Raw genomic sequence first — 526,818 nt, 5'->3', positions numbered from 1 at the left:
ATGAAAGAAGTGAGCTTAAGCTGTTTGAACTGCATGGAGACAAGGCAGGAATATCTGTGAGTCTGCAACTATAAGGGACAAAAAACAGCTTTAAGTGAGTTACTATTTCACATAAGCACCATTTAAGCATGACCTGTGAGTGTTGATGAGACTCTAAGTCAGAGAGATGAGATTTCACTAAAGCTTGGATGATAAATATACATGAAAGCATGTAAAATCACAATCTAACACTTCAGACCAACTTTTGTGTCCCCATCCCCAAAAAACTATTTTAACAATCCCTTCATCCATCAAATCATGCCCCCTGAGAACTTTTTTACTTACAAGATCCACAGTGGTTTTCAAATGGTCTAGTCAGGACCCACTACCCAGATTTATCAAACTTTTGGTAACACTTTATTTGGAGATGTATGCATAAGACTGATATGACACCGTCATAATCATAACATACCTCGTTTAAATGAAGGAGGCTTTATGAACGTCTATGAATGTTGTCATTGAAGTCTGTATTTTAGGTTTGTTGTATGACAGGCCACGGTGTTATGAACCACCAGGCCAGATTCCAGTCATAAAAAACATCTTTAAGTTTATAAACTTAAGCTTCAAAATCAGGAAAAATGAGGCAGTAAATCTGCTCTTGGATGCTGCGAGTGTGTCAGCTGAATAAGTCACACCACTTGTAAGAAATACGATCTGTTCAAATAAAGAAAATGCTGCAACCTGAATAGAGGAATCATCTGTCTGCTTTAATGTTATGTTACAACTCCCTTTTTAAGCCACCAGAGAAACAATCACATTCATGTCATGACAGTTTAAAGCTTTAAAGTGCCAGTTTCATTTTCTCATCCTGTATTTAACTCTTCAGGCACTCCTAATATCTAATTTTCAGAGTTATGTGAAGTTAAGTCTCTGGAAAAATGGAGTGATGATATCTCAGGATTAAACATTTCTCAGGTGTTTTTATTTCCCAAATCAACTCAATTCTGGAAGAAATGGCCTTCAAAGTTAGAGTTATTTGGCAGTGTTGATCCATAAGTGTTGGTTCAGCTCTGTAAAGAGTCAGTTGATATAAGCCTTACCCAATGCAGTCTCATGGGGATGTTTTTGGGCAGAGTGTAAAGATGCGATTGATAGAATTTTGATGTTCCCTCCTTTACAGTGATCTCTGCTGGAGTTCATTTGGTCATGTTTCTGGTGGATTGTTGTTGTTTTTAATGTGACTTATTTGCACTATGAATGAATTTACCCACTGAGTTAACATTCCTGTCTGTGGCTTTAGATGCTCCTCAAGGATGCATAGTGAATATTCTTCATCGGTATGAATTGCCTTGTGATGAGGTTCTTCCTTAAAGAAACCCACCTTGCCACAGATTTTCACAAGTCACAGCAGCTCTGTCAAACTCTATATGAGTTTAAGTAACACAGTCCGTTTAGCTGTGTATTTTACTTTATTATTGAGGTGTGACTTTATCTGAACTATCTGGTTGGAGATTTATTCACCTGTTATTGTCAATAAGGAAAGATCAAATCTTACGGTTCAACTCCTCAGTAGCAACTCAGTCCTTAAAGTAAACTTTAAATTAGATACTTTTTACTTTACTTCAATTTGAACCAGAGTAACTGTACCTTTGAGTTCAATAGCTGTGTATTTTTTCTACCTCTGGCTCAATGTCAAACCCACATCTCTGCACTCTATCAGTTCTCTTACACTCATATCAGCAACACATACTAATTTTGCATCTAAAAGTTCAGCTGTAATGTCAAATTCTGACTCATCTTTCAGCAGGACACTTGTGTTGGTGTTAAATCCCTATCTCTTTTGTGTCACAGCTGAGTCATGACTGCTAAAGTGTCACTGGTGAGGTTAGAGTGATAGACAAAAGACACAAGTTTTTCCCTTAAACAGGATCATGTAATTTTATTCAACAGGCAACATTGAATCTACATACAAGTAGCAGAACCACTAAATTTTTAATCTGGTATTTATTTACGAGAAGTGCAAAACAGCAAAATTTAAATAATCTCAAAGTAGAAACTTAATAATCAAACAAAAACAACCATATTTATTCATCAGAAGCTTTCAGCTGGCAGAGCTAGCACTTTGGGATCAACAGGCAACACATTTGGCAGGGATGAGAACAAGAGAGGTGAGAGAAGAAACAGGGAAATGTACAAACAACTTTGACAGTTTCAATCTTAACCTCAAAATGTTCTCCACAGTCTCATTCAATAAAGAAATGTCACCTCATATCAGAGTTCATTTTATAGACCGAGATTTTCCAACTCAGTCTAGTTCAGACTGCAACCAATGGCAGTGCAAAAATGGTGCCAACACCTTCTGTGTGCAGTGTGGACACACAGATGTCTGTGTTTGAACCATCCAACCTTTAGGCCTTTAGAAGCAGGCGTAACCTCCAGCCACGTCTTCTGTTCTGCAGGGTGAAACTTGTTCACCTGCTCAAAGGTGTGAAGTTAAAAAAACATGACAGCTTGTCAGACTATTACAGCACAGAGAGGTCATGGCAGGATTTAGATTTTAGCCAGAAGGCCACACTGGGATTGTTCTTTGCCACCATCTTATCAAGGAAGCGTTTGGCCTTCATAGGTAGGCTCTCGCGGCGTGTATTGCAATGTTTGTGCCTGCGACGTTTGTTGGCCTCCTTTGAATCTCGGCGTAGACGCAGTTGTCGCACAATGCCATGAAAGGCCTCCCAGACGTTGTGCTGCATGGCGGCTGAGGTTTCAATGAACTTGCAGTCGAACACAGCGGCACAGGCACGACCCTCTACAACAGAATTAAACATCAGCACTTGAATGTAGAGATAAGCTCACAGTAATAACTTAAAATCCACATAAATACAGATTGTTTACTCACCACTGACTGACACTTCTCTGCGTCGCACTAGGTCACATTTGTTCCCCACCAGGATGATCGGGGTGTGCTGGGCAGGACGGAAGCGGCGCAGGGTTATCCTGAGCTCTGAGGCCCGCAGGAATGAGGCCCGGTCAGTCACTGAGTACAGCAGCAGGTACGCATCACCTGTCTGCATGTAGCACTCTTGAGCCCAATCAATGCCAGTCTGTTAAGACAAATACTCAGTCAGAGGCATGTTTAACAGAGCAACATGTAGGTTCATACGGATGCAGCAGTTTTTCCCTCTTACCTCTGAATCCCAGGTGTCGAGCACAGTTAAAGTAGCAGGTTCCCCATCCACTTCTATTTCCTTTTCACATACTTCATCTGGAAAAGCACAAAACAGTTTTGACATTTGAGGAATAACAGACTTTTGTGTTTTAAAAGATGAAGTAACTTCTTTAAATCATACCATTAAAAAAAACAACTTTATATTTACAAAGTGCATGCTCACATTGTCAGATTTTAACAGTTTATAAGGTCTAAATGCTTTCACTTGCTAGCATCACATCCAGTCATGGTAGATGGCTGCACACCAGTAGGCTATGTCTGGTTCTATTCAGGGTTTCTGCCAGTGAAAGGTGAGTTTATGTTCCATGTATTTTAATGAGACATTTTGTTAGGATTGATGGTCATAAAATAAAAATTAATGACTAGATAAAATGTGTTTTTGTCTTTCAGTTAAATCAGGTCTGTTTTCTCAATAATAACAGATCTTTTGCTCACCTTCACACAGCTCGCAGTCATCACTGTCCATACTGTCCGCAGCTCCTGCAAAGATGCTAGCGAAAGCGGTCTTTCCAACCCCGCTGGCCCCTAACAGGACCACCCGGTAGGGACTCCCAGGCTCAGCAGGCTCCCCTGCAGAGTCGGTGGAGATGACCGAGTCTGAAGACGACCAGCTCCCGCGGCTGCCGTCCGACTCTCCCGCGGAGCTGGTGCAAGACTTGGAGCGTGAGATGCAGGCGGGTACCCGGGCCAAGAAGTTGTCCGGGAGCAGGTGGCTGCCCGTGTCACAGATGCTCCAGCGGTGAAGCTCGGACTGCAGGCGAAGGCTGTGCCGGCGCACACTGGACATCATGGTGCCGGGAATAAATTAGGATGAAGTGGATTAACCGGCAGCGGAGGGATTAAACTCGATTATCACCCAAAAAACAAACAAAAAATTTAAAGTGAGGCAATGTCTTGCTTTAAAAGCCGCTTTTACAGCTTCTCGTCCACTTCAGATAAAAACGTGGTGTCTTAGAGAATTTCCTCAACACAAATATTAAAAAAAAGAGTTAGAAAGAATCTATCTTGCAGTTATTCTCGGTAAAGGGGAACTGCACCGTCAGCATCTCTGGTAAAAAAAAATAAATAAATAAAAGGATAATCACAGACCAAGTTCACATGCAAAAAAGCATTGAAAGTTTGTCTGGTAGCAAACACATCTGGTTAGTAAATCCCGAGCTGGGGTCTCCTGGATGTGTCTGCTGTCGCCTGTAATCTCCAACTGAGTGTGTCTACTGCTCGGATGGGATTTCCCTAAGCTTTATATGAAGAGGAGGAGGGAGGGTCAAACAAGTGGAGCAGTGTGATGAAGGGTATTTACTGTTTAAACTCACTGTCACTGTCAGGCAATGGGCTCATGCTTCAGTGAGCTGTTTTCCGATCAGGGATGTAGAAAAAACATGAGTTCAGCCAGAAACGATTCAAGAATCGTAGACAGGAGGAATTATTTTGTCAAAGGCATGGGTTAGAGAACAGTAATCATGTTTTCCTCTTTAGAGGTTTGCTCTCATGGCTTTTTGTTCTCGCCAGCTTTTTATATCATAATGACTCCAAAATAACTGCTGGATTGTAATTATTTTCTCACATAAATTTACATAACAAAGGTTTACCGCTATTTAACTAATAAAGTAGGATAATAATGTGCCACTGAATAACTAGGTAAATGCGTCACTTCCTCCAGACTTTAGCCCAACATTAGCTTAGCATTGTGCCTAAATACAGAAAAAAGGAAGTTTAGCAACATCACCTCGATAAATGTAGCTGCAGTGGCTACTCTTCACTTTGTCTAGCTTTGAATACATTTCAGTGATACTTTCACTTAACGTGAATGCTACGTTATGCTCCTTTGAGTTTTTCTTGTAGAAATCTTTTATTTTTGCTAATGTAGCAAATTATAAAACCGCAGTCTTAATCAGTTTAACACTTTTATACTGCATATGAATAGACCAGTTATGTTGTAAAGGTCATCTGATAATTCAAGAGCCATTTTGGCAGGAGAATCACTGTCAAACACATGTTCAATTCCTTTCTGATTATTCTTCGACTGAAATAATTGTTAGCCGAATTAATCAGCCAACAATTTGTTAGAAAAGAATAACAATTTATTGCATTTTTGCTGATTTCTCCTGTGTTTTATAATAACATTAAAAGAGGTGCAAAGTAAAAAAAAAACAACTTCAAAATAAACCAGCTCAAGACGGGAAAACACAAAATAAGTAAGGGAGAAAATTAAGATAACTAACTTTATGAATGAAGTATTTCAATCACAGTTGGTAAAGTCTAGGGTTTTCACAACTAGAGCATACCTGTGGAGGCTTCCAGGGCAGCTAAGGGTTTTGCCTGACACAGACGGGGCAAACTTTTGAGAACAGCTTGTTAGGTAGATAATACAAAATCCATTTTGATGAAGGCCAGACCAGTGGATGAAGCTGTTGAGAAAGTAAGTCTCTCTAGTCAGGCACTGTTGAGCACACTGTAGAGTGTGCAGAAATAACGTATCATTTAGTGTCCAGTTTAAGGATATATTAATCAGGGTTGCACAATAATATTGCTATGATTTTGGTATCGGCAGATATTTATCTGCTTTATCTGATATTTATAGAATTATCGGGGCGCAGATAGCCCAGCGGTTAGGTCGTGCCCCATGTATGAGGCGGCCTGGGTTCAAGTCCTGCCTGTGGCTCTTTTACCTCATGTATCTCCCTCAGTCTCTCATCCGAATTTCCGGCTTCACTGTCCTCCTCTCTCTAAAAAAAAAATAAAAGGCAAAAAAAGCCCAAATATATATGTCCAAAAAAGTGAAAATTTTAGCTGATATACTGATATTGTGGCAGTAAAAATCTGCAACTATCAGGCATTAGCTTGTTGCTGTGCGAACAACTAAGCTGGTGGCGTTTTAGGCTGGAACGTCAGATCTACATCATCTGAAGTCCATTACTTTATTCAACATCATTCTTTACACTTTGAATAGACAGTAATTTAATTCCTTCATCCTCAGTCTTTAATTTGTGTATTTTTTTAGGACTGAAGATGCAGGTCTGAACTACATTTAAGTATTTGTAAATATCGAATATCAGTAAAAATCCTAAATCATGCACCTCTGATGTGAATATAGCAAGAATTTTAATTTACACCTTTCTTTAACGTTATTTTTCTTATTCTTTGCATCTTGAGTTTTGATACACAGTATTTAATTTAAGTGTCTTATATTTGGTCAATATGATTTTAACTTAAATGTTTCGATGTTGACTGTATAGCACTTTAAAATGTTTGTTGTATAAGTAATGTTCTTTTATTAAACTTACTGTTACCTTAAACTCTGTATGTTTTATCAGTTGTTCATAAATTTGATTTTAACATAAGGGTCTAAAAAGATCATATAAGGCACAAGAACTGATTTTGCCAACATTTCACACACGTGTTAAAAAATAGTGCACTGTATTTTGGAAATGGTTTTCTTCATTCATAGTGCCTTTTAAACTCATGCTTAGTTGTAAGAATAACTCAATCCTCGTCATCAGTGTATTGCATTATATTAAATTAGTCTGAGAGATATAAACAGAGAACACAGAGGGACACGGAGAGGAAAGTCATTTACATGATGTATCTGCTGATCTCTGGACTGAAAAGCAGCTTTGTCTGATAAAATAAATCTAGTCTGGTACATGCTGTCCCTTTAAAACACTTTAGATTTTTTTTTTCTATCCTTGCATGCAAGTGAAATTATCCTTTATGTTCTATTTATGCCATTTTCAGGAGTTTCAAATATCTTGAATCTACACTATTTGCAAATGAGGCAAACAGATGGAATAAGCGTGTATACATTTATTTCAATTGTTGGCATGAGTTCCGTAAACAAGAATAACTGATCCAAATCTCCTCTGCTGCCTTCCAAAACCTGACAGATGATTACCAAGCATGCTTTATTGTATCTTTGGACACTATAGAGAAGCAAAAATTATTAACAAACCATATGAACCCTTAGGTGAAAGACAGGTACTCAAGACCAAGTCTTAAGAAGCTGCATTTTGCAGGTTATTTCTATTTATAAATCTGCCATTTGCTTGAATTAATCATTAAAATGTTATTTTTCATTGTGCTCTTTAGCAGAAAAGATGAACAGAAAATGTCCATCCAGTCTGCAGGACAAAATTCTGAGGAACTTTATGAATGAAGTATTTCAATCACAGTTGGTAAAGTCTAGGGTTTTCACAACTAGAGCATACCTGTGGAGGCTTCCAGGGCAGCTAAGGGTTTTGCCTGACACAGACGGGGCAAACTTTGAGAACAGCTTGTTAGGTAGATAATACAAAATCCATTTTGATGAAGGCCAGACCAGTGGATGAAGCTGTTGAGAAAGTAAGCCTCTCTAGTCAGGCACTGTTGAGCACACTGTCGAGTGTGCAGAAATAACGTATCATTTAGTGTCCAGTTTAAGGATATATTAATCAGGGTTGCACAATAATATTGCTATGATTTTGGTATCGGCAGATATTTAAAAAAGTGAATTATCGGGGTGCAGATAGCCCAGCGGTTAGGTCGTGCCCCATGTATGAGGCGGCCTGGGTTCATATATCATATCTAAGACAAAAACAAGGACGTTCTCTTTTCTCACTAACACTGAAAGAATGTGAGTGTGAGACGGATGTCAAGGTGTGTCTAAAGACTGATAAGGAAGTTTTATATCAAACAAACAAACACACCCTTACTGTGTGTTGCAGATAACTTAGCTTTAATGTCTAAGGGTTATAACAATGCCTGAAGCTCACCTGACATCCAGTTGTGCTAAAACAGCATATCTAATCATAGCTTCCCATCAGGAATGATTGAATAAAGCCTAATAAGAGGCTTAGCATGTCAGCCTGAGGTCTCCAGTCAACAGCAGCAGCATATTGTTAATGGGCTGGAAACCACCAGGTGGCATATTGTGAATGATCCATCTGAAAACAAATGTCCAGAGAGACTCTGCATCACATCCTGTACTCTAAACATCAGATTTTCATTTGTCAAAGCACTTTTGTGTGCAAAGGGAGAGTTATTACGCTGATTGTGGGATTATACTGCTTTTTCGCCTGTTGTTATTTTCAGGACTTTTCTGTATCGGGTTGTGGCCTCATCCGTGGGACCTGCTGCTGTGTATTACAGCTCTGATCTGATCTGCCTGACAGATGATTGGGCGACATTAAATCCTTGTTAAGTGCTGGAGCAGGACCAAAGTCAGGAGGAAGGCTGATGGATGGATGATGAGGGGAGTTCAGTGCTCAGGCTGAATACAGAGCAGCGTGGTCAAACTAATGGCTATAGACAGGAGGCAAAGGTGACCTCTTTCTGTCTGTCTTCTTCTTTTCACTTCATGTAAAATAAGCTCTGTCTCAGACTGTTGGTCCAACGGGCAAACATTTTTTTTTTTAATAAAAGGGCAAACCTAAACTACAAATCTAAAAGATATCGTTAGTGAACTAGATCTCATTCTCTTCTCCTGTTTGGTGAAATCAAAGAGGTCAGAGCTTTTGTAACACAACAATAAAACCAATCATAACATCTTCTAGGACAGTAGACACTGCTGACCTATTCACTGAGCTGTGACTCACTCTTCACCCAATGTGGGTAAAAAATAAGAAAAATTCAGAGAAATTAGTTGATTCTCAAAGTCCAGTTTTTATAGAACACAGTCTATCCAGTAGCAGAGGCAGTGATGGACCCAGGCAGCCTGACAGCTGTCCAGCATGTAGGCCATATTCATATACGTTAAATTTTTATCCGTGAAAGTCCATGCACTTTTTTTTAGGGAGCTTAGTGACCTTATTTCAGTTTCTTCCACTTCTTTTATTTCAAATGTGGGCCAAGTAGTTATTCACACAATCCCATTGAGGGTCTACTTCAACAACTCTGCAGAGGGGGGTCAAGGAGAGCAATCTATGACCGAGCTAGTATTGATATTATGAATAAAAGGTGTGCTGCTTGTATAGAAGAACACTGCATAGAGTAAATTAAAGATATACAACAAACTTTAAAATCTCTAGCTTTCAAGTCAATCCTAGTACTGTATGTTCCATGTCGTACCAGCTAATGATGTGGATATCCATTTTTGACATCAATACAAAAATGTCTGATTATTCTAACATCTGCAGAGTATATTTACCTTGTCAAGCATTCTCAGAAGTGTTAGTAAATTTTGGCCAATTAATTCATGGACTTATTGATGAGCTTTTTAAAATTATGTGGCACTTTGACATTTGATCAAGCGTAAAGTGCTTCACAAATATAAAAGCAGAAGTAATGGTAGCATTAGTTATAGTAGTTGTAGTTTATCAACTAATAAACTAGTGATTTTAGATAAATTTGATTCATGTGCCAGATAATTCATTTAACCATCAACCATTTTATTGTTTATCTATTATTAATTAATGATTAAAACTCACATTTGAGAGGCTGGAATCATCACGTGTCAAACCATGCAACAGTAAAAGTACATAAAAATAAATAAGTATTTGAATGGTGTGTCTTTGTCCACACAAACACGTGGCATGATTTAGAGCAGAAACATAATGTCTCTATCAAATCAAATTCAATCCTGAAAGCACAAAAACAAAAGGTCAGCACTGGACCATTAAAGTATTGACTGCATCTATAGTATGAATGGATGCACAAACATCTTAATATGTCTTTTAAAACCATGTGATGCTTTGACATGAATGATTTCAGAGTCTAGATGATGAATGAAGCAGGAGCATTGTGACCTCTTTGAAGGTTAATACCCAAGGCTCAACCTTCACAGTACATTCAGATCTTCCAGAGGTCCAGGGATCACAGGGAATAAATCTGTGATTCAGCCCCTCCATCAAAACAGCTGTATCTCTTTCTCTCCCTCCAGCAGTGGAAAGTCATTCATTCAATCCATACGCCTGCTTTTCGAGCTGTCACGGCTTAAAAGAGGGATTGGCAGAGGGGCCAGTAAGAGCTTTATGCAGACAGACAAATTCCATCTCATGCAGCCACCATCACATGGCCTCTGAGACTGTAAGAGAAGTGATTTGGATCAATATCCCACTTGGACGAGTGACACTCGTCTGCCAAACACGTGTCCGATACCAAAGCGCTGGGCCACAAAATGTGATAGCTCTGAAAAAAAACAAACACTATCTTACATGAGCACAGTCAGGTCAGAGCAGAAGCTATAGGAAGTTGCTTGGCTGACAGAAGCTATGCAGACACTGGCTTCTGTCAGGGCTGAAACTAGGAGTTATTGTGGTGTTTACTGTGGTAAAGACGTGTCGTAGCTAAAGCAATAACATCCATCCGTTTACTGATCTCTTTGGGCCAGACTAAAAGTTGTCACAACCACTTGACAGATTTCCATGAACACTGACATAAACACAAATCCTTCAGACTTGTGATGTTGTGAATCTCCATGTAGTCCCACAGCAGGACAAAGTTCTCACTAAGCTAATTTAATATCGCAGCATCTTTATTTACAGCATTGTCATCACAACATAACAATCACAGTGTTAATTTTGTCGACTAGAACTGACTAAAACTATTCATCAACAGCCTTTTTATCCATGACAAATACTAGAGTAAGACTAACAAAATTAGATCTGTGATGACTAAAACTGACAAAAAGTTTAATTTTCGTCAAGATGACTAAATCTAGACTAAAATGTAAATGTAGTTTTTGTCAGACATTCAAAATCTGTGATATTTCTCCACTGTGGGTAAATCGATCAAAAAAAACAATGCATCTGTAGCTCTTCTGCCTCTAAGCCGTATAGAAAGCAGGGACCCCAGGCTCGGCAGAGTGTACAGAACACAGTGCCATGATTTGGTACCAGATGCAAGCAAGAAAATAAATGCTTGGACTAAAAGTAAAGACCAAAATGTGAGGACTTTTTATGGACTAAAACGAGACTAAAATGTTTTTGAGTTTTCGTTGACTAAAACTAAATAGGGTAGAAATGACTAAAATGCGACTAAAAGACAGTTCATCTTAAGACTAAGACTATCAAAAATAGCTGCTAAAATTAACACTGCCATAATAAAGGAACCAAGGTGATTAATTAATAACAGCAGCAGTTCTCCACTTCAGCAGATCCAGGGGGAGGAGTGGCATGGGACGAGTCAATCAAGTTTCTGTCAGTCACAAATTCACAATCACCTCAATTATTTCACCTCCTTTTTTCTATTGTTATTTTTTACTTTTTAAAGTTTTTTAAACATTTGTACAATTTTTGGTGGTTTTGTGATATATTTACTTTAAACCATGTGCCTAAACTTTGTGTTCCTCTTGTCTGAAATCAAATAAAATCCTAAAATCTACAAATAAATGATTTAAAAGATAACCCTCTAAAATGCTCTGTAAAATCCCTTAAAACTGTTTTTTTAAATAATTCTAACATCTTAGTTTAAATAAAAAAAACATCTTGAATCTAAATCTTCAAAAAAAGTGATTAAATCCTATTATAAAAACAATGAAATTGCTTGCCAAATTAATAATAAAAAAAGAAACTCAAAATAAAACACCTTAAACCCCTGAGTTATCCTGAAACATGCTAAAAAATGTTGGCATAAGTTAAGGATATTGTGACACTTTGGGCCCAATAGTACCAATAGAGCATGATTTAAATGCCACAGTCTACCCAAGTATTGTTACTGACCATTCCTCCTTCCCTTTATGACCACAGTCTGCCCATCTTCTAATGGCTACTTCCATCAGGATAATGCACCATGTTACAAAGCTCAGATCATCTCAAATATGTTTCTTGAACATGACCATGAGTTCACTTTACTCCAATGGCCTCCACAGTCACCAAATCTCCACACAATAGAGCACCTTTGGGATGTGGTAAAATGGGGGATTCATATCATAGATGTGCAGCCGGCTTTAGTGTGATGTTATCATGTCAATATGGACCAAGATCTCTGATTAATGTTTTCAATGCCTTGATGAAACTATGCCACGAAGAATTAAGGCAGTTCTGAAGGCAAAAGTGAGTCCAACCCAGTACTAGCAAGGTGTTCCTAATAAAGTGGCCTTTGAATGTATATGGACCATGCATTCATTCATTCAATCAGCAAGCATTATTTGACCAAGCTTCAGTTGGCAACCAGCCCCTTTGATACAGCCTCTAAGAACAGCCTGCCCTTCCAGCAGTGACCCTCTGTGGCTTACCCTCCTCATGAAAGGCACCAATGATTGTCTCCTAGACATCTGTGAGTCCACAGAGTGAGAGAATGAAAGCTCAGGAAACCTTTGCTAATTAGACTTTTCCACAATATTCTAGTATTTTGAGATAGCTGACCTTTGATTTTCATGAGCTGAAATTTGTCATCATCAAGATTAAAACAAAAAGCCTTGAAATGTTTTGACAATTTCTTGTTGAACTTTGAGAACGCTTCAATTACACTGATATGAATTAATGTGTGGCTTTAACTCTGCAAATCTGATGAGCTTATAGAGGACTGTCTTTGATTCTACAGAGATTGTGTGACACTGTCATCAAATGACAAGGGCTGAAAAAGCAGACTCTTAATTCAGGCAGAGGACTCTCACTATTAGTTTAGATTCAAACTGTGGCCACAGAAAGCAGCAGGTGTCTGCATAATCACCATACTGCCTCCAACACACACAAACACACACACACTGACAGGCTGCAGAGCTTCAGCTGTCATATGCATAAAGGGAAAGCATGACATCCCAGAAACCCATTTATTATACAACAAAGTTTCTTAACAATCATGCAGAGTGGTGATCATCCAGTAAATAATAATTACTCCATTTATGTAAAGATGCATTGTGTTGGAGCCGAGTCATTCTGACAGAAACACAAATCATATGTGGATTCAGGACATTTACACACACACATACACAGTACTACATAACTCCCACGCAGCAGCTTTGTGTTGGAGAGCATGAACAGACCAGAAAAAAGACTGAACAGATTGGAATATGGCCCACATTGACCCATCAGACTCACTCCATGCTCACACTCAAGGTATCAGATTCATAAAATGTGACAATATTAATGCGATTACCTTTATTTTAAAGTCTAAATATCTCATAATTATGTAATAGAGGTGCTTCAAGACCTTTTACCGCTCCTTCAAATAGCTTCTTCAGTTCTAAAGTGACTGGGACCAGCGTTGGAATTTATGGCCTCTGTTGACCACCCAACATGCTAAAGATCTGAGAATCATTCGCAGCTGAGTCACCTGGGTCACCTGAGAGTTGCTGGTACACTCAGTGACCTAGCTTCACCTGAAGGCCTGTCCTCCTGGGGCTCTTCAAGAGCAACTCTGCCGATAACTATCTAAATGGTCCAAAACCTCACTATAAAGTATGCTACAGACTCCCCACAAACACAAATAGCCAATACAAGCATGAACTCTCTGGCCTGATGACTCTTAAGGCAGGGTTTCTGTCCTGGGACAAAAATATCACACATTGCTGTCACATTAGAACTGAAGAAGCCTTTTGGAGGCGAGGGGAAATGTCTTGAAGCAACCTCAATCAAGTCCAATTTCCCACTTGACGGACATTTTGATAACCATGACCTGGATAAATGAGAGCCAACACAGACATGACATGGATGGTTGTATATTTGGTCTCCACCACTCAGCCTCTATGGTTCCTAAATATGCCTTACAACAGCATATATTCTCCATTTGACAGCAAATATAACTCCAGATGGACATGAGGAAGCTCCCTGCACACTTATCTACAGTATGTGAAGATAAAATAAACCCAGTGATAGAAGCCTTCAATCTGTCATACTGCTTCCCCCAGGAAAAAGAACACAAGTTCACCTTATGAAAGGCCTTGTTTTTTACATACAGTCCTTCTGAATTTCATTTATTTAATGAACTTTTACAGTAACTTTCTTTAAATAAAAAAAGAAAATCTTCATAAACAACAAAGAATCTCACAGACGTCACTTAAAACAGTTTTGAACTGCGTTGCTTTAGTTGGCAGCAGCTGTGGAGTGTTTTAGTCATATGTTGTATCCAGGCTGCAGACAAAGCCCAGACAGCCTGAAAACAAACATGCAGAGGACAACTCAGATGACTGCGTGAGAGTCGTGAGTATCTACAGTGTCATCCAGTCTGTGTTTAATCACTGCGCTGTGTGAGAGATGGTAGTTTGGAAGGCGAAGGTGATGTGGTTTCGTGCGTTATCAAGGTAAGGGTCTGCGAAGGTGTGTGTGACACCAGAGAAATGTCTCCACTGCATCAGCTCCGACATGCTAAGGTGTTTCTGCACCGTCCCACCGCTGTTACTTTGGCGTCCGAGTTGGCACGGCCTTTCAGGCACCTGCTCTTCCTTGTCCTCTACCACAGCTGAAATTGAAGGAAAAAGGGGGAATTATTAAGTTTTACTGTAGCCTGACACGGACATCAGTGTGCTTTCCTACCCTGTGGTGAGCCGTCCATGCTGCAGCTGCAGTTCAGCAGGTCGTGAGTCAGAGACGGCGTGTCTGTTAGGCTGAAAAGATCTCGAAGCTCACTGGTGGAGAAACTTGTGTGCTCTGCCCCTTTGCCCAGGTCAACTACCGTCCCAGAAAGCCCCTGTTTGGACACCTGCCTCTGGAAAATACGCTCTTCAATCGTGCCTGTAAGAAAGTAAAATGCCAATTGAACATTACATGAATGGTGAGAATTTTAGTGATGACTTTCACAGGGTGCCTGTTTCATGCATATTGATTTTAACATTTTATTAATGGCTTTCATGCATAACATGGCCCTCCAAATCAAACGAGCGGCATATTACCATGCATGTGCTTGGTAATCTGAGGTCAGTGGATGCAATGCTACTTTTTGTATCTTCATGAGACATCATGTGTTATAGTCCTGTGCAGTCTTGTAGTACTCAAGTCCAGGACTCGGACTCGAGTCTGACTCGAGTCCTGATTTGGAGGACTTGTGACTCAACTTGGACTAAAGCTTTAACTGCATCAGGACTCGAGGATGAATAGGAGGATTTGAACCTGTTTTTTGTTGAAGATTATTTCATTCTGTAATATTTGCTGTTTTTGTGTGAGAAAACCACGTATAACTGATCAGTGTTCACGCAGCACCCGGTGTGCGTTCACCTTCATGTGCGTTCACGTGAGTCTAACCTGCTGTCTGTGAAAACACCAAAGGAGAGAGAGCAGGAGAAGCGAGGGAGCCTGGCTGACACAGAGAGGAGCTGATAGGTTGATAGGTAGCTTAAACCGGTGGCTCTTCTCTGTATTCCCGTGGTAATCTTTACAAGAAATCAAACTAAAATGCAGCCAGCCTACCTTTGAATTGCGGAAAATCTCCATCAGCTGCTCAGACTCGTCATATTAGCTGCTGTTGCTGCTGTACCTCCTCAGCTTTGGACAGAGTGACAAAAACTCTTAAACCTTGTAGTGTGTCCCCTTAGTTAAAAATATCGATCCAATGTTGAAATCTGCGTTGACAACGGCGAGATAACACTGACCAGTGAGCTAATCGAGGTGGCATACAGTAAAATTATGATATGTTTAATTACAACTCAGACTTTGGAGTATTGAAGAGGGGACGAAATTAAGACCTTTTCATGATGTGTTCAAATGTCCCACGGAGAAAATTGTAACTTTAGTTTTTAGTGAGAAATCTGAATAAAACCAGTCATTTGAAAGGATGAATATTTAGTATAAGATAGAGGTAAAGCATGAGTGCAGTTAAAAACATGTCTCATTTTTCCACCCTAAATACACAAATAATTCTGTCAATATAACCAATAATATAAATGAAGAATGTAACTTCTCCTCTAGCCCTTTAGAATAAAAAGTTGAAGAAATACAGACATTAATGAAACACAAGAACATAGCCCACCTGTAAAGCTGGAATGGCTTAAAAATAATTGATCAATTAATTTAATTTGGCTCTAGCTTTTAGGTACTGGGGACTCGACTTGGATTTTTCTTTGGTGACTCACCTCGGACTTGAACGCTAGGGACTCGAGGTTTGGTGACTCGACTACAACACTGGTCCTGTGTAAATGTAACTGTAAATCAGTTTTATTCTGGTTTTTGTTTTCTCTTTTCATCTCTCTTTCTGCGAGTTTGACACAGATGCAGCAAACTTATCCTCTCAAGATTTTTTTCCCAAATTCTGAAAATGGTTGTAAGTTGAATTTCCTTACTACTATGATTCAACATCTTAATTTGTTTTATATTTTCAATTATTTTTAAATTAAAAACAATAAAAGCTTTAAAAATAACTAGATTATTGAAACACCTGGGCTCACTGTTTAGGGGTTTGTTCATTTACAAAGACACCCGATTTCTCACAGCAGTAGCAACAATTTTGATTTACAGTTTTTAATTCTTACCGGCAGTGAGGAGGCGATAGATGTGCACAGTCTTCTTCTGTCCATCTCTCCAGACTCTAGCCATGGCCTGGACACAAAAGAGAATTACATTATTCAGGACAAAATGATGTGCTTGTGTGCACAGCACCACCTGGTGGTTTAAAATAGGGATGACTGTGAAGTAGTCGGCAAGGTGCTCTCATCAGAAAATTCTTTATGTTTGGTCAGGACAAATGCAATGAACATAAATATTCTACTCGGAAAAAAAGAGTTGTTCACACAAAAAAATGTAAATCAAAAGCCTTGCCTAAACTAGTTTCTTTATTTTCTTGTAAAATATGATGAACAGATGAAGTTGAAATTAAAAAAGGAGCACACAGAGCCTTTTTGTCATGACCATGGTTTGCTCAGGGTCAGGTTATCAAAGTTTATTTCATTATTGGACAGGATACAAATTAATGAGGAAAATGGCTCATTTTCTTGTTTCTTTTTTTTGTTCTAATCAAAACATGAATGTTTTGTTTTAAAAACAAAGTTTTAATTTGTTTAATTTTAGGTTATAATTTTTTGGTAATGAATAAAGAAATAAATAGGGTCAGTCAAATGACCAGGAAGCACAAGTAATGCTGTCAGCCACATTCTTTATTTATCAGCAATTTAAAACAAGAAATTAACTACAATTCAAACTTTATTTTGAAATTGGTTTTCAATACATGGGTTGACTGTGGCATTTTTGTTTGTCAGATTTTTAAAAATTCTTTCTGCCATTAAGTCATATCCTGTCTGTCAATAAATTATACTTTGATGCCTGTCTAACCAGGTGTGTGTTCACAAAGTTTTATATGCTTTAGACAAGAAATTATCAATGGACACCTCTGTTTTGTTCTTTTAACTCCTAACTAGGGCTGAATGATTAGGGAAAATAATCAGTGTGATTTTTCTTCCCAATATTGTGATTGCAATACAGTATGTGGTTATGTATTTCTAAGCAAATGAGCAATAAATTATTGTACTTAATAACAAACACAATGTTTAGTAGAATTAACTAAGGCTGAACAATTATGAAAAATATCTAATTGTGATTATTCTGACTCATCACAAATTTGATCTTCGTTGTTGTACTGAAGAGAATTATAATTTTATGCCCTTCTTATTTTAATAATACAAACATACAAAAGAAGGAGAGTGTGACGTTTTGCAAACTATTTTAGAAAAAAATGATACTTGAATGTTTTTACATTATCGTTGAATATCTCTGCTGGAAAAATGTATTAAACTGGTATTTTGACACACATTTCAGGTCAAAGAAATATTGCATCTACTGTGGTTTGAAAATTGCAGTAGGACATACTGCAATTTCATCTAGATTTCAATGTAGATTAACTCATAATTAATTCACTCACAACTAGACCTGTTCATTTATTACTCCAGTTAGAGAGTTAATGGTAGTTTAGGAATAGAATCGATGTTTCACTGTTATGATGATATTCCTGGGGTTTTTTGTCTTTCAGACCAAAAAAACAACTAAAAATTATCAGTGTTGGCCTGGAGGAGGCCCAAGAATGGGATCTGTTAAAGGAAGACTATGCCTACTTGTTTTCTGTTTAACATATATTTTACTTGCTTTTCTGGAGGTTGGCACAAAGACAAACAGTACAAAACTCCTGGTCAGTAGGCGCGCCAGTAGTCGTGGTTAAGGCGCGCGCCATGTACGCATGTCTCTCCCAGCTCTCCTCCCTGTTTCCTACTCTATCCACTGTCCTATCAAATAAAAGGCCAAAAATAAATCTTTTAAAAAAAACAAAAAACAAAACAAAACTCCTGGTCAGTAAAGAGTAGTCTAGCTTCTATCATAGTCGTTCATTCTCTTCGATCTTTGTGATGGGATTTAAAGTCAGTCTACTTTCTCTATTCTCTGGAGCTTGAATACTGTTGAAGCCTTAAAGCATGTGTAAAGTTGTCTACATTGTTAAGTTGTTTTTTCTATATTAGAGTTTGATTGACAACTTACATCTCAGCTTAAATCAAATGAATCCTTCGTGTAAACACACCAAGGTTCACCTTAGCTGATCAGATAAGTTAAATATGGAGCAATACTTAGAAATTACAAAGTTGGTGAATAAAACTGCTACAGACTTAGTTACCAGCATGCCTGTGAGTGTCTGCGTCTTACCTGAATGTCATTGGCAGGGTTCCAGTCAATATCATACAACACCAAATGGGAGGCACCCACCAAGTTAAGCCCCACCCCGCCTGCTTTGGAGCTCAGCAGAAACAGGAAGTTGTTAGAGTAAGGACTGTTAAAGCTGTCAACCAGCCGCTGTCTCTGGCTGGTCGGAGTCTGTCCGTCAAGTCTGCAGAAAGAGTAACCCATGTGTGCACATAAGTCCTGGAGCAGGTCGAGGGTCTTGGTATAGTTGGACACTACGACCACCCTAAAGGAGAACATGTCTTTGGTTAGCATGAAATAAAAAGACAAAAAACTGTGAAGTAATAAACCTGCTCACACTCACCTGTCTGAAGGGCTGAGCTCTTTGATGGCAGTCAGCAAGTCTGACAAAACCAGCAGTTTTCCAGAGTCAGCTGTGTTGAATCCACCCAAAGAGTAGGATTCTGGGAAGAGTTCTTCCAAGCCATCATATAAAGAGCTTTCCAATGAACCTCTATCCGTTCTTTCCTGAAAAATACAACAAAGAATTCACATATTGGTAAAATCTCTAAACACATCAGAGCATAAAACTCTTTGAAAGATCTGGGGAACATTTCCCTTCTCTACCAACAGATGAAGCACTCCACCTTGACAGTGGAGTGGAGCAGACCGGGGTGGTTGCACAGCTTCTTTAAGGCAGTGATGCAGGCAAGGTGTGTGTGAGTTTGCACAGAGCCTTGAAGGCAGGCTCTAAAGACTCTGTGGCTGAGGAGACGCTCATAGAGCTCGAGCTGCAAAGGGGAGGGTTCACAGAATAATGTCCAGTCAAGACGAGGAGGCAGGTAACGGTTGATAATCTCCTGTGTCCGCCTTAGGATGAACATGCCAGTGAGGCGAGAGAGCTCTGCCGCTCGCTCCTCTCCTAAAAGTCTCTCCTCCTGTTGGCAGATATGAGATCAAGATTAAGGCTGGATAAAAAAAAAATTAAAAGAAAATCACTCCATAGGAAGAGAGTTGAATCTTACCTCTGTGCAGAAGGGCTGCCTGGAGCGCAGAATGGGTTCTTCATAAACTTTCCTGTAGGCAATGGACGACCCAAGAATCCCCGGGTTAACAAACTCTATGATTGCATAAAACTCCTGCAGGTCGTTCTGTACTGGGGTGCCTTAAAAACAATAATAACTTATTTCAAAACCTCAGTATGATGTTTCAGCTGTTAGTCATTTCAAATCTTTTCCTTTCAGCATAAGTGTACCTGTTAGTATGACTCTGCGATCACAGCTCAAGCTGCTGAGGGCTGTGGATGTTTTGATGCTGCTGTTCTTTAATCTGTGGCCTTCATCACAAATTATAAGACCAAAGTCCACTTTCTGAACCTTAAAAAACACAAGAAAATAATATTATAAATCCACAAAAAGATGATTTACTCCAGTTAACTTGTCACATAAACACTTGGGAGCAAGACAAAAGTGGAACATACCTGCTCCAGACAGCGCAGCAGCATTTCATAGCTGATCACAAGAACGGTGTGCAGAGGGGACAACACAAACTGCTCTATCCTGTGATCCTATGTAACATTTTAACGAAAGATACATATTAAGCACTGAAAGCATGGTAAAGTGAGCTAAATGATTGCTGAAAAAGGGAAACGGACTTGGGCAAGACAAAGATCATCATGAAATAATATATGAATAATAAAAATACAAAAGAAGTGAAAGAAAAAGAAAGCAACAAAAAGTAGAGTAAACAAATACAAAAACAAGGTGGGTGGATTCAAAGTTGTTACTGTTAACTAAAACTAATTAAATAACTAAAAACAAAATTCAAAAATCATTTTAGTTAACTGAAACTAAATAAAAATGAAGCTTTACCATAAAAAGGAAAACTAACTAAAACTGTATAATGCGCTTACAAAACTAACTAAAATAAAATAGATATGGAGAAAAATATCCTTAGTTTTAGTCTTTGACACAACCATACTGACTGGCACCTACACACAAGTCTGTGGAGAGTAAAATTGCCTGATCTGATTGGTTAAGACTTCACACAGTGGTAGCTTTATGTCTGGAGTTGTATTCAAACCCCATCAAGTAAATAAAATTATAAGTGAAGAGTAGCCTGTTTGAAGATGTTTTTAAAATTGTATTACACTCACTCAGTCCTGACATCTATTTGTAAAAAACTAAAACTAAAACTAATAAAAACTAAACTAACAAAACATTTTTAAAAAATAAAAACTAAACTAAACTACCAAACCAGCAGTCAAAAAACAGAACGTGAAAACGAAATAAAAATAGAAACTAATGAAAAATCCAAGACTATTATAACCTTGGGTGGGTTCTTATGATTTACTTATCGATATAGCTTTAACGTACAGGGGCATCTAAAAAAAATTAGAATGTCATGTAAAAGTTCATTTTTCCCATGATTCTCTTAAAAAAGTTAAAAGTCCATATATTCTAGATTGATCTCATAGAAAGTGAATCATTTCAAGACTTTTTTCATTCTAATCTTGATGATTACAACATCGGCTCATTAAAGTAAATCCACTATTTCAACAAATTAGAATACTGTGTAAAAGTCTAATTTGCTAAGGTTTCCTGAACCTTCATTCTCTCACTCTGGTTCAGTTTATGCAACTGCAATCACAGGAAAGACTGCTTACTTGACAGATGTCCAGAAGACAAGCACTGGCACTCTCCACAAGGAGGCTTAGCCACATGAGGTCACACAGAGTGCTGTTTAAAAGCATATTAATGGAAAGTTGACAGGAAGGGGAAAGTGTGGTAAGAAAAGGTGACCAAGGGCCAGGGATGAGTTCAGCCTTCAGAGGATTGTCAAACGAAGCAGATGCAAGAACTTAGGGGAGCTTCACAAGGAGTGGACTCCCCTAAGTGAGTGGACTGTTCCTTGTGTCGAGCCAGTCCTGAACTATGGTCAACATCGTCAGCGTCTCACCTGAACTAAGGAGAAAAAGAACTGGACTTTTGCCCAGTGGTCCAAAGTCCTGTTTTCAGATGAAAGTAAATTTTGCATTTCAGTTAGAAATCAAGGTCCTAGAGTCTGGAGGAAGATCATAATCCAACATGCTTGGAGTCCAGTGTTTTTTTAGTTTCCACAGTCAGTGATGGTTTGTTGTGCCATGTCATCTGCTGCTGTTGGGCTACTGTGCTTTATAAGTCCAAAGAAATTGCTGTCAGCTGTCACCGGGAGATTTTAGAGCTCGTCATGCTTCTTTCGGCTAAGAAGCTTTATGGAGAGAATGATTTCCTTTTCCAGCAGGACTTAGCACCTGCCAACAGCGAAGCCAAAACGACCAGTAACTGGTTTTGCTGACCATGATGTTACTGTGTTTGATTGGCCAGCCAACTGGTCTGACATGAATCCCATAGAGAGTTTCTAGAGAAATGTCAAAAGAAAGATGAGAAACACCTGACTCAACAATACAGACAAGCTGAAGGCTGCTATCAGAGCAACCTGGGCTTCATAACACCCCAGCAGTGACATGGACTGACTGCTTCCATGACATGCCACATAGCTGCAGTAATCTGTGCAGAAGGAGCTCCAAACAATGACTGAGTGTATGAATTAGCAGTTTTCCTGAAGACCAACACTTCTGTATTAAAAATCCTCATTTTGGACTGATGTTTTGTGATATTCTTAAATTTTGAGACAGCGGATTTTAGATTTGTTTAAGCTGTAAGCCGTAATCATCAACATCAATGCTAAGTCTTGAAATATTTCCCTTTGTATTGATGAATCTAGAAGTTTCACCTCTTGAGTCAAATCACAGGAAAAATTGAATTTTTTTCATGGTATTCTTATTTTTAAGATGCACTTGTATATTTTCATACATGTATGGTGCAACAAGCTTTACTTATCTTATAATTCAAGCTGACACCTCAGACACAGTAGAAATAGTTTCTCTTCTGCAATTATCTCCTTACCTGATCCACAGTGAAAACACTGATCCTCTCCCGTCCCAGCCATTTGTTAAACTCTGCACCCCAGTTCTGCACAAGACTACCTGGAGTGACCACAAGGACACGCTTAGCAACTGCTTTCCCACCATATGGTCCTTGTTTGAGCAATGTCCAGGACAGAGCAACACTCTGGAGGGTTTTTCCAAGACCCATCTCATCAGCCAGGATCGCTCCATAACGTCCCACAACTCTGAAACAAACACAATTGAACAGATCAGTAAGAATGCTTGTCCTGGGCTCCTGGCTATTATAATTTTAACAGCTATGACGCTAAAACAGCTCCTTTACCTCATGCCCATCACACACTCGTACAGGAAGATCAGGCCGTCTCTTTGGTGGGGTCGCAGGTGATGGGTCAGGTGGGGGTCTACAACAACATCAACCACAGGGAGACCTGACTTGTTACAAGACCACTGGTGGTTAGGAGAGGGACGAGGCATCACCAGAGAACCTGCAATAGATCAGAACACTTGACTGAATGTCGTCTATGTTTTTAAGATGCAAGAAATCAAAAACACAGATTGGGATTTACTCTAAAAATATAAATGTCAAATGTATTTTAAAAATGCTCTAACAAAGGATGTCAGTAGCCTTATGGTTATGTAAGGCCATGAAATGAGACTGTTGTCCTTAAAGCAGGCAGGTCAGTTTCAAGAACAACTTGTGACTTCTTTCCAACATGTTATTCCCAAAAATCTCCCAAACGTTTCTGACTCTATATATTTTCCTAGCTGAGTAAAGGAATGAAGGTAAAAATTAAATTAAAAAAAAACACCATATTCAAAGGAAACTTGTACAAAGAAAAACAATCAACCAGTAGTAGATGTTTTAGATAAGATTTTCACAGCTTGATTTACACAAAAAACATGTTCAAACAGACACAAAAGTACTGATTCTCACGGAATGTTTTAAAAATCACAATATACTTCATTTTCATACATAAAGTTTCTGATTTGTTCTCTGTACCTGGAGCCAGTGGATCATAGCGAGGCCTGCAGGTTTGTTCCTCCTGTGGTTTACACCCTGCACGATCGGCTCTCCCCAGCATTGTCGGGGGGCAGAAAGGTTTGGATGGCATGCGACGTGGAGGAGGTGGACCAGACTGCTTATGTGTCTCTTCTTTCTCTATTTGGATCTCTTGGAAACAACGTCCTCTAGCAAAGTCGTCAGCAGAAATGATCCCCATCACCTCAATTTCCTTCCCTCCGATCATCAGGGTCTCTCCCTCGGACAGGGAGGCCAGCATGGACACTTTGTAGCCACTCCCTACATATACATGAAAAGAAATACTTACTAAACTGATATCCACATACAAAAAATTGTGTGAGATCCAAGAGCCAGATATCCTGCCTATCACACATTCAACAGTGACCAAAATAGAGCTTAAAGAAAGCTAAATATCAAATTATTTTAGATCTGAATAGAAACCTGCTGTAAAACAATAGGAATGTTTTTTATTTGATTTTTAAGGAAGGAAAGTTTGAAGAATCTACCAAAAAGATTGTAATTTGTTTATATTATGTGCACAGCTTGAACCATCTCCAAAAAGTTGCCCCAAAACTGAAGTGGTGTTGAACAGAGAAAACGTCTCTTCATTAACCCTTCTCAGGTCAAACACACCAACCACACCATAAGGCATCTTCTCCTTCAGCAACTTGTATAATTAAACTCCAGCTTACATTCTTGAAGTTACCTTGCTTGAGTGCCTTGGAATTTTTTGTATCTATCCCCTGACTTTTACTTTTTAATCACTCTTTCTCTGAGTTGCTTGAGATGTTCTTTTGTCTTCATGGTGTAATGGTAGCCAGGAATACTCATTAACCAGCAACTGGACTTCCAGCCACAGGTATCTTTATATTACAATCGCTTGAGACACACTTTGTCATTAAAGTGTTTTTTTTTGTCCAAAAAGCCAAGTTATATTGACCATGATTGTTTTATAAAATCAATAAATAGGTAAAACATCCAAAGGGTTGAATACTTTCATGTACTGTTTTTTTTTTTAGTTGTACATCACAACTTAGGGCTGTTCATGTAAAAATAATGTGCATGTACACTAACAGAGCCTCTCAACTCACAAGACTTAACTGTGAAAAAAAACAAAAAAAAGCATCCTGTTATCTTTGCCTCACCCTTGCCAATATCTTTCCCCTCCATATCCTTCAGTGTGGCTGTTCGTCCTCTCGTAACCAGGATGGCATCACCCTCCCAGCGCTTGTGTTTCTTCTTACTGGCCTTACACCACATCACACTGAAGTAGCGTGCGCCATCCTGACCGCAGCTAGAGTCTGAGCCTGCAGCTCCATGAACACTGTCTGACTGTGCAGGAGCCTCTGCAGGTTTAGGGGTCAACTGGTGGAAACCATTCACTCCTATAACACAGAGACAGACAATGGTGAAAAACCTGCAGACAGATCTTTGACATTTCTACCAGCAGAGGTCACTGTTACACCAAGTCTACACAACACACTGCACCTGTGTGTATAACTGATCAAAGTCCTGGTCTCATACACTTAAATGGCTGAAACTTGACTGCTGCACATGCTGTGCTACAGTTCAATCATCTAACAAACCATTACTGCGTGTCTTTATTGTGTGCCCTCAATGTCTGCAACAAGTAATAAGTTATTGCAGAAAATGCAAGAAAGAAATACAATTATGAGAGGTAACGTTTGAGACAAGTTTGCACTAGAAATCAACACAACAAGAGGCAAATGAAGTTTACTTTTATAGAAATACACGACATTTGGACAGACACTTAAATGACAACATTACAATACAATCAATGTTGTAGTCACATACATTAAATAACAATGTCACAAACAAGCCAACAAATCGACCTCATCTCCCTTCTTTCAGCACTTCAGCATAACAATTTCTGACTTTAAAATGCTTGACTGACTTCTGTGCGAATTCAGTTACACATAGAAGCTGTCCTCATAATCATCACATGCTTAAGGCTTTTTAAAATATTTTTATGTTTCAGTCCTGGCTATCTGAACATTTTTCACCTCTAATAAAATTGAACTTTTTGACTTAGAGAGGTGCTTCTTTTTTGTAACTTTATCCCTAATTTGGTTTCTGCAAGGTGCTACAAGAAAGTATCTCTTTTATTTATCATGTGTTTTTATCCACATTCCTATCAAGTGGAGATTTACTTTACTCCAAAAATAGGCCACAAACAATGCAATAGTAACTCAATATCTCATCAGAGTCTTACTCTCGTCTTTCCTCAGAAAATAAAAACAGTAAATGCTGTTAGAAAAAAAAGTAAAACCTGAATAATACAGATTAACACTATGCTAAAATTTCTATAGACACTTAGTGGGGCAGGAAGCTTACCATCATGGTATGAAACATTCATTTATATTGATATTCCCTTCCAGATACTTTGCTTTCACATTTATTTCACCTATAAGGGCCTGTCACAGTATTTCTATTATGAGCGTTTACATGTGTACACATAGAGAATGATGGACATTTTCACAGACAGGCACAAACACACTGATGGCAACACGAGTCATCCCCATGAGTTATCCTGCAGGATGCAAACAGATGTGTAGTGTCTGTACGAGGCACTATGTTTCCAATACAAATTAAAGTTCTCAAACAGCTTTCAGACATGAAACTGACGTCTCCTTGGCTCTTTCTCCTCATTTAAACTCCTCAGAGCCTCTCCCTTTCTAACAGCAGCCAAAGGACGTGCGTTCATGCTTGTTAAAGAGGAATTGGCAGTCCGTGTCTCAGTCGTGCAGCCTTTAGTTTCTCCACTTTGATTTTGGCTCTCAGAAGTTCCTCCTCCAGGTCCTGCTTCCTTTTCAGCCCCTCCCTCTTCTCATCCAGGTATATGGCAACTTTCCTGTGATTGGATAACACCAGCTCGTGCTCCTCTTTGGCCAGGTGGAGAGGGCGAAACCTGTCAGGCTCATGGTGGGGGTAGATGTCGTTTGGGTAAAGGTCATGGCGTAAGGGCAGCGGTGAGGTAGAGAGTGGGAGGTTGACAGAGGATGGGGTGGGAGACAGGGATGCTTCGTAATCATGCACACTGCCCAAGTCCTGCTCCCCCTCACGCTCCTGGCCTCCGTCCAGCCCTGGCCCCGTGTGTGCAGAGAGGAGAGGGAGGTCTGGCGGAGGTTTAACATCCTCTTCAGGGTCCAGCTGGACCACCTCATGGGGGATACTTGGGACAGCTGCTGAGTAATCCTGGAGTCCAGCCAAGGAGGAGCTGCTGCCAGGATGTTCGATTGGAGAGCTGTGCTTGCTGTATATTAATCTGAAAAGGAATGAGGGATAAAAATAAGTGAAGCACCATTTACTGAGTATCAACATGATGTCTATAAAAGGAGTCTGAAGAACTGTGTCAGTGTTAAAGCAGACTTAATAAATATGTTAAATTATCAGTAACAAAGTAAGAGTTGTTGGAGTGAAATAAGAAATCTAAAAAAACCTATGCTGGCTAAGATTTTACATGCTGCAAGTTAAATTTTTCCCCATTATAATAAATGATTATTGTTGGGTGTTTTGCAGCTCATCCCTGTTAGAAAATGTATAAACAAATGAATAAGATCTAATATGTGATGGCTATTTCTTGGTAAGGTTGTATGGATCTTTCGAAATACACAGGCTACATTTATATCGTCTTAGGGCCATAACCTACTGTATATTCTGCCAAAGTAGATTCATTATGCATTACTAGGTTGCTTGTCCTTTTTGTGAAACTTTCAGTGGAAACAGAATCTAAAGCTTATCAAAGCATGAGCTGAATATTTTGAACAGAAGTAAACAAACAGTGAAATCTGGCAGGATATTCTGTATTTTCCTTTTCAGTCTGACCATGTGCAGACAGTGTGTATGTAATCTGATTGGGCTTTGGGACTGTGAGTTCAGCCCCTCCCTTCTCTCCTCCTCTAACGATTGAATCAGTGTCATGAATCAGACTGTTTTGGAGATAATGATGTATGTCAGTGCTCTCTAGAGTCTAAGATTTGCTATCATTTCAGTTCTGTACAAACCGTGTGTCTGTATGTCTTGTTTATACTATACCTGCACAGAGCCTGGTCCTTCTCGTGGATGGGCACATGGTGAAACAGGTGAGGGATCATCTCCATAATTCTCCTGGTTGGCTCAGAGATACTAGCTCTGTACTCTGGCTGGGCGTGTCTACGCTGCATAACTTCCTGCTTGGCTGACTCCTTGAGTCTCTTGTAGAGGGTCCGGAGGCCTTGAGCGGTGCGATGGGGTCTGTCCCCTCCCAGGGCATTGTACTGCTCGGCCACAGTGTCCCAGCACTTGTTCTTGTCCACGATGACTGCATGCTTGTTGGTGTGCTCCTCCAGGATGCGGATGTGAGGGCGGACCAGCTTCAACAGGTCCAGCTTCTCAGAGAGGGTGAAGTTGGAGGAGCGAGCTTTGCCCACCATACTGGACAAGAACACAGAGCTGGACGCCATCCTATAGCATAGTTGACTCACGCAGACTAAGTCAGGCCTTGGGTGTCCCCCCTCAGCACCTACACTGGCTCCTATGGCTCCTTACTCTTTCCACCTGTCTTTTCTTGTCCCTTCCTCTGGCTCCTTATGGTCCACAATGATAAACCTAACAGTGGCCTAACTCCCACACATTTTTCTGTTTCCTCTCCTTCCTCTTCTCTAACCTAAACATAAGCTATGCCTAACATGTGCGTGGATTCATACACTCCTCCTTGGTTCCCTCTCAGCTACGTTGCAAAACAAAAACAGGCTGTGCTGCACACAATAAGAATCAGGCTTAACTAGGCCAGCCTCGTTTAGGCCCCCGCCTACCGCGGAGGGCTTTGGATGAATTCCTCCCAGCTTAGGCTGACGTAGCTAAGCCGCTTAAGCCCAGCCCGACCTACTTACAGCTCGGTCTCTCTAAACCCCAAACCCAGCACAGCACGGAGCACAGAACAGCCACTCTGCCTCCATAATATGAGACAAGTACCACGGCAAAGATATTGTACCCTGCGAAAATGAGAAAACACACTTTAAACAGTGTATTTACTGTTCTTTGGGGTTAAGGGTCTACTTTTTTCTCAGTGAACGATGCTTTAAAATAGCGCTGGCTTAACTAACCGCGTGGGGGAGGGGTTGAGAGCGCGCTGCGCACGCCTTTAGACGCAGATCGCTCATGTTCGTGTTCTGCCGAGTACTGGAAATGCATAAAATAATAATCCTCAACTCTGCATCAGACACAGAAATTGTTTAAAAAAAAAAACACGTAATGAGCGCGTGTTGTGCATTAAAGAGACCGGGCATGGAGTGTGTCCGCCGGGTGTTTTATTGAGAAAAACAGAGGCACTAGTTGCTCCGGCAGGATGGGGGAGCGGCGACTCACTGATCCCGAGCACAGTCCTAATCTGCCCGCCGCTGCCGCTGCACTACCCTGCTAATTTACATAATGCTGGACCTGCTGTCACTCAGCCTCACCACGCCTGGTTTAACAAGCATCTTCAGCCTGCGTTTGTTATTATTAGCCACAAAGAGACAGTCATGCTGTTTTAAATGAGAGAGAGATTCAGCGCCGCAGCACCGGTCAAATAAAGGATCACACAGTTTTTTTTAATATTAAACTTCGTCATAATGCTTCCTAAATAGGCTATTTAATGATTTGAGCAGACAAGATAACACTGGTAGAGAACTGAGAGGGGTTTCATGAGATCTGGACTTCATCGCAGTTGTCAGTACTACTACTACTAATAATAACAATCGTGTATGCAGGAATTTACGCCTTTCATAGAATAAAGCAACCTGTTCTCACATTTTGCAGATTACCATTCGGGTTAAAAACCATAAATAAGTCACAGTTGTATCGCATTATGACCATTTACAGTAAACACGAGAAAAATATTTTTTTACACAAACAAGACATCGTCCCAACTCACATTACAATATGACAGATGAAAATCGAGCAAGCCATCAGATTAACTGTGGTAAAAGAGTGGTGGAAAAAGATGCTTTTTGGATCATTTTGAATCTAGGAGGGACATAATGCAAACAGCTTATAGATCCTTTATGAGCAGTTTTTTTTACTTCATATCCTTATAGCAATGTAGTTGTACATAACATTTTTGCAATACTGTGCAGGCCTAAGATAAAAATAGCCTTCAGTGTGAAGTAACTGAATTATGATTGTATGATTCAAAAGTTCATCACCCATATTTAAGCCCACATAAGCTTAATTTATTTGGAATAGCTGATGATATTTTTTACACAATACATTTGCTGAAGGAATAAATATTGTAATGGCATTTTCCCCCAAAATCGTTCAGTCATACTGCAAGGCACTAATTGTTTCAGTGAGGATGATGTAGTAGGCACTTAATAGTACTTTACTAGTGTCCTCCTGATCCAGTCTCTTGTAGGTTACATCTTACAAGAAATAATCTATGTAGACAGTGAATAAAAACTAGACATTAGAAGAGAGCCGGTAGGAAAATGCCATCAATTTTTGATATTAAGCATTTTTTGATATTAATTATTTTTTTAATGGTGCAAATAGGTATTAAAGGAGGAATATTAATAATTATATAACACAATTTTCAATATAAACATCTTACTTAAACATTCCAGACAAATTTAGCTTTATCAATCTGAAATAACCATGTTATTTGCTGTACCTTCATTTTAAACATATGACTTCTAAAGTGTCATGTTTTACTTAGGCATTAATTTTGTTCGATTTTTAGATTAGGGGAACAAAGGGGACAAGAGGCTGGTCAGTGTGACTTATGTGTAAGAATTGGAGAATGGAAAAAAATGTCCAATATAAATAGAGAAAACCAGGCACTCCTAACATGAAAAATGAGAAAGAAAATACTTCAAAAGCCATTTATAAGGATAAAAATGATTTGGCCATTATAATAAAAGCTTTTGAAGTATTTCCTTCCTCCTTTTTCTTGTTTGGAGTGTGTGATTTTCTCTTTTTATATTGGAAATTTTAAGATCTCTTCTTTAAGAAAATCGCTGAGTGATTTATCACTCATACAACCATGCTGCTTTAGCAGCATGACCTTTGCACGTTTTGGAAATGCTATAGCTTATGAATTAAATATCCTAAAAAAAAGTAATTTTATTTTTCATCTTTTATTTTTGCTATGGATTGACGTCTTCTAAAAAAATGAATTAATTTAGCTGTTCCGAATATTAGACTCTATCAGTTAGCCACACAACTGCGTTACATAGCTGATTTGATTAATAATGACCAAGAATCAATATGGCTAGACTTGGAATCATTTAACGCTGGTAAAACATTACCATCTCTTTTATTTGCAATAGACCTGAAGAAATCCGAGATTGGTTCAAATAACATGATTAGAACCACTTTGCAGGCTTGGAAAACAATAAGAAAGCCAGAGAGTTGCTCAAAAACCCTTTCCCCTCTGACCCCTATAGTCGGTTACACTGACTTTCCTCCGCCTGTTTTGATCAAAGATTTAACATCTGGAGAGACAAGGGTATTTTGACACTGGGCAATTTATTTGGCAAAAGAGTGATGTTAACATTTGAACCAATCCAACAAAAGTATTCCCTTCCCAGAATTTTTTTTTAAGTTTCCTACAAAGTCACAGCTTTATTCAAAGAAAAAAAAAAAAGACTACCTATTTGATTGTCAAACTTCAGATTGTATCTTTGCTTTTCCATGTGGGCAAGAAATCAATTCTAGGCCAAGGATATGCTATACTCAGTCTTGCTAACACTATATCTTCAGATTATTTATGGCAGATTTGGGACAATGATTAAAACCTCACAGTGGATGAAATTTACAGGATGAATTCAAGTTTGCCTAAAACCTGTTCAAGATGTAAAATAGAGGTAGGGAGCTATAGGCACTGTGTATGGTCATGCATTAATTTTAAAGATTATTGGGGTAAAATTGTAGATAAACTAAATTTGATTTTTAATGCCAGTATAAACGTTGATCCCAAATTTTTGCACCTGGGTCTACCTAGTCCTCAGGATAAGGGCTTTCATTGAAGATGGTTATTTAGTATCCTCACATTTGCTGCTTGTAAAAATATTTTAATCAGGTGGATTGATGATACACAACCTACAATCCTAGGGTGGCAGAAACTAATCTTTGATCTCATACTGATGGAGTATCTTACACACAGGTTCAAGTGCAAAGTTGAGGACTTTTTCAAAAGCTGGGCACCCTTCTTTAGATCTACTGGTAAAAGACTGGCTAAGTTGGTGTTACAGGGAATGGCAGATTTCAGTCCTTAAAACTGCTAAAGTGATATATTTGGGTCTTAGGCCATAATCAGTCATAAATTAAATTGTATTCATTTTAATTTTAACCCTTGTTTATGTACTTTAAGTGCTGCATTACTGTCAACTGTCTTTGTCATGTACTGTTTGTTTATTTATATATAAGAATGGAAACCAAGACAGACTTAATGGCATAACAGTTATGTACGACATTTATGTCATGTCTGACATTTAGATAAGAACTTAAGTTTGTATGGCCAAAGTGTGTTTTTGTTTGTTTTTTTTTCTGTTTTTTTGCTTTGTACTTATGTACTGTTTAAAATGTTTGAATGTGTTAAAAGTGAAAAAGTACAATAAAAATATGTGAATGAAGATGTGTTGAAATATTGATATGTGTAACTGGTCTATCCAGTACATACACCAGGGACAAATATATCCATGTAGGTCCCACAATAAATATTTGTGCATTTACCTGCAGGTCTATTGTCCTCGTTGAGCCCATCGGTCCCGGTGTCAGGATGTTCCATCTCTGCATCATTTTCTTTGCTTTCTGTTGCACTGAGGACACGAGCCAGCGCTTTTGACAAGGCTGGAGCAGGCTGAACAGCTTTGGGCTGGACATGATGCTCTGTTTCACTCGGAGCTGGTGCTGCTAGACTCCTCTGAACCTGCAGGACGAGTGTAAGACAAGGAATGACAGTCTGGGGATGTTTAACAGGACAAGTATTAAACTTAGAGGCACTTTACTTTAGATTAAATGATGTGAAGGCTTTACCTTTTCCAGTGCATTGTCTAAACCCAGTTTAGGAGTCAGGGGCTTGGATGCAGACGATGGATATGCAGTGGATGCTCCAGGGGGCACAAAACGAGGCTTTTTCATTGCATTGCCAAGGAGTTGGCTTGGAGCTCCAGAGCGACGCATTCTTTTATGGTCGCCGTATATCTACCTGTTATTAAATCTTGTGGTTTATAAAGACCCTAAAAAATTAAAGGCAGGGGCCCTGTCTGAATGGAAAACAGAAAATAAAGTTGGCAACATCTCCATGGTCACAATGAAGATGAATTTATACTTAAAAGTCAGCAGGTCTTGCCCTAAGTAACTGAGCTTGTCAAGTAAAAAAGTCATAAAGCGCTGAACAGACACGTCAGAGATGTAACAGTGTCTGTGCTGTGTTCGCACTAATACAACTAAAAGTTTCACTTCCTATATGGTAACAGCCTCTTTTGCACGATAATTAACATTTAACAAACAAGACATTTAGCTATCATGGAGCCGGGTAAAGTGTACCGATGACAGTCTCTTACCTGCTGAGCCTGGTTTAATGTATAAGTATAATGTAGGGGCTCTAGCTACTTCAGCCTCAGTGTCAGGTTAGCAAGTTAGCTTCCCCGCTAGCAACAAACAGTACACCGGTTTATATTCCATTGAAATGTGTATATTACAGGTGACACATTATCATACATACCAGAGCAAAGAAGGGGCTTGGACTAATCTATTAATGATAAAGATTCGATCTCAATTAATGTTTCAAAAAACTGTTTTGTCCCATTTCCTTCTCTGAAACTCTTGATTTTGTTGAGATTCTCCCGCTGAATGGACCAGAGAATGTGATTGGTTAAAGACCGGAAGTGGGCGTACATAAAGCGAGTAGGGTGCGTTTGTTTTCAAACATCACTGCAGTGCAGCTTATCGGCTCTCGTTTACCCTTGTTGGCCTAATAATTGTATTTCACCTATAAATGAAAGTACAACACAGAAAAATCCTACATAGAAAAATACGTTATGGTGAGGATTTTCTACGAATGAACGTGTTATTCCATTATTTTGGTTCTGAAGATAGTTTGGATCATCGATTACAAAATTTTATTTGCTTGTATTTCTAAAAGGGTTTGAGGGACCAAATGCCTTCAGTTGCTGCTTAAAAATGTCCCCTTTTTTCTGGAGTGATAAAAATAGATACAAATATAAAAGAAGTTTAAGGTTTTAACTAGGCTACAGTTCGGTGTCCTGGAAGAGCAATACAAAAATACAAAGTCTGAAACAGTTTTAATAAACAAATTTGCATTAACCAAAACATTTTTTCATTTCATAAAACAAATGAACATTAGCAAAACACTTTTTATGAATGACGAAACAAATTTACATTTTACAAAACAAGATAACAAAAACGTCCAATACATAATTACAAAGTCTTAAACACTTGATTAATTAAAAATGTAAAGAAATAAATACAATAAAATTCAAATTTTGAAATTTACATTTTACAAAACAAATCCACAAAAAATGAAAACTCTTTACAAGAGCTAAGACAAATTAACATGTTGCAGAACACTTTAACAACGTCTAAAACAAATTTACTGACAATGATATCTTACTGAAAGGGAATGTTTCAAATGCCAGAAGTGACCCAAGTTTATATTCTGCAGAAGTGTAAAACACTGTTATTTTATATCACACTTTGTACATTTGTTTAATTTCTAAGAGTTTTCAGACTTTGTCATTTTTTTATTCTACATTTTGTAAATGTATTTTGTAAAATGATAACTTTTCTGGCATTTGTAAGTGTTTTGCTAATGTTAGTTTGTTTAAAAAATACTTTTGGTTACTGTACATTTTTGAAAAAGTGTTTCTTTTTCTTTGTAATTTTGAACTGCACTCCCGGGCCACCATACTATGGGTGTAAGATATTTGAGTACTTACACTGATCCAGCTGTATTTAAAACAATTGACTGAATATATTTCAGCTTCTTTCATTTGACTCACAAATATTTTTCTAAATAAAATATTTATCATCAAATGAAAATATTCAACCCCTAACAATAAACACAATTCAATAGCCTATGAAATGATTGTATCGTTACTGGTATCATTTTGATTATAATAAGGTAGCTTTTTTGGGTGTAGTCTCATTTTCTGAAATAAATCTCTGTTTTCAAATCTACAGAAAACTGGGGGAAAAAAGTAATATTGAGGAACTAAGACGAGTTAAGGATATTGGGTTGCTCTTTGATTTCTGTGGTCTCTGCCATCTGATGTCATCCAGTCTCTAATCCAATCAGGCAGAGAGAGAGTGTAATCCATGTTAATCCCACATCTATAGAGACAGAGACAAACCTAGAATAGAGTGGTTCATTAATAGAGCCAGAAACAGTGGAAGGACAGCAGTAATCTCTGAAGACTACACTACAACACAGCAGTGCAGATAACACACACACTGCTGAATTGGTCGGTTTTCTGAGTGTAATTCTGCCTTTCTCTTTGATCTGATCTGATGTCGTCTGACAGCTGCTCACCTGTGCCCTGAACCCTTGTTGTCAGGGATACCTCTCCATGGAGACGCATTCCCAAAGGTGAAGAGGAGGGCTTTAAGGTAAAAGAGACCCTCACCTTGGATGGAGCAACAAGTCAAGAGAGGGAGGATGAAGACAAAAAGACTTTAAAAGTGGAAGAATAAGAGAGAAGAGGTGCACAGTGTAGCAACAAGAAGAGGAGAATCAGCAGGAGAAAAACAGGGAAAAAAGCTGCATTAAAATAAGAGGGATTTGTCAGGTAAGAATGCAAAAAGAAAAGTTAATGACATGGTACAGCAGGTTTATTCCTGTAACTGCTGATATGTTTAAATATCTGCTTGTTTACAGGATGGGCTTTGATCTGGAGAGGTTTGTGGGCTATGTGAATGAGGGTCTGCTGTGCTGTGTGTGCAGAGATGTCCTCGAGCGCCCCCTTCAGGGCCCCTGTGAACATGCCTATTGCAGCGCCTGTATCAGCAGCTGGCTGCTCCATCATCACTCCTGCCCAGAGGACAGACTGCCTCTGGATGTGGGCAACCTCAAACCGCTGTACAGGTCTGAATATAACTTATCATCTCTGTTTTCGTCACAGTTCATTCATTTATAATTTATTTAACACTTTCTTTGTACAATAAAGCCAGCCTAAATAGTGCTTTGTCCTCTGTGCTTTCATTTCTCTGATTCTTCTTTGTTTTGTTTTCAGGTACATGAGAAATGACTTGAACCGCCTACAGATCCGTTGTGTGAACGCAGGTCAGGGTTGTGAGGCGGTCTGCTCCCTGGAGAATCTACACGCTCACGAGGACGAGTGTGAGTTTGCCTTCATCTCCTGCTCTAACACAGGTATGAAAACTCGCGCCGACCTCCTAATATGTCGTCATGAGTATGTTCATATTGTATTAAATGTCTTTCCTGTTGTATGATTGGGATGTTACGTAATATGACACCTTTATGTGTGAGTGTGGGGGAGCAACAGGTGGCCCCTTTGTAGTCATGGCTACCTGCCAAACTAGAGCACACCTATGGGACTTTTTAGCTCCCACAGGGTGCATTCAGTGTCAACTTTCCATCACTTTTTTTTATGAACAATTCTAAATTGCATGTGTATAAATATACTGTGCTCACAATGTGACAATGACATGTTGTTGGCAGGTGGAGAATACATTTGTTATCACTGTGGTAGGTACACATTAGCAGATTTGTATGCATGCTGTGTGTGCGTGTTGTTTTTTTTTTTGTTTTGTTTTTTTTTTTTTTTTTTGTTTTTTTTACAGTGTTTGGATTTTATATTGCAGTTATTATTATTATTATTATTATTATTATTATTGTTTTGCAGTGAATTAAACTATTTCTGTTGCTTTTGGGTGCAGTGATTTAAAAATGTTAATGTTTAACCAACACATTACACAAAAGTAAACAAAACAAATACAGGGGATCTTTTTAAGTAAAATCTTTTCCTTTTTTGAAATAAACAGCACATTTTAAAACTTTTTGGACATTTTATATATTTTTTACTAACACAATGCTCTTTTTTTCAATTCAACAGAGAAAGAAATAAGAAAACTAAGGTCTCTGAAACTATTAAATGTCAGAAACATCACTGTAATTTCCTATATTAGGGATTTTTTTTTCTTACATATCTGTTTGGAGAAATACTGAGAAAAAAAATAGGAATACTTACCACCAAGGCCCCCATTAGGGGGATAAAGGGGAAAGGTTTCTGGACCCCAGCCAAATGAGGGGCCCATGAGGAGGTCAGGGAAAACATGGTCCACTGTAAAGCTGATCAGGGATAACCATATTTTATATTTAGCTGGAATACTAACACTTGTCAAAGCAACAAAAAAGAATTGTATTCATTTATGTTGTAATACAACATGACCTTTTAAACCCCTTGGCATTAAACAGAATTACCTTTTTTGGTAACATGAACTATGTGGAAGAGTACATTGACTAAACCACTTGGAAAGTAATGTCAAACTTTTTAAATGAGCCATGATGTTGATGAATGTAAAGATGCAAGAAAATAAAGTAGGATGAACTTAGATAACTAGAAGATAAAAGCAACTAAGTATTTGCAAAAATGGGCTAAAAGTGGGCTAAATTGGTTAAACTTGCTGCAAATGGGTTACAGAGTGACAAAAGTGGGCTGAATGAGGCAAAAGGGTCAAAGAAAATGAAAATGGGTTAAAAGTGGCAAAAGTATTGCAAAAAATGACCAGATAAGATAGTGAAAAGGGGTAAAAAACAGGCAAAAATTGGCAGGAAAAGTGCTTACAGAGTATCAAAAAATGGGCAGAATTGGGGAGCAGGTGGCCTAGTGGTTAATGGCGCTCCCCATGTATGCGGGCGGCCCGGGTTCGAATCCGGCCTGAGGCCCCTTACTGCATGTCTCTTCCCCACTCTTGACCCTGTTTCCGACTCTATCCACTGTCCTCCTCTATCTAAAAAATGCCCCAAAATAAATCTTTAAAAAAAAATGGGCGGAATGAGGCAAAAGGGTCAAAAAGCATTTAAAGAATCTCTTAAAATGGCAGAAATGTTGCAAAAATGGCTAGATAAAGAAGTGAAAAAAAAGGGGGGGCAAAAAGCATCAAATTGGCTCAAAATGGTAAAAGTGTTGCAAAAATGATCAGATAAAGTAGTGATAAGGGTTGAAGAACAGCAAAAAATGGAGGAAAGGTGGCAAAATAGATAGCGTGGAAAAGTGGGGGAAATGGTTAAAAAGTTGCCAGAATTACTTATTTCAACATCAGAACCCAATAACACCTTGACAAACTTTAAGCGTTAAAATGAGGAACTGTTAGCCAATGTTTCTTATCCAACTCATGCATTGATATCACTAAGGCTGGGCTGGCTGTGAAAGGGTTAAAGACAATTATCACAAATTTAAAAATGAACTTGTGATGGATTTGCTGCTCAGTCATCATCAAACTGATGTCTTCAAAATAAAACTATGTTAAGAGTCACCACTTCAACTATTGAATTCAAGCAAAGTACATCTTTACTTCATGTGGGGCTTCTTTTCTGTCCTCTCAGGTTGTCCTGTCCAGGTAGAGAGGAGAGGTCTGGAGGCTCACCTGGCAGAATGTAACTTCCGCAGCAGGGAGTGTCCGAATGGCTGCGGTCACACTCTTCTCTCCATGGATCAGGCGCAGCATAACTGTGTAGCAGAGCTACGCACTGAGGTGGAGATGCTCAGGTGTGTCTGTGTTTCACAAAGGTAAATACTCATCTATCTGTTAGGTTTGTTTTAATTATACTGTTTTGTCGATTATACACAACAGGGCGGAAATGTTGTGTAAGGTTGAGGAGGTGAGGCGAGAGATGGAGTCGAGGTTGGACTCACAGAGGAGACACATGGTGCAGAAGGAGTCCCAACTAAAGAATGATGTGGAGGAGCTCAAGGTGACCTATAACTCCGTATCTTTTTATTTAAATCCTGTGCTTTTCATGATGTAACATCATAAAACTTTATTTTAGATTACGTTTATTCTATTTTTCTGAGCAATGTGGTGCACAAAAGCTGAGCTAGAATATCAAAGTAGGATTTCGATGAATGGTTATTTGCTGAAATAACGCAATAATTAAAGCTCCTGTAAGAAGTTTTCATCTGGTTAGCAAACTGTCTGAAATTCATATTGATGTATTTTTATGAATCACAAAACCAAATAGGACCATCAGGGGAAAAATATTTTTTCTATTTGGTTATTTTTTAATGCCTACTGGGGGGTAGGTGTCAGATAAAGGGGTGACAAGAGCTCAGTCTGTAAAGACTTGGGTTGGGAAGCACAGGGTTATCAGTTTAAGTCTGAAAATTGGTCTGGTAGCTGGAGAAGTTCCAGTACTGCCAAAGAAGCCTGGAGGCCTTCCCTGAAAGAGAGGTTGACAGGATCAGTGCTTTAAAACCTTTAGATACTGGTAGTGATAGCCCCTTTCCAGAGGTGTAAGCTGCCCATGCCATAGGCACTAATGCAACCCTATACCATTAGAGAATCAGGCTTTTTTACTTTGTGGTTGTGGTTTCCAAAAATAATTTCAAATTTTGATTCATCTGACCACAGAACAGTTTTTCATTTTGCCTCAGTCCATTTCAAGTGAGCTTTAGTGTGAAGTAGCTCTCAATCTGACATCTTCTCATAGGCTCCTGATTGTTCATGTGCATGCATTGCATGTTCAACTTCAAAGTGTAAAAACAGAATCTCTCCTTGAAGACCAACTAAAGTGTGCCTTCTTCTAAATTGATAAAAAAAAAAAATGTACGGTATAGAAACAGACCTCTACTGCACATTTTCTACAGCATAGATTCTTATTGAGAAATATTGGCTGCAAAATGAGAGCATGACTTTTTTGTTCAAACAGTGTATATACAAGTACTGGACAAAAAACAGCACAGGATGGAGGCCTTTAATAGTGGTAATCTATTTTTGTTACTATTTACTAAGTAGTAATGTGATGTGTACCTTTCTGTACAGGGTCAGTTGTCCCGCGTGATGTGCGACATGCGAGCCCTGCTAGGAGCAGAGCGTCTCAGGAGACAGGAGCTGGCAGAAGCAGAGCTGGAGAAGAGAGAGCTGCTGGAGCTCCTCAGGGACCTGCAGCCCACCAGGAGTCAGTATCCTGCAGAGCCAGCAGTCAGAGAGCAGCTTCAGGGAGATCTGCATGCGTCTGGGTGGGACCTACATGCTGAGCCGATAAGACATCAGCAGAGGGAGTCACCTTTACACGCCTCCAGCCTGTCACTTCATTCAGCTCAGGCTGCAAATATCTCAGGTCCACCTTCATCACCTCAGCTGGGAGAAGGGGCCCGAAAGGGGGGGACGAGGAGTCTGACTCTGGATTGCATCAAGAGGAAGAGTCGAGAGGTGACGGTTATCTGAGGGAACTGGACCAATAGGTCAGCCAAAAAATGAAAATATGAAAAAAAAATCCAAACATTTTCTAACAGAGTAATGAAACATTCTGGATGTACTGAAAGTGGTGTAGGCTCCTGTATGAGTTTCAGATTTTTATATATCAGTGTTAATTAGGTTGAATTATTGAAGCTGTTAAGGAGTTTTTTTAGTAATTCTACTAACTACATTGATCTTTTGACTCTAAGCTTATGTAAAACTCAGTAGATATTCATTTTGTACACATTTCCAGAGAAACAGCATTGTGTCATTTTGTGTTTATCTTATATCTGTTTAAATTAAGAACACCTCAAGTAATTTATAGTCTTACGACTTAGACATTCCTTGTCACCTTACCGATGGTTAAACTGATGAACTGTTCAATACTAAGAGTGAAAAGTGCAGGGTCATGATATAACTTGATGTATCAGTGATTCTGTGATTATTAACATACTGCAAAACAGTTATGTCACATCATAATACTTAATTACACTGATATCATGATAAAATAACCCTTATTGGATAAAAGCGCAGAGTTTATGTATTTTTTTTCTGTGCATTCTGGTGTAACTTTCATCTCTGCTTCATCTTTTTACTTGTTTCACTGCTGTCTGACATTACCCTCCCCAAATCTCATAAACCTATGTTTTATTTAAAAAAAAACATAAACAACATATCAAAAGTCAAACATAAAATATTGGTATTTTGAATTTGAAGGTAGCAACACATCCCAAAAAAGTAGGAACAGGGCCATGCTTAGCATTTTGTAGCACCCCCTCTTCTTTAAACTGTAAACATCTGGGAAGTGAGGAGACCCGTCGCTGGAGTTTTAGGAGAGCACTGTTGTCCCATTCTTGTCTGGTGTTGGATTCTAGCTGCAAAACAGTTCTGGGTTTTCTCTGCAAGATTTTTTGTTTTATGATGCACAAAATGTTTCCTATGATAGGTCTGGACTGAAAGCAGGCCAGTTTAGCAGATGGACTTTTCTACTGTGGGGCCATGCTGCTGTAATGGATGTGGTATGTGGTTTAGCATTGTTTCCCTAAATATAAAGACCTTCCCTGAAAGAGATGTTGTCTGGATGGAGCATATGTTGCTCTAAAACCTCTATATTTTCAGCATTGACAGCGCCATTCCAGATGTGTAAGTTGCCCACGCCACAGGCACTAATGCAACCCCATACCATCAGGGATGCAGACTTGATAACTGATAACAGGCTAAATGGCCTCACCCCTCTTCAGTCCACAGGACACAATGTCCCTGGTGTCCAAAACAATAACAAATTTGTATTATTTGACCACAGAACAATTTTCCATTTTGCTTCAGTCCATTTTAAATCAGCTTTGACTGAGAGAAGATAGCAAAATGTCTGGATTTTGTTAATATATGGTTTATTCTTTGCATTATGCAGCTTTAACTTGCATTTATGGATGGCATGGCTAACTGTGAAGGCTGACAGGGATTTCTGGAAGGGTTCCTGAACCCATGCAGTGATTTTCAGTGCAGAATCATGCTTGTTTTTAATACAGTGCCACCTGAGGGTCCAAAGATCATGAGCCTCCAATATTGACCTTCAGCCTTGTCTCACAGAGATTTCATCAGATTCTCTGAATCTTTAGATTATATTATGAACTGTAGATGGGGAGATATTCAAAGTATTTGCAGTTTTATGGTAAGAAACATATTTCTGAATTTTATTCAGTTTTTAGACAGTTTGTGACAGATCAGTGAACCTCAGCCTCTATAAAATGCTCATTTTACTGCCAGTCATGTTACTGACCTGTTCCAATAAACCTAATTTTCAAAATGCTCTTCCAGCTGTTTTTCATTAGCAGCACTTTGCCAGCCTCATGTCGTCCCATCCTTACCTTTTTGTGATGTGTTGCTGCCATCAAATCCAAAATGAGTTAATATTTTTCATGAAACTGTAAAATGTCTCAGTTTTGACATCTATGATTCTTAAGTTCTATTGTGAATAACATGGATTTATGAGTTTGGAATTCATTGCATTCAGTTTTAATTTACATTTTACACGGTGACCCAACTTTTTTGGAACTTTAGTTGTAGTCCAAGTTGACCTAAAATGTTTGATATCTGGCTAATTTCTGATGTTTTTGTATGGTTTATGGTTTCTGAAAAATGAGGCTGGATGAAAATGGATGAAAACCGTCTTCATCAATTCATTAAGTCATGTGTTGTTAGTTTAAAAACAAACTCCAGAAGTTAGGCTTCAATGACCTTTATTGTCTAAATACAACTCATGAAATCCAAACATAAAACATCAACAGAGTCTGTACGTCATTGTGACAACATAATCCCACCACGTTTCCATGGAGACAGTATATATAAGATCCTGATTGGTCCATATGTTGCCATAAAAGGCTGCAGTCTTTGCCCAGGTGAGTTTACCTCGTGAAGGAACGAACGTGTCTGCCCCTCCCACCTCCGCTACCTCCCCCACCACTGAACTTGCTTCCCTGAGATCCTCTCCCTCCTCCTCCACTTCCCCCGCCGCCTCCTCCGGCACCTCCGCCGCCTCCTCCTGCACTGAGCCACGAGAGCCCGGCACCTCCTCTTCCTCGTGGAGCTCTGTCACGCGGAGCCAGACGATATGCACCTAAAAAAGAAAAAAAAAAAAGAAAGAAAAAGAATTTAAGTTTCATGTTTATATGTAGAGCAAAATGGGAAAAAAGTGTGTGTAGTTGTGCACTTCATACTTGCTGGTGGTTGTCGAGAGGGCAGTGGTCCACGTGTGAAGTTGCTCTGACCGCCACGGGGTTCACTGTAGGTTCCTCTGTGAGTAACAGCTGGGACTTGTCCGCTCCACGATGAACCACGGCCTCCTTCCCTGCGAGTGTAATTACCTACAGAATAGAAAAGTGAGAATTTGTCTCCCTCTATTGGTGAATAAGCAACACTGATCTGACATCATAATAATTTTTTACATTCACACCACAACTACTTAAGAGTGTAATCACTGAAGAATATAATTCACCTTCACCAAAGAGAAAATATGTGAAGCTATTGTGCAATTTTTTATCACAAATTTCAGCCTCAAGAAGTTGGCACAGGTGATTTTTGTCATTGTGTATGTACCTGAGAGCAGAACACCTTTGGGTTGTGGTGGAGTGAAAAACCGAGTCTGACTGTGGAAGGTGCCTCTGCCTCTGTTTCCAGTAAAGAGTCCTCTTGTGGGAGGTTTAGGTGAGCTTTTAGGGGGCCTTTTAGGGGGTAAAAGTCCAGGAGGAGTTGCAATGTCTTTAAACTCAGCTGCCACAAAGTCATCCACATGCATGCTGGGAGGACGGGAAGTGTTCTGTTTACGCTGGCGGAAAATATCATGGGGTCGGGTGAGATTCTGTCCAAACCCTCCTCGGCCTCCACGTCCGCGAGGCGCTGCCATGATGTGGGCTCTCTTAGCCGGCTCAACATAGTCGGATTTACCGCTAGAGAGAAAACAATTAAGTTATAATAAGTGGTTATAATAAAACAAGACTCAAGATTTCATTCCTCGCTGAAAACACATTTGATAATTTCAAAGTTAAAATACAACCAAAAATCAAATGCCCACCTTGATGTGATAAAGGTCTCATGCTTGTGTTTTCCTAGTCTGAAACCTTTTGGAGGTTTTGTGTGACCAGGAGATGAGGGTTCAGAGAGGAAGGAGCGCTCCAGCTCTGCTTTCAGGTCCAGTTCTGGGCAGCACTCCTGAGCCAGACCCACGAGATCCACCTTTACCTGCAATGCAGACAGGGTGACAATCAGACACATGTAGACAACCTAAAACAGACTGACGCAAAGCTTTTGTGTTTTCATTTAGTAACAGTGTAATATTATATTGCTTTTTATATTTTTCTTATTCTATTTAAGTTCCTTAACAGTAGAAGTGCTGCTGTTTAATAGCCTTTGACTTTTTATAACTGGTTTTTATTTTGCATCAGACCATCATGTCATTTCCTCTTTGTGCAAATCTCCTCTGCAATAAACCCAATTCTCATCCTCATGTTCCCCCAGTTCTTAAGTATTAAACCTATAAATACTGCCTTTGAAAATTAACTCCAAACCGCACATTATTTATCAAGCCTTCATGCTATATTTGCATATACATGTGATGGAAAAAAAATAGGCAGATTTAGGGCAGTAACGGCTTGATACAAGAACTGCCACTATTTCAGAGGAATCCAGGGAGTCTTAACGTGTCTGAACATGAAAATGGATGTGAATTAAGTCAATTAGCATCAAAATTTGAAGGCATCACTGGTTTTTATCAGTTTTTTATAAAACTGCCTGGGGCTTGACTATGTTGCAGCCAAATACTGCACAGAGACTGTCTGTATAATCTTGATAGTGCATGTACATTTGAACACTTACCATGTCAAGATCTGTCTCTATGTCATCAGTTTGGAAAGGAGAGAACCAGAGGGTCTTCAGCTGCTCATCCAGAGCTTCTGACAGAATGAACACAGTCCTATATGTGACAATGAAGAGAACAGAATTTTGTCATTACACTGAGTGTTCCCTCATCTTGCACAACTGGTTAAGAGGCCCATTTAAAAATTATCTTTGATATATTAAGCTCGGGTTTCAACTTCAGTGCACTTAAAAGTTGTGTTTACAGATTTTTTTTGCAGCAATACTTTGTTGAAAGATGTACCTGTGGTTAAACTGAGCTCCAAGTGTCTCTGGCGCTGGCAGAGTGGGCTCAGTGTCAGCCACAGGAGGTGTGTCTGTGACTGTCTCCAGTGTCTGCCTCAGAACAATCACATTCTCCAACAGCGTCTCCAGTGACTCATCCTCCTTACACAGTTTCTGTGGTGAAACACCCAGAAACAGAGTTACAGAAGAAGAAAAAAAAAACTGGCTCTCAAATTTCAAAAAAACATCTGCATGTGTGTGATTTGTACCGTAATCTGTTTCTCTAAAGTCGGGAGTGGATGGGACTCAGAGTCCTCCCACTGCAGCAGAGCTTTCATCTCAGTCCCGGACAGCAGCCGTGGAGGAGTGAAGACAGGCTCTTCACCGGACCCCTGTCCCTCCTCAACACACTGGAATAAAACAGATGACATTGAACATTCATAAAGTAACAACATTTTTTTTTTTTAAGATTTATTTTTGGGCTTTTTTGTGCCTTTATTAGAGAGAGGACGGTAGATGTAGTTGGAAGGGGGGAGAGACATGCAGGGGATGGTGCCACGGCCCAGGATTCGAACCCGGGTCGCCTGCGTACATGGTGTGTGCCTTAACCACTCAACTACCAGCGAGCCCCAGTAACAACAATTTTGAGAAGAAACTTCATCCATATTTCTTGTACTCCTGTTATAAAGCATAAATCTGGCTGTGAACCCAGGTACTGACCATTGTGTCTGTGTTGACGATCTGTCTGAGGAAGTCCAGCAGTGCAGAGAGCAGATCTGCAGAATCCTTATTGAAGTTAAACACTAGTCTCTTCAACAGTGAGTACACACCTGCCCCATGTTTCTTCAGTGCACTGAAACACAGATAGAGTGCCGTCAAAGTCTTGTCTGACTAAGGATAGCATATGTGGGATGACAATAGCACTGATGAGCGAGATTTTACACTTTGAGGTGATAAAGTCCGTAGTCATGCTCAGTGAGGAATGTCAGAGTCCTGATACAGGTGAGTAAGAGCGGCACACTGCTCTCCGAGTTCCCCAAAACCTCCATCAAGGTGCTGCACACCGATGACATCATTTCTCTCCCTGGTAGTGCATTAGCGAGCTGCTCTGCCTCTGACAGACAGCTCTCTCCGTTTGGAGAAACAACCAGAGAAATGTCCTGGAGAAAACAGAGAAACAGATTTCTTCAGCTTTGTTCCTCTTTTAGGGACACGTTGATGTACATTATTGTCATTCCCAATACTATACTACCTACCTGGTCACACAGTGACTGTAATATCGTCCCCACTACTTCGCTGCATTGAAGCTGCTGTTGCAAGGAATGATCAGCAGGAGGGACCAAGAGAGACAGCAGCGAAGGGAACAGATCAGCTAGTTGTTCATCTCCTGATACGGAGCCAGACAGCAGGTGCAGTGCTGCGCTCTTACAAGCTCTCTGTGACACCAGAGCATCCAACAAAGACAGGAGACGCAGGACCTGGCCCCAGCACACACCTTTCCCCTCCGTCCTGTAGTGAGTACATAATAAACACTTACAATTCAACTCACGGCATAAACAGCTAGAAAGAGTTGAGTTTTATTTGTTTTACTCACGGCTGCAGCTCCTCCAGCAGCAGCTCCAGCACAGTCTTCATGATGAGAGTCGCAGTGGGTGAAGACAGATCTGCCAGCTGCACACACATTCTCCTCAGCATGGCCATAAGAGGAGGGCAGCTTGTAGCGCACACACACCTAAATGCCTCTGAAAACACTTTCCACTGGGCTCGTATGTGCATGCTCCATAGCTTCCTTGTGTTTAAAGATACAGCCACATCTTGGACTGAAATCACCTGTGGAGACAAGCATTTACAGTTGCAAGAAAAAGTATGTGAACCCTTTGGGATTTCTTGGATTTCTGCATGAATTGGTCATCAAATGTGTTCTGATCTTCATCTAAGTCACAACAATAGACAAACACAGTCTGCTGAAACTTAGACCACACAAAAATGGTATGTTTTCATGTTTCAATGAACAAACCATGTAAACATTCACAGTGCAGGGTGGAAAAAGTATGTGAACCTTTGGATTCGATAACTGGTTGACCCTCCTTTGGCAGCAATAACCTCAACCAAACATTTCCTGTAGTTGCAGATCAGACCTGCACAACAGTCAGGAGGAATTTTGGACCATTCCTCTTTACAAAACTGTTTCAGTTCAGCAATATTCTTGGGATGTCTGGTTTGAATTGCTCTCTTGAGGTCATGCCACAGCATCTCAGGATGTACAGATCAGATGAGGAGATCAGCGATGAATTACCTGAGTACTCTGCATTGGCAGTGGAAGAGGAAGGAGCTCTGACAGCAACGTCAGACCAGAAAACAGACCCTCAGGAGCTTTCAGCAGTGAACCCAGCACCTCCTTTAGCATCAGAGACCATGTGTTACTGGCCAGAGTCTCCTCTGTGTGAGTCACCTGCACCAAAAACAAACATTTTCTCAAAACAATGACAACTTAGAACCTTTAGCAGAACGTGTCTTGGCAAATAAACAGATGTACTGTATTAAACTCACACACCTCTTCATTAACACCCTGCGTGAATGTGAGCAGTACATCAATGATGAGCGCCTGCACCCTGGTTTCCTCTCCATCTAGACGTCCTGAAGCAGGGATGGAGCACACTATCATATGGAGCGTCACCAACACATTGGCAACACGAGTGTCCCTGAATTGGAAAGCTCCCCCACGCAGCAGTTCCGTCAGCATGGTGCGCAGCAGCCGCAGAGTGCTGATGCATACACTGAGGATCATGCAGCGCTGCGGTGTGGGGCCCATGTGTCCGTGCACACGCCAAGGCTGCAGTAGCACGCTGCACAGCTTCTGTAGGACACGCACACATGTGTCTAGACCCTCACCGGAGAAGAGCTGGACTCCTGCAAGACTCCATTTAAGATCCCTCTGCTGACCTGCAGCAAGGACAAACAGTTTGTAAAAATGTAACCCATGTTATACATGTTATCTTTTCTTCAACCATTTTAGTCAACATTTACAATGAATGTGTTCTTAAATGGCCTAGAGTTAAAATTTAAAGTTTTTGAATACTTGTAACTTAAATTTGCAAAAATGTATTTTTTGATGCACTACATTCCTGCCAGGGGTCTTTTACTCATATCTCACATACAAATTCATTAGTACATTGACGAAAGACGTTATGTGCTGCAAAATTAGGGCAGATAATTATTTTGTTCCATTAAACATGATGTAAACAATGCAGGGCCTAAAATAACTTTCAACAGATTTGCTTTTAAGATAACGGATGTTCATGACACATCAAAGAAAAACACTGTGCATAAGACCATAAATGACACTTAACAACACGAAGATAAATTTTGCTTGTTAATAAGGCCTAAAATAATAAAATATTAGCTAAAAAAATCTTCATTAAAAAAAAGACCACATGAGCTTTAAAAAGAAAGACTGTGTGAGCAGAACTATAAGATAAATCATGTTTGGTGTAGTTACCATCGACAGCAGGTGGGGGGCAAGCAATGTGACCGAGAACCCTGAGAGCAGTGACCAGCCCAGTTCCCTCAGGAGTCAACACATTTTCCACATTCTGAAAGAACAAAAGACAAAAGTTTACAGTGTTATGATGCAGTCTTATTTCCACACAGCTTTGACTCCAATCTGCTTCAGAGCATAAACATTTGAGAGGTTCAAAATTGTAAGTGAAAGTCTGTTTTCCATTAAGATGTAACATATATCGGGAGCCTTTACAAAATTAGATAAAACATCAAGATCAATGTGAAATTTAAAAAAAATGTAATTTTCCATGAGACAAGCTATTTCATTAATGTAAATCAAACTGCTGCAGTACAACAGGACTAAGGCTTTCTAAACTGGAAGCTGTAAAACTTTAGTGAAAATAGTAGAGTAACACATTTTACAAGATCTGAAAACTGTTTTTGGATTGTACAGAAAATCCCCCATGTCCAAGACAGACTATCAGACTATACCACTGTAAAGATTATGTGTCAATCTGCCTAGATCAGGGCGTCCTCACAAACTGAGTGACTGTGCAAGAAGGAGACTAGTGAGAGAGGCCACCTAGGAATACTCTGAAGGAATTACAACTGCCACCCGGGGTCCTTCACCAGTCAAAGCGTTACGGGAGAGTGGCTAAGACAAAGCAACTGTTAAAGTAAATTCAGATTGCATCTAAACTTCAGTTTGTCAAAAGGCATGCGGGAGACTCCATGGTCAAGTGGAAGAAAGTTCTTTGGTCTGATGAGATCAAAATGGTGTTTTTTAGACCATCAGACAAGACACTATTCTTGGCAGAAACCAAACACCACAATCACACCATGCCAACCAGGTATTATGATGGCAGCATCATGCTGCGGGGACACTTCCTTGCAGCCAGCCCTGTATAGCTTGTAACTGTAGAGCTAATATTAATGTGGCGAAATATAGGAAAATCCTGGAGGACAATCTTCCACGGACACTGGCTGAGGAGTTTGTGTCTTTTACATGTTTTATGAAGCAGCAGTGACGCACGGAGTCCATTCAGCTGTCTCTGTTCATCAGCATAGCAGGAGAGCAGCTGTGTGTACGTCTAAGCATGTACAGCAACGCTCCAGTTTGGGACATTAACACCAGCACAAGTTAAAGCTAATTTTGAACTGTCGTGTATAATTTTTAGGAATTTTTTTCCTTTAATGTTCTAATATATTTCTAATACTTTTTGTGTTTATTTGAAAATTCACAGTAAAATATACCTTAAAGAAGATAGAAATACCTAGCTTTTATAATGAAATTTTCTTACCCTTGAGATTGTCCTGAGTAAGCTGTGCAAATCTTAATTGAAGTGCTCTTTGATAGCCTGTTTCCTGTGTGTTATGGTAGGATCCCTGCATTAAACATTATAGATATCTCATCTTCAGCTGCCCAAACACTGCCAACTTCAGAGATTTATCACTCAGTGAATTAAAAAAAGACTGAGGAGTTATTAGGCCTGCCTGCAGGTGATACAGAAAGATTAAAGCTGGAATCATTACTGAGAATGAAAGCGTAGTGAAAAGTTGCTTCATTTGAGCTTTATACATCGAGTGAGGGATTTGTACCTGTTTGATGTAGTCTATGAGGGTGGGAATGCTGCCAATCTCAAAGCGAAGTTTGTCCAGAGGCTCCAGCCATTTGCTCAGCTCTTAAGTTAAATTTAGAGAACATCAAAAGATCAGTGATCAACAAGAAAACCCCATGCAGCAAATAAATTTAATGCTACATCAGGAATACTTACCCTGTAACTTGGCATTGGTGTCATCAGCCTTAGATACGGTGAGAAGTGGAGCAGAATATTGTTCCATCATCCTCAGTTCATTAGAGCTCTGCACCACAACTAACACCAGCATACAGGCGTAGTTGTACGTCACGGTTTTTCGTGCTTTGGCCTCACTGCAAGAATAGAAAGAATAAAGTAAGCAGTGTGCATCAGCATGAAATAAAAGTAGGTCAAATAAAATAAAGAAGGCAACCGTACCCTTGCCCGTCCTTGCTGCTGTGGTGCTGCAGCAGGGTGACCAGGCAGGACAGGTTATTGTCTAAACTGAGAACATGGGCCACAGCACTGCGACCAGTCTGCGTGAACGTCATCAGGTAGAGTGCGTGAAGCATGCCAAGAACCTCTGCATTGTCCCCTTCCTCCAATCCAGCTCCCCCGTCTCCTCCTGCGGCTACGTGGCTCATGAGTTCAGACACACCCTGCAGGGCGTGCAGCGCTTGCATCAGCCACACACTGAAGCCCTCTTCACCAAACCCCGGTCCTGTGAGGCTTCCTTCTCCCCCTGTAAAGGTGGTTTCCTCGATCTCAGCTTCTGTCATCGAAGCCAGGAGGCGCAGGAGTAGACTCGAAGGAGCGGGCTGGGCGAGGAGGAAGAGCAGACCTGACTGGGTGAGTGACAGGAAGCGGAGGATGTCTCTGACTGCCTGGGTTACACCGAGGTGACCAGCTGCTGCGGCTGCTGACAAAACCACTGATGCGCTCTCTAGAAAATGGCATGCGTGCATGTACCTGAGAGAGGAAAGAGCACATCACTGTTTAAAGTCTTTCTGGACTTCTGATAAGGAGAGGTCATGGTGTTTGAATGTTTACCTGTACAGTGTTGGGTACGGGTCGTCCCTCTCCTGTGGACCTGTTATTCTAGAAGTAGTGGGGAAGGCTTTCCCAGGTGGCTGAACCATGCAGTTAGGGGCCGTCTCAAGCAGGTGATTCAACTCCTCCAAAACCCCAGCCAGCCTATCGAGCTCTGCCTCACTCACAGGGGAGGGACTCTGTGATGTGTCCTCCTCCATGGGGCTCTCAGCCTCCTCTATTTCCTCCTACATTAGACAATGCATTGTGATGATTCAAAAGTAGTGTTCAGAGTAAACAAGAGGAAAAAATCTGTGCGATTGTGTCTACCTGCTGTGGTTCACTCCAAGCCGCTGCTGCTCTCTGTAGGTCAACGAGAACCTCATACATATGGCATTTCTGCAGTATAGCATTGCCTGCAGTTATGACCCTGACTGTTTCTTCACGCAGGAACAGCTGGACCAAACGCTATAGAGGGCAAACAATAGAGGGCGAAACAAACAATAATTAAAAAACTGTTTTTTTGGTGCGCTTGTACTTTGTAGTACATTTTAGAGCAGTACTTTTATTTCGATTTTTAAAAGTTTTTAACCAGAGTGACTATACTTTATACTCCGTACACTTACATGAGCACAATACTTGTACTTTTCCCGCCTCTGTTGAGTTGCTTTTAACCCTTAAATTGAAATTTAACTCTATTCTTAGTGGAATCTGTCAGTGTTGGAGTCATCCGACAGTGTTGATCCACCAGTGTAAATTCAACTGTGTAAAGAGCCATTGATCTAAGCTCTCATCACTGTGATTTCAGATCTGGGGGGCGTGTGACAGAGTGTTCAGAGGTTTTTCATATGCCTTTAGTTCTGTTTAGATGTTACCTGTTGTATAGTGAACTCTGCTGGGGTTCTTTTGGTCATGTTTCTGGTGGATTGTTGATTTTCTTGTTGGAAGACACATTTGCACCATGACTGAAGTTATCCACAGAGTTAGAGTTTCTGCCTGTGAGTTCAGGTGCTAAAAAAAAGGCGTATAGTGCTTCCCTACCACAGGTTTTCAGGACTTACTGCAACTCTGTCATATTGTAAAATATTTAACACATTCAAAGGCGCTAAATTCAACTATATGTGTTTAACACTTTCAGTTTTGCTGTGTATTTAGCTTTATTACAGAGGTGCAACTTTCCTTGAACAACATGGTTGGAGATCTATTTTCCTGTTGTTGAGAAAAACAGGGAAAGTTCATATTTTGCTGTAAAACTCCTCGCTAGCTACTCAGTATTTTAAGTAAACTTTCAATTAAATAATTTTAACCTTAACTTGAGTAGATTTTTAGACTAGTCATTTTACTTTAACTTGAGCTATATCTTTTCCACCTCTGGTCTTTGGTAAAAGTGTTTATGCTTTTGCTGTATCATCTTGGTATGAGCTACAACATCACCACAAACTAATGTACAGTATTAGTTTGGGATATTTCAAAATCAGAATTAAGGAACACTTGACCTTTGTATGCAAACATTTTTCTGCTGAAAGCTGCTGGTTTGTTGACTTTATTATGTTCTGTTGTTTTTCATGTGTATGGAGATTTATGCATCTCTGGGAAGGGAGTCCACATGATTTTATCGATTAGATGCCATTATCGATTCTGCTTACTGATTCAATTCTTTATCGATTCCATTATCATTTCCTTTCTGTAATGTTCTTTTCTGGAAAAAGTAAACTATACAGGTTTTTACTTTTAAAAACTTAATTTTTATTAAGCCTTTTTCTATCTCAACACTGAACAAGATGTATACCACCGTCAGTGAGAGTCAGTGATGAGTTCGTTCAGAGAGCTAGGATCTCTGAACATATTAAAACATTGGAATCTTGTAAAAAAGATGCATGCTTGGCATGAACTCACTGTCTGACAGAAGTTTCACATTGCACTGTTCATGTCATTTTTGGAGAAATAAGCCACACTTTCAACCACTTTTGCCTGTTTTGTGACGGTCTGCCATGTTTACTTCCCCATTTTTCTGTTCTTGTTCGTGCTGACTGACCATGTTTTTCAAGGCATGTGGAAGTGAGGTATCAATAAGAGAATTGTTAAGATTAAATGTAAATGAAGTCAATGGATTAAACCAACTGGAACCATTTCTCCATTGGAACAGATGATTCCCATCATCTATTCTGTGGGAATACCCATAGTTAAATAAATTTTAAATAAAATAAATTCTGTTCATAATAATAGTTGAACTGTGAGATGAATTTTCAAGGTCTTTTTATCCCTTTCTTCTGAGGAGAAAATGTTTAAAACTAGGATTGAGGTTGAAGCTGTTTTGCTTTTCTTCTTCAAATATCTGTATATAATGAAAAGGTTAAAAAAGGTTTGATCTCCACATTTGTATAGCTTGTGGTGCTAACCTGGTAGCCGCTTTTCTCTGCCTCCCCTGTATGCAGAAAGGCTTCCACACCGGCTGGAGTGCTTGTCAGAGCTCCCAGAGCTCTCAGGAGACTGAGTTTCAGTGTGGAGGACACGTGATCTGCATGGAGCAGCTCCAGTAGCACGTCCAGGGCTCCTTCACGCAGCAGCACCGTGAGGCCTTGAGGGCAATCTGCTAGACATGAAGCCAGCTTTGCACCAGCTTTCAACTGCCTCAGGTTAATAGCAATGGGCTGTGTAAGTGCGATCTCCATACTCAGAGCCTGAAGTGCCCACTGGACTAAAACTCCAACAGTCCTCTCCATCTCTTGCTCTCCTTGTTTAAGTAAATGAGCCAACCCTTTAGTCAGGATTCCAGGAGCCTCTTCCACAGCAGTAACCCAGCGAGGATCTCGTTCTTCACCAATGCTTGCTAGCAACTCTCTCAGCTGAGACACAGCCTCAGCTTCTTCTCCACCGGCTGGCTCTTCTGTTCCACCAGTGTCCATTGGTTCCTCCACAGAGGCCTTCTCGAACTGGGTGTCGAAGCGAGTCTTGTATGGGGGTGTGAAGTAAAGCATGGGTCTGAGTTCTCGTTCATATGGATCATACTGGACCGGTGGGACAGATGCCAGGTCCTCAGGAGTGTAGTCCATGTCGAAGCTGGGCAGCTTGAAGCTACCGTTGTCAAGATCGTCCTCATCGCTGGAGATCTGCTCGTAGCCGTCATCACCTGTGAGGAGGAGGAGTAAATGAAGGAGGAAGTCTGATGAATAACGATCTTTAATAAAGAATCTTGAAATTATTTTAAAAAATCATAAAATATATGTGTTAAAATGAAAAAACAAAAAACTAACGAGGAGGCAAGAAGCTACTTCATGTTCCCTTGCTTTTATCACAAACGTCCACTCACACATGGCAGCATCAGTCCAAACATGCAGGTTAAGTTGACATGCAGGATGTGATGACAGCACAAGCATCAGCCAAGACTCTGTGAGTGGTAAACCTGCACATGGCAACTTATGAAGGGTCATCATAAGCCTTCAGAGCAGCCTGGGTCAGACTAGCTGAGCGTTTGAGAATCCAGCTGTTGCAGATGGAGGCAGCATGCTTTGAGCAGAGCACACACACGCTCTCCAACTGTCACTCAGTCCCAAATGGACCCTGCTCCCGCGGCCCCCTGGGAAGCCTGATGAGTTTGATGCACCAAAGGGGGTCAGGGTCTGGCATCCATTTGGGATTGTGGACTATCCTACTCTCACAAAATAACTCCCTACCTTCCTCCATCTCCTCTTCCTCGTCCTCACCCTCATCTTCCTCTTCCTCTTCTTCTTCCTCGTCTTCAGGGATGCTCCCTTCAGTCCTTACATCTTCCTCCTCCTCTGGCTCCTCCTCTTCCTCCTCCTCACCTTCTTCCTCTTGTTCGACATCTGAATAAGCCTCATCAGCAGGCAGTGAACGTTCAGGTGAGACGGCCTCCAGGTAGTCATCTCGGCCCTGGCAGGGCTCTTCTTTGAGTATATCCACTGTGAATGGAGGACAAGAGAACAGTGTCATGGGACACATATAAACAAGCTAACTATAAATTTATACAGATCGTACTGATGTTTCTGCATGTTTCAGCCTGTGTCTTTACATGAATATCAACTAAATCTGTACACTTTTCATTTATACATATGTGCTCGAGGGCAGCCACTTTCACTAATTTCAGTACGCAATCAGCGTGCAAAGACTTGCTTATATGTACCCGGCTGTCATGAACATTATGTGCCGTTAACCTCTACAAGAACATATCGACACAGGCTGTGAAACCCCTTTAGGTAACTAAGGAACATATGGTATAGTAGTGCCTTAGGCTCCCTGTGATAATTTGTCAAGCATTCTTCACTATTTTTTTCTTATTGTAATAAAATAAACAAATAAATTAAACAGGTCTTTGTGACAGAGATGCACCTTTAGTGGAACTTAGGACCAGTGCTAATGTTTCAGCCAAATACAAATGAGGACACTGGTGTTATTTTCATTATTTCTTCATGAATGTTCATAGAAGTGCTAATTCTGTACTGAGATATCACTGGAACATTTCTTACAAACTGCATGTTATTGTATCACAGAACTGGGTTCAGACTACATTTTCTTTTCTTTTTGACCATGAAAACAGATCATCCAGCAAGGAACTTTTTCATTTGTTCAACTTGTTTTTGTTTTTCCTGTCTTTCCTGCACATATCTAAACCCCAATTTTTATGGTTGCTTTTGTAATAAATATGTACTGTATGTGCACAAATAAAAAAACATTAATAATAAAATTTTTTAAAAGGGACTCCTCTTGCCTTGTATAAACATCATCTCTGAATCACCAGCTGCATGGTAATAGTGATTCGTAGGAATGGGTGGTAATACATTAATATATTCAGGGGATTGAAAAATAGCAACAGTATTGCTGTAATTACCGTCATGAAGATGATGCTGTGTAATGAGCTAATGTTTATGATAAATGCCTTAATAATATGTGCCTTTCTCCTCCAGCAGCATCACTTCCTATGTGTGAAGAGGACTAAAATTTGACAAATAAAATCCTGCTAATGATTTCAGGCAAATTTGGAAAACATCCAACACACAGGTATAGCAATACTGGTGCTGCGGGTGCGTAATTACTTGTGCGCATCATGGTCTGGCAACAGCACCATCAGCTGTAATGTAATACAAGGAAACGTGAGCTTAAAAACATTTTTGTTCTTCTTTCTGTGTGTAGATCGGTGATGAAAAATGAAGAAGTTTAGGCTTTTAATAACCATAGGTGCTGCATGCTGCAGCAGCAAAATCAAGCACAATTAAACCAGCAACAATTAAAAAGAACATTTTAATTTAATGACCTCAGTTTTTGCTCTCTTTCTGCAGTAGGTGATGAGATTATAAATCCCAACCCCTGATGGTGATTTTTGGAGCAGTAGAGGGAGGGATAAAGCTCTCCTGTTCTAACAAATATGCCATTGCTTTTGCATCTCTGGTTGTCTGTCGTCTCATTTTGCTTAATAGGAAGAGTAAAACCTCACCTACTTTTACTCAGAGGATCTGCAAGTTGATGATTTTTTTGAACTTTGAGAAAATCAGATATTCATGCAAGTCTGCCAAGAAATACAAGATGACTTGGTCCTAATTTTTACCACATCAAAACTTTAACACTGCTTTGAGATGTCAGGCTTTTCTGTCACTCCTTTGACATTTCAATGACATTTCAGCTGCATGAGATTGTGAAACGTGATATGTCATTTGTTCTCCAGTAATACTGTGTACCACAAATCTGAGCATCAGTACTATTTATAAATTTATTTCATTTCTTTGTTATTATCATTAATATTATTGCTCCCTGTTTGATTTATTTATTCATTGTTTTATGCTGTTTTACTGTATTTTACTCCCGTATTCCTGTTTTTTTTTTTTTTTTACTTCTGAGGGGTGAGGGAGGGGCTGGAACCTATATGTCATGACCTTTCTTTTTTATCAATGTATGCTATTTTGTATATGGACAAAAGGGTAAATACAATTTGAAAAAAACAAAAAAACAAACAAAAAAAACACGTAAAGCAATCTTTACCCCCTCCTATGTGTAACATAGATGAACTTAATTGGCTATTTTAGGCCCTGAAATAGTCCGTAACTTTTTATAAGCTTCCTATAAGGTGAACTTGCTGCAGGATGAAGTGTACTAGGCTGTGTAACATGGAAATTATTATAATTAAGGCACATTTTTATCAGTTTAGAAGCACACAGAACATTTATATATATTCTTAAATACTGTATGAAAATAGTCATGGATTATTATTTTAAATTTACTCTTAATAATGGGTGAAAAGAGAGCACAGTAGCTATAATGCACAGAAAGAGAGCGAGAGAAAAGGGAGACAAAGGATCATTTCATCCTGTTGTAACTCTGCTAACCTGTAAGGCATGAAGCAATGCTACAGATGCTCTTCTCTCCAGACAAATTATCTAACAGCTCTGTTTTACATTCTTTAGCCTATTTTCTGCACTACAGTGTATGGTATATAGTTATCATAGGTGTAGTTATCAAATCAAAGCAGGGTTGCATATCTGATAAATCTCTGATTACCTTAAACTGGAACACAAACCATGATTGCCATATTTATCTATTTATTTTCATTTTAATGTTTCATAGGATTATCATAACATTATCCATATAAGGCAATAGTTATTTTTCAGAAGTATCACCAAGACGATGTTCCAGAATCATCTGTCTCTGCTGATAGTTTAAGATTTGACAGTGGGCTGTATAATGTGATATCACAGAAGAGATTTAGAGTTCTTACCTGTCACCTGGACCTGCTCTTCATCATCATCATCCGGGGGTGGTGGTCCAGGTGGAGTTCGAGGCCCTCTGGGTGCTGGTCTGGGAGGACTTCCATTGTACTGGTCGTCTTTTTCCCACTCTGGAAGAAGCACAGTGCAGCAGATTTATAGTTTCACCAACAGAATAGTGAGAGTCAAAGGTTTAAGTTTCAGGAGGTTGTGGTGAAGATGAGTGCATTTATGTAGTTTCACTCTAATGCTGCCAACCTTGCTTACTGATTCTCTTGGGCCCGCTTGGCTGTTGAGGGGGTGGTGGGGGTGGGGGTGGGGGTGAGCCTTGGTCATGTCCATGTGATCGCTCTGCTGTCCCGTATACTGCTAAAGTCAGACTGGTGTACCAGCCACGCAGCACGAGGCCATCTGTGTTAACCTGCACACACAGAAATGTTTAGTTTTTCAGCACTTCAATAAAGAGAAGAGATAAAATACACATGATTTGTTTTATTTACCTTTCCACTGGGCCTGAACACAATGGACTTGTTCTCATCATACTCCAAGCTGTGGGTGAAATAAAAGGCAGGTCAGATTAGAGCATCAGAGGTCGATGTGTCCTTACAGGCATGTTTTTGTCATTGCTCTGGGACATATTTTTTCATAAATTTACATTATCTGCAATAAAGCTTGGCAGCAGACAGTTAAATCTTAGATAAACCTCTTTATTTCAGGACAAAACCAATGTATGATCATTTCTTAGAGCAAATACTGATGTTACAAATTATTTTCGGTATGTTCTCAATCCTCAGGCTGAAATTGAGACTGCCTGACAGTTTCACTTTTTCAAATCTTCTTTATAAATTAAACAAAGAATAAAAAAGGATATGCTTTGTCTTTGGCACTTATAATTAATCCCAGGAAACACAGCATAGCTTTAAGGGCTCTTAAAACAAAAGGCTCACAGAAGGAGGCAGAAATCCAACACAGATCTCAGTCATATGTCTGCACATATAACATTAAAGCAAATGCAAAATGTGGTGAAAAAAAATCATTTTGCTGCAATATTGAGGTTGTATCTGGTTTGTCAATACTCTGCTGACCTGACTGGATAGGCTAATTTGGATCATTGGATCGAGAGCTGCTTGTCTAAAAATACTTAATTTAATTTTTCTTTTATGACATAAGTAAGATATTTAAATACTAGCCTGACTGGTTTGGAAAACAACTACTCCAGACTTTCCCAGCAGAGATAATAACCTGGGTGTGTCGTATTTACAGTTTACAAAACTCTTACACATCGCACGCCTTTCAGTGGAAATTTATACTTGGGTGCAACAGTGCACGCCTCTGTTATTATGAGGTCAGACTAAAAACATGTAACTCAAGTGCTGAACCACTTGTCATCTTAGTTTTGTGCCACTTGGGGTGACACTTGGCTGGGTGGGGCTCAGTTTCTGGAGAGACCAGTTAACCAGCATAGGAACAAAGAAACCTGAATCTGGGTGGGTTTGGGAGATTAGGGCTTGGATGCTACTGTGACTGGTTCTACAGGTGAGATGGATATCAGTATCTCAAGGACTTTGAGGAAATCCTCCTGACCTGCCCAGTCGATGAAACGTTGGGTTGTTGGGTTTGGTGACATTGTTGAAGAACAGCTCCAACTGGAAGGCATGAGGAGACGTCTCCCTAGAAACACACACACAGTCATTAATGCAGGGGAATTAATCCCGTTTCAATTTTGATCACAATTTAGCTTCCCACAATCATGAAAACAAGATAATCATGATCAAACGATTGCTATGCCACATGATGTTACCCTCATTTTGTCCATAGCATTTGCCATGTACTAACTGTTTCCATGGTTACTGTGGCATTTTGGCCATGAAAGTAATTCTTTCTGTTTATACATTTTTCATTGTCAATCATTATTTTTTTTTACATGAATAGTAAAGTTAATCAAAGTTCTTAACCATAATTTTAACCTCTACACAGTGTACAATGTTCAGATATGGATGACTGCAAAAAATATGTAAATTATAGGATATGATTATTATGGGGTCAAATAAACAAGTTTCTAAAACATAACTGAATCTAATTACAGTGCAGTAGTATGCAGTGTCAATATGGTGCTTGTGGTGATGGTGTTTGAGAGGTGGGATAACACGGAGGATGACAACAAATTTAGAGTTTTACCAGGTGATCGGTGTCAACAGTGTGTTTTCTGTGCCGGACTACATCTCTCAGAGATGTATGACCACTCTTTACTTGCGCTTTCGTTGTCCATGAGAGGAGATCATTTCAGCCACCCAACCATAAAGTGCTGTTAAACTACAAACAAGCTATTACTATTTCGCCACTCTGTCACTGTTGTTATATGACCTAATTAGCTCAGTGGGTAGTGCAGGCGCCAACACAGAGGCTGAAGGCCTCGACGTACTGGCCATGGGCTTGATTCACAATCTTGGTGCTGTCGGTGCATGTCTTTCCCCACTCTCTCTCTCCATATTTCCTGTCTCTCTTTACCTGTCTAACCATAACAAAGGCAAATAAGCCCCCTCAAACTATTTTAGAAAAGTAAGCACTGCATTAAAAATGCTTGAAAATGTCAAATCTGTTATAATATTTTGGTTAGTCTGGATGTTATGCTCTGCTGGTTAAGATAAACCTTACATCTCTGTGGTGCAACCAAACAATAACAAAACTTAATTTACAACTCAACTGGTTTAAGCATAGGATTTAGTGTAGAATTTACACCATAACTAAGCTGGACTCCAGTTATCTGGAAAAAAACAGGACTGATCTAATGTTTGTCATGTTTTGAGTATTGTAAATATAGCTGACACAGGTTTAGAATCAAAACTCCTCAAACTTTGATGATGGATTGACCAAAAAGTTTAGAACAAACTTCAACACATATTACAACACAACAAAAATACATAGATGTATCCCTGTCTGTAAAACTATTCAGTATTGATATCAAGTTTCATTTGTTTCAACATAGTTTATTTAAAATACCTCTATGAATTTTAACTCTTGATAATTTACCATATTCTCTAAAAATGTAGCATAATAAACAGTTGCTATAATTGGTTTCTTCACCTACATCATGAAACTGAACGCCCAAATATGTCTTGATAAAACAATTTTAACCTTATTACAAAATTCAGCAGAGGATTTCTTTATAAATTTGTACTAAAATACATCTAGTAAGGATGCCAATAATGGTAATGACAGATTTTAGCGGACTGTGTTAATTATTGTCACCAATATATCAGGTCTAAATTAAGGATGAAAAGATGCATTGATAAGCCAGTATTGGCCCTTTGACAACCATGGGCCATCAGCAACTAATTTATATATATGGGCATAAACCAGCGTAAGCAGCAGATGTTTATCATGTAAATCTAATGTTTAGCACAGATAACAGCTAATTCAGAGGATGGATTTATTATTGAGCAGAAGATGTGACCTCGTTGACAAACTCTGATCTGTTTCATTCTCAAACGTAAGAGAAATTGTTTACACCTCAAGAAGTACTGAAAAAGCGTCTTCTTCAGTATCAGCCATCAGCTGAAATATTTTCAAACATCAGTGTGGGCATCTGCCCTGATTCTTACACTCCGTGCATCTACAGTAAATATCCCCTACTGTAAATATTCTCTAACCTCTATTGGCTGTCAATATAGGCGTATTTAAGAATACGTTTGTCAAGTACCGTCTATCCGTACTGACTAGAGTTTTAAGGTGTCCTTACCCAAAAGCTCTGTTGTCAGGTAAGTTGCTGTGCGCTTTGATTCCAGGAGGAATGACCCTCACCTCTGTAATCAGCACCCCGCAGGGAAACCTCACCACATCAACGTTTGTAAGCTGAGGAGCAGAAACGACGGCATTTATACCAACATTCAGATGGTAACAGGGTATAAGCAGACAAAGCCAACACAACAACGCTGCTTGATCTGAACAGAGCAGACAGCGTAGCTGCTCCTCTGAAGGTAAACATGATCATGATCAGGGATATTATCAACAAATGTAGCATTAGCAACTTGGCTAACTAGCAAACACACTGCGCAAGGATGCAAAACAAAACAATTACGTTTTAAAAATGGTATTTTATATCAAGTTCATCTGATGTGTTGGTGCAGTTAAGCCAATAACAGAGGGGATGTATTGTACAGTAAAAGCGGTGAAAATAGCGATATAATAACATCCATGATGCAGCTGCTAATGTTAGCAAAGTTGACTTCGTTGGCTTGGAAGTTGAGCGTCTTTCTCTTTAACTACATAATTTACCCGATCGGAGAATGAAATAGCATGCAGATTACTCTAGAGCGAATACACAATAGAGTTGCGAGGGTGAGGAGAGTTACCTCTGCACTCTGGTGCTTAAACGTGTCAAGAAAAAGAAGCTCCGTTGAGGCGTCCCCCGCCATAGCTTTTTACTGTCCGTGACACCGGGGGTAAACTTCCGCGTTGGTGTTTACTTCCGGAGCATGCCATCTAAGTCGCGGGCGCTCGGACTTAAACATGGATAATTAAATGAATGCGTTACGTCACGCCGATGTATTAAGTTTATAATGATGATACAACCAATAAACGTTAAAATAATAAGTGAGTTAGGTTTACAAATTAAAAATCACAATAGTATCGAAATTAAAGGTTTATATAGGTTCTAATAGACGGGTGTGATATAAATACTGCTTATTCCATTCTAAAAAGTTACTTTCGAGCTTGTTTATTTTAAATTGACTGATAATTTCAATGTTAGAATCTCTGTGTATATTAATGTTATTAGATATTCTCAATTTTAAAAAGTATTTTGTCGTTTGATTCGTTCTATTCAAGTTGGGGTAATGTATACATTTTTAGAGGATATTTTGCCTATACACAACGTTAAAGTTCTCTATTTCAATTTTTGTCTCATGTACTTGTGTCTAAATTTACAGTACGCGCATTTAAAAAATGTTTTTGTTCAACTTGTGTATAGTATCTAGTGTTGTATCATGCATCATTAACTTAGAAATGCCTGCCTCGTAACTGTTGTTTTCAAAACACCTTGCTTATACTGTAACGTATACGTTTGTGCTCTTGGTGTACAAAAAAAAAAAAAAAAAAATACAGAAAGTCATCTCAAACAATTCTTTCAAAGGGAGTAAAGTTTTTAATACATCGCAAGAAATTTTTAAAAGTGCAGATCTTTCAATTTTATACTTGATGCATCTTAAAAGGAAAGTGATTTTTTCCTCTTTTATGTTGAGGTGTCGCAACTCTAAATTCAGCGTGTTTGCTGCCTTACAAGAGGTATTTATACTTCAGAAAATAGTAATACAGAAAAATGTAAAATGAACTATAGATGACACATCAATGAATTATGACGCAACCATTGATAAACTGTCTGACGGGCTAATCTACGCCCTGATTCTTTAATTCAGTGTGTGAAGAAATGAACATGTGAAAAGTAATTTACATGAGCGGATGATTCTGTCCTCCACGCTCTGCCACGTCCTAATATGTATTGCTCCTGAAAGAGGGAGGGGGCAGGTGAAGAGTCACGTGGTCAGACAGGTAGATGCAATACAAAAACGGGTAACGTTCAGCCATTATTCTGCGATGGTGACTACGGGAGGCTTCACGTAAAATCTCTCACGCGACGAAACTTGGATTTACGACGCTCACCTTTGCGCACAGGTGTCAAAGTAAAGGTGTTTACCTTTCGTCTCCCGCGCGTTAATCACCACCGACGTATCTCTTGTTATTGACTTTTACTTTTGTGAAGTATTACAGTAGCTTTTTGGGGGCTGCGTTTGTGTTCAGATGACGGCGCAGGTAGACTACCTGGTGGTGGTTTTCACCGCCACATCTGGCGCGAGCGGAGAGCTACTGGGATCCGACGAGAAGGAGCTCGTGCAGTTGGTTTGGCAGTTGGTGGATGTTAAGAACAAAAAGGTAAAAACTCGTGATAAGACTAATTATTTTAGCTGAATTATGTCATTCAAAGCAGAGAATTAACTGGTAAGCTTAGAAGTGGGCAAGTAAACTGAACTTAGGTCGGAAATAGACTCAAACAAAACAGTAGTTAGTTGGCATTTACATTAATGTATGGTTTCTTCTAATAATGACAACGATGTGAACAAATTGAATTGTGTCTATTGTAGTTAACATTGTAAGTTATTTGACAGAATCCATCTAATGTGTCTCCTCCATTATTATACTGGGAATTTGTAGTAAGAGTCTATTACAGCTCTCTTGGCTTTTGTATCTTCCAATGGGCTGTTTTGTGTCTTTGTAGAATTCTGCTTAAACACTGACATCTTTTTTCTTCTTTATAAACCAGTTAGGCAAGGTGAATGAGCTCCTAATAAAGCCCGATCTCTCAGACTTGACAGAAGAGAAAGAGGAGGATGTTGTCGAGGAGAGAGAGGAAGAGGAGCATGGATCCAAAGCAGATTGTGTCTTTACAGCCTCAAGTCTTGAGACAGCACTGAACCAGGTAATAGCCTGAAGAAATAATTAAATAAGCATGTAGTTGCTCTTTTCAGGCTGCTGTTGGAAGTACCGGATGCATTATATTATTTTATTTCTTTTCTTAGTTTCATCTTCAACTTACAAATGAGGTGAACAGTGCGGGCGCAGGCACGTCGTTGTGTTTGTGTACAGATGGGCAGCTCCACATCCGTCAAGTGATTCACCCTGAGGCCGCCAGCAAGGTGAGTGAGATGGTCTTGTGAACGCCTTGGAGCCAGGGCGGATGCTCACTTGTGGCTGCAGGAACCTTTCAGTGCTCACACACAGTCACAAAGGGATGTCATGTGTCAGCACTTCGCTCTTGATTAAACTTTATGCTGCACTGAGAGTTAATCTACAGTGGCTAGCTGCTAAAGCAAACCTGTCTAATGACTCACGCCCATGTACATACCTGTACACATAAAACAGCAGCACACAATGAAGCTGATGAAATTTTCCCACATGTCTTTAAAGTGTTGCACAAAGATTACAACTGCTGGCTTAAGCAAACAGGGATATAATGGCAATAAAGTGGCAGCTGCTCATGAGCAAAATGTTCACATCCTCTCATTTCTTTCCTCCCCCTCCAGAACATCCTGGTCCCTGACTGTTTCTTCTCTTTCCTTGACCTTCGGAAAGAGTTCAAGAAGCACTTCCCTACGTCTGACCTCAAGGCTCTGAATGTACACGTCATGGCTGAGTGTATCCTTTTATACATCTTCTGTTTACTTTGGGTGTGCTGGCAAATGACAGCAAAATGACTCCATGATTAATTTCATGTTTTTCAGTGTATAGCTTGTTCTTGCACATGCAGCAGACATGCAAGAAATTTATAAACCAGGGGGTGTTGGCTGAAGGACTAGAGGTTTTGAAATGCAAATAGGGAAACAATGGCATCACCTTACCAAGTACTCAGAACAAGTGTGTGTTCAGCCAACAGGACAACCATCACACACCCTCTGCAACAGGATGACTAACCTATCTGAGTTTGTGTGTGCTAAATAGATAGCTGTGCTCAAGGTGGATAAATGTTAGGATGTAGGTTATCGGATTTTTGCTGATACAGATACTGAAATGGTTCTGCTTAAAATTCTATAAACTTAATGTTTCCCATTATAAGGTACATGTCATGGTACATTTGTACAGTCTGCCAACATGTAAGGTTGATTTATTGACAGAAATGTTAGAATTTACCCGCTGCTCAGTCGATTATTAGCTTTTTAAACCATAATCTGCTGATACAGATACTATAATGATAAAATCTTGCATCCCTTATTACCTAATGTTGGATCTTTGTAGTTTGTAGTTTGTAGATCTTTGTAGTTTGACTTTGGTTGACTTTCTGGGCCCTTTTAAAAAAAACATCCCTTCCTTTGTTTTATTTATTCTTTCTTTTTCTTTTTTTTTCTTTTTTCTTTTTTTTTTCTTTTACAAAAGTCAGACTCAGACAAAAAGGTAAACCACATCTTGCTGTCTGCAATCTTTCTTGGCTTTTCCTTATTTGCTTTCCTTGACAGCCCCTCTCCTCAGCTCTTAGTATACCTGTTGATGTGCCCGCTATCTTGGACCCCTCAGCCACAACAGACCCCTCAACCACATTACCTGCAGAAGTAGCAGTTCAACAGGTTCAGACCATGGCCAACATTGTCCTTGCTTTGCTTTCTGAGCCTTTTTGTGAGTAACATAAATGATTTTATATAACAGAATACAATCAAACATGTAAGAATTGGTCATTAGGTCTGAGCATATACATTAACTGTGAGTTTATAATGTTTTGCATGTTAGAAAGCAACCTTAGAAGAAGACTTGTGCCTAAGCAGGGATGTTGTTTACATTTACCAATTTAAAAGTGGTATAATGAATGGTTGTTGGGCTTATATTTTTATATGTTTTATACCTTAACATCTAATTTTTCTTGATTATGTTTCTAATGATTATTTACTGTGTAAGCCACACTGAGTTAATCTCTATTAAAACTGGTCTAAAAAACATCCTTACTTTGCTTTCAGAGGTAAAATCAACAAAGTCCGATGCTTTTCACAACCACCAGAAATGTCAGAAATAAGAACCAAAACAGGAATTAATCAGTATTAACTTTTTAAAATTTTATTAACAATGTTGTAAACGTACTTTTACCTTTGCTTTATAGATGATTCAACAGACAAACATCTGAATATGTTACCTCTGTCTTTTAAGCTAATAACCAGAAAATGTCACAGTTTTCTTACACATTAACAGCCTCCCTGCAGATACTTAGAAAGTCTTAAACTGGTCTTTTTAAATTTAAGGCCATAAAAGTCTTTTTGTAGTGACTGGTCTTAAAAATAAGAAGGCATTTTGTCTTATATGTGTCTTTATCCAACCTTTGTTTTCTACCTTTTTTTATTTGAATTAAATCAATCTTTTTTGAGAATATTCCTTTTGCTTATGCTGTGATAAATATCGCTATGAAGTACGTCTATTCACCAAAAGAAGCATTAAATGCGCCAGATGCATCAAATTTGGGTGCTTATGACCAAATCAATAATCCCTTCAATCAACATTCATTAATAGTGCATGAAAATTGATAATTTAGCTGTCCAGTGTACAGAGAAATCTCACATGCATTTCATTTTTGACTGTTTGTCACACAAATTATGGTATTAAGTTTTATCATCTCAGGTCTTAAAAAGTCTTAGATTTGATTGTTAAAAGTGTGTCAGAACCCTGTGTTATGGATAATCTGCTCATCAATTAAGTTCATAGTAGTTACATTCATCTACAGTGAAAATACATTTCAGTTTTAGCCCTTATGTTTAAGTCAATTAAAGAAAAACAAGTTCACACCTGCAAAATACATTCTGTGTCAAACCTTTAGATTTAAAACGCTTATTATGTTGATTACAATGTATCATTTTTATAGTTATGTGGTCTAATATTAACAAAATAAAACTTTTTCTTACTTGTTACAGGCTACACGTTTTCTAACCAGGAGAGAGTTAGTGAGAAGTTTGAGACCGGCACTTGGTAAGTAAAGTTTGCTCAAGATAAATATTTTTTTGTTCTCTGCCTCACAAACTGCCTGCCCATCAGTGCTAATGTCAGTGAGTTTGTGTGCAGCAGTAAGATGGAGAAAGTGTGTGACAACACAGTGATCAGAGCCCGAGGATTGCCGTGGCAGTCTTCCGACCAGGACATCGCTCGATTCTTCAGGGGACTCAACATTGCCAAGTATGTTATGTTAATGACATTTAGTTTGTCAAGTTAAAACATGTTAACAAGCTATTGACATGAGATTTACACCCTCTATGATGCTGTTTTGTTTAGAGGAGGGGCTGCGCTGTGTCTTAATGCTCAGGGGAGGAGGAACGGAGAAGCTCTGGTTCGTTTTGTCAGTGAAGAGCACAGAGATCTGGCACTGCAGAGACACAAACACCATATGGGCAACAGATACATAGAGGTAACCTCTCTGAACCCAATTAGCTGCTACTAATGAAGTGAATCATTCATGCAACATAATTCTGATTTTGTTGTTGATACATTTTTGTCTTATGATCAAAATTTTTTTCTGCCTTATTTTCCTGTGATGACAGGTTTACAAAGCAACAGGAGAAGACTTCCTGAAGATAGCAGGAGGTGAGGAAATGCTTTGTTTTCTACTTTCACTAACAAGGAGAAGTAGAGATATTTAAAGGATAAAGTTAGGTGTTTGCATGGAAAAAACAAAGTGAGTCCTAAAGCCTTCTAGTGTGGCTGCTGTGGTTAAGATTATTAACCAACAATACAAAGTAATATCCCACTATTGCCTTTATCAATTCGGTTTATTCTAATATTGGAATAAAATGAGCAAAGAGCTCCTAACTATAAAACACAGTGATGTGACATCAGTGTAGTAGTTTCTTTCCAACTACATTTGGTTAAATTGGTGTGCGTCCTTATCTGTCCTCCAGGTACCTCCAATGAGGTGGCCATGTTCCTGTCCCGTGAGGACCAGATCATAGTGAGGATGCGAGGTCTTCCATTCACCGCCACGCATGAGCAGGTGCTCAACTTCTTCTCCCCGGGGGAGGGTCCTAAAGAGACATGTCCGGTCAGCGGTGGGAAAGACGGCATCCTATTTGTGCGCTATCCTGACGGGCGTCCCACTGGTGATGCCTTTGTTTTATTTGCCTGTGAGGAACACGCCCAGTGTGCTCTGAGGAAACACAAAGAAATCCTGGGGAGGAGATACATCGAGCTGTTCAAAAGCACAGCAGCAGAGGTCCAACAGGTACACCAGGCACCTGATCTGGATGTGTTTGTGCTCTTTGTTTGCCAGCTTGTGCAATGTGAATATTTGTGTCTTTTAAACTTCTAGGAAGTCTTTTTTATGTTTCCTCTTATTTTGAATCTTCAGTCCTGGTAATCTCCTGCTGTCTTCTGAGGGCAAAAAGGCTTTAAGGAATACAGTGTTTGTTTGTGTATGTACTATGCAGAGTGTGACAGTGTGTGGGAGTGTTTCTTTTGTCCCCTGTTAGTTGTAGGAATTATTGCAGAAGGGCTTATGGGTGGGGACCTGCAGAGCAAGATGGTCTATGTGTTTCCCTTAAGTATGTAGGTACACACACACTCTCTGAGAACGATTACGAGGCTCTCTGTCCCTAGTGTAGCTCTTTCTCCCACACATGGACTAATTTTCTTATCTGAGCTGACTGATAAGCTAACAGCTGCCATACATATTCGTGCAGAGGCTTTTCCTCTGGCGCTCATGTATGACTGACTAAAGGGCTTTATTGGTGCTCTCCAGCAATGCAAACAAGCCTCTGTCTAACATTGCAACACATTTAAACACAACGTGGACTTGTTTTGTTCTCAGGTTGTCTGCTTACTGTAGGCCTGTGCAGTTTTGTCTTAGCATATGTTCACTGTTGATCCCTTAATCATAAATGTCAATGTAATTGACAATTACATTAATTGCTAATTCTGCTCTTTTAGTGTTGTGGTTGATCTTTGAAAAATTTTTGCCTCTCTGTGTGTTTAAGGTGTTAAACCGATACTCCTCAGCCCCTCTGATCCCTGTGGCCCCTGCCCCTTTGGTGTCAGTCCTGCCTGCAGTCTCTCTCTTGCCCCCTCCTGGTGGTATCAGGGACTGTTTGAGGCTGAGGGGGCTGCCGTACACATCGAGCATAGAGGACATCCTCACCTTCCTGGGCGAGTTTACACACGATATCAGACCACATGGCGTGCACATGGTCCTCAACCAGCAGGTACATGCAACCACCGTGCAGGCACATCCCTGCACCTTCATTTGGCGGCCATTTTTTTCTGATGTAATGGGTCCGGGGGGGAGGGGTTATGCTGTTATGATAATGTCCTGCGGTTATAAGACATGTTGCATTAGCACAGGAACTAGGGAGTCTGACATATTACTTTAAATTCATAGGTTACTGATTCATCTGCATCTCAACAGATACTGTGTTAGTAAAATCTGCAAGAACATTAAACTACATTAAATGATACACAATATTCTTAATAACTGTTACTCATTGTCTACTGTTTGACAGAAGCTTTGATACAAAAGATGTGAACTTCTAGCTAAAGCCAATGTAAGTAAGTAGTAATGAAAGATAAGAATTTGATAAATACAGGTTTGAATCCAGGATGAGCAACCCTTTAAATCAAATAGGCCAGTGATCATCAACAGACAGCACAGGGGCCATAGCGGGGCCTCCAGAGCTCCAAATCTGGACCCCAAAAGATGATTAATGTGTGGATGAAAAAGATATTGTGGGTTTTAAGGTATCTTTTCTTTTTAAATCCCTACAGCTATGAAATCAACCCCAGAACAAACAATAATGCAATGGTTTTATCAAGAATGACTGAACATTTGATCTGACTTTTACAGAAATCCAGCTGTTAGCCATAATTAGTAAATATGATGCATAATAAACACAAAATTAGTCCAGTCCTGATTAAATCTGCAGTTTTCTGTGTCATCTCTCCAGTTCAGGCTCTTGGAGAGAGCAGTTTTGTTGCCCGAGAATCAAAACAAAACACCTGTTACCTGCATGTGTTTTTCACCATTAAGGTACACCAAACTACCATTAAACCTAACCATGAACAACCCGAAAGCCTTAGAAATATGTAGTTAAAATATTTTAACCACCCCATTATAGATGGCTGCCGTACAGGCATTAGGGCCTAATCTCATTGTTAATGCCTGAAAATTACTTATGATTTTAAAGAAAATACAAATACTAATACAATCAGATGTAAATTACATTAAAATATTTATTCAGATTCAGTGGGTTTGAAAGTATGGCCCCTAAAGAATCTGCCGAGGAAAAATCTGGCCCTTGGTTATTTGCCTTGTCAGAAACGTTGATCTATTTAGGATTGACTTTTTAAGTGTTACAGCTCATTGTCTTTTGTTAGGATGTTAAATCTAGCCTTAGTACAAACAGACTTTTAAACCTTTACAGAATCAACTTACTAACATCTGTGTGTTTATCTTGATGTGGTACTTTTTAAGGTAAAAAAAAATCCAACTTTCCTGGGTGCTCTACTGCAAGTATGATTATAGGTGGAACTTCAGTGATATAAGGGATGTAGAAAAAAAAAATTCTCAGTGACTAACCACCAAGGGTGATTGTTTTGAAAGGAGTCCATTCTCAATACAGCTGCTGAATACTGAATTATTGTAAATACTGAGTACTAATATTGCTGAATATCTTTAAATCAAACATTCAGCTTAATGCTATAGGCTGTAACTTCTGTTAAGTCTTCTTAAGACAGCTCTAAATTTCATAAATTAAAACTGAATTTCAGATTTACCAACCTAAAGAGGTGACCTCATGAATCATGGATATTGATAAAAGCACATATTAAAATGGGACTGGTGTCTAAAAACAATAATTTCAGAACATCTACGCACTAAAGAGAGAAATGTTAAGGCTCTGACTGGGCTCTATGTCTGCTTTAAAATATATTAGGTTGTATCCCTACCCCTTAAAAACATGAACAGTCTGATACAGAGATAATAATGCTACCTAAATGCGCCTGTGTACATAATTTGAAGCAATTTCTTGGTGTTATTTTCTTATTCCTCAATTGTAGAAAGTAGAGAAATAATTACATTAGTTGAGATGGTACAAAAACGTGCATCCTCCAAAAGTTCTAATATTCAGGGTAAGCATCTCGGCACTATGGAAAATGCTGCTTTGAAGGAAGGCACTGAAAGTTACACCCAGAATTCATGCAGAGTGTCATGGAAGTGAGGAATAAGGTGGATGAATAGGGATATAGAATATTTTTGGGACTATGATGTTAGATGATATTAGTGGAGATAATGGTAAATAAGTGGTAATTTTACGAGTGTGTGCAAACAAACTTAATGCCACCCCTGCATAAGTCGCTGCTCCAGTTTGGCCACGCTAGTCAAAGCAGCGTGGATCCATCATGGGTCAAATGCTATCATCAGCTTTTGTTTCACAGTTGTAGGTCACCAGTGAGTTAGCAAATATGTTCTGGTGGCTTAACTGAAAAAAGGTCAGATATTTGATCTGACTTTGGTCTTTCTTTGTTCTTAAGAAGAAGAACAGTTTTCAGAGTACTTCTGTTTTTATGTTTGGCAAACTTTAGACTTAAGCTTCTCTCCCCCACCACAGTGTGATGTAGGAAGAAAAAATACAGCTGTGTGAACGAGATAAAAGGACTCAACTGTGTCCTGACACAATGCTGAATATTAACGTCTGATCATCTGTTTTTCTAGGGTCGCCCATCAGGTGACTGCTTCATCCAGATGACCTCAGCAGAGCGAGCACTTCAGGCTTCACAGCGGCTTCACAAGCAAGTGATGTCCAGCCAACGTGGGGCAAACAGCCGCTACGTGGAGGTGTTCCCCTGCAGCGCAGACGAGATGGGTCTGGTGTTGATGGGAGGCTCGCTCTCACACACACATACACACACACATACCCGGAGCAGGAGTGGGACAGGGCTCAGCCCGCCGCCATGTAAGTCCAGACGTAAGTGCTGCTGGGAGCTGGGGGTGCTTCGGGACTGCAGGGTAGGTGGGCTCCTGCCATTTGGGGGCAGAGTTTGCTGGGTTTTTCCTCCAATCTTGTAGTTTGGGAGGTTGGGGATATAACCTGGAGGATTAAAAACTGTTTCTATGCGTGTGTGTGATACCCTTTTTTTATTCAGTGTGATTAAATAACTCATCTGCATGCACAGAGAAACCTCAGCAGTTTACTGTTAAATCTACCTTTTCACTTGTGTTCACACATCCTGATTGTAGTAAATCTTCTTCAGTGGCATGTATGGTACTCATTTTTAAATCTACTGCCTTACCCACCTCTCTAGTAGAATCTGAAAGGGTTGGAAAAATGTAAGCAAGACATCCAATCCAAAATAATACCTAATGGCTTACAGATCTCCAGTCTTATCAGATTGATAGTGGTGGTTGTGGGATTTAGCCTTGATAGATCAACACACCTCTGGTGTGAACGTCTCCTGTGCTTGTCCAATCAGTGGAGCTGTGGGAAAGGTGGGCAGAGCTGGATGCTGGTGTGTAGAAAAGTGCTTTAATCCTCATTACCTTCTTTATAAATGTGCCCCGGTGTACCCCTAGTATTCTTAAATTGGTAAAAAAAATAAATGTTTATTTATTTAGTTATTTATTTATTTTTACATGGTGGACATAAAGTCCACATGTTGACATTAGAAGATTAAGGGACAGATATTTGTTGAATCGTGATGTTTTGATTAAACCAGATGAAATCACCTTTTTCTAAACAAGTGTTAGATAAGCATAATGCATTACCACACATAAAGCTGTTAGCCAGAAAACATACTTTTTGTAAGGAGGTCTTCAGGTAATGACACCTAAAACATCTGATTGGTCAGGAATTGCATGGACCTGATAATGTAAATCAAATGAGTCTGATAACAACTGTTTTTTAACTTCAGAATATATCTACAACTCATTTGGGATTCTTTCAAAGACTTGAAATGTTTAGAGAGTCAGCTTACAGGGATAGTGAAATATAAATTATTAAATTATTAATTTAAAGAATAATAGGTTTACTGTATTGCTCCAGGTCTACCAAATACTCAAAATGCTAAGTATCCCACACAGAGGAGCTTTCACTGTATAAAATAAACACACTGTTGCACGTGTCCATGCAGGATGATGGTCATTGTTTGCACATTTGCATGATCACTTTCCTCACAGACAAACAATGACCAGACTTCACCATCAGGACTTTCCTTTTCTGTTTTCAGTTATTAAATTTGTCATCTCCTCCTCTCTTCTTTCCTCTTCAGGTTTATCTCCACCTTCCTACTCCTTCACCCCTGCTCCTCCTGTGCTGCCGACAGAGGCTGCTGCTGCCCTCTACTCTCCTATGGGTCAGGTGCTGCTGACCCCGCGCCCCCTGCCTCCAGGGCACACCTATTACCCTGCTTCAGCTCAGCTGTACATGAACTATACAGCCTACTACCCAAGGTAAACACTGGTGCTAATCCCTTTAAAGTCTATTGTATCATATTTGATACACTCTCTTATGAGACTTATATCTAATCAACATAAACAATAAATTAAACTTCATAATCCTTTAAAAACAATCTGATGAATGATAAAAAAACCCTCCAGTGGGTTATCAGTTACTAAAAATGTGATACAAAAAATATCTTAAATTTGATGGCAATTTTTTGTGGGGGATTTCAGTAGATAGTTAAATAAACATCTCAATTCCAAAAAATAAGAAATTTCTGGCTGATATTTAAGTTGTCTTATCTGTCTTTGCATGTAAAGAATTAAACTGTACTTAAACTTATTGTTCCGCTGTCTTGCCATTTTGTAAACAATTCATATTTAAAAACAGTTATAAAAGACTGCAAGCTATATATATATATATATATATACACAGTGCTTAACAAATATATTAGACCACCTGGCATGTTTGTCTCAAAGACCATCCAACATCATGAAGTGCTTTAAAGCGGACTCTTTCATTTTCAGTGAGCTCTCCATGTTTTACCAATTTGAACAGGAATGAGGGATTTCAAACTGAATTCACCCAAATTTGAGCCGACTCACAGGGCTTCTCTGAGAAGTCAGAAATTAATCAAGCATAACATTCAACCACTAAAACTCATTTTTCTGTTCAGAAATGCAAGTAAATAACTATAATTTGACATATTAATCAAGAAATATTAATGTGCTTTACTATTTTTTCAGGTTTTTCTGTAAATCAGTAAATTTGAAAATTCATGGATAACAATAATAAGTATATTTTTGCATTAAAAATATCATTTGGGTTAAACAGCTTCTACAAATTGGTGTTTTAACCATTGCAGAAACATAAAAAATGATTTTGGTAATTACCAATGCTGTTATTTAGGGCAGCTGTGGCATAAACCTTACTTTTGTTAGGGTTAGGGTGGTCTAATAAATTTGTTAAGCACTACATATATATATTTATATATATATTTATATATATTTATATATATATATGTATATATATGTATGTATATATATATGTATATATATGTATGTATATATATATGTATATGTATATATATATGTGTATATATGTGTATATATGTATGTATGTATGTATGTATATATATGTATGTATATATATATGTATATGTATATATATATGTGTATATATATATGTGTATATATATGTGTATATATATGTGTATATATATATGTATATATATATGTATATATATATGTATATATGTATGTAGATATATATATATATATATATATATATATATATATATGATTTCAATTTAAAATTTGGATTGCAATACTTATAAGGCTGTTGCAATTAATCCCACAATTTCTGTTGTTAATTGAGATTGCACCCTACTTATAACATTTAAATTTGCACTGTTTTGCATTTTAAAACTTGTTTAATTTTGGATTTTTCTACTGTCTGAAGACGAAGAGTAAGAGACTCCACTTTGAATATAGACCTGCTTTTATAGATAGATTGAAGACTTTAACATGAACTTTACCACGGAAAAAGGCACTTGTTATGGACTAAAAAGGGAAAAACTTAAAAAAGTAAAAATGTAAATGTTTGATAGCAAATGGTTCAGATGACTTTTGACTTATCCACTGAGCTATCTGTGAGTTTTTTGAAAGTGAAATGAAACATTAAGGAGCAGTGGTGGACTTAGTTTACATCACTGTGGCTGCAGGGAAACGCTGGCCTGGCTTAATCAAATTTTTTGGAAAGCAACAATAAAGCCTGCAATTAACCACAATTTATTAAAAAAATAAGTGCACTATTTGTGGATAGCAGTTAATCACAATTAATGCAATTTTATTTTGACAGCCCTGAATACTTAAACAAAACACTTCAAGTATAGTGTTTGTTTTGTTCTGTTTAATTTGCTATATGTATGTTTTGTTGTTGATTTTGTTGCAACTAAACTAGAGGGTTGTTTCAAGTGTAAAAGAGAAAAACTTTGTCTTTGGCAGGTCTTGCGAAGGAGAAATACTGAGACAAGGGTAGTTAATAACTGATCGTTGTGTTATTAGAGAACAAGGTAAACATGGTTGACCTCTGGTTGTTCTTTATCAACCCTCTGCTATTAAGAAAACTTTTCAAAGTTAGTCCAACTTTTGTTGTGTGCTAAAAACATACAGCATACAAGTGTTTAAGTTGTTTTATTTCATGGATATTGTCACAATACCCTGTCTGTGCTTTCTCCTCTCTCTGCAGCCCACCTGGCTCACCTACAACTGTAGGTTTCTTCCCCTCCCCCTCCTCCCTCCCCACCCCAGGGGGGTTGGTGCGCATGCCAGGTCTAACCTACAGCAGCACTGGAGTCAAAGAGCTCATTAACACAGTTCAAGGCTACCAGGTAAGAGTTGTCTTTGCTTAACTAGTCATTAATACAGTTCTAATTCCCAGCATTAAGCCTCCAGAGTTCACATACCTCACCAAGTGTTGTATTCAAATTTTCTCCTGTTGAGGGTGTGTACCATCAGGCATCCACTGTGTTTGCCCAGAGGCCATCAAACAAGTTTATCCTGTCTACTCTCCCTGTTCTGTCACACATGCTCTACTGCCTGCTTAGACCTGAAGTGGAGGAACTCAAGACTTATTTAAACTTGGAAGAGGGTTATAACTCACATGGATGTGATATATTTATCTAAGCTAAGAGAAAAGCATGGACTCAAAAGTCCTTTTTTATCAACATGCTGGAGTTTCAGGCTCATGTAGCCTCTAGGTTAGAGTCTATAAAGTTGATTATCTCTCAGCCCCCTGTCTCTGTCATTCCTCCCCCTTCCTCACACAACAGTATGCCCCCGAGGATGCTCTCATGCACGCTCATGGGCCTGTGCACGCTCACGACCCGACCGGGACATTGCTTGCGCAGCCCAAAGAATGGGTGTGTATATAAGGTGTCTGAGGCAGGTGGCAGGTAAGGATTGGCTGAGGGCTCTGTGAGGGGGATTTAGGTTATAGAGGGGCTATATCTGTGGCTTTGGGTCTTTGACTATCACAGAAGGTAGCAGCATTTCCTATTAAGACACTGGCAGAATGGGCGAATTTGATGATTGGGTCATTTCTTGGATTGAATCATAGCTGGCCTGGGAAATGATTTCAGATGTGGTGCTTATTCTGACAGCACAAGATATCTTTATGGAAACATACTTTAATAGCTACTAAGAACAACATTTCTGTGCTATCAATAAGTTACTGAAAAATCAAGAAGAGGGCTTACTGAGCATCTGCTGATGAAAATGATTGTCCAATCAGAGCTAAACAACTGAAACTAGGCACAGAGGGGACCTGTCAAGCTTTGAATTTCTTCATATTCATAAAATTGTCTAAATTGTTCAGTGAAAATATCTTTAATCTGTAGCTGAAGGTTTGGACACTGGTGTATTTTCCTTCAGCTTTCTGAAGACCAAAAATGTAACAGAGTTTAAGGAATACATTAAGCAATATGTTTCATCTCTCTTACTGGAGTGGGAAACATTAGCCTTAACGGCAAACAAGCTGATTACGAAAGTAACTCAACAACTTTTAAGCCTAGTGTATTTGTATGTTTGGTGTGTAAGATAAAGCAACTTATTTGGTTAGCACATGCAATTATATGGCTTGTCTAAGCTTTTGCAAAATGCCTTCTTTGACTATACAACAACCTCTTAAAAAAACATTTTAAAGTAGAGCCGTGCATTTATTTCATGATCCTGAATTAGAAATATCATGACTCTTCTTTTGAAGGCAGAAAACACCTCTCCATGTACGCACTGACAAATTCTTTAATACTAAGACTGATAAAACAACAAAAAATTGTGAATTAGAATGCCTCATTTTTCTGAAAAAGGTATGTTAGGGTACCAGATTTGCTCAACTGATAAAGCAGAAACCCCATATATAGGGCCTGTAGACTCTATACAGGTACATCTGTTTAAAATATCCTTTTCTTATTGATCTTATGTAATATTCTAATTTTCTGAGACACTGAATTTTGGGTTTTCATTATCTGTAAGCCATAATCATCAACATTTCAAGAAATTAAGGCTTGAAATATTTCACTCTATGTGTAATGAGTCTATACAATATATGGGTTTCACTTTCTGAGATGAGTGACCAAAAATATTGAACTTTTTCATGATATTCTAATTTTTTGAGATGTACCTGAATATGGAACTACAGTCGGCTGCAGGTTTTACTTAGGGTCTCTGCGTGTATCCCACTGTCTCCTCTCCACATTTCATGTCTGTCTGCAGCTATTGTAGCAATAATAATTATAATTAGACTAGACCACACCTTTTCATTGAGTTTCATAAAAACATTGCATTACATTTTCTACAATCCTGCTGGCAAGGAGACAAAAAATGGCTCCACATGTGCAACATCATCATAAGTTAATTAATAAAATTGTTTGAAAAACAAATCTCTTTCTAGCTGTAAATCTGACAGTTATCAAACTGCATTTTGTGCTGTGTAAGAATAAAAAGCTTGACAGGCGCAGCACCTGTTGCTAGGGCTCTGAGAGGCTTAGCTAGTGGTTAGCTGGTGTTGTGGTGGTAATAATAGATTGGTAATAATGACAGGTACAGGCTTCAGGTGGTTGCAAAGGTGATGGGAAACATCTGGTGTTGGTGCAAGGGCTTTGTGTTTGAAACTTTTACACCGAGGTAACACTCTTCTCTCTTTTTTTCTTTTCCTTTCTCAAACTGCTCCTCCCCTCCCCTCAACTGTAGAGTCCTGCAGAGTCTGTTTCTCTCCTCAACAGCAGTCTGATCGGCCAGTCCAGTGGTGTAGAAGCTCCTCTCATGTCCCTTCCTGCTCTTATGACCAAGCCAGCAGGGCAGTACCTGGACCTGACCCTGCTGTAGAGTCATAAAATACACAAAGGTCATGCGACAATTTGATATGTGTCAGAGACTTATAATGTATTTTTAGGTTTAAAAGATAGTCTTTTAGATGTGTTATTTATATCTTTAAGAACAGAAAATTTATCTATTTTATACCAAAATCATTGTGGCCTTAGCCAAACATAGCAGTTTTGTCTTATATTGCACAGTGTGTACTTTAAAAGCTTTATAGAGTTTTTAACATGTTAAATTTTAATCACTGATACATTTACTAGCCAAAGTAGAGAAGAACGACATAGAAACTGAGTTCAGTCCTTTTCTTAAGCATGTCTGTGAAAGAGTGTGTGAGTGTGTTTTAGTGTGAAAGAGATAAAGTGAGTATTATGCATGGCTGTGCTGATGCGTCTTTATACTTAAATTTGTTATGCAGAACACTTTTTGTGTTTTATATACATTTGATACAGTACACAGTGATTGTATTGGAAGCTTTAGTGCATGAAGAAGTTAGTAGTTAAACTTTAAGATGTTTACATTATGCCAAATATCAATGCACTGCTAATCAATAAGACTACTAATGTATAATATAGCAGTATCTGTGTTACACTGTGAGTTTGTCGATCAGTCTGATCCTTGCATCAGGTTTCACTTACAAAAATGTGACATCTCACACCTACCCTCTCCTTTTCCTCCTTTATGTGTTTATGTTCATGTTGTGTAATGCCAATGTTTTCTTGCCTTTTGTTTCGGACCAACATCTGAACAGAAGACAGCCCTGGTCCTTTGTAACCCAACCTACAGGGTTACATTCACTAAGAGGACTCATGTCATAAGCTCTCGGTTTACTGAGTGAATCTCAGCAGCCAGAGGGGGTTTCTGACAGATTTTATTACACATTTTACTCCAAAGATTGACCTGTCCATCACACTTTCCTTGACTTCTCTCCACCATCTATGCTAATGTCAGGGTAATGCAGTTCATGACTCCTGCAGAGATCCCTGTGCCATTTGTTTTATAATCTAAATCATCTGGAGGTTAGATGGAAAGTTGAGAAGGAAAGGAAATGAAGGACACATCTGATATGGATCTTGTGAATTTATTAGTCGTTTGTGCCCTGCAGAGTTAGTGCTCAGGCTCCAAGTTGCTTTAATCATGTCCTACAGTAGGACTACCTGCTGCTCAGGATGTCCTGATGTGGCCATGCTGGAAAAAAAAAAAATTAATAAACGTAACACTTGAAGTCTGCTGGCCCTCATCTGTTGATTTCACTTTTATTCCTCGGTGTGTTTCTCTTCCTTTTGTTGATCTCTTACTGTGTTTCAGGAGGGTGCGTGAACACACAGGTGGAGTTGTCTGGCAACAGAATTTGGCTGGAGGCGAAACTGTGGGAACTCCCTCTCACTGTCCTCAGTGATTACCTGTGTTTCCCACATACACACTCACATGCTATAGCAAAGAAGCCATTGTCACTCGGACACACTAAACACATTATCTGAGAGGATGGCCCTTTTTTTCAACAGACTGGAGAAGTGAAGAATAGAGAGTGCAGGAAGGGGGAAGAGAGGAGGAAGGCACACAAAACCATGGCAGACCCCCTCAGGGCAGATTTTGGCATTGTGTAATACAATCTCGTGCACCCCACCCAGCTTGATCCTTTTAAACACACATTCATTCTCCTTCATACAAAAAACACGGTCTAAACCAGCATAGCAACATCATTATATATCCTACAACAAAGCTTTAAACACACTTTGACCTTTATAACTGCAGTAAGAAACATATTTGATCTATTAACAGGAAAATACTATGACTCCATTGCTTTAAAAGAAGATATTTCCTCTCAACCACATACACCTAGACTAAAATGTTGATTTAGATTGCAGTTTGATCAAAAGTGTATAAAACATTTCAACAATTAGAGAAAGAAAAATATCCTCAAGTACAAAATTGGGGTTGGTAGAGATTTTCCCCAACATATTAGAGCAGTGGTTCCTCAACTGGTGAGTCGGGACCTTATAAGTGGGTCGGAGAGGTGTGCCTGGAAAAAACTGGCATAAAGTCCACGATACATAGAAGGTCAGAGCAGACAGATACATTTTATTCTACTTTGTTTTTCCATGATTACGTCACATATTTAGGTCATTTTCTCAAGATCTGAACTACCCAACTACTTTTCTGAGGGAAATTAAACTGGCTCTAATTTTAATGTATTAATTTCTCAAATATCAAGAAAACATTTAAAATGCATGTGTTAGTGTGATAAAAGGAATGAACTACAATATGTTCATACATGTCAGTTTAGGATTTCTATAATGACATGCTTGTCCTGTCTCAGACCAGATGAGAAGAAGCGGTTAGAGGAGGGGTTAGGAAAGCCTCTTTGTCCGTTTGCTTATGAAATTGGTTGTCTGATCTAATGTTTTCATTGCGCTTGTGACCTGACATATCGTTAGCCTCATAGCATAAATGCTGGAGGTTTTTTTTTTGGCCAATTTGTGATATCTGCCTAACTCTACTCTCCTAACGCTGCTGATTCGTTGTGCCTTATATTTCTGAAAACCTCTAAAATATGACTGAGGCAATTATGCTATGAGGCTAACAATATGCAACCATAATTTGAAATGATTTCATTGTTTTTATCTTGCAAGAATCAAAGTGATTTATATAAAAATAGAAGTATCCAAATCATTTATTTTGAAGGATCCTTAAATGACCAATTGTAACAATGATTCCAAGTAGGGTTAAATATTTCCTTCTAATGAATAGCTATTTATGACAATAACCATCATTCCCATTTACTTTTGTTGATAATTCAATGGTTGTTAATGTGTATCAGATATAATTTGATAAATTTCAGGTTAAACCTTTTGTCATTTTTGTTGGAACCTGTACTAATAGCTAAATAAAAATAATGCAATAAAATAACTAATTTAGTGATAGGGATGAGATCCTTGTTACCTGGAACATTTTTAGAACACTAAGCAGCTTTAATTCTCTGTAAACAAAGGCGCAAATTATAAAAGTCTAATTCCACTCCTAATTTCTCCTAAGGGCTTAGATTTCTTTATCTTCAACTGAGATTTAAAGCTTAAAATCTCCTAAACTTAAAAGGCTTTGTAGACTCCAGGGCAAATTAATTTGCACCCCTTTATGAAGTTCAACTAAATTGTTCAGCCCCCTTTCCAGACAGACTGTTATATGAACCCTTAAAGCAGGAGTGATGGGTTATGTTTGAAAGCTTTGTTTATAGCCTCGCTCACATGAATTCTTTCAGGTACAAACATTTACAGCATAGTCCATCATTTTCCCAGGAGCTTCTCTCTGCACCTTGTCTTGAAGACGAATAGTCTAACTGAACCAAAGGTGTTCACTGAAGGACACAACAAAGGGGAAATTACAGGCTGACTCACTGCACTGTTACCTGAAAGGTGTGTAGAGGCAGATAACTCAGTCATATCCTTTATAACTACATTCCCTCACAGGGTGGGTGAGGCCTGCACACACACACTTAGCACTCAGGCACGCAGGGCGAGGCCGATCCACATTCCCGTGTCAGTACAGACACCAAAGATGCTGCTACAGTTGTCAAACTGATGTGACTTTTATTATGATCCAGGAACAACAGTCAACACAAACAGAACAGCAGTGTAATGCACGCTGCATCTGATGTGGCTGGGGGACAACATGAGCCGAAATTAAGCTTTTAAAGCTAAAACATAAGCTACTTTCCAAAAATGAATATCGTCTGGGATCAGTTGTGCCTTTGACCTGTGGTGAAGACTAAAACTGTGGAGAAAAAAAGCCTTAGTGATCCATGACCAGACAACCTGAGAACAATGCGTTCAGCTGCCACAGGAGCTGTGACTGCAGATTTGTCTCCTCCTAGTGGCTGGACTGAGACTACAGCTACACAGAGTTCACTTTTATGTTGCTCTGTACATGAGGTTTCTGAAAACTCAAAAGATGCAAAGGTTTCTGCATCTCAAAATGGATCTGTGACATAGGTAAGCCTTTTTAAAATTAAAATGTCTACTTGCATTTTAAATTCATTTTAAAATGAAGTGATCGATGCTTCAACAGTCGCTGTCTGAAACACAGTTTAGCATAGACACAGTGTTGATTAAATCAATTTGTTGCTCATAATCCCAAAGCAAATTAGATAAATATTTAATTAAGTAACATATTTATCATGCAGGCAGCACCAGTCACATCTGTAGCTTCTCTGTAATGTGAGAGTCAGTAAGCCTGTGAGTCTGTTTGTTTCATCTCACTTATAGTTTTAACAGTTTCAGTTTGAGTAAAAAGAAATGTCCTATAAATAATCATTAAGCAAATATAACAATGTCCTTTATGCAAATATATATTTATCGCTGCTGAGTGTTTTATGTAAATATACAAATGTTGATTGGAGTCATAACTTTGTTTCCTCATTTAACATGGCGTCAGCACCGCCTTGCAAAGATGTCACAGCAGTCAACAATCAATGGCTCAGAGCTCCGTCATCAGCAGGGCTCTTAATATCTTCTCTCTGTCCAACCTCATCTCCTCTCCGCTGGAAACAAAGAAACATCAAAATACTGTATTAGAAGTTTGAAGTTATACATTTGCATAAGTGCCCCTGCTTTTAAAAAAGGTAGAACATTTTTCTATTGAAGAAAAGTGTGAAGTTTGAGAGTTAGCTAAAGAAGGCTAATCAAATCAAGGAATGTCTTATTAAACTATCACACATTTAAATTAACTTATACTTCAAATTACTAGGTTTGAATAATTAACCACATAACTTAAAAATATTTTCATATCACTTGAGTCCTCCGCTTAGATCTGACTGCTATTACAACTCTTCTTAGCTAGGCTAGTTAGCTTTCAGTTGACAAGTTATCTAGTATTTTTACATACCAATTTAACTTGGCTATGGTCGATTATATGCAGTGTCAAAACTAGATCTGGGTGAGAGCCAAACAATCAATCTTTGTTTGGCAGAGTGACAGGAAAAATTCAATGTGAGAAGCTACAACTTCTAGCTTAAGAGTATGTTTATAGTAGGCTATAGATGGTGTCTGATTGTCAAAGATGAACCGTCGCCCCAGTCTGAGGTCAAAAATGCTCTGGAGCAGGTTTTCATCCAGGATGTCTCTGTGCATTGCTGCAATTATCTTTCCCTCAATCCTGACTAGTCTCCCATATCCTGCCGCTGAAAAACATCTCCACAGCATGATGCTGCCACCATCATGCTTCACTGTAGGGATGGTATTGGCCGGGTGATGAGCAGTGCCTGGTTTCCTCCAAACATGATGCCTGACATTCACGCCAAAGAGTTCAATCTTTGTCTCATCAGACCAGAGAACTTTCTTTCTCATGGTCTGAAAGTCCTTCAGGTGCTTTCTGGCTAACTCCAGGCAGGCTGCCATGTGCCTTTTACTAAGGAGTGGCTTCTGTCTGGCCACTCTCCCATACAGGACTGATTGGTGGATTGCTGCAGAGATGGTTGTCCTTCTGGAAGGTTCTCCTTTCTCCACAGAGGACCACTGGAGTTCTGACAGAGTGACCATTGGGTTCTTGGTCACCTCCTTGACTAAGGCCCTTCTCCCCTGATCGCTCAGTTTAGATGGGCGGCCAGCTCTAGGAAGAGTCCTGGTAGTTCTGAACTTCTTCCATTTATAGATGATGGAGGCCACTGTGCTCATTGGGACCTTCAAAGCAGCAGAAATTTTTTCTGTACCTTTTCCCAGATTTGTGCCTCGAGACAATCCTGTCTCAGAGGTCTACAGACAATTCCTCTGACTTCATGCTTGGTTTGTGCTCTGACATGCACTGTCACCTGTGGGACCTATATAGACAGGTGTGTGCCTTTCCAAATCATATCCAGTCAACTGAATTTACCACAGGTGGACTCCAAGTAAGCTGTAGGAACATCTCAAGGATGATCAGTGGAAACAGGATGCACCTGAGCTCAATTTTGAGCTTCGTGGCAAAGGCTGTGAATACTTATGTACATGTGATGTCTTAGTTTTTTATTTTTGATAAATTTGCAAAGATTTCAAAAAAACTTTCTTTTGCACTGTCATTATGGGGTGTTGTGTGTAGAATTTTGAGTAAAAAATGAATTTATTCCATTTTGGAATGAGGCTGTAACATAACAAAATGTGGAAAAAGTGAAGCGCTGTGAATAATTTCCGGATGAACTGTATGTTGGTGTCAATTAAATAAATAAAAATCTTATTCATTATAATTTTCATTTTGTGTCCTGAGGTGCTTTTTACCTTTTCCATCAATTTATCTTAGATATTTTTACTGATTATCCAAATTACATGCAAATAATGTCTGAGCAGTCAAAATGACTATGGTCATTCTAGTAGTTGCAGAATTCTGGTAGACCGAGTGTTAAACCATTTCAAAAATAAAGCTTTATAATTGTTAAAAATTTTGCCTTACCACCCCAAATAATACTTCCAACCTACATGAGCCCTCAGTTGAAAGAGAGCTACTAGTCTACTAAGTTAGGCAAGCTACTGGTTAGCTTTAGCAGGAGTAATCTTGATAGATATTTTAACATTAAGGTTTTATTTGACCATGGTCAAATCTGTCTGAGCAACAGAAGTGAAGCAAGTAACTAAAACACGTGTGCTTAAGCTAGCACAATGTGCTGTCAAAAATAAAGAATTTTGGGCATTAGAACGTCAAACTTAATTTTGTAGTGACACAAAATAGCAAAGGTCAGGAGCATGCCAAAAAAACAGTTAGCAGCTGGTGCTAGCTTAAGCACACGTGTTTTAGTTACTTGCTTCACTTCTGTTGCTCAGACAAATTAAACTGTATTTCACCCCAAATGCAGAATTACACTGCTTTCCATGTCATTATGCAAATGAAATTTTTCTCTTATTTTCCTAAATATTAATGCAAATGACAGTCAGAATATTTCTCAAGTCATCAGCCATTAGAGCATAATTCAAATGTTTTTGAACAAACTTCATAATGATAACCTTTTTTTTTAATAAAAACCTCAAAATGCACTGTTCCATATTATTATGCAAAACAGAGTTTTAAAAGATTTTATAGGTTGCAAAGAACTGAAAATGGTCATTTGTTGAATTTGCAGCATCAGGGGGTCATATTTACTGAAATCACAGCTATTTCAATCAAAAACATCTTAACAGGCCAAGTTACAAGCTAACAGAAGACATTTGTGGCTGATTCAGAGCACAGACGGGTTCATGCAGATAAAGGCATAATGAGGAAGTTTTATGATGGACAAATACATCGGATTAAGAGAGCAGCTGCTAAAATGTCATTACAAAGCAGCAAACAGGTATTTGAAGCTGCTGGTGCCTCTGGAGTCCCACCAGCCTCAAGGTGTAGGATCCTCCAGAGGCTTGCAGTTGTGTATAAACCTACTATTCAGCCACCCCTAACCAGTGCTCACAAGCAGAAACAGTTGAAGTGGGCCCAGAAATACATGAAGACTCATTTTCAAACTGTCTTTTTTACTGATGAGTGCCATGCAACCCTGGATGGTCCAGATGGAGGAGTAGTGGATGGTTGGTGGATAACCACCATGTCCCAATAAGGCTGTGACATCAGCAAGGAGGTGGCGGAGTCATGTTCTGGGCCGGATTCATGAGGAGAGAACTGGTGGGCCCCTTAGGGTTCCTGAAGGTGTGAAAATGAAAGTATATAGAGTTTCTGACTGACCACTTTCTTCCATGGTAAAAAAAGAAGAGCAGTGCCGTCTGTAGCAAAATTTTATTCATGTATGACAATGCACCATCTCATGCTGCAAAGAATACCTCTGTGTCATTGGCTGCTATGGGCATAAAAGGAGAGAAACTCATGGTGTGGCCCCAATCCTCCCCTGACCTCGACCCTGTTGAGAACCTTTGGAGCATCCTCAAGCTAAAGATCTATGAGGGTGGGAGGCAGTTCACATCAAAACTGCAGCCCTGGAAGGATATTCTGACATCCTGCAAAGAAATTCAAGCAAAAACTCACCAAAACCTCACATGTTCAATGGATGCAAGAATTGTGAAGGTGATATCAAAGAAGGGCTCCTATGTTAACATGTAACTTGGCCTGTTAAGATGTTTTTGATTGAAATAGCTTTGATTTCAGTAAATATGACCCCCTAATGCTGCAGATTCAACAAATGACCATTTCAGTTCTTTACAACCTATAAAATCTTTTAAAACTTTGTTTTGCATAATAATGTGGAACAGTGCATTTTGAGGTTTTTATTAAAACATAAATGGTTATCATTATGAAGTCTGTTCAAAAACATTTGAATTATAGTCTAATGGCTGATGACTTAAGAAATATTCTGTATAGTCATTTGCGTTAATATTTAGAAAAATAAGAGAAAAATTTCATTTGCATAATGATGTGGAAAGCGGTGTATAAATTACAATTACTACAAACTTTACAATAACGACAAAGTAATCAAAAATATGTAAGGTAAAACAAATGACTGCATTAATATTCACCCCCTTTTAAAGTGACTGAACTAATTTTCAAGTAGTCTCACAATTAGGGAAATGGGGATCACCTGAGTGCATAGGATGTGTCTCAAGTGATTATAGTATAAACATATATGTCTATATCTTTGTAGCATATAAAGACACCTGTGTCTGGAAGGTCCAGTCACTGGTTAATCCATATATCTGGCTACCATTACACCATGAAGACAAAAGAACAAGCAACTCAGAGAAAAGGTTATTTAAAAGTATAAGTCAGGGGATGAAAACACAAAATATCCAGGGTACTGGACATCCTCCAGAGTTCAGTTAAATCCACCATCAAGAAATGGAAGGAATATGGCAAATGTGTATATCTGCCTAGCTCAGGCCATCCTCACAAACTGGGTGACCGTACAAGGAGACAAGTGAGAGTGTTTGGGTTTTCCCCCAGTCAAAGGTTTATAGGAGAGTGGCAAAGAGAAAGCCACTGTTTAAGAAAACTCATTAGATTTTGCCTCATACCAAAAGGCATGTGGGAGACTCTGTGGTCAAGTGGAAGAAAGTTCTTTGGTCTGATGAGACCAAAATGGTGCTTGTTGGCCATCAGAAAAAATGCCATGTTTGGTTGACATAAAACACAGTACATTACCACAAGCACATCATCCCCACAGTGAAGCATGGTGGTGGCAGCATCATGCTGTGGGGATGCTTCTCAGCAGCCGGCATTGGAAGGTAGAGGGCAAAATGAATGTAGTAAAACATAGGAAAATCCTGGATGACAATCTTATTCAGTCTGCAAGAGGACTAGCTTGGGAGAAGATTTATTTTCCAGCAAGACAATGCCCCAAAGCATACAGTGAAAGCTACAGAGAAATGGTTTAAAGACAACAAGATGAATGTTCTGGAGTGGTTAAGTCAAAGCCCAGACCACAATCCAACAGAGAATTTGTGGCTGGACTTCTGCAACATAACAGAGCTTGGGCAGTTTTGCAAAGAAGAATGGAGTAAAACTGTGTCCAGATGTGCAAGCCCGATTGAGATCTATCCACACAGTCTTGGTGCTGTGATTGCAGCCAAAGGTGCATCTACTAAATACTAACTTGAAGGTGGTGAATATTTATGCAGTCACTTATTTTTACAAAACATTTTTTAAATTAACATTACTATGTGGAAATATTATTTTCAGTCTACAACTATAATTGTAGACTGAATATCTTCTGATAGTCACTCTTACTCAGAAAAAAACAGGGCACTTGAGACCTTCCCCCCCAGGGTTGTGTGGTATTTTTCCAGTAACTTTAAATGATTAATGGATAAGAAAAATAGTATCGTCAATCAATATTCCACTTTTTGTGCCATGCATCTTTTCAAGCAGGCCAAAATAATACCCTGGGAATGCCTGGGAATGTACTTTTTTTTAAGTTTTTGATATCACTGAAGTGAGAATTTTTCCCAGATAAAAGTGGAGGGTTTAGATGTGTTACCTGTCATTATGTGCAGCAAGGTAAGGGACCAGGTGAGGGATGGAGCTACGATAGTAAGAAGGAGAGAGGTGGGGGGAGAGCGAAGGAGAGGGACAGCATGGACCACCCAGCTCCAGGGCTGGCATATTATCCACCTGGAATACACATTGACACACAGACAGACACACACACAGGCAATCCTCGGTGTAGTTACAGGTGATGATGAGAAGCTAAACTGAAGCCACATCAGTGTGGTGCTGTGTATAAAACAAACATGCATTTTTGATGTCTTTCAGGTGTGCATGTTTTAAAACACGTGCTACCTGTGGGTATATTGATGGCTGTATCTGTTTGTCCAATGAACTTGTAGATCCTGACTTCATTGTACTTTGGGAGGAGATGGCTGCAAGTGCTTCTGGGAGATTATCCTCATCTTCGTGGTTACTGATAAGCAATAAATTGAAAGAGACTTAATCTGAAGAGTGTTGTGAGCGAAATATCACAGTTCAGATAACAATTCTTTTGCATGAAGAATCTAAATTAGCAAAGTGCATTTCCCTCTCAATCTCAGTTATCATAGGTGGTTTTTACTCACAAGCTGTACTGTCTGACTAGTCGTTTTCTGCGGGCAGTGCTTGTGTTGGATTTGGGCTGTAGCGTCTCTGAAGTAAGGTTTCGGCGTGGCGTTTTGTCTGCGGTTAGACTGGATGTAGCCGAGTCTTGGGATGAGCTCTGATATCTGAAGACCAGAGTTAAAAACTGATTAAATTCTGATACATATACCAAGAAAATTGTTTCAAGGAGTGAAGATAGGATGAGAAACTAGCCTGTCATTGGGATTCTGGTTTGAGTTCTTCCCTCTAGGTGTTGTTGGAGCTTCCTTCTTCACCACAAAGGAGAAAACAGTGCTGTGAGTTACTCTGCCAAAGTACAGGATAGTCTAGAGAAAGTTTAGTGCTCACCCTAAAAGCCGCCTCCATTTGGGCTTTAAGGATATTACACTTAAGATGGTCAGTGTGTATGGCCGGAGACACAGGAGGATGCAGAGATTTTTCCGACAGCTGCTTCTCCTCTCCCTGGCAGGAGAACAGAACAGGAAAGAAGGTTAAGAAAATAGGGCAAGTCCTTATTGTGAACAAAATGGGAAAACAAGCATGTGGGAGAAAGTGTTTGACCTTGTTGTCCATGTTGATGTGCAGCGAAGGCCAGGGGGCAGAATCGTTGTCTGACTCCAGAGCCTTGAGCAAAGACTGAGAGATGTCCAGCCCATCTGCAGGGCAGGGAGGGGCTCGACGCTCTGATACACAAAGTTCAGTGAGGGAACATAATAAAGGCAAAATTTGTTAGTGAGCTGCATGCTGTATTTGAACACTGAATTATTTTAGACTCACTGGACTTAATGAGAGTGATAGCAAAGTTAGAGTCTAATTTCTGATTTACATTTACCCAACAACTTTCTATTGTGCCTTTGCACAAAAACAGGAAAAAAGTAGAAGACAGGAGCAAAACTCAAGAAAAGAGCAAATCACCTAAATAAAAAAAAGCCTTTTTGACATCTTCCCAGTTTTAACCAGAAGCCAAATGGTGTCAAGCCAAGGACGGTGACTGAGATAAAGTTTTCTTGAAAATAAAGCACTCAAATAGAAAACCTTGAACAGCTAACAACACTGCTATTTTCTGGTTGTACACAATTTTACTTTTGCAGATTTTACATTTAGCCATGATTAAATGGGTACAAATTTTTACACATTAAAAAGGTGTGATATCACCTATGAATGATAAAGCCACTGGATGTTATGTGAGACATGTGAGCTTCCTAGCATACAAGATAACAACAGCACAAGCCCAAACATGCCTCAAAGTGAGAGCAGCAGGTCAATCTATGATGAAACCTAAAATGGAAACCGTTTCAATAGTGTTTCAGTGCTTTGGCTATGAAAGGTCCAGATTCCATGTCTGTTATCAGGAAGACTTATCTTGCCAAGGTTCATGCTGAAACACTTGTCCTCAGTCATACAACGACCAGACCAATCGATGCACATGTGTTGGATCAGTCACATTTATGCTAGCATCCTGGCTAACAGTTGCTTCATTATGGAGCTGAAAAGTGTGCAAAGCTATTTTTGGGTTCTGATGTTAACATATTTTATTTATGAAAAGAAAAGCAAAGAACAGCATCACAAGCTTTTCTTGGTGGAGAAGATTTTTTTTTCTCTTCTTCACACCAGCTTCAGGTGCAGTAAAAATTACACACTACTGTAAGGAGTAATTAGTATTGTGCGTAAGTGCACAGTATGCATTCACAGGATGAAAAATACTAAAATGCAGTGTACTACTTGCACACTCACAAAGAACTGAGTATGGCATGAGAGACACTTGTCGCCCTCACTTGTGGACAATTAGTGTGCTAGCATACAAAATAAATGTTAGCATTTGCCAGCTAACATGCTGCTAGCAACAGTGGCACATTTGATAAGGTTCAATGCATTCAATGCAAAAAGAATTTGTTTTCTTTAAGGGAATTATGTTAGAATAAAATACAGGTTGAATGAATTTCATTTTTTGGTAAAAACAGCGTTAAATTTAAATTACAGTTGCCTACTGTTTGTTTTCAAGCCATTAAAAAGAAGTAGAAGAAGAAAAAGGAGGCAAACTGTTGTCACTTCCTGTGTGAAACAACGGTGTGCAATTTGAGACAGTGCCACCCAGTCAAGATTAGTGCTGCGTACCAAACTGAAGTTAAAAAACGGTCAGGTATAGTAGTATAAAATTTGCCTGTTGAGCTCGTATTGGGTAGTTTACTTCCTGATTGGCCTGTAATGGATATGACAGAACGTTGGTCCAATCACCCTCCAAGATTTTCTGAAATGTTTTGCCCCTCCTGAACACAGTGTATGGGATGTTGCCCAAATGGATGTAAAAAAATATATCATGTATAGCCTATGTGATACAGTCTATCAGGCTGTCCAGTTACTAGACTATAAAAAAACAAAACAGTCAAGAGCATCTATCTTTTAAAGTTGGATCAATCTAGACTGAAGTTCTCTCTGAATTACACTCTACAGCAGAACAACAAAGTAACAAAGGTTTGATATGTCCTCCTGATAAATGCAACAAATCAGATGTCGAGGCCTTGTGTTAGCTTAAACTATGCTTTGGTAAACCCATTTAATGGGTACAAAAGTGGTCTTTAAAGGAATAGCTGGTGTGTGGTTTGGTTGCTTACCAGCTCACAACTATGAGTGTGTAGAGAGCATTGGTGTAGTACACAGTCATATCAGAGATCTGAGGACAGACACTGAGGGAGTAGAGGGAGTACTCACTGTTCTTGTGCGTGTGGCAGAGCGTTTCCTGGCTGTGTGTGTGGCGTCGATGATGGTGGTGGATCTTGCCTGAATATGAAGTCTCATTCTCTTCGACACTGAACTGATGGTCTGAAGCAGGAGCGCTCAAAGGGAAACTGAGACGACAAGTGAGGAAAAGAAAAAGTCCCATGCCTTTTAGGCTGCATCCTGAATACTTAATACTACCTAATTATTCCAACTTCCTCACTTATAGTCATATTTAAATACTATCCAGCTATCAATACAAAATAAAGTATATTACTGTAAAAAAAATTCCCAGGTAATAAAATAAAGGAGAGATCTTTTTAAATTTTTGCAATGATAAACATTGTGTTTATTCACAACTCAATATGGCAACATCCTTAGGCAAATTGTGATTCAAGTAAAGGTAGAAAGTAAAAGGCAACACACAAAAAAACAAAAAACATTGGCCACATTATCTGTAAACAGTAGGTTAGTGGATCAATAACCTGCTCTATTCTCACCTCTACATCACATATTCAGGACCCTAGCTCATGCCTCTATTTCACTCTGCTATCTGCTATATGTCTCAAAGCAGCTTAATCCCTAAACCAGCATACAGGAAATCCCTTCCACCTGCTTAGAATAACCTCATTTACACTTGCTTTACTTTGAATTAAAGTGATTTGGATAAATTGGCTGTCACACCCTTTCTGAGAACTGAATCACATACAGGCGCAAATACATAATCTACATGTACAAGAAAATGTTCAAACAAACCAAAGTGATGCAACTTAGTTTCACCTTCATTTCTGCTGTTATATTGTTTTCTTTTAGTGTTGATCAGTCTGACACTGTAAATGTTTACATCTATATATGAAGGAATGAAAGAGAGCATGGATGCTCGAGGAATGTAAGACATATTGATGATGTTGACATTTCAGGACTGAGTAAGGCAAAATGAAACAAATGCACCAATCAGTCATTACATTATAATCTGCAGCTAAGCATAATCCATCAAAACACTCTTCCACTGATGCTACATTTATAAAGCTGATATAGTTTCAGTTCAAAAAAGTCAAAAAAGCGATAACTTCAATTAATACATTTTACTGAAATTGAAGTGTGTGGTAGTAGTGATGCATGAAACTGAGAGGTGTTCCTAAAATTTGCTTCTCTCTAGAATACAGCACTGTGCAGAACTTTAAGGTGTGTTTTGGTGTGTAAGGCGTGGCGAGTAAGCCAACCTGAGGGCACCATCAGGCGGGGAGGAAGACTGGAAGACTGACACAACCCCACAGCTCCCGAAGCAACTACATATCTGTGCTATCTGCTTAGCTACATTAGCTTTGGCTATGTTTCTGAAAGATCACATTGCTAAAGCTAACATAGCTTCACTGGCTTATATAGTAATGTTAATAACATAGCTAGCATTGCTATGTTAGCTTGATGAAGCTAAAGCCGACTGCTGTTCATGTAACTACTTCTGAAACAGATCTATACATAATTTAATCCCAGATTAGACCTCTGACCTTTATCAGTTTTATTTGTGACATGTTTCCTAATATGTAAGGTTTGCAATGTGGTCATTTCATGAATGTAACTGCCAGACTTAGTTTATGAATGAAGTTAGAAAAAAAATCTTAAACTGGAAATACGATGTTCTGTAAAATTACCGCACTCCCTTTCTTAGATATACGAATGGTCTGTGAGAGTGGCCAACAGAAATGTACGGTCTGCAGCCACACCCCTCTTGACATATTACCAGGGGTGGAAAGCTGGACAAAAATAGATGCGATCTAGCTTGATCTTGACTCCTGAGCCAAACACGTGTCGACATGTGTCAAACTTGACTCTGGATGCCCCCTCCTTCTCCGGCCCTAGGATGTGGCACATCAGGAGATGAATCTTTGGCAATCTACATGTCTGGAAATTATGCCCAGTACTATATGTTAATGGGTGGGAAGAATCTTGGGACGCCTCTTGGAACTTCAGCATACCAAGACAACCAATAACACTACTAATATTAATATTAGTAGTGTTGCCATCTTTCTTTCTAATTTGAATGAAAGATGATCCTTCAGGATCAATAGAGAGTTCATCATTTATCATCAATCTATGAAGCATCTACATTTTCTGGTTTTGCTGTCGTAGATCGATAGATAAGTGCAAAATTGATTCTGGAGGAAACTGATTTATGTCATTTGGCAAGAAATGTGACAATTCTACTGTCATTACGGAAGTGTTATTGGTAATCCCAGTGTTCTGAAGTGCCTAAGATTAAGAGGCATTTGGACTTCACTACTAACACATACTATGACTTCAGTGAAGAAGATAAAGTCAACGGTAAAATATACGTTACAGCTGTTGTATTAGATTACATAGGTGGTAATATTGTTACACTGATCTGTGCAGATACTGATGCAACACAGAGACTGGTGGGTTTGTGAAATATTAGTGTTAAAAACTGAGTGACTATATTTTGGTGGAAAACCAGGATAGCTGTGCTCTATCTTTGGTAAAAGTTCTCAAAATTGATGGGCTGTGGGGTATTGTAACAACACATTGGGATTAGCAAGTTAGCTGTGGGCTACATCTTAGCCTGAATTTCTTCATTTACTGGTAAACTGGCATTAAGACTAAGATATGTAGGCATTTGTAGGTCTGTTTGCATTATACCTATGGATGGAAATACAAAAAATTCTGTATTGATTTGAGGCTGAAAAATATCCTAAACTCTTAGATAGGTTCCATGGTAACAAGGTGCAAATTTTGTTTATGATTTCTACGCAGAATTATGAATGACATTTTTGCAAAGCATAAGTCACTCAGAATCTGATATGTTTGTCATACATGTACATTCAGTGTAACTAAGCTATGACCTTCAGAAATGGCTGCGTTTGGCGCAAATTGCAGCAATAGAAGGTCCTTGTGGTGTCAAGTCACTTTATAGCCTCCTTTAGCTTTGTGCCCAAGCACATTCACAAAACTATATTACAATAAAAAACAGGCTGTTTACATTACTGTCCTTTACCAAATACTATTGTCCCTTTCACTTGATGCAGTGTCTTTCATGTCTCACCCTTAACACATCCTGTTTAACTCACTCTAGGTCCCCCTGTGAAAGCAAAAACTGTCCATTTTTGGATTATATCATTAAGGCGTACAGTGAAACACATGAGGGGATATGGATGATGACAGAGGTAATGAGGACAATGAACACAGCACTTTTTTTCCTTTTAGTCCTTCAGCAATGCTTCCCTCTTTGGGACACTAGTCTATGTTAAGTCTCAGAGTCTGGGTTTAAAATCCAGCTCAAGCAGAGGTCAGAGTGCAGTCATGACCTTATCCCTGTAAACCACACTGATGGATCCTGGGAAGGTGCCGCTGGTTCGCTCGGGGGCGGGAGGAGGATGACTGGACATGGGGACTGCTGCCTCGACAGAAGGTCTAAACATGACGGGAGGATGAGGATCCGACAGAAAAACGCACACGTGGAGCATGGAGACACAGACACATGAGGTTAATGAGTGACAGGACACATGTAAAAATAATATGAAGGAGCAAAAATGGAGCATTAGATGACTTTAAAAATAGAAACTTGCTCTCTTCAAAAATCTGATGACTTACTGAAACTTGATGGCTTTGAAGCAGCACTTAATGCTACCCCCTTTATGCAAGCAGTCTGCTTACCTGTGTGGCGGCGTGTGTCCAGAGGGTTGCAGGTACACTGGGGTTGTAAGAGCAGGGTGGGGTGGGTGCCACGGATCGTGACCAATAGGAATGTTGTGCTGGTACTGGAGGGGGAGGAGACAAGACGGATGAAGGGACACTGAAATTAAACGTTGTCACAAGGCCGGAGCCTGATCGGCAGCTGCAGCATGTGTGTGTTTTTATGTGTGCAATGTGTGTGTGTGTTTGTGGGGGGTTATCTGAGGTTACTCACTGGATGTAGGCTGGGATCAGGGCTGGCGTGAGAGCTGAAAAAGAATGACATTAATCACTAATAGCAGATCAGAAAGAATGGCTGACTACAGTTATTTAGTTTTAGCTTTAGCAGTGATGACTACTTCTTATTTTCAGTAACAAAGGGCTATTTTTGTCTCAGATGTCAGACTGTCTAGGCTGCTTTTTCTTACTGTCTTTGAGTTGAAGATTAAAAGGCTCAAAGTCTCTTACAGTATGCCCTTGTCAAAAATAAAACAAAGAAATAAATTTAAACCAAGACAAATTTAAAAGAACAAGAGTCATTTGGATTCAGAGAATGAGGGAATTTGAATACAACTGAGGCATTTTACCTCAAATCTTCATTTTACAGTATAATAAACATGATATATACTTTCCAACATTTATCATAAATGCTCTTATTTGTTGTTTAGTTCAAGGTGTTTCATTCAAGAAATGAGAATGAAAAAGTCCTTTTTATAGTGTGATCAAAATAATTTTCATGCAGGTATATCAGTGTGTTTTTTTACCTGATATGTGGTGGCTTCGCCGGGGAAATGGTAACTGTGAACAAAACACAATTATCAGTTAGAAACGAGCATTAACCTCACGTTATCTACATTTAATCTGATATTTCAATAGGTTTTTTTGTAGTGTAAATTTTTCAGTCAGGGCTTTCAATGCTCAGCCATAAACATCCCTATAATTTTCATTCATTTTTTTTTTATTACCTGACTCAAAAAGGACAAATAGAAAGTGTGTGCACGTCAGCTCTGACAGCCCTGAAGTAAATACAGCCTGCTCTTGATCATTCATGTATAATAGATTATGGAGAGATAGACGCTTGTGGGCCTGTGAAGCTACTGTGGACCACAGAGGGTGGGACGTGTGGAGGAGTGAAGAGTGCTGATGGTGCTTTTGACAAAGTAGAAAGGTGACACTTAAGTGAAACAACAGGGGACTTTATTTTAAAGAAACAGACATTTTTGAACTTTCACTTAATTTTACATATTTCTAGATTTTAAAAACTGCTTGAAAAGCTGTCACTTTAATAGGTTGTAGTTTTTGCTTTTTCTTTTTAACAGCACATTAGAGTGCTTATAATTACAGTGCATTCAAACAAGGTATGACCTTGGTGATAATGCGTACAGGAGCACAAAGGGAGAAACAGGTGTTGTGCTGATAAGACAAACCTTTGCCCAGTGACTGTGTGCGGGAAGGATATCTTTTGCTGGGCCTTCTCTCAAACGTGCTGGCTCTCCTTAGTCTGCCTCCGTGAGTGGCCTGATACTCCGTCTTACCGCTAGGAAACAAATACCAATCCAAAAGTTAGTATACCCATACCCATTCACACACCAAAAGAGTAAGAGTCCATTCATGTTAACAAATCCCATTCATACACATTCTCGCAGGCTCAGCAGTAGTAGCAGTTTGGAGATGGGATGATCCAATGCATCAGTTTTACTGCTGTATTTGTCCATATCAGCCCTTTAGAAAAACATTTGCCATATGCAAATAATGTGGCATGAACAGATGTCACCTGCCAATGTTCATCCATCGTGTCCAATTTAATGCTGGCATATGGTATACCTGACTGCTGACTCAAATAAGAGATTTTTTTCTGGTCAGAAGAAGTCACCTGTTGGACAACTGATTTGTTTTCATGGCAAATCATGAAAAAAGTTGGAACAGTGGGAGTCTAATACCAGAAGTAATGAGAAAAACACTGGTATCAGCACAGGCAATTGTCTAAATTGTTGTTTTAAACACCTACATCTTAATCAGTGTATCTCTTATTTGGAATTGAGTGTCTTGCACAAGGGCACTTGAAAATGTGGTAGCAGAAGCTTGGGAATGAGCCCTCAACCTTTCGGTTGGGAGACAAGTGGCTTTACCACTGAACCACAGCCACACCAATACGTGTATAAGCCTCTCTTTAAGATTAACAGCATATCCTAAAAGCACACGAGTGCCAAATATCTCATCTTATCACACAGCATTGCACCCAGACATCCCTCTCCCCAGCGACACTTTCCAACTCCTTCTAGGGGGATCCAGAGGTGTTCCCAGACCAGACAGGATATATAATCCCTCTAGCACATTCTGGGTTTTTCCCAAGGTTTCCTCCCTGTTGGATGTGCCCAGAAGACCTCCCAAGGGAGGCCCCAGAAGCATCCTGATCAGATGCCCAAACAACCTCAACTGATTCCTTTTGATATGAAGGAGCAGCTGCTCTACTCGTACTTCCCTCTGGATGTCTGAATTCCTCAAATTATCGCTAAAGATAAGCCCAGCAACCCTCCAGAGAAAACTCAATTTGACAGATTATATCCGCAATCTCACTCTTTTGGTCAGTTCATCCCCATAGGTGAGGGTTGGAGGTAGATCGAATGGTAAATCAAAAGCTTTGCTTTTCGGCTCAGCTCCCTCTTCACAACGGTCCAGCACAATGCCTGCAGTACTGCTGACGCTGCACCAATTTGCCTGTTAATCTCACACTCCCTTTTACCCTGACTTGTGAACAACAAACAGATACTTGAACTCCTTCACCTGAGGCAGAGACTCACTCCCCACCTGGAGGGAACAATGCAGCAGAGAACCACGGCTTCAAACATGGATATGGATCCTATTAATGCAGAACTATCCCAAGCTTACAAGCTCTGTTGAGATAGGAAATTTGAAGAAACTTAAGGAAATAATCCTGTTTGACATTCCTGATGCCTTGTCATCCACCTTTTTAATTGTTCCCCGCCAGTCTCAATGCAATAGACGGAGAGGAGAAGAGCAAGGCGCTGTATTGTTTGCATGCTGTCAGGATACTATAACAGGAATTTAATCAAGCTGATTTTATTGCTGAGAATTACATAGCAAGTAATAAAAAAACATACAACACTTTTTCAATTTTTTGATTTCAGAAAACAATTCCACCTAAGGTTGTGATAAAAATGTAAAGATACTGTGCATATTACTAAGAAAAATACTAGACTTGTGAGCTTGAAGCCCTTGATTTCATGCACTTTGGCACATCTACACTTCAAAATAAAAGCTTTCGTTTTCAAAATGAAGGGTAAAAATATTCTTCAATAATAAGGCATGAAATAATAGAAGATAATAAAATGCTAGAAGTACAAACAAACACATTAATCTAAAATTTTGCTCCAGATATATGACGCTAGAATGTTTCTGTAATGCAATAATGCATCACATCATACAGATGTTCCTGTTTTTCCTCACACCTCCTGTAATATGATTTTTTAATTAATAAATCAGAGCTCACACTGCTTTTGTTTAGCTGTCTGATAAATGATAAATGCCCATCAGGTGTGATGACTTTTCTTTGAACATGTCTGAAAAAACAAACAATATAGAGGGGATATTTCAGTCGCCATAGGAACAGATCCATGTAACCATAGATACAGTGTATCCATAGATACAAATGCTCTGTTTAATGTGACACACTCCCCCCAGTGCTGGTATCAGTCCTGGCCCTGTCTACCTGAGAGAGCCAACTTCTCTTATCATTCTTTAGCCTTAGTCTCAGCACTTAATGACACACACACAGCATGAGGATCAGGTGGGGGTCTGTCTCAGTGCTCTACCTGAATCTGAAGCGTGAACCGAGCCGTGTGAAGTCGCTGCGTCCGGCCTTCCCTGTGGTTGGTTGTCGTAATCTGAAGAAGGCGTGGCTCTCTACAGCACACTTCCACAGGTGTTTGCAGCTCTTGGCACTGGCCAGCTGGAACACAAAAGTGTGCTCCTGCTCACGACCCTGCGTGGTCAGGACACAGTGTTAGTCACATGATGTGTTCGTACATGTGCTTTTTGTATGCAGGGATGAGTCTGTGCAAGGATGGAACAAACCTGGTCATCATCCTCCACCACAACCAACGTGAGCCGACTCTTTTTAAAGTCCAGCCGAGTGATTTTTGGCCTAAAAACACAGAGAGGGACACAAATGAAAGACTCCATATTACTACTACCAGATTGTTATTCAAGAGGTGTTATCTGAACTGACATTTTACACCACTGTTATCTCTTGTGTTAACTGTTTATGCATTGCATCCATCTCAGTCTTCAAAAGACAAGTCATGCAGATGTGATATTAATAAAGATTATGAAGTGAATTGAATACAGCAGATGTTTTCACACCCATCATTTTAAAAGGAGACAGCAACTGAAGGTTTATTTGATGTGTGGGTGACAAAAAAAAAAGCTATCTGCTTCTATCCTTATTGTGTCTTAATAGGTTAACATTTAAAAGGGGTTAATGCAATTGAGATCAGGATTCCAAAGCACTTCTGTAGCTTTTATACTTTTTTAGGTAAATGTGTTAAAATGCACTTTGCTGGTCATTCTATGGGAACTAAAAGTCCACCAGATTTCTAAAAGTTTCCACTAGAGTTCCACTAAAGTTTCTAGAAAAGCTTTAAATTAGAGACGAATTTGATGCACTTACCAGAAGAAAAGGCCGATTTTGTTGGAGCCTTCAAACACTAAGATGCCAGTGGGAGTGAGACCTAGAGCATATTCTCCCCCATCTCTACCCTGCGAATACAACACACACCTTAAGTTTCCAAACTCACCTGTAACACAGCAATACTTCTGACAATGAAACACACAAACATACCTTTACAAAGTGCATGTCTACTCCGTAAAGCTCCAGCCACTTGCACTTGTTGAGAAAAGAGATCTCAGCTTGAGATGGGCTCTGTCCCCTGTAGATTTCAAAATAAGACACCATGATGAGTTTTCACAACACAAACATCGTCCCCTCCGTCACCTCGGCATTCACACTGTGACAAAGACATGTATCAATAATGACGTCTCCTGACCTCTGCAGGTAATAGGTGTCGGCTGTGCATGTAGGCAACCATGACTCAGGCTTCTTGTGTGTTAGGATGACTCTGAACAGAGTGTGGACTCATTCTCATGCGGCTCAGTCAGTGCAGTAAAACACAGCATATGTGTATGTAATTTAATCTGAGATGGGAGTGATCGGACCACAGCTGGGTTAAATACTGCTCAGAATCAATCAAGACCCTTCAGGGATTAATCCCTTAATCCTTCATACGGGCCAGTGAGAGGGAGGCCGAGGTGGAGGAAGAGGAGAGAGAGGGAGAGAGAAATTTAGACTCCCTCATTGGGGGTGATGTTAGTGTGGGAAGTCAGGGGAAGAATGAGTCCCTCCCCTGCTCAGTGCTCTGTATTTATCCCAGTTATTCTGTCTATTAAAAACAACAACCTGCTGAGGTCAAATCACTGCTGGGCACCAACCAATATGCACTATTGCAGTGAGTGTTGCTTCAAACTCACCTGAGCTCCAACCACCTGCTAAAGATGTCCGCCTCCATGGCCTCGCTCTGTTTGGGAGCGAAGCGAAACTCTGACACCAGGACAGGAGAGTGCTCCAAGGGATCACAGTCACCCAGTTCACCTAGAAACAGACCAAGTCATTAGAAATATAGATTAAAAAGACCACCACACAAAGGAACCATGACTAGAATGATGCTAAAAAAATAAAAAATGAACTAAACCAGTAAACTATTTATTTGTTAATAACAGGAGAAGACATGAAGAACAAAAACAGAAAAGGTCCATGCTATCATATAATAGTTATACTGCCAGACATGTAGTCATAGCTAACTGCAAGTATATCTACACATGTGTACATGAATATGCACATTATACATAATACATCATCCATTATGGCTTCAACATTAAATGAACGTTATAAATAAAAGCTAAATGAGTTTAGGATCGATGCATCTTTTTCATTTATATATGAAAAGAACAGCTGTCATAAATTTGTACATCAACCTGATCTAAATTTGGTCTGACAAAATGTGAAACAAGTAAGGACATTGTACTCTTTCTTCCTCTTTGTTCTACACCCTCCACTTTTTTCCTTCCTTGTTTTAAGGATATGCATGCATGGTTTAACTATTATGCAAAGGTAGGAAAATGCCAGGGTCACATGCTCCGAGGAGCCTTAAGATGAAGTCATCATCGGTGCACATCAAATTATAAGGTATTTGACTAAAACTAACAATAAGAGGCCAAGAATGAATAAAAGAAGCATCAGAATAGATTTTTTAATCCAAAAATGACCCCAGCAGAAAGATTTAAGCCCCCTTAAAAGCCCAAAAGTGTTGTTATATCAAGCAATTTATAGTTAGGTCCCTGGGTCCCTGTAGACACAGTGCAATAAGGAATTGGTGGATTACTTGATGGTAAAATGGCATGCAATATAAAAATGTATGATTTGTAGCAGAATAACAAATATTGCACCGATAGTAAGCATGTATTTTTTATTTTTCTAAGTTGTACTTAGCCTGGAGACATGCTAAAATATTTAGGTGTGGTGAGTTTGAATTACAATACCCTTCTAAGAGGTGATAAGCAAGTACTGTTGGATATTTATAGTTCAGATTTTGGTACATCCAGTAGATCTTTGGTTTTATTTTCTGAAAAAAAACCCTCACTATGATTGTTTTTAGCTACTTGGGGCCTAGACCGTATTACTCTTAGAAGATGTAAAGTTTTCCTTAGCACAACATCAGCAACATAAAAAAAGACATTTGTTCCAATGGGGCCTGTCAGTTCATGTGAGTCTGCCTTTTTAATATTAATAACAGAATCTTCTTTTACAAAGCAAAAGTTAAATTATTAAATGGAAAAAAATCATTCTAACTTAGCTGAACACACTAACAGTTCATTTTAGTGAGCTATAAATGTTGTATATCTGATATCACTGAGAGTATTTGACTCTTTCTAATTTAACAAGTATTTGGTATCATCAATTAGTTCTTTCTTGAGTTCAGTGTTCAGTAAAGTATGTCTTTAAAGCTCTGCTATGGAGTTGCACATTTACAGTGCATTCAGAAAGTATTCAGACCTTCTTCACTTTTATCAGTTTTCTTATGCTGCAGCCTGATGCTACAGTAAAAAAAAACAAAATGTTTTGTTCTGGTTAATCTACACTCAGTGCCCCATCATGACAAAATGAAAACAGCACTTTTTTTTGCAACTTTATAAAAAATACAAACCCAAAATATCACATTGACATATGTATTCAGACCCTTGGTAAAACACTTGAAATTTAGCTCCTGTTTCTTTTAAATTTCTCTTGTGATGTATGACACCATGGTTGGAGTCCGCCTGTGGTAAATTGAATGAACCTGATTTGGAAAGGCACACACCTCTCCATAGAAGGTTTCACAGCTGACAATGCATATCAGAGCTTAAACCAAGCCATGAGGTCAAAGGAAATGCCCTCAGAGCTCAGAGACAGGATTGTTGCAGGGCACAGATCTGGGGAAGGCTACAAAAAATCCTGCTGCACTGAAGGTTCCCAAGAGTACAATGACCTCTATTATTCTCAAATGGAACAAGTTTGGCACAACCAAGACTGGACGCCCAGCCAAACTGATTAATAAGGGAAGAAGCTAGCCAACCTGCCATAAGCTTATGGCAGAATGGCTTGACAGAAGCCTCTCTTCAGTATAAAACACATGAATACCCACTTGGAGTTAAAAAAAAACTCCATGTAAAAGCCCGAGGCGTTTGTCTTTCAACTCTGCCATAAAGCCCAGATTAGAGGGCTGCAGTGACGGTTGTCCTTCTGGAACTTTGTCCCATCTCCACACAGGATCTCTGGAGCTCAGTCCAAGTGATCATCAGGTTCTTGATCACCTTACTACACCTCACTCTTACTAGGGTCCTTCTTCCCATATTGCACAGTTTGGCCAGATGACCAGCTCTTGTTAGAGTCCTGGTTGTGGCATGTGAGACTTATGGAGGCCACTGTGCTCTTTCAAACCTTCAGTGCAACAAATTTTTTGTAGTCTTCCCTAGATCAGTGATGTCTCTGAACTCTGCTGGCACTTCCTTTGACCTCATGGCCTGGTTTTTGCTCTGATTATATTGTAAGATGTGAGGCCTTCTATAGAGAGGGATGTGTCTTTCCAAATCATGTCAACTCAGTTAAATTTACCCGGATGGACTCCAATCAAAGTGTAGAAACATCTCAGCAATGATCAAGAGAAATGGGAGGAACCTTAGCAACATTTTCAGTGCTGTTGCAAAGGGTCTGAATTGGGGCTGAACGATTTGGGGAAATTGTATATATTATAATTGTATATATTATATATATTATAATATATACATTATATGATATATAATATATACATTATTATATATTATAACCAACACAATATTCAACAAAACTAGGCCTGAACAATTTGAAAAAATATCTAGTTTTGATGATTTTGACTGATATTGCAAATTGGATTTGAAATCATGTATTAAAGGGAATCATAATTTTTATGTCATCCTCATATTTAATCAGAAAAATGTACAAAAATTAAAAAAGTAGTATTTTTGTAGAGTATTCTTAAAAACCGGTCTTGAATGATTGCATAATATGTACTGCATAATTTCCCAGCCCTAGTCTGAATACTTATGTCAATGTGATATACTAATTTCCCACAAAATAAACAAATGAAATCTTTGTTCAGTTTGTTATGATGGCTGCAAGAAAGTTGAAAACAGTGAAGAGGTTCTGAATACTTTCTGAGTGCACTGTGTCTTGCATGTTCTCTCTTGCACACTTCTAATGGAAATACCTTCACAAAATGAAGGGTGACGATAAAATTTGCCACTAAAAGCCTAATATGTAAGAGTGGAAAACAAACTGATTGTTGTGCATGTAACAGATCATTTCTGACATCAAAATGTCCTTTTGTTTAAGTTTTTCTGTGAGGATTTTTTTCCCAAGTAAAACTTAAAATAGCCACAAGTCATCACAAAAGAGCCACATGTGTCTAAAGAGCCATGGGTTGGGTAAAGAAGTATTACAGTACATCTTTAAAGCTCCACTGTGTTGTTCCATAGTCAGAGAATAGTTAGACGATGTAGCTAATCCAGTGTGATGACTGGTTTTCTTTTATCAAAAAAAAAAAAAAAAAACACACGCTATCTCTGAGTTGATGCACTTGAGGAAGCTTTGATTTTTATAATTGCGATTAGCTGCAGGCATGCAATCCTCTTAATATGTTAAAATTCATACTGCATCCACCTTAGTCTAGCATCATCCTATGAGGCTGAAACATCAATTTTTCCCTTCTATTGTCTGTTATGGATGTCAAAGTGAGGGGTTAGCTCAGAGAAGAGTTTTTTTCAGAATGGCTTCATAACCAAATGTTGAACTTCATTACAAATTAGAGATCAGTGATATAAAATGTTCAGGTTTTAATTCTCTTAGTAAAAACTCTCATCATAGTGTAATGAATGATGATTAATAGCTTCTCCATACATTGAAATTAAATCCAGATGCAGTTCATAGCGATGTAATAGATGCATGATTTATGAGGATTAACTAAAACAAAGTTAAATAAGCTAAAATAAATGAGTGTGAACTGGACTCACTTTGTAAACAATATGCCGCCAGCTCCACTGAGACATCATACGGACATTTCAGCCTGATCAAAGAAACAGAGACACAGGTGCTGAGCTGCATTCATAAACACATTGGAAAGACATTAAAGTAACTGAATGCCCTACACTGTGTGTGTGTGTGTGTCAAGGAGGAGAGGAGCAACCCTTTTCCTAAAATAAGCAGCCCTCTCCTGTTCCTGATCTTGAGCTTTATAATAGAGCTGGACTCAGGGGATCCGTGGCCCAGATAGAGCCAGGAGGAGGGAGAGGGGAAACACGCCTTCTTAGTATGTGTGTTTGTGCAAGCAGGTTTATGTTTGTGTGTGTGAAAAAACTGGCTTCACTCTACAGAACTCCCCCAAACTTCAATGTAGGTGACCTGTGTAAAGGCTAGCACATGTAAGAGTGCTGGTAGCAGGTTAAAGCTGCCTGTGAGACCCAGAAGGAGGACTTGTTTGACAGATGAAAATTTGTCCATTACAGGTAAAAGTTTACTTTTTTTATTTTCTTCAGAAAGAACAGTGGATAGAATCTGAAACTGGGGAGAGAAGGAGAGAACTGGGAATGACACGCGGAAAAGGAGCCATATGTTAGGTTTAAAAACCGTCTGTTTAGAGTACAACAACAGTTTAACATGACCATTAGGCTAAAGGTGCCTCTCAAGTAAAAGTTTACTCTGTTACCATTAAGATTAGGTCTGATTGAAGCATGTTGGTCAACACTTTTGAATTTTTTTTTAAATAATCTTTAATATGGGGCATTTATAAGCATCCATACAATAATATTGCTTTGCTTACTTTCATTCATGTATTCACTTTCACAGATGTCATCAGAAACTGCCATAGTCACTTGTGAAAATTTGGCAAAACAGTCAGAAACCCTTTTAGCACATATCCAAAAATGTAATGCTCTAAAAACATCACAAACGTATTCTGTCTGAGGTTATTCTAGCGTCTTATGTAAGCTTTAGTAACGGAGTGAAATATTTAACATCCACACTCAATGTTGTGTAAGTCTGTAGCTCTTAATCTAAAAATACAGGACATGTCTTGCCTTGTATTTATTCTACACAAGTTAAGTTACAAAACACTGTTGTATTAGAATGGTTATTATAACTTAATTTGTTCAAATAAAATCCTCAAGGGCTGTATAATGTTTGGAAGGTCACCATGCCTATCTATGGGTGCTTAAAGGCTAGAGAAAAATCTATGAGAGACATTGGTAACCTGATTTTCTACCACTTTTAGTTGATTTTAATAAAAAAAATTAATGACCCCTCTTGTGCAATAATCAAATTAGTGGAGAGTTTATTTTATAGATCAGACAATGCTCTAGTAAGACTGCGGAGAAAGAGCGTGAAAGACAAATGTTTAGTTGAGCAGATCTAGGGGCAGAAGTTCAAAAGCGAGGGTGGAAAATTAGGGTTAATCCAGTAGAAGTGGGATGTAGGGGGCTTATAGCAAAATCACTAGTGTCATTAGTTCGTACCTCACCCTGGCTCTGCTTCCCTCATCCTCTTTATAAGCTCTCTTTTAGAAATTTCTATAGGTATCAGTATTTTTTTATCAGTTATTTTTCATGTGTAATGTTGGGACCAGGAGTAGTTAGTTACCTTGTTTGGGGCTCTGAGGTAGGCAGTAACGGCATATCATTACCTGGGTCTGTTGAAGGGGGGTGATGTCGGGGCAACTATGGGCCCCATGCAAGGTTACTTAACTTATCAGTAGTGAATAGAGGCATAATTGAGATCAGAGGTCTCTTCACTGAGTGCTTCTCCTTTTATAAGGGCACAAGAGACTTGTGTGTTATAAGCATAGATATATTTTTATGCACTGAAATCTAATGTGTAAATCTAATGTTGCAAAGCTCCAACCTGGAACAATTGTGTCAGGTCTGAGAACGTATTAGACCAATCAGCATCACTGAGGAGAATGAGGCAGCAGCTACAGGCAAAGTCTAGTTGTACTGGAAGCCAGTAGCAAAGGCTGGTGCCACTGTAGCAATTAGCTCAGATGTAGCTATAGTAGAGCAGCAGTTAGATCAGAACTGGACAAGAGTTCTCTATCAAAAGATGAGCACAGAATTGTATGACAGCTTTACGTGGCAAAGATGTTTTCACTCATCTCCCAACCTGCTTCAGCATGATTTTGAGATAGTTACGGGCAGGGTTTAGTTGTACTCCGAGCCAGTATATACAATGACTGCTGGTGGAGTAATTAGCTTGGATGTAGCTTTAGCAAGGTTTTTAAAAACCAGATCGGCGCAGCATTTCTTCAAAAAAAGAAGAGCAAAGGCTCACACTGAAAGCTGCTCTTGGTGGGGTTGTTTTTGCACTTGGCCTGAACGGCTTCAACAATGGTTCAATCCACCAACTAGGTCAACTTATCAAAAACTACAACAGTGCCTGCCAAACTCACATTGCTCTACTGAGTTGCACATGCCTACTATCTCATTTTGTCTTGCCACACTGATTGGCCCACAATGAATGTGACAGACAGAAAGTTTGTCCAATCCCCAATTTTTGGCTGACCACTAGGGTCAGCCCTACCCATGGCAGTGTCTGTGTCTGAGTAAGTAAGTAAGTAAGTAAGTAAGCAAGTAACTGACTGACTGAGTAACACTAATTTATAAGTCTTATTTATAAGCCCTTTCTCCCTGACCATTCGTGCGTCTTTTCACAGCAACGTCAGCTGCTCTCCTCTCATCCTCGTCTTCTTTCATGCTGCATAAGAATGACACACACAAGTGCGACCCTCACGCAAACACCTACACTAAAACGCACACTAACATGTCGGTAGTGTAGACTCAAGGCTTCTATCTGTTGAGGGCACAAGTTTCAGAATACTGGAGGATAAACAGCAGAACTTTCTCCTCTTAAAGCTCCTCTCTGACCATGGAGGACCAGCGCGTCAGTGCTTTGTGTGCGAGCTCCAGCTGTGTGAGTCTGTGTCACCCACGTGACCCAGGAGTATGTTAAAAAATATTTGGTATATATGAGTAAATTTGGTTTATGGGAAACAAATAAATGTTAAAATCTACACATCTGCGTTGTGAAGAGAATGCTACTCAAACGTTTGGCACATCTTTATTTGCAGGGAATATGATAAATGTGCTGTTTATTGATAATTAACGGATATAAAAAACAATAGGAACACTAAAGTAGACATTCAGCTTAATTTTACACATATAAAGACCCTTACACACCTGTCTGAAGAGAATAAGAAATGTTCATTAAACCTGCTGTAGTTTTTATTTAATTTTAGAATAAACAGTTCATTAACAGTCGTTTTAGTGTTAGTATAAACTTACTACCATTAAAGACTTACATCTGCCAAAAAAACATTTGATCTCCAGTGTCTCACTGTCTGTCTCTATCAGTGAAGTATGACACATGTCTCTGTAGAGTTTCATATGTACACAGAGAAGAGCTTTATTAAGAGGAGAGACGGACAGAGAGAAAGGACAGCATGCAGCTATACGTTTAAGTTGCCACAATGCATTTGGCTCACAAAAAATAACAATAATGACAAAATCACTCTGCCAGTCAGGCATTTCAACAGGCATCCCAGATAGTTGCAGTCAGCCATATACTAGGTTTTTACCTAGTCTTGTTTAAAAAAGTCCTAACCGTCCCAAACATTCTGTATGGGAGATTTTCCTAGATGAATTCTGAACATATCCTATGCAAAGGATATGAAACAGTCTATCTGGTGTGTCAGATTATTATGTTTTAACTGTGTAATCATATTCAACCTACTGTCTCTTTTTTGTGGTGATTGTATGCTCAAACTGTGAACATGTGAATGTTGTGTACTTTAAGGTACTGTTTTACATTGAATTAATTACTCAATAAAAGCTTAATGTGTCTATTCTTTTCTCTTCTATTCTATCCCTTTTTGTTTGGACCTGTATCATACTATTCATTTGAAAAATATTGTTTTACAATACAATAATCAGATCCAGCAGCATGGTCAAAAATTCCTGGCATTATTGTTGTCATACCTAGTCTTATGCTGTGTTAACCAATCCTCTTTTGTTAATCTCTCTCCTCATTCATTTAGCTTCCTGTCAGTATTATCTATGTTTCATCCAAATTCACACCCAGCATACCTTTCATATCTGTCCTTTATCCAGTTACTGTTTGGGGCTTTTAATCAGCTCCAGTGTCTGTATTCCCTCCCGTCCTCTATGACACCTGTACCTGACCTGACTTTCACCTATGTCTCCTCTTATCACCACGCTCACAAATCCATCCTCAAATTTAACTCCAACAACAAAAAGACTGCCATCTCTGTATGCCAACAGCCAGGAACCAGTTATTTTAGCTTTGCATAGGTTAAAGACTGGCTGTCTCTATTCAAAGGTACCAAAATCATGATACAAGAAGCTGACTCTAAGAAATCTGTGTTCCTGGTCAAGAAAATGTCAACACAAGTGAGAGAGGTGCAAGCCAAGGCTAGCATAAAGCAAGTAAGTGACTTTAGAAGGTGCTGGGTGGGTGGTGGGGTGAATGTTACATAGAGCAAGGCTAGCTGTTTCTTCTATTACTAGTCTTTCGAGAGGGGTCTGGCTGCAGACTGTACACTTCTGACGGCCATTTTTACAGACTGTTCATTTGAATCACCATATATCTCAGAAAGGAAATGCCGTTATTTGCTGGTACATCATATTTCCAGTTTAGATTTGTTTATTTACATTCAACTTTATTCATAAACAATGTCCCAACAATGAAATAACCATATCACAACATTACAGACTAAGAAAAATTTCACAAATAAATCAAAGGATATGATCAGATCTGGGATTAAATTATGCATAGATCTGTTTTAGAAGTAGCTAACGGACAATGGCTTGTTTGAATTTTAACTTTGGCTTAAGCTAACAGAGCTACACTGGCTATGTAATTAACTTTATGACATAAGCAATGTAGCTAAGTTAGCTTTAGTAACATTAGCTATAGCATTGTTAGCTTTAGAAAACATATCTTAAGCTGATGTAGCTACACAGATTACGCAGATATGTAGTCTACATAGCAACTTTAGCTATGTCAGCCACATTAACTTCATAGCTCTGTTATCTATAGCTAAGTTAACTTTAGCAACAATGTAGCTAGGGCTAACTTTGCTATGCATAACATAGATATATAGGTAATGTAGCTACATAGCTAAACTAACTTAGCTACACAGATAACACAGATACGTAGCGTATGTAGCTGCTTTATGATTTTGCTTTAGCTCCCTCAGCTTAGTAATTCCATTAGCTATATCACGATCTTAGCTACATAGTTTGTGCAGCTAATGGAGCTATCTAAGCTATTTTGGCTGCGTTGGAATGTTTTCATTGAGGATAAGCTATTTTCCTGTTAGCAGTCTGTTTCCTCGGCTTCATTAAATGTTTTATAATCAAGTTTTGCAGGTCTGGTTTTGAGGTTTTTTTTTTTGAAGATATATTTTTGGGCTTTTTAAGCCTTTATTCAGAGAAGAGGACAGTGGATCGAGTTGGAAACAGGTATGAGAGGGGGAGGTAGAGACATGCAGGAAGGAGCCATAGGCTGGACTTGAACCTGGGCCACCCTCGTACATGGAGTGCAACCTAAGCAATAGGCCATCTGCACCTCAGCTTTTTGACTTTTAACTTTTGGTATCCTTACCCTTACCTCAGACCTTATCCTAATGCTAAACAGAAGTTCAATCTAATTTTATTTAAAAAGTTTCAGCTTGTATTTCTGTTCTGAGATACGGTGTCTAAGATGATCAGTGAGAGTGGCAGTCAGAGATGAAGGGGCACCAGCCAGACTGGCTGTGCAGCTAAGCTAATGGGCTTCCTGGTAATAGCCTATTAGCTTTCAATAATTTGTTGTTTCCTAATATATCACACTATATTAATGTTTCTTTTTATGTGTACCTGTATTTCTGGGTGTGTTTTACTGTAATTTTTGTTGGATTATTGAGCATTAGCAGTGACAAAGGAACTTACTTTCCAGACAGAATATCTTGTCGAAGCTGCAACACGAACAGATACCTGTTGGTGTGGAGAAAACAAAGAGTGAGAGGCTGAACAGTAACATAAATCAATTTGAGTATCATCAGCCTATCCTCCACCCTGACACATAATTTGTTTTAAAAAGTCTCTGTCCGTTTGGCCTCGATTTGAATCTGCCCACAGCAGCAGAGTAATTAGCCCCACATCCCCCTCGGACCTCAGCACCGGGCTCCAGAGAAATCTGTATGTGCTGTACTGTGGTTGTGTGTACTCTAGGTTTTTACCTCGTAAATTCCTCACGCAGGTTATTTGGCTCTGAAGAGTAAAATTTCACTCTGAAGAACAGTCTGTATGGAGGCCCATCTGAGAAAAAACAAAGGAGAGTGTAAAACAAGTATGCAAGGCAATAAGATGGGAAGGAGAGATTAGGTAGTGTATTATCAAAATCTATCAAACCCCATCTAATTCCATTATTTCATCCACTTTATCTAATTTTTTCCTTCACCATCTGTCTCTGCCAGCCAGACCATAAATCTTCACCCCCCTACATTTCTTGGTGACATCCTTTAATGCTTCTTTCCTGTTTCACATCAACATGGATCAGACTTTCTTCTAGAGAATGCACTCAATGAAAAAAAGGAGCAGAGGACAACTACAACAACATTAATCCATCTATTCATCCCTCTGTTACGAGCTGGTGAGCAAACAAGGGTACGGCTGCTAATGCACGTGCTAATCACCATGTCAACAATGGATAATGCAGCACCTGCTCCCTGCTCACCTGCTTCCACATGCACATACAGCATGCAGCACATTTTCCTGCAAGCATGCACAACACAAAATAATTAGAGCTCATTTGAAAACAGATGATAAGAACTTACCCCGGATCTGTTTCTTTATAAGCTTGGTCATATCCAGCCAGTGCTAAAAAAGACAAGAGAGAGAATAAGGCAGTGAGACTTAGGTACATCAAAGTATGGTCTAATGTAATGGAGTTATGAGCCTGTTACTCACTGAGACTTGCTCTGTGTCCATATACTGCAACCCAAAGTAGTCCGTCTCAACCAGATCTATGTGATACATGATCTGATCAAAAAGCTCCTGGCCTTTACACTTACTCTGCAAACCAACAGATAAAAGACACATATTTTGAGAAAAAAGTATGTCGTATAAATATTCTCTGCTGTGGTAAACAGAGCCCGAGACACATAAGAGAGCCGACCATAGCACACCAACATCACAGGTAGGGATGCTCCAAGGGAAAAAAATTCAAGACAGTCTAGCTGCCTTAAGTTTCTGACAGCCACTCTCATTGACCATTCATCTGAGACACACACGCTGACTCTTTGGAAATAAAATAGGATTAAAGTTAAAAATCTGACCTCCAAAACCTAATTACAAAACATGAAATAAAACTGAGTAACCAGTCTGCCTGGGGAAAAAATGTCATCATCCATGAAAACATTTCAATGCAGCAAGTGTAACTTACGTAGCTCTGTTAGCTGCATAAGCGACGCAGCAGCTCTGTATCAAAAGGAGCCACGTAGCTGATGTAGCTTAAGCAAGCTCACATAGCAGCTGCGTATCTACATTAGCTAAGTTAGCCTTAGCTATGTTTGCTAAAGTTCATGTTGCTAAAGTTTACTTAGCTATAGATAACTGAGCTACATTTCAAACGTCGCTAAAGCTAAGCTCACAAAGCAGTTTTGTAAGCTACACAGGTATGTTATCTACATATCAATGTTATTACTTCACTATACACTTATTGTGACTGATTGTATAATGCCTGAAACTGCTCTGATAAAAACATTTGACAATAACTAGTGATATTAGCTTTAGCTACATTTGTTAAACTCACATTGTTATCCTGTTCTTCCTACACAGCATCTCAGATGAACAGTCTGCAAGAATCGCCATCAGAAATGTACGGTCTGCAGCCAGACCCCTCCTGAATAATTGCTCAGCAAAATATGATGGCGTTTAGTCAACCAGTCAAAATTCAAGTACATACATCCTGTAAAACAACTTCACACTGACATGACGTGAAGTTGGTTTACTGAATGTAGTTTACGTTAGCAGCGCTAGCACTGCCAGCCTTCGACCCTCAGTGAAGGTTAACATCCACATAGTGCCACTCAGAGCTTTGGTTAAATTTGTGTATAACCTGACACAGCCTCTAAACAACCTAATCAATATTTTCCAGATCAAAATTCATTCATTATTCTGGTGCTGACTCCAAAAGGATATGACTTCAACCACTTAGCTGGCTAATCACACACAGTCCTTATCACATTCCAGGTTTCAATGAATCAGTCAAGATTTGTGATATTTTTGTGATCAATTTAACACTTTCTTAATTCATATGGGTTCTGGGGGATAATTTGTTATAGATATAAGTAGGGGACAGGAGTGCTTTTGTCATTTGGACACCTCAGAAAGACCAATATGACACCCTGTTCTATTTTTCTAAAATAAGTCATAGCCTGTAAACATGTGTTAAAGCATCTCTTTTCAGTTAAAACAGACACATACATGACCTAATCTCAGTTATAAATATTTTTCAGATACCCAATAGTACTTGCTGATCACATCATAGAGCATGTTACCTCAAACTCACCACATGTAAATATTTTAACATGTCACTAGTCCAGGTGTAACTTTTTAAAAACATAAAGTGCTGTGCATAAGTTTAAGGTATGCTCGGTCCAAAAATGTAGGCTGCAGTAAGGCATAGATGTGGTGAGTAAGCCCACCTGAGGGCACCATCTGGCGGAAAGGAAGAATGACACAACCCTAGTTGAGCCCTGGATGTCCTTGCCTAATACCAGGGTCATGGGAAAACCTGTTCAATTAAGAGCCAACTTCACACCTTTAAGGCGGAGGAAGGGTTGGATGTGGCAAGTAAGCATGCCTAAGGGTAACGTACAAGTTGGTAGTTGGGTTGCCATGAGCCCCTGGTTGTGCTGTGGATGTCCCAAGAGCCCAAAAACTGCAAGCAGTCTCTGGGCATATTACCATGGGTGAAAAGGCCTGGATGAAAGAGATGCCGTCAAGCTTGACCTTGCAGCTGCTGAGTAACACACGTGTCGATATTTGTCAAGCTTGATTCTGGCCACAAACACCCCTATCTCAGGCCCTGGGTTGTGGCACATCATTCACTGGGGTGCATGTGTTGCAAGAATTTACTTCAGCTGCCACTGATAAAAAAAGGTGAATATATCCCTCTGTAATCTGAGTGACTCTCAAATCCTGTATACTTGTAAGGCTCTGATCATCCTTGATTAACTGAGTCTTTGAAGCACACAGGTGGCTCCTGGATTTCCTATCAAATTAGGCATGAAAACAAACCAGAAGCAGACCTGTTGTCCATAACAAGGGCAAAATGGCTTAAACCACATGTAAAAGTCGTTATTTGTGTGAGTATGGATGTCTAGATCTGGGACATAAAGAAGAACCAACCCCCTGAAGCAGAGGCCATTAGTCAAGCCTTTGTCAAAAACACACAACTAAGAACATGAGTCACTGCCCTGTCGTCTGACTGACTTCTGTAGAAGTATTTGTCCTAAACTTCAGACATTTCTCATCACTCACTGTGAAGACCTCACCCCAGTCTGACCCATATAACACACAGAAAGATAACAACCTTGTACTTTGGATCCTGATAACCCGTCTAAACTTCCTGGTGTGTGTATGAATGTGTGAGGAAATCTGTGTTATTAAGGGACTGGGGACAGTAAAGAAAAACCTAATCCCCATAAGCTCTTGCTTATTCTGCAGCAGCCTGATTGAAATCATTGCTGCTATCACATAAAGAGAATTAGTATTGTACTGTTCCTGTTTTCTTTCTTGTGTTTTGTCTTCACGCAGCCTAAAGTGACAGACTAATGAGCTCTAATATGAGTTTCAGCTCCGTTCAGTGCACCCTGACATGAACAAACTTGTTCCTACACACCTGTGACTAAGCTGGCCAGCTTGACAAGCCCTTTGTTATTTCATTATTGAAACGGTAACACCACAGAAGAAGCTGTAGCTTTGTGTTATTGCTGTAATCTCCATGTAGGTAGGTAAAAGAAACACTCTTCCCTGAGAACACCCTATATTCACTCAGGCTGGGGGTGACGCACGTACACTGCATGCTTCGTTGACACACACACATACACAATCTTCGAAATGAAAACGTCTTTATGAGAAGCCACTTACGCATGAATGCCCACACACTCGCTCATCAGCCCACCTGCCCCCTCGCACACTCATTGCGCTCGTCTGTGACACAGAGTCCCCACAGTGGAAAATCTGATCTGGGAGTCAGGGAATAAAAGGGAGACAGAGGGAGATGGATGGAGGAGACAAAGGGAGGAGGAGAAGGACGAGGAGGACGAGTAGATGATGAGCATGGGTAGCAGTCCACAGAGGGGGTGTGAAAGAAGATTAGGAGTGGAGTAAGAGAGGGGAGAGATCACTGGCAGTAGATCAGATACAAGAAAATAGAGAGGAGAAGGAAGAGAGAGGGAGATGCAGTGGGAGAGCAAACACGAGGGGGCAGCTTCAGTTCTGTCTTACTTAGATTTCCCTGCAGTCAGAATAGGGAAGTAATGTGATGGATTGGCTGATCATAACACCATCTGGAGTTGCACCTTTTACTGTACAGGAGACACGCTCGCCAACACACACTCATGCAATCTAGGTCACTGTGGTACAACAGGCGCTAAAACTTTGGGAACTTAGCTCTGCTGATGGACGCACTTCAGACACGGGTTTAACGCAACTTTTAAGGGATCTGCATGACTGATAATTTTTTCATTGTGCAGATAATTCAATCACCAAAATAGTCTCATTTTAAAGAAGAGATCCTGAACATGGTCATTTCTTAGCAGTCAGTACACAACTCTAAGGGCTTCAGTAAAAACTAATTCAAAAAGAAATAAAGATAATGATCTTTACAGAAGCAAGTATTTGGACTGAGAACCTATTCTCAAAACGTTTGATATTAATTATTATTAAGGTCAACAATTAGAGCAGTAATTTCTTGGGTAATCACATGATTTACTGTCCCACTAGGCACACTTGTCTTAAGCCTCTGCAGCTTCTACCTGCAGCCGCACTGATGTAAAATAAGTCCACAACTGTTCCTTAATGTCTCACTTCAGCTTAGAAAACTCAGAGACAGCTCAGTGGACAAATGAAAGGCCATCTGCACCATGTGTTCTTATTTTCATTCCATAATAAGTTCTTTTTTCCCCTGGTTCAGTTCATGTTAAAATCTTTAACAGTCACGATAACCCCCCCCCGAACAAAAATGGTTGAAAAATGTGTTTTTTTCTTAAAAAACCCCCCAAAAAACATTACGCCTATGTAGACATCCAAACAATGCCTAGATTTTGTTTAAAGTGAAATGTAAATAGCTATCACCAAACACAAGGACACTAACTGGGCTATATTTGGACTGAATCCATGGACTAAACAAATCCAAGATATCAATAACATTTTTGGGCTTCTATGAGGTTATGACAGACCAACGAGATTAAGACCAAAAAGTTTGGTGGGACAGAAATTCTGAGATTAATTACAAATGAAAATTTTAATCTTTTCATAGCCCGATTTTAACATTTTCCAGGCTAGAAATTGGATTTATTTGTCCTTAACATCATCATGGAAAAATCACTAATAAATGCAATGTTTGCATGATCAAACTGTGTTACTGCATGCCAAATTTCAAAAGTTAAAGTAAGAGAAAAAAGGTACATTGACTCCAGGCAAAAATAAAGTGAATTAAATTTAAATCAGCAGCAACGTCTTTCATATGCATTGGACCACCAGGATACACTGTGATGTCCCCCAAGGGGTCCCAGTGCCATACTTTGGCACACATTGACCTAGGCTACCACCTCGTCCTGCCTCATGCTGTGTACACACTGAGCATGGCCAGTGTAAACACAGCGGACAGGCTTCAGCGCACTCACAGGCAAATCCACATTGACATCGGAGCCGTCCAGCAGCAGCACGCGGCAAGTGATAGTGGTCCTCGCGGTCCCTGCTGCAGGGATGTGGACCGGCGCCCCCCCAGTGACCACGGCGGGCGCGTGGACGACCTGCTGCTGATGGGCCAGGAGCAGGGGGTTCCCTGTTACCCCTCCTGCTCCCCCTCCCTCTCCTTCTCCCCCTTTACCGTCCCGTTCGTCCCTCTCTCTCGTCTGAAAGCGGCTCCGGGAGCGGCGGCTGAACGTCCGGCGCAGAAAGCCCATCATCTTTCTGACCCACAAGGCGAGGAGGTCCGCGTCGTGTCCGTGAAAGCTGCTCCGTACAACAGCGTGTAGAGCTGGGGTCCTGCTTGTGCTGCTGCCGCCTCCTCCCCCTCGTCCTCCACGGGGCGAGGAGTCACTCAGCAGGCACGGAGGAGACTTCAGGGCTGCCGATCACTCCTCAGGCTGGATGTCGGCAGCTCTGGCCGCATACTAATGAAACTAACACACATCGACCAGGAGCCAACCAGTTGATCTCCAATCATTCGGCCGGGTGTGGACGACAGGACTGTGTTACGGAAATACAAGCAGCCCTCCTCCTCCTCCTCCTCCCCCTGCCCTGTCCTCTCCCGTGCACCTGCCTTTCCCTCCTGTTCTGCTCGCTGTTGCGCACCGACTCTGAAATCCCGGAGAAATCCCGTCCGACGCTCTGCAGCGGGAGCTCCCGAGTCACACGGGTCCGGGGAGGGAGGAGGAAAGTCCCGAAACCTCTGGCCCGGTCCGGAGCACTGTAGTTGTTATCGCTTTTTCACACCGGCGAACCGAAACTAGACTACCTCTCAGGTAAAAGTCAACCAACGAAACTGGGCAAACAGAGTGAACTGCGCCTGCGTAAAAACACAACGCAGAACAAACTTCTGTTCCTCCCGACTAACCGACCCATTACAGCCTGACAACCAGCGCCACCTGTCTGTCATAGGCTTGCCAGCCGTGGGAATATTTCACTGTAGATAAGTGGTTCCCAAGGTGGGGTCCGGGGTTCCCCCAGGGTCGTTGTGTGGTTTCAAGAGGGGCCCCATAATAATCATCTATTTCAGTCCTTTTTAAAAGGCATTACCAAAGACTTGGCCACTGAAATACAAAACAATTTAACAAATCTTCAAAATGAATTAGGACTTTTCATAAATGATAATTTGCTTCAGTTACACAATTAACATCCTGATCAAACTCAGTGTTATAACCTACCCCTTAATAGAAGGTAGCTTACTTCTTGTTGTATATGCTTAACTTTTACTGTATTTACTGCTCAAACTGTATTATCAAATTGGATTATTCTGTTTCATTCCATGTTAATAATCATATCTCACTGCTACTAATCAAAGCATGTCACTTTTAACTTGCCATTGAACTGCAAAGAATATCAGTTCTGCCTCCTATTTTATTTTATTTTATTTATGTTACCAATTCTTATTTACATTTCAACTATACTGTGACCAAGGCCACCCATGAGGGGGGATAAAGAAGAGAGCTTTCTGGTCCCAGCCAAATTGGAGGCCCATGGAGGTCAGCAAAATTATGGCCTGTTGTAAAGTTAAACTCTGGTAACCATATTTTACTTTCTACCTGAATAATTATCACTTTTAACAAAGAAACAAATACATTCTTTATTTATTTATACTGTAGAATGTAGCTTTCTAAAAATGTGACCCCCCTTTTCTTAAAACAGAATTAAAATGGTTTAAAGTGGCATAAATGCGTGAAAAGGGGATTATATGGGATTCCAAAAGGAGCAGTAAAGGGTTAAAAGTGGAAAAAATGGATTAAAAGAGGCAACAGTGGGTTAACAGAGTCAAACAAGACAGGAAGTGTTGAAAATGGGTTAAAATGGGGAAAAATTGGCATAAAAAGTGATAAAAATAGGTTAAAAAAGGCTAAAATTGGTCAACATAAGCAACAATAGGTGGAAAGTAGTGAAAATATATTACAAGTGGCAAAAATGAGGAGTAAAAACAGGATGAAAAGGGGGCTAAAATGTGGGGGAAATGGGCAAAAATAGTGCCAAAGTGGTAATTAATGGTGGAAAAATGGGTGGAATAAGTGGTTAAAAGGGTTAAAAATTGGCACAAAAAATCATTTCAACATCAGAACCAAATAATAATTTGACACACTTTCAGCTCTAAAATAAAGTTACTGTTAGCCAGGCTGTTGGCACCAATGCTACTCATCCAGCACACACGTATTTATACTATCAATAAACTAGAAAAGCACCCACTTTTTTGAACCTCATTAGAAAGTGAAATAAACATTTCAGTTTCACTTGGAGAGCGCAGACCTCTGCCATTAGCCCTACCTCCCAATAGTAAGGAATCCTATAAAAAAATTCCTGGATCCAGACGGTGATCCGGATCACTCCCAAAATCTAATCAGTTCTTCCTTATGCCATTTCTGACATTTCCTGAAAATTTCATCAAAATCTGTTCATAACTTTTTGAGTTATGTTGCTAACAAACAAACTAACTAACTAACTAACAAATCTGCAGGTCACATAACCTCCTTGGCAGAGGTAATCATGGCTGCGTGTGGGTAGGGGGATATTCTCTGGGTTTGTCAGGGGCAGAGCCAATCTGTGGGCTGACCTGACTGTGACAACTTTGTTTTGTGTTGTGTTGCTGAAATATATGAACTTCCTCTCTGAAAATAAAGCATTATCTTATTTGTAAATATTGTTAGGCTTTAGGCCTGCAAACTAAAAAAAATGTATAAACTGTTTAATCAACTCTGTATATTAACCTCATAACATTCATAATCTGTTCAATAGATCTGAAAGATAAAGAGCACACCTGCATGTTGATGTCAAACAATAATAACCCACAATATGCAATATTTTTGTACATTAAAATGCTTTTCTATGCATAGTTGTATATGCAACAAATAAACATGCATTAAACTGCAAAATCAACAAACAGGGAGAGCCAAAGTAAGTTTCTTCCTCTGAATTAATAAAAAAAAAAACTCTTCCATTTAGACTTCTATTTAATCTAAGAGAAATATGCATACCCTCGTTATTCCAAACCACACAGTGAACAGTGTGAATAAATAATCTAAAATAACACAAAGAGTTTTATATATGAGGATATCATAAAGCTGCTGAGACATTGAAACCCTCACAGTAATATTACTCTGGTATGGTGTCTTCATGCGAGTCAATATTTGAGAGTTTGGGTAGATTTATAACGCTGAGATAGTTTCAGTGATATGTTGCCAGCTTAAGAAGCACTCAGCTAAAGGTTAAATCAGCAGACTACTCTCACTTCAGTGAGCAGCCTCACTCTGCAAGGAAGTGTGAAAGGGGCTTGAATTGCCTCTGGGACAGCCGACAGTTTTAACATAAAGAGACAAATACCCATTTAATGATTTATCTTAAAATGTTTAACATCAGAAGAAATGACACAGGCAGACACATCAGTATAAATCAGTGTTTATTTAGTGTCTTAATAATTTAAGAGTGTTGAAAAGAGGGTTTGATGCTTCTCAGGCTGCATCAACACAACCTTATAGTATTTGTAGAGATTTTAAGTCAGCTTGCTTTCCATCCTTTGACAGTTAAACTGGAGATTATAACTATCCTGGTCGTCTGCCTGTGCCAGTCTGCTTTCAAGGTGTCAGTCTAAGGCACTTGTAGCTTGATAGAGGCAACATTCCTGTGGCCTCCTCGACAGAAATTAGCAGCTCACATCAGTCTCTATGGAGACTGTACGCTCAAAGCATCATTTAAAACAAAGGCCGACAAGGTGACAAATTCATACTCTCCCATTGAATCAAGGCTGCAAAGATCGCAGACAGCTATGCGGTGAAGCTAGTTATACTCTCACTATCCAGTCTGTGTTAGAGTCCCACGGGTGTTGACAGAGGTTAATCTGTAGCAGTCCCTCTGTGGAAGTCACTGGCAATGACATGAGGCAGATATGGTGAGAACGTCTGTTCCAGTCCTGGTGCTGATTTGGGTTACGATGCAGCAGATCCGCCCTGTTTCTCTTTGTAGACCCGGAGAATGGCCTCACAGACAAACTGGAACTGACTCTGAAACACAAAGAGCAGAGTGTCATTAACTGTAGAAAATGCTGCTGCTGTTTTTTTTTAAGGCATTACAGGATAAAATCTATAGTTATTCTTTTAATATTAGTTCATGAAAGGAACACATCAGCAAAGAATTGATCAAACGAACACAAGCTCACTGTGAAAACAAAAGCTGAAGGAGCTCTACAAAAGTAGCAAGCCCCCTTATTTTCATTAGATAGTGCATTTCTTTGTCACAAATAAAATTATCAATAACGTTTGTACTGAGTCAAACCTACACGAAGTATACTCAGTAACTTATTATATCAAATAATACACTGCTTTAATTACTGTACCAAAATCCACATTTTAAATCAGGTTTCAAGAAACATAAGCTTCTCTTAATAAAGTCTACAGCCATTCTAGCAGCTCTGTGATGTTCCAAAGCTTAAATGTGCAATAAGCTAAAAGCTAGATTAAGCATGCTAATGTGCTCATGCTGCACAGCTACCATGCTGCAACCATCTGAGTTCAGCATTTTTGCATGTTTACAGTTGCTCACTTTAAGTTTACTTGAGATGCAAAAGTACTTTATAGATATTTGCAAGGCAAAAACACAGAATAACACCAGGCTCATTCTTAAACATATGAAGGTTTGTCCTCTGTGTCTGCTTTCCATTCCTACTAGAGACACAAACACGAGAGGAAACCTGAGGAAGCTCTCCATCAGCACAAAAACATCAGAGAGAAAAAGCCTGTGGGGACTGGATCTCCTTTCAAAATAAGGGTGATGTTGGTGTTGTAGTGGCCTATGAAGCAGGCTGCTGACTGGAGAGCTGCCATGTTCCCAGCACTACCTCTTTCAAGGCAATGAGTAACGCTTCTCTCTTCCTCGACTGATAAGACTGAGCGGCCGCAAAGCGTGTCTTCCAGACCTCAGCTTTCCACCGTCTGTAAATTAATGAAGGTTAAATAGGACTAGACCCATCGTATGCCAAAAAGAGTGACACTGACCTCTAAAAAGTAAATTCTACCTGAGTTTGTTAAAGTATGCCTCTTTGAAATCCTCTGTACGGTACTGTTTGAGAAGACAAATGCTGATATCTCTCCTTTCCTTTTTTTTTTTTAAGATTTATTTTTGGCCTTTATTAGATAGGACAGTGGATAGAGTTGGAAACAGGGAGGAGAGTGGGGAGAGACATGCAGGAGATAGTGCCACGGGCCGGACTCGGACCTGGGTTGCCTGTGTACATGGTGCGCGCCTTAACCACTCGACTACCAGCGCGCCTCTCCTTTCCTTTATTAAAACTAAGTGTTCTTTAATTTCTTACTATAAGGGATACAAGATATTGGATTTCTTTCCAATAGCTGATATACTGTATATAACATCTTTTGCTTAGGTGTCCCTTGTGCAAAGACAGGCTAAGTCAAGCGGAGCTGAGAGAGATCACGGTCTCCTCAATGATGTAAGTGTAATGACTTGCGCAGTCTGACTAAGTCAGACTGCCATTGGTATTCACAGCCTTTCACAATGCATAGTGGGATACAAAACAATGTGGTGGATAGCATTAGCAACTTGCAGCAGAAATGATAAAATAATTGATTAAAATTTGATTAAAAAACATGTTCAATATCAGAGTTAATGGCGTGGATTAAATCTTTTAAGACCCCAGAAAGTCTCTCATGTTCCAGGCTCACTAGAAAAGCCTCTGTAAGGGCTATGAAGGCATAGATAGCGTCACTGGAACGGCACTACAGAGGCCTTCCAGAGGAAAAGAAACGATGTGGCTACTATTTAGAAACTATCTGTAACCTGTGCCTCTTCTTGTTGTATATGACAACGTTGGTCTCACAGAGTTAATTGATTTCCAGGGCTTAGTAATACCATGACTTCATCATATTTTTCTATCATACTTCAGAGTGAGATTGTATTCACTTGCAAATGAAGCAAAAACCTTTTTAGAAGAGCCCAATGTCCTTAAATTTTAACTTGTAACCACCAAAATCCATCTTCTTCTGTATCTATCTTTTATGTGCAGGTATCCCTAGAAGATTGAGGAATTTCCCTCAAGGACCTCCTGAGATATCACATTCAAAATGAGATGCAGGTGTGCATAAATAGGCTGGGGACACTAAACCAGAAATCACAGTAGCTGTGGGCAGGCCTTTTACCTGTACAATGGCTACATCTGTAAAAACAACTAACTTTGATAAAACAGTCACTGAAGCTGGAATTTTAATCATGAATCATTGCTCTGCGTCTCTGTACCGTGGTCTGAACCATCATGGCTCTCTGGTCTCTCAGTGTTTTGACGATGTCCAGTGGAAACACAGGGCGACGCTCGTCCAGCAGATTAAGTCCCGTTTCCATGGTGATAAGAACACCTGTTCGCCCAATTCCAGCGCTAAAAAAGTGATTCAAGTAAAGATTGAGTGCATAGTAGAGGCAGGTCAAGTTCATGTCGGCAGTGTTCAAACGAGATTGTGCAGTTGTGTGTTTTGTGTGAGTGTAAGTTACCTGCAGTGTACCATTAGTGGTTCTTCACCTCTCCTCCTCTCCCTCACTGAGCTGATGAACAGCAGGAAATCTGAAGGATCATCGGGTACGCCGTGGTCCGGCCACGCGACATACTGCAGGTGTGTGACTGCACGTTCTTCACCCAGCTAACACACACACAAAACACACAAAGGCAGACAATCAAAGAGATTTAAAGCATTGCATAACGTGTATTTAAAATGAAAGGCATGTAACCCACATGAGACTCAGCGCTGCAGGCTCAAACAGACAACATTCAGTATGTGATCTTACAAAAACCCAGAGCTGAAAACAGAGCAAGTGAGCACAACAAAGCTGCACGTGACATTCCTCGTAGGTGACACTGAGGTAAGGAGGTAAAGAGGAACACAGTGAGATGAAAACCAAAAAACAGGTGCAGTGTAGAGAGGATAGACCAGAGCTAAAAAAAAAAAAAAAGTGAAGGCAGGAGGAATGGCTGAGTTTAGAGTTTAGACTGGTCATGTGGCCTGTGACTCCATGCAGGGATTAACTCGCTCCGCCAAAAGAAGAACAGATGGGCTCACATAGTAGAAACTGTGTATGCATGTGTGTGTGCAGCATGACTTCATGCCTCCTTGAGCACTAGATGTTTATTTACCTGTTCAACACGTGAAAAAACAGCTTCTTTAAGGTAAGTGTTTACTGTGTCAAACACCCTGAAAGAATGACACCTAACCGCACCTAACACACTTTCACATATGCATCTGCTGCCAAAATGATTTGTTAATAAAAAAATGTGCACATCCACCCACACACCAAACCTCCCACGCGGAAGTGACCGTGTGTTGGCTGCAGATAGTTTTCTGCCCGGGGTGAGCTCTGTTGTGTGACATATGGCACAGACGTGGTACATGTCACTGCAAACATACAACAGAAAAGCTCTGTGTTGTGTGGTCATGCTCGAGATTTCTCGTCTTCCATGTGGATGACTTCGTTAGAAGGGGCCAAATTTTTTCATAATTGATTATTCTGCCAACATTTCCCCCTGTCCAAAAATAGTCTGGCCAATTAAGGATGAGTGATCAGAGCCAAGAGTGATGTCAGGGTCTGTTTTTGTTCTCAACAAAACTTTCAAATCCTTAAACCTCTTTTAAAAGGTGCATTGCATGCATTTAGAAATAGGTTCTTGGCAGATGACGTCACACAGCAGCAGCAGACTCACTCTGTGTGTGTGTGTGGTGGCGGTAGGGATTTTCTGCTTTTTCCAAGTTAGTAAAAATAAAACATTATACATTCAGATGACTAAATACCAATTTAGAAAAGTCTACTTATAAATATCATGCTCAATTTTCACTAAGTTTGTTTGGCTAAAAACCACAAGGCTAAATATTACACACTGCAACTTTAATGAGAACATTTAGAGGTAAGGCAGCACATTTTACTTTTGAAAAGCTTCAGTGAGTATTAAATATTTAAAATTATTCCGTTATCAAATAAATTTCCTACTGGTAAACTCATCACTGCAGCTGTTTGCTGTCATGTCTTACCTGTGTATGTGTCAAAGTGAACTGTCGCGTCACGTACGCCAGGTTGCACTCCTCTGAGTGACACTTCACTTGCATGCACCCATAGTCCTTCACTTCTGGCGGATGTGGCCAGTACTGGTGGCATTTGGTCTGCAAGTGAATGACATCAGCAAATAAATTGCTTTAGATCAGACACGAGTCATCAGTCAGGATACAATTTACTGCCTGTGCTGCATCGGCTGTGCTCAACCCTCATGAAATCAACTCATATTCAGCAGCCTGGCAGGTTCAAGACGGCTGTCTGAAGAACAAAAGCAATACATCAGAAGCAGGATGTGAAATGATTTTATGTGTGTAATTTTGTGTGATTGTGGGTGAGATCCTGAAGCAGAGAGAGACTTGAGGTGCTTGGCTATCAACAGGAAAATGCTCAATTAATGAAAGCATCTTGTAACCAAGCAACTGAGACAGAGACATATTCATTCAACAAGACCTTGATATCTCTCTGTCTCTGACGATGTGTTTTCATCCTGAGACTATCTCGCTGGCATCCTGCTCACACTTCAAATTTAGCATCTCCCTCCTCTCTGAAACCCTGTAATTACTCACAACTGTTACAATTTATAGTTGATGTGTGCACACCACCACAGAACTTTGTTATTACAGTAATAATCCACCAAAAAGGAGCAGCTTGTCATGATGAGCACACAGTGCTGCAGTAATCCCTGTGTAAATGAACTGCTGATCTTTAGCTGAAATGTTTCTTCAACTTAGCTTCTTCCTGCATTAATGTGGCTGTTTACTGCATATCTACTGTGTGTATGAACATGCAGAAGTATGTATACCCGTCCCCTCTCTGTCAGAGTTGTTAGCATGATGATTGTATGTGTCTGCTGTTCCCAAACCGTCTGCCAAAAGTGAGTACAGGTCTGTGGTAATGGACCCTGAGCTGCAACATAACGTAAACACACACCAGACTCTGGGGGCGCCACCTAAGAGACAGACAAATAAACACAGACAAATGCACACGCACAAACACACAGAGGATGAGTTTACATGAAAATGTTGGACAGGAACACGTCACAGAGTATGGTTTGTATCAGTGATGCACACCGTGATGTGGCTGGCATTGATGTAGTCCTCTTGGCCCTTCAGTACCACTCTGGTGGCATCGTCTGAAAGGAGAGCGGGACGTCATTGTGTGTGAGGGTCATAACACAACCGCAGGCACCACCAATTAAATTTCATGAGATGCCACAGCAGTGAGCTCCACATCAAGATTAGAAAGGCAGCACAGAGCTGGGATAGTAGGGGGGAGCAGGTAGGGCGCAGACACGGATACTGTCAGAATATGAAGCACTTACAGGGTAAAACATCCTTATAACGATTCTTGTCCATGTTTTCAGGGAGACGGGCACAGCTTAGAGACAGACCAGGCTTCCTCCTGTATAAATTCTATAAATTGTAAACAAAAAATGCATACATGCAAGTAAACACACAAACAGAAACTACTGCATCTTTCTTTCATATTGTCAAGAGTCCCAGTGAAGATTAGAGCCAACATCCGTCCCAATATCAGAATTTAAAAAGGCCTGTTATGATCCACAAAGAAACACTACCAAGGACAAACAGAATCCTGCTTAAAATAAAGACACTTTCTTTACACTTAAAAGCTTTCAAATACCCTCTCACTGTTAAGCTCCTGTTTGAATCTAATACCTCAAAGTGGAAGCAAAGTGTGCCTGACTGTATGCCTCTCTCCAGCTGTCTCATGGATTCCTCCAGTGTCGTGACCCGCTCCAACTGGCCAGACGTGGGGGACTTGTCTCCCTGTGATTGGCCAGTAAGCGTGAGGGCGGGAGGCAACTGCAAAAAGGGCGCCACCCGACCAGGACCTAGAATACAAGGACAGTGCAAGGATGTGATAAATATTCATAGAAAACTTGACAAGACAATGAGCACTCTTGAACCACTCTCAGCTTCAGCAGTTTTATCTCCGTCTCAGACAAAAACACAAACCTTTACGTCTGATAAGCAAGGCCAGCTCTCTGGAGTGCGACTCTCTGCTGGCTCTTATGAACATGACGACCTGGTCATGTGTGTGTTCAGAAATGTCTCGACCGTTGATGAGCACCACTAGGTCTCCCTCCAGGAGTTTGGGCTCACTTCGTCCCGCCTACAACAACAAAGGCTGATATTAAAACTAATACACCAATTCATGATAGAGTTCAAACAACCATCACTGGCTTACTGAAAACCAGCCTCGGTGTGTACTTGATCAATGAGAACTGAAGCCTGGCTCACACTACAAGATAATTGTGCAGAATTTTCCGTCTGTACCCCCCCCCCCCCCCCCAACAACCAAAGTCAGCAAAGACCTGATTATCGAGGCTCTAAAGATTATCCTGGCAGACTATTCTAGCATGTGAGGGCTGAGAAATTTGATAAAACAATCTAATTGAGATATTTTTTCAATAGTCCTATAGCAACACAAAGTGCTTTTAAAAAGAATTCACCCCCATGAATTTTAATATAATAATTTTGCTTTTTTGGCAAAAAAGTTACAAAAAAACCTCTTAAATGTCATTGGGATTGTAGTATAAAGACACCTGCATCTGGGAGGTCCAGAAAAGATCAAAAAGACCAAAATGGTGTTTTTTTTGGCCATCAGCCAAGGTGCTATGTGCAGACACCAAACACTGCACATCACCACAAACACACCATCCACACTGTGAAGCACAGTGGTGGCAGTATCATACTGTGAAGATGCTTCTCAGCAGCTGGCTCTAGAAGGTGGAGGGTAAAATCAATGTGGACAAATACAGGAAAATCCTGGACAATCTGATTCAGTCTGCAAGAGAACTACAGCTTGGGAAAAGATTTTTTTTCCAGTAAGATAATGTCCCAAAACATAAAATGCAAGCTACACAGAAATGGTTCAAAGACAACAAGGTGAATGCTCTGGAGTGGCCGAGTCAAAGCCCAGACCCCAATCCAAAAAAGGGATTGTGGCTGGACATGGCAGAGCTTGAGCAGTTTTGCAAAAAAGAATAGATTAAAATTGCAGTGTCCAGATGTGCAAACCTAACTTAGACTTATCTTCACAGACTCAGTGCTGTGATTGGAACCAAAGGTGCATCTACTAAATACTGACTTGAAGGGGGTGAATATTTATGCAGTCACTTATTTTACGTTACTTACTTTTATATGATTGGCATTACTTTGTAGAAATCTGATTTCACATTGGCATTAAAAAGTTGTTTTGGTAACTTTTAAAAAAAGCAAAATGACACTGACCATGTTTGATTTATAAAATCAATAAAAGGGTAAAACATCCAAGAGGGTGAATACTATTTATAGTAACTGTAAAACTTACCACAATCAAACTGACAAGGGAGGAAGCTGGGCCAAAACTGCAACTAATGGGTGTAGCAGGTAGCTAACTACTAACCACATTTGGTGTGTTAACTCATAAATAATGTTTGACTGTGCAAGATTTGGAGCCTTGAGAGTGGAGACTCTTGATAGTTGGAGAATGAACCTGTTATTGTGTTGTGTGCTGTGTTGGTTATCTTATTACAGTCACTATAAGAACAAAACAGTTAAATGTTATATGTCATCCTGAGTTGCATCTCTTAAACTAAACATTGGTTTAGAATTTAAAAATCTTTCAGTGTGTGCCAAGCTTAATAAATAACAAGGAGTTGCAGTTATTCGAACTGAGGTTAGAGTAATTGAGATAGAATGTGAGCATTATACATTATTTTTGACAACAGTAAAATGCCTCAATAAGAAGGTATCTAGGTTGAAAAACAGGAGGTAATAAATGAGAAGTTTTGCTTCTGTTTTGTGTATTTTTTAATAACCATTTCAAACCTGTTTTTTTTTGTTGTTGTGTTTTTCAATTTAAAAAAATTAGACCATTAAACAGATGAAGAATTGTGTTTTGGTAATTATTGTCTAGTTTTTGACCACTTTTCTGAACAAAATCTGATTTTTGCTACATTAAGGCTCAATCCCATTTCCACCCCTTAGCCCTTATCTTAGCCCTTCCCCTTGATTTGCTCGTTGACGTCAGGGGAAGAGGTATTCCAATTCTCTCTTGAATCAAGGGCTATGGCTAAGGGCTACACAGCCCTTGTAACGAAGATTTTTCAGGACCACACTTGAAATCAAGGGGTATGATGTTTTTCGCACCATGCACTGCGTTCACTTGCGACTACAAAGGAGGCATGTAAATGTAAGAATATTTTTAGCATTTATAAATAATGATTAAAAAATACAACAGTTGTGTTTTCTCATACATTCAATCTTTAGCTACTAGGGATGGGAGTTAATGGTATTTTCGGTATGAACACGTGTAAACCAGGGCCATTAACTGTATAAATAAATGGAGAAGATCAACACCGAGATCCAAAATATGAATGAGATGGTCGAAGCTTTACTGTCACATGCACTGTTTATCGGCAATGTCTGATGATGAACAGAAATCAATTGGTGTCTCATTTCTTAAGGGAAGGTTTTCACCCCTACCCCTTACCACTCTGTTTCAAGGGGCAAGGAGAAGAGGTAGATGAGGGGAAGAGCCAAGTGGTAGAAATGAGATGAGAGACGGACTGTGTCTGCCTAGGTTTTTCTTCCTCAATCCAGGTTTATGTGTAGCATGTCAACGTGTTTGTGTGCACGAGAGGCTGGCAAAGAATAGTAGTAACTGTGCTTTAAACGAGGAGGAAAGTGAAAAAAAAGAGCTTTTGATAAATCCATACTGCTGAAGAAAACTGTCTCACAGTGTTCAGCAAACTCAAAAACACTTTAAAATAGAAAAGTTTTTTGCTGTTGTGAGCCTTCACATACAATTCTGAGCTACCAAACTACTACTACTACTTGTTCAAGTTAAAAAAATAATGGTAATCAAAGCAACAAAGGCATCTTTGATTTGCATGGGAGAAACTTACAGATACTTTGGCTCTCGGTTTGTGTAAATAATTATAGAAACCTGGTTTAAACGGGGTATCTAAAATCTGCTGCTGCTCATCACTATATTAGAATTATTATTCTTCCAAGAACCTACTTCATCCTCTTACTTAGAGGTTGTTCAGTCTGTGTATTATCATATATTTCTTTTGGCTTAGTATCTAAATTGATTTTTAAGGCATAAATTTGTGCTCCTCCTTTAAACTCTAAGTCATCAAACAAACTTTTTTGGTATACTTCCAATGACCATAAGTGGCTTATGTCTTATTTATGTCTTATCTGTAAAATTATCAACTATTCCTATTCTCTCCAATCAAAAGTCTAAATACATAAGACATTATTTTTTTTTCTAATAAAATGGTGGCTCTTTCTGTAAAATGACATGATCATTTGTGAAGTAAGATAGTTGCAATTACATTTTCTGTCAAGCTGTCAACCATTTTTCTGACTAATTCATACAAGTCTATATAAGTTCAGTTCAAGCTGCGTCATATTGATCTATCAGTCTACACTGTGCTTCCATTTCATCACACAATCATTGAGACACAACCTGGAGACACCAGACGTTCAAAACCACTATAACATCAGCGTCTGTTCTTACCGGAGAGTCAGGTTTAACATGGGATATAGCTAGAGGCATCTTCTGATCCACCCCACCCTGACAGGAGTTAGGAAATAAAATGGAGCAACAGATGAAGAGGAGGAGTGACACAAACATAACACAAAATACATGCAACACTTTGATTTGTGGTGAGACACTGAGAGGGGTGGAAAAGCGAGAGACCCACTTTCACATTGAAGCCAAACTTGCCCTCATGATCAGGCGTAATACAAACTAGCATCAAGTCACCGTCGCCTAGGGCACCCTGTGGGGACACAAAAGCTCAAAATTAGCTCGTATACACACACACCTGGACAAATATTTAATAAGTAATAAACCTATTTAGAGTTAATAATGAAATAACAGACCTTGTCATAAATTTGTGGGCTGTGGTCACCGCCCTCCTCTTCTATACTTTCATCAGTGTGCAACAGAGAATCGTCTGGTCCATGGCTGTAAGTGACAGAGAAGACAAAAGATGGATCAAAGAAATACATTTAACTCTCATTGCTGATTAAAAAAAAAAGGAAAATCCCAAAAGGGAAAAAATCCAAGAAAAAAGGGTCTGTACCAGAATTAGCAACTGGTTAATTTCCCTCTTTAGTCCCTGGGAAGGACAACTGTGGTTTCCAAAAATAACCGATTAAGAAACATCAGGGCCAAATGATTCAGGGAAAGCACTGAATGTCTTTTTATCTGCGGTGATCACCATGTTGTGTTTGTATAAATAATAATTTCACATTTTGTCCTTAAAAACATCAAGATTCTAATCTATCCGGTGGATTTACGAGGCGGATTTATCAGCATTTCTTTTCAAATTAACAATCTTTGTTTGGGGATAACTGTCACAGACAAATATAGCAAAAACATCAAAGACGAAAATCCCCAGCTCCTACAGTCACATGTTGATGTGTCCTTGGGCAAGACACTTAACCCCAATTTGCTCTCAATGCTACATCAGTGGTGTAAGAATGTGTATATGAATGGAGTAAACTAACAGTCTACAGTGCCCATAAAAAGTATTCACCCTCTTGGATGTTTTACCCTTTTACTGATTTTATAAATCAATCATGGTCAATGTCATTTGGCTTTTTTGACCAAAAAAATTCCCAAAAACCTTTCTAATTTTAAAGTGAAAACAGTTTTCTACAAAGTAATGCCAATTAAACAAAAATATGCAAGGTAAAATTTGTGACTGCATAAATATTCACCCACTTCAAGTCAGTACTTGGTGGATGTAGCTCTGGCTGTAATCACAGCACTGTGTCTGTGTGGACAGGCTTGCACATCTGGACGCTACAATTTTACTCCATTCTTCTTTGCTAAACTGCTCAAGCTCTGACAGGTGTCATGGGGATCAGGCGTGAACGGCCCTTATCAAGTCAAGCCACAAATCCTCAACGGGATTGAGGTCTGGGCTTTGACTCGGTAACTCCAGAACATTCACCTTGTTGTCTTTAAAGCATTCTTGTTTAGCTTTCATTGAATGTTTGGGTCATTGTCTAGCTGGAAAAAAAATCTTTTCACAAGCTGTAGTTACATTGCAGACTAAATAAGATTGCCCTACAAGATTTTCTTGTATTTTGCTGCATTGATTTTACCCTCCACCTTTACAAGCCTTCCAGGACCTGCTGCCAAGAAGCATCGCCACGGCATGATGCTGCCACTGCCGTTCTTCACAGTGTGGATGGTGTGTTTGTGGTGACATGCAGTGTATGGTGTCTGCTGTCTGATGGCAAAAAAAGCACCATTTTGGTCTCATCAAACCAAAGAACTTTATCCCACTTAATAACAGAGTCTCCAACATGCCTTTTTTAAACTCTAGTAAAAATTTAATATGGGTTTTCTTCAACAGTGGCTTTCTCTTTGCCACTATCCCATAATTCTTTGACTGGTGAATAACCCGGACAACAGTTGATGAATGTAGAGCCTCTCCCATCTCAGCTACTGAAGCTTGTAACTCCTTCAGAGTAGTCAAAGGTGTCTGGGTGGCCTCTCCCACCAGTCTCCTCCTTGCACAGTCACTCAGTTTGTGAGGACGGCCTGACCTAGGCAGATTTACCTATGTGCCATATTCCTTCCATTATTTTACGATGGATTTAACTGAACTCCAGGTGCTGTTCAGTGCTCCAGATTTTTTTGCATTCATCCCCTGACTTAAACTTTTATATCGCAATCGAAGTTCGTGGGTTTAATCCCAGCTCCTCCAGTCACGTGTCAATGTGTCCTGCTTCGTGGGTGGTACATACATGGGTATGGATGCGTATGAATAGGATAAGCTGATACTGATGGCCAATCTCCATAGCATCAGTGTATGAATGTTGAGAGAATGGGTGTGAATGGGTAGGTGCGGTCTGTGGTGTATAAGTCCTTGAGTATTCAGACAACTAGTAAAGCACTATACAACCTCAAGTCCATTTACCATTCAATAAAGTTGGAGGCAACAGCCATCACATTAGCTACCTAAAAAATTTTCCTGTAATATGTTAATAAGCTTTATATACAAATGCACAAATCAAAATTTAAAAACATAAATTAAAAACTTTCTTCCCTAACATCTATCATGCCACTTAAATCTTCTGAAATAACAAAGGGTTTCAAAGAAGTAGAGATATATTTCTCCTGTGACTGGTACTACTAACTTGTGTGGTGAACAGTCTCCTTCACTGTCCTTGCTGCTGCTCACAGACGCCCTGTACGTGTAAAAAACATCCTCTCCCTCTGACATGTCTTTCAGGTCACTGCTCAATTCAACCGAGGATGGGCGAGGTTTACGGATGCCGTGGCGAACCCGAGGACTTCGCCTGCCAAAAAGAAAAAAACAGCAGACAGGACAATTTAGATCAAAACCAAGTTTTACCAAAAGACAGGAGGAAACTATACCTAAGAGAGGAAACAGAACTACAGATTCTATATGAACTAGGTGCAGCAGGGTTTTTTTTTTTCTCTTCCTTTGTTTGGGTTGACCCTTCAGGTCATACCAGTTAGGGGTGGATGGGGGCGATCTGGATGGCAGACTCTTCGTTTCGAGATGCTCTGATGAAACTGACCTCCGCAGGACTGGGTTCCAAACCATCCCTCCCACCACTCTCTGGCACACTGCACCACTGCAAATAACAGGTATAAATGTAAATGACTCTGTAGTCATGCTTAAAACAAACATGTGGCTATAAAAGTCCATGCACAGATTCACCTCTCAGTTTTACTGTTGCCAAGGCCCAGGTGTTGGGTGATCAACTTTCTGTAGGATTGAACTGTGTTGTTGTTTTGTCTGGGGCTCCTGGCAGTTCGGCTGGAGCAAAAGAAGGAGTGATGGTCCACACAGGACCTCCACAGGTTTTTGCATGTTTTGGGACAGGGCAGAAGGAGGGACACCTCACAGTCCTGGGTCTCCCCCTGCAATATATACAGTTAAGTTTCTCCTAATGCTTTATAACTAAATAATTCAAGGTCAAATGTCTGTTATGTAATTAATGCATTATCAGGTAATCTGGAGAGGCATCTTTTAATACATATCATATTCACACCTATGAGTCAGGTTTATGTTGAGCCTGAACTCAACATTAGCTGTAAATATACCAGTGGTCATTAAATAGCTATTACAAAACCTTGAGTGGATTATTCAGTGCATTTTTTAGCAAAAAACCAAAATAGTTTGTAGACACTCACATGTTTTCTTTTAAGATGAATAACAAAACGCTTCCTCTTAAAAGAAATCTTTATGATGTTCCCCCTGCATGCAGAGAATGCAACTTGTTAAGGGCACCAGAAGATACAGGAAACAAGCATCTAAGATGTAATTAGAAACATCATCACTCACCAGGGGAAGAAACTGGAGCAAATCATATTACAGAACACGGCAACACCGCTGGAGGCCAAACCCACCATCAGAGGGGCATTATTTGGGTCCTAAGAGAGTAAAATGAACCAAATAATGACTTAAATATGATCATGTTAAACTAGAAGATGGAACAATGAAATTAAAGTTTAATTGTGGGAGTACCATGGCAGCATGCAGCTCCACTCCATACAAATCCAGCGTTCGTGCTGTGTTGAGGAAACACAGCTCTGCCTCGCTCTGCTTCAGCCCCCTGAGAGTACACACACAATCTCACATGCAACAACTGACTGCACAACAAACCAGTTGCTTTCACAGTGGGACTCCGTGTAACAAACTGTCTGACTTACTTGTGCTGTGGATGCAGATCCTCCACTTTAGAGAGAAAGTCTTCATCCTGCTGAGGAATGAAGTGGCACTTAGAGAGGTAGCCAGGAAGGCGGGACGGACAGTGATCCCCCATCTCAGCTGTAGGTGATTGACAGACACACTGAGCATCCACATATTGACATCTGCTGAGAGCATCCTCATCAGGGATGATTACTCGCTGTTATTTTTAAGTCATTAACTATGTCTTTTTCCAGAACGAGTTAGGACTTACATTGCACAGCATAAGAGGCCAACACTACAGCTGCACTAAGAGGGCACTGCAACCTGCAATCAGACTCCATGATTATACATTGAAATGGATAAATATAATCTGTATTCAAGCAGCCGGGTGCTAGAATCCATGTTTGCATTTTACCCACCGCCCTTCTCTAATGTCACTCCTGATCTGGAGGAAGTAGAGGTGCCTGTGTGGAAAAGACAAGAGGAACTTCACAAATTCAAGCCAAGCCAAGGTGGGCGTTTGAAACTGTCCCCAAACCATATAATTATAACTTCAGGGGTCTTCAAAGTGATGCACACTGGCTAAAAAGACTTATCTTATTTACATACATAAGGAGAGAGGGATCAATCAATCTTTATTTGTATAGAACTTTTCATACAAAACAATGTAGCACAAAGTGCTTTATGCACAAACAAAATTTAAAAAAAAAAAGAAAAATACATCCCTCCACCCTACCCCATCCCCCCCTCCCCAGCCCTTTCCCCACCCCATCCCTGTCCACCCAATAATCCAGACACAGTATTGGCAAGTATATAAAACAGCGCATTGAGTAGTCAGACGACTTGAAAAGAACTATACAAGCTCAAATCCATTTACCAAGTCCATTTTATATCATGAGCAATGGATTCAGTAAGAGCAGGAACACACAGAGGAATCGCCATCTTAAAATTCAAAATGAGGAAACACTGGAGGTAAGGTTAAAATCTAAAAACAAAGTAACATAAAATGAAATCAGTAATTAGGCTGACTGTTCTATTTAGGTGCAGAAGAAACACCTCTGTAGTTTTGGTTTTCATCCCTTTATTTAGAGACAGAACAATGGAAAGAGTCAGAAACAGAGACGAGAGAGTGGGGTTTGACATGCAGGGAAGGTGGAACAGGTTGGACTTCAACCTGGGGTACATGGGACACAACCTTAGCCCATCTGCCCCCCTTAAGTATAATAATGTTGACTTCAACTGAATTCAATTGTTTTCAAAGGGAAAAATTAACTATGTTAAAGACTAAAGGGCCTGAAAGGAAGCGAAGTCACTTGCTGTATTGACAACACTATATCCCAATACAACTCTTACCCCTACCACACAGCCCTACCCATGCATTTTGCACTTTCATGTGTAGAGGTAGGGTGTCTTAGTGCCAGAGATCCATGGCCTTTAACACACTAATATGCCAGAGGAACACTCCAAACCAAGTGTTATGGGAAATCTATCAGAATTAGACAAAAGAAGTGTACAAATGCCAAGTCTGAAGACAGGGTATTAGAAATGTCCAGTAATGCTGTCGCATCTCTTTACATAAATGTAATCAACAACTACTGATTGTGTGCCAAGGTCTTAAACAGTTATCTTGTTTAATAGAGGAATATTTCATCACTAGCCCTTGCAACTCTGTTCAAAGAAGCATGATGGCACATGGAGACAAGGTGTAGGGTTAGGGGATAAGGTTAGGGGTCATTATTAGAAATGGTTACAAGGTTGAACTGCTTTGCTTAAAGGAACCTTGTGCAATTTTCATAGAAATGAATGTATCCAATGGTGCATCCCAAGCCTTTATACATGCATAACTTGTATTGGTGATTTTTTTTTTGCATTGTCAATAAGTCACCCTACAACAATCACACTAAAATCTGTCAAAAAATAAATACATGAACAATATTAATAATTAACTTTAGAAAAAAACATCTGCATTTAAATACTTGCATGTCTAGCAGAGAATACACTGAAGTTGATGATATGGAACCACTGGCAACCAGGCAAGTTGTTCCACACTGAACTCATCAAACCATGTCTTATAGTCCATGCTCCGTGCACTGGGGAACAGTCAAGTTGGAATAAAAAACGACGTTCCCCGAATTGTTGCCACAAAGTTGGAAGCATAGCATTGCCCTTCACTGGAGATAAGGGACCTAGATCAAACATCCCCATACCATTATCCCTCCTCCACCAAACTTCACAGTTGTCACAGTGCAGTCAGTAGGGGTGGGAATCACTAGTAGCCCCTCGATATGATATTATCATGATACTTGGGTCACGATTCGATATTATTGCAATTTTAAACATTTTGCAATACTGTGAGTATTGGGATACCATATATTTAGATATATTGCGATCAATACCATTTTTTAACTGTTTAGCTGATTTAGGATTAGACTTGCCCTCAATTTTATCGTATTTCCGCAGTATTTAATTTTTTGTAGCACTCCTCGCTAACCTCATGTGTCATGTCCATCTTATTCGTGCCCTGCTTGCATTCCTAATGTCCTTCCCCTGACGCTGCCATGTTTGTTATAGTAACTTCCTCCTGCTCTGTAACCGTCCCCTCTGCCGACTTCACTGGACAAACAATTGTCCTAACAATTGATTTCATTTTTCCATTATCATAGGCTTCAGTTCATATTAGCAACTAATTTGAAAAAAATCGATTCTTGGTGGACAAGACGATATATCACCAGACAAAATATCGCGATACTATGCTGAATCGATTTTTTATCCCACCCCTAGCAGTCAGGCAGGTAAAGTTGTCCTGGCGTCCGCCAAACCTAGACTCAACCACCTGACTGCCAAACAGAGAACCATGATTTGTCAGTCCACAGAACAAATTTCCACTGCTCCACAGTCCAGTGTCAGTATGCTTTACACCACTCCATGGAACGCTTAGCTTTGGACTTGGGGATGTGAGGCTTGCCTGCTTTTGGCCTTGGAAACCCATTTCCATGAAGCTCCCACAGCACAGTTTTTGTGCTTACATTGATGCCAGTGGAAGTCCAGAGCTCTTCAGCTATGGAATCAGCAGAGTGTTATCGACTTTTTATGCACCATACGCCTTAGCAGCTGTGGACCCCACTCTGTGATTTTATATGGTCTTTTACTTGTGGATGATGCTACTTGCTGTTGTTCCTAAATACTTTCACTTTTTACAAATGTTTGCAAATACAGATTGCATCGCTAGGTGCTTGATTTTATACACCTGTGGCAACAGGTCTGATTGAACCACCATAACTAACAGATGTTGCCAAATACTTTTGGTCCTATAGTGTATTTCCACATCTACAATATAGACCACCTCATAACTTTCAGCATACATTATTATCCTCTGATTACCGAAGAACTGTACTAGCTCTAATAATCCTCTGCTCCATCCATAAACTTTGTGGTTTCGAGCAAAATGTTAAAAAATAAACCAAAATGACTGACATGAAATCAGGAGCCTACATTTGTGTCCCTCTATAAATTGTTATGTCAGTTATGATCTCCTGACAGACAGCAAGCATCAATAGGCTAAACAATACTGACAGATTAACACCATAAAGACTGTCTTTATAAGCATGATAGTTTCAGCTCATTACACCTCTGTTCTCAAGTATAGCCCCCGATGACTGCTAGCACAGCTACTCACTCTTAACCTTATTTAGCTTTAAAGAACAGCTTCCACTGTTATAAAAACACAGCTTTCCATATAAAACTAACCCAGAAATAAGCTGAAGTTTAAAAGTTGCCAAAAGAATGTCAAAGATTAATAGGACAATAACCATTAAAACATATTTTTTTCCCGTTATCCAAGTGAAAAAGGACCTTTCTGTGTCAAACAACTTCCTCTGATCAACATCTGGGGAAATATCACTGCTATAGAAACCCTCATAACTGAGAAGCACGTACAGTTACCTTGTCTGTTCATGCTGCAGGGAGTTGGGATCAGAGATGAAGAATCGCACTCTGAAGTTCAGATAAAAGGGAGAAATAAGACCTGCAAAGAGATGTCATCTTGTCAGAAATGACATGCATCTAGGGTTGCAAATTCACCTTATTCATCTACATGACCTCTTAAAAAAGTGTGTTTGTGAGGAGATTCTAAGTACAGACAGTGAAATCTCATGAGGGTACCTTTTATCTGCTTCTTTAAGGGTTTCTCAGGCTCCAACCATCTCTGAGGGAGAGATAGAGAAAGAGATTCATTAAGTGTAAACGTTAACTGGGGCAAAAAAAAAAAAAAGTATTTATGTAAGCATACCCTGTGGTTATCATCTAAAACAGCAATCAGCAAGTGAAATACATTACAATCTCAGCCCAAATGTGCAGCAGACAAACAGCGAGCTCACAGGAGAGTGTGTGTTGGCTGTGATCGAGGCGATGGCTGTGCTGGATTCTCTGATCTGCAGACTGAAGAGCTGCCTCTCTTGCAGGCCCAGGTGGTCACAAACTTGGTCCAACAGAACCACACCTTCATCCTGCTTCTGAAAGATGGAAACAACAAACAACTCTAATATCAGCCAAACTTTGAGCGACATCTAATAGTGGATTATCTGTTCAACTAAAGATCCTAGGCGATATGAATGGAGATATTTTTAAGAAATTTGTGGGTTTCACTGTGCTAATTCCACAAATTCTACATTGTTATAGATCTAAAAAAAACTGTATTAGTTATAAATATATTCAGGTAATTATATGATTTCAAAAAGACCATCTGCTGCAGTACTCTCTGTAGTATTCATTGTTTAATTAATCTTTTAAAGGGGGAAACTGCAGCACACCTGCATTTCCCCCATTTTCTTTCCACTTTCTGTTACCGGAAGCATGTGAACATCACAAGAGGACCATGTTTACCATAAACTGCAGTGTACAGGGTGTTCTCTCATGTCTATTTTGATGTATCGGGACAAAAAAAAATCCAAGAGACAATCCCTTTCTCCTGGACGGAGACAAACAATAAACCTTAGCTTACAGAGGAGAAACACAGCAGCCATAAAGTAGAAAGTAATGAAGAGTTTATTACTGGAATCCCTCTGCAGGTTACAACCACAGTGCTCTCCCTGTTCTCCCACTGTTCACATAAAGATGCTGCACAGCCACTGTCCTGAAAGCAATACTGTGATTGCCTTTCTGCATGTGCATGTGTGCATTCCTGTCAGTATGTGTGAGTATAAACTGTAGTGCCCTCAGTAAGTGTAACAAGCTCCATGCAAACTGCAGGAGGTGCATGTCTTTGAAACTCAAGGTCACAGTATTCATTAAAGACGTGGATCAATGGGAATGAGAAAGATTAGTTGTGGCTACATCATACAGAGACACTGCAATCATTAGCAGAGAACAGAGACTGATAGGTGCAACATACGATCTTCTCATACACAACAGGAAATACAGTGTGCGTGTGTTTGTGTTTATATGAGTGTGTGCCACGCACGCTGACTCTGAAGGTCTCGATTGTGCCGTCCAGCAGCTGAACTAGGCAGAGCAGGTCCGGTTTTGGCATGTCTGTTACCACGGTAACTCTGCCTCCCTCTCAAGATAAACACCCTGCCCTCAGATCGTCACCGAGAGGAGACCTGGAAGCACACACACGACACACACAACCACAAAACAGTGTCAGATGTTTCCAGGCTGTTGTCTTCAAATGAAAGCACCTCCCTTAGGATGACATTGTGTGGTGAGTAATATATGTGCTGGATGGAGCATCAGGCTGCAGTGAGTAATGCACTGTGAATGCAGAGGAGTGACTCTATGTGTGTGTGTGTGTGTGTAATTTCTTATTATTTGGCCTGGGTCTGAACATGTCCCTTCCCTCTCCCTGCCTCTCTCCCTCTGAGTCTCACTCCTCCTTTCAGGCAGCTGAATGATAAGAATGTTAAACATTTTCAGAGTTGAGCACGCCCATCCACAGAACTAAAAACTGATCTCAGAACAGCTGCTGGAAGCAATGCACTTAGTATGAACACAAACACGCATGCACTACTTAAGCGTGCATGCACGGATGCGCTCAAAGCCAATCACGCAGTGTGTATGTGCTTATTTATGCATGCAAGTGTGTGAACTTACATGTGTCCTGTCGTGGCTTCCAGGTAAAGATTAATGGATCCAGGTCGGCCTGTCTACCACACTGTTTTCTGAAAGGACACACAGCGTTTGAGTTAATGTTTGAACACAGTGACACACTTTGAATACGTTAAAACAAAACTGGTCCCAATGTGAAGGCTTGTTTTCCATAATAACCTCCAAATAGGAAAACTTTTATGCTACATGTAAACGTAGATTTATAATGATGCAGTGACTAGAAACTCAGTGGGTGTTTTGCATCTCGCATCTATTTCTGTAACATGTAAAGATGAGGAAATACATTTTATTAGCTTTATGACGCTTTTAAACAAGGATTTTTTCCTCCGCAGCATTAATACCCAGGTTATGAGACAACACCTAGCATAACTGCTATAAATGTACTGCTTCTACATCTCCACAACATACAAATAAGTAAACTGGGCCCATCAGGGTGTTTCAGGCCCATATCTTTTGTTTTTTGACTCACTCACTGTGACGATAATGAACTCTGCTGTGACCCCGCTGCACTTTGAGCCTCACCGCGAATAAGGAACCTGTTGACAACCTGAAGTCTTGCTACAGCTACACCCAAGAGGAAGAACCTTCCGCGGGCAAACTTTCCTCAAAACACCGCGGTCCTCGTAACAACAACTTGGCCAAGAGAGTGTTTTCTGTTTTTGGGAAGAGCATGTCAAAAAGACTTTAAGTAAATATGTGTATACCTCAGTGTTCCCTCTTCAGAGACGGTTCATACTCCTCAAAGTGTCCTCAGTGAAAACCTCAGCACGGGGCGCGTCGGAAGAGCCAGGTATAGTTAGGTAAATATCCGGGACAAGTTTCTCATCCCTGGCTGCGCTGACTCCGCGCGGCCCCGCCCCTTTCGCCGGGCGCGCTCCCCGTGGGATGCGCGCTCAAGGTGGCGTGCTTGCGCAAAACAGAGTAAATAAAGTCGTTACAAAGCAAAACAAAATCAACACCTCACAGTAGCCCTACATTTAATCGGAATGCCATTGTTTGTCTGTAATTGACTTAAAATAAAATTAGTTCATAAGTAAAATAAGTTAATTTAAAACACAGATGGAGTAGAACTATATATTACACAACCATTTAACTCTTTATAGGGCACTTATTGAAATACTTGGAAATTCAAAATGTAGGCCTAAGAATATTATTAGACTCATTCACTTTGTCACTTATGGATTTCTTTTCATTATGACGATGAAAAAACCAAGGTCAACGAAGTGACAATATATATTAACTTGCCCATTTATTGTTAAAAAAAATCCATCAAGTGTATACATATTCAAATGTTAATAATGGAAAAATAAACGCAAATAAAAGTAAAGTGAGTAATTGCTTACACATTTCAAATTCATTTGAATATAAAATACATATTTTGTTAACATAATCTTTATTTGGTACATTATGAAACCGTACGGAGGAATATTTTTTGCTGTAATTATGTTATTTTTGTATTTTTTTTCTTAATCAAAATGAGAATAACAATGAAGTTCCCTTCAGTACAACATTCAACATCCAACTTCCAATGTTTGTCAAAATACTCGCAATCAGATATATATTTTTTTAAATTATCAAGCCCTAGTTTAATCCATTTAATAACGTGTTGGTTATTACATAGGGGGATTTTTTTATCGTTGTTGAAAAACCAATATGATAAGAAACTTAAGAAATAAACATATACTAAATCACAATCACAATGCTGGACAAAAACACAGAAGGATTAATTTCCCCAAATATTTCAGCCATAGTCAGGGACATCAGAGGTTGTCTTTAGATTTTGTTCCTATTGGAGGGAAGAGGCGACTTGGTTTAGAATACTGTATAAGAAATGGTGGTGCCACCAGTTTTATCTTATAATTCTAACAGGAGACCTCAAAAATATTGAATAACTTGTGAATTTTAAAAGCGATGAGGCTCAAAATAAAAATGAAAAAATGATTTAAGTCATTTAAGTATAATAAAACTGTTATCCTGTTGTAAAACTGACTAACACCACACATACTTCACTCTTTTCGACACTTATTTTTCCTTATAATTCCATCAGAAAGGCTAAGAAATCACAAAGCATGGAAATAAAAACTGAAATAAACCACATAAGTATGGTAAAATTGTTATAAGGTTACAAAACAGATGAGAAATTACACATATTTTGTTATTACTAACTTGAAAAGGTATATTAAGTTCATAAACTTTACCATTGTATCGTTTATTATACTTGAGCCAACATAAACTATACTGTAGAGTACTATTATATTACGTCATAATGATTTATTTGTCAAGAAATGACCCTTAGTATGGTTACCAGATGACATGGCCCTATGTGGTAATAAAGACAACATTCTACAGCCCTAAACAGGCATATGTCCAAATATGGTGCCTCCCTTCTTCACACTAAAACTACAGTAGTAGTTGCAGTAATTACTAGAAATCCCACACAAACAAAACCTATTCTGACACTTAACACTACTTTTCATCTTTATAATTGTGGGTTTCATCAGTTGATTGAGATGTTTGTGTGCGGCCAGAAGAGATGTAAAACTGCATTTTGCAAGTTCTGGAGGAAATAGGAAGTTTGAGATGCTCTGGGCCACTGCTGATTGGTCAGATGGTGTAACATTTCTGTCTGTGGAGTTAGTTAATTTGCTAAAAAAAAAAAAAAAAAAAAAAAAAATCAGCAGCCATTAGTATGATTTCACTGTGAATTTCTTCATTTTCTCTCTATTCTGAAGTACAATAAGTTTACTCAATGAAATACTCCTGTTTTCAGATCAAATGAGGTTTCAGCGCAATATGAGAAGAGAAATGTTTTTATTTTCTGTTATTGTGGTCTTGTGATAGAGATACGAATGTTCTACTGACAAAAATCCGATGTCAACATGCTTTACACACAAATATGCAGGAAAGAAATGTGTCAGTCTAATACAGTCCTCTGGATCACGATCACCATCTATAGGGCGAAAGGAGTACTGCAGGGCACAAAGATGAGTAATTAAATGTTCATAGGCATGCTACATCCAGATCTTTCTAGAAAGTCTTTATTTGTCTTTATTGTATTTATTTGCTAACCAGGGATTTAATCAAATCAGCTGTACATGTAAAAATACATGTTTTTAATGAGTAAGCTTGTGTGAGAGTATTTATGTAGATATAGTTTATCTAACTACAATCTACCAAAACATAACCCTTGTGTTTAATATTATGACTCATTTCTAATAATGTTTTTGTAATGTAAAGGTTAAGAACCTGTCAAAGATATAGCTTAACTAAACTTGTTTAACACCCTATTGATTTGTGTAGTTATAGTACTAAATCATAGATAAATTACCTGAATTTGATTTTCACTGAAGTAAAAAGGAAAATAAATGTATCATGTATGTATGTACATATGCCTGTATGTACAGTGCATTTTGTTTCTTATTAATCTAAACCCCATAATGACAAAGTGAAAACATTCATCCATCTTCATCCACTTGTCTGGAGCCGGGTTGCAGGGGTAACAGGCTAAGCAAGTCCACTCATTCTTCCCTTTCCCCGGCGACACTTTCCAACTCCTGCTGGGGGATCTTGAGGCGTTCCTGGATATGTAATCCCTCCAGCGCATTCTGGGTCTTCACTGGGGTCTCCTCCCAGCCTGACGTGCCCCGAATACCTCCAAGGGGAGGTGACCAGGATCCTGATCAGACACCCAAACCTCCTCAACTGGCTCCTTTCAATGCGAAGTGAAAACAGAATTTTGGAATTTTTCAGGTTTATTAAAAAGAAAAAAAAATGAAATGTTATATTGACATAAGTATTCAGACACTTTACCCTGTGCTTAGTTGAAGCACCTGTATCAGCAATTACAGCCCTGTCCTTCTAAATGTTGCAACAAGCTTTGCACATATAGATAGGGGATCTTCTGCAATTTTCCTTGCAAATCTTCTCAAGCTCATTCAGGATGGATGGGGACTCTTGGTAGACAGCCATTTCTAGGTCTCTCCAGAGAACCTAGGGTTCAAGTCAGGCCCTGGCTGGGACATTCACAGATTTGTCCCTAAGCCACTCCTCAGTTGACTTGACTGCGGGCTTAGCGTCATTGCTGTGGTCGAAGGGGAACCTTTGGCCCAGTCTGAGGTCCTGAGTGCAGCATAACAGGTTTTCAGTGAGGATATCTCTGTACTTCACTCCATTCAGCTTCCCCTCAACCCTGGCTAGTCTCCAGTCCCTGCTGCTTAAAAACACCCCCACAGCATGATGCTGCCACCACCATTATTCACTGTTGGGATGGTACTGGGCAGGTGATAAGCTGTGCCTGTTTCCTTCAGACATAACATTTAGAATTAAGGCCAAACAGTTCAGTCTTGGTTTTATCAAACCAGAGAATCTTGTCTTGCACTGAGGAGAGGTTTTCGTCAGGCCACTCTGCCATAAAGCCCAGATCCGTGGAGGGCTGCAGTAATAGCTGTCCTTCTGGAACTTTGTTCCATCGCCACAGGACTCAGTCAGAGTTACCATCTGGTTCTTGGCCACCTCTCTTACAAAGGCCGTACTCCCCTGGTTTCCCAGTTTGGCTGAGCAACCTACTTTTGGAAGAGTCAGTGCAGCAGAAATTTTCTGTGGCCTTCACTTAGATCTTTCTAACATGCACTGTCAGTTATGAGGTCTATCTATCTATCTATCTATCTATCTATCTATCTATCTATCTATCTATCTATCTATCTATCAGCTGTATGCTATTAGTTGCAAAGACTTACCAGAACTGCGTACTGCCTAAATCCTTTGCAGCTAAAGCAGGTCTGACTTAGATTGCTTTGACCTAAAATTTCCAAGGTCAACAAAAAATCTGTATGCAGCTGATATGACTCCAGATACTGAATTGCAGGAGGACAAAATCAGCCCAGAGACATTTTAAAGCAAATGCTTTTTTGAAGGATGAAGTGAGTTTGATACGTAAGAGGTTTTTTTCTTGTTTGGGCCGGTCGCTGAGTTAGCCTGTCTGCCCTGACTGGTGGGGTTTGCTCATCTCTTCACTCGGTTTCCACTCTTGAAGGTATGCTCTTACACCGATCAGCTATGTGTGTTGTGGTCAGTGTCCTTCCTCTGTCACATGCCAGCAGCAGCAAAACTGGCCTTGGCCAGTTCCCCCATGCTGTCTGAGTGACGGACAAGACTAGCAGAGGCCGGTTCACTTTGGGGTGACAGGTGGGAAGAAGAGGAGGAAGGTGGGTGGGCAGGGGGAGCTGGTTCTCACCATCTCAGTAACAGTGAAGAACCTCCCCCTGTTGCTGTCCAAGGATCAGTTTTCTGCAACATTAACCAAGACACCCTGTACTGACTCTGGCCTGAACCATGCAGCTCCAAATTTAGACCCAGAGACACAGGGACAAACTGCACCTTATGTCTCATTTATCCCATTTACACTCTCTTATGATGACTGTAATACTGGACCACTTTTATACCACTTATTTCAAGTTTACAGCAATAACTTCTGTTTGGCCTTAATTTCACTCTGCTACAGAGCCAAGTGACTTCCTCTATTGCCCATGTATCTGAATAATCAATAACTTTGTTATTGGTTGCAAAGATTTATCTTTCACCACTTTGTCTCTTTCTTCAGATTATTTTATCTGCCAATTGTGCAAGTCTAAAGAAACTTTTCTTTTCAATTTCTTATGCAATCACATTTTAATATGTGTGCTTCGATAGCAACCCCCCAACAAGACAACGTGGGCTTGATGGTGTCTATAATATTCTTGAGCACAAACTTCCATGAAAAAGTCAACCAGCCACTGTCGTTGTGACTGGAGTTTGGTCATATATCACTATCATAAAAGTGGTGGTGAGGACAGGCCCCAGTTTTCTTTTGTATGCAGAAGTCACATGAGACATGCAGAGAAACTATGTCGTCATGTGCTGGAATGCTGTCATGGAATTTACACATGTTGTATGACCCATTAACTATCCTTAGGCTCGAGAGGAAGTCATATGCTGCACAACTTAGGTCATAAAATGTATATGTACTCTGTGACTGACCCAAATAAATCTTTGCATGAAAAGTTCACTTGATGAGAACCCTGATTAATTACATCACAGAAAGAGTCACTACAGGGCAGTGATCCAATGAATACCCTGTTCCACCCTCCTCAGCGGGGACACAAGCCAATGTGCTGCATTCACTGACCAACAGATTCTTTCAAAAAGACAAGATGTGTCCTGTAGAGCAGAAGGATACACTGTAAAATTTTAATCGGTACCCTTAGGCTACTTAAAAACAACCAAAATACATAGAAGAGAGTATTTGCTGTATAGATTATTTTTGAGTGTCAGTTGTACCCATAACGGATAGCTTTAAAAAGTTTAAAATGAGAAAACGAGAACATTTTGAGGGTGACATGATTGTCAGGTGCTGCTGATAAACACGTGACAGGAGCCCTCATGATGTTTTTTGTTAAAGCCCAGTGTTTGTTCAACTCTATAAAGAGTAAATTGATCTAAGCTCCACCCAATATTTCAAATCTTGGGGGATTTGTGGGCAAAGGTTCCCATCCTGCCCCTAGGCAGAGTGTTTAAATGTTAAGTTATTTCTGGATGTTGCTTTTTGTACGGTGAGCCCCGCTGGGGTTCTTGTGCTCATGTATCTGGGGGGATTTTTGTTATTTCTGATATGAGACATATGGCACCATGGGTGAAGTTATTTAGTTAGATTTCCTGCCTGTGACTTTAAGGTGGATAAAGGATGCTTAGCACATATCCTTCATCAGGATGCGTCGTCTTACTACAAGGTTGACTCTTTGCTGTGTTCTTGCCAAAGGGGATCCACTTTGTACAAGCCCATTGGGCTTCGTTCCCTCCTTGCACCATTTTTTTTATTGTTAATGTGTGCTAAATAAATAAACCTAAACCTAAACCTAAACCTTGCCACAGATTTTCAAGAATTACTGCAGCTCTGTCAGACTGTAAAATTTAACACTTTAAAAGTGTAGTTAAACTATATGTAGTGTGGGCCAATATAGACCTTTTAAAGACTTAGAGTCGACTCTGTGAGTTTAATTAACACATTCAATTTTACAGTGTATTTTACTTTATTAAGGCGCTGTAACTTCACCTGAAAAACCTGTTTACAGATCTAGCTTCTAGCTTCTAGCCAATAAAAGAAATATCATCACTGCGCAACTCCTAAGAAGCTGCTCAGTACTTAAAGTAAACTTTAAATTAAATATTTAGTTTAGAAATGACAGAAGTAACAATGTATGACTTTGAAAAATAAGTAAAGTAAACGCAAACAATTTAACTTTGCTGACATCCTCAAATACCGCGGCTTTGACATCTCCGAGGGTACGTAAACGCAGCTATGCCAGTGGCACTCTACAACTGAAGCAAGCAGCAGCTCATTGCAAGTTAGGGACTGCTGCTGCCGAGCCAGGCTTCCTCTTTAACTTTCTAACTTTCTTTAACTTTTTGCTATGCGCTTCAGACACCTTTAGACAGTCAGTAAGAATTCATCCAGATGACTGTGACCCGAGAACGACCCATGACCTATTCCAAAATGAGGGGGCTTATGTCGTTTTTCTCAGGTAAGTTCAGGTCATTTTGTGTTTTATTATGCTAGATGACGTCAGACGTCATCAACCGTTGTTAGCTAGCCATTAGCTAACAGTAGCAACTTAAATACAAGTTACGTTGATGCTAGTGTACAGATTCATCATACCAAAGAAATAGTTAAGATAAACAACATACTCTTCTGCCATAAGACAAGGATATTTGGGAAATTTAGCAAAGCTTGGGGTTATAAATAATACAGCTATGCTTGAAAAGTTTAATAACTTGTATCAAACTTCGTCAAATGGCGACTATTTCACCTATTAGGTAGCTAAGGCTAAATACAGCTGTTGGGTCTTATGTAAGAGTCCATCTTAACCCCTGCCTGCCAAGGTTAGAATAGCCAACTAAACTAACTTAATTACTAAAACTACATATTTTTAATCAATGCGACTTAATTCTGTGTGTCCAAGAGTAGCTGATATATAATGAAATTAAATAAGGGACTAAATATCCTTAGATCCTCTTATTTGACTGAAGAAAGTTTTAAAAATTGTATCTTGAGGTCTTGAATTGTATTTAGATATCAAATCTGAATGAATTATGAGATACGTGAGAATTATCCTATTTGAAGGTAGTTTTAAAAATTGGATGATGTTATTTTTTTCTGACCCCTTTGGGTCTTGTCCCAAAAGGGTCAGAAATACAGGTATCCCATATTACTACTAAATGAAGCATTTTTGCAAAACAAAAACTAAACTAACCAAAAAAAAAAAGGTAAAACAATAAGTTAAATTAAAAACTAATGGAAAGAAATCCAAACATGGCTGCCTGCCTTACAGCTCTGCTCAAGAAGAAAGCTGACTTCAGTGAGTTCCTACACAAACTTGTCTCCAGTCAACAGTTTTGTCAACAGTAAGTTAGCAAAACTTTATGTCTACAGCTTCTACTTTTTTTTTTTGGCTGCATCTGAGACAAAACTGACATGTACCTTCTGACCTCCTATTTGAAGCTTGGACCCTCAGAAAATCCTGCAGAGACAGAGCAGATTGAGAAGACGGAAGGAAGAGAAAGGCACAGGGGTGAGTAATTTAGTAGAGGAAGGTTTTTTAAAAGACTGTGCTGCTGAGTGTTGACAGAAGACGAAACTGAAATCTGACCTCCTGACCCTTCTGCCCAATGTGTCTTTCCTCCCCCCAGAGCCTAGTAAACACAGAAACCTCCTTACAGTAAGTAGTTTTCCCCTAAACACTCAAATATTTCAGTACACAAACAGTTTTGCTGTTATTCCACTTTAATGCCTTTGTAGAAGCTAATTTTCTTATTGAATTGTTTCCATTTTAATCCCTTTCCTTGGTTATTTGATATCCCTATCTGAAAGAGTTGATTTTAAAACCTAGATTATCCTGTATTTGATATTTTAACAGAAAAAAGCTAACTCTTACTGTAATTTAGGTAAAAGAAAATAGTTGTATTGCACATGAAACCATTTATTTTTTCTTCTTAAATCATCTGCTCCTTGTTCAGTTATTCTTGTGGGCCTGTTGGGGTCTCTGGTTCCCTGCTATTGGTCCTTTGAAGCCTTTTTTGGACAAATGGCTATCATTAAAATAAAATATTACTGGCAGTTTAGGAGTGCAAAAAGTGTGCTAGTTTAGCTCCAAAGTGTATTTTCCCCTCTGGCTCTGTTTTTAACCTCAACAATCTCCCCAAAGTCCTGATACAACATAATCTGATTGGCTAGATGTTAAATGAGTGCCAGCCAAACAGCACTTCAGCCTGAGTGCTGCTGACGGAGTGAGCATATCACTTTCTGTTTTCCTGCTGCTCCTGTATTACGATGTGCACTTCTCATGCTAATAGACCTTGGGCAAAATTTTTTGATTTCCTTTATTTAATTTTTTATTGATCCTGCAATTTTACTTTTTACACATTAAGTACATTTTGCACGTCACAATATCAGTTTACCCATATTTAGGAGTGTGACCTACTATATAATACAGCATCATGTCAGCCCAGTGTCTCATTCTTTGTGTTGACCAGGATGAAACCATCAGATTTTGACTACATCAAAGTTATTGGCAAGGGAAGCTTTGGAAAGGTAGATTATTTTATTTTTACTCTTTGTTTTTGCATGTGAGTGTGATATTTGGCACAGTTAATGATCCACCTCCTTTACATGTCTTTTATAGGTGCTACTAGCAAAACACAGAAAACATGGAGGATACTATGCTGTGAAAGTGCTTCAGAAACAGATGATCGTCAAGAGAAAAGAGGTATCTATTTGTCTCTCTCCTTGTCTGTTTGTCTTTTTGTCTATCTGTCTTTATCTTGTTTGTCTCTTTAGCAGAGGCATGTGATGGTTGAGAGAAGTGTACTGCTGAAAGGACTACAACATCCATTCCTGGTGGGGCTCCACTTCTCTTTCCAGACGTCAAACATGCTCTACTTTGTGCTGGATTACGTTAATGGAGGGGAGGTATGTGTTTAAAAACAAGCTTTTCTCTGTCAGCTGTAGCACGGTTAAGAACCGAGGGAATCTTGATGCATGTCCTTTCGTCTAATATTATTTTTAATGTCAAGAAAGCTGAAAGAAATGTAAGCTGAATATCTGGCGTTGCCCATGTGTTAATTTTGTTGTTATTTGTGAAATCTGTGTGAATAACCTTCTCTGTTTGTCTTCAGCTCTTTTACCATCTTCAGAGAGAAGGATCCTTTTCTGAACCTAGAGCTGCTTTCTACGCTGCGGAGATGCTCATGGCTCTGGGCTACCTCCACTCTCTTGACATCGTCTATAGGTACAAACACACACATAGACACACACACACACACACACACATTTAGAAGTCATCTCAAAGTTATCATCCAAACTTTTCTCCACTCATTGCTTGTTTCACATGTTTAATTGATGCCTGCAACAAATCTCTAATGAAATGATGGGAGCTCTGCATAGGAAATTATTCCATGAAAAACTGCCATGTAGTCAGATGCCACACAAAAAATTTCAAGTAAGACTGCCTAGGTTTAACTTGAGGAAACTGGATATGACGAGAGGATAAAGAAATGCCTTTTTTAGGAATTTGTGGAATAACTCAACACTTTTGTTTCATTTGTGTCTCTGACAGAGACCTGAAGCCTGAGAACATCTTGCTCGACAGCAAAGGTCATGTTATGCTGACTGACTTTGGTCTTTGTAAAGAAGGAGTGACTGTAGGAGGGATCATGCACACATTCTGTGGGACTCCAGAGTACCTTGCTCCTGAGGTGCTACAAGGCCAGCCTTATAGTCCATCAGTGGACTGGTGGGGCCTTGGCACAGTGCTATTTGAGATGCTCTATGGAATGGTGTGTACATTGGAGATGATCTTTTCCTCTCATCTTCTTAGCACTACCATGTTATTCCATCTTCTGCTTTTTTTCCTCCAGCCTCCATTTTATAGCCATAGGAAGGCAGAGATGTTTGAGAACATACTTCATGCTCCTCTGCAGCTGCGTAGTGGAGTCTCTGAAGCTGCCTGCTCGCTTTTGGAGGGACTGCTGGAAAGAGATGTCAAAAAACGCTTAGGCTGTGACCTTGTGAGTGCAGACACAAGAACATTTTTTTGGTGCATTTCCATGAAGTGGTCCAGGTTGGTTCATTCAGTTTGGTGCAGTGAACCCTAATCATACTTGTGTTTCCTTGTACCCTTATTTGATAAGTGGGGGTGTAAGCCAGCAGTGAGTCTATGTCCACAATTTAGTGATGTGCCTGGTACCCTTACAGAATAGTGCCAGATAAGTTGGACCATATCATTTGATTATTTTGGTACCTGTCCCAACTTTTGACTGTGGACACAAATGTGCACTGTAAAAAACAAATTAGACTGCATGGTGGAAATGCACCATTTGATGTTCATGAACACCTTGCTACTGAAGTCTAATTTCAATGTATTTCCAGATAGAACTGCAGGATCATCCCTTTTTTGCATCCATTGACTGGGATGACCTCCTGGCCAGGAAAATTAAACCCCCATTCATCCCAAATGTGGTATGGATAACTTGTATTTTTTTCAGTCATTTCCACTTGTAGTTGAGTGTGTTATAATTTCACTCTCTCCTCTCCAGACTGGTCCATGTGATGTCAGCTACATCGACCCCGAGTTCACATTACTTCCTGTCCCTGCCTCTGTGAATGATAGGTGTCAGGCAGGCGGGACCAGTGAGGCTTTCCCAGGATTCTCCTTCATGAACCCCACGGAGTACGTGGCAGTTGAGCCAGTTTCATAACCCCGCTACAGCCTCAGGGAGCATGTTTGTTGAAATATTTATTTTTGGTAAATTATGAAACTTAATTTTTTAATGTTTGAGCAAAATATTCATAAACCAACAGTGCAGTGAGCTGTATGTTTTTCTGCTGACACACTAATGTGTTGTGTGAGTACTGTTTTTTGGCATTGGTTGATTTTGTGAAATAGGCTGGTTACTGTTTCACAAGCCCTACCTACCTTATTGTGTGAAAAGACAAAATAATAAACACTCATTCTGAAGCAGTTTTATTTTTAGAACTTTACATTTGTATCACGAAAATATAATTTAACAGACATATTGCAACTTTCCCATTTTACATTCACAGCTTACAGTTGTACTGCAAATACTTCACAGGGTGCCTTTAAATCCTGCATAGTAACAAAGGCATTGTGCATTATTGAACAGAATACAAAGAACATTTTTTGGCATTTACTTAAAAACAGCAGGATGCCAATCTGATGGCAACACTTGAACACAAACTGGTCCCAGCTCTGACTTTATGTGTAATGGTGACAGGCTTCTTTTTTAGTGAACAGAAAAAGCCCATCAGTGTGGTGCATCTTACGGGAATCTCCAGGGAGAGAGCATCTGGTCTGATCCCTTCCACCTCACCTCTCCTCACAAGTTATGAAACAGTTTATACAACGAGCAGCTTTCTGTCTGTCAGTAGATGCTGAAGGAGGCGTAGCTCTGGTCACTCTGGCAGGTGAAGTAAGCTATCAGCTGACCATTGCAGATCATCAGAAACAAGCCGCTGCCTGTCGAATAATAAGAGGATTAAAAAAGTAAGTTAAAGCTACTGCCACTTCTTGGAGGTTGAAATAAAATGTTTCATTTACCTAAAGCCAACCACCACTGCCAAACCATGGGAAACTCCAACATCACTACAACAGATGGAAAAAAATAACTGTTTGTTAGAATGTGCGCATACTCTGGTAAATCTGTTGTTACATTCTGATCCCTCACCAAGGCTGGTGATCATTACATGTAGAAGGGTGACAGTGACTGCGTAGTCCCAGACCCGCCTCCGCACAACTGCAGCAAACAAAAGGCCACTACAGAAGTAGGTGAGCTCCAAGGAGAGGAGGTTCACTGAAAAGTTCCAACATGATATAATGAAAAAGTCTGCACACATAGCAAACAACAATGGCTACATTTAGTGTGCTCACCCAAGTATTTAGAGTTGGATTCAGCAGGCTCAGTCTTGAAGTCAAATGGAATCAGTCCATCAAAATGATTTAACCTAAATAAGAGGGGTTGTTTAGGAGAATATAGTATTAATCATTCAAGGACATTACTAAGTAGAACAAGTGCATTTGAAAAGAGTGCAAGAAAATAGGAAACATCATTAAAAAAGAGGAGGAATGTGCACTTGTATGAAGACAGTAATAAATACATGGAAATGTAATTGTTTTAAACACTTAAATTTAGTCTGATCAATCTATTATTTTCTCTCCTCTTCAATGAATTTGGTTCTAAACTTTTAGCAGCCACTTGATTATCCCCTGCCATTGGCCCTTTAATTGACAAACAGCTGTAAGCAAAACAGTCAATTAGTGACAGTTTAGGAGTGTGTCCCACTGTATGCTGCAACATTCTGTTTGCATAAAGAGTCAATCCTTACGTTGACTGGGATGAAACCATCAGATTTGGACTATCTGTAAGTTATTTTAAAGGGAAGCTTTAGAAAGGTAGATGTATTTTTTTTAATGATGGGGTCAGGAGGATGAGCATCATACTTTGAAGAGTTGGTTTTGCGCGTGCATGTGGCTGCGCGCATGCGCATGAGATGTTCTCACCTGAAGGCACCGAAGCACACACTCCCAATCATGTAAAAGAGGGAATAAAATATGAACAGGCAGAGCAGAAGGTTGAAGAGCACGGTCTGTGGGAGAAGATTTTTGACAATGTTGTAACTTATTTTTAAAATGGGAAACGGAGCATCTCGCAACGTAGCATTACAAACAAACTGTGTCTGCAGTCATATTAGAGGCTTTCGCGCTGCAGTAGAGGGAATGAAAGCTGTGGCGAAGCATACATGCAGCGGCTTATCTTCTGCAAAACATAACCGGCTGTGGTATCTGTTGTGCACCATCGTCATTGTTATATCAGACATGATTTTCCAACAGTCGACACTGATTGACAGACTGACAACTTATTTGAAGAGAAGCCTGGTCAAGACTATATCACAACACACCTACTCTTACCTTTGAGTCGACCGCTTTGCCTCTGAATGCCATCTCATGGTATTGTAGTAGATACTGTGTTGCACAATAATCCAGGCTGCAGCACGATACACGACTACATTAATCCCCGCAGAAAGTGGACTTATTTCGCCATCTAGCGGCGAATCCAAGACACGAACGTGCAACGCTGCCGCTTTCACAGCCGAGCTCTGAACTCAATTCACCTCGTTTTAGGGCGGCCTTTGTTGACTGAAATAAAGACTTTGCTCACTCTATACCTGTTTTAAAGCAACTTAACATATATTCGCGACTACTGTGTTGATTTTATATTGGAAGGGTTGGAATTGTGATCAAAATTATGACTAAAAATGGCAGGTAACATTTTAGCGTTATTACCGGAGAAAGCACAACCGCCCAATGTGGGAGGGATTGCATACTGCAGGGTAGCTGGTTATAATTTGAATAACAAGCGTATTTGGAGCACTAACAACCCGCTAAATAGTCTATAATCAATTGAAAGACCCCAGACAATGAATGACGGCGCATGGTAGCTAATCTCACGATTGAATTAAATGTGCTGATTAGCTGTCACATTATCTACCTTCTACCATTGCTCTCAAGTAAGACCATGCCACACAGCCACATAGTGGCTTGTAAGATGCTTACTTTCAGATATAGTATAAACTATCATGCATTTTACCTCGACGACGAGTTTATTTGTGGTAAACTAAATTTATGCAGACAACTTGTTCGACTTAATTCAACGTTTCTTGGCTGACATAGCCCACCTGAAACGCAACTGCCGACAGGCTGTATACGTGTTTTGAAAGCAATAGCAGATGAGGATACTGTGCATTACAACGTTTTCGTGGCGTTTTGGTTGAAAATAGCACTTCAGAAATTTTACAGGCCTTAGCATTTAATCCTACAGTTAGCATTGCCGTGTACACACTGCTCGCATTACAAACGAACGAATGGGCTTTTACAATCGTCTACGGTTAGAAAGTGAGGAATAAACGTCCAGAGGGGAACCAACCGCTCCTCAACGGTCATAATGGAAGACACTGCGGTCTCTGCGCTCCATTGATACACGTTCGTACTTCTTGGGGGCATACTTTTGAGGTTGTTGCGAGCAAAAGGGGGGTAAGAGCTCCAGCCCATTGGAAGTATTCGGTATAGAGGCATGGAACTGAGTTTTGGGCGTGTTATTCGTACAAATAGGACTGGTAATGACTAACCGATAGTAAACTTAACTTTTCCGAGACCCAAAGTTGTCAGGCAGCGCATCTTGCACGCATGCGCATCCTTCTATCCAGCTCTAAATAAGAGTTAAAACAGAAACGAGGTGAGTTCCACATTTTTAAACAATACGGATGTTTATACTCATTTATTGCAATTAACACTGGTGCATTTTGAGAAACCAGCATTCGCTATTTTGATTAGCGCTAGTTAACATTATTTCCTCTCAGATTTAAAACGGCGAGAATAAATCGTTTTTTCAAGTTTCTATTGAAGAAATTAATCAAGCAACAATGTTGAAGCTCGCAATAGTAGGGCAGTGTTATTGCCAGTGTGCGATATATTGTACGAAATATTGACGTTTTGCGATATGCGTTTTTCCCATTGCTATTAACCGGGAAACTTATTTATTACAGATTGTCCTTAGCTGGCTGCATCCAGTCACAATGCTACAGCTAGCCGTCTAGCAATTCTCAGTTCACTTAAACGGAGTGGAGCTAGCAGACTGTTAGCTTCATGTCAGCGCTAGCTAGCAACCTGGGCTGACATTCCGTGACAAGGGGAAAGTGAAGAAAATAACCCGAGTGAAGGAAAACACCAAGTCAGGAAATTATACAGCACGCGTTTGCTTTTGTTCGACGTGTGGCGGCTTTGCATGATTTGTTTAAATGGTTAACTTGAGTAATTTACATAGTTTAAACGTGTTGGTGGCCTCTTCCTATGCTCCGCCATTTTGTATAAGACGAATGCTAATCATGGGCGCTCTTACATACACTTTATTTATGGCTTGAATAAAACTGTGGCGCTGAGTGCAAAGTCAAACTTAATCAACATATATAAGCTTGAACTGTTCTTTACTTTTCATATAGTTATGCCTGACATGTAATCAGAAAATATCACCTTAATTCAGTGTTGAACATGCGTCAAGACTAAAACGTTATATCGTAATATTTGACGGATTAAAGCGCTATTAACTTTTGCCAGTCAGTGCAGAAAACCGTGTTCACTGTGCAGTAGATTAACAAATTACGCTCTCACTTATTTACAACGAGACAAACAATAGGTTTGAAGAGATACTGTTAAAACAAGGAAAAGATGAACTTGTTGTCTAAACTTAAAGTTTAGACATCAGCCCCCTTGTTTCTCATTAATAATGATAAAGGTTTAGCCTAATATGACTGTCTGTGTACACGTTTCTCTGTTTGTTGATCAGCAAAACAATAATATATCTGAGTGTTTTGGCTGAAACCGAAGTGCATGGTGTATCCTGCGAGCCAGGACACAGTCGCCACCCGGCGGTGATGTTAGGAAGTACTGTTTACAAGTGCAGGTACAGACTGCATTTGTCGCTGGGAGCACTTTGTAGTGAGAGAGGGGATGATAAACGGTGATATTGATGTATAGTTTACACACTTGACAGAGAATAATTCCATAAATCATATTTCTGTCAATTGTAAGTCTTTGATAATCCTTTGGTGTGACTGTATTTATGTTTTTCAGGTTGGGGATATCAGAGGAGTGGGAATGACTGACACTCCACCAAGTGACGGCCCCTCCCAGGGTGCCGAGTTTGATATGATGGGTGCTCTGGACTGGAAGGATGGAATTGCCACACTGCCAGGCAGTGACATCAGGGTAAAGGAGATGTTAGTGTGACTTCCTAGGGTTATCCTTGTTAACGTTTATGTTTGAAATCACACAGAGACACATAGAAGCAGGGGTTGTTACTTCTGTTAACTTTACAACTAGCAAAGATGATGAATCACAATGTCAAAACATAAAACTGCTGTGGGACAGTGGGATGTAAGGCTATGTTCAAATCTCATGTACTGCGAACGATTATTTTAGAAGAATTGATCTCATATAATATGGTTCTTGACTACACTTACTGGCCAGTTTATTAGTTACACCTTGCTAGAACTGGGTTGGCCTCCCTTTTGCCTTCAGAACTGCCTTAATTCTTCATGGCATAGTTTCAACAAGGTGTTGACACATTCCTCAGAGATTCTGGTCCATATTTACCTGATAGCATGCAGTTGCTGAAGATTTGTCGGCTGCTCATCCATGATGTGAATTGCATGCCCACCACATCCCAAAGATGATCTATTGGGTTGAGACCTTGTGACTGAGGATTACAGTGAACTCACTGTCATGTTCAAGAAACCAGTTTGAGATGATCTGAGCTTTATGACATGGTGCAGTATACTGTTGGAAGTAGCCATCAGAAGATGGTTAGACTGTGGTCATAAAGGGATGGTCAATAACAATACTAAGGTAGGCTACTAGGCTGTGGTATTTAAATTGATGCTCAATTGGTACTAAGGGGCCCAAAGTGTGCCAAGAAAATGTCCCCCTCACCATTACACCACCACCAGCAGCCTGAACTATTGTTTTCATGTTTTTTATGCCAACTTCTGACCCTACCATCTGATTGGTTCAGCTGAAGTCAAGACTCATCAGACCAGGCAGTGTTTTTCCAATCATCTATTATGTAATTTTGGTGAGCCTGTGTGAGTTGTTGCCTCAGTGTCCTGTTCTTAGCTGACAGGAGTGACACCTGATTTGGTCTTTTGCTGCTGAAGCCCATCCATGTGTTGTGTGTGCAGAGATGGTATTCTGCATACCTTGGTTGTAACAAGCGGTTATCTGAGTTACTGTTGCCTTTCTGCCATCTCAAACCAGTCTGCCCATTCTCCTCTGATGTCAACAAGGCATTTTCATCCACACAACTTCTGCTCACTAGATATTTTCCTTATTTCAGACCATTCTCTGTTAATCCCTCGAGATGGTTGTGAGTGAAAATCCCAGCAGATCAGCAGTTTCTGAAATACTCAGACCAGCCCGTGTAGCACCAACAACCATGTCACATTCAAAGTCACTTAAATCCCCTTTCTTTTCCATTATGATGCTCAGTTTGAACTTCAGCAAGTCGTCTTGACCATGTTCACACGCCTAAATGCATTTTCCCCAAATTGTTCCGCCCTACTATCACTGCGATTATTTGGAGATGCATTGAATCAGAGTCAAAGCAGAGCATCATCTTTGCTCCATCGCTTTCTTGAAGAGACCACAGTAAACACATCGCTTTTTCTCTGTCTTCCAGTTCCGCATGACAGAGTTTGGGACCCTTGAGATTGTCACAGATGTAGAGGTCAAAGGCCAGGAGGCACAGCCTAACTCTGAGACTTTGGACCCAGCACAGTCTCAAACTCCCACCCCTCCTCCAGAGAGCCAATCACAGACTGGCACAGCCACACTGCTAGCTAATCAGATTCAGCCAGGTTCATCACAAGTTAAAGGTATGACAGCACAAATTGTCCCTCGCAGCAGTGTTATTACAAAGAAATAATTTCTTCACTCATTTTTCTGTTTTCAAAAACAAAGAGTTTCAGCTCCTCATTCTGTTTTTTTGTCCTTCAGCCCCCCGTCCTGTGCTTCTGTCTTTAGAAGAGGGCCCCAGTATGGAGGGCCCTAGTGTAGAGGTTGGTCCCAGTGTTGAAGTTGGCTCTAATGCAGCAGACATGGGCCCTAATGGAGAGATGGCAAGGTGTCGGGCATGTGGTGGCAGCGTTTCCCATGATGCCCTCTTTCAGGGCAAATTCTGCAGCTCCATTTGTGCTCAGCCCTCCAGCGGCAGGTATAAGCTCACAAACTATATTCTCTCTTTGTTCATAACATTTTTTTCTTGTTTGATCACGAATAAATTTTCCTTTTCCCGCAGATCATCTCCAGGGGAGGCAAGAGAAAATCAAGCAGTAGAGGGTGAGAGGCTGGGCAAACGTGTGCGCAAAAAGAGGAAGATTTACATGGATTCAGGTGATGAAGAGGAAGATAATCAAGAAGAACTAGAGGTAAGGAGAAAACCTTAGTTGTTCTTCTCTTTCAGACATGCTGCTCACTGAAGTGTTTAATGCTGTTTTTATAGCAACGGCCTTGCCCTGTATTAAAACAATGTTTGACTTAATTAGTCCTATCAAAAAAAAAAAGATATTCAGTTATGAATGTTTTTCTTGTTTGTTTTATGCTTTCAATTGAAAAAAAAAAAAAACTCATCAGCTATTTAGAGATAGAAAATGTCTCCCTGATTATTAACATACTGTTTTCCTTTCATAGGAAAAAATAAAGTCTACCAAAGGTAGAAGAGGTGCCAAAATTGCTAAACTGGGTATGTTGAGGGCTGTCATTGTTGCTCCTAGAGCTGAAATCTTAAAAACACTAAAGGACCTGTTAAAAAAACTGTTGATGACATTATATACCTTAGATGAAGTTGTATAAAAGCTGTCAGTTAATGTGGTGCCGTATATTTATGTTTATTAGGTTTCATTGATATAGAGTCTCATTTTCACATAGAGTAATGGATAAAAATATTTGTACTGCTAATAATTTTCTTAAATGGTCCCTCATATCATGTTTAAAGAAAATGTCACAAATTGAGCTCATCCTAGAAGAATAAATAAGGATAAAGATTGTCTGATGGATCATTTTGTACACAAAATGCAATGTGTAAGACTTGTGTATTTTTTCAGCAACTGCCCCAACTAATAAGAAACGTGCATGGAGTTGGCCTGCATACTTGGAAGAAGAGAGGGCGATCGCCGCTCCTGTTAAACTATTCAAAGAGGTATTTTTCTCAGTGATCACATGCCAATTCAAGGTTGTTTGAGCTAAAACAGATGGTTTTGTTTACTTGTCCTCAGTCCTGACTCTGTTGTGATGTCAATTTTCACACAGCACCAGTCGTTTCCTCAAAGTAGGAACAGCTTTAAGGTGGGAATGAAGTTGGAGGGGCTGGACCCAGCTCACCCGTCTCTTTTCTGTGTGCTCACTGTTGCTGAGGTAGAGCCTCTGATTGTTTAACTTTAGTAAAAGACAATATATCTCTGTAACTACAACTTGATTAATACGTGTGCACTACCCCCTTGTTTCTCAGATCCAAGGCTACAGGGTAAGACTTCACTTTGATGGTTACCCAGAGTGTTACGACTTCTGGGCAAATGCAGACTCATGGGATATGAAACCCGCCGGTTGGTGTGAGAAGAATGGACACAAATTATTGTTGCCTAAAGGTAAAAACATAAACATTTAGACACTCACAGATCTTGCCATGATTAAAAAAACAATCTAATGGAGTACTTTTCATCTCTCAGGCTGCAAAGATGGAGAGTTTAATTGGAGCATGTATGTAAAGAACTGCAGGGGTCAGCTGGCCCCAAAACACCTTTTCAAGAGCCTCAACACGGTGAATGTTAATCATAATCTGTGCACTCAAAAGCCACCAGATTATCTTTACATTATGGTTTGGAGGTGCTGATTGTGATGACTTTTTTGTCCTAGTCTGTAACGCCATCTGGATTTAGAGCAGGGATGAAGCTAGAGGCGGTCGACAGGAAGAACCCGTCGCTGATCTGTGTAGCTACTATCGCTGCTGTTGTGGACAATCGATTGCTCATTCATTTTGACAACTGGGATGACACGTATGATTACTGGTGAGAGCTGGTTTAACACTGAAAGAACTTCTGGCATATTAAAGATCCTTCCCTGCCCAATCACACAAATACTTTTGTTTTGAGTGAAATTCATGGTAGTTAAATATCATACTACATCAAGCCCAAGCTCTGTTCTTTATGTACAGACCTAAGTAATGTTAAAGTCCCTGTAAAGTGACATCCAAAATTTGTATCTTAAGACACTAGATATGTTTGAATAAGGTTGCTGTACACATGTGGAAACACTGAGATCTATGTGTGACTGAATTTTTGATTTAGAAAAATAGAAAGTTGTTCACCTCTTTCCTGGCATGGTTTTATTTGGGCAGGGCAAAAATAGGAGCCCATGACATCACCAGTCTCTTTGGAGATACAACCCCTATAATGCTGCAACGATATAAAAATCATTGAGCAGTTCATTTCAGTACATATATATATATATATATATATATATATATATATATATATATATATATATATATATATATAATATAATATAGCTCAGCTATTTTTTTTTTTTTTTTGTTTTTTGGGAGGACCGTATTTCTTGGGCATGGCTTCAGCTCATTCAACTGATACGCCCACACCATCCCAGAGCAGATTTTACTGTCTCATTTTAAAGCTTTTTTAACAAACTTAGAGATGTTTGTCATGAGTGAAAATTTGCCTGGTGGTTTATAACACATTGGCTTGTCATACAACAAACCTAAAATGATTTGTTACTTTACAGGGACTTAAATTTAAGAGAGTACAAGAAGGACGGGACTGTAAGAAAATTTGACAGTGTTGCTTTAAATCCGTCAAAAATGTTTAATAATAGAGTTTGATCAGCAAAAAGTTCCCAAAAGTTAGTTCATTAATTTGTTTTGGAAGGTCTTGAATGCTGTTATTATGTGGCTGTTATACTGGTTATTGTTGTTTTGGTCAAGGTGTGATGCTAGCAGCCCATACATCCACCCTGTGGGGTACTGTGAAGATGCTGAGTTAACTCTGACCACCCCAGCTGGTAAGACACAGACCAAGACACACGTGGGTCAGTATAAACTACTTTCATATCTTGTAGGTTCCATATAATGCTGAATCTAACATCAGAAATTTTAACTAATAAAAATTAAGATTATTTTAGAACATTATAAAATTGTTGACTTCCATCAGCTTACACTTTATACTATATACTGTCTACAGTGTTAAATCAGTTTACAGTTTTTGCATTAAAAGTAATATACACATATTTTGTGAAGTTTAGAGTGATGTTATTGTGAGAAGGTATGACTTACATCTATTGTCAGGTGTATTTAAGCTTTTTTCTAAGTACATAAATAATAAAATGCATGCTTCAGTCATTCCCAGATCAATGCTAATTTTTTCATCCACAGGGTCTAGATAAAAATACTGAAGCTCTCTGTTAAAGTACAAACTCTCTGTAGTGGATGATGGATCTAATGAGTGTTTATTTGTTCTCCTCAGAATATAAACAACCCAAAAGTTTCTCCTGGGAGAAATACCTGGAAGAGACAGGCACACAGGCTGCTCCAGCTCGAGCTTTCAAGCCGGTACAAATACACAATCACATTTCTGACATATTGAGGGTTCGTCCAGATATGGTGTTATGTTTTAATTATTTGTTTGTTCGTTTGTAGCGACCTCCTCATGGCTTCCAGTTTGGTATGAAGGTGGAGGCTGTAGATAAGAGGAACCCCATGCTCATCCGCGTTGCAACAATAGTGGACACAGAGGACCACAGACTAAAAGTACTAGACATCGTCGTGTAAAGATGTGTTTTAATGTTGTCTGTACTCAGCTTTGGTCTAATTTCTTTTGGGTTTCCTCTCTTTTCTTATCCAGATTCATTTTGATGGCTGGAGTTCAGAGTATGACTACTGGGTAGAGACTGACTGCCCTGATCTGCACCCCGTCGGCTGGTGTCAGAAAACCGGACACCCGCTACAATATCCTAACAGTGAGACTCTCCTTTATGGCATATTTGTTAGAAATTCAGGGAGGCCAGTTTAAGTTTCTCCAGAGAAAACTATAATTCCAACAGATGAATCAGCAGTTTGCCTCTGCATTCATTTAACTTCAGGAGGTGGTGGGGAATCTATAATGAAATCAAAATGGAAATAGTCTTAGAGATTTTTACATATTTTATTCACCACCCTCTTGTGTTTGTTTTTCAGGCTCCAGTGAATTATTGACCGCCCCAGGACAAGGATGTCCTACCCCGGGATGTAATGGGGTTGGTCATATTAGAGGACCTCGCTATGGGACGCACTACACGTTAGTAGCACCCAACAGGTTTTGTGTCTTCACAGTCTCTTTGTTTATTATTTAATTAGCAACATACTGTAGATGGGTTTTAACAGTTTCTTACTTTATAGTTAATATTTAAATGTGTGCTTTTATTCTTTCATTTTACTTTAGAGGTACAATATGTAGAATTTTCCTATGTCATATACCCGTGTGTATTACATACATATATATGTATTTATAACAGTTTCCAAAGCCAGAGAAGTTCTTTACTTTTATAGCCGTCACATCTGTCTTGTCATGTCAGCCATCATGACTGGTGCCAGGACAAACATGAAATTTTTATTGTTGCCTAGTAGAAAATGCTGCAAGCAATCCCAGAATGCACTGCGGATAGCTTGCAGCATAAACCTGGAATGCCACTTATAACAGCGTTTCTGCCTTATTTTGTTAAATTCATCCCTGAAACAAAAGCAGTGGTTTGCTGTTTAGTCAACACAACTTAAGGGGTGCAGTATTTACAGAATAGATAATGATGCACAGTATATTCGGCATAAAATCTATATCACCAGTAAGAACAAATACTTCATTATTGTATCAGCAGGTATAAAATTTCTGCCTGTATTTATAGCCCATATACGGACCATAATTATCATCAGAATTTATGAATAAGTTTGTGCAGTTTAAAGCAGAATTAATGGACCTTCCTCAGCTGAAGTTGTTTTTTTTTCATCCTTATTCTTTTAACTTATACATGTTTTCCAAGGATTGAAGTCTGGGGTCTGAACTACAGCTAGTGTAACTTTGTGAGAGGGATATGATTTGATTGTGCCGTTTCAAGCACTTTGTCAGGAATATCTTGGTGAATCACCCTACAAACCTGCTTTTTTTTAATCTGAATTTATTTTAATTAAAGATTAAACCTACTACAGGAAAGATTTACTGTTTTTATGATAAAGAAGTTGTGTATATATATTGGTATGGATATCAGTAATATTGGCATATCAGATGTTGACAAAAATCCAGTATTATGCATCTGTAGATTATTTTTGAAGACAAAAACTAAGCAATGTAGGTGGGCCAAATTAAGCAGTGCTTTTCTACCAGTCATCTTTTATTGTTTTGATAGAGATCCCCTTGATAGCAGAATTCATGTACTTCGTATTTAACTCTTTTTAATTTAGACTGAAAAAATTTGATGCAGTAACGATTATATACTGTGCTCTATTCTTACCTAAATGCTGTCTGAAAAATGGTCTCACCTTTCAACATCTGTAGTTTCTTCTCCATCTTTGGTGCATCATGTCACTGTTTATTAAGCAATGCATGCATTATTTAATCTCATCTCATTTTTTATCAATGTTTAGGGACCTTGTATTTTATAATTACATGAGAGAAGCAACAGTCTCAGTGTTTTTAAAATGTCATTTATGCCCATGTGGGCTGCCGGCAGACTAAATGTGTTGCTTGTGTTTGTGTGGGAGTTCTGAGTCTTTAGGGTGATTTCTTGATTTGCTTTTCCTCCTATTAATTGTAACCTGTTAAACTAAGAAGAACTGAAGTAAAAAAAGAGCATTTGTGGTCCAAGTTGTTTGTTCTTTTATAATTGTGTTAAGTTTGCACATCTTTATGTCTGTAGCCAGGTGAGCTGTCCATACTCAGAGATGAACCTGAACAAAGAGGGTCTGCTGCCAGATCGCCTCAGCGGGGAACGACCTCCTGCCATCAGTGGACCTCATCCTCGGGGTCGACGCCCTGATTCTCAAACAATAGCTACGACACCAACCTCCTTAAATCCAGAGCAGCCAGAGGGGGCTGATGACACTCAGAACAGGTTGGCTCCTGAACAAACACATGGCTGTCACTTCAAGAACTAAGCATCAACACACTTTCAAAGCAGTCCCATGAGAACTCTTGCCACTGTTTTGCATGCAACTCTATCCACTGACACATACCTGAGAGCAGTTATCTGTGTTGCTAGGAAACCAGTGACAGTTGAAGCTGAACGTTCTGGACGCAATAGCCAGCAAGAGCCAGCAGGTGGAGCCAGCGAGCAAAGCCACAATGGAACAAGGCCTAAACGGTAAAGAAACGGTCAAACCAAGCAGCACAGAAGATGATCTCCAGTTACAGAAAGTAACTTCAGTCTATTTATTTATTTTTACAGGACTGCTCCAGTTCCTAAATATCTGAAAATGCACTATGTGAAAGAGGAGATCGGTGATAGTAAAAGTAAGTGTAAATTTATAATGAAACTTTGTAAAAACACATAAATCATTGATTCACTCTTACTTAGTCCTTCCCCTCCCTCTCCTCAGCCACTCCAGACGCCATCTCTCTCCAGCAGGCCCTCCATGAGTCCGTATTCTCCCCCGGCATCTCCGCCTCCCCCCCTCACCGAGTGGCTCTCTGCTGGGACAAACACTGCCAGCTGCTGCCTGAGGTCCTGGGGCTGACTGCCAAGAGAGTGGCCACTTGGAGCGCCGAGGAGGTCAGACATGCTCACACACATGAAAAGAAGACACATACTCCTCATACACTCATCTAACATTAACACTGCCAGTTGTTTTTATGTATTAAAGGAAAGGTTTATGGTTGTTCTTCAGGACCACTTCACAACTGAGTAGCAGTTAAGGCTTACAAGATACTTTAAATAGTAGATGAACAGTTATTGATTACAAAGTCCTGTGTTTGTAGCATTTTGCTCAATGTTCCTTATTATTCATCAGGTTGCTGGTTTTGTCAAAGGATTGCCAGGATGTAAAGAACATGCTGCTACATTTAAAACAGAGGTAAGTTCCTTTGTGCTTGTGATGATTTGTTCCTGTCTGTTAAAGACAGTCAGGTCAATCATTTTGTGAAATCAACTGAACTGAACAGAAAAATGTACATGAAAATAAGAACAAAAACAGACAAAATAATGGATTTGGGAAAAAAAGATTGATACTAGAAAATTAAACTTGGAGACCAAAAACTGGCAATAGAAAAATACTGGTAATAACAAGCTCTTTCTGAATCCTTGGACTGAATTTGGTTGTTAGTGCTCAGATTCAACTAAGGACTGATTTTTTTTCCCAAGATAAAAAAGATGAAATATGGATTTGTCAGAGCCTGGTATGATTTTCCTTTTTGTTTTTGCTTTATGCCAGCATTCCCCTCCTAGTTTCAAACATAATTAAGAGAAAATCTAAAAAAAAAACAAAAAACAAAAAACGCTTAGTTGGTACTTTAAACCAACTATCCAGATTGTATGAACATGTCAGCTCACATTTTTATTGACAGATGGTCATTGAACACTGAGTTGTGATTTTACCGTAATGACCCAAATATGCAGTCAATGCCTTTTAGGTTCCCTTGTTTAGGTGTCCAGTTTTGTCATTTGATTTTTCATATCCACAGACACCTCCTCCCTCCCCCCTCTTAAAACATAGAGTGGAGTAGCTCACCCTTCTCTTTCTCTTCTAGCACTTAGATAGTTTTACTCACAATTCAGTTGCACCACATCTCATGTGTTTACGGTAAGACCTAACAGCTCACTGATGCAGCAGCAGTAAGGTACTGTTCTTCATGAGCAGTTGCTTTAAAGATGAACAGTTTACATAGTGTTATAAACATATATTGGCATCTGCACCCTGAATAAGATGACCTGATGAGCCTGAGATTCTGCAAGCAGGAATTGGGGAAGAAAGGTAAAGCTGTTTGTAGTTTGTAACTAGTGAGCCAGTTTTGAGGACTATGAGTGCAGCCTGCTTTTGCATGACTCCGAGGATTTACCAAAACACGGCCCACTGTTTCTACAAATCCACCGCAGTTTGCAAAGAGTGACAGTCTGAAGTGGAGAGTGCAGACATACAGTACATGTATGCAGACACATGCTCACACACATAAAGCAATACAGAACAGAGGATGAAAGAGATCACATAGATAAGATACGATAAGAGAAAGCACTGCAGGATGTTGTGCACTTGCTAAATGTGATACATGATGAGGTAAGCTTACACTAAGAGAGGCACACTCTGCAGAGTAGTTTTGTTGCACCTGTGTACCGGACTTGTGTGTGTTTTATGATTTGGAAGAGATTTATTTCTTTATAAATCTTTGAACCAAGCCTGTCCATGTAACACTTAGTTTCAGAAATATTTTAAAAATATAACTCATATTTAAGAAAACAGTTAAAGTTCAGTCCTAATATTTTAAGATAGCTAATAGTTTGTTCATTTGATCATAGTCAGGTTTTTGTGGATTTGGGTTACCAAAGTCTTTAAATCAATCAGTTATTCTAATGTTTCAGGGCTAAAACCACTGTGATAATCTTTATTAACTTTTACAAGTGTTCAGCCAATATCAATTATATATCAGTCTGTTTTTGAATATGAGACACCATCACAAGCCAGGGCTTACTGTGAAATAGTTAAATTTCTTGAGTATCTCATCAAAGCGCTCACTCCGTAATTCCTTAAGGCTTACATTTTTCTTTTGATCCATTTCCAGTTTAGGTACAGGAAAATGTTTTTTTGAAAACAGTGGGGTGCAAGCCATATATTGTGTAATATGAATATATAGAGAAGATCCCACTTATCTGTTTTTAGTGTAGTGCATGGGTGCTAATGCTTCTGAGTAGATACATAAGGTACACACACAGTTGAATGCATTATATAAGCACTGACTCAATCAGTTCAATATTTAAGTATTTCTGTTGCTACTTTAGTGCTATCAGTCTGAAATCTTATGGAGAAAAGCATCTGTTTCAATAATTTAGACTTCATGGTTTGTTTTCTGTGCTGCTTTGTGTGATTTTTATAGATTTAATTTACTCTGAATTTTTTTAAATAATACATCACTAAAAAATCTCTAGTGTGCTTCTTTCCTGACAAGTCAAATTGACCAACATTTATGTCAACAAGTACATGTTCATTGTGCAGAAGTGCTTTACAGATACTGTAAAGTCCACAAAGTTTTTGAGTTGACTTTTACAAGTGCACAATTTTAAGTACATACTAACAAGTACTCCAGTGTACAATTCTAAGTTTACTCTTACAAGTGCAGGTGTTTTCAAGTGAATACTTCAAAGTGCAAAGATGCATACTTTCAAGTGCTAGTTTTCAAGCACAAGTGTACAGTTGAAAGAGCACTTTTCAACATGCAGATCTCGTCCTTGTGTTGCTTATCCTAGTACTCTAGCTTACGGAAGACTGTCATGAACTTAAAATTTAAAATACACAGTTGCAAGAAAAAGTATGTGAGCCCTTTGGGATTTCTTGGATTTCTGCATAAGTTGGTCATAAAATGTGTTCTGATCTTCATCTATGTCACAACAATAGACAAACACAGTCTGCTTAAACTAATAACGCACAAAAAAATGATATTTTTTCATGTTTTTATTGAACAAAACATGCAAACATTCACAGTGCAGGGTGGAAAAGTATGTGAACCTCTAGGCTAATGACTTCTCCAAGAGCTAATTGGAGCCAGGAGTCAGCCGACCAGGAGTCCAATCAATGTGATGAGATTAGATGTGTTGGTTAAAGCTGCCCTGCCCTATAAAAAACACACACCAGTTTTGAGTTTGCTGTTCTCAAGAAGCATTGCCTGATGTGAACCATGCCTGGCACAAAAGAGCTCTCAGAAGACCTACGATCAAGAATTGTTGACTTGCATGAAGCTGGAAAGGGTTACAAAAGTATCTCTAAAAGTCTTGATGTTCATGTGTCCATGGTAAGACAGACTGTCTACAAATGGAGAAATTTCAGCACTGTTGCTACTCTCCTTAGGCATGATCGTCCTGTAAAGATGACTGCAAGAGCACAGTGCAGAATGCTCAATGAGGTGAAGAAGAATCCTAGAGTCTCAGCTAAAGACTCACAGAAATCTCTGGCACATGCTAACAAAAAACCAATACTGCATGTTTGAAGTTTGCAAAAGAGCACCTGGGTGTTCCACAGCACTACTGGCAAATATTCTGTGGACAGATAAATCCAAAATGGAGTTTTTTGGAAGGAACACACAACGCTATGTGTGGAGAAAAAAGGCACAGCACACCAACATCAAAACCTCGTCCCAACTGTGAAATATGGTGGAGGGGCCATCATGGCTTGGGGCTGCTTTGCTGCCTCAGGGCCTGGACAGATTGCTGTCATTGACAGAAAAATGAATTCCCAAGTTTATCAAGACATTTTGCAGGAAAACTTAAGACCATCTGTCCGCCAACTGAAGCTCTACAGAGGATGGGTGATGCAACAAGACAATGACCCAAAGCATAGAAGTAAATCAACAACAGAATGGCTTCAACAGAAGAAAATACACCTTCTGGAGTGGCCCAGTCAGAGTCCTGATCTCAGCCCGATTGAGATGCTGTGGCATGACCTCAAGAGAGCGATTCACACCAGACATCCCAAGAATATTGCTGAACTGAAACAGTTTTGTAAAGAGGAATGGTCTAAAATCCTCCTTACCGTTGTGCAGGTCTGATCTGCAACTACAGGAAACGTTTGGTTGAGGTTATTGCTGCCAAAGGAGGGTCAACCAGTCATTAAATCCAAAGGTTCACATACTTTTTCCACCCTGCACTGTGAATGTTTACATGTTTTGTTCAATAAAAACATAAATAACATATAATTTTTTGTGCATTATTAGTTTAAACAGACTGTGTTTGTCTATTGTTGTGACTTAGATGAAGATCAGAACACATTTTATGACCAATTTATGCAGAAGTCCAAGAAATCCCAAAGGGGTCACATACTTTTTCTTGCAAATGTATAGTTTAAGAAATTGTTTGAAGCACCAGTGATGGGAATATAAATACTAACAAGTAGGTTTATTATTTAAGTATCCAGCAGCCAACCAACTTTAACTGAAAAAGAATGTGGGGGGGGGGGGGGGGGGGGGGGAAGGTGTATCTATGAGCTAAACATGTGACCATTGTGAGCTAACTTTAGAATTTAATGAAAACTGAAGAAGAGGAAAGTGAAATTTCCAAAACAACAATTTAAATCACTGTAGGTTGACAAAACTGATTTCTGTACAGCCCTAGTAAGAGCAGTTAAAAGTGCAAACATCTAGACAGTGTGATGAAAAATAAAGTGTGCATAATCTTTTTATTTATTTATATGTACAGCAAATAGACGGAGAGGCCTTCCTGCTGCTTACCCAAGCAGACATTGTCAAGATCCTGTCAATCAAGTTAGGACCCGCCCTGAAAATCTACAACTCCATCCTCATGTTAAAGAACGCGGACGAGGAGTAGCAGCGATTCTCTCTGCTCCGGTTTGACCAACACTTAGCTGAAGACCTTTGATCAAATAAGCCAGAACTGGTGTTATCTGTCAAACTGCAGTTATACACAAGAATGAGTGGAAGCCATCTTCTTGGAAAAATGTCCATGACCCTGCCTTCCCATTCCTCCCCTCTCTCCATGACAGACATCTGATGAACCTTGAGAGAGAGATTCACATGAAACTACAAGAATACATCGACTTATAATGTGTTTGTTTACTGAATTATTAAAAAAAAAACAAAACCTCTAGGCACCTTCAAGGATTCTTACCATTGTACAGTTTCTGGATTGGATTTCTGGATTTAGTGTCATGTTTTTTTTTTTTTGCATTTGCTTTTTTTGCTTTAAACTGTACTGGTGCTTGAGCATACAGCAGATAAACAAGCACCTTTGTGCTTTGCTGCTTTTTACTTGGCAACATCACAATTTTTTTAAGCTGCAAAATACAATCGTGAGGCGATGAGATTTTTAAATGTGAAAATCAACAGAGCAGAGGCACTATATTTTCAGCCATTGTCCTGTAGGTGGAGAGAGTGAGCTGCATCACAGGCCCAGAGGCTAGAGAGTTTGTTTAAACTGGAGTTGGCTGAAGCTGAAAGAGGGGAGTGTAAACTTTGTGTGTGCAGATGTGACTAAGTGTGTTTGAGAAATGAGCATGTATTTTCCCACCAGACTGTGTTTGTTGGTTTTCTGGTCAAAGGATTGTTTTGTGACAAAGCAGGGCTAAGGGCTAAACCCTAAATCACAGAAACTTGCAGTCTTTCAAGGTGGAAGGAGAAGATGAACCAGCTCTGTTTCCTTTTTTTGTTTGTTTTTTTGAGAGAGGCACATGAATATGAATGTTTAAAAACAGCTTTTAGTTGTTTTGTTATTGATCGTCTCATTGTAAATAGTATACATCTACAAAAGGACTCCACTCGCTCCCTAACAGTTTTACTCCTGCTTGGTTATGCAAAGGCTTGACGTCACGTCTACAGGGAAGGACGCTGGCAGTGAACTGAAAAATACGAGCCTCAACTCATACCTAGATTTTGAGAAAACAAAACCCTGTCATTGTCTTTGTAAATCAGCGAGTACTTCTTCAGCAAGTTGGAATGTGTAAATCAGCAACTGTTTATATGCAAACAGCTTTTATTTATGTATTCTAATTTAAGGTAATGGTACGCTGTTTTGGCTCTGACGTGTCTGTTGTTGTTTGATGGAATGGGTGAAAATAAATGAGATGCACACTGCCGGCTGTCCTTATTTTGTCTCTAATTTCACTAAACACTCACGCACATGTAGGTTGTCTGCACAACAGGCAAAATCATGACGGCTGCAGTATATTGAATCCCTTAAATCTCTAGGATTCTTACCTCTAGCCAAGGCCATCCAAAGGGGGGATAAAGGGGGGAGCTTTCTGGGGCCCTGCCAAATGGGAGGTGTTCAGGAAATCACAGTTCACTGTAAAGTTAAGCCGTGATGACCATATTAAATATCTGACTTGAATAATAACCACCATCAAAAAAACTGAAAAAATAAATTTATTAATGCTGTAGTACAATAAAGCCTTTTTCAAAATGTAAACCACTTCTTACAGCAGAACAATCTTTTATTGCTAATGGTATCAATTTGGATGGGCAGATTGTCTAAGACACTTGAAAAGTAATGTCAGGCTTCACAGCCAAGCTATGATCTGCACAAACATCAGGGTGCCAGAAAATGAAGTAGAAGGAATTGAAATAATAAAGTGGAAAATAATGAAATAACTGAAAAAAGAAAAAGGAAAAATTGGTAAAATGGGCTAAAACTGGCTGACAAAAAATGGTGCAAAGAGGTAACAAAAGCAAAAAATGGATTGAAAGAGGCAAAATTGAGATAACAGCAAAAATTAGTTATGAAAGGCAAAAATGGGCAGAAAAATGATGAAAAGTGGTTAAAAAGTGGAAAAAATTAAGCTCAATGTGTTTTAAAAAATGGGTTGAAAGAGGCAAAGATGGGATAATAGCTACAGAAATGGTTTAAGTAATGCAAAAATAGTGGTAAAATGCTGAAAAGTGGAAAAAAATGGATTAAAATAGGAAAATATGGCAAAAATAGAATGAGTGAAAAGGGGGTTAAAAAGTAGAGCAAATAAGGAATTCAAACTGCAGAACCTAATAATAGGTCTACACACTTCAGCTCCAAAATGAACTGTATGCAAGGATGCTAGGACCAATGCTGCTGATCCAACATACATGCACTAATAACATCAATAAATCACAACTGGGCCCATTCACTGGGGTTTTCAGGGCCCCAACCAATTCAATGGGCAGGCCTGCCTCTAGCTATCGTTTTATTCCTAAAGTGGCCCAGATCTGGTTCAGATCTTTGTGGGCAAGTTTGGTTGGGTTTAATAACCACTGTTGTGACTTTTATATCTTAAAAAAGTGCTCCACTACTTATAAGTACATTGGTACATTTTGTTATAGAAAAGTTCCTCACTGCTCAGTACTGCAACCCTACAAAGCTATCAGACCTCCTGCTTTGTTGCTTATTCAGTCTCATTTTTGTACCTACCCATCACCCATTTGTTCCCCTTTCAGTGTTCTAATTTTGATCCACACAAAATGACTCAAATTACATCACTTGAGGCAATAAGCAAGGGTTAATACAGCCTGTCTGAATCCTATGAAAGTTTCAAGAAACTTTTTCTACAAGGCTCCTCAGTATTTACACAAACTTTGTGTGAACTGTTTTTACAAAGAGATGTAAAGTAGATATTCTTTACAGTCCATGTGTCAGAGATTTTTTTTATGCCTCATAGAATTGAATGGAGGCTATGATTTTTGCCTGACAGTATAGGAAAAGACTATCGAAGATTAGTAAAATCAATCTTATTTTTAGAGTCAGAAAAAATGCAAAGTGCATGTGCATAATCTAAGACCAATCTACATAATGCATTGACTTTACATCTTCAGTTTTCTGATGAAGCTTCTTCGGCAAATTGATGTCTGCTGATCTCTAAGAATAACTGCGCTCAGCGTGGGACTGGCCTAAACCAGCCACAGATTCCCACGACCCCTCCTTTACACACATAGACAAATCAAAACACGGGCTGCAGAGGCGCACAAGCAGCGAAGAGACACGGAGGCAGAGATCAGCTTTGCACCACTTTAAGTTGCATTTTTTTTTTTGTAACAGAAATCTTCATTTTGGGTTCCGCAGTACCAGCTGTTGCGCTGCTCACAGTAAAGCAGAAGACAAATAACCGTCCTAATCTGAGGAGGAATTAAGTGAAAGGCTGGATTTAATCGAGAATTAAAGTGTTGGAGAGGAACCACGGAGAAGTGGGAGGAATAACGCAACTCGAGGTTATTTATTTTGATAATGCCGAGGAGGCAGTTTCGGCTCCGGATTTACGTCCAAAACAAGGCAAGTAGTCAAAGTGATTTGATCCTGACTGCGTGTAAGTAACCGGACAGTGAACTGCAGTGGGTTTCTGTAGTCAACACCAGTGCTGCCGAGCTGCATGAATTTCAATGTAACATTAAAGATACATGCGTTAGAGCACTTTCCAGACATGAGTTTATATCTAATCATATGCATCCTGTTGAATCGCTCACTTAGGAAATTGCACCATGAGTTCTACTGGAGAAATTGCTGTAGTAACGTGACTCTAATTGATTGACCACGATGTCATTGTCAAGTGAAATTGTGAAGTCCTGACAGAGGTCAGCCATATTTTATCCACATAAAGATGAATGAGTGGCTCGTTAAAGGTTGAATCCGGGATCACTGAGTCTGCTGCAGGGTACAGTAGAAAGCTTAAAGTCTCTGTGTGGCTCCAGAGACACTGGAGGAGCTGCAGAAGGTTTGGCATCTCATTAACTCAGCCACACATCTTATTAAAGCTGCTATTTCCTGTTGTGTGCAATGCAGAGCAAAGTATCTCCTCTCCAACACCCCCAGAGCTCCCCCTCTGGCTCTGCATGCTGCTTTAATTCTTTAATTTCTGCTCCTTCTCTCTTTTTTTTTATTGTTTTCTGTCCGTTCAGTCTGAAGCCAGAGGATGACAGCAGCCAGCCCCGTCTGCAGCCCCGCCTCCTCCCACTCTTCCCACTCTTCCCCCACCTGCCTCCCAGCATGCCACAGACACCTGAGGAAAGGCAAATCCCTCCAGACCAAACTTCACCTGCGCTCAGCCCCTGGTGTGTGGCTCCTGCTGGGTGTGGCTGTGGTTTTGGTGGGGATGGCAGTCGCAGTGGCGGGGTACGTTTCTGCAGCTCCAAAGCCCGTGGGTGGCCGAGGCAGCACCCATGTCGAAAGGATGAAGCTGGCTGGACCTGTGGTTATGGGAGTAGGCCTGTTTATCTTCATCTGTGCTGCCACGCTGCTTTACGAGAACAGGGACCGCGAAGTCCTCAGACGAGAGATACCTGACGACCTAGAGGATCTGAAGGGAGGAAACGGCTGGGAGGATCTGCAGGAGCCGCCAAGTTTCAGCTGCCAGGAGCAGTGGGAATGTGGAGATGGAGAGCAGGGGTGCTGGGCCACTCCAGCCCACACACGCCCCCTCTTAGACCAGAACTGTGGTCCTCTTGTTCTTCCTCCTCCCTTTGGCCGGAACAGAAACAACATCAGCAGCAGACCATCTCCGCCGCCTCCTTCAGACGCAGGAGGCAGAGATAAAGACGAATACAGGGAGGAGGAGAAGGAAGGAAGATCGATGCTGCTGGCTCGAGTTCTGCACCACCAGGAACCGACTCCTCACCCTCCCTCCCCCTGCCTGTCCATCTCCCACTCCTCTGTCTACTCAGACTCCTGCAACTCCAGTGAAATCAACTTCAACATACGGACAGGCTCTCCTCTGCCACCTCAACACTGAACCTCCTACTGGTTCAACTCTCATTAAAAATGCATGATGAGATACATTGGTTTCACATGCAGGCGTTGAACTAAAGACAAGGCTTTGTTGGTATGTTTTAGTGCCTCTGAGTGGCGCAGTGGCTCTGAGTCACATTCTGTGAGGGGCTTTTTTGTCCTACATCTTTTTCTGACTCACCCACGTTTGAAAGATCCGAGCTATGCTGTTTGATGTCAACTAAACCCATCTTGTTGTCTTTGAACTCACCCTTTCCCAAAATCCCAAAAACCACTGCCTCTTTGACCATATTAGGACGTGGGGAGGATTGCTGAGAACTTAGTTGGGTGCCATACTGGGAGAGGAACACACTTAGACTACTCCCCCCTTTTCAGTGATAAAGCACCTACATTTCCCCACTGAAAAGATTTGGTAAGAGGATGAGCCAGATTAAGTCTCAATTGAGTCTTTATCTAATCTCACACATAATGTAATCTAGTCTTTATCCGAGCAAATTGGGTCTCGGAATAAACAACAGGAGCACAAAAGGACACACTGCACTCACTCCACACCTACAGCCACTCTATAAATACCAGCTGGTGCTCTGAACGCACGCAATGTGGACTTGAGTTCTCAGTTTTGTTGCTGTAATTGAGCATTTTTGTTGTAAATTCAAATAGTCAGCTGCTCATTTTCTCCCCTTTTTTAAGACGAGATCTTCAAGAATTTCAATCAGATTGTTGATACAAAGAAAAGAGCAATGGCATGAGGGGAAAAAGCAGCAAAATCTGGTGAGGCAGTTATGAGTTATTCCTGACGCAGCGTAACTGAGAAAAACGGCCCTGTGAATCGTGTAACTGAAGCCTCACTCTCCCACCATCCCGACCTTTCATCTCCTCTCGCTTCATCATCCGAGTCCTACGCTTTTATTCAAATACTCCATCCTCCATCATCTCAATCCCTCAGCTTGAATAAAACAAAACAAAACAAAACAAAACAAAACAAAACAGAGCAGAACAATGTCAGTCAAATTAATCCAAAAACAAGCGTGTTTGAACAGGCTGAGAGGTAACAGGGGTAGGATTTTAATTATCACCAGCATTTTCTCCTCCAGCCTGTAATTACACAGGGGATCAGTCTGAAGGTTTTTATAGGTACTTTAGGACTGCAGAGTATTTCCTTGTTGTGCAGGCCCATGCTGGGATCCTGCCATCCAGATGACTGAGACTGAAGTGTACAGTAAATTTGCAGCCACACATTTTTCTTAAAAAACAGCACTCATCTCTCTCTCTCTCGCACACACAGTCAGAGGAGGTGTGATGTGTAGGTTCAGTGTGCTGTTTTAGGAGCTGGAGGTATCTTTCAGGAGCAGGGCTAAGTTGGGGAGATGTGTCTGAATCTTGCAACAAGCTTCAAGCAGCCTCCTTCGCACTTATGGCTCAGAAAAGCAGTTCTCACTTTGCACTCTCGCACATACAAGAGTCCTTCCCACTTAAAATGCTTTGATGTGCTTACACAAGGGAAGATGTTGATGTGATGAGCTAAATCTAAAGATTGGTTTAATTTCTTGGTCAGTCTGAAATAAGTGATAAATATTTTTTCTGTGTTTATTATTAAAGATGACAGTTTTTGAAGCAATGGTGGAAACTGCTTTAAAGGTCTCCATCTCATGGTCAGAATAATGAAATATAAGTCTAAATGGTAAAAACAAAGCTGTAAAAGTTATCAGATTTTACAGAGTACATCAGTCTAAAACTCTCTCATATAACATATTTTTTCCATACATTTCAGTTTACAAGGCAACCCTATCTAAAATAATAAAAATAAGTTAAATTAACTGATTTAAAATAGATCTGTTGAAAGATTCAAGGTTTAAATCAAAATTAATCTGCCAATCTATATAGTTATTCCCAGATGATGCTGTTTTTGTCACATTTTCAATTTCCCCTATTATTATAAGAATGTTTTTGTTTAATTCTGGATTTTGTTCAGTCTTAAACCATGGATAATTTACTTTATGTTTGGATATACAGTGCCCATAAAAAGTATTAACACCCTTTGATTTTTTTTTTACCATGTTATTGATTTTATAAATCTGTCATGGTCAATATAATTTGGCTTTTTGGACATAAAAAAATTACAAAAAAAAAACAAAAAACAATTTAATCCCAAGGTAAAAAACAGTCTTCTAAGAGTAATGTGAACCGAATAAAAATGTGTGATGCATAAATATTCACCTTCTTTCAAGTAAGTATTTAGTAGATGCACCTTTGGCTGCAATTATAGCTCTGAGTCTGTGTGGATAGGCAGACTCAGGCTGCTTAAGTTCTGTCAGGTTGCACAGAGATCAGGCGTGAACACCCTCAACATCTCTGGGGTATGTTAAGTGCCTCTGAATTTTTTTTTTCTAATCCATCCCCTGACTCATACTTTTCAATTACCTTTTCTCTGAGTTGCTTGGAGTGTTCTTATGTCTTCATGGTACAATGGTAGCCAGGAATACTGATTAACCAGTGACTGGTTAATCAGGTGTCTTCATACTACAATCACTTGAGTCACATTCACTGCACTCAGGTAATCCCCATGAGACTACTAGCACCAATTGGCAGGACCTTTGTTGAGTTAGGTCAGTCACTTTAAAGGGTTGAATATTTATGCAGTCACTTATTTTACCTTACATATTTTTGTTTAATTCTAGAAATCTGTTTCACTTTGACATCACAAAGAGTTTTTTTGTAATTTTTTTTTTTTTTTTTGGGGGGGGGGCGCAAAAAGCCAAATTCTATTGACCATTGATTGATTTTTAAATCAATAAAATGGTGAAAACCTTTTCATCTGCACTGTAGACCTAAATATAAGGAATAGAGCTTACAACATCAACCTTACCACAGAAAAGGGAACTTGTTATGGATTGAAATGAGATGAAGGTAAAAAGGTAAATGTAAAACAATGTGCAGATGGCCTTTAACTTGAGCAATGAAGTGTATGCAAGTTTTTAAAACTGAAATGAGCCATTCAAAGTAGCAGTAGTCAACTTATTTTAGATCCCTGTTGATACAGGGAAATGTTTACACTTCTTAAGTGTTCTAAAGAGGACAATAAAACATGCAATTAATGTTAACCAATGAAAAAATGCTCTAATTAGGATCCTTATCACATTGCACTTAATGTATTGATGCTCACTGCTGTAACCAGAAATCCTCTTGACTTTTTGACACCACACTGACCAGAGGGAGTTTCATTTTTATTAGATATGAGTGAAAAGCACAGCAGCAACTAAAGATCAGTGTATGTGTTGTTACATAACTCAGCAACACGTTTTTGCTGCATTGAGAATATAAGTGAATCAATTTCCTCCTCTGAGAGATTAAGCGTGGTGATATCTTAGCAGACGGACTGGGGGCTGTAAGCTCCTTAACCCTGTGCTGACTCAGGACCCATACAATGTATCTGTTCCTTAAGAGAGCAGAGCCGTCAGCGACATTGTTATTGGTATGACAGGTTTGAACTTTTGAGGATCAACCGGCCTGATGATGAGTTTTTTCCCCTTTATTCAGCAAGAAAACTGAGCCAGTTAAGATATCTTTGTGTCAAGTGTTGAGCAGAGAAATGTTTCCCACTAATGTGATGCTCTCCTACATCTGGCATGCAGTATGTCATCAGAACAGAGGGATGAGTTATTAGTTTGGTGGTATGTGTAACATTCACCCTGTATTTTCTTTGAAAATGGCTAATAAACCAAACAGCATTCTCTGACATTAAAGAAAACATAAAACCCTTCACTTTTACTTCCTTCTTTTCCAGACCTTACCCTCCAGGTGAGGTCAGTCATTTGCAGCTATATCTCCCCCAGAGTCATCCCTGGTATGATCATCTGCAGCCTCTCAGCAGCTGTGTTCAGTACAGGAAAAAGAGCAGGTGCTTTCCAGACTAATCCAATTTCAGCCCTGGAGTTTTGTCTTCTTCACAGTCCTCATGGTGCAGTCAGTGAAAGACGTATCCCAAACAAAATGAAAGGACTAATATTCTGTGTTTTTGCTGTTTTGATGCTCCCACCTGCTCAAGGTAAGAAGCTGTAGAATCTATTTTTTTGTTATTGTTGTTGGAGATCATACAGCGCTCTCTGTTGTTTCACATTCTCGCTACAAACTCAGCTTTAAAATAGTACTGTTGTCTCACAAGCAATAAATCCTTGTGGGTTGTTCTTGTCCCTCAATAACCTCGTCATGAGACTGTGAATACGTTAAAAAGTTCGATTAAACTTAAATTTCTTGAACACAAAGAGGGCATACTTATGCTGTATACTGCTGCAATAAACTGCTTCATAAAATCAGTTTTCACTTTAATTTATCAAAAGATTTCTTATTGATATTTTATTTGTCCAACCAATGATGTATTAATAGAGAGTGACAAAAAAAATCACATTTTAGAAGTGATATTTTAATGTCTTAGTTAGGTAAAATCCCAAAAGTTAAGCTATGCAAAATGTACGACAACAAAAACCGGAAAGAGAATCACTTAAGAAGATAGAATATTTTCATGTTTGTTTACAGACTCATGGAATCATCAATAACTAGAGTATGCCGATTCATTTTTTGTGTTCATTCTCAAATCAATTAGCTGTGCATATCTGCACTTTCTCCTGCTAACGTGAAGGTTTAAATGTTTTTTGTTGCTTAGAAAGATTTGGCTGTAGTTAAGTCTATCCTCATTGTCTTAAGCGGTTTTAAGAGCACAGCAGTCATGTAGCTCAACAGCAGTCTAAAAATGTCAAGATGTCTCTTTTTCAATAAAAGAAGAAATCTAACAATAATTTATGTCTTTCAGGGTTAATGTTTATTTCAGTGCTGTTACAAAAGACTGCACTGGACAGGTGACAGAGCTCCTACACCCAAAAGAGGCAAAAGAGCATCGATTTATACATGTTTGTGCATGCTTCATTACTCTTTTGTCTGCTCATTCACCTGAGCTAGCACTAGCTAACAAGATGATAGAGGATAAGGATTGTTAACCTTCCTTAGCTCACCTCATGGCCCCACGGAGGAGATTAATGAGGTACTGTATACAGCTGCAGCCTGTTGCAGCATGACTTGATGGGCTTGTTCAACTTAAATCTCTGACAAAGATGAAGTAGTATCCAAGAATACCAGGATAATCACGTTTGGTATCTAATTATGCTCTCAAGAAAGTTATTTAAGTGACAAGAGGCACTGTTAGTATAAGCTTTGAATAAATTATTTTCAGCCACACTTCATGGACAATTCTCCACTGCAAACAAAATATTGTTGATAAAAGTCACTCTCATTTTGAGAGCTATTATACTGTATTATCTCCAGGGATTGTGCACTACAGTTTGGCAGGAGTAACTCAGGGTTTTTCCCCACTCTCACAGCGTCTTTCTACCAGCTTTTTCTTTTAATCCCAGTATCTGTCTGTTAAATAAAAACACAATGGAGCCTGAAGACTTGGAGCTCTCTCTGACCAACAAAAGTCATCCACTCAAAGAAACGAATTCCAGACCCTTGCAGAATAAACAAAAAAATTTCTGAGATGCTTAAGTGCTCAGAATAAGGCTCATTAGTTTGGCTTCATGTCCTGCAACAGCGCTCCAACACTTCACACATTCAGCACTGACTGAATAATAAATGAGTCCAATGAGCTGTTACATAAATGCCTCAATCTGAATCACCCAAAGCATGTCTTTCATTAAGCTCAAGTCTTAATTTGAACTTAAAAAAGGGTATTGTCATTGTCTAGTATACTGTTTACATATTTTGTAGTACTGGTTTATCAGTGATTTTGTAGAGTTTTGCCTTTATCCTCTCGTCGCTTTTTTTCACGCTGTACTGGCCATCATTTTTCATTTTGTTGCTATACTCTGTCCCTTGGCTGTTTATTTTATCAAAATTCACTCCAGTAAATCTTGATTGAATTAAACTGTTCCTGTGGCCTCTCATGGGTTCAGGTGAGGAGGAGGAGCCTGCAGATCAGCTCTTGGATTCAGTAGGACTGGAGCATGAGGAGGCTTTGACATGTTACCGTTGTGATCTGGGCTTCTGGGATACTTGCTATACCACCGAAACAAACTGCAGCCACAAGGAGCTCTGCTACACAGGCCGAGGGAAGGCAGGTGTGTTTAAAAGGCTGTGCTTTCAGTCAGTGGATGATTATTTATTCATATCTATACCTACACATCTATATTTCACTTGTCTTGAGACTCTGCACTTGTATCTCCTCAGCTAACACTCTGGACGTAAAGACTTTGGGGTGTGCAAAAGTGGAGGAGTGCGGCGTGGAGACAACAGTGGAGCTCTTCTCCAATGAAACAATTTTTGTGATGACCAAACACTGCTGCGACACTTCATTCTGCAACTCAGCACACAAACTCTCCATCAACACACTTTTGTGTCTAACAGCAGCTCTGCTAACCACCTGGCACTACTCTGAATGCTCAACGGGATCATAATGAATAAGCTGCATTTATATCTATGCTGTCAAATACATACAGAAAAGGACTCTGTGAAGTGATGCTAAAGGACTTTGACCATATGGTGAAAAAAATCACCAGCTTACTATGTTTTTTCTACAGTTCAGTACACTGCTTAATTAGAAAACATTACTTAGATAACTAGAGCATAAACATGTACATTTATAGAGCTATTAAACCAAGCAATCTGTTTTTTTTACAGTGAACTTAACTGAAAAAACACAAGAAATCATCTAGCTCTCTTAACACATGCAGTGTAACATGTATTTGAGTGATAAGTAGTGTCATTCTTGTAATTATGTTTATAGAAACTGTTTTGTCTAAAGATGGACAATCAGTCAAACTGCACTCTATCCTAAAACCAGCTGAAAATGTCACACAATGAATGAACAAACTGACCGCAGAATTGGAGAAATGTGACTGCAGCAGAACAGCTCAGCTGCAGTTCAGCAGCTCCCCAGCAGAGGGCAGGAGCTCCTGTTTCATAAAGTACTGAAGGTCCAAGTCTTTGTCCTCCAGGTCCAGGCACAGGAACTTCTCCACCACAGACCTGCACCTGCCAGCAACACACAGAACATATCCATCTATTTTGACATATTCTGCTCTCTGTGCGTTGTTTTTTTACATGGCTAATATTGTGAAGTTGGAGCTAACAAACCTATTCGCCTGCTCATCTGAAGATGCTCTGTCGATGCGTTTGATGGGACGCCCTGTCCGGTACAGTTCAGATACCTGACCAAACATAAACACTCACAGTCTGTCTTTATGATAGGTCAGTGTAGGTCAGTGTACTTTCTGGCAGATCCATTTCCTGGTTGAAACCAGACTCAAAAAATGGGAGAAACTCTTGTTATTCAGTTTTTCATTTTTGACCAACAATGAAACAAAACAAAACAAAACAAAAAAAAAACAGAAGAACAAGCCTTTTTATTGTTGTTGTTGTTGTGACCAAAATTTAAAAAATTGAAAAATGAGTCCTTTTTCCGTTTTTTTCCAATTTTGGTCACAAAAACGGAAAACAAATAACAGAATTTTAAAAAATGGGGTCAAATTTTTGTTTGTTTCCATTCCATGATTTTTTTTTCTTCATTTAATGGAATTCTCGAGAAAAAGAAAGTCATGTGACCACTAGGAAAAGTGAGCATTTCAAGGTAAAAGCCTCCATGTCAAAACAAGAGCCATCTATCGTGCTTAACAGTATGATTATTTTATATACATATATATACACACACACACACACACACACATATACATATATATATATATATATATATATATATGTATGAAATAAGAATAAAGAATTTAAAAAAAGATAACACATTGCTGGTACATTAATAATTTACAATCTTTAACACACATCGTACATAGAGCATTTTTGCCTATTATAATACTGTAAAATTCAATGGATGGCTCTTGTTTTGACATGGAGGCTTTTATTTTGAAAATCTCACCTTTCTCAATGGGTCACATAATTTCCTTTTCCTCAAGTATTTCATTTAATGAAGAAAACAAAATAATGGAATTGAAAAAACTAAAATTGAACCCCTTTTTTAAATGTTATTTGTTTTTCATATTTTGGTCAAAAACAAAAAAAAATGGAATTACGAGAGTTTTTCCCATTTTTTTAAGTCTGGTTTCAACCAGGAAATGGATCTGCCAGAAAATACACTGATCATTAGAATATATGTGTTTGTTTGTATATCTAAGTGTGTGTTTACCTCCACTCCCCTCTGTACGAGGCTGGCTGGCAGGCCTGCCAGAGTGGCGATGTTGGCAGCATAACTGCACTGACAGATCCCTTCTTTTAGTTGGTACAGAAACACCAACTCATCCCCATCCACCGCAGTCTCTAGAGTCTTTATACAAACACAGGTAGACAATCAGATATACACAAAATCCCACATTTATTAAATAAAGCCAAACAAGTTTCGAGAGAAGCCCCACTGCTGATTGGAACACCTCACTGATCTCTTGAAAGTTTCTGTTCAATATTATGCTGCGGCGCATCAGTTTTCCACCAGGAACCTCACTGAACGCTCACAAAATCCTTCAGCCTACAGTTCATCACTGTATGAGATCAGGTTAAAATCTGTCAGTACCAGAACAGACAGCAGGCTGGAGGAGGGGAGGAGGCCCAGCTGCAGCAGACTGTGGAAGTTTGTGGCCAGCAGCACGTGAGGAACATCCACTGGAGCTTTTTTCAGCCAATGAGAGATTGATGCCGCCAACAGGGACAAGCCATCCACCTGCAAAGGCACCATTATATGAGTGGATGTGCTCTCAGCAGAGATAAAGCTGCTCTTGGTTACATTTATTTTGATACTGATTAAAAATGCCTGGACTTGTTTTCATTGTGGCAGTTTTTTAGTGAGATGTAATAAAAGTGCCCTTTATGACAGACAAGAGACACAAATGAACAGACTGTACTGATTTTGGGCTATAATGGCTAAAAACATACACTTGCAATATTTTGAATGAACTCTATTCGGCATTGTAATCCCAACCATGTTTTCGTACTTCAAGTGAAAGTCGTGACATGAATGTCTTTAGTCTGTTTAATGCCATTATCTTTTAAAGGGTTAAGCTTTAAGCACAAACCCATGCATGAGACTAAGCTGCTGCTACAAAGAAACCAATTAACACAGCATCCCCTCCAAATGGTTCGTGGATTAAGAAGTCCACCAGCAAGATGTCTTACTTTCTTAATGAAATGGTAACTTAGTTTTTAATATTGTAACGGTGTAATATACAACACTTGCATTTAAAATACACACATTAAGAGGTAATCTTCTGTGTTTTAAAAACATATTGAATCTCCAGAAGGTGGGAGTGGTACAAAAATAAAACTGGCTGGTTGGACAGCTTCACAGTGAGCTTAAACTTGTCCAAAGATTAAGTTAGGCCAAGTGGAACTGCAGAAGCAAATGACACCTCTCTGGGTCCATCAATATGATCAACCCAAACCATTGATCATTATCATTAATATCCACCCTAAATTCTAACATGTTTGAAAGGAGCAAAGAAAGGACTTACTGAGCACACATTAGCAGTTATATTTAATGTTTTCTACTGCTCTCTGCCTTCCACACCACTTTTTTTCCTTTAGACAAATAAACTGGTTTGGAGCCTCTCTAAAGTGATAAGGCAGACAGTAAGCAATGACAGAGTGCATCATCACTGAGAACTCAGTAAATTTATTTTTGTTTGTCAGAAAGTATCCTCGGATATCAAACAAATTATAAAATGTTAGAAATATCTCTAGAGTATTACAGCAGCCTACATATGTCTGCAGGCTGCACAAGTTCAATAATGCTTAATTGTTCCCTTGCCTGTAGATGGCGCACATTAACACTGCTACTGTTCATCTGTAGGTCTTTGTTAACAGCTGCGGATATTTTGCAGCTCATAGGTTGCACATGTTGGGCTAAACTGAAGGTCTGTTCAGGCTGCAGCTCCAAATGGCAGAGCATTATTGTCTGGATCTGTTTCCAGGCTCTTTGAGTTCAACGACACTGGGTGTCCTTGTTAGGTGTGGACATATGTATCTTTTTCACAAACGGCAGGAGTAGGTTCCTTCTTACTGTGTTAGTTCCTTTTCCAAATTCATCGATGAGAACTAATGAGTTGCCGGTGCTGCTGTTCAGAGCCTGGGCCATCTGGAGAATACAGACACAAAGTGTTACCCTACACTGTAAGGTTTTATTGTGTGTTTGTTTGTGGGCAGTAGCTGCTCTATAAAAATGTCTTGACAGGTGGAGAGTGGGAGTGTAGCTGGAGGCCAGTAGTTTTGGAAGTTCATATCTTTTATTTCCACACCCACACTCACATACAAATAAATACACTTAAGGTTGTGTGTACTACTGTGTGAGTGTCTTAGGTACCTGGTTAAGGTCTATTATGAAAGTGCTGAGGCCCACAGATACAGATTCTCTGCTCTGCATGCGAGTAAAGATCCCATCCACGAGACCAATCTCTGCCTCCTTAACTGGTACATCTGAGCCAATCAGAGCCATGAACACAATCAGACCCACCTGTTAAAGATAAACCAGAATTGACTTGGAGTAATTCTCAGCATGGAGGTCTAGGCTTCTCTTCAGTGTTACATGAAGCCACTGTCATTTGGCTTATTCACAGTGCTCTTTCAAAGTGACATGAACATCACAGAGCTTTAAGGAGAGGTGAAGTGACGCCCCTCTGCACCAAATTACTACTTCACTAACATCCTTAATTTAAGTCTTGTAATGTTGTGTCAAATTAAGCTTTAAAATCTGTTATAATGGAAAATAATTCAAAAGGGGGAAATTTAGATCTTGGGCATCCTGAATCCTTAGTGCAATCACAAAGTGTTGCCTCCCTCTGTCTATGAAGTGAATCTGCTGCAGAAGAAACAGATACTGAAGTCACATCTTGTTTATTTATACTGACCAAATAATCATTTTGTATCATTTTTAATACTGACTTGCTGCTTCCAGTTTTTCTGTTGCACAAATTACAAAATATAACTGAGCCAAACTCAACAGTGAGACCTTTCTTACTGTCCCACCTGTTTGAGGTAGATGCTCTTTCCAGATGAATTTGGGCCAGTAATGACTTTGACTCTGCCCTCTGACTCGCAGCTCTGGAAGGAGTTGGCCACAAACACAGGGGAGCACAGCTCTAAAAGAGGGTGTCTAGAAACACAGACTATAATCACTTCTGTGCTGCATTCTCAGGACAAAGACAACTTCTGCTTCATAAGAATGTATGTGATCAACCATCAAACCAATATTATTTACCATCATTAACCTAACAAATGTTTTTGCTTACCAATGAAATAAATGAAATTAGAAGGGTAACTGTTTCTGATGCCTTACCTGCCCTGTACGATGGTAATCCTCCTTTGGTTGGAGAGTTTTGGTGAGGTGTAGCCATACTCCTGCGAGGCGCTGCTCAGAGCCATCAGACAGTCCAGCTCAGCAGTGAGATCCAGAACCTGCACATCACAGACATTAAACACACCTTCCACCATTAATAGAGCCAGATAGACATAGAGAAGAGACCTTTAAACTCAACAGGTTAATGCATGTGAAACAAGACAAAGTCTGTGTATTTAGCCACATAAAATGAAAAACATGTACTTATACTGAACATTCAGACTGATAACAAAGAATAACACTGTTGAAAAAGCAGTGTGAAAATTTGATTCTTGATGTTTTGGTAATCACCAGTGTCCTCAGCAGGGGAGGATTAGTCTCAAAGGAAATATCCTGGGTCTCAGTCTAATAAAAGTATTAAGCTGGAAAGCCTGCAAGTATTTGTTTCAATAAAGCTCATTGCTTATGTTCTCTTAATTGCAATGTTGAAATCTCCTAAATAGTTGGGACATTTTACAGCTGCAGCATTATAAACACAATCTTTCATTACCAGACATTACTGCTCAGAATGAGAAACATAAAATCTGAATTTCCTGCTTGTAATAGCGGCACATACTGCCATGAGACCCATTTCAAAGCACTTGAAGAGACCTGTTTCATAATTAAAATGTACAACACACCAGAATCCTTATAGCTGATCACAAAAAAACTCCAAAATAATGTTGTGCAAAATTATTTCTATACCAAAAACAGTTTTTTTAAGCGTGGGGGTCATATTATACAATCTAGAGGTGATGCATATCAACCTTATAGAGGGCGGTGCTCTTCTCGAGGATTGTGTTCTGTAACTGTGTCATCACTGCCGTCTCCATATCTAAGGAGGAGGAAGTACCTTTGTTGATTTTCTAAAAATGGCACTGCAATAAAGTAAAAGCTTTAAGTTACCAAGGGGTAAACTACCTCTAATATCACAGTGTAAGTCTCCTAGGAGGTCATCAAGCTCCTTGGTTCTCTGGCTGCGGTAGTGCAGACGATCCTCGGACAAAAACTAACCCACATGCATACATGGACGAAAAGAAAAGGCTAGAGCAGAATAAACCTAGAGAAAATTGTATTTTGAAAAATGAATTTGAAAAATAATGTGAATAGGTGCAAACACAAACCATGAATTCAAGCCCCTCTATCTCAAAGTCCTCTTTCTCCACCATGCTGGGCAGGCGAGGGACAGAGAGTAGAAACCCAATCTGCTAGGAGAATTTAACACCGAGTACTGGTGAATTATATCAGTATAAACACCAAATATAACACAGTTTAGTACAGGCTCAGGACAGATAAGAAAATAAAATTGGAGTTGTTGGGATATCAGTTTGTAGCCGTGTAGACATAAAGCTCAGACCAGAGGGATGTAGATGACACAGCAGGAGGGGATGCGAGTGTCCAGGTGTTCCAGTTCTCTTCTGGCGACATCAGTGAGGAAGTCGGACAAACCCATCATCCTCCTCTTCTCTGACAGAGGGAGGAAGTGTTGGTGAGACTTTGAGCTAACCACAATATGACAAAATAAATCTATTAACACAGGCTCATAACACCATTTTAACACTCATGTTTTATAAACAGATTTTGGTTCAGTATTGAGGCCCTTACTCTCATCTATTGCTGGATCCACATTGGGTTTGATGGTGAATCGGTTCTCAGCTATGCTGCTCTCAAAATCCACCTACATGTTGCAAAACAGGACTCACACTCACACTCAACAGCTTTCTAAAAATGTGTACCTCTGAGTTTGTCTACATGAGCCAGGAGATTTTGATGCACAGCTGTCTATTAGAGTATCTCACCACTCTGCTGATGAGGGAGGCAATATACTGAAGGTCATCCGAGAAACCTTCACTGATGTCATGGAAAAGCTGAATGGACTGAGGCAGGTGTCGAACAGTGTCCCTGATACACACTACACTGTACACTGTCTGACAAACACAAACAAAAGCAGCAATGTGTACTCAGAATCTGTTGGGTACTTAAAGTGTGTATGGTGTGAAGCTCATAAGGTTATACTGTTGCTCCAACCTTGTAGAGACTCTGCCAGTCTGTGGCTTTGGTGTGAGAGAGAGACATCCTGCGCAGAAGAGTCTAACACACAAAAATACTCATGAATAGACAAAGTAGCTTAAGGCAAAGACAAAGTTTCCATGCTCAGGTGGTGGTGACACAACAGGAAAAGGGATGAGTAATAACAGATGTGGAGAATAAAGCAGGCCATTGGTCAGAGTAGTTACTGGTATGTTGCTGATGTTGCGCAGCGAGGACTGCAGAGTGCTCAGGACATCGGAGTTCTGAGGTGACGTGAAGAAGCGGATCACTTCTTGTCGTCTGTGTAACACAGCAAGGTCCTGAGTTGGCCGCAGAAACCACTCACTGACACAAGAGAGGACATCACTAAAAGTAGTGAACACTAATATAAAATAAAAAGAATTAGCTTGTCAATTTGTACATATTTTACAGACAGAGTATCTTTGTTGACTACAGTTAAACATTTAAATTTTAGGAAAGTGTCAGAAACACAATACTTTAAATTACCTACAATAAGCGTTACATAAGGGTAAATTGCACCACATATGATAATGAAAATTGAAAGACAGATGATTCTATATAATTTAAAGGGTAACACATTTGCAGGAGTGGAAAGATGAAGGTAAAAGCAAAGCTACTTTGATCATGAACGTTTAAAAAAAAAAAGACTCTCTGCTTCACATGTAGTGCATAAACACCAAAAAAATATGAAACAGCAAATTTTAGATGAAATGTGAAATCATTCTCACCATGTGCTACCGACCGTCATGTGATAGCATAGCCAAACAGTGTAAAATGTATCAAAGTACAACACGACCACAAAAATATACTCAAGTAAAGCAAGACAACTGATTCTACGTAGACTCAAAAAAGTACCATTACACAAAAAACTATTCATTTACATGTGTACATGTGTCATGTTGACATAGACACAGACTCCAGATTGCTAACCTTGACTTTTTCAGACAAAATATTCCTCTTGAAATGCATTTACAGCAGCATCAGTGTCTAAAATAACTTCACTTCTTTTTTGCTTGGTTGTTTTTTTATGCATTCAATGTTTCAGATAAATTATTGAACTTTAAGAAATTAGACATATTTTAACAAATAACTCTTACCAATTAACATGATTATTTTATTGTTGAATTTAGTGCTTTTGTCTGGGTGTGGGAATCACTGCATATTTAATACACTTTCCTAAATAAATGACAATACATTTACCCTAATACTAAAAGTCACAGTATTAGTAATGCAGTAGTGGAGTCCTTGTCATAGTGTTGGTTTTTCCTTTAGTGACATTTTTGAGTTGATGTCTCTGTAGTTCTTTGTACCTCCTGTTTTCTCTTGTCCTTTGGTTTTCTCTCATTAATGTTAATAACACTAATAATTATAATGAATATAAATAATAATCATAATGATAAATCTTTATTTATAAAAGACATTTCAAAACAGGCATTACAAAGTGCTTTAGAGAGCATACAACATGCATGGCAGATCAGACTAGAATCAGCCAATTCCATGGCAACAATTTTATGTACTAGCTTGGTGCATAAAACCCAATACAATACAAAAAGTCAGTAAAAGCAGATACTTTAAAGACACCTTGTATTCAACCCCTATATAAAATCATAAACAGTCCTCCAGTAAAGATTTGTTTTTAAAGTGACTCAACAGAAAGCACAGAGTCAGCCGACCTGATTTCCTTGGGCAGGTCATTCCAGAGCTTCGGGCCCGGACAGAAAATGCTCTGTCCCCCTTAGTTTTCAGCAAAGCTGCTGGCACAGATAAAAGGTCTGTACTCAAGGATCTTAATGTGCTTGCAGGGGAAAGGGAATTAAAAGGTATTAAGTTGACCTGTGTGTGTTTGTCACATCTGAGTATAATCACTTCCAGTGTATTTAGTGTCTGTGTTTCATCTTCTGCCCTGCATTTTCCCCTCATTATTTTTGGTAAGCTTTTGATTTTATACTTTTGTGTTTGGACTATGATATCTTCCTGTGAATAGTTTGGTTGTATTTTTTGACTTTTTGTTTCATTTAAGATTTTAGTGTTGACCTCTTCTGTTAAGCATTTTGCAATTAAACCTGATATTCCTTAGGCAATATATACTGAAAACAACTGACATTGTTTTAACTTAATACAGAGACTAAAGTTCTGTTTGTTTTTTGTGTGATTGATTTGTTATTTCTCACCGCAGTACTTTAGAACCAAACTTGGACCTGCAGCGGTTCAGTATCCCTGAAACACACGATTAGAAAAATCAGTTTATGCAAACACAATTTAATAACACAGGGTGAATAGTTACCTTCAGGACATCTTACCATAAAGACTGAGCCCTTCTTTTTCACCTGAATGCAGCTTATACACTGACGGGTGAAGTTCTGACTTGAAGATCTGCAATACACTGGATCAAACAGAAAGCGGTAGTGATCGTCTTTTTCGTTTTAAATGTTTTTGGCCTGCCTCACTCAATGCTAAATCTGGTTTAAATACTATATCTTAAATAACTGGACATATTTGAGTTTATTTAAAGAAATACACTCTCACAAATGTGCCAAACTATAATAAAAAACAGCAAAGACAGAGGAAATATGAAAAAGTTAAGAAGTTTATGACTTGTTGCAGGAGAGCAAATAAAAATGTAAAATTCTAGAAAAAGCCTCAGGAAAAGAACTCTCTTCTCTTGAACATAGTTGCCAATTTAGAATGAAACTAACTTCTACATAAAGGTTTTAATTCTAAAAAAAAAAAAAAACAGGAGATGTGTGAGATCGGGGTTACCTACTAGGGGATAAAAAGGGATCATTTACCGTACATCATGGAGACTGTGCAGGAATTCTTACCTGTAGGTGTCAAGGTCAATGCAAACAACACCTTTACTAGATAGGGGACAAACAATGCACATTTAGAGAAGTGCCACTGATCATGACAAATTTGTTTAACAGTTTAACAATGACTGGAGAAGTAAACAGATGAAAATCATTTCATTAGATTACAACAGATGTAGAGAATAGTACCCAAACAACATGCATGTAATGTCAAACAATGTTACCTGTCTGACTAACTAGGAGAAAAAGGTACTATTCATTGACAAACTCATTAAAGAAAATGTGTAATCACAGCCCTGTATGTGTGTGTGTGTGTGTGTGTGTGTGTTTGTGTGAAACAGAATAAATGTGTGTCTAACAGTGTGTAGGCGTGAAACTGTAGGATAGGGACTCCAACACTGCTGTCTTCCAGCTCCACTCCTACTCTCCTCCTGTCCAGACATTTGAGCAGAGCTCCCACTGCCCTCAGCTACACAACAGATGAATTGAATACACACATGCAACATAAAAACACACAGGAAAATGATGGATGGCTTATGATATGCTCCTATACAAATGACGAAATGATGGATAGGAGGGTATCATGACAGCTGGCTCACCATCAGGGGCGAGTCAAAGGGGATGCAGGAGAAGAGGTAGGACATTTTGTCTTTCTTTGGAGTGGAAGCAGGAAGGAAAGGCAGATTGGCAGACAGCAGCCTCTGCTTTCCAACTTCTACACCTGCAATATCAAAAATACACTCAACATTAATCTATCAATTTAAAAAATCCTGGCTAGAAAAATAAGGAGCATGTCTGATTTACATTGTTGGGTGTATATTTACCAAAGTCAACAAATGGATAAATTACCACCTCTGGTTTGTAGTCTGGGTTTGCACCTTGGATACAACAGAGGGAAAATTGATCCATAACAGAATAATTTTACACCTCCAGGGAAAAGTGTCATTGCTGCTCAGTTTAAGTCTGATATATCTGTGTATAAAACCTTTAAAATCACTCTTGCTCGCTGCAAAGATAAATCTTATTCAATTCCCTTAGTCTAGTTTCTTCTTGTCTCAAACTATGTTCTTGGTCAGGTCTCCCTTGAAAAAAAGAGATCTTTGATCTCAATGAAACTAACCTGGTTAAATAAAGGTTATATAAAAAATTTTAAAAATGTCAAAACAAAAGCACCTGTCATATACTGCTTTTACTCCCTATGAAAACATAACTTTCTCTCTGAGAACTCACCAAGTTGTTGCAGGAAGCGTGTCATGCAGCGCTCCTGCTTTGCACTGGTAATGATAACATGGGGACTGACCTCCTGGATGACTGAACCAAATAAGTGAAAAGAAGAAGGTATACTTTAGTAATCCCCCATGGGGAAATTCATTTATTACAGTCTGTTAATGACTATACAGCACACGCACAGGCTAAAGCTAAATGTGCGTTCTGTTTAATGATGCCAGCACAAGTAGCAATGAAAAAAAAAAAACTTTATTTCTATGCTTCTGAAACATAAATATACTTTATTTGTATAGTCCTTTACAACACTCCACAGGTGTGGAGGTTTACATTAAAACACACAGCACAAAACAAGTTCATAAAACAAAATCAGTAATAAACACAGAATGAAAGGATAAAAGTGTTACCACACTAGTAGGTATTAAAAGCAATCCTAAATAAATAAGTTTTGAGTTTTGATTTGACGAGGTCCAACTCAGAGATAACACATCTCTGAGGGGAGATTATTCCAGAGTCTGGGTGCAGAAACTGAAAAGGCTCAGTCAAGCCAGTGTTCATATTTTGACCTGGGCACAGGTTTGGTATGGTAATAGTAAAGCGTTCACCTGCTGAAGTGGAAATCAGTTTAAATTACCTGATCTTTTGCCTATATCTTAAAGAAATCAGATCTTTTTAGTCTAATTCTCATCCACAGTTCCTTTAGATTTGGGTTCCTTTCATTAGTGGCATAAGGAAGGAGAAATGTTAAACTGGTAACCGACTGTGAAAGAGGAGGATGAGTGCTGCAAGGGTCAAAAATGTCGGTAAAATATAACCAGGATCAGTTGCTCTTCAAGACAACTTTAAACAGCAAAAAAACATGAAAAGGTGACTTACCAGATAATTTACAAATAGTCCTCAGTAGAAATGGCAGCCAAAACTGAAAATCTGACGCACTCTGAAGTAATAAAAATCCTTTATTTAAACAGGGCTGTCTACACATAGTTATCTGGCCAGTTATCTGGCAAGTCATTTTTCAGTTGTTTGCTGGTGACTGAATGTGTTGGATAGTTTTGTTTTTTCTACCTTACTGTACATAATCACCATGAGCTGCATTGTTTGATGCATGCTTGTCTTTGTTCTGTTTTATTGCCTTGTGCCTCACTCAACTGAGAACCACCTGGGACTGTTGGACTCTCCACATGACCTCTGTTTGATGAGGGAGAAAGTTTGTTTTTTGGTATTTTGTAGTGGATTTGCTGTGATTATCTGTCTGTTTTTGTGTTGTGTCTGTGTAAAACAAAAACAAAACCTACATTTGGGCTCACACTGTAGAAGAGAAGCTACATCGGTTTGCAACAAGGCGGTGTGATGTTTACCTCTGGCCAGCAGGTGGAGCTCAGAGTTGTCAGGAGTATCTTTCATGTAGTGCAGAGAGGAGTTACTACTGTCATAAAAGCAGAGGGCCACCTGTCCATGCTGGGCCAAAACACTCATTAAAACCTGGTGACAAATATGAACACAAGTATTATTTTACTGCTGCAGCTGTGAAATACTCAGCCGGAAAATTGGCTTACTGCAGGTGAGACTTCCTCCTCTTCTTCATCTCCATTTAGGCCTATGGGACCAAAAACTGGACCTGCTTCTCCTCTCAGACTTTGCAGTGCTGCCATAACCTTCTGGGTAAAAAAAAAGGAAAAACAGCTACTAATTGTACTGCTCTAGAGTGGTATTTAACATTTAAAATGGCACAAGTCAAATATAGGCATTCATAAAAGATAATGTGGTATTTTTGAATGCTAACACATAAGCTAGCAATAAACTGCCTTTATAGTAGTTGAGCTTCTGTACTTCAGCTAGCTAAATTTCGCCCAAGCTAACTTAAGAAACGTTTTGTTAAAGCTACCGTGTTAAATATTTTACTTTAGTTTTTTTTTTTTGTAGATATATTACCTGCATGTACTTACAGCGGCGACCAGGAATTTATTTTACAAGAAGGACGACTAGTGATGGTCAGTTTACACGATGTTGATGAAATTTTTAACAGGCAGTCTATCCGCCCCGGAGTCGCTGCTCTCGTGCACTGTTTGATGAGCGCGCGCTAGTTTCCCCTGGTTGCCACAAAAGCGTTCAGCATGTCGTGTTTTACCAGCTGTGACAATTTCTCAAAATTTATAGAAACTTACTCTAATAAGTTCGGTTAACAGAAAGGGATGTATTAATTTTTGACTATGAAAAAGTGAACTGTCGAAAGACATAATTTACTGATGCTGTATAGGAAATATATCCATAAATGCAAATGGAACTAAACAGTACCAAAAATGCGGTATTAAAACGGAAATAAAATATTACATGGGCTCACTACATGGATTGAAAGACAAAAGAGCAAAGAAAAGACTGGTTATTTGTAAATCCTTAGATGTTTTTAAATTATTAATGCACCATGTATGTATCCAAGTATGTACATATGTATCTACTGTACATTAATATATATAAAAAATGAAAAATATATTAAAATATATCATGATAAAATAACGTAAAAAATGAAAAAAAACAAGACAGACATTTATTTACTTCACTTTTATGAAAGTAGAAAAAATAAACACTTTACAAGCATTTGTCCTGTTTTTTTTCAGACTTTACAATAAAACGGTATGTAAACTTTTATTGTACAGCAAAGACTTTTGATTCTAGAAACACAATAAGTAACACCACTTCTCTTTACTCACATTCAGTTATGTTTTAATAGGCAAAAGAAAAACACCATGCCACCAAAACAAAAATCCAATGGACTGTCCTTATTCTCTTTTTAAAATAATAATTTTTAAAAGTCAAGTCACTTAAAAAACACACAAAGAATGAAATTCTCAAAGTTAAAGAAACTTTGCCTTTTTCTAATAGTTTTTCTAATTTCCAGTAGCAGTACTTATTTTTCTGGCTCTATAGAGCAATGGTTCTCAAGTTGTCGTGCATCAGGATCCACTACCAACTCCTTAATGAGCAATGGCGACCCAAATTTTAAATTATATTTTTTTTCCTTCTAACCAGCTTTATTTAATGAAACATAGTGCGGTTTGGACCCCATTTCTTATTACTGTTGAAATTTCCAAAGAGCTCAGAGTTCTTTGTAAAATTTCTTTAGATTTAGAGAAATAGTCCCTGAGAATATTACCAAAAGTTTCTGGGATGCCCATAGAAAACTATCCAAAATTGAGGGGAACAATTACTTAAAGTTTCTTTTAAAAAGTTTACAGGGAAAATTCCTCAAAGATTTCAGGCCAAGCACTTCTTGCTGCCTTTTTGCTATCAAAAACTTAAACTACAGAAGTTTCTAAGCACTTCATAGACTCTTTGGATATTTTTTTTCTGGCACACATTCACGACTCACTATACACAACTCCACAAAAGACTTTTGGATCCCAACCCACCAGTTGAGAATCAGTGCATTAGAGTATACCCACCCACTACTAAATCTGCCCTCCAAGGATGGCAAAGGCAACAATCAGTAACTGAAGTACACCAGTGCATTGCTTTGTAATGAATCGCTCACTTAATCATGTATGTGGTTTTCTCAATCTATAGTCTTGTGGCCAGTGTAGATGTGTTTTTACTGTTAATTTCAAATCAACATTACCTCCTGAAGCATTATAGGTTTAGGTGGCAATGTATATTAAAGGCCCGTTTCTAAATGTGCAAGACGATCTTACATGTCTATATAAATATCTATGACACAGGACAGTTTTCCTTTGTAGGACTGAACACTTAAAAAATATAGGGGGTAAATTAATAGTGTACCGTACCTTTTATAGACTGACTTTACACATTTACTTTATAATTAAACTGAAAGGATGTGTCATTTCTTTGTAGACTGTGTGATTATTGACAAAATATTTATTTGGTATGTATGAATGCGCAAATCAATGACAAGAAATCAGGTAGTGCTGGAGACGTGGCGGTAGAGGCAGTTTTTCAGCTTGATTCTGTCTGTCTTTCCCTAAAAACTGATGAATTGATAGTCCACATAGAGCCATCAGAGCAGGAGGATCACCTGCATGGAGATAAAAAGAGAAACGGTTAGTTATTGTGTCCTTAAAGCCTAAAGCATTGTCTAAAACACATATTGTTAAAACAAGACACTTACGGGTGGCACCGTTTAGGTATCGTAGTCTTATACTGGCTCCTCCTCTCACACTGCTCACTGCTGGGAACAGCTCCTCTCCTGGGGGGAGGTCTTTGAAAGCAACACCAAGGAAGCAGCCGTCCACAACAAATCCTAGAGTCCCTGCATCTGCATCCAAGACCAGCAGGATGCGCTCAGGGATGTTTAGAGGTGTTTCTGCTTCCTTTGGCATAAAATGCTTTCTAGCTTCAGAGTGACCCCATTTTCTGTTTTCTGGGTAAAGTCCAAGACTCTGACCAGCATGCCAAAGCTGATTAGTTTTTAGTTCCCAGCCCCAGGACTCTGAGTCTCCACCAATCAGCACGTTGTATCCTGAGGCCTGCAGAGGACAATTCTGATTGGAAATACCAATGACCGCATGACTCCCTCTGAGATTGGAGCTCCACAGCACCTCCCATACATGAAGTCCACTCTTCACCCCCATCTCTGCCCTCACCCCATCACTGCTCAGCTCTACAGGTGAGCGTGTAACTTCCTGTTTGCAGTCAGACAGCAGAAAGTGTGGAGAGTGATGCACTAAGCTCCAGTGTGAGTGAGGATCTTCAGAAGCAACTGGAGAGGAGTTCAGAGTGACAGCAAGGCGGGAGGAGGTCGGTACAGCCAGATGTGGGAATGCTGAAGAGGAGGGATGGCTGTCATCTACCCTGCCGTACAGCCAAGCTGACAGTGAAAGACCCATTAATGTGGTCTATACAGGCAAGCACACAGACAGGATTACTCTGGAGTGATGTCAGAGATGATCTGTGGAGAAGCAAGAGAGTTGGAATTTATTTTTTATATTTAACCCGAAATATAACCACTCTTATCAAAGAAACAAATATCTTTTTTTAATCATTTGTGTAGTACATAACCTTCTAAAAAATGTAAGTCTCTTCTGTTTAAAAAGTGACTTGCAAAATGGTTTAAAATGGGTTAAAACTTGCAAAAATGGGTTAATAATGGCAAAAAAATGGTGGAAAAAGAAGTGATTTTGGATTTTAAAAGTAGAAGAAATGAGTTAGAAGTGACAAAAATTAGATTAAAATTGCAAAATGAATAAATAAAGGCAAAAATAGGCATGAATAGTGGGAAAAAGGGAGTTAAAAAGTGGCTGAAAAGGCTTCAAATGGGGAAAAATGGGTGAAAATCTGGTGAACTGGGATGAAAAATTGCTATAAACTGGCAAAAAAAAATGTTAACTGAGAAAGAAAAAGGGCAGATATTGGCAGAAATTGGTTAAACTGGCAAAAAATAGGCATATTAGATAATGAAATGTATTTAAAATGGGAAAAAGGGGTGTAAAAAGTGGTTAAATTGGGTTAAAATGTGTCAATAATGGGTCAACAGAGGCAACATTAGGCTTAAGTGGCAAGGAGTGGTTTAGAATTGGCAAAAACAGGAAGAAAAAAGTGGTGGAAAGGGTTTAAAATGGGTAAAAATGGCTTTTAACTGGCAGAAATGTGTTAAAATTGGTGGGAAAAAATTATGAAACTGGGTTAAAATTTGATTAAATTGGTGTGAAGTGGCAACAATGAAATTTTTAAAATATTCTTTTTTTTTTAAAGAATCTGGAAACCCCCTTTCGGTGTCTCACAGCCCCAAAGGGGGTCCCGACCCCAAGGTTGAGAACCACCATGTTAGAGTACAAAAGAAAGTAGGAAATAGTCAATACTAGGGAGTAGAAAAGTTAAAAATAAAATAAAATTATGCAAGGTTGGGACTGGAAGGAGTATTTAAACACTTTCCACAAGCAAGAATACCACTGGGAAAAAAATCACCAATTCAAAGTTATGCTTGTGTTGAGGTTATAAGTAAATTGTCCAAAACATTTGGCCAAAGACTGGTTGCAAAATAAAGTCTGAATACAGTTATTGGTGCTTTAACATCTTAAAATTTAACATTACAGCTTATTGGAATAATGGGAAGCAAATAATTTTTCAAATCAGTCATGTTGGTAATATTTTAAAAGTTTTCTATATCTGTTGTTTTTATGTTTTTTCTCAGAGCCCCTGTGAGGAACCTTCTGCTTGTCTATTTTGCCTCTCCACTGTTTTGGACAAAGAGGCTTGCTTGTACATGTGTAAGTGTGTTTATAACAAAAATATGCCTGTTAAAGGTCAAACATATCTCATTCTGCATATCAGAAAATGTCAACAAAGGCTGTTTTGGCAGCATGTAGTTCACTGCAGTAGCCTATTTATTGTATCACCTATCCAGTTGCAACAGTTTCAAGCATTAGAAATCACGTTATGAAAATAATCAGTCGTTGGTTATGGTCTCGGTTGATTTTGTATCTTAATAAGTAAAAAGTATTAAATTAAATCAATTTTAACATCTCCTTAAGGCTCCTCAGGTTTAGGCTTACTAACAGTAGCTGTCATGTATTCTTAATGCTAAAGCAGCAAGCTCTAGTGTACAGTAGCAGTTAAAAAGGCGCTCACGACTGGAGTGACCTAAAACATAACCAAACTTTTTACTGCTTGGTCAATTGAGTAGCCTAACTATGGAAAGTTATAGTTTAAGTCATGAATGGTTGGCAAGTCTCTGCGTGCTCACGTATTTTAGCTGTTTGAGTAGGTCAGTAGAAAACACACATTATCCTTTAAGCTTCAAATAAGTCTGTATATCTTACCAAATGTTGTGCTGAATTTTCTCCCGTGATGTCCATCTGCTCTCATCCTCTGTGTTTTTAGCGGTCTCCTATGATGCAGCTCGTGCGTGTTATCACTGCTGGGTAACGTAACCGCGACGTCCACTCCAGTGTTATGATAAAGTGTTTTTCTAGGACGACCTCCGAGACGGGAACAGCACAGTCCATCATCCCAGGCTGACGCCACATAGAGCCGCAGTGACAAGGACGAGAGATTGCACATGACGCGTTTGTCTAACTGGTGAACGTTCAACGGAGTGGCCGCTGTCGTTTCAGAGAGGGAATCACAACATAGCATCAATTTACATCTTATCGTCTCTGTCTTATTTCCCTGTTGATTATCTTGTTCTGTAGTGAATGTAAACATAAACGGCAAAACATATGAAGAGGATTAAACTCGGACATTTAATCAACAAAAAGATAAAAATAAAATAGAACCCAAAACGGCTCATTTTTCCACTGAGCGCATGCGCATGACGAGGAGCGTGTAAAGTGTGGCTTCTAAGCCCCGGAAGATGTCTTGCAGGCAACAAGAAGCTGATTATTATTTAATAATACTGCAAACTTGAGCAAAATAAATCAACGCTGGTCTTCCTATAAAAAATAACTTTAGGCCATAGTTTTCTCGAGTATTTAATGAAACCTCTTTTTTTAAATCGATGAACAGCTGTGTTCGGTCTTTGGAATTTGTCTGTTTTTCAGTTTATTATCTAATTGATTCAAATCTATTAAGTTGGTTGCAAAATAAAAGGTAAATAAGATATACCAGTGCTTTGATAATAAGAAACAGAATTGATTTAATTCTGTTATATCCTCATTTTTACATAGTTTTAGAATTTGTTGAGAAGCAGCGAGATTATCGACCACATAATATAAGTATGTGCTTTTCCCCATCTTCTTTATTGGTATAAATCATGCAAACTAAATTATAATGTTTATTTGACAATTATTTCTTGTATATGCATATTCTATATGTCTGGTAATATGCTACCTTTGCTTTTTTCCCCTTTTTAACATGTTCAGATAAACCTTTTTATTCTTTATGTGTTGATTCTTGGGGACCCCAAGGACATACTGTATAGACATGATAGGCATTTACACCCTAAAGTAATGCTGAAATAATTAACCAGCCCTTCAAAATCAAAGCCAGAAGGCCCCTCAGGACAGCAAGAATAAAACAGAAATAAAAACATAAAACAAGAATGTCATAAAATTTAAGAAGTAACAGAAATTTTAAGAAATAAAACTCCCTTAAAAGGCATAAAGTTCTCTAAAGGAGTCCTAAAATGTATCATTCAAGTGAAAGTTAAAATTCAAGTAAAATAAAAGGTAACTGCACCAATTTTCATTTCTACTGCTCGTAACCTGATACCTCAGTTGACATATTTATATGAAGACGAAATAAGGGCCCAGTCTTGTTACAAAACAAAACAAGAATAAAGAAAGTTAACTTAACTTTGTATGTAGGGTTAAAAGTTAGAAAGCATCTATTAAGCATTTGTTTTGTATTCTAAAAGAATACCAGCTTGTTGTCTTGTCACATTTATATATCTTAATTTCTGTTCTGTTCTTTCTGAACAAAGCTCATATCTGTCTAACTGGTAGAACAGCCTTCCACGCATGACTGAGATCTGTTCTGACATACTTGTTAGCACAAAAGTGGGTCAGCTTGTTACGTCTGTAGGCGACACAAAATCCATAGCCGTTTTAGGTTTTTCTGAGATTTGATTTAAAAACTGCACAGTTCTTTGGCCCCAAAACACCCTTTGGGTGGGTCTCCAGTGTGGCTTAGAGCTGTGCTGACACAGAGGGAGTAAGCTGTGAGCCTAAATCTTTGAGAAGACATACAGGAGTGGACTGTTATACAGAATCTTTGTTCAGTTGGTAAGAGCAGGCGAATCAGTTTCTTTCTAGAAGGTAAAACTCAGTAGTCAGGAACTTTAAAGCTAACACTGATAAGTATGAAAAGGAAATAGCTAGATGTCAGAAAAAGTTCATGTTTTTTTGAAGGCGTTGAAGACTTACGATGACCCCAGGCTTTTAAACATCTAAAGTAACATTTGCATGTTACATGCTGTCTCATTTTTTTCTAAATAAGGCTGTGCAGCAAACACTCATATTTTTGGCAGATATGTTTAATGCAGTTTTAGTCTTTACTTTGAATGTTCACAAGTTTTTGTCACATTTTAGCCAATTTTACTCTTGAAAGTTTTATTCTAGTTTAAGCCAAAAAAAACCTGCATCAACTGACACTCTTGAAAGTTCTAGCCAATATTTCTGTCTTCACTTATAATCAAAACACGTATTTTCTCAAAAATAATTTAATTAGCCACATTGTAAACTTAACATAACTATAAAACACTCAAAAGTGCACCAACAATAAAATACTCTGAAATACACTGAACAAAATACTGGCATACTTTAATGCTCTATCATGTCATCTTTGCTGGTGATTACATGCACAGTCATGGATTTTGAATTCCTCATAATCCAGCACTAACCTGTTAGTGTCATTCTCCTTGATGAAAACTGAACTTACTTTTTTGTCACAGTTTTTATCATCAAACATCTATTTTTAACAAGGTTTAGTCCAGTCTTCCTCATGGATAAAAGCTAGTCAGTGGACATGTTTAGTGATAGTTTTAGCCAATGAAATTAACACTGGTGGCCAGTCAGCTATCTAGACTTTAGAATAGTTTTGAAGTGCTCTTTTTGGGGTAAATTTGGAGTAGTTTCACTCTCTGTTAAGTTTAGGAGTTGCTTTTATATGCAAAGAAAAACAAAATCTTTAATCATGTAGACAGAACACTAAGTTTAACTGATTCAATGCAAAACCAGTGGGCACCGCCATGAGAGCAACAAATATAGTACACAACAAAATGCTTCACACTTCGCTCTATTTTATAGAGTACATGCTTTGTATTGCAGACAATTAAGTGTCAGCTGGACAAAATCTGAAACCTGCTGTTTCTTTGGGTTGAAAAATGCCATCAGGATGACAGAAGCATGGGTCTGGGTGCTGGTGTGTGTGTTTCCAGTAATAAAGATGGACTGAGATCCAGTGCAATTTAACAGATCATGTGATCATCATTTTATTATGAATAAATTGATTTTTAATTTTATCATCAAGCATATTTGAGGAACCTTATTTCATCTTCAAACAAAAATAATTGAATTATATTCAAAACTTCTACCTTCATTTCCTACAACAAAACTATAGAGCACAGACAAATATTCGATATAAAAATATAGAAGCTAAATTAAGAGTTTATCTTAGTTTTTTAACATGTTTAAGACAGACTTAGTAAATGTTGTCCCCCCTTTATAGATACAAAGATACAAAGCCAGAAAGGTTTTGTGGATTTTCCAAGTCCTTTGACAGAAAATAAGCACCTTTAAATCATTTGTTTGTACAAGTAGAAAATGACAGCATAACTGCATTGAGAGAAGCTGTACTTCTGACAGAGAACTGATTTAGATCTTCTTCTTCATTTTATCCTTACGTGGTAGGCTGGGTTGTTGGCACTGGCAAACGTCCTGTAATAAAAACAAAACACAAAGAAATGCAGTGTCACGCTGAACTGAACACAGTTGACTTTAATTAGCCTACAATATTCTGAGTTGAAATATCAGTCAATTTTCAGAAATGCCTCTGAAAGAGATTTCTTACATTTGCACTCAAGACATAAATCATGTACGTATGATACCACCAATAAAGCATTGTATCAGCATCCTTATCAGGCCTTTTTATATTTACAAACTAAAGCATTTTGTTTTTGGTTAATCTGTCTCTCACCATGTCTGTTTTTCTTGTAGTAGATCAGCCCAGCACCTAAGAAGACCATACCCAGTACTAGCACTGATGCTCCTGCTGCAATCTTGGTCTTGTCAGCCTCAGATAAAGGGTCTGAAAACATATTTATCATAAAGATACATACATTACAAATAAAAGACCAAAACACAATTGAAACAGTGATTTCTTTGATAAAACCCTGCACTGTATAAAACCATGGTATCAGTGTCATCGATTTCTGAAGCGTAATTTGGAAATGTCTGGAATAAAAAATCAGTCAGCTTAGACACTGGGAAAGAGGTGGGTCTTAAACTCTCTGGTAAATAGTCAAAAAACATTTGCATGTAAACAAATAGCTCTGTGTGGGAAAATCCCATCTCCACCTGATTGTCCTATATCTGCCTTTTACTTCCAGGTTGGCAGCTGCATGAAGATGCCTCATCACCAGTAGTTTTAAGAATTTAAAGATTTTATAACTGATTGTCCACTGAGTTGATAATGTTCCCTGAATTTATCAAGATTGGTCTTACCCCACTCATAAATCATGGGCTGCTGAAAACTGTCATGATCCACCACACAGGCGATTTTTTCTTCAGCTGTGAGTGTCAGCTCCAGATGAGAGTGGATCTGATAAAACCAGTTCCCATCGGGCAATTCCTCAGTAAAGGTCACATCAGATGTCACCTCCTTTCCGTTTCGTAGCCATTTCAAGCTGATTTGTTTGGGGTAGAAGCCATACGCGCTGCAGACAAACATGTGCGGGTGTTTGCTGTCTGTTGCTTCAGTTAATCTCAGCCTTACAGAGGGCTCAACTATGGGAAGAACAAAGAGACAAAACAAGTTAGTGTTTAATTACGGACCTTCATTAAAACCACTGGTGAAAGTTTTCACAAATTACCAGAGGTTAAAAAAAAAAAGTACACCACTATAGTAATCAAATAAAAGTACAGTTACTCTGGTTCAAATAAAAGTATTGGTCTATAAATCTACTCATACAGTATGACAGAGCTGCTGTAACTCCTGACAATCTATGACAAGTTGGGTCTCCTCTAGCAAGAACAAAGCAGAGTTGACTTCACTGCACAGCAGTTCATACTGATGAAGAATATGCGCAATGCATGAAGTCAGAGGCAGGGACTTGTAACTCAGTGGATACCTTCACTCATGGTGCAAATGTGTCTCACATAAAAAACAGCAATCCAATGGAAACATGACCAAAAGAACCTCCCAGCAAGGATACAACAGGGAAAATCCAAACACAACACGAACACATATAAAACACCACTAAACACTCCACCCAACGGCATGATGGAAATCTCTGCTCACACATCCCCCCAGATTTGAGATGGCAGTGGGTGGAGCTTAGATCAATTGACTCTTTACAGAGTTGAACTAACAATAGTGGCTCAACACTGCCAAATAACTCAAACACTAAAGATCATTTCGCTCAGAATGGAGTTTGAATTACATTGGGAGTTAAAATAAACTTTGAAAAATGTCAACACTCCAGTTTTTGCTGTGTGCAACAGCTGTTTAGGGATGTGGAATCAGTTTCTATGTGCTACAGTGTAGACAACAGAGTACAAGAGTATTGTACTCAAGAGTACAGTTACTCTGCTTATAACTTACTTAAGTAGAAGTAACTACTGATTTAATAATGTACTAAAAAGTACAAGTACTCAAAAAACTTCTCAATTACAATTATATGAGTAAATGTAATTAGTATCCCTGCAAATTACAGAGTAAAGATTTTATGACATGCCATTTAATGTGAACCACTGGGAGGCAAAACGTAAAATATAATGAACTGTATCAAAAGCTATTAGTATATATTGAAATATAGTGCACTGTGGTTTGGTTCCTAAATTTTTCTTTGGAGCACCTCCTACTTGGTTTTGAATAACAAAAAGAGACCCCCATGGACCTACATGAAAAAGCAGTGATGTATTACTGTCAGCAATCTATGGAAGCCCTAAGAGGACATGCCTCCATACATTTTATTTTAGCCTATTTTACTATGATAAGTACATTTCAGGTTTTTTTTGAGATCTCAGCTTATTTATGTTGATTTTGGGAGAACAAGCATGTTTTTTTCTCATGATAATGAGTAAATTTCAGTTGTTTTCTAAGATTGCAAGAAATTAATTCATTGCCCTAGGAAATGAAGTGTTGTTATCCCAAGATAAAGAGAAAAGTACACTGAAATAACAAGACTGTGGACCTACTTTAAAAAATGTTACAATTGAATTAAGACTTTTCGACACAAGTTAACTTCATAAACTAAGTCAACTTCATAAAACACCAAAATTAAGTTGATATTAGAACTAAAACAAGAGAAAACAGTAAACTATAATCTATGGATGTTTATCTGCTCAGGGCCTCCATTTAAATTGCAAAAGACTTATTGACTAAATACACTGAAGAATAGGTGACTATGTAGTGTGATATTTTGAGTGAGGAAACTCACTTTTTGCACAGTTTTAGCCTACGGATAAACTATCCAGTAAGTGTGCAATTTTTATTATAGTTTATATTTTCAAATCTAATTTTTACAAATTCAGAGCAAACAACCCATGCTACCCTGGGATCTGTGGCGACCCCTTCTGAGGAGCAGACTCAGTATTTGGAGCCAATGGTCTACAGTAAATCAGTGGTTCTCAACTGGTCTTGCCTCAGGACCAGGGACGTAATTTGGGGACATGTCCCCTGCACTTTTTAAAAAGGCAGTTTTGGTCCCCTGCAGTTTTTACCATCCAAAAACAATGTTACGCTATATTAAATGGAGACAGGTTGAGCTCTAGGACCAAGCGGAAAACGGCTGCTCAAGCTGAAGCCTGTTTCCCTTTGGACCGCCCACTGGCCCACAAGCTCATCGACTGGCTTTGCCGTTTCTTGCTAACGTGTGATTGGCCGTCCCCGCTGTCACTCCATCTGGTTGTAAACAGCGCCTGGACTATAAGACATGAGCACACCGGTGTTTAGCTAGTTGGCCATGAGTCCACGTTCATCTGCCACTGTAAGTTCTTAACATGTTGGACATTTGTTCTGCCTGGGTCACGTCAGCTAGACGGATTTTGATATCAGAGGTTTCGTTTACATTAACATTGAATGTGTGTCTGTGTGTGTGCGTGTATGTGAATGTGTGTTTGCTAATTAGGCGCAGCCAGGTGGCAAGATGTCGAAAAAAAGAAAACTGGATATAAGAGGCTTATTTAGAAGTGAAAGTGTAAGTTACTCAGAGGAACACATTACACCACAAACTCCTTCCCCTCATCCATCAGAAACTCAGACTCCCTCCCCTCCTATTATTATTATTAGTAGTAGTAGTGGTAATAGTATTAGTAATAGTATTACTTGAATTTTTTTAATATTCTATTATTTAACTTTATGATAAACTAATGTATTGCTATTTTATGCTCATATTATGTAATTGTTTTATTCTTGTAAAGTGTCTGAGTTTTATTGAAAGAGCTGACAAATAAAATATTATTATTATTATTATTATTACTGTAGAGCCTCAACAACACAGAGATTAAAAAAAAACGTATATTTAAAGCCAAAGAGATACACTTTTTGATTTTTTTTTTCATGTATTATTTGTGTTTTGAAAGGCAGCCACTGTTTAAAAACACTAACAATGAAAGTTTGTGGGAAAAATAAAATAAAACCTTGGATTATAAATGTGATTTTATACATCCATATTGTTTGTGAATAAATTAGACATAATAATTGAGAAACTGAGTTTTTTCTTCAGACTGTACCATCAAAATGAATGATTTTTGCATCCCAAATTGTCCCACTGTTCATATGTCATCCATCAATATTTTTTTGTCAGGTGACAGATAATAGAAATCCAGAAGAAGATACAGGAGGAGGTAGAGCAAGAGAGGCTGGAGGAGATGGAGGAGATACAGGAGGAGGTAGAGGAGGAGATGGAGGAGGTAGAGGAGGAGAGGCTGGAGGCTCACAGGTGAGGTTGAGAGAATAAAGATATGTTAGTCATGAGATTGAGCATTGTGACAAATGTTAGAGTGATGATAATCTTATTTTTATATCTTATTGTGGCTTATTATAGCTTATTTTTACTCAAAAATTAGGTATAATTTTATGTAAATGAGGTCTTTTGACCATACCCCCCGTACTCAAACCAGTTGTGTCCCCCCCACCTCTGAAATCAAAATTTCGTCCATGCTCAGGACCCACTAGTGTGCCTAGTGTGGGTGCACCCACTAGGCACACTAGTGGTGCACTCACACTGGGCCATCCGTACCGTGCCTAGGCCCGTTTCAGCCTAAAGTCCGGTACGTTTGGCCGGTGTGAGTGCAATCCTTCCGTGCTTCGCGGCCCTGGCACGGATGGACTAAGTGTCCATCGTGTACTAAGGTACCAAGTGTACTAAGGTGGGCCTAAGCACGGCATGGATGCAAATGAAGGAGCACAAGCGCGGGAATGTGACGTAGCGTCAAGTAACAATAAAAGGACCCGCCCCAGAGCAGAGGCAGCAGCTGCAGAGACAGCATGATTTTTCAAGAGAGAGAGTAATATGTATTTTGTCTCATTGTATTTCATCAAGCTACAAAGATTTTATAAGAGCTGAAGAATTTAACTTTGCACAGCTCCGACCTCTTTCTAATGGATCCCAGTCCAGTCCACATTTCTGACCAGTTTCAAACAAAGTCAGGCTTTAATGACTGTAAGAGGTTTTTTGGTCTGTGAAATAAAACTTCTTCCCTTGTTTTAGTGACAAACAGCAGCTCACGGATAACAAACACCTTTCATCCTCTGTGAGTAAAGGAGAGTGCCAAATATGCGGACAAGTGTGTGCCGTTAATCTCAGGCTGATTTAACCTCTCTTATTAAAAAAATATAATACCAAAGTATCATCCACTGAATTATCTTACCTCTAATTCTATTTCATGTCGCCAAGCAGTGAAATTGTGATCTTGATCGCTGACGTTTGGACGGAACATCGTTTATTAATCCATTCACTTCCAGCTCTCCTCACCTTAAAAACATCTTTTATCTGAACATTTAATCCTGCTCTGAACACAGACTGTCCGGTGACATGAGAGCTTGTTTGGTGCACCACTGAAAGGCATCCAAACGCAGAGAAAAGGTTCAGTTCAGGGATGTAAAAGAATTCCGGGGATTCAGATAGTATATTGACATGCAGAAGAGCAGCTGTAGGGGCTCATATGAGATAAAAAGTCCGGGTTTCATTCATCAGAAGTGCTTGTTACTCTGATCAGACTCCAGATTGTATGCTGTGAGTGATAATTCTCCACTATGAACCGCTTTTTCTCTCTGTCTCCTCACTGGGATCTGTATAGTTAATGTAGCTGCTGATGTCAGGTGTCAGCTGAAATACCTCTGGTGTCAGGTCAGATATGTATGAATCTGTTGATATTTTACAGCTTAAAAAACAACACTTATAAATACTGAGTCATCAACACCTATAAAGTCATGAACTGGATACTTCGTGTGATGACGTCGGCACGTGACGTATCCGTGCCCAGGCCTGGATGCGTTGCGCAGTGTGAGTGCGGGCCAAAGGGGGGCAGGGGAGGGGGTGAAATGGGCTTCAGCACGGTCAGAATACGGCACGGTACGGATGGCCTAGTGTGAGTACACCCTTGAAAGACAAATCGTAACCCACCAGTGTCCAAAAACTCTTAACACCTCATGTTTATTTATTGACAACTATTGATGTTTGGATTCGGAAGGAGGAATAATTTTTCCTTTTCTCCCTAAATGTATAATATTCAGTTTTTTCATCAGTTGTTCTTTTGCCCCCTTGGTTATTATTAGCAAGGCGTATTGTAGAAAACCTTAAAAAATAGCAACCACAGTAATTTATTTCAGTTACTTAAATAACACGTTGCTTTCATGCTTACAGTATGTATTCAACCTAGTGTGGAAAACAAGTTGGCAGTAAACTGATAGCACATATGAACTGATAAAAAGCACAGTTAGATGATGGTATTAAGAATTACCAAAGTTACACAGACAAAATTACCTGGTCTTGAAAGAAGCTCTAATGCTAATGGGACGTGGGTCTTGCATTTCTCTAAATTCCTTTGTTCTTCTTTCAAAAAGGCAGGGTTTTTGTTGAGCTCCTCTGCAATTTCTTTTGCCTTCTCCGTAAATCCAACATATTTACCCACAGTGCTGTTGTATTCTCCCCAGAGCATCTTATTGTAGAAGATCTGGCCCAGATACTCAGCATCATCGAGTGAAGTAAACTTGCAGTGCATCAAGAGGACACCAAAGAGGGCATCTGTAAACAACAACATGTACTGGTTGACGTCAAAAGGGCCTCTATTTGGTCAGTGGGCTCGTTCTGTCAGCAACACAAACAAGCAAGATCAAAGCTTTTTTTTTAATGTTACGTACCTGCTCTTGAAAATAGCAGAAGACTCAGCAGAGTAAAGAAGCTGCGTGTGTTCATGTTCACTCATCAGAGCAAATGAGTCACAAAGAAGAAGTGCATCAACCCCAAGTGTTTAAAATGAGGAAGTGAAGACATTATTTAAAGTAGGTGTGGCACACAGTGGCTGTGCTATCTCTGCACTACTTTCCCTTTGTGCTAAATTAATGTTGGTGTAGATGAACCTGCAGCGACATAATTCCCACAACAGGCCAATTTCATATCAGTTATTCAAGCGTAATTTGATCCCAGTTTTGATTAACTTTTCTACCTAACTTTATTTTGAATTAATTAACTCCCTCTCAGGGCTTTGTATTTAAAACTTCAAGAATGTTAATATTTCATATCCTAAATTTTATTACTTTAAAGTTTTCAAGCATTGCTTCTAACTGCAGAGGGAAATAAGTTGCAAGATTTGCAAGATCATCATGTTTTTCCTTTTTTTTCTATATTCCCCTTTATTTACATTGTATGAAGCTTCCAGAAACACAGTAGTGATAAACACAAATTATGCAATCACATTTTATGTAGTTAAGTATGAATATAAGCTGACTTTCCTGTTTTTGCAAGTGGAGAAAGAAATAATAACGGTGCTCAGCAAAAGTTCAACCAGGAAGACTGTTTCTACTTATTCATTAGTCACCACTCGTTCATATCACTCCCTTCTTCCTTTCCTTTGCTTTTCCAGTTGTGATGATCAGCTGATTATGAGCGCTCATTCTCTTAAGTACTCCGTTAATCCGATTTTGCCACAACTTTGTTTGACCAATCATCATGCACCTCTTGTTTCAGTGTGGACACTGCAACCCTCCTCCACCCCAGCCACCTCCACTCCATTCATCAGCATCTAGTCCAGATCTTCTGCTCATCTCATCCTGCATACCTCAGTCTCTTCCTACAAGCCATCTCATAGGTTCCTGGTCCAGCTTCTTAGAAGTCTACTCCTCATCTGATGCTGCATCTCTCACCAGCACCACCACCAGGACCTAGACTCCATAGGGGGATGTCATATTCCTGCGGTTTGGCTCACTATCCTTCAAGTACATGAAGTCATCACAATGGAGTCTAATTGGCAAATAGTTTAAAATAAATCTTTTTTTTTTAGCTCAAATTAAGTCTCTCCTGACTGAAATAATTTTATTTGTATAGCACTTTTAAATACAAAGGTTCACAAAGTTCTTTGACACGCCGAAAAAAAAGCTGCAGAACCCAAACAAAAGATGAAGACAACAAAACAACATCAAGAGAACCATAAAGTTAAAATAACCTAACAAAAAAAAAAAAAAGAAAAACAACCTACAGTACATAATAAACCCAAACAACATTATTACCCAGACATCATGAGTTATCATTAGTACTGACATCCTAAGACACCAGAAGAACCATGACATGCTAGGAACCAAGAACATCACATGCCAACATAAGAACCCAAGAGTACCCAGCAAACACAGGAATCCAACTACAAAAACTGAGACCAAGATGACTAAAGTTTAAGAAGTAATTTAAAGGGGAGCAATTAGAAGAAAAAAAAATTAGAGAACTAAAATGATAAAAGACACAAGGAAAGTAAGAGCATAAGTATGAGGAAGGGCAACACTAAAAGCAATACAAGCATTAACAGGATAAAAGCAAAAACCAATAAGACTAGCCTAAATGAAAAAATAGATAAAAGAATGGTTAATAGGAATTAAAACAATAAGAAGAGTGAAAAATGTTGTTGGCTCACAGGGGATCAATTACTCTGAATAGCTAGGAGCCAGACCTTTTAATGCTTTGAAAGTAATTAGTAAAATCTTAAAATCGACTCTAAAACTAACGGGAAGCCAGTATAGTAAAGCTAAAACTGGGATTATGTGATGTTGTCTGTTAAAACCACATTCTGGGTACTGGCTTAAATATACAGACTTTACAGCTAAATAACACTGTCTAAACACTTTAAAGAGAAGCTGGATGCTGGCTGCTTCTCCTTGTCTTTATTTATTTAGCTTTTGAATGAGCCATAAAAAGAGAAAACAAAGCAGACCTGATATTCACACCTTTTGGAATCAGATCACAGTTTAAAAAAATAAACAAAGCAAAGCTGATTTGCACCAGAAATTCAAGTATAAAATGTGTTTAATCTGTGTATTAGCTGCACAGTGGTTTCCTGGTTTCTTTTTTCCCCCCAAAGTCCAAAAACTTGCTCCAAAGCTCAATTAGTGACTCTAAAATTACTAATAGATGTGAGTGTGCCTGGTTATCAGTGTCAGCCTTGTGATTAACCAGCGACCAGTCCAGGGTGTACCCCGCCTCTACCTTAATGACAGCTGGGATCAACTTTAGTGCCCCCCGTGACCCTGAATGACAGTGCTGTGGATAATCAATGATTGAGTGGAACCTGTTTCTTAAACGCTCTTTAACGTTTCTGTGAGAAACATTGGGTTTGTAGTAGTTGAATAGTGATTTTGGTGCCCCCTGTGGGCTGATAATTTCCTGTACGTGCACATGAAAAGGATATATAATGAAAAATCTCATTCTGCTGTCAGTTGTGTTACTTGCTCTGAATACAGTACTTGCTCTGACAAATCTTTACAATGGCTGTTTTCTGTATCGGCAGTGTGAAGTAACACGTCATCTGACACCTTTAACTGGCGTAAAACTTTCAAAACAGCTACATTAATGATGAGTCTTGTCCCTGGTGGTCTGGTGTACCTTTGTAGCTCAAAAAGATTTTCATAACTAGCTAACACTTCCTCAAAAGAGCCTAAAAATATAGAATTTATTGGTGGTTTTTTTTACCCTAAACCCATTACTGGGTTTAGGGTAAAAGGTGAAACATCTCATCATTATCAAATTCATACACGACACCTGTCTTGTCATTGTCACAGCAGCCCACAGGATCGACTACTTTATGAGGAACTAAAACCAAGATATAAATAAGTACAATTAGAGAGGTAGCCTACATGTGTGACCGTACTTAAGAAAGAGCACATGTTCAATCCCATGACCACATTTTACAGAAGTTTTAAAGTAAAGATATCTCTCTTACAAAAACAAAGTAGTACATTTGAATCTTAGTGAGAAGGTGCTAAACTGTTAGAATAAAGAGAGAAGATAGCTTCATGGTTCAGCTGTAGTAAATGATTGTTTCTCTGCATGAACAATACATATTCCTGTATATTTTACTTATCAATAAAGTAAGTTATGTTTGGCTCTTTTGTAAGGCTGGAAAATCCTGCTCTCTGCACCAGTGACTGATAAAAGAAATTGACTAATCAAAGCAAAGTCCCCAGAAATCACTGCTTCCTTGAACTGTGGTCTCTTATGTAAATATGTAGGGGACAACAACAGTAGAACCTGTCCTTCCAGTCTGCCCTGTTTTGAATGTCATTTCAGCTGGCTCAGTCAAGATCCTGGATAAACTGTCAAAATTTGTTTAAAATTCAGATTTTTAATGCATCAAGTAACATAATACTATATTGTCTGATTGCTCAGAAATGCATCACAACTCATCGATCATCACAATGTAATCATATCACATGTAATCAAGCATAAAAACGTTAAAAGTATCAGACCACAGACCCAATTCTACGTAATGAGTCATTGTGTCTGAATACATGACGATGTCCTCAGTCAGTTTCAGGAGTTAAAAAAAGGGAAACAATAAATGATCGTAAATCCCTGTGTGTGAATGTCATTGTGAAGTGGGCTGTCCTGCCTCAACTCCATTGTTTGTTCAGTAATTAAAGAACAATCAAAAACGACATCTGTTTCAAAAGAGAAGTGTAGAGGAAAGGACTGAGTCCATCAGAAACTCAAACTTCTGCACATTGTCTAAGCTGTACATAAAACGGCAACATTTTTGATGCCATTGTACTGTATTGTTTTTTCCCATGAAGCATGTTTTTTTTTTTTTGCCATTTACTTGACATAGCATGCTCATACCTAAAGATGTCAACTTGGCTGCAAATTTTCCAACAGAAACCCATAAATCAATTGACTTAACTAAAGAAGTTTCATAAAGTTGAATCTAATACTTCATTATTTATTCACTCAACATTAATCAAGTTGGATTTTTTTACACCATAAATCTGAAAGGGGTTTGGCCTGTTGTAGATCGTGTACATTTTTATCAAAGACAAAAGTCCAAATGTAAAAGAAAGCTAATGAGAACGGCATTGTATCATTTTAATTACATATTTACATGTGGTCTATAGTCTGCTGAAATCTGCCAAAAATCCACCTCTAATCATGAGTGTAATCAGAACAGAAATTAACTCAGGCGTGTTTGACTTGAGTTACATCTGGGGAAAACTAAAAGAATTCACAAAGACTAGAACTTTGCTTATTTTAATGAATTATGTTTATTTTTTCTGCCCTTTTTATCTCCTGCAGTGAGGTCTCTCTTGCACAAAATATCAATCTTGTACTCATGTCTCAGGTTTACAAAGTGCTTTGACAATAAACAGAATCACAATTAAGACAAAACATCATAACACAAGCATAAGAACACAACAAGAAAGACAAAATCCCAACAACAGAAGAACCCATGAAAAATTCACTCAGCATTGTAACTCCAACATCATAATCATCCCAGTAGTCACATTTAAAAAAAAAAGAAATCTCAAGTTAGAAAGGCATCAGAAAAACCCAGATATATAAATTAGAGAATGAAAATAAAGACCAAGATTAAAAACTTAGAACAGCCTAGACCAATCCAGGCAACACAGGAACCAAACTACATAAAAAGACCTAAGGACCAGAAATGAAAGAGTTAGTGACTGAGTCTGGAGAAGATGAGGGCATGGATCATTCTTTCACGGTCTGACCAGGTGAGTACTGGTTTATTTTGTGATGTTTCGAATATGGAAAAAGCAGGACTGGACAACTTTATTGATATGAGATGTGAAGATGAGGTCAGAATCAAATACTACTAGATTTCTGGCCGTGGGTCTGATGTTTTCTGAGAGGGTACTAAGACTAGACTGTATGATGTGGGAGATTTATTTCTGATTTTGAGTTATTGCATTGAAGAAAATTCTGTGCCATTCAGCACTTAGACAGTCTATGACAGCAGCTAGGCTTCTAGGGTCCTCAGGTCTCAGGAGAAAGTATATCTGTGCGTCATCTGCATAGCAGTGAAAGGAGACCTTGTGATTCTGAATTTTTTTGGCCAAGGGGCAGCATATAAATAGAAAACAAAATCAGACCTAAAACTGAATCTTGGGGTACACCATAAGTAAGAGTAGAGTTAGAGGAGGAGTGGCTACCTGTGCTGACTGTAAAGGTTCGCTCTAAAAGATAGGAATAAAATCAGCTGAGTGCAGTGTTCCTGATGCACAGTTTTTAAGACACTCAAAAATCTGTAATCAACTGTAAAAAAAAACAAAACAAAATGACTCCCTCCTCCTCTATCTGCTGCTAACAGTAAATCACTGGTCACCTCGAGGAGGGCCGTCTCAGTGCTGTGACCCGCTCTAAAACCAGACTGGAATTTCTCAAAGAGGTTGTTCTGAGACATAAAAGATAAAATCTGTGAAGAAACCACCTTCTCTGGAATTTCAGATGAAAAAGGAAACTTTGAAATTGAATTAAAATGATTAAAATCAGAGGGGTCAAGGTTAGGTTTCTTTAAAAGAGGTTGGACCACAGTGTGTTTAAAAACAGAGGGAAATACACCTTCTGTTAAAGAACTATTAATGATAGATAAAATACTGGGTCCAACCATGTAAAAAACCTCTTTGAGAAATTTGATGGGACTAACATCAAGACTGCATGTAGCTGATTTCATCTGGGATAAAATTTCAGATACAAAGGGCACAGACAAAGGCTCAGATTACTAAAATAACTAAAAATGTCTCTTCCTGTGTCAAAAATGCAGGCAGGAGGTGTGATGTTGTCAATAATGTCCTTGACTTTATTCACAAAGAAACTAAAAATTTCTCACATAAATCATGAGAAGCATCAGTGAATGTGTAAAATCCTTTTCAAAATAGAGAACTTAATTTGGTCCAAGATGTCCTTTAACCATGAGAATTAATCCACCTGCCACCCCCAGTGAGCCCAGAGACATGGCCACTCCACAGAAAACTGTGGGCCAAATGCTGGGATGACTGATGTCCACTTCTGTGGAGGCAAACAGACACAAATACATCATTATTACAAGGACAACAGTACATCTTTTTATCTTAAAGAGTCAGATTGATGGATTAATCACCCCAGATCCTGGTTTGAGGCTGGTCCAGAGCTAAGTGCTCCACAGTGCAGCTGTAGATATCCCCCTCCGCTGGAGTGAATTTCAGGTACGAGAACTGGTGGAAGGTCAAATCTTTATTGGGGTAATATCGACTGAGCAACACCCCCTCTGACACCTGATGGCCATTTTTAGTCCAGCTGACTTTGATTTCAGGAGGGTAGAAGTGGTTCACAAAGCAGGTGAGGTTGTTTGCAACTCCAAGCTCTACTTCATTTGCAGGGTAGAGCATGCTCACCGGGATGTCTTTAAAGAGGTGAAAGACAGTTAAAACCCCTCTTCAGTGTTCAATAAAACACTCCACTGTTCTGATAACTTTCACATTCACTCACCTTTTTCCTCTGGTGGATTTTTTTCCTCAATTTTGAGGAAAGCGAGAGCTGCAACACATGCTATTTTTCCTTTCAAGGCATCTTTTAAAATATGGATGCCACTTACTATTTCACTTGGGTTTTGCAAAAGAGACGGAGGCACAGAGTAGACAATCTCATTTTTTTTGAAGTCCATGTACAAGATCTCCTCGTCATCAAACTCATACTGAACTTCTGTTGTGTTGTTCTCGGCACAGCCTATAAGATAGACTACTTCATGGGGAACTAAAAACAATGAAACAGAAAGAAAGGCAAGAATTAAAGTACAGCTACATGATATGTCTGCTAACAAACTGAACTTTTAAAACTTACTTTTTGAAAAGACACAGAAGATGTTCAGCATCAAAATAAGGAAAGTTCCTCTGCAGTACATTATCGTCTCAGCGTGAGCAAAAAGAAAGTACTGTACCTTTCAGACAGCCTCACACCCAAGACAATGTTGCTAAAGTTAGTAATGCATATGAATCCTAGAAGACTGCATTGTTGTATCACTAAGCTGTAGAAGCACTGTCACTATGAATCGAAACCAACCTTTAGCTGATAAAACCCCTCCTCCCTTACGTAAATGTGTACTGGAACACAGCAGACAAACTAGTTTTGCATGAATGATAAACTCACAACTCAGCGGCAGTGGACCGATGAGGAAGTTTATTCTAAAAAAACGGAACAGAAGGTTGTTTGTCATGAGCAGTGCTAAATGGCAAGAAGCTCCCAGAAATATAAGAGAAAAGGAAAAAGAAGGATGTTTGGTCTACGTTGAAGGCTGTACTATTACTCAAAGCTGTGGTGCTTACTCCATGGAGCCTGAGGGGACCCTTGCACCTCAGGACCCCTTTTCCAGTACATTGTGTTGATTGGTTCATTTATTTGCAGTACATTTGTGTCTCACTAGATAAAAATGGACAGTAAAGACTGTTATGATCAAAAAGGCTACTTAAAAAGAGGACAACCTGTGTTCAAATCTTGGCTGGGTTTCCTTTCCTGCACATGTCTCTCCCCAGTTTCTGACTCTATCCACTGCCTTATTAAGTAAAGCCATAAAAGCCCCCAAAATAAACCTTTATTTAAAGTGAAGAAACAAGATAACCTAGTATACCTATACATCAACACCACTTTTTCAGACCAAGTTTAAGCATGTAAATGTCAGTAATCATCTATATAGAGTAAAAATATTTGCAAAAATGATTTGGAAAGTTTAATTTGACTTCTCTGCTCTACTTTAACATCCTCATTTTTGTTGAAATATCACCAAACTGCCCCAACTTCCCCTGTTTGCTTAAACAATGCGAGGCTAACATGCTATCATGTTGTGAAATTATACAGGGTACAGGATCTATAACAACTTAGGAACTGATATTGATTGCCCAGTAAACCTACAAGTAAGGTTGGTATTGGGAAATCCCTAACAAATGTGAGCACGAAGGAAAAATAGACTCCTACAATCAGCAAACACAAAAAAGATTATATACCTTGATTTCTCTTGCAGATTCCAGATTTCATTGCTCCCTAAGAAATATCCCATGTTTGGCTCCAGGAGTCAGTAAAGTTCTGTAAATGTAGGCAGGTTTTGGACTCTTGACTAATCCGGACTTTGGGCTGTCAGCATGAATACATTAACTGTAATGAGATTAAGGACCATAACTAGTGCAGTGATTTTTGTGTTGAAGCTTAGCGTAAATTCAAACAGGAAGACCGTTTCATTTCCATTCATCCTTTCAGTCATTAGTAATCACTCACTCACATTCCCCCCCCCCTTTCCCACTCTGTTTCCTGCTCTGTTGATCAGCTGGCGTAGGCGTCTACTCACTTAAGCTCTAAGCCAATCCCATTCAGCCATGACCTCTCTCAATCCAATCATCCTGCTACGTCGTATTTTAAAATCTGTTGTCTCTCCTCCGTAGTCGGTCGTTTCAGTGTGACCGCTGCAACACTCCTCCACCCCAGCCACCTCCATTACATCTCATCAATGTCCAGGTCAAGCTCCTCTATGCCATCCAACATCCCTTCATCAGCTCCTCCAATTCATCCACTCAGAAATCTCTTAGTCATCTCGTCATGGGATGCTTTCCATAAAACATCTCAAAGTGGCATATTTTTAAATTGTTGTTAAAAATATCCTTAATAGGAGTTCAAATATCAAATCAAAGCATTTGAGTAAGACTTGTGTTTAAATAAAAATAATGTGTACAACTCCTTAAAATGTGAAACATTGTATGCTTTAACCCCTTCCAGGGATGGTGGGGATCCCTGGTCTCTGGCACTGTATTTTAGGAGTCACTGGTTGAAAAGTTTGGGAACCCCTGAGATAAATGATAAACATTATTTTATTAACTTTTAGATTTCCAGTTACACTTTCACTAACCATACTGATGCATTTAACTTCTTAGTTTTTAAGGATTTAAACTTTGATTGAACCAAATAACTTTACTTTTGTCAGAGCATTGCCCATCTAAATTTCTGCACTAATAATGTGCCCCGTCTATGGACACCAGCAATTAAAAGTTAAAGAGACATGTTGTTGGCTTGGCTGTATTATATAATCATATTTTTGTCAAGGTAAACGTACCTTTTGATCATAGTTGTCAGTGTTTTTATGATTTTTATGGAGGGTATTCAGTGCATTCAGAAAGTATTTGGAACCCCTCACTTTTTTTCAATTTTATGTTGCAGCCTGATGCTACAGAAATAAAATGTCACTCTCATCAATCTACACTCAATAACCCATCATAACAAATTGATAATAGAATTTTAGAAATCTGCAAATGGCAGAATAAAAAACTGAAAAATCACATTGACATAAATATTCAGATTCTTTGCAACAATACTTGAAATTTAGCTCAGGTTCCTCAGATTTCTCTTGATCATTGCTGAGATCGACACCTTTACTGGAGTCCACCACCTTAAACTGATTGGACATGATTTGGAAAGGCACACCCCAAAGGCCTCACAGCTGGCAATGCATACTAGAATAAAAACCATGCCATGAGGTCAACTGAGCTGCCTGCAGAGCTCAGCGACAGGATCTTTACAAGGCACAGCTCTAGGAAAAGCTGCAAAAAAAGAAGGAAGTTCTGCAGAACTGAAGGTTACCAAGAGCACCGGGGCCTCCATAATTCTCAAATGGGAGACATTTGGCACCCCAGGACTCTTCCAAGAGCTGATCACATTACCACACTGAACAACTGGGGAGAAGGGCCTTAGTAAGAGAGGTGACCAAAAACAGGACAATCATTTAGACCGAGCTCCAGAGATCCAGAGATATGGAGATGAGACAAAGTTTAAGGACAACCATCACCGCAGCCCTCCACCAATCTGGGCTTTACGACAGAGCTGCTAGATGGGAACCTGAGGTTAGTGCAAAACACATGGATGTCTGCTTGGAGTTTGCAAAAACTAGTGAGTGTAGATTAATGAGGCTGAAAATTAAACGACTCTAGCATCAGGCTGCAACATGACAAAATTGAAAAAGTAAAGGGGTCTGAATACTTTCTGTACTGTAAATTAGTTTATGTGTCATTTTTCTCTTCACTGCAAAGATGGCAATGAAAATGACAGAGCAACTACATACCCAGGTGTACCAAATGTAAACTAAAAGAGCACTGCAAAATACACAGAAATCAAAAAGGGTGCAACAAATGGGTAATCTTTATTTCAGCTTCAAAATTGGCCTTTACGTGCAATCAAACGACTGTGTTGTCTTTATTTATTTAACCCTATTTAAGTCGTATATAGTTCTACTGTATATGTTAAATAATTTAGAAAAAAAAGGCAATGAAAACTGAATCTTGGAAAGTATTGAGAAACTTTCCATTACTTGTCCAGTAGGTGTCGCTGGAGCTCCACAAAAGTTAGCGGTGTTGCGCGTGTAAGAAGCCGTCTGTTGGTGCTGTTCTGGGGCATGTGGCTCAGAGAGTGGGGCCGTCTTCCTCCCTGACCCTGGGCTATCGATGAAAAAACCAACGGAGCGGTAAAAGGGGCTGGGGATGCACAACAGGACGGAGGAACCACGGCTTCAGAGGCAAAAACCAGGAGTGCTGATGCTGCTAAACATGGAGCGTCGCCTCTGTTGCGAAGTAAAGCTTGTGTGCTCTGATGTGGGCACTCAGTGAGTTAAACGAAGACAAACATTGACCTTTATTTCGTTTTTATTTAACCGTGGATACAAACATCTGCAATGATGCGGACTGGAGAAGGGAGAGGAACCTCAGCGATTGTTCTCTGCCTTTTGGGATACCTTTTCTCTAAAGCAGTCGCGAAAACACTACCAGAGGACACAGCAACGCAAGGTAAAACAACTTAAAAGACTTTTATCTGCTTGCTTTGTTCAGAAAGAAGAGGCTAGTTGGTGGCTATCCTTGTGGCTAATGTTGCCGCTAGCCTGCGCGGATGCTGATGTGACCGAAAGTTAGCTAGCGTTAGCGAGTTAGCCTGTGACAGAAAAAGAGCACGAAAACTTCTCTGATACGCTTGGTTTGGCTTCTTTTAATGCCAAAGGATAACGTTTTAATCAAACTTTCTTTAAAACACATGTAGGGAAATTCCTGTTGGATTATTTTGTTGTTTCAGTGTCTGAAATTATGTCCTCTCGTTGTCCACATAATGCAGCAGGAGAGTCCAGCTGCTGGGATTTGTCCATTTTTGCGTCGTTAACTTTGTGTCGAAGGGGAGTTGACATCTTGGTCAGGTGCCCTTTATTAGCTGATAAATAAAAATATGGAGTCATTCTTTGTGTTGGATCAGCAGTTATTTATGAGGTAGCCTAGTATGTTGTGCACACTACTTGATGACTTTTGTAGGGCTGATGATAGCCATGATAAAATTTAACTTGGAGATTGTATAGACTCCCAGTATGGGGTAATTTAACTGTCGGTTTCCAAACATTTCAGCCTGCACACTGTCTAATTGCACAAATATTAGTCGTGCAATTAAGACGATAGAGGACATGTTTCCCAAGTTGGTTTATCTGTAGGGCCTTACTGTGTTCTCATCAGGAGAAGGACAGAAACGTTAAAAAAAATCAAAGTTAGATGCAGCAGCAGCATTTTTTGTCGCCTTTGTCAGATCTGTGCCTTGCAACAATCCTGTCTCTGAGCTCTGAGGGCAGTTCCTTTAACCTTGTGGCTTGGTTTTTGCTCTGATTTGCATTGTGAGGCCTTCTTTAGAGAGGTATGTGCCTTTCCAAATCATGTCCAATCAACTTAATTTACCTCAGGTGGACTCCAGTCAAGGTGTCCAAACATCTCAGCAATGATCAAGAGAAATGGGAGGAACCAGAGCTAAATTCCAGATGTTTCTGCAAAGGGTCTGAATACTTATGTCAGTGTAATATTTCTTTTTTGTTTTTAGTTAATTTATGAAACTAAAATTCTGTTTTCTCTCTTTCTCTCTGAAGGGGTACTGAGTGCAGATTAATGGGAATACATTTTTTGACGGTAGCATCAGGCTGCAACATAAACTGAAAATAAAAAACTGAAGGGGTTTGAATGCTTTCTGAATGTGCTGTATATTAATGCAGTTTGGGCATAAACTTTCAGTCCTTAAAACACTATAGGTTAAAAGATGAACAAAAAAAAACAAACTTTAGTTGTAGAAGACACTTTAAAGTTTAAGGAATGAGGATGAACAAAGAGTAAAACTTCAGCTTATATGGGTATGTTTGTTCAGCTTAAAACAGTAAATTTATTTTGTATAAATGGCAAAAATTTAGAGCAGATGTATCAATTATTGCTTTCTTTAGCTAATATTTCCCACTTATAATATCATGACATTATTATTGTGCAATCCTTGCAGATACTAGGGGTGGGAATCACTAGTGGCCCCACGATCAGATATTATCACGATACTTGGGTCACAAGTTGATATTATTGTAATTTTAAACATTTTGCAATAAAGTGAGTATTACAAAACTGTATATTGTGATATATTGCGATCTATGCCTTTTTTCAACTGTTTAGCTGATTTAACATTTGTCTTGCTCTCATGTTTGTCGTATTTCTGCGGTATTTTATTTCCATGTAGCACTTATTGCAAACCTCATGTGTCATGTCCATCTCATTTGGCCCTGCTTGCATTCCTAATGTTGTTCCCGTGGTGCTGCCATGTTTATACTAACTTTCTACTGCTGACCTCACTAGACAAACAATTGTCCAAGCAATTGATTTTAATTTTCCATTATCATAGACTTCAGTTCATGTTAGCAGTGTATTTGAAAAAAATCAATACTTGGTGGATGAGACAATACGATATATCATCAGACAAAATATCGCAGTACTATGCTGTATCTTTTTTTTCTCCCACCCCTAGCAGACACTGATGCCATTTAGATATTATCATGCCTTCATGCACGTTATAGCCATATCCTACAAAATAGGAGATACGTTTATGGCCACAGCTGCCTTAAATATTTCTTTTATTTGTTGTTTTGTTGTTTCTCTTGTCCCTCTGCTTTTCCTGCGTTTTCTTACCCCTTTCTAACCCCAGCCCTGCTTCAGCAGAGGGCATCATGAGGCTGATTCTGCTTAGGATTCATGCTTGTTAGAGAGAGGGTTTTTCTTGCCACTGTAGCGGTGCTAAATACTGGTAGTGCTGAGCTCACGATGATTGGGGCTGGTCTTTATTATAATAGGCCAGTTCAGACAGGACGATCTAGACCTGCCCTCTTTGGAAAGTGTCTTGTGATAACTTCAGTTATGATTTGGCACCATACAAAGAAAGGTTGAGTGATTGATCCATATTTAAAATTGATTCCATGAGCTGTTAAAGACAGAGCTAAAATTAGCTGCTGAAATTTTTAATTTTCTAATCATTGATTTCCATGCAACTTGACTTGACATCATGACTTACAAAATGATTTGGCATGAATAATGATTATTTGTTGAAAGATTTCTTAGGCAAAAATCCCAGACTTCCCTGGATTAAAGTTTTTTTATCTTTGTAGCAGTTTGTAACTGAAACTATCTTTAAGTGGTTTTGCTATATTTGAACAGATTTTGCAGACCAATGTATTCATGTAGAAAATAATGATAATCAAAGAGATCACCAGACCGGTTAAACTATGAAATGAAATGTACAATAGAAAATGTGAAGGGTCACAGTAACAAATACAACAGAATAAACTGTCTCCCTTTATTGTATTGGAGTATCCCGTCACTACAGCACAGACGTAAAGCTGTAAATCCAGTCTGACTCACAGTAATGTTTCTAATCTTATTCAGTCACTGACTTCAAAGCTTGCTTTTCAGATTCACTACTACAGCAAGCCACATCTGTTTTATCCATTACTGTTACCTGTCATGTAGAGACACACTTCACAGTCTGTTAGCTTACATTTTAGCCTGGCCTACAACCAGCGCTCTCTCTACAGCAGAGGTATGAATGTAAACAAACAGTAACTGATGCTGTTAATCAGGGTGAAGAAAATGCCGATGTGCTCTTCTTTTGGGCATTTTCTGCATCATGTAAATTGGATAAATTACAAACAGGCTCTGGTAGAGAACAAAGAGTAATTGCTCTGATAAATCAAAAACTTGTGGAGCTTTGAAGTCTGTGTTAGTCTCTCTCTGCTCTCCTTTTTCTGCCTTGCTCTCTTTCTCTGGTATTCACTTTGCCTCAGATTGACCTTTGCTGGTCCCAGAGGGAGAAGGGGAAGAGTGTGCGTATGTGTGTGTATGTGTTCAGGTCGATACTGAGGACTTCTCCTGGTCCGTCCAGCAGACAACAGGGATGAGTGGAGCCAGACAGACAATCTCCCAGCAGATATAGATCTCACTCACATTTCTGCTGCCCATAATAGGCATGGCATTGCATCTCAAGCAGACAAACATTCTCTGGAGCTGGACCAGGGCTGCATGGAAGTAGACGACCAGTCAAATCATGCTGTCACCAGCTAGCAAAACTTGATCTTTATCATGAGTACCTGCTGGGATTGTTAACAGCTGCCCATTATGGGGAGGATGTATATAGTACCAGCTGTAGTACTCCTGTCTTTATTACCAATTTCCACTACATAATAAACTCATAGGGAATGCTGAATGAATTAGAAATATGTTAAATGCTTGCCAAAAAATCATAGTACATCCCTACATATGATAACTAATGTCTGAAGGGGACTAATTGCTGTCAATTAAGGCTGGGAAATGAATTGCAAATTAGATTAAATCACAATATGGCCTGCTACAATTTTCTAATCGCAGAAGTTACAATATTTCTTTAACTTGAAATGTGTCAAAATACCATTTTAATCAATCAATATTTGTAGTGGCAGAGATTTTATGCACATTATGCAAAAATTCAAGTGACAATTTTTTATAATGGTTTTCAAAAATCCTCCTTTTTGTGTTTAATGCATGTTTTTCTTCATCAAAATGAGTGACATAAAAATGATAATACCCTTAAACAAAGTGAATGACATCGCATTTGCAATACGAGCAAAAATAGTTAGCTCACTCTATCTAAAACTGATGAAGCCTAGCGTTACTTCACAAAAGTCATACCCCAGCTGTAATCAGCTGGTAGCCAGCCTCACCTCCCCCACCCCAGCTGCCTCCTTTATAGCTTAAACCTTGTTGCACCCCCATATTCAGATTCATGCTACTATGGAGTAATTGCTTCGGAAATAATTTCATCGTATTCAATACACACGGTCTTATTTATGGAATTATTTGTTGCTTGAATTTGTTGAAAAATATACAAGATTAACCCAAGAATAACCGTATATTACATCACAATATTTGGGGAAAAAATAGCAATTAGAGCATTTTTGCAAATTGTTCAGCCCCACTGTCAGTCATTTAAGAATTCAAACTCCGATTAATTACAATTTTATATGGCTTGTATCTACTTTTTAAAACTTTTTTTTTTTTAGCTCTCCCAAAGTATTGCATTGGAATTCAATGAAAGATTCTAGCAGCCTGTGCCGACACTGCTCTCATCGTTAATTGAGGATTTAGGTGCAGGATCTGGGTGATGTGATAGATAGAAACCTGGAAATACAACAAAATTGCACATGCCCTCCCAGCGATAAACTACAAAGAACATTCAAACTACATTCTCAGAAACATATTCAACAGACCAGACAGACTTGTGGGGTTTCAGGTGGGGCCCATGCCACCCTGGACAACCCTTGCATTACAAAAAATATTTTAATATTTCTAGATACATTACCTGTATTAATGCGTTTAAGTTTACAAATGTCAAAGACAAAAAATAAGACCATAATTGTTTTATATTCACATTATTCACAACCCTCATATTAGATTTTAATGTCACAGGTTACTCTTCACTAAGTTTATCCCTTTGATGCTCCACATTAGCATCTAACCATTTTAGACAGTTTAATATCAACTAAAAAAGCACTCGGAGAGTGCAGACCTCCATTAGCCCTATCTCCCAATAGTAAAGAATCCTTTAAAAAATTCCTGGATCCAGATGGTGATCCAGATCACTCCCAAAATCTAGTCAGTTCTTCCTTATGCCATTTCTGACATTTCCTGAAATTTTCATCAAACTCTGTCCATAACTTTTTAAATTATGTTGCAAACAAACTAACTAACAAACCCTGCCGATCACATAACCTCCTTGGCGGAGGTAATCATGTTACAACCTGGATTTCAGTAGACTTCATTGGGCTCTTTTCTGCTTGATAAACAACTGCAGAGCAGTCAAAAATGAGGATCTGTGTCATGCATAAAACAACACTAATGTAATTTGTTGCACTTGATCCTTTTTAGGAATTACACAACAAATCACTGAAACCTTTTCACCATCTAACATATCCAACTTAAAAAGTGTAAACTATTTCATGTTTATCCATCACATGCAACCCAAGTTTCACCTGTACAGTACAACATATGGAGAGAAAACTATGCAAGGCACTATACAGCTATGTTTTATACTATTGTTTGTGTGTGGTTAGTTGAATAATTCCCATAGTTCTCCTTGTTCAGAATGAGAAGGTTTGGTATCAAGGAAAGCATTGACAGACTTTCAGGCCAAAAAGATCCAGATGCAGCTTGTAACCTGCAATATTTACTCTTTTTATATTAAAGGAAATAAATCCCTCAGTTTATCAGCAGGAGAGTGGAGATGTGGTGATGTAATCTTATTGCCATATTCCCTGCTGAGTTAACAGGATTAACCGTCCCTATCTAATCTGGATGAGGATAGAGTCCCAGCTGATGGTCTGTTGAAAGTCCTTAGTTTTAATGGCAGAGCTTTATGGGGGACCACCAAGTGTTCCAGGGGGATTCAATACAGTTTCACATGATTTGGTAGAGTAAACCTTGATCCCACTTGCATTTCCACAGCCAATATCTGCCATGCTTTGCTCAGTTTTAAGACATCTGGATCATTTGGCTCCGTTTAGTAAGAGGGGTCAGTCTTTGGCTCCCAAACAGGTCTTCATTTGGTACAGTTCTGGCTTTGCTATGTCTAGACAACCAAAAATGGAATTAAAGGAAATCTGTTATTCACATTAAAAGAATGATCCATCATTACGGCTCATAACTTGATGTCTTGAATCGAGTTGTTATTTCTATTTAAATAGCACCCCAAAAGGTTTATTTGCCAAGTTGTGCATCGCTGTTTACTTTAAAAGCACGACTTTTCAAAGCTGTTAAGCTTGTTGCAAAAACATGGCACTTTTCTGCTTGGTTCATTATTACTGCTGGTACACAGGAAGTGAAGATTATTTCAACCAATCAACAGACTGCAGTGAGTCTTGTTCCACTCTTTATTGTAGTATAGGTACGCTTCAAACCCCAACAGGACGGTGTGTAAAAGAGAGACGGTATGGACCAGTTAATTTGGTACCTTTTGTTTGTTTGGTACTTTAGACTGTGGCTGATTATTTGACTGTGCATACTTAACCAGTCCCCATTGTGGAAAAGTTCAACTGATATAAAGCAGTGTGGTGTTCTGTTTTTATTTTTGAAGCATTTTGCTTTGATTCGCTTCTCACCATGTGGCTCCACATGTTGTGACACGCTGTGCCATGTTTTCCCTTGTGATTCATGCTTTATCTCTGTGTTCCATAACAAGATCCCTATTTCAAGATCACCACACTGAAAATCAGATGTTTTTATTCATCCCAACAACAAACAAGTAGCTTCAGTCCTTGTGCTTCCTTTTGCTGAGGTTGAGCAAGTTATTACAGAAACACAGAATACAGTCTGCCATGACATGGATTTATATCACGAGGTATTTTTGCATTTTTTCATCTGCTTGAACTTTTAAGTGCCTTGCTTTTTTGCTGCACAGGTATGATAGCATTTGAAACGTAATGTGAACAACTCTTCAGTGTTTCACCTTTCTAAACTCTGTGACAAGAGCTCTCATGCTCTTGTCACATGATTTCTTGTTCCTCACACTCATGTGCTCATGGTCTTAATATGGTGGGGGAAAAAGGTTGTGCCGCACTAATTTTCTTTAACTGTCGCCTTTTTGGTAAATAAAAAGTCACGTCACATCAACCGTTAGTATAAAGTATAATTTTTAAGCCCATCATTGGCAGTCACCATACTTGAACAGACAAAGAGACGGTGCTGAGCCCCTTACTCTGCATAACTCGTCTCCTTAATGTGACCAAAATGGATGGGATACAGTGTTTCCCATAGAACGATGCTATACTTGGGTAGTTGTGGTGGCAGGGGGGATCATCTCGAGTCAGGCTCATTTTGAAGGTTTAATTTTTGTGTGGTGAAAAGCTCCCCAATGGCAAGGCGCAAGGTGTAGATGAGAGTCGCCTTCAGATGCTGAAGGCTTTGGATGTTGTTGGGCTGTCATGGCTGACACATCTCTTCAGTGTGGAGTAGTACACTGGGGTGGTGGTTCCCATTCTTAAGAAAAGGGACCAGAGGATATGTGTTAATTATCAGTGTATCACACTACTCAGCCTCCCAAGGAAAGTTTACTCTAGGGTGCTGGAAAGGAGACTCTGGCTGATAGTTGACTTCTTGAGGGAGCATAGGAGTTTGCTCATCCAGCCTACTTTTGTTTTGTGGACTTGGAGAAGGCTTATGATCATGTCATAGTGGGGGTTATGTGGTGGAAACTGTGGGAATATGGGGTCCCGGGGCTGCTGCAGTGAGCCATCAGGTCCCTGTATGACCAAAGTGAGAGTTGTGTCTCAACACAAAGTCATACTTTCATCTATGCTTTCTGCAGATGATGTGGTTCTGTTGGCTTCTTCTGCTGGGGCCTCTAACAGGCTTTAGGGCAGTTTGTTGTTGTGTGTGAAGTGGTCTGGATGAGGGTCAGCACCTCTAAGTCCTCTGAGAAGAATGTGAGTTTATTGTTATTTTAAGCACCTTGTTTGTCTCTTAATTGTCTCTGGGCACCAGCATGCAAACCTGATGTTTAATTAGGAGAACTGATTTCAATAAAAGGTCGATTCTCGTAACCTAAAGACTTTGTGATTTCAATAACAAGTTGTGTATATATTGGTATCGATATTAGTCTTCGGCGTGTTTTTGGGTATCGTTGGCAGGACCTTGTGTCTAATGCTGATGTGCTCAGGAAGCCGGGAATGTTGAGTGTCAGCTGCTTGATATGGGAGCTGTGCTTTAATTGGAACCTGGTGTGCTTTCCTGGGTCTGATCCAGTCCATTGCATACTAGGTGCTCAGGACTCAACAGTTTCAAGTTCATTACTGAATATTTTCTAGTAATGTAAATTTCTTTTTTCAAAAGTGAACTGGTGTTGCTCACTGAAAATGCTGGTAAATAAATCTATTCTGTGAGAAATGATTCACTTTAAGAGATTTTATTTGTATGTTGTGTGTGCTAAATGTGGGAGGTGGGGGTGGCGGCAGGCCTACAAACACATTTCTTTTTCTAGCTGCTATAAGTGCGTGAGAGTAGGGGGTACATGGCTGGAGGTCAAATGTCTGAAGGGGTACATGCTGTGAAAAGTTTGGGAACCACTGGTGTAGAAGCTTGAGAGATGTCCCATGCTTCATGTGCATCATGGTTTATTAGCCTTGCATGGTTCCTTTGCAGTCCATTGTATTTGTTTATCAACTTATTCAAGACCTACCTCATTTTCTACTAGGACTTTTATTTTTATGAAGGAATTTAAAATGTGCAAGAAAAGCGGTCCGTTAGTGCAATTTGTCTGTCTTAGCTTTTTTGTCACTCCCATCTTTGTAGTACAATGCTAAAAGTTAAGCAGCAAATGCTGTTGCAACTCTTCTTATTACAGAAAGTTGCTTCTAAGCAAACTTTCCTCTCTGCCTCGTATACAGAAAGCATCTGTTTCCCCCTCTGTCTGGAAGAACACCAACCCCCCCTTCACACCCAGCGAGGGCTCGTCATACTAGGCTTTTCCAGTTTATCACACCACACTAATGGTGTAGAAAAGCTCTGCCTTCCTCTAACTTCTGGTAAAGACCCCAAACATGGATTTATTCAAGCTGTGGTGGGCTAAAAACAAGCTCACAGATGAGTGTGCTCCTCTTGGGCCCATGTCTTTCTACCGAAACACACAACCACCCTGCTGCTTTGGCTGCTGCTGCCTGGGATAATTGGTCTGCGATCGCAGCGTTGGTAGCTCTTTGATGCTTTTCTCCTCCATATGGGACTCAATACACAATGATTAGGAGTGAAGAGCAGTTATTGTTTGAGCTACAGACTCAGTTTTCTGCCATTCTTCAGGATCTTTTTCTCCTGTGTGGTGGAGCAAAGAGGAGACTCCCAGCTTGTTTAACAGTGATGTCACTACAGAGCTGATTTATTGGATGAGGAATGGGCGGGGACTGTTGCATTTGTCAGTCAGGGGTCTCCCATGGGACTTCTTTTTAAAGTGAGCACAGCTGGTGCCCCCTAACAGCATATCAGTGGGAGTGGGACGGGAAGTGAGGTCAACGCACATACACAAAATCTTAATACGATGGGAAGTTTCTGTCAAGGGGAAATCCAGCCCTTTTTCTCCCGATCCTCTGCCGTGCAAATGTAATAACAAGAAGGAATGAAGTGAAGGGTCAGAAAGCAGCCACGGAGCAGATCTTCACACCCGACCTCTCTGGGTAATGATATGTTTGGTGGTTAAAGATTGACATGTTTCTCTGCCAAACCTTGCCACGTTAAAAGCGACACTTAACTTCCACCCTTTGCAGAGGGATCATTTGGTGCAGAGCTGTTTCTTTTTTTTTTTTTTTTTTTTTGAGGTGGAGACTGCACTTGGGCTGAACTCTTACCAGATTGTCAGAGCGGTTCCTTGTCTAGCGCAGGGTCCTGAGTGGGAGGAGGGGGATCCGTCTAGCCAGGGGTATAAATGTATGTGTCACGGTGGGTGGGGTTACAAGAAAGAGTTACAACAAAATTTTGAGTGAGTATGGGGGGAGGTGGATATGTTTAGGTCCAGGGCGAGTGAGGGTGAAACCTTTTCAGCCTTAATTGGAAGGTCACTGTGGGTCAGCAAGCAGCCAGTGATCAAACAGAGTTTATGTTGTCATGAGTGCACAGACGGAGGGAGAGCTTGGGTTTGTGTGGATGTTAAATTACAGTGTTTTAGTACCAAGTTTGTTTTCTATCATACCTTTGGCATAGAAAGCTGGAATTAACTTTTGTTTGTTTTTCTTTGTTTGTGGTTGAAGGAAAATGAGCTTCTCTGTTTGGCAGTGGTGGACAATAACAAAAGTTCATCTACCCATGAAGGTTTTTAAGGTTGTGCCTTAAATGAGTATTTCCATTTCTTGCCACCCAAACTCCCACAGAAACAGATTTGGCACTTTCCAGTCTGCTACATTTATTCTATAACTCTGTTTTATTTTTGTTGATTTAGGTAGCTCATATACCAAATATAATCAACAAAGACATTAAGATAGCATGATATATCCTTTTAAAGTAACATTTTCTTTCTTTTTCTATTTATTCCTCACTGCCATTATCGGAAAGTCATGCCGAAACAGACTGGGTGTAGAGCAAGAACATTTTTCTGTGACGGAAAGCTTTCAGTGTTGCTCTCTGCTCTGTATTTGTATACAACAACTAACTCTTTCCCCGTAACTATCATATAGTCAAGTCAAAGCGGGGCAGCAGAAGAACGACAACATTGTTTTCTGTCACAGAAAGCTTTCCGTGTTGCTCTCAACGCTAACTATGATGAAGAAAGGCCAAGCTAACGGCTAGCAGGCCGTAAATACATGCACACAACACGTAACCCTTTCCCCTAGTGGTGTAAAGATAATCCAATATGGATTGGTTAACTGATCTTGATGTCAGTGGTCCAAGTGCATCAGTCCGCGGAGCCCTAGACCCATAAAAATACGGCACAAACCGGTCCTTGGACCGGTTTTAACGTTGGAGATTGGTTTATTGATTGCTGATTGTTTTCATAGCCCGTTCCGCCATGCTCTGGCGTCTGTAATCTCGCACAACCTGTGGTGATCTTTTACCTTTAAACGAGAGTTCTGTTTGCTGTAGGTGCTCGCTAGGTAGTTGGATGTGTTTCACCGGTCGTCGCCTATACGTCTTTCAGTTACAGTTCTGCACCTCAGGAAAAAGTCATGTGGACTTTATATGAAGGAAGGATAACTTTCAAAATGTCTGCCCATCTATACGCTTTGGAGAAAAGCTACGGCAAGAACTACGACTAAGAACTATGGCAGCTCATAAATCTCACCTGTTGAGACGGCAGAGCTAAAGTTTAGCAGCACAAACAGACCCGAATATAAACACTTTTCCGAGTTAAAACTCGGAGAAGTCTTCAGTTATCACAATAGCCCATTTATTCACAGGGTTTACAACTGTAGCGTGTTGTTAGGAGTGATTGATTTGGTGACATAATCAATACATCTGAGCCCACTGATAGGATATTAAACAGAGAGGACTTCACTGAGCTGGAGATCAGCTGTTCTGCAGTGAATCAATTCAAGAATGAAAACAATCAAGAACGGTCAGATACACAGAGAAATGAAATAACCATGTTTTTGCCAAATGTAGACTGAAGACTCACATTAAGAGGAATTATGAAAGGAAAAAAATGTATAGAAAGCTGTTTTAATTTGACTGTTTTCAATATTATTTTAACCTCTTGTTCTCCTGTACTAGCAGACACACAGAGCTCTGTCTATCAAATCTCCTTGTGACTTTAAATTTGTTTTAATTTGTGCTTCTTGGGAAAATGTGATATTTAGTTTGTTCTGTTATTGGGATTAATAATGCTAAGGAAGTTACAAGTACAGAAGGATGGACATGTAACAGTAAAAACTCATTTGAATATTTATCTTCCAATTTAATGTCAAAGTAAGACACCTGGGTGTGATGAAAACTTTCTTAAACATAATTTCAGAATGTAAGCACAGGAGGCCTGGCATTTAGTCTCTTATAAATAAGATCAAATAAAATTAGATTATTATGAAATGATCTTGTTTTCCCCTTTTTTTGCTCATTTTTGTTAAAGAAAAAGTTATTTTGATTCTATAATCAGATTGTACTGGATCGGATCGGATCGGACCAAATTGTTCTGTCTTTTAATGAATCGTCAGTGGATCGAATTGTAGTCTGAATCGAGATTCGAATCAAATTGTTTTGAGAAGGAGAGATTCACACCGCTACTTTCCCCCTTAATTATAACACGCTCATGCTGAAGCGGTTTGGCAGAAGAGCAAAAACACCCTTTCTGTTACAGAAAGCTTTTAGTGTTGCTGTCTTTGCTTGTTTTAATAAAAAAATGTCCAGTTTTGACTAAGTGCGGCTTTGATTAATTTAGAGCTAATCACTACACAAGCAGCCAGCATACACAAGCATTCACACAAGTTACCTTTTCCCCTGAATTATCACATTGTCATGCCAAAGCAGGTCAGCAGAGGAGTGAAAACATCTTTCCCAACATGAAAAGCTTATAGGGTTGTTTTTATTCTTTATCATACAGAAATATGGCCCAATTCTGGTTTTTGTCTTTGCAGAAAGGCGATAAAGGACAAAGGCAGCACGTAAATCTCGCCTGAGACGGCAGAGCTAAAGTTTAGCTAAGATGCCAAGGCTATATGTAGCACAAACAGACCGAAACCTAAACACTTTAATGAGTTAAAAACTCGGGGAAAGTCTTAAGTTATCCCTTTAAAAACAGCCTGTTTATTCACCTACACAAAATATCATCCCAGATCATTTCTGACCCAGTAGACTTGCTGTTGTGAATGCCCATGTATGCGCTGAGATGGCATTATGCAAATTGGTCGGAGGCAAGGGGTCTGGACGGGTGAGGTCCGTATCCAAGAGGTCACTGGGCTGCAGCCATACCCCTCTTAGTGAACTGAGAGAGAATCAGGTTGGGAGGGGCTGAGTTGATGTTTCAAAATCTCTCCCCTTGGATGTTTGCCAAAAAGTTACCTACTGCACCTTTAATGGAATTTCTCTGGGGGTGTCCCCAGAGACTAATGATAATGGGGTCCTTTGTATAGCAAAGCATTACGAAAGTCATGAAATGTTCTTATTTTCTCTTTAAATAAAACACCAGTATAAGACCGGAACAATATCTACAAGTATGAAAAACATGTTTGAAAGCCTGTCCAGCTTATTTTGAAAAATAAAAGAGACCAAAAAAGCTATCATGGATGATTCAGAAATAAGATGCCAATAGAACTTACATGTAAAGGTAATAGGTGTAACTTCTTCACATGATGTATTTCGAGCCTTTCCTTTGGAATGATGGGATGCAAGGTGCCAAAATGAAGCACTGAAATCTGTCTTGTAATTGGATACAGTAGGTTTTACATGTGTGGGTCCCAGCAGGGCTGCCCATAAGGGGGGAAAAAGGGGTTTTCTGGGGCCCAACAGAATGAGGGGCCCGTGGAGGCTAGTAAATCATAGTCCATCCCAACCCTGTTTCAGAATGGAAACTACTTCACTTCTTCATAAATAAAAATCAAAAACAAAAGAAGAATTAAAAAAAAAATGCAGAAAACTATTGGACTCAATAAAAAGTTTGTTTGAGGTGCTCTTTGGAAAAGGGCCTCATAAAGTTGATAACAAACAAGAAGAGAAGGCAAGGCACTCTCTTTAAGCATTAAAATGCTTTTAATTTTCACTGCATGGTCATGTGTAGACCTTAAAAACACACTTCAATGCATTTCGGCATCAAGCCTTCATCAGGAAGTCAAACAAACAGATTGTTTGTTTGACTTAAGATTATACAGATTTTCTTTCCTGAAAACAGTCATTGACATCAAAAAGATTATTCTTTTCAAACGTTTCCTTATATCTGTTCAATACTTCCCTTAATTCCTGATTAACAATCACACACGCTGAGGTTTGATTATTCAAAATATTTCAATAAATTTCCTAAATAGGAGCATTTGCTGCACTGAGAATTGAGTATGTATGCCAAAGTATGTCGTGTTAAATGTGTTTACTCTTTAGTGAAACTTTCTGAAGTGCAGGTTGAAATAAAAATAATGTAAGCATTTTTGGGTGTGCAGGAGATCATTTCCGTTGGTGTGGTATCAAAACAGGTATCAGTATTGTTTGACTTTGACTAGTATCGTATCTAAATTCAAAGTCTGGTATAGTGACAAATGTAGTTCTATTTATAACATAGTTGTTGACTTCACCAGGCTTTTTGCACTCTCAAATATGCCTCAAAATTAAAGTTAGCGTGACACCGCATGCAACCAAGGTTTTATGTGCTTTCCACCTCATCTTGTGCAGTCATTGTTTATCTGCTGCTTCAGTTTCTGCCCTTTTATCAGTCAACAGGCAGTCTGTTTAAATGTTTTTATTCCTCCTCTTCATTAGCCAAGGTGTTTATATTCAGTTGTTTTTCCCTCTCATCCAGGGCTTCTTTGAGAGCAGGAAATAGTCTGTTGTTTTAGAGAGGAAGGGCTGCTGGAAAGAGTCCAGGAAACAGTCAGACTGTTGTTTCTTTGTGATTGGCTGTGATGTGGAAATCTGTGTCTGTGGATTGGTGGCATAGTGTCCAGCACCAAATCCAAACCCATTTAAATAGATGATAGTATTTTAGACAGCTTTAATTATAACACCACTGTGTTTCATGCCTATAAATCTCTCCTTTTTGCAGTGACATTTCCTGCAGTCTCAGACTAGCACCTTGCTCAGTAAGCTCTCTGCTTTGTCCACAGAGGTGACTCTGAAGGTTCACCTGAGCGATGCCAGCACCCAGCAGCCCATGGGAGGAGCCACCATACAGCTCTTTGCCAACCAAACGGCGGTAGCCACGGAAACCTCATCGGCTGATGGCAACGCCTACCTGCACTTCCCCTATCGCCTTGGGATGCCATTGGTCGTCACTGCAACCAAACAGGGATATGTGCCAAACTCTGTGCCCTGGACTCCCTCCAGATTACCTGGTACGTGTCTGAGAGAGATTTCAGGAGGAATTCAGGAGTCGTATTACTTTTCAAAAAGCCTCATTTAGATTTACAGTGTTGGTTTTCAGTTTATTGATCTCCTTGCCTGCTGCCTGCTGCCAGCTGAGTGTGTATGTCAGTGTAACATCAAAATGGTGTGTGTATGTGTGTGTGTGTGTGTGTGTGTGTAAAAGTGTGTGCCAGGTGTGTGAGTTAATGAGTGGAGTGCTCCATTACTAATTTATTACAATATATGCCAAAACCCGGCGAGGGGGCTGCTTAAGCTTCCCTTTCACTAACACAAATACACAAAATACCTCCCAGGAGGCTGGAGTACACTGTGAGTGTCTATGTGTGGACTGTGGGGTGGGGTGGTATTGTGAGCCAACCAAACGGCGGCCAATTGGATTATCACGCTTACCAGCTCTGAACAATGGAGGAGTGAAAGGAAGGAAGGAAGAGGAAAGGAGTGCAGTTAGCTGGGTCAGACTTGTGTCCTGCACAGCAGACAGGATGAAAGCAGCACTATTAAAAATGAATGAAGATGGTTTAATGACTTGTTATGTCTGATGGTGATCAGTAAAGTGTCCAGGTAGACTGCGGTTTGTTTCTCATCTAATTGTGCATTCATTATCAGCTAATGCATTTGTACACTTTTGTGTGCTTCTGTTGTAGTGTTTTCCTCTCTCAGCCTGGACCTACTACCAGAAAGAGCTGCTACTCTGATGGTGTATGAAGACGTGGTGGAGATTGTTTCAGGCTTACAAGGTAAATGCAGTTTGTAAAAATCAGTTTTTAATGTAGTTTACATACATTCATAGAATGCTGCAAAGATTATCGAGTCCAAACAACATAAAATGCTTTCACACTTACACAAAACTCCTGAAAGTTTGCAGAAAATGTATGGGAAGTTAGATAGACTCATGTGTGAGCGCAGCAGGTAGATAGAGTACGTGTTTAAGTTACCAGCAGGTGACCAGTGTGATCTCTGCGTGTGATGAAGTTGCTTCATTATGTTTTCTGTTCACCAGTGTGCTCTTCACTCTTTTGTTAATATGGTGAATATGTTGACCCACATGTATCACTAAAACAAAGACAAAATTTATCATCATAGTGTTGAACTCTGTTATCCATCTCTATATCTTTTTTGTTCATGTTCTTCTAGGAGACCTTTCCCCCTCTATCCAGGGAGCATTTTTTTTACCAATAGCCAATGTTTTAACAAAATAATCTAACATAAAGAAAAACTCCTCTACTGTTAAACTGTCAATAGCAATCCCAAGAGTAAAAACTTAAACACTTGACTGTCAGTAAAATACACCACAGTAGCATGACTTAAAGCAACATTATTTAAGAATTAGAATGGTTGCACTTTAGCGCATGTCAAAGGCCTCTGAGTGCAGCCACACTGTGGTAAAACACATAGTACTGTTACCTCCTCATAGACAACATGCATTAGTTGACAAACAGAGAGTAGTGAAGCCAGCAAAGATGCTGTGAGAAGCCAAAGAACTATTTCAGCTGACAAAGAACTGTTTATTACTGGATTTTGCACAAATGACTCTGGAGGTGTCTACAGACTGTTCTTTGCAAACTGTTTGCATGTGGAGTTTGTATCCAAATTCAACAGCTGTAATGACATCCATAGTCTGTGGCTAGATGGCTACATTGCAGAGAATAATTTAATTCATGCTGGTCCAGATAGTTTGTATGGGTTCAGACTCATAAAGTGAACCTGAAGATCGACAAAAAAAGAGACAACACCAGAGATAGAACCTGGGGTAGACTAGATTCTACATTAGGTAAAGCTGCTATTTATGAGACTACTATGACACAGACAGTCTTATAACCTAATGTTATGTCACAGTATAACGATTAATATCTGCAAGGATGTGCACTCTGCCATTAGATGCTTGCTTTTTGCCTGGCTTCTTGCTCTACAATCTCTTTTCTTTTTTGAAAACTATTCACATGGGATTAGAATTACCCCCTGACTTCAGTGTTTTGCATGGTGAATTTGTATGGGTTAAGTGTAGTCAGTAATGTACCTGAATTTACAGACATTTCTGACGGAGAACATTAAAGTGCCACATGGCTGCAGCAATGAAAACACACAGTGAATTTTTATTTTTAAAGTTCATACAAAAAATGAAATGTTGTGCACATTGTGTTCTGCAGGTGATGTTGTCTTCATGTGTCATTTACATACTGTTAACCAGAGTTTCCTAGTTATGACGTGCTAATTTTTTTTCTCTTTCTCTTTTTACACATTTTTTTGATATGTAGTAGTAGTAGTTTTTGCATAAGTCGACTGCGCGTATCTGCAGAAGATCAGGCAAAGCAGAAGAAGAAGAAAGATGAGCATCGCTCCTATTTTATCTATGGTGAAGCAAGACATCTTGTTTTAAAAATGAACCTCCCCTATCATTTAAACAGTTTTTATGTAGCTGCTGCTTTGGATATTACTTTATACTCTATTCATTTTTGGATTGTTACACACCAACAACGGCTCTCCTCGCATAGCTGTTGTAGCTTAATCACTGAATGTTTAATGACAGATTTTAAATCCAAATTGTGTTATGTATGAAATGTACTGCTAAATAATACCAACATAAGATCAGACACTTGTAAAGGAAAGCAGAAGCTCTGTGTGTAAGAGAGCAACAGTGTGCACACATAAGTTTGGACAGTAGAGTGCATATACACATAGTATGTTTTTTGGACATAAGCTGGAATTAACTGAAAGCAAAGCACTATTTATAAACTAAATTAGTCAAAACCTAGTTGGCAATGTCCTACACAGCTTCTTCTTTTTTGCAATCAGAAGAAGCCATGCAGACCTTTAAAAAACACACCACCCTAAATTAAAGTGATGTCAATTTGCACAGGATTAGTATTACCTGTGAACCTCTGTCTGTACTGGAATATGGTAGGTAATTTGCCCTGAATTTTTTACACCTCAAATAACAGACATGATTAATTCAAACAGAATTAAAAACACAGAGTCCTGTGCAATTATTACAAATTACCAGAGGTGCCTGGGTAACACTAATCTTGTGTGAATAGGGCTTCAGTTACCATCCTTTTCCATCTCTTAGCCTCAAATCGTAATAAGATGGGTTTACTGGCTTCTTTTTAGCCTATGGCTGCTGTGTGAACTAGTGCTATAATGCTGTGTGCATTTCTCTTCAAAGACTCAAGACCCACCAACAAATTTACAAAGTGCTGACAACAGGCAGTCTGGGTGCTTTGTGGAAATGGTATAGACACAGTTCTTCTTGTTGAAAGTTATTGTGTTGTTTGATTGACATTCAAAAACCTTTTTAATGGGGGAGGGTTACATATTGTTGCTTTAAACATTGCCAAAAATTTGTGTTTAGCTGGTTGATTTTTTTTAAATATCTGTGATAAACCTTTGTAGTCATGTAGATACTCCTAAGAAATGTTTTTTTTTTATGAAGTAAATGATTCTAAATAAAAATATGGATACCCTGAAAACCTATTTTACAGAAAAGTGACTTTTAGTCAATTCTAGACATTTTAATAAAAGCACTTTAACCCTGCAGGCTATGCTACAGGCACATTAAAATGAAAATCAAACAAAATTTCACCCTTTACGCAGAAATGTGTTCACACCTACTATAAATGCTGCTTTTCTTTAAATGCAAGATGGCGAACAGTTATTTTTTTGGGCCATTTTATGGCTTTATGCTGACAGTTGAGGGAAGAGTCACAGGAAACATCAGGAGAGATAATGATATGCATTAAATGTCAAGGTTCTGACTTGAATTTAAGGGGTCCATGCTACTGTGCCCTGTGTATTAGGGGTTTTGCTCTAAATGCAAGGCTAATCCAGTACCCTAGAGGAAAAAAAAAAATCTTTGTATGAAAAATCAACAGTTTAACTAAGGTTTTTATGATGACTGTTGTTTTTAAAAACCTGATATCTTTTATTGTCTTCATCATTTTTATTTTTGAGTTTATTTTCCCCTATTTTAATTATTAGTTAACACTGATAAATAAATGTATTAATTCATACTATATATGTGCAAATAAGGACTGAAAGTAATTAGCCTTGTCTGTAAATTAAATGGCCCACTGCTGAGTAAGATCTAAACAAAGTGATGAAGTCCACCCTCCTCTGCCCACACACAAATGTAAATCATGTTTCTTTGTTGTTCAGTCTCTTTGTTAAGGTCCATGTAATTATATTAGATGAGGCTTTCTCACTCGTGCAGAATCAATAGAGTGTCTTTTGTCTGCTGGGTCTTTTGTGTGTATATGACGGACAGGGGAGTAATTTAACATGTCAGCTGTGTTGCCAGACAAAAAAAACTTTAGACACAGCACACATAAATAGGCAGACACCATTAACATCCTGAATACACACACTGCCCACAGCACGTGTCTGAGCCCAGCAGAGTTTGTGCCCTCTGTCCAACACACTTTGTTCGTCACGATGTTGTGAACTTGGATGCCCAGGGGAGTGATGAACCTTGGCATGTGGCACATGAAGGCGAGTAAAAGAGGAGGAGGAGGATGATACAGTATGAGCTGGAGAGTGGGGCCATGGGTGGAGCAGTTGGAGAGTAAAGGGGGATGGGCAGTGTAGTGTCCGACAGAAGGAGGAACAGATGAGGTGAGGAGAAGTGGAGGGAAATGAGACAAAAAGAGTCGAGAAAGGAAGCATAACGAGAACTGATTCAGGACACTTGTCCATTATAGAAGGTAACAACATTCATCTGGATTTGTATTTTTTTATAAAAGCCTCTGACATTAAGTTAAAAGTTAAAAGATAGACACACTGCAGAGCCAGAAACGCATGTCGAGTGCAACCTGAAACACACAGTGTGAACACTCATACACAGCTGGATGTGGGTCTCACTGCTCAGGAATGTGCACTCACAGTCGGACCACAATGACATCACCTTGCTGAGTCCAGCCTCATGCAGCATTTCTGACTCTTCTTGCCTTTTACTATAAATTGTTTGTTGGCAGACAGTGACTTGATAGGGAGAAATGAAAAGTAAACAATTAATTTCAAAGCAAAATACTAGAAAGAGGCATCATGCTGGCTAAGGATAAGGCAAGTGAAGATTTATCCTCTGCACTGATCAGGAGTTACCTCCATTAGGCCTTAAGTGATGGATGGAATGATACAATGCCATTGAAATGTCTTGTAAAGCATACTAAAATAATACAGAAGTTAGTTTAGTTAAGTTTCTCTGATCAGTTTAATCATGAATCATGGGAGAGAAATATACGAAGTTAGATTTTCTCAGCTGTTTAGACAGATTTGTTTTTGTGTAGTATGTCTTGTAACTTGTTTTAATCTGATAAATGGAATCAGTAAGGTCATGATAGTCAGTCTATGCAGTGTCTTTTTCAATTATATTTTGCGACATCTGGTTCTCTTTTTATTTTGTAAAGCAGATGATTGGTGGAGTTTTGGTCTGCTGGATATAATAATCTGTTCTTAGGTTAATCAGAATGGAGGCACATGTCAAGTGAAACTAACTTCTTTATACTCAGCACAAACATCTCTGTTGCACAGATGAATAAACTGTATCAGGCTTTGGCTTTGCAGGACTTGCTCATTAAAGGGTAAAATCTTTTGGTTTTGGTCTTTTAGTAAGGATCTGCATGCTTTTTTAAAGATATACAGGATTTTTGGGTGCCTTTATTTTGTAGAAGAGTGCAGTCAGAGTATATACAGAAAAATCTGACATTAAATGTAATACTTTTTAATACCTTAAGACCCTATTGAAACATCAAATTTCTAACCCAATACATTAACTACAGTTATATTTAAGGTTTGTGCAGATTAGAAGATAAAAATCTGCCAAAATTTGCCAAAGAAAAGAAAATACCTGTGGTATTTCTTTACAAACCACTGTTGTGCAATGATGTTTTTACTTTGTAATGCTCAAAGCTTGTAAAATCAAAAACAAAATCGAAAACTTCAGTTTTTGAAAAATTCACTTTAAAGCCTGAACTGTTCCATAAACACTCAAGCAGACAACGGATGGAATTGCCCATCTCAACTAAATACAGCAAGACGTCGTCCGCGTACATTGAGATTTTGTTTTCTGTGCCCTTAACATTAAAGCCCTTGATTTCTGGTGTAGTTCTAATGAGTTCTGCTAATGGTTCATATGCCAACACAGGCATAAGGGGACTCAAAAGGACATCCCTGGTGTGGCCCACGCTCCAATAGGAAGGGCTCTGAGCAGTAAGAATTTGTAATAACAGCTACTGTAGTTGAAAATATAAGAATTTCACCCAATTAGGGCTGGGAAATTGGTCAAAAATTAGATTAAATCGCAATATGGCCTGCTGCAATTTTCAAATCGCATAAGGTGCAATATTTCTTTGACCTGAAATTTATGTTAAAATACCAGTTTTAAACTTTTTTTGTGGTAGAGATGTTATGCTAACAGTTAAAAAATAGTCCTACCTTCTAAATTTTTGTACTCTTTTCTTATTAAATATGAGAATGACAAGACCCCTTTGATGCAACAATTCCCATCCAATTTGCAAAACAAGTCAAAATCATGAGAATGCGATATTTATTTGCGATATATGATACAGTGCTTAACAAATTTATTAGACCACCACCCAAAGTAAGGTTTATGCCACAGCTGCCCTAAATTAACAGCACTGGTAAAAATTGGTAAAACCAAAACCATTTTTATGTCCCTGCAATGCAATAAAATGTAGAGAGCTCACTGAAAATGAAAGAATCTGCATTAAAGCACTTCATGATGCTGGATGGTCTCTGAGACAGGTGGTCTAATAAATTTGTTAAGCACTCTATGTTTTTGTAATAAAAATAATTTTGTTTCTTTGTGCAAAGTGAAATAATGTCAGCATCCAAAAATAAAACTAGGATACTTGGAAATGCTGTGTTAAAATGCCTAGGTCTGTTTTACAGCTCTTGGGAAAAACTAAATCAAATGAAATTTTCAGAGGTGGGCTAATTATTTTGTCCTCATCTGTACTTCTATACTAAATATTTACTCTTCTTCCTTCTGCCTGTTTTGGCCAGGACACTCGTAAATGAGATTCTTAATCTCAACAGGGTTTTCCCTGTTTGAATTTGAATGAATGAAAAATAAAAACAAATACCAGCTTATACAAAAGTCACAGTTTTCTGGTTTGTGAGACCTTATTAAACAATTATCTAAAAAAGAAAGGGCAAACATCTGAAAAATCTTTGAAAGCTATCAAAATTGATTCAAACAATGATGTTAAACTTTTATAGATTTACTTTTCCTTTAATACGGTGTTGTGACATGTAAAAAATAACACAAACAGAGGGCAACAGAGGAAAAAAGACATTAACCCTTCAAATACTGAAATGTTAGAGCATTAGGTTTAACCTTTCAATTGTTTCTGTTACTTCTCCAGGCTTCCGGCGTCAGCCCAGTGTGCACTTCCAGCGCAGAGCCCTGAGTCTTCCTTCAAACACATCCTACGCAAACCTCACTGCTCTGTTCACCGTGACCAGCTCCCCCCTGCACATTCAGCACTTTCCCCACCTGCAGGTCCTTGGTGGCAACGGCACAGGTCAGACTCAAACGGGGAACATTTTAACCCAAAAACACCAAAGACATTTTAGACTGTAGAGTAGAGAAAATGACTGAGGAGAGTCGGGGCAGAGATGGCGGGGCAGAGGGCTGCTGGGAGGAGGGGGCTGGGGGGAGTGAAAAGAAGAAGCAGTGGTACATCAGAGAGACTCTACCCTGTAGAGGCCTCTATATCTGACCTCCTGAAACACAATAACCCCTGTGTGTGCTCCCTCTGCCTGCAGCCTGTCTCATCATGATGTGTTTTTGTATGAATTGGTGTGTCTTTGTGTCTTCCTCCTTCAGCTTGAATACCCCTCAAAAGCTCCCCCTCCCCACAGCTTGTACCTTCTCCCTCCAGGCAACACAGGCATACTTGACACTTTCCACACACAGCCTCTCAAAATTTTCACTCTCCACACCATTTCCTTCTTTCCTGTCCTTCCCTTGTTTTCTTTCCTGTCTGTCTTCCCCCTGACAACTCTCCTTTATCTACACTTTTTATGTTACACACCCCCCACCGTCTGCTCCTTTCACCACTCCCCCTCCTGTGCACCTTTCCCCACTTCCCTTTCCTTTCTGCTACATTTTTCTCTCTAACACTCTCCCGCTTCTCTCACAGGAGCAGAGAAGAAGTTCGAGCTAACTCCTGTGGCAGCCATCTCTGTTCACTTATTGGCCAGCGACGGATCTGAGCTGCAGGTGATTGAGCCAATCACGGTCTCTGTCCCCCTGCTGGATGACAGCGGCCTCAAAGAAAATGATCACATCCCTGCTTGGAGATTTGACCCTCGCTTGGGTATGTACTGACAGAAACCTACATGCTTTTCTAACTTTTAGGTAGGTAGCACATCTCAAGTCGGTGTAACATTACCTCACAGTATAGTTACATATCAATTAAGTGTGGACAATTTAAAACAGTTTGACAAAAGTATTGTAATGCTATATATGACTGGTAGATGGCACCATTTGCACTTGTTTCCTCTTTTTAAACATTAATTACTGAAACAGATGCACTTATTAGTGTCAGTTTTTATAAATTATTCATTGTTGTTTTAGTAATTATAATAGCTAAAAGTATTAGAATTAAAAAGATTAAAGGAAAAAGGAATATTTTTTTTGTTATTGTCAGAGAATTTAAATTGAATAATCTTATTTAAACAGTGCCGTATATTTGTAAAAATTAGATTATCATTAGAAAAAGGAATAAAATTGTTTTTGATGAAACATACTGTTATGTACTGTATGTTGAATGTGTAGTTACAGCTCAAATTGACAGTATTTGTTTCTCCAATGAAGATGCAGAAAAATCAGCATGAGCTGTTATAACAAGGGACTAGGGATGGGCATTGCAAATTAGCTCCAGTTACAAATGCTGTAGTCTGTGGCAACAGTTTACTTGCTTCATACTTGTCCCTTTACAAATAAATATTAAATAAAACAAAGTGCTGGACCATAATATATTTACTTCTATGTAAATGAGAGCTGTTTTTACCAGTGAAAGAGTTATGACATCCTCAGAATACGAGCAGTAAACCAGACCCTGTGCGTATTGAGCCAGGCCACAACTGAGTCTCCCAGTAATAAATGCATTTACTCATAAGGTCACTAAAACAGTCAACATTTAGCGCCACATTAATCTGTAATTCAAAACACAAATGTGTCTACATATCCACTAGATGAGACCACGAATGCTAAATCTTCTATAGCTCCGTTTAGTCTGAACCTGGATGGCCCTTGCTCCTGCAGCAGACCTTTGAAGCCTCTCTGGACCTGTAGATTTATAGCATCAGGCCTAAATCTGCGTGGTCAGATGTCTGCCACAGTGACACACCCAATTTCTTGTGAACAAGCTGAGCTTAGAGACAGTGATTAGATCATCAGTTGAGTCAGATGTGTCTCCACTACTTAACATCTTTCTGTGTACATTCGTCTCACATTTCTGCAACTACTGTGTCCACACATTGTGTTATACCAGTGTGGACAGAGGTCTGTTGGACAGTAAATTAAAACATACTGATGCAGAGCTGAAATATTTAGTCAGTTGATTGTTGGTGGTTAATCTGGAAAATGGTATGAACTTGTGCAAAACAAGCCATTATCACAACACTGACCTCAGTAACAGAAATCTGGCTGCCATGAAGAAATTAAGTGAAGGGTTGACTATTATGAAAGTAGAGACAACCATGGATTGTTGAATCATGGTTTTTTAAACCTAGCTTTTAAAGCCCCATGATGGTGGTCACCAAAGAAATGTCTTTGTTAACCAAGAGACAGACAGAAATGTAAGGCTGGCTTAAAAATAAGATCTAACTTTTTCGACATCAACCCCAGTTTATATTTTTAAATTTTCTTTACTGTTTAATATTACAACCTTTCTGTGATGAGTGGAAAGAAAACAGGTGTTGTCAACTAGTATATTGGTCATAGAAGGCAGTCTTTTGTGGATTAAGAAGATATGCTTAAGGTCAGATAAATTGAGGCTGGCCGCCCAGTTATAATCTGTTAGGGAAGCACAATGTTGATGGGGAATTGCCTCTACACTTCACTGTAAATCTGATCAAATGCAAGTCTACATTCATGCGTCTGTTAAAGAGAAGGACAAAAAGTGAGCTGATGCACAAACGGTCTAAATGTTTCTCATTATGATGAGGCATTTCCAACCAATTTGTTTTTTATTTTTAGTTTTTTTTTTTTTTTAAAGATTTATTTTTTAGCCTTTTTGCCTTTATTTGGTAGGACAGTGGATAGAGTCTGAAACAGGGAAGAGAGCGGGGGAGACATGCGGGAAATGATGCCACGGGCCGGAAACTCGGGTCGCCTGCATACATGGTGCATGCCTTAACCACTTCTGACTTGGATTTATACGTCAACAGCAGAGGTTACATGTTGAACACAACAAGCAACAAAAGCATTCAGCACCTGAAGCTCTGTTTCAGTCTCTGCCAGCTATTGATCTGTCTTGGCCTCCAGTATTCTCAAGTATGTTGATTAGCTTATGTGTTCATTTTTGAGGGGTGTTTAGTCTTTGGTGGTAATTTTCTTATTTTTTTGTGGTGAACAAACTTAACAATCATGGGATGGTATTAAATGAAAAGTGGTGGGTTTGAAATAAAAGAGGATAGCCTGAATATGCAGAAAGGCTCATTTAAGATGCCCAAAACTTCATTGGATGAGAATGATTAACTAGGCAAGCAATTAAACTGAATAAATTTGGGACCCTCGCTAGTCTTCAGTAGAATCATATGTGGCAGCCACTCTCACAGACGTTTCATCTGAGATGCTGTGCGTCTCAGAACAGAAGAACTTTCAAAATAAAGTTGTGTTAAAATTATTTTATTGTAAAAAAGAGTAAACAGTCAGCTTACAGGAAAAAAGCACATCCTCCATGAAAACATTCTACCTCAGCAAGCATAGCTTATATAGCTGCGTTAGCTAGGTAAGATACATAGATAACAGAGCTATGTAACTAATATAGCTAAAGCTACATTCACAAAGCAGCTATGTAAACTACATATCTGTTCTCTACATAGCTAAGTTAGCTTAACTACATTTGCTAAAACTAACTTAGCAAAAGATAGTTAGCTACATAGTTAAGCTATGTTAACTATGTTGCTAACATATCTTATGTAGCTCCATAAGCTGCATAAGCTACATAGTTAACATTGCTATTTAGCTATCATAGCTAAGGCTATGTTCACAAAGCAGCCATGTAAGCTATGAATCTACATTATCTACATAGCTAAGTTAGCTGTTGCTTCATTTGCTAAAGCTTTAGTTGCTAAAGTTAACTAAGCTTTAGATAATGGAGCTACGTAGTTAATGTAGCTTAAGTTAAGCTCACAAAGAAGCTATGTAAGCTATGTATCTATGTTATCTATGTAGCTTGTTAAGCTTTAGCTACATTTGGTAAAGCTCACATTGCTAAAGCTAACTTAGCTACAGATAATGGAGCTACGTAGTTAACCTAGATAAAGCTAAGCTCCCAAAGCAGCTATGATATGTAGATAGGTTATCGATGTAGCTACATTAGCTTTACCAGCGTTTGCTTAAATTCACGTTGCTCAAGTTAACTTGGCTACATTGGCCAATGTAGTAACATTTATCATGTAGCTAGCATAGCTATGCTAGGATTTGTTAAGGCTAACTAAGCTGAAGTTAAACACCGTTCCTTTTCTCTATTTTATTTATGAAAATGTTTGTTAGTCTGTAATGTTTGCAGTGTGGTTACTTCATTAATGTAACTGCCAGGCTTTATAAATGAAGTTGAATTTGAATCAGCGTCATTATACTGGCAAATTACGGTATTTCCTTTCTGAGATATACAGCGTCTCAGATGAACGGTCTCTAAAGTGCCCGTCAGAGATTTACGGGCTGCGGCCAGACCCCTCTCCTCTGACTCGATGTTTACACAGATGTTGTGATTCAGTGTTATATGTTTTCAGGCTGAATTTCAAATGTTCTCTGATTGTTTTCCCACATTAGAATTAGTCATCTTGTCTGAATTCAAATATGAGTTGAACTGAAGTTTTCATGAGTTGCTAGGAACATTCCTAGTTTCTTGAGTCTTTTGAGGTTGTGAACTGATGGCGTAGGATGAGGTAACTTTTCTTACGTATTCACAAGTTCTCATTTTTTAGGCTAAACTATTGATGTATTGATAAAGGAAATAATCAGATAATTTGATAACTAAATTGTTTTAGTTCAGAACTTTTTGTCCCTGAAGTAATCTTACTTGACAGTGGCTTGTTGTAAAAACTCATGATCATTATATTTGAAACCTTCTTGCTCCGTCATGCTCATATGACATTATTATCACATAATTACAAGAAACAGAGCAACAGTAGTTACCCAAAAGACTGCAGCCAACCCCCACAATCCACGTGGGCTGTGCCAGACCACATAAACATTAACAAGAATAATAGGCCATTTGTCACACGTCATACATTAAACAGGCTGTAGCCCTAATGAAACCAGCATTAGCAACCAGCCCTCTCCAAATCTACCCGTTAAATATTCCTACCATGCATTCAGCTTTTCAGACTTTGTATCTGGACAGTCTTTCCTCTTGTGATAGTTTTAAGGATCTTGAGGCTCAGAGATTATAAAACAGGGCTTTGATAAAAGCTGAGAGAGCACACACTCAAGGCTTTCACACAGCCTCTAGCAGCGAGTATTTCCACAACAGAAGCCATCCCAGGACCCTTCCCTGGGCTACATCTCCTGTTCCTAAGCAACCCACAAATAAATAACACAACAGAAGGGCCCTGCTCCTGATTGAGTTTCTCCTCAGTGTGAATGTGTATGTTTTTGTCAAACAGAGGATAAAAACAGACACAAAGAAAGACCTATGAAGCCTGTCTGCTGCCTTTTCTTAGAGGAAAACTTCAGACAGATGAAGGCTCTCTCACAAAGGAGCTGCTTTTGTTTATGAAAGTGTGCACATGAGCCACAAATACACACAGACACACACTCAGAAACCTGTTTCTCTTGAATAACTGAAAACCTCCTCATGTATTGTTACTTATTAATGGAGCATGCCGCAAAATGATGTCATATACAAACAGATCAATTTCACCTGTTTGTGTAACATGTAAACACGGGTTCATCCTGTGAGAAGTTTGCTGATGCAGATAAGAGCAGCTTCATTTCTACCTGCCAGAGTGAACAAAAAAAAGGTCCACTGCTCAGCTGTGTTGACTTTGCATGAATGGGATGAGGAGCAGAAGTTAATGTGCACACTGTATTGACTTTTTGACATTATTGACAGTAATAATGCATTGTGTTGAAGCAGTCGACTGACTGTCTGTGGTGTGTTGTACAGAGGCCTGGGAACAGAGTCATTAATGTCAGTATTAAACGGGTCAGTCCCACAGAGAGCTCTCTACTGTGGAACTAGGGGGAATCTGGGCAGGGTTGGATGGATCTGTGTCTGTGTGGAGGGGGTGCTGAGTCACCAGGCATCTCCTCTTTCTCTCTGCTTCTGTTTCTGGTGCCTTTCCTCTTATCTCTCCTTCCATGCCCCCTCTTTATTCTCTCTGGTTTCCTCTCCTTATTTTCCCAAGCTCTTCTATTTGTTGAATATCCTCGGCCTCTTCCCCTCCTGCTTCCTCCTCCATGCAGGTCTTTGAGGATTCTTGACCCCTTAATGTCTTGTAACTGTGAAACAAAGTAGCTCTTACTGGATGTTTCCTCTTGGAGCACATTTACTGTCAAACAATTAATCAGGGCTTTTGGCTTTGCAGTGTTTCTTATTTTGGTTCTGGCAGCACTAGAGTGCTGTTGTGTTAATGTTCACAGGCTGTCAGTGATAAAAGACTGAGCACACTGTCTCCCTGTGGTGGGTTCAGGTACTGCCAAAACACAGGATCCTCATGCCTCCAGTTTAATTCATTCAAGTAAACTGTAATTCTGCAACTCTCTAAAAGCTTCAAATGGTTCAGTCAAACAAAATAGTTTTTTTCATAGGGGCTAATTTGACTATTAATGTCATTTTTTGTCATCATCTTTTCTGATTTTTGCCTTGAGCCTAGTATTTTATTCACAGATTAATTTTATTGTCTAGCTTTTAAAATGATGTCTGGTTTGGTTGGGGTGAGAGTGTTTGATGTATATACAGTGCTTAACAAATTTATTAGAACACCTGTCATATTTGTCTCAGAGACCATCCAGTATCATGAAGTGCTTTAATGTGGACTGTTTCATTTTCAGTGAGCTCTCCAAGTTTTTCCATTTTGAACAGGAATGAGGAATTTCAAACTGAATTCACCCAAATTTGAGCCGGCTCACTGGGCTTCTCTGAGAAGTCAGAAATTAATCAAGCATAAGATTCAACCACTAAACTTCATTTTTCTGTTCAGGAATGCAAGTAAATAACTATAGTTGGACATATTAATCAAGAAATAATAATGTGTTTTACTATTTTTTCAGGGTTTTTTTGTAAATCAGTAAATTTGAAAATTCATGGATAACAATAATCATTATATTTCAGCATTAAAATTATCATTTGGGTTGAAGAGCTTCTACATATTGGTGTATTAACCATTGCAGAAACATAAAAAATGATTTTGGAAATTACCAATGCTGTTAATTTAGGGCAGCTGTGGCATAACTTACCCTTACTTTGGGTGGTGGTCTGATAAATTCCTTAAGCACTGTATACATTTTCCAGGAACCTAACAATAAAGTTTAAAAAAGAAAAAAGTGCATTCAGAAATGCATTTTTCAGACCCCCTTCACTTTTTTCAGTTTTTTTTATGTTATAGCCTGATGCCACAACCTTTGTAATGACACAAGTATTCAGACCCTTTGCAACAACACTCAAAATTTAGCTCAGTTTCCTCCCATTTCTCTCAGACGTTTATTGAGATGTTCCTATACCTTGACATTAGTCCACCTGTGGTAAATCAAAATTGATTGGACATGATTTGGAAAGGTACACACCTCTTTACAGAAGGCCTCACACCTGACAATACATATCAGTGCAAAACCAAACCACAACATTAAAGAAACTGTCTGCAGAGCTCAGAGACCGGATTGTTGCAAGGCACAGTTCTGTAAAAGGCACGAAAAAATGAAATAAATTCTGCTTAACCAATGGTTCCCAAGAGCACAGTGGCCTCCATAATTTTCCAGTGGAAGAAGTTTGGCACAACCAGGACTCTTCCAAGAGCTGGTCATCCAGCCAAACTGAGCAACCTGGAGAGGAGGGCCTTAGTAAGATAAGCAACCTAGAATCTGATAATCAGTCTGACTGAGCTTCAGAGATCCTGTGTGGAGATCGGACAAAGTCCCAGAAGGACAACCATCACTGCAGCCCTCCACTGATCTGGGCTTGAGGCAGAGTGGCTTGACACAGAATAGTCTCTGCAGTGCAAAACACATGAAAGTCTGCTCGGAAGTTGCAAAAAAAGCACCTGACTCTCAGACTGTGAGGGACAAAGTTTAGCCTCAGTTTTAAATGTTATGTCAGGAGGAAACCAGGCACAGCTCATCACCTGCCCAATACCATCCCAACCGTGAAGCATGGTGGTGGCAGCATCATGCTATGGGGATGTTTTTGTTTTTGTTTTTTGTTTTTTTTTCAAAAATGTCCAAAATTCTGTTTTTTTTTACTTTGTTATTATGGGGCACTGAATGTAGAGTGATGAGAAAAAATGAATTAAAACAACTGTGCCATCAGGCTGCCTTTTGTATTTTGATTTCTCAAGATTCTGTGAAAATGACTGAAATTTACTTGTTTAAGAATGTGAAATAGGATAATATAAATTCTAGACATAGATATACGTATATCCTCTTTAAGCTTATGTAAAGAGGTGTGACTTTTACTTAAAAAAAACAATGAAAGTGGATTTATAGATGTGATGGTGGTAAAATTTCAAAAATGTCTTAAGAGTTGGATTGTATATTACAGTGGCTGTACTGTATGTTAGGATTTAGGAACCACCGTCAAGCCTGAGCCAAACACCATCATTTAAGCTTTCAATAGCTAGCTCATCTCATGACATAGAAATTAACTATAATGGCATCAACTTTAACATGATTTATAATGTTTAATTACTCCTATCTATTTTATGTTCAGTATTTAGGCTTAGGTAAATTATACGATAATGTTTGAAGGAGTATTTTTTTTATACTTGACTTCCATGTTCTGAAATAACAATACAATAAAACAAATTAATTCCAGGTCATATTGTCTCAAGTAGCTCTCCACCATCCTGTCATGCTTTTTCTTTATGATGAGTGTATACAGGTGGCAAGTTTGTTATTTTTGGATTAACACATGTCCTGTCAAAAATCATAGGATTTTTGTCAAGACTTGAGTCTTTATCATCATTATCATTGACTTAAAAATTTAAAGTAGCTCACTGAAGTACTTCTGTGTCTACCCTTTTATTTAGAATCAGGAGGGAGTTTGATGCAGGCTGTCTTATTTGCCTTTGTCTCTCATACACTGAGAAGTAATGCTATGAATAAATGATTAGGTATTTGATTTGAATCTCTGGTTTTGTGTGTGTGCACACAGGTGCCTGGATAAAAAGCAGCTGGGGTCATGTGCAGCGGGAGGGAAGTCAACTCATTCTAACCTACATTGCTCCTCAGCTGGGATATTGGGTGGCTGCCATGTCACCACTACACTCAGGTGAGAGATCAACAGCAGGGACTTGCTTTAAAATGACTAAAAATGATACAAATATTCACACAGAATACAGATTTATCTTTAAAAAATACCAGTAAAAAGACAGTGAGTGAATCCGGTTTATGTATAAAAATCTGATCTTTTTCCGCCGCTTCTCTGTCCAACAGGTCCAGTGGTTGCAAAGGACATCAGCACATACCACACTGTGTTTTTGTTGGCTATACTGGGAGGAATGGCCCTCATCCTCCTCTGCCTGCTCTGCCTTCTGTTGTACTACTGCAGGTGTGATTCAAATGCTTTGCACATCCTAAAGGATGCTAGACTTGTCTCATAAAATACAGTTCCAGGATCTGGTTTTATTGGAATTGACATAAAGCATTTTGTTGGACTTACTTTTGATAAGTAACCCTGTTTTGAATCAAACAGCCCTTAGTGACAGTTGTTCAGTTTTGACAGTATCTGACAATTCTGTTCTGCTCTTTTGTCCAATTTCCTGCGTGTTAAATGTCAATAATTGTGCACTAAAGAGTAATTCAAGATCAGATTTTGCTGATTTGATAACTACTGCATTTCTGTTGTTCAGACGTCGCTGTTTAAAGCCGCGAGGGTCTCACAGAAAGCTCACCCTGTCCTCTGGTGTGGACAGCAGTAAGAGGGACCAAGCCACCTCCATGTCTCACCTGAACCTCATCAGCAATGAGGTCTGTCTGAGTCCTCAGAAAACAGTTCATAGTACTAAGAAAGCACTTACCTTAAGAGTTGGGGCCTGAGCTCTTGGTTCAAGTCCTACATGTTTTTAGAGATCATCTGCTTAGCTCAGAGATCCATAATCATGAATTAACAAGTCCTTATGCCAAATCATGTATCTTGTATTTTGGTGCTGCTGTTTTTTGTGCATTTGCATTAAATCTTGATTAGAATATAGTGTGTTTAAAAAGTTTCTGACAACTCCATCTTTGTTGTCTTTAGGTGCCATTGGAGCTTGTTTCCACTGCGACTGAGCCTGACATGACCACGCCAATGCTGAAGCCTTTCTCGTACGAGCACCAAGACAATCAGCGTCAACGCGGTGTAATCCATCACAGCAAACACAGCAGCTCCTCTCTTGGCAACAACAGTCACCACGGCTCTTCCCTTGGCAACCTGACACCTCGCAGCAGAGACTACAGACAGTCTGCGGAGACGTTCCAGTTAAAGTCTGCGCTTTCATCAGGAACAGAAAGGGGCTACCGTCAATCATACACCTCTGTCTACTCGTCCACTAACCCTGTTTCAGAACCACTTTCATCTGCCAATCAAGCTCCGTTGTCAGCTAACCAGCTGAGCAGAGGGCATGTTGACTGCATCTCCCCCTCCTCTCCTCCTCACTCCCCCAGTAGAGGGGAGGGATGTGAGTGCAGAGCTCCTGACTACCTTCTGTCCCGCTCTGTGGACCACTTGGAGCGTCCCAGCCCCCCGCTGCTCTCTCAGACTGGCCAGCTTCTCTGCTGCGGCTCTGTGGACCTCCTGAGTGGAGGAGAGGGCTACCCGAGGGTGCGCCCCACCCTGGTGATCCCAGCACACTACATGCGACTGCCTGGGGAGCACCCACTGTCTGGTCAGGCTCTTCTGCTGCAGACCGATCAGCAGAGCGAGTTGGAGACCATCCAGGCTGAGCTCAATGCTTCACATTCCCAGCAGCCCTTGGGGCAAACTCCAACAGACTGTACCCCAGCCCCCACCAAGCAGGGTGATGGAGAAGGTCCCAGTCTGTCAGAGTCTCTGTCAATTCCCACAGCGCTTGGGGAAACTGCTCTGGTGGAAATTAACAGCGAGGACACATTGTTGGCTGAAAAGACTCTGATGGAACTCAGGGGAGGGAAGCCTCTGCCTCACCCGAGAGCCTGGTTTGTCTCACTAGATGGACGCTCAAACGCCCACATTCGCCACTCCTATATAGACCTCCAGCGAGCAGGGTGCCACAACAGCGCGCCAAGTGGAGGAGTTCAGCAAGTTAACAGCAGTGGTGGAAGACGTGGCAATGGAAACGATGCCAGTCTGGACTCGGGTGTGGACCTAAATGAGCCAAGAGCAGGCCGCAGGGTGAGAGACGGAGAGCGTGAAGAGAGGGAAATTGAGAAAGACAGGTCAAAGGGCACAATGCCGGCAATGGCTTACACTCAGCTGGTGTATGTGGACGATCTGGATGTGGGGGGCAGCGAGGAGGAGACACCTAAATGCAGCCCTCAGGACAGTCAAATAGAACCCACCCTGTCAAACAAAGCAGAGAGACAGAGAGAGGATCAGGGACAGGAGGATGAGCAGGGAAAGAACACAGAGGGAGTGGAAATACAAGAGGAGCCGCCATCGCTTTCTTCCTCATCGCCAGCCTCTCCTCCTCCCCTGCCAACACCAGATGGAGAGACTTTCAGGACTGATGGTGCGCTGCTCTCTGTGTCTCCCGATGACGATGCAGGACATGAGGATGGAGAGGAGGAGAAGAAGAGTCCGTGGCAGAGACGAGAGGAGAGACCCCTGCTGGCCTTCAATATGAAATGATCCCAAATAGAGCAGTACAGGGATAGATTCCCAGTGTTTCCAACACATGCAGTGTTTTTGGTGGCTTTAAATGATCCTCGTGTGCAAACTGGCTAATAACTAATGCAAATTATCAGAGTGAGAAAATGAGTCCTCATTATGTGCAAAAACATGTGTCCTAAGTTTAAAGCCAAATAGAAGCTCAGGCGGTCCTAAGAATCTTCCAAATGCGACTCAGTTTAGAAGCTTATACAAGCAAACAAGGTACTTTATCAGTCTCGATATAAAACAATCTTAATAAAAACAACATAAATTGTAAAAATCTTCTGAGTTATTTTCAATCCAATATTCTGTACATGAAATCAAATGTATAGCTGCAAAGAGGTCTTTCATTTGAATTGCATAAATTAATCAGGGATAACTCTAAATCTAGTCTCATTTACTTGCATAAAGTAATGGATTTTACACTTAGAAAGACTATTAAGGCTTAAAACTTAAAACAAAGTTGTCGGCCCAATTAGATTATTGAAGATTTGAACAATCCTCACATCTCGAGACTTTTCCACATTTTATGTTATATCCATTGAAGGAATTGATCCAACCATTGCTGCACAGGAGGAAAAGTTAAAGCCATCATCACTGTTCGCTTGAGATAGATGTAAGAAAATGAGAACCTGTCCTGTTACCTTGATTTCCACTGCCCAGACCATAACATGAAGGAAATGAAAGCCCTTAGTTTTTTGTAACATAGCACTGAGAGAATATTTCAGCACTGGGATCTCTTTAAGTCAGGAACATGAAGGTGTAAAATCTACATGAACTTCCAGGGCTCTGTTTGACACTACCACTTACTTAAAGCTCTTCACGCTCAGTGAACACTTTGGTCTGGGGAAACAAATGAACTGGCAAAAGAAGATATTTTATGCACAACAATAATATGCCTTTTTTTTTTAATAAATGGTCTTGTAAGCGTAGAAGAACTGAAGTAGGAACAGCTGATGAGTTTCTCTCACAAATGAAAGACTTCAGGAACCTTTTCTCTTGAGCCATATTGGTCTCACTCCGCTGACTGAAACACTACATTTCCTTAAAGTGAGACTATCAACATTATGGAGGCCGCTAACTGATCTTTAGGATTGTGTAGCATCTGTGCAAATATGGCAAGTGATTTGACTTTGGGGGAAATTCAATTTCTCAAAGGGTGTTTGTACACATGAAGCAGCCCTGATATATCAAGTATGTTGCTAAAATGTAGAAGGCTGTATTTAATAAAACCACTATCTGCACTGCAACATAATCAGATAATGTGACACACCGCCGTGCTGGTGCGTAAGGATGTAATGCCACTACAAACTAGTTCAACCCAAGATATTGTGAGGTGTACTAATATGAAGTGTTTTGTATTTGTTGAACCACTGACTTGCAAATTTTTGCTCTGAAGGCTATGCATTACTTTTATATGGCTGCTTAAAATGCCTTTTTTTGTTATTTTATTTACTATGATTTTATTTGCCAACATAAAGTATTTTACCCTTAAATAGGCTATTTTGTTTTCTTCATATATGTTAAGGGCTTCTCTTCTTCTTTCTGCCTTATTGTTGGGGCTAATAAAAGCAAACTCATACTCTTACTTTTTCCGGAAACCAAACTGTTTTGCATGTTTTTTTTAGTTTCTTATGTCCCAAGTGCCTTTGAACAACCCGACTTTCATGCAAAATTTGTGGAAGAGATAACTTATTTTTCACCTGCTCTTGCCTTCAGCTTCCCTCCTCTACCTCAGCTCCCCTTTTCTCTTCCACTGGTGAAAGAAAGCATGCAGTACACTTTCCTCAGCACTAGCTTGTTACAAGCTACACTGCAGACAACTCAGAAAATGCCTACCAGCTGCTGCAACCATAAAATTCCTCTACAGCAATCAGCAGGGCAACAATCTCTTTTTGAAAGAGCAGATGAGGTTTTATTGATATTTCCAGTGTAGTATGGGATAGATAAAGCTAAGTTCGCTTTCTATGTGAAGCTAAACTGCAGGTCATTTTGTTGCATTTTTGTGTTTTTTGATGAGTAAGGGTGAATGTCTGTCTCAAATGTGTTTATGTGCGCCTGTTTGGTGGCAGTATTCTGCAATACTGCTGTCAGTAATTATCAACATTTGTCAATACAAGGTTCATATAGTGGTAGCAATCATATTATCATCACTGTGTATATTTCTTTCTTTTACCTCTACCTGGTCAAACCGATGTGTGAGTTGGTGTTGTGAATGGCCTCTTTTCTTTTAGTATCCAACAGCAACTTCCAGTTTTAGAGTGGAGTTGCAGTTCAGCATCCCAAGTATGTAACTTGGTTGCTTGCATTATATTTGAAGCCTATAATTCTAAATAAAAATCCAAACTGGAATGGTTTGTGAGTGGGTCTGCATTTTTTTCAAAAAACACATCCTTTAATGAGTGATAAAAGATTATCAACAATTGGTTTTTAGCAATATTTTACAGGGTTGAAATATAACTAACAACATTTACTGAAATAACTGTAATTGAGTAGTTTTTTTGGGGTACATTTTTGGGTACATTTTAAAATCAGTTCTCTCACTTGTACTTCAGCAAGTTTTAACGAGAGTAGCTCTTCTTTTACTTTATTACAGTATGCTGTACCTTTTCTACTGCTGACTGCAGGAGCACAAAGTAATAGAATGATTCAAAATCACATCCCACAGCTCTTGAATGCTGGGTATTTTGATCAGTCTAATATGGTAGAGCGTCATTTTTGATGAGACACATTTGCACCATAAGTGAAGTTATCATCATCATCATTTTTATTGTCATTGTACAACGTACAATGAAATTGTTTTTTCAGTTCCATTTAGTGCTCGAGCAGTTTCTCATTAAATATTAAAACTGCTCTGGGATATGTGCTGTTTTTTAGTTTGTTAGTTTTAGTTCTTATTGTTCTGAACCATCTTCTTGAGGGTAGCAGTTGGAACAGGTAATGTGCTGGGTGGGATGAGTACTTCAGGATGCTCAGGGCCTTCCTGTGGCAGCGGGACCTGAACAGCTCCTCTCAGTAGAGGAGAGCACAGCCTGTGATTTTCTGTGCTGTGTTAATGACCCTCTGAAGAGCTGTCTTCTCCTGAGCAGTGCACCTGGAAAACCACACTGGGATGCAGTATGCCAGTACACTTTCAGTGGAGCATCTGTAAAAGGACACCAGCAGCTCCTTGGCCAGGGCATTGCTCGTCAGGATCCTCTGGAAGTGGAGTCGCTGCTGTTCCTTTTTGATTAGCGCTGTGGTGTTGGTTTTCCAGGTTAGGTCATCATTCAGGTGCAGGCCCAGGAACTTGAAGTCCGAGACCCCCTCCACACAGTCCCTTGTTAATGTGTATGTGCTGAGGGTCAGATCTGTTTCTCCTGAAGTCCACTATTATTTCTTTAGTCTTTGTTGTGTTGAGGACCAGGATGTTGAAGCTGCACCATGATGACAGTTTTTTGACCTCATCCCTGTATGCAGATTCATCTCCCCCTGAGATGAGCCTGACCACTGTCGTGTCATCTGCGTACTTCACGATGGAGTTGCCTGGGTGGGTGGGGGTGCGGTCATGTATGTAGAGAGTGTAGAGCAGGGGGCTTAGTACACATCCTTGTGGGGAGTCGGTGTTGAGGCTGAGTGCTGTGGAGAGGTGGGGCCCTACTCTGACTCTCTGTGGTTGGTCGCTGAGGAAGTCCTTAATCCAGAAGCAGGTGGAGTGTGGGAGGCCGAGGATGATTAGTTTCAATACCAGTCTGCTAGGGATGATTGTGTTAAATGCCAAGCTGAAGTCAATGAAAAGAAGCCTGGCATAACTGTTTTTTGTTCTATGTGGGTCAGGGTTGTGTGGAGGGCTATGGTCATGGCGTCCTCTGTTGATCTGTTTGTCCTATATGCGTACTGGTGAGGGTCAAATGTGGGTGCAAGTCCTTGGATGATGTGGCTTCTGATCAGTTTCTCGAAGCACTTCATTATGACTGGAGTGAGAGCAATTGGCCAGATGTCATTTAGGCTGCTGATGGGGGTCTTTTTTGAGACAGGGATAATAGTTGAGGACTTAAGGCAGGGTCGGACGGTGGCCTGAGCTAAGGACAGGTTGAATATCTTTGTAAAGACCCCAGTGAGCTGGTCTGCGCAGTGTTTTAGCACCCTGCAAGGGATGCCATCAGGTCCTGCTTCTTTCGTGGGATTTACTCTCCTTAGTACATGCCTCACATCATGTTCCTCCACCATGAAGGAGTGGCTGGTGTTGGCTGTTGGATGAGATGTGGCTACTTCTGATGTTGTCTGTTCGAAGCTGGCATAGAAACAAGCAGCATTGCTGCACTGGTAGGGGAGCTGAACAAGTTATCAACAAGTTAACCACCCAGTTGGAGTTCCTGTCTGTGACATTAGGTGTCCCTAAGCATGTTCTTTCTCAATATTCATCGCTTTGCTATGAGGTTGACTTTCTGCTTTACTCTTGCCAGAGGAGACCCACCTCTAACAAGATTTTCAACAGTTACTACAGCTCTGTCCTTTTGGAAAATACTTCTTTCAAAAAAGTGTAGTTTACCTTTATGTAGCGTGCACCAATATAGACTGTTTTAAAGTGTTGAATTTAACTAAATATAAGTTTAATTAAAAGTGTAAGTTTTCTATGAATTTTACCTTAATATAGAGGTGTGACTTTACCTGATTAACCTGGTTGGAGATCTGTTCTCTTGTACTTACCAATAAGGAAAGATCATATTTTATCAATCAATCTATCTTTCTTTGTATTGTGCATTTACTGTACAATCCCTCAGTACTTAAAGTAATCTTTAAAAAGCCTATAAAGTGAAATCCAAAATTTGTCTTAACACACAAGATATGTTATAATTCAATGCTGTTTTTGTTCATTGTGAGGTCAATTTGGAAAATCTATCAGCCATGGTGGTCTATGATCTTTAAAAGCACCAAAACAGAGAGATTTGAGCCAGAAACTTTGTCTCTGCCTAGCACATAGCCAGGTAGCTAAACTGTAATACAGGTCACCATAAGGTCAAGGGACAGGCTAATAGCATGTTCAGTGCTTTCCTCCACTCAGAATGTAGCTTCTATTTTAAATCTGAGAGGATCGTATTAATAGAGAGATTAATAGACCAGTACTTTTACTTTTACTTATGTACATTTTAACCAGAGTAACTGTAGTAACATATGTGTCACTAGTTTGGAAAATGGTTTTGCTTCAAAATTAATTTCAGAATAGTGTTATGTTTTTTTAAAAAGTCAGTTATTCAGAAATGGATGTAACCATCACTCAAAGTAGTTATTGCTGCTGCTAACAAGATCCATATGGCATTAATTTATCTTAATATTGAGGGTTTTTTCTAACTTGTTCTCTGTTACACAGTTAAATCTGTTAGTCCCATTGTTTTAAAATTCACAAAAAATACTTCTCAAAATTATGATTGCTATCGTATAAATTTTATTTTTTTCCATTGCTACATCATAAAAGACAGGTTCAACAGTATAGTTTCATGTTGATCTAGAGGCCGATTACTTTTAGTTAAAATAACCAACTTTATTTGAGTTTTGTTAAATTAAATAAATACTTACAGTTGCCGGTAGAAAGTTGGATAATGGTTTTTTTTTTTTTTTTTTTTTGTGGGAAAAAAACACAAATTACCTTAAAACATCAACATGGACAACATCAGACGTGAAAAGGTAGAAGTCTTCCCCTGTTTTCTCTCTCTTGGCCTCTAGGCGGGGCAGTTTCCTTCGGCATTTTCTTTGTTTTTCCATCTCTCGCCCGTCGCCCGTGATCTCTAGTCATACGGCGGCTGGTATTTTTTTTTAACATTTATATGATGGCGGAGGACAGCGAATCCGCGGCCAGCCAGCAGAGCCTGGAGCTAGACGACCAGGACACCTGCGGGATAGACGGAGACAACGAAGAGGAGAATGAGCATTTGCAAGGGTGAGGATGGCCTGCCTGGTCTGGCTATGAAACGCAGTAATGTTATTTCAGGGAGTCTGTCTGTGCGCTGCCTGTTTATGTGTGCTCCGTTAGAAATGACTAGCGCAGTATAGCTAACGTTAGCCGACCCAAACACAGACAGCTTACTGGAAGGCCGTTGTTTCAAGCTAGTAACCATAGTAGAAGTGCTAATTAGAAGCAACTTTAACATTGTTAATGTTGTTTTTGCGTGTGCGTATTGACATACAGTGTAACAGTCTAACGTCCTGACTGAATGACATGATGACAGCCAACGGTTGAGACAAACCGTTAGTTAGCTCGCTAACAATAGCCTAGCTCAGCTGTCAGTCGTTGCTATGGTAGCTAACGTTAGCTCAGTGCTTCTGCTGTGGTTGTGTGCGCGTGTGCAATGTGTATAAGGACTGAGACAATTAAGTATGCTCGCGGTTCAGTTATTCCCTTTGCTGTTTTTTTGGTTTGTCCCCAGGAGTCCAGGTGGAGATTTGGGGGCCAAGAGGAAGAAGAAGAAACAGAAGAGAAAGAAAGAGAAGCCCAGCTCAGGGGGTGCAAAGTCTGACTCTGCCTCAGACTCCCAGGAGATCAAGGTGTGATGAGAACCTGCTCACTAACTGACAAGGACTAGATGCACATAAACAACTCAAGACATTTTTTGTGATTGAGTAAAAAATCATACAGTTTTTGTTTTCAACTTTTTTTTATATTATTTTTAAAAGAGTTAGGGGGTATACATCCTAATGTATCATTAACATTGCATGAATCCCCACCTTTGTAATTAAGAGTGAAACACAAAATCATTGCTAACTTGCAGCTACCTATCTTTCTTAAATCCATAACCCTCCTGTTCCCTTTTTCTGAAATATGTAATTCAAGAAAGATGTTTACAATAAGTCCAGAGAATAATCAAGTAAATTAATAAATACATATAGAAAGAAAATAACCCCATACATATAATGATATAAAACAGTGACATCATAGATCTTGCAGTATTCAATGCCCCAATTCTGTTTCGATCATAACAATACCTGCCAGATTTGTTGGGCTGATGAATTAATCCAAAGATGTTAACAGTGAGCGCTAACATCTTTTTAGGTGCGGTACATGCTGATACAACAACAATCTTTGAGTTCAAGATTATGCCCTGTGTAATCCTTTAAAAGCATGAATTCAGGGGAACAAGTGACTAAAACTCCAAGTGTCTTAGAGAGAAGGTCACATCCTAATGTTTTTTAACTATCCGGCATTCCTACATGATATGTAGAAATGTCCTCGCTTGGTTAAAATCACACAGAGAATAATCTGCAATATTAATCCTTAAACAACATATGGGAGTTAAATAGATAAGTCTGTTATTTCTATTTGTGAAGAATACCCTATACATATAATAACAAACACAAAGATAAACGTACAACTATTTTTTTCAATTATCAAGCACCTCTTTTAAATGTTTATAATAATTCTGCCTTAAATTTTAGGACTGTATGTTACATGTCCTTGCATGTTAAGTCACACATTTATGTCACCTTGTACGTAAGGCACACTGTCCTTGATTTTACTTGTTTTGTGTTCCTTCTCTTTATGTAGAACCCAGGCCTGCCCATTCAAAAGCTGCAAGACATCCAAAGAGCCATGGAGCTACTGTCCTGCCAGGGTCCAGCAAAGAGTATTGATGAGGCAACCAAGCACAAATACCAGTTCTGGGACACTCAGCCTGTGCCGAAGCTAAGTAAGTTTCCACAGGAGTTTATGACCGAAAAAAGAAATTTCATTTAATTTGTATGAAACTTATTTGAACAGTACTGCAAAATGTTCAGTGCGTGCTTTATTGTATATTTTCCTCTTGACAGTGCTGTGTTAAGATCTCTTAAAATTTATTGTAATCTTTTGCCTTCCCTTGTATTGTTTGAGAATAGTTTTCTGATTTTTTTCTTTTGCTGAAGCAGTGTCGCTTCAACTCTCAACAGTTCATCATCAATATTAAATGTGAAATCTCTTTGCACTAGTGCCATCTACTGTCTGTTTGTTACAGTGGCTGCTGCTCAAAAGGTGCTAAAACATGCCAGATATGAAGTTCAGTCAGTGTCAAGCCATACACAGTTGGCCAGCTCAGTTGCATTGATTTCAGCTGTTTCTATTACAGCCATTGGAAATAACCACAGAACAAAGGTAAAGCCAAATAAGAAGAGCACCTCTTTTGTCTTTCCTTGGCCACTTTCCCTTGTTTAGAATGAAATGTCATGAGATCAAGGAGAATGTGGAGGAGAATCAAAAAGTTCTTTTTAAAAAGACGACTGTTGTTCTGGGAGAACTGATCTGCAAGTCCAGTAGGCAGCTATCATTGCTGTGGGTCTGCTGTGATGAATTCACAATCTCTTTAATATGGACTGCTAAAAAGCGCTTCAGTTGCTTGGTGAATTCCAACCATGTTGTTTCATGCTGTCTCTCACAAACATGGCACCCAGGTTATAACTTTTAGTTAATTGCCAAGTATACAGCATATGAAGCAGTGTTGCCTCCCAGGTTGTCCTGCTTAAGTTTGTTTGATGTTTGAAAACACCGGACAGGTACCTTTGGTGAGTCAGCTTTTAGCCTTTTCTGCTCCAAACAGACAGCTGCAGAGGTGTGTGATCCCTGAGGATCTGTGGGCAGCTGGGAGTGTTGGTATCTTTTCACACTGACTCTAAACCTTTTCTAAATTCTGACTTTAAAAAAAAAGTAATAGACTTATTAAAGATACGTGTTTTATTTAATTTAAGTTGTAAAAATAACAAAAAGAACCTAAGGTTTATTGTGATTAAAGTGAAATACTTTGATTCACTTACCTTTCTAAAGCCAGCCATGCACTGTGATTTCCACCTGACTATAACAGTCATGGTTGAAAATCAGCTCATACTGTGCGACTGAATTGCTTACAGTGCAAAGTATCGTGCACAATTTATGTGCTCACACTATACGGCCCGATGGTCTTGCACGACCTGAGTGCTTAACCTGTACGTGTGATGTCGCAACCAACTGCAACAGAAGTCTTTGGAGATTTATTTGAAAAAGTCTCAAATGCTGAGGTTGAAGTCATATCTAGTCACATCTTCTCTCACCCTATCACTGTCTTTCTCTCTATCACACACACAGGTAGGCACTAGAAAGTTTTACCTGCTATTTTCATGCTGATTTAGGGCGTTGCCTGACGGTTTACAAAGGAAAAATGCCTCAAAGTTTAGGATTCTGCTCAGGACTCTGCTCTAACTTTAGGAGTGTGTGTAGTCTTATGACCAAAAAAAAATTGAACATACCAGAATTCCATCCAGTCTGGAGCAGCTGGTCAGGCCATAGTTGGGTTGTTATTGGGGGTCGGGTCGTATCCCCTTGTACACTGCACAACAAAGATGCATGGTCTGACTGAACGTTGGCACGACTTCCAAGGGATTCTTTCAACTCAAAAGTTGTGTCTGAATCGAATGAAAGTCACATGGTGTATGCAGGCTTTAAAAGGGCACCATCACCTCATGTCTGTGCCTGATGGCTAGAACCATAGAGTTTTACACCTGGTCATGAAGTACGATTATTAGCAATTCTGTGGTTGGCGAATTTAAAAAAAAAAAAGGTCTGTATTTAGCATTGGCTCAGCGTTACTGGAGCATGAAAAGGACATTTATATTTGAAAAATGGTGTAAATGGTAAAAGTTTTTTATGTGCCGTCTTTTGCAGATGAGGTGGTGACGAGTCACGGGCCAATAGAAGCAGACAAAGAAAACATTAGACAGGAGCCATATTCCTTACCTCAAGGCTTTATGTGGGATACTCTGGATCTCAGCAATGCAGATGTAGTAAGTACAATGTGTCCATATACGTAAACATTAAAAAAATGGGTCTGCGGCTAATTAGTTTTGTAATACCATTTAATCTCAGAAAATTGTCAAGATATTCAGACTAACTTTGTGTAGGAAAAGTTAGGAATTCTAATTTCTGAAAATCTAAACCCAATAAAAGGTACTGGACTAAGCACTGTAACTCTCATTACATATTGTACAGCGTGATACTCAAAATCAAAGGCTTGCTGTGTTTTTTTTCCTAGCTGAAGGAGTTGTACACGTTGTTAAATGAGAACTATGTGGAGGACGACGATAACATGTTCAGATTTGACTATTCACCAAACTTTCTAAAATGGTAAGCTTTTATTTTTGATGTTGTCCATGTTTACTGCTTTGCTGATGTGTATTCAAAAGCACAAATATGTGTCGTTCATTATTCAACTGTCTTCCCTCTAATTTCACATTCTCTCCCCCTCAGGGCTCTGCGTCCACCTGGCTGGTTACCACAGTGGCATTGTGGAGTGAGAGTGTCTTCGAATAAGAAGCTTGTTGGCTTCATCAGTGCCATCCCTGCTGATATACGAATCTATGACACGTGAGCGCTCACAACTGATCGTAAAGTGACATGATTTAATATAAACACTGTGGTTTACAAGTCTTCTTAATTCCATTTCAGGGTAAAGAGGATGGTTGAAATCAACTTTCTGTGTGTCCATAAGAAGCTGCGTTCAAAGCGTGTTGCTCCTGTGTTAATCAGAGAAATTACACGGAGGGTGAACTTAGAAGGAATATTTCAGGCCGTATACACTGCAGGAGTGGTGCTTCCTAAACCTGTGTCCACATGCAGGTTGGCTTCATTACCATAAAACATGGCAAAAGAAAGTCAATTAAAATCACTTCTTCATGACTCTGTCTCATGTTTTTTGTTAATCTCTGTCAGGTACTGGCATCGTTCTTTGAATCCCAGAAAACTTGTGGAAGTGAAATTCTCCCACCTAAGCAGAAACATGACCCTGCAAAGAACCATGAAACTCTACAGACTACCAGATGTAAACGCTTTACACCCATCAGTCATCGATGTTAACAGTTTTTGTCAGTAGCAGAAGCTTATATGGACTTCGATCTCTTCACCCTGTGTAGAGCACCAAGACTCCCGGTCTGCGGCCAATGGAGAAGCGGGATATTCGGCAGGTAACCGAGCTGCTACAGAAATATCTGAGACGTTTCCAACTTGCACCATCTATGGGAGAAGAGGAGGTGGCTCACTGGTTCCTTCCACAGGACAACATCATTGACACATATGTGGTAGAGGTATTTGGAATCTGTTTCTATCCTCAAACACTGAAAGCACTTCTGTTGGTTCTTCTTTGGTGCATAAATACTCTTTCCCTCACTCTTCAGGGAGCTGGTGGTGGACTGACAGACTTCAGTAGTTTCTACACACTGCCCTCTACCGTGATGCATCACCCTCTTCATAGGAGCCTGAAGGCCGCTTACTCTTTTTACAATGTTCATACACAAACTCCACTACTGGACTTAATGAATGATGCACTGATCCTCGCCAAGCTGGTAATCTTCTCTATTGTAAAATACATTCAGATATCAAATATTAATTTTTTCACTGTAATTGTCTTTCTTGAGCAGACTTTAAGTTAGGCTACAATTTACTTCTTTCCATGATTAAGTTTTGTGATGACATGTTTTGTGTCTAACAGAAAGGGTTTGATGTGTTCAATGCCTTGGATCTAATGGAGAATAAAGTGTTCCTGGAGAAGCTCAAGTTTGGCATAGGAGATGGAAATCTGCAGTATTACCTCTACAACTGGAAATGTCCTCCAATGGACCCTGATAAGGTCAGTACCATGAGGATTTGCCTAAGCTGAAAATCAGGGGCCTGTTATAGCAGCTCTGCACGAATTTTGTCTTAAGTTATGCCATTAAGTCAACATTTAACCATAACAATGAGTTTGTTCGTGACTGTATTTGTGTGAGTTTGGTTGCATCACTGGAACATACAGTTAATTTAACTAGTAGAATGTAACATCTAAACGACCCAAAATATGGTGACTGAAATAACATTTACACATCATTTGACCAGTCAGTGATGAGCATATTTTCTTAATGCAGTGTTTGTTACAGCGCTGCCTCATGTTTGTCATGGTCTCTGAATAGGCTGTCTTGTCAGTACCAGGTTATGTTCAGAGTTATGGCTTCAAATCAGCTGTAAGGGGCCATCATTTTTATTTATTTGTATATATTATCCATGAGTGTTCTGCATGGATGTAATAAACATTCAGTTTAAGTAATATATTAATGGTCACTTTTGGAATCCTAAAGTTTTGTTTGTAATGCAACAAAATGAAGCAGTGCAGACAAATTTAAAATTTACTTTATTGGCATGAACAAATCAGTTATTACCAAAGCAGTGTACAAAACATGAATTTTAAATTTACACATCTACTAAAAATGTACATATTAGGTTGTTCCACATTCTGTGTAAGTTTGTAGGTATATACAGTGATGACATTAATAGTTAAAGTTATTAGTATTAATAATTACTATAATAGTAGAAATAATAAGAAAAAAATAAGATTTCAGAGTGCTGGTTGGATGAGACTGGATGCTGCAAAATGTAAAAAATTAGAAAGAGAATACCTAAAAAGCTTTTACTATAAGGGTCAAATAATTTTAAAGGCATTTAATGATTTGACCATTAAAGTAATGGTGTCTAAGTATTTCCTTCCTCAGTTTTTTACATTTCTTATGTTTGGAGTACCTGGTTTCCTTGTTTTATACTAAAAGCCTAAGTGTGTGGAGCCTTCTTGTTCAGTTAGCTTATAATCTGCAACAGTTATTACCCCCTACAGATTGTTAAGTGCTTCTATGAATTTACCCACAGTTTCTATAATAGATGTACTCTCTGCTTTTTTCAGGTTGGCCTGGTCCTTCAGTAGCAGGCCTCACAAAAGCTGCTACACAAACACTGATCAAGAGGTCAGAGGCCAGGGACCTCTGGCTGTCCCTTACCTGAATATACAGGTATCCCAAGCTAGACAATGAGAACTACAACAGAAAAAAAGAAAAAACACAGCGGGTTGGAGGCGGTTCAACCGGCACTCAACTCGTGTCATCAAGAACAAGTCTCAGTTCACCTGGAGGTGAAAGCTCATGAAATCATCACCATCCTGAATGTGAAATCATGCTATGCCTGAGATACTCATACAGTACAACGCTCCTGACATGATGCACACTCACATTGAAAACACAACAGCTTGACAAACAAGAGGATGCCTTGACATTGTGAATTCCGTTTAGTTCTTCTCCATCAGCAGATGCCTTGTTAAAGGGACTGGCATGTTGTTTTAATTTATCTGATATTGAAATATGTAAATGATAATCAATGAACATGAACATGACCACAGTACTACACGACAAGTCATTGTCCACTGCAACTGCACACTTGCAGTGTAAGAGCAACTTAAAGGCAACCAATGAGTAATTGTTTCTGTACCGTCTCATATCATCAAGGAAAGTTTTTCTGCTGGCTGTTTTTGGCGTTTGTCAGAAAAAATGTAATGAAGGTGTTTCTTTGAAAGCTGATGTAACTGGTTTCTTTTCCTCAGTGATTCTTGTTTGCACACACATACACAAAAAGGAAGGACTCATTCAACTGGTGCATTTATAAACATGTTTTTGTTCTAAGTATATAGCTATCTGTACATTTAAAGCCAGATCATATTTATTTCTGTAGTGTGAGTTTGGGCTTCAAAGGGCCGATCCAAAGTATTTTCCTCTGAAGTAGAGTAGATGTCACTGAGTCTGTTCAGAACATGTGGGTTTATGTTGATGAAGAATGTATTGCATCAAAGAAGCACAATTTTTGAGTTCATAAACAAGCAAAAGGGTCTATTTTTTAAAAGTCAGACTTCAACACAGATAGGCCACTGTACAGACTGTTCAACTTTGTTTCCTTTTTTTTTTTTTTTTTTCTTTTTTTTCTTCAAAGGATATGAGCTGTTTTCATGTTACAACCCTGTCTCTTGAGCTGAATGGTGTGTTATTTTGACAACAGATTTATTAAAATGAAGTCATTAGTCTTTAACAATAAGGATGGCATGGTCAGTGCACAAGCACGGAGAGTAAAATCGACAAAAAGAAAGAATTAAATGTATACCAGCAGGTTTTTATTTAGATTTTATACAAAAACTTATAAAGGATGTGGAGTTGATCTAAGGGCAGTTTTGTCAAAGAAAGAGCAACATTCTCAGTTCAGTCATGTTTTAAGCAGCCTGTTCTTCTGTTTTTTACCTGTCAGTAGATTATTGGTTATTACTGTCGTCTTTTGAATTGCCATGAATCAGATGTCTGTGTAAAGCAGCTAATTGGTAAGAAAAAGAACTTTGATTAATTGACCTTATTTTGAACATGCCAGCAAACTCAAGACTTTCTGAACCGGACCATCAATTCTCACTGGAGGAAGTTTGTGTTCTCAAATAAGAATTAAGATGTTTGGGATAATTAAAAAGCATTTATTCAGGGTGAAGTGGCTGCATTTACAAACGCCTGTATAAGGTACAGCATTATTTATGTTTCCCTGTTTTTCTGGGTCCATTTTTATCAACTTCTCTGGATGTTTTTTTAATGGTACTGTATTTGTGTGTCCAAAAGAAAATAATACTCTTGGTCATTTTTTTAGTGTGGTGTGTGGCTTAATGTGTGAAGCAGTTCAGTTGTTTTTAATTGTTCTTTGCAGATTTCTGGCTACATAATTTGCTTTTTTCCAATTTTCACAAGGTTAAACATAATTGGAGGTTCAACTGAAACAGATTTCTTTCCCCACCTTGGCATGACGCTGTGCTAAATCTTTGACTAAGAGCTGTTGTCAGACCTGTTGATTTTTTTAAAGGAGCTGCTGGTGTACTAAAAAGGTACAAATGTTTTATAATTGTCTTTTTGCGCTGAGTTTACTTTGTCTGATGTCTGCATAACTTAAGAAGTTGAGGCTTCTGCCTTTTCTGTTGTCAATTTTTACTGTCTGTGATGTAGTTTCTTCTCATCCCTTTATATTAGCAAGAAAAGAACCGACAGTCAGTGCTTCTGGGTTTAAAGTGTTTTTACCCTTGAAAGGTTGAATGAGTTTCACACACAAAGAAACTTGAAGGCATTTATTTATCACTGAAGCTGGGCTACTGAGTCGACAGTGTGCCTCATGGATGCTGGTTGTGTTACAGATGTGTTGCCTGTGGCTGTTTGAATGAGCATGTCGTCGTGCTGCTGTGATGATTTAACGTCCTTACTTGCCACACCCTTTAGTGAGAACTCAAACCCAAGGTACCTGCCTTATTTAAAAGATGTTTTGTTTTTTAATCAATTTTTGGAGGGATGGGAGGGTGAACTTTTGAAATGGCATACAGCTTTCTCTAACTGAAGAACAATATTTTTATTCAAATCCATTGTAAGCTGTGAAAAAGCTGAAGAACTTGTACCAGCATCATTTAGACATGACCCCATGCAAATAATCTGTTTCAACACACTCGTCAGCTATACCAGCATGGATATTTGATTGAATAAACTCACTTTAAAAAGGAAACTGACTGATGCACTTCTTTTACAATGTTACTGAAATGCAGAAAGTTACTCTTTGATGTATGCAACTGTAAATACTTCTTTTATATTAGCTCAAACCAAGATCATTTTTATGGCTTATCATCTGCCACTTTTACTAGAAAAATGAATTTACAACAAGAATCAAACTATTCCCCATAAATTTTCATCTCAAACATGTTAACTGATGTTTAACACCTTATGAAGAGTTTTACCAGACAATGTTTTCTACAGAGGCCCTTAAAGGATATGTGGCAATCTCAGTGTAGAGATATCAAGATGAGACTTAGCAACCAGTGGCAATCCCAAATCTCCACAGTCTGGGACCAAACTATCTTCCAGAAACTACCTCCAGGATTCAGGAGTAGAGTGAATGTAATGGCTTGCCAGCAGTCCTGGCCTCAACCCCATTGAACGCTTGTAGGATCAGCCTGGGTGTGCTGTTTGTGCCAGAGTGACCAACACAACCAGATTGGCTGACTTGTGATAAATACTGGTTGAGGAATGGGATGCCAAAAATTCAGAAAAATTAAGTAAATATCAGGGAAAAGCCAGAAATATTATACCAAGATAATAAGATAACAAGTGCAGATCTGAAGAGAACAAACGAAATTTACTTTTAACAACAAAGCAGAGTAAAACACCATGTACAGACATATGTCCGCATAGGGCTTCCATATTGTTCTACTCATCTCATTTGAATTTGGAACAGATTGCTTTAAAAGTTATTTACATAACAATTATTTCAATAACCAATTTAAGTTAAAAAAAAAAAAAAATAAGAAGAAACAGGAAACTTCAATTATTAAACTAATGACTTACTGGTAAGAAAACCCCCCACAAAACTGATTATTCTGACCCTTTATCCTTTTTAAAAATTAAATACTGAACATTTTAAATTTTTTAAAGGTACAGAAAACTCTTAAAATATAATTACCCTTGAAGAAAATATTCTTTGAGGCTTTGTAACTCCCAAGTAAACAAAACCCCATTGTAAATGGCATAAAGCCAATGGAAAAAAATTCAGTGTGTTTCTTTTAACATTAAGGTTGAGCTCTGTGTAGAATGACCAGCTATGACTTAGCCTTTGTTTTTCTTTTCTTTGCAGGATTAGCGACTATTTTCTTAACCTGGAGGGGTTGCAGGTTGCCAGAGGAGACAGATTCTGTGAGCTCAGATTCACTCTCTAGTTTTCTTTTCTGTCCCTTCCTCTCAGCTTCGCCTTCCTCCTCCTCAGGGTTCACAAAGTCTTTAGGTTTTACGCTCTGTGCTCCACCTTGTAACCAGGCGACATCCAGGGAGGGCACTTTGGCTGTTATGGCCTCAACAGTGTTAGTGAACACCTCATCACCTTGAGAGGCACAGTGTCTGAATCCCAGCGCGAGGACACTTTTCAGCCCCAGAAGCTCAGACAAACTCTGGCTCAGTCGAGGCACCTGGCATGCTGGCACACCTCGAGTTGCACTCAGAGCGATTAGATGATCCGTCATGTGTTTTGGCTTGACAGACTTGCACACAAGCAACAGTTTGAGCTCGTTTCTCTCCACAGCTTTGGTGACCTCATTGATGCCGATTGCTAGTTGTTTTCTGGCTGCCACATCTGTCCAGCCGTTTTTGGGAGAATCCTGCAGAGGAGGGTCCTGACTCAGCTCAGGAACAGGCTCTGATGTGGACGCAGCATTCTTATCTTTCTTTTTCTTACAGGAGTGAAAACCTTTCACCTCTCTCTTCGCAAGGCCAATGGAAACCAGCTTTTCCTTCAGGGTGTTCAGGATGAAATGCATATCTTCTTGGGGAAGTGGGCTCCATTTTGGAGTGTACGGTGAGGTGAAGGAGAGTTTGGCTCGAATAAATGTTGAATCCTTTTTGCTTTTCTTCCCCACATTGGCCATTCCTCCTAAGAAATCAAGACAGGAAAAGTTAGATCACAAAGTAAAGTACACATACTAGCACATAACCACAGATGCTCTGAGAAGATGTAGCTACATCCATACGATTTACTTTACTCTGTTTTCATTATCACTGTCTTTGTAAAACAACACTTTTTCCAGAAGATAACAAAGTTGTCTTAGTTTTTCCTTTGAGATCTTGAGAAATTAACTTAAAATTGGAAAATCATTGTGTTTATCCCTGTTATATGAAAAATACAAGCTTAGGGCTTCCATACATAACAAATACAAGGTGGCCAATGCCTCTTCAAAAACCAGGTCTTTACACAAATTAATTACATTACCTAAAAAAGATTTACTGAACACTGGTGCCTTCTGTCATTATCTATAGATTACATTGCTTGTTTTCTTTTGATAAATTGGGTTATTTACATTTTGAGAAAACAGCTGATTAATTTGTTTTTGCATGAAAGCCAGCCCTCTCATCTTGATACAATAAGATAAGTAAATAAAGATTTTGAGAAACAACCGAACTTGTTATCAAAGAAGAGCTTAACAACATATGTATGGACTTATGTCCTTTTAGAGCTTCCGTACTACGGGTGCATTTTCATGTAATGATTTCAATTGCCAACATTTACCTTTTTTACTTAGAGTGCGTTTTAGTGTTAATATTATCTTCTAAACAGTTTTCACTGGGTCTGGTACTTTGTGTAACATTACAAAATGTAGACAGCAAACGACACAACAAGGCTCCACAACACAGTCACAACACGTAAAAGAAAGAAAAGGGGTAACCATACAGTAAAAAAAAAAAAAAACACATCTGAACAGCAGTGAAAACGGCACATGAAGATGGCAGAGACTACAAAAGTCGAATTTACAGCAGAAGCTAATATCTGGTGAGCAAATCACTCTGATATTATGTCAGTCATAACAACTACCGTCCATGGTTGAATAGACAGCTAAAACACAAACACACTAAAAATTTGTTTGTTTTTTAAATCCCAAACCTTGTCTGATGGTGAACAGCAATTAGTTGTGGTATACACAAGCCGCCACTATCTCATACACAACAGTACACTTCATCAGTCATAATGTTTATTCTCTTTAAAATATCAAATACATTTAACATTTTTCAACATCTACGTCAACTAGTTAAGTTACCATACCTGATTTATTATGCCTCGGGATCACGTTTTTTTGATAAAGCTAAAGCCAAGTAAACATGCTTGGTCCAAATCATTCTGTGACAACGGGCAGCGCCATTTTGTTTAAATTGAAACAACTTTATTTAAAACTGCAAAGAAAAAAAAAAAAGAAACCAACAGTGCCGACAAGTGGTCAGTGAGCATATTTGATAGTCTGCATGGCATGACAGACGATGCTCGAAACTTCCATGGATTTTAAGAACCCTATGAAGTATTTCAAGAGCTTGTCTAGATTTCTGACACTTTGATACTATTCAGTAGCAAGTGTTTTAAAACAGTAAGGTCAGATGAGATGGCAACGAAAAGTGACTAAACTCAACCATTTCATAAATCAGATACTTTCTTTTAAAACGTTGACGACAAAGGTTGTTATTATTCTAATAATTATTATTATTATGAGCGTTGTTGTGGCTATTTCACCATAATAATAACGATGATAACAATAATGATAATTATATTGTTATAACTATTATCGTTTTTATGAATATTATCATTATTGTAATTGTTGCTATTCCTATAATAATAATAATAATTGTAATGGTTATTACTATTATTATTGTTACTATTGTTATTATTATTGTTACTGTTGTTGCTATACTTAGGATATTTATTATTTCGATAATTATTATGTATAATTATCATGTATTATCATCAGTTATAGTAGTAGTAGTAGAGGTACAAATATTATAATATATTTTTAAAGTTAATATTATCACTAATATCATTATTGTTGTTGTCGATATACTTATGATTAATTGTTAATTAAATATTTTTAACATTTTTCTGTTGTTTCTTCTATACTGACTTTAATCATCATCATCATCATTATCATCATCATAAAACAACATCAACAACAACAGCAATAATAATAATTGTTGAATACCTGTCCGGGCTGCTCGACGGCGCAGGGGTTGCGCTGTTACCTTACAGCAAGAAGGTCCCTGGTTCACGTCCGTGACTTTTACAATGCATCCCTCACATTTAGCAGCTAGTAAAAAGGCTATAACTGAAACAGGGTTTTTAATAAGGATTAAATCTTGCCTGGGTTTTGGATCTAAACAGACACTGGTTGCTGCCACTTTTTGTCAGTGCTGGACTATGTTGATGCTTTGTAAATGCATGCTTCATCTTAGAGTATACACGCTCTGTATAGTGTCTATCATGGAGCTCTGAGGTTCATCACAAACTTAAAATCTCTCACTCAACACTATCTGTTGTATGAACATGTTGGATGAGCCAGAGGAGCTCAGGAACTTACAATCTTCATTCAATGGATCTTTACTTGCTGTCTAAACATAATAATAATAATAATAATAATAATAATAATAATAATGTTTGTTGTTGTTGTTATTATTCAATCTATCTATCTATCTATCTATCTATCTATCTATCTATCTATCTATCTCTATCTTTCTCTCTCTCTCTCTCTCTCTATCTATCTATCTATCTATCTATCTATCTATCTATCTATCAATAGTAGAATAGTTGAAAGTGTGTTATAGTTTCTAATGTAATCATGGTGTTTTAACAGGCCTACATAGATGTATGAACAACATTGATTTTATTAGGCTTACGGCAGCAGAGGTCTCATCCTGATGCTTGCATGTGTGGACTTAGTAGCAGTAGATCATCCATATCATGTAGACCGGTGGATACATGCTGTAGAAGTAGCCTAAGCTTAAATCTTTGAGAAATAATTTGGGAGTGAAGGGTAGCATACATATATTTGAAATAAAGCCCTCTAAACCTTAGCACAGTATTAAAATGATCCGCAGCATACCTCTATAACTCCGTGTACTCCTGTTCGTTCTCGTGTGTGGAAGAGTGACAGGCAGCCAATCAGCTCGTGAGTAGCTCTCTGCTCCCTCCCCCTGCAGTCCTCTCCTTGGCGGACAGTCTTACATCGATCAGCTGTGCTGCAATTACAGCTGCGCAAATCCGTCCAGCAAACGGGGAGCATACTGTACATTTATCTGAACTGCAGGGCTGCAGCTGCGAGCATGTCTAATAAGGTAGAGTATAACGGATTTTGATATCATTTTATTAATGGGTGGAGCCTAGTTGTCGTCTACAGATTTCCGCTGTGATGTGAATAACGGTTCTGGCGAAGAGGGGTGTTCAAGCCAGCTAGTGTGAGTGGTGTCATCCATCTTTGGCAGTGTGGGATGGGTGCAAGCGAGTTTGAGCATAAAGGCCTATTCATCCTGCTCTAGCTGTACAGTGAGCTGCAGGTGTATTGAAAAGATATGGCTAAAATATTTTTATTGAATCAGAATTCTTCTAAATGCTCTCATTTTTGTAGTTTCAAAATTAATGTATTCTGTCTGTAAAGCAATGCCCTAGATCCTTTGCAAAGTAGATTATTCAAGTAGGCATAAAGCACTAGAGCCTGGAATAAAAGCCCATTGTTTGGCTCTAACTTGTGAAACAATAGGTTACCCAGGCTCTGCAACATGACTAGAATACTACGCTCAGATCTCTCATTCATCAGTGTAATCTGTAACTTATTTATATGCACTCTCATATTCTCTGATTGTTTTACACTCTTTCTTGACCTTAGACCTTGGATTCATGTGCCACACTTGGCAACAAGGAAAAATATGCTTATCTTAAACAAACTCAATAGGGAAGTGTTATATTTCTGATTAAAAACAGTGAATAGTCTGAATTTTTTTTATTTATTTATTTTTTGTGTCAAAACATTGGTTTCCTGCAGGCTGAGTTTGAGAAGTTGGCAGAGGATGTAAAGAAGGTGAAGACGAGGCCTACAGACCAGGAGCTCCTGGACTTGTATGGTCTTTATAAACAGGCACTTGTCGGTGACATTGACACAGGTATGACTTGATGCAGAATAAAAAATTAAGTTAGAGATAATATTTTAACCCTAACATTTCCCTCAATCTGTGTTTTGTTGTTTTGCAGAGAGGCCAGGGATGCTAGACTTAAAAGGAAAAGCTAAATGGGACGCCTGGAACTCCAGAAAAGGTGATACTTTCTATACCTTGTATGCATGTAGATGTTAAACAGATTGTTTTTTCTTAGTGTACTTTGTGGGTTTAAATGACTTAAAGTGTAAGCATTAAAGTACAAATAAGACAAAGTGTGTCCAGCAATGATTGTGCTATGTGAGGCTGTGAACGTACATGTCAGTGAAATGATAACATGGATTTTTGTGAAAATAATGACCCTGTATATTAGACACATGAAGAAAGGTTTTATGTTCATTGTTACATTTGTTCAAATGTAATCTGGATTAATACCTTCAACAACCTTCCGGTGTCTCTTAGTCCACTGATGTCAGACATATTGTAAAGTTCACAGCAAATATTGCTGACAAGAGCAAACATTATTTATCAATTTTGCTTTTTGGATTCTATACTTTATTTTCTGTTTTGATGTTAAAGCACAGGCACTGTTATGTTACAAGCATGTTAGCATGCAAAAACTAACACTAAGTTTTTGTGAAGTTTGTTTTAACAGATATTTGTTCATAAACAAAAAAAGTAGACAAATAAAATCTTAGATCTCATGTATATTTGACAAAAGGAAGTGATGTGGTGATTACAGTGTATCAAACACTAAATTATTATGTGGAATTAATTGAATAATGTTGATGAGACATTTTGCTCAAGTCAAAATAAAATAAAAGTATGCAGGGGTGTCGTTTCTCCTGGTGTAATGTAAAGTACTCTACATTTTCAATACTTTTTGATACCTCATGTTTAAACAATACAATCAATATTGTTTTAATTATAGATAACGTTTAAAAGCACCAAAGATTTAAAATATTACATTTATGTCCCAATACATTTGCTTGAATAAAGTATGAATTCATTTAAAAATGCAGTCAAACTCCAACATACTGTCTTAATTGCACAAAAAATTAAAACCAAAATGTCACCAGTTTTTTGTGCATTTAGTCAGTGTGTAGAGGCTTGTTTGCATTTGCATTTTTTGCAACCGAAAGCAAGGAGTTAACAAATATTAGGTGCATACAATCTTTGTTTTAGTTAATGTGTTGTAAAAATCTAGAATTGATATTGTTTTTCCCCCCAGGCTGTTACTCTGATATACACACAACAGTCACAGAGTCTCAGATAAAATAGATTTCACAAGAAACTTAGCCCTGCCTCATGCAAAATATACTACTGTCTCTTACTGCTAAACTCAAATACTCTAAGAAAGCTAACTGGGGTAAAATGCCTCACTTTATTTACACATTTGTACTAATAAATGTAAACTATCTTAATTCATCACCTTTTTTCACAAAGTATGCCCACATCCTTGCATATTTTATACTTCTGATCAGTTCTATGTGGCATTCCTGCACCCATTGCATATCTTGCAATTACACGAACAATACACACAGACTTGTAGAAAAAATACCAAACGACAGCTTGTTTGTATCTAAATCTTTATTCATTAATACTTTTTACCTTTTTAAAAAAAATGTAATATTGTTTCTTGCACATTTAGAGCATAGCTGACTGAAATCAAATTCCTTGTTGCGTAAGCATACTTGGCCAATAAAGCTGATTTTGATCTTGAAGTTAAAAATGATAGTCGTGACAACCCTAGCATGATGTCTTTAGTAAATGGTCAAATACCTTTAGTACTTTAGACTGTACTAAATGGTTGGGACACGGGATAGACTACATAATAAACCTAGGAGCATGTTGCTAGTATTAACACAGTAACAGAATATTTGTTTTTTCAGTCACATTTGTTTATATTCACTCTTTCAGGAATGTCCAAGGAAGATGCCATGGCAGCTTACATTACACTTGCAAAGGAAATCATTGACAAATATGGCATGTAATGGCTGCAATAATCTCAAGGGACTGAATTAACCCAGGAAATGTCTACTAACTCAGATAAATGCTACTGTCTGTACAACAAGTGGCATTCTGCATCAGAGACAATAATAATGCAGGAAAGAGAGTAATAAGTGATCAAATTTGCTGTGATTTCTTTCAATGATTCTTTTTTTATTTTGTAGTTTATACAACTGGATAACTCTATGCATTTTTGGATAAAAAAATTTGAACATGTTAAATTGCTGTTTAATAAAATTCATAGAGATTTGTGTTGTAATCACAAGCACACAGCATTACACTGTATACTTGGGCACTGTGAAGTGTAGCTTGATTCTTTATGAAAACTGGACAAACTAAATGCCTTTAATCATGAACAAATTGAAAATAAAATGTCTTACTGCACTTGATTGTGTTTTTTCTCCTTTACATTTAGTTTAACTGGGCTAAAATAAGTTGGGATGAAAAATAAAAAATGAATCTGTGTTTCTTGTGGAAGAAATTGCCATACAGTCGACTCACACTCCAACTCATTCATAGACAATAATCTTTGTCTTTGAATGTTTGCATGACAGCTGTTTTAGTCTGCATTATAGCTTAAACCACATATAGAAATAATCAAGAGTTTTTTTTCTCAGAAGGGACTTGGATTTTGTTAAACACTTCCGCAATATCACACAAGAGGCAGTGAGGCTATGATTGTGCCCAGGTGCCAAAGAAAACCACAATAGAGACAATGTCCAGATCAATATCTGGACCATGAGTGTGATTTTGTTTTTGTATTACAGTCACAGATACCAATGCAGAAAAAAGTAGAAATTAAAAACAGATTAATTGTAACATAACCAACTCTAGTAGTCCCACTCAAAGCTGCCCTTTGGGGCGGAAGTAAAGAGGAAAGCTTTCTGGTGCCCAGTGAAATGGGGGACCTATGGAGGTCAGGGAAATCATGGTCTGTTGTAGATTCTGTGAGACCATATTTCATTTTTAGCCTGAATAACAATCACTCTTATGGAAGAAACAAAAAGAAATGACATTTATTTATGTTGTAGTAAAATAGAGCCTTCAAAAAATTTTATCCCTTTTGTTAAAACACCCCTCTCGGTAATGGTCCCATTGTGGATGGGGAAATTGACTAAACCATTTGGAAAGTAAAACCAGGCTTAATAGATAAGACATGATGTGCACAAACGCAGACCTGCCAACCTTGGCAAAATATTTGGAGTACCACTTGTGTCATGCGGCTTTTTTTTGCAGATTTGCAACTCCTATGTGTGTGTAGGTGTGTGTGTGGGGGGGGGGCAAACATTGTATAAAAACAGCAAGTATGGGTTAAGAAAGGCACGAAGAGGCAGGCATGAGTGGGAAAATGGTGAAAAGCTGTTAAGAGTGGCGAAAATTGGTAAAATGTGACAGGTAAAATGTGACAAAATAGGTTAAAAGTTGCAAAAATTGATAGTACCGAGTGTTGAGATGTGGTTAAACACAGAAAAAAAACAGGTTTAAAGGAAAAATGAGGAAAAAGAAGACCAGAAGGGAAAAAATACACAAAACATGACGTCCAGCAGTGGGTTTTATTTGCCATGCCAATTGTGTCACTTATGAATGATTTAGTTTATCTGCCTTGACTGTTATTGTCTTTGAAAGCTCCTCAGTATGTGGTTTAAAGTATGCACAATTCTTAAAGCTAACCCCAGCCAATATAACAATCCCCATTTCAGCCTCTCTTTAGCACAGAAACTCATTATCAATGCCCCTTTATTACTGTGCTGATAAAATGTAGGTCAAAGGCAATCTTCCGCGCATGCGTAGTGATGTCTTCTTGATGTCGGGACATCAGTTCAGTGGGGTAAAGGTGAAGACCGCTGATGCGGACAACAACAAACTGCACCTCGTCACTGTATTGCGGGATAAGAGACAATTCTGCAGAGCGTGGATGCAGAGGGCTTGAGTCAGCACAGACCGAAGGAGGTAAGCTAAAAGAGGAGCTTCTCTGAAAAGCTAGGGGGAGTTTTTTTTAGATGAAGTTCGGTGGCTACGAGTCGGTGTTGTTTATGCCTCCGTCGAGCCCGTATCTGAAGTAGGGAGTAGATATAAAAAGATAACTAAAATGCATTGTGTCTGCTACCAGTGAGCTAGCATAGTGTCTGTTCAGTTTGAACAAATAACGCTACACGAGTAAAAAATCGTATTCTCTGTTCCCACATCCATCAGCCGTGTTGGCTATTTCTATTGACCTGAGTGGTGCAGCAAAGTTGTAGTCTTGCAGTCGCGAAAGGAGGCTCAATTCCCCGTTATCATGGCTTTAATATATGAAGCAACACAGACGCGTAATGAAAAGCTAAGACATGGGTAATAGAGGATTTTAAAACTAGCAGAAAATGTATTATTATTTGGGGATTTCAGAAGCTGTCATGCAGTCTTTCATTGCAGAGAAACTGAAAGCTGTTGTCTGCTGTGTGTACCTGCTCGGGGATCATGTTACCTAGCCTACTGGATGAGCCTTACACAGAACCCGAGTAGATCTTAGGGTTTTAGGATTTTAGGTATAATACCACAATTTTCAATTTTGAAAATGTTCACTTCAATTAAATATGCATGGAAGACATAACCAATTTCATTGACAGAGCAATGTATGAGTTTATAATTATATTAACAGAAAAAGTATTATAATTGGTATCTAAAATTCTGGGGTTGACTTTAAGATTATGGTTTGAAATGTCAAAATACTATAAAATGTGCACACAGTCTTGATCATGGTGGTGGTGTGGTGTTTAAGGCTCCTTTTTTGGTCACAACAGCTCACATAACATGGTGCAACATTTGCACTGTTGCACTTCACCCTGCAGGTATAGATGCTTCTATTCATGCTTATGCTGGTGAAAAGTGGAAAGAGCTTGTCTCTGATGCCCTTGCCCTCCCTTCTGACAGGCATTATAGGGCACGGCACACCAAAACAACCTGACATATGAACACAGGCTGTCATGCTGATGAACACCTAACAGTCACAGTGTTACTGTTACTGTTGGTAAAGCTGATTCTGATTGTACAAAGGACATGTGGTTAGAAAGTGCAGCCCTGTTTCCACCTCCTGTTGGCTTTTGGCGTCCTCTCTCTCGATTGAGAGGTTGTGCTCACTGAGTCAGTACATGGTCAAACATTTTCTCAGCTGTGTATCAGTCACTACTAGTCACTACTGTTTTATAGCTGTTGTGTGTTCAGGCATACTTATAGTTAACAACAAGCACCCTCGCAGTTTAGCTGCTTTTCTCTGAGTCTCCCCTGTTGTCTTTCATCACAACTTAGCCTAGCATAGCCTCGGCATCTCTGGGTCTGCCTGTCCTGCTCAGTGAGCAAGATGTTCTGCTTTTCCCCGTCCTCCTTTACTGATAAGGGTACGTGTATTGAATGTTGTTTATTTGTAGTTCTGGAGGACAGGGTAACTCTTTACAATACGTGGCTCCACACCAATGAATCTCAGTGAGTGGATGGGTAACACAAGGACCCACTCGGATCACCACCAGCGACTTCACGTTTCAAACAGATTTTTCCTACTCTGCGACACACCCACTGAAAATAAAACCGATAGATAGATAGATAGATGGATAGATGGATAGATAGATCTACTTTACAGAGGGAATAGCAAGGTATCCAGTAGCAGCTTACAAAGACAACATGAGACGTCTCCTACATTTAAGCCCCCCCATATTAAAAAAACCCATAATTTTCACACATTACTACATAGGTGTGACTACATTTACCTAATTGAAAATTAAACTTAAATGTGACATTCAAAATTGTACTATAACCAAAACTTGAATCTAAAATTCATGGCAAAAACATTACAACTCTTTGCATACGAACACATATGAGCCTGTGGACAATTTAAAACAAACCTACATTTTGACCTGTACAACAACAAAACGTGCAAAAAGTTCCAGCTACATAGCACTGTTTAAATCAGAAGAAGTATGATTTTAACATAGACAATACAAATGTGTAACAACTTGTTACTGTTTCTTAGTATATACCAGTAGAGTTGGGCGATATGGCCTAAAATTTATATCCCAATATATTTTTGCTGTATTCCGATACACGATATATATCACAATACTTTGAAATGTCCTCTAAGTGGCTGTATAATGTTTAATTCAGCCCTAAATGACACTAGTTTGGTGATTAAAATAGACTGTTCTTTCGGATTTTTAATGAAGTCAATATAAAGTCAAATTTAACACAGTGTTTTATTTTGTAAAGGACTTCATTCAGACTTTTACTTTTACTAATACTCTGTCTTTCATAGTGTAAGGACAGTTCTGAAATGTTTTCTGTGTTATGTTTACTATTGCTGCATAAAATGATTATTTTCCTCAATAAGGATGAAGCAAACCTTCACAAAACTCCGCAATCCTGCATGCAGCCGATGGCTAAAACCCTGCAGTCTAGTCCACCATTCAGGCTCACAGCTGTGATTATATTAGTCTGTTATCTGTGCTGAGGAACGCTGGAGCAGTTTCTGACAAGTTCATGACATGGGAGTCTCTTTAGAGCGTATTTAAAAAACTCTCCTGTGTGATCATGGGAGGAAAACGCTCATTTGGAGGCAGGAACTTTTTAACTCCGCGTTGTCGGTGTTTTGAGCTGTTAGGCTGAGATAAGGCTCTGTAGTTGTGGAGAAGTGGATCACAATTGTCCGCTGCTGGGCCATCTTCTCTCTGACATGTACGACTCTGGAAGTCACCTTTTCCTTTTTAAAGCTGAACCCCTGGCAGATGACAGACCAGCATTGTTTCTCATTATCTGTCTCTGAATACTGCTAACTAGCCGCTAAGTCGCCACGCTGCTCTGTTTGTGTACTCATAAAGTTTAGGCTATCTCCTCTCTCCTCCGCTGATACAAACACGCATGCGTGGAAGAGAGTTTTCAGGATGGGCGGGGGAGTGAGCTCTCTGCTGTGAGAGATACGTTCAGGGACAATGGGAGAAGCGATACTCCAGCAAGAAATGCACGCTGACGGCTCAAAACTTCCACACAATTTATACTCTGATGTTTGCGATATGGTCATTTTATATACACCCTGCATGACAAAAGCCATGATACATCGAGTACACTAGATATATCGCCCACCCTTATATACCAGTGTTAATTTTGGCAGCTATTTTTAATGTTAGTCTTAAGCCGTTTTTACACAAAGATTCCACAGTAAAGGCGAAAAGGAATGCCCTTCTCTGTTCTGAGCAATTCACACAAAGGTGTAACAGAGCTGTGCACGGCCGAGCTTACGCACACAACCCAGCATCCCGTAATCAGATGGCAGCCGCTGCCCGAGCTGCTGCTTTCAATGAAACTCGAAACTCTGGATTTCTTGGTTCAAAACTTTGTATTTTCTAAATGAAATACGGGGAAAATAACATGAACATTCATTTTGATCGATTAGATCCAACTGACTTTTTTTCTGAGTTGGAGGCCTTTAAGCAGTGTCACAGCGCATGTATTTACGTCAGGGGTTGGAAACTTCAGAGTACCGAGCTCACTTGAGCAGATCAGACACATTCAGACGCTGCTGTGAGCAGGGATGTGTCTGCTCTCTCCTCTCCTGTACCGAGTGTGATCAGCTCTCTAACCTCGTAGTCTCTCCAGTTAATCCACATTATTCTTTGTTTCATCCCTCTGTTGTTTTCTTTGATGAAATACCGCTCGATTAAACCGCGCTGGTTTTTAAATCTCCCGTTTATGGAGACAGCCGTGCACACTCGCCGTTTTGGAATGCCATGAAGTCCTTTCACACTCGTTGCAGAAAAGTCTGTTACAGCTCTGATACTACCTCTCAATCTGAATCAGAGGTGGGATGAGATCGACCCCCCATTGCGCTTTCATACTGAATGGCGTTGCAAAACGAAGGTGTAACAGACACGGAAAAGAGAGGCAGTGTGAAAGTAGCTTTAGTTTCAGTCTTTTGATGAAATGCATTTTAGTTTTAGTCACATTTTATACATTTCTATCCTTTTTAGTTTTAGTCTAGGTTTAGTCCATAAAAAGTCCTCACATTTTAGTCTTTACTTTTAGTCCAACCATTTATTTTCTTGCCTAAATCTGGTACCAAATCATGGTTGTGTGTTCTCTGCACCCTGCCAAACCTGGGGTCCCTGCTTTCTACAGCTGAGAGGTGGAAGAGCTACAGATGGATTTTTTTTTTTTTTGACAGATTTACCTACGGTGGAGAAATATCACAGATTTTGAATGTCTGACTAAAACTACATTAGATTTTAGTCTAGTTTTAGTCATCTTGACAAAAACTAAACTTAGTTTTTGTCAATTTTAGTCATCACAGATATGTTTTTGTTAGTTTTAGTCTAGTTTTTGTCATGGATATAAAGGCTGTCGACAAATAGTTTTAGTCATAGTTTTAGTCAATGAAATTAACACGTATATACAAGTCTGTGTGTACTGATAGTATGGTTGCAAGATATATAAAGGGTGCAAGACTGCTGGCTGGACAAGATCAGAAGTATAACATAGGTATGTAAGGGTACAAAATGTGCATATGAGGTGAGGGAGCCTTCTCACAGTATCTGAGTTACTGTGAAAAGATTCATTACTTTTACATCTGAATACAGTCAATAGATGACATTACGAATAAGTATGGTAACAGGTGCACATATGCGTATGAGATGAGACATTTTACCACAGTAATTTACATTACAGGTGGTAGATTAATTTGTGCCTATGTGCATATGAGATGAGTGCGATGGATTCCTGAGACTACAGAAGTCAACAGGCATAGTGAGGTGTAGTCCAGGGGCCAGAGTGGGTTTGACATCAGAATCAGCTTTATAGTCCAAGTACGCTTACGGAAAACAAGGAATTTGACTCTGGTTGGTTTTCCTCTAAATGTACAGGCAGTAAACATGATATACAGATATATACACTTGCGAAGTGTTACTGTTAAGAAGCTTTTGTTGGTATTGTTTCTGGTTTTGATTATTAAAGGATATTGCCCTGATTCTGTTCTCTGGATGCATTATTTGGTGTTTTTCCTTGGAGACAGAATGGATTTACAGATGTACTTTCCAAGTTCAAATTAATACTGATGCATGTTTCACCAACATGGGAACAAAAGCAGAAGTCCTGGACTTCTGGACTAATCCACTATTGGATTATAACTTGTTTGAATGATCAAAAAATGCAGGCAGATGACTGGTATATTTGTACAATATAGATAGTAACCAGGGCTCTGACTGCAATTTTTGATGGACTTACTTCTTTCACAACAGCCTGGCTTATGAAAGTATGTCTAGTTTTTGGAAAGCTTTTGTACTTTCACAAAGTATCAGTCGTCAAAATTACAAAGTCGTTTTATTTGAAAACACGTGGCAACTAAAACTTTGAGGTGTTTAATGGTTTTAATGAAAAGACCATATAAGGTTGCAGCTCAATAGTTCAGCATTCATGGGCATACAGTTGAGTATTAAGTATACTGATTGTGGCAGATATAGTAAATAACTTCAATAGTGAACAAAGATACAAAGATAATGTGGTTTGTAGACCTATACAGTAATTAAAGACTGTCATTGCTGCTGAGCAGAATACATAGATGGCTTTTATCCATATTAACAGATTTTCTACCCTTAGTTTCTAGAAGACTTTTAAGATTTGAAGAATTTGATTCCCGAGAATGATTGATTCCAGATTGTTTAATTGTTAAATTATACTACAGGGAGAAGAAATGGCAAATAATTTGTCACAGTCGATGCCTGAGCGGACTTTCCAGTACCAAAACAGCCTGCCGTCCCTGCCTGTCCCCTCGCTAGAGAGCAGCATTACAAAGTACCTGGATGCAGGTAGGTTATATGCCATAGAGTTACTCTTGTGACATTAGTTTCACTCCAGCAAATACTGCAAAGAATAAAGAAGTGTTGTGTTATCTTATGCCCTTTAGTCCTGCTCTTATCTTTTAAATGAAATCCAAAATTTTTGTCTTGGCTGTGGAAACACCAAAAATTGCATACACTCCTCATGTTAAAGTGCAGCAGAAATAACCATTTGTAAAACCTGGTTGGAAAAACCCCATTTAGGTTGGTATAGCTAAAGTTCCTGTAAAATGAAAACAATACATTTAATCCTGAACTTCTGTCTCTCTGCTCTGGTGCAGAGCCAGGCAGCTGAACTCTGATCAGAATCATTTTTCATGAGTGGGCTTGGCTTCAGCCCACATGATCCTGGAGCAGATTATTCTGCCTCGTTTTTCATGATTTTGAAGCATAGCTTTACCATAACTTTACAAACTTTGAGATGTTTTTCATGAGTGAAATTTGTTCTGGTGGTTGTCATAAAACACACCTGAAATAGGCCTAAATATTTTTTTTTTCACTTCACGGGGACTTTAAGGACATAAAAATAATTCTGAACAAAGTTGCTTGTTTTGGAAAATAAATTACTTATTTCACAGTTTTTACTCTAAAAATGCTTGGAGAGACTTGAAATGTTTGCAATGACTATATGCTGGTGCTCTTACTTGACTGACTGACTCATTTGCATCACCTTGTCTCCCATCAGTTCGTCCATTTGCATCTGAGACAGAGTACAAGGCTACATTAGACATTGTGAAGAAATTTCAAACGGGTGTTGGTAAAGAGCTGCATCAGAAACTGCTGCAAAGAGCCAAGGCAAAGAAGAACTGGGTGAGTTACAGAACAGTAAATTTCTTTTCAGTGTTACAGATTTCCTATTCATTGATGCATGTTTTACTTAGCTGAGTGATTTTTGTTCTCCAGCTGGAAGAGTGGTGGTTAGATGCTGCATATTTGGAAGTCCGCATCCCTTCTCAGCTGAATGTGAACTTTGGTGGCCCAGCACCCTACCTGGAGCACTGCTGGCCTGCCGCTGAGGGGACTCATCTGCAGAGGGCGAGTATAGCAACATGGCATACACTCCAGTACTGGAACCTCATACGCACGTAAGATATGTTCACAATTTTACAACTTGCATTTTGTGCATTCATCAGAAATTGTTTCCCTTTTACACGTCTTTTTCTTTCCTTGACGTGTTTTAGGGAGAGGCTGCCTCCACAGAAAGCTGGAAAAACACCATTAGATATGGACCAATTCAGAATGCTGTTCTGCACTTGCAAAGTACCTGGAGTGAAGAAGGACACCATTCTTAACTACTTTAAAACAGGCAGGGTGAATCTGTTATCTCTGACCTTTGGACTTGCTTGCATACCCTTTATCCTACTTTCTGAGCTAACATATCTCTCTTGTGTAATGTGTATACTGTGCCACAGAGAGGGAAGGTCCATGCCCATCTCATTTGGTGGTGATGTGTCGTGGACGGATCTTTACATTTGATGCACTCTGTGATGGAAAAATCCTCACTCCTCCAGAAATACTCAGGTGATTAACCACAAATAGACACATCAGTCAAGAATGAAATCTAAATGTGAAGACAAAGAGTACAAAATTCCTGTTGCTACATTAAGTTTTTACACTAGGATAAAATTACATTCTTCTTAATGGTCTAAGGAGGGTGCTACACAAACAGTATCATTTAGAAGCAGTGAAGAGGTGCTGTCTAGTTGTGTAATATATCACCTGGCATCCTACTTAATCCCAGTTAAGTTCCTCCGATCAAAGATGGAGAACTTTTGTTATGGTGTAATATGAATGATGTAAATAATGCAAAAAGGCAGTAAGTGTTGAGTTATTATTATTAAGAACAAGTGACACAAGTATGAGCCATCAAAAGGAGAGATTAAAGATAGATTTGTTTGTGATAGAATAAAAATTGCAATATAATTCACTTATCAACTTTACTGCTTGAAAGTACCAAAAAAATGTAATACAGTGATGATAAGAAGGGTCACTCCTTATCTTTCCCTGCCAGTAATTTGTATTTATTTTTTAATATTCTGTCCGTCAGGATTTCAAACTAGATTTTACATATTATTCCCTGGAGTGTATAAAAAGTCTGTAAGTCTTAAATTTTAACAAATAGACCTTGTAGATGTGCTTTGATAGGGTTGTGTGACACAACCTAGTGAGCATTTGAAAAGCCTCTAGGGTTTCATGTTTCCTTATTTTGTTTCATGTGTGCGATGTAGGCAGCTGAGCTATGTAGAGAAAGTCTGCGAGGTAGAGGCTGAGGGAGATGGAGTCAGCGCTCTCACAACAGAGGAGAGGACACGTTGGGCCATGGTAAGGCAGCAAAAATAAAAAATACGACCTTGAAGAGATTTAGGATTACATTACATTTGTGAAAGACTTCTTATGTTACAAGAGTGCATGTGAGGATCAGTGTTAAAGAGTTCACTGTCTCTGCAGGCCAGGGAGCATCTTATAAACATTGATCCACACAATGAGACCATCCTGGAGACCATTCAGAGCTGCCTGTTCATCATCTCTCTGGATGAAGTGAAACCATACTCCTCTGCAGAAAACTACACAAATGTAATGGTTACACTAACTTGAATAATTCCTGAGTGCATGATTGTTTACTGACTTCATCTTAAAAAAAGGTGTTGTGTCTTATTGAGTGTCTTATTGTTCCTGAACACAGATGGCTCTGGAGGCCCTTAAAGGAAACCCCACCATCCGCTGGGGTGACAAATCATACAACTCTCTTGTGTTCTCAGACGGCACTTTTGGATCCAATTGTGATGTGAGTTTGTTGTGTTTGTCATGCTGGGGGAGTTTGGACAGACATGGAAATCCTGTGTTTAAGATTTTTTTCTATACTGAATAAGAACTTATAAATGGGTCAAAAATAACAGATAAAACCAAATTGTTTTACAGCATGCACCTTATGATGCCATGGTTCTTGTGTCTTTGTGTTGGTATGTGGACCAACAACTCAAAGCTACTGAAGGCAAATGGAAGGTAAGCACTGTTAAATAATGCTACACTCTGTTTTATATCTGGGCACCCTTCAAACTTGGACGTCTTTGCTTTTAGGGCACAGACGTAGTCAGACCCATTCCCCCTCCAGAGGAGCTGGTGTTTATTGTGGATGAAAAAATCCAAAGTGACGTTCGTCAGGCCAAACAGCAATACCTAGAGTCTGTAAGCTAACAAACCCCACACCATTCTACACAAAGCCTAATGTAAAATCAACATAACCAGATGAGTGTAATTATTTGCTCTGCTGCTGGTTTTACAGACACAGGACCTGCAAGTTGTGTGTTATGCCTTCACAGCATTTGGAAAAGCAGCCATCAAAGAGAGGAAGCTGCATCCAGACATCTTTGTTCAGCTAGCAATGCAGTTAGCATACTTCAAACTGCATAAAGGGTACACGCTGCTTAGAAATGTAATCATGTCTTTATTTGATGTTTAAAGTCTAAGAACTTTATGATCCAGAGTGATCTTCTTGCAGGCCTGGAAGTTGTTATGAGACTGCAATGACTCGTAAGTTCTACCATGGCAGGACAGAGACCATGCGACCCTGCACCCAGGATGCTGTTAATTGGTGTAAAGCGATGATGGACCCCATGTGTGATGTTAGTGTAATTACGTCAGCACTGTTACAAAATCACCAAAGAACATAACTGGAAAAATCCCTTCTCTTCTGACCTGCTACATGAATATTTTCCTGTCAGGTCAATGCCAAGAGGAAAGCCATGATGCTCGCCTTCCTTAAACATGACAAACTGATGGCTGAAGCCCAGGAAGGAAAAGGTGAGTCAACTTTGAGTTTTCTATGTAACACTCTTCAATAGTTGTCACACCTTTTTGAAACAGCCCTGTTATTTTATGAGCATATATATTTTTTTTTAAAGTTTGGAAATATGTGTGAATGATAAGCTAGAATAACCTGAAAACATTTCCAGAAACACATCCTCTAGCTTTGTTTCTTTATTTCCAGAAACAAAGCTGAAGAGGATGTTTGACCTTTGAAACAGTTCCCATCCTGGAAAAAACCAAATTACTCTTCGGTAGTTGAAACAAAGCTGCTGTGAGGAACTTTCTGATGGTGTCAAAGCATAAACAAAGCACTACCACTTGTGTCTTTGCTGAATTTGTCCTGTTTGTACAAATGAAGCCAAGCATTATTCCATGCAGGACACATCAATAATACATTAGGATAATAAGGATCAGCTGCTGTGAAAAACACAAATAATTTTATTTTGTAAATGTTATAAATACTTGAATTGCAAATGCACAACATATTTAAAAGCATATGAAATACGGCAGAATTGGGATGTAAGAAAAAAATTAAAGTCATTAATGTAGCCCTGTGGCCACTGTCACTACAGGATTATAATACCCTGTGCCAGTAGGGATTGCTATAGCAACAAGATGTTCAAATGAGACTAACTGTTTGTTGCAGACCATGAACTACATCCTTTGATTTCAGGATCATATTTTGTTTATATGTTAATGAAAGGAGTTCTGATGTGTGTCTTTGTTTATAATCCATGCCATTTGAAAATCGTCTCAAGGTTTTGACCGGCATCTTCTTGGGCTCTATCTCATTGCCAAAGAGGAGGGACGTCCCACTCCTGATCTTTTCATGGACCCCCTTTATGCAAGAAGGTACACACTGGTATTAGTATTTAGACCCCCCTTCACCTTTTTCAAATTTTTTATGTTGCAGTCTGATGCTACAGTCTATATATATATATATATATATATATATATATATATATATATATATATATATATTCTCATTAATCTCTGAACCCCATCATGACAAAGTAAAAACAGAATTATTGGATTTTTTTGCACACTTGACTTTCATGTTGAGTTTTTTTTTTTTTTTTCAAACTCCAAGTAGGCTTTCATGTGTTTTGCACTGAGGAGAGGCTTCCATCTAGCTACTCTGCCATAAAGCCCAGATCAGTGGAGGGCTGCAGTGACAGTTGTCCCTCTGGATCTTTGTCCCATTTCCACACAAGATGTCAGAGTGACCATCAGGTTTTTGGTCACCTCTCTTACAAAGGCAATTGCTCAGTTTGGCGGGGCAACCAGCTGTTTCAAAGAATCATGTTGTGTCAGACTTCTTCCATTTGAGAATTATGGAGGCCATTGTGCTCTTGGGAACTTTCAGTGCAGCAAAAAACAAAAGAATTGTAGCCTTCCCCAGATCTACGCCTTGCAACAATCCTGTCTCTGAGCTCTTCCGGCAGTTCCTTTGACCTCATGTCTTGGTCTTTGCTCTGATATGCATTGTCAGCTGTGAGGCCTCTTATATAGAGAGGTGTGGGCCTTTCCAAATCATGTCCAATCAGTTTAATTTACCACAAGTGGACTCCAGTCAAAGTGTAGAAACATCTCAGCAAAGATCTGGAGAAATTGGAGACACCTGAGCTAAATTTAAAGTGTTTTTGCAAAGGGTCTGAATACGTATGTCATTGGGATATTTCTGTTTTTCATTTTTAATACATTTGCAAGCATTTCTAAAATTCTGTTTACTTTCTTTACTTTGTCATGACGGGGTACTGAGTGTAGATTAATGAGAATAAAAAGTTTCATTTTTACTGTAGCATCAGACTGCAACATAAGGAAATTGAAAAAAGTAAAGGGGGTCTGAGTATTTTCTGAATGCACTGTAAGTGTCTCTGCTGTTTGTTTGGCTGGTGTTTCTGCAAAATCAAACATTTGTTGATGCTAAGGAAATCATATTTTTAGGAATAATTTGAATCTGATATTTGATCACATCAGACAGTTTAAGATTGTGTCTGATAAGCAGAACTGTAGTACAAATACTATCAAACAGTACATGGGCATTAGATTTTAAAAAGTTATGACATTGTCTATTGGTCTGCCTGTACCTAAGTGTTGTTTGTGTCTGCAGTGGTGGCGGAGGTAACTTCGTGCTGTCATCCAGTTTGGTGGGCTACACCACAGTTTTGGGGGTTGTGGCTCCCATGGTGCACCATGGCTACGGCTTTTTCTACCGCATCAGAGATGACAGGTGGGCAGGCGAGACAAAGTGCCATTTCTTCCATGGAAAATCTTTTGCTCAGCCTTATTAATGATGAAGTAGTTATTTGTATATTTTCCAGATGTCTTAACTGTCCAATAGGCAGCCATAGTACTTATTCTTCATTCTGCAGTGAAACTATTCAGTTGTGTACTCACCCTGCATGTTTTAAACTGCATTCATGACTCTCCACCTATGTCTTCTCCTCAGGATTGTCATCTCTATCTCAGCGTGGAAATCTTACCGTCAGACAGATGCCGCAACTCTGTTCAACAACTTCAGCAGCTCAATGCATGAGATGCTCCACCTGGCCACCACATCTCAGCTATAGGAAGTTACACTGATATTACCCATTACACCTAATGTATGAACAACATCAATGCACACAGTTGGCAAATGATTCGAACACAATAGTTGTGTTTTTTCTCAGCACACATCAATGCAAAGATAGCGAATCAGTGCCTTTAGGAGATATCCACTGGGTTTAGGCTTTAAAAAATGTTAACTGAGAGTACAGAATGAAGAGTCAAATGCTCTGTTTCTCAGAGTGATAATAAAATAAGCTCTTATTTTTTCTTTTAGCTGTATATATTTTCCTGATCTCCATGATTGTAGAAAACGTTTTCTTTACTGAGAATGTATAATTTTAAACCAGACAGTATTAATCCTTTAAAGCTACGGTGAAGTTAAGGACCGAGGGAAATAATTTCTGGCTGCTCTGAATGTTAAGATTTCTTTCTGTGAAAACAAAAGGCATTCCATGTTAAAACCATATAAAAGACTTTGACTGAAGGCCAATTAAAGTGACTCATCTTCATATTTTTGAGATCGGTGTTTAAAACTAAAAAGTCCAAGAGCCATATGCTTGTTCAAGGCCAGCTTTACAATTTCTGAAGTCTGTTTTAGTAAAAACTTGCACAGAACATTTTTTACAGAAGCCCAACTACAACATTCACACATTTTATTTGAGCGTTTTCCAATTAAAACTATAGTTTACTCAAGTTCTTGACTTATTTATCTTTTGGTAACAAGGGTTAATAAGGTCATTTTACAAGTTGCAGGTTTGCATGTCTTTTAAAGGCTTCTGTAGGAGTGTAGATGTCCATGATTAATTTGAGATGCAGCTTAATAAGGGGTATTTCAACGCTGGTATGATGAGTTCAGGACTGTTATCTTCCTACTGAGGTTCACACACCACTGTGGGCCATTTTCTCTGCATTTTAAGCCTTAAACAGCCTGTAATCTCCTTTTTGTTGACTTTTTTGATGAAAAATCTGAATAAGACTATTATCCCTTAACATAAACAATTAACAAGTGTTAATCATGTCTGATCATGATAAAATAGTGTGATTCAGGAAAATCAAGTAAAGTTGTGTGGACATAATGGTGAAAGAATGTTATTGATTTTGTAGTTTTGTCCAATTCAACAAATAAAATAACTTGAACACAATGTGGTGGCTCAAAAACTGTATATAAAACTTTAATCATTAATAGCATATCTTGTTGAGTTATTCTGTGCATTTGTTGAAAAAAAAAAAGGAAAAACAGTGATTACAGCAAAAGTGTGAGAACAAACTTACAACCTACACAGCCATGTTTATAGAAAACATTTTCTGGGTTCAATTTTTCAGGCACTTTTGATATACTTATATCTGGACAAGATAAACTGCATCATAACAATCAATAAATTATCAAAGAATCTGCAAAATACATACAAAAGTAGAACAACTTATATGTGACAGTTATCCCATTGTCAGAGTTATAGCTAAGATACAGAAAAAAAATCCAGTGTATTGTTAACTAAATCCCTTGAATTTGGCTCTACACTGCTTTCAGTTGGCAGCAAAAATCAGCAGCAAAGGCTTGTTGGCATTAAGAAGCTCCAGAGAAAGGAGAACTGGCCATAATGGATTCCCAGCATTCAAGGCACAAACTTAAATGCATCTCTTTACAAAAGAACAAAAACCTTGAAGGATACAGTACTTTTTTTAAAGCAGATGCTTTGACTTGCCACAAGGCAACACTGCAACTTACAATCAGCAGTACAGAAGTGAGACTTTGGTATTTTATCACAGTCACAAGAAGTCCACTGCAGCGTCAAGGTCATATCTGGTCAGATTTTTATGTTTGGAAGCAGGAAGTGGATGATGGTAAGGCGTGCATGTTGAATTCACACCCTCTGGATATCAAAATTAAATGATGTATTCTCCCTATTCTTGCCGGTGGCCCATCTGTGTGGTGACCAGCATGTGGTAGACTCCCTTCTTGGCTAGCAGCTGTTGATGTGTTCCCTGTTCGACCACCACTCCTCCCTGGAAGACGGCGATGCGGTCGGCATTTTGGATGGTGGACAAGCGATGGGCCACAATGATACACGTCCTGCCCTGCCTGGCCTTGTCTAATGCTTCCTGCACCACCTTTAAAAAAACACAATCACCCCCCATATGAGCTTAGGTCATTTAAAACACTCCTAGGAATGCTGATAGATTTTAAATTAATATTTAAATATCCAATTTCTTTCTTAATTTTTACATTTCAGCTTTTTTATTCTTTTACTTTTTCTTTTACTTTTTTAATTCTCACTCCTAATGAACACTGACTATACTCTTTATAAAAACAGTCCTAATTAGAACTATATTTTAAGTTTTCATGTTATTGATAATGTTCAAAGAATTTTCCCAAAACTAGAAATCAAAAATAAAAAAAAGTCTAACATCTTATTTATTTTTCATTTGGGCTTTGGACAACATATTTACAGTTTTTTTTTTTTTTAATATAGCATTAATTATAAACAAAGTCTGGCAGCTACAATTATGAAATAACCACATTGCAAACATTTAAGACAAAGCCACAGAGAAAAAAGTCAGTGGTCTTATCCCGGATTAAATTATGTATAAACCTGTTTTGGTAGTAGTTAGACAAACGGTGGCTCTCTTTAGCTTTGTTAGCTTTAGCTAAAGCTGGCATTGCAACTCTAGCTGCATAATTAACGTTACTAGCTAAATTTGCTTCAGCAGTGTGAGCTTTAGCAAACGTAGTTACAGCTATGGTAGCTACATGGATAACATACCTACATAGTGGGCTATGCTTTAGCTACGTTAGCTACGTAACTCTGCGAGCTTTAGCGAATCTGTGTGGCTACACAGATAACATACATATGTAGCTTACTTGGCTGCTTTGTGAACTTAGCTTTTGCTGCTTGTTAGCTAGGTAGCTACATTACCTACGTAGCTTACACAGCTAACAAAGCTATATATTTAAATGAATTTCCCTTCGGGGATAAATAAAGTTATTATTGTATGTATAAGCTATGCTGGCTGCATTGGAATGTTTTCATGGAGGATGAGCTTTCTTCCTGTTTACTTTAGTTAACATGTTGTTCTCAAATATTGCAGGTCAGGTTTTTACTTTTATCTTTTGGTACCCTAACTGTTACCTTACCCTAACCCTTAACATAAGTTTAATTCCAAATTTTAGTTTAAGGCTGCAGTCAGACTGTCTTGAGCAGAGTCAGAAAGAGTGGGGAATGACATGTAGGAAAGGAGCCACATGCCAGACTTGAACCTGGTTCCCTGTGTACACAGGGTGCAACCTAATAGCTTGACCAGCTGCACCCCAAAGTATTACATTTTTACTGACCAAAAAAACCCAAGAGAAACTGTTTGCTCCATATTTATTTAAAAAATATATAGAAATTCTGGTTAAAATGTGCTTTTTATCATATCTTTAGTCATTAATGTTGATTAATTGGGGTTAGATTAATTTTGTTTCAACTACTGCATGGAAGAAACAACCAACTTCAATTAGAGGAATCTGGCTTTTAAATGTTTGTCCTTATTTGTAACACTCGTGAAAATAAATTTATAAATGAGGACTGCTCTCGTGCTAATCTTTAAGGTATAACCTGACTAATTTTCTTCTTGGCACTCATTTTTCCTCATGTAAATTTCCCGAGCAAAATCTCCCATTTTTGCCTATGTGTTTAACTGTCTTGTTCAATAAGATTTGACTCTTGATACCTGTTGGTGCTGGATAGAGAAAAACTCACCTTCTCACTCTCTGTGTCCAGGGCAGAAGTCGCCTCGTCCAGCAGCAGCAGTTTGGGGTTGCGGAGGATGGCTCGGGCGATAGCAATTCTCTGCTTCTGCCCACCTGACAACTGCGTTCCCTTATCACCTGCCTGAGTGCCATACTTCTGCTCGCAACAGGGAGAAAGGAAGGAGGTGTATTGTTATCAATATTGTTATATTGTGAAAATAAGTGGAAGAACCAAAAAGCTTCAACCCTCACTGTTTTCATATCTAACAGTTTCTTCTAAATAAGTGATCTGATAACCTTACAGATTCTTAGAAAGACAGGATTCTGGGGATGTAACAGTTTCTCACAGTACAAATAAACATCAATACAAACATGAACAATTTATGTTAAACAGATCTACCTTTTTACCAGCAGGGGGCAATATCTGCTTTTGGCTTCAATAATTTGTTGTTACAGATCAAAGCTGATGATTAATAGTTAAGAGTGAGTTGAAATAAGGGAGGCAAGACATTATTGGCATGATATCGGTATTGGCAGATATTAGCTTAAAAGTTAATTGACACTACTGTTTTATGTGATCACTTTTGTCATTAAAAAGTTTTTTTTCTTGTTAAAAAAACCAAACTATATTGATCGTACTTGATTTATAAAATCAATAAAAGAATAAAACATCCAAGGGGGTGAATACTTTTTATAGGCACTGTAAAAGTAATTGAATACCTCAGTGATCTTAAACCAAATGTTGTTAAAAATCTGCTAGTGTACTTTTAAAAAATCCCAGTTGAGTTATGTAATTCTTGGTGCAATCAGACACCACAGCCAAAGTGTTTATCAGCGAGGTTTCGATAACCCTTTTGATGTTCTACAGATAACATGTTCACATAAAATAAACAATTCAAATCCTCACCCATAAATGCTGTTGTACTATTTTTCCCTAATAAAACCAATTGAACAATTTCTGCAACTTCTACCCAAAATATGTCTGACACATGATGACATCACAGCAGTTACCTGAGGCAGCTCTTCTATGAAGCTGTGAATGTTTGCAGCTTTTGCAGCTGCCTCTATCTCCTCCATGGAGGGAACACGGCTGTTGTCTCCATAAGCAATGTTTTCGGCTAAGGTGCAGTCGAACAGCACAGGCTCCTGGGATACGATGCCTATTTGAGATCTCAGCCAGTTGATGTTCAGCGCTTTTATGTTCACATCATCTATCGCCTGAAAGAGGAAATGGTAGCACAATTAATGTTGAAGGAGAAGAAGACTGCCGCCAACCACAGAGGGAAATATCTGACCATTTCACAAGTACTTCATCTGCTATATTCTCCAGCTTGTCTCTTATTCCAAAATACACCAGTGAGGCAAGAGAACCACAGTCTGATGATAATAACGGGTTTCTTTGTTGATTCAATCGATCCATCTACTGTATACAAGCTGCATGATGAGTCATTCTTTATATAGAAATATTGACTGCTACCTCTAAATTAAGACAACAAGGTAATAAATGACACTGGTGGATACATCTGTTTTTAAAATGACTGCATTTTTAGGCTTGACCTTGTGATAAAATAAAAGAGCATGAGATATAAATAAGTGTTATAGCTTCCACCCTCACAGGTTGTCAGCAATTTTATGAATCCCATCAAGATAAAATGCGATGGTTCGTGTAGTAAAGATAACACCACACATGCTACACAGGCCTCTCACTGTCTTCAGGTCCCTGTCTTGTCAGTTTAGTGCTGTAAAAGCCATCATAAATACAATTGCTAGCTAACCATTAGCTAACTGGTAGTGGGTGAAGAGGCACAGTGTGTGTTTAAGCCGTCTTACCACTTGGCCTTCTCTGGGGTCGTAGAACCTCTCCAGCAGCTGAATGGTAGTGCTTTTCCCACAGCCACTGCTCCCCACCAAAGCCAAAGTCTCCCCCTTTTTCACCCTCAGGTTAAGGCCTTGCAGAATGGGCACATCAGGCCGTGACGGGTAGTTGAACTTGACATGACTGAACTTGACATTACCATCAAATTTGTCCTGGAGTTTAAAGAGTAATTAAAGCAGAGTGGTGAAATGTTAGCATGTGTGTAAAAAGCTGTTATGATGTGTCAGGCAATGTGTGTTACATACCGGTGACTCTCCCGCCTCTGACAGATTGTCGATGGCAGGCTCTCTGTTTATCAGGAACATGAGGTGGGCTGCTGATAATTTAGCCTTAGCATAGTTTGGAGCGAAAGAGTTGACCTCTCCGACAGCCATGGCACCATACAGGACTGCAGAAATGACGCTGGGATGGGAGATTTAACGCACATAAGTTTGACATTCAAACATAAGGATTCATGGAAGATTAAATCAGCTAATCTAACAAAAAATATATTTTTCTACTCATTGGACATGAACTATTGAAGCTGACAAAGGAGGACAAACATACACGTTATCTTAATCAATCTACCCATGATAACAAGCACATTTCAGTTGTTTCATGAGATCTTGACTTGAATATCTCATTATCTTGAGTTACAACCCTGGTTTTCTCAAGAAAACAACTGTAAAAGTAACTTGTTATCACTGAAAACAGTTAAATGAAACGTATGGGCTTCTGCATCTTGCATGAACTTGCATCTTGCCCCTTGTTCTCCAACTACAAATATTTCTTACTTATGAAGTAGTAACATGAGATAAAATATGAATAAAACTTTTAAAGTTGTTCTCTAAATATCTACTATTAGTGAAGCTTTGTGTCTCCACACTGGTAGAATATGTCACAGGAAAGTTAAACACAGCAAGTGCTTTTCTGGCTTCTACTTTTCAAAGTAAAAGCCCTGTTTAGCATTTCTGTAGAGAAACTCTGTTCACTTGTACAGAATTCTTTTGTTTTGAATAGTTCCTGACACTTCCACTATACACTGAATTAAGTAGCTTGTAGGGGGGTTTATTGAGGCAAAACTTATGAAGAGGGACAGGGCTTTGAGAGCAGGGAGATTCAGCTGACACGCAGCAAACTCGTGCCCGATGTGAAAGCCTCACCAGCAGAAGCAGGATCAGACATGAGGCGGGCTTTAGGGTAATTTTCTTTTCTCTCACAGACTCACTCTTTCTCTTTTTTCCTCCTTTATCAGGTTAGAACTTCCTAATTCTAACCCTTTGGTTGATAGCAAAAAAAGGCACAAAAGGTGTTGGTTTAGCCTACAAAAGCTATTGAATAGTGTGAAAGCTAATAAGAAATGCTATGACGCCAATTTTACCAAGCCGATTTCATATACGTCTGTTCATATCTTTATTGGTAGATTTATATTTACATTTTTTTTGCACTTCAACAACTTTTCCTACTGAGACCTATATTTGTTTACAGTATTCATTTTTGCATTCAAATGTACATATACTGTCTATATGTTTAAAAAACGTTTTTTTTTATATATATAGTGTTTTTATAACAAATACTAAAAACATTTTCGTCTACACTTAATCAATAAAAATCCTTAAATTTTAGTCTTTACTTGTCATAACAAGTATTTTCTTTGAAGTAATTCCACTAGCCATATTGTAAAAGCAATATGAATGTAAACACATATATTAATGAACTATCAATACTTTAATTACTTTAAAATACACTGAATACTGACATACAACAGTTCAGAACTAACATTTTAGTCTTGTTTTAGTTCATTTGGAAAAAAAAAAACTAAACTCACTTTTTGTCAGAGTTTTTAGCATAAAAGATTTATTTTTAACTAGTCTCAGTCTTGTCTTCCTCATGGAAAAAAGGTAGTCCACGAACATTTTTAATCACTTTTTGTCATCAAAATCAACACTGTTGTTAGCAAGGTAACATGTTTTTATTAGCTTCAACACTAACTAAGTACATTATACTAACACTCAAAGAACTTTTCATATCATAAACCAAGGTATTTATTGTAAATAAAGATCTTTCGTCCTTATACTGGAGGAAAAAATAAGAAGTGAACATTCAAACATTAACCTTTTTAAATCAGAGAGTCAGCTTGTTGTTAATGTTAGCAAGCTTACGTTAGCATTTAGTTAGATGCACTACTATGATGCTGTACATAGCCACAAAATTGCTAACATGGCTAGTCTGTATGTTTGTGTTTACACACTGGTAACATTTCATAACAGTTTTTTTTTATTTCTAATGTGCTCTTTCATATATCTGTATCCTCCAAAATTTACTAGAGAAATCCCACGGCAAGCTCTGTTTTTATTTTTTGTTTACCATGTTGAATCCTTTTTTTTTTTTTTACATGACTGTAGAAGGTTTTACACCATGTGTTTCAAGGGGGTTAGGAGTTAATATTTCTGTGTTTTATAGTTTTATGCCCTTCAGGGACTGCAGGTGCAGTGAGCTTTGGACTTCCCTTTCTTGCAGCAGTTGTAATAACAATAAAGACAATGGCTCCCTCCTACAATGACACTCTGAGTTATGAAAGCCACCTGAAACACGTGTATGCGATCATTACGTCAACAAAGCGCAGGTGCCCTCTGTGGCTATGTGCTCTGGGTTTGGAGCTTAGCCTTTACAGCCACCCTTCAACTACTACAGGCTGAGGTAATGATTAAAAGCTATTTAAACAACCTCTCATTACAGTAAAAATGCTTGGTTCTGATGTGTCCTGCTGTGGGACAATATCTCTACCATCCAAAACTACTTGGTGTTGATTGCCTTGTGTGTAGAAAATAACGCTGTGTGTTTACTCACAGGAAGACCCCCTCAACATCCATCCTTCCTTCTTTAATGAGCCAAGCTCCAAAGCGGAAACAGCCTGCGTACGTGAAATAGATCATAGCCTGAGAGAAGGAGTATGTGAGACCATATACATGGGCCTTTTTATGAGCACTCCTGTGTGGAGAAGGTGAGACAAAGTGGTGTGAATCAGAGGTAGAGTGCCACTCAAAATATACACTTCATATTTGTTCATTTATTCCATGGAGTCTATTATTAGCATTGCATTTCTTACTTGTATGGCACTACAAGGTTTTCCTGATACAAAGACTCAAACTTGGGTTCTCTGGTGAGAGAGGCAACTGTACGGATATTCTCAATAGCCTCTGTGGCAATCTGTACAGACAACAAAACAAACAAAAAAGTAATTTAAAAAAACCTCTATCACAAAGTCCTTTTCACAAATCATTTTCTGCCTTATTCATTTATTCATATAGATAGGGACTGTGGTTTATTGTTGCTGAGACAGTGTCATCTTTGACAAGACCTAAAGCCATAACCATAGAGCCTTACTTTGGTTCTAAGGTTGTAAAAGTTATTGTTGCTTTGATCTTCTTTGGATACCCCCATTTTGAAACACATGTCCTTGTAATTCTAAAGACTATACCAAAAATAAAACTTATAATAATATAATTCTTCATCTATTTCATAAGACAGGTGTGTGGTTTCCACACCAGAGAGTATCAAGCGTTTATGTACAATTTAGATGGTGTCCAGGAAGATGCCTCCAATAAATTACCCAATAATGCTAAAGAGATTTTAATACCACTCTTCTTTGATTTTTAAGAGTTATATTAAACTTTAAAATTCTGTTATCATAACAGTCCTATTTGGCATATAACGCCATCACTTCCTACCTTTCCAGCCTTCTCCAGCTCTTTTTTGTCTTCAGCAGCATGTCCGGCGAGAAGCTGCATCTCTAAAGCTCCAGCCATCGCTATGATTGGCACCACAGCCAGGATAAGAAGGGTCAGCTCCCAGCCATACACCAAAGAGATGATGATACCAGTGCCCATGTTAGCGAAGTTCTGCGTCAGAGAGGCCATTCGCACTCCTGTGGCCTGAAGTTAGGTCAAGAAGGGGATAAAGCAGACAACTTGATCACAAATTTGTTCTAAAAAAATGGCTTTGTTTGTGGTTTCTGTGTTTTAGACTCACCCCTTGTACTTGTGCAGCGTCTGTTGCCAATCTTGTTGTTAGTGCTCCAACACTATTTTTTGGGTCATCATACCAGCCAAGGTCCTACATGACAATAGGACAAAAAAGGTTATTTTGGTCATAAAAAACCCAGAATGAATGATACATATATTTACTAAATAAAATATTTTCAATACATATCAACAATTTAAAAAAGGGTAACATTTTAATATAGGGGACCCAAAATCTGAACCATACATTTAAAATCTGTATAGAAACTGGTATGTAAATATTCTATAAATATTGGAAATAAAAGATGCTGTAAACATGAAAGGAGAAGAACGTTAACTAAATAATAGATTAAGACCATGATAAGGTTTCATGTAGGGTTGTACAGGTCCATTAGAGCAGCCAGATGAACCCTTAACTGTCAGACTATGCCTGGGTCTAAAAGCAGCAAAAGGTTTGTTTTCCCATGTGTCATCTCACTTTTCCTTTTCCCTCTTCTTCTTCTTCTTCTTCTTCGTATTATTTTAGTCGGGAAACTTACTGTTTTCTGGTACAAATCTCTCTGTTATAGCAGTTGCTGCTTTTCAGCATTAGCTTCATTTTTAAAGCGTAGGGGTTGCCACTTGGTAGTAATATATCACATGAACCTATTTTTCCCTTCTTTTTTATTTACACCCCTCTCCTTTTTTAAAGTAACAAAAGAAATGTAATTCCCTATTAGTTGTATTAAATTGCAGTTTCTTAGCTTGCAGCACTTACCTGTCTCATCATGGAGGTGAAAGCTTTAAGCCTGAGTTTCAGGGTCAGAATCTCTCCAGATTTACCAAAACAGAAACCCTGTTCAAAATAAGTAGAGAAAAGACAAGTCACAAAATCTGCATTTGTTCATGCTGAAACACACAAACCATCTGTGTGTAAAACTTCTTATTCAGCCCTTTGTAATACAAAAAAATACCTGTAGAAACATCGTGACGAAGGATACTCCTCCAATAGCGACAAACATCAGAGAAAAGAATTCAGATCTCTCCCTGACCACATCCTTATTGGGCTCTGCAAACACCTGAGCAGAGACATTAACATTTTGATTTCTATCCGTTCACAATATCGGGCCAACACTTTAATTTTGTGAACTATTAAATTAACTTCTGAGTCAAATAAATGGAAAGAAGAGCGTACGGTGATGATCTTTGAGAAGAGGACAGCAAACAGTGGCTGCAGAGCTCCATTGATGATGGCACAGAAGATTCCAACCACAATATATGGCCACTCAGGAAGGTTGATACGCATTACTTGTAAGAATGATACGGGGGGAATATTTTCATCCTGCTCAAAGAGGAAAAAGAGCTCAGTTACATCCCAGTTCTCTTCTGTTTTTATTAGCCAAGATATTCAGTTACTAGACAATGCTAGAGCTTGAGTACATAGTTAATTTGCAGAGTTTTTTAACATACTACATACATAAGGAGAAGGACCAACTATCGCAACTAAGACACTCGATATATAAAATCTGTTTGCCTCATTGGTAGATATTTTTTCTTATTACAAGCAATCCAAGCCTTTTTTGAGTAATATATCAAAACAAAGTGTTTACCAGGATGAATTAAATAAGTGTAACTACATATTTTGATCAGAAATAAGACAAAGCAACTTGCAAAAATACAAGATTTTGCATTGAAGTTGGTAAGACCTTTTACTCATGAGGCTTCTAATTGTTGACCGATACCCTCAGTCTCTCAATCTGTGCTGCACCACAGCTCACCTCTTCTGCCTTGTCTGTTGCTAACTTTTTCAACTCCTCTTTGTCTCCCTCTGAGGGGGTGAAGGATGAGCCTCTCGTCGATTTCCTCCTGAACAAAGACGACTGTGACACAGATTTCTTTAACGGGCTCTTCTCATCCGCAGACAACTCTGATTCTGGACCCTCCTCTTCTTTCTGAAAAGTCTGAGAAGCAGAGTAACAACATATCAATGACTCACCAGATGGAAATAAAAAACCTGCTGTGAAGTCCCAGTCCAACCCAACACTGTGTCAAATGGTTGTGTACATTACCTGCATGGTTACCAGAGTGTGGTAGACTCCTTGTCTTTCCATCAGATCACTGTGAGACCCCAGCTCCACAATTTCACCTTTCTGGAAGCCAGCAATTACGTCTGCGTTTCTGATTGTTGAGAGGCGGTGGGCTACAACTATGGTGGTACGACCCAGTCTGACCTGCACACAAAGTTGTGTCATGAAGTACTCCATGAGAAAGTGGTCTTTTATAGATGTATGTAAATAAACAACCTGGCTATTAATCGGAGGTCAATGATATTTGTGCCTGAACATTAGAAAAACCAAAGTCATGACTGAAAAGGAACCAGAGTGATAAAACATTTTTTTGAAGTGTATTTCAGTGGCTTTTTCCTAGCCTGACAGCATAATGTCTCAACAAGATTATAATACTGAAGAGGTATTATTTCTCAGTTATATAAAAGCCATCAGAACCTGAACACTAACTCCACAAACTACATAAAAGAAAGATGGAAGAAAGAAAGTACTCTGAGGAAAACAGACAAAGAATGGCAGGTATTATCACTCCACATATGAAAGCAAAATAGGACAATAGCAGCTCTCAATGTTGGAGGAAATGCAACTCCTTTTCATATTTTTTGGGAATGCCAAAACATACAGAAATACTGGAAAGAAATACATACAGCAATACAAGACATTTTGAAGGCCAAAATACCTTTGATTTCAAAACCATATATCTTAATTATATCTCCTCTGAAATAAAAGGTATTGATAATTATCTGATAGCTGTTTTGTTGACAGCAGGTAAGAAGGCTCTTACCAAAAGATGGATAACACCTGTTGAACATACAATCAGTAACTAGATAGATGTGACTAGGAGGTTTACAAGATGGAAAAGATTACTTTTTCTGTTAATTTAAAACTGGAAAAGTTTAAATTTCATTGTGATAAGTTAAACCTCTGAGACCTGATTTTATGAACACTGCACAGTGCTGGTTTCATCAGTTTTTCACTGATCATGTCTCTTTTTTCTTCTTCTCCTTAATTCATCGTTGTTGTCATTTGCAAATTGAAAAACGAAAACTGCTACTTTTGTTTATATGGATTATATTATTATCATTTATTCTTTTTCGTTTCATTATTATTTCTATTTTCTTTTTCTGTATCACTTTCTCTCTTGATGTATATAGTTAACCTTTTCCTGGCTCCTCTGAGTAGCCAAGAAAGTGTCCAAAAAAAATGCATGTCAACAGATATGACAAAGACCTAGAATTTGGATTAAGGTACACAAGGTTGTTAGAATGTTTAATTTTGCATGGTCTTTTGATGGTGTATCATTCTGTTTTCTTGCCTGTAAGTGTGGAGACTGTATCATTGGACAATAAAAAATAATTTAAAAAACGATAATACTTTTGGATTTTTTCCTTCGTTTTTATTTTCAGTTTTTAACTATTTTTGAAATTTCAGTTCAGTTTTTATTAGTTTTACTGCTGTTTTGTCAATTTAGTTTGTTTTTTATTTTGCAAAAGTTTCTTGTTTTTGTTTAGTTTTTTATTAGTTTTCGTTTTTTTCAGCAATAAGGGGAACTGTCAGGGGTTAGACCCAAAACAGTCAGAAAAAGTAAACATGCAATTTTGGAAAAGACTAACAGGCTACTCCTCACTTATACTTTATTCATTTAAATTGATATTTAAACACAACTCACAACCTAAAATTAACCATAGTGTGAAGTCTTCTTTCAAATCAAGTCATTTTACACTCTCAAGGCTGTGGTGTACATGTCAGTCACTATACTAGCGTCAAAGACTAAAATTAAGGAGATTTTATTTTGTTTTAGTTAGATTTCTAAGCACAAAAAACTATTTTTAATAGTTTTTGTTTATATTCCTTTAAGTTTACTAAAATGTAATTAGCTTTAAGTTAGCTTTAGTTAACTAGTTAACTATCTATCTAGTTAACTAGCTTTAGTTAACTATAATAACCCTACATCAGTGTTACAATGCGGCGCATACAGTAATGTGCATTCCTACCTTATCAAGAGCTGATTGCACTATGGTCTCACTCTCTGCATCAAGAGCAGATGTGGCTTCATCCAAAAGAAGAATTTTAGGATTGCGGACAAGAGCTCGAGCAATTGCAATTCTCTGCTTTTGACCTCCACTCATCTGAGTCCCTCTGTCTCCAACAAGCGTCTCAAACTTCTGCTCAATGACAAGAAACTCAGTATTAGCAAGTGCTGGACAAGTTCTTAGAAAGCAGCGAAGACATTAAGAAATTAATGCAACATACATCAGGAAGATTCATGATGAAATCATAGGCGTTAGCCTCTTTGGCAGCTTGTTCAATCTCCTCCTGAGTCACGTCAAGCCGCCCATATCTGATGTTCTCAGCGATGGTCGTGGCGAAGAGGATGGGCTCCTGACTCACGACGCCAATCATCTCTCTCAGGAAGCGAATGTTAAGGGATCGTATATCATGACCATCAATTAACACCTAAAAGCAGAAGCAAGACATAGTGTCAAATTTTTGCACCCCCTGTGGACTAAGAAGTATCTTTTATCTGTTTTTTTATTTGTCCTGCACATGTGTAAGTAAAAAGTCTCATCCTGCTTTCTTTAAAAGTCAAATGAATCTTTTCTTTTGAAATGTTAACAAAAACTGTTTGAGCAGCGTAGAGTTAATCAACTCATCTGACACCTACCCTGTGGCAGCATGTAAAGACATTAATAATGATGATATAAAAATAAAAAAATCATGCTCCAGTGGTGTTTTTTTCTTATGTTTGTCAAACAGACAAAGCTTTATCAGTTTCAGTCTCTTTTATAACTAGCTAAAACCTCCTCACAGGAGCTTTAAGCTCTTTAATGTTGAATGTTGATACATTGTGGCTAAATTGCTGCCGAGTTTTGATAAACATAATATCTCAGGCTCTGATGCATTTATTCATGAAATCCTTTTTTGAAAAGGAAATAAAAAACAAACAAACAAAGGAACCCTACATGATAAGGCAAGTTATCTTAATGGATATATATATGTATCTCTCATTTTAATATTGAACAAAAAACTCACTACATATCTGCATTTTGACAAAATTTAAAATTATTAACTCATCATAAGGCCGCCATGTTTTAGACTGCTGGATAGTGTGACGTCACATGGCTTCAGCGGTTCTCTGCATGTTCTATTTTTATGCATTAGTGGCCCATCAAATCTTTATATTATGAGCATGATCACACTGGTAGAGAAGAGAAAAATCATGAAGACCTTACTCTTAGTGTAAACCAAAGTGGATGTAGTCAGAGGAAAAAAGACAGTGAGTGGAGCTGATTATATGGTGTCTGTATTAGTGCCTGCAGAGAGAGAGGGCCTCGATGGGTGAGCAACAAGCCCTGGATTTTGACACCAGTATGGCTTTAAGTACCGTTACGCACACCTGGTCTGATCCTCATAATTCTAATCTCTCAGTTATCACCTGGTCTTATTGGCCATACTAAAAACATGAACACCCATTCACCTTCAATAGCCTTTAAAAACAGGAAATAATGATGACACAGAAACATGAGTTAATTAAGCAGACCTTTCCCTCTTTTTTCCCTAATGTATACAGAGACTCGCCTTACAAAACATGATGTTACCATGTACAAACAGAGAATTTAAAAGGTGGACGAGGCGATTTTTGCTAAATTCTAACACTGAGGACATAAGCCAGGTTACATGAAGCATTTTGTGAGTCACGTCATCCAAAAATATGAACAGAAAGGACTTTTTATACATATACAGAGACTCATTAGATAAATCCCAGCTATTAGTATTTCTGGATGGCGTGAATCACACCAGTCCGTCTTTCAAATACTGTTTTTACATGCTTAACAACATGTTTTATACGGTGAGTCTCTGTATAAATATAAAAAAAGAAAAAAAAACCAGAGTTAATCAGCACACAGACCATGCTTGTGGTATGTTGCCATTATTACTTTTTTTAAGGCTACTGAAGATCAATGGGGCTCCAAGTTTTTGATGAGGATAAGACCACGTGTAAACAGCGCACCTTAAAGGTGTAAGAGCATCAACTCCCAGGTGGGTTCTCTCTTTATTTATCTCTAGACCCCATAAGATCAGCTCCACTTGCTGTCTTTTTGCCACTATGACTACATTCACTTTGATTTACACTGACACTAAGGTCTTTATGATTTTCTCTTCACTTACAGTGCGATCATGGGCGACTAATGCATAGAAATAGTACAGGCAGAGGACCGCTGTACCCTGATGATGCCACACTACCCACAGTGCAGTGTGGACCAAAACATGGCGGAATCCTGGTTAATTCAAGTTTTTATTTTAAAGCATTCTCAAAATGCAGGTATCTGGTGAGTTTTTTGGCTTAATAAACATGCAAGAGATACAATTAGCAATCCAATGTGGTGAATTTGTCTGATCATGCAGAGTTCCTTTAAAATTGTCCATCACAATCAGATAATGTTTGTAGAAAGCCAGTTCTAACTTGGAGAAGTACTGTTAAGTCCTGAAGTGACCAAACCACTTGACCAAAGCCGACTGGATAAAATAACAGGGATTAAATTTGAGTCTTTGGATTAAGAAATGCACAGATATCACTTACAGATCCTTCCTGAGGATCGTAGAACCTCTGCAGCAGCTGGATCGTGGTGCTTTTACCACAGCCACTGCTGCCCACCAAGGCCATGGTCTGTCCACTTGCCACTCTCAAAGACATGTTATTTAATATCTATAGATGAAAACAATGCAGGGTTAAAGATAGAAATTTAAGTATCGTATTTTTTTAATCTATGTGGATCATACTTTGACGTCCGGCCTTGATGGGTACGTGAAGTGAATGTTGTTGAACTCGATGTCTCCCTTGATGTAGTCAGGCTTAAATCCTTCTTCTGAATAGCTGTCGATGTTTGGTTGCTGTTGAGAAAAGATTGAACATTATTTTTACTTCAAAAACTTGGCCTTCCTCTGGTTTGTCCACAGTTAGATAGAGAACGTGATCCTTATCAAAACCTCAACAGACAATGAGAGGAAGGCCGTTAGCCCTGCAGGTTTCGGGTGAGCGTATTTAACAAGGCTAATGTTTATTTCCACAGCCCCCCTGTGTGTTTTCACTGCTTCTCTTGATGCTGTTAAACACACACATTGTTATTTTTCTCTTTTGCTTTGCCGCTGAGAGAGGTTGATGAAGGGTTTCTTTTGTGTTTCTTCTGGGGACTTCACCACTTTGTATTTCAGAACAGACAGAAAAGTTAGTCTCAAAAAGCAGCTCATGCTTCAGCAGGTTAAACAATATTAAAAAAGCATGTCAGGATACAGAGAAAATATGATAGAGCTAAAAATAATTTGGACATGTACATGTTCATGAGAGCTATGACGCTGATGACATTTCCTCCGGTTTGGAGCATGTGATAAAATAAGGAACGCCTGGGAGGATATTCCACACTCTTACAGTTTTACTTGAGGCCATTTTTATGCTAATTTCCATTCAGGTGCAAACAGAAGTACTACTGAATCAACAGTTTCCAAGAATGCAGCATCCTGTATCTTTGCTTAGGAGCTAATTTAAGAGTGTAAATGTAGTGACTAATAGTCTAAGAACCTGCCTCAAATCATCCTATAACGTGTTCAGTTGAATCAGTCATGCTGCATGTTTCTAAAGCTATGCCAATTAATTTAACAGTTTGGTAAAGTGATGCAACATTTGCAAAACTAATACCTCCTTTAACCTCACACAAATTCCCAATAAGTTCCAGAAAGGGGGAGTCCAAGCTGAGCAATATCAAGCAAATGAGCTTCAGGCTTCATTCAAACAGCAGGAGCCCCAATTAGAGTAAAATCCAACATCTTATTACGCACCCCAGGTTGTCGGCTTCATCAAAGCAGCCTCCCAGAGAGGCCAGAGTACAAAGGTGCATGTGCATTAACACAAACTGACACCTGTCCAGCAAGACACAAAAGCTATTTAGAAATCTTTTACATGCTGGCCAGGAACAAAAATAAAATGTACTCCTTACATGATCAATAATGCTGTAGACTTTATGTGCCGCTCCTCGGGCGCTGGCAAAGGTTTGGATGTTAGGAGAAGTCTGCCCGACGGCAAATGCTCCAATAAGCACCACGAAGAACACCTTCAAACAAAGGCACATGAGCTTTAGCTGACCTGTAAACATTAGTATTTATGATTAAAAGAATTTAAGCTCTGTCTACTCACTGTGAGTACAGATCCGATGGTGTACTCCCCACTCAGGACGAGCGTGCTGCCATACCAGAAAGCCAGAGCATAAGACAGGTAGATCATCAGGAAGGTGAAGCCCATGGCAATGTTGGCAGAGATGGCTTTCTTTACTCCCATGTCCTTTGCATCCACTAAGTTCTTGTTATATCTGTGGTACATCACACACATACAAACACATGTATGTTGGGGATAAATGATAAACTGGATTGCAGTGACAATATGGCCCCATGTCTTCCACAAATGCCCCAGCAGTAGAAAACACTAATCCAATTCAGTGAGGTTTTTATGGGTTTTATCCAGTTACAGTCGTTTCCTCAGGCCTGATCACGTTACAGGCCTTCATCTATTTTCTTGAACATGGTTTGCTCCACTAAAAAGAAAAAAAGCATTTTGTTTTTATAAAAAGGCATCTTAAACTGACTGTTACATCATACTGGATTTCCAATATAGGGCTATTAGTCTGCTTTCATTCATACTCCTGACACTTCCTTTACCCCACACATACTCAAGAATATCTTTGGACTATTTTCCCCTGTCACTTTTATCTGGCAGAAATTAAGGGTAGAATAAGGATTTCGCTTAATGAATAAAGGGAGGCCCAATCAAACAGATGAAAACATAATAGTAGAGATGCTGGTCCGTGCTCACACTCTCACCTCTGGATCTCTCTGTTCTGACCGCTGAAGGCAAACACCGTCCTGATAGAAGAGAGCACCTCCTCTGCCACAGCTCCAGCTTTAGCATACGCAGTCTGCTCTTTAGTTGTGAAAGATGCCAGCACCTGTTCAGACAAGGAAGAGGGCAAAATATTATTGAAAAACACCTGTTCCCACAAGCTGACCTCTGTTAAAACATGACTTCAGGCAGACTTTTACCTTACTGAACAGAGCAGCTGAGATGCCCAGCGCAGGGCTCACAGCCAGGATGACGAGGGTGAGTTTCCAACCTTTGCTGAAGCCGATGATGAAGGAGGCAATGAAAGTGGTGTAGGCCTGGATTAGCATCCCTGCCTTGTCACCGATACCCTCTTGGATCTTATACACATCACTGTGAAGGCAAACATTAAGAACATAAATGTATGCACAGAAAAATGTTTATTTCTATTTGTCAGACATATAAATTGGTTTGGCTCTGCTGTAGCTCCATGGGTAGAGCAGGCACCCATAAGCTGAGGCTATAGTCCTTAACGCACTGGTCACGAAATCAGGTCCCGGTCTTTGCGCATGTTTGGTGCATGTCTTTCCCCATTCTCACTCTCGTCACTCTCGTGAGATGTCCTATCAAAGCAGGCACCCATATGCAGAGGCTACAGTCCTCCCCCCTATTTCCTGTGTCTCTTCTGCTGTCCTTTCTGAAATAAGGCTGAAAAGCCCACAAAATAATCTTTAAAAAAAACAGGAAATTAATAAAAGCTCTAAAGCAACTTTCAAACAGATTCACTTGTAGTTCAAAGTCCTAAATAAAAGAGTGGGAAAGTGACTGGCAAAATATTTTGAAAAAAGATTTAGACTGACACACACCACTACGTACTCAATGAAATAAAAATAAAAATATTTTTAAAATAAGACAAAAGGATTGGATAACAAAATACAATAAATATATATTGCTAAAGCGAACCTAGCTACTATAGCTTACGTAGTAATATTTATTACGTAGCTAGCATAGCTATGTTAGCTCTAGCTAAAGCTAATGAAGCTAAAGTGCGCCACCGTTTATGTAACTCCTTCTAAAACAGGTCTATGCATTTTAATCCTAGATTAGAACTGACCTTTTTTCTATTTTATGTATGAAATGTTTTTAGTCTGCAATGTTTGCAATGTAGTAATTTCATGAATGTAACTACCAGACTTTGTTCATGAATAAAATTTAATTTAAAAAAAAACTGAAACTGTGAATAAATTGTACTGGCAAATTATAGATAGATGGTGTCGCAGATGAACCGTCTGCAGCCAGACCTCTCTCGGAAATTTTGAGGAGCATTTAACGGTTTAAGTGGCCAAAAAAATGATGAAATAATTTGATAAAATTATTGCTAAATTTAGAAATGTCCATATGTCATCTATAATCTAATAGGTTAAAGATTCAGGATTGTGTTTGTCATTTTCTTAATGTACATTTCTCCATAAAAAGATTAAGCATGTCAGTAGTACATTAAAGAAGTTCTGTAAAATACACCCAAAATAACCCACTAAGAAATAAATGACCTCCTAAATTTCTCCTAAAAACCACTGTAAACATGGATTAGGTTTAAAAGGTGATTAAATGAGGTTAAATTAGTTAGCACCATTCAAATTTGTTAGTTCATTCAAGTACTTTATGTTTAGAGTGCTGTCAAGGTGAAGTACCTAGTCAATCATTGCTTCATAAAATACACCTAACCACCTCAGAAACCTATCCAACACAGATTAAAAGGTTAAATATGGATAAAGTACAGTGCTTATCAAATTTATTAGACCACCACCAAAAGTAAGGTTTATGCCACAGCTGCCCTAAATTAACGGCATTGGTAATTACCAAAATCATTTTTTATGTTTCTGCAAAGGTTGATACACCAATATGTAGAAGCTCTTTAACCGAAACGATATTTTTAATGCTAAAATATAATGTTATGTTGTTATGTTATTATGTTATTGTTATCCATGAATTTTCAAATTTACTAATTTACAAAAAAACTGAAAAAATAGTAAAGCACATAATTATTTCTTGATTGATATGTCAAATTATAGTTATTTACTTGCATTCCTGAACAGAAAAATTTGTTTTGAGTGGTTGAATGTTATGCTCAATTAATTTCTGACTTCTCAGAGAAGCCCAGTGAGCCGGGTCAAATTTGGGTATAAAAAGGTGAATTCAGTTTGAAATTCCTCATTCCTGTTCAAAATGGTAAAATGTGGAGAGCTCACTGAAAATGAAAGAGTCCGCATTAAAGCACTTCATGATGCTGGATTGTCTCTGGGACAAATAGGGAAAGACATAAAGTGTTCTCACAGTGTGGTCAAGTATGCTTTGGAGTCAATTGCCGAGACTGGTACTTACAAAATGTGCCAAGGAAGAGGCAGGAAACGAAAGTTAACTGAAGCAGATGTCAGAAACCTCAAGATTTGAAGTACTAGAGACAGAAGGAAGATCACTGCTGATCTTCAGGCAGAGATGAATGCTTCTAGATCAGAGTCTGAGAAAGTCTCCAGAATGACCATAAGCAGACGACTGACGGAACAAGGCTTTAAGGGAAGAATAGCTGCTAAGAAGCCATTATTGAGGCCTGCAAACATCCAGAAATGCCTCAGATTTGCCAGGAAGCACAAACACTGGACTGTTGATGACTGGAAGAAGGTACTCTGGACAGACAAGTCCAAGTTTGAACTCTTTGGTCAGCATCGTCGTGTTTATGTTTGCAGAAAAGCTGAATAACGTTTTGATGCCAGATGTATTGCACCCACAGTGAAACACGGTGGAGATTCCTTTATGGTATGGGGTTCCATTTGTGGATACGGCGTGGGCAAATTAGTGAAAATGGACGGTATTATGAACAAGAACGTCTACCACACCATCTTAGTACATCATGGAATCCCTTCTGGACTGAATCTGATTGGTCGTGGGTTCATATACCAACAAGACAATGACCCCAAGCATACTTCAAAGCTGTGCAGAGAATATTTGAGCAAGAAAAAGGAATCTAGAGTACTGGAACTGATGGACTGGCCAAATCAAAGTCCGGATTTGAATCCTATTGAACAAATTTGGGATTTAGTAGATTCAAAGATTGATGACACAAAAGTTTCATCTAAAGCAAGTCTGTGGGAACAGCTAGAAACTACTTGGAACTCAATAACAAAAGAGACTGTGGAAAAGTACATACAAACAATGTCTGCAAGAATGCAAGCTGTTATCAAGGCCAAAGGAGGCCATACAAAATATTAAGTTTTTTGGTTATTATGTGTGAAAAAGGACTATTTAGTTGTTTCAGTTTGTTATTTGCCAAATAAATAACAATAACATTTTTAGTTTTAAACAAGCTCGCAAAAGATTTCTAAAATGTTTATGTTTTTTCGTTTTAAGACAGGTGGTCTAATAAATTTGTTGCATGTGTAAGTTTCCCATCACCCACTCTGTAAGACGTGTGTTGAGCTCTCCAGTCTCGTTGACATCAAACCAGCTGATTTCCTGCCTCATGATGCTGTGGAAAAACAACCTGCGGATGCGTTTGACCTGCCGCCCTGCTGCCACAGTCCAAAAAGAGACCTGTACGTAGGCTGCCGCCAGCACCACGAACCCCATAATGGAGTAGTAGATAGCATACCTGATAAAAGAGCAAAGTATTGTGAAAAATCTGACCTTAGATCTGTGTTTAATTTGATACGTTTGTCAAGAAAAGACCTACTCAGTCATATCCTCCTCTAAAGTGCTGTTGAACAGTATATTTGTGAAATCTGAGGACAAAGGAGAACAGAAAACATTGTTAAAAGGTGCTACATTCTTTAAATACACATTTCATTATCACTTTTGTGTACCTAGGCCTGTAAATGAGAACTCACTAGGATGGCTGGTGTTGATAAAGCTCATATTGGGATAGGATGCAGCGTCCTTTAAGAAGCTGTCTGTCATGTCGCCAAACACTATACACATGACAGGAAGAATTACGCCATTGACCATGGCCATTATTGCCCCAAAAAACATCAGTACTCTGTCCAAGTTGTCTGCAAACCTGAACTACAATAAAAAAAGAGACAAAAATTGTGAGCAGAATACAACAAACCGGGGCAAGCATCAATTTCTATGAATCAAGAAAGCCCCCGATGATGCTGGGTGTGAGACTGTTGAAATATGTGATCAAAACTGAGACTAAAAAAATTCAGACTTTAAGGAGCTATTATATTTTCACAGCAGGGGTCTAGTGAAGTCCACCCAAACAACAGGAGGATGTGCCTCACTCCCATCCTCCCTCCCTGCTTCCCCTTTCAACATTACACACAAAGACAGACATACACCATTACTGGCAGGCTAATCTTATACCCCCCACAACTTATTGACGTCTTATAAAATTACTTTTAAAATCACTCTTTACCTCTCAACCCCAAACAAGTCTCTATAACATAACATGATCTACTCCTTTAAAAAAAAAACTTTCAATGGTGATATTCGCATGAAATAACTAAGAAGAAATAATCTGTGTTGCTTATAGTTTTTAGACACGCTTTTGAAGGCATATAGATGCGTCTGTATTTTTCAGTCTTTTATTTACTGCGAAATCCTCTCAAAGAACTCTATTTTACACAAATAATTCAACTTACCACAGCAATAGGGCCAACCATGGGCATCTGCTGTTCTTTTTCTCCCTTTTTCTTTCCATCCTTGCTGTCATCGCCCTTTCTGTTGATAAAATCAACAACATGTTTGATATTCATTTTGAGTTTAATGGCAAAAAGAGTGACTGAGATCCTGGTTAAAGTTAAACTGTTACAGTTTAAACCATCTAAGCTAAACTTGTGAAGTGAAGAAGAGTGAATTTAAACTGTTTACCCTAAATCTCCATTTTGTTCGATTTTAGCTGCGGACAGCATTTCCATCTCGTCCTTCGCATCCATGTCTGGGTCCTGTCAGAGGAAAAACGCTCAGTCTAAACAATTTATATTCTTTCCTCTGCGGCACCCCAGCAGCAGAAGCTAGTGATTCACAGCTCACTCTGTATAAACCGTGTCATCACTTTGGCTCGCTCAAACACGATTAGAAAGAAATAGAAGGAGCAAAGTGATAAAAACCTGGGTAGGTCCGCTGTGTCCTCGGTGTTGAAGCCCCAGACCCCTCTCTGTCCTCCGGTCTATTTTTGACAGTGGTGGTGATCACACTAGCACACTCCTGGACCAAGGGCTGTCCCTCCCACTCCTCTCCTCCCCCTTCTCCTCTCCTCACGTGGCTTTATAACAGCTGTACACTATCGCGGGGAAATGAGAGCGCTGACTTTCGCCCGGAAAGGAAAAGCAGGTTTGACTCCAGGGGAAATCTTGCCGTTAGCATGCTCTGTAGTTTTCATGTGTGTTATCGACTAAGGAGTGTCTACATTGCTAATGGTCGTTTTGGAAAGCTTCACAGGAAATGATCGATCACGGTCTGTCAACATGCAGCAGAGGCGTGGCAGAGCATTATGGGCACAGGTGTCTGTAGCCCCATCAGAAAGACCCTGAGGGCACTGTAACTGTGTTTAGCTCCAGTATAATTATTTTAAAAAAAATTTCAAGCTATTTTAATTTACACTGATATGCATGTGAAAATTGATTTGTGATCACTTGCGATCTCATATACTAAGCTTAGATAAGACAATAATGCAGCCATGCTCTGAAACGCCTTCATAAACCAGCAGGAAATGTAACCGAAATATCTGCGTTGTGTTTATAATGATGTGAAGGAGACTTTGACACTGGAATTCTCTTTGTCTGGCAGAGATAAAAAGAGACAAAAACTCCCATTAATTTCACAGCCCGCTCCAGATCCTACACAAAATAAAAATACAGTACATAATGTTAGCTTATGGCTCTTCATTACAAACACACATGAAATTGGGTGGCTGTTTTTAAAAGTCAATGTTGTTTTTCACATTGGATGGTAAACTAGGTAATCTAAAAGGTCCGACCTAAATAAAAAAAGGTCGCCTAACTTTAGCTATATCTGCAGAGTACCCTGGCTATAGCTCCAATCGTTCAGACATAGTGTGCTGGTAATTTTAGATTAAATGCCGACGTCTCGGCGACATATTGGCGATTAGCGAAAGCTCTCCCTATATGCTCCCACATCTTGGCGATGAAACTTGATATGTCAGGCCGACATCAGTGCGATGTTTATGTGCTGTCTGGGAAATAACGTGCAGTAAACTAGCTTAACTTGCCGTATGCGGCACACGAACAAAATGACTTCCATATAAGTAATTATACAAAAAATACAAACAGGTCAACAGGTGTAGAAATGTGACAAGATATTGTAAGGACAAAAAATATGTACAAAATATGACGTTTAACTTAAGGATGGAAATAGATATAAACTTGGACAAAACAATGATCACCCACTTCTCCCATTCAAAGAGGGAGAAGGGAGGGGCCAAAAACAATATACATATGACCAACGAAGAAGAAAACAAAGGCAGGAGGGGCTACAAGTAACAACACAGTGCATCATGGATTAAGGAGTTTCTCTCAGGCTGATACATAACGGACAAATGCCAGATAATTTTATGTAATTATAACAAGCAATACTGAGCTAAAGAGGTGCATTTTTACCCCGTTACTGCCATACCAATGTAACACCACCAGCAAACACAGGACCCTGACAGATCTTACACATTATGTTCAAGGTATATAAAAAAAATATTAAGTTTTGATTTGGGGTTATATTTTTCTAAATAGATAATTAAAGGTGTCATATGGTATGTCAGAAAATGCATACATTTATAGCTCTGAATATATAATATTGTTAATTTGATTGAGAAAAAAGATGAAAGGCGAGCAAGTATATTAAATGGTAGCTTATGCAAGTATGGTCATTTTAGAACCCAGGCCTGTCATTACTTTCTAACAATGAATTGAGTCAATCTTAAAAAAGTGAAGACTTTCACAGATTCTTGGCTTAATTGTAGATATTTTTAGAGTGCTCACATGGACTCTTATTTCCTGTAAAGTGAGTAAATATTGTTTCTGGTGTCAGGTCTGACATGTTTCTTTGAGTACACGAGGTGTTTCACTGCTTGAGGTTAAACAACACCCTGATCTATTGTGGTTGGGGTTGCCAGTTTAGATAAATGAGTACATAGCTAATGTTATATCCTCATTACAAAACTATTTAACTTTGTTTCTAGAAGCAGAAGATAAAACTATTCCAAATCACAAATTTCAACTCCTTTAGTGCAGTTTTAATGTTCTTTAGTGTTTGTTCATATTAACATTTGTTTCGTTTATTTTTTCTGGCAGAACAACCATACCCCCCCAAAGGGATCCAAGTTTTAATAAACTCAAGAAGAAAATGAGAAGATCACAATCATGCATCATTTGCCAACTTCGAGGGCCTAAGCTAAGAGTTGTAGAGTTTATCTTGTAACTTTCATGACATAAAGTATATAGCTTTTAGCTGAACACTGACATCGCGTGACTCATAAGGCATCATAAAGACAGACCTCACCCTGAGTCATCATCTTAGTCAGGATTTACTCAAATATCATAAACTTTCTTTTGAACATAAGAAATATGAAAGTATCTTGAAGATTATGACACAATTACAACACAAAGACCACAGTTGCCCTTTGTTTTTTGTGAGGAGCCTCAGTAGAGTTTAAATTTTAGTTCTTTTAACAGTCATTTGTACTAATTTCATAGTAAGTGTAGAAGAATCAAAGTTCTTATCACTGTCATGAGAAAAGCAGTAAATGTCATCATATTTACAACTGTGTCAAGGGTTTCCTTTTTAAAACAGCTTCTAAAAAACAGTGTCATCATCATGAGGACTGTCTCCACTGTGGTTTTTCAGTGGTTTGTTTCACGTCATCCTCAGAGCACATGTTTGCTGCACAGAGGTGAACATGGTGAGAAACTTAAATCATACACAGCAGATCAGTCCCTGAGTCGTTCTAGTTCAGCTTCCTTCATTTAAAATAAAGATAAAACCTCAGGTATGTGACACATTAGTGGTCATTTTCAAGAGCATGACTCAAAATGAATAATGTAGTCTGTCTATAGGAACTATCAAACCTTGAATTTAAAGAGCATAGCCTATTTTTATATTTGCATATTGTTATGAAAAGTCATTTACTGTAGTCTCATGGCCATATAAACTACACAACTGTTTAAAATCCATGATAAAATGATGCATATGATGAACACAGTATCCTGATGTATGTCAAGATTTAAGTTTTGTTACATCTTCAGTGGTTATAAACACCTTACTTTACAGAAACCATCAATAGTTTCACCAAATCAATCTAAAAGTAAAAAACCTTCATCTTGATATAAATCTTAACAGTGCTTGAAAATCTTCCATGAAAGGTCACAATTACTGAATGAGTTGTTTCTGGGTCAGCACATGAGAAACTTTGAGCATCGGACACTCCTTCTACCAGGCCTATATTGTGCTGAATTTGTATTTGGGTCAGTGACATGACGTGCATATTTGTGTGTCTGGTTCTATTATCTCTTTAAAAAATAAAAAAAAATCTATCGTTGGTATATAGCAATGTTTTTTATGAAACCTGCTATTTTCAAATGCATTTCCAGTATATTGAACAATAAAGGCAAATACATTTAATATTTTGGCATCTCAAACCCTAAAAATGTCAGGTGGTGCTACCATCTAAATAAATCATCAAATTACTGGCAATATGAAAATGGCATGTTAAATGAGAGAAACTCACATCAGAGTACTTTGGCATGATTTTGTGGTTGAAATCTTTGAAATTAACAAATATTTTGAAATGTAATGCCAGGGCGGATCAACTGAAAACTTTGGTGTTTTGTTTCATTTTATTGTATTTTTTAAATTTGGTGTCACATAAAAAAAAGAAGATTAATTACAGTTTTGCTTAGGGGAATGGGCACACTAACCATGTCAGGTACAATCAAGGATAAACAGTTACATTTTATTTTACGATAAATTCTTCATTTTATTTAAAAAGATGTATGCGTACACTTTCTAACAAGAATAAAAGTAACAGTATATGTCAAAGCATTTGCTTGTTTAATTTGAAATTAGTTGCAAATGTCAGGAGGCGCAATAAGATCACTCATAAAGAGAAATGGAGGGGGGAGCTTTCTGGGGCCTGACAAAATTGAGGGACCATGGGGGTCATCAAAATCGAGGCTCATTGTAAAGGTAAAAAAGGCTTCTGTAAATAACCACTTGTATCAAAAGAACAAAAACATATTAGCACTGTGGTAGAATATAGCCTTTATTTAAAAATGTAAACTCCTCCTCTTAAAACAGAATTACCTATTAGTAATGTTAACAATGTGGTTGGCATACTGAACTAAATGATTAAATGTCAGACTTCAGAGCTCAGCCATGATGTGCACCAAAGTTACAATAGTTCTGGATTTTTCATAAGTCTTAATTTTTTTTCTTTTTTTAGTTTTTAGCTTCTGTTTTAAATTTCAGTTTAGTTTTTATTAGTTTTAGTGTTATGTTTTAGTTTTTCCTGAAATATGGGATACTTGTCAGAGCTGAGACCCAAAAGGGTTCTTCACTTTTCATTTTATTTGTTCAATTTAGATGTTTGTATGCAACTCAAGACCTAAAATTACCATTGTGTGAAGTCTTCTCCAATCAGTTCAGACAATTTTACTCTCACTAGGCCTGGGTGTTCATATCAGTCAATATGCTGCTGTCAATGACTAAAACTAGGGACATTTTGTCTTCTCTTTTATTATTATTATCTTATCTTATCTTATTATTATTATATATTATTATATCTTATTATTATCGTATTATCTTATTATTATTATTATTACTATTATTATTTTTAGTCTATTTTATTTTCATTAGTTTTGCCAGCACAGAATTGTTACTTTGTTTTTATTTTTTGGTAAAGCTTAGTTTTTATTTAGTTTCAATTAATTATAATGAATTTTACATTTTAGTTGTACTTATGTAGTTTGTTTTAGTTAACTATAATAACCTTGATGTGCACGATCATAAGGATGCTAGAAAATAAAGTAGAAGAAAAGAGGCAAAAAAACAGGAGAACAATGGCAAATAAAAAGGGTCAAAGTGGCTAAATTGAGATAAAGGGGAAAAAAGTTGCCAAGAATGGGCCAAAAGTGGGAAAATGTATCTAAAAAAAGGTGAAAAGTGACACAAATGGGTTAAAAGTTGCATAATAGTGGCAGACATTGGCAAGATGTGGAAAAAAGCCACAGAAAGGGTAAAAACACAAATGGATGAAAAAAGAAGTGTTAACAAAGGTGGAAAGTGGTGAAACAGGTTAAAATTTTTCATGAATAAATAATTTCATCAGAACCCAAGTTTGACACATTTTTCAGCTCCAAAATGAGGTAACAGTTAGCCAGGATGCTAGCACAGATGCTACAGATCATGCATTGATATGATCAAAAAAATCACAACTGGGGTGGGCCCATTCTCTGAGCCTAGCTGAAGGCTTTTGTGTGTTTCTGAGTCATACTCAGCTGGTTTATAAAAGCTAAGTGCACTTAACTTTGATCAACCTGATAAAAATGTTTAGGGGGGGTTATCCTGAACCCCACATCCTTTGTCTTTTGACCATAACCTACTCAGTTTGCTTTGGGACTTCTCATTTAATTGTTTATTATTGGGACTGTATTATTTTATGTCATAAAACCGAAATTTATTTGTCACTTTATTTGTATAAATTTACATACTTTCGCCTTTAACTCAAGAGGTATATTGTTATATGGAGCAGTTAATGACAAACATATGAAGTTTGTCTAATTAACTAAGCTGTAAGCAGACTACATGTTATTTCATTTGGTTTTACATAAGAAATCCAGTTGTTCTGTAGAAATGTCTGCTTGTTTATTATAATGCACACATACAACTTATTTTTTCCTATATAAATTAAATCTTCAAGATTCTGTCAAAAGACTTAAATAATATAAGATAGATAAGCACTGTTGTTAATTAAATAAACTGATTTCAAGAAAACAACCAAAGGTTAGCCATTATCTAGACATTTTTGTTATTTTGTCTCTGACCTCTAGATGGAGATGTGGTTCTTCAGCATTTTATTCAAATGCAGGTAAAGGTACAAGGAGAGATCTTTGTCAACAAAAAACAGGTATGTCTTTATAGTCCTTGCTTTGCATACTACTGCACAGTCATGTTGGAATAGAAAAGAGCCTTCCTCAAACCCTGAAAAACAGTCCCACCATTATCCCTCCTTCACCAAACTTCACGGTCTGCACAATGCAGTCATACAGGTAAGGTTCTCCCTACATCTAGTAAGCCCTGAATCACCCATCTGATTGCCAAACAAGCGTAATTCGTCACTCCACACTACACATTTCCGCCGCTGCACAGTCCAGTATCAGTGTGCTTCACACCACTTTATCCAAGGCTTGAGGTTGGACTTGGTGATGTGTAGCTGCATGCAGCTGTTTGGCCATAGAAACCCATTTCATGAAGCTCTCGCCGCACAGTTTTTCAGCTGGCATTAATGCCAATGGAGGTTCAGAACTCTTCAGCTATGGGATCAGCAGAGTGTTGGCGACCTTTACCATCATGCACTTTAGCCTCTGATTCCACTCTGATTTTCTGTGGTCTTCCACTTTGTGGCTGAGTTGCTGTTGTTCCTAAACACTTCCACTTTCTAACATCACTTACAGTTGACTGTGGAATAACCAGCAGGTATGAAATTTAACAAACCATCTTATTGCAAAGGTACCATGCTTGATGTCACCAGCTCTTCAGAACGATCACAGACATTTGCAAATGGAGACTGCATGGCTGGGTGCTTGATTTTATGCACTTGTCATCTGTTTGAAACACCTGAATTCAATAATGAACAGGTGTGCCAAAATACTTTTGTCCAAATAGTGTAGTCCAACTTTATTTAATGAAAGTTCAATTTAAAACTTTTCAAAGATTTTTTCAAACAGTTTATTTTTCTCTTTGATTTTAATTTCAATGGTACCTGAAGACAAAAAATAAATAGTTAAAACACTTGATTTAAGTTTCTTAATCATTTGACAAAACCATCTTAAGTTTCTGTTGAACATTTCTAATGAATGTTTGGATGTATAACTTGCAAAATTTGCATAATTTTTGGCAAAGGTTTCATATGATTTTTGACTACTTCTAAAAAATATCTGATAAAAGTTAACGACACTTCAGAATTTTCACTCATCCAATTTTCCAAAAAAAAGTTCTTAAAGTTATAAAAAATGTTTCTGAAAATGTCATTTTAATGAACGGTTCAAACTATTTGGATGAAGGAATAAAAAAATTTGGGATAATTCCAAGACTTGAAAAAAAGTTACCTTTTGTGACCTGATACTTCCTTAACATTGTTATTATTATTATTATTATTATTATTAGTATTAGTATTAGTATTAGTATTACCTTTGGCAAAGAAAAGTATTCACAAAAAAATTACGATTTTTTAAATTTCAAGTGAAACTTTCAAATACGGATTTTTTTTTCTTATTAAAGAGGAAAGATTCAAACAATTTTACGGGTAAATATTAAAATATCAATATATATCTGTTGTCAAAATGAAAACAGATGAGCCTTGTGAAAAAAAAATATTGAAGAGTTTTTAAAATTTCTCATTAAAAATCACAAGATTTTTTGACTCGTTTTAAAAGCTGTGTTTTGGTGTTTTACTTGCTGTGATTAATTCTTTTTACGGTCTATGGATTCAAGCTACTTCTCCGATAATCTGTTTCTGAGCAGACAGAAAATATCCGAGTGAAACTATGCGTTTATGTCGGGAGCCCGTCCCATCGTTGTATTGCATTCTCACATCATAAACATGAGTGTGAATGCTTCTCTATGTATGTACCCTTTTGGCATTAAACAATTCAAATGTGCTATCAGGTACTCAAGAAACAACACGGCGCTGAGCAGACAATGCTCTTATTTTGAAAGGAAGAACCGGAAGTCATTGACATTTCATCGACATTGGTTTATTCATCCCCTCTTCATCTTTCTGTTTAGCAGCGTGTGCTCCTTGGAGGTGAAGGAGACAGCTGGTCCTGCAGCATAAAGGGAGCGGAGCCTCCGGCCGGCCGCAGTCACGGACACGGGCCGGGGATGGCGTCGCTCGGCGTGGGGTTGCATCTCAGCCGCAAGCGGGTAGCGGGCCGAGGCGCTGCGGTGGAGAGGAGGAACTTGCTGACGGTGTGCAGGTGGGGATTCCTCACACTGATTTTTCCTTGACAGGGAGGATAAACAGCGTCTGCAGCCCGATGTCTGCAGGAGGGTTTGATCATATCTGTGGATCGTGTTTGTTTGAGGTTATAGCTTCAAGAGAGGGGACGACCGCGTGACTTCATCCTATTTTTTAAAATATCATCTCACATGCTAAGAGAATAACCCTGTCTGTATTTGATGCCTGAGCTGTATTAAAATACTATTAAATATTTAAAGACAAGCCGCTTTATGGCCTCAGGTAAGTAGCTAGCCTACATTGTGTGTATTTTACATGATAATTTTCATTCACTTACGCAAACACACATAATTATCACGCCAACCAACAGAATAAATAAAATTAATAATAGGCATATTTCAGTTAGTAAAAACCCATGATAGGAATAATTCAGTTAGTAAGAACACACTTAATGGTTCACTGATTATGTGGATTTTAGAAATACTGAAGCCAGAGAGCAAATTCTTTTCCACTCTTGCCAACATTTTTCTAATAATTTTTTTTGCCCCCAATCAAAAGTTTAATGATATGAAGAGATATGAAATTTTCCTCAATATTGTGTTTCCCCCCTGAAATATAGGAGAAGATACTGAGTACTGAACGGTTGTATTCTGAGGTTCATTCTTCACATTGGTAATGGTTGCTGAGGTGTGTGTACAAGTGTTGCCTGCTTGTCTTCCCTTCCTCCCTCTCCTTAGTTGTAGTGAAGGCTCACAGTGCACTGGGTATTGATCTGTGGTCCTCTAGTTGTTGCTGGCAGATGTCAGTTACTCGCTGACATCCCAGTGGTATATTTTTGACAAAAGAGTCAGGGAGAATTAGAGAAAAGGGAAGAAACCAAGGTGTAAACTGAGGATGTTCAGGAAACAAAGTGATGAGTGATCCCTCAGTCAGGCAGCTCCCATAAGAACAAAATTTCCAGCCTCAGGTGTTTGACTGTGCACAGTATGATTTCCTACATTAGTGTCACTTGAAACAGAATTAAGGTAGAGTAATTATACACAGATCCTCCTCACTCGTTGATTGGTCTGGGTTTTACTTGCCTCATTCTTCCTCTGCACCTGCCATCAGCTCAGGCTGACTGGCTCAAGGCGAGCAGAGGAAGAAGAGGAGTAAGAAACACAACTTCAAACTTCGATACAGTTCCAGGGAAAAATGGTCAATACTGACACCTGTTTTGACACCATGGCAACAAAAGTAGAAGTACAAGACACCCAGTATTGGGTAAGTCTGTGTTTTCTATTTTGAAGATTTCAAGCAGATTCCTGTACTCTGTCTAACATACACCAAAACACTGACAATGTTTCAGTGCCTTGCCATTACTGATGTTTTTTGTGATTAAGAGCAATAGTCTAAATCACAAAGCAAATCAAAACAAATCAGTGGTCACAAATCAAAAGAAAGTTCCCAGTTTGTTCCTAGTCAGAGCCTTTCTGTGTGGAGTTTGCATGTTCTCCCTGTGCATATGTGAGTTCTCTCTGAGTCTCTCTGCTTCCTTCCTCTGTAGGTGAATTAGTGGCTACTGAGGTTGTGACATCCTAAACTGTACACCGCTTCTTGGCCAATTATAGCTGGAATATCCCCCCGACCCTGATTGGTATATGCGGTGTAGAAAATGAATAGATGGATGAATAACCCAAAAACTGGTTATGCCATCCTTGGTGGCAACAGCTGCAAGCAAGCATGGGTGATAACTGTCAATGAGTCTTTCACATCACTGTGGAGGAATTTTGGCCCTCTCTTCTATGCAGAATTGTTTTAATTCAGCCACTGGAAGGTTTTCCAGCATAAAAGGCCCGGTTAAGGTCATGTCACAATATCTCAATCAGATTTGAGTCCGGACTCTGAGTAGGCCACTCCAAAAACCTTCATTAAGTCATTCAGAGGTGGACTTGCAGGTGTGTTTTGGATCTCTGTCCTGCTGCATAACCCAAGTGGACTCAACCTTGAGGTCACGAACTGATAGCCAGACCACTATAATAAGAAATCAGGAAGGGGCAAATAGTTTTCACAGTGCTGCATTTGCAAATCTAAAGCAAAGATTTTTGTATCTTTATACATCTGAAAAAATCCTGATTGCACACATAACTGATATATGTTGATCTTTGTCAAAAACGAGCGCACATTGGCTTCTTCTATAATGATTTCTCCATAAAAACTAAAACTGATGTTTCATTCGCTTATTTGTAGGTCCTGGGGGAGAGGGGCCTAACATCAGGGCCAACATGACTGAAAAACTTGAAAAATCCAATCTAGTCCTCAAAAGGACTAATGTGTTGCCCTGTCTCGGTATAGTAAAGCATTTGATTTTAACTAAGTAAGTCAGACGAAGTAGGCTAATTACTGTGAGGATGGGTGGAATATATTCTAGAGGAAAACCTGAAATAGAAACTACACGAGATGTAAGATTACAAACATCATTTTGAAATAAGACAAAATCAGTTCTTTCACAGGAAACAACACTCTGCGGTCACTGTGCTGCTAAGCAACAAGCTAAAAGAGATATGAAGAGAGATTATGCGGTTGATGTTAAGGGTGCACACAATGTGGCACTATCTGCACAACAAACACACACACCGACACATTGCAGTCTTGTTCATTAACTCTTCTTCCTGACTAATTAGCTGTGATCAGATTAGAGCCATCAGCACACACGACTGTCATCGTAGGCAGCACGTTATTGCTGATGTCTTTTCAGCAACTTAATCACAGCTTTATTACAACGGGGGTGTGTATTTGTCCTGTCTTGTAGTTAAGGGAATAGGAAACAGGAATGATGTGGAAATTTAGGTGCTAGAGTAAAAAAGTGGCAATTCATCCTTTGCAAAAGGGATACTCTCTTCTGTAATGTTGATGAAGTCCAAAGTGAAACATTTTTGAATAAAGAATATGAAAACTGAAGCTGCAGATGCAGAGATATCCTGATTCACGAGTGTCAAGTTCCAAAAAAGCTTATTAAAACCTTTCCCACAAAGCAGCCAACAGTATGTTTTCATTAACTGTGAGTGCGAACAAGCCTCCATGCAGGGTTTTTCCTTTTAATCTAAGCTCTCAAGGCCAAACTAATGTACAACTAGCATCATGTTTTCTGTTCTGTTTGCAAAATTTGTGAAGTTGCCAGTTATGCTGTAGCTCTGCAACTTATGACCTATGTGTCTTCTTTTTTTCAGGTTTTCAGTAAAGACTCTGCTGGATCGCTCTTGTTTTGAAACGATAGATGACTCGTCTCCAGAGTTTATTAACTTTGTTTCCATTCTGGAGCAAATCCTCAGCCATCGACTTAAAGGTAGAATCTTCAGCAAAATTCCTCATCCACATGTAACACAGATTTTTAATGTCAAAGATACAGATTTCAATGCTTTTTTTCCCTTTTCTCTATGTTTTTAAAGTGTTTTAAGGTATAATATCCATCCTTTTAAAGAACAATATTGCAGAAATCAAGTTTATCTGATAGATATATCATTGAGTAATGACTTTTTATAAAAAGAATGAAGTCAAACTCCTAGGTTTGTTGTTTTTAGCTCTCTGTTCACATGCATTATGAAGCGGTTGACCAATAAGGACTGAGCTCCTATTTTGTTGTTAAGAATGATGGCCAGTCTAGTTCTCATTTGGGGATTTCTCATAAACACAACACATACATCTAACTCAGAGTGCTTACTTACTCTGTTAAACTTTATATTTAGTATGAATAGTATGGAAGTATGAGGTTTCAGACCTTCTTGCTGCAAAAAACAGTATATATATATCATTATATTCCTATGAAACTACAGACTGAAACCAAACTTGTATGGTAGAAAGCACTTTGAAAATCTTTTAAATTAAAAATTGTTTGAAAATTGTACCCTACTTTATTTCTCTGTCTCTCAGGTCAGACAACTTGGTTTGGCTATGAGAGTCCTCGAAGTTTTTGGGATTGCATCAAAGTTGCCTGCTGTAAAGTCCCACATAACTGCATCAAGAGCATCGAGAGCATGGAGAATGTGCGATCATCAAGAGCAAAAGTGAGGATAAACCAATCTCGGGTTTGAATGGAATTTAATCAGGGTGGACTTGAATCTTGGAGACTTGAAGAAGTAAAATCTAAACATTTGAAAATGTATACCTGATTTTATTACAAACATATTTTACGTATTTAAAGGAATTTATGAATTTCAGCTTGTTTAGGACCCAGATTTTTTAATCCTGGTCCTGAAATGTCCAGAATTACATTCATCATTCAGAATCTGTCATTTGTAATGTGAGCTGTCTTTGTGTTGTCCCCTTCAAAGATCAAACCGAGCACAGTCAGAAAAAAAAAGCTAAGAGCACACTTGCAGGTAAAACATGACTCAGACTTAACCTGTGAGTAACAGAACAAATAACTGGAGTAAATATTGTTCTTCCATCAGGTTGTGGTAAAAAAAAAAACAAGAGGACTGGCTGTTACTCACACAAACAAACAAATTACACACAGAAATTTCCCTGCTCCACTTTTTTAGACAGTAAATTTAAAGAAATGCTTTTGGCCTCTCAGCCCCTTAAAAAAATCAGTCATGACAATGCCATATAAATTTACATCTGCACTTTTTTTGGGGAAAAAACAAACAAAAGAGTTATTTTCCAGAAAAAATGAATGTCAGGTGGCAGGGGATTTTATTTTTAATTATAGTCCTGGATGTGTGAAAGATCGGCAATAAAATTGAGACATGATCAGATTATTTGTAGTGTTGGATTAAAAACTTTACTTCCTTATCAGCTGTTTGTGGAAAAAATGTCCATTTATGAAAACTGTTATAAAAATATTACAAATTAATATTGATAACCTTTTTTGGTTTAGATTTTCCAATCAACTTCAGTCCTGAACAAAACTAGCGAATATAATTATTTTCAGGATTTTTACACTTTAAATACCAATTTGAATAAATGGTGTCAGTGTTTTATAAGAAAATCACAACCAAAAAATTAGGTATTTTCTTTACAAAACATGCTGGGGGCTGTCATATTTTTTTTCTTTGGTGAATTTTTTTGAATAGCAATCAAAATCTTTTTGTAGTCCATAAAAATGTTCCTAAAATATAAAGGGAAAAATGCTCGCTTTTGGACAAAGTTGTCCAGAGTGATACTGAAGGGTTAAATATACAGATAAGGTTGATCCTGCACAGTGTTTCTCTGGACAGATAAGATAAAGTAATCTTGATAATTTGATTCTTGGTAGAAAATCTGTTTAACTTTGGGGGATAAAACCTCTTGAACTACCTGGCTTATGTAAAAAAATAATTAGCCTAAGCTGTAATTTATTTCAGCTGGTTTATTGTAAATGTTACCGTGCCAGTATTCACAGCTAAGACAAGATAATGAAAAAGAATATGTCTGCAACAGCTGACATATTAACTTTGTGACTGTGATTGCTAACATGAAGAAGTGAGCATGAACCTCACTTATTTTCTATGTGATTTAATTTGTCCTAAAGTTTCCACTAACAGCGCTGCGTACTCCCACAGGGCAGAGCGTGGATCAGAGTGGTCCTGATGGAGAAAAGATTATCAGAGTACATCTCCTCTGCACTGAGGGATTTAAAAACAACCAGGTCTGTCTGTCTTACTCATACACCTCACAGCTTCCTCTTCAACACATTCAGATACCTCCTCTAACGCCTAGACCAGAGCTGAAATAGTGTGGATGCTGTGCGCCTGTGTTAACTGTAGGAGGTTTTATGAGGATGGAGCGATCATGTTGGGGGAGGAGGCGGGGCTGTTAGCTGACACACTCATCGGACTCAACACCATCGACTTCAGGTACCTTCTACAGCATCTCTCTGGGCTTTCTCTATCCTGATTTCTTTATCTATTGGATGGTCAGTGTGTAGCTGTCTTTGCAGGAATTACATTTATGGCAAAGGGTCTCTGGAAGTGGTATACAATTTCTCTGGCACAGTTAAGGTTGATCAAATTTATATCATTATAATGTAGTGGAGGTTCTTGGTGAATGATTTCAACAGTGCAAAGTCCAAATTGTTAACATTATTACATATACTAATAAGGCACAGCAAACTGCAACAAGAAAACTTTCAAACTGAGTGTCTGACATCAAAAGAGAAAACAGAGGCAGAAGTGTCCTCTGCTGGGTAAAAAAAGAGGATACAGTGCCTTTAAGAAGCACTCACCCCTTGGGTGTTTTACCCTTTTAATGATTTTATAAATAAGTCAGGGTCGATATAATTTGGCTTTTATAACAAACAAATTACAAAAAACCCTCTGTGATTTCAAAATGAAAAAAAAATTCTACAAAGTAATTTCAATTGAATAAAAATATGGCTGTAATCACAGCACTGAGTCTGTACGAACAGATCTCAAACAGGCTTGCACATCTGAAGATTCATTTTACTCCATTCTTCTCTGCAGAACTACTCAAGCGCTGTCAGGTTGCATGGGGATTAGGCGTGAGCAGGCCTTTCAAGCCCTGCCACAAATTCACTATTGGATCAGGGTCTACGCTTTGACTCGGACACTACAGAACACTAACTTTGCTAAGCAGATGGTTTCGCCTGTTTCCGTGTTTCTTACTGGCGAATCAATCTTGCAAAGCTTCCATCTTAACCATTTGGGACAGGTTAGAAAGGGACAGGACCAATTAGTGTTGAGGGGCAGTACTTTCGGGCGCGGCAGAGTCATGATGTATGCAAATAGTGAGAAGAGGCCAGTGCAAGTATGGCGGAAGACATTAGTGTGGATGCTGCCAAAGCATCAGTTTTAACAGAACTTGATGACATTTTAAAGAAGAACAAAGAACAGCAGTGAGTTGTTTTCTTTTCGAAAACGACAAGAGTTGTGTACTGACATGTTTACAGTCGCCATGGTTGGCATTATGCAGCTATCTATGGAGTTTATTTGTTGGTAGCGATGAACCTCGGTTCGGGGCTATGACGTCTTGTATTTTGTTGCTCTGATTGGCCTGGAAAGATGTGACAGACAACACATTCATCCAATCACCCTCCAAATTCTTTTCAAAGACTCTGCCTTTTTCCAAACGCCGTCAGTGGAAGGATGTGTCAGGTTAAGAACACTCACCTTGTTGTGTATAAACCATTTCAGTGTGGTTTTCACTCTATGTTTTGGGTCATTGTCTTGTTTAAAAATAAATCTTCTCCCAAGCCGTAGTTCTCTTGCAGACTGAAAAAGATTGTCCTCCAGGATTTTCCTATATTTTGCCCCATTCATTTTACCCTCTGTCTTTAACAAGCCTTCTAGGGCCAGCTGCTGAGAAGCATCCCCACAGTATGATGCTGCCACCACCCTGCTTCACAGTGGGAATGGTGTGTTTGTGGTGATGTGCACAAGCTTGTAGCCCCTTCATAGGTCATAGGTGTCTTGGTGGCCTCTCTCACTACTCTCCTTCTTGCATGGTCACTTAGTTTGTGAGGACGGTCTGATCTTGGCAAATTTACACATGCGCCATATTCCTTCCATTTCTTGATGGTGGATTTAACTGAACTCTTGGGGATGTTTAGTGCTAATAGCACAAATTGGCTGGACATCTGTTGAATTAGATCAGCCACTTTAGGGGGGTAGAGAATGCAGTCACTTTTGTCACATTACATATTTGGTTTAATTGACACTACTTTGTAGAAAGCTGTTTTACTTTGATACCAAAGAGGCTTTTTGTATTTTTTAGTCAAAAAAACAACAACAAATTATATAGACTATGACTGATTAATGAAATAAAAACAATGGTAAAACATTCAAGGGAGTGAATACTTTTCATAGGCACTGTACATTTTTCAGAACAATTTGAACTGTGCATATTTGTGTACGTTTTTATCCTATAGTAGGGTATTGTTACATCCATATCCCTATGATTTTATAATAATCACTGGGTACCAAATAAATTAGGAAGACAGTGACACAGCTATAATTCTGTCAGGAAGAAGTGCTGTTTGTATGATCTGACCATCCTGTCTTTTATCTTCAGCTTCTGTCTAAAAGGAGAGGGTCTGGATGGCAGCTATCCCGCTGTGATCGACTACACACCTTACCTGAAGTTCACTCAAAAGTATTTTAATGTCTAAGACTTTATTTCAGGAGCATGCAACGGTTAAAAAGGGTTGATTTATATGTTAAGATTGGTATTTACTTGGATAAACATAGTATGTACCTACAGTGCTATTGTAAGTATTTTTTAGACTTGTTCTGTGGGTTTCTGTGCAGTGCGGACAGCATCAGCAGTGACGAGGAGGAGATGAGAACCCTGGGCAGTGGCAGTGAGAACAGCACCCCAGACAAAGCAGCAACTGCTGCTTCTATCTTCACTGAGCAGAGCAACCTGGTCAGCAAGTGCAAACGCTTTGAGCAGAAGTATCGCATGGCGCTGGAGCAGAAGGTAATACTTGTGCTTGATTCATGAGTTTGAATTATTTTGGGATGATGAATTGAATGATAATTTATGCTAATGTGACATTTTGCTTCATTTCTGGATAATGATTAGATGCCTAAAGTGTGAAACGTCAAGAGGAAAAAGAAAAACACACACTGAGCTTGATGTTAGTTCTTGTTTTTATCATTTCCTTTTTGTTTGCTTTGAGCCAAACAAGCTGTGTGTTCAGACTAGGCTTGCCATGTTACTAGGATTTTAAAATTCTAAATGATGAAAATACAAATCATATGATATCGATACCTGTTTAAATGAAACGAAAGAAAAATAATTCCTAGGCATCACGGTCTTGTTTGGGCACCGGTGCAATTTCAACTATTTGCAGGAGTTTCTCTGCAACTTTTGGAGGATTAATTGTTCCTGTCATGAAGTTGTCTAACAAAATAGATGTAGCTTTTACAACTTTGGTACTCCTTGGTACCATCAAGCACTTTGAGCTACATTTTATTGTATGAAAAGTGCTATATAAATAAAGCTTGATTTGATTTGATTTGATTTGATCAATCAGTAAAATAATAAAGATTGTATTATATCAAAACATGTGGAATTGAAAAGTATCTTTAAACATTTTGAAAACCACAGTTAGTCATGGCAGAAACAATAAGATGCCAAACTGTTTGTGTGTTTATCTCAGGGCTACCTAGAAGAGCTGGTTCGTCTACGAGAAACCCAGCTGTCAGAGGCCATGTCTCACAACAAAGCTCTTCAGCAGAGCCTAGCAGACACACACCTCTCACACACACGGGAGAAGGAGCAGCTGGAGTACATCGTATTAGAGCTACAGGACCAACTGTGAGTATATGTCCAGCTACTTGTGTGTGCTTGTCAGTGAGTGCATGCGAAGTTACTGACGGCAAAGTGGAGGGGTACTCCGTGGCAGATCCAGCTGTCAGTCTGACATTCAGAGGTCAGGACCCAGCATGACATCTAAGAGCTGCAGGTGCTTTGTTATTTATTTGTTGTTGAATCAGTTGTAATCAAGCAAGGAGGCTGCATCATTGCTGCATCTTTCCATTAATGTTCTTGTCAGCGAAAAGATGCCTCTTCAAGATTAAGCACTAATTCAGCGTAGGCGGTCCAGTCTGTCAAGAGGGTTTGTGTCACGATCTCTGGAATTAAAGCTGTGTTCTCGAGACAGTCGGATGAGTCAGTGGGTGATTTTAAATGCAAATAGAGTGAAAAGCAAAGTGATGAGCAGAGTGAGCGAAAGAGCTGGATGCTCACAGTAGACACAGGATATTAAAGGGCTGGATTTATTTTTTAATATTAGTGACAGATGCGTGAGATATCCTGTGTTGCTGATGGTTTGTAATGCCTGAACATTGAATTTTTGAAAATAGATGCCGGTGTCTGACAAAAGGCTTGAGCTTGCAAAAGACTTTTCGAGCTGTCTGACTACTCACAGTGCTTTTTTTCACTGCAGGTCACACACCATTCACTCCACATTCACACACTGATAGAAAGCTACTGAGTAGAGTTGAAATCAGTATTAACTAATCCCATTCATAGCCAACTATACACATTTACATGCTGCTGACAGCAGTGGAAGCAAAGTAGGGGTACATGTCCTGCCCAAGGACACATTGACATGTGACTGCAGGATCAAACCCTAAACTCTCCGGTTGCGAGTTTTTCAGTCTGTGGTTTGTGTTTTGACGGTTTACACTGTCTGTTTTTAGGACGGTACTGAAGAACAATGATTTGCGGTCCAGACAGGAGCTGACAGCCCACCTGACCAATCAGTGGCCATCTCCAGTTGCCTTGGATGCAAATGCTGTTGCCTTGGATACATTGCTATACAGGAAGAGCAGGGGACAGTGGGAGGAGTATGTGTATGAGCATTCCTATCAGTATATTATTCATTTGAAGAAAACATTGCTCTTTTATTTTTTTTAGCTCAAAACAATGCTGAAAAGAAGAACAATGCATTAACAATGTAATCATATAAATGCTTGATATCATATAAATGCTGAATATCAAGGTTTACCTTGTTAATATCAAAATAATAGAATATATCTGCCATTAAAAAACGAGTGTTGTGTTTCATGTTGCGTAAGTCATTTTCTCAGCACAGTGTATCTGCTCTATTTTGATTTATCTGTTATTTTTTTCTCACCATGTAGCAAAAGTTTCCAGAGCCTGGAGCAGCTCTCTGCAGACATAAGCCTCTCGCAGACATCTCTAGAACGGTCACACACTATGAGTCTGGAGGCCAGACCGACCAGCAGCACACACTGGCCCCAACAAGGTATTTTTTCATCTGGCACTGTTTTCTTCAGAATAAAGCAAGCATTGTTCACTGTGTGTCATCTCATTCAGGTAAAGAAGAAACTCCATCGTTAAGAGGTCTGTGCGGCTCCCTGACCTCAGTTGCCAGCTATAAGTCTCTGGCCACCCTGAAGTCTAACGAGTGTTTAGCCAGTCCTACAACAGAGATCTGCAGCCCTGGCATCACGCCTACATAGCTCACGAACACTGAAAAATGGACCACAGCCTGAGGTCAAACAATCCGGGAACTTTCTAAATGTAGGTGATTTGCTGTGTGTAGACGTTTAGTTTTGATTTTTAAGAATGGACGACAGGCAGACTTGCCAAGGGTGGGGTGTAGCATGTTATCTTTTAGATTGCTTTAAACTCAACACCAGCTTCATGCAACTAAATCGTGTCACAAATGTTTGTTTATTGACTCTTTAGGTAAGATTTCCAGCTTCATCCTTATTTTTTAAAAATGTATTTGTTGTTTATTTTATCTGTGGACCATTAGGGGGGCTGTTGGGCTGACTCATGTCATGTCACATAACTGTAAGTCAGTACTGGACTCTATATAGCCATGCTAGGACCTGAACAATGCTCAACTTCAGCAAGTTAACCTGAGCCTGGCCAAGGTGAATGTTAACTAGGGTGTTAACGTTGCTGATCCATGTGTTAATATAATTAAATCACATCTGTGGAGGGCCTTTCAGTTGGACTTATAGGGGGTCCAGCATTTTCTGAGGGTGGGCCTGGCTCCATCCATACTATTTCTTGACAAAGCATGGCACAGACAGGGGTGGAAAATAACTTACTACATTACTTATTTACTCAAATTACTGTAATTGATTAGCTTTTGTGCAATTGTACTTTTTTGAGTACATTTAGAAAACAGTCATTTTACTTTAACTTTAGTATATTTTGGAGGAAGTATTGTACTTGAATACATTCTAAAAGGCATCAACCTATACCCCCCTATGGAGTCTGGTCACTGGTGGTGGTGATGAGGGATGTATGATCAGCCTTCTGAGAAGCTTGACCAGGAAACCAATGAGGTGTATGAGACTGAGGTTTGCAGGATGAGATGAGCAGAAGACCTGTGTGGATCTGGACTAGATGCTAATGAACTGAATGGAGGTAGCTAGGATGGAGGAGGGTTGCAGCGTCCACAGTGAAACAACAGGCTGACTATGGAAGACAAAACGACAGATTTATGATGTGATAGGTGCATGATGATTGTTTAAACAAGGTTGTCGCAGAATCTGATTAGCATAGTACTTAAGAGAGTAAACTCCTATAATCAGCTGATCACCAAAGCTGAAAAAGAGAAAGGATGGAAGAAGGGGTATACACAAGTGGTGACTAATGAATGAGTGGAAAAAAATCTTTCTGCTTGAACTTTCACTGAGCTCCATTTAATTCCACATATTTTTATAAAGTGTACCTAACTTCATCACAGTTGCTGATTACTCTGGTTAAATGGTTTTAACCGTGTGTGGCTGACACATTCAAAAGAGACTGGGACCAACAGTTTATCAGAATGCAAGCTAAACTAATGATAAATATTAATATAAGTAAAACGGCAACTTAATGTAACACACTGCTTCCTTGAGTTGAATATGGAAGTAACCAGCCTGATGACGCCAGGTATATCAGGAACACCAGACTTGATGAGCCATCAGACAGTGTTGAACTCACTTTGTGGTATTCCCCTCAGGTCTTCAATTGTAATGTTGAAAAAATTATTCAACAACTAGATAATGCAATTTCTTCAGAAATTGTGTTGTGAATGCTGATTTACTGAACAGCTGTGCCGAACTATTAATGCTGGGTTGAAAAAATCCCTGAAAGAAGCTAAAGGTAACTTTGAATGGCTGTGCCGAACTGCTAATGCTGGGTTGGAACGATCCCTGAAAGAAGCTAAATAAATTCTTGAACGGCAGATGCCGAACTACTAAAAGTGGGTTTGAAAAAAATCCCTGAAAGAAGCTAAAGGTAATCTTAAATGGCTAATGCCAAACTGCTAATGCAGGGTTTTCAATATTCCCTGAAAGAAGCTAAATGCTATCTTGAATGGCTGATGCGGAACTGCAAATGGTGGGTAGGAAAAATCTGAGAAAGAAGCTAAATGTCATTTTGAATGGCTAATGCCAAACTACTAATGGTGGGTAGGAAAAATCTAATAAAGAATCTAAATGTAATCTTGAATGGCTAAAGCCAAGCTGCTAATGCAGGGTTTTTGACATTCCCTGAAAGAAGCTAAATGCTATCTTGAATGGCTGACGCTGAGCTGCTAATGGTGGGTAGGAAAAATCTGAGAAAGAAGCTAAATGTCATGTTGAACGGCTAAAGCCAAACTGCTAATGGTGGGAATTAAATTTATAGGGCAGAAGCTTAATATAATGTTATAAAAAAAAAACTTCATCAGTAAAGAAGAGGTAGACAAGTTTGAATGAAATGGGAACTACTTTGAAAATGTAAATAAAAATAATCCTTTAAACCAGCTTAATTTATTGTTTAAAGGCCCAGGGCCAACTGCTATTGTTTTTCTGTTTATAGTTAACAAAATGGTTTCTTAATGTAGTGGTTGTAAAAAGCTTGTTGTAAAGAATTCTAACCCGATTAAACAGTAGCTGATCAGAAATTTCTTTGAAAGAGCTACACTGAGAGAGAAAAAAATAATCTAGATTAAATGAGAAGTCAGAACTGGATCTACAGTGAAAAAGTTTGACAGGTTCATCCTCCTCATTGTAACTGATTGGGATCCTCAGCTCAGCCTCTGTGTGTCCCTGGTTGCCATGGTAATTGATGCCTGCTAGGTCACGCATCAGTGATCACAGAGAGCACTTTTGCTAAGCACAATCAGTTACACCTGTGACAGCAGAGACCAGTTTTGGGGGAATTTGCTTATAAACACAGTCTCATTCTCCTCTCTGTGTGCCAAAACCGTACATGCTATCATTAAACGGATTTCAGCGTGAGCATCTGCAGACTTTGAACTAGCAGTGATGTTATTTTGATGTTGTTTGTGCAAGAAATGAGGCCAGGGAATGATCTAAAAAAGTGCTTCTTTCTGAGTCTGAAGACCAAAGTCCCCCAGTCTGTATTATTGTGGCAGATTGGGCAGATTTCTGACTCCTTGGGACAGTTGGTCCTCTCACGCAAAAAGCATGCATGCTATGGCTTTGGTTCTTGGTTTGACAGTAGCGGGACACAATTTTCTCTGTTTTGATATTAATTTTATGTGTGTGGTGTTAGATTTGTGGTGTCAGTGAGAATTTGTTTAGGAAGGTTGCTACTCATCCAATCCAGGCTCTGCAGTGTTAGGCACATGTTACCATGGAGCCAGGAGACTCACTTCAGTTCAGTGAGATTTTTAGTGGGATCTGACCTGAAAACATGCTCTGAAACTCAGGGCGCTGTGTCAAGACCGTACATGCTATCATTAAACAGATCACACCATGAGAAAGACAAGGCTTTGATGAAGCAGTCATGTTAATTTCATGTTGTTTGGGTGAGAAATGTGGTCACAGCAATGAGTTAAAAAGGTCCTCTCTTCAAGGTCTGCTCAGCAGTTTGGGCCAAAGTTTTACATTGTGGCACATGAGAGAGATTTCTGGGTCCCTCTGACAGTTGGCTGATTTCTGGGGAAGGGGTTGTTGCTATGGCTTTGGTTCCTGGTTTCACAGAGGCGGGACAAGATGTCCTCTGTTCTAATCTGATTTTGATATGTGTGTTGTTAGATTTGTTGTGTCAGTTGTCATTTGTTCGGAAAGGTTTCTGGCTTCAAACACAGCAGTCTCCACTCTAAAAGGTTTCAGTGCCACTGTCAACTGTCAGTGTGTTCTTTCCCATTGAAATGAATGTGAAATGACCTGAAGGCTGAGAAAAAGTGAATCAACTTTGAAAAGTTGCTGTGAAGAAATGATGAATGATATGAAGGAGCTGAATCATACTGAAATAGCTGAATGTCTTGTGAATATTGTAGAGGTTGAATGGAGCCTGTAAGTTTAAGTATAAATGGTTTTAAAGGTTTTAAATGAAGGTTAGAAGATGTGTGAAGTGTGGCAGTTGAGCCCTTTTTGAACATTCTACCCATTCATTTCAATGGTCCCAATTTTTTTGAAAATTGCTGAATATCTCTGAAACTATCAATGAGAGGTCTTAGAAAAGTCATTCTGGGTGACTCCTAATTAGGCTGAATATTCTGAAGGTTGAATGGTTTGCATAGGTTGAATTTCAATGGTCCCAACTTTTTTGAAAATTGCTGAATATCTCTGAAACTATCAATGAGAGGTCTTAGAAAAGTCATTCCGGGTGACTCCTAATTAGGCTGAATATTCTGAAGGTTGAATGGTTTGCATAGGTTGAATTTTGTAGGAGAAGACGCGTGCCAAAAAGTGAACGGAAGAATAATAAATATTACATTTTTCACACAGAATAACAATAGCCAGAATAACAAATGCCTTCAGCATTCACAGCAATAGCCTGAAATGAAAATTGACCATTTGTCATGCCTCACCCTTCTGTTTCCTGTGTGGAACAAGTAAATATACCCCATTATTTGATTTACATAATATTTAGTTTTTTTTTAATAAACTTGCCCTCAGTGAAAAAATAAAGACAATGATACTGTTGTTTGTATGAGAGTACCTTGAAATCGCTATAAACTTGTAAAAAAATTGTTAAAAATATGATGGATGTCTGATGCTAGTGATATTAGCTAATGTGGTTGCTTAGCAACAGAAGGTAAACAAGATGTTTTACATTCTGTTTGTCCTCATGAGACCAGCTAACATTTCACAATAGAAACGTTAACCTGACGCAATTGCAACTAAATGTTGTCTAAATATCACATAATATCATAATTTTTCTCTTCAAGCATATGCAGTTTTTCTGATTGTTGATGGGTTCACTTTTGAGTGTGGTTGTGCGCTGAGGCGAATCTAAAGAAGGCTTTTCCAACTATTCACCATATGCTGGCTCACACACCAGTTGCACTTTTATCTATGCTGAAGTAACCAAATCAAGGTCACAATTTTACCACGGTGCACTGGAGAGACTTGGCCAAGGTAAAGGTTTGTCTAGCCCAGCCTTTCCCAAATTTCAGTACGCTGTAGCCCAATTTGAGACCTGAAAATCTTCTGGGACCTACCAAAAAAACTCTCCTGTACAACCATGGCATGAGACTTGAATAGTTACCTTTTATTTATTATACGTTTGTTTTATAAACAGGGGATTTCAGTGCAAATGCTTGGCTTTCAGACACATAAGCATTACTGGGAAAGTTTGAGTGGGGGTCACAGAATACAATTGAGCCACTGCCATTTATTTGGTGTTGACCAGACATCTACAAAGTCACCTGAATTTTCTTTTCTAATATTGTTTTTTTCTGTAGATGTAGTTTGTGACCCAGCAACTTTTCCCAAGTAGCATTAATGTCTTTGAGGACATTGAGAAATTCTTGAAACCAGGAAGTGAGTTGCATATTAAAATATTTAACCGAGTGTCATCATCTAATCCAACACCAGTTAAACCATGACACCAGTTGTATACATCAGACGAAATAAAATATAAAAAAGTGACATGAGTTGAAACCTCTGGCTGTTTTCCTGTTACCTCTTAAAATAATACCATGTAATCAAGTATTCTATGATCGTTTCAAATTATATTAAATTTTTTTTCTGATTTTAGTTATTGTAAATGACCTTTTCAGCCAACGAGAAGACTCTCTAATTGGTTGGCCAGTGGACTTAGAGAGCCAACAAAGTGTCAGTTCCCTCATCACCTAATATTAGGACAGTAAATAGCATGTTTTTCCACTCCTCTTGTTTTTTTTTTTAAGTTTTGAGGATTTAAGCATGCTAAAATGACTGTTGATGTGATAAAGTTGAAGAGAAACACAAAACACTTCAAGTGTTAGAAAGTGTTATGTCACAAACATCTGATTTTTATTTACTTCCTTTTCTGTGCTGCTAATACTGCTGCCTCTGACTTGATGTAAACTCTTTGATTTATAATGGTGACAGTATTTCCACTTTGATCATATTCTTTCTCACATTTGTTCAGGTATAAATGTTCTGTTTTTTTTCATAAGCGTTATGTTGTTTGCATAGTGCTGTATCACAAGGTTTTGTTCTCAGGTAATGATCACTATGATTTATATTCACAACTTTGTCTTGGGTTTACTGTATGGTAATTTCTATCAGACCCAAATTATTGTTGTTACACCCTTTAAATATTCAAATGCAGTATTCTCATGGCTAGTTACCACAGTGGTTATACTATGATCTGATGCTTTGTGTTTAAAGATTGTTGGAGGATAACTTGCATCAGTTTAGTTGAAGTAAGGAGTGTATTGGCAGAATTGAAGTATAATGTGACTAGCCATGTACCTCAACAGTGAAGTTCTGACTTTGCCTTTAGCTTTTTGCAGCAGTCATTTGCACAGCCATGTATTATGTTTTATTGGATTTCTTTGCTTTTATATATGCTTTATTTTGAATAAACTTCACTTATTAAAACAGTGCAAATTTGATGAAGAAATGTGAGTTCTTTGTTGACAATGAATATATGAATGGATAAAGCATGTATAAATCAATGGACAAAAATCATTCAAAAAGAAAGTCAGGAAAATATTTTAACATTTGTGTTTACAAGTGTCACAGTTTCTTGTCATACTGAAAAAAAGCCTAATAGCTTCAAACTCACACTGTTTTGGCACATTAGCTTTAGTGCGTTTTGTTTTTTTTAAATCACAACTTCATGTGTTACATGGGAGAGGAAGTGGAAAAAAAGAAATCCTTTGTCTCCTCACACACACTCGCTCACAGGGTCTGTCTCTTACTGGTCCCTACACATTTCCATATGTTTGCAAGCTCACGTCAAGGGTTTGCACCGCAAAAACTTAAATCATAGTATCAGGAAGTCATTGAAGCGATAGTCATACTTCTCTTCTCCGTGGTGGCGACAGTGTCCTCAAACCAAAGCACTTCAGCATTACATGATCATAGCTACTATTGGATGGGTATTTTAAGTTCACAGACTTATCTTGCTGTGTAACTAAGAAGCTGTCACTATCAATCAATTAATTACATTCGCACTGCACATATTCAAACTTATCAAGTTTTCCTAGATTTACAAAAAAAAAGATACAATTTTATTTCAACAAATCAAAGATAAAATAAGGCCAGCATTACAAGCAATAAGACACGATTCTGCCATTTGTGCATAAAATACATACTTTTTTGAGTTTCTTTTAGTTAATGTTCATCTAATTTTAAAACATTGTGTCTGCGCCATTGGCAGGTTTTCTTAAAGACCTCATTTTTTCCTTTTCATATCTTGAAATAGAATTTTTATCTTGACTTGATACATGAATCTAGCTTAAATTAAGTCTTAAAAGATATTCTGAATAGAAAAAAGGCAAATACATGCCTTGAGTTTTAGCATGGCAAACCCCATTAAGTGTGGAGTCAGATTGTTAAACGATGCTTAACTGGTGAAAATGCCTTTCATTGCTTGTCATGAGGGATGCTCTGTACATAAAATTTCTGTCATCACTCACAAAAACTTAAGTTCCTCCAATGAAGCTAATAAGTCACACACATGTAAAAATCAACATGTTAACTATCAATTAGATCCTGAATTTTTACAGTCAGGATCTTATTGATGATTGTTCAGTACTGAACACCGTACATGTGTTTATTGGACAGTGAAGTGGATTTGCAAAAGCCTAGCATCCTATAAACGTCAAACTTTAACAATAAGGGGGGAAGAAATTATCTTGAACATGAACGTTTTTTTTCCTCATTCTATGGAGTGATTGTAACATGCCTAACAGGATTTATGTAGTGATTTGAGTGGCATAAAATTCTAGTTTCTGTGTAAGTGAGGAGAGTTTGTCCCAAAGCATGCTGCTGTGTTTATACCTCCATCTGCATGTACTTCCCATAGCAGTGGGCTTGTGTCAGACAAAGTTCACTCTGTACTGGGAAATGAGGGAGCGGTCAGAGAGAGCCCCATACAGGAGAGCAAGTAGAGACTGATCTTACATATGTGATGTAAGGACTTCAGGCACAATGCACATGATCAATGTGAAGAAAACTACATGAATACATGGCTGCCATCTACTGGTTGTTGTATGCATAAAGTATGATTTAAACACAGACAAAAATATTTCTTTTCAACTGTGCACTGACTCTGTAGGAATATCAGACCATAAGAATATTAAATTATAAAAACTAATCTTTTCTTATCCTTTTTGATCATCTGTTAAATCTGGTATGCAGGAATACATCAAGCAGTTCTTTGTTTTGATATCTCCTGTTTCTGCTTTCACTTGGCATCCCTCTCCTGGTGTAATTGAGCAGTAGTCGTAGTGATGTTTGATCTGGAGAGCTGTGACCTGAGGACAATCAAGTGTTGCTTGTCTGCAGCGGCCTGAGTGTCCTCTCCTGGTTGTGCTTGTGAAAGAAGGCTTTTCCAAACTCATACGTGCTGATCATGATGGCGCAGGCCGGAGCCACTTTGATCAGCCTGGGGAGGAGACCTGGCAGAGAGGAAACAGACAGGAGTGAGTATGTGTCATTCACTGCAATACTAGAATAAAGGAAAATAATATCACAAAATATCAACCTGCAAAGAGTCCAGTGATACCGTCCTGGGCCACAATCCTGCTCATCACACTGAAGGTGTAGGTGGACACCTCAGGAGACACTAAGAAGACAAAGATAACTGTCAACAAACTCTTGCCACAGCAGATAGAGTTGTAACTATGTAAGAAATAGGGCTGGGAAATTAACCGAAACTTGAGAGAGAGAAATGTTATGCCTTGCATATCGTGCAATCATTCAAGTGTCATTATTTAAAAATGGTTCAATAAAAATCCTACTGCTTTTCTTAATCAAAATGAGACTGACGAAATTGATTACTCCCTTCAATACAATAATTAATATCAAAATTGCAATATGAGCCAAAATAATCACGATTAGATATTTTTTCAGAATTGTCCAAGGGTATATCAGCTACTTTAGAAAGCTTCTTGCAAGTAATCTAAAAAGGTTAGGCATAAATATGCTGTCCTTGTTTCATATGGCAATTTTCTTTTACATTTTTAATGTTCAAAGGCCCACTGATGCTAAATCTACAAGACTAGAATATTCATCATAAATATATTCAATATAAATATGACTGTTTGTGGCTTTAAAACTGTAACCTGTTCACAAAATCTGATCTGATCCTTATTTCACCTGGTCAGTTCAGAGTCCAGAGAGGAGATGAGAGAGACAGAGGAGGATCCTGCAGAGATTTATTCCAGACTGCTGTGCTATTACTACTCAAACTGCAACAAACCCTCACCTGCTGAGTGAAAACTTGACGTTTACACACATGTCTGAGCCCCAAAAGTTGTTCTTCTGCATGTCCATTCTCTCTGAATCCCCCTGACATACATGCACGGGTCATGAACAGGGCCATCTCCATGCATAAATTTGATGCCTTTTAGTGGTGCACCAAGCCTAAAAATGCCAACCTCTCTAACATAGGACAGCCTGTGTCCAGATTAGGATTAAATGTTCAATCATAAAGAAACTGTTTTATGTTATGAGAGGATTTTTCACCATTTGACAGGACCTGGAGTTAAATATGCTACAGGATGGTGGTTCATCATAATCGATAAATAAATGAATAAATAAATAAAAGACTAAATAAATCCTTCTCCTTCAGTCTCAGAAATCATGCAGTCTGTATCAGCATCTCTTTTCTTTCTTCTCTCTTTCTCAGCATGTTTGCAGAGCTGAGATGAAGCAGGTTCGCTGCTGTGCGCTCTGACGTGCACCTTTTTTATGTTCCTCTTTGCTCTAAAGAGAGTACAACGTACCATATTTACTCATTTACTGCATCGTATTATGATCTTTCGTTTCTATTATTTATTATAGTTTGATCATGAAAAATTAGTGAAAATTTGTATTTCAAACACCTAAGTTAGTAAATAATGAAAATTAATAAATTAAAAAAAAAATGTCCATCTGTTTCCCTAAACATCTCGTATGGCACCTGCTGGTGGGCCAGAAGTGGCCCACGGGTCGTAAGTTTGACACCCCGGATTTAGGCTGTTTGAAAGTGTTTCAAAGAGTGTGGGGCTTGATGATATAATAGTGGTCTTGTGCACACTCCTCCTTCATGCCTGAGTCTTCACTTATCCTGCTCATTTTCAAGACACCATAACAGTCTGCAGTTTTGCTAGCTATCTTTAATTCCACAGGTGTATCTTCCCAGGATTTGAAGAATCCCCATTCTACTTTTTGACAGAGAGAGGGCGCTGTTTGGCACATTCAACTGACAGGCCAACAGAACCCCAGAGAAGAGGTTATGCTTTCTTTATGATTCTAAAACTTAATTTAAACTCAGAAATTCTTTTCAGATTTGAATTATTTCCTGGTGGTTAATGATACAGTATTTTGTTTTTTAAGCCTAAAATACATATTATATTGCTTTCCAATGACTTTAAATACAAGAGAGACACATTTTGCACTCTGTCTGGTAACTAATGTATTCACTTTTTACCTCAAAGAACTTCACTTTAAAAGAGTGGGGGGGTAATTGGGGTTTGGGAAAAGGACTGATGTGTGGACAGTATTAAGGTAGAGTAAGGGGGTTAGGACTTGAAAAGCTTCTGCTTCTTCCTACTCTTTTTTCGGACTTATGAGATGAACTATGATGAACTATGATTTGTTCGACTGTTTTTTTTTTTTTATTTTATCTTAATTTTTTTGTTGTTGTGTATGTCCAAAATAAATAAATAAATAAATAAATAAATACTACAGAAAGGGATGGAATGTATGTAATGTGCCATTGTGTAACTCTAGTTAGTAGTTAATGATTTCTTTTCAAAACACAATGACAGTTAACAGACCCAAGGTCTTTTCAATGTCAATTACTTTGTCAATTATTTGCTATACTAAAATAAGCTGTTGACCAGACAAAGTATACAAAGTATAAAGTGCCCATCAGTATATCCCAAAATATATTTTTGTCCACAGGTAACAAAAATTAAGCTTAATTTGAAATGGTATGAAAAAAATATAAACTTACAGAATATCTCAGTAGAACTTTTTCCAACTTTAAGTTGAGCTATTAAACCTTCTGATCGGTTTGTTTTTACTTTTTCAATTATGAAGATCTTAAAAGAAAATCAAGAACTGAAATTAAAAGCCTGTGACAGACATTTATGCTTGCTTTTTTGTATATGACCGTGCTTTCTTTGAGTTTCACACCAAACACTTGATTTAAAGGAATGTGTTGTTTTTCTAATCATTATTTCTCTTCAATTTTTGTGGATTTATTCTTTATTAATTTTATTATTACATCCTCTGTTATGATTTTTTATTAAGTTTGGTGATACAGTTTTTGTCAGGGTTTACCACTGGCTAGCACCCCATGTTTAAAACTGTAATAAAATTCAATTTTACAAACAAAAATCACAACACAGCTTTTGTGATTTTATGAACTACTCATTCGAAATATTAACAGAAAGCCCAGTGTTTTCCATGCTTACAGTTCTTGGCTTGTAGCTCTCCCAGCTCCACCTGTCTTCTCGTTTTGACCACATCAAAAGGCAACGTTACGAGAGAAGCAATCTGAAATAAACAGATATGTGTACATCACATATCAATCATAAGACTAAAGTCCACTTATGAAGTAAGACGTTTTTCTTTCAAACTTATCACTGCCCTTATAGATGCACTTACAGAGCCAGACACCGCTCCAGATATGAAGGTAATGGTAAACGTGGGCTCTTTGGTGTTGTACCTCTCACACAGCCTGCCCTTGGTCTTCTCATAGTTGTACCAGTACATGGCTGAGAATGGCACATCTCTCAGCAACGTGGGCCCAAGACCTCGCCACAACGACAGCCAGCCTTCTGTCTCCACAGCTGAGCGGATGCAGACGATCAGCTCCCTGTACGACTGTTTCTGAGACTGCAGCTTGGTGCGAATTAGCTCTAAGGGGCTGATCACCGTTGCTGAACCCACTGACGAGAGAGAGGAGAAAGTAGCTTGACACATACAGCGGATAAAGATGAGAGCAAAAATCATCCCCTCACAGAGAAAAAAAAATCCACATATCTAAATTCTTTTGACTTTAAAAGCTTAATTGTCACTGAAAATTGTTTTCAGTTTACTGGAAAGACAAAAGGGAAGTGTATCCTTTTATAATCATTGTAGAGCTCATTCTTACAGTATGTCCTCACAAATCTAATCTTTCTGAATCTCTTTCTAATAAAGCCACACAGGCCAATGTTAAGAACTTGTTTCAGACAGAATTTCAGATGTAATTTGATCAAATGGTGGAAACACAGGTCTGTAGGGTAAAAAGAAAGAATATTTGATTAACTGCTGTGAATGCTTGTATCCAGACACTACCTCTTCCCTCTTCTCTTTTCATTTACGAAAACGCAGTTCCCTCACCTCTAGCAACAGCTCCAGCTACGAGAGGAGCCTCCTGAGCATAGTCTCCCATCCTGAGCCTCAGAGCTGCACACAGCTGGTCGTAGCATGTGAAGTAGATCACTGTCGCTGGGACCGCCATCACACTGAAGACAGATAAATTTAGTATGAAGAAGTTATCCATCAACATTACTGAAGTTTGGGGATAAATATTAAATGCAGAAAAAGAAAATATATTTACAGACATGATGTATCAGTCACAACAAATGTTACCATAAATCACTCTTTAGTAATCAGCCTTCAGGAAATCCTTAGATGGTTTCCCACTAATAGCTACATTCGAAATAACAGCACCCTGAACATCTGCTAAAGCAGTTGACTTTAAGACGAGGGTAGGATGACTGTTATAAAAATAGGAAATAAAGCGGCACAGAAGTCTTCAGACTCACAGGGTCGGAGGTAAACCACTCCATAATGACTTTATGCCTTCATGACGAACTATCTTGACAAAGGCATCCTGTAAAAGCACGAAAATGAACCAAACTCAACAACTAGACCTCGAACTTTCAAATCTAGTTTCAAAATGTAAGTGGTGATATGCAATTGGTATGTGAAATTGAGTTTCTTACTAGTGTGCCATTGAAGTGGCCTGGTGCTTTATACCAGGCCTTGGAGTTGCCGTTTTCACACACACATATGTGGTCCATAAGTCCATTGCAATAGACAAAGCATTTCCCTGAAAGACATTAAGGAAATATGTGCACTGATCTAATATCATCTGGATTAAAAACAATGCTTGACCTATATATACATTGACTTTACCTTTAGGGAAGGGATTTTTCTGTGCCTGTAGTCTGATCTTCACAACGTCCAAAGGAGTAACTAAAAAAGAAGAAACAACTTCAACTGTGATACTGCTTCATTATGGCTTCTTTTAAGCACATTTACTTTACCTATATTATACACCAATGGTTGTACTATATGTATTATTATAAGTAGTGTTTCCAAAGTGAACTTATATCCATGAGTGTTTCAGCCTGTCAAGGCCATTGATAAGAAAAAAGCATTACATATCAGATTGGTATCAATAGCTGTTAAAGAATAACTGATTTGGCTTTAACTGCCTTCATTCAACAATACAATGAACTTTTCTTAAACTTCAAGCAGACAGTTCTCACCTAATCCATGTTTGCTATTCATGCAATTCTAACAGCATCCTGCGGAGAACCATACTGCTTTCTTCTGAAGACCTATCAATCCATGAACCCATTTAAGTTTTTCAATACTTTAGGGATTATATTACCATACCTACTAGGCAGTAGTAAAAAAAAAGGCTTAAGGCCTAGTTCAAAGAGAAATTTGATAAGCTGATCCATATTGGTGCAATCCACTGGAGCAGCTGGTGAAAATGGACGTAAAGCAATTTGTGATTTGGTAGATTATTTCTTTGTTTTAACAGTGCCTCTTGGCAATAATTCTTTTATGGTTGGAAATCCTGTTTATTTTCTTTTTAAATGGTGCCACATTTGTAAGGAACATGCATCTGTGGGATGAGCAGCCGAGTTGAGGACGTGGGTGTCGCCGATGAAAAATGTGCCAAATCTTCTCAGCCAATGCAAAAACAACTTATTTTGCTGTTGCTCCTGGCTCTTCTTTGAAGCCTCTGGTACCCCAGGTGCTGATTATCCGGGGCCTCATTGGCACCTGTTATTTTCAGTGATGAGTCCAGATTCTGCCTATGGCAGTTGGATCATAAGGTCATAGTGTGGAGAAGACGTGGAGGGGACTACACTGATTGCTGCACCAATAGAGTAATATCTTTTGATGAAGGCAGTGTGATGGTGTGGGGCAGCATCTCCCTCACTGGAAAAAAACAGGCTTTTCATCATTCGAGGCAATCTCAATGCAGAGATATCGAGATCGGATTCTGTAACCAGTAGAAATACCTTATTTCCAGAATCTGGAACCGAATTCTATCCGCCAAGATGACAACACTCACCCCCGAGGGGGGTTTTATCAGAGACTACCTCCAGAATTTGGGAGCAGAGAAGATGGAATGGCCTGCCAGCAGTCCTGACCTCAACCCCATTGAACACTTGTGGGATCAGCTTGGGGTGTTGTGTGTGCCAGAGAGACCAACACAATTGACTGGCATGTGAAAATGCTTGTTGAAGAATGGGATGCCATCCCACAGCAGTGTGTGACCAGGCTGGTGACCAGTTTGAGGAGGAGATACCAGGCTGTTGTGGATGTGTATGGTTCTTCCACACACTACTGAGGCTCCTGTTTGTTAAATGCATAAATTGTTAAATTGCTCATGTGTCTTGTTTCTTCAGACCGCAATCATCCAATCCACCAAATAACACAAAACAAGAGTCAATGGCAGAAAAAGCTGTTTGGCACTGGCAGAGAAGCTTGATCAAATTTTCATGGGCACAAACAACATACTCAGCTCTGCTGCTCATCCCACAAATGCATGTTCCTTACAAATGTGATCATTTAAAGGGGGAATAAATGGTCTTTCCAGTGGTATAAAATGTATTGCAAAGAAGCACTGTTACAATAAAGAAATAATCTACCAAACACACTCCCTTAATTTTTGATCCAAGTGTAAATACAAAATTATTTAAAGGTGACACATAGGAAATTTAGAACATTATGTAAGGAAACAGGAAGCACTGGGAGGTTTGCAAAAAAGTATTGTGAAAGTAGGCCAAACATTTTGTAAAAGAACATAAAATCACACAAAGAATTGCAAAAGCATTGTCAGGGAATAATAAAATATTGATGTAACACAAAAGCATTGGGAGATAACTGAAAAGTATGGTGGTGAGGAAACTCAAGAGTAGTAAAGGGAAACGTCTATTATAAAATGTCTATTATGTGATGCATTGTGTATCCCTATTAGAGAAGACTCTTTGAATTTAAACAAATGGCAACATACAGCTCTATAAATTACCATTAATTCAAATTAACGTCACTTCAAAGTCTACTAGTGTATTAAACTGTAATAGTTTTGAAAGTAATGAACGGATGTCTTTATGGTTAATTTTCAGAAGGGACTAAATAGAGTAGAAACCAACCGTAAGAGTAGGGGGAATATATACAAATCACGCCTAAAAAGAAATTGCTTGACTCTAAATGTGTTGAAATCAGAGGAAATATGAGTCAGTTCTCTGTGAAACAAGTAGTTTTCATGAGAGATGATGTCCAGGCATCTTCCGAGGGCTGTCGCAATATACCGGTATTGACGCTAATCGTGATATTAAAAAATAAAATTTCAATATTGTGTTAAAAATGTGTATATGATAATATTGTGTAAATGACCCAGTGCCACTTGAACACAGTTTGGAAACAGAATGGAAACAGAAAAAGAAAGATATGCCAGGGACTGTTCAGTAGACACTGGATTATTCCAAAGTTATTAGTTGTCATTCTTCAGTTGCACACAAATGCTGTGTCCCCTGCTAGCCACAAATGATTTGGTTTCAGTTAATATTGTAGTTATAGCAGATGTCGCACCTTGTGGACTTTCTGTTTATCAGTTCATCTGGTTACCTTTTAACTAGCTATCGAGTGTAATTGCACTTTTTATATGCAGTTGTACAGTTACTATTTTCATATTGTCTCAGTACCTCCTTAGACAGGTATTTTGAGTGTAATTCATCTGCCAAAAGAAAGAACACAACATATATATATATATATATATATATATATATATATATATATATATATATATAAAGTTAAAGATAAATTTGATTGATTGTCCCATTATTATTTAAATCTTATTGATATCGTGACGATATCGTTATCGTGACATTTTTTGCCCACGATCATCTAGAGTGAAAATCTGATATCGTGACAGCCCTACATCTTACCAAACAAAGATGTGAGGATGGCTCCGGAGCAGGACGCCACCATCTGCTGAAGTGGAGTAATGCCTCCATTGACAGAAGACGCAGGACTTTGACCACTCATATTGTCTCCTTAAAACAAGATACAGTTTGACATTAGACTTGTGCAATCTGCATTGAGGCATAAACAACACTTGGGTTTTTACTGAATGGGAAAATGTATAGTCACAGCAGGCCCGTTATCTAGTATCTTTCAAAATAACATTATGGCAGCGAGCTCTTCTGCTAACCTGATTTGGCTAATATAAGTTGAGCTAACACCGACCTTTAAAAGCGACCAGGCATCCACGAAGTTCTCCACGAATGCAAACATTCCTCTCGGGTTTTTACAGTTGCTGACAGTATGCCGGTTTCTACTGTCTGACGAGCTTCAAATGTAAAGCATAGCTTCAACACGTGTACATGTCAGGGGTTACAACCCCAGCTAACTTGACAGTTTCTCAAAACATTACATGATAACAAAAGTTACGTAGTATTTATTTCAGTCGAGCACATTCTTCATATTTAAAATCCACTAGATGTATTAAATCCAAAATACATACGCATCACATATGCTATGTGTTTGCAAGTAACTCAGTATATTAATTTATTGTTTTTAAGAAGTTGTCTTTTGCTTTGTTTTATGCAATTTTAAAATGTGGAAACATCACATTCAAACACAAGGAGTGCGTTTACTCATTGTGGACGTTGCCAGATATGAAGGTTTTCCGCAAAACCTCCGCGTTTTTATATTCTCGACAACGTGGAAATTTTACAATGATGTCAATCAGATGCGGTAGTTATATATTTGAGAACAAATGTGGAATTTATTTATGCATTCATATTATAAACTGGGATGATTTTGAGTAGGAACCTTTGTTTACAGAAGTGGCCATACTTATGTTGAAGGTCAAACATGGCAACGTACACTTCCTAAACCATTGGATTTGAGGCGGGAAAGAGGTTTTAGGTGAATGAGAACCCGGAAAGTTCACTACTATTAGAAAAAACATTAGAAAGTCTCTTTCCAATGGGTAGTCCTTGTTTACGAACACGCTATCGGCGCCTGTGTGCCCTTTAATAACGGTTATTAACGGCATTATGTAACGTAAGTTTACCAGAGTAGCTAACCGTCGAAGCTGTCTGTCTGGGTAATAACACAGCAAGCTGACGTTAAACGGTAAGACGACGTTTAAAAGTTAAAGTCATCGCTGTGTGAAACGATAAACTGTATTTATGATTGTATTGACAACTTATTACTGCTTTGTTTATTGTTTGTCTTCCCTGTAAATATTTATTTACACACAGGCGACACGAAGTCTTCCCGAGACTGTTTACGGGAGACATGAAGGCAGAATAAACATGAAAGTTTAAGAAGAAAGGGACTAAAATGAAGCCAAAACGTACCCAGAGGCATCCGGGATCCCAAATACAAGGTGATGTAATAGTTTACTACCATTTTATACAAGTTTATGTGTATTATTGAAGCTTGTTCTTGTGTTTTTTAACCAAATGTGAATGGTGGAATTTGGCTAACCAACAATTATTTCCTTTTACCAGTTAGAGCATTTTTAGTGTTTTAGGTTTTAATAGTTATCATCGGCTTCATTCACGATATTTGTTCACTATTATTCCCACTTTAAGACACTTTGATTTTAAAATCACCATTTTTGTTGAAGTATAGCCTGAATTCCTTGTTTGTTTAATTTTTTTTCAAACGCAAAGCATACCCGTGTCATACATTTACTATAGTTTTTGCTCCATTTCAATTAAATAGTTAATGTAAGTAAAAGCGAGGCTTTGTCTGAGGCTGCCAAAAATAGATTTGCAAATATTGGCTAAAACCATGGTGAAACAGTTGGTTTACACAAAGGTCTTTTGACAAGAAATGCCTGCATGGGCTTTTTTTTAAAGAGTTTTATCAGTGAAACAATTAAAATCTATGTTGATTTTTAACACGTGTGTCATTATTTTCTTCTTTTTTGGGTCTTGGGGGGCTCCACTTTTGTAAGGTACATACAGAGGAGGCTCCAAGAAAAAAATGATTGGGAAACGCTCTTATAATAGAGAAAAACTGGTAATGTTGAAGGCGAGTAGCATTCAGAAAGAACAGAAAATTCAATAGTTGTCAGGCACTGTAGATATAAGAGACAGCTGAGATGTAGCAACAGTTAAAAATATGTGAGAAAAGAGCAACAAAACTATTACACCTTGCACATACTTAAGTGTTACTAGATATGCAAGCTTAAACAGCTGCACTTTCAATTTCTGAATAATTTCATCAGGTAACCTTTTTTTTTATCATAAAATGAAACCATTTGATTTCATATGTGATTGATGACTCAGTTCATTACCACAAAAATGAAGGACTTGAGCTGAGATTTCTACTGAACATCCTGTCTGATTTCTCTTTTTAACCCTTTAGGAAAAGGCCTTGGTGCTGGTGGTGACAAGGCAACCCTGAGTCAGGCTAAGCCTGCTCAGGTCAAACCTTTTGCTGGGAAAGTGTTTTACCTGGATCTGCCATCAAATAGAGGAGCAGAGACATTGGAGAGGGACATCAAGGAGCTTGGAGGAGTAAGAATAAAATCAGAAACAAAAAATAATATCAAAAAGAAGGAAAAAAAAAGACTTGCCAGATTACTTGCAAATAAAGTCCATGGTAGAAATGGCAGTCAAAACTGAAAATCTGAGGCACTCTGATGTGATAAAAGTTCTTTGTTGAACAGATAAGTCTACCAATTCAGCTGCAAACAGTCTTCATCATGGCATAATAGGCAGATAAAGAACAGGTGTTTAAATACAAATGAGGTGTCACGTGGCAAAAACATGTGACAAAGGTCACCACAACACTGAAAAAGAAACACTGGACATAAATCACAACAGCAGATGTCACAAAGTACAAAAACATTCATATTATACAATAAACTGTTAATACTGATACACAGGTTTAAAAAGTTCATGAGAGTAGTCGCCACAAAAGATATCAATAGACTTTAAAAACTGATTTCACCTTACTGCATCAAATAGAGTAGCAGAGACATTGAAGAGGGACATCAAGGAGTTTGGAGGGGTAAGAATAAAATTAGAAATAAAAAGTCTTTTATTTGGGGGACTGATGGCCTAGCAGTTAGGTTTTTCCCCTGATATACTGAGGCAGTCGTCCTACAAGTGGCTGACTTTCCTGCTTGTAATTCTCCCCAATTTCCTGCTGCTTCCACTGACCCATATGAATAAAGGCTAAAAGTCTCAAAATGTTATCGGAAAATTAAAATCGAGCATGTCTACCCTGCAAGCATTATGTGTATCTTAAGTTGTTATTGTTGGGCTGTTTTTCTTCTCTGTGTTGTGGATGAATTTGGTATTGAAATCATAAAAATTAGTCAAAATCCTTACCCTACTTTTCTTGTGTTTCCCACCCAGACAGTGGAGAAGTTCTTCAGTAAAGAAATAAAGTACCTGGTGTCAAACAAGAGGGAGGCTAGATTCGTTCATTACCTCAAACAGGACTCTCCAGTCCCCAGCCCAGATTCGGGACCAAGTTCTCCTCATCCTTGCTCAAACCCACATCGACCTGGCAGCCATGGGGACATCATCAAAAGCAAGTCTCAGGGCCAAACAGACACAGTGAGTCCACTTTAAAGTCTAGATATGTTTTAGAAACATCTTACCTCACTTATATTTGCTCTTGTTTTGTTTTTTTTCTACTTAGTAATGTCCTGGGTAATAATTTTCTGTTTTTGTCTTGCAGATTGTTACAAGTAGGGGGAAGTCTTTGGTGGAGAAAGTGGTGAAAGAGCAGGTAAGTGAAGTTAAAGTGAGTGAGTTTCGAAAGACACAGTTATTACATCATCTGTTTTCTGGACTAACACATTTGTTTGCTTTTCAGAAGAAGGTGCAAATGAACAAGATCTTGTCAAACGCTCTGGAGTGGGGTGTGAAAATTCTTTATGTAGATGGTAAATAAGGAATATTGTATTTTTAGGTTACTTTTTGTAAACCATTTGGTGTGTTTTTATTTGCAAATGTAAATAATGACTTGATGTATTATTACATTGTCCTTGCAGATATATTAATGTATGTTGAGAAGAAAAAAAAGACAGTCAGCAGCCAGTGCCCTGCTACCACTGCTGTAAAAAAAAGTGTAAGTATATGGTTTCATAATCATCTGTTCATACCTTGTAAATTGGTGCTGATTTTTAAGAGGAAATTATCAAAAATGGTTTTTAAAATTTAGTTTAAGATGTTTTCTGTTTTCCTTTGCAGACCAAAGTGGAGTCAGCAGAAAAACACAGCTTTCAGAAAATCAAAGGTAAATGCTTTCGGTGGTTCTTTACCTTTCTCACCACCTGTCCTTTATTACACAGAAAGCCCTTGACTTACTTTTTAGGTGTTTCAGTCGTGTATATAAATGCTTAAATCAAAACTAGTGTAAAAACTTTTCTTCCAGGAGGACGGATTAGTAAACCCTTTATCAAGGTTGAGGACTCAAGCAGGTAAGAGACTAGTAGGTAAAAAGTGACATCCCCTTCTTGGCTTGTTTACATCTGTTAACCGTGAGTATTTTCACGTTAGGCACTACCGTCCAATCTACCTCACTATGCCAAACATGCCTGAGTTCAACCTGAACACTCTTCCTCCCTGTACTCCATTCCGTGTCGAGGACAAGGATCCCGCTGGGAACAAACAGAGAGGACAGAGGTACAGTTGATCCTCCCTGATTTGTTTGTTGCTAACTTAATATCTTATGAGGAGTATATGAGGTATATAACAGTGAGAAAGAAAGCATGTTTAAATCTGTAATGTTTCTTGTAGCTTTTGAAAGATTTTAACCTTTGTGGCTGCTACATCCCAATGAAAAAGAGCTTCAAAGATGCGCTAACTAACCTGATATTCACCCAGCTGTTTGTGTTTTTGTAGTGGTAGTGTCTAAGGCTGGGCAATTAATAGTGATTTAGACTGGTCTACTGCACAAAAGTGAAATATTTTTTAAATATAAAATGTGTAAAAAACAAAACAAAAACACAATATTTTAGAATAGTTTTGCAAAAATCAGACATTCCTTACTTTTTTGAGATATTTTCCTTGTTAAAAATGAGACTGTCATAAGAATGATCATTTCCTTAAATTCAATAGTTCATATTAAATTTACAAATAAGTCAAGATAGTTACCACTAGATATGTTTTCAAATCGTTTCTATGCTGCTTGTGTTTGTTGGAAAATGCACAACGTGAGGAACTGTAAGAAATAATTGAATGTTAAATTGCAATTGTGATATCTGTTTATTTATTTTTCCAGTGCACTGTTGTTGCAGTATTGACCCTTGTGCCTTATTTTTTCTGAAGAGGCTAACAGATAAATATAACTTCCACTTGCTGTAGTTAATCCACAAATAGTAATGAAAAAGTATAGGCTATGAAATATGACATAGCAATATAAGTAGGCAATAATAGTAACCTCCAACCTGAAAGAAGGGGTATTATACCTTTTTTCAAGGCTTTACACCATCTCTCTGATACCCACATAGTAGCTTCATATGGTTTACAGTTAAAAAAAGTCAAAATCAGTTCGCTCCATCGAAATCTCGTCTTGGGAAGATCTCAGAGAGATTCCCAACGAACTGTTCATCAGTTTACAGTCTAATTCCAAGATTACTGCCACATACTTTTATCTTGTGGTTTGAAAATTTACATACGTGAAGTTTGGACACCCAACATTTTGACTTTATATTTATGTTTTAAAAATCGGAAAAGTATAATACCCCCTCTTTAATCTACAGCTACTGTAAAATAACAGCAGTATTTTATAATAATTAAATCTTTAACTAAAACAAGATAATTTAATTGGTCTTTGTCATTGGAAAGATCAAATTATCTAGACTCTTTATAACAAAGGGGAGTAAAAACAAAGTCATCCTACATTTCTAAGTGGTTTTAATCTACTGCCAACACCAAGCAGACAGTAAGACCTTCTGCTCCTCCTTATTCCTAAAGCTATACCATCCTTCAAAACATTTCTCAGTCACAACTAGGGCCTCTGTAATCTATTATTTCTGTAATTGAGTACTCTATTGATTCTTCTGCCGATTAACCTAGCACTGTAATAGGAAATATTGCTTTTTTAATCAGTCACAAAGGTTTTCTAAAGAAAATGCATTTTACAAAGTGCAGTAAAGTTCTGATAGCAATATCCATTTATTAAATTTAAAAAGAAAGGAAATTTAAAAGTTGAATTAGATTATACCATACTTGGGGTTTAGGGATCATCTTTCAGGAAATTGTGGGTACAAACACTTTATTCTTTATGTTGTAGTTTATTTTTATTTTCCAATTTGCCACTAAAGTAAACGGATGCTTAATCACTTTAACATCCTCTACTTCATGCATTAGTGTAAAATTTCAAGTGTCGGTCTAATAATGCTGTACTCTTACATAACAGGAATAGGATCTATTTTCAAAGGGGGTTTACTTTTAATTTTTACCACCACATTTTTGTTTGTGAATTAATCAACTAAAAATATGACTTTCTAACACCATAACTGAACCTGGAGAATGCATTTAAAGAGACAAAACTGTTTACGTGACCTACTGAATCCTGTGCATGAAGGTGAACTCTGACCTATTTGGTCTCACTGTCTCAGTCTCTGTCTGTGGCACTTACATGTTTATTTCTTACTCCTATCTCATTATCAAAATGTAGTCTTATTAAAGCTGCTCCAATGTTGGCATAGTGCCACATCTGCCATACTGCCGCGGCCAGTGGAAACGTAAAAAATGCAGGATAAGTGCCTGTCAGCATCACTGCAGCATATTTTTACTCTTCCCTTATGATTTTCATGCCTCACATGATGCATGTTAGGTTATAGTTATGGTGAAAGCAAGTGAATTGTGTCACACACATTACTGTCTGTGCGAAACACAGCACACCGTGCCACACTGCTTACATCATTGGCATGTATGGATACGTGACTGATTTAAGCAAGCCTCGAGGCAGATAATTTGCCTTGAGGATTGCATTTTACAGAGGACTCACCTACTGGGATTGAGGTGTAAGATTTAGATTTTAACTAATGGTCATGTTGTAACTAACTCAGCAGGCGCAATAGCTAAAGAGTACAAAAACTCAGTCCTAAATTTAAATTCCATTTAAGCTACATAAGACATCATGCATAGCCGATGCATCCCAGAGCTGTTGCCAAAGACATACCATTAACATGATGGAAAACTGGGTGATTGCACACTCAAAAAGATCAGACTATTAGTTTTTTTCCCCTGATTATTGGCTAAATAAAAAGTCAAAATAACGTGTAAATTTTGATAAATGAATCAAATAAACATAATGCATTAATTTTTTTCTTAAGACAACCTATAGGTTCTGTCTCTCCTCCTCCTGCCTGAGGGCTCCCCAGCGCATGCACACAGACAAGCACTGTCACCTGCATGCAAAGCCGTGCTGAAAACACTACGTCCAAAAATGATAAATTCGCCTACTGATGTGCAAACGTCCTTGTTTCAAGATGTACTCCTGTTCTGCTGCTGTAAAACCTTGTAAAAAGGACACATGCTGCTCAGAAGTACGTTCTTTTATTACAGACATTCGTGACATTACCAACAAAAAACTTCCATTGTGCGCTTGTTGTGTCCTGTTTGTTCATGAGGAATAATGACTTAACTTTGAGAATTAAACAAAAAACCACTGAAGAGGCAAAGAGACAAACAGGAGACAGAGAGCAGAGGTAGGCCTACTGAACAGTCAGTGAGTGTGTGTGTTAGGAGGATAAAGATCAGATTTAGTAAATAGTGAATTCACTGTTACTACTGTGAAGACCAGCGTTAAATATTGGCTACGAGCAGACATATATTTATGAATTTAAATATAAAATCTATTAAATTTAAAAGGGGATTATACAGTAAATCTACCTGTAATGCATACCTGCTCATTTTATCCATTTATGTGATAAATTGCAGTTAAATAATCACAAAGCCTTCAATTAATTAGATTGTTTTACTGCCTGACAGCACTATGAAATACAGCTATCTTGTATAAGTAAATACATTAAACCTTTGGATAAAAAGCAGATTTTTGAATTCAGTGAGTTTAAGAAGCTTGTCCTAACTTTTTTATTTGATGTCCCTGAAGCCATCCATTGAGACTGAATGTAAAATGTATCAGAATTCTGAAATCCAAACTGTTTTTCATCATTGTTTGGTTTTATCTTTGAAACCCCCGGGCTCCTGTGAAAACAGTGAAGAAAGAGCGCATGGCCGAAAGAAGAACAGAGACAAGAAACGAGGCGGCTACTGCGAGTGTTGTTTGATCAAATATGAGAACCTCACATCGGTAAGAGCAAATTTACTACAGTATGACCATAAATCATACTGTAGTTAATTCTAACTAAACTGAACATCTAAACATCTTACTGCAGATACAGTATGGTTTACATACAGCCATTTTTACACCAAAGGTAGGGCAAATACTTGCTTCAGAAAATGCATACAATTAAAAGAATCAAAGTCACAGCATGGCTTTATTTTCAGTGAACGTCTGCATAATTGACACATTGCTTTTTTATCATAAATCCTTTTCATTTGGGTCATTATTATGTAGTAAGATTTTTCCATATCTTACAAAGACTTAAAGCCAAGATCTCAACTGACACGTGTAGCTGTACTTATTGGATATAACTCATCAGTGCTGACAGAACCCCTCCATTTCAATTCATTCCAGTTTATTACAGGGTACCAACAGATCCTTGAAAGGTCTGAAATAGTTTTAAATTTAAAGAGTGAAATTTAAGGCCTTAAAAAGTCTCAAAATGTCTGATTTTTTTTTTTTTTTTTTTTACCTGTGAGAGGTCTTGAATTTTAAATGGCACTTTTACAAAGACATTTTAAACATCTTCCTCCAGAAACTGTTACATACATATTCTCTAGAATTCTGGGAGTTTAGTGTAAGGTGGACCCCCAGATCTCTCTCTATTTTGATCTGGCTCACTGTGATTAAATACTTTGTACTGTTGTAAAACAGTCGTCCAGTTCTCTTACATCTGGCTGCCAGGTTGACCACTTAAAAATCCATACAGCCCACCCTTATTTTGACAGGTTTGCCCTGACATAAAGAAAGTATGATTCTGCTTTTAATGTGTCAGAAATCATCACATTTTGGCATTTAGGTCCAAAAAGGTTCTCTGCTCTATACCAGCTGAAATTTGCATAAAATCATTAGATTCAGCTGGGGTCTGGTATACCAAGAAGTCTCATATGCCTTTATTTTTGACGATGTAAAAAGTGGTATTTATTTTTCTGTCCAGGTCACAAGAAGTCTTGAATTTGATTTTATTTTTTTAAGGGTTTAATAGTACTGTATAGTTTGGACGTAATTTTAATGATATTTGGTGTTGTTGTTTGAAACAACGAGATAAGTAGCTGCCTAACTTTTAACACTATGAAGTTTACCTAAACTAAAAGATGTAATCGTATGAATAAACATTAGGCGTTAATAAAATGTTTGTGAAGGAAAGGTAATTAAACTCCAAAACTTCAGATTAGAAGTTGTTTCGTGCAATAAAAATTAAAACTACTTAATAAAGCAAATTTTCTGGTGCAGTATTTTTTCTTTCAAACGTTTTTTTTGTGATGAAAAGAAGTGTGGGAATAGTAAGATGTTTGGTTGTGTCAATCAAAGATTTTGGTCTATAGACTACTGTATTTAATATAACTGCATCATCAATTATCTATTTGATTTTTTTTAAGCATCTGCAAAGTGATCGCCACAAGGCTTTCTCAAAGAGTGAGGAATATTTGGTCGTGGACAGACTGGTTTCAGCTCTTCCCTGCAGCTTAATTCACATGAAACCTCAAGTAAAAAGGTGACCTATTTCAGTTCTTTTAAAGTCTTTAAAATCTCAAGATTTTTATGGTAAACTAGCATGTTAATATTATCTCCTGTTGCTTGGTGTCTTCTTGACACATCAGTGATGTATCTGTATTACTCCCTGCTCATCTTATGGGTTTTTCTTTATTCCTGTCAGACCCAAGTGCAGTGTTTCTTCAGTTCTGGTCACTCCTGGACCGTGTGGAAAAACTGAGCAAAGACACAAGAGAGACCTGAATACCTCAGAGATTCTTAAAGAAGAGCAGCAACAGACTGACGATGGGCACAAGGGATCTAATTCAGGACAAAGTTTGAAAATGAAGAATGTCTCTGCTTCTGCTCCTCTAATTCACAAAGAGAAGGACAGGCGGAGTAATTATACTCACTTGGACAGATCCAAGCACAAACCTTCTTCACATAAACGGCCGTGCAGACAGAATTCATTGACTTTTTGCACTCAGACAGCAGGGCTGGATGAGATTCCTCAGCCTGATACAGAGACGGCTCCCTCTAGGGGTGAAACTGTAGCCTCTACCCTTTCTGGTTTTACTCAGGTTGACCCAGCGGACGAAATCATAACTCAAGAAATGAATAGCTCACCCTCCCACTCCTGCTCTGTGAACAAACAGAAGGAAGCTTCACATCAACATGAGGAGTCAGACAGGAGGCAGGACTCTTCATTGTATGAGGCTGCTCAAAACAAAGTAACAGGAAACAACTCAGAGAAGGATGAAACAAGTCCTTCCTCACTAAACTTTTCTCCTGTTCGGAAAATACAGAGGAGGGTGAGAGTTTATAAACGCAAAAGACGTAAAGTGGATGCTCAAGTTGAATGTGTAAAGCCAAGTGAAATTCCCACTGACCCCTTGATGAAACTTTGGGAGATTTTTCAATCCAGTGATGACATGGAGGTTGAATTTCTTGGCTTTTAGGACCAGGGAGGGGACAAATGAACTAAAGGGATTAACTGGGAGTACTGCTGTCTGTTCTATGACAAGAGCCACTTCAGATTGTGTGCCATGGACTCTGCAAACCACTGAAAGCTTTTTGTCTTCAAACACAAGTGAAAGAACAACAGTATGATATCCACTGATAAATAATTATCTATACAAAAAGGAGAGATGTACCATGTGCTCTCGTTGTGTAGTAAACTCCAGGTAAAAGCCAGGTGCTCTTGAAGAATATCGCGTAAATTGTTGAAAAAGGGTAGAAGCCACCAGGGCAATCTTTAGGCACACTCGCTCGAGTCAAGGATTAGGTTGAAAAGCCTGTAGTGGTTCAGGGCATATCTAATAAAACAGTAAAACCACAGAGAAAGCCAACCAGTTTCGACCACACAGGGTCTTCATCAGGGTGTCAACAAGACACAGACACAGGTGAGGTTCATTTAAAGAATCATGTGACCTGAAGACTGAACTAACACCAGCTTGAAAGTATAATGCTAAAGAGATTCTCAGAATGAATATATAACCCCTAATAATCTGTGGGTTTAAAGGTAATGACAATATAAAGGAGAGTTATATGAGAGAGTGACAAAAAAGAAAATATGCTGTGTATGTAAAATGTCTACAAATGCAAAATATAAGTTAAATTAATCAAAAGGTGCAGGACATAGAAATATATATATGTGTGTATATAGATGCACACATACACACACATACCTAAAGATATAACAGGCTACAGTAAAAATATCAACCTAAGACAAATTCATAAAAAAGGGGGGTAAGATGCTCAAAGAAGGTATAAGTGTGTAAATTAATAAATAAATCAATTATTTAATCAATATATCAGTTTAGAATTCAATAAATCTTCTATAATTAGACATGCCCTGAACCATTAAAGGCTTTCAACCTAATCCTTGACTTGAACAAGTGTGCCTGAAGATTGCCCTGGTGGCTTCTACTCTTTTTCGACAATATAATTATCTATAGAAGTGTTACATGAGGTGAAAGGTAGCTGTTGTGCTTTTATTTAAGTATATTGAATAAGATGCAAAATTTACAACAGGTTAACAAGCAGACATTACAGTATTTCACATTTCTCTAGACCTTAACAGGGTTTACCTGGCTGCAAAAAACTCCTCACAAAGACCAGTTAAAGTGCACAATCAAAGTGTAGTAACATGTTTAAATTATCTTTGCTTTCAACATCAAAGTGCCAATAAGGCACAGCCCATTCTGCCTAGCAATAACAGCATACAGTCATTCATGCTGGTCTTTTTAATGCGTAAAAACTTCTTTGTAACTTAAATAAAATCTGGACTTGTGATGGTAAGTCGTCCCAAATTCCCTTCACAAAATAAAAAGGACAGAACACAATATTCTTTTTGTCAATCTGAAACTAAATGTACAAAAAAGTATTTTAAAAAACTTTTACCAACAGTACAATCAATTATTTATTACACTGTGGATTTTATAGAAGTCTGAATACTTTAGTTAAAGCTCAATCTTATGTTGAAAAAGCTGCTTTTGTCAAGGTGTTTTACATTACATGCCATCCTCTCAGACACGGGTAACTTATTGTTTGTGTTTAGATGCTGAATATGTAATGTGAATGATCTGCACGATTAATGTGTAGTGCTTGACATTATATATGACACTTTCAGACTCTTCCTAAGTGCACTTTGAATGACCTGCTTTCATTTGCTTTTTCTCAGATGCATTAGCTCAGCTTCTCCCTTCTTCTCTTTGCATTTAGTGCATTAGCATGGTGCCCTTGTTCCCTCACTGCTCTCAAATGGGAGTCTTTGTGCCCCTGGCATTATTAAAAGACACGAAAACTGTGTGTCAATGCAAGGGGCAGCATACAGTACATCAAATTAAAGGGAAAGGCTACACTGATTGCAGACATTGTTTCTTTTAGTTGCTCTTTATACAAATAATACTGTTTTTTCTCCAGTGTCTGACTGAATCAAGAGGCTTGGAGATTTTAGACTGGCAGAAGAAGAAATTTAAACATATTACGTTGGGATCTAGGAAATACTGATAGGACAATTTCACATCATAAACCTGTATTTTGTTAGTTAAAGCTTTACCGTAAAATGAACTAAATAGTAAAAATAGTACATTTACATTTCATTTCATTGATAAATTTCCTGTTTTCTCAGGAGGCTTGAGCCCTTTACTGACACATACACAGTATCAAACCTCACTGAGTGTAGTCCTACATACGTGATCTGTTTTGGCTTTGACTATTCTAAGAAAATAGAAGACGAGAGAGTTCCTTAAATGGTCCTCATCAGTCCTTTTTAGAACATGATAAATATCAACTGTGTTTAAAATCTTTAACTTGGATCCAAGATGTGTTATTCCTTTGCATTTGAGCAGTATCAACTCCCTGAGTGAGCTATCACAATGTGTCTACCAATAAATTATTGTCTCATGCATGGACAAGCTTACACCTGCTGAAATAATCAGATGCACACTTAAATGAACAACTGGAAGAGTCTTCACAGTACCATTGTTTAGAACGTTGTTTTTAAACCTACTACTAAGGTAAATTCTTGCTTTGTAGGGACAGATTTATTAGTCTCCCTATGAAAAATTCAATTTTTGTTAATATTTCCCAAGTGCTGTTAAACAGAGCAAGGGATTTTTAATACAGCTTCTCCAAACGTCTTAGTTTTTAGGGTTAGCTGCTTACATTATTTTAATTTTCACACATGAACAAAATTAATTTACTAGAACCAAAAACTACCAAGGTCTAAATTATTAGCCCCCCTGATGATAATAGTCAGTTGTGTCTCCTTTTTGCTGGGTAAGAGCCTGCAGCTGTTTGCTGCAGTTTGAAAAACAAGTCATTCACTTTAGTCTACTGGAGGAAGTTTTTCACCAGGGCACATGTATGTTTTGGGGGTGTTGTCATGTTGGTAGATAAAGCAACAACCCAGACCCAGTTTTGCTACTGGTTTTCTTTCAAAATCCTCACATATCCTGCTTTCTCTAGTTCCAGGCGCACTGAAGCATCTCCACAGCGTAAAACTCCCACTGCCATGTTTCATCATGGGGACAGTGTCCTTTGGTTTATACGACTCTCTATTCTTTCTCCAAACATAAGCAGCAGCTCTGTGGCCAAAGAGCTCTACTTTGGTCTCATGTGACCAAAGAGCACACTCCCAGTGTGCATAATCTATCTTCAGGTTGTCCTCAGCTATCTGGCTTGAAGGTGTCTCTTCTGCTGAAGTGGAATTTTTCTTGGTCCATTCCTGCATAGAGCTCTAGTGACTGTCTTCTTTGAGACTACAATTCCTGACTTGGCTAAATCATTTTCTAGTGTCTTGGCAGTTGTTCTGGGGTCTTTAGACACATCTCACACTAGTTTTCTTTCCAGAATCTTAGCAAACTTTCTTTTCCTACCTTTGCCAGGCTTGTTCTGGTGTGGCTGTCATTGAATTTCTTGAGTATACTTTTCAATCCAGTTCTTGACACTCGAAAACGCTGTGATAACGTTCCCAAGTCTGAACCGATTTGTTTTTGCCACAATGCTTTCTCCAGTGACAGCTCAAACCTTTACTGAAGTTTTTAGACTGTGTGTAAATTGGAAGATAACACTCAGTTTTAACTTGATTTTACAAGCTTTGAGCATTACAAAGCTAAAATCGTCATTGCACAACAGTGGTTTGTGCTTGGGCTCTTCTAAAGGAGGCTGATAATTTTGACCCTGGCTGTATTTGATTTTTTGTGAAATAATTTTGTGTTTATGTGCAAAGTAAAATAATGTTGGCATCCAAAATAAAACTAGAATGTTTGGAAAATTTATGTTATAAATCCTTGCTTTGTTTAACAGCACTTGTTTGAAAACAATGACATTTTCATCCCCCATTTCAAGCCCCTTTGCTTTGGCTTCCAAAGCAGTTTGAGTCTGTCTATTGTAAGCATATAGCTGATGTCACACAGGCTGTGTCCAATTCTTTTATCAGTCTTTGATAAAATCACCGAGCAGTTCGTCTCAGTACAGTCTGTTACTAGCTTATGTCACATTGAAAGTTAGCCAGTTACACACTGTTTTTGTTTCTATCAGCCACAATGGCCTACGGGTCATTAAAAAACATCATAACAGAGAGATTTGTGCCAGAAAACAGTAAATTTAATCCTCAACTTCTGTCTTTCTGCTCTGGCACAGAGCCAGATAGCCACACTCTGATCAGAAGCATTTTTTTTATATACAGCTGCTAGAAAAAGTATGTGAACCCTTTGAGATTTCTGGATTTCTTCATTGGTCATCAAATGTGCTCCGATCTTCATCTAAGTTACAACAATAAACAGTCTGCTTAAACTAATACTGCACAAAAATAATATGTTTTCATGTTTTTATTGAACAAAACGTAAACATTCACAGTGCAGGGTGGAAAAAGTATGTGAACCCCTAGGCTATTGACTGGTTGACCCTCCTTTGGCAGCAATAACCTCAACCAAACGTTTCCTGTAGTTGCAGATCAGACCTGCACAAAGGTCAGGAGGAATTTTGGATCATTCCTCTTTACAAAACTGTTTCAGTTCAGCAATATTCTTGGGATGTCTGGTGTGAATCGCTCTCTTGAGGTCATGCCACAGCATCTCAATCGAGTTGAGGTCAAGACTCTGACTGGGCCACTCCAGAAGGCGTATTTTCTCCTGTTGAATCCATTCTGTTGTTGATTTACTTATATGCTGGGTCATTGTCCTGTTGAATCACCCACCCTCTATTGAGCTTCAGTTGGCGGACAGATGGTCTTAAGTTTTCCTGCAAAATGTCTCAATAAAATTGGGAATTCATTTTTCTGTCAATGACAGCAATCCGTCCAGGCCCTGAGGCAGCAAAGCAGCCCCAAACCATGATGGCCCCTCCACCATATTTCACAGTTGGGATGAGGTTTTGATGTTGGTGTGCTGTGCCTTTTTTTCTCCACACATAGCGTTGTGTGTTCCTTCCAAACAACTCCATTTTGGTTTCATCTATGGACAGAATATGTTGCCAGTAGTGCTGTGGAACATCCAGGTGCTCTTTTGTAAACTTCAAACGTGCAGCAATGTGTTTTTTGAACAGCAGTGGCTTCCTCTGTGGTGGCCTCCCATGAACTCCGTTCTTGTTTAATGTTTGACTTATTGTAGATTTGTCAACACAAATGTTGGCATGTGCCAGAGATTTCTGTAAGTCTTTAGCTGACACTCCAGGATTCTTCTTCACCTCATTGAGCGTTCTGCGCTGTGCTCTTGCAGTCATCTTTACAGGACGACCACGCCTAGGGAGAGTAGCAACAGTGCTGAACCTTCTCCATTTGTAGACAGTCTGTCTTAACGTGGACACATGAACATCAAGACTTTTAGAGATACATTTGTAACCCTTTCCAGCTTCATGCAAGTCAACAATTCTTGATCATAGGTCTTCTGAGAGCTCTTTTGTGCCAGGCATGGTTCACATCAGGCAATGCTTCTTGAGAACAGCAAACTCAAAACTGGTGTGTGTTTTTTATAGGGCAGGGCAACTTTAACCAACACATCCAATCTCATCACATTGAATGGACTCCAGGTTGGCTGACTCCTGGCTCCAATTAGCTCTTGGAGAAGTCATTAGCCTAGAGGTTCACATACTTTTTCCACCCTGCACTGTGAGTGTTTAAATGGTTTGATAAATAAAAATGTGAAAACATATAATTTTATTGTGCAGTATTAGTTTAAGCAGACTGTGTTTGTCTATTGTTGTGACTTAGATGAAGATTGGAACACATTTGATGACCAATTTATGCAGAAATCCAAGAAATCTCAAAGGGTTCACATACTTTTTCTAGACTGTATGAGAGGATCATATTTCTTGTGAGTGGGTGTGGCTTCAGCTCATTCAAGACACGCCCACACATCCTAGAGGAGCTTTTACTGCCTTATTTTTCATGATTTTTGAAGCTTGATTTTAAAAACTTGCTTTTGAAAATGCTGAAATTTGGCCTTGTGGTTCATAACACAGTGGCCTGTCATACAACTAACCTAGAATACAGATTTTTTTGTTTTTTATGATTTCACAAGGACTTTAAAGAGTAAGGGTGCATAAATCGTTCTAATTAATGTGTCTTTACTATATATATAAAAAAGTCCCTGAACATGTTTTTACTGGCCGTGTAGAGTGTTAAAATGAAAGAGTATGAGGTAAATGATTGGTAGAGCTCAATAAGAGACAACAATGCCACCCCATACTCGCATAGGAATTCATTAACTGCTTTTTGGACTCCTGACAGATGACAGAATGGCTCGCGCAGATAATAACAATCAGAACTGGGAAGGGATGTCTCTTCTGCAGCATTTGGACATGGAGGAGGAGGACCGGGCGTGGATGTGGGTCCAGCCGGCGGAAGGCCCGGTCGGCAGCTTTCCTCCATCCCGCCTCCACTCATAATTATGCATTAGGCGTTTCTGCAGTGAGCCGCTGGATATTGATGTGTTTTAAGGAAGTGTTCCCAGTCCTCTCCTCCCCTTCATCCATCCCTGCCTCCCTCTCTCACCCTCCCTCTCTCTCCTCCCTGCCTCCTCCGTGCGGCTGATCCGCGGGGTCTCGGTGCGCTCGCTCTCTCTCTCAGACGCGCTCGGCGTTCACACTCGCAAGGACCCCGATGGCCCCCATCCAGAGGGACTGCGCTAACCAAACGAAAAGCTCCGGCTCCCAGCTCCCCTAGCGAAGGCAGGACCCGAGAGCCTGCTCCTGGATTACCGCATTGTTTTATAATTTCCAACAAAAGAAGGAGAGAGAGAGAGAGAGGAAGGTGATGATGCTGAGGATGCGCCCGCGATGGTGGATTTCCCTTTTGTGCGTCTGTGGATTGATGCACGGCGGTCACCAGAGCAGCCCTAATTCCCCAAATGGTAACTGATGCTATTCATATGTTAATTGAATTATCATCCTGCAAACATATTCTACTCGTGAATAGGCCCGTATTTGTGTTTTTATTCGTAGCACCGTCTATCCCATCCTCTCCATCTGAAATATATATGTAGCCTGTAGCTGCTTCTTGTTATCAAAGAAAAACAGGGCGCAATCGACATTTCAGATGGCGCTGTTTGTGATGAAGGTAGCAAGCACTCGTGTTATGAAATCGGTGTTTTCCTCCTTCCTCCCTCTCTGTGCAGGAGACGCCTTGTCGAGCTTGAAGGCTCTTCGTGATGCAGGCAGGTTCGTGGGGAAGGAGGACACGGTGCCTCTCCGCCTGCTCTACAGCAGACACAACCACAGCCAGATCACAGAGGACGAGCTCAGCACCAGGGTGAGAGCCAGCTCCGGATCCACGCAGGTGGGTACACCGTGTTTTTAAAGGAGTGCCTCAATGCAATGTTGTGTGTGCTTGTGCTTGTTTTTGTTGTGCACTGATTCATACTTCTGCTCTGCCCTCACCCTCAGAGATAAGATTAATCATCAGTTAAATAAAAACAAAGCAGAGGAAGCTTGAAACATGAAGAAGGATGGAGCTGCTCTAATTAGACTGTCTGCAGGTGCTATTTGGGTCATCAGTGTTTTACACATGTGTCTACAGTACCTTTTAGATCACAGCTTGTATTGATAAGCCCTCACATTCACTTAGTCAACAGTGTACATTCAGCCATAGTCATCAGGCTGTCAGGATAATTAATAATTTATTGATCACTTGCATCTTGTGTGCCCAGCTGGTTTGCTGTCCTAGCAGCTGTCACACCTAAATCAGCTCAAATCTCAAATCCCATTAAGCAGTTTTTAACCGTTTTCATGAATGGAAAAGACAGAAGAGCTGTTAGAGGTTGACTGATATATATGAGTTGATCTTATCAGACAGTTTTAGACATGATTGTTGACCTTTAAACTTTGCAAGAAGTATTTTCTAAAGCGGGAATGATTCCTTATTTTATTTTTATCTATTTAATTTTATTTAACCAGAAACCTCATTGAGATCAATAATCTCATTTACAAGAGTGTCCTGGACAAGAAAGGCAGCAGCACAATGAACAGAGTTAAGTTTAAGAGTGAAATATAACAGTTATAAACACAGATCAAACAAATCACCAATCACAGAGCACAAAGTCATTATAATAATCAAAATAAGTATTAAAACCAGCACTTAAATTTATTGATATAACATCTGTTGCACTGTATTCAGAGCTTATGATATCACCTTCATGCAGATGAGTAAAACACTATGATATGCAGTAGGGATGTAACAGTATCAAAATCTCAGGGTACAATAACACCTCAGTGACAAGTTCACGGTACTGTATTTACTGCCAGATCAAAAGAAAACCCCAAAAGAAAAAATGAAGACTTCACAATGATGATGGCATTTATTAAACAGCAATTTAAATATTACATTATGTGCAAAGAGTGGCGTAGGTATGCATTAGGATTAAAATATATACTGTGTGTTTACTGACCTTCTAAGCTTTGTTTTCCACCACTGAAAACAAGCTGTCGGTCTTTGGCAATATACAGTATTCACTGGTACACCTGTGATCTGCTGAGTCCTCCTGCTGTTGTGGAGGACGTTGGATTGTGAATGCTTCCTTAAAGACTCCTCGACTGATCATTTTTAGCAATCTCCTATGTTTCTGGCCCGCTATGCTGTGCGGCATGAATATCAGCAAGTTTGATGTGTCCAGATTGTATGATGACAACTCTCACTTAACGCCAATGAAGCGCAGGTTACAACATACAGGATTTGCAAGAAAAATTGTCTCAATTCCAATGCTAACCTGTTTGTTTGATGGCGTCAGTGTCGTGTCTATCATTCTGTCATCTCTTCCTGCATTCCTGTTGGTTGGTTAGTCGATGTAGGTCGTGGCAGCTGTCCCATTGTGAGATGGTCATCCTAAATGTCCGGCACTGTCCAGGCTATCTTTTGTCTGTCAATTTGCCGTACAGTATGACGTATGACCACTGTCTTAGAGCCATGAATAAAGATATCCCCCATTGGTCATCTTTTGTCTGGGACAGCCCAAAATCGCATGTATACCAGGCTCGAGAGTGTTTTGGCCTGTCCGAATTTGGTTCCTTGTATCTCTGTGAATCTTTTTGGGGTGATGTATTGCTCAGTGGCTTTTCATGTTACTTGTACTGAAAGAAAACATTCCCCATCTGGCAGTCTGTCTGCATACTGCTTTATTTTTATTTTTTCGACACTAGGGAAGCAAAATGCTTCCACACGTCAGAGCCTCTAAAATCTCAGAAACTTGTTACTCAGTTCTCCTTTGCTGCTCCTAGCATCCACTTGTTGCGCTGTTAGATCAAGCCAGTGATTGGAGCACAAAGTATGATGGGTAGGCCAGGGCCGATGGTAACTGTAGTTTTCGCTTCCCTTCACTCTGCTACATGAAATGAACAACACTTTTTTGTCCATCGCTCTTCTCCAATGAGGTGGCAGGGTTAATATTTAGTCAGGGAGGGGTTTTAGCATCTGAGTGGCACATAAACGATCTGAAGGAAACACTCCCCTGTCAGTGTGAACACAGAGCTGAGAACAACAAAACCAGATAGAGTGTGACAGGAACAAGAATAATGATCAACAAAAACTGTTAAGTTGAGTCATTTGGAAGGCTAAAGGTAGACTGCAATAATCACAATTACTGCAATTATGTTCACTGACTCAGTCAGCGAAGCAGGATATCTGCTGGTCCATTTCAACAGATGAGTCAATTAGCACTGTGCAAACCCATCATGCGTTTTTAATTTGTACGGCTAAGGCTCTTGTTGGGCTAGCCTACTCAGGGCCCAGAGAGTGAAGAGAGGGCTACAGATGGTAGCAGGCAGGGAGGTGGCGCTAACCCTTTGTCTCTCTCACACCTCAGACAGAGCTGCAGCTTGATGGGTAAACAAGCTAACAGGAACCATCTGCCATCAGATATAATTTTAATATTTTCTCTTTGAAGCTGATACTAATCTCCATCACAGGTTGATCACGTAACATAGTCCTCCTGTGAACTGAATTTCAAAGGCAGGACGCCAATACCTGCAGAGCAAGAGGAATTATTTTTTAAACTTTTATACTCTTAAGATATGTACAAACTATTTCACATCACACCTAAACCTTAACGTACAGTTATGTGTGATTGCTGTGTTTATTTTGCTCTGTAATATGTTATAAAAATAACTTGCATACTGGAAATCAATACAGCCTCAAAGTTCAAACTAGGCTTTAAAATACATGCTGCACGTGAGGAGTGTGTTAAAGTAGGAAGGGGAGGAGACAGACATTTCTTGGTTTCTGATGTTTTAAATCTCTTATTCTCTAGGGAGCTACAGATAGTGCAGTCGGCTGTGATGTCACTTGTACAAAGTTTGATCAGTTATTGGCTGTTTTTAGATCAACAGCCTAAAAACAAATCTGTCAAGCAGATCTAAAAATGTGTGACACAGGAAGTTATTTATAGACTTCTGTTGCTTTGCCTATTTTCAGTCTCAGACACAAACAGCTTCACCACTGAATGAGCAATGTGGAGTTCAGCAAAGTGCTCCTGATGTTTTGGTTGGAAAAACAAAAGTGGAAACAGCCTGAGCATGGACTTGTGCGTGTTGGTTTGCGCGATTGCTTTCCTGTGTTTGTGTGTATGTGTACAGTGGATTAACTGCACTTACAGTCATACTTGGAGAGTCATGAGTGGAAAGTCAGGCATGCTATAACTCAGAAATCAATGTTGGAAGAGTCAGTGGTAGCATCAGAATATCGGCCCGGCTCAGTAAAGCTGGGATGTGCTTTCAATAAACACAATTACTGGTACCTCCTCCCATCATGGAGCCAATCTGCCGGATTAGATTTCATCACAAGTGTGCCATGGAAAGGGATTGCTCTTTGAAAGTGCTCACACACCCACACCCACAGACACGCTTACCAGCTCTTATATTCATTGGCCACGCAGCGACACACGCCTACAAACAATAGAGTCTGTGGTCAGCGGGGACCTCATGGGCTAAGGTCGTCCTTGGGTGAACACAGCGGCACCTCCTCAAACAGAGTCAAAAAGAAAACCCTCTCCCCTCCTCCCCTCGTTGTCATGCAGTGTCCGGTCTTTAATAAAGGTGACAGCCCGTGGGCTGAGTCTGGGGGAGGGGAGGGTGAGTGGTGTTTTAGTCCAGCTCTGGGACTCCCCCTCGATCTGCACAGAAATGATTGTTGGGAGATCTCATTGACCCAAGGGTGTGTAATAAAGCCTGTACCATATGTGCCCAGAGCTCAGAATGAATTCAATCCCCCAAATCAATCACAGTACATGCACATTTCTGTGTTTGTGTACATATCAATGCTGCAGGATGAAGATATGACATGAGAGAGTTTCAGCAAAAATGTGGCTTTGCTTCTTTTGTAAAATCAGTCTGAAACACAGAAATAAATGGTTATTGAGTTAGAGCAACAATAAGCTGTATTATTTTACTATATTCATGTGTAAGTATTTGTGTCTGTACTTCATAATTAAATTGCCAAATGAGATGAAAACAAAAAGAAATTGAGAAAGTCAAAATGTCCCTTCTTACTGCTGATTGGTGTTAGAGCTCAAAAACAACACAGCCATCCATCAATGCAGATGAGAATTGATCATAACTAATGAACTGAGCTTTATGATAATGTTTGCATTCATTTATGGTTAATTGATCTGTCCTTTTCTGCCTTTTAGGTGAACCACGTGGCTCAGGCAAGCTTTCAAGTTGATGCTTTTGGCAGAAAATTCATCTTGGATGTGGAACTGAATCAGTGAGTTTTGCATTATTCAATCTGTTTATCTTTTGTCTTGCTATCTGTCGAAGGGAAAAACATTGTGTCTGGCTCCCAACTATCTGTGTTTGGCTTATCCTATTGTCCAAGGCAGTCAGGCTGCAGGGCGTTCATCTCTGACAGCCACTCTCACAGACTGTTCATCTGAGATGCAGGCTATATCTCAGAATGGAGCTGCCATAATTTGCCGGTACAACGTGGTTCCAGTTTAAGATTTTATTCCAAATTCAACTTTATTGATAAACAAAATCTGGCAGTTACATTCATGATATAACCACACTGTAAACATTACAGACTAAGCAACATTTCATCAATAAAATACAGAAAAAGTCACCGGTCTAATCTGGGATTAGATTGTGTATAGATCTGTTACATGGATGGTGGACTGCTTAAGCTTAGCTGGCTTTAGCTAAAGCTAGCATGGCTACACTGGCTACATAATTAACATTTCTGCATAAGCCAATGTACCCAAGTTAGCTGAGTTTGGCAATGTGAGCTTTAGGTAAAGCTAATTTAGCTACACAGATGTCGTAAATACTAGTATGTACCTTATGTATGCTTTGTGGTCTAAGCTTTAGCTTTGTTAGCTGCGTAGCTTCATTATTTCTGTAGCTTATGCAGCTAACGGAGCTACATTAGATACACTTACTGCTTATAAATATTTTAATGGAGGACATGTTTTTCCTGTGAGGAGGCTAATTGCTTGGCTTTATTAAACATTTGATATTTCAGGTTTTGCAGATTAGGTTTTTAACTTTTAGTTTTTGACATCCTAACTGTTACCTTAATCAATAACATAGCCCTAAACAAAAGTAGAATCTGATTTTTTTTTTAAGTTTTAGCATGTATTTCAGTTTGAGAAATACAGCATCTTAGATGAACAGTCTGCAACCAACCCCTCTTCATTCTGGCTTCTATCTAGCATTTTACAGTAGCCATCCATCCATCTAGCTGTCTTTCCATGTAGTGACATTAAAGCTATTTTGTCTAACTAGCTAGCAAGTAGCTATCTGTTTGCCTGGCTGGTAAGCTGACATCTGCTGGTTTTAGCTCATCAGCAATATGCATTTGTAAATATTTAAGAATTAGCGCTATAGCCACACTTAGTCCAAGTCAGGATACAAAAAAGCCAAAACTATTTCACAGGAAATACCCCAGGGGACAATGGCTATCTTTCTGTCGGTCTGGCTGGTTAGCCACTTGCTGGTATTTGACAAACTAGCTAGTAGTTTTCTGCATGTCTACTAGCCTTCTTGTCTGTTTGGCTAGCTCACTTTTGGTTTTCTTGCTGTCAGCTAGGCTAGCTATCGGTTGGTCTATTTGTGTAGCAAGCTCATTAAGATTATTTTGGTGTCTTTCTGAATCTGGAGATTTTTGAGCTACCTAAATATCTATTTGGCTAATTCTCGGTTGGTCTGATCAAGCTAGCTATCTATTTGTCTTGCTTTTGTGGCCCCCAGTCTTTGAGTCTCCATTAGATTTCTGTTACAGAGTATTTTTTTTTTATTTACAACTCAGATATGATCTCAGCTCTTGTCGATGGTCAGTCTTTTTGGCCTTCACAGCGACTCACTGGCACATTTTTATGTGGGGTTGTACGAGGTACTTGTCAAGAAGTTTATTAGCCACAGGAGATGCAGGCCAGCACAGCTTCTATTTTAGAAACCCACTGGAGATCTGGCATGGAAGCTAACTAGACATTGTTGCATTTGCACCTCATAATTTCGTTGATTTTAAGAAAAAAGACCTGTAAAAGCAAGTCAGCACTTTCTTAGGGAAATTATAAGGACTAAGCTTCTTTATTTAAATATCACTTTGTTTGGCGCTATTCCACTAACCTTGCAAAGCAGATGGATGTTTTTCACTGCTGAGTCCATCTTGCCAAGCTCCTGTCTGAACCATTTGGGCCCGGTTAGAAAGTGACAGGACCCATCAGCGACGAGGGGCAGTGCTTTCAGGCGCAGCAGAGTCGTGACGTAAGCAAGCAGCAACAAGAGGCCGGTGCAATTATGGCAGAAGAGCTTAGCGTGGATGCTGCTAAAGCGCCAGTTTAATCAGAACTTGATGACATTTCTTTGTTAAAAGAAGAACAAAGAACAGCAGTGAGTTGTTTTCTTTTCAAAAACGACAAAAGTCGTGTACTGACACGTCTATAGTCACCATGATTCGCGTTATTCCTCAGTAGCTGTGCATGCGCACCTCGATAGCGGCTATGTCACGTGTTTTGTTGCTCTGATTGGCCCGTAAAGATGTGACAGACAGAACATTCATCCAATCACACTCCGAGCTTTTTTCAAATCCTCTGCCCTTTCCCAAACGCTTAGTATTGAAGGTTGTCCAGATGGATGTGTGAAACAAACATCCATCTGGTGTGTCAGGTTATTATTCCACACCACATCACCTTTATGTTCTCCAGCCTGAGGCAAACCTATCTGGTCACCTACTGGTCATCAGTGTATGACTCACTTTAAGAAACTTGGTTTTTAGTGAATTTTGATATTCCTTAACAAAATGAGATCATTTTGAACAAGGAACAAGGAACTATCCCTTTAACCCCCAGGGTCTGTGTTGTGAGCTGTCATTTTTAAACTACAACAGTCTCTGCTGTTTACATCTTCTTTTCGGCAACCCTTCACGTACATATCTCATACTGATGTATGTGCTGAGGTGGACCATTATATGAATGAATGTACATGTGTCTATGTGGCTGTGTGTGTTAGTGAGTGTGCAGCTCTCCACTAATTGTGTGTTTGTGTGTGATTAAGAGGTTCCATCATAATAGGAAGTGATTTATGGTAAAGGCTGTAGGACTACCCTGTCAGACTCTGATATTGATCACATCTCAACCGATAAAAAGTAAAGCTTGCTTCTTTTTTCCCTCTTTCATTCTCTCTCTCTCTTAGCATTTGGAACACACTGTCTGGCATCTTCCTTGCTATATCTCTGCTTTGTTCTGTTTCGGTTTCCCTCTGTCATGCTTTGAGTATTGTGTTTAAAGGGTCATCTCAGTCCACTATGGTTTTGCAGAAAAAGAAACAAAGCAAATTGCAGCAAATTTGATCTGCAAAGCGCATGTCTTTATCGGCACACATTGTGTGTGTGTGTGAGGGGGGATTTGTCATATAACTCACCGCTTTGAGGGCACAGTTAGAAGCCTGGCTGGACACTGAGTGTCTGCCTGAACTCCACATTTTTGTCTGAGATGACAAAAGGAAGTATGAGACAGCCACGGAGACTGCCATCAATGAGCTTCAAAAGTACTCTTCAAAACAGTGAGTGATGTCACTGAGGTTGCGTCCATGTTTCATGCAGTCTATGGTTTGTGAGTACTGATATGTGATGTTATGATGTGTTTGAATAACTCTACTTAAGACCTTACTTGCAGTTACTTTGATAATAGACTCATCAAACCTATGTGCCATGGTTTCCCCTCTCCAGAGGATAAATTTCCTATAACTTATTCTTGGAAATGAGAATATGGCTGTGTCATCAAAAGGGAGCCTGTGAACCTGTCAAACACATAAAATGATGTTGCCTGCTCACACTAGGAATCACTTCCTTATGAGTAAAATGTTACATCACAGGAATTCACAGATTTAGAAAATTTGTTTCAGTAAACCTGCAGCTCACTACATGATGCATCAACCAGTCATAGACATAGATTATGCGTCCACAAACAAACATATCACACATATCATTATATCAGCACTTGGATGAATGCAGTTGTTATTCATCTGTGTGACTTTGTGGTCCCAAGTTTTACCCCTATAATTTCTAAACTCCATTCTGTCAGAATATGGGCTGAAGAGAAACACTTGTGTGAGCTGTCGTTTTTTAGAGAGTGAAATAGCCTCCAATCAGCTCTCGGCCACAGTTTGACATGTTTGGTACTGAATAAGAGTGAGAGACTAGGATCAGAGTAGTAGAGCATTGTGCTGTGCAATGTTTGTCTGTCTCTGCCCTGCAGTGCTAAAACATCAGTTATCTTTAAATGAAAACAGAAATTAACTCTGCAACTGTTTGGATAGCCAATTAACCTTTTTTCTACTATAATAACAGAAACAGAGAGAGAATAAATAATGTCTCACAAGACTCTCTAGACTCTTGTTTCCCTTCATCTGGCTAGATGATGCAGGAGTATTGGTGATATTGATCACCTCCACACCATTTAGATAAGTTAAACTGTGGTAGAAATCACTATTTAAAGTGTAGGGATTGTATTCAATGGATGTAAACATTTTCTCATAATTACAGATCCATTTAGAACTTTAAGTGCTAACTTTCCTCAGTTCCCATTCATTCCTAAGTGCTGTCTCCCATTTTCAACCCCCAACACACATTCAGGACCATGTAAATGCATACAGCATTTACTTTGGATGAGTTGTTGAATTTAACAGTCAATTTGGGCTTCTAAATCAACTTTTTGTTACTATTGACTTTTAAGTGATGTTTAGAAAGCTGTTTAACACATTCACTGATAAAATAAATCAGTTTCTCAGAGGAAAAAGAATAAAAGAATGAAGGTTTTGTCCAGGATTAGTTGGTATTTTGGTCAAATGGACCAACACATTTTTATTGAATTTTTTTTCTTCCTGCAACAAAACCCACTCACCTCATTTTTATCCCCTAAGTGACTTACTTCTTAGCATTTTCTTAGATTAACTGTTGCCATAAGTAAACAAAAAGACATGTTTTTTAGCTTAATATGTAAGATTTGTTTGTTGATTTACAGTGTATATCATAATCATTCTCCTCTTCTCTCTCAGTCTTTGCCTCAGGTCATTGTTTTCCCGTAGACTGTGAATAATATAAGTGTAGGCGTTTGTATTTTTTAAATAAAGTCATATGTCTTGTAAATATGAAGTGCATGTGCTCTAAAAGCACATGTTTGTACTTAAATGGAAACTGTCATCTAAGTGCTACTAGTTCAAATTTGAAAATACTTGAAAACTGCTTGGTGTGTGCTTTTTCCGCAAACTCCTTCAAACTTTCTGGATCATAGATAAACACTGACGTTTCACTGCAGGGCTTTGATTGGAACTTTAATAACTGAAATTAAGAAATTTTTGGTGCCTATGACTTTTATTTTTTTGTGGTTGTGATATCAAAACATTAAATCCAAGGTCTGAAATTCAAGAGGGGTCTGGCTGCAGACCGCACATCTCTGATGGCCACTCTCACAGACTGTTCATCGGACACTCTGTAAATCTCAGAAAGAAAATGCCATAATTTGCTGTTACAAAGTGTTTCCAGTTTTAGATTTTTTAAAAATTCCACTTAACTTGTAAATAAAGTCTGGCAGTCATGTTTATGAAATAACTGTATTGCAAACATTACAGACAAATGGCTAAATAAAACAGAAAGGGGTCAGAGGCAGGGCTCAACAATTTGGGAACCAATGTAATTGCGATTATCTTTTCTGTTGATTTTTATCTAAATCTTAAACCGATTGCTCAGCTGTAGTCAGAGGTCTAATCTAGTAATAAAGTATGTATTAACCCATTGAAGAAGTAGATGCATGAATGATGGCTCACTCTAGCTTCATTAGCTTTAGCTAAAGCAAACATTGCTTCGTTAGCTTTTGAATGAATATTTCTATATAAGCCAATGTTTCTAAGATAGCTATAGCAATGTGAGCTTTAGCACATGTAGCTAACATGGCTATGTAGATAACGTATCTACATACTTTACATAGCTACTTTGTGAGCTTAGCTTTAGCTACGTATGTAGCTCCCTTATCTTTGGCCAAGTTAGCTTTAGCAATGTGAGCTTTAGCAATGTAACTAACACTGACATAGCAACATATATAATGTGGATACATAGCTAGTGTATCCGCTTTAAGCTTACCTTTAGCTATGTTAGCTACGTAGCTTACACAGCTAACGGAACTTTGTAAGCTACACTTGGTGCATTAGAATGTTTTAATGGAGGATTAAGTTTTTCATGTAAGTTGGTTTCTCAGGTCAGGTTTTATTTTTTTTCCTTTAACTGTCCTAAATCTTACCATAACTTTACCAGAAGTTCAATCCTATTTTATTTTGAAAGTTTCAGTATTTAGTATTTCTTTTCTGAGATGTACAGTGTCTCAGTTGAACAGTCTGTGAGAGTCGCCGTCAGAGATGAACGGTCAGCACTCAGACTGTCTTGGAGGGTTTTAGATCTCTAACACCAGACAACACAAAGTTGAATTTAAAGCAAGTCTGTTTTAGTTTACTTTGGATAAAGCTAACTTTGGTGATTTTAGAACCCTTAGAATGATTTTTTGGCCGGAACAAATCACTGTCTAGAGCTCCACATGATAAAAAGACAATTTTTAAGACAAAGACAAAAAGTGATCAGGGTTATGGTTGTCGATTCTAGTGACTGATGGATCACTCAGATGCATTTGGGAGAACTCTTCCCTTTCCTTTCCAAATTAAAACCCTGCACATAAAGCCAAATGTATCATATTTGATATGTAGTTTTGTGAGACCTCTGTCTGATCAACATAATCAATAATTTACTTAAAAACCTTTTGTATAAAATCTGATTGATGAAAAAAATGCCCTCCAGCAGATTGTTAGGTGCCAAAAATGTCTCTGAAACAAATTTGATACAAACAATATATGTGTGAAATATTATGGCAATTTCTCCTTTTTTGGATTTTCTTAGATTTAAATAAACATCTCAGTTCCAAATTATGAGAATAATTTGGCTTTTATTAGGGCATCAGGCTTTAAAGGGTTAAGTAAGCCACTTGAACACAAGCAGCAAAAGAGACCAAAATAACTTTTGTCTTTTTGACACTTTTGGGCATAAATATTTGTTAACTGGCTCGCTAACTATATGAGAGATTGCATTGTTTTAAAACATGCACTAGAGCAAAATTTTAAAATATTAAAATTTTCCACAACCTTTATCCTATCATGAGTGGCTGGTATGCTTGGTGCTCGGCTGTGTCAAAATGCTTCCTGACAAAGCTCCTAAAACTGCAGACAGCATGATCATATGATAACATATTAGGTGATCTATGAGATTAAAGAAGAAAAAACATCAGATTTTGTGTATATATGGTTGTATTTTGAAATTGAAATGTCTCCCATGCAGACAAAGAAAAAGTGTTTAATTTGCAGCTGATGTTGTTAACCTATTCATTACCAACCATCACCATGTACACATCTGAAGTGTGATTGCTTAAAGAGAAAAAGTCAGGAGGGGGTTGGTCGGTCACAGGCTCTTTAATCCCACTCACGGTCTTTGTCCTCCTCTTTCCTCCTCAATCTCAGCAGCCGGCTACAATTTACCATTCATGGGACTGCAGAGTGTGCTCAAATTTGCACAGGATGGGGGGTTGACTCCTTTTTTTATACACCCACACCCATCCACACACAAAAACACCCATCCACACGTCTCCACCCTTGATTGCCCCGCCTTCCATTCAGCCAGCTAGCCCTTCACCCCACCTCTCCCACCTGCTCCCGCTGAATAATAGATGTGCTATAAGATTAAAGAAGGGTGCCAATGCGCATGTGTGAGGCTGCGGTGGTTTCCGGCTTGTCCAGTGCATGACCAATGGAAAAAAAGAAAATGATTACTTGTGCGTAGAAATGGCTTTCCTTAAGAATACACTACACATTCAGGCATGCCCAAAAAGCTGATTGATCAGGTTTGAAATTAGTTAAACTTTAAACCATTCAGTGGAGGTGAGGCAACACAACCATCATGGTCAAATAAAAGACAAAAATGTGGGACACTAAATAAACACTTCACTGTGCCTGGAGTTCAGTTCATTTATAAATAAACCATCAGTGACTGATTTGCTACCTTAACTAACACTATTGCAGCTTCTTTGAAATAACCAACTATTTTAAACACAATGGATCAAATCACTTGTAAGTATTAAAATAAAGGGAGTGTCATTAATTTTTAACTTTGATATGATTTTAATAAAAATAAAATGATAATGATACCTGTTGTGCCACAATAACAAAAATCTATGTCTGTATTGTGTAATTTCTTGTTTTTACTTATCAAAAAATATAAGCAAAGTCAGTCACACTCATAAAATGCACAAACAACAGACTGTCAGATTTTGTTTATTCAGACATAGGTGGATGAAGACTAAATGACTGGTTGGCTTATTTAACATTTTGTGGGTCGGCAGATCTCTGGATATCCAAATAGTTATGCTGTATGTACAAACATACCCAAAAGTAGGTTTTTCATGATATCCCGTTTAAATCTTTGGTACTTTTTGATACTGTTGATCGCTAAAATAAAGGTTGGGACATCTTTAACCTGTGTCTATGTGCCTCATGTGTGGTGACTGTTGCTCTTATAATAGACGACCCGATTCAAATCCAGAGTGGGGCTCCTTTCCCACGTCATTCCCCACTTTCACTCTCCCCAGTTTCCAACTCTTTCCACTGTCCCAGAGGTATAAAAGTCCCAAAATAATCTGAAAACAGAGGTTGTGTTGTTTGAAACCATGCGGTATTGAAAAGTATCAAAATGTTGAGCATTTTGACAAACTGAGTTGAGATTTAATAGCAAAACAATTCCCTTTAAGTTGATATGTTTCCTGAACTCATTAGAGGATATTAGAAACCTAAAATATAAATTAAATAATCACCTGATTTGCTGTCCATAAATGTTAAGCTTGTGGCATTAAGGTGTGACGTGTCAAGGTGATATTAAATTCATACGGTTTTGTATGTTTGATAGAATGCGAGTGTAGACGGACAGAAGAATGGCTGGGAACTGTTTTATAACCTCTGTTGCTATGAAATGATGCTGTGCTGCAACATAAAGAGGAGAGGGCTTCTCCCTCCACTCATGTTGACTCCATCAGACACTCATCATTTAAAAAAAAAAAACTACTACCATGTCGTGTCAGCTTTCCCTTCTTTATGCAAATGTTGAGGGGTCAATTACAGGCAATGGTGAATACCTTATTCATCTTTGTGAGGAGTGTGTTTGCAGCAGGGATGGCGGCATCAGAGGGGAAGGGGGTGGAGGGAATAGAGCACTGACACAACCATAGGGTCTCTCCTCAAACCGCTGAGATGTAAGAAAAGAAGCAAAGCAAACATCCCAACGGTTGACTGGTTTGATGTATGTCTGCACGTGTGTGTTGGTGCGTCTGATTGAGCTGGAAGGTGTGTGTGTTTGTGTGTGTCCGTGGGTGTTGAAATGAACCTGGAAAACTGTGTTTCCTCTTGTCAAGCCTCAGGTGCAGAGGAGGAACGTAAAGTGTTGTCTTAATTGGAGATAACAAGGACGGATTGACAGCAGTCAGGCCCAGAATCAATACTAAGACACAGAGCAAGAAGGGAAACGGCAAAGAAAGGAGAATTTTCCTTTACATTGCTTTTAATTCAAGCTGAAAGTTTTGGATAGCCTCATTCAGTCTTTCTTTAGTTCTCATTAGACCAAAGCCTTACCTTGATTACTGTGGCTGTATCGGCACTTACACTTAAAAATGCAAACAGTTTTCCATGGAGTAGTAAGAGCTTGGTAAATCCTTTTTAACACTTGTAGTTTAAAATAAAGCTAGATTTGTAAAACCGGCATTTACATTGTTCTGTCATCTTTATATTATGGATGGATCTAAACTTCTGAAATTCAGAAGTGCAAATTAAAGCTGCAACATTATCATTTACATCTCATTTACAACAAATTTCATAATGACCAAGAATAATAAAGAAAAGAAACAGGTATTAGGTAATAGGACTGTCAGTTTAACTGTTTTAAAGCTTCAATATGTCGGCTTCTACTTTTATAGTTTCCTGTCTGTATTAAGTTGTCAAGATTTTCAACAATTTGCTGTATTGTTTAAGATTTTTGGAGCTTTTTATTCCTTTATTCAGAGAAAAGGGCAGTGAATATAGTCAGACACAGTAGCTATGTTTACATGGACCACTTGTTATTTGAATAAATGTCTGATCTGAATGAAAATGCTTCATATAAACACTTCATTCAGAAAGAAATTTCATTCTAATCAAGAGGGGTGGTTTATGCTATAGTCATTCAGATCAGTGTCCATAAAAAACACCTGATCTGATCGTCTCTGTAAGAGGTGATTTTTGTCTTACTGTGCATGTCTGCCCCACAGACAGAACAGACAGTAATATGGCAAGAGCAAAACAAAATCTGATCTGTTGCTGGGACAACTTTTTTACTCTAAACTTAAAAAGAGCTCAGAAATGTTGATCAGATAATATAAAGTACAGATGCGAAAGAGTAGAACTGTACAATAATTTGCTTGGGGAGGAGAAAAAACAAGCGAGTGATGGCAATTTGTTTACAACAAATGCAAAGAAGAATTTCTTTTAGATTTGACCGGTGGGACGATACTGTGCATGTCAGAGCTGTTTTATACAGCTCAAATGTATGATGCATGAGCACACACATCTGAATCATATCGCATCTTTTAGCATCTACTTAACAGAGAATTTAAATCTCCAATCAGAATAGATATAACCAGACTGTGGAAAAAAAATGCTCATGTAACTGCAGCTACTGAGGAGATGGGGCTTTTCCACTAGGACTTTTGGCCGTGCAGATCCAAACCAAGCCATGCTGATTTACTTTTCCATCTCCGGTCCGGCCACACCAAGCCAAGCCCAGAATGGTCTTGTGCAGGGGCAGTGCCCAAGTGTGACCACCCTGCCTCATCGGTCAGGTATGCCTTGCAGACGTGTTTCAAGAAGAAGAAACCTTGAAGTAGAAACCAAGCAGTGCTAGCAGCTATTTAACGACATCAACTGAACTGATTATGTTTTTGATTATTGTAATAATAGTCCTAAAGCTGATAGTAAGTTCTCAGAGATATGACTAACAATAATAGCTGAAACAGTATCTGTTTAGAGAATTCAAATAAATAAGTAAATGAATAAATTAGATACAATTTTTTCCCTTTTTTGACTCAGGAGCTCACCGTTTTCTCTCATGTTGCTCATTCTTTGTACTGATGATTCAGCTGGGAGGATTATGTGCTTGACAAAGTCCCGGAAATGATCTAAATGCCAGTCATCAAACAGCGCCTTTGTGTAAAATGAGTAGGATGTTGCATTTTTTGGGAAAAATACCCCCTCCCACTTGTTCTGAGGCGACTAGAAGATTAGCTGATTCTTAAAGTATGTTTTTCCCACCAACAATGATCTCTTGGTTTCTTAGAAAAAAAAAGACCAACAAAATCCTGCTCAGCTGCCGTCGTTTTTATAAAATCTGTGTGACTTTAAGGAGACTTTTGATCTCTAAAATGTGTGTCTGTGTAGCTGCAGATGCTTCGGTGTTACAAGTGTGTCCTCTTTGTGCTGTGCATGTGTACATTTATCATGTGCTGCATGCATGCAGCCTTACATCCTCCACATATATATGATTTAACTCTCTCTCATATCCCATCCTGGGATAATATATCATCCAGCCATATCTCGCTCGCTGCGTCTTGACATCCCTACAGCACGACTCCTCTCTTCTCCTTCTTTTCCACCTCCACCTCTGTCTCCCTCTCTGCTCCCAGGTTTGTAATTTATTGCAGACAGGCGTGATCCGATTTACTAAGGACTTAATGAGAAAACACAGAGAGGAGCATGTCTGACAAAGAACGGAAGAATGAGAGGTGGAGAGAGAAAAGAAATAGTTAAGTATGAAGAGTAAGAGGGAAAGGAGGATGTGTATATGTCCTTCATGCACCCTTGAGTCTTGGTGGGTGGGTTGAGTAAGAGCAGGAGATAGGGTGAGATAAAGTGTCTGTGTTTGTTCATGCTCCAGGGAGGTAGATACTTGAAAGGAGTACCCTAAAAAGAACATAGTCCCTGCTTCCTCTCTCCTCTCTTCTCCTCTCTTCATCCCTGTCTCCCACTTCCTTGTTTTCCCTCTTGCTTCAGGCAGGACTTCTTCCTCTGATCTGTGTGTCCGCTCATCACACACTCTTGCTCACACTTGAGCTATGGGAATTATATTTGTGTTTGTGTGTGAGCAAATGGCTTACAAACACCACATTACAGCTTGTGTTTGCTAAGTGGCTCACAACACATGGAGGGCTGTGTATATGCAGTGTTTGTGTGTGCATCAGAGTGTGTTTTGTAAAGTTTGTGGTGTGTGTCGGAAAGGTGGGTACAAATTAATTTTATGGAGGTGCTCTGGGTTAATTAGAAGGACAAATAGCAGCAATGATGTTAGCGTTAACATCGAGTGAAAGTGCCTGTGTGTGTGTGTTTATTACAAGTCTGTCTCACATGGCTGTGTGTACAATGGAGCAGTTTTAGCATCAGTGCATCCATGGCTTTGAAGGGATCTGTATCTTATACATTAGCAGCATAAGTGAAAGCTTGTTCTGCAAAATAAAGAAATGCACTTGGTTGGTGAAATTTATTGCTTAAGCCTGATTATAGCTTCTACTGTATTTTATAATACATTTTGCAGCACAAGGCCTTTACATTTTGTCCCCCCATCGCTTAGATTGTGATTTGTCAGTATGCGGTCCTTTTATAAACATTAAGGAGAAAAATTGCCAGCAAAACTGTTTTTATGCCCACATGGACAAATCAATATAGTTCACAGTCATACCAGCAGCTCTGTGAGGCTGTGCAGCAGCAGTAAGCTAAACGCTAACATCGTCAACGTGCTACCATGCTTACAGTTCATGTTAAGACTGTTTTCAGCAGCTTTAATGTCAATTGTATGTTCCATAATGACCCCCTATATCAGCAGTGTTAATTCAATACCTATAGAGTTGAACTTAACACTTTAAAAGTGTCTATATTGGGTCATACTGCATATACAGTAGTTAGATGTACACTTTTGAAAGTGTAAAATGTTTTTTACTATGACTGTGTTAAATAAACTCTATATTGTGTTATTTCCCTCACATCAGTTAAAATCAGAGGTATTTATAATTTAAATTATTTACATAGTGCAAAGCACTTTACATTCTTAATTAATATAATTTAGATTACCAACTTGCATTAAACAGCTGTGGCAATGTGAGGTGTCTTATGGCAACCATGGAGCAATAAGACAGATACAGAGCTAGAATATGCCTTAAGTGTGCACTCTTATTTTAGACCATCCGTTACCACGGTCAGATGTGACCAACTTAGTAGGTCACTTCACTCATGGTGCAGAAATGTTTAACAACAAAAACAACAATAATTTGCCAGAAACATGAGAAAAGGAATCCCAGCAGATGCCACTGTACAACAGCCAACATCTTAACAGATCTAAACACATAAAAACATATGAAACATATCGAAAATCTCTGCACAAAGGGATGATGATTTGAGATGGTAGTGGGCAGAGCTTTTATCAGTTGACTCACTACAGAGTTAACACTGAAGTGGATCAAAACCGTCAAATAACTCCAACACTGAAGGCCTATTACTTTAAATGGGTTAAAAATTACAGTTTAAAATCAACTCTGAAAAGTTAAACACTGAAAATTCAACACTCCAGTTTTTGCTGTCAGAGAAATCCATGTTTACATTTGTTACAGGCTAAGCACAGGTAAATAAACAAAGGCACAATCTACCCTAACATCAAGTGTATTAAAGAAAAGAGACGGTCATAGAAAGAAAGGACTGGTTTTCATGACGGTAGATAGTAGCTGGGTAAGCTCACCTGCATGCCGGTGTTTTCTGGGCCTCTGGCCTGGTTTGCTCAAGAATTTTGGTGATCAGTGATCCCAAGCTAGTTCAGTTTTAGTTTGGTTGGGTTTAACTAAAAAATAATGACTGGTTGGCTGTAGAGTCCAGTAACAAGTGAGTTGTCGTCTTCTCATCCTTGTGCACACTGTTGAAATGATGCATTTAAGACTACTGGACAATCCAGAGATGTTTCAACACAGCTTAACCCACTGAAACAGGACACTGAGAGAGCGAACAGTGACATCATACTCAATGAAAAGCTAACTAAGAGTCTAACACAACTGTAACTTTAGTGACACGCTGCTCTTTCCTCATACATCTGTTGTAGCTGTTGTTAGCCGAGGTGGCAGCTTTTTTTCTATCTCGGCAAACACCATCGGTAATTTTGTTAATTGCAAGCTAATCTTCTCTGCTGAGGAACCATTACCAGCAGTGTGAGCTGCAGTTTTTGTTTAGCCTTTGACTTGCATGTCCCTAGAGTTACCGTAGCTATCGTAAAGTAGTTCTTGATCCTGTAATCTGGCTCACTCTGCCACTAAATCTAGAGCCATGGCTGGAAAGGATTTATTATTTTCTTACTTTTATTATTTTTTACGGAGTATGAACAGTTAGACAAATCTAGAGAGTTCTAGCACACATGTTACGCTGAGAAAGTTACAATATTACTACTTTAATGGTGTGTGCAGAGTGCAAGTAATGAAACATTACTGGAGTAGTGATAGTACTCGTGCCCATCTCTACTATGAACTTGAGTAAATGGAGATTTGTCAGAGCGAGGGAGCTACACATGGGGCAGCCCTGCTTGAAGTAGTGATCTGATGTCTGATAACATTTCTTTATCAGTGCCTCCTGATACAGATGGAAATGCTGTTGATTCTGCAGGTATTTAGCCAGAAACTGACCACTGGATAATAAGAATAGACAATAGACAATCTGGGGACATCACAAGGGAATATCACAAGAGGATAATAAGGTAGCCACCTGCTGATGGATTACTGGTTATTATATGAGCAGAGCATTTTATGATATCTTATTTTGTTGTAAATATTCAGAAATCCTAAAGAAATAATCATGATAAAATTTCATCATCAAACTAGTATCGTGACAATGCTGAAGCATGAACTGAATGTGTGGTTACATCCTGAGTACAGCTCATCCCAAGGGGAACATGAATATGTTTAAATCATTTACTGGTCCAGGCCTTTCACCCAAAATCACAAGCACCAGCATGAGTAAAAGTCAGTAGGAAGCATTAACTAAAATGTATGAAAATTAATATGGCAGTCTTTACTTTTTTGTCTTTTATATTTCAATCTGAGCAACCGTGCTCACTCTCAGAGCCATGCAGCTGTTAAGGGTTGTATGTAAGTGAAACGGTTTGTTTGTAGTGTTTGCAGCATGTTAAGCACTGACTGAATTACCAGTGTTCTCTTTTATGCTTTTTCTTCCTCACTATCTCTTTATATCCCTTTATATCTTCACCCTCTGCCGCCCCCCACCCTCCTTTTTCTGTCGAGCCGTCTCGTCTCTGAGTGGAGGATTAGTGGAGACAAAGAGAGATGCAGAAGCTGACTGTGGCTGACGACAGGACAGGAGGAGAGACTGTTGTTCTCTCAGCAGGAAAAGATACTAATGCCTCTCTAAAGACCATTGTCTCTTACAGATTATTCATTTTCCTTCATCATGCTGTATAAAAATCAATCGAAAGTGTGGTTTACTGTCAGGGGATTAACTATTTAACAAAATCTAGCACCCCATAAAATCTGATTCAGTCACTGAAAAGATGGAGAGACAGTTTACCAACAGCCACAAACACAATGATTCAGGTTTACCAGATCCTTTATACAATGCTAGTAAATGTCAATTGATTAACACCTTCATACTCCAAGGCAACAAAAACAGAAGTCCTTGGCCCAGGTATTGGGTGATTTTTTTCTGTTTTTGACAACCAAAAATTGGCAAGCAAAAACCAGCACCTGTCCAGTTTACTCAAATAAGCAGCATAAATGATGAATAACTTAAGTTACTTTTGTGAGTGGCAGCTTTTGGTTACAATTGTAACAAAAATGCAGTTTAAGTTTCAATACTATTGGTATAGAGAACCCTGAGTTTCAAAAATGTAGATGAAACTGAAAGAATTGTAAAATAAAGTTGGGTGCTCCTGCTAAACAGGAAAAATTAGAAACCAGTATACAAAGAGAATACCAGGCACCCCAAGCACGAAAAAATGTAACTATTAGGAAGGAAATGCTTAAAATGCTTAAAATAGTTACAAAAACAAAATAATTTTGAGAAGCAGGCATGTTCTGACCATGTAGGTCTTCGTTAGGGCTGACAGACCAGTGGTAGATGTGCATCTCCCATAGGGTGTCATACTTTGAGCTATGGAGCTAACATTGATAACCTAGCTTACACAGTTAATATTAAAACTTGTTAGGTTCTAGTTAAAAAGGCAATTGAAGCAAGTTTGAGGATTTATTTCCATCCAAACCATGGTTTCTGTGTCAACAAACAATTAAAGTAATAGGTGAACATAAGCATTAAAAACAACAAACTTTGTATCATTAACATAAAAATAGTAAAGAAAATGCTGTCAAACAGCAAACAGCTGTCTTTCTGTGTTCGATTTCAGTTAAGTTTTTGTAAGTTTTGACTGCTGGTTTGTTAGTTTAGTTTAGTTTTTATTATGCAAAAATTCTTTGTTTTAGTTTAGGTTTTATTAGTTTAAGTGTTTTCGTTTTTTACGGATAGATGTCGGGGCTGAGTGATCGTCATACATTTTTACAACATATTTAAACAGGCCACTCTTCACTTATTATTTTATTTACTTAATGATTGTTTAATGATTGTTTGATTGTTTGATTGTTTGAATACAACTCCAGACACAGAACTACCACTATGTGAAGTCTTAACCAATCAGATCGGGCTATTTTACATTCCCCAGACGTGGGTGATGGTGCCAGTCAGTATGGTTGTGTCAGAGACTAAAACTAAGAATATTTTGTTTTATTTTTCTTTTATTTTAGTTAGTTTTGTAAGCACATGATACAGTATTAGTTAGTTTTGTTTTTTTGGTAAAGTTTAGTTTTTGATTAGTTTCAGTTAACTGAAATTATTTTTGAATTTTAGTTTTAGTTATTGAGTCATTTTTAGTTGACTATAACAACCTTGATGTTTACTAAAGCTCATGTTGCAAAAGCTAACATAGCTTTAGTAAACAGAGCTACATAGCTTACATAGTTACCTTGGCTAATATAGCTAAAGTAGCTTAAGCTAGGCTCATTAAGCAGCTATGTAAGCTGCATAGGTGCATTGTCTACAAAACTGCTCAGGACTCTGGCTCAGGGTCTGTAGTCTCGCGCCATCCACGGTGACCTTTTACCTTTAAAAGGTCACCGTGTTCGCCGTAGGTGCTCGCTAGGTAGCTGGATGTGTTTCACCAGTGGTTGCCTAAACGTCTTTCAGTTGTAGTTCTGCACCACAGGAGAAAGTCATGTGGACTTTAAATGAAGGAAGGATAACTTTCGAAATGTCTGCCCGTCTGTACGATTTGGAGAAAAAGCGATAAAGAACTACGGCAGCTCATAAATCTCACCTGTTGAGACGGCAGAGCTAAAGTTAAGCTAAGATGCTAACACTAAACGCAGCACAAACAGACCTGAACATAAACACTTTTTCTGAGTTAAAACTCAGAGAAGTCTTCAGTTATCATCGTAACAACAGCCCCTTTATTCACTGTTGGGAGTTGGGAGTGATTGATTTGGTGACATAATCAATACATCTGAGCCCACTGATATGATATTAAACAGAGAGGACTTCACTGAGCTGGAGATCAGCTGTTCTCCAGTGAATTAATTCAGGAATGAAAACAATTAAGAACGGTCAGATACACAGAGAAAAGAAATAACGATGTTTTTGTGACATGTAGGCTGCATATTCACATTAAGAGGCATCATCAAAGGAAAAAAATGTATAGAAATCTGTTTTAAGTTGACTGTTTTCAATATTATTTTAACCCCTCCTTCTCCTGTACTAGCAGACACACAGAGCTCTGTCTATCCAAATCTCCTTGCGACTTTAAATTTGTTTTAATTTGTGCTTCTTGGGAAAATGTGATATTTAGTTTGTGCTGTTATTGGGATTAATAATGCTAAGGAAGTTACAAGTACAGAAGGACGAACGTGTACCAGTAAAAACTCATTTTAAGTAAATAAAACACCGGGGCACCTGGGTGTGATGAAAACTTTCTTATACATAATTTCAGAATGTTAGCACAGGAGGCCTAGCATTTAGTCTCTTTTATAAATAAGATCAAATAAACTTGTTCAAGTAAACTTTGTCTTGTTTTCCCCTTTTTGCTAATTTTTGTTACAGAAAAAGTTATTTTGATTCTATAATCAGATTGTACTGGACCGAACTAAATCAGATCATACTGAATCGTTCTGTATTTTAATGAATCATCAGTGAATCGAATTGTAGTCTGTGAATCGAGATTTGATTCGATTCACACCCCTGTTGTTTATACAAAAATGAAAGGTAGTTTGACAGACATGTCAGTCCTGCACAGGCTAATTTGATATACACATTTAAGTGTTTAGCTGGCCAATCGTCTGCATCCTTTATCCTTAATGTCATTATTTAATCAGCTCTGTAAACTTAATATTTTTCTTTATTCAAGTAAATATAAGAAAACAAAACACTGTAATGGAAACTCCTGACATTGCAGCAGGTCTGGCCCCAGAAGCTTTACTCTCAGATCAGTTTTTTCGTCTACTGTTGACAAACTGTCCCGCCCCTTCTTGATTTTGATTGGTCATTGAGGTAGAATTGACATTCTAAGTTTTGTTCTAAATGTTGACCTTTTTGTAAACTGAGAGGACTAGGAGAGCATCAAAGCTGATGCAGAGGACATTTTTGTGTTCTGTGTTGAAAATGATGTGCCACATTGTTTAGTATGGAATATGATTGCTATCAACTCAAAACAATGCAGTGGTTGACACAGGCCCTAACAGATCACCCTTACATAAACAAGTCATGATTATTTGGTCCCATGTGTGCAGCCCTTCTAAAGTCTGTGTATCTGTTAACCTAGAGTTATGAAAGATCCACATGTTGTCACAGATACACATCTACATGTTCCTCTACATGCCCACAACCTCCCATCTGCTGCATAATTCAAGAGACAACTCTATTTGCCTGTATGTTGCATGCTATAGAAATAACTGCATAATGGATCCAAGCCTGCAGTGTATAGAAATAAATAAACTTTTAGTTTAATTTTCTCTGCTCTGCTGGCATCAGGATGTCTTGTTTGAGTATGTCTAGTATTCCCTGTGCGAATAGAGCAGGGTTCCCAGTGAGTGTGTCGGTGGAATTGCATGTCGGATAAGTGATTGGAGAGTGAATGAATTATAGCCTGGAGACCTTTAATGAGGCCTCAGTGGGAGGGTGAGGGTAAGAGGGGCAGGTGAAAGCAGCTGCAGCTTCCCCCCAAAGAGAAACAACCTCCACCAATCCCCCTCCTTCCTTTTCCTCTACTTCACTCCTTTTCACATCTTTATTTCTCTTATCCATCTCCATCTTGCTTCACCCCCACCATATTTCCTCTGGTGCTCTTCTTCCTCTGCACTCCCCCTCCTCATTACGAACACCTGACACAGCACATGTTCAGCCCTTTGTGTGCCGCTGCCCTTTTATTACTGGGTTAAATAACCAAAAAAATCCATTTATGGTGCAGAAGTTTATTTGATGCCTACAGTGCTTGTGAGCAAATGTTGATGGACATTCTGATGCCTCAGATTAACTCTCCTCATGTCCTTTTATTTTCTGCTTTTTTAGATGTTTTAGGATGCTGAGGTGAATTAAGGAGAGTCTTTGAAACCAGCTCTCAAATGAACTGTGTGAAAGCTATGAAAAGGCTGCTACCCCATCTCTTGTGCCAATCTACTAACACACACACACATGTAGTTACACACAGCCACACACATAAACATTAGTGCTGCCAATCTGTCCTTTTTGTGTTGTTTTTCATCCCAGTGCCATGGTGCTGCCAGGCGACACAGATCGTGAGAGGAATTTTGGACCACATAAAAACTTTGTGTGAGCGTGTTTGTATGATTCACCTCAGGAGATCAAACTGGGTTGCCATAGCAGATGTCTTTGTCCAGAGCAACTCTAAACAAAAAGCTTTTAAGGACTGGTGAAGTTTGATGTGAGTGACAGCCAGACGGACTCTGTGCACCTAATTCACTTTTAATTTCCTAGAGACCCGCTTAATAATGTTGAAAAGTCTTTTCAGAGCAAAATTTTCCCACCTGAAGCAGCGTCATTGCTCTTTGGTTCGTGTGTGAGTGGGCAGGCTGAAGTTGAGTGTTGAGGAAGTGAGACAGGGTTGTGATTGCTATGTAAATGGCAGTTTCATGATGTAAGCTGAATAAAGGAACGTCTGTGGATCCACCTCCGAATTCTCCTCCAGGCTTTGATTGACAGATCGGACGCCAGCTCTCCCACAGATGTTGCTGTGCCGATGATAGAATAAGAAAAAAGAATCTCACAGTGAAGCGGGGGATAAGTGGAGTATTTAAAAGCAGTGAGCAGAGAGAATAAGAGTTAGAGAAACTAAATGACACAGAAATATGAGCAGCAGGCGTGGGTGTTTGGCCTCATATCCTGTCTGCAGGTATTAGACACTGCACTAATTTGTTTGACATGAGATCAAATTCATTTTTAAGTCTATACTTTAAGCTATAGATGTTGTAGTTAAGGTTGTGAACATTTTTTGAGAAATTTCTTGTCTGACAGCCAGATTGACTTTTTCATATATCCATAACATGGGTTGATTTCACATCCATCTGGGCAGCAGCTCATACATGGAGTAAACTATGTAATTAAGCTTGAAGACAGCAGTTATTGTTGTTCACTATCAGTGGAACCAGATCATAAATCAAACTCTTGCCAAAGCCAGTAGGGAGAAAAGCAAAAGCATCTTTCCGCCAAGAAAAGCTTTCAGTGTATTTCTTTGTTTTTCTTTGTCCAGCTCTGATAGAATAGTTGTTATATCTGCATCTGTACTAACAAGAAGAGACAGGTTATTAAAAGGTAAATAACTTTTGAACAATAAATAGTAGCCACCTGCTTACTTTTCCTCATTGAAGCTTGTTATTGTGCCATTCTAATCTTGCTATCCATGGCATTGTAACCCTTATGGAAGCTTTTCTAGCAAGCCTGCACTGTAGTGACTTTGTTGGGTATCTAAAGATTAAATCCATACCAGTATGACTGATATTGGATGTCTTTTTGATCAATTCTTTAATAAATTCTTGATTGTTTCTGCTGCTAGCTTAGCATGCTAACCACCATATTGTTTTCCACAATGCTTTGTGTGACAACCAATGGCAGGCTGTTCCATAATCGTGTCATGCTTTGTTAAACTGCACATGTCTAACTAGGCAGCTAATGTAGGAGACAGCCTGAATAGCTCATAATGGAGAGAAAAAGAGTCAGAGAGCCTGTGATGGGGCCCTCTGTGTCACTGCAGACAGGAACTGCTTTGAATAATGACACAAAAATAAACAATACAAAAAACCGCAAGGACTTTTTTTTTTTTTTTGTAGATATGCAAATATTTCAAAGACTTCTTTTCACAGAATGATTCATTTTTCCCCATTTTGGTCTCCAGGAGATGGGAGAACAAGTTTGTGAAAAAGTCTTAGTTCTTATTGTTTACTGTGTACAAAAGATGTTTCAACGTATACAGGCAAATCCAAAGTAGAAAGTGGAGCAACCAATTCACTTTTTTTGTTGTTTTTTTTTTTTTGCAATTTAATCAGGTTAATCCCGTCACAAAAGTTTGAACATATTCATCATCTATTCGTCGTCATTCATTGATGTTTAGAGCTTAACTGTGACCACAGTGTTGATGTTCTACAAGCTTTTTAAGACAAGTCCAGGCGCGACAAATGGTTAAAAATAGCTTAGGGCTTGAAGTGTTTTTCTCTTCACAGACTGCAATTTCTTACAAATGATGCCGATTTGTCCATTTAGTCTCTAACTGGGCACAAATATTTCACAATATGGTTTAAAAGATGGATCCACTTAATGAAAGACGTGGAATCTGGCCAATCCATCCACTATTTGAGCTTAAGACTTTTCAATACCATGTGCTTTTGAGTGATATGCTCTCAGTCATTTTAATGATCAATAGTATCAACAAGTAATAGTAGTAGACAGGTGCCTGGGGGGCGGAAAGGTCCATCAAAAATGGTAAGTAAGCACCTGCATACTGTCTTTAATTGCACTAAAACATAGATGTTTATTACTCAGTATTATATGCTGATGACTTCTGGTCATCAAGGTTCTTCCTTTCCCTAAAGACTGTCTCTGGGGTGTTGCCCATATGGATGTCAGATATATTCCATGTCATGGATATGTGAAACAGTTTGTCTAGCAAGATAGAGACATCCATATAACACGCAGTTTACAAAACAGATGTTGCATGAAACAATACAAAACACACAAGGAAATATATTTAAAACCTACTCAAAATTAATGTAAAATCCTTGAAAATGCTAAAAACAACAAGAAATGTCACCGTGATCAGTTTCCACCAGTCAGGGTATATAAGAGAAAGAAATAAAAAAAAATCAACAAAATGTGTATAATTTGATTTTTATTTCATATCTAAGTTTAAAGGTCTTGTTATTTTGACACTCCTAGTTTGTAGAAATATAATTTAGCATCACATAACCACATTCTCTGCTTCTTCTGATGTAGCAATTTTTAACTTCTTCAAAACAAATCACACATGAAGTTGCAAACTGATTTGAGTCTATTAAAGCAAGATTAGGATTTCATTCACAAAACCTCATGTTTCATCATCCAGTGGCAGCAATCATAGTGACTTTAGTAACCCCATTTTCCCCTGACTCTCCTAAACTAATACAGAGCAAAGATCGGCTTCTACTCGGTTCTTTTGACCCTCATTTCTTCTGTGAATTTTTATTAATGAGGCCACAACTTTGTTTTGAAAAGCCGCCTCACTTTGATCATCATTTATGTAGGGAATTTGCAGCATTTACTTCTTTGAAGCTACAGTACTTTTAGCTCTTTTTTTGTGTGTTTTATCCACATGAACGACAAAGTTCATATATTTATACTGTACATGTAAGCATGTTAACAGGAAAGGGAGATGAGGGGGATTTGTGTGTCACTGTGGGGGTTGGGGTCGAGGCTGAGTTTGCGTCTTTGTCTGTCAAATAAATTATTTAAATCCCCCAACAATTAAAGCTGAAATCTGTTATCAGCGTCCTCCATTAGAGGCCCGTGTGCGCGCCGTGCTGCCTCAGTATGCTGATGCTTGTTCCCCCAGCCTGTGCTCAGCGTGGAGCCGGATAAAGATCACAAGCTCTGAATCTTAAATACACATCCCAGCAGAACAAAGGCTAACAGCGAGACTGTGACCCAGTGACTCATGCACACACAGAATGTCTTCATCACACGGATGGATGGATATTTTGACGGGAGAAGTTTTTGAGGCACAAATGTTGATAAAATGTGATGTGTATCCTTAGGGTGCTTGCATGTTCAACCTGCAGGATTTGGTTGCAAGTCTGCGGAGATGCGATATATGTGTGTCATGTGTAGGGATGTGAGGAACATACATTTACTTCATGGTAGATGTTTCTCCATGTTTGTTTTGTGTGATTTATTTATTTCGTTTTTTATGTGACTGAAAAGCGAAACCAAAGTTGTTTCAGTTCAGTCCTCCAAACAAAAAAGCACCAAGTGTGTGAAAATATTATTGGGTTCAAATGTTGAAATTATATATTTCTGCTACTTTTTGCCAATTTTATTTGTGATTTCTTCATTTTCTGCACTGTTTTAACCAATTTTGCCTCTTTTTACCCATTTTTGCCACATTTTAAACCTGTTTTGTTACTCCAATTTTTTAAATACACTTTTGCCACTTTTAAACCATTTTAAAACTGTTTTCACCACCTTCTCTGTCCGTTCTTGCCTCTATTGGCCCATTTTTTTTTGCCACATTTAACCATTTTTCAACTCAAAATTCACCACCTTTTCTGCCCATTTGTGCTAATTTTAAAACTTTTAAAACAAAAATTTGCCACTCTTAACCCATTTTTGCCACTTTATACCAACTGCTGCCTATGTTAACCAGTTTTTGTCAATATTAACCCTTTTTCTCCAGTTTTTATGCCCATTTTTGCAAATTTTAACTGCATTTTACTAGTTGTTACACCAATTTTTACCTTTACCTTTTTACCTTCTACCTTTAAACCCATTTTTGCCACTTCAGACCTACTTTTGCACTTGTAAATCATCTAGCCCCTTTAAACTCATTTCATCACTCTAAAACTCATTTTAACGGGATTACATTTTGAAGAAGGCTTTATACGACAACATGAATAAAAAAACATTTGCTTCTTTGATAAGATTATGATAACATTATTATTCCGTTTAAATAATAAAAAATGTTTTTCACAGCCTAACTTTACAGTGGACTATGATTTTGACCTTCATGGACCTTCCCATTTAGCTGGGCCCCAGAGGGCTCTCCCCTTTATCCCAGCCTTGCCTGTAATGATCATAAGGTAGAAAATGTTACTTTGTGGTAAACCCTTAACACTTTTTTGTAACAGATTACAGATTTTGGTAAAAATGTCTCAAAAGTCAAAGTATAGCTATATATTTTTTGTTTCTGAGTTCTGTATTTATTCTTTTTCTCCTCTTGCCCATCTGTGATATATGAGAGCGTCAAACACCATTCCCTGCTCATTAAGCTTTGTGCCGAGATGCATGATGGTAAAAAAATTGCTGCGCAAGTGACCATTGATGTTTTACCACTTTTCACAACGCATGGCCAGACACATTGAGTGCACTATTAAGGGTATAACGATGCTCACTGCTAATGGCGTAGTCACTATGTTGTGCACTATGAAGTGAATAGGGTGTGATTTTGGACAATTAAAACACTTGAATCTAGGTCACCAGAGAGCCTAAAGGTAAATTAAAATATTCTGCTTATAATCCCAGAGCTTTTGACAAATACAAGTACAATATTCTTTGACTTTTAAACTTCAGATGGCCCTCCCTGTTGTCCCTCTTGCTTTTGTTTTTGATACAACAGAAACATTCTGATTTCACTTCACTGTGAGTTCACTTGTGTGTGCAGCAATGTCTTTTTGCTTTACACCTGCATGCAACGTAGGCACCACAGTTTCTATAATGAACCAGAGAGTGGGGATTAAATAGAATGACTCACTCTCTTTAAACAACTGCTTAAGCCTTTGTTTTGAGCTACGCTGTGCAAGCTCAAGTCTTTGCAAACAAAGCAGGGAAGTGCTCGTTTCATTTTCAGAGCCTGTTAAGAAGTTGAGGGAAATTTTGATTTGAAAGTGCCTGATTAGAGCCTGATGTAAGGCCTGGCATGTTGTACCAAGCCCAGCTGTTTTCACTAGCAGCTAATTAGGTAGGTGTCTTGTCATGTGTAGATGGAGGTTGACTGTGTTGCTGCAGTATTTTACCTTGTTTTTGTTGTTTCCAAATCCCGACTTCATAGTGTTTACAACAATCTGAAATACTTACTTAGACTTTTCTTTAGTTTTGTGGGCCATGAATAGAGTCTTTCTTTCATGCTTGTTTGTTTTGATTTGTTGATTCTGTAGCATCTGTACTGGTGCACATAATTGCAAGGAGGACATAACAATATATTGTCATGTTAATGTTTTTTCTTTAGAAAAAAATAAGTGCTACTGCTGCACCTACTGATGTCAAACATATTTGAATCAATTTGTAATTGTGTATAAATGTGAGGCGTCACTACATCCCTGGTAATGTGCAACCTGATGTCAGAGGAGGTGAAGTGTGTGCAATAGGGGTTGCTTGTTTTACACCTTTACAGAAGATGTGATATAGCTTCAAGATAGTGAATGATTGGATATCTGTTATGGCCCTGAGCTCTGTATTCACACCTTGCGCCTCCCTCTCTTTTACTTTTACTGCCACTCTCCTTTCCTCAGTCATTATTCCTCCCTTGACGGTTATTCTCTCCCTTTTTCCATTTCACTCCGCTCTCCCTGCTCCCTCTTTGCAGATTTTTTTTTATTGCTGTAGCAAAATGCCCATTAGTCATGTTAGAGAGCCTCCTCCTTCGGTGCCTGTGTACATGTGCATGCTGATGTCAGTAGGTTCAGCTGAAAGATATAATAAACAACAGTATATGCCAGCTTTGGAAAACTTTTACCTTTGACAGAAAGCTCAGTTTATATTTAAAAAATCTCATCATGTGTCTGTCTTCACAAGCAAATGTGTTCCTTCCATCTGCACTATTATGACTCATTACAGCTGCTTATTTTTCTTTGCTTTCAAAAGTCTGCTGGTTAGTGAAAGATTGAACTTTTTTACATTGTAGAATATTAAAAAATAACTGATACTTAGAGATAATACAAGTATAGCATTTCAGTGGTTAGGGAGATGCCCCAAAAAGGTCAAGCTAAAGTGGATGACATATTTTTGTCAATCAACTTGAAAGTTTGAGTTTCACTTGCTCTTTCTAACAAATCCAATAATAGTGATCTTAATCTTTACTCATTAACATCATATTTACAATTTTTAAATATAGATAGAGTCCCTCAGTGAACTGTGCTATGAATGAGTAACATCATGGGTGCTTGCCTGCAAAAAATATTGATAACCTTTGAATTGTTGTTGTGCTCTGTTGAGAGGTTTAACTTGTAACTTCTTTCAATCAATGTTGTGCTGTAGCATTCATCTCTCAGACCAAAGTAAAACTCCACTTGTGTTCTTACTGTGTTCAGCTGTCTGTAAGACTGATCTCTATTCAGATATACAGCCACATGTTGACTCATCTCTCATTATTTTAGAATATTCCAAACCAAACAAAGTCTTTCCAGTGGTTCTTCAGCAAATCCTTTAGTTCTTCTTCAGTTGTACTCTAATCTAATGTAATGACTCTCTGCCAATGTGCCTCTAATGTGTAATCGAGGCTAACGGTCAGAGGGAAGGGCTCATGTGGGGAAAAATGTATGATGTATATTTAAGCCTCCTAGCAAAACATAAATAAGCTGAAGAAGTACAGTCCTGTTAATGTTAACACAGAGCTGAGAACAACAAACCTGAGGGGGTTTGACTGCACTCTAAAGTCACCACTCAACCTATTTGGTTAAGATGCATATTTCATCTGCTGTATTAATGTGTAAAGTGGCTTTTTATGCCTGTTGCTAACTATCACAGTGGGTCGACTGCTAGCTTCAGTAAGCATTTAGCAATTATTGGATTTGGGGAAAAACATGGCTCCCTTCCAAAGTAGCAAGATCCAGTCTAATTTGATCGCACCAGTGTACTGAACCTTTAAAACAAGTCAAAGTCATGTTTTCAGCTATTTCGAGCATTAATGATATTCCAGGTTAACCAGCTACTGATAGAACGTTACTATGCTTGAATCAAAGCGAGATGGGGCTATTCCACTGACTTTTGGCACCGATCCAAACCAAGCCATGCTAATTTACTTTTCTATTACCAGTTTGGCCACACCAGGCTACGCTGAGCCGCACACTGATTGGGCCTGCTCTGCAGCAGGGCCCAAGCAGGGTTGCCAGGTCTGGGTGACAAATCTAGCCCAATGGCTGAAAAAAACTAGCCCGAAAACCAAGCCCAACGCTGAAATTCAACATAAGCCAGTAAAATCTCTGCCACTTCACAATATTGCTTGTGTAAGTGCAGGTGTGTTGCTTTTGTATGCCTCTGTGCCAGAGTAGCACAGCGGATCTTTGGTTGTGTGCCATGTTCTCTGTTTTCCTGCTTCTCTGCTGGTTGGTCTAGTTGCATTTGAGGGTAAATAAAGTCGTTTATTCTGCTTTGTTATTAAATACACATACACAAGACACCAGAAAAGGGTCTGCTCAACCAGCGGACAAAAACATCTACTCTGGGCAGTTCATAAAAAGTAGCCCAATTCTGTGGGAAAACTGGGGACCTGGCCACCCTTGGCCCAAGGGCGCCTGCCCTGCCTCCAAAATAGCCGCGTTGACATCACAGCAGTTTGTCATCGTTGTTTAAGTAGCAACCACTGCACCAAACGTTGAAATACCTTGGGAAAACTGAGGACAGGAATGATGTGAGTGGAACCAGTGCTTCTTTTTCTTAAGGTGGAACAAAACAATACTTACAGAAGTGCAGCTATTGAATTTAATCGACTCAGAACGCTTTGTCATCAGCTCTAGACACACCCACAAATGGGTAGCTCGGTTGTGGTGGAAAAGCAAATTCCCTGTAGTGCTGGGCTGCCGTTCTGAATCAAACCTAATAGAGTCAAGCTGCTCGATGTCATGGAAAAGCCCCAAGAGTGATTTCTAACTTGTCTCTACAGCTGTGTGAGAACTATTTATTTGTATATCTGACACAGTCCTAAAAACGTTACAGTTAAGTATCCGTTCAGTCAATTTATAAAAGTCTGTGTCAACCAAAATCAGACATGTGGACATGAGAAAAGACAGAAGTAACCTATGCCTCGATAAATTTAGACAATAGGACAGTCATCACTTTTAGTTCTAGTATTTTTGCATGTCGCCCAATTGCAGGGCTTGATGATTCATGGGCTTAATCCTACCTCTGAAAACATGAAAACATTCCACAAATGTAGATGTAACGGACCAAAGATAGTTGCTTATTTTTTAATGAGACTTTATTCATTGTGTTATTTTTTGCCCATCATTTTATTTTGGCCTGGTTAATGTCTTCCTTGTTACTTAATAACAAATCTGCCTGGAAAAAAAATCTTCACAAATTGTCAAAACAGTTGCAAGTTTGCTCATACTTTGATTAAATGATTTGATTAACCAGCCATTCAAAGGCTTTATGTCAATTTCTCTGTGCTTTGTATCCCCAAACACAACAAAAAACAAGATGTAAAACAAATATGAACTATTGTTATAAATCACAGCTGTTGTTTTTTTAAATGTTCAGTAGATCACTGAATTCTGTCCTATAAAAGCTATTTTATTTGTGTATTTGTTCTGCCACATTGCCATATATCTTTATAATTGCAGTGTCATTGTGATCAAGTCATATTTATGTTCACTCTGCAGTGGTACTGTATGTGAATCTAACATTTTGGCCTGTTTTCCTCCCATCTCTGCATCTTCTAACTGTTTGTGTAACACTAAAAGTGGCTGCTGTGTTTGGTGAGAGAACAAGATGAAGATTAATCCCGCTGACTTGTCTCTTGTCTGGGTGTTGACAGGAAGTCAGACATGATTGATGGCTTTTTGGTTCAGCGTGGCAAATAGCCTGTTCAGATACGGCACATTGTTACAGTTGCACAGTTTTGTGTCAATTCCATCACTTTGACTGATAAACACGGCAATCCAACCTGTGATTTGAAACTTTTGGAAACTATTTCAAGGTCACGTCTTCAGCCAATCCTAAACCCAGTGTAATCTGATAAAAATGTAGTTTGTCATACTGATTCAATTGTTTGATTTTTGTTCTGCTCTCGCTCTTTTGTTGTTTGCATTAACATTTGTTGGTGTTTGTGTTGTGAGAGGGTTTGTGTGTGTATACAAGCCTTGGATCAATACTGGCTTTGGCTCGACTGGCTGAGTGTGTGAGCATTAGGAATGAAATCTCTTTCCCCTTCCAAAATTTAAAAAACAATTTGTGAAACTAACATCAGTGGTAGAGTAGTCACAATATCAAGATATTAAACTTCAATACCTTACTATTAAAAATCAGACAATATTTATGAATGTTTTGATACTGGCACAAAAGCAAAAAATATCTTTGGCACCGAAAGGTTTTTGTTTTTCATCATCAACAATTGCAAGCAACCCCTGCACATTGTTTCAATTGCACAGAAACAGTGGAGATATAAAATGTTTAAAAATTGAAAATGTTTTTGTGTCACATACAGGTGCTTTTTCCTCATTCGGCATATTAGTTTAACATGTGAGTGTACATCATGAGCTGTGTGGATTTGCTTGATGACAGTTTGGCAAATCCAACTGCTTTGCAAGGTTAAATTTTCACAGGAAGCCAATGAAAGAACACAAGGATAGGAGTTACACTGTCACACTTCCTTTTTTCAGAGAGAAGACGACCAGCAGCATTCTGCACAAAGTATACATGGGGCAAAGAAGACAAATTTAAACCACCATACAAAGAGTTACAGTAGTCATTCTTACAGACATAAGATTTTACTTCTGCTTTAAATTTGAGCTGAAAACCCTCATTTAGATTTTTTTTTTTTTTTTTTTTTTGTCCAGCCAGGTTTTAATATCTACAAGGTAGTGTTGGCATTGAATCTTCACATAATTTTTAAAGGCAGATTTGAATACCAGGGGTTGCTTTCTTAAAAACAAATAGGTATCAAAAGTTTTAATCATTGACCTTTATAATGGCATGTATTTTATTTCTGTATTATACTTTATTCTACCATTAAGAACTTTGATATGTTTTATGTTGTGTATTTTATATACATTATATGGTAATATGGCTTGTTTTAAACTGATAGTATCTCTGCTACATAACAAAAGTAACAAAAAAGAGCAAAAATTTAATATGATATGATAATATATATATTTTTTAATTTACTTTTATTTGTTGCTGTTGTGGTCAAATATTGAAATTTTTTTTTTTTTTTTTTTTTTTTTTTTTTTTTTTAATTACACCAAGTTTTAAATTTAAGTTGAAGATTCTTGTATGGCAACATCCCTGGTGTTTATTGGTCTAGATTAAGTTATCTAAGGCTGAATTTTGAGTTGTGTTTGATGAAATAGTAATCTGCATATTGGACAAATCCTCATTCATTTGCTGCATTTCTGTGTGTGCGTATCTGTGTGTGTGTATCGTTGTGTGTGCAGTTGTACTAAAGCTCATACATCTCTGTCTCAGAGCGGCCCTGCAGTGTGTTTCTCCGCTGGGATTCTTGGGTCCATCTCTGCTGAGAAAGCACACATGGACTGATTTCCTCTTGTTTATGCCATTCTTTCACTTCCTCGCTCTCATTTATTTCCTGCCTCCTTCCCATTCTGCCGTGTCACTTCTTTTACTCCTTCCTGACCTTCACTTGTCCTTATTTCCACGGACAGACGCACACACCAGACATTTGCTAGAAGGCTGGATATGTATAATTGTGTTTGTGTGAGTTTGCTTGCTGGAAATAGCCTCGTCCCTGTACGCTGGTCATAATTAGCAGAGCTGATGTTCTGAAGCTCTGTGCTGCTGAGACTGAACACAACCATCCTAAAAAAAAAACAAGCAAACTTGTTTTACTGAGTGACACTCAAATAAAAATCACCAATGTTCTAACTTTAATTTTCTTCTGTCTTTTCTCTCTGTTCCCAGTGATTTGCTGTCTTCGGGGTACGTGGAGCGGCATTTATCAGAGAAAGGGACGACTATCATCACCAATGTAAGATTCTGCAAATCATCTCTTCTCATGCCGCTCCCGCTTTCACTTTCTGTAGACCATGCAGTCTGTATCTGGTTATGAAGTAGAAATGCAATTAAACTGACGTTGGAAATGTTATTGGAAAAGCCTGACAGCAGCAGGTGCTGATCTATTTTAGAAAACAATCAGTACAATGTTCAAACACCTGCTTAAGGTGAATTAAATGACTTTGCTAGATCTCTCAGCTCTACAGTGTTCAGTGTCATTCAACTTATTGTTTGTGTCTTAATTTTACTTGAATCCACATTGTCTTTGACCAAACTTCTAAGGAAGTTTAATATTCAAACCCTTTAAGGTAGAATATGCAGCTTTCTGAGTGGATGTCTAGCAGATCCTTCTCAGACTAAAATCTAGCTTATCTCCTCTGTCTCTCAGCACACTGGCTCCTCTCCTCCCCCGCCCCTACCTCATTACTCTGACTGAGTGCAGCCATCTGTAGGACTGATTGTCTTTCAGATTTTCAACCCAAAAATGGATGTGGTTCTTATTTATCTGATGTATTTTAGAATGAAAATGACATTTTCTTCAAATTGGGAAGTCTGTTTGTTCTCCTTGAACTGCACTCTTGCCATATGTCTACATACAGTGACCGTATGTGGGTAAGGCTGTCTCTCTCTCCCCTAAACTAATAGTTAGAGAGGGAAAGGTTTGCATGATAAATACATTAAACACATATCAGCGTCTGACACATAAGCAAGGTGAATGTGAACACAGAGCTGAGAACAACAAACCCAGGAGAAATTTGGCTTCAGTGACTTTTCAGAAAGTCATACTAGATAATATATTCATTTAGGATACGATATGTTTAAAGTTCTTGTAAAGTAAAATCCAACATTTGTGTCTTAAGTCTCTAGATATGTTGTGATAAAGTTGCTGTAACACTGAGATCTATGTGTGACTGAATTTTTGAAATTTGTTCACCTTTTGCCTGGCTTGGTTTAATTCTGGCACGGCAAATAAAGTGACCCACCACGTTGACAGTGGGAATTTAACCCGCCCCCCTAATGCTATGTGTTACAATACACCGAGCAGTTAATCTCAACACAGTCTGTTGTTAGCCAGTGTCGCTGCCTTCTTTGAAAGTTAACAGCTAGCTACATGCTGTTTTTGTTCATTGTGTCCTTGAACCAGACACAGGAACAAACATCTGACCTGCTTAATGTGTGTTTATCCATATTTCACTTGTCTTTAGTCCTGGATGATTGAAAGAAGCAGACTGTGGCTTTGTCTCTCTCAAAGCAGCCGCACTTCAGAACCTCCTGTCTGTTAGCGTTGGGATGCTAATGTTTAGTAAAGTATCCGATGATGGACATGGGTCTATTCCTGTGAAGTTTGCCACTATAAAAGCTTTCAGAGCTATTCATCATTGAATACTTTTATTTTGAAGAGCAACATCAGGAAATTAAGTGTTTTCAGCAGTCAGTGAACAAAGCGTTCAAATAAACGGAAGAGAAATATAACTTCACTTACTTTAGATAATGAGATGTAAGGAAAACCTGAAGAGTTAAATACAGGATTTTTTTTTTAAAATCTCTTAACTTTCTGTCGTGACATAAATGTGATATTTTCTCTAGTGGCTGACACAGAGCGCTGACAGGTCCAGCAGAACAGGCGGATGATTCCTCCATTTAGGTTATAGCATTTTTTTTTTAATTTTAGAGGATCATATTTCTTGTGTGTGGGCGTGGCTTCTGCTCATTCAACCAAAATGCCCACACCATACTAGAGCGGATATTACTGCCTTGTTTTTCATTATTTTGAAGCTTAATTTGATCAACTTAGAGATGTTTTCATGACTGAAATTTGGCCTAGTGTTTTATAACACACTGGCTTGTCACACAATGAACATAAAATTGATTTTTAAAATTCACTTTATAGGGACTTTAATATCTGCTGTATTAATGTTTAAAATATAACAGCTCGCTCAACATTTGATCTCAAAGGCTACAACTAACAGGTAAAAGTAGCTCAGCATTTAGCAGCATTAGAGCCACAGAGAGTGAGTGGAGCTGAAAAGGAAAGACTGAATCAATCATCAATCAGTACAACTTTATTTATATAGCACATTTCAAGCAAATTAGATTGTAAGTCAAAGTGCTTTACAGGAGAGTACAAAAGTGATGGACAACAAAGTAAAATGGTAAAAGGATTTAGAGACTGACTCACACCAAAATGGATTCAATAATGTAATTGATGAAAGATGGATGATTAAAAAGAGACAATTAAAATAAAAGAGACAGAGAGGAAAGGCAAAGCAATAAAGGAAAGAATTAATGACATAAGAAACATGAAAATTAGTAAAATATAATAAACAATGATAAAAGATTAAAAATCCTAAGAAGTAAAAGCCTATAGAATCGGACATAGGAGTAGAGGATCATACTTGGAAATAGAATAACATAGAGCAGTGATTGTGATGATACTAATAATCGTAAAATTGTAGTACTACATTAAAGCCAGACTGATAAAATAATTTTTTAGCTTGTATTTAAAAATCCTGATATCCTCAGCTCCTCTCATATCCTCTGCGCATAATTGCTGAATGAAGACTTACCAGACTTTTAGTCCTGCTCTGTGGAACAGCCAAGAAATGACAAACCAGAGGATCTGAGGGTCCATCCTTTTTCATAAACTAAAACCATCTCTGAAAGGTAGTCTGGAGCAAGGCCATATAATGCTTTATAAAGTAATAAAATAATTTTAAAATCAATATGGAAACTAACAGGCGGCCAGTGTCAGGACTTTAAAATGGGTGTAATGGGTGCCTTCCTTCTAGTCTTTGTCAGTACTCGTGCTTCAGAATTTTGAATGAGCTGGTCGACTTATAATATTCTTTGGTAGACAAGAAAGGAAAGCATTACGGTAGTCTAGCCTGTTGTAATAAAAGCATGCATTAGTCATTCTGTTTGGCTCACAGAGAAAAATGACCTCACGTCACCAAAACTCCAAATGATTGATAATATTGTTACAAACTGATGTGTGACAGAGTGCCAATTTGCTAAAAAGTAGTCATGATACCAGAATATTTCATTTTAGTATGATACTAATAAAGATCAAAGGATATCACTACCTCTTTTGATAACTAAGTAACAACATTACTAAAAAATACCAAGCATTCTTTATTGAGCCATTTTTTGTTTTTAATGACTAAAATTTGAAGGAAGTTTGAGTTGTTGCTGATTTTTAGTGCAATGTTAAGGAGTCTTCCTGCAGTGTTTCATTAATTCATTCCTCTCCTAAGCAACTGTCTTATTGAATAGATGTCGTGTTTTAAAATTTAGAATTTAAAATCATTACAGCTATGGAGATTGTAATGTTTTAAAGCATCAAATGTACAAAATTACAAAATCCACAGTTTGATGACTATTCATGTGTGAAGTAAAAGTGTAAACAGAGCTGGAGGTAGGGCTGTGTTGACTCTTTATAGGCCGGTGAAAGTTGCTTTGTGGTGCATGATGCCAATAAAGTTGAATTTAAATATATTCCTACTTCATAGTTGGACCATATGAGCGGCTTGTCCTGGCTTTAGACGGAGGCTTTTTTTCTTTCATTCCTACCTGCTGCCATTTCTATGTGACTTTTTAAGAACAAAAGTAGCTTAAGAATGTTTATATTTTCAAACTTTGAACACTTGGCACAGTCATTAAAAGCTCAAAACATGGCCTTTATGATAATGTTTCCCTGTATAGAAATCACTTCTGGTGTCTTGTTTTTTCCCCCTAACACTAAGATAGTCCACTCATGCAGGCTACAATCAAAATATACTTATATTCAGCTACTGAAGTAGTTGGATATTGATTTTATAGATGTATCAATCAATCAGTCAGTGGACTTTTGCATATCTATCCAGCAGAATTGCATCCATTGACCTGCTGAGCATGTCTGCTGACATCCACCAGCTCTGCCTGCATAGTTAACATAATGAGAATCATTAGCAGGGCAGTTGAGAAAACAAATCACTGAAACACGCTGATGAAGTGAATATCTGTTAGATTTCCTTTAAAAGATACAGAAAAAGAAGAGGACAGGCTCTGACACTGTAACAGGGGTGTAACATGTCAGGATTTAGTTTACCGAAGACAGATGTAGCTGTCTAAGACCTTGCTTTGATTTCAGATGTTTGCATGCATCGACTCAGCTGAAGATTTGTTCTCAGCTGTGTGTTTTTCTGCTGCAGTTCCCTGTAGCTGCGACAGGTTCCACCCCCTCCCAGAGCATTTTATTGGTTAATCAATGTGTTCCTCTGTACACACACGCGCAGAAATCACAGCCTCCCATTCTGTGTTCAGCTTAGATTTCAGAGGACCAGAGTAACGCCGTAGCTGTGGCCTGAACCGAACCTGAATTTAAGATTGCTGTTATAATCCTCTGAAATCTGGACTTCAGTTACAGGACGGCCTCTGAGGTGTCGTGTTACATTACATCACATCAGTGGGAGGATTATAGTGGTCAGGATTTACTCAGCTAAGCAGCAGATTAGTGATATATATGATACTTTACAGAGAATGATCCAAATGATTACTGCATATATCATTTGGTGTAGTCTCTTGTAATTATGGAACTTATTATAAAGTGATCTCTCTGTGAATTAGTTCACCTTGTGGAGTAAAATTCACTTTACTCCGTCTGGATTTTATTCTTGTACTTTATAAGTAGTGTAGAGAATATGAGACTGTCGTTATTGATGGCTGCTGTGGACAGAGGTTAATATGAGACAAGCTCCAGTTTGTTGCTCTGCTCTCAGAGGTCAAAATGTCAGCCGTCATCACACACAGCTGCTTCTCTAATAGTCAGCTTCAGATGTCTCTCTGTTCATGGTAAACATCAGTAAGAGATGTAGAAAAGTCACACATTTCATCTCTTTTAGCCACAGCATACTTTAATTTAAACCTGTCAACAATAAATGTATGCAGCTGTTGGAAAAATGATCCATTTTGATGCTGTGCTGAGCTGGATTGTAAAATTAAAGAGTGTTGCTGGTGTATAAAAGAAGCATGTGATTATAAAAACCCTTTCCTTCGTGTGAGCATGATGTACTATTAATACAATGATTTGAAGTAAGACTCCAAAGCTCTTTTTCAGGTAGTAAAAAATGTCAGATTTATGTGCTGTTTTATACAGTATGCATTAACACTGGGGCTGTCAGCATTAATACATCAATCATGATTAATGAAGGTCCATAATTAGTGCATTCATTTTGTTAATTGCAGTAAGTCACATGCTTTATTGTCCCTTTCAGCACACTTTGGCTCAGCCACAGCAACACCTCTTTATAGCCACAGGGGTGTTAAATAAGTAAACCACTGCTCCTTAATATGTCATTTCATTAAAAACCCTCACAGACAGCTCAGTGGATGAGTCAAAAGTCATCTGCACCTCATGATATCGAACATTTTCCTTTTTATTGTTCCCCTTAACTCCTTTCCAGTCCAACACAACTTTCTTTTTCAGTGATTAAATTCATGGAGTGATCTACGATCTACCAGAAGTTCATTATTTCCTTTTAGATAAGATTAGGTCGTCTCTGTATCCAAACAGGAAGTCCGTTACCCTTAATTTTAGACAGAATAAAATTCCAAAATGTAACAAAAACAGTTAAAAAAAAAAACAAATAGAGGTGGGGAGACTAATCTTGATTAGCTAAAGATATTTCAAGGTGAATTACAATTAAATATTTTAACCTATAGGTCAGGTCAGGTATGCGAACATATGCTGTCTCTGCACTTCGCCACATCAGCCCTCGTTTTGCACAGGCCATCCTCTAGGCCTGAGCCAGGCCCATGTCCCGTCTCTCCAGGGTTCTCCCTGCTCCCAGATGTGCTCAACTCACCTCAAATGCATATTTGCACTGATAAATCTACTTACTGTACTAATTAGTAATTTAATCTATTTACCATACTCAAATGCTGTGGGTAATTGTAAGAAGGCTCTCTGTGGTAAAAAGCCTGACCTCATTAAACATTGCACTAATCAACTATCTTAAACTATCTTATCTACCTCATGTAAATCTGCCCACATCCTAGCATATTTTATACTTTTAATCATTTGGAGTCAGCATCCTTGTACACTTTGCACATTTTGCAACCATACTATCAATGCACATGGACATGTATATACATGAAACAGTACATATAAGAGCTTTTACATGTTTAAATCTTAATTTTTAAAACTTTTTTCTTTTTTGTACTTAATGTTTAATTACTGTACTCTGAGAACAAAATGAGTCAAATTCATTGTTGCGTAAGCATACTTGGCCAATAAAGCTGATTCTGAAGAGAAGTTGTCAGCCACCTCTGGCCAGGTCAACATCCTGCCTCATAAGAGTATAGTCCTTTGAATGAGTTAAAATGATTAACATAAAAATGAACATAATGGCAAAAAGGGGTAATAAAGAATATATGGATGTATGTCTGCTTAGGGCTTCTGTAATTTTAGTGTGTGTAGGTATGGATAAACCATATTACATCCTACTGAAGTAATATATGAAAGAAAATTTGGTTAGTCGATGGAAACACAGTTATTGATGACAGTTTATCTGCAGGTTGAAAACACAGAATAATCAGCAGGTCAAAACTTGCCATATTTTGAAATTTTTTTTTGTTCTTAGTTTTTTGAAAATCATAATATCCCATATTTATGATAAACCCTGTTAAAAAGTAGTGAAACTACATCTTTTTCAGAAGGGAGGTTATTAGTAGAGGAATGAATCTATCAAAAACTCAAAGTACAGTCCAGCTCATTGTTAAACTCCACAAAAACATTGACAACATTTCTGTACAAAATTTTTGGAAATGAAAACCAAGATAGTATTCAGTACTTGGTGCTTATGGTTTATCTTTTTGCTGCAGTGATATTAATTGTCTGATATTTATTAGTTTCATATCAAAGTTTAACATTCTGCTATAGTTACAACTAACACATTTAACTTAGCGCTGTTAAGACTGTAAAGCATTTTTTTTTAATTTTTCTAGTGGTTTATTTTCATATACAATCACACCTTCTACCCCATTCAAATGTTTTTAACTTATTAAATTTCCATTAACATGCAGAGTAAAGGATAGTGTCCTATTTGTTTACTAACTGACCTCAACTTTTTCATTGTGCATTGTGTTGTCCAGATAGTTGATTAATTACTCCTTAGCTGGTCTTAGGAGATCACAGCTCAGACAAATTTAGGAACACTCTCTCTCTCGCATCCACATGCTGTGAGGATGTACCCACAGCGCTGGGTTTTGGGTGTTTCTTGCTTTGATGAGAAGTGGAGCAGAAGGTTCAGGGCGACAGGGGGAGGAGAGACGCTGGGATAGCAGAGCACAGCTCTGCTTATAAATAGCCCTCTCTGTCTCTCCAGTTCACACTCGCTTAACGTCTCTTTACCCGACCTCTCACTCTCTCAGCTTCTCTAACTCCACTTAGTTCTGTCCAGCAAACTTGTCCTACTGATGCACCCACAGACTGGATTTACACTCACTGGATTCACCCAATTCATATGTTTCATCTCTCTGTTATTTAATACTTTCCCCCTCAGCCTTTGGCTTTAATCTTAGATGTGATATTATAGACACTAACAGAGCTGCTGAGAGCATTACACAGTGCTACAGACGGGTACAGTTGATTTATGTAGTTTACTGAGTTCAAGGGAAAAATGGGAAAAAAAACAAATTGTTCACTATAAGGAAGTGTGTTTGATGGACTGTTTTGGTCTGCAGCCTTCATCAGAGTCAACAACAAATTGTGCTAAGTCAAAACTAAAATGAGCACTTTATATATGGGTATCAACTCAAATGAATCTGGAAATATCGCAGCATCAGATATTGGCAAAAATCCAACTTCCTGCATCTCTAATGTCTTGTCCTGGCATACTTTCTGTCGGTTAACTTTACAGTTTCAAAGAGACATTTATGTTTTTGGGAGGCATTTTTTATTGGTTATGAAACAAGATGGAATAAATTTCAAAGGCTCTAAATGACCTACTAAAGCAAAAAAAAAAAAAAAAAAAAAAAAATACTGTTGGGAACGAGACTGGATGTTTCAATATTGTTTAAAAATGCGGCTGCAGGGTAGGTGACAGTGTTGTTTTCCTCTTATCCACTGAAAAGATTCTTCATGGTTGATATATTTGCCAGTTAAAACAACAAGCAACATAAAAAAGAAGTAATGGAGGTGCATTTTATTGACCCTGTATGGCAAAAAGACCATCTGCTTCCAGCCAAGCTTGGCCAGCTGGCCAGTGCCCCAAACTGAACACACGCAGTTGTGTCAAGATTCTCCTCTTTACTGTATGAAGAACAGAAAATATGTGTTGTTCCTCAGAGAACAGAACATTCCTGTCACAAAAAACAACTAATTTTTGGACATGATATGCAGTTAAACAGTATAGCAGCAGTGATGGGAAAGTGCTCCTGTACAAACATGACAGTGTTCATATGAAAACAAACCATGTACATAAAGTTTCCGAGCTTAGAATTGAAGGTTCTGACTGGCCTCTACTGTGCCCTGACCTAAAACTCATCCAGCATGTTTGGGATGAGCTTGGATGACATGAATTCACAGACTGATGCTCCTGTGACTGAATGGGAGCAGAGTTCTTCAGCCAGGTTCCTACTTCTTGTGTAAGACTTTCATAAAAGGATGTAGCTCAGGCTTTCACCCATTTTTGGCCATGTCTTTTAAAACTTACAGATATACTCCCACACACTGTCTTATTGGAAATTATGTATTTGTTGGCACTGTTTTAGTGCTAGACCTTCATCAGGCATACAGTTTGTTTAAATCTTTTGCAAGCATGCAACCAATCTTCATCATGACATCACCATCTTCTTAACTAAAAGTACACAAACTGAAAGTTAACAGAAGCTGAAGAGGTTTTCAATTTGTCCATAGAGGTTATGTTTATGAACAGAGCTAGATTATCACCATCTCAGCTAAAAAAAAGAAGCACTTTCTAAACCTCTGAACAGAAGCAGATTCCTTGTTGCTGCTTGTTGCTCAAGTCTCACCCACTTCTGGTCATGTAGTTGGACAACAAAAACACACCCTGAATGTAACCTCACAGTAACCCACTGGACTGACATGGATTTGGATGAAGTCCACAGACGGAGCTGCAGGTAGAAGTAGATGGAGCACTGCGTTGTTGTGCGCAGCATTAGACCATGGAACAGAAATTGATCCTCTGATAAAAGCTGCGTTTCCTCGGGGAGACCGGCTTCCTGCCTAATGGCTGTTAGGCAGGGAGAAATGGACCAGGAAGAGATGGCCTGTAGAGCACTTAGACACTTAGACATCATACACGTCTATAGAAAATAAAAGTGTGTTTATGCTCGCAGAAAGCACACACACACACACACACTCATAGACAGATGGAGATGGAGAGAATGACTGGGAGTCGTGACAGAGATGGAAACATTTTTTTTTACAAGTGACCGATGTTGTGGCCTCCTATTGTGGGCAGAAGTTGGGATGGAGTCACAGAGCAGTTAACACACAGATGGTAGAGCTACAGAAAAACACAGAGTGAATGCACGCACACATACTTTCACTTACGTGTGTTAGCAAATGAATTCTGTGTGATTGATCACTCTGAACTCATTTCCTGATGGAATATGGTAATAAAAACAGCAAGCGGAGGATTTGGCTCTCTGTTTGAGACGTTTCAGCAGGCAGTCATGTGTTTGAATGTTTGTCTGATCTTTATTTGTGTGTTTGTGTTTTCTCACAGGGAGGAGAGCACTGCTACTATCAGGGGAAGGTCAGAGATGTTCCTCGCTCCTTTGTGGCTCTCTCAACCTGTCATGGGTTACAGTAAGTATAAATATTAACACATTTTATGAGTATCTTGCAGTATTTGTGAGTGTATTCAGTCAATATTGCTGCTGGGCTGTGCTCTCATTATTCCATTAGGTCAATGCAATTATTTTAAGTCAACCCTGCTGTGTCCCTGTGAGTTTTGTTGTAAATGTTATCACTCAGCCAGACAGGTGCTGCTCAGATGTCTCCTCTTCCTCTTCCCCTCATTGGTATTTTTAGAGTTAGAGCTCCAAAGTGGTGCTCTGTCAGAGAGAGAAACAAGGCATGCCTCGAGGAATGCATGTACACTGTTTATGTGTGTCATAAGTTTGTATATGTGTGCTTGTGTTTGTCCTCCAGGTGTAAAGAGAAAAGGAGAGAGAGAGAGTAGCCTTGCTGCTAGGAAAAATATCAGCCCACGTATTTTCACTAGTCGCTGGTGCATTATTCTCTGCAATTTCTACCAGATGGACTGGGATGTACATCTTTGTTAGCCTGCTGCCAATCATTCATGGGATGATTGAATCAGACAGTCATTTTAACCTTTGAAACTTAATATATTGCTTAAAGATATTAAGTAGAATTGATGTTTTAAAGTTAACAGACTCCTCTGTAGCTTTTGAAGCATTAATTCTTCAGTCTGTCCTGCAATGATTGTGTTATTGATTGAAAGCATAGACTTTAAAAAAAAAGAGTTTATTAGTAATTTATTCTACAAAACCATAATCTGTGGCTATTAAGCCATTACCTAAGAGTTAAATAAATGGGTAACACTTTCTATGAAGCCTACCTCTGTAACACATTACAGTTATATTCATAATACATTATAACGCACCTTTAATGCTATATAAGAATAGCTGTAAGCACTTATGATTATACTGTCTCATAATAGCAAACCTAACCTGTATAATGCCAGTTTCTACAATGCAGAGTTTACCTCAGATTTTTGTTTTCTCTGGCCACAATGGCTGACAGCCCTCCAGAATTCTGTTTCAAACAACTAATAGACATATGCTTTAGATAGCCATGTGTGACTGATAACCTGCATTTAACAGCAATTAAGCATACAAAAACCAAGACACAGTTAGACAATGCACGCCTACAGTAAAACGTAAACAACACCAGCACTGAGCTTCATGTTAGCGCCGTTAGTTCGAACAGCACATTAGCTGTCACCACAACTTAGCAGCTTAACAGCCGGATACCGTCCTCCACTGAAAATACAGACACATCATACAAATAACTAGCCACTGCTCTGTCAATAGACACCACCTGAAAACTCCGCATTTCAAATAAAAATTGAGTCTTACCATCAACTGTTAGTGACAGTTGTCCAATATTAGTCCTTATAAATGGATAAAACCAGCTGTAACCCCCACTAAATCAGTAAAATCCAAACACTCGTCAGGTAGACAGTGAAAAGTATCCACTAGTTCAGTACTACTCCACTTGTTAGCCAGAAAGCCCTGAGCTCATATTCCCAGGCTCGATTAGGGAGCTGGTGATCTCGCCATTGGCTCCAACGATCCACGCCTTTCTGCATATGATTCTGTGTTGAATACAGCTCCACTTCATCAAAGACCTGGTCATAGGTAGATCGGCCATTAATGTTTTTTATCTGCCGGACATCCACCTGTGAAATTGGCCAAAAGCCGGTAAATATCGGCTAACGTAAACTCTGCTATAATGACTTATAAAAATACTTATAATGTGTATGGAAGTATTTATTGATATTCAGAATACTTTATGAAAACACATTTCCATACTCTATAAGGCATTTTATACTGACTTTTAAGTCTGGAAGTCAATATCGTGTTTGCTGGCCACTTGAATTTGCAAAGGTCAAAGTTAAATGTCTTTTACAATAGAAATAATCTGCTTTGTTTCATGAGATCAGACCATACTTATTCAGAGTAATTAAGGGAGAAGAACTATTCCTCTGATACTACTACCTTAAAGTCAGAAAATGTAGAGTTCAGTGCTTTCTAAGGTGGTCATGATATAAGAATTTAAACAAATCAATCAATCTTTTAATCGATTTAAAAGATCTAGCTGTTTTTAAAGTAGCCTACCTTGTGAAAGCATGGATCATTAAAACTATGGAGACTATCTTTTTAAAACGTGGTTTTGGAAAGATTCAAAAGATTTGAATTTTGTGGGAAGGGCCTTGTTCCTTCATTGGACAGGACGGCTGAAGAGAGACAGGAAATATGTGGCACAGAGTAGTCCTGGAATCAGGATACGGTCCTTCATCCAGTGTGTCGAGGATTGTAGCCTCTGTATCTGGACACCTACTCAAACCGCTGAAGTAAAACTGAAGCCCAACAGCAAACCTTTTCACAGCTTTCACACAGTGTTATTAGTATTTCTTTTAGTTCACTCTGAAACATTGTCAATAATTTTCCTTATGCCTCATCAGGCCAAATACATAAACAAATGAATAAATAAATAATAAGTAATTAATCATTACTGGAGGTAAACTCTGGCTAATTAAGGAAATCAGATTGCTTAATAAGTTAAGCCTCAGCTCTTTAATAGCTTTTGCATATTTCATGTGATTGTGGTAACTTGTTTGTCAGCACAACAAATGGACAAAGAACACTGAAAAGTAGGGCATTCAGTCCTCAAACCCTATCAGGGTAAATGTGCTGTACTTAGAATAAGTTAGTCCATGTTGTTAGACGTCTGGCATGCTTTTCTTTAATAGAGGTGGTTTAATTTATCCGGGTCTCAGTTGTATTACCTTGTTTTTCATGACATTTAGAGAAATACACAGGCAGACATTATAAATGAAACAGACACACCCAATGTATGCATCCACATTAATTTGTGTGTGTATGAAGGAGACAGTAGGAAGGAGGTAGTTAAGGGAGTGCTCTGTGGTGTCAAGGGGTTAGACATTAGATGGAGAGTATTTCCCTTATGCTGAGTCAGGTATTTACCATAATATACATCCTGCTCTCTCCTCTTTCTCTCTAGATACACATATACACACACACACACACACACATCCCTGCACCCCCCCCCCACACACACGCTTCACACCGCAGTGTAAACAGTGTATGAAAGAGAGAGAGTGCTCTTAGCTGCAGACAGAATAGACCGTTGTCTCAGGTTCCTGTTTCAGCAGATCCTCATCTGATTAACAAGATATCCATCCGCTTACTCATCACAGAGAAACCTTAAAGTTAGAGTTATGTGTTTATGTGACGGTGTTGTCTTATTGGTCTTTTTTCTTTAATTTTTTCTTTTATGTCTTTTCCTAACATACCTGCTACTGCTTTAACTGTCTAAAATAATCAAATACTTATGACTTGTAGTATATTTTTTGTTCTTTGATGCCTTTTATCTATGCCTACATCTTTGGCTCACTTAGACCAAGTCTGAGTGTCACCATCTATTTGGCAACTAAAGCCATCATATGAAGCTAATCCATGGCAGTCGCCATATTGCATTAGTAGCATTTATGCCCCTAACTATCACTCAGTCAGGAGAGACTTAATATGAGTTGACCGTATTTTACAAGTCTGGAAAAGTATGGACCCCACCATGATGTTTTTATGAACTTGAAGGGGTAGTGAGGCCAACAGCAGGATAGGATCCCCCATGGAGTCTAGACACTGGTGCTGGGGATGGAAAGAGTTGGATAAGATGGGGAGTGGACTTCTGTGAAGCTTGACCCACACTGATGAGATAACTGATGAATGAAGGGATGCAGGATGCACAAAAGAGCTTAACCTGATGAGATGTAATGGAGGTGGCTGGGGTGAAGGAGTAACCTTGCAAAGCAGATGGATACGCCTGTTTCCTTGTTTTTCACTGGTGAATCCATCCTGCAAAGCTCCCATCTGAACCGTTTGGGCCCAGTTAGAAAGTGACAGGAACAATCAAGTTTTCAAGTATTACACATACTGTAGAGAACTGAAACAAGAAAATCTGAAATCTGAAATCTGAAAATCTGAAATAGTTCTGTCCAATCACAACAATCAGCGCCATTTGAGGGGAATGAGGCGGTAGATAAGGGCGTGGTTCGTTTGTATTGCAAGCCAGTAAACACTGGTGGCGGTGTGCCAACTAGCTTTATATAGCTGATCACTGACCACTGATTCGCCAACTGCCTCCAATGACGAAAATGACTACCTGTCAAGTGTGATCTACTACATCATACATCTTAACCCTCTGATTGGCCAGTTATGATCGGACAGAGAGAAGATTTGTCCAATCATCCTCCAAGAATTTTCCCAAAGGTTCTGCCCTTCCCAAACACAATGGGACATTGCTCAGATGGATGTGATATACACTAAATCTCTTGCAATGGACATAGGAAACAGTCAATCTGGCTGTTGTGTCATGATAATCTTTTTATAATAATTAGAAGTTTGTTTGAATAAAATTGCATTAGGAGTCCATGATAATGATACATATATTTAACCTTGCAAAGCAGATGGATTTGCTCGTTTCCTTGTTTTTCACTGGTGAATCCATCTTGCAAAGCTCCCGTCTGAACTGTTTTGGCCCAGTTAGAAAGTGACAGGACCAATCAGCGTTGAGGGGCAGTACTTTTGGGCGTGGTGGAGTCGTGACGTAAGTGAGCTGCGACAAGAGGCCGGTGCAATTATGGCGGAAGACATTAGTGTGGATACTGCTAAAGGGCCAGTTTTATCTGAACTTGACGACATTTCTTTGTTAAAAGAAAAACAAAGAACAGCAGTGAGTTGTTCTCTTTTCAAAAACGGCATAAGTCGTGTACTGACATGTCTACAGTTGCCATGGTTTGCGTTATGCAGTTCTTTATGGAGTTTAGTCCTTTGGTATAGGCACAGGCACAGTTTGTTAGCGGCTACGTTACGTTTTGTTGCTCTGATTGGCCTGTAAAGATGTGACAGACAGAAAGTTTTTCCAATCACCCTCAGAGTTTTTTTTCAAAGGCTCTGCCCTTTCCCAAACGCTGTCTGTGAGTGGTTTTCCAGATGGATGGATGTGACAGGTTAACATATTGCAGCATGAGTTAAAAATATTGCATATTTGGGTCTAGGCTTCTGTAACGGGGATCTGACTGCTTTGCCCTCTTTTTCTGTTCATATGATCTGCTCAAAGTGCAGTGTTGGACCAGAATGTGAAAGTAGAAAAGAGGCGGGGACAGTTGTTGGAGAAACACAGATGTGTGTGAGTGTGTGTAGTGTTTCCCCTTGTGACTTCACAGTTTGACCTGACCAATCTTCTAAAAGCTTTCGATAAAATTAATTAGCACATGACGTCCGTTTTTCTGCACATGCACATACGGACGGGCAGAGACAAGGAGACCTTTATCCAGCTGCTAAATGAGGAATTGATCTTTGGACAGAAAAATGAGTGCTCACACTCGGTCATGATGACCTTTTGATTTCATGGTGTTTTTAAGTCCTGCCTCGACACAACTAGTGATGTTAAGAGTTGTTAGCTGCATGTTTGTAAGGGTATGTGGTGGAGAATAACAACTTCCAATAAATGATAGAGAAGATCAGCCAGAATTGTAACTTATTGCTGTAGAGAACCAAAGGTGACCTTGAAATGATGTTGTATGGTTGAGTTTACATTATTCTCCCCTTTCCTCAGAGCTAAACATGTCCCGGACGCGGCCGTCAGGACTGACGAGAAATCTGTCCAAAACTGCACCTCGTAGGAGTGCATTATAGTCATTATTCTGACAGATACTGCAATAATACAATCAAACCCTACTGGGCAAGCCCTGAAATAGCTAATGTATCGCTCTGATAGCGGAGGAGGAGCTGAATTCAAATGCATTATTCCACTTAGTGTTGAATAAAACTACAGCGACAGGTGCTGATTTGTGCCCTCTCTCTCTTTCAGTGGGATGTTTTTCGATGGCAATCACACCTACATGATTGAGCCTGGAGGAGAGGGAAGCAGTGAGGTAAGTGCTCTGCAAGACTACATGAAAAAAATGGACTATTTTGTTGAACCGAACTGTTTCTCCTCATGGGAGAGATTACTCATTTCATCTTCAACCATCTCCCCACATCCAGCCCTGTTATACATCCTGTGTCCACTTATCCTTTCATGTAGGGGTTTTCTGATGTTTTTCACCTGGTCTTCTTAATATGTGGCTTTCAAAGAAACTAGCCAGGGTGTTTTTTAACACGACTGTCATCTCGCTTTGCTATTGATTAAAGAATATAAAATATCATCTAGCTCTAATTCTTAATTATTGTTTGTTTTAACATATTGTTTTTTAAATTTGTGATTTAACATTTTAACTTTTATTTGTCAAGCCTACTTAATAGAGCCTTTAATGAGATATCTCTGTGTTAATCTTCCTATCTTAATGTATGACGTATACATATAATTTTAATGTTCCTGCCACCAGAGGGCTTTCAATCAAAACAATTACCAAATGATGAAGAGCGGAGACAAGGTGCTAAGCTCAGCCCACTTCTGCTGCTTACTTTTTGTTCAAAATTAAGGCCATGAGGGGTAGTTACTAAACTGTAAACCCACATTTTAAGTTTCATGGATGAATATCGTGTAATGAGGGAGGAAAAACTGTTAAAGTGATCCTCCATGGTTGTGTAGTGAATTGTCTTCATACTGGGAAAGTATATTCAATAATTTTTCTGTTGTGTGTGTGGAAAATGTTGGAGACCTAAAGAACTTGTTGCTGGCCTTTGAGCTATAAGCTCCTTAATTTCTGTTAATAAATATGTAAAGAGAGCAGTTTTATTACCTCTGCCAAGGAGGTTATGTGATCGGCAGGGTTTGTTAGTTTGTTTGTTAGTTTGCTAGCAACATAACTCAAAAAGTTGTGGACAGATTTTGATAAAATTTTCAGGAAATGTCAGAAATGGCATAAGGAAGAACTGATTAGAGTTTGGGAGTGATCTGGATCACCGTCTGAATCCAGGAATTTTTTAAAGGATTCTTTACTATTGGGAGATAGTGCTAATGGCGGAGGTCTGCACTTTCCGTGTGCTTTTCTAGTTTGGTATTGTGGAAGATGGATTATGTGCCCAACTGAGATTTATGGATGTTGAAAAATGGCTAAAACGTTACATCTTCAGAGACTGCGATTTTACAATGAAGACAACAGGTTTGTTTACATTTTTTTAGTGGTGAAAAAAATAACGTGTTGGTCATAAATAATTTTGCTGCATATGTTTAATTGTTATTTTTTTGTGTCTTCTCATCGACAGATGATATAGGTTGTTCTTACAATATCAATCATGTGGCTTTTCTCAGGAAGACTGCAGTAACTTGTTTAAACAGAAAAATTATAGTTTGCCACATCACATGCTTCCTACCGCTAGTTGTGACTAGATCACAGCCTCTTACTTGTAATCACAGTGTGAGATGTCCAACAGATTCAGAAGTGAGTAGAAGTCAGTCCACGGTTCCTTCCACGGTTCCAACAAGTTAAAAGCATTGTGGCGTCAAGATTCAGCTTTAGGGTGAGAGCAGGGCTCGTATTATCCTTTGGGAGGTGGGAGAAAAGTTGCGGTTCCTTCTTTGGATACTAATGTGCTTCCTGCAGCACTCTGTTTTTTTACTTTGTCACACTTTGTTTGAACAGTTTCCTGCAAAACTACATAAACAGGCCTCTGGAAGTTTACTAGGCCTGAGTCTTGTTGTCAGCATGGCGGATTCTCAACTATATAACATAGGCTTAGTCATTCTTAATCAATGTATACATTTAAGTAGAAAAAATCTACATGTTGTACTTAAACAAAATTATAATAGTAACTGCACATGAGCTGCTGTACATTGTTTGAGTGTTGCTCCTAGTGGCTGCAGAAGTGCTACGGCACTGTGTGAAAAACTGATCACTGTGAGAATATTATGTTCCTAGTCTTACAAGATTCATACTGGGGTCAGTTATTGTCCTGAGAGGAAGCTGAATCACAACCAGAATGGGTTACAGATCACACACCCAGCTGTCGACACTTTCAGTAATGAGCCCTGAGCGAGGCAGACAGGTCTCAGGACGGAGAGATTTGCTGGATTACAAAGCTCGCACACGTAGGACAGCCCTGCAGCCAATTAGATAATAACAATTACAGGACGCCTTGAGCATAAGAGGGAATGAACATACTGCTGATACTGTGTGTGTGTGTCCTCCCGGCTCTAATTAAAACGTCCAGAAAATAGTGTTTGTCTGGTGTTAATCAGTGAAAGGAGACAAGATAAGACAGGTCAGGGATTACTGTCTGTGTCTGCATCTGTACCTGTCTGCATGTGCTCTGGTGTGAGTGTGTCTACGTGCTGATAGTGGCGTCCCGCACACACAAGGCGGCTGAAGATTCATCCCTGGATGACAGCTTTAGTGCCAGCATTGATGAGAGACAGGTAGAACGAGCATGGAGAGGATGGACGGAAGAACGGGCTTGAATGGGGTAATGGGGATTTATAATGGAATATCATTACATTGTGGTATTCTCTGACAGAAATTTCCTAAAACAAGAGGTATTATGTAAGGACAGGTTCAGCATCACAGTGACAAAAATACATTGGAAAGAGAATTTTCAAGCAAATCTTCATGTCAAAGTAAGAATGAAACATAATATAGAGAAAGAAGGAATCAGAAACACGGGCTGACCAGGGTTAATTCATGTCTTTCACAGCTACTCTTCTTCTTTACTCCCTGCTCTTCCCCAGCACCCACTGCCTCTGTCACTCCTCTCCAGCATTTTCTGGAAAGTCTGAATAATTCAAGCAATGAGAGAGTGAGAGATCTTAACTAAGAGTACTGCTGAAGCACTTGCCTTCAGAGATAACGTATCTTCCGTTCTCTTTTTTGGTCATTCATACTCAGCAATGATGTAAGATGCTCTTCAAAATAAAGAATTTGTCAACAGTTTTGTTTTAAAAGTGTTGCATTGCAAACATTTGACCAAAACAATGAAGAATATCAAATATGTAAATACAGACATGGGTTTATAGCTCATGTAGTAAAAAGAAAGAAAACATAGTTCAGTCTTCAAGACGCATCTTACCAGAGGACACATCTATATGCAATATTTTAAAAGGATAATTCTTTTTTTCTTTTTTTTTGTATACATATTTTTCTTATACATTCAGACAGTTTGAAAATTACAATAGTAAAGGAAACACACTTTGGTTACACAAGCTAGAGTTCTCATGACTCACAGAATACTATAACTGTTGCAGTCATGGTGTCCATTCTTGTATAGAAAATACTCAGTACATACAAGCCTGCCCACAGAATTGACCTATGGCTAAGCCACACCCCCTCCACTTACTCGGACAAACAATGAACATTCAGTGACAGGCACTATGGCAGATGTCACAGTAGGAGACATTTCGCAGGAGGCCCTTGATGATTTTTGGAGACAGAAAGATCACATATCATCTAGAAGTAACCAAAAGGGACTAAACTATGTATTTGAGGGATATATTAATCATTTTATTGTTGAGAAGGTGGACAAAAAGCTTCAGTTACAAGCCAAAATTTACAGGTCCCAGTGCAAACATGATAAACCACATCTCATTGCCATCACCATCTCAGACAACAAGATAGAAGATCAGCATCAAAGAGCCACTGAAGTTAAGGTTTTTGGCTCAGAATATGATAAAAATATAACGGCCTTTTTACCATCTTTACCAAGAGTGTCTCTCTGTTAGTTTGGTGCTACAGTATTTACATTGAATCATTTAGCATAACGTTTGCCAACCTTTGTTATCTTGGCTATTACAGATACAGTGCTTAACAAATTTATTAGACCACCTGTCATATTTGTCTCAGAGACCATCCAGCATCATGAAGTGCTTTATTGTGGACTGTTTCATTTTCAGTGAGCTCTCCACGTCTTACCATTTTGAACAGGAATGAGGGATTTCAAACTGAATTCACCCAAATTTGAGCCGGCTCACTGGGCTTCTCTGAGGAGTCAGAAATTACTACACAACTTTATCCAAAGAAGACACTTTTCTCGGTTAAGATGTGGCTTGGGAAAGGATAAAAAATACACCCCATCGCCTAGCCTCTTGGGATGCCTTGTGTCGGAGTTGCGTGTACCCCATGAACACCGTTTGACCATTTTTAAACATAAAATCTCAAAAATACCTCATAAAACTGAACGAAAGCTGACTTTCTGCAATGCATTTCAATGGACGTCCAAGCAGAGGATGCCTGAGTGTATGGAATAGCTATACGTACTGTGATTGGCTCATGGCGTTTGAGGGTGGGACTTAGCCATAGGTCAATTGACTGGGCCTTTCCAATCATGACTTGTTGATGATCTCCATGCATGTGTATTGGATCAGTAGTGATAGCGTCCTGACTAAATGTTGCTTCATTTTTCACAAAAAATGTGCGAAGCTATTATCTTATCAAGCTAGTGGGTCTTGATGTTCATCTAACTTATTAATGCCAATTTTAGGCCCATTTCTACACTGTTTCTGCCCATTTTTGCAATTTTAACCAATTTGGCAACTTTAACCCTTTTTTGGCACTTTTTAATTGCTCTCCTGCCCTTGTTTTCCCCCTTTGCCATTCTTATCCCATTTTTGCCACTTGTAACCAATTTTTGTCACACTTTAACTGCTTTTCTCAATTTTTCCCAGCCCATTTTTCCCCTTATTGTGTTGCTTTGCCCATTTTTTGTGCCTATCCAATTTTTGCCATTTGCCTGTTTTTAACACTTTTAACCCAAGAGTCTCTTTTTAACTTTTTAACTGCTTTTTACAATTTTTTCCTGAAGACCCAAAGACATAACTTTGGCACTTTTCAGGATTATAATCTGCCATTACTTTTAACACCAAAGTAGCAAGTCTTTTACCAATGTATCTAAAGAAGGGTATCCAGGTTAAAATTTGTATTTATTATTATTTTTTTTTTAATGTGAGCTTATGTGAGGTGCTTGTCTGTAGTATGTATATTATGTAGTATGGATTATACTGTTCAGAAAGGCGCTCAAGTGCCGGTAAATAAGCTAAGCTACAGGCTGAGCTGTCAAATACAGAGAAATTTCTCAGTGCTTTACTTTTCTGTCACCAAGCCACTTTGTTTGAGCACTAGACCCCCACTGTAGCGTTTACGTGTTCTCTTGCCTGCGTGCCCTGTGGCCAATAAACTTGCTATTGACAAGTACCTCACATAACCTCATTTAAAAAAATTTAAACTATCCCTTTAAATCGATCACTCAAATAGAGAGAAAGCCCCAATATGTTTGTGTGATTGCACATTTGTAGATATGGAGAGTGAAGAGTGATTGAAAGCTGGAAGTGGAAATAACTGAATATATAGTTAGCTTGAAGCTCAGTTTTTATGCTCTGTTTTTTAATTAGAATTTTTGCAGAAAGTTAAAGCTCTTATATCCAGCACTGCTCTCATATTCCAGTATGACTTTCCTTTTAAGTTTTGGTGTCAAGTTTAATGACAGAAAATTCACTGGACTCAGAGATCTATTATTTTTAAATGCATAAAAATGATACAAAATATTCTGCTGAAGGGAAAAATATTTAGCACGTAGCTCCATCTGCAGTGTTGGTTGGCTTGTGAGGTGTGGGAATCCTGTCTGCATGACAATGCAAATGGACAGAACTGCCCCTGAGCACAAAGGTAGCTGTCAGTTTGTCAGGACTGAGCTCTGGATGCTGCTCCCTGCAGGCAACGGTCCCTTTTGACTGCCTCCTTACATCCATGGCTTCCTCTCGCTGTATTTCTTTATTTTTTTCACCCTTAGTCTATGTATCTTTGTTTCTGACAGTCTGTTTGGTTTTCAGGTTATTCTGCTGTTTTTGTTGCTGTAAAAACTGTCAATGCTCTCTGTGTACCCTGAGTGTCAAAACACAAATACTAAGAAAAAAGAGTGTGTCTTGCTTTGAGTTCATTTTAAAGGGCTTTATTATTTCTAAATATTAAATAGTAATTCATGAATATAGGCTTTGTAAACTGTGATGCACCACTTATTTGGCTGTTGTGATCTTTGGAGTGATGAAACAAAAACATGACAGGACTGGGTGTGTTGAGCTGAAGAGTCTGCATGATCCCTGTTGGCCATATGGTAAATCCATCTGCCCTTCTTCCGCCAAGGCAGAAAAAAGTTTCAGAATATTAGATAAGTGTGTCTTGAATGAGCCACTCTTGAGCCATCACCTTCTGAAGCTGAGTTTGTTTTTAAATATCATTGTGTAATGAAAAATCACCTTTGAACAAGAGGACTTCTTTTGTTAGCTACAAAGAGCAGCAGAGTGAAAGTTCAAAGCTAAGAACGTGATGTTCCCGGCAGCCACATGGCTGATAAATCTTGCACTTCTTCAGTGTGGAAGTGTCTGAGTGTGCATGCAGACAACTTGCAGGAAGGATTTGTGATGCTGGCTTGCATATGCAGAAAACACCATATGTTTAGCTCGGGTACTGAACACCTTTCAACCCACCTGCACCTCAGGGCTTCAGTGACGACATCCCAACAATTTTTTTGTGTATGCTTTTAGTGAGAAAACAACAAGCTACGATATCTTTTCAAATGTTGCAGCACATTTGAAAAAATAGTAAAAAAGTAAGTGTGACCCAACCATTACCATGATTGAATACCCACTAGATTCTGTTTCACAGTTTTTCCCACATTGCAATGCATAAATGAGTGGAGAAGCAACTAAGTAAACACCCTTCGCATTTAAAAAATGTTGACTATTGGTGACAAAAACTCTGTACTCAAATATATTGGGCCTTTCCTGATAACATAAAGCATTAATGAATGTCGATGTTCTTGTGGAGGCTAACTGCTAAGACCAAGTCAGTCTGGCTGTAGACTGTAGATCTCAGACGATCCCTCTCACAGACTGTTACTGTCAGATGCAGTGTCTGTCAGGACCAATTTGCCAGTACAATGTATTTCCAGTGTTTGATTTTTGTTTTCAATTCAACTGTCTTCACAAACAAAGTCTGTCAGTTACATTCATCAAATAAAAACTGCTTTGCAAATATTACAGACCAAACAACATTTCATGAATTAAACAGATGTTTTAGAATAAGGTATGCTAACGGTGGCTTGCTTTGGACCTCATTAGATTTAGCTAAAACAAACAGAGCTACACTAGCTACATAGTTAATGTTACTACGTAAGCCAATGTAGCTAAATTAGCTTTGGCAACATAAGCTTTAGTAAACATAGCTAAAGCTAACATAGCTACATGAGCTCAGTAATTATTGTAACTGCATAAGCCAATGTAGCTAAGTTAGCATTGGCAACAAAAGCTTTAGTAAAAACATAGCTAAAGCTAACATACCTACATAAGCTCAGATATTGATGTAACTACATAAGCCAATGTAGCTAATTTAGCATTTGCAACAAAAGCTTTAGGAAAAAATGTAGCTAAAGCTAACATAGCTATGTAAGCTTAGTAATTAACGTAACTACATTAGTCAATGTAGCTACGTTAGCTTTGGCAACATAAGTTTTAGTAAACATAGCTTAAGCTAACATAGCTACATGAGCTCAGTAATTATTGTAACTGCATAAGCCAATGTAGCTAAGTTAGCATTGGTGACACAAGTTTTAGTAAATGTAGCTAAAGCTAACATAGCTACATAAGCTCAGTAATTAATGTAACTACATAAGCCAATGTAGCTAAGTTTGCTTTTGCAACAAAAGCTTTAGTAAAAACATAGCTAAATCTAACATAGCTACGTAAGCTTGGTAATTAACGTAACTACTTTAGTCAATGTAGCTACATTAGCTTTGGCAACATAAGTTTTAGTAAACATAGCTAAAGCTAACATACCTACATACGCTCAGTAATTATTATAACTACATAAGCCAATGTAGCTAAGTTAGCATTGGCAACACAAGTTTTAGTAAACATAGCTAAAGCTAACATAGCTATGTAAGCTCAGTGAATTATATAACTACATAAGCTACATAACAACTACGTAAGCTTGGTAATTAACGTAACTCCAGAAGATGCATAGCTTTGTAGCTCAAGAAACAGCATCTTACAGTAACGTTTTGGGACATGTATGTTTGGTGACTCTAAATTGTCTGTAGGTGTGGGTTTGCCTGGCTGTTTGTCACTACATGTCAGTCCTGTGGTTGACTGGCGACCAGTCCAGGATGTTCCCCAGCACCCAGTTACAGCTGAGATTGGCTACAGCCCCAAATGTGAAAGCCATAAAGCTAATGAATGGAAAATATGACTTGAACTCATAAGAGTATCTTCAGGGCCAAAAATGACAGTTTGACCGATTATACATGACATTACTGAATATTGAAGAAAATCCAAAGTCCTTACAATCCTGTGATTTGCAACCATCAATGTTTAATTTCAGTCTTAAACTTGGATGCTTTTTTGAGATATGCTTTGCTTTTAGAGAAATTTCCTTTTTGTCTCCTGAAATCCTTCAAGCTTCTCTGAAATCATTATTCAGGGCTTTTTTGGATTTGATATTAAAAAGCATTTGGTTTTGACTATAATAATCTTTGCATTTGTAGAAAATATTTTTAAAGCTCCCATCTTATGATCTCCCTTACTTGTTTTATGCTATTTACCCCTCTGATCCCGTGTGGGACTCTGACCTGCCGTTGCCAGATGAGGAGGAGATGGGAGGATGGCTGAGGGAGAGGGGGGTAGAGGAGTTGAAGGGTGAAGGACAGGGTGTGTGGATGGGGGTGGTGGCAGGTTATAGGGTGGGGGTGTTTGCACAAGGTGCCAGGAGGAGGATTTTTTATACTCTGTGTGCGTCTGAGCTGATGGGATTAAAAAAAAACGGGGTCTCCCTGTGGCCTCAAGCCAACTTCACATTACTAAACCTGGACTGCTTCATTTACACATACAGAAAGAGAACAAGAATGAAAGCATGTTCCCCCTCCCTGCTTTATATTCATAAGCCAGCAGTCTGTGTCTGAGGTACCATCTCCCATGGCAACCCAGGCTCCGCCCCTGTCTCTTTGTAGCAACATATGAAGACCATCTGTGTTTAGACCTGAACCTCCATCCCTACTCGCTCCCTGCAGAGTCTATATGCTGTGTGTATTTTCTAACAGCGCTGTTTGGCCGGGAGTGATGATCTGGGGAACAAAGAGAACACAGGGCAAGAGTATGTTTAATTACAGCAGCTAATGTAGCAGAAACAGCTCTGATAATCGTGGATTTTGCTGCGTGTATGTGCAAATATCACACACTTCTTATAATTATGTTCTTATTAATCATCAGCAGCTAAACTCTCAGTCAACATGAAAGTGTCACATCAAAGAAGGAGTTGGCTCCAATTATGACTGCTGCTATTTAGGCTGGTGGCTATTAATCCAGACGCTCGGTCCACAAGGACTACATCAAAGATAAGACAAAACACTGGGGCGCAGAGAGATTCATTTTAATAGAGTGCTCTCTGTTATTAATTGGCTCTGGTTTGTCTCTTAAGCCTGTGAAGTGATAACTTCAATATTTACTCACAGCGATGATCAAGGTTCAGGGCAAATGTCCAGCAGTTTATGTGCTCATTGTGGTTATTAAAGTGTAAAGAAAAGCTTAATGTTGCTACATTTGGCACCTTCTACTCCAACATCATGTTTACATATGTTTTGGATTGTAAACATTTTTTTAAAGCTCCATTTTGAGGGAAACTGGCATATCTTTTAGTTTCACATTTAAAGTTTTTATGAGGAATTTCTGGCTAGTTCAGCTTAAAATGAGTAAAAAAATAGATTTCTTTTACAAGTCTGGGAATGTTTGGAAATGTCTTTGGTGAACAGATTACTTTGTGATTTCTTCAGGTATACCCCGCTATAGGTTCTTTGCAGATGACGTCACTCAGCAGCCAAGGACACCCTTTTGGGGGGCAGGAGTTGATTTCTGCATGGAGAAACGCTACAAAAATAGCCTCAAAATAGATTCTTAATTCTGAAACTACTTCTGTGTACTGAAAGTAGTGAAATATACAGGCAAAAAGCTTAAAAAACTTGGTGAAATGGCAGCAGAAGGAATTAAAGAAGCTTGCTTTCATCGCCTTCACCCGACACCTGCACCCCAGTTGCAGTTTTTGACATTAATGGAACTATAGAGAAAACAAACTGAACCTGTCACTGATACACTTTTTTGCTTTTTAGGATATAAAGCAACATTAGCATTTATTTAAGCCTGTTTTGTGGCGAGTTGAAAACTCCTCACAGGAACTTGAAGAATAAGAAATGTATCTCTATTCTGTCAACATAACTGTCCGTGTGGATTTATTCACAGTTAATCTAGCCTGGGGCAGGTGGGGCCATGGTACATTTTCTTCTCTAAGTCAAATTTAAGGGGCCCCTTAAATTTGTCATAGATACAGTCATTGCCTATGGACAGAATTCATCATCACCTTCATCTTTTCCAAATCTCTTTTCTCTCTCTCTTTTTTTCAAAGATCGTTTCCACGCTTCAGTTTACAGCTCAGTCACTAACTGGCTAATAGGTAATTTTTCAAGTTGCAGCCAAGGGGCGCCGGGAACATTTACTGATTAGAAACACAAAAGACAATGAGATTTGAGGGTATTTATAGAGAAATGGCCAGTGGCAAATCAACTATCCTTAGCTGAGTTATGAAAAAGTCAGAATGATGCTGCTAATGTGCATTAAGTTTAAAAAGTGGTAGGTTAAACAATGTTTATCTGCATTTAAAAGGGTACATTAAAACCTGTTAAACAGAACATTTATACACCCCATATTTCTTATGCTGTGATTCAGCTTTGGGTATAGTCAATAAACCTGACTAATAGCCTACCATATGGATTATGACTTGCATCATCAACAACTTCTATGGGTGAATTAATGATGTTCTCAAACATTTATTAGTGGTTTGGAGATATAACTAGCCAAATTTCGCCAAAAGCTGGACAACGATATAAATCATAATGAATTTGAAGCAGATTTTTGTACCTCATAGCAGTTACTGCACAGGTTTTTGTTAACCAAGCAAATAAACAAGACATGCCAAAATGTTGTGGTTCATGTTTTAATAAAAACTAAAAAAAAGAGATGACAGTGTAGAAAACCATTTAACAACATCATTGACCTTTTATAAAGTAACATGATTCACACAACAGACAGTGAAGACATGCTGATTAGTGCTCATTATGCAGAAAAAACCTGGCAAATGATTACATTTGGCTTAATCACAAAAATGAACCTTAATTTACACCTAAACAACATTTCTCTGAGTATTTTTCATAAACAGCTCTTTATGTCTCCTACATTTGTTCTCCTTAACTACTTAGTGTCACTCAACCCAGTGATGTAACTCTGCATTCATTTTACAGCATTCAAATTACGTAGTGCCATCTTTTTATACAAAACATTTGAAGTCCATGTTAATACAAGGGATATAAAACCGTGTTATAAAACACAAACTTAAAACTAAGTGAACAAAGGCAATGTTAACAGGCACAGTATTCACATAATTAGTGCATTTAAACATTAACAGCTGCTCTCCACAGGGCACTATGGCGTTGCAACAATAACAAACAGGTGATTAAGTCAGAAGAAAACCACTGAATCTTACCTCAAAGACAATGTTGTGTTTAGTCATAACAGACCACAGTACAGGCTTAGAAAACATAAAATTACTTGTGTCACTTGAGCTTGAATTTCATTTAGCAGGGGAAGAGAATTTATCTGTAGTGTTGCATGTCTGGCATTTATCATACACACCTTAATATCTAAAGGTGAGAGAAAGAACCTCTGCCATAAATTAAAGTCACTTTCTTGCTTGTGGCTCTTAGCTGGGTTCTCTCACACTTAGGCAGGTTAAAAGCATTCCTCTCTACTTGATTAATACTAAAATAAGCCACGTAGTCAGTTGATGTTGTTTTCACTGTTCTTGGCTTCAAATAACTTCATTTCCTTTATTCCTACATTACTCAGCTGAATAGAGTTGCTGCAGCAGTGATTTTCTGTTAAAGAAAACCTCATCCTTCATATAGTACCTCCTTGGTCCTCTGACTGGATCTCATCCTCCATAATCAGCACTCTACAGACCTGGACTGACTGACTGAATTCTTAAAGCTATCACTCTGCAGGCTGTAAATAGCTCTCATATTATTAACTTCCATCAATCATACACTATTAGTTTTATTAGGAGTGAACCTGATGGTATCAGCCTCTCTTTTCCTACTGTCCCTGCGTCAGGACGGGAATGTCGATTTCTATGGCAGACATGCGTGAACGGGAAGAGTAGCGATGGCCTGCGTAGCTGGATGCGTATCCCTGAGAGGGGGCGTAGCTCTGCGAGGGTGCGTAACTCTGTGAGGGTGCATAGCTGTAGGCCTGGGTCCCTCCCACCTCTGAGCCGTACCCATCAGGAGCAGAGATCTGAGACATATACACCTGCGGCGGTGCAGGGGCTACTACGCTTTGTGCATAGCCCTGAGAGGCCACATAAGGCTGGGTATCGATCACAGTGGGGGGAAATGTTTGTGGTGGGAATGGCTGGGGACCATAAACTGGGGAGGGAGGATATCCATTGGCAGTTAGAGGCTGGGTGGACAGAGAGGTAGACATATTCGGCAGAGGCAACCAGAAAGGCGAAGGCAACTTTTTACACATACAGTACCACATGAACATCAGCAGAGCGGCCAGCATCAGTCCTCCAGAGCAGCCGATGGATACGTACACAGCAAAGCCATCAGAGAAAATGTTGTCATATCTGATGTTCATTTCCTTTGTACGAAACAGGAACCAGACTGAAGGCGCCATGGCGATAGCTCCCCCCAGAAATAAGAACATCCCAGCCACCAGGTGACAGCCTGCACTGTTGACCAGGAATCTGGTGGTCTTGATGTCTGGTTCAGGCTTGTCCGAGCAGCAGCAGGTCTTACACATTCCTGACATGCACAGCAGCAAGGCCAGAGAGCCGAGCAGCAGGCCTGTTGGCAGACAGAACTGCAGCAGCCGCAGGTCCAGCTGGTCCACTTTTGAGTACCACTGGAACCATTAGAAGACATGATTTCAGTACATAACCACACAAAAGAAAAAAAAAACAAAGGCACAAGAAATCATTTTTTAGAGAAATACCTCTGAATCATAGTAGTAACATCCTGAATAGCCATCCTGTTTCACACATTTAGCCCACAGCCCGTCATACACGCTGATATTCTTGGCATTACGATTGAATGTGACGAGTCTGGTTACTCGCCACTGTGGGATTAACGCTGCCACAGCAATCCCTCCTACAGACACAATGGCAATGATGAAGGCAAACGCGTTGGTGGCGTGGATGTCCCGGCATGACATGGTGGAAGCTGACAGGAACCAGGGCCAAGTTAAGAGTTCCTGTTTGAGGAGAAGATGAGAGAAAGTCAAACAAGAGACTGGTCTGTTAGTGAAAAGTGAAAAGCTTTGAATTTTACTACAGTGAATATTTTTTATGTGCTCAGAGCACCCAATCCTTGGAAAAGAAAGCTGGTTATACAAGTTTCTTCAAATGGCCCAATTATTACTAAAGTAAGCTAACTGTGCCACAGACTGACCTAGCTATGGGCAACCCCACTGTATTCTATTCACCACAGCATAGCTGACCCAATATCTGCTGTCCCCAGGAAACAATGCTCTCATTTCACTGGCAAACAAAGAGGGAGTGACTTGGGGCCTGAGGTGGCAGTGAAGAGTGTCTATTCTGCAGAGCTTTACTTAAACTAAACAATAAGCTATTGAATTAAATGTTTGATGTTTCTTTAAGTGGCAGCATGCAGTAGTGACTGACCAAGACTCAGTGAAAAGTCTTGAATGCTTTATTATATTCAAACTTTGATAATTGCATTTTGCTTAATGTAAGCTTAAGCCTAAAAAATCCTTCTATCACATCTAATTTACATAAATAATAATGCTGGATTTTGATCTAAATCAAAACTATTAACTCGGATCAACATATCAACAGTAATGGGGAGGTTTCCGGTGTACTGAGTATTACGAATTTACTTACTGACTGGCAAGTTTATTTGTATGAAGGGTGAAAGAAACATAAATTAAATGTTAAAAATCTGAGGTGATTAAAAACTTGTTAATTGAATTATAAAGTAATAAAATGCATTTGAATTTAAAGATGAAGTGATAATTATGTTTTGATTTGATTAATCTGAGGTCAATTTGATGAGAGGTGGCAAATGTTATTCTTCTAATTGTTTTTATTCATCATTAAAGTAAGAGAACTCAAGGGCGAAAGTATCGAAAAGTGATGAAAAAATTAAGGTGGTGAAAATGAATGCAACTGGAATCACTAAGCATTAAAAATACGCATAAATAAAATATAAAAAAGTTTTAAAGTGAAAATAAGAGTAATGAACCGGTAATTAAATTATCACTTTTTCTCATTTAAAACATGTAACTTTGTGAATGCTGATTCAAAAAAATGTCCCATCTCCACTCAACTCTGCACTGAAATGTGTCAAACTACACAGCAGTGATGGAGACTTTTTAAATACTTTTTGGGTAGTATTTCATTACTAAATCACCCTTAGATAATTTCTGAGGCAAGAAATGGATGTTGGTGACTGTTAATATTTAACATTTTACACATTTTAACATTGAATTGGAAATGTTTTGTTGTTTTCTGAGTTGAGAAGCTCCAGGCTCAGCCAGATGCAGTAAGCCAGCAAGCCCGTCAGAGATACTCCTGACCCACAGTGGCTCAGACCACAACAGCCGGCAGCAGAGAGCAGGCTTCGTCAGTAAAGTTTGCAATGCTGCAACAACATACTTTATTATGCATTTGTCTTAAGTTTTTTGTGTTTGGCACAGCTAAAATCAAGCCTAAGTCTTAAGGTGCACCTTAACCATATTGTACAAAATAGCCCTCTTTGAAACACGTTTCAGTAACTCAGTTTGTTGTATAGTTTAGTAGGGATGTACAGATTTCCACGGTGCACCAACACTTGCCTCATGCCACACCATTTGTAAACCACTGGATTTGTGACTGTAAATGCTGAAAAAGCAATTGAATTTTTCAGTACAATAAGGCTTCAGTTCTGAACTGGAGAAGGCTTTTGGATGAAAGGCGAAACATCTTCAAGAACCTCAGCCAAGTCCAATTACCCCCTTGACGAGGATTTTGATAGTTCAGCGCTGTGGTTCTCAACTGGTGGGTCGGGAAACATAAAGTGGGTTGCAAAGCTGTGTCATGAATTGGTGCCTGGAAAAACTGCAGCAAAGTAGCAAGGATGTACAGAAGTTCTAGGTTGACATATTTCCATTTATTTTTATTACCTCCGCCAAGGAGGTTAAGTGATCGGCAGGGTTTGTTAGCTAGTTTTTGTTAGTTTGTTAGCAACATAACTCAAAAAGTTATGGACTGAAATTTTCAGGGAAATGTCAGAAATGACATAAGGAAGAACTGATTAGATTTTGGGAGTGACCCGGATCACCGTCTGGATCCAGGAATTTTTTAAAGGATTCTGTACTATTGGGAGATGGGGCTAATGGCGGAGGTCTGCGCTCTCCGAATGCTTTTCTAGTTTCAAACTGTTTTACTGGAAAAAAATCTGTTTTGCTGGTAAATTTTGGTTGTTTTCTTGAGATTCTGACCTTTTTATCCTATTATTTTGGATAGAAATACTATCAAGAAATCTGATTTTACCATGAGCATATCTTCACTTTTAAGAAATATCTTTAAGAAACCAACCAAAATCAATGTTACCATGGTAAAAAATGCTAAAAAAAGGTAATAATTGTTTTATTTCATGCATGTCCTCCAAAAGTTTCACACAGTATTTTTGTTCAGGGTCAAAACTGCAATATTTGTTATTAAATGAATTTTAGAGGTTAAAATTTGGGGAACTTTAGGTCAGGACTCAGTTAAGGAGGTGATGGGTCCCATGGCTAGACCAGTTGAGAACCACTAGTTTAGCCCAAGCTTTACCACAGTACAGCCAACATCCATCGACAAAATTCAGATTATTTAATCACTTTCAGACGCAGCATTGGCAGTAAAGCTTCCATGTCAGCATGCAGTATTCACTGGCCTTCTCTGGTTTACATGTTAATATTCATATAATCTTTAAACTTTAATTATCACTCAAATGATATAGTTAGAAGCAAGCTGTTGCCTCTTACATTTTTAACGTGGTCATCGTGGTAACAAAAAGTTGTGTGTGCAGAAGTGGGAATACTCTTAATTTATAAACTCTTTAGACGTGGGTATACTCGGTATACCTGCGTATACCCTGCACTACTACTGGTAACATGTAACAACAAACGCACAGGACTTCATGGCTAAAACCTTGACTATTTAACACACACCCATTCGCTATATTAACGTTTTTTTTAATAAACACTACTTCATAAACAGAGGTAATGGGTATCTTACAGTCAGTTACATCTAAATGTAAAACAGCGTCAGACTCCGCTACTGTAAAGATATGCTATCAGTATCTCAGACTAGCTTACCAAACGTTTCGGTTACTCTAAAGCTCGTATGATGGTCTAAATACGTCGATACTCATATTACTAGCTACTTTTATCATCTATCAATGAGCGTGAATAATAACGAAACTCACAGGTGTGCTAATTAACCGACATTTTAACGATGCCATCGGCTTGTTAATTAGCTAAAAAGTTAGCTGATGGCTAAAGGTTAGCATTTTGGGGACTTGTTGGGTTCCGACTTTGTCAATATGAGACTCAAACACACATAGACACAGACAAAGGTCGACGACTGAGTACAATACCTTTAAATTCCCGCAGTTCAATCGTATTTAGATCGTTTTTGACATGACGTTTCTTCACACGTTTAGACACGAACCAGCCAAGAACCCTTTTTATAAAATTACAGTAGACAGCGCCGTAAACAGGATATGGCCTCATAATAGTAGCAAGTGCCTCTGCTCTGCCCTCAGTGTGGTCTCACAGGTGGTTCACGCATGCGCGGGCGGTTCTTGTGCCCACCAAACAGTTATTCCCTGCAGACAGAGATGAAAGAGCATTGAAATCACGGGGTTATTGAATAAATCTCATGAAAGAATAGAAGTAGATTAAGATATTGCAAGAATAAAGAAGTATTATAATCGAATAGATTAGAAATATGACAACAGACCCCTTACTGTAAATTGAATACACACAGACCTTCTCTGTTTCAGAACTAACTTTCATTTAAAGTACCAGCTAATTAATTTGAAATGTTGCAAAGGTCAGTTTATATTTTGTCCTTTTTACGTCGTAACTAATGACATCATACGTGTAACAAATGTCAGTTATTTGCCTCATGTCTGATTATTTTTATCTGCTTCAACAGATGTTACTAAAGTTTTGTAGTGGGGATTTGTCATTTTGTGCCTCACATTAACAACATTAACTCCCACGTGCACGCAGGTCATCAACTGGACATTGAAAAACAAACAGGAAAGACATCCAGATATGATAAGAAAGCAGAGCTAAGTCTGTAATCAGACATCAGCAGGGAGCTATGGTAACATTTCCCTGTTTGTGTCTTTCAGGGAGATGTTCATATTCACATGATCTACAAATCTGCGATGCAAGGATTAGGTGATCTTCTCAATGGTAAGATATAGGCTGAATACACAAGGAGTTTGATATACTGTATGACTAATCTTTACTAAAAGAAGAGAGATAGCTGTATTTTTTTCATATTTGTCATAAATAATGTATCTGACTCTGACTGATTAAACAAATACTGTACATAAATATTGATCAGCAATGTATGTTTTTGCATCCTAGGTGAACTTCCAGAGCCGCCTTTTCCCAGCCCTCCTTTTCCTGGGTCAAAAGTTGTTCACAGGAGAAAAAAGAGACAAGTATGAAACCTTTCATGTCATCATTGCAATCAAAAGGGGATACTGATAGGCTTGTATTGATTTAATGTTCACATGTTTGTGTGTGAGACTGTACTGAACGGTGTGTGTATAATTTTATGGTAACTCACAAAGCTAAAGATAGAGCACTGTTTCCAAACACCCCTCTGTCTTAGTCTTTTTCTTCTTTTCATGAAATATTTACCTTGTGAGTAGCAGCTGCTTCAAACCTCTTCGTCTTCTCTCAGGCACAGTCAGCTGTCTGCAGCTGTCCGTCCCTCAGAGCCGTTCTCATCTTTATTTGGAATTTGGAAACCCAAAAAGCGGCTTTAGTTTAGCAGAGTTCATTGTTTTTGAGTTGTTGTTACTCTTCTTTTCACTGTGATGCATGAGGCCTAAGCCTATCTTTGTGTTTACTTTGTCCTAGTTTTTCCTGATATGGTCTTGATAAAGTTGTGTTTCTTTCTTCTCAGGTTTCACATAGGTCAAGAAGTGTAGAGGATGAGACAAAATACATTGAGCTGATGGTGATCAATGACCATCTAATGGTATGTTTTTAACTGTAAATACTACTGGGATCTGCATTTAAACTAACTATAAATTAAGGATTAGAAATAAGTTTCCATTGTATGGAGACCAAAAACAGGCATTTTTATTAACCCAACAGGAAAAGAACTATTGATAAAAACAAGAATTTTCAGACACTGACAAAGTCATATTTCTACAACTGACGTTGCCCTCTATGTAGTCCCTTTACAGGGACTTTAATGTTTTATGTTTTCTGGATGAAAATTAGAAATTGAACATCCTGGTTCTGGCTATCTCATCTTATAAGCTCAAATGGCCCAGGCATCATTTACAGGCAATAAAATCCCCAGACTCCTTTATATTTATATTATGTGTGCAGGATGCTAGGTGGTCTGAAAGCCAACACTATAAATGAAATAAGTGGTCTCACTCTTGAGGCACTCTACGTTTTCCCACATGTGTACATAAAGAAGATATTTTTCATCCAAATGGCCCTGACTAAAATTTCCTGGGCCTGAAATGAGTTTATGCACAGTGATGCTGGTGTTTTGAACGAAGCAAATGTGCAGACATTTGCTCCTTTTGGACATTTAAATGGCTTGTGAGGAATCTGTTCCAGATTGTGAATCACACATTTGTTTGTTTCCTCTCCATCCCTCTGTGCCCCCCCCCCCCCTTCTGTGTTTCTCTCTTCAGTACAAGAAGCATCGGCTTTCCGTTGGGCACACGAATAACAATGCTAAGTTAGTGGTCAATATGGCTGACATGGTAAGAATTGTATTGATCCTCTTCTTGGAAAGCTTACCACAAGCACTCCCAGGTATTGGAGCTGCACATTGCACTGTTTTTTCTGCTTTAACCAACCACACTCTCTGCAGTTAAAACCTCTTATGGCTCGTAATATGCTGCACACAGCCATTAACAAGTCTGTCCAGAGTTTTCACTGAAACAGCAATGGCATGTCCACAGCACTGAGGCAGATATTTCTACGTTTCATTAAGCAATGTCTGTGTGCTGTGTAACTGAAACCTGACCTGCAATAGGGTCATGTCTGTAAGCTGATAGGCTTGATAAACTGAATAAAGGTCGTCTTTTTTGCCATGTCCTTGAAGAGGATCATATGAAGCAGACCCTATTTGGGATGTGCACATCGATTTTATGTATGCCATTATAGAAAACTGTTTTTTTTCTTAGTGTGTGCCACGCTGCCATGTCACTAAAGCTCCGTCCACAATAGCATGTGGTATGATAAATAATAGAAGGATCAGTTATAACTTTTAGTCACAAAAACACAAGCAGAAAATTTCTATGACAGTAATTGACCCTTTTTGAGATTGATCAACCCCGAGTACTGAGGGGGCAGGAAACGTCTGTCGTCTTTTAAACTGACAGTGCACATTTAGCTTCAGTCTCAAAACATTAAATCTGTCAACATTTCCAAAAATTAAGGCAAGAAAACAGAGAATCTACTCTGTAGCTGCCTTTAAATTACTTTGATGCAATTGTAGATTTAGTCTGCTAAGTTTGATTTTTAGGACTAATATTTTAGAGGTTAAGTGAAAATTTTCCTGCTTAACAAATACATTAAGCATTGAAAAAGAGATGGTTACTTTTTCCCTTCTTATTTCTGTGTTTATAAGCCCACCCTGAAATGAATTTATCTGATGCTCTTATAATTATTTAGGAAGAATCAGAATCTAAAAAAATAATCCTTGAAAACTCTCGAGATACTGGTTCACAAGATGATTCTGTCAGGGTTTTTTCTCTTCCATCTTTTCAGTGATGTGCATTTAAGTTTGTTAATGCTCAAAGCTTGTAAAATCAAGTTAAAACTGAGGGTTATCCCCAGAAAAATGCCAAGAGACTAGAAAATGAAAAGGGGACATATTTTACTCGTTTAAGACAAGTTTATATTGTTCTCAGAGGTCCCCAAAACATGCCTGTGATGTTAATTGCTGTAAAAACACTCTAGTATTGGATTTTTGCGTGTCTAAAAATCCCTCTTTTTCAGCCCTGCTCAGAACGAGCTGCTTCTGTGTCTGTGGCTTTAAATCTTACTTAGCTGTCTCACTCCGCCCCTCTCAGGAAATGGATGTGGATTAATCATAGACTGTAGAAAGAATTAGACAAACCCCGTGTGACGTCAGTCGTCTGTTTACAATAGACGGACTCAAATGGCTCTTGAAGCCAATCCGTGGAGACTTCCATATTAAAATCGCGGTCTCAACCGAACTTTGGATCAACCTAACAGGCTGCCCACTGAGCGCAACTTCCTGTCAGCCTGCTAGCGAGCATTCTGGTTGACAGAAACGGAGCCTCTGCCTGCCGGGCTATTTGTCAATCAAATGAGACGCGCTAATCAGCTTTCATCCTAAATAAAATTTAAACGATCTTGGTACAAAAAAATTCACCCCCCGTACAGTGGGAGCACAATAAGACACTAGATAATGAGACACATTTGGTGTTTTGAACCAGGCTGTAAACCAGTTCGTTTCTAGTGTCAAAACTGGCTGTTTAAAAGGTGTCCAGACGGGACTACTGGTGTTCCTGCAGCCAGCCTCAAGTGAACACTCGTGGTATTGCATTTTTTTGCACTTCCACATTGGCTTCATTTTTCAGGCTAATAATTTCATCCTCATCTGTTTGAAATAGGTCCTGAAAGAAAAAGCGAGACATGCCCATACACTTGCTTAATTCCATAAGTATAATAAATAACATTTCAAAAAGACATCTTCTTTAGGTGATAGTTTTGAACAATGGAGGACTGCAGTATTCAAATGCTGTCCCCTGAAGAAGACCTCTGATTGAGTCATTGTGATTTATTAGCTTTTTTTTGTGGAATTGTGTAAGTGATAGGGCATACCTCTTTTTTGCTGTCCTTCTGTTCAGGTACTAATTGTACCTATCTAACCCGAAAGGATGGAGCTATCATAGTGATATGACATATGATGTCACTCTTATGTTGTTATTGCCATCTAGCTTACACCTCCAACTACCAAGAAAGGGTACAGTTGGCCATTAAAATTCAAGCAAGATCAGGGGTTACTGTACCAAACTGTCCTGAACCAAAACAGAGACCTCTGTGGAAATGACTATTTATGTAGCCCCTGACCAGATAGGAAAGCTGGCAAATGACCTTAAGCACTTTTCCAAATATCAGTGGTTATTACCTCCGCCAAGGAGGTTATGTGATCGGGTGGGTTTGTTAGTTAGTTTGTTAGTTAGTTTGTTGGTAACATAACTCAAAAAATTATGGACAGATTTTGATGAAATTTTTAGGAAATGTCAGAAATGGCATAATGAAAAACTGATTAGATTTTGGGAGTGATCTGGATCACCGTCTGGATCCAGGAATATTTTAAAGGATTCTGTACTACTGGGAGATAGGGCTAATGGCGGAGGTCTGCGCTGTTACCACTTTACACCAGGAGATGGTGGATATGAGTAACTTCAATCCCAGCAGCATTTTGGGTGTGTTTCTATTCAAAGTTTTGGAGTTTATAGAGTTTGAAAGACGCACGCCTGGTCAAGGAGACGAGTCGGAGCGTAACAGAGGGAAAGACAGCGAATTGTAGCAAGAATACTCACAATGCTGGGAGGAATAGAGGAACATTCACCCTCTGCCATGACTTCTAGTCATCCGGAGAGACCACTGGTGAGACTGTCAGTGCATCTGTTGGCAATGGCAGGCAATGCTTCCACCATGACAGTCCACCCGTAGCAAAGCCAATGCTTTGCCTCGCCATGTTTCCACCCCACTGGAGAGGGAGTAATCGGCCGTGGTGGGGGGCACTTTGGGACGGATCTAGGAATTTTTGAAAGGATTCTTCACTATTGGGAGATAGGGCTAATGCCAGAGGTCTGCGCTCTCTGAGTGCATTTCTAGTTTTATTGGTTAAAATCCAACACGAAGCAATGTTGCTCTAAAGTGTATTGGCGCTAACTTTGTGGATCTAAATGAAGTAGAAAGTGATGTTATAGAGACTAGATTCACTGCACAGATGTCTGATCACTTTATAAAAGGTCTGTCAGCTCTGTTGTGCTCACTCTTGGTATCCAGCTTAAACAAAGAACCTTTTCTGTTGTCCTCCCCTCTTCTGTTTGTGTGGACAGAACCTCACCAGATTTTCATCTTATGAGAGCAAACAATAGTATTTGCTATCCACTTTGCTCCTCTCTGTTCTTCATACTGTTACCCTTTTGACTCTTTCGTCGCCTCTAATATGCAGCTGTCTGCTGGCTGATCATATTGATCATATTGATCTGCTCTTATGAGGAACAGCTGGAGATGATGATTTAAAAAATCTGGGGGCCCATTGCTGGGCTGGCAGATTTTTTTTTTCTAAACTACACAGTTATTTACAGAGTGACTGTTCAAAAGTACCAGTTGTTTTACATCTCCAGAAAGATCTGATTCTCAGGATTCTGTCTATGTTAACCATTCCAGGATTAAACCACCACAGCAGCCACAATGAATGCATTTGTCAGGCTACAAACAATAATAATAAAGGTGACACAACTCACCACTAGAAACTCTCCTGATCATAATATTCCATCATAAACAGTCCTGCTGCATCAGAAATAATCTTTCACCCACAATCTTTTAATCAATACATCAGTCCACCAGTCCAAAAACATGGTTACATCTATAAAGATCCATGAACTGGTGCTATATAGTTTTAAATTTGCTATTGTTGTTCTCAATAGTCCATTGTATTTACTTTAATGGTGTCTTTTTCCAGACAGTTATGAGCAATGCTATATAGAACAACTGATCCTTTTTGGAGTCTCCAGTTTAAAAACACCTGGACTTCTCCAAAGAAAAACCTGTGTAAAATCAGCTTTTTCTGTTATAATGTATTAACCTTTGAACCTCAACTAGCCAAGGCTACATGCTTAAGTCCAGTTGAGTTTTTTTTAGCTAATACCTCCCAACTACAGTCATCCACAGGCCTCTGTTTCACAATGTACATTTAGACTTAAATGAAGGGGTTTTGTTGAATTACTCAATGGCAGCTACAGTGAGTCTGATTGTGTTTGAAATGGGTAACAAACCTAGCATTCAGTTTAATCTGGGTATTCCTGAAGGTATTTGGACTACTTTTACCCAGAATTGTAAGGAGTTAAATGAGATGTGGCAGTCATTTTTCAAACTGATCAGGCCATCTCTAGCTACTTAATGACTTTAGAATTAAAGCTTAACTTCCTTCAAAAGATAACTATTATATCAACTTTGCTTTCAATCCTTAGATTTTCAAGGAACAGCTTAATACCAGGATTGTGCTGGTTGCCATGGAAACATGGTCAGCTGATAACAAGTTTAACATAGATGACGACCCCATGGTGACGCTGAGGGAGTTCATGAAGTATCGAAAAGATTTCATCAAGGAGAAATGCGACTCTGTTCACCTTTTTTCGTAAGTCTGGAAAGATTTTCACACTTATTTCATGACACAGGTTCTTTTTTCTTACAGACTTGTAATTATTTCTTTTCAGAGGGAATCGTTTTCACAGCAGCTGGGGAGGAGCATCATACATGGGAGGAGTTTGCTCCTTGACTAAAGGAGGGGGAGTCAATGAGGTGAGCCTCAAAATCACTTTTATTTGAACACAAATTATAGGTTGGTTTAAAATGTTTTTTTGTCTCATTAAGTCACAAATGTTTAACTTTTTAAAGCTTGGTAGTGACCTAATGTCTCTGCTTCTCTGATTGTTTCTGTTTATCTGTTTCGTGCTGTTTCCCTACTCACTATGTGTCTATCTTTTCATCTGTTTGTCTCCACATCAGTATGGGAAAACCGATGAGATGGCCATAACTCTCGCTCAGTCTCTTGGACAGAACATTGGCATCTTCTCTGACAAGAAAAGGATTCTTAATGGTACACAGTAACATCTTGAAGAAGTCTTTAGGTTTTATTTTACATGCTCATATTTTAACTTACTTCTTACTTAATGTAAGCATGTTGATGAATTTATTTTTTCCAGGTGAATGCAAGTGTGATGATCGATGGTCAGGCTGCATCATGGATGATGTTGGGTAAGTTCCTCCACAGTATACACCCTAATCAGGTCATTGCCTTAAAGCTACAGCAGAGACAGACAACAGAAAATTACGAATGGGATTAACTGCAAACATGCATATCTAAGCAAATACAGTGCTTAAAAAATTTATTAGACCACCTGTCATATTTGTTTCAGAGACCATCCAGCATCATGAAGTGCTTTAATGTTGACTCCTTCATTTTCAGTGAGCTCTACACGTTTTATCATTTTGAACAGGAATGAGGAATTTCAAACTGAATTCACCCAAATTTGAGCTGGCTCACTGGGCTTCTCTGAGAAGTCAGAAATTAATCAAGCATAACATTCAATCACTAAAACTCATTTTTCTGTTCAGGAATGCAAGTAAATAACTATAATTTGACATATTAATCAAGAAATAATAATGTGCTTTACTATTTTTTCAGTTTTTTTGTAAATCAGTAAATTTGAAAATTCATGGATAACAATAATAATTATATTTTAGCATTAAAAATATCATTTGGGTTAAAGAGTTTCTACATATTGGTGTATTAACCATTGCAGAAACATAAAAAATGATTTTGGTAATTACCAATGCTGTAAATTTAGGACAGCTGTGGCATAAACCTTACTTTGGTTAGGCTTAGGGTGGTCTAATAAATTTGTTAAGCACTGTATATTCAGTTTAAAATGTCTCATCAAAGTTATTTGAAATGTTTACGCCACATTTATCTAATGAATCCCAAAAACTTATTTAAAGATGTAGAGCTAAAAATGAGGTTGAATTCCTTATGGTATATAAGTATTTTTGCCAGTGAGGGTGGAAAATTTCATGTTTTGAGTGGAAGCAGAAAGGACACTGTGCTCTTGGGGAAACTTCAGTACGGCAGATTTTTTTTTGTAGCCTTCCCCAGGTCTGTGCCTTGCACCAATCATATCTCTGAGCTCTAAAAATATCTAAATTCTATTTTCAATTTCTCTTGATTGGAGATTAATAAGAATAGAAATGACTGCTTTCAGCTGTAGCATGAGGCTTCAACATAACAAAAAAGTGAAGTTTACTATCTGAATGGAATATACATCTAACTTCAAGGTACTTGACAAGCAAAATTAAAGTGCTACTTTGGTAGATATTTTGACTTTCTATATAAAATCCAGGCGTTGTTTTTGTATTTTATACTTGAAATAAGATGCTCATCAGCATTTATGAAGAGAATGTACCTTTGAATAATTGTAGCTTTGTATTTAGGAGAAATATACAATCACAAAATCTTAGTTTCTGCTTCAACTTTATTAAACATCATACATTTGAATAAATGTGCTGATGTCCTTAGGGTTTTTTTTTTTTGGTCAAAGATTTATTCCACCATAGAAGCAATTGACATAGTTACCTTAAGCATTGCACACGTTTGTATATTTGTTTGCATCAGAGTTAATCTCCTACTTTAAATTGGTATTGACTAAAGTTTAAAATTAACTTTATGACTGATGAAAGTGGATTGATTTTGGATTAATCTGTTCATAACTTTTACTAGAATACATTTTAAAGCAGTTTAAATCACATAATCCCAATCTTTAATCTATTAAATTGAATAAAGTAAATGTTTGTATACGTTTTGACTGTATTAGTAAGTTAGCTTGAAGTACGTTTTCTGTCCTGAGCCCTTTAGAAATAGACACATAGACACAGACAAACACACTTCATTAGCAGCGTCCTTTAACTGGAGTGTTGTTGTAGTTTGGTAATCCACCTCTAGGTGTCAGCCAGTGTTTAATATCCATAGGGCTTGTTTATATAACTTTTCTGGGTTTCTTTCAGCAGTAATGTGTTACATAATCTGTTGCTTTCTAAGATTAGAACATAGGCGATGGATCAGCCTGTGTATGTTTTGTGTTTTCATGCAGAAATCATGTCAGTGTTTGTTCACATCTGCAGTGTTTAAACTGTACAGTAGTTCGGCTTGTGCACTCGGATGTGACGGTGTGTTTGTGTGTGTATGTGTGTACCCCTTTTCTTAAATACCTCTTGCGTTCCCCCTCTATCCCGAATGGGACAGCAGGTGAGCAGAAGCTTGGCTAGAACGTTGCCTGTGCTGATTCTGAAGCAGCTGGCTGCCTCGGAGGGGTTGTCAGTCATCACAACCTTCCCCGCTCTCATCCGACAGCACTACAGCCGCTGTGGCCCCAGCTTCTCTTTTTATTCAGATGATATGAACAAATACAGTCTGATGTCCTTTATCATGCACTGACTGTATTTTTCATTATCATTTTGTACAATTTCACATAAACTTTTTGTGTATTCTTCAGTTTTTTTAAGCCAGCGTCACCGGGTGATCCGCCAAGTTATTCATTTATTTATATTTAAGATTATCAGAAGGCTCCTCCTCCCTCCTGCCCTTTCAAAACAGGACTTTCATCAGCTCAGTTTGTTCATGTCTAACCTATTGATACAGTCTGCAATGTCATTCATCTGCTTTAACAATGGTAACCCTCCTCTAACACTCCCTGTGCAGATTTTACTCCTGCTCTGTTTGAAGCTCTTAAACATATTTGCCGTAACGTCATGTGGTGAAGATAGACCCTCACCTGTAAACAGACCTGGCCCTGATCTGGACTCTCTAAAACAATGTCATTGGTATTTCAGACATTTGTATTCAATGATAGAACCTCAGTCATGTCCATTGACTGATTTTTTTTAAATCCCTCAGCTACTGCATGTCTGATCAACCTAATCAACTAATCTCACAATTTTTTACAGGGTTCAGCTACTTTATGTGTGTTTGTGTGAGTGTGTGTGTTTTAGTTAATATTATTGCTATGCATAATGTTTGACTGCTTATTTAGGTGTGTTTAAGGTATAATATTTGACTTTCAGAGTAGATGTCATGCTGTAGTACCAGTCCAAAAAAAGGTTTCTCCTCCTCTCCCACCCCTCCCTCAGTACTTCAAACAAGTAAACCATTTATAGGACGGATCTCCGTTCAGAAAGGCAGCCCAAAATTAACCTGACACGCCAGATAGACTGTTTCATAGATCCATTACATAGGGCATATTTCACATTCATATGGGAAATCCAATACGAAGCGTTTGGGAAGGACAGGAATTTTTCAAAAAAAAATTCTCTGAAGATGATTGGACGAATATTCTGTCTGTTACATTCATGACGGGCCAATCAGAGTGACAAGACTGGTTCTCTGGTTGTAACCTGAGCTTGACAGACAGGTGCTGCTGTAGTTTATGGACAGTGGAGCTTATTGGTGGATAAAACTCAAGCATAGGTGGTTAGGAGAAGTGCAAAAACATCCTCTCTGTCAAGACAAGCTTCCCATATGGCATTTTGCTCTTAGTTTCATAAAGAAATGTGTCACATTTCTGATAAAACTGCTGCTATACTGTAGCCACATCTGTCCTCTGCTCTTTATTTTAAACATCTGAATATATACAGTACTGTGCAGAAGTTGTAGGCGTGTTTGGGCCAAAAATTGAGGCTAAAGTAAGCAGTGATGTGGGGTGAAAAAGCTACCTGAGGGCACCATCAGGTTGGAAAGAAGATTGCCACAATGTCGGCTGTGCTCTGGATGTCCTTGCAAATATCCAGTCAGCCTTGTATGGCACGGATGCAAACAGGGAAGACTGGAGGCAAAAATAATGGATTTGGTTCAGACGATGCTGTGACTTCTTAGCACCACTAGGGGGTGACATGCCCCTTAGTGGGGGCTTGATCTGAGCTTTTTCAGGGAGCATGAAGTTCTTCCTTTAGTGAAAAAAATTTGTATGAACTGCTTTTGAAATATGCATTTAATTCAGTAACATTTCTTTGTACTTTTACATTAAAATTCTTAATACTTCTTGAATGAAACTATTAGTCCACACTTTAGCAAAAATCATAGAGTCATTGCCACACTGAGGTCCAGTGTGCATTACTGACTTATAAAGTCTATCATAGCTTTAACATTAAAGTAGAGCAATGTTCGATGACTATGGACTGGATAAAGTCAGTGTCACATGGGGTTTTGAGGTTATAAGGCTGCAGTGTTATTGATGTGGCAGGCAGCAGAGGGGCAGAAACTATTTGTATGTCATGAGGTTTGGGTCTTGATTGCCTCATACAAGATGGAGGGTCTAAAAGAGTGTCTGAGGTGAGAGGGGCTGGCTGGAATTTTACCATCTCAGGGTCCTGGAGATGTCCAGGTCCTAAATAGACAGTAGATTACAGCCGAACCCCCCTCATCTTCTTCTGGTGACTTCTGGCAAATCCTTTTTTAGCACATTTCATTTGTGTTTCACTCTTTTTTACTGTTTTAAAGGGGAATAAACACTACAAGATTTTAACCAAATTCAAAGACATCTTGACACGATAGCTTGGACTTATCTAACCTGATACGTTTAGAAATATATATGAAATATTGTAGTGTACTTCATCCATCATCCAAGCTTCATCATGACTGGCTCTTCATACAACCATTATCACTGTAGGAGGCTTTGTTTAGACCCATTTCATGTCAAATTATGTCGACCTCTCACAGCCCCCGTCTCTCTCTGGCTCTGTTATTGCATTGTCTCCTGATGAGGCTCTCCAGTCCTACATGTGCCGGCAGCATAATCAGCACCGGAGATGATAGCACCTAAGTGCTGCTCAGGTTTGGGTCGATGTCATTATGAGCATAACAATGAACCCCTGACATTTGATTGTGAGAGATTTGCATAAATACTTTAGAGGCTGATCAAGTGAAAGCATAATTCAGCCAGAGTTTATATTTTTTTCAAGAAATGAATCAAAGCAGTCAGACAAAGCATTGAACATCTATTAATGTCAAATCCACAGTTTGATTTCTGTTCTCTGGGTATGCTGATTTAATATATATGACATGATAATGCAATAACTCCTCGTAAGAGTCATCCAAAACATTTAAGGTCGTTTTAAGGACCATTTCACAAATGCATCTTTGAACCCGTCACCATCTTACCCGTCTCCATATGTTCCTAACACTCTTAGCTATACTGCATATTTACCTCCTGTTTATAGTAAGGATCTCCTCAAAACTGTAAGTATGGTTAACTTGTGGTAACACCTGAAGTCTTTACAATTTGTGAGAAATACTGACTTTGTTTAATTATTCAAACCTATTGATTAAAAACAACTTTTTTTTACACTTCCTTTTTTCTTTGTGTAATGTGCTTAAAGGGTGGAGGCCCCCTCTCCTCCACTCTGAATGCTGTCTGAACTCCTTCCACTGTAACAAGACTCTAAAATATACCCAATTTGTGTTGAACAGTTTCTACCTGCCTAAGAGGTTCTCCGACTGCAACGTGGAGGAGTACCACAACTTTCTGAACAGTGGTGGGGGAGCCTGTCTGTTCAACAAACCCCCGAAGGTTCGTCACACTCACCCGCACACGTTTAAACAAGCTGCAGTTTTCACCATACCAGAATTTTGATCTTTAATGATACCAGTAAAAATTAAGCAATTTAAAAACCTGTTAAGATCCTAAGTTCCTTGCATTCCATATTGGATATTTTTTTGTTTTCAGTCATCCAAAACTGCAGGCCAACTCCTCTTAACTTTGTAAATTCCACAAAAACATTAGAAACATTTCTGTTTTGTGCAAATCATGCAGTGTTTAAAAGTTTGCCTGCAACCTTAGATGGATTAACTCCTTTGCCACGCACCTGTCCTATGAAAGCAATGCTTCTTTTAAGTTTTAAGTTTCTGTACTTCTCAATGTAGTGACTTATTAAAATAACAGAGATTAAATATTGTACAACATGGTTTTGTAAAAGTATTAAAGTATAGAAAAATGTTGACAGCCCTAACTCAAGCATTAATCTTGTCCCTGTGCCCTTCAGCTGTTGGACCCTCCAGTGTGTGGAAATGGCTTTGTGGAGCCTGGAGAGGAGTGTGACTGTGGCAGCCCAGCGGTAAGTGGCAATACTCCTGATGAGCGTGGATGGCTGTTAATAGGGATGTAGTGTAGAACCCAAAAGGGGAAACTTGATAATCATGCAAGGTCAAAGCAACGGGCTAATTAACCAACATCATAACCACCTGCTGTGCCAGACTTTGCCTAATAAGAGCTGATTTAAAGTGTTGAAGGGATTTCACTGCAGAAATTAAGACACAGCTTCATACATGCACAATAAGACTGAACAGGTGAAGGTTGTTAAAAAATGAGTTCTGTTAATTTGAGAATCCAAAATACCTATTTCAGCTTTATTTTTCTGAGAACAAATTTTAGCTTTAAGTAAACAGCACTTGATAATTCGAAGTATTTTTGTCATTATAGCAACATGTAGCAACAACATATAGCTTTATGAAAGTTACTTAATCATGTTGTTTTGATCTGGATTCAAACAGATTTTTTAAGTGTAAGAAAGTTTTTACAGTAAAGTTTAACTTAAAAAGTCACTTTAACCCAACACAAATGTACCGGTACTGATTACTCACAAATTTATTTCCACTACTTAAAAACTTTGAAGTAACCAGTTTCAACAAATATTTTGAGCAATTTCAACTTGTTCAGTTTTACAGTGCACTTTGTGCTTGATTATCATCCATCCATCCATCTTTGTCCACTTAAGCAAGTCAGCCTAGACACCTCTCTCTGCAGTGACATATTCCAGCTCTTTCTGGGGGATTTCGAGGTGTTCCCAGTCCATATAGGCTATATAATCTCTCCAGCAAGTCCTGGGTATACCCCCAGGATCTCCTCCCAGTTATGCGGGCCTGGAAGACCTCCACAGGGAGGTGTCCAGGAGGCATCCTTAACAGGTGCCCGAACCACCTTAACAAGCTCCTTTTGAGCAACTCCTCTTCAGGCTCCACCAGGTGTCTGAGCTCCTCTCTGTGTCTCTAAGGCTGAGCCAAGACACCCTCCTGAAATATCTCATTTTGACTGCTTGGACTCACAGTCTCATTCTTTTGGTTGTTACCCAAAGTTGGGATGAAGATCAACCAGTAAATTAAGAGCTTAGCCTTCCAGCTCAGCTCCCTCTTCACTACGACGGTATGGTACAACGTCTGCAACGCTGTGAATGCTGCACCAATTCGCCTGTCAATCTCACGGTCCATTCTACCCTCACTCATGAGCAAGACCCTGAGATACTTGAACTCCTTCACTTGAGGCAGAGACTCACCACCCACCCGCAGAGTTCAAGTCTTACAGGAAAAATGAAAAACTTGTATAGAACCCAAAGCAGACCACAAAGAGCAGCTCTATTTTGTCTTCCAGGAGTGTGCCAGAGAGGGGGAGGCCTGCTGCAACAAATGCACTCTGACACAAGGCTCCAAGTGCAGCAACGGACTCTGCTGCAACAACTGCCAGGTACAGAAACCAATATTAATGTTCAATCCTCTTTAACTACAGAAAATAAAAGGGACAAGCTTAAAGTCCTATTTGTTTTTTTTCCCTGTATATTACAAGTATACTCTAATTATAACAGCCCTATCAGACTTTGAAATATGTAAAAGGAGCATTGCAGACTTGTGGACCAGTCAATTAACCGGTCATACATTGACATATGGTAGTTTTGGAGTCCATATAACAAAAAAGGCACTTCTTGATTGAAGTCAAACTGACACACACCCACAGCTAAGCACACTGAGAATCTTGTTGCTGTAACAGATGGAGTTCATGGGGGTTGTATGCAGAGATGCAGTGAATGATTGTGACATCCCTGAAAACTGCACAGGCAACTCCAGTCAAGTGAGAATGAACTTCCTCTACACTTTTTTAATGCAACCATAAACCCACACAAAACACTAATGTATCGCTGAGATTTTCTAAATCTTTTTAAACTTGTTTTTAACCTAGTGTCCACCAAATGTGCACAAGATGGATGGCTATACGTGTGAAAAGGACCAGGTGAGCTGTTGAACTTAAGATGATTAAGTCCTGCTGTACTTAACAGTTAAAAAGTATGCTTTATTTATGTCCTATATTTCTCTTAACAGGGTCGCTGCTTCAATGGAAGATGCAAAACTAAAGACAGGCAGTGCAAGTACATCTGGGGAGAGAGTAAGTGTGATTTATATACCATCTGTTGCTTAAAATGTTAAATCAACAACATGCACATAAATTATGCTAATTCTGCTTTGCTTATTCCTTTTTTTCCTTCTGAGACTTTAGAATAAAGTATGTTCATTCTGTGTCATTGTGTCCCCCCTTCCTCAGAGGCAACTGCGGCTGACAAGTTCTGTTACGAGAAGTTAAACATTGAAGGGACTGAGAAGGGAAACTGCGGGAAGGACAAAGACACCTGGATCCAGTGTAACAAACAGTGAGGATGCCTTTTCTGTGACTAAACTCAGTATAAATCTAACATTACCTAATTTTACTCTTTGTAATTGCTGTGTTGTTGTATTTTTATTTCAGGGATGTTCACTGTGGCTACCTGTTGTGCTCTAACATCTCACCTGCCCCACGCCTCGGGGAGCTGCAGGGGGGCCTGACCTCCTTTTCAGTAGCCCGTCACAGTGCTTCTCTTGACTGCAGGTACTCCTTATGCAGAACAAAATACTGGAAAAAGTCTTGAACAAGTTTTATTACCTAATTTTGACTTTAAAATCAAATAATACTTTGTACGAAAGATTTAATTTCTTCTGCACAGCACACATAAAGACATGCGAAGACAGTGTGTAAAGACATGCAATTGCTTACAGCTGCATCTGATGATGTCCATCCTATGTGAATGCACTAGTTGACTCAGTTGTGTGTCTGTTTTTCAGTGGGGCTCATGTGCTGATCGATGGAGACACTGATCTGGGATATGTCGAAGATGGTACGGCCTGCGGGACAGACCGTATCTGTTTCAACCACAAATGCCTCCCCATACAACAGTTCAACTTCAGCACTTGTCCCGGGACCACTGACAAGATCATCTGCTCTGGACATGGGGTACACACATTCAGTAGACATACCTGCATGCACCGATATAGCAATGATCAACTGCTTTTCATTTAGTCAATCAATACTGATGCTATTTCAAGACACTTTACAAAAAGAGCAGAACCCCGTTAGCAAAGCACTTAGCAACATTTAGCAGAGTAGCAGTAGCATGAAAATCTGCCTTTAACAGGCAGAGACCTCAAGCAGAGTCAGACTTGTGTTGATCCACCATCTGTTGCAGAAGAAGGTGATCAAGAGGGAGAAGAATAGGGAGCCAAGGAACTCCCTAAAGGATACACTATATGGACATAAGTATTTGGCCCCACCTGTTAATCATTGAATTCAGGTGTTTTAATAAGACCTGTTGCCACGGGTGTATAAAATCAAGAACCTAGCCATGCAGTCTCCACTTGCAAACATTTGTGATACGAAATGGGTCGTTCTAAGGAGCTCAGTGACTTCAAGCATGGTACTGTGATGGATGCCACCTTTGCAGTAAGACGGTTCATGAAATGTCATCCCTGCTGGATATTCCACAGTCAACTGTAAGCAATATTATTAGAAGGTGGAAGCATTTGGGAACAGCAGCAACTCTGTCATGAAGTGGAAGGCCACATAAAATCACAAAGCGGGGTCAACAATTGTTTAGACACATGGCACATAAAAGTCGCCAACTCTCCACTGATTCCATAGCTGAAGAGTTCTGAACTTCCAGTGGCATTAAGATCAGAATGGGTTTCCATGTCCGAGCAGCTGCATGCAAGCCTCACCTTGCAAGTCAATGCCACACAGTGTTGGATGAAGTGGTGTAAAGCACAGGACACTGGACTGTGAAGCAGTGGAAACGGGAGTTATGAATTACGCTTCTCTGTTTGGCAGTCAGATGGGTGAGTCTGGGTTTGACAGATGCCCAGGGAACATTGCCTGCCTGTCTGCACTTTTTCAGGGTTTGGGCTAGGCCCTTTATCTCCAATGAAGGCCAATCTTAATGCTTCAGTATACTAAGACATTTTGGACAATTCTATGCTTCCAGCTTTGTGGCAACAGTTTGGCGAAGGCCTTTTTCCATTACAACATGACTGTGCCCCAGTGCACAGAGCAAGGACTAGATTAATGAGTTTGGTGTGGAAAACTTGACTTTCAAAGAAGACTGGAGGCAAGAGTTGACTCTGGAATATCCAGCAGGGATGAAATTTCATGAACCATCATATGGCAAATTTTTTATCATTCATTACTTTTTGTGATTGAGTAAGGTAATTTTAAGATACTCTTGTCTTGAAAATGCCTCTTTATTTTTTACCAAGCCTAGTTTTTTAGAGAAAATAAAAGTAGAAATTGAGATAAAAAGGACAAATCATCATTGTAACTTACTTTTTGTATTATTTAGAAAATTAAGTTCTATACATCTGCGGGTGTACTTTAACTATTATATAATCTATCTATCATCATTAATAAGGATGTAAGAGATTTGGTTGTAGCCATAGACTGCAAATTTTTAAATCAGACTTCCAGGTAAAGGGAGCACTGTGTGTTCCTGTCACATTAGCTAAATTATCAATGGAAGTCCTGGAAATCGATCTCTGGAAAAGAATGATATGTTAAATATGTGTTAACTTTGTAATATTTTTGACATAAGCATAACAATTGTACTCAAAGTCTGTGTAAAAAATGGAAAAATAGTATATCAGCTTTGTTTTACAAGAGACGACTGCATTGTCAAGCACCTGAACAAATTCAAATGCAAAAAAAAAATTAATTCAAATTAATTAAAAGTCAAGCAATAAAAACTGTGATTACTTTATAATGCATGGTTTAAGTTTTAAGACCTGCCAGTCACTTTACACAGCTATAATTGTTTCTTTTTTCCTTTAATATAGGTTTGCAGCAATGAGCTGAAATGTGTGTGTTACCTGGGCTGGGCTGGAGAGGACTGTAACTCCACGTCTCCTCTCAGCTATCTCGTGGTGGGACCAACCGCCCCAGTCTCAGGTAGAGAAGCTTTCATCGTTTTTTTCCCCCAACAGCCCTCTCTTCATCTCATATTCTCTGCACCTCTTCTCCTCATTCTTCCTTCTTTCCACCCTGCTTTTCATATTAAAACTCACCCTACCTCCCACTTCATCTCTCAGTTCTTCTTTTATAATCCTTCTTCACAAATGTTGTGTTGAATATTTGAAGCTTACATGTGTTGCATTTTTAAAAATTTATTTCTCTATGTTGGTTTCATGTCTGCACATTAACACCAACTGCATTTGTATTCACTGAACCATGCATGTCATTCTTTTTGTTTGTCATTATTTTCACACTCATTCTTTGTCGACAGGCTGATGTCTTTGACGGAGTGACTTGAGGTCAGATTTGAGTTCCTTCTCATTGTGTTTGTCTCGTCTTTAATGCCGTCATTCTCCTGCTTTCCTCCTCTCTCACCCCAAACTTCAGCTCACCTCGGTTGATTGTTTCTGAGAGTATTTCAAAGATGAGCAGTTTTAAGTTTCAGTTATCCTCAGTGTAAAGCTGAGAGCGGGTGGTTTTTCCCAGTTTCTTTCCTCTTCTTCTCCTCTTACACTTTACCTGCTAAATGTGTTTTTCTGTGTCTGCTGCAGTGGTCTGTGGTTTGTGTATCCCCCTGTGGTCACATGATTTAGGAGGAAGGAGACAAACATCCAATTAATACGTATTTGGTTCCTTTCTCTCCTCTCTCTCCTTTTCTGTCTCAGGTATCACCACTACCAACATCATCATTGGGGCCATCATAGGCTCCATCCTCTTCCTCGCCCTCATAATGGCCGTCACAGCCTGGTGTTACAAGTGAGTGTCGCCTCAGCCTCCAGGACTACTGGCTCAGGAGAACTTTACCAGACTAGGGGAAAAGGCAGATTATTCAGCTTACAATTATTGTTTCAAACTTCTCTCTTCTCCTTTGTTACAATTCTGAATCTCTGTCCTTAAAGGTTTTAGACCTTAACATTTTAATCTTTAAACTTACAGTTCAATAAAAGTCTGTAAATGTCAGCATCTATTTCCAAATGTGGAATTAATCCTCTTAAACAAGTTAGCATAGCTACTTTAGTAATCACTGTTTTTTATCATGCAGTACATTTGGCATAACTAATGCTGGTTTTTGACCAAAGATATTTGAATTTCTCTTCCCAGGAGCTACAAGCAGAGACGCTATGTTGAGTCTGAGGTTCACAGAAGATTCTGCCGGTTTGCTTCCTTTGATTCTTGTTGCAACTGGTTTAGTTTCTGCCATAGCATATTCACTTAAATCACAAAATTACATTGTTTAATGTATGAAAATCTTATTCATTGTATCTTTTTTTTTGTCACAATGCTTTTTATGTATGCATACATTAGCACAAGTCTGAATTTATTTTTAAAGGAGATAATTACAACAGACCACCTTTTCCTCAATCTAAATTGTCATAAACCCTTGAAAAACTAAATGAGTTAATATCCATGGAGGGGGAACACTTATATTTTCCTAAAAAAAGTACATAAAGTTCTACCAAACATTGTTAAAAGTATCAACCTTAAGAATTATTTATAATGTAACAATTTTATTATGCCTCCATGCTGCTTAGGCCAGGGACGTTAGGTTTTAGGGTTGTCTGTCTGTCTGTTAGTCCATCATTCTTTTGAACTCTATACAGTGCCTTTAAAACGTCATTCATGGTCAATATATTGTGGATTTTTTTGCCCAAATAAACAAATTGATGCCAAAGTGAAGACCGATTTCTAAAAGTAATGTAATTTAAACCAAAAATATGTAATATAAAATAAGTGATTGCATAAATATCCATCACCTTTAAAGTGACTGATCTAATTCAACAGAGGACAAGCCAACTGGTGCTAGTAGTCTCCCAGTTAGTGAAATGGCGACCACCTGAGTGCAGTGAATGTGTCTCAGTTTATTGTAATATAAAGACAACTGTGTCTGGAAGTCCAAGTTACTGATTGATCAGTATTCCTGGCTACGATTACTCCATGAAGACAAAAGAACACCCCAAGCAACTCAGAGAAAGGGTTATTGAAAAGTATAAGTAAGGGGATGGATACAAAAACTGAACATCCCCCAGAGTTCAGTTAAATCTGTCATGGGCCTCGCCACAAACTGATTGGCCATGCAAGAAGGAGACTGATGAGAGAGGCCACAAGACACCTACGACTACTCTGAAGGAGTTACAAGCTTCAGCTGCTGAGATGGGAGAGAAGAATTATTTTTCAGCAAGACAATGACCATACAGTGAAAGCTACACAGAAATGGTTTGAAGACAACAAGGTGAATGTTCTGTAGTGGCCGAGTCAAAGCCCAGACCGACATCAAAAAGAGAATTTGTGCCCCGAAAAATCAACAAAAGGGTAAAACATCCAAGGTGTGAATAATTTATATAGGCACTATATTTCAAGAATCCTTTAAGGGATCTTCTTCAGACTTGGCACAAATATCCTTTAAGATTCAAGGATGAAATGAGTGGATTTCATCCCTGGCTAATAAGATCCCTATGAATACCACTAGCACAGAAACCACTCCATCCCTTTTCTTATCCTCCACTGTACTTTCACCGTCTGGTAATCCTAGATCTTGTGTAGGCATACAAGCAGCTCCACCCACAGAAACTACTGGGCCCCTCATAGGCTTAATTAAAAAGACCCTCCTTGGATCTGATATGATAATATCAGTGCATCAGGGATGTTTATATATATATATAGTCATATAGTTAAATGCAGCATATTCTGACTGATTTTAGTTTCCAATATGAGTACATTCTTTTCTATTTCCAGACAAATGCCCCCAGGTGACTATGTAACAAAGCCTGGGGATGCGGACTCATTTTACAGCGACATGCCTCCAGGGGTCAGCACAAACTCAGGCTGCAGCTCCAAGAAGAGGTCAGCCTGCCTGTCCCACCTGCAGCTTTGTACCCTGTCCTTCACTCCCTCCATCCCATCCATTTCTCAGAACATCTCACTGTTTGGCTTCAGGTGTGCCATCTCATCATCACTCATTCATTCGCCTAGTGTGCGTGTGCATTTGTGTGAGCGTGGATCACTGGTATGTTGAACTCTTTCATATCTTTCATGTAGCAGCTCTCTCCATCAACATTTTGGAGGGTAACCAAAACGTTACAAACATTTCTTCAAAATGCTACATTTTCCATGCCATCATGTCACTTGCAGCTTTCTCTAAATTTCATGTTTTTTGAAGCTCATCTGCTGTAAATGGGCCTTCCTCTCATTCATCTGTATCAGAGCTCTTCTTCGTCTCCTCTTGTGCAGAAGGAGCAAAGCTGTATTTTAAAATCGACTGAACAATGCCATGCTAATAATGCAATCACCACGCTAATTGTGTGCATTTGTGTAGATCTAATGGTCTATCCCACTCATGGAGTGAGAGAATCCCAGACGCCAAACACATCTCTGACATCTGTGAAAATGGGCGACCAAGGAGCAACTCATGGCAAGGTAAGACATAAATCCACAACATCCTTAAATAACTGCTAAACTATGACAACACATCCTCTGCACTCAGGGCTTCTCAGCTTTCTGAGTGCAGTACCACCAAATCAACACATCATGTTGTATGATGGCAGTAAAGGTGAAAACTTTTTTAAAGCCAGAAAAAATGGACGGGATTGTGTAAGATACAGGGGTAGTTAAACTTTCAAAGCTCTGGATTATCACTTCTAATATTTTTAAGATTTGAAAAGCCATTATGATTGGATTAAATTTGTACAGTAAATGATTACAAATTGTGTTTACATGAAACTTTTGATAGTCATCCTTATAACTCCAGGTACAATAAGGTGCCCACTAAGTCAGTGTAGAGGCAGGTGTACTCTATGTGACTTGAGCCGACTCTTAAACAGTTGTGGTGGAATGTCAGCTCAAACTGTGCAACTGAATTATTTACGACACAATTATCGCACAAGATTTAAATAGTCAGACTGTACAGTCAGCCACATCCTGAATGCTCACACTGTACAGGTGAAGTCAGGATGTGCTGTAAGAAATGTCAATGAAAGTTTCCTTTGAAAAGCCCCCAGACGTCATATCTATATAAAGTCATATTGCACAAGTAGCAGCTAAATAATCCTGTAAAGCCTGATACTGCAAATGATAGATAGTATTTTTTGGGGGGAACTGAGCAGTTTATTAAATCTTATATATATTATTTTTAATTGCCATAACATTGCTCATGTTTTTGTATCACATTTGATACATGAGGTGTTTTTGGCATCTGATCATCCACTGGAGGGCATTTTTTATAACTTATCAGATTGTATACTAAAGTTTTTAAGGAAAGAGTTGATCATTTTGATGAGACAAAGATCTCACAACTCACATATCAAATTGGCTTCAAAGGGATAATAAAATATTTTCTGTTTTGTGTTGGGTAAGGCACATCAGAAAGGCATTCCTGCTGTGGTTTAAGATGCTGTCTGACAGTTGATGAAGGAAAAAAGCCCCTTAATTTTAGGAATATGCTCCTGGTTCTGCTCTCACTGTGGGAGCATGTGCAGTTTTAGATCTGAATATCAAATGTGCCAGGAATCCATCCGACCAGTCGGAAGCAGCTGATTGGGCCGTGGTTGGCTATCCTGCCCACCTGTACACTGCACAACAAGCAACGCACCTTCAGGCTCAAAGTTGGCCCAACTTCCAAGTGAGTTGGGAGACTTAAAATGTGTCTTAATCAGCTAAAATGGCTGGCTTTACTCTGCTTTGTGTGAGACACTAGACAAACAAGAATGACAACAAGATTTAACAGGAACAAGCACCATATTTATTCAAAAGATTTTCCAAAAACATACAAAGCGAAGACAGATACTTGGTTGGAATTGCGGCATCAAAGAAAATGGTGTCAGAGAAACTGGTTGGATAATGTGGAACCACTATGATAGAGGCTAAATGGACTCTGACACCAAGCCAGAACTACACTGAAAAACCTTAAAACTTCTGTTTTGGTTCTGTTTGTCTCCAGGAAATCTAAGCGGTAACCGTAAGAAACTGAAAGGAAAGAAGTTCCGTGCTCGCTCCAACTCCACAGAGTAAGTCTCCCAGTGTTTGCCATGTGGTGAGAATGGTGATAACTGTAGATTGGATATGCTTCAAAAAGAAGATCTAGAAGAAAAAAAATGAAGGCATTGTTCTTTACTTTTTATTAAACTTTCAATGTCAACAAATACAACAAAAGACAAAAACAAAGACTATCTCAGTACCATACTAATGTAACTATTTCTAAGTGTATAGCCCATTTGAGTTAATAGAGTAAGATAGTCACTCACTGAGTTCTGAAGTAAGTTATTTTTGTAGTAGGAATTGAAGATGACCATTTCGAATATTCATTGTTAGGCCTCTTTCTGAACAAAATGTCACTAAGTACCTCGTCTGTTACAAGTACAAGATAGTTTACTTTAAGAGACTTCATTTCAATAATTTGTCAGTGTGCTCTACTTAATAAGTTGTGAAACTACTAAATGAAATCATAAATGTGTTGGTTGAATGTTATTAATTTAGCAGAGAGTAATACAAGTTTTCCATTGACTTAAAGGGATCACATTTTGCATCCAGATACGGTATATTAAGATGGACAGAACAACAGGAACCTGGGAGTGAAGCCAAAATATCTAGCGCTGTCCCTGCTCATAGTCAGCAGTAGAGTTTATAAACCCCGCTTCCTCAATGTTGACTGATAAAATGGAAATATTAATCATTATGCAAATGAAAATACCCAGTGATGGCCGGAGTAAACCTGATTATATTTGCAAGGTTTTATTCAGTTCATACGGCTGATAGCCACCATGTTCAACTTAGAAACAGCTCCAGTGAGACAGGCTTTATAATGAACAGATGTCCTAATAGAAATTCTCTTTCCAAACATCCATAGAGTGTAACACTTGACCTTTTAGTTTTCTTGAACACATACCTTATTTGGTTCGAAACCAACAGCTGCACCTGCAACAAATTACATCATCTGCAAAATATGACAGTCCCATCATGGAGTTACTTCAGTTTTCATTATTTTCTGTAGAGGACAGAGATCGCTGTCCATATGAATACACAGTCAATGTTTGCAACCAGCAGAGTCGGCCCTTGTTTGTTATTAGCAGAATCCAAGAGACTTCGTACATGCAGTCTAACTTTAAATGTGTTTGGGCAACAGTGAAGAAAAACAAACTTTGGCTAGGCTAATGCTACATCATAGCAGGAATGATTTAAGGTTTGTTTTGTCATTTTATTGCGTTTGTTGACAGCCAGAAAATAAAACAATGTAAATAAAAATGATCATATTCTCAAATTTAGTATCAGATATAAAGAGAGGTGTAAGTAGCACTCAGCCTCACAAGCTAGTTGAGTCACAAGACGTTGGAGGTCACATTGTCACCCGCAGCGTGAACTCTCAGCTCTTGTCCAGCTTCTGAGGCTGCACTTTACCTCCAAACCTTTTCAGCTGATGTTTCTGCATTTGTGCCTGCTGACTGTAAATGAGCAGTTTGCATCGGCTGCGTCCCAGCCTGGCGTGTCGGTTTGTATGTCTGAAGGTCTTGGCATTTAAGACTGCAGTCTGCAGTGCACCTGTTCTCGCTGCTAGCATGAGACAGACTCAGCGGCGAGAAGCTAACTGCTTGGAATGATGTGACATGTAGCGGATATGCATCTGAGCCTGTAACACACAACACGGTTGTTTGTGATTTCCATGATGCCGTGTTCATCTGAAACCACACACAGGTCTGTCTGCCATCTTCTCACCATTTCTCGATTGCATCTTGGTGTTTGTTCAGGATATCTTTGCTCTGCTCTGCTTTCCTAAAATATCTCCTCTTCCTCTCTTCTTCCCCCTCCCACACCGGCTTATTTCTGGAGATTTTTTTGTCCTCTTTTATTTCTTTTCTCCTTCTTTCTACCTTTTCTCTCCTCTCTCCCTCCTTGTGTTGTGTCCATCACCCCCTCCCTCCCCTTCTCACAGGTATTTAACCCCTCGCTCCAAAACAGAGTTTTATGATGTAACTAAATGGGTAGAAGATGTGAATAGAAACACTCAAGGACCTTACCTTAGGTATTACCTCAGACCATGTCCTACCCCACACGCTTGTCTTTAAACCCTCACTTTTGGTTTGATTTCTGCCTTGTCAAGAAAAGTAATAGTCAGCTCCAGTCTGGTCTTTTTATGTCAACACTTAACAGTAAAGAAAATACATCCATGACTGGCATGACATAACGCGGGGTTCCTTAAAGGGGTTTGCTGCTGAGCATTAAAAAGATATCATTTAGTTTTTCTGTTTAAGATCTTAATGTGTTGTCCTTTTTTGTTCAAGTGAAGACACATTTTTCTGGTCAGCCACGCTTTGCAGATTTTTCAGCAGATCATTTTACTGTTTTATTGCAAATAAAAAACAAAGCAGCTCTTACTGCCTGTGCTAGTATTATAACCATAATATAGTTTTCTCTAATTTATCAATATCCCCTCCTTTGCTTTTCCCCTTCTGTCTGTTGTTTCCTTAGCATGTTTTGTGTTGTGTCCGTGTGTCAACTCTGCCTCGCACCCAGTGACCTCTAAAGTCTAAGCATCACTGTGATGTCACGAGAGCGCTCTGCTGACATCATCACTGTTGTGCTGTGACAAACTGCAGGCCACCACTCTGATAATGTCCAAGGTCTATAGATGAACAAAGAAGAGTGTTGTTTCATGTTAACTCACGTGTACAAGTTAATCATCACCAAATAACAGTCTGCACTGTGATCTATAGACCTTCACTGAGTCTAGAGCACTTAGTCCCCATCTTCCTGTTATCACACTGAAGGACAGAAACAGTCTACAACAGTGGAGAGATGTGGAGGATGACAGCAGGGAGCGCTGCTTACACAACTAAAACTGAATTAATTTAAACAATTTTACACCACTGACTCAGTGATCAGTTACATCAGCACAAATCAGTCCTAATTAAAGCCTCTGGGAGGAGTTTTTGCTGGTTAAGAAACAGCTTGAATCTAATACTGCTGCCTTTTATATGCTTGATATGTAAAATCTGCTGCCAGGGGGCACTAAATTAAAATAATGGAAAATGATGATGAGTTGTTTTTGTTCCTTTTTTTAAGTAAGACCTCCTGAAGGCTCAGGAAAGGATAGGTGGAGGGTCAACCAAAAAGCAGGGAAAGCAAAGAGAGTGAGCCGGATAATAGTCCCTCATAAATGCTCTGCGACTAGTAATAAATTAACCAATGAAGTCTTTTAAAGTTTGATAAAACAAGTTTTGGCATGCGCTACCTGCAACTATTGGGGCTAAGCCCCTCTGTCTTTCAATCCTAGTTCTGTCATGTCTACAAGTTAAGTAAATATAAATAGGAAAAATGTTGCCATGCAGTTATTTAACAATATTAATAAACAAACCATCCCACCTGTAGCAGAACCTGTATGTATTGTTATTAATTTGAGGTATTTAATATATTTAGAACACATTTTTCATTTGTATAATATTTTATTCAGATGTGCACCAAGTTTTAACAGAATATTTGCTTTAGAATATTTTAACAAGAAAATTCCATATAATACCAATTGTTGCAATAATCACTATTTAAAATATTTTAATTTATTATAGTTAAATAGAAAATAGAAGAGGTATTCAACCCTTCAGTCACCTTTATAGTTTAGTGTTGTAGTGTGCCAGGATGTGCTACTGAGCAATGAATAGGAAGTATAGGTGAGGCAGAGAGCAATGTGGGGACACTCTTGACAGTAATTTCTGAATTGACAAATGCAATCTGATGCTTTTGCCAAATTATTTATTGGTTTATCAGTGCTAAATAGGCATACATTCTTGTGCCACATCTTGAAAATCCATGTATTTAATATCTCAATATTACCACCAATCACAATGAGTGATATATTTGATGGTCAAAAGAAATCAGCTATTTTTTTTTATCATAAAACTACACTTGCACATACTGTATGGAGATTAACACAAGACAGTCTGGCTGCAGCACATTCACATCTAATGGCCACTCTCACAGACCATTCATCTGAGACGCTGTATAGCTCAGAATGGAATTACAAGATAAAACTTTAGAAATAAAACTGGAATAAACTTTTGTTTAGGGTTGGGGCGCAGATGGCCTAGTGGTTTAAGGCACGCCCTTTACGCCCTGAGGCCCTTTACCGCATGTCTCTCCCCCGCTCTCGTCTCTGTTTTCGACACTATCCACTGTCCTCCTCTATCAAAGAAAAGCACAAAAATGCCCCCAAAAAGTCTTTCGTTTATGGTTAAGGTAAGGTAAATTATAAGGGTTAGGATACTAAAAGTTAAAAGTAAAAAACCTGATCTGCAAAAACCTTATTACAAAATGTTTATTAAAGCAGAGTAAACGGTCAGGAAAATGAAGCAAGCAAAGCTCACATAGCGCTGTTAGCTTCCTAAGATATGTAGATAATGGAGCTATGCAGCTAACAGAGCTATGTAGGTAATGTAGCTAAAGCTAAGCTCACAAAGCAGCTATGAAAGTGACATATCTGTTATCTGCGTTACCAAGTTAGCTTTAGCTTTGTGAGCTTAAGCTCACAATGCTAAAGCTAACTTTAACTATTGATAATGGCACTACATAGCTAACATAGCTATGTAGCGATGTAGCTAAAGATAAGCTCACAAAAGCTACATCGGTTTTCTATTAATGTAGCTATGTTAGCTTTGGCTATGTTTGCTAGAGCTTACAATGCTAGAGCTCACATTGCTTGAGGTGACTTAGCTGCAGGTAATGTAGGTAATACCTAGCTAGTGTAGCTATGTTGGCTTTAGCTAAAGCTAGGGAAGTTAAAGTGAGCCACTGTTTGTGTAACTGCTTCTTAAACGGGTCTGTACATAATATAATCCCAGTTTAGACCCCTGACCTTTTTCTTTGGTTTGTTAATGAAATGTTTCTTAGTCTGTTTGCAATGTGTTTATTTCATAAATGCAACTGCCAGAATTTGTTTTTTGAATAAAGTTGAATCTAAAAAAATATCGAGGCACCTTCTTTCTGAGATATGTGGTGTCTCAAATGAATGGTCTGTGAGAGTGGCCGTCAGAGATGTACGTTCTGCAGTCAGACCCCTCTTGATAAAGAGCAGCAGATAGAGAAGATATACCCCTTCGTCACCAGAGGCCACCAACATTATTGGAAATCAAAAACTCCTCACAGGAGCTTTAAATAATAATTAAGTATTTAAAAACAGGAAGAAATCATATGTGTTTGAATGAACTGTGAGAAAGAAACCTCCTAAATCATCTTCTTCCAGACTCTCTCCACCTCTTTGGCTTGTCCAATCACCACACAGCAGTAGTTAGCAAGCTGCTGTATGTAGAGCAGGCTCTCAGTGGCTGTTCTACTGAACAGACCCTCCCTCTGATTCTCTCAGTCTGTTGTTCTCACCCAGCTCCGGTCTGTCGTCAGTCGCCTCATCAGACTCACTGCTCCCTGCATCCCTCATTGAAAACACACTAACTCAATGTTTAAAGACACTGTGGCTCAGCTGGCAACAATGGTTACCTTTGATAGAATTTCTTTTGAAACTGCGGCTCTACACTTTCTGGACATTTCTCCCAGATCCAGATGATATAAAGTAATGCTGAGGCAGGCTGAAGTGTGTGAGTTGACGGAGACTATGATGATGACAACACCGCTGCTAGGAAACGTCTGCTCCTGTGCACAGAGGTTGCCACTTAAAGCTGGGATATGGTTATTGTTTAAAAATGTAAAATGTCTTGATGAAAAGTAGAAAAGCTTTTAAGATCAACCTCTCTGCAGGAAGGTGAAATAACTGCAACAGTTCAAGGATGAAGTTGCCAAAGTCTCAGATTTAAAAATAACTGATTTCACTTGATTAATCTCTCTGTAACCTTGGCCAACTTCATCCTAAGCCAACCAGAAGAGAAAAGGTCATTTTAAAATTTTCTCACATCCTTTTTTTTCTCAGGACACTATCCCCTGCCAAGTCACCGACTTCCTCCACAGGATCTATTGCATCCAGCAGGAGGTACCCGTACCCCATGCCCCCCCTCCCTGACGACCAGAGGAAAGGCAACAGGCAGAGCGCCAGGGTAAGTATTGATCAGGAACACATGCGAGCAGGGTGTCTGTAGTGTGAAAAGCTTGAGCTGATGAATGGCAAGTTATCAGGAATTTTGGATGTTTGGATCAGTTTATGGATTTGATTTGGCCAAGAGAAAAGTTAGGATTCTACATTAGAAATGAAAATATAATAGCATGCAGGTTTGTTGTGTAATGTAACCTTTATACACTGAAAAACTCAAATCTAAGCAAGTGTATTTCTAGTTAAAAAAAATCTCATTACACTTATTTTGAGTCACCTTCAAATGACAAATATAGATGAGAATCTCATTCCAAAATAGAAAACACAGAAGGGACCTTTATGCCTTGTATTGTGCTTAATACTCCATTTAAGACCTGCCCCACTCATGATCATTTTAAATTGCTGTTAAAAACACACCTCTTCTTTTTGGCCTGCGTTTCAGGATGAGAATGTTTAGTCCCATGGGTGTCAAACTCAATCACAGCAGGGGCCGGATTCTGAATTTAGGTCTAACCTTTGAGCCTAACAGGGTCAACATTTAACCATTAACAGTCAACCTTATTTTCACTGGTAATTAATTATAGGGAGGGAAAAATGGAGCACTAAAGTTTTTAAACTCATCCAAATTGGTGATGGATCGTGTTGACAAAACAAATCAAGTCACATTTGTTTTTTGCATTGGCAGATACTGGCAGTTATTCAAGGCAATTCAGGCCTTATTTTCAATGTTTTCTGTTTTGAAATAAATTTTTAAATGACTTTTTAGGTAAACATGTCTTAAAGTTAGTGTAGTGACATAGTGTTGACAAGATAATACACTTTCTTACATTTAAATTTGTGTAGGTATTTGTCTACTTTGACATACCAATAATAAAGGTTTCTAAATGTGATCAAGTGTAATTAATGAAGGAGTCTTTGACATCAGTGCAACAGTAAAAAAGTTTTAGTGTTTAAAAATGAAATTCTAATATCAACATGCCTTTTTTGTTTTTCTCTCCACATTCTTTCCTCTTATCTCTTCAGCTGTGGGAGACTTCAATATAACAGCCGTCTTACCCTCTCTGCAGAAGATTTTAAGGAACCACGCGTCTCCTTTTCTGTGAATGAAAAACACAAAAATGAAACATAATTGACTCTTAGTGAATAGAGAGAGAGAGCCCCCCACTGGAGTGGAACTAGGCAAAGGTGTGTGTGAGTAAGTGTGTACGAGCATCTCCGAGGCTGTTTCAGTGTCATTAAGTGGATCTCTCCGAGACGAGTGATGGCGGAGAAACCACCACATCCACTCCAGACCAGCTGGAAGCTCAGGCTGAGCTGTTCCTGTCTGCTCAGGCCTCATGACCCCCCCCCCCCCCCTTTCTGCACCAGTCCTAAATCCTTGAACTTCGTCACGTCCTTCTGAACTCATCCTCCCCTCGACACCACTGTCTCCCCTCTAAGTCGTTTGGATCTCCTCTTTGAAAGGAGCCGTGAAACCAGAGCAGGTCAACATATCACATTGCATTGTTGGATTTGTTGGATCATTTTGTCGCACGTGAATCGCCGTAGAAACTCCAACACTGTATGCATGAGACAACCCTCCTCCTACTGAAAAAGACGAGAAGAACCACCGTCTCGGGTGAAAGGAAGGCATGCGAGGGGGCAGTGATTTTATACCTTCTGTAGGCTTTGACGCTTTCTTTCCACTATAGGTAATCCAGATTGTATCATCATTTATAGCCCATAACCCATAACATGGGCCCATATTGACCCCCTACCCCCAGTTTGTGTGTAAATATGTACAGTGAAATACACACAGAGTATGTTTTTGCTTTTATTCTTATGGTGTTAGTCTGTAGATAAGTGTAGAGACCCCGCACTCATTCGTCCGTCTTTGTTTCTATTTGTTGTCCCTTTTTTTTATTCCTCCCTTCCTGAGTGACTGTGACCTATATAGCTTCCTCCATCTATGGCAGAACGTGAAAGTGTTTTTTTTTTTTTCTATCATATCTAGACACCACCTTTGGGACACCCAGAAATGACTGATGGAGTTTTGGTAGAGATGTTGATGGAGGCACACTGAGTCTTATTTAGGGAAATCTTTATAGTTTTATGTGCCGAATGGACTGAGATGTGTTTGGTGTAGTTATAGATGTGCCACTTTTCACGTGTGATTATGGAAGTTTCAGATTGACTATTAAAAAGTATTGAGTTCTGTTTGAGTCGCTCAAATAAAGGAGAGTAAACGCCAATAACTGGATGTGGTTTTTGGCCAAATTTTTTGCAAGAATCTGGAAAAAAAGTGATTTGAAAAATGTGCATTTTGAATTTAGCTGTGATGATTGAGATATTTAGCCTTGTAAATGATAAATCTATGCTGTACAGTGCTTGCTGTTTGAGCTTGTGAAGACCAACAGCATGATAGTTTGATATCAAATTAATTTATTTCTCCAGGTAGGCTATTTGTGAGACCAAAAATGGGAAAAAATCATGCCACTGAAAGACTTTTCTTCCACCTTATTGCCTCTTTGCAGTCTTAATGGGTACTGTATGTCAGCAAAGTCAGGATTATTTATGTCAGGAACTCCTTTAAATTAATTAAAGAGGATTTTTTGTGCTATGCCTGATCCTTGTGGCGCTATTTAAAGTGGATCTTTTGACAAATGTTTCTATATCACTCCCAAGAAGCAAGTTCTGTACAGTTTTACTCTCTTGTCTTCAGGCCTCCTGTTTGTCATCCTGCTGTTGTTTCATTATTATTCCTGTGTGAGCACTTTTTTATTTGTTATCCATGTATGCATTAGGACTGTATAGTTATATGATGGCCACAATATTGAATTATTATTGCTACAAGTATCTTTTTTATTAAATACCTTTGTAATGTCCACTTCTTTTCTCAGCATTATGTACAGCAATGATTCAAACGGTAATTAAGTGCATTATTGTAATTATGTGTGTTGATGAGTTTGAATGGAGACATGTTGAGTTTTTTTTATCACATTTGTTGGGTGGTTACTCCGGCATGTGCTAATCTGTATCATAAAGTTTGGACACATAACATTGTTAATGAGATCTGTACGGCCTCATGATTTGCCTTCTATCAGAGCTCTCTGTTTGGCTCTGGTCTTCTTTCAGTATTGTCAGTGTTTAATAGCCCACTCATGTTCCCTGGGCTATCCAAGGCTGTAGAAAGCAGTATCTCAGTGATTATATTTCTAACATCATGTATTGTGCTACAGAGAGACATTCGTCCCAGGCATTGCTCCAGGCTGTAGTGACTTCTGTCTGAACATATCTGTTGCCGTTGCCTGCACACACTGTTGGACTGATCCCAACAGAGGACGATTCTGGAGAAATGTCCCCACAAATGAGCTGTCCGTCTTTGTCCAGCCAAAGACTTGAATGTATTTGTGTACTGGAGAGCACCAACCATCCGGTCTCACCCATACAATCCCACCCTGCTGCCGGGCGCATCAGCCCCCTGCTGCAGGAACAATGAAAACCCTACATGTGCGAGTTCATATCTAAGTACTGCTGTTGCTTTTTTAAATTTAGTTTTGCCTGTATGCTGTACAGACTGATGATGCAAAAATCAATGCCATTAATTTAATTTCTTTTAATCATTCAGTATTGTAATATATTTAATATAAAATAAAACTTTCATCAACACTTGTGTCCATGCTGCTATTTCTCACTACTCTAAATATTATTGTAGAGGAAAGAGAGCACAGTTATCACACAACACTGGCTCCTCATATTGGTGTCTATTTTAATGAGGTAAATAAGCAACAGACACAGAATTATTCTCCTACAAAGGAAAGCCAGTCAATGGTTTCGTTATAACATCATGAAACTTTGAGTATGAACCACCAAGAGGCATTGTGGCTTCAAATAGCTCCAAAAATGATCATTTATTTCCAATATTGGCTTCACCGCAAGGTGTAATTCGTATAAAGTTGCATGCAGGGCCGATGATATTCTGCCACAAAGCTCTAGGGTGTATTTCATTTTATTTTGTTAAGGAACTGTGCACAGTATGACACAAAACTCTGATAACCACTTAACAGTCAAGGAGTTACCCTGATGATCCCTCAACAGTCACTGAGTTACCCTGATGATTATTCAACAGTCACTGAGTTAACCCTAATGATCCCTCAGCAGTCACTGAGTTACCCTGATGATTACTCAACAGTCACTGAGTTAACCCTAATGATCCCTCACCAGTCACTGGGTTACCCTGATGATTACTCAACAGTCAGAGTTACCCTGATGATTACTCAACAGTCAGAGTTACCCTGATGATTACTTAACAGTCACTGAGTTAACCCCGATGATCCCTCAACAGTCACTGAGTTACCCTGATGATCACTCAACAGTCACTGAGTTACCCTGATGATCCCTCAGCAGTCATTGAGTTACCCTGATGATTACTCAACAGTCACTGAGTTACCCTGATGATTACTCAACAGTCACTGAGTTAACCCTGATGATCCTTCAGCAGTCACTGAGTTACCCTGATGATTACTCTACAGTCACTGAGTTACCCTGATGATCCCTCAGCAGTCATTGAGTTACCCTGATGATTACTCAACAGTCACTGAGTTACCCTGATGATTACTCAACAGTCACTGAGTTAACCCTAATGATCCCTCACCAGTCACTGGGTTACCCTGATGATTACTCAACAGTCACTGAGTTACCCTGATGATTACTCAACAGTCACTGAGTTAACCCTGATTATCCTTCAGCAGTCACTGAGTTACCCTGATGATTACTCTACAGTCACTGAGTTACCCTGATGATCACTCAACAGTCACTGACTTACCCTGATGATTACTTAACAGTCACTGAGTTACCCTGATGATCACTCAACAGTCACTGAGTTAACCCTGATGATCACTCAACAGTCAGAGTTACCTTAATGATTAGTCACAATCACCCTAATGATCACTCATCAGTCACAGAGTTACCCTAATGATCAGTCACAGTTACCCTGATGATCACTCAACAGTCACATGGCTGAGGGACACCAGCAGCTTCTTTCTGATTTGTATGAAAGATTTAGCTCCTGGTTTCAATTTTTTAGTTCCATCATCAAATACTGCTTACTGGGGGAAACTCAGTGTTCTATGTTGCTTTTGTGTGAGTCAACAGTGTTTTTAAGGATAATCCTTGATATTTTGCATCTATTTCAAAACAAGAGAGCACTGAGATTGGCAAAAACAGACAAATGCAATCAGATACATCACTGAAAATAGATAATTTAATCAACACACTAGCACAAAAATCAAAACGTAAAATAATAAGTTGTTAAAAAAAATACACTTTCATTCCAAGAGTGCCAGGTACATTCTTTGTAATTTTATTCATCTTCTTTTCAAGCTGATGCTGCCCCTGCTGTTACATAACAGTTAAGTCTTTGAATGAATTTACAACGAATTAAGGAGATGGATCCTTTAAGCAGAGGTTTTGAAGAAAAACTGACCAAAGAAACAGCTGTCTGAAGTTTGGCTGACCATGTGAGGCCTCATAACTTTGGGTGCTGAGGCTGTAACATGCAGGTCAATAAAATATGTCTCTGTATTACTGCCACCAACAGGTCGGCACTGATACCACACAGTGTCGGTCATCACAGGTGCCTCATCAGTGAAAATGTTTATCTGCCATTTCAGTCAGCCATTTTTTTAATGACCAGTTGACAGGTTGGTCACATACACCCCTATGAGCGGTGCCTCAGGGCCTGCAGTCTTTCTTGATGGATGGCTCTGGATTCTGTTTCCGCACCTTCATCAATGGATTCTCTTATACAACTTTTTAAATGTTCAATACCCAAACCAGTGAGGGCTGAAACAGGAACTACGTGTTGGAAACTCAGAAAGTTCTTTGGTTTCATGTCATCGGGCAACCGATTGGAAAACTCTGCAAGAGGGAAAGAATAAATATTAAAAATACTTTTAAAAAAGTTTGTCATTTTCTATTTTCCTGTTAACACGATAAAAGCAGCTACAGTGAATGTGATTCTTCGTATTTGATTTTAATCAGTTAATGTGATTCTCTAACATTTCAGTTATTTGCATATGTTTGTTAACTTTTCATGCCTGCTTTACACATGGTGGTATTGTGTAAAAAAAAAAAAAAAAAAAAAAAAGTAACATAACATTTCCAATCCTCATGATCATATTCGGTGAAATATATGGAGGCCACAATAGATGACTCACAAAATCAGCTTGCTGTATGTTATAACAAGAGACTTTAGCACTGCATCAAACATTCAGTGCCTAAAGAAATTATTCATCCCCTTGGATGTTTTACCCGTTAATTGACTTCATAAACAATCATTGTCAATATAGGTTTTTTTTGGAAAAAAACAAAACAAAACAAAACAAAAACAAAAAAATCAAAGGAACAAAAGTGAAGACAGATTTCTAAAGAACTAATGCCAATTAAGTAAAATATGTAGTGTAAAATAAGAGACTGCATAAATATTCACCCTCTTAAAGTGACTGACTTTATTCAATGGAGATCCAACTAATTGGTGCCAGTCGTCTCACGGTTAGTGAAATGAGGATCACCTATGTGCACTAAATGTGTCTCAAGTAATTACAGTATAAAGACACCCATGTCTGGAAGGTCGAGCCACTGTTTAATCAGTATTCCTTGCTACCATTACACCATGAAGACAAAAGAACACTCAAAGCAACTCAGACAAAAGGTCCAAGAAACTGAATATCCCCTAGAGTTCAGTTAAATCTATTATCAAGCCATCAAAGGAATATGACATGTGCAAATCTGCCTAGAACAAGCCGTCTTCACAAACTGAATGACTGTGGAAGAAGGAGACAACTGAGAAAGGCCACCAAGACACCCATGACTACTCTGAAGGAGTTACAAGCTTCAGCAGCTGAGAGGGAGAGACTCTGTGTACAACAACTTTTGCCCGGGTTCTTCGCCAGTCAAAAGCTTTATGAGAGAGTGACAAAGAGAAAGCCACTGTAGAAGAAATCTCAGATTAAATCTCTCCTAGAGTTTGCCAGAAGGCATGTGGAAGACTCCATGGTCAAGCAGAAGAAAGTTCTTTCGTCTGATGAGGCTAAAATGGCGCTTTTTGGCGGGATGTACAACAAGGTGAAACTTCTGGAGTTGCTGAGTCAAAGCCGAGACTTCGATCTAGTATAGAATTTGTGGCTGGACATGAAAAGGGCTGTTCACACCCAACCCTTGTGCAATCTGACAGAGCTTGAGCAGAGCTTTTGCAAAGAAGAATGGAGTAAAACTGTAGTGTCCAGGTGTGCACTGAGACCTATCCACACAGACTCAGTGCTGTGATTGCAGCCAAAGGTGCATCTACTAAATACTGAATTGAAGGTGGTAAATATTTATGCTGACCCTTATTTTATATTACATATTCTTATTTAATTGAAACTACCTTGTTGAAATCTGTTAATTTACTTTAACATTTAAGAGGGTTTTTTTATATTTTTTGTCAAAAAAGCCAAATTATATTGATCATGATTGATTTATAAAATCAATAAAAGGGTAAAACATCCAAGAGGATGAATATTTTTAATAGGGACTGTAATAGTGATTACTATAGGACCGTTTTGATTCATTGAGGGACATCTGTGACGTGTATTTGTGTTTTTTTAGTTCAAGTATTTGTATTTTTCTTCTGAAACAACTAACATATCATATCTGTATTGATTTTTATCATTTTATAGTATTTTTTCTATATGCACTCCATGGGGCTTCAGTTGGTCATACTGTTTTCTCTTTTTTTGCACTGACTACATGAATGTGTAATGGACTGTACTCTCAGAGTCAATGCAGTATAGAGATCTTTCGGTGAAAAAGAGACATCTACCAATACATGTATAACTCATTTCACATGATTAATGGAATAAACCTCAAAACTATTAATGGATAAAATTTAACAAAAATACCATCTGGGTTTTGTAGTTGCTCCTTCAGTTCAACCAGTTTCTCTTCAGCATTAGGCAGGTCCATTTTATTCACCACTAGTAAAGCAGGCTTTGATACAAGCTCCTCTTTGTACATCTCCAACTCCTTGACACAAAGGGGAGATTGGGAGGAAGAAGAAGATGGAGAAGGCAAATGAGATATTACTGTAAGGAGTCAAGTCCATGAAAACAATGGCAGGAATATTAAAGTGACTTTTAGACCACCAAATCTTTAAGGCCATGTAATATATATAGCAATGAAGAGTCTTATAATTTGAGTCTGACCTTAGTGAGAAGTTGAACTGCTTCAAAGGCCGACCTAAATGGTGTTTTACTTGCCAACTGGAAACCAGAAACATCAACCTGTGCCCCATAAAGCAAAACAAAATCAAACTCCATTGTCTTACATTTTTCACCTGTTTACTCAGCCAACATTCACACGTACATCAAAATGTTTGTCTAAAATATACAGTCATGGACGAAAGTATTGGCACCCTGGAATTTTTCCAGAAAATACACCATTTCTCCCAGAGAAATGGTGTATTTTCTGGAAAAATTCCAGGGGTGCCAATACTTTCGTCCATGACTTTATATGAGGGTGTCATCTTAACAACATACCACAAACAGCAGCTGCTTGGTTCTCTCTACATGTTTTAAGAACTTGTGGCCCATGCCTTTGTTTATGTGAGCTCCCTCAATCAGACCTGGGAGATCAGCAACAGAAATCTAACAAGAGGAAAAACGTATGAGAACAAGACTCTATAAAAAAGGAGACCGATCAAAAAAGTTATTACGTACTGGACATTTAAGTAAAGCACATTTGTGTGCATCCTTTACCTGCTTGTAATCTTTGTACATTAGTTTTCCAATCTCAGGTTTCAAAGTTGTGACTGTGGAATGGCAAAGATTTGAGTAAGGCCTCTAATACAAAATAACAAAGCACACTGCACTAAGTACATCTGTGTTGTGAGTATCAAGATATACTCACAAGCATAGCTGGCAATCTGAGGAGTGGCGTTAGACACTGCTGTCAGGAGAGAGGACTTTCCTGCATTTGGGAATCTGACGTTGAAGAAACAAAAGAAAATCAGAATCTGTGCAGCTTTTAATCACAGTTGAACCTAAAACATGTATGTGTATGTTTGCTCTCACCCAACAAGGCCCAAATCTGCAATCAGTTTGAGGTCTAGCCGTATGTGCTTGACCTGACCCTTACTGGGCTCAAACCCAGAGTGAAAAGAGCCTCCATTCCCTCCTTTGGCAACCAAAAGACGATCACCATCAGCATTCAGTTCACCTTGAAGGTTTGCAGAAAAACATAATCACCAGATTTTCTTTCACATCTGTTTACTATTAAACCCTGATTTGATCACTGATAACAGAATTGATGTGCTTTATCTATAATCACACATCATCACATGCATCCTTTGTATTTAAGTAAAACTACCTTTAAAGAAAAAAAGGGGGCCACGTTATTAGGAAAGATCTTGGACATACCGATTATTTTGCCAACGTCCGTGGTGACTGTGATGCCGACAGGCGCACAGATCTCCTCGTCCTTCCCTTTCTGTCCTTTCAGTGCTCGCACACTTTGAATAAAGCACATTAGCATATGTCAAAACATGTCTTGAAGATGGTCCCACCATCTTGGTATATATAAAATATAGACATCACTGTCAATAGTCACAGGATGATAAAATATTACTGCTCAAAACTTAAGGTTGTTTTGCAGGAACAAACCTGCTGTTGGCTCCGGTTCCACCTATGAATCTTTTGTGAGGATATTTGTCCTTGATCCTCTTCAGTGTCATGTTCTGTGAAGCCACCACCCAAACATTTCCCCCGTCCCCTCCCTGTCCGCCAAGACGAGGAAGACCCATTCCACCACTGCCTCCTCGGACGTAGAGACGCAGGTTATCCACAAAGTTTCCATACTGCAGAACAAAGACGACTGAGTAATAACATTAAACCACTACCTAAAGACTACAGTACATAGTGTTACAATAAGACTTAAAAACAAGTGAGGTGACCTCACTGTCCCTCACTAGAAACCACTAAGTAGGGAATATGATACTGAATTTTTGAAGATATTCAATATGCCAACATTTTTATATAATTTTACCCAATACGAATATCAATACTGACAATTAAATGTAGTTCAGACAAAATTAAAAAAAATCAACAAAAAAGGCCTCCAACAAGGCCAACACAAAAGTATGTACATGTGTACAGATGCGTATGAAGAAAGAAAGGGAAAGAGAGTGGGGGGAAGTAAAAATCCTTGCTCATATCTGGGGATACCTCAGAAGAAAAAAGGATTAATTGAATCTAACAGAAAAAGGTTAAAAGGGCCATAGAATAGACAAATCTGTCAGAATAAAAGAAATACAAGACAAAAAAAATATAAGCAAATGAAACATCATAGAATAGGCATGGTGATTATTGGCAATTAATAAAGAAATACATTTTCCCTATACAATAGGCCTACATATATTATTATTATAGCTTATTCTAACTGACTTAACGGGATGTTAATAATGCTGCTTTAAGCACTCATTATCTTAACGGACAGTTTTTCAGTCAATATTTTTTATCACAGATGACAACAGACATAATTCGTATAGTTATATCAAACCAAAGTGTAATTTTTACGCTTTCAAATGGTAATCATGTTTTAAAGCAAATGCTTGCGACATAAATGTATAAACGTACAGCAGTATATAGTGTTAAAATCCTCATGCATGCTATGGCAGTATGACGAAATCGTTTCAAATGTTAAATATTTATAAATCCAGTCACATATGCCAATGTTTTGACTGTAAGCTCAGTGCTTGACTAGCAGCTGGCTAACAGTTAGCTTATAAACCAATTTCACCATTACACTCATCAGTAAGGGGGCATTGTCAGAAAAACTTACATGACATTGGTGAAATATTTACCTTTCGAAAGCAGATACTACACAACCGGACCATCTTTGGCGGTGTTTAGTGCCACTTTCGATACTATTTGCTAAGCTAGCAGCTGTTTCCCATGTGCATGGATGAAGTACCGGAAGAGGCGGGACTACGAGGGTGTGAGTGACAGCGGCTTGTAACCGCTAAGAACGTGCTTTTCCAATCAGGACAAAAACATGAAGCCATGCTGAATGCTGCAGTCACTCCTTTGACTTTTGGTGTTTTAAAAGGCAGAGATTGATTTATTTGAAATAAAACAATGAGGTGCCCTTGAAAATAAAGTATTAGACCATCACTACTTTGATGTTATTTCCCAGATAATTTGCATTTTATCTTAAGCTAATAGGCTTTTTTTTTTTAACTGCAGATGAGGACAAAATTATTAGAACCTTATGAAAGTAAAGTATTTCCCAAGTATTACAAACAGAGAGCAAGAATTTTTTTACACAGTTTTTCCAATCATCCCAATTTTACTTAGATAATTACATTACTTAACTTTGCACACAGAAACAAAATTATTTCACACAACAAAAATACTTCTAAGACTCTGGAAAGAAAACTAGTGAGAGAGGTGTCTAAAGACCCCAGAACAACTGCCAACGTACAGGAATGGACTGAAAGGTTTAGACCTAGAAAAACTCCACTTCAACAGAAGAGACACTTTCAAGCCAGAGTGACATATGCTAAGGACACCTGGAGAAAGAGTATGTATACTGGAGTTATGTCCTATGAGCCCAAACTAGAGCTCTTTGGCCTTAGAGACACTGTTCATGTTTGGAGAAAGAAGGTAGAGATATAAAACTCAAAGAACACTGTTTCCATGGTGAAACAAGGTTGTGGGTGTATTTTGCTGTGGGGGTGCTGGTACTGGAAATCTCATAAAGGGGGAAGGAATCATGAAGTAGGATATGTAAAGAAAGAAAGAAAACCTCAGACAGTCAGCAGCAAAACTACGTTTGGGTCGTTGCTTTGTCTTTCAACACGACAACAACCCAAAGAAGAACTGCCTTCAAAAGACTAAAGTAAACATCAGTGACTGGCTTGCACAAAGCCCTGACTTGAATTCCATTGAAAATCTGCAGGGATAAACTGAAAACCAAGGTCCATGCCAGAAGACCATCAAATCTGGAAGAGCTTGGCAAAATAAGAATTGGCTAGGATTCCTCAGATGCGTCTGAGACTTGCTGAAAACTACAGCAAACAACTGCAGGCTGTTATCTAACAAAACGGAGACACAACTGACTATTAGCATGGGGGGGGGGGTAATAATTTAGAATAATGTATTTTTTTATTTATTTATTTTTATGTGTGAAGTTATCTTGTTTGCATGGGAAGTAAAATAATGTAATTATGGTATCCAAAATAATGTTCTGTTTACCTGCTAAAGTGTTTGTGTGTTGGTTAATATATAACTAAGTCATGAATGAAATGATACATAAGTTTGAAAATGTATTCTACTTTTTCCTTACTACTATGAAAACTACACAAAACAAATAAATAAGACTTTCCTATTCATCACTTGAATGATGGAGAAGCTTAAGACAAATCAATAGAGTGTGTAACACTTGTTTACTATGTCAATTTGTGCTTGTTAAATATATGTTAAAAAAAAAAGACCTCCATGGGCCGCCGACTAGACTGGGCCCCCAAAAGCTTTTCTCTTTCCCTTCTAATAGGACCCCTTGTTGTAGCATCAAGCTAAAGCTTTGTGCAAAGCAAAGGCAGTATTGTCATTTGTCAGCACATTTTGCTCTCCAGAAGATGAACCACCTCCTTTTTTGGACTTTCTAGTCCCGCCCCCTTGGTTATTTTCTGCTTTGATCCCTGTGCCTGAGGTTTCTGTGAACTACCACAAAAAATGCTGTTAATGTTGTCAAGCACTGATACATAATCTGAAACAGATTACATGAGCCTTTGCAGTTTGTTTCCATATGGTAGCACAGGACGGTGCCTTGAGCAACATTTGGGTTGTCCTGGTTATACAGCCAGTGAATCTCCATCATACTAAAATGTAGACTCTGAGCCCACTCCAGGAGCAGAAGAGTCGGCGGCGCAGTGAGGATGCTCAGAGATGCTCGGGTCTTCCGGCTCTCTTCCTCACGCCTGCCGGTGCAGTGAGATGCGCATGTGACGACAAAAGCGCACGCAGGACCCGGTTTCTCCCTCTCTCTCTCTTTCATACACTTGCATCAAGATACGGCATAGATCGACGGTTACAGGCAGATCAGACCTGAATAAACCAGGTCTGTGTGGATGTAACAGCTCAGAGGTAAGTGTGAGAGTGATGACGAGAGAGAGAGGTTGGCTTATTATCTCATGCAAGACCCCGGACAGTTGCATAGGTCCTCCCACTGATGTCTGCCTATTTATACGGCCAGAAACGCCGCCGTGGGTCGTGATAAGAGGACGCGACTAGGAGACAGGCAGACACATCACAAAGCGGTAGGTAAGAGACCCTGATCTTGGATGAGTGTTGCGTATGCCCGTGAGTGAGTGTTTGACCTAAATTATGCAATGGTGATGGTGACACAGCCGCTGTCGCATGTGCTCCTTGTGCCTTTAGTGGATGCAAAGACTCCACTGCTCGGAGTCAGAGGAGTGGAAGTGGGAGGTTTGAGCATGTGGGACCATGAGGATGATGAGGAGGAAACAGACTGCTACATCATTCAGCTCCTTTACTAGCTTACGAGGCAGCAGCCTCCACGTCAAAGTGCTAAAGTTAAGCTAATTTTGTTACAGGCATGGAAGCGCATCTGTGGAAATTAGCTTAAGTTGCATAGTTGGGGCTGCAGGTGAAGGCCAAAAGCACATTTTCAACCAGAGTTAAAATAAGTCTGAAAAATTAGAAATCCTTAGTAATATTTTCCAAGCATAGTTTCCAAGAAAACAAGACTTAGGCTTTTAGATCAGGTCATGTTGTCATTGTAAGACAACCCTGAATATTGTCTTTAATTTAACATACATTCTAAGTACACCATGTTCTAGAGAAAGAGTCAGTCCTCTCCACACACATAAGACCGGGAGGACAGTACAACAAATCATCAATAATTTAAAGCAACAACTCTACATTTGTATTGATGTCACATTTATGTCAGGTAAAGCAGGCTGGTTGATTTGCAATGACATGGTTTTTACTTTGAATTGTGTTTAGTTAAAATATAACTTTGTATAATTGAGTAAGACGTGCAAATAATGCAACAAATATTTGTATTGCATCATTTTGGCTTCATTAGATCAGCCAAATTTTGCAATCATGTGACATATGATGGATATTTATGCTTGTATTTGTGCTTAATTTTTACTTAATGTAAATCATATGCAGTTATTTTCTAAAATATCCAGTCTTTCCAAAGTGCCTTGATGAGCCCTCGCTATATAATATTAATGTTACACCATCAAGCATTAGTCCTTAGAACGTGTAATGTCTATGGTAGTCTATCAGATAACAACAAAAAAAATGGCTCTCAAATGGGATCTGAATCCCATCGTACACTTAAAAGAGCTGGCTTTTTAAACCAGCTCGTTCACGAACGACACATCACTATGACGCAACTGCAGTAAAGTATAAGATGTTGAACAATGTCAATAATGAGAACTGGAAGAAGTGTGCTTGATAACCATACCATTTTAGGATACATTTCATACCACTGTATAATCTAATTTTTTGATTTAACCTAAAAAATGTATTTTTCAAGAGTGTCCTTGTCAGGAGAGGTGATACAAAACACAATATAAGATTCATAATTATAGTACATTAAGATAAGCAAAATTAAACAAAAAATTTGCGACATCATTGATATGATCAGACAGAACATGTACAGTCAGAAATAGTTTTTTCCATTAAAGTCTTGAGATCAGCCAATGAGACCTGCTTTTTAATCCCTAACAATCACTGTTTTGTTGTTAAAGTCTTTTTAGTAAAAGTAATATTTAGTCTGTGATTTTTTTGTGAGTCTAAATTTAACCTTCTGAGGTGTTATAGGAGACTTTGTTAGTTGGATCATTCCTTCATCTTGTTGGTGGGCTAAGTTGCCAGTAGAGACCTTACTTTAGATTAAAAGCTTGTCAAATAAAATGACAACAAAAATAACATTTTTACTGTAAACAGTAAGGGTTGTCAAATGATCTGCGGTATGGAAATACCAGTATCTGCTTGCCAACGTGGGACATGCTGTTTTCCAAACAGGGCAGGCAATGTGTGGAATCCCAGTGCTTTCATTGAAAAGGGTAAACAAGCCGGCCACCAAAGACAACCAGTTAGCCTACAGACACACAGACAGAGGGGGAGACAGGGTGGGAGGGAGGGAAGAGTGAACGTAAAATGAGGCAGACTATATTAGCAGCAGGGCGACATGGGAGTTTTAAGGGAAGTGAGCCAGAGATTTGGGATGCAAGACAAAAGCAGCGTGAGCAGTGTAGTGGTTATGAAACGGGCAGTGGGCACTGCTTGCTGTGGCTGGTGGGTAATGTTTTGGCGGGACTGTCTGTAAAAGTGAGTGTGGTTCTAGTTGGTATGAGAGGAGGAGGAGCTCTCATGGTTTGGTCTGTCAGCATGCCAGGACCACATTCTCACCCTGCTGCCGTTGAAAGGGGCGGTAAAGACATAAACAGGCCCAGTGGGATTAGGGCCCACTCGGAGGAGTGATCTGGGGGGATTTGCTGCCCAGCGGGCACACAAAGGCACTGTCGCATAACACACAAACACGCGCTACACATGCTCAACGGCAACGCTTCACAACAGACCCAAGCCTACATAAATCTGATTAGAACTCCCTTTTGTTTGGGTAGCGACATTGGGGTTAACACAGGCTAGCTCCGCCGCAGGCCATGTTTGATAGGGCAGGGGGTGTGTGGACGTTGGCAGGACGGCAAAGAAAAAAAGCATGGGGTATGTTATGTTGTGGCGGGGTGTTTCCACGTGTGTGAAGCCCCAGACAGACAGGGAGGGTCATGGCTATGTGTGGAAGCACAATAACAGGATGGATAAAGGTTTTTTTTCTCTCCCTGTTCAGTGTGTGTTTGAGTCAGCTGATGATGGTGGATGGAGACAGGATCTAAGCTAACATGGGACAACAACAACATTGTCAGACACAAAGAGAGCAAGCCAGTCTGAACCTGTTCAAATAATCTGACCCAGAAACATGAAAGCAGCGGAAGGACAAAGCACAAATGGGCCTCTGCGTTTACTTTAATATCCAATGGATGGCTACAGAAGTGTCTAGAACTTTGCTCATGTCTCCATCATTCTTCCTTAGTGCCGGCTCTGGCCAAGGCTGCAGCCATGCCTCTGCTGGAAGAGATCATTGTGCCGCAAGAGCACCCACCCACTGTCCCTGTGGTCATCATAGGTAAACCTTGATCCCTTCACTTCTTCCTGTGCCAGCATCTGTTGAGTTGACTTCATCAAATAATGCTCTTTTGTAATACATTTCACTTCCCCTGATTTTTAGGCAATGGACCATCAGGAATTTGTCTGTCTTACCTTCTAAGTGGATACAAACCCTACCTAGACACGACAACTGTCCACCCAAACCCTATACTCTACAGGAAACTACAGGAGACCAAGCACCTACCCATAACTGAACAGGTAAAGACTATTTCCTGTCATATGCACTTGATCACTGCCCCTATGTTGTGTCATCATAAGGACTTTCTTTTACAGGATCTCGAATATTTGAGCGAAGGTCTCGAGGGGAGATCAGGGAACCCAGTGGCTGTCCTTTTTGACACCCTTCTTCACCCCAATGCTGACTTTGGCTACGAGTTTCCCCCTGTCCTTCAGTGGAGGAGGGAAAAGCAGCAGCACATCTCCCATTTAGTGCTAGGGAGGGCAACACCCGGAGGTGCTTGGCATGTAAGCTACAACCCACACAGAATCCATGTATTCTAATATTCAATCTTTCTTTGGCCTTCTCTGACATTGTGTTTCCCACCCCTCTGTAGGCAATGCAAGGATCCATGCTGACTATCAGTCTTGGCATATGGATGGAGCTACCAGGGGTAAACTACAGAGACTTGACCAATGGGAAACGCAGGTGCTAAGAGATGACAGTGTTGACAAATCTGAGTTGAATTTTGTATTTCACACATTCTCATCTTCTCTTTTTATTCTGCAGGGATGTAACCAGCGACAGAGCTACCCCAGAGGAGATCTCCTCCTATTACCGTAACTATGTGAAGCTAAAGGGCCTCCAAAAGAATTTTGTAGACAACACCTATGTAACCTCTGTCCAGAAACTTTCCCGAGGGCATGAAGATGCAGATCTTGAAAATGGGCACACTCATCAAGGAGATGGAGGGGTGGGTGATGGAGGCAATGAAGGCTTTGAGGAAAAAGGAGTCGAGTGTCTAAACAAAGGAGTGCTCTGGGAAGTGAGAGGATACCAACAGTTGCAGAACGACACTCATGTCCCCTTCTCACTGTTTGCAGAGAATGTAGTTCTGGCCACTGGTGCAAGTGATTCGCCAGTCCGATTAGGTGTAGAGGGGGAGGACCTACCGTTTGTATTCCACAGTATCTCAGACCTGGGTTTGGCTGTAAGCAGGAGAAAACTAGATATAACGTCCGATCCAGTTCTAGTCGTGGGTGCCGGTTTAAGTGCTGCAGATGCAGTTTTGTGCGCTTGTAACAGCAACATCAGAGTGCTGCATGTCTTTCGTAAGAGCATAGACGACCCGGACCTCATCTTCAAGCAGCTGCCCAAAACCCTGTACCCCGAGTACCACAAAGTCTATAACATGATGTGCTCTCAGACCTACACTAATGTGCCCCCCTCCTCTGCTTCTAACAGACCCAAGAGTATTGCCTCTTCAGTATGTGCCAAGATGTGCCCAAAGCCCCAGCTTGCCGCAGGTAACATGGCAGGTAATTCCAGTGTTGACCTGTTCCCCGACTATACCAGTTTCCCTGAACACTGTGTGGTGTCTTTCCAGTCCGACATGAAGTGTTTGCTTCAGGGGAACAACTCCCTCAAAGCATTCAAGATCTCCATGGCTCTGGTGCTGATTGGGACCAACCCAAACTTGTTTTTCTTGAAGGGGCATGGGCAGTACCTCGGTCAGGATCCAACAAAACCAATCAGTTGCAAGCAGAACCCCATTGACATCCATCCCTACACTTTTGAGTGTACCAAGGAGCCAGGTCTGTTTGCCATGGGCCCACTTGTTGGAGACAACTTTGTTCGCTTTTTGAAGGGTGGGGCTCTTGGTATTGCCTCCTGTCTGCTGAAGAGACTCAAGAAGAAAGGGAAGCTCATCAGCAATGGAGGGAATAACTTCATCTGAAAACATGATGGAGAAGAGCCGTGCATGCTGGTCATAGTGCCAAGATTCAAGCACTCTCACCAACAGATGTAGGAGGTGAATGGGCAAACCAAGAAGTTTTGATATGTCAACATAATTAATGGAGTTTTTTCTCAACAAGGCATAAGCATTTTTACAAATGTGCAAGACCAAAAATACCATGGATGTACACTAATTTTCTAAAGAAACAGTTTCAAGAGTCTTGTCTGACTTCATCTGAAGAAGTCTAAACAATCATGTGCCAATGCTTTCAAGTCAATGTGTAACCTCATAACTGAACGGGACCTTATTTTTAATCAGGGTTATTTATTTGTTTACCGTGTGTCTTTCAATCTATTTACTAACAAGTCTTTAATGGCTATTTTAGCCCACTTCTAGTCGTACCTTAGCTTAATATTATGGAGGGGAAAAGTAGAGGCCACTACTGTCATTCTCCACGAAACTTAAAGGCTGGGGAAACGATCAGATTGGAGAAAGTGGGGTCCAAGTTCATGGCCAAGCAGTCCTGAAGTTCCTGAATACTCTGAGCCCAACCATTTTTTATTTCAACTTGAGATAAGTTTTTTGCTGCTTATATAATGGGTAGATGATGTAATATACCATAAAGTTAGAAAATTCAAATAAATGTTTCCCTGTTGCTTTGGTGTGGTACCACTTACACATCTTTCTATGCAAAACAAATACTCCAAATGTGAAGCTGCTTTCAGTAACCCACAAATTTTCAAACATCAATGTACCCTCCTGATTTTATACCTTCTTCTTTTCTTGCTGTAAAATCAGTATGAACAACATCTGTACTCCAGCAGACACTGAAAACGTGAGAAGATTTTGTTTTAAGATTTACCCCTAGAACTAAACATCATAGCATTGGAAATCCGTAAAAGCACAGCAAATATTTTCAACAAAAGTGTTTGCCAAAAGCTGTCCTGCCCTTATTTTTTTGAACATGTGTGAAGGATCAGTGATAAGACACGGAAATTAACCAAACTCTGGACAAAATGATAAAATTTGACAGAAAAGACATGAGCATGATGTTCAGTTAAAAGGGTTCTCTAGCAGTATGATGCAAGAAGTAGAAACAAGATATAAAAGAAACAACAGAGCAGTTACAGTGATTAACTCTCATTTAATCATGGCTGAAACAAAAAGAAAACCAAAAAAGTTGTTACCTTAATTTCTAATCTTGACACTTCAGTTATTACAGTGAGTGCAGGTTTGCTTGCCACTTAAGCCAAACTATATTTGAGCATATTTAGTCAACTTAATTATAGTGCTTTTTGACTTTTTCTAAAACATCAAACATTAACATGTTTTTGCTGTCAATGTAATAAAACAATAACACCTCAGCTCCATCCCCGAACTCTCTCCGAAAAATATTTGAGATTCACAAACGAGTACAAGTTGATTTGTTTTATTTTTTTCTTGATAGCCAAAATTTACAAATTTTCATAAAGAAAAATCTTCAATTTTCTTCAGTAAAGCTTCCTGGTAAACAACCAACTCTGTTTTGTCAAAATAAAAGTTTAAATAAGAGGTGTGGATCAATGACAGTAGCTATCTGTTCTTCTTTCTACTTTTGCTTTCCTTCCTTTAAGTCTCTCCAAGAGTGTGATGAAAGAGTGCGATGATGCGTTATTTAATTGTGTGCTCCTTGTACACAGCTCATGGTTTATTTATAATGATGTGGCTCTTTGATCCCTGTCAGGAGACTTCTTCACCCCCACAGTGCAACCTGGGAAACAGAGTCAGTACTTGAGGAACGCATTTCTGTAGTCACATTACTCTTCTCCACTAACATCATAGTTCAACACTACTGTGTACACTTCAGTAATTACAGAACAGGAAGCTAGTGAAGATGTTAATTATGTTAAACACTGAATTTAAGCTGATTTTTTCCTTATATTTTTTGATATAAATATTGAATTTATGCATGCAGGCATGAAGCATTGCCTAGCAGCGGCTGCTGTGAGCAGAAGACAAAAAGGTGCTTCAAGGAAATACCTGAAAATGGAAAAAAGTGAAGCTATTAGTAGTTGTATTTTGACATAAAGGTCAAATGAAAAATATGTCCTGCTTCGTTTTGGTCAGATACAGCTGTTGGCTGCTTTCAAATCCAAGATCTTCTGGCCTGGACAAAATTTATGGCGTGTTCATCCATATGCTTCTGTATGAGGATGAACACATCATTTTAGCAAAGATTTGTATGTGTTTAAGCACATTGCAAGTAGAAGTAGAAAATTTGCTTTTAACTTAAATGAATAACCTAACTATTCTCATTCAAATGCAGAAAATAAATAGTGATTTCTTTAAAAAAAATCACTTATATCACTTCACCAGTTAAGCTGAAGGCTGGGGCACCTCTCAGCTCATAGATGGTCTATTCTGGCATGATAACTACTTATCTGAGCTATTTCAGATCTGTAAAAGTGCCTGTAGGGTTGGCTGGTGGGTTTTGTTTAAAAAGGGCGCAACTTGAATCCTTTTATATGTTTTTAGTTCTGCTAAAACCAGGGAACACATTTGGTCTTAACTTCCAAACGAAGGAATAGCTGCTTTCAGCAGGAGGAGTTTTAAGGCTCTCTTGTACAATGGAAACGTTTCTAGTGTTTTGTATGACGCATTTTTTATTATTGACAAATAAAATCTTTGAGATTATCGCTGAACGTGCGACTTTTTTTATTACATCTCTTGCTGTCAGTGGCTTTATGAGTGAAAATAACCAACACAAGACAAAGAAAAGACCAAAGAAAGTGTGGCAAACATTCATTGTTTTAAATGATAAAGAATTAGCTGTTATCTTAAAGATTACAGCTGAAAGACATAGCTTGCCGCTCCTTATAAAGTGTTGGTGAAGTTGGACATTCATCCTGGGCTTTCCAAATGAATCCCTTCTGCAGGATGTCAAGATGGAGATGTTTCATCTTCTCTTGGCCAGTTTGGTTGGGTTGTACCTGAAGACAAATGATCACAGACACAGAGGATTTGGTCTCACAGAACTGTCCATGTCAGAATGGGCTTTTAAAATTCCTCATGGATCATTCCTCAATGTCCTTAGAGCCATTTTGAACAAACAATTAAAAACAGCCATAATTAAGCGCTGTAAAACACAGACAGTGTTTGAACAGCTTAGAGCAAACAGACTTCCAATAAACCACGTCTGGAAACTTTGTTCAGACCTACCAAAAAAATAGCGTGTTGTTTTCTTAGTGGCAGAGTCTGTTCTGCAGCTACGCATGACTGACTGAGCATGACTCAGTGATCAAACAGCTCAGCCTTGACACTCACACACACATAAAATCAATCTCAGACCATCTCTTTTCTGCCTAGTCAAAGAAAACACGGCAGCGGCGGCGACAGCAGCTTACATCACCTCTGTTTCCTTGGTAACCACTGTGACGAAAGAATTACTACATTCTGATTGGTTGGTACAAGGCGAAAGAGGCCCCATATCCATAATTCTAGTTAATTATGTAGTCTGGCACCATTTGATAATGGTTAGACCTTTACAGATGGACTTCATTTAAAAGCTTTAACCCCATGGACTAGAATATAAACTATGACAGGAGCAGAGCAGAGTGAGAAAAACAGACACAAGGGTTTGTTCATATCCTCTCTTACACAAACAAGCCCTTCTAAAGGGAACTTCGGTCTAAATTAGAAAAGCTTCTGTAGAACTCATACTTAAACTGTAGAAGAACATGAAGACCCATTTATTTGACAGATTAAGTAATTCAGTTCACTTGGATTCTATTTTCTCTGATGTGCCCTCAATGTAATACTCCAAGACAAATTCCTTGGATGTCTAAAGCTACTTGGCTATTAAACCTGCTGCTGACAAAAAAGGGACAACTTATTAACTGATAAGATAGCTGTATCTTAAATTGTATAAAGTTTCTCAATTAGGCACATTATTAGTTTTTATGTCATTTAACACCAACCTTATAAAGACAATACACATTATTATATCCTAGTAAATCATTTCTCCCTTTAACTTAAATCTCTGTTTTGAAGTCACAAGAATATAATTGTCTAGAAGGTTTCTACAGATTTGTAATGCAGAAATTTATGCAGGTTTCAACTGACGATGATCAGCTTTGTAACGTGACTAAAATAATGTCTTCAGACTTTTGTTTACACTTTTTCTGTTGTAACGAGTGATGTAACTTATTTTTCAGTTCCAGTAATCTGTGATTGGTTAATCTCTCATAAACGTAATCAATTCCTGAAAAAAATCACCAAGCCCTGGGCCTTTTGTTGCTACAAAAAGAGAGAGAAAATCCCTGAAGAACCTACACCAGTTCAGTTCCTCTCCTACCTGCAGGGTGTTTTTAATCATGTAATCTAGAATGTCCGTAAGAGGTTAGGTAGTGCGAGACAGCCATAAGGAATGAACAGGAGCAGAGGAAAGTTAGTAATTAACACTTCTAAATGGATCTCTATGCTGCACTTATCATCAAGAAATTTCTACATATATTTAATAAGTATGATCCCTACACTTTACAAAACAGTGATTTTTACCACATCTCAAATTATTGACCTGGCTTATTTATGTTTACTCATATTGCAAATTTGATATCAATTGTTTTACTGAAGGGGCTTATCATTTTTATGTCACTTGTTTTGATAAAGAAAAACAAACATAAAACATGAAAACGTGGATTTTTGTAAACCATCCTAAAGAAAAGGCACCTGAATGTTTGCATAATGTGCATAAAATCACCACTGCTGCAAACAAATGAATGTATTAAACTGCTATTTTGACACATGTCAAGTCAAAGAAATACTGCAACTTCTGAGATTTGTAAATTGCAGCAGGCCATATTGCAATTTAATCTAATTTGCAATTAATTGCCCAGCCCTATTCATTATTGAGCCTGTACCACAAAACCACTCATTAATGTTAGTCAAGGCAGCTAGCTCCCATGAGAGCCAGTTTTCTTTCCTTCATCCTTCATGGTTATATATTCTATATTTAAAGCCAAACTGTTACCAGATAAAGAGCAGTTTGGGAGCTGAACAACCAGCTCTACTGAGCCGAACCAAAAGATCTGGATCTCTAAAAAGAGGAGGATTCCCATCCTAACAAGCAAGGCTAGAAGGTGGTGAAACAGAGATCAGCTAAGGAATCATGGGTGAGATCAATATTTAATGAGCTAAACCATGGCAAAACTGTACTGAACCAAACAAGAACACTTTGTGGAAACAGAAAATACAGGCTTTAGATAAACACTTTTTTGAATTCCTTCCTGCAGCCTTTTCTCTGTGACTTTTCAAAAACTTTTTACTTTTTGGCTGAATATTTCACTACTTTCGAGACACAAAAGCAGCTAAAGAATTATGAATGTTTATATTTTCACACTTTGAACACTTGACATTGTCATTAAAAGCTCAAAACATGGCCTTTTGTAGCATTTCCCCTATGTAGAAAACCCCAAGGGGAGCTCACTGCTGCAGCGTGTCGTCATCGACAAAGCAACTATTGGCATGTTCAAAGTTACAGATTATGTGCAGAAAAGTAGGCTGTGGAATAGAGGTGGGCGGTAAACCGGTGTTAATATAACGGTTTACCACTATACCAGCACCGGCTATTGTATTTTTGGTAAGTACACGTGTAAACCAGGGCTATTAACTGTATAAATACGTAGAGATGATCAACATGGAGATCCTTACTATGAACGAGATGGCCGAAGCTTTGTTATCTCTGATGAGGCACTGTTTATTGGTAATATGTGATGATAAACAGCAATCAAGCTGTGTCTCATTTCTGAAGGGAAGGTTTTCATCCGTACCCCTTACCACTCTGTTTCAAGGGGCGATGCAAAGGGGTAGAAAAAGGGGACTAAATGTTCCTTTTTTACCAGTGAAGTGAACCTGTGCTGATATGACCCCATAACCAAGGAATGAACTGAATCGCTACCTCTGTGAACCATTACACCCCTAGTAAACAGCATAATGAGATATTCTGTATCAGGAAAGGACCATGAAAAATCAGACAAAAACACCTAGTTTTTTACGAAATAATCTGATTATATTTAGTTTTTTTATGTTCTATTAAATGACTAAAGTACATGACTGAAAGTGGTAGAAGGAGAAAAACTAAATATGGCAAACAGCAGCCTTAGGAGGCAGCATTTTTTGGATGAAGCTGAAACAAATTGCATTCACAATGAATTGAAGAAAATGAACATCCATCTTGAATATAGGAGGAAATAAAGAAATATGGAAATAGTTCTGTCTGGAGAATTCCTTGAGCAAAACTCTCGCTCTGAGTTCAGCTAGCACAGGATTTTGGGGTGGAGGTAGAAGGAGCAGTGACCAGACCATTGGTCGGCAAAAATTCATGTAAACACATTCATTGATAGCTCTGAAGTACAGACCCACAGACTCTCAGGAGTCTCACTGCCCACTTAAGCTGATCACTGAGGACAAGCAACACCACCAACTTGGTCTGTGTTGTCACCATTTATCCCAGCATACTTTAGCAGTGAATCCACTGCTTCTAACACACAATAACTGGCTGTAACTGCATTCATGATGATGCACGTCTCAGCCTTTTATACTGGTATATAGAGGAGGCCACTGGAGGGTGTAACTAGGTAAAAGTACATGTCTCACCTGAAGAGGTCATCTCCAGCAGTCTCATCCCGTTTCCTCTGGTGCTCCTCCTACAACAAGCACAGTCTCAGATTATGTTTGCAAGGCTCACACAGATTACAGACATATAACACTGGGAGAGTGAGAGCAGTACCTCAGCTGTGTTTTTCAGCCATTCATCCAGATCAGTGTTTTTTCCCCTGTTGTGAACCAGCAGATCAGAGCGTCCAATGATCTGGGGGGCACCCTGTGCCCCTGGCACATTTATCTGTTATAATCATACCACCACAGTTAGATTAAAAACAACACACTCTTTCTTTACATCAAGGAGCTTATAACATATTTCATCTTTTTTTTTTTTTTTTAAGATTTATTTTTTGGGCATTTTAGTGCCATTATTTCAACAGAGGAGGACAGTGGATAGAGTCGGCAAAGGGACGAGATGAGAGTTGGGAGAGACCCAGGCTGCCTGCATACATGGGTCACGCCTCAGACCGCCAGGCTATCTGCGCACCCAACATATTTCATTTTTGGTATAAAAGTTTATTTAAACAACTTGTGTCCCATTATTTAACCCTCTGAGGTCTAAGGGTGTTTCCTCAATTTTTACATTGTTTTTAATTCACCTTTTCGAGGCACTTGCAAATAACACACTACCCAAGTGTTTCCAATCAAAATTTTCAGGACAATCTCTGCTTTATGCGTGTAGAGGCCCATTTTGTCCTAGAGGACAACTGAAATTCTGTCATACTGTCTTTTGAGGATAAATGACGCCTGTCTTACTATTCACACCAAAATGAAGCTGAGTTATCTTCTGCTTCTTGGCATTTGTTGCAAAACTTCTGCAACATCCAAACGCTTTGCCAACATTGGAGATCAACAGGTGGAATTCTCTAGTCTCGCCTTACCTCACCTGCAAAAACTGTGATAGGGAGGGCCTTAAGGATTCCAGAGTGTCAATTGGTTGGCAAAAGAAGGATTTAACCAATTATGTAAGCGCAAGTTGACAGACACAGGATTCATCCAGTGACAGTGAGAGGTGACGACATGTGCCCATTGCTGTAACCCTAAAACTCTGGCTGTGAATCAAGTGGGATGTCAAGAGAGGGCAGAAGTGAATGACAAGATTCTCCCGCTCATGAAAGTGTTTGAACCGCATTTCAATGACGTAAAATGACAAAGATATTAATAATAACAAACCGAAAATGTGCCGGCAGGTGTGCGGACTCAGAGGGTTAAGATGATGTTTTTGTCAGTAGATACATAATTATAATCTCAACCTTTGGCCATAATTAATGGTGGACAATTCTGAAGGAAAACATCTATAGGTGTAGGGAAAAGAGTCTTGCTAAAGGGAAAACAAATGGTGACACAGAAATCTGAATGCATGAAAAAACAGGAAGTAAATCCTTCTAATTTTTTGCTCATCCACTTTAGTTCCTGAACTTTGTTTTCCCCAACATTTTAAGGTGTATGAACATCTTTTTTCTAATTAGTGTTATATTAGTTCTGTCACAGGTGAGCTATAGAATAAGTTTACAGTGAGAGTAGGACAAGATAATTTAGATCAGCATGTCCATTAAAACAACACTACCGGGCCTTCAGGGAAATTCAAATTTAAATTTCAAATAAGGCTCTGCTGTGTGTTTTTGTCGTGCAAGTTTTAGTCTAACCTTGCGGAAACGTTTGAAGTTTGTTGTGCAGCCGTTGTCCTGCATCCTCTGTGGTTTGGTTTTAGCAGGTGCAGACACAGTCAGGGATCTGAACTCCAACACCACCAGCTTTTGAGGAAGGTTTTCATCTATCGATGACTCCTGCAGTGAAGTAGCACATCAAGTTACTCTGTTGGGCTGTCAGTGTTTCTTGAAAACATAGTTGTTTAAAAGTATCACAGAAAACACAGTTTCAGTTAAACAATAAAACCTGAATAAATACATTAAAAAGGTGCCAAAAAGTTAGGCAAGAATTTTTATGAATGGCTTTTATTCATGTTCAAAGAAATCTGGCTTTAAATGCTTGACTTTTTTCTGTTACCAATAATTAGACTCTGAGGTAGATATCAGGCCGTGCGGTCTTCAGTCTACTTTATCCAACTTTTTCCACACCGCCTTCTGAATCTCTGACGTGTCGGTAAACTCTGAAATTTGTATATTATCAAATGGATAGTACTTCTGCAGTGCAGAAAAAGTGACCAGTTAGACAAACTCTGAACTGTTCATCTGACTGAAAGGTCAAATGTGAGAGGAAACATCATACTAAAAGGAGAATTTTAAATTCATCTCTATAGACAAAGTTGAATCATGTTAAACAATGACATGTTAAACAATCTAGTATTTGTTTGGTAACTTCTATATTAATATGTAATATGTCAATTATATTTAAATAAGATCTTTGTCACTGGACTTACTTGGACCTCCTGTTTCATGGTTATTGGCTTTGAAGGTGTCCTACTCTCTTCTTTAGGCCGGCAGACATCTTCTTGAAGTTGTTCTAAATCCTACGGTGATATAAATGGGATGAAAAAACAGCGGTTATAATAAAAAATAATCAAAACAAAGCTGATCATTAAGCAACTGTATTTGCTGGGATAATTCTTTTTTAATACATTTTCAGATGAAGAAAAGAATAAAAGCAAATCAAATCCTCACCTTCATAAATGCCTCATCATCTTCGAAAGCCTGCATTTCTTTACTTGCAGAGGCAGTTCTAGCTGGAGCTACTTTGGTGGGTTTACTGGACTCATGCTGAGATGTCCTGTTTTCTGATGAATTGATCTGCTTTGTCTTTATGGAGGTTCGAGTATCATCAGATGGTATGTTGTGCTGGAAATGGGAACCTGACTCTTTTTGTTGGGATTTCTGTGCCCTTTTATTTGTTTCATTTTCTTCTTGGTGAAACCGTTGCCTCTTGCTTGATGATGAAGTCTCTGCAGTATCAAAACCTTGTTTTACAGTATGAGCCTTCTGGCCTTGTTTACCTGAAGGTGGTTCATCAAAGAAGTCCATATCCTCAGACATTATAGACTCCAGTTCATCCATCTGTATCTCTTCCTCCATCTCCTTCCTCTTCTTACCCTGTGGCCCCTCCTGTTTTGAGTGGGAGACCCTGTGTGACTCAGCCTCTGGCAGTCCTACAAAAAGATCTGCTGCCGAGTCTTGAGATGCTGCTGCAGGGACTAGCTCTGAACTTGAGTACCTTTCTTTGGGGGAGTGTGGTTTCTGCTTTCTGATGGATAATTCCAGCACAGGTCGTTTGGGCTCTGACATGACAGCAAAATCCTCATCCTCCAATGGCCTTAATGACAGGATGAAACAAAGACAAGGGTGAGAGCAGACTTTCAGCCAGAAGAAACTGACTGAGATAACTAAAAGGCTGTTCTCATGCTATTTTGATGCTTGAGTCAGATGCTTTACTCAAAAGGTGTTTTTGGATATCAAAGCTATAGCTAATGGCCAATGTTGTATCTTCTCCGTTCCACTATGATGTGGGAACTTATTCAAAGTCATAAAACCAGACAAAACCACTTAATTGTCCTGTCAGGGTCCCTGAAGTTTTCAGAGTCAAATGCATGTTTACTGCTGAACATCAGATGCACAGTTCATAAGTATACTTCATCATGATATGATCCCTTTACCTGCTTTTGGAGCAGAGGTTTACCTTTTCTTGTTGACTGGTGTAAAGAAATTGGTAAGAGTCGACTGTTTCTGAGGAGAAGCTTGTGCAGAGGCTCTTTGTTTCAGAGGAGATTGCTTCTGCAGGAATGTCTTTGTGCCACCGTTCATCTTTGGAAAGGATGGCTGAGACCAAACGCCACTACTGCCCGCACCTTGAACAATAATAATATTGACATAAGCTGATATGGCAATTAGAAACGGTCAGATAATGCTCATGTGACAAATTAACTTTAGGAATGACCGTTAAAACTGAATATCAAAACCCTTCTTATCTGTCTGCCACACCTGCAGCCTGGAAGATTAGCTCATTACAGAGACACATAACAGGGGATATTGCTGGGCAGGATCTTTCCAAAGATAAAATATGTGCCAACAAGAACCTCACTGTTTAACAAATTTTATTTCAAGTAGCTTTTGATGAAACATGTTTCATACAATCTTAAACCATTCATTTAACAGGAAGGTGTTTGCTGAATATGCATTAAATATACTTAAAATGGGATGGAAAAATGAAGTGAGATGGATAGACTCCAAAAATGCACCAAATCCAATAGACTAGTTGGTCCTGCAAGGTTTTGTATATTAGGGATGTGACTATTAACTGAATATTATTACAATTAAAAACATCTCCAACTTCTCCTGCTGCAGTGAAGCCACTAAGCCGTTTTCTATTCATTTTTTTAATTGTTATTATTTTCAAAGAGCAAAAACTAATAAAACAATAGGAAATATTTATTAAAAACTATAAAGCTAAGAAATATATCAGTCAGGCTCCATATTCTAATATCTATTACCTGTTGGTTTGGGGTCGGGCCTCTTCCTCAAGTCTGGTTTCTCTGAAGTGCTGAATGATGAGCTCATTGTGTCATCCACCACATACTGACTCGTCGTCTTCTTCTGCATTTCAGATTCCTCATGTCTTTGCTTTTTCTCTGGAGTCTCTCCCACCGCTGTAACCTCTGTAACTTCACAGCGATCCATCCTTGTGAATAAATAATGAAAAACTCATCAGACTGATGCAGTTACAAAAACCTATAGAGACATAAGTTTGGACAACTTCAGTGCATAGTTGGTGTCTGTCTGTACCTTTGAGATATCTCTGTGTTAACAGCATAAGCTGTGATGTTCTGAGATGCAGCAGGTAGGACTGTTTCGTCCACTACTGCGTTCTGCGACAGCGAGGCACTTGGAATCCTGGATTTTACTTTTGGTGCTGCCTCTAACACATTAAAAACAGAAAAATCAATGTAAATAGCCACCTTAAAAAGAGAGTTTTAGAATTGAAGACAAATAAAGACAGCTGCATTGTTTTTCTGTCTGGTCCCTCACCTGAGTCTGCTATTACACTGGACGGATTGCAGTACTTGTCACAGGAAGCATAGATGGCAGCCAAACCAATTTCAGACTCTGTTATGACTCTGAGGCCTTTTCTGTATCATGAGAAAATGAGAAAAATGCATCAGAGTGTTTTTGAAAGTTTCAAAATCATCACCTTTATGGGAAAATTGCCAAAACAAAACTGAGTGCTTTTAAACAGGAAAATGCAAGCATAAAAAACCTGTGAACAATATTCTTCACGGAGTTTGCCCACTCAGTGGCGGAGGAGGAGAGCAGAGTTTGTGAGCTGCCTGTTGTAGTATCGACCACACAGCTCTGTGGAGACTCCAGCAGCTCTCTGGGAAGAGAGTTCTCCTCTAGCAGGTGACTTTTGCCACCTCCAAAACTCACTGCTGCACTCAGGCGCTTCATCTGTGAACAACATGAACAGAACAAATAAACATTTTATCTGTAGAGAAGATCAGGGATACTGCAGCAGTGACTGTGTCTACTGAATTCCTATTATTAGTATTGTGACCAAAACACTGGGGTCAGAAAAACCGCCAAACAAAAAAGACTGGTTGGCATTTTCTGCCATCTGATCGACAGTTTTCAAGCATGTTTATGACTGAAGAGTTGCAAAAAAATCCTTGTGTAATCTCTATTCCATCCCTTAATTTTTTTTAATCACCTCTAAGATAGACAATAAAAATTATACTTTAAATTTGGAGGAAAAATCTTTTATTGGCTCAAGTTTCTAAGTAACTTTTTCATATCAAACCTAATCAAAAATTCAAATAAAAAAAATACATAAAAATGCAGAAGGCACAACATAGATTTGCTTGGTTTTTGGAAATAATAGAGAAATTTAAACCTTTATAAGAAGGAAACCTGTATACTTTCAGAAACTAGGGTTATAGTTGCAGTTCAGGCCTCACTGGCTGAGGAGAGAATTACAACGATATAAATCTTAATGAGCATCAAGATGGATTACTTATCTTAAATGTTTTCTACCTGAACTGGGGAAAAAATCAAAACCGAAAATGTTTGCCAAAGGTTTTTTTTTTCAACCTGCTCTTTACAGAAGAAAAAAATTAAGAAATTCAAGATTTTTTTGGGAAAACTACTTGTGCACCTGCCATTAAACGATAGATGCAGAGCAAAAAAACTATTAAGATCAGCCTAATAAAAGAAATCACCAGACTGGAAACATTCCTCTGTGATTTTTGTCCATGTTGACATAATAACATCAAGCAGTTGCTGCAGACTAGTCAGCTGCAATGTTAATTTCATCAGTTCAGTTTGAACCTTGAATACATTGTCTTGACCATGTCCACATTCTGCATGCACGGGTTGCTGCCATGTAATGACTTAAGCTATTAGATACATGTGTTTGTTCTATTATGTTGCCATCTGAATGCATTTTTATCTGAAGCTCGGAAAGACAAAAATAAAAGTCACACTTTACATTTCACCCTATTTTTAAAACAGAGGTTTGGGAATAAGGTAATAGAGGTCATTGCTACACTGTAAATAAAATAAAATAAAACAAATGAAGTGTTTCAAACTGTTGATAGGGCCAGCCAAGATGGTACAGATAAGCTTTCTGTCCCTTAAAAGGATTCAAAACATACAAATTCCTTCAAGCGAGCTCCAGTTGCAACTTCAGTTTCTATCCACATGTGAATCATCTCTGTTTTATTCTACAGCATCAGCATCAGCATGAGGTCAAAGGTAAGATGCTGATTTTTCTTCATTATTGATTTATTGTTACACAGACACCAAAAAACAACAATCATTTAAAATCTGGTCAAATCTGGACCTCATCTGGACTGAGTAAGAAATGTTGTACTTAGTTGTAATAGTGAAAATAATCATCTTAAGCCCCAAGTCTCTCTCTCAACTGATGTTCAAAAACATGAAGCTAACAGGGTCAGCTAATGATTGGAAACAAGAGTTCATTTCTCTGATTCTCATTGGTTTTACTGTCTGATAGCAGGGGTGAGCAAATGACATAACAATCATGTTTTTCAATGTGTAGCCTGCCTTGTTGTTTATATATGCATATTATCTCATAATCACAAAGACAGATGTTAACATACCTGTTTGGCACTGAGGAAGATAAAAGTCTTTCCATTGAAAAGCTGTTTGCGAAGCTGATTTGCTCTGAGGTTTACATCCTCTTTACTTAAGCTGGGCTCATCGATCTCAGGGATGAAACTTAGGCACAAAAAAGAGCACTAATGACATAAGACTAGTTTGGTTTAGAGTGGTGTCAGTGTGGAGGTGTTTAATTAAAGGTGGCTTGTGGTGTACCTCTCAGCTTTAGGAGGAGGTCTTTTTTGTTGAGCGGCGTTGTTGAGCTCTGAGAAGAAGTCAGGCTTCACAATGGGACAGCAGCACAACAGAGCGGAGATAGTCTGATAAGGAAAACAAATACACATACAATATATCAAACCATATTGAAGAGCAAACACGACATGTAATATTGAGGGTGATCCACTGCCTGCTCCTGACCTTGATGGTGACTTTAGTGGTGGGCATGGCAAGATGGGTGCAGTCCTGAGTCCAGGTGTTGACCAGTTTTCCACCCAGAGCCTGCAGGGCCTGAGAGAGGGACGCCTTACCATTATTGTCCAGACATGACGAACACACCACCGGCTTCACATGGTCCACACTGACAGGAGGCAGGGAGCACAAAGGAGATGCAAATTTATTGTGAGTCACGTGTAACATCTTTTAAGTTTGGGGCTCAATAAAGATGGATATGAAAGCAATAAAAAGATTTTTTTTAAACTGAGCCGCAAACCTGAATTTGCTGTGAAAAACCCCAAATGTAACTTCATCTCCTGAATTCAGGTTCACTGGTAAGTTTTCTGTCAAACGCTGGCTGTTGATAAAGGTGCCATACTTGGAGGTATCCTTTACGGTCAGGGTCTATTGAGGAAATGCATAAGAGCAACTCATCATATCATCCACAAACAAACAATCTGATATACAGTCCACGTTTCTGTTCAATTATTCATGTTTAAAGAGAGCCCTTCATTAAACTGAGCTGAGACGGAAACATATGCTGAGCTGAAGAAAATGATTTGATTTCAGTTACAGTAAAAATGGACACAATAGAGTCTTTTCTTGATTACTAGCACTGAATATTCAGATTCCAGCTTATAATGATAAAGCATTCTGGTTAATTTTCTTTAGTAACAGTTTAATGATTGTTTTAGCATAGCAGAGTACCATACTCGCTCATGTTTCTCTTTTACAAGTCAAAGGTGTGAACTAAACAGAAAATGGGGATTTTCATCAAAAGATAAATGTTATCAACTTGCCATGTATAAAATAAAAAAAATATGTAATAAAAACAAGAAAAAGCTCAGTGAGCTCAGTGGGTGTCTCTGCAGACTTAGTGTGAGGGAATTACCCATAGTTCATTGCATTGTGACATATCACAGAGATTCTCGGGGATGCCTGCTACAAAAGTTAAGTGAAAAGAGCGGAATTGTAAACAAAAAACATGGAAGGTGCAAAAAGGGGTGGACGTTGCAAAAAGGAAGTATTTTTCCTGTAAGTATATTATATAAAACAGCCTTCACCCACTGAGGAAATAGGTCTGTAGGTTAGGCACGCTTGTTTTTATCTTTGTTTTAAGCTCTGCAAGATGCTGACTATCAACAAAAAAACCAAGGGCTGTTCCATTCCTATTTCTACCACTTCAAGCTCCTGCAGCCTCATGCACTCAATCACTTTCCAGGTGCAGTCAGTTAAGTCAATTAGGGCTTAGGGCTCATGGTTAAGGGAGGAGTTTGAGATTCAGCCATAGTAAGAAATTAAGGGTTCTTTATGAACCAAAGGCTTGTTTGATCAGGTTCAGAGAAGGAAAAATAGTCAAACTCATGTGGACAGAATCAGGACTGTGTAGGTGACGTTTCAGTTGTTTTAAACCAGTACAATACCGCCACCTTCTGTGTAGAATTTGCATTACACACACAAAAATATTTTTGGGAAGAATATTTTTACACATTGGCCAAGTAAAATGTCAAGGCTGGGTGATTTTACCAGCAAAACATTCACACTACTAGGAAAATATCTGCAAAACAATTTATATGCACTACAAAACAAATAAAATTACAGTAAAACACAGTAATAATGACATATTTCTCATCCTGATGACCAGTTTCATTTTGTTTTTTTGTATTAATAATTGAATTCAGCTTTAGTAGTAAAACCTTAGACGAGAATATACACCCAACAAAAGTGAAAGTATTATGCTGCTGCATTGCTTTGAATTGCTTATATGAATGTGTAAGTGCATTCTGTCATGAAAAGTTACAAACATGAACTTATTATCAGTACTTCCTCTCTCATTGGTTAAATTTCATCTTACTTATTTAGTCCTGAATATTCACAGGGGTTGATTTCGTAAACAATATACAAGAAAATACAGTTACCTGAAAAAAGCTTACTTATAGTGCAGACAGGATCATTTCTTTTGCTGTTGGGGTTGTATACCAACATACATGGCACTACCAAAAATGATAATGAGAAAGCTCAGTCAACTGTTGACCTGAAGTACAGCTAATAATGTTCATCATGACACCACAATTCATACCTGTTTTGACCCAACACCAAAAGAAAATACAAAACCTTGGCTCTCAATATTGGTAATTTATTGTTTTTAAATTGTCAAAATGTTGGCTGAGTCACACAGGCTTTAGTTTTTTGTTTTTTAACACTCTAGACACTGTACCATTTTAAAACTTTCAAGTATTTTGACAATCTCACAGCACACAATGTTGAACAAACTGAGTTCTTCAATAACAAATTACACAATGAATACTTTTATAACAATTAGCATTTAATGTCTTTATCTTACCTGGTCAGTGGCAGTGAGGAGAGCATGAGCTCTGCTGATGGACTGGTCGCTGGTTAGAAGTATGTCACAGTTCTTGCGTCCCACCACATACTCTTTACTAGAGAGCAGATAGTGCGTCTCACCTGATGGGTGACAGGAGGGGCATTATGGATTATGTGAAAGCATAAAGAGAAACCAAAATGTGGATTTAGAAATTGGCACAGTAAGCAAGCACATACAAGAAATGTGACTGCTGTTGGGCCTTTCTTTCAATGCACGGAAAAGCAATTGACCTACCACACTTAAACAAGTTAGACAAGTAAGACAAAGGTAACACAAGTAGTTTAACACCACAAAACTAGAAAACCTTCATTTCTTTAATAGTCCTACAGATTAAATTTGTTTATATTTGAAAGTATGAATATATTAGACATAACTAAAAATATTGCAAGAGCAAAGGTACTGTAGAAAATACTGTTATTGATCATGTTATTTATGAGTCAGATGAGGTAATAGTTACATTATAGATGGACCTTTAATGTGGGTAATGATTCATTAAAAAAGGTGGTGAATTGCATGCACTGTGTATTTTTCAGCACTTTTCATGCATAATAGTTTGGTTTAAAACATTTAAATCTATTTTTTAATCGATTTAGTATTTACAGATCTGTTTCTCTGAGCATGACAGTTGATAATGACAAAAAACGGGATGACTCCGTAAATCTTGTCTACACATTTAATCTGGTTAAAATAACTCTAGGTGACATGTTCCTTACGGATTTTAAACTGAAATCATCCAAAAATCTCGTACTAACATTTCCTGAATTGCTTGCTGTAACTCCCAGTCTTTTTAATGCGAGAATTTAAAAAAGCGGAAAACTTCACAAAGTCAAGAGACTGTAAAAGTTTCATTTCCTGCTAAATCAAATCCTAAAATCATCGCTATCAGAGGTTTGTCATCCATGCAGTTTTACACCTGTAAGTCTGTTATCTTACACCTCTGTAGAAGATGTGGAGTCCATACCTGGGCGGTGTGAACATTAGTTATTTCTCTCTTAAGTGTCTACTCAAAGCTAACTTTACCGAGCTGCTAACATGAGCCCGTTAGCTAAGTTTTAAGCTAGCGTTAAATGTCCCCACACAGAAAATTACCTCCAGCCTGCAGGGGTGTCAGTATCCACATTGTAATGTATGTTGTTGCTGCTTCGCTTATTAAACACCAGAAAGTCAGGGGAAATGCAAAACTTTAAAATAACTTGTCCATTTACACAAACTATCAACAAGGTGGACGCAGCGGCCGCTACTTTGTGACGCAAAAACCCTGCGCCACGGCTCTGTCTTTCAAAATAAAAGTGATTCAACAAACTTATTTCTCAAAGGTAGAGGTTCTGTTTCCTGTGAGATTGCGCCTCATTTTTTATTTTTGAAGATATCTGAAGAAAATTAATACTTACACACATGGCTATGGACTCACGGTCGAAGAAAAACAGCAATGGATGTAAAACTTTATGGTATGAAAGGTATGTTTTCTTGAATGAGTTTATGGGACACGACTATTGTACTCAGAGGCGTAGATAGGGATTTAGGGCCCCCAGAAATAATACTACAACAGGGTCCCATTAGCCAGCTAGCCAAGCAACAAATGTGGTTTCATTATAACAAATATCTCTGCTTTTTAATGTACTTTTGATCCATGATGTCCCTATTTATGAGCAACATTTCTACTATGGTTAAATTAAATTAACTTTCATTATTTCAAAGTGCTGGACAAAACCAGTTGGATATTTTTGAGGGAGGGGCAGGGGCCCCCAGTATTTGTTCTAATTTTATTTCATACAAATTCCAGTCTGTTGGCCAATTAATTTAGTTGCTTTTGATTTAATAATGACAGTAAGAAAAAAGAAATAAAAACACACTTTTCATTGCGGGTAATCAGTACCCCCCGCTTCGCCCCTGATCTGGTCTATAATTCTACTCAAGTAAAAGTAAAAGATATTTCATTTAAAGTTTACTTTTAAGTACTGAGTAGGTACTGAGTAGTTTTACAATAAAATATCATCTTTGCTTGTTGGCAATGACAAAAAAGATTTCAACAAGTTTACTTGGGTGAAGTCACACCTCTAAAATAAAGTAAAATACACAGCAAAAGTGACAATGTCAATTAAACATGTATAAAGTTAGATTTGATACTTAAAATGTGTCTCTATTGGTCCACATTACATCTAGTTAAAAATAAAAAACTGTTGAAAATGTTAAATATTTTACAATGAAGCAAAGCTGCATTAACCCTTGTGAATCTGTGGCAAGATGGGCCTCCTCTGGCAAGAACAAAGCCGAGAGTCAACCTCATAGTAAGACAAGAATACCAATCTACTAGAAAACACGTCAAGTTACAGGCAGGAACTCTAAATTAGTGGATAACTTCACTCATGGTGCACATGTGTCTCACATCAAAAACAACAATCCACTGGAAACATGACCAAAAAATACACCAGCAGGGATAACTGCACAACAGGCAAAATCCAAAGACAACCAAACACATGTAAACACTGCTGAAGGGTATGATGAGAACTCTGTCCAGACATCCCCCAGATTTTAAATCACAATGGGCAGAGCTGACATCAGTTTACTCTTTCCAGTTTCAACAGTGTTAGTTGAACTAACACTGATTGTATACATCAGACAAAATAAATGAGAAATAAGTGACATGAGTTAAAACTTTGGGCTGTGGGTGTGTTTTTCCCCAAAGACTTAATAACATATTAGAAAGTATTTAAAGTAATTTAAAAGGGATAAATAAAATAAAGAAATCTGTGGTTTTTAGTTACTGTGAAAGACCTCGTTTGGCCCAGATACTAAAACTCTGGGGCCCACTGGGGGGAAACTGTAAAGCAGTGCTTTCCACACTTTGAGAAGCACTACTGGCTTTACTGACTTACATACTTCACAGTCTAAATATTTAATTTGTTGTAATTTGGTCTAATTTGGCTTTTCAGACTCTTTAATTTGGTTTAACTTGGCGTAATAAGGAATTGTTTGATTTTGATTATTTGATTTGGTCTAATTTGGTTTAATGAAAGACTTGTTTGATTTAAATGTCTGAATTAGTTTGATTTAGTCTGATTTGAAAAATTAAGACTTGTTTAAAACTTTACCATGGTGTTGTCTCCCTTCTTTGTTGTGACAACCTGAGCCAAATAATGACCAAAGAGTCTCCCATGTGTTTGCAGGTACTGTTTAAGGTTGAATTCCCTTTAACTAGAAAGTAATTGATGAAGTGGTTTATGCGATAAAGTGGGTAGATGTAAACAAAAGTCAGAAAATTGGACTTACATTTTTATTCAATCATTAAACACTAAAAGAGGAAATATCAGACAGTGTGATCAACAATATACATAAAACAGACCAAAAAGCTAAGTTCTGTAAATGTTTTTAAATGAAGAATTATTTACTTTCACAAACCGTCTGAGACCACAAACCCAATTTTATTAATTTACTGATGTTAGAGTAAACATAACACTGCAATATTGCTATTTCATTGTCATTATTTGCCAGACTCAAAATATGGGATCGTTGTCAGACATCCAGGGTTGTCCTGAGGCGGGTCTGTGACGGCCTCGCCCCCAGAGGCAGGGTAGTTTACGATTGGCCCTCATTACTGCGACACTTGTACATGAGTCGGGTTTACGGATGATCTCACACCAGTCAGGATAGTCCACAGGTTTGGATTCACTGCAGGAAGGGGAGAGTGAGAGTTCATATCTAGCAATGCTTTTGGGATGATGAATGATTTAAATCAAACTCACTGGTCACAGCATCCAACGCCAAAAGGCTCCATGCAGACGCACTGGTAACAGTCACTGGTTATCCAGCTCTCGCCTATATCATACACCTTTCCCATGTGTTCACAGCTGCCTGCAAATTAAAGATCAGATTTAATGAGAGACATCTTAAAGGACTCTTTACCTCGGTAAAATGACTTATATAACTTGTAGTATAACTTGTAATTTCTCACCATTTTGCCTCTTTTTATCAATCTTTGCCTCTTAAAACCACTTTCTGCCACATTTTTGCCACTTTGCCACCTTTTCCACTAATGTTTTTTCTGTTTTTGCTGCTCTAATCCATTTGCCACTTAACACCTAGCGTTGCCTCTGTTGAGCCATTATTTCCCTTTTAACCCCTTTTCACTCACTTTTGGGCCCATTTTAACAACATATCACTAATTGTTTTGTGTGTTTTTGCCCTCTTTTACCAGTTTTGCCACTTTTTGCTACTTTTTGTTTTTTGCCACTTGACCGCCTAGTTTTGCCCGTTTACTATTGACCCCTTTTCAACACCCATGCTTGCCTATTTTGAATGCATTTCACTAATTTTTATAAATGTTTTTACCACTTTAACCCATTTTTGCAGCTTTTTGCCACTTTGTACCCCTGTTATCCAATTTTTGCCACTTTCACCACATTTTTGCCATTTTTTACCCACCTTTGCTGCCTGTAGAAAACCTTTCACCACCTCTTCTGCCCAATTTTGCCATTTATAACATATAATTATATTTATATATTTTTTAAGAAGGCTATATACCACAGCACAAATGAATAAAAAATGTGTTGCTTTGAAAAGAGTGGTCACTATTCAGGTTAAAGTACAATATGCTTATTACAGCCTAACTTAACCATGAATCATGACTGTCCTGATCTCTATGGGCCCCCATCTTGGCTGGGCCCAAAAAGCTCTCCCCTTTATCCTCCCTTATGGGCGGCCTTGCATACAAGAAGAGTGAATCCATCAAAAACTAAAGGGCACTGTCAATGGCAATATTTTGGTACTGCAGTTTCTAGTACTTTGAAACATAGTATCCAATATTGGGTTCCTATGAATTTAATTTTGCCTGCTGTGGTTTTATAATTGGTATTTAATACTAGTATTTTTTGTTGTCAATTATAATATAATACTAGTGTTTATTAGTATCGTATTATCACTGCATTTTTTGTTACTGAGCTGCTTGTGTTAAGTTGCTTTTTATGCAAGCATGCATACATTTTATTGACTAGGTGTTGGACTCAAAAATTGAGCCTTTAAAGTAAAAAAAAATGTTATTACAACTAACCATATAACAATTACAGAAAATATTAGAAAAGGAAAGTTAAAAGTATTTGAAAATCCATGGTTTTCTTTCACTGGTCATTTTACATGCTAATTTATTGAAAATATAAATACATTCACATGCTCACACTGTACCTTTGGTATTGAAGAAGCATTCGCCACTGTTGTACATGGAGCAAGATGGCACACCAGCGCTCAGAAACACCAGAAAAGCCAGCCGTGCTCCTCCTGTTGTGTTAACCATGTCTAAATAAAGATGAAAATCATAAAGAGTAGCAGACATGTGTGAAGCTAATACAGAAATCAAATCACTACATTCAAGAAATGCCAGAATTTTATTCCTACCTATTTTAAGGGGTTTCCAGTTGAAGACCTCCCTTGCTGTTATCTCTTCCCGCTCCTTTTCCTCTTTTCCCCTTTATTTCATTCACACTTCTGTCGTCCTCCTTCGCTCTTCTCCTTCCCTTCCACTATCCGTGTCTCCTCCTCAGCGCCACATTTGGACTGACTCACTCCCTGCTCTCGGATATTTATACTGAATGTCTTTATCGCCACTTTCTGTCTTCATTGCTATTTGTCAATACACCCCCTCCTTAATTACCCTCCTATATCTGCACCCACACATACAGTACGCAGGCACACATGAGGCAAGCATTATTATAACAATGTTCGTCATTGCCCTCTTTCACTGCTACACAGAAACTGCCCTTGAGTATACAGTGTGCACTCTTTCAGATAACATTTGTCTCACAGGCTGGTATTTAAACCTATCAGCAGATCTCACTGGTGACACCATCTTCAGGACAACCAGGCTGTGGCCTATTGTCCCTCACAGGAGCCACATGTGGGTGTATGAGTGTGACCCTCTGACCCCTGCACAACATCCAGACACAATTTAGATGTGAGCTTGAAATCCAAAATCAAGAGAAGAGCTGTTTCCCCATAATTGTATAAAAACAGGAAAAGACAGTACCTTCCTTTGGCCCGGGCAGTTTATATGAAATTGGGAAACTTTTTGTTTGTTTGTTTGTTTTGTTTTGTTTTTGTTGTCAACTGTTTCTCTTTTTTTCGTTTTCTAAAAAGAACTGAAAAAGGTTTCATTCTTTTGGTTTTGTGCTCTAATCTAAAAAGGAAGATCATAGAACACAACACGGGTGATGTTACATTCAGTTTTTCCTGTATGTGTGACTGCTGCAGATGTTCTGAAAAAGAATGTTATAGCACCAGTGTTACATTCTTTCATTGCCCTGTTTTTGGTAAGAAAACAAAAACAATAGGATGAAAAACACTCAGTTTCTATTTTTTCTTTTTTTTTTTTTTGATAATAATAATAAAAAAAGATTAATATAAAACCAAAAAATGAAAAGAAACGGGAGATGGAAAATTGAAAATGAAAAACAGAATGTTCTTGGTTAGTGTTTTTCTGGCAGCTCCATTTCCCAGTTGAAACCAGCCCCACAAATCAAAGGAGAAACTCTGGTCTTTATGTTTTTTTTTTGTTTGTTTGTTTGTTTTTTGTTTTTGACAGAAAATGGAAAAAAAATTAAAAATGAGTTGGTTTCTCATTTTTTTTTCATTTTCTGAAAAAAAGGGGAAAAACAGAAAAATGAAATTTTTTCCCATATTTTTTGTTTTGTGCTGGTAACAAAACCAAATAACATGTTTTCAATAAAGGGGTCCAATTTTTTTTCAATCCCGTTTTAATGAAAATACTTGAGAAAAAGGAAATCATGTGACCCAATGGGAAATGTGAATATTTCAAAATAAAATCCCTCACGTTAAAATTAAAGCCTACGTAGCCATTCACTGTGTTTTACAGTGTTATATAAGGTCAGCTTATGACAGATTATTTAAAGGTAACAAGTATAATAAGTACATTTTCTGAATTAAAGATGTCAAGTTACAAAAAAGCAAAAAACAAATCCTACATGTAATTTGTCTTTGCTGTCTTGCTTTATAATGCTCCTCTCCAATCAATTTGACTCTTTATATTTATGCACATTTGTTACCAATAAATAAAATGTGATGTTAGCCTAACCAGGTCTCTTTATTTAACAGGGCTGAACCATCAGCTGAACCAAGGCTAGGAAGTACTGAAGCGAATGCTGCCAAGACATCCTTGAAAAACAAGAAATACATGTGATTAAATATGATTAGTCTTTTACTCCTGACTAAAGCTCAGGGTCACTGATGCACATCATTTACTTAATTCAATTTCCTGTTGTTAACGAGTCATCAAGCAGAGTAAAAGACTGTTAATGTGGTTTTATATAACTCCAGTTAGTTTTCTCATTTCAGCAAAGAAGTGTGTCTTTTCCTGGTCTGGATCAAATATCTCTTGGTATTTGACATTTAGTCAAAATAATGGTTGTTTGAGCAAACTGATTTGTTTGAACAAACATCCTGAGCCCTCTGATAACGTCTGCTTATGTTGACATGCACGTGCATGCACAAACATGCATGCTTAGTCTCATTCACTTGAATGGACATTATTCAGAGTTGATTTAATTTCCTAGATTGGGAAATAAATGCAGGTAAAAATGCAGAAGTTGAGATGCACTGATTTCGGAAATTAGGGCCAATGCTGATGTTAAAGATATCATTTAGAGGACTGCCGATTCCCATGTTTTTTCATCATTCCTTTAATATCCCACACTGCCAACATTTTCTCTTTTCCAACAGGTGACTTCTTATGCCTAGAAAAAAACCTTAGGTGTAGGTTAGGTGACTTGAATGTCAGTATAACATGTGAGAACTGAAACATTGACTGTTAATAATTGTTTATACCACATGATCTGCCCATAGCGGACGTTTATCAGCAGGGCTGATATCATCCTACACTGTTGTCAAACTGGAACATCCCCATAGAGAAGTGGAAAACACTTTTTTTTTAGAGCAGATTGAAATAGTTTTATATCCTGGCAAAAAAAGGTCTTAATAGCTCATTTCTAAACTGGCACACAATTTACGTGGGGGTGTTTTTTCTCTAAATAACTAAATAATTGTTATCATGTAAAGACTAGGCCATGACTGGGGATATTGTGTCATCTTTGATATACGAGGTGTGCCTATTAAAAATGAGAATAATGCTGTAATATTTTACTGAACATAAACATTTTCAGTGTCTTCTCCTTCAGTATCCTCCGCTTCTGTATCAACACACCACTGCATTAGGTCTTCTTTAGACACTTGTCTCAGAACCTCTGTCCTCATTTTCTTAACTTCTGACACAGACTCAAAACGTGTCCTTTGAGCATAGATGTCACAGATTGTCACACAATACTTGATCGGGTGAATAGGGAGGATGATCAAGCACCGTGATTTGTTTTTGGGTCCGAAACTGCTTTACTGAGAGTGCAGTGTGAGCTGGCATGTTGTCGTGATGAACAATGAAACTGTTTTTCCACAGTTGTGTCTCTGTCTTCTGTCTTTTTCTCATAGTTTTTCCAGAACCTGTTTGTAACAGTGTTAATTCACCGTTAACCCTTCTGGAACTTAGTCCTCCAAAATGATACCCTTAATGTTAAAGAAAATGATCAACATGGCCTTGAATTTAGACTTGCTTTGTCGTGCTTTGATCATCCTTAGTGACAATGGTGTTTTCCGATGCACTGACTGCCGTTTCGTCTCAGGATCCAAGTTTCATCACATGTAATCACTCCTTTTAAAAAGTCCACAAATTTGCTTTTCATGCAAAATTTACCAAACTGTTTCTTTATCAATGGAGACAATTTCTGTTATCTTTCTTATACTGAGCCAGCATCATTTCAAACAACTTGTTTGATTTATTGTATGTTTCAGACGTTTTGGATGAGCATGGGCGCCCAGAATGTTCATTGTCTTGGACATCCTCTATACCTTCTCTTAATACAATACTTAATACACTTAAGACAATATCTATCTATCTATCTATCTATCTATCTATCTATCTATCTATCTATCTATCTATCTATTTTTTAGTTAATGTGTTTAGTTTTCCAATGCATTGGTAAAAACATTTATATATCAATCAGTAGCTAGCAGTGTACTAAAGACGTCATGCTTTGCAAACTTACAGCGTGAATACTGAACCTTTAATATATAATTCTCAGTGTGACTGTGAACCATGAAGAACAGTCACATTATTTAATAGGCATACCTCATACATACACCTCATACATCTATGTTTTGATTTAATTTTAAAACGATGTTTTCTAAGATGTGACAGTCAGATGCCTGAGGCATAAAGAGGGGCCGAGGTGATCCCCCTTCTGTGTCGTCTTCAGAGGTAGTAACAGAGGCACAAAAGAGGGGAGAACAGGCTCAGCAGAGCCAACAGGTAAGTGCAGCATAGTGTATGTGAATGCCTCACTTTGTATTTATGTGAGCTCCCACCCCCATGCACTCTCGATGTCCTGTTACACCTCCACAGGGCAGAAAACAGACACGACTTTTACAAAAGCATCTTCAGTTTTAAAGCCAAGACCAAACCAGACTTTGAATGTGGCTGCAGATCAGACCAGTAGAGGTTAGATGCCCTCTAGTGTTAAAAAACAAACTGTGCAGACTTTGTTAAACTGTGTGAAACTTTAATGTAATGATAGCTTTTGTGCACTGGGTCCTGTCTAGGTTGTCTTTGTTTGAGTGTAGTTTCATGCATTCTTGTGAAAAATTAGTTGTTGAAGCTCAGGAAAACGGACATATTTGAAACACATTTCTGGCCTTTATTTTACATAGTGAATTCTTTTAGAGTCAGTCATTTGTTTAGAATGCAAATCTTCATCACTGCTACCAATTTGGCACCCAGTGCTCTCACATGTCTGTGCATATGAAGTTACTTATCACACTTCTGTAAAAAATTAACTATTACATAACACATTGTCCTCTATAAAACCATTGACTGAGAGGGAGGATCTATTTCTAGCCCAAAGTGCAAAAGTGTGTTCCCTAAACGTACAATGAAAGGTTAAAAATAGTCAGAGAACATACAGCTCACTGCATGTCTGATGTGAATCAGACGTATCACTGCAGTTAATGTCTCATCACTGTTCATATGGATTAAAAGAGAACTCTTTAACTGACTGCATAATCCTGCAAAAAATGGCTCGTCAAAGGCTGTTAAGGAATGAAAACTGACTTCTCTCTTCTCTGGAAGGACAAAGGCTGTTATGAGCTTGGTCTTTGTTGATGCTGTTTGCACACGGAGCAGGATGTCCTTGTAATATTGTAATTGAAAAAAAAAATTACAGCAATGTCTGAGCTGTAGGAAGATGATTGCACACTTGGGTGTGTGTTTGACTTGGTGAGAGAAAGCAAACAGTGACACAACATATTCAGGATCATTTGCTTTATTATTTAGAGCATCAGTGACTTCAACTAAAAATTAACAACATTTTTTAATGATGTGCATTTTTGGATTTGAAAGATTGATGATGTTCTACATGAAAATTTCACCTGATGCTTTATTTTCTTGCAGTAAAATTAGCACAGTATTGATAATGTCTGGATAGATTCAAGTTACATGAAGCAACTGATGGAAGTACAAATAATGATGCTGCAATCTTCCCATACGATTTACCTGAACAGCTGATGGCATCAAGGATGAGACGTTAATGCTAGACTCTGTAGGAATATGTCTGATATTTAGTTGACAGGATAAAGCACAAGAACAACCGAATATCAAACATATCACACAGCCTCCAGCCAATCACAGGGCCTCGTCAGACAGGAACAGTCTGTGGCAGGTAAGAAAGATTGTTTGGTAATGTTACTCAGCTTGTCTCAAATTGAGACCAAAGGTGAAAACAAAGAGTTAAGAGAAAAAGCACAATAAAAACCAACTTGTCTAATGTAACACAATCAGTATATGACTGAGGAGAGGCCTTGAGGGAGGGAATAAGAGATCCTGTTTGCATTTGAGATCACATATCAGTGACTCCATTTGCTCCAGGAAAGACGGGGCTAATGGGAGAAAAGGCAGGAAAATTAAAAAAAAAAATCTTTAAGATTAATCCTCAACTTTCTGAAAAAAGTCACACACACAAAAAAATGATAATACTCACCACTTATTTGGTCAGCCCAAGAGTAAATATCAACAAAACAAATAACTAAATCAAGGGTTCAACTTTCACACATGTGTAAGAGCTACAATCTGTGTGTGAACCTCAGTGGGACGGTATTTATATACACGACCCCGTGAGTTTTGGGGGAGCACCTCCACTTACTCTTTCTGTAACACACATAAACACTCACTCACACTGCTTCATGTAATTAGAGGGATATTGATCAGCTGCTGTGGCCTGCAGCTTTTCCTCCCCACATTAGCCTGATCAATAAATGTGATGTTCAGTCTTCTGTGAGCCCCTCTCTACCCCCTCTCACACACAGATTCAAAAGTCAAATAAATTTCAGTTATTGCCTGTAGGGAGGACAAGCATGGACGCTAGATGGGTGGTTTCATTCTGATACAGTTCACTCTAAAAATGAAGAGACGGACATCACTGAAGTGTTTTATTTATAAAATAGTACAGCAAACTTGCATAATTGTCTTGTTTAAGAGGGTTTCAGAAAGGATTAACAATTTGAGCTCATGCGAAGAAGATAAATATTTGTAGATATTAACAAGGGTGGCTGCATGACAGTAAATCAGACAAAGGCAGAAGGTTGTTAAATCCCCGTCTATGAATTTATGGAAGTCAGGAGTTAAAAAATCACTCTGAGTTTGAGAAAAAAAGAAGAGCAACTCATGAGAAAATTGAATAAACAGGGAAAGAAAACTAGTGGAGAGGAATGATAAAATGCAGATCATTTACGAGAGCATAAGAATGCGTGTTTCTGCCCTTTGACTCTTCTCTCCATAATCATCACTTATCTTAATTTTAATACCATTAATTTTTCTGTCAAACAAAATAATGTATAAATGCAACAGGATGAATGTAGTATGGAAACTGCATTTTCATTTCATTTTCACTGGAGGTGTAAAGTGGAGGCATTTACTGTATTGGTAATTGATGCATTTTGGTGTACCTTTAACCCTTTCTTATTTTGACCTTGCAAAAACGAGGTAGTCAAAGCAGGCTTTAGCCTCCGTACATGAGAGTGAGACAGAGAGTTGAACTCTTCCCAGGCACTTCTCATTCATGTCAAACAAATATCTGTTGAAGCATGGTCATGGTCAGAAAGTGACTAACTCAGTGAACGATTTCACTCATGGTGCAAAAGCGTAAAGCAGGTGTGTCCAAATTTTTTTCCCAATAAAAAATGGACTCTGGTTACATTTGGCCCTTGGGCCACCCCTGGCGTATAGCATCAAAATCATCAATCCACCAGAAATATGAGCAAAGGATCTCTGTGCCCAGAGGTAGGAAATAACAAAGTACAAATACTTCTTTACTTTGCTTAAGTTGCTTCGTTTTGATTTAAAAACATCAGATTATGAGAGATATCCGCTCATATGCGATCTCTGCCTCCATCTCTGCCGTTTCTATTCATGCATTATAACTTCTCTTCCTGTATGCATCAGTTTTAGAGTAAAACTGATCTTTTTATAAAAGCTGAATGCCTAAAGCCATATAACTGAAACCACCTCTGTATACAAATAAAGCAAACAGATGGTAAAATCTAATCTAGAGATTTTTTTGGTACCTAAACTGTTTTTTTGTATATTTTCCGAATTATTGAAAGAGGCATTAAGTATCATTGTTGGAATTTTTTCTTTTTTTACGATTTTACTTTTGTACTTAAGTACATTTCAGAGCTAGTACTTTTTTTTACCTACAGGAGTTGAATCAGAGTATTTTCTCACTCAAGTATCTGTACTCCTTTGTGAGTAGGCTACGTTTGCCACCTCTGTCTGCACTGTGATCTCTGTACAACAGGCAACATCTAGAAACATATTAACACTGCCAAAGGGAATCATGGGAAAATTCTACCTGTCCTCAGATTTGGTATGGCAGCTAGCAGAGCTTGGATCAATTGACTCTAGATAGTTGGATAGATCAGCACTGTTGAAAAAACATTACTGATGGCCATTTCACTCAGAATAGAGTTCAAATTTGACTTTGGGAGTTTAATAACTTTGAAATGTTTAACACAGATTTCAACACTCCAGTTTTTACTGTCTATCTTTATAAAACAAACCTTTCCACTGGTAATTATTTAATTTCTTAAGAGCTCCAGAAAACAACGACAAGTTGAGTGCAATCCCAGGAAACAGAGTGAAATAAATGTTTGTGTGCAGGTGTGTGTAAACATGTTCACCTGTCCTGTCTCTTTGTTTTGTTTCTTCTGTTGCACTTCCCATTGCTGTAAATACAATTGAGAACCATAGCTATAAATGACTGTCATGCCTCTTGACTGTTATTAAATATTAGTTTTATTGATCAACCCTCCTTTTAAGTTTCATTCTGGGATGAACATGCCAAAAACCCTGACAGTGGAAATAAGGAACAACAGAAATGATGGAAAAAGTTTCATGTGAGGATATGAACAATTGTAAAGCCCCAATTCATAACCAATGTCTCCTATTTTATCAATTTTTTAAATCCTTTCAATGATGTCCATTATTTTCCTCACTGTTTTTTTTTTGTTCTAATATTCATGTTGTTTGTTGTTGTATATTATTAACAATTTATAAAAGAAAGTCATAAAGGTTGAAATTAATACATAAAAACACTCATAAGTTTGTCTTTCTGCAGTCAAGGTGACCTCTGGCTGTCAGGATGACCTCTAGTCATTAGTACGACTGGTGCTCATATTATCAGGCCCTCTTTGCCTTAAGGGAGCTTTGTATGGGACTCTAACATGTGTTGACTTCACATCCTCTGTCAGACATGTCCAAGGTTGATCATGACATGAACATGACCCTGTCACCTGTTGGTGAGACGTGAATTTTGTTTTAAATGTGGGATCAGATCAGATACTGGAGATTGTAGTATGCTGTTATTCAAAGAGATGTTCAATCTGTTCCAGAAATGTCAACATCATTTAATTCATTCATTTACAAACAATGCCAACCATCACAGATGATAGTCTATATGTAAGACAAAGGTACATCATATTCTCTGTTTTAAATAATCAGAAAACAGCGTTTAATGATCAGTCATATCTCTAATGAACGCCCCCCTCTGCTGTCTCTGCATCCTCTCATGCTCGGACGCTGACCTTGTGAGTCTATTGGGGCGGAATGATCGTCCCTCTGATTGCCTAACTGTGAGCCTCGGGGGGGATTTTTGATCTCCAACAGGCGGGGACAGTGTGAGTGAAAACTGAGAGATGGCATGGTAGCAGAAAATGATTCACACGGGAACAAGATGAGAATTTGAGAAAAAAAAACAAAACTACATTTTCTTTATTTTTTGACTTGTCTTTTTAATGTTCAAATGAAATCATACGAAATTCTTAATCAGTGACATTTTCACTATAATATCATCATATTAAATGCAAGATCTTAGTTTGAGTTTAAAACTGATGTTTGAGTCCAGGCAGATTAATTTGGAATTGACTTACGATTTCCTTTTAGGGATGCAGCACTTACAAAAAAGAAAATACAAAAAATACTTTAAAATATCATTTAAAAATATGGTTGTATCCAAAAGAAGCAGTTATTCACTCTTAACTTGTTACGCTACAAAGTAGCTTCTTTAAGAGAGAAACTGATTTTTTCAAAGGTTTTAACGCTTGACCTGATCAAAACATAAACTACTGAATATGATGATCAAGAAAATTATTTACTTATCATATGATGATATCATATGGTAGAAAAAATAAATGAAACACCTGCAGTATGATAAAATACCAGAACTGTTAACAGATGTCATCAAAAATAAAAATCTAAGTCGGTTTTTTCCTTACTTTTTTAAAAACAGTGTCTATCATCTAAAGCAGGAACTGTGCTGTGTATTTTCTTATAATTTATTTTATACATGTATGCCTTTTGTCATCTCATTTCAGTTATATAATCACTGGTAACTTCTATAATATCAGTGCCATAATAAAAGTAAAAAAGCTGCCGTATCAGCATTAAATGCATCCCTTGGCAAAAGTGTATTTTTAGCCTTTTTGACAATAGTTGTTATGCCTCTTTTGTTAAATTTCGGGTTCATTAAATAACACAAAACATAAATAACAGTCCTCAAATCAAAAACTCAAAAATGTACATTTTTATTCCAAAACAGCAAAACAGCTCTGACAAAATGTGGATAGTTACAGTGTGTGCAGACCAGTTAATAGAACATTATGTTCATAGAAAAATATTTAAAGGAATGAGAGCGACTGCACATGTGTTGTGATGGTACATACATGAGTATGTTGGAGGCTTTCTGGTGAAGGTTATGCGCTGGTTGGATGGGTGAAAAGGGGAGAGATATTCCCATTCCAACAAGAGGAAGTTCTAGGCAGTGTGAGAATGTAAACTGTGCAGCCAGAGCTTCACCAGAATAACAGAATGAAGAGAACAGGAAGTGACAGATAAAGGCTGTAGCTTCTGATTGGCTGGCGCTTTGGTTGCGCTCTCTCTCTCTCTTTCTCTCTCTTAAAACCACTCTGACACACACACACCGTTAGGCAGTGCCACAAAGGAAGTGAAAGGCAGACAAGGTTAACAACAATAACTCAGTAATCCAGGTGCTGAATGAGTTGCTGTGTTTCAGCATTGAAGGTAGAGGAGTTACCTAACAAAGAGCCTGAAGAAAGCGAGATAAACTTAAGGCAAATGCCTTGTTGGTTTACATATTTTTCCTATTTGCTCCATCTTGTGAATATTCTTGTGAATCTTGTGAACATGATAAAAATTCAAAGTAAATTGGATCAAACTCACAAATAAGCTATAAGCTATGAAGGTACATTTGCAACTGTTCATGTTGCTAAAGCTTACCTGGCTATAGATAATGTAGCTATATAGCTAACAAGCTAAGGGGCTAAAGTCAAGCTCAAAAAGCAGCTATGCAAGCTATCTAGGAACCTTTGCTAAGGCCTATATTGCTAAAGCTTACTTGGCTATAGATACTATAGCTAATGTAGTTCATGGCTAATGGAGCTAAAGCTAGGCTCAAAAACCAGCTGGGTAGGCTATGCAGGTACGTTATCTAAGTAGCTACATTAGCTTAAGCTATGTTTTCTAAAGCTAATGTAGCTACGGCTACAATGGCTTGTGCATGTGATAATGCTAATTTCGTAGCTAGAATGGCTATGTTAGCTTTAACTATCGCTAACAAAGAGTGTCACCGATTGTATGACTACTTCTTAAATGGATCAATGTATAAATCAAATCCTAGAATAGACCTCTAGCCTTTAACTCAACTTATTTATAAAATATTTCTTAGTCTAATGTTTGTAATGTAATTATTTTGTTAATGTAACTGCCAGACTTTGTTTATGAAAAAAGTTGAACTTAAATAAATTCTGAAACTGGAACTATGTTGTACTGGCAAATTACAGCACTTTCTTTCTGAGCTATATGGCATCTCGGTGAACGGTCTGTGAGAGTGGCCATCAGAAATGAACCATCTGCAGCTAGGCCCCTCTCAAAAAGGCCCTTGCATTTACAGCAGATGGTCCTGTTCTTTAAAGCACATTTACATGACAAACTCTTCACCAGAAACCTCAGAAACACAACATACTCCCTTAAAGAGCAACATTCAACACAGATTTGGGGGTTTGACAATAGTTATTCACCCCAAAATGTAACTTTCTTCAGCAGATAGAAATGCATCAGTTTGTTAGCATATTAGCAATGCTAGCTGAGGCAGCACCGTTGCTAAACCTACTCTGGAGGTAAGTTTGGAAAATAAATGCATAATCTTTGAGGATTTCTCAGCATAGTTTCCTCCTTTTTTTCTTTCTACCCCACGCTTTGGTTGTCTTACTACCCGGTTTATCATGTCTTTGCCTAGTGTTGCTGTGTAAACATAATTCTGTCTTCACTTAACCTTGTTATGCTTGCTATCACAACGGGATCACAAAGAAAACATTTCATTAAAACTTTTTCTCTCAAATGCTTTTGGGCTTCACCAATAACCTTTTCTAAGTAAAACATCAATGAGAAAAAAGTATTCTAAGCCTTTTTTTCAGTAGAATAATGAGTATTTTTCAGTGGCCCAAATGGCTCATTGTTGGGTAGCCCTTCTTGCATTTGCCCAAATTCCAGATGGTCGGTCGATCAATAACCAGGGGGCAGTTTTTGCTGAGACTTATTATGGTAGAGCATATTTCTGGTGCCTCCTTAAAACGACACACACTACATGACAAAGGGTAAGTGTCCGAGTGTTTAGCAACCTTGTGTTTATTTAATACCCAATCCCTGACTTTAGCATTCATGCAGATTTGATGCTTGGTGCATCCTGAAACACTGATCATTACTGTAGACTCCCTTTAGTAAATCCTATTCTGAAAGGACACTAGCATAAATGCAAGGTGTAAACATTGTCATAATGCTTACTTAAAGGAGCTGCTGATAGTTCAAACAGGGAGGTGGAGATAAAGAAAGGATGGGGACTTGTGATGACACTAAGCATATGGACACTATGTTGCCAAAAGTATTCGCTCACCTGCCTTGACTCACATATGAACTTAAGTGAGATTCCATTCTTAATCCATAGGGTTTAATATGATGCCGGTCCATCCTTTGCAGCTACAACAGATTTGTGAGGTCACACATTGATGTTGGACGAGAGGGCCTGGCTCTCAGTCTGCGCTCTAATTCATCCCAAAGGTGTTCTATTGGGTTGAGGTCAGGACTCTGTGCAGGCCAGTCAAGTCCATCCATACCAAACTCTCTCATCCATGTCTTTATGGACCTTGCTTAGTGCACTGGTGCACAGTTATGTTGGAACAGGAAGGGGCCATCCCCAAACTGTTCCCACAAAGTTGGGAGCATGGAATTGTCCAAAATCTCTTGGTATGCTGAAGCATTCAGAGTTCCTTTCACTGGAACTAAGGGGCCAAACCCAGCTCCTGAAAAACAACCCCACACCATAATCCCCCCTCCACCAAACTTTACACTTGGCACAATAGAGTCAGACAAGTACCGTTCTCCTGGCAACCACCAAACCCAGATGGAGAAGCGTGATTCGTCAGAGAACACGTCAGCACTGCTCTAGAGTCCAGTGGCGGCAGCTTTCCTCCACTGCATCCGACGCTTTGCATTGCACTTGGTGATGTATGGCTTGGATGCAGCTGCTCGGCCATGGAAACCCATTCCATGAAGCTCTCTACACACTGTTCTTGAGATTATCTGAAGGCCACATGAAGTTTGTAGGTCTGTAGCGACTGACTCTGCACAAAGTTGGCGACCGTTGCGCACTATGCGCCTAAGCATCCACTGACCCCGCTCCGTCATTTTACGTGGCCTACCACTTTGTGACTGAGTTGCTGTCATTCCCAATCACTTCCATTTTGTTATAATACCACTGACAGTTGACTGTGGAATATTTGGAAGCGAGAAAATTTCATGACGGGACTTGCTGCACAGGTGGCATCCTATCACATGCTGGAATTCACTGATCTCCTGAGAGCGACCCATTCTTTCACTAATGTTTGTAGAAACAGTCTGCATGCCAAGGTGCCTGATTTTATACACCTGTGGCCATGGAAGTGAATGGAACACCTATTTCATATACAGTTGCTAGAAAAAGTATGTGAACCCTTTGAGATTTCTTGGATTTCTGCATAAATTGGTCATCAAATGTGTTCCAATCTTCATCTAAGTCACAACAATAGACAAACACAGTCTGCTTAAACTAATACCATGCAAAAAATGATATGTTTTCATGTTTTTATTGATCAAACCATTTAAACACTCACGGTGCAGGGTGGAAAAAGTATGTGAACCCCTAGGCTAATGACTTCTCCAAGAGCTAATTGGAGCCAGGAGTCAGCCAACCTGGAGTCCAATCAATGTGATGAGATGGGATGTGTTGGTTAAAGCTGCCCTGCCCTATAAAAACACACACCAGTTTTGAGTTTGCTGTTCTCAAGAAGCATTGCCTGATGTGAACCATGCCTGGCACAAAAGAGCTCTTAGAAGGCCTATGATCAAGAATTGTTGACTTGCATGAAGCTGGAAAGGGTTACAAAAGTATCTCTAAAAGTCTTGATGTTCATGTGTCCACGGTAAGACAGACTGTCTACAAATGGAGAAGGTTCAGCACTGTTGATACTCTCCCTTGGTGTGGTCGTCCTGTAAAGATGACTGCAAGAGCACAGCGCAGAATGCTCAATGAGGTGAAGAAGAATCCTAGAGTGTCAGCTAAAGACTCACAGAAATCTCTGGCACATGCCAACATTTGTGTTGACAAATCTACAATAAGTCAAATATTAAACAAGAATGGAGTTCATGGGAGGCCACCACAGAGGAAGCCACTGCTGTTCAAAAAACACATTGCTGCACATTTGAAGTTTACAAAAGAGCACCTGGATGTTCCACAGCACTACTGGCAAAATATTCTGTCCATAGATGAAACCAAAATGGAGTTGTTTGGAAGGAACACACAACGCTATGTGTGGAGAAAAAAAAGTCACAGCACACCAACATCAAAACCTCATCCCAACTGTGAAATATGGTGGAGGGGCCATCATGGTTTGGGGCTGCTTTGCTGCCTCAGGGCCTGGACGGATTGCTGTCATTGACGGAAAAATGAATTCCCAATTTTATCAAGACATTTTGCAGGAAAACTTAAGACCATCTGTCCGCCAACTGAAGCTCAACAGAGGATGGGTGATGCAACAGGACAATGACCCAAAGCATAGAGGTAAATCAACAACAGAATGGCTTCAACAGAAGAAAATACACCTTCTGGAGTGGCCCAGTCAGAGTCCTGACCTCAACTCGATTGAGATGCTGTGGCATGACCTCAAGAGAGCAATGCACACCAGACATCCCAAGAATATTGCTGAACTGAAACAGTTTTATTTAGAGGAATGGCCCAAAATTCCTCCTGACCGTTGTGCAGGTCTGATCTGCAGCTACAGGAAACGTTTGGTTGAGGTTATTGCTGCCAAAGGAGGGTCAACCAGTTATTAGCCTAGGGGTTCACATACTTTTTCCACCCTGCACTGTTGAATGTTTATGTTTTGTTCAATAAAAACATGAAAACATATCATTTTTTGTGCATTATCAGTTTAAGCAGACTGTGTTTGTCTATTGTTGTGAATTAGATGAAAATCTGAACACATTTGATGACCAATTTATGCAGAAATCCAAGAAATCTCAAAGGGTTCACATATTTTTTCTAGTGACTGTATTTGGATGGGTGAGTGAATACCTTCAGCAATATGGAGTATGTATCACTGAAAACTCTGTCTACAGCAGCTTTCAAAGATATTACTCAAAAGTGCAGGCTGTAGTATTATCTTAATGCAGAGCTATTCATCTGTTTTGTTTAAACTGCTTCACATTCACTCCATTGATTGTGTATTAACCATCTGGTATTAGACAATTCTGATCCAAATCCATCTTTTTTAGTTTTTCTTTCACACTTTGGCTGAGTTTTTCTGCAAAATTGCATGACTCTTTGTGCAACTGCTTTTTATTCTTTGTAAATCTTAACATTTAAATTTGGATTGTTTTTATACTGGCTACGGTCCTGTGTGCGGATTTGCATCCCTTCAAGGCAACTGAACAAAAAAAAACAATTTTTAAAAGCATTCACATATTACATCAATATTGTTTTACCACTTCCCATCATTCATACAAAAGAGCTAGCTCTCGCTTGTTCATAACACATTTCTGTCAGGTGGAGGTCTACATATATTTCCAGCTAAATTTCTATCTTCAGTGATTGTAGGGGAAGGTACATCAAAACAGACATGCCTGCTGCTTAAATACCAGATGTTGTCTGACATTTTACACAGGAGGAAAGTGGTGTACATGATGTATGGATGGGTTGGTTGCAATTGATCATCTCTATCTGTTACAGACTTTAAAACAGTGAAGTTTATAATAGAAACAGCATTATGCAGATTTCCCTCCTATTCTTTAGAGCTATCCAAGTTTATATACATTAAGGATAAGTCTCCTTTCTAAAAAAAAAAAAAAAAGTCAATCATGGTATTCTACAAGGTTTGGTACTTAAACAGATTGTATTCTTTACACTGTATATGCATCCGCTATCATAAGAAGACACTCCATTAACGTTTGCTATACAGATGATAATCTTTCATTTCAGTGATGCCAGATGAAACCAGTTAACAAAACCAAGTATAATTTTAAGACTTAAAGACCTTGATGACCTGAATATTCTGCTTGTATAAGTAGTACCATATCACCTCACACGTCACTGTCATTGCTATTGACTGCACAGTATACACTGTATACACCTCTTCTCCTTTAAATTTAATTTGATTTAGTTTATTTTTGTTACTTGTTTTTATTCAGTTCGAATGTATTTTTACCATGTTCTCTCTCTTTGTGTTGATGCAATACCAGAACTTCCCCTCTGGGAATCAATTAAGTATCATCTTATCTTAACTAGTCCTCACGTTGTTATCGGCCCCAAATACCATAGAGAGATTTTTTTTGACAATAAAGAAACATTAGCACATTGTATACACATAAATAATCAATGAAAATGAACAGCAATCGTCAACATAAGGAGCACATATACTTTTGATACTTTTGAGTGAGTCCTGCTGGTAACTGCAGAGGTGTACTAATTAGATATCCAATAATGACTATTTATACTTTTAGAAAAAAAAAACAAAAACATTTTTATTCAAGTTCATCTACATCTCTGGAATTATTTACATTTGCAATAAAGCTAAATTGATCTATGTCAGATAAACAGTTACAGATTATTTAAACATTGTTTGAGTATAATCCCTGTGGGATGAACTGTTGCAACTAGATGGCAAAAAAAATTGCATCATGTTAGAATATTTTAATAAAGTATTTTAGGCCCACATACACACAAACATAAACATAAACCACATCAAAATGTAACGTAAAATAAATAACATTTTGTAAAAAGATACTCATGAGTATCCCCTAAGCATCAGCTAAATTTGCATAGTTTTTCCAACTTTTTAAAGACTGCAACAGCTTTTGTGACATTAACTGACTGCCGTAACTTGCGAGACTGGAAAACATGTAAAAAAAAAAGGGGTTTTGCACAGGGAAGGTGTTGTAAAGTGGCAAACATACTGTAGGTTGAGGCATTTCATCTTCTTTTAAGAACCTCTTTAGCAGCCTCTTCTTTTGGGGGCTCTGCTTTAGCTTCTTCTTTAGGGGCCTCTGCCTTCGCCTCTTCTTTTGGGGCCTCTGCCTTCGCCTCTTCTTTTGGGGCCTCTGCTTTAGCCTCCTCTTTTGGGGGCTCTGCTTTAGCCTCCTCTTTTGGGGGCTCTGCTTTAGCCTCCTCTTTTGGGGGCTCTGCTTTAGCCTCCTCTTTTGGGGGCTCTGCTTTAGCCTCCTCTTTTGGGGCCTCTGCCTTAGCTTCTTTTGCAGGTGTGCCACACAGCTGACTGTAAGAGAAAATACAACAATGGTGTGAATCCATAGTAATTTGTTTTGAATACATGAATGCTCTCCTCTATTCCACTTTAAAAAGTCACTCTACCTAACTTCTGTAGTTCCTGGCTTCAAGTAGTCACAAACTTTACTTCGTGCTGCTAGTTGCTTTTGAAGAAATTCAATCTCGTTTTTCCAGCTGGCCATTTCCTTCTTTGTTTCAGCTGTAGGCATGAGATGACATGTTTAATTCAACAAATTTAAGCAAATAAAGGACTATCACTTCAGGTTATATTTTTAACTGGTGAAGATATACATGGGAATGGGAGGGGAAAAGCTGAATCTTTTCACAGTAAATGAAAACTTGACACTGATGAGACCAAACTTACCTGTGACATCAGTGAATTCTTTCAGTACAGTGTCCAGGACAGATTTCTCAGATGTCTGCAAATGAAAACAGAATCTAAAAAACAGAAGGTAGAGTATTTCCAGACAAAAGTAACTAAAGAGAAAATATATGTGGTAAGAGTGATTCAGCGGCACTCTTGAATACAATCTAATTGATCTGCACACATTAGCTTTTGAACAAACATTCTACATGACCAAGTAAATGCAAACACTGTATTATACTATTGTACTTGTCCTCCCCCCTTCTAACATCTTGACTAATCCTTGTAGTTACTCCATTTTCTTAATAATACAAGATTTATCTTGGGATTATTCAGTTTATAAAAGGCAGTAAATGGGTGTGATAGGCAGTGTGTGATACTATAAATCAAAAGAGATGTATCCTGTAAAAACTTTTCAGGAAGTGTCAAACATTTTAACAGGCACACCGGAATGCAAAAACAGGATGGGAAATGTTCATGTTTCTCAGTTTAAAACAGCTGATTTTATCTGAAATACCTTTTACAACCACACTTTTTAAACGACTGTGAGACCTGTAGTTTAATGGTTTCACTGGAGGATGAAAAAAGGAATAAGCACTGGAACTAGAAGAGGCAGTCAAGCAGCTAGATGAACACGCCTGATAGGCTTCAGAAATCATACATTTTTCATTAAAAAGGGAATAAACATATAGAGTTTTGTTCTTGCAATGAAGCCCAGCCTGCCTTTCAGGTACTGACAGCCTGGTGAAACAGGTTATGCGTCTTCTTCTTTGGCTCCTGCGTCCACCAGACGTGACACGTCATATCAGGATCTTAAATTGCAATTTTCAAGTGTCTTTAAACACTTTAAAAACCTAACATGGAAACATTGCATTTCTTTTCAGCATTTTTCTTTGATACTTTAAAAGTGAAGTTCCTCCCCGTACTTTGTTTTAAGGCGACACAACCTCCCCATATTATCCGATTCAAACTTTATTTTCCCCTCACCTTGTCTGCCAGGCATTTGTCTGCTTCTACTTTGGTCGCTTCCTCTTTGGTCTTGAGCTTTTCTTGATCCTCATTCAGCTTTTTGATCTCCACCTCGGCCCTCTCCACCAGGAGCTGCTTCCCAGTTTTTTCGTTTTGGTAGTCTCCCAACACATCGTTGGTTACCCGCAGTTTGACAGTCTGAAATCTATCCTGTCTGTTTTCTCTGTCGTGCTCCCTTTGCCGTATTTTCATCAACCCTACCACGATGACGGATACGACTATTAACAGAGGTAGTAGCAGGTGCCCCTTCATGTTTTCAGCGAAACTGCGGTCCTCCTTAAAGTGAGATGTCTTGTCCTGGAGTAGTAGCTTAGGTCTTCATACAGGTGTCACAGCACGGTTACTTTAACTTCAATGTGGGGTTCTGACTCAGTAAATCCACGGGCTGAACGCGGAGCTCTTCGTGTCTCCCCGGTTACACCTGTCCGTGTTTGCCCAAGCAAAAGTCAATCAAGGAAGAAGGCTGGCTCACCTGCGCTCGTGAGATGCACATTGGTTCGCGTGTGCTTGGTCTGAGCTGCAGCGCTGCGAGTCTGTCAAAATCTGACAAACGCCCTCTTCCTGTATGACACCTGGGGAAAAACAAATGGCCCTGCAAACTCACCTCCATCAAAAGTTATCTCACAAACAAATCAAATAGGCTGTCTGGCCTTAGAGTTTGTATGCGCATGTGCTATAGAGGAGACTTAGAATTCATTTGAATTCTGAAGGCTCTTTTTTCAGTCTACTATAAAAAGGTTAAATTAAATGAAACCTGGTGATTTCTCCACATTTGTCTTCTTAATATCAGATGTAAATGCAATGTATATAGGCGCTAAGAGGACATACATTCATATATTTTAATCTGTCC

The 526,818-nt window shown here is 38.7% G+C and overlaps 31 protein-coding genes across 47 annotated transcripts; 13 read left to right on the top strand and 18 right to left on the bottom strand.

The window, feature by feature from the left end:
- Window positions 1–1,918: 1,918 nt before the first annotated feature.
- On the bottom strand, window positions 1,919–4,426 carry gem (GTP binding protein overexpressed in skeletal muscle). The gene is made up of 4 exons (XM_041793888.1): window positions 3,641–4,426; window positions 3,165–3,241; window positions 2,876–3,080; window positions 1,919–2,785 (listed from the first exon to the last, which is right to left on the bottom strand). Exons 1-4 carry the CDS (start codon window positions 3,993–3,995, stop codon window positions 2,502–2,504), a joined length of 921 nt encoding a protein of 306 aa, XP_041649822.1. The 5' UTR covers window positions 3,996–4,426; the 3' UTR covers window positions 1,919–2,501.
- An 8,450-nt stretch (window positions 4,427–12,876) lies between these two features.
- rad54b (RAD54 homolog B) lies at window positions 12,877–33,461 on the bottom strand. Of its 2 annotated transcripts, none has more exons than XM_041794161.1 (16): window positions 33,325–33,461; window positions 32,634–32,863; window positions 32,331–32,526; window positions 24,764–25,003; window positions 23,598–23,897; window positions 22,920–23,082; window positions 22,596–22,821; window positions 20,129–20,215; window positions 19,904–20,024; window positions 19,674–19,813; window positions 19,296–19,586; window positions 19,013–19,176; window positions 18,673–18,934; window positions 16,521–16,587; window positions 14,593–14,790; window positions 12,877–14,518 (listed from the first exon to the last, which is right to left on the bottom strand). In XM_041794161.1, exons 2-16 carry the CDS (start codon window positions 32,778–32,780, stop codon window positions 14,295–14,297), a joined length of 2,826 nt encoding a protein of 941 aa, XP_041650095.1. In that variant the 5' UTR covers window positions 32,781–32,863; window positions 33,325–33,461; the 3' UTR covers window positions 12,877–14,294. The 2 variants fall into 2 exon arrangements, with proteins under 2 accessions (XP_041650095.1, XP_041650097.1); XM_041794163.1 differs by having other exon boundaries at window positions 32,634–32,805; window positions 33,325–33,447.
- LOC121514085 (fibrinogen silencer-binding protein) lies at window positions 25,443–28,356 on the bottom strand. The gene is made up of 2 exons (XM_041794164.1): window positions 27,675–28,356; window positions 25,443–26,904 (listed from the first exon to the last, which is right to left on the bottom strand). Exons 1-2 carry the CDS (start codon window positions 28,079–28,081, stop codon window positions 26,349–26,351), a joined length of 963 nt encoding a protein of 320 aa, XP_041650098.1. The 5' UTR covers window positions 28,082–28,356; the 3' UTR covers window positions 25,443–26,348.
- Window positions 33,462–35,497: 2,036 nt separating the features above from the next.
- rnf41l (ring finger protein 41, like) lies at window positions 35,498–40,028 on the top strand. Its single transcript, XM_041792586.1, has 5 exons — window positions 35,498–35,703; window positions 35,852–35,991; window positions 38,188–38,350; window positions 38,436–38,556; window positions 39,624–40,028. Exons 1-5 carry the CDS (start codon window positions 35,498–35,500, stop codon window positions 40,026–40,028), a joined length of 1,035 nt encoding a protein of 344 aa, XP_041648520.1.
- Window positions 40,029–42,274: 2,246 nt separating this feature from the next.
- On the bottom strand, window positions 42,275–61,962 carry virma (vir like m6A methyltransferase associated). 3 transcript variants are annotated; one of them, XM_041793869.1, is made up of 27 exons: window positions 61,851–61,962; window positions 61,238–61,350; window positions 59,083–59,169; window positions 57,999–58,047; window positions 57,757–57,919; window positions 57,510–57,629; window positions 54,457–54,705; window positions 53,182–53,912; window positions 51,113–51,250; window positions 50,804–51,030; window positions 50,192–50,722; window positions 49,952–50,106; window positions 49,776–49,858; window positions 48,175–48,268; window positions 47,230–47,618; window positions 46,972–47,127; window positions 46,270–46,505; window positions 45,932–46,184; window positions 45,618–45,835; window positions 45,396–45,528; window positions 44,945–45,085; window positions 44,695–44,849; window positions 44,412–44,508; window positions 43,612–43,778; window positions 43,137–43,486; window positions 42,758–42,904; window positions 42,275–42,657 (listed from the first exon to the last, which is right to left on the bottom strand). In XM_041793869.1, the coding sequence occupies exons 1-27, from the start codon at window positions 61,911–61,913 to the stop codon at window positions 42,446–42,448; spliced, it is 5,457 nt and encodes a 1,818-aa protein (XP_041649803.1). In that variant the 5' UTR covers window positions 61,914–61,962; the 3' UTR covers window positions 42,275–42,445. The 3 variants fall into 3 exon arrangements, with proteins under 3 accessions (XP_041649803.1, XP_041649805.1, XP_041649804.1); XM_041793871.1 differs by having other exon boundaries at window positions 54,487–54,705; XM_041793870.1 differs by having other exon boundaries at window positions 57,766–57,919.
- Window positions 61,963–63,099: 1,137 nt separating this feature from the next.
- esrp1 (epithelial splicing regulatory protein 1) lies at window positions 63,100–79,530 on the top strand. Of its 4 annotated transcripts, none has more exons than XM_041794330.1 (16): window positions 63,100–63,426; window positions 63,815–63,970; window positions 64,071–64,187; window positions 64,575–64,686; window positions 65,515–65,658; window positions 66,936–66,990; window positions 67,084–67,194; window positions 67,291–67,423; window positions 67,557–67,599; window positions 67,914–68,233; window positions 68,985–69,209; window positions 71,714–71,954; window positions 73,267–73,447; window positions 75,687–75,828; window positions 76,270–76,359; window positions 78,188–79,530. In XM_041794330.1, the coding sequence occupies exons 1-16, from the start codon at window positions 63,295–63,297 to the stop codon at window positions 78,320–78,322; spliced, it is 2,337 nt and encodes a 778-aa protein (XP_041650264.1). In that variant the 5' UTR covers window positions 63,100–63,294; the 3' UTR covers window positions 78,323–79,530. The 4 variants fall into 4 exon arrangements, with proteins under 4 accessions (XP_041650264.1, XP_041650263.1, XP_041650266.1 ...); XM_041794329.1 differs by having other exon boundaries at window positions 71,714–71,966; XM_041794332.1 differs by having other exon boundaries at window positions 71,714–71,966; window positions 76,270–76,392; window positions 78,188–78,316.
- A 2,451-nt stretch (window positions 79,531–81,981) lies between these two features.
- epb41l4b (erythrocyte membrane protein band 4.1 like 4B) lies at window positions 81,982–118,817 on the bottom strand. Its single transcript, XM_041794204.1, has 23 exons — window positions 116,836–118,817; window positions 111,890–111,994; window positions 111,757–111,799; window positions 111,160–111,238; window positions 110,870–110,914; window positions 104,885–104,937; window positions 100,772–100,892; window positions 100,086–100,173; window positions 99,915–100,003; window positions 99,320–99,389; window positions 99,058–99,227; window positions 96,652–96,761; window positions 95,989–96,022; window positions 95,460–95,493; window positions 95,207–95,310; window positions 91,532–91,668; window positions 89,384–89,505; window positions 89,171–89,284; window positions 89,036–89,091; window positions 88,804–88,947; window positions 88,532–88,652; window positions 88,230–88,363; window positions 81,982–82,850 (listed from the first exon to the last, which is right to left on the bottom strand). The coding sequence occupies exons 1-23, from the start codon at window positions 117,118–117,120 to the stop codon at window positions 82,787–82,789; spliced, it is 2,322 nt and encodes a 773-aa protein (XP_041650138.1). The 5' UTR covers window positions 117,121–118,817; the 3' UTR covers window positions 81,982–82,786.
- A 1,267-nt stretch (window positions 118,818–120,084) lies between these two features.
- Window positions 120,085–141,604, bottom strand: ptpn3 (protein tyrosine phosphatase non-receptor type 3). The gene is made up of 27 exons (XM_041793446.1): window positions 141,467–141,604; window positions 140,748–140,815; window positions 140,116–140,257; window positions 139,034–139,168; window positions 138,819–138,861; window positions 138,600–138,681; window positions 135,077–135,121; window positions 134,929–134,981; window positions 134,678–134,795; window positions 134,493–134,580; window positions 134,310–134,398; window positions 134,159–134,222; window positions 133,683–133,885; window positions 133,471–133,596; window positions 133,132–133,293; window positions 130,858–130,942; window positions 130,677–130,754; window positions 130,490–130,546; window positions 126,934–127,090; window positions 126,634–126,809; window positions 126,279–126,369; window positions 126,028–126,089; window positions 125,760–125,906; window positions 124,936–125,064; window positions 123,410–123,555; window positions 123,161–123,296; window positions 120,085–120,915 (listed from the first exon to the last, which is right to left on the bottom strand). Exons 3-27 carry the CDS (start codon window positions 140,182–140,184, stop codon window positions 120,841–120,843), a joined length of 2,616 nt encoding a protein of 871 aa, XP_041649380.1. The 5' UTR covers window positions 140,185–140,257; window positions 140,748–140,815; window positions 141,467–141,604; the 3' UTR covers window positions 120,085–120,840.
- A 6,511-nt stretch (window positions 141,605–148,115) lies between these two features.
- On the top strand, window positions 148,116–152,812 carry sgk2b (serum/glucocorticoid regulated kinase 2b). Its single transcript, XM_041794411.1, has 12 exons — window positions 148,116–148,318; window positions 149,126–149,198; window positions 149,296–149,365; window positions 149,484–149,512; window positions 150,327–150,384; window positions 150,476–150,559; window positions 150,631–150,762; window positions 150,969–151,081; window positions 151,409–151,628; window positions 151,710–151,859; window positions 152,221–152,310; window positions 152,388–152,812. The coding sequence occupies exons 1-12, from the start codon at window positions 148,252–148,254 to the stop codon at window positions 152,547–152,549; spliced, it is 1,248 nt and encodes a 415-aa protein (XP_041650345.1). The 5' UTR covers window positions 148,116–148,251; the 3' UTR covers window positions 152,550–152,812.
- Window positions 152,806–155,158, bottom strand: LOC121514280 (transmembrane protein 244-like). The gene is made up of 6 exons (XM_041794413.1): window positions 154,778–155,158; window positions 154,370–154,455; window positions 153,740–153,813; window positions 153,537–153,662; window positions 153,410–153,454; window positions 152,806–153,328 (listed from the first exon to the last, which is right to left on the bottom strand). Exons 1-6 carry the CDS (start codon window positions 154,808–154,810, stop codon window positions 153,234–153,236), a joined length of 459 nt encoding a protein of 152 aa, XP_041650347.1. The 5' UTR covers window positions 154,811–155,158; the 3' UTR covers window positions 152,806–153,233.
- A 105-nt stretch (window positions 155,159–155,263) lies between these two features.
- Window positions 155,264–172,233, top strand: l3mbtl1b (L3MBTL histone methyl-lysine binding protein 1b). 5 transcript variants are annotated; one of them, XM_041794407.1, is made up of 22 exons: window positions 155,264–155,376; window positions 157,496–157,630; window positions 159,099–159,294; window positions 159,416–159,632; window positions 159,717–159,846; window positions 160,109–160,160; window positions 160,522–160,616; window positions 160,727–160,831; window positions 160,926–161,061; window positions 161,143–161,234; window positions 161,330–161,481; window positions 162,411–162,514; window positions 162,949–163,034; window positions 163,122–163,232; window positions 163,327–163,441; window positions 163,659–163,776; window positions 165,368–165,562; window positions 165,710–165,811; window positions 165,896–165,960; window positions 166,047–166,219; window positions 166,458–166,520; window positions 170,843–172,233. In XM_041794407.1, the coding sequence occupies exons 2-22, from the start codon at window positions 157,520–157,522 to the stop codon at window positions 170,969–170,971; spliced, it is 2,547 nt and encodes an 848-aa protein (XP_041650341.1). In that variant the 5' UTR covers window positions 155,264–155,376; window positions 157,496–157,519; the 3' UTR covers window positions 170,972–172,233. The 5 variants fall into 5 exon arrangements, with proteins under 5 accessions (XP_041650341.1, XP_041650342.1, XP_041650343.1 ...); XM_041794408.1 differs by lacking the exon at window positions 155,264–155,376 and adding an exon at window positions 155,391–155,409; XM_041794409.1 differs by lacking the exon at window positions 155,264–155,376 and adding an exon at window positions 155,817–156,101 and having other exon boundaries at window positions 163,659–163,758.
- msh5 (mutS homolog 5) lies at window positions 171,113–195,309 on the bottom strand. Its single transcript, XM_041794410.1, has 27 exons — window positions 195,218–195,309; window positions 194,842–194,943; window positions 194,644–194,767; window positions 193,292–193,372; window positions 192,886–192,939; window positions 192,661–192,782; window positions 192,421–192,530; window positions 192,077–192,112; window positions 191,555–191,637; window positions 191,426–191,471; window positions 189,440–189,578; window positions 189,231–189,293; window positions 189,002–189,130; window positions 188,808–188,880; window positions 188,560–188,669; window positions 188,327–188,407; window positions 188,124–188,211; window positions 187,970–188,037; window positions 187,164–187,282; window positions 186,854–186,980; window positions 186,192–186,341; window positions 185,892–185,966; window positions 184,410–184,556; window positions 184,029–184,166; window positions 182,969–183,042; window positions 182,710–182,866; window positions 171,113–171,159 (listed from the first exon to the last, which is right to left on the bottom strand). Exons 1-26 carry the CDS (start codon window positions 195,221–195,223, stop codon window positions 182,746–182,748), a joined length of 2,466 nt encoding a protein of 821 aa, XP_041650344.1. The 5' UTR covers window positions 195,224–195,309; the 3' UTR covers window positions 171,113–171,159; window positions 182,710–182,745.
- Window positions 174,070–178,278, top strand: LOC121514279. The gene is made up of 2 exons (XM_041794412.1): window positions 174,070–174,394; window positions 175,018–178,278. The coding sequence occupies exon 2, from the start codon at window positions 175,032–175,034 to the stop codon at window positions 175,845–175,847; it is 816 nt and encodes a 271-aa protein (XP_041650346.1). The 5' UTR covers window positions 174,070–174,394; window positions 175,018–175,031; the 3' UTR covers window positions 175,848–178,278.
- A 678-nt stretch (window positions 195,310–195,987) lies between the features above and the next one.
- Window positions 195,988–200,498, bottom strand: LOC121513967 (SPRY domain-containing SOCS box protein 1). The gene is made up of 3 exons (XM_041794011.1): window positions 200,056–200,498; window positions 197,406–198,185; window positions 195,988–197,312 (listed from the first exon to the last, which is right to left on the bottom strand). Exons 2-3 carry the CDS (start codon window positions 198,121–198,123, stop codon window positions 197,182–197,184), a joined length of 849 nt encoding a protein of 282 aa, XP_041649945.1. The 5' UTR covers window positions 198,124–198,185; window positions 200,056–200,498; the 3' UTR covers window positions 195,988–197,181.
- A 2,802-nt stretch (window positions 200,499–203,300) lies between these two features.
- Window positions 203,301–210,319, bottom strand: LOC121513358 (rano class II histocompatibility antigen, A beta chain-like). The gene is made up of 5 exons (XM_041793069.1): window positions 210,260–210,319; window positions 209,883–210,143; window positions 204,397–204,678; window positions 203,870–203,980; window positions 203,301–203,610 (listed from the first exon to the last, which is right to left on the bottom strand). Exons 1-5 carry the CDS (start codon window positions 210,312–210,314, stop codon window positions 203,573–203,575), a joined length of 747 nt encoding a protein of 248 aa, XP_041649003.1. The 5' UTR covers window positions 210,315–210,319; the 3' UTR covers window positions 203,301–203,572.
- Window positions 210,320–214,621: 4,302 nt separating this feature from the next.
- LOC121514328 (H-2 class II histocompatibility antigen, A-U alpha chain-like) lies at window positions 214,622–217,397 on the bottom strand. The gene is made up of 4 exons (XM_041794502.1): window positions 217,209–217,397; window positions 216,858–217,121; window positions 216,490–216,771; window positions 214,622–216,398 (listed from the first exon to the last, which is right to left on the bottom strand). Exons 1-4 carry the CDS (start codon window positions 217,267–217,269, stop codon window positions 216,274–216,276), a joined length of 732 nt encoding a protein of 243 aa, XP_041650436.1. The 5' UTR covers window positions 217,270–217,397; the 3' UTR covers window positions 214,622–216,273.
- A 3,404-nt stretch (window positions 217,398–220,801) lies between these two features.
- fam171a1 (family with sequence similarity 171 member A1) lies at window positions 220,802–257,817 on the top strand. The gene is made up of 9 exons (XM_041793896.1): window positions 220,802–221,182; window positions 235,972–236,199; window positions 236,875–236,967; window positions 243,610–243,768; window positions 244,390–244,566; window positions 252,793–252,909; window positions 253,074–253,188; window positions 253,490–253,607; window positions 253,876–257,817. The coding sequence occupies exons 1-9, from the start codon at window positions 221,071–221,073 to the stop codon at window positions 255,442–255,444; spliced, it is 2,688 nt and encodes an 895-aa protein (XP_041649830.1). The 5' UTR covers window positions 220,802–221,070; the 3' UTR covers window positions 255,445–257,817.
- Window positions 257,818–261,227: 3,410 nt separating this feature from the next.
- On the top strand, window positions 261,228–268,804 carry nmt2 (N-myristoyltransferase 2). Of its 2 annotated transcripts, XM_041793115.1 has the most exons (12): window positions 261,228–261,382; window positions 261,870–261,987; window positions 262,985–263,126; window positions 265,106–265,224; window positions 265,473–265,564; window positions 265,688–265,804; window positions 265,886–266,056; window positions 266,150–266,258; window positions 266,350–266,520; window positions 266,611–266,778; window positions 266,925–267,062; window positions 268,143–268,804. In XM_041793115.1, exons 1-12 carry the CDS (start codon window positions 261,270–261,272, stop codon window positions 268,161–268,163), a joined length of 1,479 nt encoding a protein of 492 aa, XP_041649049.1. In that variant the 5' UTR covers window positions 261,228–261,269; the 3' UTR covers window positions 268,164–268,804. The 2 variants fall into 2 exon arrangements, with proteins under 2 accessions (XP_041649049.1, XP_041649048.1); XM_041793114.1 differs by having other exon boundaries at window positions 266,350–266,778.
- A 2,603-nt stretch (window positions 268,805–271,407) lies between these two features.
- rpp38 (ribonuclease P/MRP 38 subunit) lies at window positions 271,408–273,977 on the bottom strand. The gene is made up of 2 exons (XM_041793116.1): window positions 273,875–273,977; window positions 271,408–272,710 (listed from the first exon to the last, which is right to left on the bottom strand). Exon 2 carries the CDS (start codon window positions 272,703–272,705, stop codon window positions 271,887–271,889), a length of 819 nt encoding a protein of 272 aa, XP_041649050.1. The 5' UTR covers window positions 272,706–272,710; window positions 273,875–273,977; the 3' UTR covers window positions 271,408–271,886.
- Window positions 273,978–275,798: 1,821 nt separating this feature from the next.
- On the top strand, window positions 275,799–279,132 carry acbd7 (acyl-CoA binding domain containing 7). Its single transcript, XM_041793118.1, has 4 exons — window positions 275,799–275,925; window positions 276,630–276,747; window positions 276,836–276,898; window positions 278,659–279,132. Exons 1-4 carry the CDS (start codon window positions 275,914–275,916, stop codon window positions 278,730–278,732), a joined length of 267 nt encoding a protein of 88 aa, XP_041649052.1. The 5' UTR covers window positions 275,799–275,913; the 3' UTR covers window positions 278,733–279,132.
- A 1,430-nt stretch (window positions 279,133–280,562) lies between these two features.
- On the top strand, window positions 280,563–293,006 carry crot (carnitine O-octanoyltransferase). The gene is made up of 17 exons (XM_041793113.1): window positions 280,563–280,698; window positions 286,445–286,568; window positions 287,284–287,408; window positions 287,502–287,683; window positions 287,780–287,904; window positions 288,011–288,119; window positions 288,827–288,920; window positions 289,047–289,172; window positions 289,282–289,383; window positions 289,518–289,601; window positions 289,677–289,784; window positions 289,882–290,012; window positions 290,098–290,221; window positions 290,321–290,399; window positions 291,164–291,257; window positions 292,519–292,638; window positions 292,858–293,006. The coding sequence occupies exons 2-17, from the start codon at window positions 286,454–286,456 to the stop codon at window positions 292,976–292,978; spliced, it is 1,839 nt and encodes a 612-aa protein (XP_041649047.1). The 5' UTR covers window positions 280,563–280,698; window positions 286,445–286,453; the 3' UTR covers window positions 292,979–293,006.
- A 1,703-nt stretch (window positions 293,007–294,709) lies between these two features.
- On the bottom strand, window positions 294,710–316,689 carry abcb4 (ATP-binding cassette, sub-family B (MDR/TAP), member 4). The gene is made up of 28 exons (XM_041793112.1): window positions 316,581–316,689; window positions 316,342–316,415; window positions 316,113–316,191; window positions 315,357–315,531; window positions 315,203–315,251; window positions 314,930–315,121; window positions 311,697–311,868; window positions 311,478–311,602; window positions 310,798–310,969; window positions 310,601–310,714; window positions 309,390–309,500; window positions 309,190–309,315; window positions 306,861–307,064; window positions 306,602–306,772; window positions 304,611–304,772; window positions 304,320–304,502; window positions 303,737–303,883; window positions 303,516–303,620; window positions 303,320–303,397; window positions 302,573–302,656; window positions 302,272–302,475; window positions 301,650–301,750; window positions 301,391–301,531; window positions 298,807–298,963; window positions 298,516–298,713; window positions 297,697–297,903; window positions 296,696–296,842; window positions 294,710–295,064 (listed from the first exon to the last, which is right to left on the bottom strand). Exons 2-28 carry the CDS (start codon window positions 316,404–316,406, stop codon window positions 294,858–294,860), a joined length of 3,876 nt encoding a protein of 1,291 aa, XP_041649046.1. The 5' UTR covers window positions 316,407–316,415; window positions 316,581–316,689; the 3' UTR covers window positions 294,710–294,857.
- A 7,815-nt stretch (window positions 316,690–324,504) lies between these two features.
- On the top strand, window positions 324,505–336,068 carry rundc3b (RUN domain containing 3b). 4 transcript variants are annotated; one of them, XM_041793488.1, is made up of 12 exons: window positions 324,505–324,677; window positions 327,868–327,983; window positions 328,568–328,701; window positions 328,969–329,016; window positions 330,181–330,266; window positions 330,385–330,474; window positions 332,648–332,728; window positions 332,884–333,055; window positions 333,741–333,898; window positions 334,786–334,932; window positions 335,230–335,354; window positions 335,426–336,068. In XM_041793488.1, the coding sequence occupies exons 1-12, from the start codon at window positions 324,583–324,585 to the stop codon at window positions 335,569–335,571; spliced, it is 1,398 nt and encodes a 465-aa protein (XP_041649422.1). In that variant the 5' UTR covers window positions 324,505–324,582; the 3' UTR covers window positions 335,572–336,068. The 4 variants fall into 4 exon arrangements, with proteins under 4 accessions (XP_041649422.1, XP_041649421.1, XP_041649425.1 ...); XM_041793487.1 differs by having other exon boundaries at window positions 334,786–334,938; XM_041793491.1 differs by lacking the exon at window positions 328,969–329,016.
- A 5,915-nt stretch (window positions 336,069–341,983) lies between these two features.
- slc25a40 (solute carrier family 25 member 40) lies at window positions 341,984–352,170 on the bottom strand. Its single transcript, XM_041793492.1, has 10 exons — window positions 351,985–352,170; window positions 351,684–351,791; window positions 348,628–348,687; window positions 348,435–348,541; window positions 348,255–348,322; window positions 347,827–347,951; window positions 347,107–347,390; window positions 346,914–346,995; window positions 343,994–344,074; window positions 341,984–343,907 (listed from the first exon to the last, which is right to left on the bottom strand). Exons 2-10 carry the CDS (start codon window positions 351,781–351,783, stop codon window positions 343,774–343,776), a joined length of 1,041 nt encoding a protein of 346 aa, XP_041649426.1. The 5' UTR covers window positions 351,784–351,791; window positions 351,985–352,170; the 3' UTR covers window positions 341,984–343,773.
- A 487-nt stretch (window positions 352,171–352,657) lies between these two features.
- dbf4 (DBF4 zinc finger) lies at window positions 352,658–366,286 on the top strand. Its single transcript, XM_041792408.1, has 13 exons — window positions 352,658–352,878; window positions 353,007–353,134; window positions 354,124–354,275; window positions 355,122–355,325; window positions 355,450–355,500; window positions 355,588–355,657; window positions 355,766–355,842; window positions 355,965–356,010; window positions 356,149–356,194; window positions 356,274–356,399; window positions 359,946–360,039; window positions 361,452–361,567; window positions 361,730–366,286. The coding sequence occupies exons 2-13, from the start codon at window positions 353,089–353,091 to the stop codon at window positions 362,502–362,504; spliced, it is 1,803 nt and encodes a 600-aa protein (XP_041648342.1). The 5' UTR covers window positions 352,658–352,878; window positions 353,007–353,088; the 3' UTR covers window positions 362,505–366,286.
- Window positions 366,287–369,080: 2,794 nt separating this feature from the next.
- On the top strand, window positions 369,081–471,023 carry adam22 (ADAM metallopeptidase domain 22). Of its 2 annotated transcripts, none has more exons than XM_041793167.1 (31): window positions 369,081–369,401; window positions 369,666–369,826; window positions 374,166–374,242; window positions 405,274–405,340; window positions 415,098–415,180; window positions 421,016–421,079; window positions 438,577–438,640; window positions 438,818–438,894; window positions 439,365–439,439; window positions 440,116–440,187; window positions 444,670–444,836; window positions 444,916–445,000; window positions 445,208–445,298; window positions 445,405–445,456; window positions 450,717–450,816; window positions 451,289–451,360; window positions 452,671–452,763; window positions 453,064–453,144; window positions 453,253–453,303; window positions 453,393–453,456; window positions 453,613–453,718; window positions 453,814–453,933; window positions 454,167–454,335; window positions 456,204–456,315; window positions 457,044–457,134; window positions 457,480–457,533; window positions 459,112–459,219; window positions 459,692–459,792; window positions 461,312–461,378; window positions 467,276–467,399; window positions 468,416–471,023. In XM_041793167.1, the coding sequence occupies exons 1-31, from the start codon at window positions 369,305–369,307 to the stop codon at window positions 468,434–468,436; spliced, it is 2,766 nt and encodes a 921-aa protein (XP_041649101.1). In that variant the 5' UTR covers window positions 369,081–369,304; the 3' UTR covers window positions 468,437–471,023. The 2 variants fall into 2 exon arrangements, with proteins under 2 accessions (XP_041649101.1, XP_041649100.1); XM_041793166.1 differs by having other exon boundaries at window positions 459,112–459,312.
- Window positions 432,094–437,965, bottom strand: cldn12 (claudin 12). Its single transcript, XM_041793168.1, has 3 exons — window positions 437,812–437,965; window positions 434,165–434,422; window positions 432,094–434,074 (listed from the first exon to the last, which is right to left on the bottom strand). Exons 2-3 carry the CDS (start codon window positions 434,381–434,383, stop codon window positions 433,262–433,264), a joined length of 1,032 nt encoding a protein of 343 aa, XP_041649102.1. The 5' UTR covers window positions 434,384–434,422; window positions 437,812–437,965; the 3' UTR covers window positions 432,094–433,261.
- Window positions 471,024–472,612: 1,589 nt separating the features above from the next.
- gtpbp10 (GTP-binding protein 10 (putative)) lies at window positions 472,613–478,384 on the bottom strand. Its single transcript, XM_041793760.1, has 10 exons — window positions 478,269–478,384; window positions 477,070–477,263; window positions 476,827–476,918; window positions 476,482–476,626; window positions 476,318–476,391; window positions 476,167–476,219; window positions 475,948–476,055; window positions 475,615–475,692; window positions 475,312–475,435; window positions 472,613–473,290 (listed from the first exon to the last, which is right to left on the bottom strand). Exons 1-10 carry the CDS (start codon window positions 478,299–478,301, stop codon window positions 473,091–473,093), a joined length of 1,101 nt encoding a protein of 366 aa, XP_041649694.1. The 5' UTR covers window positions 478,302–478,384; the 3' UTR covers window positions 472,613–473,090.
- A 2,044-nt stretch (window positions 478,385–480,428) lies between these two features.
- On the top strand, window positions 480,429–486,836 carry osgin2 (oxidative stress induced growth inhibitor family member 2). 2 transcript variants are annotated; one of them, XM_041793551.1, is made up of 7 exons: window positions 480,429–480,552; window positions 480,662–480,725; window positions 483,539–483,631; window positions 483,734–483,870; window positions 483,946–484,137; window positions 484,227–484,318; window positions 484,400–486,836. In XM_041793551.1, the coding sequence occupies exons 3-7, from the start codon at window positions 483,565–483,567 to the stop codon at window positions 485,565–485,567; spliced, it is 1,656 nt and encodes a 551-aa protein (XP_041649485.1). In that variant the 5' UTR covers window positions 480,429–480,552; window positions 480,662–480,725; window positions 483,539–483,564; the 3' UTR covers window positions 485,568–486,836. The 2 variants fall into 2 exon arrangements, with proteins under 2 accessions (XP_041649485.1, XP_041649484.1); XM_041793550.1 differs by having other exon boundaries at window positions 480,539–480,729.
- A 1,500-nt stretch (window positions 486,837–488,336) lies between these two features.
- Window positions 488,337–503,331, bottom strand: nbn (nibrin). The gene is made up of 17 exons (XM_041793549.1): window positions 503,178–503,331; window positions 502,047–502,168; window positions 499,980–500,107; window positions 499,688–499,847; window positions 499,487–499,590; window positions 499,273–499,390; window positions 497,412–497,602; window positions 497,183–497,283; window positions 496,940–497,072; window positions 496,648–496,835; window positions 495,837–496,005; window positions 494,828–495,473; window positions 494,587–494,676; window positions 493,853–493,993; window positions 492,334–492,447; window positions 492,201–492,250; window positions 488,337–488,536 (listed from the first exon to the last, which is right to left on the bottom strand). Exons 1-17 carry the CDS (start codon window positions 503,206–503,208, stop codon window positions 488,503–488,505), a joined length of 2,520 nt encoding a protein of 839 aa, XP_041649483.1. The 5' UTR covers window positions 503,209–503,331; the 3' UTR covers window positions 488,337–488,502.
- Window positions 503,332–523,964: 20,633 nt separating this feature from the next.
- zgc:174935 (uncharacterized protein LOC796019 homolog) lies at window positions 523,965–526,482 on the bottom strand. Its single transcript, XM_041793879.1, has 4 exons — window positions 525,927–526,482; window positions 524,940–524,994; window positions 524,660–524,774; window positions 523,965–524,564 (listed from the first exon to the last, which is right to left on the bottom strand). Exons 1-4 carry the CDS (start codon window positions 526,218–526,220, stop codon window positions 524,264–524,266), a joined length of 765 nt encoding a protein of 254 aa, XP_041649813.1. The 5' UTR covers window positions 526,221–526,482; the 3' UTR covers window positions 523,965–524,263.
- Window positions 526,483–526,818: the final 336 nt, after the last annotated feature.

This window comes from Cheilinus undulatus, linkage group 8, assembly GCF_018320785.1.
Source record: "Cheilinus undulatus linkage group 8, ASM1832078v1, whole genome shotgun sequence".
Lineage (NCBI taxonomy): Eukaryota > Metazoa > Chordata > Actinopteri > Labriformes > Labridae > Cheilinus > Cheilinus undulatus.
This window is presented reverse-complemented; position numbering and strand designations above follow the sequence as displayed.

Coding starts and splice junctions, on each gene's coding strand:
- cldn12 (XM_041793168.1), bottom strand. CDS start 434,383: ATGTCATGCCGGGACATCCACGCCACCAACGCGTTTGCCTTCATCATT. Junction 434,075..434,164: donor GTTACTACTATGATTCAGAG/GTATTTCTCTAA, acceptor TAATGGTTCCAG/TGGTACTCAAAAGTGGACCA.
- abcb4 (XM_041793112.1), bottom strand. CDS start 316,406: ATGGATGCGAAGGACGAGATGGAAATGCTGTCCGCAGCTAAAATCGAA. Junction 301,751..302,271: donor AGCTGGAGAAGGCTGGAAAG/GTAGGAAGTGAT, acceptor TTGTCTGTACAG/ATTGCCACAGAGGCTATTGA. Junction 298,714..298,806: donor CAGAGGCGGGAGAGTCACCG/GTATGTAACACA, acceptor TTTAAACTCCAG/GACAAATTTGATGGTAATGT.
- rundc3b (XM_041793487.1), top strand. CDS start 324,583: ATGGCGTCGCTCGGCGTGGGGTTGCATCTCAGCCGCAAGCGGGTAGCG. Junction 329,017..330,180: donor AGCTAAGAGCACACTTGCAG/GTAAAACATGAC, acceptor GTACTCCCACAG/GGCAGAGCGTGGATCAGAGT. Junction 334,939..335,229: donor GGACAGTGGGAGGAGTATGT/GTATGAGCATTC, acceptor CTCACCATGTAG/CAAAAGTTTCCAGAGCCTGG.
- rad54b (XM_041794161.1), bottom strand. CDS start 32,780: ATGCGTCGCTCTGGAGCTCCAAGCCAACTCCTTGGCAATGCAATGAAA. Junction 23,898..24,763: donor GGGGAAAGATATTGGCAAGG/GTGAGGCAAAGA, acceptor ATGTATATGTAG/GGAGTGGCTACAAAGTGTCC. Junction 20,216..22,595: donor GTGTTTTCACTGTGGATCAG/GTAAGGAGATAA, acceptor AATGTTACATAG/GATCACAGGATAGAGCAGTT.
- rnf41l (XM_041792586.1), top strand. CDS start 35,498: ATGGGCTTTGATCTGGAGAGGTTTGTGGGCTATGTGAATGAGGGTCTG. Junction 35,704..35,851: donor AACCTCAAACCGCTGTACAG/GTCTGAATATAA, acceptor TTTTGTTTTCAG/GTACATGAGAAATGACTTGA. Junction 35,992..38,187: donor CATCTCCTGCTCTAACACAG/GTATGAAAACTC, acceptor CTGTCCTCTCAG/GTTGTCCTGTCCAGGTAGAG.
- esrp1 (XM_041794329.1), top strand. CDS start 63,295: ATGACGGCGCAGGTAGACTACCTGGTGGTGGTTTTCACCGCCACATCT. Junction 66,991..67,083: donor AAGTTTGAGACCGGCACTTG/GTAAGTAAAGTT, acceptor GTTTGTGTGCAG/CAGTAAGATGGAGAAAGTGT. Junction 76,360..78,187: donor TTGCGCAGCCCAAAGAATGG/GTGTGTATATAA, acceptor CCTCAACTGTAG/AGTCCTGCAGAGTCTGTTTC.
- epb41l4b (XM_041794204.1), bottom strand. CDS start 117,120: ATGATGGGCTTTCTGCGCCGGACGTTCAGCCGCCGCTCCCGGAGCCGC. Junction 100,174..100,771: donor AGCAGGTGGTTGGAGCTCAG/GTGAGTTTGAAG, acceptor TGAAATCTACAG/GGGACAGAGCCCATCTCAAG. Junction 96,023..96,651: donor CACACAGTCACTGGGCAAAG/GTTTGTCTTATC, acceptor TTTTGTTCACAG/TTACCATTTCCCCGGCGAAG.
- osgin2 (XM_041793551.1), top strand. CDS start 483,565: ATGCCTCTGCTGGAAGAGATCATTGTGCCGCAAGAGCACCCACCCACT. Junction 483,871..483,945: donor ACCTACCCATAACTGAACAG/GTAAAGACTATT, acceptor TTTCTTTTACAG/GATCTCGAATATTTGAGCGA. Junction 484,319..484,399: donor TTGACCAATGGGAAACGCAG/GTGCTAAGAGAT, acceptor TTTATTCTGCAG/GGATGTAACCAGCGACAGAG.
- virma (XM_041793869.1), bottom strand. CDS start 61,913: ATGGCGGGGGACGCCTCAACGGAGCTTCTTTTTCTTGACACGTTTAAG. Junction 47,128..47,229: donor CGCAGGGTGTTAATGAAGAG/GTGTGTGAGTTT, acceptor TTTTTGGTGCAG/GTGACTCACACAGAGGAGAC. Junction 45,836..45,931: donor TACAGTCACTGTGTGACCAG/GTAGGTAGTATA, acceptor TGTTTTCTCCAG/GACATTTCTCTGGTTGTTTC.
- nmt2 (XM_041793114.1), top strand. CDS start 261,270: ATGATGGCGGAGGACAGCGAATCCGCGGCCAGCCAGCAGAGCCTGGAG. Junction 261,383..261,869: donor GAGAATGAGCATTTGCAAGG/GTGAGGATGGCC, acceptor GTTTGTCCCCAG/GAGTCCAGGTGGAGATTTGG. Junction 265,565..265,687: donor TCACCAAACTTTCTAAAATG/GTAAGCTTTTAT, acceptor TCTCCCCCTCAG/GGCTCTGCGTCCACCTGGCT.
- slc25a40 (XM_041793492.1), bottom strand. CDS start 351,783: ATGAGTGGTCAAAGTCCTGCGTCTTCTGTCAATGGAGGCATTACTCCA. Junction 348,323..348,434: donor GCCACTTCAATGGCACACTA/GTAAGAAACTCA, acceptor GTGCTTTTACAG/GATGCCTTTGTCAAGATAGT. Junction 347,391..347,826: donor AGCTGGAGCTGTTGCTAGAG/GTGAGGGAACTG, acceptor CTCTCTCGTCAG/TGGGTTCAGCAACGGTGATC.
- adam22 (XM_041793166.1), top strand. CDS start 369,305: ATGATGCTGAGGATGCGCCCGCGATGGTGGATTTCCCTTTTGTGCGTC. Junction 451,361..452,670: donor GTGACTGTGGCAGCCCAGCG/GTAAGTGGCAAT, acceptor TTTGTCTTCCAG/GAGTGTGCCAGAGAGGGGGA. Junction 454,336..456,203: donor TCATCTGCTCTGGACATGGG/GTACACACATTC, acceptor CCTTTAATATAG/GTTTGCAGCAATGAGCTGAA.
- gem (XM_041793888.1), bottom strand. CDS start 3,995: ATGATGTCCAGTGTGCGCCGGCACAGCCTTCGCCTGCAGTCCGAGCTT. Junction 3,242..3,640: donor TGACTGCGAGCTGTGTGAAG/GTGAGCAAAAGA, acceptor GTGCTTTTCCAG/ATGAAGTATGTGAAAAGGAA. Junction 3,081..3,164: donor TCGACACCTGGGATTCAGAG/GTAAGAGGGAAA, acceptor TTGTCTTAACAG/ACTGGCATTGATTGGGCTCA.
- l3mbtl1b (XM_041794407.1), top strand. CDS start 157,520: ATGACTGACACTCCACCAAGTGACGGCCCCTCCCAGGGTGCCGAGTTT. Junction 157,631..159,098: donor TGCCAGGCAGTGACATCAGG/GTAAAGGAGATG, acceptor TCTGTCTTCCAG/TTCCGCATGACAGAGTTTGG. Junction 159,633..159,716: donor GCTCAGCCCTCCAGCGGCAG/GTATAAGCTCAC, acceptor CTTTTCCCGCAG/ATCATCTCCAGGGGAGGCAA.
- LOC121514085 (XM_041794164.1), bottom strand. CDS start 28,081: ATGGCGTCCAGCTCTGTGTTCTTGTCCAGTATGGTGGGCAAAGCTCGC. Junction 26,905..27,674: donor AAGGACCAGGCTCTGTGCAG/GTATAGTATAAA, acceptor ATTCCTTTTCAG/ATTAATATACAGCAAGCACA.
- sgk2b (XM_041794411.1), top strand. CDS start 148,252: ATGACTGTGACCCGAGAACGACCCATGACCTATTCCAAAATGAGGGGG. Junction 150,560..150,630: donor TGATCGTCAAGAGAAAAGAG/GTATCTATTTGT, acceptor TTGTCTCTTTAG/CAGAGGCATGTGATGGTTGA. Junction 151,860..152,220: donor AACGCTTAGGCTGTGACCTT/GTGAGTGCAGAC, acceptor ATGTATTTCCAG/ATAGAACTGCAGGATCATCC.
- crot (XM_041793113.1), top strand. CDS start 286,454: ATGGCAAATAATTTGTCACAGTCGATGCCTGAGCGGACTTTCCAGTAC. Junction 290,400..291,163: donor TGAAGCCCAGGAAGGAAAAG/GTGAGTCAACTT, acceptor AATCGTCTCAAG/GTTTTGACCGGCATCTTCTT. Junction 291,258..292,518: donor GACCCCCTTTATGCAAGAAG/GTACACACTGGT, acceptor TTGTGTCTGCAG/TGGTGGCGGAGGTAACTTCG.
- acbd7 (XM_041793118.1), top strand. Junction 276,748..276,835: donor TGTCGGTGACATTGACACAG/GTATGACTTGAT, acceptor GTTGTTTTGCAG/AGAGGCCAGGGATGCTAGAC. Junction 276,899..278,658: donor CGCCTGGAACTCCAGAAAAG/GTGATACTTTCT, acceptor TCACTCTTTCAG/GAATGTCCAAGGAAGATGCC.
- LOC121513358 (XM_041793069.1), bottom strand. CDS start 210,314: ATGAACACACGCAGCTTCTTTACTCTGCTGAGTCTTCTGCTATTTTCA. Junction 210,144..210,259: donor TCTGCTATTTTCAAGAGCAG/GTACGTAACATT, acceptor TGTTGTTTACAG/ATGCCCTCTTTGGTGTCCTC. Junction 204,679..209,882: donor AGAGCTTCTTTCAAGACCAG/GTAATTTTGTCT, acceptor TTCTTCCCATAG/TTGAGCCCTCTGTAAGGCTG.
- LOC121513967 (XM_041794011.1), bottom strand. CDS start 198,123: ATGGGTCTTTCACTGTCAGCTTGGCTGTACGGCAGGGTAGATGACAGC. Junction 197,313..197,405: donor ATACCTAAACGGTGCCACCC/GTAAGTGTCTTG, acceptor ATCTCCATGCAG/GTGATCCTCCTGCTCTGATG.
- LOC121514280 (XM_041794413.1), bottom strand. CDS start 154,810: ATGGCATTCAGAGGCAAAGCGGTCGACTCAAAG. Junction 153,455..153,536: donor TGTAATGATCACCAGCCTTG/GTGAGGGATCAG, acceptor CATCTGTTGTAG/TGATGTTGGAGTTTCCCATG. Junction 153,329..153,409: donor GCAGTGGTGGTTGGCTTTAG/GTAAATGAAACA, acceptor ATTATTCGACAG/GCAGCGGCTTGTTTCTGATG.
- ptpn3 (XM_041793446.1), bottom strand. CDS start 140,184: ATGCCAAAACCGGACCTGCTCTGCCTAGTTCAGCTGCTGGACGGCACA. Junction 139,169..140,115: donor TCGAGACCTTCAGAGTCAGC/GTGCGTGGCACA, acceptor TCCATCTTTCAG/AAGCAGGATGAAGGTGTGGT. Junction 130,943..133,131: donor GGAGACTGTTCACCACACAA/GTTAGTAGTACC, acceptor TGTCACTTACAG/CCATGGACCAGACGATTCTC.
- fam171a1 (XM_041793896.1), top strand. CDS start 221,071: ATGATGCGGACTGGAGAAGGGAGAGGAACCTCAGCGATTGTTCTCTGC. Junction 243,769..244,389: donor CCTTGGTGGCAACGGCACAG/GTCAGACTCAAA, acceptor CTTCTCTCACAG/GAGCAGAGAAGAAGTTCGAG. Junction 252,910..253,073: donor CATGTCACCACTACACTCAG/GTGAGAGATCAA, acceptor TCTGTCCAACAG/GTCCAGTGGTTGCAAAGGAC.
- dbf4 (XM_041792408.1), top strand. CDS start 353,089: ATGAAGCCAAAACGTACCCAGAGGCATCCGGGATCCCAAATACAAG. Junction 354,276..355,121: donor ACATCAAGGAGCTTGGAGGA/GTAAGAATAAAA, acceptor TTTCCCACCCAG/ACAGTGGAGAAGTTCTTCAG. Junction 356,011..356,148: donor CAGCTTTCAGAAAATCAAAG/GTAAATGCTTTC, acceptor CTTTTCTTCCAG/GAGGACGGATTAGTAAACCC.
- msh5 (XM_041794410.1), bottom strand. Junction 189,131..189,230: donor ACTGGCAGAGTCTCTACAAG/GTTGGAGCAACA, acceptor TGTGTTTGTCAG/ACAGTGTACAGTGTAGTGTG. Junction 188,212..188,326: donor TAGAGGGGCTTGAATTCATG/GTTTGTGTTTGC, acceptor CATGTGGGTTAG/TTTTTGTCCGAGGATCGTCT.
- LOC121514279 (XM_041794412.1), top strand. CDS start 175,032: ATGACAGCAGCCAGCCCCGTCTGCAGCCCCGCCTCCTCCCACTCTTCC.
- zgc:174935 (XM_041793879.1), bottom strand. CDS start 526,220: ATGAAGGGGCACCTGCTACTACCTCTGTTAATAGTCGTATCCGTCATC. Junction 524,995..525,926: donor ACAAATGCCTGGCAGACAAG/GTGAGGGGAAAA, acceptor TTTCATTTGCAG/ACATCTGAGAAATCTGTCCT. Junction 524,565..524,659: donor CCAGGAACTACAGAAGTTAG/GTAGAGTGACTT, acceptor TTTCTCTTACAG/TCAGCTGTGTGGCACACCTG.
- LOC121514328 (XM_041794502.1), bottom strand. CDS start 217,269: ATGTACTGCAGAGGAACTTTCCTTATTTTGATGCTGAACATCTTCTGT. Junction 217,122..217,208: donor CTTCTGTGTCTTTTCAAAAA/GTAAGTTTTAAA, acceptor CATTGTTTTTAG/TTCCCCATGAAGTAGTCTAT. Junction 216,399..216,489: donor GCCTCAAACCAGGATCTGGG/GTGATTAATCCA, acceptor TTGCCTCCACAG/AAGTGGACATCAGTCATCCC.
- nbn (XM_041793549.1), bottom strand. CDS start 503,208: ATGTGGATACTGACACCCCTGCAGGCTGGAG. Junction 492,448..493,852: donor ACTTCAAACGTTTCCGCAAG/GTTAGACTAAAA, acceptor TGATTATAACAG/ATAAATGTGCCAGGGGCACA. Junction 488,537..492,200: donor GCTGGAGATGACCTCTTCAG/GTGAGACATGTA, acceptor ATTTGTCTTCAG/GTACAACCCAACCAAACTGG.
- rpp38 (XM_041793116.1), bottom strand. CDS start 272,705: ATGGCCAATGTGGGGAAGAAAAGCAAAAAGGATTCAACATTTATTCGA.
- gtpbp10 (XM_041793760.1), bottom strand. CDS start 478,301: ATGGTCCGGTTGTGTAGTATCTGCTTTCGAAAG. Junction 476,056..476,166: donor TGTACAAAGATTACAAGCAG/GTAAAGGATGCA, acceptor TCCTCTTGTTAG/ATTTCTGTTGCTGATCTCCC. Junction 475,693..475,947: donor CCAAGCAGCTGCTGTTTGTG/GTATGTTGTTAA, acceptor TATGGGGCACAG/GTTGATGTTTCTGGTTTCCA.